The sequence below is a fragment of the Carassius gibelio genome, chromosome B3 (assembly GCF_023724105.1).
Source record: "Carassius gibelio isolate Cgi1373 ecotype wild population from Czech Republic chromosome B3, carGib1.2-hapl.c, whole genome shotgun sequence".
NCBI lineage: Eukaryota > Metazoa > Chordata > Actinopteri > Cypriniformes > Cyprinidae > Carassius > Carassius gibelio.
The window spans coordinates 52,450,879-53,027,594 of record NC_068398.1 but is presented as its reverse complement, the minus strand read 5'-3'; the positions used below and the strand labels follow the sequence as shown (position 1 = coordinate 53,027,594).

Here is a 576,716-nt window from a genome sequence, read left to right as displayed (position 1 = left end):
AAAACATTCACGAAACTACCCCTAGAGGGACGGCTTGCGAAATTAAAGTAATTGTAAAATTAAGTAAAAAGAGGAAATAAAACAACAATATATATATATATATATATATACACACACACACACACACACACACACACTATAAAAACATTGGTGGATAGGTGCAGCGTGTCCCACCTCTATGTAATGCTCCAACACATTTGTTTGCGCCGGCACATCAGAAAACATTTATGTAAATTAGGACAGCAAGTTAAAGAGGTCTTCCCATTAGTTGGTTTCCAAATGTTTAACCCTTTAGACGCCAGAGGTTTTTTCCTAAAACGTTCGATTTTGACATCTTAATTTTACAAGGCTATATCTTAAAAGTGATAAGAGATAAAGACTTTCTGTCAATTATAAAAATATTAAGGATGACCCAATGTTTATGTAGGGATTTTCCCATCTAATTTGCATATTATGACATCATATGGTGGTGGCCATCGTGAATTATAGAATTTTCGTGAAAAGTCATGTGTTTAAATGATAAAATGCAGCACTTCTTTCCCCAAAATGTCCCTCACCTTCTGTGTGCTATATTGCACAATACTGAATGCTCAGGTAAATAGGAAGTAGTAAACAAACTGTGTAAATCATTACTAATAAATGGTAAAAACAAACCAAATGCATGTAGCGGTTGGCCTTTTGCTGCAGAGATTTTCAATTTACTACATGCAGCAGGCACTCTGATTCCGTGTATGGGGCACATATATATTATTCATATGACACACAAACACAAGTAGACAAGACCTGTTTAGTGCAAAAGCTATGACCCGTGTCACACCGCCTCTGCTCCTGCTACGAGTAGCATGGCCATATCTGCCTTTCGCACGCACAGAGTGTGCACAGCTCGGACTACTGTCATTGAATAAAGGCGGAGGTTCTCTGCGTCTGGAGAGCATCAGCGAAGATCATTTCAGAAAGATAACAGCTTTAACGCCGGTATTAAAGATTTTTAAAAATAATTTGAGATCAAAACTCACTCTTAGTCAGCAGCGAGTGATTGAAATAACTTGATCCGATTTGGATTATAATCACTAAACAAGGCAGAAATATATGCAAAAGACTATGCATGATAAACATTAATGTTACTATAGTAAACATGGTAAATGCAACCACTTTCACTTTTATTTATCACTTTTTTTTTGTAACATTTATCTGTCGTCTTGTCTGGAGAGTTTAGCTCCACGTAGCATAGCCTATCATCAAAATAGTATAATGATTTTTGTTCGGGAGCTTTTATAAAAATATACAGTCTGGGCTGCATTTCTATAACACCAGCATTAAACACTTTTTTAAATAAGTCGAGCTCAAAACTCTTTCAGTCAGCATGTTTGCAATAATTTGATCCGATGTGAATTACAATCACCATACAAGGCAGAAATATTTATAAACGATGCAAAAGACTATGCACGCTGGGCATTAACATTTCCATAGTAAACATGATAAATATGACAGTTTGAGGAAATCAGATGTCAGCTTCTTATTCTTCATCACAATCGTGTTAATTATTTAGTAACTTATATTATCTGTCATAAGTCTCGTCTCGAGAGTTTAGCTCCACGTAGCCTATCATAAAAATATAATGTTTTATATTCGGGAGCTTTTATAAAAATAGAGATATTATCATTCATTCTAAATGTGACGTATAGGCCACTTTGGCTACAGATAAATAGAAACAGACTCGGCTGAATAAGCAGGCTATTTTCATAAGCGGTAGAAAATAAATAAATAAATAAAATAGAAATAAATGTATTTCTGTGTGATTAATTCTGAGTCCTGATAAATTAATCCATTACGATCAATGTATCACTTATTCTACTATAGTAAAACATCGATGCCTTTGAATTTTAAGATTTACCAAAGCATGCAAACAAACGGCAGCTTTTATCATCTTCGTTTTGTGATCGCACATGTTCCAGTAACATATTTCTTAGTTTTCTGATAACTTCTCTTTGTTGGTGAAATGAAGGCGTTTCGTGAGTGACGTTGTTCCAGAGAGTCTTGTAAAAGGCGTGTTTTAGTGATGCGCAGCAGAGCTTCTGGCTCGATTGTGGAAATCCTGCGCTATTCTGGCCTCGTGCTACTGGCCCGAGGCTATTAGCCCCGCCCGGCCCATTTTAAGACCTGGCTTGCACTGGCCCGACAGTAAGCCCTGAGCATAGTTGTTAATGTTGAATGAAAACGTTCAAGAGCTCCCTGGCTCTGCAGGTGGTATGCTGTTGCCTGGTTGTGTCTAATCCCTAGCTGATGTAGTACTCCGGCAAACATGCTCGAAGTGAAATTACTTCTCTGGTCGGACTTTATAATTTTGGGTAATCCAAAAATAGTGAGGGTTTTCACGACAGATATTGTGGTAATGTAACGAAAACGGGTAAGCTGCCAGATATCAAGTAACCTGGCAAATCACCGTCAACAATTACTCACTCACAGCTTTTGATTTTTACGATGAGATGCTGGAATGGTTGACATACTGCTGGAATTGGGCGCGGGGGGCTGTCCAGTGAGCGGACATCTATGGCACATTTGTACACAGCTGGCTACAAACCTTAATGCGACGGCAGTAAAAATAATGGAGAATTCGATCATATGTTTTCTTTGTAACAGAGTGACCCGCGAGATGGTTGTGGGCCATTTTCAGAACTAACGGAAAAAACTTACTGGGCACTATGACCTGGATAATGGGATCTCCCACACAACTGCCATCATGAGGAGACCACTTTCTCAGTAGCACACCATCCTTAATATAATAACCCTGTGCCCTGCTATGAATTTTTGCGTTGTCAACATCTTGCTCATACTGCGCTTTTAACGCTTCATCACTCTGTTGTTCTTTTGATAGCTTGTCATAAGAAACGGTCAGTGGGAAATCAGAAAGGAGTTGCTCAGTTGCTTTTTTTCTCTCTAGAATCTTTATCTTACTATCACTATTTTTTAAAGTGATAAAATATAACTTATTTCACACCATATTTCTGATATTATCAATCAATTTTATCAGATTCATTTTGAACGCTCACTTTTATTTTATATCCGTGAGTGCAGTTCACCTGCATTGCGATAGCACTCGTTAGCTTGTCATTAGCGTTTTCATTCGAACTTATTAGTGATGGCCGATTCGTGAACGAATCGTTCAATTTAACCAGTTCTTCTTAGTGAACCGGTTGAACCAGTTCACCAAATCGAACTGAATCGTTTGAAACGATTCACGTCTCCAATAAGCATAAATCCACAAATTACTTACGCTGTTAACTTTTTTAACGTGACTGACACTCCCTCTGAGTCAGAATAAACCAATATCCCGGGGTAATCCATTTACTCAAACAGTACACTGAATGAAATGCTGTGAAGACCGAACTGAAGATGAACACCGAGCCGAGCCAGATAATGAACAAACACACCCACTGCTGGAGCAGTTCTCGTTCTCGAGTCAAGAACCGGTTGCATCGGTTTTCGGATCACCAGTACACTCAACCGAGAATCGTTTCTGTCGGACGCGTCCGAATTGAGAACCGATGAACTGATGATACTGCGCATGCGTGTAATTTTGTAAGTATTTTGTTAAACATTGGAAAGTGTGATAAAATAACTATATTTTATTTTGATTTTTTTTTTTTTTTTAGATGTTTCCAATCTGTATATTATATATAATGTATAGGCCAAATGGGTTTTTAGGGAAGTTGGAAAATAATTAAGACTCTAAAGACTCTTATGATTAATAGGAATAAGGGATGATTTATGAGATATCTGTACTGTATTTATAGTTAATGATGACATTCACAAATAGAGTTTGTAGTAAACAGAACATGAACACGAGTAGAGCAGCTGATGACACTGAACTGCAGCACGTGCCGGTTAGAGCGATTCTCGTTCTCGAGTCAAGAACCGGTTGCATCGGTTTTCGGATCATCAGTACACTCAACCGAGAATCGTTTCTGTCGGACGCGTCCGAATTGAGAACCGATGAACTGATGATACTGCGCATGCGCGATTCAGCGTGAAGCCAACTGACTCACAGCATGTCTCTGAACCGAAGGGATTCTTTTGGTGATTGATTCTGATTCTGTACTAGTAATGTTATGAGCGGGTATTTTGAGGGCTTGGATGAAGGGCAATCTGGCGAAACGTAAGTTCATTTAATAACAAATACATCGCAATGGATTATGTTTAGTAAGTGGATCATGGTTTCTGCGCTGATGACACCTAATTTATTTACTAGAGATGTTCCGATACCCTTTTTCTCTTCCCGATACCGATTCCGATACCTGGGCTCAGGGTATCGGCCGATACCTGGGTGTATATCTGTATATACAGCTGTATATACTACTAGCCCTGTGTAAATTGCTAGAATTTTTTTATGGTGTGCTTCAGACAGATCCCTCAATAAAACATGAACAAATACATGGTGAACTACTGTATTTATTACAGTATTTTTATTATCTAACATGAATTTGACAGTATTATTTATTTTCTTATGCAAAAAAGAACTTCAAATGCAGCCAAAAATCTAACACCGCAAACTAAAAAAGGTATTTAAGTTTTACAATATAACTGTATAAAAAAACTGCAACAAATAAGTCTAGGAATATAAAAAAAGATCTATTAATCAGATAATCAGATAAAGTAAAAAACAAGTAAAAAACAAGCAACCATCTAGGCATAATTATTATTATTATAGAGATGTATTATTATTACTGTAGGCTACAACAGTAGCTTTATATATTGTCAATTTACTCATGTAAACCAAACATTTATTTTAATGGGCTGCCATGAAGATCTTTGAGTGTCTGTGTTTATGATATGACAGTATTCTCAAATGAAACGGTAAATTCTCATGAAGTGACGGTTTATGCGTTTGTGTCCTCATGACACACAGCAGAGACTACAAAACAGCGAGCTCTCGCGCATCTGTGCCAGTCACCCACAGAGATGTAGATTTTGCGGGAGTAATATTTAAATAGTATTTTGCAGTTTAATATTCACAGACACTAGTATATATTCGGCTACTGTCTGGAGCCCTGCGTTTTGACTTACACGGAAGCGACTGAACGCAGTTGCCGGTACTGAATATACTCGAGAGTCTGTAACTACCGGTACTACAGAGACATACTGCTAACCACTGATCTATAATATAGTAGCGGCTTCACTGTCTTTTGGCAGTTTAGAATGTGATGAGTGATCCAGTCATATATAGATCAGGGCTGCTAACGCGTTTTCATTTCTTCTTCGCTGCTCTAAACAGGGGTTGCTTGTGGCAACACAGCACAACTTCCTGTGTTTTCAATGCATTTTGAGCAGCGAAGAAGAACCGTGCAGCGGTTAGGCAAAGCTTGCGGTCATAACTAGGTCTTTTTTAAGAAAATGGTATCGGATCGGTATATGGGTTCATGTACTCGCCGATGCCGATGCCAGAATTTGTTGTGGTATCGGAGATATTTCCGATACTAGTATCGGAATCGGAACAACTCTATTATTTACTTTATATCTTCAAGACTTAAATCCTCATATGCACATTATTGCTGTTACTGTATTTAGGTGTTGTTGCAAAACTCAAATGTAAACTTTTCATGATTATGAGGTTTTAACTGACTAAAGTTATGATTACTGACTTTATATATTTGAATGTTTGATAGACGTGACGCCATTACGTCATCGCCAATGACGTCATTACGTCGAGCGTGAAAGAACCGATGAACCAGTTTTTTCAACCGGTTTATTGAATCGAACCGTCCGAAAGAACCGGTTCGCGGAAAAGAATCGAACTTCCCATCACTAGAACCTATCGCGGTTTTCTTTTCTTCTCTCTCGCTACTCTCTCGCTCCAGTTTTTCACAAGTTCATCAAACAACTGTGATAAGAATATTTAATCAAGCATGGGGAGTAATGGCTTCTCCTGCTATTTTTATTTGCACCCCTTGTCACATGTACAGTTTATCTATCTCTGTCGCAGATGAGGGATTCACATGTGATAAATGCAGGGAAATAGTTAGGCTGACAGAGAAGATTTCAGAATTAGAGACATGCATCTAAACTGATAAAAATAATAAATAAATAAAAATATTTTTTTGGGTGACGGTGAGGCAGCGTAGTCGTGGGTCAAAACACTGCTCTTCTGTTCCGATCAAAACATTAAACAGATTCTCCCCACTCAATGATACACCCACTGAGAAACCTGATGAAAGTGCTCTAGTTATTGGTGATTCTATTGTATGGAACGTGAATATAGAGACACCAGCCACCATAGTCAAATGTTTACCGGGAGCCAGAGCGCCTGACATCTTGGCAAATTTAAAAGTGCTGGCTAATGCTAAACGTAAATACAGTAAGATTGTTATTCATTCCGGCGCTAATGATGTTCGACTTCGCCAGACGGAAATCACTAAAAATAACATTAAAGAGGTGTGTGAACTTGCAAGCACGGTGTCAGACACTGTAATACCGTGGTGACGAGAGGCATAGCAGATTGTCATCACTCAATGGCTGGATGTCTAAGTGGTGCCCACAGAATAACATAGGTTTCATAGACAATTGGACGAGCTTTTGGGCAGACCTGACCTGTTGAAAAGAAATGGTCCGCGCTGTCCTTATGGTAATTCAATTGTCCGGCAATCATTAAGAATTTGGTTCAAATTCCGAACCCATTTTGGTCTCACCTATAAACCGCAACCCCTTATTCCCCCTTCACTTAATGACAAAGCATTTAATATTTTGCAGAGAGCAAGGATTTCAGTTGTCAATGATATTTACATGGATAATATTTTTCCCCGTTTTTCTCAATTGACACAAAAATTCTCTCTACCTAGTGCACAATTTTTTAGATATTTGCAACTTCGAAATTTTGTTAAATACTCATTCCCTGATTTTCCTAATCTTCCCCCAAAATCTACGCTCGATCAGATTCTTGAAGTTGACTTAAATAAAAGAGGTGTTGTCTACGCTATACAAGCTAATTTCCTCCATTTCCTATTCCTGTCTCTCTTTTATTAAACAACAATGGAAGTCAGATCTTTCTCTTACATTTGATGATACGACTTGGAACCAGATTCTGTCCCATGTTCATACCTCCTCTATTTGTGGATAGAGTCTTATGCAGTTAAAATTTATTAATCGAATTTACTAGACAAAAGTGAGATTGGCAAAAATCAAGCCTGGTATTGATCCTCTCTGTGACCGTTGCCATCAGGCCCCAGCAGACTTAATGCATATTTTTTGGACATGTCCATCGTTAAATCTTTTTGGCTATCAATCTTTAATTGTTTTTCTTTAGTGACAAAGAAACAGATTGAGCCTTGCCCATTGGTAGCACTTTTTGGTCTTTCGTCAAATGTCACTAATTTGCCTGGAAATAAATGCAAAGTCTTTCGCATTTTTTACATCATTAACCCGATGGCGCATTCTCCTGCTGTGGAAACAAAAACTCCCTCCATCTTTCGATGACTGGTTGAGAGATGTCATGAGTTTCATTCATTTTGGAAAGGGCAAGACTGGTATGTTTTCTGAGATTTGGAATCCCTTTATTATTATTTTTTCTGACCATAACTGTACTTCTAGAATGTCAAATTAAGATTTTATTATTTTTGGTGATAATGCTTGACATTCTTTATATTACAGTAGGTATTGTTTTTTTATGTTCTATTTGGTTTAACTACATTATTATAATTTTTATCTTAATTTATTATTTATTTATTTTATTTTTTTCTCCTAGGGGGTGGGAAGGGGTATTACAAAATATATGTATTTTTTCAAGATTCTCCTGTATCTTTATCCACTCTTCTCTAAATATGGCAAATTGTATTAGAGTTTATACTTGACTAACTGGGGCCCAGGTCAGGAAGCAGACAGACTGGTTAAACTGACCGTCTGCTAGTTGCCTCACGTAACAGAGGTCAGCTAATTCTCAGCACATAGAGGACTCTTTCACCTAGATATCACACTATAGAGACTGTGTCTGTTCCCCGAACTAGAAAATACAAAAAACATTCAAACCAAGTTAAGGTTAACAATTTAATTGAGGTTCAACAAATAAAAAACAAATGCAATATGGATAAACAAATGATAAAGCTTGGCTTATTAAATATCAGATTCTGTTTGACAGAAACCTGGCTAAAACCTGATGATTACATTATTTTAAATGAGTTCACGTTTACGGTTACAATCATGAGCCGCGTCTAAAAGGCAAAGGGGGAGGTGTTGCTTCAATTTATAACAATGTTTTCAGGATTTTCAGGATGACAAGCTTCAAGTATAACTCGTTTGAAGTAATGGTGCTTCATATAACATTATCCAGAGAAACAAATGTTAATGATAAATCCCCTGTGATGTTTGTACTGGTTACTGTATATAGGCCACCAGGGCACCATACAGACTTTATTAAGGAGTTTGGTGATTTTACATCCAAGTTAGTTCTGGCTGCAGATAAAGTTTTAATAGTTAGTGATTTTAATATCCATGTTGATAATGAAAAAGATGCACTGGGATCAGCATTTATAGACATTCTTAACTCTATTGGTGTTAGACAACACGTTTAAGGGCCTACTCATTTGCGAAATCATACTCTAGATTTAATACTGTCACACGGAATTGATGTTGATAGTGTTGAAATTATTCAGCCAAGTGATGATATCTCAGATCATTATTTAGTTCTGTGTAAACTTCATATAGCCAAAATTGTAAATTCTACTTCTTGTTACAAGTATCGAAGAACCATCACTTCTACCACAAAAGACTGCTTTTTAAGTTATCTTCCCGATGTATCTAAATTCCTTAGCATATCCAAAACCTCAGAACTACTTAATGATGTAACAGAAACTATGGACTCTCTCTTTTCTAGCATTTTAAATACAGTTGCTCCTTTACGCTCAAGGAAAGCAGTGTGAGACCATGGTATAATGAGCACACTTGCACCCTAAAGAGTGCAGCCCAAAAAATGGAGTGCAGCTGGAGGAAAACAAAACTAGTATTGCTTGGTGGGAAAGTAACCTATCCTACAGAAGAGCATTAAAAACTGCTAGATCCGATTACTTTTCTTCTCTTTTAGAAGAAAACAAACATAACCCCAGGTATTTATTCAATACAGTGACCAAATTAACGAAAAATAAAGCCTCAACAAGAGTTGACATTTCCCAACATTACAGCAGTAATGCCTTTATGAACTACTTTACTTCTAAAATCGATACTATTAGAGATAAAATTGCAACCATTCAGCCGTCAGCTACAGTATCGAATCTGAATAAAATACCATGAAAAATGAGACTCCTGCACTGATCTATATATATATATAACTGGATCGCTCATTGCGTTCTAAACTGCCAACAGGTAGTGAAGCCACCGGAAGTGTTCGATCCGCCATCTTACTAATCCCTACCAGCAGAGAGCACCATTGAGTTACATTCAAACCGCTGTCCTAAAATAACTCGATTAGAAGCTGATCAGTCAAACGGGACTCGTTTTTATGTTATGTGTAATAAAGTGATGTTTACTTCAGATGTTATCTGCAGTGTTTACGGTCTTTTGGGACAGGATAAGCGATATATTTAAATCGTGTTGGTGGGTGTGTCTGCTGCGCACTGACGACACAGGTAACTGATCAAATACAAAAATTATTTTTTTTTTTACAAAAAGCTTATTTCTTTATGAACAAAGTTATTCAGGAATTATTAAACGAACGTATTACAATGTATTATACAATTATGTTGTTAATATTTCTCTATAATGAAAAAAAATTACTATCTGGGAAATAAAGCTTTGTATTTTATTTCTTAAATCCGTACTGTATATAGCCAGTTATTTCTCTGAACAAATTCAGATTTCAGAACGAAAACTTTGTAGTTTGTTATATGTGTTGAAGTCGTGTCTGTCTGATGTTTATCATGTTCATGATGCTCGCTACTGTATATAAACGTAGCTTTTTAATAAGTAGGGGAAATTCCCAACATTTAAAAAATAACCGTTTACATGCCTAGGGTGTTAGCATTGTAATAATGTACAGTGATACTTCATATTTATAAACACTGACTTGTTAGATGATGTTTTCTCATTAAAATCATGCAAATTCCTATTAATTCAATGGAACTTTTTCACACACTAGGAATTACCAATATGGCGGCGCGGCGGCTTCACTTTAATGACGTCATGAGCAATCCAGTTCTATATTATAGATCAGTGGACTCCTGCAAATATTTTTCTGAGACTGTCTACACCCCCCACCCCCCAAATATAAGAAAATATTTTTCCCAATAGTATTGAAGGCTTCTACAAACTATTTAGTCAGTAAACATACCACTGCATAGTTTTTTTTCAATTATAAAACACTAGACAGAAACTTAGACATCATATAAAAGATTTATTTTATCACTAGAAAAATACAATAAGAATAATTGAGTAAGAAAAATAAGAATAATAAGAAAAATAAAAAAAAACATCTGTTTGCCAATTACAGAAAATCCTGAGATTGTTAGAAATGCAGTATTCACAATGAATTACGATGCAAATAAGTGCTGATGTGCTGATGGCCACTTATACAGATGGTAATAACACAAATGTGCCATAAAGTAAATAATCCACTCTCTCTATTCATATAGACACGTTCACTTTGATAGCCGTGATCATGCAGTAATAGCGAGCTGACTTGGGCTGATTTGCACTCAAACAGATGGTGATCATGCAGATACATTCACATTCAACATAAAGCACACTCTCACATATATAAAAACTGTAAAAATAAAACAAAGGAAAAGGCGATCGCTGTAAGTTCCGCCTCCATTAGCTGACAGGTGCGTCAGAGCGCGTCATGAGGGAGCGCCAAATTCAAATAAACTATCTTTTGCCTATATTTCATTTATTCCTTTTTCTGGTGGATCGCCTCATTCTGTTTGTGACACTGTACGCTGCAAAACCATGCCGTGTTTTTACTACCAAGACGCAGTTTCCGACCGTGAGTTATTCCATAACGGACACAAACAGTTCTGTCGCTGAAGAACTGAAATGTAAACAAAGGAATTATGATCCATATTACAACATTATTTCTTCATTGGACTAAACGTGCTTCATGAGATTTCATTCAGTGGACCCTTATCTGTCTAACAAAACCGGTATTTACAACTGTGGATGTGTTTATGACTCGTTATTACGATGGATCTGGTGTGTACAGCGTTTCTAATGTTCATGTTTTTAATGTGTACTGCTTACACAAATGTAGCAAATACAGTATTTATAAGCTTTCCATTGAAAAAAAGTGATCTGTCGCCGATGCTTGAGGCTTAGATCTTTATAATGATACATAGATTGTCAAGATTGAATTTGTCCCATTTCATTTAATCTATTCATAAACATTGATATTTTATGTGTGGTATATTTGAATTCATATGAATCTCACAGTTGAATCTGCTGGTTTTGAAGATTAACTTTATTCACTGTGAAAATTTTAGATAATGTTTCATTATCATGTCACTAGTAATGACAGTTTTATCCAGATTATTTTTGCTTAATACATTATTGTGTCACATTTGAAGGGAAGGCAGCATCAGATCTGAAGTTGATCTACTTACTGTGATTGTTTTTTATATGTCTGTTTAAAGCAGATGAATTATTAAAACACTTCCCACATGCAGTACAGTTATAAGGTTTCTCTCCAGTGTGAATCCTCTCATGTCTTTTCAGATTTGCAGAATCACTGAATCTCTTGTCACAGTGTGAACACTGGTAAGGTTTTTCTCCAGTGTGGATCCTCTCATGCCGTTTTAAACAGGTTGCTGTAGTAAAAGTCTTTTCACACACAAGGCACATGTACTCTCTCACACCAGTGTGTATTTTATGGTGTACTTTCAAATATTGCAGACATTGAAAGTGCTTTCCACAAAAATAACATGAATGTGGTTTCTCATTTGTATGAATTTCCATATGCTCTTTAAGGTGTCCTTTTAGTGTGAAACTCTTCCCGCACTGATCACATGTGTACGGTTTCTCTCCAGTGTGGATCCTCTCATGTGTTTTCAGGCGTCCCAAAGTACTGAATCTCCTTTTACAGTGTGAACACTCTTCAGTGTGGTTCCTCTCATGTCTTTTAAGGTGTCCTGACCGACTGAATCTCTTGTCACAGTGTGAACACTTGTATGTTTTTTCTCCAGTGTGGATGTTTATGTGATCCTTAAGGTGTGATAATTGTGCGAAATTCTTCCCGCATTGATCACAAGTGAACGGTTTCTCTCCAGTATGAATTCTCATGTGACGCTCAAGATTAAATTTGCATTTCAAACTCTTTCCACACCGAGTGCAGGTAAAAGCTTTCTTGGCTCTTATTTTCTTTAAATCTTTCTGTTTGGATTGAGAGCAACTCAAGGGTTTTTGTCCAGTTTCAACAAGATTTTTCTTCTTAACTTCACTCAATTCTTCATTCTTTTTTTCAATCATCTCTGAAATAAAAGTAAGAATGGTTTATTTTCAGTAAAGTAAATCTAAATCAGCTTGTAGCTTTATAACTTTCACCATTATTAAATGGATAGTTCAACCAAAAATGAAAATTTGATGTTTATCTGCTTACCCCAGGGCAGATTTGCAAGGACACTGATAAAAGGTACACCGCAAACAGCTTTAGTTTATTTCTCACCAGAACAAAACAACTTTATGCAGGGGATATTAAACATGAACTTATAGCTAGTATAAGTATCAGAAACTGATTAGAATATACAGCTAATTTTACAATACAAGCCTCTGTTACTCATAATTATATTCAAATGTAAAGCTTACCATGCATCATCTTAGTAAAAAAGCTTCTTGTTTTTAACTCTGTTGTGTATATTGTCAGCGTTATTCTCTGAATGATGCTATAATGTATTTATTATGGTTCTGACTGAGCAACATCTATTTCAAATGTCCAACATCTTTGGCATTTTAATAGCATTATAGTTTCCATAGAATCCAAATGGTATAGCCAAATGTTATGCATATATATTGAATTAATTATTAATGAAAAGCAAATCCAAAGTTTATTTATAAAATGCATTTCATACACAATGGACATACAGGTATACTTTAGATATATAAAAAGCTGACAGCAAAAAAAAAAAAAAAAAAGCAAATCATGATCAATTGTAAAGCCACACGGCATTATAAGAATAATATATATGAGAGCAAACTGATATAGAAGAGTTAAGGCCTTTGCACACTGAGTCCGAAATTCCCATGCAAAATTTTCACAAGGGTTGGGTACCGAAAACCACTTATGTAATCAGAATGCACCGAACCAAATAAGAATGCAGATTTCAGTGCCTCTTACACACCAGGCGCGAATGAAGCGTTAAGCGCGAGTGATTTACATGTTAAGTCATTGCATAGACACAAATGGACATCTAGTGCATTTTGAAGTGCGAAACAAGCGGGTTGAAAAATCTGAACTTTGGTGAAATTTCATGCTGCGTAACCAATCAGGAGCTTGCTCTAGTAGTGACGGGAATATGATGTAGCAAGCGGAGGGAAAATCTGAAACAAATATGGAGGACAAAGTCATAGTAGCTGTATGTGGATATCCGGAGCTGTAGGATACTTCTTAATACTTTTGCAGAAACAGGAATAAAAAATAAAAAAAGTATCTTGCTCGGAAGAAATAGTTCAATTGAATAAAGACCAAAGATTACCTGTTAGATTGACCCAAAATTTATAATATTTTATGTTTAGCCACTAAAGAGACATCAAAGCCAGCGGCACATATCAGAAGGTCTAGCCGAGGTGAGGCTGCTCTCGGCGGATACATGAGCACTGAGCTCCCGCTGATATCATGGAGCTGATCATCTCCGAAATTCGGCGAAACACATTTTCATAAATTAACCGCAGATTTGAGTTTAAACCAATTACATTCTCACCTGAAATTCTTTTAAAACTACATTTCATGACACTATAACAGTAATATTTAGGAAATTATCCGAAAAAATGTTGGCTGAAATCACAATGCTGCGTGAACTCAACTGGCAGAAGCCCCTTCAATAACGCAAATTTGCGTCTGTTGAAGTTAATTTCATGTGCGAATGAAGCGAATAAACTCAATGTTCAAGCGTCCAACTACAAGTGAATAGCGCGATATTATATGGCATGTCGCGTCTGGTGTGAATGAACAGTAAGAAGGTACTTTACACACAAAATTGTAATTACTTTATAAAGAATGACTATACAGTCATTCACAGAACTTATTAAAGACCGTGACAGCACTCATTTTAACTAAATATCAGAGTGATTGACAGAGATACAGTAGAAACATCATGTGTGGTTTTGTATTAAATAATGACCCAGATCATGAAATACATTTATTAGCCTTAAAGTAAGGGAAGCTTGTGAAATAAGAGCATCCAAGGAGCAAGAACTATGGATTTATTTTAAATCTTTTTAATGTTCTTAAATGTTATCCTTTTAGGCTTTTTAAATTTATTTTCATAGAAGTATCGGTTCAGACACTGCTTGGCGACGGTACCATTTTAAAAGTAACGAAATGGCACCGGTATCGTATAAAACCCTATTGATACTCAACACTAATTTTTGCATGTCAAAAAATTAATTCGACCTCACGTTATGTCAATCACGCTTACACACTACCTCCGAAACTCGTAAATCAAAAACAATACAAATCTCAACAGGTTTGATTTTCTGCGTTTTTTGCATCCATAAAAACCATAGACAGTATAAAAATGCATTTTGAGAGACGTTTTGACAATTCAGAGCCACGGTAAAACTGCTGGTAATGGTGGTGAATGAATCACCAGTGCTTAGATACCTACAATTATATATACAAATATTGTTATAGCTATAATCATAGCACACTAAGTCCCTGTAAACCGCACATGTGTGTGCGTGCGGGGGGGGTCCATACTTTAGACATACTGCCAGTCTCTGTTCAGGATTAATTGATTCATGGAAACTGGTCGTCTTCTTTCTAATATGTGGCTCCAGTATTGCTAGCAAAACATCAAACTGCGCGACTGACATCCTGAAGCAAACTTCGAATCGGTCTGGGTAATCCCGCAGCTCCTTGTTAAGGATGTGGAACTCTCCTCCCTTTCTACGTGATCACAGGAAAGGATAGACCCAATATTTCATCTTTCTTTTTCTCTTTTTAAGAAGAGAAGACAAAAAAAATCATCCTTCCTAATGAAGACGCCATTTTGTATTGTTTTGCGGTTTATTTTCGTAACACAGTCATTAATACGCATCGGATTCAGTGTGCAAGGTTTTTTGTTCGTGACAAATTTTTCAGATCACGAATACAAAAAAACACATGCAAAAAATTTCAGACTCAGTATGCAATGACCTTAACAGTTTTTGACATTGTTCTTTGGAGAGGAACTGTATCTTTGAGTGTATATGAATCTCACAGTTGAATCTGCTGGTTTTGAAGATTAACTTTATTCACTGTGAAAACTTTAGGAAATGTTTCTTTGTCACCTCACTAGTAATGACAGATTTATCAAGATTATGTTTTGCTTAATTCATTATTGTGTAAAGAGCATATGAGCATAAAATTTTAAGAGAAGGCAGCATCAGGACTTAAGTTGATCTACTTACTGTGATTGTTTTTTATATGTCTGTTTAAAGCAGATGAATTATTGAAACACTTCCAACATGCAGTGCAGTGATATGGTTTCTCTCCAGTGTGAATCCACTCATGTCTTTTCAGATTTGCAGAATCACTGAATCTCTTTTCACAGTGTGAACACTTGTAAGGTTTTTCTCCAGTGTGGATCCTCTCATGCCGTTTTAAACAGGTTGCTGTAGTAAAAGTCTTTTCACATACAAGGCACATGTACTCTCTCACACCAGTGTGTATTTTATGGTGTACTTTCAAATATTGCAGACATTGAAAGCTCTTTCCACACAAATGACATGAATGTGGTTTCTCATTTGTATGAACTCTCAGGTGCTGCTTCAGGACTGAAGCTCTCAAAAACATTTTCCCGCACCTATCACATGTGTACAGTCTCTGTCTAGTGTGGATCTTCATGTGTTTCTTAAGATATTCCGATTTTATGAAACTCATCCCACGTTGATCACATGTGAATGGTTTCTCTCCAGTGTGAATCCTCTCATGTCTTTTCAGATTTGCAGAATCACTGAATCTCTTTCCACAGTGTGAACATTGGTAAGGTTTTTCTCCAGTGTGGATCCTCTCATGCCGTTTTAAACAGGTTGCTGTAGTAAAAGTCTTTTCACACACAAGGCACATGTACTCTCTCACACCAGTGTGTATTTTATGGTGTACTTTCAAATATTGCAGACATTGAAAGTGCTTTCCACACAAATTACATGAATGTGGTTTCTCCTTTGTATGAACTCTCATATGCTCTTTAAGGTGTCCTTTTAGTGTGAAACTCTTCCCGCACTGATCACATGTGTACGGTTTCTCTCCAGTGTGAATCCTCTCATGTCTTTTCAGGATTCCTGACACACTGAATCTCTTGTCACAGTGTGAACACTTATAAGGTTTCTCTCCAGTGTGGATCCTCTCATGTGCTTTCAAGTGTCCCGAATTATTGAATCTCATTTCACAGTGTGAACACTTGTACGGTTTCTCTCCAGTGTGGATCCTCTCATGTGTTTTCAGGCGTCCCAAAGTACTGAATCTCCTTTTACAGTGTGAACACTCTTCAGTGTGGTTCCTCTCATGTCTTTTAAGGTTTCCTGACCGACTGAATCTCTTGTCACAGTGTGAACACTTGTATGTTTTTTCTCCAGTGTGGATGTCTATTTGATCCTTAAGGTGTGATAATTCTTCATTATTTTTTTCAATCATCTCTGAAATAAAAGTAAGAATGGTTTATTTTCAGTAAAGTAAATCTAAATCAGCTTGTAGCTTCAAACAACAAGAGCGCTTCTTGCTCTCTCTCTCCCTTGTGCATATTAACCAAAATCATTGGACACAACATTAAACAAGAAAAATGCTCAATGTTTCACGTGGAGCATTCAGAGATTTTTTTTTCTCCATGACAGGCTGCTGGCTCCCACTGTTAATAAAAAAAAAAAAAAAAAAAAGCACTCTCTGTATTAGCTTAAAGCCCTCAAGTTTACATTGGTTACTGTATTCTTTCAATTGCTCTAAACAAGTATTTTGGGTGACCTTTTTATTGAATGCTAGACATCAAGTTTTTGTTTTATTTTACATCTTTTATTTTGTAATTTTAAGAGCAATAAACATATTGCAATGTTAAGGAATTCATGTTTTTTTCATTCAGATATGTAAACCAACAGGTATAAATTGTTAGTAGTCAATTAACGGGGAAATAATTGAAATCGAATCGGTCTGAAAAAAATTCATCGTTAGATTAATCGATGCATTGAAAAAATAATCGCTAGATTAATCATTTAAAAAAGAATCATTTATCCCAGCCCTAATTTGAAATGGTTTAGTAAAGTGATGAATTTTGTTGTAGCTGAAAGGCAAAAAACTGTGTGAGGAGTTATACATTTGATGAAAGATAATGTTACTGTTTGTCTCCACAATGTTACTGTTATACATTTTTCATGAAAAAGTGATGAATCTTTTGATATGAGCTATTACTGTAAATTATATGAGATTAGGTTGTTCATAAACTTTTAATAGCAGACATGAATGTTACTGTTCTTTTTTAACTGAATGTTAAAAACTGAATTTTTCACAAGTTATCTCACTGTTGTATATCTGACTGATATTGTCATGTATTACATATAGCACGTTCGATGTGTTCCTTTACCTGAAAGAGAGTTGAGAAAAGAAATGTTCCAAGTGTTGGGAATATATATTTTACTGTTAATAAAAGGTTCACTTGAGATGCCTTGTGTTTCTTTGAAATCATTCTGAATTGGCCTATATCAATTTATTACATTAAAAATGCAATGAAACATTGAAATCGTACTATGTCATACAGTAAAACAAAATATGTCATATGGTAAAACATTGAATTTTAAAATAAATAAAAATAAATACTTTGTTTACATGGTTAATGAAAATAATGGAGGAGAGCTAGTATGATATATATATATATATATATATATGTATATATACATAACTTCAAGGCATTTTTGACTAATTTCTACCAATAAAATAGAACAAATGTCCATAGATGACATGCTGTGGTCGTTATAAACAAAATATGTAGTATTTGTGGTGTGGGTGTTTATATTTTGCAACTTGTTATAGAATACTTACGGTAAAACGAAGTGATTTTTAGAAATAAATTAATATTGATATTCATGACACGGTTAAATACAACCAAGAATGTAATAGTTGATCTGTATGACATTTTCAAGGACTGTATACAAAGAAACACATTAAAATGTCACATATTGTAATTTTTTTATAAAGGGCACTTATAAAAACAAAAAATATACACACAGAGTTACACTAAAAATGCTAGATTTAATTTGTCTTTTAATTTTTATTTTTTTACTGTTTTGAAATTCTAAAATTAAATCACATTTGCAATCATGTAGATGTTTTGATTTTTAGTTTAATTATATGAAATTCTATAAAAGGCCCAATATCTTGAATTTTGTGATGCATTTTAATAGACAGAATCATGCAATGAAAAAGAAAACGCAATCTAAATGTGCATGTGCACTAATCTAAACTAATAGACTTCACGTCATGTACGTGTGCACTCTCTGTAGGTGTTTCATTTGGATTTTGCAATAACCTATCATTTCAAACCGCACATCATAAAACAACAATTACGAAATGTGTAGATTGGATGACGAACGCTGTTACTTGCAAACTCCGTCCCACAGGCTTTAAGGTAAATGCAGTGCATAGAACCATTTACATAGCATAGCCACTTGAAGACTTCGATCCACTCATCCATGGCTGGTGGATCAACACTCACCACCTGATCGTTATCACCAGCACCATTATTTGTAACTAGGTGATTCACATAAGAAATGTGTCTGTTTCTTTTTTAGTTATTTATTTATTTTCTCTCTTCTTCAGCCCTTTACATTCCCAGTGGTAGTTAGCTCCATCACCTGACAGTGGAAAACACTGACTGGGTGATTGACAACTAATTTTAAGCAATTTAAAAACTACATTAAAGTTAAGAATGTAAAGTTGAAGTTTAATTGGTTAATGTTCATAGACCAGCAGAAAGGTTACTGTATCAACACAGAAGGCATATACTCTGAACGCTTTTATAGAAATGAAAACAGGTCGCACAACAATTACATGCACTTGCAGTATATGCGTAAATGGTTGCAATTTCGATCTTTGTAATGATCATTAAAGTTTTATACACTTAGAACACACACACATATCTGTCAAAGCGACTGACAGGGCAAGCCATTACGCTAATTAAATATCTGAAAGTACACTCTTAACATCAGCCAGTCAAGCATTATGATAATCAAGTATAATTTAATAATAGAACTTTAGTATTTCGTAGTAATAATAACTTTAGACTTAAACTTGATAACCATGTTTGAATGCTTATTAGTCATTTTTACTAAACATTTTAACTAGGGCTGTGCGATATCGACAAAAAAAACCTATTACAATTTTTTGATCAATTTTGCGATTCCTATAATAATTACGATTTTTGACACACACAGACATGCTTTACAGTCATAAATGCATTCAGTATAAATTTTAAACATATTTCCAAAACAAAACCAATGAGAGGTTTATCAAAAAGTTGTAACATGTCTCTAGAAACCGACAAATGCCAAAATAAAGTAAAGATGTCAAACCAAATGTCTAGACATAGGTAAAAAAGTTAATAATAAAAAATAAAATAACTGAACGTTACATCTTGGATGTCCTGGTTGTAAGCAGATAAACATCAAACTTTCATTTTTGCGTGGACTATCCATTTAATGAAGATTTAGGGTTCATCATAATTCATCAGGGTTTCTTTGTTTGGTCATTTTGATGCATTTTATATATAAATTATACATCCCTGAAACTTGTAATGAATGAGGTACATTGGTCTTAATTTTATTATTTTTTTAAACAGTATAAAATCCCAAATCCCACGTTTCTATAAAGATAACTATCAAATGTTTGATAGACTACATAATTATATAACATGCACATTATAAAAAAAAAAAGTACCATTACAATAAAATCTTAAACTCAGGGGTTCAGCTGGATTTTTAAGCTCAAATTTAAGACTTTTTTTTAGACCTGCACAAATAAAATTAATACCATATGAGCGGGGATAGACAAGGTATGTAATTCCATATTAAACTTTTAAGTGCATAATTTACAAGTAAAAAAATAAAAAAGTTCATAAAATGCTAACCTTAACACTCCTGCCTATAAACAATTTTTGAGAAAATGGATGAGTCAAAAGTATTATAAATTTTATCAATTAAATAATAAATTAGGGTATGCGAATATTGACAGAAAATTATATCTGAATTATTTTCTGGGATTTTATCGAAAATGGTAATTAGATAATATTTGGCTATAGAGTGTTATTGTGCTGATATCTTAGGCCATCCTTAAAAATATTCTTGTTTGCCATAACCCGACCGACCCTTTCAATTTAGCACCGACTCAATTAGTATAATTTTTTTTTTGCTTTTAGTTCGACCGACTTGCCTATTGTAAATTTGCGTTAAGACGACCAATTTTTTTTTTTTACTCTTCAAATAACTAATACAAACGCAATAAAATACTATTAATTATATTTAAGTATTGTAAATATATAAATTGCCTTAGCCTACATACAAATGAAGACTGTGGCCTGTGTGTTCGCTTTGTCTCCTCTCATTCTCTTTCAGAGTCAACAGTTCGCGCTTTGGTAATTATGGCTGCGGCTACAGTAAACTAAATGTTCACGGTCACGGTTCAAAGTCATACGGGTTCGGGCACCATAATACATCTAAAAAAAAAATCATTAAACAGCTCGACACCACTTTAACTTTGCACGAAGTTCTGGAAAACTGTGCCCAGATCTTTTCCCATCCCTTCTCCTCTCTAGTCTAAAACCGTGACCGACTGTCACTTTATGTTTGAAAATCTATTGCACGAATCAAGCATGAATCAACCAACACAAGTTTAGAAAACGAAAGTAAGAAATTGATTTTACCGACCTTCTCTCGGAGCGCGTCCAGGTTTTTTTTTTTTTTTTTTTGAACAGGCGTCACACAGCAACTGCAGCTTTGGACAAACACGCATAACAGCAAATAACACTTCTGCACATGGTTTCTCTTTTTACAACAGAAATGTGAATTCTGCCGGTATTCAGACAGTCTCATGCATACAGATAGGCTACAGATTTGGGTTAGAATCACCTAGGGCTGTCAAAATAGATGAAAAACTAAATTCAAATTTTTTACTTAAATATGATCAAAATTCGAATTGTATTTGAATTTTAAATGCATAATTTCAGTTAGGTTGAAGAAAAGCTTTTTGATTCTCTTCTGAGGCTCAAGAGGGCATCGAGCAAAATATTACTGCATGTTTATTCAAAGCATTAGAATACATGACTGTGAAAAAAACAATATTTAAAATAATGTTTATGACCCAATTATTATTAATTAAGTTGCTTAAAGAACTATAAACAAAACAGCATCATGTATGCATGCATTGTTAAATAAATAAAAAGGGCGGAAAACCAGTCACACAGAATAAATTTTTTTATTGAAAAACATGAGATGCAGTGGGATGGGGAACAAAAACCCAACATAAAGTCTCGAAATATTTTTAGAAAATAAAATTAAATACATTAATTTTACATGTCTTTCTAATAGGGCTGCACGTTCTCAAGTTTTTCATTAACCGTTAACCGAGGCCCTTAGCGGTTAATACTCGGTTAACCATAGTGTGCCATAGTAACCATAACCATAGTAATTTCCGGACATTGGCCGAAAAAAAAAAAAGGAATGTCCGACAAAATTTAATCTCTCCGGTCAAATTGTCCTATTAAAACTGCCTAATAATGCCGCCCATTAACACAATCTGAATTTGAGAATAAGCCTAAAATGTATAAGGCAAAAGGTAACAAGCAGACTCCGCGGCCGCCTCGCTAAGGCTATGACTATGACTATGTTTGACACGTACAATATTTGAAAATCGATAATTATTTATTTATTTATTTAAATTACATTTATATCTGAATTTATGTCAACCTATAGACTTTCAAATATCAAAATGTCATGAATTAATATGTATTTTTGTACAAAATGACATATAAACATATTTTCCTATTATACTTTGCCTGAAAACGCTTCCAACAAGGCGTCGGTTCTATTTCTAGCATGCACGCGTCGAGCCGCGCCTGAGCCGCGCGTCTCACGCAGGCAGTCGGCAAGCTCTAACCTGTTAACATGGGAACCGAATTAAAAACAGACACGCCACGCATCCAGTGTGTCCTGACCGGCCTAATGATGCCCGGGTGTTGGCTTTTGAGATTACAACAACGAGGTTGTACTTGAAGTATATCTAAGCACTGTATTGCAATACTTGCATTTTGCCCCGTCACTCGTATTAGCCCGCTTCATATTAGAAAAATGACTTCTTCTTGTGGACATTACAAATGTCTGGGAGCGCTCTGGCGGTCTCTGGTGGTGCAAAAATGTATTACAACTAAATTCAATTCACGCCATTGACGTCACTTAACCGAGCAAAATGTTTCACTCGGTTACACAATTTTTAACGGTTAATCGGTTAACCGGTTAACCATGGACACCCCTACTTTCTAAACATACTGCTCTCTTGTGCGAGACGCGTGTCCAACAGTGTCCCTCTAGAAAATGCGCGAAATATGCGTTCTGTGTGAACGGCTTGGTTTCAGTTTTGATGTAAACAAGATCTTCTCCACATTGATGTTCTTTCTTTTTTTTAAGTGGCTTCAACTGGATAGGCTAACATAACCTTATAATGCAAGGGGGCACATACATCGTCATCGCATCTCGTGCGCCACTGAAATACCTCGGACGGTGCACGTACACGAGGTGAAACATGAGAAAGCAGATACTGCATGTCGAGCTCTTCCGCCTTTGAAAGTTGTGTCAGCTGTGCGCGTGAGATGGAATTGAACACGTACTGGGGCTCATAAGGCAGCTTCCTTAATGCACACCTAAAATTGGAATGCGCATTTGAATGTGGATTTTTATTATAAATTCAACGAATACTCGAAAAAAGATTTTTTTGACAGCCTAAAAAAAAAAATCGCCTAAGGAATTTTTGTTGTTGTTGAAATTTAATCGTAAACACAGCCATGTTGAAGCCTGCAGTAAATGTTTTGCATTATGGCAGTCCACTCTGCTTATTGTTTTTCGAAAATGTTGCACTCCTGTTTGTCATTGCGCACGTAACTTCACGCCAATAAATCATCAGAAATATTGGTCTTTACCAATATATTGAATCTTTACATTCCTCCTGCCTGTTGTCCGTGGATTTACCTATATTTGGTGTTATTTGCAGTATAAAACTTTAGACATGCAAAATCGATTTTACAATCGATTCAAATAATATTTGTCACTCAAAATAAAATAAATTTTTTCACAAAAGTGACGACCCAAGAAAGCAAAGTAAACGTTCTCTCATTTGTAGGTTGCATTGATACGTAGCGGTGAATGCAAGTAAAACAGTATAACAGTATTCATGCAATAAACATGTTTTTGACAAAGATTTAAATTTTATTGTGGTCTATATAGCCTGCATCAAAATGAGGTTTCCAATGATGCACCTGAAGGCACAGGTTGAAGACCAGGTCAGTGACGTCACGATATGCTAATTTGTTTAAATTCATACCGACGTCATCACAATCACAAAAATGTACTTTTTTTTTTTTTTACATTGAAACTTGAAAAAAAATAAAATAGACAGACCTAAACCAAAATATTTTTAATGATGGCCTTATCTCTAATTGTCCTGACAGCTGGCCCCTGAATTTTTATCACTTCTGTGTGTTAAGTTCACAGCAATAATATAAATGAATAATTTCCAACTAGTTTTATGGCCATTTCTACCTTTAAGTGTGCACCACCTTTTGAGTCAAATAGGGCTGCAACCAGGGATGTAAACTATTAATCGATTATTGATTAATTTTCGGTAAGAGATTGTCGATTAAAGCTGTTGATGGTCGTTTAACTGATTTAATGTTGGGCTGCGTGCAGCTTGTGCGCAGAACACGTACGAGCGGCTGTGAGTGATTGTGAATTAATGATGATGCATTTATATACCGTGTACTAATTAAGCTTTTAATGTGATTTAAACTTTAAAAGCAGTAAAGCACATTAAAATAGAAACAACACAAAAGTTCTTCAACATGAAAAGCAATAGAAATGTGGTAACTAAGTAATTTCATCAGATAACTGTGCTTTGCAGGGCTGTGGGACACAGTGACAGATAAGACTATTAACCCTTAAGGCGACAGGTTTTTATGGAAAAATTTTTTGTATTTTGACATCAAGATTTCAAAAGCTTGTGGCTTGAAAGGTCTTAAAGATAGAGATTTACTGTCAATTAGAAAAATGTTTGGCATGATCAAAAGTTCATGTGGGGTGTAAATATACTAATCTAATTTGCATATTATGACATCATCAGGGGCGGCTATCTCGAATGTCATAATATTCAGGAAATATTAGATATTGATTTGATGTTTGAACGTATTTGCATGTTTTTTTGTACGTGTGTGTGTGTCTTTTTTCCTCATTCCAAATTATCAGAAAATAGGAAGCCAACAATGAAACGGAAGAAAGTACTAAATTAATACTATAGCACTAAACTATATAGTAGTAAAACACATGTGAACAGTAGCCTACTTTTTGATCAGTTCATCAGTAATATTCAGGAAATAATAAATATTGAATAGTGCGCGATCAGCAACAGCTCTCCAATGGACACTATGACCACGTTCACCTCTGCCACCCCCATCCCCATTTAGCAAAGAGTCGAAATGATCACTTGTTTGTGCTTTGTGAACACACTCGCCTCGCACGGCGGCACCATTGCACTGCAAAGATGTACCGCGAGACGCGCGATCATTAGACGGCCGATATGATAAAAAAATATATATATTATTAACACATTAATAGGAGAATGAGCCTAATATCGTCTTGATTATCGACAGAAAAATCTGCTCACGACTTCATCTCTGACTATCATCGATACACGATTCTATCGTCTATTGGCACAACCCTAGTACGTGCTCTCACACACAACCCATAAAGGTCCCGTAATGACACGTGACATCAGGGTGTGATGTGTGATGTTCGAATCGAAAACACTAGGCACGTTACCTTTCACTGAGATTAGCGAATGATCTCCGCTTCAGTGCAGAAAGTGAGGAACTAACTGACCTCTGCTTCATTACAGTTCGCACATATTTTTTTTTTTTGTTGCAAACGTTGATTTTCCTTCAAAACTGCTGGTAAAAGAGTCGCGCGATGACATATGGCATTAGATCTGGCTTTTGTTCACACAGCCTCGTCCCGGGACTGAACCCGGCAATGTTACTAGGTCCCGGACCCAGGTTCAATGCCTAATCAATCCCTGGACGTGTTTGCTTTCACACAGAAGGCGACCCGGCAATGTTCCGGCAATTTGCCAGGTCCGACGTGCAGTGTTAAATGGGCTTTAAACTGTGCATGCATGTATTATATATCTTTTGAATCGTCTCGTCTCAGTTATAAATTTCACAGAAAAATGATAAAGAATGATATTAAAACTTGTTTTGAACAATTTCTTTGTCATCTGAACACTGTTTTTAAGTAGCGTAGGTGGGGGTGGGGTTTATTTAAATTGTAAATCAGTTTTTTTTTGAAAAAAAAAAAAATATATATATATATATATATATATATATATATATATATATATATATATATATATACACACACACATCTTTTATTTATTTTTAGGCCATCTGAATTTAAAGAATGAGCTAAACTATAAAGGGACACTTTTTTATGAGATTTGGAAAAATAGAACAAAGTGCAAGTGATAAGATGCATATTGTTGTTTGTGGTGATTTTGCATTTAGTTTACCAATACTATACAGTAAAGTGCACTGAAAATGAATACAGCGGTAGTCAGGGTTACTCTGAATACATCTGAATGTAAATAAACATTTTTATGATTTTTTTCTATATATATATATATATATATATATATATATATATATATATACATACACACACATACACACAAACATGAAAAAACAATGAATAAAAATATGAATATTAACATTTTAAAACATTAATAAACGATTTATAATATTTAAATTTATAATAATTAATGTACAATACAAACGTTTATGTACAAAAGTAATGTATTAAAAAAAATAAGCCAAGTATAAAAGAAACGTGTTAATATGACAGCTTCTTTGCATCTCTCGGAGCGACTGGCTTGAGAGCTCATAAGCAAAGATGAATGAACAATAAAGACCAACCTTCTTGCTCCTCGTGTTTTATTCTCCAGGTTTCTGGCTCGTGAATTATTTTCCAGGTTTCGGGTTCAAGTTTTATTCCCCAGGTTTCTGGTTCCTCGTGTTTTATTCTGCAGGTTTCTGGCTCTGGGTTTATTTTCCAGGTTTCTGGTTCCTCGTGTTTTATTCTCCAGGTTTCTGGTTCACTCGTGTCCTCTTCTCTCTCTTCTTTAACAAACTCCATCTTCACAGCAGCAGATGTCAGTACAGATGATAAACTCCTCCAGATATTCCTGCTTGATTCAACACTCAGTCACGACTGTGAGTTTGGGAATATTACAGATACTGCACTGATTAAAACACGTTGTCTATTTACACAAACAATATGTCTAACCGTTTGTAATAAACCAGTTTGAAGGCAAAACAACAGAGAGCGCGGTGAAAAACTGATCTGTAATGGTGTTTGGAGAACAAATGTACGTGTTTCAGCGCCACCCACTGGACTGGAGTCGAGAGGAGGAAAAATTACAATGCGTTTATAAGGTGAGCTGATTTTGCTTTTTTTTTTTTTTTAAATCGATCTGCACAAATGAAAAGGAATTAAAATTATATCCTCAAATTTTATTTGATCAACATTCACAGTCTTTGAGATTGAGGATTAGAGAAAAAAAGGAATAAATTATTAGTGAAATATTTAATTGAAAATCACTATTTGCAGCATTTCAATATGGAAATTAAGATCAACAAAAACACGTGATGATAATAAGATGTAACCTGATTCAAAATAATAATGTATAATAACAATAATACAAATTTAAAAATTTAACAGCATGAAAAACAAAAATGTTGTCATTTGTCCTTCTAAATATCTCGGACTTAAGACATGGCCTTCTGTTTAGAAGGATATTTTGATATGGGATATTTCTGTGTGTTTTTGTCCCTTCAAATTCAAAACAGAATAAATAAGTGATGATCAAATTCAATTCTGATACAAACATAGGTGCATCTCTATAAATTAGAATGTTGTGGACAAGTTCATTTCAGTAATTCAACTCAAATTGTGAAACTTGTGTATTAAAAGTGCAATAGGAGATCTTGGAAATTGCTAACATTAGCCTGAAAGCACTGAAAGTGAACGTCCCACCCTTCCTACAATCTATGTTCAAAGCCATGCCCCCTGAAAGCATTTATGCTCACAGACCAGAATACCAGAGCCAAAATTACTACAATAGGCTACATCAGCGGTTCCTAATTCCAGTCCATGTTCTAAAGTGAAGTAAACCCCTGCTCAGGGAGTAGGGAGCAATGAACAAGGTGTAGGGATCATATCGATTTGAACACAGTTCATTCAAGTAGCTCACATCTAACAAGTAGGTCATCCCATTCGGGTGTGTTAACTAAGCAACACATGTATGTGCACGAGCACTGTAATTGGGAACCACTTAAAGAAAACTTTAATAATACTACAATACCAGGACATAGCGTTTTGATTGGAAGTACATTTCTTAGTCCTATGCCTTTCACAGAATATACCATAATTCCTCAAATAAAAACCGGTAGTCAAATAAACGCCGGGCCTCTTATAGTGGCCGGGGGCGTGGTCAACAAGGACAAATAAAGGCCGGTCTTAAAGGGGGGGTGAAATGCTATTTCATGCATACTGAGTTTTTTACACTGTTAAAGAGTTGGAGTTGTACGTTTGAAGGAGTATTTCTGTTCCAAAAATACCTCTTCCGGTTTGTCACAAGTTTCGGAAAGTTTTTTTCGAGTATGGCTCTGTGTGACGTTAGATGGAGCGGAATTTCCATATATGGGTCCTAAGGGCACTTCTCCCGGAAGAGCGCGCGCTCCCGTATAGCAGAGCACTGAGAGCACAACAGACTTCACTGATCAGAGCGAGAGCGTCGCGAAATGTCACAAAAGAAGTGTGTTTTTGGTTGCCAGGGCAAGACAACCCTGCACAGATTACCAAAAGAGAAACAGCATTAAGGGACCAGTGGATGGAGTTTATTTTTACAGAGCATCAACGGAGTTGTGCAAGTGTTTGTTCCCTGCATTTTGAAGATGCTTGTTTTACAAACAAGGCCCAGTTTGACGCCGGATTTGCACATCGTTTATTTCTTGAGGATAATGCAGTCCCAACGAAAAAGGGTCACGATCGTGTGTTGGAACCGAATGCGGTGAGTAAAACTGCTTCAAATGTCTCTGTGTTGTTAACTTAGCTATCGGCGCGTAAGAACATCAAGTAAACAACATGCGATGTTGTCATAAAAACTGCACTTTCCAGATGTACAGCTTAAAAAAAAAAAAAAAAAAAAAAGACGATAAAGTGGAACTTAGTCATTTTCCAAAACCGCTAAGCAAATATATACAGTTTCAGTACATACTGAATGCTGATGCTGCTCTTGTTAAATTTCAGCCTCTGGATCTGATTGTGGATCATAAATATACGCTGAATCTGTCTGTTAGCCATGGTTTGTTTTGGATGTTTTTTTCCTCATGGTAATGTCACAGCTTCCAAACGCTCTCAACGCAAAAGCCTACTGGCGCTCGTGATTCTTTAGCTCCGCCCACACGTCACGCCTCCAGCCTGTCATTTTTTTCCGGGAAAAATCGGTACAGACTATCTTTCTCTTATGAATATAATAAAACTAAAGACTTTTTGGAGTTATAAAGGATGCAGTACTACTCTATAGGTACTCGAGATTAATAGGATATTGAGTGAAAACGAGCATTTCACCCCCCCCCCCCCTTTAAGGAATGAAAAAGGCAAAATAATTTACATTGTTAAAGATTTATATTTTAATAAGGCTTTTGCCTCCTTTTCTCAACTCAGTGAGAGATTCAGTCTCCCTCTTCTCATTTCTTCAGGTATTTTTAGGTCAGGAACTATGCTTGAATTAATTTCAAATTTTGATGTTTTGTCTTCAGATTGTAAAATGTTGACTTAAGCCCTATTCGGACGGGACTAGTTTTACAGGGGGTCGTTAGAGAAATCTGCGTTTCACAGACGTACCTGGTGATTTTAATCCTGTCTGAATCTGCAACGTCTGTGTTTTTCTCACACAACCTCTGTGATAATTCCAGAGCAAATTACCTACTGTTTTTCAGCAAACTCCGTGATCCTCTGAGAAAACTAATCCTGTCCGAATGCGAATGTCTGTGATTGCCGGTGATATTTTAATTCACAACGCGTCTCCTTGTGTATTTTGGCCAACGTGAATTACTATAGATGCTCTTACCGCGCGGATGTTTGATATATTTGCTTAGCGGCAAATAAATAATAATACAAAAATAATACAAACAATAAAACCAAGAGCAAGATCACGTAAACTGTTAATACTGGCTATTGTAATATCAGCATCTGGTAAAATGACTCACGTTCATTTATGCACTCAGTTACATAATGTTTGAATTACATATGTACCTTTATGAAAATTAAACATACGGAAGGTTTAGCCTAGGCCTACTACACACACAAAAAAAGGAAAACAAGTCAAACTACAGGAACCACACATTAACATGATTTTGCTATAACTACTAGCCATTTAGTATTTATTGTGTAATACTAATGGCAATCATTCTGAATGAATGCAATGCACTCATACAGAGCGCGTGATCTCTGTGACGCCCAGATGCACAAAACAGACCCTCCCACCTCTGTAATAAACACGGAGATGTTAGTCCTGTCTGAATTGGTACATTAAAATCTCAGACGTCAGGTGGTAAGAATCGAAATTCAAATGTAGTTTAGAAAACTAGTCCCGTCCGAATAGGGCTTTATTCTCAAATTCTCCTAATTCTACAGGCCTAATATCCTTATTCTTTAATGCTTTTAAAGATGAAACAGACTTTTCCTCCCTTCATTTGAAAGCTGCTTGGGAAGAAGACTTGGGGATTCAGCTTTCCAAGAGTGGCTTTGATAAATGCCTTTTGTCTGTTTATACATACTCTATAAATTCAAAACATCAACTTAATCAATATAAGGTATTACACAGACTTCACTATTGTAAAACAAATCTTAGCAAATTCCATCCTTCCATCTCTCCCATATTTGATAAGTGTAAAGCAGCTGAGGGTACCCTGGCACATCTTTCCTGGTACTGTGTAGAAATTTAGAGTTTTTGGCTAGAAATTTTCCAGTTTCTTGACAAGGTTTATTACTGTTTTACTCCCCGATCCAATGATAGCAATTTTTAGCTGGTCAGATTAGCTGGAGTCTCTCAGTTTGAAGGTACAGTTACCTGTAGCCCTTTATTGTCACTAGTCACAAGTACCAACGAAATTAGCCATCAACCTGTCCATACATACACAAAATACATCCAATGGGGTAGACCGAACAAGAAGACAGGGATATGAGGAAGAAATACAGCACAACATTAGGAAAGTGAGAAGAAAAAAAAACACCCATACTATGCTCCTCTTGGGAGTACAGTATGGGAACATGAAAAAACACCTCAGCAACTGGGGACGGAAATTGGGGGGGTCGGGGTAATCCAGTGCAGGCAGCAGTCGTCCTACCCTGCAGCTAGAAAGCGCTGGTCACGGACCCGCTTGACAAACTGGCGGTACAAAGTGGTGAAGGCGAGGGATGGGGGTGGGGAGGTGAGTGCATATCTGTATATGTGTAAGAGTTCGTGTATTAGTAGGCCTGGAGAGTTGCGATTCTCTCTAGATGCCTCAGTCCGCAGATTATACAGCGTCACAGCAAGTTGCCATGAAGACAGCCTTGGTCAGGTCCTAGTCAGAGTCAACAACAATCAGCAGGTGTCTTTGGGAAACGGGTTGAGGAATGCAGAGCGTCTCGTTGCCATGCTTTCCAAGGGGAAAATTTGTTATCCAGCCAAGTCCAAGGTGGGAGTGGAGCTGAAAGAAGATAACAGTTGTTTTGGTCTAGTAGCCGCATTCCAATTTAACGGTCACTATGATTGTCTTTTTTGGTCTCCAAATCCTCCAATTTCCTTTCTAAAGCCATGAGCTTCACCATGATGTTATCCATATTGCGGTTAATATTCTCAGTCTCAATGCTGACTGCTCTGCCCACTGCTTCAATCATGACGGGCAGCCTTGTGAGGCTTTGGACAGCTGTTCCCATCTTCTGAATTTTCCGATAACCCAGGGCAAAGCCTAATCCAATCAGCAGAAGACCTGTTATCATGGTTCCGAATAGGTAGATGTCTTCAATGTCCTTCACGGAAAGAGCCGACAGACACACGACCCGCCAATTCGCCCACGCGTCCATCGTGTAGCCAGCTGCAAACGTTCCGGCGGGGCAGTCAGGTTCCCCCGAACCCAAGCTCCTCGTCGAGAAGATGGTGTCAATTGCGTTGAGAGACCAATTTATCAAATCCATGTTTCAGTTTAGGAACGCAGTGCAGAGACAGTCTCTCAAAGTAAACTAGACAAGAGACAGGCAAAGCAGGCAAGGTAGGGGAGGAGAGGAAAGAAATGCGACCGCCTCCGTTTAGAGCTGAAGTAGAAGGTCTATTATAATGATCGTAACTAAGAAAGTTATTCTGTTGTTGTGGAAGAAAAATGTCAGGCCTCTCTTTTCTGACTGGCTCACTGCACAATTTCCACCTTACACCTGAAAAGAATGAGATATACCATCTCTGGGAACCCTGCAAACTTTGACAAAATGTGGGAACCATTTTTTTTCTTTTCTGAATAGCCACACGGACTAAACGTTTTTTTGTATTCGTGATCCGAACACAGATTTCGCACAAAGACTTTGCACACTGAGTCCTTTGCATATTAATGAATGTGCTATGAAAAAAAAGCAAAACAAAAAAAACTGTCATCTTCAAGTAGTGAGGATGATTTTTTTGTCCTTTTTCTTCTTAAAAAGAGAAAAACAAAGACCAATTCAAAGTTTACTTTAGAATGTCAGTGGCTCAGTTTGATGTTTTGCTTGCGATACTGGAGCCACATATTAAAAAAAAGACAACCAATTTCCGTGAATCAATTGATCCTGAACAGAGACTGGCAGTATGTCTAAGGCACACACACGGTTTACAGGGACTTGGTGTTCTATAATTATAGCTGTGATATAATAATATTTGTTGTATTTTTTATACAATAGTATTTGTATGTATAATTGTAGCTATTTGAGCACTGGCGATTAATTCACCACCATTGCCAGCAGTTTTACAGTGGCTCTGAATTGTCAAAATGATTTTTTATACAGTCTATGGTTTTTATGGATGCAAAAAAAGCAGAAAATCTAACCTGTTCCGAATATTTTTTTGATGGACGAAAGTTTGTCGGAGGGAGTGTGCAAGCGTGATTGACATAATGTGAGGTTGAATTTATTTTTTTTATTTTTTTGAATATATTGTGAATATGTAACTGTGGCAATTGCACTCTGAGGGAAATGTTTATGTATATCATCATTTTCCCCCTTTTTATGTTAATTTTTTTTGTGCTTTTTTACACATTGCACAGATTGTTTTTATATGAAGGGTTTGTTTGTTTGTTGTTGTTTGTTTTTTCTGTATGTTTGTAAAAATCTAAATCATACAAAAAAAAAAAGTATTTACACTATTTTCAAAGTATAACGATTACAGCAACATCTTGCCTTTTGAAGCATTTACAGGATTTTATTGGCAAATTTAGTTGCCAGGTTAATGCTGAAATTTAGTGCAATTACAAAAAAAAAAAAAATGTATTCCACAGACAACAATATACTGTGAATTGATTAACAGTATTATACTGTAATCCATTTTACAAAAATTAACAACTATTTTACAGGATTTTATTGGCAACTTTTTTTTGCCAGTAAATTCCTGTAAATTCTACAGTATATTTTTTACAGTGCAGGGCTCACGCAGAGAGAAATGTCTCAAAAGTCTTGAACACCGAATATTCCTCTTTTTTGCTCTTGTACCGACAAATACATACAAAATATGTCAAAATACCTCCTGGAAAATATGTTCGAAAAACTGTCGGTTAAGTCTTAAGGGAAAGTAAACAATTGAGAAAAAATTGAATGTGTTTTATATTGGATGCATTCATTGTCTCTTAAAGTGAATGCACCTAATTTAGCTACTAGCTGCTGTAATGTTAATCCAAGACAATGAAAGAAAATCACTCAGTACTCTTGACTGAATTACTTCGTAGTTTTAACAAGAATTAATGCACAGTCAAACCAACAATTATTCAGACACCAGATATAATTTTTTATATTTTATTACTAGTAGGTGCAGGACACTGTAAATTATTTATGTGAGTATAGGAAAATAAAGCGAACAGTTTTTTTCCTGAATTTCTAATGCATTTTTTTTAAACCACAGACTGAACAAAACTAAGCATTGCTTAGTAATTGGTCAACAAAGAATTTATAGTTGTATAAATATTGTCATGCTAACAGTTGTCTGAAGTTTTGGTTGATTGTAATCCATTACATACATTCTATTAAAGTTATCAAGATGAATTTGTACTGACATTTTAACCTGAGTTCTTGTCATATTTATAACTATTGCAAATAAACTGTGATAATGTGAGAAATGTTGAAGGTGTCTGAATAAATTTTGGTTTGATTGTATATTTATATGTATATATGTATATATGTATGTATATTTTTGCAGTGCTATTTTACATTGAATTATTCAGTTTCTGTACCTTGACACCTACTCACTTGAATAAACTTAGACAATAAATAAATAAACAGAAAAAACATACAAATTAAACAATTTCAAACAGGGTCCACTGGTACAACCTTCACTGTGGTCCAGCAGACCCCAGCTTAGGCCCTGTACGTGATAGATGGCATGTTCAGTGGATGTACTGGGGCTATAGGCAAACTGAAGTCTAAAGTATTCGGGATGGAGGAGTGAATGTAGTTCTTTACCAGTCTATCAAAGACCTTCATTAGTATTGATTTGAGGACAACTGGGTGACAGTCATTCAGACAAGAGGGTTTATTGTTCTTAGGCACAGGGATGACAGATTTTTTTTAAAGGGGGTAGGAAACATAAAGGTAGCAAGGGACTCCTTAGAGATTGATGTAAACAAACCAGCAAGTTGATCAGTGCAGGACCTCAGAACACGGCCAGAAATCCCATAAGGTCCGGCTGCTTTCCTGATGTTCACTCGCTCTTGGGTCCTCTGTGATTGTAGCTACCAAATGCACTGATTGGCAGACTTGTGTTGCTTAGGGTGTACTCACACTAGCCCGTTTGAACCGTGCCCGAGTGCGTTTGACCACCAAAGCGCGGTTCGTGTGACTAGTGTGAGTGCTCCGAACCGTGCCCGGGCGCGGCTCGATAAGTCGGCCCTGGCCCGCTTGGAAGAGGTGGGCCAGAGCACGGTTCAGTTGGACTCGGGCACGGTTCGCATGCAGTGTGAGCGCTAACCGTGCCAGAGCATGGAAAACGGCGCGTTGCGTCACGGTTTTGCGACGCTCCAAAACCAACATGGCAGGGAAAGGGGCGCTTTGGTCTACGGCAGAGGTGCAAAACGCATAAAAACTAAAAACTGCAAAGTCCTTGCTGCACTTCAACTGGTACCTTGCAAACATCCTCATACGAGCAGCACGATTACGTGAAAACCAAACGCGACCACCGTGGACCAAACGACACAAAATTATCCACAAAGAAAACAGAGCGATGTACTCCATTGCGTTCAGAGAGCGCCGCTCCCTGTTTCCTGTTTATCCCGAAACCGTCACACCATAATGACGTAAGCATGCTCCGGCACGAATGCTGAAACCCTATATGTGAGTGCAGGCCAGAGGGGGAGTGGGGAGGGGGGACAATCGTACTCGGGCCCGGTTCATGGAAACCGTGCCTAGTGTGAGTACACCCTTAGACTGTTTTTAAAGCGGCTGTAGAAAGAGTTTAACTCGTCAGCCAACAAAAGGATCTGCTCTCACCTCTGCAGAGGATTTATTTCCAAAGGCACATATGTGACCATGGACCACAAAATCGGCCGCTTACCTCAAGGACATCCAAGATGTAGGTGTCTTTGTTTCTGCAGTACTTTCAATTTTGTGGGCACACTTTCTGGCTTAGTCTGTGCAAGCACCGTAAAGTGCTGGAAGTGATCTCTCGCGCGTGTATATCACCCATTGTTTAGACAGATTTCAGAAGTGTTACCTTTCACTGTGAAGATCTAAACATATTTAGATGAACAGGAAATCGCAATTGAAGATGATTTTTCGATATATCAACAGTCAACATTGAATTTTTTTCACAACCATATTTATTTGAACCAGAATACACAGATCAAGAACTCAGAGCAATGTGCTGCTGCATCAATCCTCAGAGAGACAGAGATCTCTTCAAAATTATTGGTGTTTTAGTAGCAAGTGTTGTGAGATGCCAACAGCAATGCCACAACTACAAGATGACGACGAGGACATTTACTGTATCCCATCACACACCTAAAGGGTGCATTATAAACCAATTAATTAATTACAATTACTGCATTATATTTCAGTGCAGATTGGTGGCGTATTGTGTGGTTTTGGATTGGATGCTGAAGGGGGAATATCTGGGCAGAAGAAATAGAAAAGTTTAACCCTCTTGTGTAGTGAAAGCCATCCGCGATAAATATCCATCCCTCTCCGGACGTTATGTGGGTTTCACAGAGGCAGACAATGCCTATTCAATGTTGTAGAAATTTGTATTGTACCGTTATAATTTGTCACAATGTTGTATATATTTTAAAATAATTTTTACTTGTAATGTTAGCCTTCTCCTTACTTTACAGGAATTACTGTTTATCATTGATATATGTGCAATCCAGGACTTTCTGAAAGTGCTGCCTGTTGTCATTATAATGTAAACTTAAAGTTTTCTTTGAATTTCTAAAATAAAAGCAAATTGCCAGTACATTTTCATTGTAATTTGCACTAATAAACAATCTTTATTTATAATGGCTTCATATTTATATATAGTTATTTAGAATAAAGAGTAATGACACTTTACATAAAAGCAAGTGTTGTAAGTTTAATTATCTTTAGCTGCACATTTACAAATGAACAATATTTTTTAGCAATAAGGGATTCAAATTCTGTTGGATGTTCTTTGGGAAAGGTTGTATTTCCAAATGTGAAGAAGAGTCCTTGTAAATAACTTTGTAACTTTGTTTGTGTTCAAAATGTAGAAAAATTTATATAATAAGCGAGTACACCATGAATCCATTTTCCAAACCGTGTTTTTGGCTTGTCCTGAATCACTAGGTTGCACCTATAATAAGTGTTTATATTCGGACTATTTTAGATTGCTTCGGGGGTACCGCGGCGGAGTAACCCAGTACCTTTGTGATTCTTCATAGACATAAACAGAGAGAAGTAGTTCCGGCTACGATGTTCTTCCGCAAGACGCAAGCAGTTCTGTTTATTAACCGCTAGAGCGTCAAAAGTTCCCTACCGCAGCTTTAAAAGTGAATAAATAAATTAAAAGAAAGCTAAATATTTCTTTAAAGTATTGGGACATTATAGTCAGATATGTATTGTAAGTCAAATTTACCAGTTTTGGTTCTGGCCTGCTGTCTATGAACATTCTCGTTGTGGTCAAGCACTGCAAACTGGGTACGTGCAAGCATTGAAGTGTAATGGAAGTGTATTCTTTGGGGCAGTACTTCAGGAGCAGTGAATGGAACATTTCCAGGTGACCTTTATTAAAAAAGAAGGTAAATAAATATTGTTGGTCTATAAATGAACATACATTGTACATATGTAAACCTACCAGTATGCTTGAAAAGTGCCATCTGCCTGAGGTCCTTCAGAAGACACTGACTAAGGTTAAGGTAATGAATGCCCTGGAAGTTTGGTCGATCCATTTTTTTTCTTTGCTCCTCTGAGCTAAGCACACTATGCATACAATTTTTTGGTTCTCCGTCTTCGATCCAGGAATGAACACCACAAATGTGTTGCAGAAGTTACTTCCACTTTTTTGTCAGCTCCTGACAAATTGAATATAAATATTTAAATGTGTTCTACAGTGTAAAACAAGTTACAGAAACACAATCAGGAGACGTACATCCGGGTCACCCCCACAAGATGAACATGTAAAATGATTGCCAATACTCTTAATCCATGGCTGAAGTGCTCTGTTGTCTTTGTATCTGGACAATGAAGCCAGTTTTTTAATCATTCCTATAACAAAATTAAACATTGTTCATCCTCATCCAAAAAATGTTTCGTTCAACAACATCACAGTCATTAGCTGTATCTGAAGTTTTGGTACAGTTGAATGCTGCATTTTTTCTATCACTACATACCAGTATAAAAAAATTTACATACCAGATTGCAGTAGGCATTGATTTCAAAAACACACCTTTTGCCACATGCCATACATCAAACTCGTGAATAATGTTTTGGTAGTCTACTCGCATTATCTTGCAAATTGATGGGGATCTATCTGTTGTCACCACACTTACTCCAATGTTGTCATCTAGGATTTTGTTGAGTGCTCTCCGGAAACCAGTTGACTCCATTGCTACAGAGCTTAATGATTCTGTAACCTGTAATAAAAATAAAAACGGTGGTTTATACTTGATAAAGTAATTATAAAATAACCAAAACACTATTATCATGGACACAAACTTGCACCAGTTCAAAGGGTACCACTTTGTCTGTGATGTCATCCATCAAGCTGTAATGTGGTGTACTTTGCTGAATATCTAGGACTGAATTGAGATATAAAAGAAATTCCACTGTCAAAGTTAATTGTAACTAAAAAACTGCATAATATCACATAACAAAAATTATCACATTTACACATAACATTTAAAAGTACCTGTCTGATCTCCCATATCCTGATAAATTAATTTCCTTTCTTTCAGTGCTTCCTGCTTTCAAAGCATCCAGTACGGCACTTTGTTGTTCTTTGAATACCTCATCAGAGATTGCAGGTATGAGGTATGAAGACTGTATTGCATTAAAAGTTGTTTTGTGTGGTACCTGAAGGTTAAGCACAGCAGCTCATTCAGAGATGTCTGCATATGTGGACCCCGTAAACACAGTACTTGCTGAAACTAGAAGGGTGTTTGATGGCATTCCACGCACATCAAATCAAGATTTCCAGTGCCCCTTATGTCCTTGTTCACATTGTCAAATAACGCTGATTAGATGTGATTTTTTTCCCAGAGATCAGTGCACCGTAGTCTTGACATCTTCTAAATTGTTGCATCAAAGCTGATTCATTAACAATCCATTTCCGTTCTCCAGTCTTTCCAGTCTCATACTTACAAGCTGGCTCCTTACAGCTGGAACAGCATAATAAGTCCCAGATGTTGAAGGATATGTATGTTTTTCAGACGACTGTGGACTTGTTAGTAGTAACAGCAAATGCTTGTGTGATTTATTTTCTTGTCCAGTGCATGTTTCAGCACTACTTTTCACTGCCTACTGAGGAGTTGATTGTGGAACATCTTTTAGTCCATTGTATGCACCAAGTCATTCTGTTTCTTGACCTTCATCTGACTCGTGTTTTGTTGGCTGGTATGGTTCCTGTACGCTTTCCTAAAAAAAATATTGCTTGTCATTACAAAGTCAACACTAAGTAGAGCTACACGAACATGAATACACACTGTGTATTATTATTATTATTATTAGTAGTAGTAGTAGTAGTAGTAGTAGTATCATTGACTGCACCCTTATGAGTAGTACACATAGTTTAAGTTTAAGACTTGGTACGAATAAATTTATAAAAGTATTTCTTGAGAGTGCGTTTTTTTTCTCTCTTTTATTTCTGGATAACTTTATTACTCGCACCGACTAAACGACATGGGAGTTGAGCGCGCCTTCTCCACTACAATAGTACACATAGTTTCACATTGGTTTGACTAGATATCTCTCTCATGCAAAACCATTCTTACCAAATATATAGTGCCCATATAAAAAAAGTAGTAGTTATAGAAATGTAAGTTAACGCCCCCCAAAAATTGGTTTTACTAACTTACATCAAAACTACATTTTATGGCTCATTTCATGTAATGCCAGCTTTACAAATAGAAAGGACACATACAAATACGTTGTTCATATACCTCCGTTGGACGCAAAAACACCATAGGCACAGCTGATGATGTCAGCACTGTGCGATCCACTCCTTGGTTTGTAAAATCATCTGGGGAAATATTTTCGCTGCAGACCCTTCACAATTTTAGTAAGTTTATGGGTGTGTTGATATCAGGCTGAAAAACAATCAGCCATAACTCCAAGAGAAAAGGCTCATAAATTGGTAATTTGTGAAAACTCACCACTCCTGGATGAGTTTGCGCAAGCATACGCAATTGTTTTATTTTATGTCGGTTTAAACATCCAGGATAAGCGCAAATTAGTACTATTTCTATTTCTGTGTAAACAATGAGTGAAGTACACGTGCGAGAGATCACTTCCGGCGCTTTCACAGACTAAGCCTCATATCACTTGGACGTGGTGATGTACAGGAGGTAAAAACGATGTAAATACTAATCGTTTTCTCACACAAACCGCTTGTTTTGTATCTTAGGCCATCAATGTGTACTTACGATGGAGAAATGTTTAATTTGGACTCCTGTGTGCATGCTCTTTGAGGTGGTGACCATAGACCTGCATTATATGAGTCACAGACAAGAACGGTTTGACCTAAAAATATAAAAATTTAAGCTGCTGTGGAAACAAAGACACTACATCTTGGATGCCCTTGAGGTAAGCTAAAACATACCAAAATTTAATTTCAAAGTGAACTATCCCTTCGATTGTAATTTCTTTGAAATTGAGATTTATACATCATCTGAAAGCTGAATAAAAAAAGCTTTCCATTGAAGTATGGTTTATTAGGATCAGACAATATTTGGCTGAGACAACTCTTTGAAAATCTAAGGGTGCAAAAAAAATCTAAATACTGAGAAATCAACTTTAAAGTTGTCCAAATGAATTCTTAGCAATGCATATTACTATTCAAAAAATTATTTTTTCATATATTTAGTGTAGGAAATTAAAAAAATATCTTCATGGAACATGATCTTTACTTAACATCCCAATGATTGTTGGCATGAAAGAAAAATCTATAATTTTGAACCATACAATGTTTTTTTGGCTATTGCTACAAATACAATGGTCCTCCGTTCCTGCCACATGCATTGGGAGTAATTGATCTGAAAATGACTCTAAATGTTCCCTGTATCGGAGTTTGGTGGCTCTTATTGTGTGTCGGAGAGCATAGCACAATACTTTGTACTCCTGCTTTGTACTCGTTCTTGTTCCCAAACCAAAAAAGGCGATGTATGTGGCAGTGCGTATGTTTACCGCAGCACAGATTGTTCTGTCCACCCATGATTTCTGATTTGAGAAGTTGTTTCAGTTGCTTGCTCGCTAGAGTGTTTACAAAGCTTAAAGTGTTAGTTCAACCAAAAAGGAAAATTATGTCATCTATGACTCACCCTCATGTAGTTCCAAACCCATAAGACCTCCGTTCATCTTCGGAACAAAGTTTAAGATATTTTAGATTTAGTCCGAGAGCTCTCAGTCCCTCCATTGAAAGTGTGTGTACGGTCTACTGTCCATGTCCAGAAAGGTAATAAAAAGATCTTCAAAGTAGTCCATTTGACACCAGAGTCAGGGTCTGTTAGAATTTTCTGAAGCATCGAAAATACACTTTTTTATTTTCTTTTTTTCCAAAAAAAGCTTTATTCAGCATTTTCTTCTCTTCCGGGTCTGTTGTGAGTGCGTTCACTAAAGTGTAGTGATATCCGGTTCTCGAACGAATCACTCAATGTAACCGGATCTTCTAGAACCCAGTTCACCAAATCAAACTGAATTGTTTGAAACGGTTCGCATCTCCAATACGCATTAATCCACAAAGCTGTTAACTTTTTTAATGTGGCTGACACTCCCTCTGAGTTCAAACAAACCAATATCCCGGAGTTATTCATTTACTCAAACAGTACACTGACTGAACTGCTGTGAAGGAATAACTAAAGGATGAACACCATGCCGAGCTGATGATAACTGCGCATGTGTGATTCAGCGTGAAGTAGACTGACACACAGAGCACCTCTGAACAAAATTGGTTCTTTTGGTGATTGATTCTGAACTGATTCTGTGCTAATGTTATGAGCGCGGGTAAACCAAAGGCTTGAATCAAGGGCAATCATTGCCAATGGCATCATTACATAGAGCGCAAAAGAACCAGGTGAACTGTTTTCTTCAACCGGTTTATTGAATCAAACTTTCCAAAAGAACGAGTTCGCGGAAAAGAACCGAACATCCCATCACTACTGGTGATCCAAAAACCGATGCAACCGGATCTTGACTCGAGAACGAGTCAATCTTTCTTTCACTGTGTGAAGGCATTAAAATATTTGTATTTTAGAAACTATGGAGCAGTGTGCTGCACTATGTCACATACGAGCATAAGTGGTACCTTGGTCTCCGTAGCCAGCAGATCCAGTCTGTATCCAGATCAGAGGGTCACTGCAGTCACCCGGATCCAGTACGTATCCAGAGCAGATGGTGGATCAGCATCTAGAAAGGACCTCTACTGCCCTGAAAGACAGCGGAGACCAGGACAACTAGAGCCCCAGATACAGATCCCCTGTAAAGACCTTGTCTCAGAGGACCACCAGGACAAGACCACAGGAAACAGATGATTCTTCTGCACTATCTGACTTTGCTGCAGCCTGGAATTGAACTACTGGTTTCGTCTGGTCAGAGGAGAACTGGCCCCCCAACTGAGCCTGGTTTCTCCCAAGGTTTTTTTCTCCATTCTGTCACCGATGGAGTTTCGGTTCCTTGCCGCTGTCGCCTCTGGCTTGCTTAGTTGGGGACACTTCATTTACAGCGATTTCATTGACTTGATTGCACAGATACTATTTAAAGTGAACTGAGATGGGTAATGACATAACTGAATTCAATGATGAACTGCCTTTAACTGAAATTTGAGTGTTTAATATTGTTCTTTTGCATTATTGACAAACTATTTTCCTATTTAATACTGTAAAGCTGCTTTGACACAATCTGTATTATTAAAAGTTTTATGTAAATAAGTGACTTATTTCCTGAGGTATTAAACATCAAAAATGAAAGATATGAAACATTTCCCTTGAGTACACTAATTTTCTTACAACATTATCTCCAATTCCTTGCTATGAGTCATCACTCAGAAAACAAGTTTTTAAAATGTCTTCAGGGTTTCTAGGGCTAAAGAAAAAGGCCTCATTTATTTAAAATAATTCTGTAACTTTTGGATACTCTGAGCTATCATCAACGATTTTAAATGAAAACAACTAACATGCTGGGGAACATCACAAAAAAATATTTTCCCTATATTATCCAATTCTTTTCCTGAAACTGACTGTTAAATAACAAGGATATGAGCATCTATATCAACTATTACATTTTTTTATCAACTATTTCTTAATGAATCAATAATATTTCTAATATTTATATCAATAGGTTTGTGTATTTCACTCAGAAAAAAGAAACCCCTTGAGAGAGGCAAAAATGTATTCAGTGCTTAAAGGGTCAAAGGAACTAAAAGAATCAGTAATGAAGCCATTCTTTATTATTCCATTACTAAATCGAACATACCTTATCATTCTGAATGACTATAATTAGAATATCATCAAAAAGTTGATTTATTTCACTAATTCCATTCAAAAAGTGAAACTTGTATATTATATTCATTCATTACACACAAATTGATATATTTAAAATGTTTATTTCTTTTCATTTTGATGTTTATAACTGACAACTAAAGAAAATCCCAAATTCAGTATCTCAGAAAATTTAAATATTGTGAAAAGGTTCAGTATTGAAGACACCTGGTGCCACACTCTAATCAGCTAGTTGACTCAAAAACATCTGCAAAGCCTTTAAATGGTCTCTCAGTCCAGTTCTGTAGGCTACACAATCATGGGGAAGACTGCTGACTTGACAGTTGTCCAAAAGACGACCACTGACATCTTGCACAAGGAGGGCAAGACACAAAAGTTTATTGCAAAAGAGGCTGGCTGTTCACAGAGCTCTGTGTCCAAGCACATTAATAGAGAGGCGAAGGGAAGGAAAGGATGTGGTAGAAACAAGTGTACAAACAATAGGGATAACCACACCCTGGAGAGGATTGTGAAACAAAACCCATTCAAAAATGTGGGGAAGATTCACAAAGAGTGGACTGCAGCTGGAGTCAGTGCTTCAAGAACCACTGCACACAGACGTATGCAAGATATGGATTTTAGCTGTTGCATTCCTTGTGTCAAGCCACTCTTGAACAACAGAGAGGATCAGAAGTGTCTCGCTTCGAAAAGGACTGGACTGCAGCTGAGTGATCCAAAGTTATGTTCTCTGATGAAAATAAAATTTGCATTTAATTTGGATATCAGGGTCCCCGATTCTGGAGGAAGAGAATAGAGGCACACAATCCACGTTGCTTGAGGTCCAGTGTAGTTTCCACAGTCAGTGATGGTTTGGGGTGCCATGTCATCTGCTGGTGTTTGTTCACTGTGTTTTCTTTATTTTTAGACTAAGTTTTAGAGCACTTCATGGTTCCTGCTGCTGACCAACTTTATGGAGATGCAGGTTTCATTTTCCAACAGGACTTGGCATCTGCACACAGTGCCAAAGCTGGCAGTACCTGGTTTAACGACCATGGTATCCTTGTTCTTAATTGGACAGCAAACTTGTCTGACCTTATTGTGGGTATTGTGAAGAGGAAGATGTGATATGTCAGACCCAAGAATGCAGAAGAGCTGAAGGCCACTATCAGAGCAACCTGGGCTCTCATAACACCTGAGCAGTGCCACAGACTGATCGACTCCATGCCACGCCACATTGCTGCAGTCATTCAGGCAAAAGGAGCCCCAACTAAGTATTGAGTGCTGTACATGCTTATACTTTTCATGTTCATACTTTTCAGTTGGCCAAAATTTCTAAAAATCCTTTCTTTGTATTGGTCTTAAGTTGTTTTCTAATTTCTGAGATACTGTTTTGGGGATTTTACTTAGCTGTCAGTTATAACCATCAAAATAAAAGAAATAAACATTTGAAATATATCAGTCTGTGAATGAATATAATGAACAAGTTTCAAATTTTTTTTTTTTTAACTTTATTTTTCACAAATCTTATTTTACAAAAGTAACATAACAGCAGACCACAAAACAAAAACAAAAACACAGAGCATCTAGTTTGCACACACACAATAGCATTAGACTATTACACTTGATATTACAGCATAATAAAGTAGAGTAATACTTGTCAATACCTAAAGGCAAAGTTTCGTTTCATATAATTGTCCCATTTTTTCCAATAATGTTTACATTTGTCCGAGGCCAACCTTATTCAGAATGTGAGTCTTTCCATTTCGCGAATGTCTGTGATGATCTGGAACCAGTCTGTTTTGGAGGGAACATCTTCACACAGCCATTTGCATGTTATGGCTTTCTTTGCACCAGCTAATTGTATTGACAGAAGATACTTCTCTGATTTTGTTAACTCTTGAGGTAGATTACCTAAATAGACTATTGTGAAATCGCAGAGCAAGTCCAGTCCAGTTGTGCTTTTTATTTCTTTTACCACCATTGACCAGAAGGGTGTAATTTTGATACAGCTCCAAAAAACATGAAAATGGTTTGCTTTGATGTCACCGCAGTTTCTCCAACACACTGCTTTGTCTGGATCTTTACATTGTTTACTCTTAGCAAGTTTAAATTTTTGAATGGAATTAGTTAAATCAACTTTTTGATGATATTCCAAATATATGACCAGCACCTGTATTGCACACGCATCTAATTTGCATTAAGTGCTCATCCATCCCAGACAGCAACATAGTGTTGGCCCAGATCCGTCCCACATCTGGCCCCCAGGAAATCAATGTGGGCCAGACCTGGGCCGAAACTGCTTGCTGTCTGGAATGGCTGATACACTCATGTGTTTTGATCATTTTCTTATTTGAAGCAATTGTTGTTGTATTTGTTAATTATCCCATTAAATATCACAAACACCATTTACACTACAGCGGACCATATCAGATATTGAGTGACATGAATTACCTGTCAAGTATTGAGCAGCTTTAATTAATTTGGCTTCAGGTAATAAGCTTGAATGGACAAGACGAACACTAGAGCTGTTGTAGGATTCCTGCAGCTTGTGTAACTCTTCTTTATAAGTCTTAAAGGCATGAAATGGGTTATGACATGATCTAGGAAAAACATGCTGAGAGTAGTTTTCATATTAAGCTATCAATCAAATTGTCATGAATCAATGTGGTTTCTGTTTTGTGCTGTCACTGGCAATCTGAATGCATTAAAGCTTTTACATTTACATTTAGTCATTGAGCAGATGTTTTACCAAAGCGACCAGGCAGAGCGAGAATAGCAGAGAAACAACAACAACCTGACCTTTCTTCCTGGTATTGTACTTATGCTAACTGTACTATAAATTTTCTCACCAATTAATGACATATGATGTACTGTCGTAATGTTGTCTCTAGTTGTCTGAGGTCTCATTGCATACACCCAAAATGAGCATAGAAACATGCATAGGCAATTTTCCATGCACATATCGTGATTTATAAATATTAAACTTTTTACGGACATTCTAGACAATGCGTACGAAATATTTTTCCTAAAGTGAGAAAAGTAATGAAGTAAATAATGATTTTAAACACTGTTTTCATGTTGATATACACAATCACATTAAATACTCCACTCGCATTAATGGCGCTCAACAGTGAAATTGCTTCATTTTAACAAAAACATGTTTTTAAGTTGGGAAGACGATTTTTTATATCATGGTTATTGTGGCCATAAGAATTCACAATATCGATCGTAATATCTATAGAAACCTTGGGGGGAAAAGATATCAGTCAAATTAATTTTTACTTTGTTTATTGAGTTTTTCCTTTTCACCCAACGAACATAAGGATACTGTTAAACGCAGGGCACAAGACTCTGGTTTTCTCTGTCTTCTTTGAAACTTTTATGAAATAACAAGAGAGAAAATACTGTCAAGTTCAACAGTATGCTGAAAAAATATTAATGGTAACACTTTAAAATAAGATGTCATTTATTAATATTAATGTATTAACATAAATTAACAATCACTGCATAAAAAGAGGAATTTCCGGGATAAATCTGACATGGGAAATTTCAGTGAAACTTAAGGTGTACACGGGGTATGAATATTTCCCAGGCAAGTGTGCTGAGTCCCGTACACAACCACACACTTGAGACGCACATAGATTTCCGGATACAGGATATTTCTGATTGCACACACTGGACGTGTTCAGAGATTTCCAGTACACCAGCCATCATAAAAAAATGTAACCATGGTTTTAAAATAGTAAAAGTGTATACTATGTTTTTAGACAGTTTGTCTACTAATGGCAGTTTTATGACAAATAAGCTACCACAAAGAACTATGGTTAGTGTAACATGGTTAATTTATGGTTACCATGGTGTGTACAAAAATCAAGTTGTAATGTTTCTGTTTTGTTTTTTACAATTTGTTAATATCATAATTAAGGGAGCAAGCGCTGTCATGTTTAATCGGGGTGTTTATCAGAAAATTTATCTTCCAGTCATTTTAAATTAATTAGAACTGAATTAATCTATACAAGCCTTTTGAACAGAATCGTAAAATTTGAGTGAGATTAATAAAATATTATCCACACTATTCGCGGTAGTGCTGTATCTCAGGGTTAATTGTAGTTTGGTAATAGAGCCTTACGAAAAATAACCATGGTTTTATTATAGTAAAACCGTAGTAACCCATGGTTTTTTGGCTTGTTGACTACCATTTGTATAACCACAGATTTACTACAAATACCATGGTTATACTATGGTTAATTTAGCAAAACCATGGTTAATTTGTGGTTACCATGGATTAACTATAGTAACCATGTTTTTTTGGTTTTATTTGTAGTAAAACCATGGTTAATTTTCGTTAGGGCAGTAATATATCACGCACTGACTGAGCTGATTCACACGAGACTTGTGATTCTTGACTTCCTTGAATCAAATCTTTTTGGAGTCGACTCACTGTTCTGACTCCTCCCGACGCTTATTGTTTGAATTTGTGCGGGCACGCTGACAGGAGAGTTTGTGTTCTGTACCCTTATGAAAATTAACCATAGTTTTACTACAAATAAAACCAAAAAAACCATGGTTACACAACATTAAAATTGGTTCAGTGTTGTATTATTTCTCTCTAACTGTATTTATAGCCCGGTGTTGTTTTGAGCCGTTTGTTCCCGCTTCAGCATCCTTCAGTCAGCGCGCGGTCACAGCCTTCAGAGAGATTTATATCAGAAGAAAATAAGGAAAAATTTACAGAAACATTTTAAAAAAGCTATTTACTAAAGCTTAATGTTAAATATTGTTATGGATGTATTTGATTGGGTTTATGTTGTAAAATTAGTCTAGATATCTTGATTAAATGCTAACTTAGTTAGCAACTGTTACGTAACATTAAATTTTTTAAAGTTAGCTTTTAGTACACTATACAGTACATGTTTATTAATTAATGTTAGTTTAGCTAGCGTGCTTTAGTTGATAACATATCCCCCATTGACACATTCTGCTTATCTGATTTCAGTCTCAAACACAGCAGCTGGCTTCTGATTCATCGGAGACAGCCTTGGAGGAGAAATGGTTTGTCTTCATTTGTTGATATATCATAATATTCAAAGTGCAGCATAAATTTAACTTGTTTTGTTTATGTTAGTGTTCTAGTTTAAATTTTTAGAAATCTACAATGTATTTGTGACGATTCGTGTACCCAGAAAGACACAGGGAGAGATCCAAATGCAGGTAAGATTTATTATACAATAAGGGTAATCCAAAATCGTTGTCAAACAAGCCAGGGTCAAAACCAGAATGCAGTCCAAACAAAAACAAACAAACAAGAAAGGAATAGGAAAAGGGAACGAAACGGGAACTCAGAATATGAGGAACAATCTCGGGGAACGAGAAGGCTGGATACATACGAACGGTAAGGACTCCATACAAACAACAGGAAAGACTGGTATTTATAAGGAGGCTAATGACAAAAGATTTCCTGCACCTGGTGCAATTAACTGGAGTGCAATTACTGTGAAGACAGGACCAGACTAGAGGAATTCTAAACATAATATAATATATTTTAGGCACAGTTAATAGCACAATTTTTCTTATGGTGTGTCCTTAGCCCTGCTGTACCCTACCTCCTGCATTCCTGCAATGTATGTCCTGGTCCTGTATATGGCATATCATGTTCGCACATCAGTGAGCCGCTATCAATATGCAGGGTATTTAAGTAAGCAAATCTCACGGTGGGGGGGTGGTTACCCTAACCACAAGATTTGCGTCCTGGGGGAACCCAATCCCAAAGTCTAGCGCATTAACCTATGGAGAAGCAGTTATAATTAGCCTATCAGCCTCAATGCCGGGAAAGTGCAAATTCAATGGGATTTACAATAAAAAAAGATTTAAAAAATAATTTTAACACGTCTCCAGGGGTGTAGATTATGCCGGGGACATGTCCCCTCACTTTATATCACAGAAATTTGTCCCCTGCACTTTTTCGGTCAAGTGTGTTCGAATAGAGGTTTTCAAGAGCTGGCGTGAATAAATCTAGATTTAAACTCAACGAGACACATGACATGATATTTTATTCGGACCCAGAAGGTGAGATAAACATCAAGGAGTGCTAAACACACTCATTCACACTCGAATACGGGGGGGCTCTCATGCAGAAAGTCATACCAGGAAATTCCTAATATGGCCAAAAGCATCCAGCTATTGCTGTATGAAAACAGTTGTTTTCACAGAAAAACAGACACTTTTGGAAACACGAACACATTAAATGACATTTTATTAATAAGATTTGGGGGGAGTGCATCAGATACTTAGCCTAATCAACACAGGTGGACCATAATCAAGTAATCAATACCATAGTTTAAATATCGCTGACTTACCTATATCAATTTTTTCGGTTTATCAGCATCCCTCCTCCACCCCATCTCCTCACTTTGAGTTCACTTTATAAATAGACGGGGAAGGGGAGGTACTCTAGGTTCAGGCCATTCCCGAGCTCGAAGCCCTTCCCCAGACAGCACGCCAAATATGCATACCATATCTCAGCTAATTATATGTAAGCGTGAACTAGTGAAACATACAATTGCAACAATATATGTTTTTTTGAGTCATCTCCAGCAGGTGATAAAGTATATGAACAATGCAGTGCTAACTGCATTTATTACAGTATAGAATCTATTCTGCCTTATTATTATGTGATGAAAAAAAGTGTTTGTAGTATATAAACAAATCATTATTATTTGTTGTTGTCCAGCAGCTACATATTTCTATGCCAAATAAAAGCTAGACATTAGAGAAAATACGTTTTTGAACAGTAACAGTTTTTAGAAGTCTCTTCTGTTCACCAGGCTGCATTTATTTGATCCAAAGTACAGTAAAACAGTACAATTTTTAAACATTTTTACTAGCCTATTTAAAATAAATTTTCTATTTGAATATATTTCAAAATTTAATTTATTGAGATTTTTTAGCATCTGTTTTTAGCAGCAACCATTCTGGGTTGAGGAAGACCCCACGGAATGAGCGAACGGATCAGGATATTCAGAAATGCGCTCTCCACTCACAAGCTCTGATCGGAACAAACCCGAGCATCAGTGTCTGCTGACGCCCTCAGCAGAGATATTACGATGTTACAGAGGACTTATTTTATTTCTTTGTTCAAACTTCCAAGTGGCCTATTACGTTAGCCATGTATAAATTATGTTAAAACATGTATAAATGACTAATTCCTGACAAAAGGCAAAAGAGCTGCTTGCGTGGTAAATTTGAATAATGTCGGGTTGTAAATGGGTTCGGGCTTTTAAAAAGCTGTCAATCAAAATGCAGAGGAGAGCAGGGACGAAAGTACAATTTTTCAGAAAAAACATCATTTTAAAAGATAATGTTGTAGACAGAGATATATTTCTGCTGTGGCCAGTAACTCATAAGTGTGGTCTAACAATACCAGGTGGTATTTTGTAGAAATGTAAAAAGACTTCAGTATAATTTCACTTTGAACATACGTTGCACATTGTTACTTTCGACCTCATCGGTTGGGACGAAAGTAACACACCAGTGGGTTAAAAGTAACAACAATATAAGCTAGATTTTTTTCTGTTACTCTTATTTTTCTTAAGTATACCTGATTGTGAACTTGTTAAAAGATAGCTGCAAACATTTTTTTTTCCTTTATCTTTGCAAAAATTAAATTACATTTTCATTTTAAGTTTAAGTTTCATCAGATGTCTCAAAACCTGACTGTATTTTTTTGTCAATTTCAATGTATTTTTATAAAACTTTTTTTTCAACAATGTAAAATATAAAAATTTAATTACATTAGCATAATAAAAAAACTCTAAACATAATATAACAGTAGGCCTGTTTATGTTTCCATCCAGTTGTTTTTATTCATAAATTGAAAGTTTGCATTAAAACATCTGGAAACACTGCAAATTCATAGGTGGAGGTTTAAAGGCTAAGATATGGCTAAAACCTAAATATAAATGTGACGTAGCAGCTGCCCAGAGAGAGATGTTCCTCTATGTCCAGAAATACCCTCTCAAAAAAAGTCTGTTTTTCTGAACCTCACTCAGACATATTCTTTTGGTATAATATCACATAAACATTTTAATAAATAATGCAAGACACAGAAATGTACAATATAGTATGCACAACTGTTACTTTCGTCCCGAAAGGAACTCCTGACATTTAAACTCGATTTAATTTTATACTGAAAAAATCTGAAAAAGCAAACTTAAGGATGTGTTGAAGCACTAAATAACCTGTAGATTGATCATTACTGTGACCAGTGTTTGGAATAACGCCGTTTAAAAGAACGGCGTTAGGTAACGACGTTATTTTTTCAGTAACGGAGTAATCTAACTAATGACTTTTCCCGTCGTTATAACGCCGTTAACATTACTGGAAGTTAATTGCGGTGCGTTACTATGCATTGATTTAATAAATGATGTAATCCGAACGCACCCCTGGCTCACACAGCGATTGAGGAGGTGGGTTAAAAACGAGATAAGCGATTATGATTAGGTAGGGCAGAGCCATGTGTTTCATGTTAGCCAATCAGAGCCAGTGTTTTTACGCCAGCGGCGTCCATAGTGGCGTCAAACACACACGCACGCGAGATTCGCAGCAGCAGCAGAGATGGCGAGTCAGGAGCAATCCGATGAAAAGTTGGCATTTTCAAGGTAGAGATATAAGCACTACTTCAAATTCATTGTGGTCAAAGGCAAGAACGTGAATGTAATGTGTACATGTAATGTGTGACACGCATCTACAAAGCTAGTGGCCAAAAAACACTTTTCTTACAAAGATAATACTTGGAAGTGCAGAATGAAACTCTTGCTGTCTGCTGACGTGCAATAAATATTGAAAGTTATGTACGAACACATGTCTGTTCTACTCATTTTAACTGACTTGTGAAAAATGCTCAAAAAAAAAAAAAAAGATTATTCGACACAAAGCAACCTTTTTTTCTTTTTTTACAGTAACGCAAATAGTTATTTTTCCTGGTAACGAGTTACTTTTATTATAGAGTAATTCAGTTACTAACTGAGTTACTTTTTGGAACAAGTAGTGAGTAACTATAACTAATTACTTTTTAAAAGTAACGTTCCCAACAGTGACTGTGACACATGAAACAAGAAAAACAACACGACTAATTTGAAAAGATTACCACTTCAATTTACTTTTTGTACTCGAAAACAGTTTTATGGACCTAACTTCGGGAAACGATGAGGAAATCACATGATATTTCTCAGCTCCGTCAAGGATTGCATGCTGAGTATGCTGTCATAGCTAGGAATGCAAATGCAGAAAGAGGCTCGGAGAAAATCACTGTTACTTTCTTCCCACGTTACTTTCGACCCCGCTCTCCCCTACTTGTCGGGTTCGGGCCGAAATCTTTTGGGCCTAACTTTTAAGGCCCGATTACAGCTCTAATCGAAAATCGAATCGAGAATCGAAATCGGACCGATTTGAGAGCTTGTGAATCAAAATCGAATCGATCTTGAACATCTGAATCGATACCCAGCCCTACTTTATCATCACTTTTGTTCAATTTAAAGAATCCTTTCTAAATAAAAGTATTCATTTCTATAATTTATTTTCCAAAAAACACAAAAGACAAAAAACAAACTCTAAGCTTTTGAATGGTATAGTGTATAATGTTGCGAAAGCTTTTTGTTTCACATAAATGCTGAATTTGGATCTTTCTACTCATCAAAGAATACTGAAAATTTTACTCATCTGTTTTAAATATTGATCATCAGCAAATCATCATATTAGACTGATTTCTGAAGGATGTGACACTGAAGACTGGAGTAATGATGCTGAAAATTCAGCTTTGATGACAGGAATAAATTACAATTTACAATAAATTCAAATAGAAAACAGTTATTTTAAATAGTAAAAATATTTCACAATTGCTTTTGCTGTACTTTGGATCAAATAAATGCAGGCTTGGTGAGCAGAAGAGACTTCTTAAAAACATAAAAAATCTTACTGTTCAAAAACTGTTGACTGGTAGGCTATATTGATTACATAAATGTTATATTGTAATGTTTTATGTATGTGTGTTTGTGTGTATGTGTGTAATTTCTGTCCCCCTCTATAATAAGTCTATAATAAGTGAATGTACAAATGTTTCATGTTAACAGGTTTTACTATGTTATTAAACATTGAACAGCTTTTTATATAAAAAAAGATGAGACAAATTAATTCTTAATTTAAAAACTCTTTAAAAACTAGTGTAATTCATTTGTTTAATCAATACTTCAGAAACTGCATTTGAATATTACCAGTATTGAATTTAATGGATTTCAAGTCCTTTAAACACGACTGTCTAAACGGTTTCATTTTATGAAACCTACACATTCAAAACATCATTATTACTCTGACATTTCTTTATGTAAATATTAAGTTTAAGTACAGTAAGGACTTTCATGATGTTATGCGCTGGGGGTGTGAATTCCAAAGGTGCTTGATTTAATAAAATGGTGCTTTAAAAAGTCCTTGAATCTGGTGTTTATGAAAGAGTGGGAACCCTGGACTAGACTCTGTCCTGGAAGATCACCAGTGACTTGACTCTGTCCTGGAAGATCACCAGTGACTTGACTTGACTCTGGAAAGTCCATGGTAACTAGCCATGACTCTGGAAGGTCAATGGTGACTAGCCCTGATTCTGGAAGGTCAAAGGTGACTAACCCTGACTCTGGAAGGTCAATGGTGACTAACCCTGACTCCGGAGGACCCACGAGCACCTGACTCGACTCTGGAGGGTCAACCCGGAACCTGACTCAATTCTGGAAAATCAACGGGCACCTGACTCAACTCCGGAAGGTCAACAGGAACTAGCCCTGACTCTGGAAGGTCAACAGTGACTAACCCTGACTCTGGAGGGTCTATGAGCACCTGACTCGACTCTGGAGGGTCAACCGGAACCTGACTCGACTCTGGAAAGTCAACCGGAACCTGACTCAACTCTGGAAGGTCAACAGGAGCCTGACTCGACTCTGGAAGGTCAACAGGAGCCTGACTCGACTCTGGAAGGTCAACAGGAGCCTGACTCGACTCTGGAAGGTCAACTGGAATTTGACTCGACTCTGGAAGGTCAACGGTGACTAAGCCCGACTCTGGAAGGTCAACGGTGACTAAGCCTGACTCTGGAGGGTCCATGAGCACCTGACTCGACTTTGGAGGGTCAACCGGAACCTGACTCAACTCTGGAAAATCAGCGGGCACCTGACTCGACTCTGGAAGGTCAACAGGAATCTGACTTGATTCTGGAGAATCAACTGAAACGTGACTCAACTCTGGAGGGTCAACGGGAATATGACTCGACTCTGGAAGGTCAACCGGAACTTGACTCAACTCTGGAGGGTCAACAGGAGCCTGACTCGACTCTGGAAGGTCAACTGGAATTTGACTCGACTCTGGAAGGTCAACAGGAATCTGACTTGATTCTGGAGAATCAACTGGAACGTGACTCGACTCTGGAGGGTCAACGGGAATATGACTCGACTCTGGAAGGTCAACCGGAACCTGACTCAACTCTAGAGAGTCAACGGGAACCTGACTCAACTCAGGAAAGCCCACTGTAGCTGCCATCCTCTGCAGTGGCTCCGAGCTGGCGGCCATCTTGTGCAGTGGCGCTGGGTTGGTGGCCATCTTGTACTGTGGTGCTGGCTCAGCAGATGTGACGTGAACACACCTGGGAATCTCTAGGATCTTTAACAGCATGGAGAAATAATCCAAAAACGTCTCGGCAGCCATCTTGGGCGTTGGCGCTGAGCTGGCGGCCATCTTGCACCGTGGCGCTGGGCTGGTGACCACCTTGTGCTGTGGCACTGTGCTGGCCTCCATCTTGTGCTGTGGCTCTGGGCTAGCGGCCATCTTGTGCTGTGGAGCTGAGCTGGCTTCCTTTTTGCCTCGTGGCGCTGGGTTGGCGGCCATTCTGTGCAATGGTGCTGGGTCGGCGGTCATTCTGCGCAGCGGCGCTGGGCTGGTGGCCATCTTGTGCAGCGACAAGATTTAGCTTGGGAGCTAAACCAGGTAGTGGCGCTGGAGTATTTACGTGGTGTTAACATAAGAGAACAGTTGGTTTTAAATAGTCCGGTTATCACTAATACTGGTATATCGTCACTCACTAAATTAACACAGTATTGATAATTGTTGCTTTGAATATCACAGTTATCATCAATACCAGTATATCCTAATTCAAATGAAACTTTAATAATAAAACAAACACAAAACAGTGCAGCAGCCCCTCGTGGACGAGTGCAGTGCACAAACAAAACCAAAACACAAAATAAAACCCAGGCCTGGTCCTCTCTCATCCTTCACTGTCGTACTCCTCCCTTTATCCTTCCAGAGCTCCTCCATGGGTCTCAAGACCGGTGAGTGGTGCAGGTGTCGCTCATCTTCAATTACTCCACCGGCCTCGCTCCGTTCCCACTGCTCTTCGCTCCGCCCAACTCATCACTACATAATTACATAATTTTATTAACAATAGGCTACATAATTTTCCTGTGGTATGCCCTGTTTTAATGACAGCAAGGAGTGCTATATGTGCACAATAATTCATCTTTACACAATGGTAATTCAAAGTGCTTTACATAAAAGAAAGTAAAATAATCATGAAGAAAAAATTAACAAAAATAAAAACAAACTGATTAAAATATTTAAAAATTAGAAAATGATAAAAAAATAAAATAAAAATAAAACAGTGAAAATATAGTACAGTCTGTTCGGACATTGCACAGTGCTCATTCAATAAATGCACAGCTAAACAGATGGGTTTTGAGTATAGATTTAAATGTGTTTTAGCACATCTGATCTCTTCCGGAAGCTGATTCCAACTGCGGGCAGCATAGTAACTAAAGGTGGACTCCCCTTGTTTTGTGTGAACCCTTGGTATTTCTAACTGACTTGATCCTAGTGATCCGAGTGGTCTGTTAGGCTTATATTCAGTGAGCATATCTGCAAGAGGTGTTGCTTTGGACGGCGATTTGAATGGAGGGTGGGACGTTCGCTTTCAGTGCTATCAGGCTAAAGTTAGCATCAAAACAGCAAAACATTCTCTCAAATCCAACATTTTCAGAATTATGAATATTTATGTTGGTTTTTTATAGAAACTGCTTCTTGATTTTCAAGTGTTTGGAGCTTTCGATCACTCATTTTGCCCAACCTTTTACCTTGTTAGCTGAAGGTTTTGTTATGTAAAAAACAAGTTCAGACTGTCTCTTTCTAGTCAAGACAAGAAACGTATTCAAGTTAGAATTGCAGTAGATGAAAAGCTAATTAAAAGACTTGTGGCTTTGCTACCCTTCCCAGGTTCTGCAGGACGCTCCTGGCAGTGTAACCCTTTGATCACTAAAACCAACAGAATCACCACCTGTTGAGTGACAGGAAAAGGTTAAATTTGTATTTTGATGTACGTTTAGAGAGTCAGACTTTTGACTCTGAGGTTTTGGGTTTGAGTGTTAGTATCACCAGGAAATGTAGGTGGAATGAGTAAATGAACAGCACTCTCACTACAAACAACTGCCATTTATCAAAGCACCGAACCCCCAACTGCTTCCCGGCCGCCACAAGCAAATGGTTGCCCACTGACTGCTGTGTATGCACTTGGACTGATGAGAGAGAGCACAAATTTCAAGTATGGGACACCATACTTAAAGGGATACTCCAGCCTAAAATGAAAATTGTCTTTAATTACTTACCCCCATGTCATTCCTAACCTGTAAAAGCTTAACTCTATTCTAAAATATATCTGAAAATAAATGTAACCGGGTGTAATGGAAGAAATACACACCAGAAGCAAACTATGCTTTTTGTAATCTGGGTTTTATTCTGACTGCTGTTTAAAGTAGGTGACAGCGGTCAATGGGAGCATGATTAAACTGATAAAAGTAATTAAGAAATAAAGGTTGCCTTGTTCAAAAAGATTTCACAAGAAAAAAATTAGATTTCACCAATTAAACAAAAAACAGAAATCATGGAAAAAGTTTACAGCAAATTTGAGGATGACAATCAAATGTCACAAAAAAATAAAACTCAATTTCAACCTGTAGATCAATGCACTAATCACAGACTATTCGAACTGGTATACAGTGTAATGTACTCCAACGTGTTAGATGTAAATCGATTTCTCCAAACAAAAAAATGTTCAAGATAATTGAAATACGATAACACAAACTGGAATACGGCAGTGGCTGGGGTACAAGAGAAATAAAAGCACATTAACAAAGCCACAACCCACATTTCACATATTGATCAAGCAGTATCAGAAATATGCTTTAAACCAAAGATTTATACTATATACACATCACAGATTTATCAAATAAGCAATGGCATCAGTATTTTACACCATAAATCATGAAATGTACATACCCAATCCTTTACCAATCACCACAAGGTTCACTCATGACACATGCACTTCAACTAAATCTATAACAAAAAATGTACACAGCAATAAGTATATTACCCACCCTGAGTAAAATCATGGAAAGAATATGAGCAAATTAAAAACTATTTTTGTATAAATGATTTGAACACAGCTCATCAACATGCCTATAGGAAGGGATATTCTACAGCTACAGCGTTAACACAAATGACTGATCAATGGCTGAAAGAAATCGATGCAGGAAAGATAGTGGGCTCTGTTTTACTAGATTTCAGTGCCGCTTTTGATATTCTTGACCATAAACTGTTAATTAAGAAATTGCACTGCTATGGTTTTGACAGGGATTCTGTTGCATGGATCAATAGTTATCTTACCAAAAGAAAATATTGTGTATATTTCAATGGAAGTTTCTCAGAAATGAGGGTTATGAGCTGTGGAGTGCCACAGGGGAGTTGTTTGGGGCCACTTTTATTTTCAATATTTACTAATTATTTACCTTTAGTTTTAAACAATGCTTCCATTGCTATGTACGCAGATGATTCTACCATATATTCATCAGCGTTTATGTCAAGAGAGCTTGAAGAAATTCTAAATGAAGAGCTAGTGCATATTAGGAGATGGGTTAATATAAATAAATTGGTACTTAATATAAAAAAACCAAATGTATTGTATTATTCTAAAAGCGTAGGGAGAGTAGAGCCAAGACTGCAATTAAAACTAGATGACATAGAAATAGAACAGGTTACAGAGGTTAAGTTACTTGGTGTATTGATTGATAGCCGTATGTCCTGGACAAAACAGATTGATGAAATGTTGAAGAAAATGGGGAGAGCGATGGCTGCAATTAGATATAGTAAAATATATTTACCAAGACATTTGATTAAACAATTAGCTTTGGTTCTCTCTCAGCTAGATTATTATATAGTCATATGGTCCAATACATCAAAATGTAATCTCAATCGATTACAGGTGGCTCAAAATAAAGCTGCCCGTATAGTGCTTAATTGTTTATATAGAACTAGAGTTTGTGATATGTTAGTATGTTAAACTGGTTACCAGTTAAAAGTAGGTTATATTATTCTCTTCTTGGTTTTGCAAGAAAGGTTATAACAACAAGGACTCCTGTTATTTTATTTAAGAATTTTAAGTTTTCTCAGGATGGACACGAATATGTCACACGTCAGTCATCTGTAGGAAGATTTCTCCTGCCTGTTTATAGAACAGGAGCTGGACAGAGAACATTACACTATAGGGCCATGGTAGCATGGAATTCCTTACCTAGTTTTTTGGTTAATGAAGCTAGTAAGATGGTCTTTAAAATTAAATTGAAATTGTATTTATTTACACAAGTTTTTATATGATTTTTTTACTTCTGTTTTGTTAAAAAGGTGTTATATAAGTAAAAGTTTTACATGGGTTCTTAGTTCATGAGTTTGATTTAAATTTTTACCAACTTAAATCAAGGAATATTTTCAGTTCATCTTCTTCTAAATGTCTTTGTTTATGGTTGTATGTTGTATGAATGTATGCTTATTTTGTAAAAATGTATATGTAATAGTGATTTTGACCACAGGAAGAACAGCACTCCGATGTATATGAGATAGCTTGATTGTTGGATCAATAAACAAACTCGTCTTCTGAACACAATTTAAGATATTTTGGATGAAAACCACGAGGCTTTTGACTTTCCCATTAACTTCCAAGTAAATAACAGTGTCAAATATGAAGACAGTGACTAAGTTTACAAGCTGTTCAAATTCGGGTTATGGTCGGGTTAAGGTCACTATTCGGGTTTCTGAAACATTCGGGATAACCCGTTTACATGCGTGGGCAGAGAGAGTTACTCCTGTATACATGGAATGTGTAATCAGTCGCCAATATCCCGATGTAAACGGCGACGCACGGTTAGCGTCTGGACGTAAGACGCAATATGCTTCATTTCCGATTCTTCTTCCTGTATCCAAAGACTCAAAAGACCAAGATTCCTTGCGAATAGAACATGCGCAGAACACACATTTTGATGGGGATATGCTGAAATGCGTTTACAAGACCAAATATTCTGGTTAGAAAAGGGGTACCCCAGGTATAATATCCCGGTTTTTAAAAACCCAGATATGAGCATATCCGGGTTTTTGCCGGTTTTTACATGGCCGTGCGCGACAGGTTTTGAACAGGTTATTGGCTGCATGTAAACGTAGTCAGTGTCAGAATAGTCCATCTGCCAAAAGTGGTTCAACCATAATGTTTTGAAGCAAGGAGAATACTTACTGTTAGTGAAGAAAACAAAAAGAACGTTGCCTGTGTTCAGCTCATATTCTCAAAAAATGGAGCTGCGGTGATATGGAGAGACACACAGGAGACTAATTGTTGAATAAAGTTTTTATTTTTGTTTTCTACATGTTTAAAAATTATTCTCATTGCTTCATGACATTATGGTTGAACCACTGATGGCAGACAGACTATTTTGACACTTTTCATACTTTTATGTACCTTGACACTTATTTACTTGGCAGTCGCTGGGACAGTGACAAGCCTCCCTGTTTATATCCAAAATAATTGTGTTCCGAGTCCAATTTAAGCTATTACAGGTTTGGAAGAATGTGGGGATAAAGTGATTAATGACAAAATTTTAATTTTGGGGTTAGAGTATCCCTTTAACCACACAACAAACAACATCAGTTTAGGTCACACTATCACTAAATATAGTGAAACGTGTATTATATTCTTGTTATAATCATTCACTACACACAGACTGATATATTTCAAATGTTTATTTTGTTTAATTTTGATGATTATAACTGACAACTAAGGAAAATCTCAAATTCAGTATCTCAGAAAATTTGAATATTGTGAAAAGGTTCAATATTGAACCTGGTGCCACACTCTAATCAGCTAGTTGACTCAAAACACCTGTAAAGCCTATAAATGGTCTCTCAGTCTAGTTCTGTAGGCTACACAATCATGGGGAAGACTGCTGACTTGACAGTTGTCCAAAAGACGACCACTGACACCTTCCACAAGGAGGGCAAGACACAAAAGTTTATTGCAAAAGAGGCTGGCTGTTCACAGAGCTCTATGACCAAGCACATTAATAGAGAAGCGAAGGGAAGGAAAAGATGTGGTAGAAACAAGTGTACAAACAATAGGGATAACCGCACCCTGGAGAGGATTGTGAAACAAAACCCATTAAAAAATGTGGGGGAGATTCACAAAGAGTGGACTGCAGCTGGAGTCAGTGCTTCAAGAACCACTGCACACAGACGTATGCAAGATATGGATTTTAGCTGTTGCATTCCTTCAAAAAGGACTGGACTGCAGCTGAGTGGTCCAAAGCTATATTCGCTGATGAGGAGTAAATTTTGCATTTCATTTGGATATCAGGGTCCCCGAGGAAGAGAGGAGAGTCACACAATCCACGTTGCTTGAGGTCCAGTGTAAAGTTTCCACAGTCAGTGATGGTTTGGGGTGCCATGTCATCTGCTGGTGTTGGTCCACTGTGTTTTCTGAGCTCCAAAGTCAACACAGCCGTATACCAGGAAGTTTTAGAGAACTTAATGCTTAATGCTTAATTTCATTTTCCGACAAGACTTGGCATCTGCACACAGTGCCAAAGCTACCATTACCTGGTTTAAGGACCATGGTATCCCTGTTCTTAATTGGCCAGCAAACTCACCTGAGCTTAACCCCATAGAAAATCTATGGGGTATTGTGAAGAGGAAGATGTGATATGTCAGACCCAAGAATGCAGAAGAGCTGAAGGCCAGAATCAGAGCAACCTGGGCTCTCATAACACCTGAGCAGTGCCACAGACTGATCGACTCCATGCCACACCGCATTGCTGCAGTAATTCAGGCAAACAGAGCCCCAACTAAGTATTGAGTGCTGTACATGCTCATACTTTTCATTTTCATACTTTTTAGTTGGCCAAGATTTCTAAAAATCCTTTCTTTGTATTGGTCTTAAGTTATATTCAAATTTTCTGAGATACTAATTTTGGGATTTTCCTTAGTTTCAGTTATAATCATCTAAATTAAAAGAATAAACATTTGAAATATATCATGTGTAAGGAATGAATATAATATACAAGTTTCACTTATTGAAAGTGAAAATGACGTGACATTCAGCCAAGTGTGGTGACCCACACTCAGAATTTGTGCTCTGCATTTAACCCATCCGAAGTGCACACACACAGAGCAGTGAATACACACACTGTGAACACACACCCAGAGCAGTGGGCAGCCATTTATGCTGTGGTGCACAGTCGTGGTATTGAAGGTGGAGAGAGCACTGTACATGCACTGCCCCCACCTACAATTAGTGCCGGCCCGAGACTCGAACCCACATCCTTTCAATTGCCAGTCCAATTGCCAGTGTTATTGCCATGGAGCATATAATTTAGTTTTGTCTCAGAAAGTATTATTGCATACATATCTCTTCTGCACCAGCAAAACCACTAAATTGAACATGACTGAATCTATCTCCATTTATGGAAGTACATTTCCAAATAGCACAGTCTATAGATTCTCAAGTTTCTTTGGGAGTCAATTTCTCTGAGGGCGGAGGCAGGGTGGGAATACCTTTAGTATAAAAACACCAGGTACCTTGTTCTCCATATCACTTACTTAAACAAAAGGTAAGTAAATTTCCCTTACCATTTTTATGATTATTTTCACATATCCTTCCAGTTACGTATTGTATTTCTGCTTTAGTGAATTTTAGAAGAACTCGTTGCACAAATTGTGTAAACCTACTAAGGATGGCTGATAGCAAAAGCAAGTATTAACTTATTTCATCATTTCATTATTTAAAGAGATTTGAACACACTACCAGCCTTTCAATGTGATCTTTTCAGTATTTAAAAATATGCCATGTTTTTCACCAGTGGCTGTGTCCCAGTGGAGCCCCACATTTGTAAAAGAGCTCCTTCCTGCTGCTGAAAAGACAGCTCTTCTTTACCATCTCTCTTACCTGTGCCTGGCCAACTTCCCCAACCTGGAGAGGATCATCAGGAGTCGGGCTGTGGAAACCCAGCTTCTGTTCGGCTCCTCTGATGCAACTATGCTGAAAGTACGGTTTCAGATTTTCTCTTTATTTCAATCTTTTTATTTATTTTAATTTATTTTAATCTCTGTCTGTCTGTCATAACTGCAAAAAAGACACACATTATCATAATGTGTGATAATGTGAGTCATGAAAAACCTTTTAAACTCACATTTTAGGTAAAATATAAGAATATACATTTAGCATATTTTACCTGTGAATTGAACCCTTGACCTTTTGCGCTGCTAACACAATGCTCTACTACTGAGCCACATGAATTTATACACATAATCTTGATTTAGTATGCTTATTGTAAGTTATATCACGGCTGTTTTTTAATGTCTAAGATATTTGATCTTACATCTTATATTTCTTCTCCCAGTGTACTTTGACAAGTGAAAACCTGGTTCAGTCACTGTTTCCAATGTTGACGAAAGCTGTGGAGAAAAATAAGCCAGTTTTGGCAGTTAAATTTCTAGGGAAAGCACGAGTCTGGATCAAAGAAATTATCACTGAAGTGGACAGGATAGTGGAAAAGTAAGAACATTTTCCTCATGAAAATATGTTTCAAAATACCTTGAGCAATTAAAAAAAAAATTCTATATGAGCTCTAACATAAAACTATGAGCATGTTTTAAGCTAAACTTTTAAGCTAGTTACACCAGCACATTGCTTTAAAATGTAAATTTAATACCAACATTTCTTCAACATTGTGTAGGTATGCTTTACACAACAAAGATGTTGCATCATCCACCAGTGATGTTATCAAGGAAAAAATAGATACTGATAAAAAGATTACAGAACAAGACCATGAAATGAAGCAGACTGAAAATACTCTGAATGATCTCAAATCAAAACTCCAAAAAAAACACTGAAGAGCTTGCTGAAGTTGAGAGAAAGATAAACTGCAAAAGCCAAGAGATTCAAGAATTTGCCAGATCCATAACCCAAAAAAGTAAAGGCCTCGGCATCTTTGCTGCAATTGTTCCATTTATCGGACCAATTGTGAAAAGCATTTATGATGCTGTACATGATCCTGAAGATATTGCCCGTATGAAGGCTCTTGAAGCGGAATTGAATAACCTCATCGCTGATAAGACTGCTCTGAAACAAAAGCAGTGGCAGCTCGAACTCCAGGTCATTGATTGGCAGATGAAGTTTGCCAAAGCCAATTTTGACCGGAGTGAGTCCGTTTTATTTCATGTTTAAAGTATACCTATATAATAATTGTGTCAATATTCAAGCCTAGTTTAAGACATGTCTCAGCAAAGCTTGTTCATTTTTGTTTTCTCTCTGCAGATTCCATACCCGACCCCATCCATCTAAATGAGGTTCAGAGCAGCTTGTCAAAAATTCAGGCAATTCTGATTCAGCTGAAAAACTTCTGGGAGAATGTTGCTCAAATGCTGGACTACCTGGAACAAAAGACCTTTATTGGAGAAGATCTTATTGAAGACCTTGCCGAACTGAAAGATGAATTTGTAGAATCAATCAAAACAGCCGAAAAGGTAAAAATTATTGTTAACATGATTACAAAATTATTACAGAAAGGTTTTCTTTTTTTTCTTTATTTGTACCAGAAGAAAGACAGTTTAAATTACAGACTCTTTTCCTTCCAGTCATTACCGATGCTTCATTCAAAAGTCTAATGTTACTTTTGAAATATTTAATTCCACAGGCTTGGAGCAGTTTTGGTGAAGGATGTAAAAATGCATCTTTCATCTTCAAGCTCCAAACCAAAGATGCCTACAAGTTTCTGGAGGTCAGTCCTTCCTCGTTCTCCAAGGAACAGTGGCAAATAGAATATGAAAGTGTAAAGGAAAAACTGACAAAAATAGACCCAGCACAAAGTGTGACACCCTCTAATACACCTGCCATTTCTGAGTGATCTACATATACAACATCCCATTTGTTTTCTGTCTCATGATGGTGGTAACCTGGAATTATAAGGTTTAGCTTTTTAAATGCTGTACTTCTAAACTCTATTTTCTTCTACTCAATGCCTAAAACAATCTTTATAAATCCTCTGCTTTATATGTATCATCCTTTTTTCTGTTCTTGCAAAAAAAACATTTTTTGAATGCATACATATTTGGTTGAATGCTTCTTTGAATAAAGTTTGACATAATGACAATAAGAGTTACTGACTTTAGTTTTTGATTAAATAATCATACGCAATCATTTTGTCTAAAGTCATATATTTAAATTTCAGCATCAAATACTTTGTCATCTCAAACTTTTCTTCATCTACTTTTCCTACAGTATAATTCACATTTTATCATTGGAGGTTTCAACACATATGTTTTACCAACTTAGATGAACACTTTTAGAGTTTTTCCCCCTTACCTGAAGTAGGTATAACTGTAGCCTGTTGAATTAATTCTACACATATTATAAGCAGGGAATATGTCATTTCAGAAGAAAAATCAAGTTGATTAAAAACAAAGGGCATGGAGAAATCAAGAGTACGGAAAACACCAGCGACATCAGCAACCAACGATGACCTGATTGGCTAAGAAAAACAGCAGCAGTTGATGATGGCATATCATAAAAGCTATGAAAAAGAAACCTGAAAAAAAAAGAAAGCTGGGGTGATGTTCTGACAATCTACCATCCGCAGGAGACTTTGACACAAAATTAGAGGCTACACAGCAAGATGCAAACCTCTGATTAGCACCAAAAATAGAAAGGCAATATTAGAGTTTGGAAAAGCCACTAGAGTTTTATGGACAGATGAGACAAAGATTAACCTTTATCTAAGTGATTGAAAAACAAATGCAAACTGCAAATGATCCTAAGTATACAGCCTCATCTGTAAAGCATGGTGGAGGTTATCATGGTGTGGCATGCATGGAACAGGCCCTAACATTTTAATGATGACTTATATTATAACAGTATAGCAGAAGAAATTTGGAATTCGTTCGATCTGATTGCAAATTATTTCCACCAATTGAAGAGCAGACTAAAGCCAGAAACTCCCCAAAACAAACAACAGATGCCTTTGGACTGTTGGAAGACCAACAGTCTGGTGATATTTATGGGTCACAGACTCACTTCTGTGATTGCACACAAGGAATTTGCAACTAAATAATAGCTTTTAATCTTTTTTATTTGCCTTAAGTTCTACTGTCCCAATAACTACGCTCACATCATATAAACCCTGAAAGTGCTGACATTTTTATTTGGTTAAACATGCATGTGTTGAAACTACTAATAATAAAACGTGACACTGTATATCCCTTTCAAGGAAACATTGAGCTGCGTCCTCTAGGGGCGCTATGGGGGGCACCTCGTCGTGACCCGTGTCTGAAGCATACTTTGAAAAAACACCAAGTTGGCCGGCGACAGCCTTGGACGTCACTACCAGCGTGACTATAAATCAGCACCAAGGGCCTGTTTCACAAAGGAGGTTAATTGAAAATTCTGAGCATGTTAACCCTGAAATTAGGGAAAATTAGGGTTTTCAGTTTCAGAATGGGAGGTTTGTCAAACCTAAGAAAGCAGGGTAAGTCAAGCCTGTTTCTGAAAGAGAACTAACTTATACTCAGAGTCAGTTACCATGGTAACTTACTCTATGAACCTAACCTGGTCAGGAACAGGTTTTCTTCAGTAAACCCAGAGTTTCTTTCTGTCTCCTCCCCTTTTTAAACACTTCATTAAATGCACACTGGAAAAATGCTCTTCTTACTGTTTTTTTTTTTCCAAGTACAAATATATAAAGAAATTAAATAAAATAAAATAAAGATTGATTCTTTATATAAGAAAATAATATAAGGTACTTAGTCTTGTTTCCTGGGGGGAACCTAAATTAAGTGCATTTTATTTAAGTAAAATTATATGCCAGTGTGGTAATAAATATAATCTTAATGCAAATGGAAAAAACAAGATTATTCTCAGTATCTATTACTAAGTGCAAATGTACTGTAGCTCCGCCCTCCATTGACACATAAGGTTAAATACAACACATGTGAATAACGGCTTTAATAGGCAGTAATGTTTTGTAACATGAATGATTGGGTTAAAGTCCGGCACTTTTCCCATCACATGTCCCATTAGAATTTATTTTCAATAAAAATGACCAAAATGTTCTAAAAGTGGAAGTAAAGTGCTTACGAGTGTTTAATAATGATGCAACTATTTATAGTTGTAATAAATATAATAATTTACAATCTGTTATTATTGCATCCTGTTAATGTATAACAATACTGAGGTGCAAATGTATCTGCCAGTATAAAGTATAACTAGCATTTAATTATTATTTACACTAGCCTGTTGCAAAGAACTGCTACTTTTACATGGTAAATAGAATATATCATGATTTTCACTGTACATTATTTCTGTAAATAGCATCTATCGCATCTATCTAGATCTGCTTGCACTTAGCCTACTGTAAATAGGATCTATCGCTAAGAAAGTATGTTAATTCCACTTATTGTAAATAGCCACTGCCGTATTTTTCTTACTGTATTGGCACATCATTTGTAAAAAAAAATAAAAATGCACTTAAAATATTATTAATATTATTATTTTATATATATTTTTTACCCACGAGAAAACATAAAATGATTAGTTATTAGTTCATTAATCTAACGTTCTGCCAGTTTTCACCTGTGATATTATAACAGTGATATGAATTACGCAGATGGTTTTTTGGCGCTAGCTGTTGCCATGGTAAATCGTAATATCGGCGCTCCATTAATAATGTATTTTTATAGTTGTGGTGCACAAGCTTAAATCAGAGTCAGTCAATTTAGAGTTAATTAAATCAACTCATTTCAGCTGTTCTGTAACTGAAAACTTTCCCATCTCAGGGTAAGTCAACTCAGAGTTCAAGTTTAAACTCCGAGTTGGTTGAACCTCCTTAGTGAAACGGGCCCCAGGAGAACATGTCATCCTCTTCTTCTTCATTGACTGTTTTGTTTTAAGTGTGCATCTGAGAAAACGACCATGGTAAGAGCGATCTTTTTCTGTTTATCATGGCATCCACTAGCAAGCCGTTTAGACAGTGTGTACATCCGTGTCTACATTATTTGACACCTGACACACAGTCTTTGCGTCACTTGTTTGGGCAAAGAGCACGCGTGCGGTGTCCTTGAGCCGGTGATCTGCATGCATTGCGAGTGTTTTTCTATGAAAAAGCTCCACTCTCCTCTTTTTCTCTTGTCAGGAAAGAGGGACATCCATCTGTTTCCCGCAGTTCAAGACCCGCCACTGCTGAGGGATGGAGGAGAGTGACCTCGTGGGGACCACAGGTGGATCTCGCTGAGGAGTTTAGAGAGGAACTTTCCCTTTCGCGCTCTTCGCCGGCAGACGAGAGTGAACTTCAGGAGGAAGATGTGTTGTCAATAACCCTTTCTGGTACTGAAGTTAAAGCTCTGCTGGGTTCTGCCCAGGAAAAGCAGATGTCATCTGAGGAGGGCGAAGAAGCTGAGGCTGAGCCTTCTCAGTCCTCCTGCCCTGCGTATGTGGAGCTGTTAGAGGTTATGGATCGCGCCACGGCAAAGTTGGATTTGCCATGTAAGCGTGCTAGCAAAGTGACACCGCGAGGTCGCCCCGACGAGCGTTATTTGTCTGACCATAGCCCTCCAGCCCAGATAAGCCTTCCATTCTTTCCTGATTTACATGCGGAAGTTGAAAAAAATGTTAAGAGGCTGTTTTCTTATCACATCCATTGGTTTCAGCATACGAGTTATGCTAACATCGAGGCGATGCGCGAAAACGGCTATGAGTTAATGGCCCCCGAAGAAGAGACGCTGGCTAGCTGTCTCTCTGTAGGGGAAACATCCTCTCTTAAATCTCCCTCTTTACCATCTAAGCCCCTCCAGGATACATCCCGCTTAAATAGCAAAGGATATGCAGCAGCAGGTCAGGCTGTGGCTTCGTTGAACACAATGGTAGTGCTTCAGGCTCATCTGCTGAAGGACCTGGATAAAGACGAGGACCTCTTTCTATATCTTACCAAGCTGGCCGCCTCCGCCATTGGCAGGTCTATGGCGGCCATGGTGGTAACGGAGAGACATCTGTGGGTGAACCTGGCAGACATCGGGAGGAAAGAAAGGGGCTTTCTTCTCGATGCTTCGGTCTGGCCTTTTGAACTTTTCAGTACCTTCGTCGAGAAGGTGGTCGAGAAGTTCAGGGAGGTAAGGGCTCTCAGCTACCTTTAAATCCTTCATTCCACGAAGGTCCAGTTCTGATCCCGAACAACATAGGGGTCCTGGCCCATCTCGATCTGAGGATCAAATACGGGTGCAGAAGGCTAGTGTCGTGGCTCGCGCTCCTTCCCCGCCTACGGGCAGGGGTAAGAGGAATCGTGGGTCATGAGGAAATAAGCAGGACCTGAGGGATGTGATTCAGACCAGGCAGCATTCTCGTCCGAAACGGAGCGATACCTAGGTAGCTACTCATTCCCTTTTTAGGTGTTTTTAACTTCTGCTTTTATCCTCCCCTGCCTAATTCCCCTGTAACCATCAGCTCTCCACCTGATTGAGGTTAGGTGGGAAATTTCTCCCATAACAGTCTCCTATGATGGACCTATGATGTTTTTGACTGGTTCTATGTTCATCGCAATCACCTTACTGATGGTCCGGACTAAAAGGAGGCACCCCTTGAGCGGGGCTCCAGTGCAGAAAGGTGGGTGAGTATGTAACCCTTTCTGTATATACTTATGTGTATTAAATTGCTGGTGGTTCTGTGTCTACTAACAAACTCTGTGAGTTTCCTTTATAGTGCTCAGTTTCGGTGTTTACTAAACACTCGTCAGCACCGGCCGTCTGGACTCATGCTCTGGTATTAGGCAGCCGAGATCACAGGCTTCTGCGGGATCCTCAGTGATCATCAGAACTGACACAGCACTGCAGGGAATCTCTTGGATGTCTGGCCAGGTCACCCTGAGGGACCTCCTGGCTGCTTAGTTGTGCTGTCAAATCTAACGGTTAGTGTAGATGGTTGTTATGGAAGTCTTCCTGTGTATACAGCCTCAGGTGATCCTCCCCTTGCCAGAGGTTTGCTTAAGTGGAGCTTGCCGCTCCTGTGCAGTTCAGCTCCTCTGCAATGGTCAGGAACCTTTAAGCACACACACTAAGCTCTGTGTACTTTCTAAAATCCACAGAAGTGGTAAGTGTGCACACAAGACTCTACGCACTTTTCAGCAATCCTGTACGGTAAGTGTTATGTGCTCAGCTTTGTTCCTTTTCGAGATGGTTAGACCTTGGTTCCTTGTGCTCCATTCAGCCAGAGTGTATTTGTTTAAACCAGAGGTTTCAAACTCAATTCCGGGAGGGCCAGAGCCCTGCAGAGTTTTGTTCAAACCCTGCTACAACACGCATACCATGTAGTTTTCAAATAAGCCTGAAGGACTTGATTAGTTAGATCAGGTGTGTTTAATTAGGGTTGAATCTGAACTCTGCAGGGCTTCGGCCCTACAGGAATTGAGTTTCACCCCCCGGTTTATACACTTCAAGCATCGCTTCCCTCAATGTGAGGGGCTATCTGGGCGACGCTGGTGGTAGTTTAGCAGTGCTCCCATTTTCCAGGAAGGGTCGCCCTTTCTTGAGTTGGTAAAAGCCCCATTAATCTTGGGCACCATTACATTTATGTATCATTGGTTACCTATCTATCTAAACAGGGTGTTGCTACTAGGGATCTATTGAGACAGCTCCTTCAGCAACCTTATGTGAGAGCAAGCGGTAGCCGCTGTGTGACAGGCAAGACCTTGTATAAATACTGGGTTCTCAGCCATATCCCTTTAAAGGAATCCTTCCTGGTTCCAAGCCTTTAGCTCTACCCCGGGCTGAAGCCCTAACAAATAAAAACTGGGTTTATAGCTTAGGCTTTTGGCCGTAAGTGTCATGGACAGCCATCTAAACATCCCAGGGGCAACTTCCATGGAAATGGTAGAGTTGGTACTTAGTGTTTGCCATGATTCTGGCCTGCACTTGAAAGGGAACGTCTCAGGTTATGAATGTAACCATGGTTCCCCAAGTAGAGAATGAGACTGCGTCCTCTAGCTCCCTGCAATGCTTTGGATGAAAGCTTCAGACAAAGAAGTGGATGATGTGCTCTCCTTGCGCTGATTTATAGTAGTGCCGGTTGTGACATCAGAAGCTGTCGCCGGCCAACTTGTTGTTGTATTTTTTAGAAGTATGCTTCAGACACGGGTCACAATGAGGTGTCCCCCATAGTGCCCCCTAGAGGACGCAGTGTCTCGTTCCCTACTCAGGGAACCATGGTTACATTCGTAACCTGAGACGTTTTGTCTCATATTCATCTTTGATCATATTTGCAGATGTCTTGACTACACAGCAAAGCAATTTTGTCTTTATTGTTCCAATACTAATGGAGGGCACTTTATATCCAAGGCAGAGGCAAAAGAGTAATTCAGATAACAGGCAATGGTAAGGGAAGGCTGCAAACAATCAGAATCAAGGAAACAGTCCACAATCAAAAACACCAAGGCAAGGCAAAACTTGTAAAACAAGGAACACACAGGAAAGTAGTCTTGCATCCCAACGTACATACTATCCATCCTAAATTATATGTGATATTAGTAATAGATGTGTTGCAAATGTTATTCGCCATGCAAGGCGAGAGTGTTCACAAAGCACAAAAAAGTAATCATTTCAACACTTTGCCCAATGGGGATTGGGTGGCATGGGTGACACAAGGTTGTAGTATTCATAAGAGAGCTGTTGCTGATTGCGCACACTCTTTTGAAATTTAAGCTTTAGAAATCTTGATATTAAAATCCTGCTTTTTTCCAAAAAAACTGGCACTTAAAAAGTTAATCACTCTTCTATGCACAAAAGTGCAACAACATATCGTTTGCAAACTCTTCAAACAAATAAGGTGCTTTTTTACAGAAGTATTCCTTTTACAATGTAGCAGTTAAAATATATGTTGAAAATGTCAACTTATAACATTAATGTAATCAAATTAAATATAAAACCAAAGCTATTTGTCACTACCAGGGCATTAAGGGGTTTATAGTAAATATTTCATACTTTATTATAGAAAAACAAGTTATGCTCAGAGTCCAGAGCCTCGAATCCTTGATCATAACATTCACCCAGCATAACAGTGCGGTGCGGGTGGGTAGAGACTCGTGTGTGTAGGATGCGGGAGAATAAGAGTGTATCATAATAGGCAATCTTACGCATGTAGTGTGAGAAGGGTTGGGCATTGATTGTTTTTTGGGGGGGGGGGGTATCGGTGCCAAACCGATACTTTTAAAATGGTACTGGTGCCTGAACCAATACTTTTCTAAAAAAGAGCTACAAACAGTTAAATGGAAAACAGTTAAATTTAAAATATTAAAAATAAATATACATAGCATTCCCATGCTCCTCGGATTTCCAGAGTTGTACGTCCCTTAATCTAAAATAAAAAAAAAAGTATTTCACGATCTGGGTTATTATTTAAGACAAACCCACTCATAATATTTCTACTGTATTTCTGTCAATCACTCTGATATTTAGTTAAAATAAAGTCTGTCAAAACTTTACAGTACATAAGAAACCAATTGCTCCTTTGTAACTTTTGTAAACTGTATTTATGACAAAGAACTGTACAGATACATATATTCAAACAATCTGTCTATAAAAACACCTTGTGTTCTCGGTTTCTGTTAGAGTCTGCTGTGGTCTTTTAGTTTGATGATGAATGGCTGAAATGTCAAGTTAGCAATTCTTGAACTGATATGTTGTGTTTGTGCATGAGGCGCATGATCAGTTTGATGTAGCTACTATAATAAAGATATTAAGTAAACAAGCCTTTACTGTACTTGTTGCAGTTTCTCTTTTAAAAATGTATTAATTATTTAAAATATATTTTGTGTATTACCATTTATTTATTTAAAAAAATTGATTTTTGTTTTTGTATTTCCATTCACAGAAGCGGTGCATGTGAATCCTCATGGTCTGTTGTACATCCTGATTTATAAAAAATTAAATAATTGAATACAATCATGTGAAAAAGTAAGGACACTGTATTGAATTCTATGGTTTTCCATATCTAGTCATTGCCAGCCAGGGGCTTGTTTCATTAGGGAGATTCAACCAACTCGGAGTTAAAAGCTGAACTGAGTTTTAGGTTACAGAATAGCTGAAATTAGTTACTTCAATCAAAAGCGTGCATATATTATGATTCGTCATGGCAACAGTACCCAGAAAAAAAAAGAGGTCCGCATATTTCTCCCGAGCCGAACTGGATGTGCTTCTGCAAGCGTATGGCAAGTAGGGGCACATATTTAGAAATGAATGCAACACAGCTACAGTGATGAAAGAGAGAGAGAGTTAGCTTGGAAGAAAATAGCTGCTTGAGTCAATGTGCAAGTTTAAGTAATGTAATTACTGTGATTTAATTTTCACTTGAAAAAGTAAAGGCTTACTCTTAATTTTTCTGTAATTTAATTAATTGTGTTTGAGGTTGATATGGGTTTTCATAAATTAATTAATAATAATTAAAACTTTTTTAGAGTAATTTACCCAACACTGCTGTTAAAATATCAGAAGTGAAACTAGAAGAGCAGTAGATTCTTTAACAAGTACGTGCAATCCTGCAGGCATAAAAAGAAAAAAAATGAAATATCAAAACATAATTAAATCAGGTAAGGCTTGAGCATATCATTGGTGTAGGCTAGCTGACTTTACAAACATTAAATAACTGAATATCATTCAGTGTCTTGCAGTGCAGCAGCATTTTTTACATTTTATCCTCCACAGGATACAAGTGTCTTCATAAAATATAAGAGGTCTGCCTATATATTCTATTTTTTTAAGTATAAACTAATATTATTATCTCTCCTCTGTGTGCCACATTGAAATTCTGCTGAGGACCTGGTTCAGGGTAAAGGGTTAGTTCGCCCAAAAATGAAAATTATGTCATTAATAACTCACCCTTATGCTGTTCCAAACATGTATGACCTCCTTTTATCTTCGGAACACAGTTTGAGATATTTTAGATTTAGTCTGAGAGCTCTCAGTCCCTCCATTGAAGCTGTGTGTAAGGTATACTGTCCATGTCCAGAAAGGTAAGAAAAACATTATCAAAGTAGTCCATGTGACATCAGAGGGTCCGTTCGAATATTTTGAAGCATCGAAAATACATTTTGGTCCAAAAATAGCAAAAATGATGACTTTATTCAGCATTGTCTTCTCTTCCGTGTCTGTGTGAGAGAGAGTTCAAATCAAAGCAGTCTGGATATCCGGTTCGCGAACGAATCATTCAGTTCACCAAATCAAACTGAATCGTTTTAAACGGTTCGCATCTCTAATACGCATTAATCCACAAATGACTTGAACTAACCCTTTAACAGTGTTGCTTTAGTGCTGCAGAGGTGCCCCTGTAAGTGTGATTATATGTGCATCACATATCACATATGATCTTGACAGTGCAAAGAATGAGACACAGAATGAGACACATGAGTTACAGTATTGTGATGTAGTCTTTGACCATTAGAAACAGTAGGTTAGTCAATGTTAATACTGTGGATAGACCTCCTGTTGAACGTCCGCATTAATTTTGGATGAGACTGGAACATCAACTGACTTCCATCTGGAAAACTGAGCACATTTCTCTGTGCTCAGTGTTGGATAGAAAAAATTATTTCCGCACAAACAGGTGCTTAGGTATCATTATTAATTACACTTACAGTTCCCTGATGCATTTCTGGTCTCAAATTGTAGCTTTTTACTTCTTACGCTATATAAATGTGTGAATTTCTGTCATGATGGTTATTTTCCATACACTGAATGTTGTTATAGAGGTAATAGAGTTGGTTAATATAATTAAGTCTCTTTCCGGCTAAGACTGCATTGGTAAGGCCTATGACTCTGTCACGTGATGAACAAACGACTGGAAAAACCCGAAGTCCCAATAGATTAATCAATTATCTTTCCAGTGTTACGGTTTAACTGGTTACCGTGTTATCTGGTGACCAACTTCCTGGTTCAGGTGTCCGCTTCAGATTTGTTGGAACGACCGCAGCAGATTTGCTGATTCTGAAAGCACAAACTGACATGATATTAAGTGTCCAATAAACGCAGACTTGCTCATTGCATGATTTTGATATTCTTGAAGATTATTTGTATGATTGCCGGTAGCGGCGGAAGTAGGATAAAAAAATTAAAATAAAGTCTGTTTTACAACAGGTTCCGAACACATGGAAAAAGTCGGCGCGCCGCGAAACGACTACCAATATACACTGGTTTAGCTACAGGTGTCTGGATTGAAGACAGGACTTTCGGTGTCACATTGTGCCGCTGGCTGAATCAAGGAAATGTGACCGTGTTAACTTGTGACCTGTGTTTACCTATTATGAAAATAAACCACAGTTGAACGCGGACTACATTTAATGATCTATGATGTTAAGGAATATTGCATGATGTAAATTTGTGGCTACTGTGGTTTAATTATAAACACTATCGTTAACTTATATCTACCATAGTAAAAACATGGTACATTTTCTTTAGAGACTGCTGATGTCTCATTACATGAATGTAACTTAACGTTGTTTCCTTGTCGCTCGTATTTTCTCGTAGAATTACTTCGGAAACGTGACTTGATTTGAATATAGTGTAAACGTATAAGATTATGATAGCTGAAATGCTGTGTATAAACATTACTTTATAAACGTGTTAACTTATTATCTGCGTTCACTAGATGGTATTTTATTTGATTATACAAGTATCTGAAATATTAACTTTATTCTGTAATAAAAAATCTGTATTGAAATGCAATACCGTGAGACTTGCGTTCACTAGCCAATTACTTAAATTATGAAATATAAACGTTATTTTCTGATTGTGAATATATTCGCAAGCAGTCCATATGAACGCTAACTGATCACAAGGTTTTATTATATAAAAATAAAATAAGTAAAAAAGTGACCTCTGTTTGCTAGCCAAAATCCAATTTTACTGTTGAAATGAGTTAACATAATTCACCAGCAAAAGCGTTTCTAATGCTGCTGAATGATACATTTTTGATACAATCTGAAAAAATTAGTCATTGTCACAAATAACGAATCCCATTAATGTAAACACTGTTATTGCATAACAACAGCCCAGAGTTTAACCCCTTACTAGTAACCCCCCTTTTTTGGCATGGAGACCGAAATTACATACCCAAAATAAAAAGGTTTCTGCTCATGATTCTTTCTGACTAGATACATAATCAACCTTTATTCACAAAGCTGACACTTTAAAGTTTACTGTTCAGGAATCAGAATCACTCAGACTGTTATGATAATAGAGATATATAAGCTCAAACATAAAAACAAAAATAAAAATATTAAAAACATATGTTTTAAATGTATTTAAAAAAATGTTGATGTAGGAAATGAGTTTGAAAACACAGTGTAGCTAAGGCCACAAGTCTTCCAAGACTTCATAAAAAAATTCATAATTGAATCTGTAAAACTGTGAATTTTATGAAATATTTTCTAAGGCCATGTCATGTGTGTTTTTAGAGAAGGCTAATCAGATTGATTTATGGCCCTTGTCATCTCTGTAAGATCTCACATGTAAACTTTCCTGTGCTCTTTGTGTATGTTTCACTGTTGAAAACTGCCCGAATCATGATTGTATTGTTCTCACCAAACGGTTCTTTCACACCTCCGCCAAGTATGACACATTATCCGCATTATTCTTTTATCATTATTCTTTTGTTTTTATTCCACCTTTATTAGCCTTGATTGTGGTTTTTCAGGCTTTACAAAGCAACAAAGCAGCGATCTCACTTCAGTCTCTCTTTGCATTTAGCCCTTATTTATCAAAAGTCTTACTATAAAAATACAACAAAACATTTTCTTACGACCTTACGTGAATTATTGAGACAAAAATGCATTATGAAGAAGAAAAGCACCTGCTATTAGTAGCATTGGTGCTAACGTTAGCATCAAGCTACATCTGACAATTTATGAAATTATTAGTACACTTTTACTCAAAACTCACTTTAAACCCCGATCGAGTGTTTATAATAACTTCCTTTAGCGATCAGGGGTGGAATTTGGTCGTTTACTGTTGTAAAAATATGTTATTTGTAGCCTTTTTCATCGCTGCACAAGTTAGCATTTCCGATGTACATTTTCGATTTTTTTTATAAAAACGCCCCAGATCTCAAGAAATTCTCATACCAAGCTTTACTATCGTAATCGCGGGTTTATTATTCGGATATTTTGTGTGTACAGAGGTGTTTCAGTGTTGTTTTGGCCAGATAACTACCAGGAAGTGTGCAGGAAGCATGTGACACGATGGGGCGGTGTCCAGATATGAAACTCTAAGATTGATGTTTGAAAGACCCAATCAGAGTCTGAGTCACACACCGCACGAGCTGTGATCACTGCACGCACACAGAGATCGCTGGGAGAGGCTGTTTATCATCTGATCGCGTAAATCCGTGGAAAATGAATAGAAATGACGATTCTGTCTGAAGAAATATGAAGTAAACATCAGTAAATATATCCATATATCTCCGCAGATATGCATCTTTGGTCTGTAAATCCTTATTGACGCTGTTCAGTGAGTCTATGTGAACACAAATAAACCGCTCTTGACGTGACTGAGTATGAGTGAGTTGTGAATTTCTATTCAAAATGTGGCATAATACGGATTTATTATTTTGCACTCCTGACATAAATCACTAAATATCTGTCACTGCAACAATGTTTTATCAAAATATTGGTCAAATATCGAAGCTTGAGTCTTTAAACTTTCCATTGATGCACAGTTTGTCCAGATGAAGTAAGACAGTGATGTTTAATGTGCTGTGAAAGTGAAACAATAATAAACTGGGGCCGTCAGCGATGTTTGCACGCAAAGGGGTTAAGTAGTTTAGTTCCATGTGGTTCATTGGCAAATCACATTCTTGCCGACATACACTTCGTTTTACAATTTTCAACAAAAAACAATTATATCACCTGTCATCTATCTGAGACGATATTTAAAGTGTAACTAAATGACAACAACTTTTAAAGCACGTCAAAAACACTTCTAGTAAAAATCAGGATTTCTAAATGGACAAATATCTGATGGGGCATTTTTCTTTATCAATTCTACACACGTTCTTTTTCCCAATCACAATCCCTTTTATTGTAAGATACAATGGGTTTACATGTACAAGGAATTTGTCTAGGTGTACTAGACATTTGTAAAAAATTCAAAGAAAAAAAAAAAATGAATGAAATAAATGTTCATGCTCATATTAATCCTGCTACAAAATACAGTTTACACAGAAGTGGCTCAATTCACTGGTTTACAATCACTAAGCTCACTACTAATGCCGTCACTAAATCAATGAACTGACTTTAGCTGGAAAATGACTGTTCTCTGTTTTCCTGTTTACACTGTAAAGCTGCTTTGACACAATCAGTATTGCATTAAAGTGCTATATAAACAAAGGTAAAAAAAAAAAAAATTCATATAACACTTCTATAGCATTTTTCACAGCTTTACCACACACGACTAAACACAAGCAGAACAAAAGAAGTCTTCCTCAATGGGAGGCTGACCAACACAGTTCCAGTGAAACCATAGGTCACATGTGCTATAAATCTGGTAAGAATGCATGTTGCACTTTAAAGACAATGTGCCTGTGTTAACTTGAAATATCATCTAATTTGTTTAATAAAGAATATGTGAAATATGACAATTTCAAAATGCTGCTGAAAAACCTGAAAAAAAAAAACCCAACAAAGAACATTTTCATGAGCTTTAATGGTTGTAATAGGAATGGCCATCTGGGTTCTTGTTTTAATCAAAACTTTTATGGTCTTTGCATGTGGGTCTGTAATGACACAGCCAATTGTGTACAGATAATTGTGCTTTGTGTATAGTGGATTCCAATTAAGATGCATAAAATCACAACCATACAAGCAGAAAAATATATTGCAAAGTTATTTAAACAAAGTAAATTATACTTTACAGCAAAGTAGTGCAACCTATTATTATTAAACATAGTTGTAACTCAAAAGTAAAATGATGCATACATCTAGTTTTGCAGTTCATAGTTCATGTTATGATGTCTACATTACAAACTAAAAAGGCCAAACACATCTCTGTGTTTCAAATTTTTTTGAAATCCTCTGTCTTGATACGACAAATGACAAACAATGCCGTTTACTCAAAAAGGCCTAGCAAACCTTGAAAAGTTGCAGGTGTTCAAATCAGCTCTCTGTAATCAGAGTAAGTAGTAATCATTAAGGAAATGTGTCCTCATTAAAGCAGTTAAGCTACCATATTTTTCAGACTATAAGTCGCACCTGAGTATAAGTCACATCAGTCCAAAAATACGTCATGATGAGGAAAAAAAAACATATATAAGTCGCACTGGACTAGAAGTCACATTTATTTAGAACAAAGAACCAAAAGAAAACATTACCATATACAGGTGCAAGAGGGCACTCTATATCTTCAGTGTAGACTACAGGAGCATTGAGCAGCATAGAGCGCCCTCTCGCGGATGGAGACGGTAATATTTTCTATTGGTTCATATCTCTTGGTTCATGTCAAATTAATTTTGATAAATAAGTCGCATCTGACTATAAGTCGCAGGACCAGCCAAACTATGAAAAAAAGTGCAACTTATAGTCCAGAAAATACGGTAGTTCCATTCTGTCCACATGACGACTCCATGTTATCAAAAAATTAGTCAATTGACAAGCATATATATTTCACTTTTTCACCCAACTTTGTGTAACGAGTTGTGGTGGTTTAGTAAGAGAATGTATATAATGGTGAATAGTGACCAGAGGTAATTGTGAGTAGATGGATCCTGTAAAAGTCAAAGAGTTGGAGAATTTTCTTCTCCATGGAACATATCTTTCTGGATGTTCCAAACAGGATAAGTTCAAGAGGTCAACCAAAAGTGGATTTTACAAATAACGAATGTTACAAAATGGACTCTTATTTGAAAGTGTGACCATTTATTTGAAGTCATGCTTAAAGATGCACATCTTTAAATACATATTTTACTAAATATACATTCCAATATACATTCCAAATACACATTCCAACACTTTGGAATGTGTTGCCACCATCCCTAAAAATCTCTTCAGGCATGGATATTTTTAAAAAGGAATTGAAGACTTATTTATTTAATCAAGCCTTTGGCGTTTGATTAGGTCTGAGAACTGTGAGTGATTTGTTGTTTGATTTTCTTGTGTCTTGTTTTTAATGTAACTTAATGTTGGTATGTATTTTAGAACTAGTGATCAGCCTACTTATGGACAGCACTTTGGTCCATTCTAATGGTTTTGAAAGTGCTTTATAAATAAAAGTTGAGTTGAGTATATACACAAAGGCCATAGCATTACTAGGCTTAAGTTTTTCTCCGTTTTAATTTTTCTCAACTCTTTTTTAATAGTTCCATTTGAATTTTATTAATTAAAGCATGTCTAATTAATTAAAATAGTGAAACGTATAAATTTTCATCAATTTTATAAAAGTTTAATAAAAAAAAAAACATGTTTAGGGCCCTATGAAATGTTTTATTTTTTCTCACCATATTTTTTATTGTTGCCAAAATCTGTGTTTTAGCATTTAATTATTTGAATCCATAAAACAACTTAATTTTTATTTAAAAAATAGCCTTATGATTTTTTCCCCTTCCAGAAATTCTGAGTTGTGTGTTTCCATTATTCTGGTTTTCAAATGAAGGCATGAAACGTTAATTTCATTTAACTTTTATTTATTGAAAATTAAGCAAACTTTAGTTTTTGGCAAACAAAGGGGATTTACTATTAAAGGGTTAGTTCACCCAAAAATGAAAATGATGTCATTAATGACTCACCCTCATGTCATTCCAAACCCGTAAGACCTCCATTTATCTTCTGAACACAGTTTAAGATATCGGTTTATGTTAAGATACTGTCCATGTCCAGAAAGGGAATAAAAAAATCTTCAAAGTAGTCCATGTGACATCAGAGGGTCAGATAGATTTTTTTGAAGCATCGAAAATACATTTTGGTCCAAAAATAACAAAAATTAAGATTTTATTCAGCATTGTCTTCTTTTCGTGTCTGTTGGGAGTGCATTCACAACACTGCAGTGATGCTGCTAATTACCTTAGCCTTTGTCTAATTCCATATCAGATGGACTGCTTCGATATATATGTCAGAGGCGTAGGCGAGGTGAACATTTGGCCAAAATGGTCACCTCACCACAGTGGGCAAATTATGTTTTTGTTAGCCTCCATGCCAGTGATCAGGGGTTCATTGTGGCATGGAAAAGCCTTGAGATGGCGTCAGTTCTAGATTCTACTGGCCTAACATGAAAGAGGACATACGCAAAAAAGTTTTATTCTTGCCTCCTTAATTGTGGCTCGTTATTTTAAAGTAAAATCACCAAATCACTAGAATGTGCTCAACACAGAAAATGTATTTTTGGCCAGGCCAGAAGGTCTACATTGAAGGAGAAGGCGGCCTACATCCCGACAGAGGTGAGTATATCCAATGACAGAAGTGTGCCATAATTTGATATAATGCATATTGTCCTTCTATACATCATATTTTTTCCCAGATCACAGAGCCTCTGGAACTGGTGGGAATTGATTTAGTTGGAAAATTGACTCCAACCAAGCAGGGGAATCAATACATTTATGTCATGATTGATTATTTTACTAAGTGGACAGAGGCCTACCCAATAAAATCAAAAAGTGCAAGCGAAGTGTATGCCGGCATTTTATTTTTTTTTTCTATAAATTTGGAGCTACAAAAAGAATTTTGACAGATCAAGGCAAAGAGTTTGTCAATAAGATAACATCTTTGTCACCTAATGGGCTTTGGTTCTAAAAAAAGTAAAAAATAATAATTTTTCAGTATACTGTACACTTATTTTCACAGAATAATTTTGACATTTGTCAGAGGTTGGGTATTAAAAGGAGCTTGTGCTCTCCATACCACCCACAAAATAATGGTCTTGTGGAGAAAATTAATGAACCATCGAAAGGTATGATGTTGACCTGGATTGTTTATAGCTGCATAACCTTAACTGATACTGTATAACAAGGATAAAAATATTTATCTTTCAGAGTTCTAACAAAGTTGGTGGGTTCAAATGCTGAGAGCTGGGACACACCTTGAATGCGACATTATTTGCACTTAGGTCCAAAAAGCAGCTCACAATGCATTTCTCTCCTTACTATCTCATGTTTGGTCGGGGGGCAAGATATGCTTCAGAAGTTCCTGATGACTATGAGCTGGGTTCTTAAATATCAGATACATCTACTGAATCTTTAACTGCGGATTAAACTAAAATTAGGAATGTCTGTGTTTTGTATCTTTCAGGTAAATTATGAAATGGTGGAGAGAACTGTGGCTTCGGAAGCCTTGACTACTAGCCTTCAAGACCTGCCAAAGGAGCACAAAGTTGTTGTGGAGCATGTAGAAAAGTTGAGGAAGAGGAAGGCTCTGCAGGGCCAGGAGAACAGATTTAATGTTGGAGACAAAGTTTTACGCAAAAATGTTTGTGAAGAACAGCGAAAGGGAGGAAAAATTGGAAGTGCTATGTTTGGCCCTTTTACAATAATTAACAATGAAGGTAAAAGTGTGGACCTAGTTTCTGAAAAAGTAAAGGCCACACTGAAGGTAAATGTGGACCACCTTACCCGCTACATTGAGCCAGAACCAAGGTTGCTGCACAAATGGCCTAAAACTGGCGCTACCATTGTCATTCCTCTCCAGTCCCCACCTACATGCCATGAGCCTGAAGAGACCCCAACAGACACTTTTCTACAGCACTCTTATGTAAGTCCTATATATATGCTATGTTAAATGTTTCCCTGAAATTCTGCAATAAATAACATTACATTTTTTCTTCTTGTTCCACAGTCTCCAACTGATGTCTCAGAATTTTTGAAAGTTGATAAATTGAATAAATAAATTGAACTGTGTGTGTATATATATATATATATATATATGTGTGTGTGTGTGTGTGTGTGTGTGTGTGCATGCGTGCGTGTGTGTGTATATATATTTTTATACATAAATAAAAAGTGTATTGTTATTTTTTTGTAGTGGTAGAGGCTATCTTTGCTGGGAAAAAAAACGGGGTTTTGTGGAGTAAGATTGATCCCTATGAAAAAAAAAAATTTGAGGGATCATCTTGCACTGGGGAAAGAGCTAGATGCTGAGGTAGGTTATTGTGTTTTCTTATTAGCAAATGGGGTTGTGTTTCTAGAAGTATTCATAAAATGACAACTGATGTGCTATTGTTTTTAGATAATAAATGCTTACCTCAACAGTTTGGTGAAAGAGCACACCACAGAGTCCAAAAGAGGCTTTGTAATAGACTCATATCAAATGTCCTCCATGTGGCAAGAAAGGAAGGTAAGCACCCTAAGCACCCTATCCTGCTTTATTGACCATGTGGAAAGGTCTATATCTTGACAGCCACCTGCTTTTTTGTAACTGGATCCACTGGAATATAATGTGATAGTTGAAGCCTTGTGTGTAAACCACCACTGGACCCTCATTATAAGTTCCTCAGAGCATCCTAAGATCAACTATTCCTAATTCAGATCAATCCTTTTTTTTATATATATTATGTGGTATTGCATTGTCAAGGCTGTTTATCCAAAGGAAAAGTTATCCCTTTGCATAGACACATTTGGGGCAAACTCAGTGGATATAGGAAAATGCAGTGATGAACCTAGGTGAGTGCAGATAAGCCAAGTTTTGTGATATTTGATAAGACAATTCATGTAAATTAATGATTTGCATCTAATTAAAAGCCTTCATGAGACAGAGGGGCATCAATGCTTCACGGTGGACATTTGCCACTTCAGATGGATGGTACATCTTGTGGGGCTTTGGTGTGCAACGCAAGTTTAACTGCACATGTACTTTTTCTGAGCTATATCCTTTTATTGTGAATAAAACTTTTCTCCTAACATCTACCACTGAGACTGGTAAGGTTTTTTGTTTGTTTGTTTCTTTTGCCCGTTGAGTGCACAGCTATTTTGTACATTAATTCAGCAATTACAATCTTACACAGATGACCTGTCACAGCTCTGTAGGGCTTGTGGAGAACATTCTACGTCAACACAGACTTTATTTATTTATTTGTTTATCCTACTGCAGCCGCTATGGGCGATCATACAAATAATTTGTAATCTTTACAAGAATATCAAAATCATGCAATGAGCAAGTCTGTGTTTATAAGACAGCTTAATATCACATCAGTTTGTGCTTTCAGAATCGGCGGATCTGCTGCGGTTGTTCCAACACATCTGGAGCGGACACCTGAACCAGGAAGTTGGTCACCAGATAACACAGTAACCAGTTAAACCGTAACACCGGCTCAAGACTTATGGGGCTGTCACGTGATGAATGAATGACCAGAAAAACCTGAAGACTCCAGAGAGGAACTAATCCAGCTCAGAATGCATTGTTTAAAGGGGGGGTGAAATGCTCGTTTTCACTCAATATCCTGTTAATCTCGAGTATCTATAGAGTAGTACTGCATCCTTCATAACTCCAAAAAGTCTTTAGTTTTATTATATTCATAAGAGAAAGATAGTCTTAACCGATTTTTCCCGGAAAAACACGAGCCGTGGGAGGCGTGACGTGTGGGCGGAGCTAAAGAATCACGAGCGACAGTAGGCTTTTGCGTTGAGAGCATGTGGAAGCTGTGACAGCTGCGAAGGCTGAAACTGAACGAGAGCAGCAGCAGCAACGTTTTGCTCCGAGCGGGGCTCGAACCCGGGTCTCCGATGGGAGGCGGACGCACTAACAAGGAGGCAGAGATATTTGAAGCAGTTTTACTCACTGCCTGCGGTTCCAACACACGATCGTGACCCTTTTTCGTTGGGATTGCATTATCCTTAAGAAATAAACGATGTGCAAATCCGTCGTCAAACTGGGCTTTGTTTGTAAAACAAGTGTCACGGGGTGACAAAAGAGAAGCGGAACTAAGTCCCGCCGGAATTTTGTGTTCCCCTCGGGACGGTGTCGCGGTAACACCGGTCCACTTCCGGGTTGCGCCCGATGTCACAATAACAACGCTAATGACAGATTGACATCTTGTGTGGGGAGTTTGATGTGGCGATCTGTGAGAGGATTATGGAGGCGGAGTAACCACATAAAAAGAGAAGTGCAGAGACCATGAGGAGGGTTGGTGATTCTTTTTGGTCGTTCGTTCTCCCGGCTATTCTTCCTGGTTGGCTTGCCCCCGTGTGTGGTTCTTCTCTTTGGATGTGTTCCCCTAGGAGAGGTGAATTCCTGGGACGTTTGGGCTGGCGTGTGGAGGTATTTGAGGACTATTGTGGGGTTTCGGCTATCTGGCTGTGCAAAAGATATATCAGCGATCGAGTGGAGATATTCAGGACAGAAAGAGTGTGAGTTCTGGAAAGCAAGTGAAGACCAGACCGCGCCATCGCTATCGGAGGGAAGTTAAGAGACCTGATCTGGGACTTCGATCAATTGTATACATCTGGACTGGGAGTGATAACGTTGTGAAGTGGACGGAGTCATCGTCGGGTGAGTGCTGGCTCTATTTGCACTAAGAGTGGGTGTGCCGTGTCTGAAGTGGTGTGTTTGCACAATAAATCGTTTGAAGTGAAGTTACAGAGTGTGGGGAAGATATATAGAGTTAATGCCGGACGCTCACCACCCCGAGAGCCCACCACCGTCACCGTAATCCACACCCAGGCACTCAACTGAAGTATCCCCCAGCTGTAAGCCCCACTACTTATTCAAGAACACATACTTACTGTTGATTACTTACTCTGCTGTGCAGATCGCAGGATCCTTTGAGCCGAACGCCGCATGTGATGTCCCTGTAGAAAGAGGTGGACACACGAATTATTCCTTTCCCGGTCACAACCGAAGCCTCTCCCAGCCGTAAGCCCCACTACTTATTCAAGAACGCATACTTGCTGTTGATTACCTACTCTGCTGTGCAGATCGCAGGATCCTCTGGGCCGAATGCTGCATGTGATGTCCCTGTAGAAAGAGGTGGACACACGAATTATTCCTTTCCCGGTCTTAACCGAAGTATCTCCCAGCCCTCACAGGATTCTCTGGGCCGAATGCTGCATGTGATGTCCCTGTAACAGGAGGTGGACACGAGAATTATTCCTTTTCCCGGTCTCGACCGAAACATCCACGAGCTCTACTTACCCGGATACCCCCCCTCACTCCGGGACGGGTGACAGACTACCCTGGCTCTTGCTGGCCTCGTACAGGCACGAACTACCGACGACTCCACGCCTTCCCGGCGTCTGAGGTCTGGCTCCGTTCTGGTCGGGAGACACGGAAGGAACACTGAACTTTTAAATAGCTTTTAATCAAATAAAATCTTGTTCATTTTTTTTATACTCTCGTCCGTCTGGTTCTTCTGGTCCGCTCCCCGAGGTGATCCTGGGTTTCAGGGGTGGGTGCAGTCTGGCTCGGCCCCCCCGACCTGTGACACAAGCATTTTAGAAATGCAGGGAACAAACACAAACAATTACACAACTCCTTTGATGCTCTGTAAAAATAAACTCCATCCACTGGTCCCTTAATGCTGTTTTTTCTTTGGTAATCTGTACAGGGTTGTCTTGCCCTGGCAACCAAAAACACTTCTTTTGTGACATTTCGCGACGCTCTCGCTCTGATCAGTGAATGTCTCTGCTCTGCTCTTCTATACGGGAGCGCGCGCTCTTCCAGGAGAAGTGCCTTAGGACCCATATAAGGAAATTCCGCTCCATCTAACGTCACACAGAGCCATACTCGAAAAAAACTTTCCGAAACTTGTGACAAACCGGAAGGAGTATTTTTGGAACAGAAATACTCCTTCAAACGTACAACTTCATTTTTGAAACTTTGTCCATGTTTAGCATGGGAATCCAACTCTTTAACAGTGTAAAAAACTCAGTATGCATGAAATAGCATTTCACCCCCCCTTTAAGCTATGGGGCTGTCACGTGATGAATGAATGACTCGAAAAACCAAAGACTCGAAACAGGTAAATTTCAGTACAGAACGCTTGCATGACTGAACGAATCACTCCCCGAGATGACTCGTTCGTTCCGAGTCACGTTAAAGATTCTTTCAAAATGAATGAATCATTCATGAGAGACCCACCACTAGTCTGCAGAGAATGGCCAAAAGTCAAAGTCATGAGTGATGGATTTCTTTTGAAAACCATGTTCACAAGTTAAAATACAAATGAAAATATGCATTTCAGTTCAGGAGAGAAGGGGCGGGGTCTCGCTAATCGTCAATCTCCGAATGCAGACATGATGGCTGGATGATCCCATGCACACCAGCAAATCTAGCACAGAATGGCTGAAAAGAAAAGAATCAAGGGGTTACAATGGGGTTACAATGGCCCAGTCAAAGTCCAGACCTTATCCTGATATTTCATGTGATTCAATAGTGTGCTCTAACTTTTTCACATGACTGTATTTATTTTTTTACTATTTTTATTATGCTGCATTCATGTTCAGGCTGACTCAAAAACTTGCGTACGCGAGCTGAGACCAGACATGAGATCTGATTGTAACAACCGCTCACGTCTATATTGATAAATTCTGCGTGGATATGACCGTACACCTAATTTTCTGTCAAACGTCCATTTCATAAATGAGGCCACACCAATCCACACCACTGCAAAGATATATCAAGAGTTTTTATGATTCTTAAAAGAAATGACTTAGAAGAACATCAGATTCATCCAGGTTGGCACTCATTAGTGAGCAAAACTACACAGGTTCTTAAAGCAAGCTTTGAGACATCTTAAATCTGTGTATAATGCCTTGTTGTAAGACTGTCAGTCTCCTCTCAATCTGCAGAATTCAATCGATGAGATGCAGCTGGACTTCAAAGACATCTTCAGTGACTTTGTCAACAAAAAGGTCTGACGATGGGATCTTGGTTTATCCTAGGTGAAGTGATGCAAAAGGTCATGAAGGGTTAAAGATAAATTCAACTGATATACATTTAATAATTGATTATATAATTTTGAATGCTTTAGCTATGGGCCCTGGTTGCAGGAACAGATGTGCACACACGTGCTAATACGATGGAGAGTGGCCAATGAAGCCCTATGGAAAGTGGAATGCTGCCATCAAAGTCTTTGAGTGACAAAAATATATATGGAAATCTTAAAGTTTATTATAATTATTGTAATTTCAAACAGAGTTATTACAGCACTTTTCTAAATCTTGATTTCTGTGCATTTACTGCAGAGATTTTGTAGTGGAGCAGGATTTTTTTTTTTTTTTTTTAAGTGACGGCGGCATTTGTGGAAACCTGAAACAAAAATATAAAGTAAGATATTTTTTTTCACTTTTAATACAGAAATCAAATTGACATTGTGCTACTAAAATCAATGCTTTTTTTATTATGATTGTGCCGTTTTATAGGATCTAAAATTTCCACAGAGGATGGTGGATGTCCACTTGCCCGATTTTTAATATGGTATACAAATTCATGCTTTTTCTGGTTGTAATGTATTAAAGATGCTGGGAAATAATTAAATATGGACATTATAGCATTTCTAAAACAACTTCAAATTAAGACTTTTTCACAACACTATGTAAAACAATTTCTACATTTTCACAGTATGTTATATATACATATATACTTATAGACATTTGGTTCTGTAGTACTTTAAGATGGTGATCCATTAAGTAATAAACTCATACATTTAAATATAAAGTGATGAACATTTTGTGAATATGTGTGGTGTATTGCAAAAATAAATAATAATAAATACGTTTTTTTATTGTGTATCTGACTTCTAAATGCATACAGAGCACTTTCAGGGATATAATGGATGCTCTGCAGGGTTTAGTCACAACACACCTGTCTGTAATTTTCAAGTAGTCTGTTATTAATTGGTTTGATTAGATTGTTCAGGTGTGTAATTAAGGAAGGTAAACTCTGCAAGACGATGGCCCTCCTTGATCTAAGTTGAACTGTTTGCACAAATTACCTTATGTTTTGCATTATTACACATAGTAAAGGGACATTTGCAAAAATAAAAATGCACAGACTTCAGCATGGACACTAGAAAATATTGCATGTTTCTTCTATGAGTTCTTACTGTTAGCAGTGCTAAATGTACAAAGCATCTTACATAGAGCAGTTTTGGGGGTATGAGGCTGAAACCTTTAACATAATCCAAAATTAAAGCTCAATGACACAGCAACACTTTAAAATAATCATTTAAAAATTAATTTCAAAGATAATATTGTAATGTTGTGTAGTCTTTCAGACAAAGCCAGTTTTACTCACTGAATGATTTATTCATCATAAAATAATTACTTCATAATTGTATTAGCTTTACACAGATAACAAAGTCATGTATTCATTTGAGTGATGACAGATATTATGGGAGTGGCTTGATGGAGAGCAGGAGATGCAGATAACATGATTTTGACCCTTAAGAAACTTCTATTAATGCGGTCACCTAACAAATCTGTTCAAATATTAAGTTACATTTGAAATATGAATTGCTAATTACTACATTGGAATAAAAAATGTAAAGCCTGTAGAAATATTAGAAGTTAATTAGAACATAACTGGGAATCATGTAAAAAAGCTAAAATGAAATAAAAACAGTCCACATTTTCATTCATCTCTTATAACATGTAATTTTGTCCTCGACTGTTTCTTTATAAAAGTCCATAAATTTGTCAAGTTTTTTTTAGTTGTTTGTATTTTTTTAATTATATATGATGTCATTACGTTGCTGTGTTGCCGCCAGCCAAACGCTGCTCTGCTGATCATGGTCCTATTTAAACCGAACCACAAACGCGCAATTATCTCAGATAACTCAATCCAGCCAGACTAATCGTAAATAACAGGTGTGTTTGAAGAACCAAATTACAACCAGATCCTGATTAGCATGATGATATCATCTTGTATGTGACATTTAATCTCGGATGTAATAAGTGATGTACGATGAATGGACCCAGGAATGGGATTCAATAAGGGAACAAACATGCTTGCATCAACCAACATTCAACTATACAATATTACAATTCAGTCAGTCAGAGTGGTGGGAGTGTAATTTATAAAAAGTTAAATGAGGAACAGCTGAGGGTGTAGTAAGTGACAGGTGTGTGGAGTTTGGGGAATGGAGTCTGAGAGGATGGGAGATAGCGACCTCTGGTGGTGAGAGGGAGGAACACAGGACTCATGACAGATATAGGTAGATTACATATAGGTAGCCCATTTATGAGCAAATATGTATTTATTAAATCATGTGCATGCATACTCTCGTGTTCTTCACTGCAGAATTGCATTGAGGGACAAAGAAAATATTTAGCAGTTTACATAAATCGGACATTGCAATTAGGTGCTCCATCCCTGTGTGTGTTTTCCTGAACACCTTGTTTAGGTTCTGATGGTTTGTTAATACAATTTCAGTCAATGGAATTTCAGAAAAGTCTGATGTTGGGTGAACTGACACCAGAAGAACAACAACAAAAAACAGGGATCGAACATCAAAGCTACATCACAAAATAGCATGTAATTGTAAATATTTGAAATGAAATGCTGCGTTTGTCTAGTTTTCATGCATAGCTATGTCATATAACAATACAATCAAGTTGCATTAAGCTTATTTTACTAATATATATTAGCTGCTCAACATCTCCTTTGTGTAGACATTATTGCAAACATTTTTAACACATTTATATTATTGTCAAGGCAGCCTTGAGTCAAATAGAAAAAAATCAGTTTGTGCGAAAATAAAAAAAAATCATACTAGAATAAAGGATAATACTTCATTATATGTTTTCTTCAAATTCAAATTAATAAACAAAATCAAATTAGCTGCCTCATTAACAAAAAAAACTTGCTTCTTTGTCATGGAGTAGCTGTGTGTGCAGTGGAGCTATTACGAACAATGTTGGTGTCTGACTTACGGGCATACACTGTATGATTTTCATCCGATTTTGAGCCGAATTCTGACTCGTGCGACTCTTTTTCGGGTCGGGCCGATTTTCAGCATTTTCGTGCGTCGTTTGTCGTGTAGTGTTCATGCAGTGTACAAGGGGAAATGAGAGGCGATTAACCTCTCCCGACTGGCAATCGGTTGGTTGGATGGATTTCTGACATGTCAGAAATTTTGGTCGCCTCTCGTGAGGTATCGCAGTATTGAAGCAGGGCTACGAACCGATTTTCCGCGGTTCCCTCACTGCGCATGTGCAAAAACATAAACAAAACCATGGTGACACGGCGTGTAGTGTGGACTGAAGTGAAGGAGGCAAAACCTGTGAAGTTATGGCAAAGAAAAATATAAATAAAAGAGGGAAGGAAACGCTTGCTTACCTCCAGTTCGCGTAGCAAAATGTATAAACCATACACCACATCTTCCAAGCCACCTGCGAGTCTAGATACGCCGATGGCCTTTTTTTTTTTTTTTGGACGTTTCAGCACACAGAATTACACAAATCACCAAAGCAGTGGTTTATCCCTCTATGGTTTATCCCGGGAAAGCATGTTTATTCTGAAACATCTGGGTTCTGAGGGATCCTACGTGTTGATTCCCCACGTATAGTGTGAGCATTCAAATCGCAGCTCGACGAATCGGACCGTACAGTGAACACATAAAAATCGCGAGCTTTGGGTTTACATCACATCGGATCTTCTCATACAGTGTGAGTTGGTACCTTGCCGAAATCACACAGAAATTGCACAGTGTATGACCGACTTTAATGTTAGTTTCCTCTTTAATTGGCTTGAGTGCCAGTTCTTCTGCAGTAGTGATGTCCACTTCATTTAGTGTGCACATGTCGTCTCCACATTTTCTCACCTTGATATTTTAAACTGCAATTTGGCTCGTGATGGGATTATGAGATATCCGCAAATTTACGCAAGTATAATGACAGTGCTATGGGTCATATCTTCTAGCGAGAAATAGCACAGAGACTGGACAAAGTTGATTACTAAATAGAGTTTGAAAGGCTATGCATTCGACTTTCCAGATAAAAACGCACACGATTATGTTTTCGATTATGAAAAGCGAATGCGTGTGTCAGATCCGCCGCATGTGCATCAGGTTTTAAAGAGATGGTGATGCTTTTAAAGTGAAATCTGATGCAGTGTAAATCAAAGAACTAAAGAAAAAGGAGAAATCCCTCCACTGTTTCTAGTCGCTGATTAACTTTTGTGGTTTGAATAAAGATTAATTAATTTATTTATTTTATTGTTTATACATATACAATTAAGTTTATGTAAAAACTGTTTTTAGTTCACTTAAATCTATTTTTTTTTCATTTTTCAGAACCTATTTTGTGTAAAAAACATAGACTGTATAAAAACATGGGCGTAGTGTCTGTGACATCACCCGTAGACTCCTGAAGAGCGATCTTTGTTATTTGCTCATTAATTTGGAGGTTTAATGTGAAATTATGATAACATAAATATATTAATATGAAATTAATCACAATTAATTACATAGAAATGTATGATTGATTAGTTATCTTTTAATCGATTGATAGCACTAATGTTAACCTTTCTAAGAATATGCCTTTTAAATTAATTTCTTATTTTATAGCCCCCCACCTCCAAAAAGACATAGGGATGACCGCCCCTACCCAAGCTCCTTCAATTTTTCACTTCGATAATCTGGCCCTATATTGAATAGACCTGGTCTACTTACTACCTCATCATTGGGTACCAATGTGTGCTCGGCAAGACCGTTTTGGGCTTGTGTCAAACAAACAAAATAATTTTCTCCACGCATTATTTACAAATTTACACATGGTGTACATTGTTGCCCTTTGTTTAGTCACGACATGGTCATGGTCATTGATGAGGAGCGAGTACCTAGGTGCATTTGTATTGATCACAACAATCCATTGGAGACTGCGAATAATGTGCAGTAATTGAGGAAATATAGGTTTGACCGTCAGTCAATCTCACTTCGTCTCACTGCAACATTTATACCTGACTTTGAGCACCAAACCCAACGAAGTCGTGCACTCCCAGTACTGCTTCAAGTTTTGATTGCTTTGAGGTTTTTTGCTTGCAGTAATTTTCAGTCTGTCATTGGCAACGTCTTCAGAGTACACAAATCCACTGTCTGCAGAGCTGTCCATCGAGTGGCCTTAGTCCTGTGTTGCCGAAATGAGTGTCAAATTTCCTTCCAGAGACGAGCAGGGGGTATAAGCAGAGTGTATTTTAGCAGTTGTTGGTTTTGCACGTGTTTGTGGAGTGATAGATGGAACACGTGCAAATTCAAGCCCCCCACTAATATGAAGATCAATTTGTCAACTGCAAAAACATCCATTCTGTAAATATACAGCTGATATGTTACCCAGACAGCAAAATAACAAATGTTACTGCTGAGTTGCCTGGCTGAACCCATGAAGCATGCTTGCTGTCTGAAAGTAAGAGTTATCAGAGTTTTAAAGATGGAACACTGGATTTTACTTTTGGGGGACAGCGGCTATCCTTGATGTTTCTGGCTGATAGCACCTTATAGACATCCAGTAGGAGCTGTAGAAGTAAAACTCATTAAAATAACCTATTTGAGCTATTTAGATGAATCAATAAATGTAGTGACATTTGTATAACTTAACTAATATAACTTTTGATGAGTTAAAGTAATATTACTTATTGGCAATCATGTGTATTCCTGTTTAACATATCAAAAAACTTTGGTGTGCTCATGGATGAACATGCTGACCCTGATAAAGCAGTGCAGAAAATCAAGATGCGGAGGATGCAAAAATGGAGGGACATGCCACCCGAGACATGGTCATGCAAACTTTTTTTTCCTAAAGTGGGCTGAATATGTTCTACAATAAACCTTATTATACATTTCCAGATTAGATGCTGTATGAATTAATAAATTAATAATAAAACTAAGTAAATGTAAACAGACTTCAATTTTATTTATAGATTAAGATATTATATATATATCTATATCTATATATATATATATATATATATATATCTATATATCTATATATATATATATCTATATATATATATATCTATATATATATATATCTATATATATATATATCTATATATATATATATATATATATATATATATATATATACACACACACAAGCATACATAATTACAATTCACAATTACATGAGTTGTAAACGAAATGTGACAGAGACTGCTTCCAATGAAGACACTGTAAAGAAAGAACAAAGTTAGATCGTATTACAGGTTCAGTTGTTGGAGGTGGGGTTGGAGGAGGGAGTTAATTGCAAGCAACGATGCAATGGAAGAGACACTGAAGAATGGGAATTTAAATAGACTGCAGGTGATAGGTGTCAGACTGGATTGGTAGACGTCAGGAACAGCTGACTGTCGGCTGATGGAAGTGTGACTAACGTGGCCTGACTGAACTAACCCGATGCTCGATATCTTTGATGCAGTTTGTAAGTTAGTTTTTCAGAGGTAAAAAAGTAGCGACCTGACTTATCCACATATTAACTGAGGAGTTGACCATAGTAATAATATACATTTTTTTGCTAAATATATACAGAAGTTCAACACACTGTCTTTGTCAGATTCAAGGCACATACCATCTTTACAGTTCAGAAGGTAAACATTTGGAGACGATGCAAAAGTCCTTCCAATAATCTTTTAAATAATTATGTGGATCTCATTCCAGTAACCTTTGATTTTATCATAATCCCAAAACACATGAATGTGCCAATATCCAACCTACATTTGAAACATAATTGAGAAGAATTTTATAAAGACAAACTGGAGTTAGAGTTAGGTCCTGTGAATGAATTTATAATTTTGTTCCTGGGCTGAAATTGAGACACCTTTGGGGAAAACACATGCACGAACAGATAACCACTCCTCATCACAAAAATTTTATCCTAAGTCCTTTTCCCATATCATTCTCAAAGAATAAAAAAATTAAGGACAAACATTAGACAGCAAAGAATATAACTCAGAGATGATCTTTAGAGTAACTGAAGAGTGAAGCTGTTTTTCCACTTCATTAAGATCAAATAGTAGATTACCTTCTTTTGAGTGTGACTCCAAAATGTGACATAATTGAATAAATTTATAGAAATCTTTAAAGGGCAGGTTCAATTCCTGCTTTAATGACTGGAATGACCTCATTTGACCATTATCAAATAGATGACCAAACTCAGACAGTCCTCTCAGCCTCCAGGTCAGAAGACCAATATTCTGTACGCTTGGGGAAAGATCAGGATTGACTGCGATAGGAGTCTTAAAAGATAACTTATTTGGAATAGCTAAATATTTCTTGACATCCTTCCACACCAAAAGAGTATTTGACACAGTGAAAATAATTATTCAAATATTATTTTTGTATATTATGAACAAATGGCAGTGAGCATAACAGTCTAAGAAAGCATCTAAAATATTCAATCCCAGTCCAGCGTGAATCGGATCTGTTATGAAACCAACTTAACGTGTTTAATTTGTGCAGACCAAAAATATAAAAAAAAATTAGGGAGTGAAGCCCCACCCAGTTCCCTTGGTTTTATTAAAACAGAAAGTTTGAGTCTAGGTTTTTTATGATTTCAAATGAACTTTGAAATTTAAGAATTAATCCTTTTATTAAAATCTGTACTTAAGTGACATGGCAAATTATGAAACAAAAAGTTAAATCTCGGAAGAATATTCATTCTCTTTGACATTAATCCTGCCAAAAAATGAATTTGGAAGTTCTGATTAATTTTCGTAATTAACTGCGGGTAGCTAGCTTTATACAAATTGTAACACTAATGAGCGGATGGTATTCAACCATCTATTCGATATTAATGAATCCTGACTCTCTAACACATTCTGCACTCAAAGACCAGAACTTGAGTAAAAAAAACAAGGACTTTCGTTTTCCAACATAACGCACCACTTGGGCGCCACGATGTCGGCAACATCCTCTGGCGGGGTGACAGTTATTACACCTTCGAGACAGTCCAGAGATAATCGCTTGAGCCTCAAAGGAAAGACAAACACCCGCCTTTTTCACTCACGGCACGACGACACATTCCACAACACAGACACACACACACAGGCATTTCTGGCCCGCACATGAACCTTTTTGATAAAATTACCTCCAAATGTATTAAATGTATCTCTTTATGTGCTTTGATGTCTTCATGTGGCATAGTGGAATAGATATAATGTTTACTGTGTTATCCCTGACTGTCTGTATAATTGTAAAAACCCGACTGACGAATCTCGACGGCAAATTACAAAAAGATGCATTGTTTCAGAAGTACAATCTTTCTGAGGAAAAAGTGTTTCTCACAATTCACTGGTTCATATGGAAAGATAGGTGTAAACCTACCTTTCCATAAAAACAAAGGAAAACCCTTGTTCTTTGCATTCTGCCAGAGAAAGAGGGGGTTCTCATTTTCACGTTCAGACTTCTCAAGAAGTCTCTCCGTTTGTTCTTCTTTCGTTTCATCTTAGTATTTCTTTATTGTCATCTGATATTTGACTTTGTTCAATTGTCTTCATGAGCCAAACGAACTTAAGTCTAATCATCTTTTGGCAAAGTTTACATTCGCGTTAACCATCGAGCATGTCATCATCTGCTCCTGAAAGAACAACGCAGAAGCTGCACCAACGGACAATTTGAACTCAGCTACACACAAGAGCAAGATCAAAGCAAGTACTTTCTTATATTGCAACTTAAAATTGCTGTTTAAGGTTGTCTAGGCTATTCCATTTTTGTGAAATTATCCAATTATTATTGGGGTCTCTTGCAAAGTTAACTGTTTGAAAATTGTCACTCTGAGATCTGCCTTCACTCTTTCTCTCTCTCGTTTCTCTCCCTCCTCTATCTCATTACTATTCTCTTTCGATTATCTTGTTTAAATTGTACTGTTTGTTTTGCTATATATTCATATTTACTCTGTGTGAATTAGTTATGTACTCTTTAGTCTGCTTTTATTAAAAACAATAATTTGCTTGAATTGAACTGTTTTATTGCTCATCAAGATCAAAGTCCCTGAATTGTGTGATCTAAGCTACAAGCTTTGTTTTCTAGGAATTAATTTCAGTAATCTAAATAGTACAGACACAGAAAATATAGTTTTTTTCCTCATCAGAAGATTAATATTTCTTGTAGTTTGTAAGAAGGGTATTTTTATAGATTTTATAGACAACAGGATATATTTAATTCCCTTCACTTTACAACAAATCCTTTAAATTTAACAAATATCAGAACAAAACAAGAATTAAAAATATACAATTCTAATGGATAAATATAATTGCAGTATATAATAATAGCCTATGGGGCTTAGCTATAAACAAACAAAAATAATAATAATTTAAAGCTAAGCATAAGGTAAGGTTGGGCTCTCTCACTCGGGAGAAATCCGTTTCCATATTCGTGATGTTGCCCATTTGAAGCTTAACTATTATTCATGAGGTAAAATAGGCTTTGTATTTCACACGTGCACTCATAGGCAACCCTTCTTGGAAAAGGGGAGTGCTGCTTAACTACCACGAGAACTGCCCAGATAGCCCCTCATGTTGAGGGAAGCGATGCTTGAAGTGTATAAACAAAAACACACTGGCTGAATGGATCCCAAGGAACCAAGATCTAATCACCTCAAGAAAGGGAATGAAGTAGAGCACGTAACCCTTACCATACAGGATTTCAGAAAGTCTTGCGTGCACACTTACATTCTAGAAAGTGCACAAAATGTTCACGTGCACACTGACCACCATGTGGTTTTCAGAAAGTACAAATAGCTTAGTATGTGTACCTAAAGGTTTCTAAGCGTCGCAGAGGCACTGAACCGCACGGGAGAGGCAAGTTCAAATCACCTGAGGCAGCATATACAAGAAGACTTCTGTAACTGTCATCTCCACTTCCCGCTAGATGCGGCAGCACCACTAAGCGACCAGGAGACCCCTCGGGGTGACCTGGCCGTACATCCATGAAATTCCCTGCAGTGCTGTGCCAGACCTGATGATCAAGGAGGCTCCCGCAGAAACCTGTAATCTCAGCCGCCTAATACTGGAACATGAAGCCGGATGGTTGTTGCTGATGAGTGTTTAGTAAACACTGTAACTGAGCACTGCAAAGGAAACACACAGAGTTTATTAGTAGACACATAACCACCAGCAATTTAATACACATAAGTATACAGTATTGTTCAAAATAATAGCAGTACAATGTGACTAACCAGAATAATCAAGGTTTTTAGTATATTTTTTATTGCTACGTGGCAAACAAGTTACCAGTATGTTCAGTAGATTGTCAGAAAACAAACAAGACCCAGCATTCATGATATGCACGCTCTTAAGGCTGTGCAATTGGGCAATTAGTTGAAAGGGGTGTGTTCAAAAAAATAGCAGTGTCTACCTTTGACTGTACAAACTCAAAACTATTTTGTACAAACATTTTTTTTTCTTCTGGGATTTAGCAATCCTGTGAATCACTAAACTAATATTTAGTTGTATGAACACAGTTTTTTTTGGCATGGAGTCAACCAACTTGTGGCACCTCTCAGCTGTTATTCCACTCCATGATTCTTTAACAACATTCCACAATTCATTCACATTTCTTGGTTTTGCTTCAGAAACAGCATTTTTGATATCACCCCACAAGTTCTCAATTGGATTAAGGTCTGGAGATTGGGCTGGCCACTCCATAACATTAATTTTGTTGGTTTGGAACCAAGACTTTGCCCGTTTACTAGTGTGTTTTGGGTCATTGTCTTGTTGAAACAACCATTTCAAGGGCATGTCCTCTTCAGCATAGGGCAACATGACCTCTTCAAGTATTTTAACATATGCAAACTGATCCATGATCCCTGGTATGCGATAAATAGGCCCAACACCATAGTAGGAGAAACATGCCCATATCATGATGCTTGCACCTCCATGCTTCACTGTCTTCACTGTGTACTGTGGCTTGAATTCAGAGTTTGGGGGTCGTCTCACAAACTGCCTGTGGCCCTTGGACCCAAAAAGAACAATTTTACTCTCATCAGTCCACAAAATGTTCCTCCATTTCTCTTTAGGCCAGTTGATGTGTTCTTTGGCAAATTGTAACCTCTTCTGCACATGCCTTTTTTTTAACAGAGGGACTTTGCGGGGGATTCTTGAAAATAGATTAGCTTCACACAGACGTCTTCTAACTGTCACAGTACTTACAGGTAACTCTAGACTGTCTTTGATCATCCTGGAGGTGATCATTGGCTGAGCCTCTGCCATTCTGGTTATTCTTCTATCCATTTTGATGGTTGTCTTCCGTTTTCTTCCACGTCTCTCTGGTTTTGCTCTCCATTTTAAGGCATTGGAGATCATTTTAGCTGAACAGCCTATCATTTTTTGCACCTCTTTATAGGTTTTCCCCTCTCTAATCAACTTTTTAATCAAAGTACGCTGTTCTTCTGAACAATGTCTTGAACGACCCATTTTCCTCAGCTTTCAAATGCATGTTCAACAAGTGTTGGCTTCATCCTTAAATAGGGGCCACCTGATTCACACCTGTTTCTTCACAAAATTGATGACCTCAGTGATTGAATGCACTACTGCTATTTTTTTGAACACACCCCTTTCAACTAATTCAACTAATTGCCCAATTGCACAGCCTTAAGAGCGTGCATATCATGAATGCTGGGTCTCATTTGTTTTCTGAGAATCTACTGAACCTACTGGTAACTTGTTTGCCACGTAGCAATAAAAAAATATACGAAAAACCTTGATTATTCTGGTTAGTCACATTGTACTATTATTTTGAACAATACTGTATATAGAAAGGGTTACATTCTCACCCACCCTCCTGCGCTGGAGCCCCACTCAAGGGGCGCCTCCTTTTAGTCCGGATCATCAGTAAGGGGGTTGCTATGAACATAGAACCAGCCAAAAATATTATAGTTCCAGTATAGGAGACTGTTATGTGAGAGGTTTGCAACCTAACCTCGATCAGGTGGAGAACTGGTAGTTACAAGGTAATTAGGAAGAGGAGGATAAAAGCAGAAGTTATAAATCCCCAAAGGGAATGAGTAGATACCTAAGTATCACTCTGATTCAGACAAGAACGCTGCCTCGTCTGGATTACATGCCTTATGTTCTGCTTACCTCCTTGTGACCCACGATTCCTCTTTCTCCTGCCCGCAGGTGGGGGAGGAGCGCGAGTTGCGACAATAGCCTTCTGTGGCCGTCTTTGATCCACAGATCAAGACTGGCCAGGACCCCTATGTTGTTAGCGCTCAGACCTGGACCTTTGTGGAACGAAGGATCTGAAAGCAGCAGAGCGTGCATTCGTCTCCCTGAACTTCTTGATCACCATCTTAACGGAAATACAGAAAAGTTCAGAAAGAGAAACCTTGCAAGAAGATGGATGCAAGAAGAAAACTGCCTCTTTCATTTCTTTTTGATCTCTGTATGGAGATCAGGCAGAAATGGAAGGCTCACCTGAGCTGGAGGGCTATGTTCAGAAAGATAACGCTCATCGAGGCGGCCTCACGGCATCACCTTGTTAGCGCACTTTCATGGCAAGTCCAACTTTGCTGTGGCACGATACATAACCTCCAACAGCTTTAGAGGATTGAGAAAGCTCAGCCACAGCTTCTTCACCATCCTCAAATATCTCCTGCTTTTCCTCGGTAAAACCCAGCAGAGCACTAACCTCTGTATCAGAAAGTGTTAAAGATATAACATCATGCTCCCAAGGCTCTCTCTCGTCTGCCGCCGACAAGCGCAAAAGGGAAAGTCCCTCTCTAAACCACTCAGACAGATCCACCTGTAATTCCCATGAGCTCATTCTCCTCCGTGCCTCAGCAGCGGCAGGTCCTGAACCGCGGGAAGCAGATGGCAGCCTTTTTTCCTTTTTTTTCCCGGAAAGAGAGACGAACGAGAGTGGAGCTTTTTCTTTGGAAAAAACGCTCACAATGCACGCAGATTGCCTCCTCAAAGACATTGCGTGCGTGTTCTTCATCCAAACAAATGAGGCAAAGATAGTGTGTGTCATCAGGTGTCAAATAATGCCGACACATTGTCTAAACACATTGTCTAAATGCTTGCTAGTAGTCGCCATGATAGACAGAGAAAGATCGCTCTTACCAGTTCTTTAAGATGCATGCTTCAAACAGAACAGTCAGTGAAGACGAAGAAGTGAATGACGTGTTCTCCCGGAGCCTGTTTATAGTCGCGCCAGTAGTGATAGAAAATCCCTGATACAGACCAGAGCTTTACCCATGGTTGCGAACTCGTGGCGTTTCTGCAGCAGACCAGCTGACAAATCCGAATAGAATCACGCTCTGAGCCATTGTGAGGGGAACCGTCGGCCACTAAGCCACCTCTAAAATCCTTTACAGGGTCTTTAACTGTCTTAGATTACCTCCCAGGAGATTATAGTGAAAGTATTGAAGAAACCCAGGTATTAATGCTTGGGGCAGTACCAGTTGAAACTTGTCACCACTATTCCTCACAGGTACTCGGCGGTATAACACTGCCTCATGATCCTCGAAGGTTATTTGTTCGTTTTGTCCCTTCCTAATTCTCCCCTCTGCCTGTAGGTTTGAGATGGATGTGTCATTATTTTGGATTGAGATATTTCTTCTAATGTGTTTGGGATGTCAGATGAACTCTTTGACTTTATCACCAAGCAGTAGGCCTGTTCTGCCTTTACAGAGTCAGAGATCCGTGACAAGGCGTCTGTTAGGTAAAACTTCCTATGATGGACTTGGAAGTGGGATTGTTGTAGCCTTGGAGTCCAGAGGGTAAAGCGAGATGAGGTTTTAGGGCTATTGAAAGCCAAAACAAGAGCAGCATGGTCCTCCAGATAATGTTTCCATTTTTCTACCACTGCCAGACACTCTTTTTCATAGGTTGACTAGTTTACCTTAGCCCCTCATAGTTTTTTAGAAGCATATGCAATGGCCTTTTAACCCTCAAGTATTTTCTGTGTCAGTCTTTGCTGGATCGACCTCAACTCCTTTTGCTGAGATGATTTGTCCAATGAATGTCAACTGTTGTTTGAAGTAGTGACATTTATTGTAAGATTTGCCTGGGTGAGTCTCTGTAGTATGAAATTTAGATGTTAAATGTGTTTGTCTAATGTTTTTGAGTAGATGATGATGTTATTTATGTATACAAAAGAGATTTCTCCCTTCAATCCTGCCAGGACCCTCTCCAACAGCCTCTGGAGTGTAGCAGTGGCATTCCCATATGGCATAGATCGGAATTGGATTAGCCCTTTGGTATTGATGAAAGCAGTTTTCTCCTTGCTATTTTCCTACATCTCAGTAGAATTTTAAGTAAATTTTTCAATAATTTAATTGCACATTTTAAAGTTTCAGTTTATATAGCTATTATTATTATTACAAAAACAATTAATATAAATGTAATTTACAATGTACAACTTTTTTCCATGGTATGGTATACACAACATATACTGTGTACCAAACTCACAAACGCCCTGCAATTCTCTCATGAACCACCAGGGGTTCGTGAACCCCACTTTGGGAAAACCTGATGTAGAGAAACTGAGCAAACATTGTAGCTGATTTTGACAGTTAACTGGAAATTACTGATATGGCTTATCTAAAACCAGAAAGTACCGTGCAGAACCAGAAACTTGTATTTACTATATTTCCGATAGGATGTGAAGGCAGCATTACTCTAATAAAATCTTCAAGCTTTTCAAACTGCACACCCTAAAATACTGAAAGTATATTTTTACAGGTAAGAACTTTACTTCCATCTGTCTGTAACATTAAATAGCTTTTTGTTTCTGTGATTTGTTTTAAGAATAAATTATTGTTAATTTTGAGATTAACTACTCTAACTATTATTAGTTTTAAGGGAAAACTATTATTGTAACAAAATTTGTTCTGGTTTTGAATTTTTAAGCAAACTATCAGATGCGCATAAGGAAGAACAGGAATGAACTTGAAGAGCTTAAATAATTGTTTTAAGGCATTTCAGTGTTTGAAATTAATTAGTTATGGTACTTTATGCCTGGAATATAATGTTGGTAAAAAAAAAATCCAGTCTGATTGCAGGCTCGTTCAACTGAATAAGGCAATCAACTGACTATTAGCACCGTTAGATTAGAATCAATAGTATGTATGTATTTCTGGGTCTTGAACAGATTCTACGCTTCTCTCACTGCTACATTTAAAACACACAGGCTTTGAAGAATAATAGTAGAATGATGTCTTCTCATCTATAGGCATAATTAGGTGTATTATATTGAATTAAGATCGCTGAAAATCTTCTACATAATCAGTATGCCAAAATCCATGGTTACTACACTTTTACTACAATGAAACCATGGTTAATTTTTGTGAGGGATGACACATGGAACAATTTAACAGATTCACTCGTGTCATTTTTTATAATCATGTTTGTCATTTCTGAAACTGTGGGGTAACCAAGCAAAGGGCGTTCCAGTTAACTGGAAATTACTGATATGGCTTATCTAAAGCCAGAAAGTACCGTGCAGAACCAGAAACTTGTATTTAATATATTTCTGATAGGATGTGAAGGCAGCATTACTCTAATAAAATCTTCAATGCTTTTCAAACTGCTTCCAACTTTCTGGCTACTCTCTGGTTTCTAAATCCAACATCAAAGTTTGTTCTGACAAACTTTTTTTTCTCCTTCTTCTAGTAACATTTGGAAATTTACAGCACACAGTTTACAGAAATTCAGTGCAAGTTTCAAAATAGTTTAAGGAAGATTGAATATTAATATTGGGAAAAGCTTTTACACATTGCTATTTATATTTAAATACATTTACATCTCATTTTAATTTAATAATTAAATATATTTATTACAATAAATGTAAAATCAATCTACTTTTGATCTCTGTGATTCTGTTGACTTTGTGTTTAGGATTGTTGCTCAGTGTCGACAGAACAACTATTTCACATTGGTTTAATATTCAACTTTTTTGTTTAAAACAGGTGTTTCATGTTTAAGTTTGCCATTCAGAACATGGAAAATCAAGACCCTGCTGTTGTAAATGCAATAAAGGAATCGGGCGAGTCCACTCTGGAAAAGGCTACAGCAAAAGCTAAAATAAAATTTGACCAGTTTATGAACGTCTCGCTTAACATCGCTGTGACTGGAAAGACAGGATCAGGAAAATCCTCCTTTGTAAATGCACTTAGAGGTCTACAGGATGACGATGATGGAGCAGCACCTACTGGAACCACAGAAACTACAAAGGTGCCCACCATGTATGAACATCCTGGAATGCCAAATTTGAAGATCTGGGACCTGCCTGGAATAGGAAGCCCAAACTTCAAAGCAAAAAAATACCTGAAAGACGTCAATTTTAACACCTATGATTTCTTCATTGTCCTTAACTCAGAGAGGTTCATGGAGAATGACATCATGCTGGCTAAAGAAATAAGAAAACGGAAGAAAAGCTTTTACTTTGTTCGTTCCAAGATTGACAATGACATGTCTTCAGAGAAAAAGAAAAAAGGATTTGATGAGCAGAAGATTCTTTCCAAAATAAGAGAGGATTGTCAGAAGAACCTGAAAGAACTGGGAGACCCCAAAGTTTTCTTGATAGCATCTCATGATTTGGTGAAATATGATTTTGAATCTCTTCAAAACACTCTCGAAGATGAGCTTCCAGGATACAAGAAGTATGCGCTTCTACAAGCCTGGCCAGTGTGTTCTGCTGCATCTCTTGAGAAGAAGATCAATATGTTTAAAGGGATGATCTGGGCTGCATCTTTTGCCTCTGCTGCTGTAGCAGTCGTCCCTCTGCCTGGCCTATCAGCAGCATGTGATACAGGCATGGTCGTGCTTTTCATCACAAGGTGCTACTATGCATTTGGTTTGGATGATAGCTCACTGATATGGCTTTCCGAAAAAGTTAACAAGCCTCACCTGAAAGATCTGGCCAAATCTAAATTGGTTACTGCAATCCGAGAAAAAGCACTGATCAGATTGCAAGCGTCTGCTGCACTCGCTACCATTTCTACTGTTGAATATTTGTTGAGTCTTCTTCCAGGTGTAGGCAGTGCTGCTGCTGCAGGAATATCCTTCGCTACCACTCAGTACCTCTTGAGAGAAGGAGTAAATGATCTGGCAAATACGGCTCGAGTAATCAGAAAAGAAGCTGGGCTTGCTTCTGTTCATTGATCAATGTCCAATAAAGCATGTAAGCTTTTTCTGCCTCTGAGTAAATACGATGATGTATATTAAGATAATGTGCTGATACTGAGTTCAGCAAAAAATAAAACTGTCTTCATAATATTAAAATAATCTATGCTTATGTCCAAGCAAACTATTTACTGGAATATATGATCACTTTTAATTTGTAACTGCGCTTTTTAAATGTTATCCATTGCTATATTTTCCTATTGGTTTTATTGATTCTTTCAATCTCATTTACAATCATGTCTTTCATACATTATTAAAAATACTTTCAATTGGATTTTCTGTGGTAAATGCCAATAAGACTTAACTTTTAAATGTAACCTTTCATTTTCATTGATGAAATCTGGATTTGTTTACAATATCACATATAACCGTGTATAACGTCTCGTACATAATAAAATACAAAAAGTGTTTTGTGTATCGGCTGTTTTGTGATAACTATTTGTATACACAGTTTAACTATAATCCCAATATTTATTTAATTGTATTTGTAAATGTGAATTCACTTCTTAAATATACTAAAAGTATTGACTGATAAATTACTGATGGTACAAATATACTTACTACCCTCACCGGCCACTTTATTACGTACACCTGTTAAAGGGGTAGTTCACCCAAAAATGATTATTGTTATTATTATTATTATTTTCTTTTCTTTTTCTAAAGAAATGCATATATGTAGTGTGAAGTCTGATATTTCAGAAAATATAGGTCAATTATTTCACTGTTTTTTTTTTTTTGTTTGTTTGTTTTAGATTAGATTAGATTAGATTCAACTTTATTGTCACTGCACATGTAGGTACAAGGCAACGAAATGCAGTTAGCATCTAACCAGAAGTGCAATAAGCAGTAAGTACAGAATAAAGGTCTATAATATGTACAATAACTATACAGGTAAGTATTATGGACATAATTTACAGATATTAAATACTATAAGCACGATATACAGATAGGTGTACTATGAACATACTATACAGATGGGCTATGTAAAAGTGTATGTACACTATAGGCAGAACTATGAACATAATTTACAGTATTGCAATGGACAGTAAAGTGCATAGAAAAAAAATATTTCAATGTGCAAATGGATTATACATTGTTCCTGGATGAACAGGCAGTAGTGCAAGTAATAACAAGTTACTTTTTGCTTGTTGTGAGTAAATAAATAAATCAGAGTGTTGAAGAGGGGGAGGAGTCTATGTGTGGTGTGGGGGGTGTTGAGGGGTGTCAGAGGGAAGAGTTCAGCAAGGAGACAGCTTTAGGGAAAAAGCTGTTCCTGAATCTTGTGGTCCTTGTCCGGAGGCTCCTGAAACGCCTTCCGGAGGGGAGGAGGTTAAACAGTTTGTGGTCAGGGTGAGAGGAGTCCTTGAGAATGCTGCAAGCTCGACGTAGACAGCGTTTCCTCTGGATGTCCTCAAGAGCAGGAAGTGGTGTCCCTGTGATGCGCTGGGCAGTTTTCACCACCCTCTGCAGTGCCTTGCGGTCAGCCACTGAGCAGTTCCCATACCAGACTGTGATGCAACTGGTCAGGATGCTCTCGATCGCACACCGGTAAAAGTTCACCAGGATGGTTGAAGACAACTGGTTCTTCTTCAGTGTCCTGAGGAAGAAAAGGCGCTGGTGAGCCTTTTTGACGAGGCTGGAGGTCTTTGTGGCCCAGGACAGTTCCTCCGAGATGGTGGTTCCCAGGAACTTGAAGCTGGAGACACGTTCAACAACCATCCCGTTAATGTGGATGGGGTCATGCGTGCTTCCTTTCTTCTTCCTGAAGTCCACAATGAGCTCCTTGGTCTTATTGGTGTTAAGGAGCAGGTTATTGTCAGCGCACCATGTGGCCAGGTGCTGTATCTCTTCCCTGTAGGCAGTCTCATCGTTGTCACTGATGAGGCCAATCACCGTGGTGTCGTCTGCAAACTTAATGATGGAGTTGGATCCATGCACAGGCTTGCAGTCGTGGGTGTAAAGGGAGTAGAGGAATGGGCTCAGCACACAGCCCTGTGGTACGCCGGTGTTAAGTGTGATGGTGGTGGAGTGGGTGTGGCCTGACCGAACATGCTGAGGCCTGTTGGTCAGAAAGTCCATAATCCAGTTGCAGAGGGAGCTGTTAATGTCCAGGTCTCCAAGTTTTGTGGTCAGCTTGGAGGGAATGACGGTGTTAAATGCTGAACTGAAGTCAACAAACAACATCCTAACATACGTGTTGTTATGGTCCAGGTGTGTGAGTGCAGAGTGCAGCACTGTGCATACTGCATCCTCTGTGCTCCTATTTCTGCGGTAGGCAAATTGGTGTGGGTCCAGTGTGGGTGGGAGGCAGTCTTTGAGATGTGCTAGGACCAGTCGCTCGAAGCACTTCATAATGATGGGTGTGAGTGCTACGGGGCGATAGTCATTGAGGCACGTTGGGGAGGAGTGTTTTGGTACTGGCACAATGGATGTGGACTTAAAACATGTAGGCACAGTTGCTTGGATGAGGGACATGTTGAAAATGTCTGTGAAGACCCCTGCAAGCTGCTCTGCACATGCCCTAAGCACACGTCCAGGAATGCCATCAGGGCCAGCAGCCTTGCGTGCGTTGATCCGGCTCAGTGCAGTGTGGACATCTGTGGAGGTGATTTTGAGAGGTTGGTGGTCTGAAGAGGCTGAGATTTTGGTGGCCGTCTCCTTGCTGTCGCTGTTGAAGCGAGCATAAAAGTCATTTAGCTCGTTAAGGAAGGAGACGTCCGTGACTGTTGGTGTGGAGTTGCTTGACTTGTAGTCACTGATAATCTGGATGCCCTGCCACATGCGTCGGGGGTCAGAGTTGGAAAAGTGTTCCTCTACCTTCAACTTGTAGCAGTACTTGGCCTTTTTGATGCCCCTTTTCAGGTTAGCCCTGGATTTACTGTAGGCCTGAGCGTCGTCTGACCTGAAAGCGGTGTTGCGGGCTTTCAGCAGAAGTCGCACCTCCTTGTTCATCCATGGCTTCTGATTAGGGTATGTTGTTATCTGTTTTTCTGTTGTTACACTGTCAATGGTGGAGTTGATGTGATCCAGTACAGAGGAGGTGTAGATATCAATGTCCATGTTTACTGAACTGTATCATAAATTTGTCCTATGGTATGACATTGCAAAAAAAAAAAAAATCTCTTACCAATACATAAATAGCATTCCAGCCGGCACATGACCGAGCTCCACTGTTGAAATATGGTTGCAATATGGTAGTAGCATTTGGACCAATCAGACACACAACTATTCGTTATAATTAACAAATAATATCTCATGCTCCCTCATCTAACCAAAGGGTCTATGGACCCTTCCCCCGAAATGCACTCTGATAACACTGGTTTATGGCAAAGCAATTCTTTAATCAAGTTTCTCAAAAACAGACACATAATGCCCATAAAAAGGGACTCTTCTCAAATAAGTTCATAAGAAAACATTTCTTTGAATGAACACACATATTCTTCAGGTCATTGTGTATATTACTGCTGTTCTTGTATATTGTCTGTTGAATTTGACTGTTTTATGTATGCTTATGATAGAACCACTGGACCCACTTTATATTAAGTGGCCTTAACTACTTTGTACTTACATTTTAATTAATAATTTAGTACAATGTACTTATTGTGTACATACATGTTTTTACATTGTACTTATATTTAAAAAAAATACATGTAATTACATCTGTATTTAATTTCTGTAATTACATTTATAATTACACTGTTGACCCATACTTTACACCTTAACCCCCCCTTAAACTTACCCATACCTCCAACCCTCTCCCTAACCTTACCCCTATCCCACCTCAATAGCAGCAAAAGTGTTTTACAATACAATATGAACACAATAAGTACATTGTACTTATTTTTTTTTATGTAAGTACATAGTAGTTAAGGCCACCTAATATAAAGTGGGACCGAACCATTCGATTTTGTAATCTTACCTATACGTAATCTTACCATGTTTAGTATCTATGAATTCATCTTCCGATGATCTTAACGATAGTGTATATAATATGTTTATATAAATGCAATATATTAGTGTTCTAAGAACCTTCATTCTCTGGTTTTCCTGATGGTATCATCCATCAAATCTTATTTGCCTTTTCCCCTGTATGAGTGATTGTTGTTACGATCGGAACCCAGGGAAACACAGGAGACGAGAGATCCAAACGCAGTGTGGTTTATTTAAAGGGTAATCCAAATCAGAATCTAACAAGCAGGGGTCAAAACCAGAAATCAATCCAAACAAACAACAGGAATAGGAACTGGAACATGAAACTCGGAAGACGAGGAAACTCGGAAGACAAGGAAACTGGGTGACGGAAAGAAAGGACTCCATAAAGACAAACAGAAAAAGACCGGTAAATAGAGGCAGGGTAATGACTATCAAGTGAAGACGCCTGAGTGCAATTAACAGGAGCGCAATTACTGTGATAAAGGGACAAGGCTTTGTGGGAATTGTATTGCCTACGGTGAGGTGCCTATGGGGAAGTGAGACCACTAGTGGAGACTCAGGGAAACAGAGACCAGACAGCGTGACAATTGTATGTATGTTGGTTTGTTTGTTAGACTAGTTTGCATTAGAGTTTAGTTAATAAAACTCTGGTGCACAAATTACATGAGTTTCTGATTCTTGTATACAGTTGTTGAAAGATACGATGGTGAAACAGTGTCACGCTATCAACGTTGATTCAATTTGCTAAATCAACACCTTATTCTGTTAATATAAAGTCTTCAGAATGATCTTAATTCACCCATGTTGAAGGTAAAATGGTGAAACAACGTTGCGATTTCAACAGTGGAACAATGTCACAATATAAACGTTAATCCACTTTGCAAAATTGAAACATAAGTTGAATCAATGCTGAAATGCCGGATGAGATGAGAGAGATTATCTTCATTGTTAGACACTTATTTTCATATAATGCTATTTAGTTAAAATGATAATTACCATCATTTTTCCCCATGATTTGTTGGATAATTTCAAGAGAAACTTTGCTGTCAACCATTTAAAACTTCTGGAAATTATACCATTTTAAATTGAGTGATATTTGTATCTCCCTTATTGCAACGCTTAACCATTTTATATTAAATTATTTGAGATATTTTTAGATAAAAACAAATCTGTGGTTCTTTAATGTGTGTCAGACTATAGGACAGAAATGGTTATTAAATGATTTCTATTTCATTTTGAACACGTCAAAGGAGATAGAAAGTTTCATTTTGATGCAATCAATATCAACATGTTTTTCAAACAAAACAAAAAAAATAATTTATCAACACAATTCAGTCACTGGATATTTTCTGTAACACCAAAGGACGTCTCAAATGACCTTGCTATTCCGAGCTAACCTGTCATTAACATTAAGCAAGACACATTGCATAATTTTCCAATATGTAGTTTAATGTAATTTTTAATTTAACCCCTTACTAGTAACCCCCCTTTTTTGGCATGGAGACCGAAATTACATACCCAAAATAAAAAGGTTTCTGCTCATGATTCTTTCTGACTAGATACATAATCAACCTTTGTTCACAAAGCTGACACTTTAAAGTTTACTGTTCAGGAATCAGAATCACTCAGACTGTTATGATAATAGAGATATATAAGCTCAAACATAAAAACAAAAATAAAAATATTAAAAACATATGTTTTAAATGTATTTAAAAAAATGTTGATGTAGGAAATGAGTTTGAAAACACAGTGTAGCTAAGGCCACAAGTCTTCCAAGACTTCATAAAAAATTTCATAATCGAATCTGTAAAACTGTGAATTTTATGAAATATTTTCTAAGGCCATGTCATGTGTGTTTTTAGAGAAGGCTAATCAGATTGATTTATGGCCCTTGTCATCTCTGTAAGATCTCACATGTAAACTTTCCTGTGCTCTTTGTGTATGTTTCACTGTTGAAAACTGCCCGAATCATGATTGTATTGTTCTCACCAAACGGTTCTTTCACACCTCCGCCAAGTATGACACATTATCCGCATTATTCTTTTATCATTATTCTTTTGTTTTTATTCCACCTTTATTAGCCTTGATTGTGGTTTTTCAGGCTTTACAAAGCAACAAAGCAGCGATCTCACTTCAGTCTCTCTTTGCATTTAGCCCTTATTTATCAAAAGTCTTACTATAAAAATACAACAAAACGTTTTCTTACGACCTTACGTGAATTATTGAGACAAAAATGCATTATGAAGAAGAAAAGCACCTGCTATTAGTAGCATTGGTGCTAACGTTAGCATCAAGCTACAGTATTGTTCAAAATAATAGCAGTACAATGTGACTAACCAGAATAATCAAGGTTTTTCGTATATTTTTTTATTGCTACGTGGCAAACAAGTTACCAGTAGGTTCAGTAGATTCTCAGAAAACAAATGAGACCCAGCATTCATGATATGCACGCTATTAAGGCTGTGCAATTGGGCAATTAGTTGAATTAGTTGAAAGGGGTGTGTTCAAAAAAATAGCAGTGTGGCATTCAATCACTGAGGTCATCAATTTTGTGAAGAAACAGGTGTGAATCAGGTGGCCCCTATTTAAGGATGAAGCCAACACTTGTTGAACATGCATTTGAAAGCTGAGGAAAATGGGTCGTTCAAGACATTGTTCAGAAGAACAGCGTACTTTGATTAAAAAGTTGATTAGAGAGGGGAAAACCTATAAAGAGGTGCAAAAAATGATAGGCTGTTCAGCTAAAATGATCTCCAATGCCTTAAAATGGAGAGCAAAACCAGAGAGACGTGGAAGAAAACGGAAGACAACCATCAAAATGGATAGAAGAATAACCAGAATGGCAAAGGCTCAGCCAATGATCACCTCCAGGATGATCAAAGACAGTCTGGAGTTACCTGTAAGTACTGTGACAGTTAGAAGACGTCTGTGTGAAGCTAATCTATTTTCAAGAATCCCCCGCAAAGTCCCTCTGTTAAAAAAAAGGCATGTGCAGAAGAGGTTACAATTTGCCAAAGAACACATCAACTGGCCTAAAGAGAAATGGAGGAACATTTTGTGGACTGATGAGAGTAAAATTGTTCTTTTTGGGTCCAAGGGCCACAGGCAGTTTGTGAGACGACCCCCAAACTCTGAATTCAAGCCACAGTACACAGTGAAGACAGTGAAGCATGGAGGTGCAAGCATCATGATATGGGCATGTTTCTCCTACTATGGTGTTGGGCCTATTTATCGCATACCAGGGATCATGGATCAGTTTGCATATGTTAAAATACTTGAAGAGGTCATGTTGCCCTATACTGAAGAGGACATGCCCTTGAAATGGTTGTTTCAACAAGACAATGACCCAAAACACACTAGTAAACGGGCAAAGTCTTGGTTCCAAACCAACAAAATTAATGTTATGGAGTGGCCAGCCCAATCTCCAGACCTTAATCCAATTGAGAACTTGTGGGGTGATATCAAAAATGCTGTTTCTGAAGCAAAACCAAGAAATGTGAATGAATTGTGGAATGTTGTTAAAGAATCATGGAGTGGAATAACAGCTGAGAGGTGCCACAAGTTGGTTGACTCCATGCCACACAGATGTCAAGCAGTTTTAAAAAACTGTGGTCATACAACTAAATATTAGTTTAGTGATTCACAGGATTGCTAAATCCCAGAAAAAAAAAATGTTTGTACAAAATAGTTTTGAGTTTGTACAGTCAAAGGTAGACACTGCTATTTTTTTGAACACACCCCTTTCAAGTAATTGCCCAATTGCACAGCCTTAAGAGCGTGCATATCATGAATGCTGGGTCTTGTTTGTTTTCTGACAATCTACTGAACCTACTGGTAACTTGTTTGCCACGTAGCAATAAAAAATATACTAAAAACCTTGATTATTCTGGTTAGTCACATTGTACTGCTATTATTTTGAACAATACTGTACATCTGACAATTTATGAAATTATTAGTACACTTTTACTCAAAACTCACTTTAAACCCCGATCGAGTGTTTATAATAACTTCCTTTAGCGATCAGGGGTGGAATTTGGTCGTTTACTGTTGTAAAAATATGTTATTTGTAGCCTTTTTCATCGCTGCACAAGTTAGCATTTCCGATGTACATTTTATATTTTTTTTATAAAAACGCCCCAGATCTCAAGAAATTCTCATACCAAGCTTTACTATCGTAATCGCGGGTTTATTATTCAGATATTTTGTGTGTACAGAGGTGTTTCAGTGTTGTTTTGGCCAGATAACTACCAGGAAGTGTGCAGGAAGCATGTGACACGATGGGGCGGTGTCCAGATATGAAACTCTAAGATTGATGTTTGAAAGACCCAATCAGAGTCTGAGTCACACACCGCACGAGCTGTGATCACTGCACGCACACAGAGATCGCTGGGAGAGGCTGTTTATCATCTGATCGCGTAAATCCGTGGAAAATGAATAGAAATGACGATTCTGTCTGAAGAAATATGGAGTAAACATCAGTAAATATATCCATATATCTCCGCAGATATGCATCTTTGGTCTGTAAATCCTTATTGACGCTGTTCAGTGAGTCTATGTGAACACAAATAAACCGCTCTTGACGTGACTGAGTATGAGTGAGTTGTGAATTTCTATTCAAAATGTGGCATAATACGGATTTATTATTTTGCACTCCTGACATAAATCACTAAATATCTGTCACTGCAACAATGTTTTATCAAAATATTGGTCAAATATCGAAGCTTGAGTCTTTAAACTTTCCATTGATGCACAGTTTGTCCAGATGAAGTAAGACAGTGATGTTTAATGTGCTGTGAAAGTGAAACAATAATAAACTGGGGCCGTCAGCGATGTTTGCACGCAAAGGGGTTAAAAAAAATAAAAAATTAGGGGTGTCACACCAAAGGACATCAAAACGTAACACTTTTGTAGTGGTTCCGAAAAAGTAAAAAATGTGAACAATTCTTAGACAAAAATTTACCATCTGCAGATGTCATAGGTTTGACAGGGGGCTTCAGGAACATGACCATGAATGGAGTCCTTCAACTAATTAAAGTTTTCTCTGGAATTGGCCAATTTAAAATCAGGATATGGTGTCCCACCAGGGCACATGGTTTTCAGAGACAAAATGTATCAATTTCCTATGCGTTCAAAAATGCAATTAGCTATGTTTCCATCCTAAGTTGCGAATTTAACTTAAAAAGAAGATTACGTCAATATGACTACAAAAGAAAGAACGCGGCTAATAGTTCTGGTGACAACGACCAAAAAATGCTCTGACGAGCTAACAGGTTCACAAAAATCTGTCCGCTAGATGGAATCAAAGATTGCTGACCTACGTATAGGAAAAATGTCTTGATATGGAGAGAAGAATAAGGAGTTGCAACATTTGGATAATAAATGTGGCAGAGACACATTTACCCCGGGCTCATGTACCCCTGCATCTGAGTCTAAACTTCCTAAGGAACTAAATGACATTCTAAATGACAGATCGCATCACAGAACTCTAGATAAATCTAACTGCAGAACTGCAGAACACTTACGTCACAGCAGTCAAAATTTATCTTACCAGGCATATAAAAGTAAAAGACCATCAGTAGCGTATATCTTAATTTATAATGAAAATAATGTCTCATTGTAATCACAATGACTCGCATGCCGCTTTAGTTGAAGTGAATATACAGCGATCTGCCACACCACATTAAAGAGCGTGAAAAATATCTAGGTTACGTATGTAACCCTCGCTCCCTGACAAGACTGACTAATGGGGTCCCGCCCAATAGCCTTCAAGTGGTAACAAAACGAGCCAATGGTACACAGTTTACCTTGGTCTGTGGGATTTGCATCTCGAGATCCGCCCCGCTGTGCGGGCATATAAGGAGCAGCGCAAGCAACTTGCATTCAAGTCTTCGCTGAGGAGCCGAGCCCAGTGACCCGGCCGTTCAGCGTAACAGCGATGTGGCAAAGGAACGTAACATCTCCATTCCCTCCTTCAGGGAACGAGGGTTACATACGTAACCTAGACGTTCCCTTTCAGTTGGTCACATTCAACATTATGACAGAAAGAGACTGACGAATGGGGTCCCTTATAAAACACCACATGGCTGTCTTCCAATGACCCGTGTGAGTGATAGCACCCTGTCGTGAGGCCAACACGAGTAAGGGTCTATACCTGAGACAGAATGCACTGGGTAGCATATTCCTGTAGTGCAGATAGAACCACTGTGAGGTCCAAAGAGGGAACTTGATGAGGGCGAGGCGGATTGAGCCTCCTGGCCTCTCTCAGGGACCTGATGACCAGATCATCTCAGAGGCTGTTTTAAACCAGAAGAGGCTTTCACTTGAAAACCCCAAACTATTTGGAGAAGGATGAGAGATTTGCAAAACTGGGACAGGCAACGCAGCAACCGGAGTCCCATCAAAGGATTCACCCAAATCCAGCCTGCTGTTAGCTTCAGGCCAGTAAGCAAGCCCAAACAGAACCATGGAACCAAACCTCTCACTCACTGGGTGGGGAGAAAAAAACCGGGCTGCCCAATGATGTTTACACAGATGGAACGTCAACGAATGCGAAGGTTAGTAAAACGAAATCACTTGCTAACTAGAAAAAAAATCATGTAACATTAACATATTTATGCTGGGTACACCAAAATATTTTTTACATCTCATAAGATTTTCAAAATGTGAATGACCAAGGATAAAAAAACCTAGATTTAACCGCTTTGCTCCTATAGTGTGTGGTGTGCCATGATATGACAAAGACAGCACACCACACACGAACAGATTTTCAACCAGAGTCTCGACACAAAATCTCGCGAGACTTCAGAATAAGCATTGCGGACGATATGCAGGAAGAAATTTCAATGATAGTCTTTGTAATGATTTTCACAGAAAGTTCACGGAAAAAAAAGAAAAGGGTTTGGGTGAAGTCGTGGAGATGGCGGGGGGATGTCCCCGGTTACAGAGTGAGCTAGAGGTGAGCAATGGTCACAAAATCACACAGATATGTTTTTTTTAATAATGGTTGTTCTCAAAAATTTATAATTATGACATTACATAATTATACATAATTATACTTCGCTCGCTTTGAGCAACAAAATAGCACCACTGCACAGAAGACTCCACCTCCTCCCTGTGACCAGGTGATGACGCTGACCCCAGACAGTGTGAGAAGATCCTTCATCAGGATCAATGCACGCAAAGCTCCGGGTCCTGACAACATCCCTGGGCGTGTACTGAGAGACTGTGCAGCAGAACTCACTGATGTCTTCACAGACATTTTCAACATCTCACTGAGTCAGGCAGTTGTTCCCACATGTTTCAAAATTACCATCATTCCAGTTCCGAAGAAGCCATCTCCATCCTGCTTCAATGATTACCGTCCTGTTGCACTTACCCCCATCCTCATGAAGTGCTTTGAATTGCTAGTCCCCCCCCTCCCTGGACCCCTTCCATGTTTGCTGAGCCCCCTCCTCTTCACTCTGCTGACCCACGACTGCACACCATCACAAAGCTCCAACCTCTTCATTAAGTTTGTGGATGACATGACTGTGGTGGGTCTCATTAGCAACAAAGATGAGACAAACTACAGGAGCGAGGTGACTGTGGAGAGAGTGAGCAGCACCAAGTTCCTGGTTGTGCACATCACAGAGGACCTCTCCTGGACTGAAAACACAGCAGCACTGGTCAAGAAATCACAGCAGCGTCTTTATTTCCTCCGCAAACTGAGAAGAGCCAGAGCCCCGTCCCCATTATGTACACCTTCTACAGAGGCACCATCGAGAGCATCCTGACGAGCTGCATCACTATGTGGTATGGAGCCTGCAATACGTCCTGCCGAAAGATTCTGAACTTCACTAAACAAATGTTCATGTGCAAGGCAAACCAGCAAAAGATAATATATCTGTATCTAAGTTGATTATTAGCCTGCTCTCAAGAGAGAACTGGTTTGGTTTTTGAGAGACAGACGCTTCTGTTTGATTGGTGAGCGCGCTGTGCTTATTCCGTTCATTCGTATCATATAGTAGCCTAAGGTTTAAATCATTGCCTTTTAAATATATACAAATAATATAACAAATAATATAACTCAGGGTTCCCCCCACACATCAGGATTTCTGATCGTAAATATTAAACATGTTGAATATTTATGATTCGCGATCGGGGCGGCTCCAACGTTCTTCCAATCAGGTTTGGACACTCTTAACACACCTCACACCAAGGGAAAATCTGATAAAATAATCTGTAGAACCATCAAGATAATCGGAACATAGCTAACATTGCCGGAAGGGGGGAAATTGGCCCAAAATCAGTCCGATTATCTTTTGGTGTGTACTCAGCATTAGTTGGATGTTTTGGGAAAGATCTCCAGCGTTTGGCTGTAAGACTGCGAGACAGAATGCCCAGAGAATGATATTTATCAGTAACTGCATTCTCTTTGCATTTTGTCTAACAGGTTTATTAGCATAGGCATTTGTTGATAACTTTTAATTTGAATGTCAGCTGACACCATATATTATAAAGTACACATATATGCATCATTACCTTTTTTTTTCAAATGTATCCCCCTTTTTTCTGGTACATTAATCCTAGCTACTCTTCACTACAACGAAAATGCAGATCGGGAACCAGCACACAATGAGAGGTGTGACGTTTCGGTTCAGGTCAAATGGCCAAAGTTCAAAAGGGGGAATACAGCAACCTACATACATAAGTTGGACAAATGAATCAAAAACACATTTTTACTACACTTGTGATTTGATCAGGACGGAGAGAGTACACAGTCAAATCAAGTCAAGTCATCTTTATTTATATAGCGCTTTAAACAAAATACATTGCGTCATAGCAACTGAACAACATTCATTAGCAAAACAGTGTGTCAAGTTAAAGGCAGTTCATCATTGAATTCAGTGATGTCATCTCTGTTCAGTTTAAATAGTGTCAACAATATCGCTGTAGATGAAGTGACCCCAACTAAGCAAGCCAGAGGCGACAGCGGCAAGGAACCGAAACTCCATCGGTGACAGAATGGAGAAAAAAACCTTGGGAGAAACCAGGCTCAGTTGGGGGGCCAGTTCTCCTCTGACCAGACGAAACCAGTAGTTCAATTCCATGCAAAAGTCAGATTGTGTAGAAGAATCATCTGTTTCCTGTGGTCTTGTCCTGGTGCTCCTCTGAGACAAGGTCTTTACAGGGGATCTGTATCTGGGGCTCTAGTTGTCCTGGTCTCCGCTGTCTTTCAGGGCAGTAGAGGTCCTTTCTAGGTTCCAGCTTCATTACTTGAGTAAAAGTACAGATACCCCTTCCTAATTTTTACTCAAGTACAAGTAAAAGTACTACAATCAGTTTGGACTTAAGTAAAAGTGAAAGTGAAAGTGAAGTGACATTCAGCCAAGTATGGTGACCCATACTCAGAATTTGTGCTCTGCATTTAACCCATCCGAAGTGCACACACACAGAGCAGTGAACACACACACACACTGTGAGCACAGACCCGGAGCAGTGGGCAGCCATTTATGCTGCGGCGCCCAGGGAGCAGTTGGGGGTTCGATGCCTTGCTCAAGGGCACCTAAGTCGTGGTATTGAAGGTGGGGAGAGAGCTGTACATGCACTCCCCCCACCCACAATTCCTGCCGCCCCGAGACTAGAACCCACAACCCTTCGATTGGGAGTCCAACCCTCTAACCATTAGGCCACGACTTCCCCAAAAAAGTTTAGATGTACTTGATTTTAAAATTACTTGAGTATCAAGAGTACATTTTCTATATATTGCATCACTACTGCCACAGTGCTTACATTTATGTACAGAAACGTCCTATGTGGAGTTATGAAAAATTTTAATACCTTGGATGTAAAAGGAATTGAAAGTAAAATCAAGTCATTTTAATCTTTTTAACATGTTGCTTTATTTAACATTTCTCACTTAAGTATAACACTGAATAACACCATTTTCACACAAACAATTTATGTGAGACAACTCTGTGTGTGTGTGTGTGTGTGTGTGTGTGTACTGTACTTCAATTCAATCAAATGTCATTAAGTCCTTGTTCAACTTGAGAAGAAGATGGTTCTCAAAATTATGTGAATAAATTGATCCCCTTCCTGGGGTTAAAAGTAAACCTGCTATGCTAAAAACCCTTTCAGACACTGCTGAAGCTAGCAGGGATATGTTGAGCTTTAGTGAGAGGTTACGCACAGCTGGATGGGGGCCAGTGTATTCACTCCTTCATATGTAGCAGCTAGGTGTCCATCAAGTTGCTTACTTATCTCATGGGAATGCGTCTGCTTGACATTGGAGAGGAAGTCATCTTCATCAGAAAAGGTTGATGTGGTATCAGGAGACGGAATACCTTCATCGTGTTCTGGCAGATGTTCCTTGATGTAACTGAGGCCTTGGTTAGAAACAAAGAATAACACCAACAAACATATTTTTGTTATTATTACTCTGTAAGAAAACAACTGCATATAATAATTGTTGGATGTAAAGGTATTTGAAAAAACAAGCAAAAAAAAAATAAAAATATATATATATATATATATATATATACATTTTCCTTACCAAGCTGTAGGACTGGTCCAGAAGGTTTTGAACCTTGGACGAGAATGGCTGCTGCAATTAGCTCTGGCTCTGACATCATGCTCTCAAACCACTTCCTCAAACCTTCAAGAAGAGCATCAACAAGTGGCTTGCAAAATCGGAGTGACTTTTCAAGCTTGGTGGTGATTGTCGGGAGCAGCCAGCCCATCTGAATGTTTACTTCTCCTTGTAGTATGTTCAAGGACTTCGCAACTGGACTCATGGTGGTGACATATTGCCCTAAAAAGGCTATGTCAGCTGGATTGTACCTAATAGAAACAGAAGAACATAAAGAAACACATATTTCAACAAAATGTATACAGAACCACTGTGCAATGCTGGACATTTATTTATTTGTTTATGTACCTACAGCAGATAATGTGGTAAGCATTACTCTAACAAAATAATAATAATAACACAATTATACATAAACATAAGCTACTTACATTGGAACACAATCTTCTCCTACTTCTTCTTCGATTGTGCCTTCTGCAACTAACTCTTCTTTGTTAGTTTTGTCCTGCTGACCAAAGACACGGAACGCTTTGACAAAAAGTTAAAAGTTGTAGTTCTAACAACCTTTGGACTTATTTCATACTCTGCATGAATGTCAGTCAAAACAGCTGCCAAGGCATCGAATGTGTGGGAGACCCTTAGTTGACTGCAAGCAAGGGCAGCTGAACAGCGTTCAAAACTGCAAGGATCGAGCCAGTGGGCTGTTACACCCATAAAGCTACTTCTCCTGGCCGTAGGGTTGCCAACTGTCCCGAATTAGTCAGGACGTCCCGCATCTTGAGCCTAATTGATTTGTCCCGTACGGGACCTCACTTGTTCCGTTTTTTTACTACTGCGCTGATCTAACCACTGATACAACAGCAGTGCTGATCACGACACTTGAGAATGATCGCCGACACGGCAACACACACACACGACACCTCACACCTGACCTATCATCATCATCCAATTACAGCCCCCCTCCTCTCACGCGCATCAGTATACGTTGTAAATGCGCCAATTCCTCCACATACACACAAAAAGTCGATAATCGATTTGGCATGTGGGTAAAACTGCAAATATGGATAAACCTGCAAAAAAGAAAAGACTGTGCAGCTACAATAAAAATTGGGAAGTAAAACATATATGGATTAAGCCCGTCAGTGGTGACTCGACAAAAGCCTTCTGTAGTTTATGTCGCAGGGAATTTTCAGTTGCCCATGGAGGTGAGAATGACTTGACAAAACATGCTTCCACAGAAATGCACAAGAAGGCCACACTAGCTAAAGGTGCAAGCAATATCTATGGATTCTTCGCGGTAACTACTGTGGAAACTGACAAAATAGCGTCAAGCAAAGCCTCATACGTGTATGTCTTGTTAAGCTAAACGGTGCTTTGTTTCATGACTCAAATGTTGTGAAGAAGATGCACTTGGGGAGAACGAAAGCAGAGATGATCACAATGAATGTTTTAGGACCAAAGACTGTGTGGGATATCCTAAATAATCTATCTCCATCTGAAGGTGAGCCTGTGTCTTACTCTGTTGCCACAGATGCCCCAAACAAGGGAAATAGAAAAATGTTTCCAGTGTGCGTGAGATATTTTTCTGTCTCTGATGGAGTGCAGTGCAAGTTACTTGACTTTTTACGAAGATAATGATGAAACTGCAGATGGTATTCATCGAGCTCTGATGAACTGCCTGAAAATGTATGAACTGGACATAAAACACATCACAGCCTATGCGGCAGATAATGCGAATGTTTACTTTGGAAAACACCACTCTGTTTACCAGCTATTGAGCAGTGCCAACAGTCGCATTTTGAAAGCTAATTCCCCGGCTAATATAGCTCATAACACCTGCAAGCACGCCTGTGATCAGCTCTCAGTGGACATTGAGTCACTTGTTTTAAAGATTTACAGCCACTTCTCAGTATCTGCTTCCAGAAGAGAGGAACTGCGTGCATGTTTTGCCTTTGTTGACATTGAGTGGCGTGAAATTCTGCGTCATGTTTGCACGCGATGGTTGTCTCTTAATCCAGCTGTTGATCGTCTCCTGCAGAGCTGGCCAGCTCTCACCTCATACTTCAGGTCCCTTGGGGAGACCTGTCCTTTGGCACTGAGGAGGACTTTTGAGGACGAAGAAAAAACTGCAGCTGCTGAGATTTATCTGTGCTTTTTCAACAAAGTGGGATGTGTGTTTGACACACTTGTTAGAAAGCTGGAGGAAACGAATCTCTGCATCACGGATGTTTACGAGGAGGTGGGAAAATTCAAAGTGAAGATGCTTCAGCGGAAAGAAGACAGCTTTTTTGGATACCAGACCAAGCAGCTCATGGACAAACAAGTGTCAGCAGCACAGAGATCAAAGCAAAAAAATAATTTTCTGAAGTTTTATGACTCTGTCATTGCATATATTGCATATATTGACTCATCAGAAAATGTAATGATGAAACTGAAACCAATCGGCCTACATAAGGAGCTTTCCTTCACTGACCTGGAGCAGGTGGTGGTTGCCCTCAAAATGACAGAGACTGTGAGTATGGACCAACTCTATGAAGAGTTTTGTGCTAATAAGGAAGAAATAAAGTGAAGTGAAAGTTACAGCAGTTGGGGGTTCGATGCCTTGCTCAAGAAAACTGTACATGCACTCCCCACACCTACAATTCCTGCCGGCCCGAGACTCGAACTCACAACCTTTCGATTGCCAGTCCAACTCTCTAACCATTAGGCCACGACTTCCCATAAAGCCACACAGGATACCACAAAATCCACCAGTGAGAAGTGGGTCACAGTTTTCCAAATTCTAGGGAAAGCCAACTTGATCAACATGTTCAGGATTGTTTCATTCGTCCTCAGTGTGCCAGGCTCAAATGCCTTTGTAGAGAGGATTTTCTCTCTGATGAACATTAAATGGTCAGACTCAAGAAACAGATGCAGCACAGAGCTCATCAAAAATGAACTTCAAATAACTGTGAACTGTGACCTGTCATGCAAGGACTTTTCTCTGGCTGCACAAAAGGACAAAAGACTGCTTGAATCGGTCAAGGGTAGCCGAAAATATCCATGGAAAAAGTAGACTTGGTTAGCAGAGGCATGCCCCTCTTTTCTTCTTTTGCACTTACATGTTTTATTTTGTCAAGTTTTGTTTTCCAACTTATATATAGTTTGAGTGAATAAGAATGTGAAGAATTCATTCCCCACCACTGTTTGTGTTTGTTTCCAAGCAAAACTACAGCATACATAAACTATGTTATTTTTAGTTTGTCACGTCCAAGATTAACATGAATTTTTCTAACCTACAGTGCAGGAGTCACAAGTGTTTTGTCTCAGTCCTTTAATTGAACCATTACCTATTACCTTTACTATTTGTCTGTGTTAATGCTGCTGTAAATGAACAAACTATTATTAAACCTACTGTACCTTTCAAAGGCATGAGAGTTATGTATTAATATTTTATTAAAGGGAAAGGTCACCCAAAAATGAAAATTATATCATCGTTTACTCACCCTCAAGTTGTTCCAAACCTGTAGAGTTTCTTTGTTCTGCTGAACACAAGGGAAGATATTTGGAATAATGTTTGTAATCAAACAGATCTTGGTCCCCATTGACTTCCAAAGTAGGAAAAAATATATACTATATACTATATATAATATATACTGTGTGACTTCTACGTGCTTTAATGGGTCTGAACTGAAGCGGAGGAAGTCACCAAGGAAACGGGGGAGCAGCTCAACTGTCAAGCAGATTAATGCTGTCTCTCACTGTTGTTTTCCCTAATTTCAGGTAAGTTTCTTCCCTTAAATTACACAAATAATAAATAAAAGTGTTCCTGACACTTTATGTAAATGGCACCTTCCGTTCCGTTCCGTTCACACACACACATACATACATACATACACATATATATATATATATATATATATATATATATATATGTACACACACACACACACACACACACACATATAAACATAGATAGATAGATAGAAAGCTAGATAGATGAATAGATAGATCTATATTTTATAGATCTAAGTAATATATACTTTAACCTGAAAGTATGCACTGTAAAGTTAATCGGATAACATTACCTCACTTACATAGAGCATGAAAATGGTCTAAAACTGAAAAGAAAAATAAGAATAAATTCAAATGCATTTCATTTACTTCCTATGAATTGCAATGACTTAATATTGCTTCTTTTTCAGTGAGTTGAAAGTTCACATTAAACATAGATTTCTTCTCATCTTTTTGCATTTTCAGATGTTGTGCATATTTATTAATCACATTTTTTTACTTAAATTTTTTATCATCATAATTTTGGTTGTCGTCTTTCTTTTTTCAGAGTTTAGCTCCAAACCTAATTAATAGCAGACCTGAGCAGCTGATCAAGGAATCAGTCTAGAAGTCATCCTGCCTCTTTGATTGGTCATGTTCAGAACTTGTTGCAGGTGATCCCAACATTGTCTCTCAAGGTCCACTTACATGCAGAGTTTTGAGTTATGCACAATCCTTTTAACATTTCAGCAGCTGACTTTTTAGTACTCGCATAGTAGTTTCAATTGTACCAAATTTGCAATGCATATATAGCTGGGCTCCAGACTAAATTGTGATAGTTCTACAGAATACAGATGGTGATGCCAGAAGCAGATTTGGTAGCACTGGGGTGGTATGTGGGGGTATCAAAACTAAAGATAATTGAATCATTAAATTCTTATAGTTTTACATTAATAAGTGAAGTTACTAGTAATATTATACATTTATTTCTTGGTAATGCACATTTGATAGTAAATCACTGAACTTGAGTTGGGAAGCACAACATTTACTTTTATTAACAACAGTAGCATGTGCAAAATGTAAGTTTTATATAGAACATTTACATATTTTACTATTAAATGTAACATTTTTCATCTGTAGTATTACATGGAACTGACCAACAACTTAAGTGATTATAAGCTTCAGTCACAGAGAAGTTTGTGATTTTATATACAAAACAGAACACTTTTACAAAATTTTATTTCTTGATTTAATATTTTATAATAGTTATTTTATCATTTCAAAATATAAAGTAAAAAGTAAAAAATGTATAACTTGTAAGCCTATAAATGTTACTCTGTTGCGATCTACAGGTTATAGTGGTAACTTGATGCCCCTTTTTTAATTTACAAAAGTGTTTAGCACAAAGTATATTTTGCTCATCCCTTTAAAAATAATGTTTAAATTGTATCCTCTTTAGAGTTTTTAAAGTGCTGTGAATGGTTGTGTGAGATACTTAAAATTGCTTGAATTTCGCTCTCAAAAGGTTGTATAAAACCCGAAATGCATAATGTAATGAAATTCAACAATTTCTACCACACCAGCATGGTTATAGTTAGCATTACTACTTCTGGCTATATATCTCTGCTGTTTGGCCTGTTTATAACAGATTTCTGTGCAATATTTGAATGCTTCTCACTAGGGCTCATGGCAACCTTAACCAGCACTGGACAGTATCAGTTTCACGAAATCAACACTGCTTCCCGAGTAAACCTGCTGTGAGCTTGGAGAAGTTTGTTTTCGCTGAGCTGATCCGAGCTGTTAAACGGTCCATCCTGCGCAGCTCAAATGATTTTCACTAGGTTTTATTTTGCTTGATGTTTGAAGTTTCTCATATGCAACAGAAATAGCAGCGCTTAACGTAGTGGTCGCACCAGTGTCACAAAATTTAGTCAACAAAGTTGCAAAATGTGACCTTTAGTTTGCACTCTGGGGCCCTGAATAGGAAGTGACAAAATACTGAAAATTCTAGAAAATTGTTCTCATCCTATAAGTCAGCTCCCACTCTTTTTTGCCCTGAGGTGGAAATGCCCTAACAGTAGAAACAACTCAAGTGTGTACTTTACATTTTGGACAACCATTGTTTTTGTATTATATATATTTTTTTACATTTACATTTAAGTTATTGTTTTCTTTTTCACTTTGGATGCTTCAGAAAAACAGCGAGGCTAAAGCATTCAAAGTGTAAACATCTGCTGTGGCTCATTAATCCAGAATTGGGATGGTGGAAGAAGCTGAAGAACCAGAAGCATTGGAGCATAAATGTAGAACTTTTTAATGAAATCTGAGAAATTTTTTATTTATCACGAGAGCAACATGAAGAATCAGTGTTGCGTTGGTGTGAGATCTGGCGAGCTCACGGTGCATTTGTGAAAATGTGTTGGGGATACATCAAGATGGAAACATGAGCACCTGAATGAAAGAGTTAATATAAAAGAAGGTGTTTAACTAGAATAATCAAATGCCAGAATAATAATACCTAGATACTTGGATACAACCAATTTGCATTCCAACCTAAATTCGAGGTCAGATTAAATAATACAATGGAGTCAGATTAGATAATAAAATGGAGTCAGATTTGAGTTGAACCTAAATTGAATAACTCTACCTGCTGAAAGATCGAACATGCAGGAAACCTTCAACCAGCACCGGATAACTTCCTTGGGCCGAGTGGCTGGACCTTACAGCAACCAAGATATTTCACAATTGGAATATCAGGTATTTCATTATATAGTGAGCATGTTTTGGGAACATTTTGAATAAAACCGGAACAATGAAATAAAAGCGATCCATGTGTCATACAGATATATTTTGGCTGTGGATGTGTGCTCAGGGCATGTGCAGAGCAGCTTGCAGGGGTCTTCAGACATTTTCAACCTGTCCCTCAACCAAGCAACTGTGCCAACATGTTTTAAGTCCACATCCATTGTGCGAGTACTTTAACACTCCTCCCCAATGTGCTTAAATGACTACCACCGCGTAGCACTCACACCCATCATCATGAAGTGCTTCGAGCGACTGGTCCTAGCACACCTCAATGACTGTCTCCCACCCACACTGGACCCACACCAATTTGCCTAAAGCAGAAATAGGAGCACAGAGGATGCAGTATGCACAGTGCTGCACTCTGCACTCACACACTTGGACAATAACAACACATATGCATGGATATTGTTTGTTGACTCATTCCCTCCAAGCTGACCACAAAACTTGGAGACCTGGACATTAACACCTCCCTCTGCAACTGGATTATGGACTTTCAGACCAACAGGCCTCAGCATGTTCGGTCAGGCCACACGCACTCCACCACCATCACACTTAACAACGGCGTACCACAGGGCTGTGTGCTGAGCCCATTCCTTTACTCCCTTTACACCCATGACTGTAACTGTGCGTTCACACCGCCAGCGTCGAGAGCGTCAAAGTGGCCGGAAGTCATTCATTTTCAATGTGAGCCGGCGTCGAGCAGCGGCGAGGAGCGGCGCGGCGCGACTTGGCCGTTGAGAGCGTCGAGGAGAGTTGAAATCAGGGCAACTTTATGGTAATGATCTATGACGCGGTTGGGCAGCAACCAATCAGAACGTAGAAGTCCACCGCTTGAGAGGATTCCAGAGAACGCAGTCCTGTAAACTTTGGTTCCGACCACATTAGTTCCCAAGCAAAATGGAGGAGAGATTGATCATTGCTGTTGCGGGTTTCCCAATAATCTACGACGTGTCCCTGTTTGCGTACAGGGACATAAATAAAAAAAATGATGCGTGGACCAAGGTGTCTGAGATTGTTGGTGTTCCTGGTGAGTTGATGATGTGCATTATATATTTTCTGAAAAACAAAAAAAAAAGCGGGAATTCCATGCTAACTTTAGCGCCAGAGCTTGCAAAACAGTGTTACTGCTGCAGAATATTTCTGACATGTCGACACATATTGATTAAACGAAAAATAGGTGTTGTAGAGAGCTGCTGCATATTTTAAAATGAAAGCAGTCACTTCTGCCTATTTTTTATTTATTTATTTATTTTCTACAAGGAAAAACAAGTGTTCTATAACTGGTCTCCCCTTTGGTATTGTCAACAAATTGCTTAGCTGGAAAAAATAATGATAAATGTCATTAGACTTAAATATATATACAGTCAGTGTCACATACAGCTGTGCCATTTCAGACATAGCATCCAAAGGAATTATTCTGAATTGTGGGTAATGAGGTGTTTATATTGAATGTGTTTTCTACTGTCTTCTCACTAGCGGATGAGTGTAGAAAAAGGTGGAAGTCTCTTAGAGACACCTATAGAAGAGAGAGAAGGCCATGGCGCTACAGTGGGGTTATGGGTTTCCTCAACCCCTTCCTATAAGACAGAATAACTGCCAGTAATATGGTAGGGGGGGTTGGGGAAGCCCTGACCCCGACCCCAGAGGAGAGAGAAGATGCCATGGCCGGGCACAGTCAGTCAGCACAGACAACATACACACACAGTCAGCAGTGTGAGGCAAACCAGCTGAGTGAGAGCCCGAGCCAGTTCAGCGTTGAGGTTCAGGAAGGACCATCAAGCCCGAGCCAGTCCAGTGTTCAGGGACAGACAGGGCACTCAAACAGGAGAAAGAGAGCACACAGCAGCACAGAGTTTGAGGAGAGGATGCTAACAGCTTTGGAGTCTGTGAGTAGGAGAGCTAGCACTCCTCAGGAGGACAGTGACAGTTTATTTTTTAAAAGCCTCCTGGAGGACTTCAGGACCCTGTCATTGAGGACCAGGCAGGATTTAAAGTTCCAAATTCATAAGCTGGTTTATGATGCAAAATGTCTGGAGGCTGGACTCACTGAACACTGGGGAGAGAGTAGCGGGGGGCAGCTGACAAGACTGTGAGGGGTGTTAGTAAGCTTATTTCCCTCGCAGTCTTGTCAGCTGCACCTTGTGCTTTCTCCCTCATACACAGTAAGCCTTCTATGAAACGTTTTGTTCCATTAGTGTTAGAAAATGTTTAGTATAAAAATATTTGCTCCAACAGTGTTCAAAAATGTTCAGTATAAAAGTATTTGCTATAACAATGTTCTAAACTGTTCTGCATATAAGTATTTGCTCCAAAAATAAAAAATGCAGAAACTTGAATGGATACTGCTGAAGTTTTTTTTTAAAGAATATTTTATTATTTTTAATAAAAATAATATGAACTAAAATGTGCTTTTTACGTTCTGTCTTTTTATTAAAAAATATATTTAGTTACCACTTTGTATGAAAGAGTTTCAAGTGGTACCTAAACACATTTTCTAAATACATTTTCAGCACATTTTAGTTCATATTCATGGTGTCTCACAAATAGCATAGTTAAGTACACTTGGATGTCCTTAAGAACTACTAAAGACGAATTTGTAGTATATTAAGTACAAAATTAGTGCATGAAAGTAGAGCACTTTAAGTAGATTATGGAAGTGTAATTTTTTTCACCAGGGGAGAGCGGGTGTTGTCATATTATATTTATGGAAATCATGCTTTTTTTTGACTAATTTGTGGCTCTTAAAAGAGCCGTTAAAAGCAAAGGCTTATGCCACAGGTTGCCAGGGGACAGCTCCCTCTGTGGAGAAATAGGTCATCAATTTCTCCCGGACACGGATAGCCTCCCGTGTGGGGTTGTTGCTGCCCACTCGGGTGACCTCCTGTAGACCAGCAGCTTCTCCGTCTCCAGCTGATGGTATGGACGTACTGGTGCTGTTTGTGGACCTTCTCAGGAAGTTGTGCAGGACACAGGTAGCCTTCACACAGGCATCCACGTTGGCAGGGCTGATCTCAATGACTCCTCTGTACATACGCCACTGAGCTGTGAGAATACCAAAGGTGTTCTCAACAATCAGCCTTGCCCGTGACAGCCTGTAATTGAATATTCTTTGCCTGCTGGAGAGATTGTGTCCTGGGAAAGGCCGCATGAGGTCTCGGCGGAGTGGAAAGGCTTCATCAGCCACAAACACGTGTGGCTGGGGTCCCAAATGCTCTGCACTTGGCAGCAGAGCATCCTGTGGCAGGCCAAGGGTCCCATCTCGTAGTGCCTGGCCGAAAGTGGAGTTAGCCAGCGCACCGCCATCACTTGTCCTCCCGTAGCTGCCCACATCGACTACCCGGAAGCAGTACTGGGCATCTATTACTGCCAGGAGCACAACTGAGTAAGTCCCCTTGTAGTTGAAGAACAGGGACCCTGAGTTGTCAGGGGCCTTGATCACAACATGTTTTCCATCGATGGACCCAAGACAGTTGGGGAAGTTCCACCGATGGAGGAAGTCAGTGGCGATGCTTCGCCAGTCCTCAGTGGTGGGGACTGGCATGACCTCCTGCACCAAGGCATCCCATATTGCCCTGGCGACCTCTCCAACAATCCCTGCTACGGTGCTCACTCCCACACGATAGCTGAAAGCTATGGTGCGGTAGGAGTCTCCAGTGGCCAAGAATCTGCAAAAACATCAACTAATTACTTAGGCAAAATGAACAAACAAAAAAATTGGGGTGAACAGAAGAACATTTACTGAAGTACTGTAGCCTACTTGTGTACAAATTTGAGGTACTTGTAATTTCCTTGAGCAATTTTTTTATGCCCTTTCTCTATTCTACTTCTACTCAACTGCATTTTCAGAGGGAAATATTGTACTTTTAACTTAACTTACTTTTTTCCACCACAACAAACTTCCTCAACCAACTCCAACAGTAAAATCATGCTTTTACAATAATTAATTAGTAATAATAATACAATGATATTATGTATAATAGTATCATAGTCCCAGTTCACTTTTAAACCTTTAAAATAATTTTCCTGATTATACTTACATTAAGTAATGTTTATACCTGATTATACTTAAATAACATTTTCAATGCAGGACTTGTATTGTATATACTTGTATATATTTTTACAGTGTGGAATTAGTGCTTTATACATTAAGTAAAGGATCTTAATACCTCGTCCACAACTGCAAAAAATACAGCATTAGACTAGATTACAAACTGATAAATATCCATGTAACAAACTATGAAACGAATTTCCAACCCATAAATTACAAAACAAAGGGTAAACTCATAAAGAAAAAAATAAATCATGAACTCACCGTAGACAAATTGCGAGGCGCTCAGCCGGCTCAATTGCGCGCCGATAACTGGTGTCCTGCCTCGCAATTCGCGGCCCCACTTTTGACAGCAGGTTGTCAAACTGGTCCCTATCCAGCCTGAAATATCGCTGGAACCTGCCGTCGTCCAGCCGCAGCTCCTGCACCAGCCGGTGATATTCTCCAAGCTGCTGACGGGCTTGGAGAATGTCATGCACCCACACCGATCTCCGACGTCTTCTCCGCAGGCAGAGCAATCCCACGCCAAACGCAACAACTTGATCCTCCATCGTTTTACATTTAAAATATTTAATGAGGTTAACTTATAAGGTTACCCACCTTGTGGTCAGTCATATAAGATCAACAAGCTTGTTTGCTTTGCGGCCCCTTTAAATACAAGATAATCATTCGAACTACGTCAGAGCGTCAGAGCGTCAGAGCGCTCACGAATCTTTCTACAGCGTTGTTGGCAGCGCGTCCAGAGCGATTTTTGACGCTCTCGACGGCGGCGGTGTGAACGCACAGTAAGCCTGTGATTGGATCCAACTCCAAGTTTGCAGATGACACCACAGTGACTGGCCCCATCAGTGACAATGATGAGACACCTGGCCACATGGTGCGCTGACAATAACCTGCTCCTTAACACCACCAAGACAAAGGAGCTCAAAAACTGGGACATCACTTCCTGCTATTGAGGACATCCAGAGGAAACACCGTCTACGTCGAGCTTGCAGCATTCTCAAGGACTCCTCTCACCCTGATCATAGACTGTTTAACCTCCTGCCCTCTGGGAGGTGCTTCAAGAGCCTCTGGACAAGGACCAGCAGACTCAGGAACAGCTTTTTCCCTACAGCTGTCTGCTCGCTGAACTCTGAACTCCCCCCCCCCCCCCCCCACACACACCATACACACAGACTCCTCCCCCTCCTCATCACTACATCTGACTGATTTATTTACAAGCTAAAAAACCATAAACTTGTTATTGCTTGCACTGCTGTCTGTTCATCAAGAAACACTGAGTATTCCATTTGCATACTGTAATATACTTCACTTTACTGTCCATTTCAATAGTGTAAATTATGTTCATATGTTTGTAGTTCTGCCTATATATAGTGTACATACACTTTTACATAATCCATCTGTATAGTGTTCATAGAACACCTATCTGTATATCATGCTGATAGTATTTAAAATCTTTAAATTACATCCATAATACTTATCTGTATAGTTATTGTACATACTGTAGACCTTGTAAATTCTATACTTACTGTAATTTGCACTTCTGGTTAGATGCTAACTGCATTTCATTGCCTTGTACCTTACATGTGCAGTGACAAAGTTGAATCTAATCTAATAATTTCTGAATAATTTTTTTGTTGTTGTTATTTGCGTAAACAAGGCATTTGTTAAAAAAAAAATCTTTATTTGTTTTCTGCACAAAAAGGGACTTATGGGTTTGGAGCAACATGAGGGTGAGTAATTAATGACAGAATTTACATTTTTGGTTGTTCTAATGTGGTTATAATTGGTCACTGTTTTCATTTTCAATATTTTAAAGATTTATGGTCTTGAAAATGTTGTTTATACAGAAAAGATTCATTTGATAAGTTACAATAAAGACTTTTAAATTGATTTTAAAGAAATCTAAAATACTGCTCTTTTGCAAGTTCTATTAAACAAACTACTGATGAATTTAATGTTTCCACAAAATATTGGGCAGCACAACACTGGTAATAATCAGAAATGTTTCTTGAGAAGCAAAACAGTATATTATGATTTCTGAAGATGTGAAATTAATGAGTAATAATGCTGAATATTCAGTTTACAGGGATAAATTACATCTTAAAATGCAATCACATAGAATTATGTCTGTAGTTAAATTCACAATATTACTGTTTTTACGATGTGTTTAATCAAGTGCCAGATGCGATTTTTCTTTTTTTTTACATGAAAGATGTATTCACTGATTTGAAACCTAATGTTTTGCCATTTTGTCTGTTGTTTTCTTAATTTCTCTCATCATGTCCTCTAACAGACTGATGTGAGGCTGTAAATCAGTGATCTTTTGAACGATATCCGTAGTAACCCTAGACAAAATATCTGTGATTTCGTTAGTAAAATGCACACTTTTGGAAATCTGTACAGCCAATCCACCAGAATCATACATCTTTATGAAGTGCACTAACTCAGAGCTAGAATATTTACTTAAATAACTGACATTGTTTTCAGGGTTATTAAGGTCTCTGGATATGTCCTCAATACACTGATTAATATATTTGATCTTTTCAGCCATAGGGATGATTTTATCCTGAAATGCTCTCAATTCAGCTTCAGCGTCTTTTTTGAACTGTGCCTCCTGGTCCGCTATCTTCTTATTCCATACTCCACTCCCAATCGCACCACCTGTAGCCACCGCTGCTCCTGCTCCACCTATAAGAGCAGAAATCCCCAGTGTAAATGGAGCCAAAACTAGTCCCACAGCCAGTGCAGTACCTCCAGCTGCTCCAGCTATTTTTCCATCTTTAGAACCTTTTTCAGCAGTTCTCTTATTATCATTAAATGTTCTGAGGATACATTGCAGATTCTTTATGCACTGCTGGAGCTGAGGGTAATCACTGTCGAAGAGTTTAATCAGTTCCTTTTCAAGATGATTAAAAGCAGATCTATAAAAGAAAAAAAAAAACAAGTTTAGGATCTAATAAAGAGTTTTTCCTCAGTAAACTAATTTGCTTCTCATTACATTTTTTTCAATTGCTAACATGCATTGTTCAATACTGAAGCCAACATTTCCAAACTGTTCACACATTCAGTGATAAAGAAGACTATGCTAAACAAACTGAATGCATTTTGTCTGAAAGCGATGGAAAATTATTCACAATGACCACATTTCTCAAAATCAACAAATGCTTTTGTCATCCATACTCCACAACCTGAAAAACACTACATTTTCAGCACTTTTTTCTAATTCTAACACACTGGGGTGTGAAGTAACGAATTACAAATACTCACATTACTGTAATTAAAGGGGTCATTGGATGCCCATTTTCCACAAGTTAATAGATACATTAGGAAAATTAATCACTTATCCCCGTCACTCCAAACCCGTAAAAGCTAATTTCATCTTCAGAACACAATTTAAGATATTTTGGATGAAAAGCGGGAGGCTTGAGACTGTCTCATAGACTTAAAAAATAAATAACAGTGTCAAGGTCCATAAAAGTGAAAGTGATGTGACATTCAGCCAAGTGTGGTGACCCATACTCAGAATTTGTGCTCTGCATTTAACCTGTGAACAACTGCGCATAAATCATAACTGGGACTAATGAAATTCAATAACGGCATTCGCATTTAACAGTAAAGGCACAGATTTTAATATGTAGTTTTTATTTATGAAGAATTAAAATCGGGTGTAAGATGTGATTTAGCATATGTTTATTTGTCCGAAAGCCTGGCAGAGTAATCACAAGATGCTAGGCTAATTTTTTTATCGTTTACAGAAAAGATGCATATTCTCATCTTTTTTTTTTGTCTGGTCATTAATCATGTTGCACTCAGTGCCTGTTTTTCTTCAAAGAATAATAATAAAAACAGCATATGCTGGTTAGGTATGTTTTGTTGCTCTGATGCTGGTTCATGTTGGTCCTTTGCTGGTTTAGGCTGGTCATGTGCTGGTCCTTTGCTGGTTTAGGCTGGTCAAGTGCTGGTCCTTTGCTGGTTTAGGCTGGTCAAGTGCTGGTCCTTTGCTGGTTTAGGCTGGTCATGTGCTGGTCCTTTGCTGGTTTAGGCTGGTCAATTGCTGGTCCTTTGCTGGTTTAGGCTGGTCAAGTGCTGGTCCTTTGCTGGTTTAGGCTGGTCAAGTGCTGGTCCTTTGCTGGTTTAGGCTGGTCAAGTGCTGGTCCTTTGCTGGTTTAGGCTGGTCAAGTGCTGGTCCTTTGCTGGTTTAGGCTGGTCATGTGCTGGTCCTTTGCTGGTTTAGGCTGGTCAATTGCTGGTCCTTTGCTGGTTTAGGCTGGTCAAGTGCTGGTCCTTTGCTGGTTTAGGCTGGTCCTTTGCTGGTTTAGGCTGGTCAAGTGCTGGTCCTTTGCTGGTTTAGGCTGGTCAAGTGCTGGTCCTTTGCTGGTTTAGGCTGGTCCTTTGCTGGTTTAGGCTGGTCAAGTGCTGGTCCTTTGCTGGTTTAGGCTGGTCAAGTGCTGGTCCTTTGCTGGTTTAGGCTGGTCAAGTGCTGGTCCTTTGCTGGTTTAGGCTGGTCAAGTGCTGGTCCTTTGGTGGTTTATGCTGGTCAAGTGTTGGCAAAGAACCAGCATAAACCAGCGTCAAAACGTACCTAACCAGCATATTCTGTTTTTTTTTTTCAGCTCACGGTCTTTATTATGTCAAACTGTACTGGTCTGGTACAGAATTAAATTAGTGCTGCTGTTGGATGGGTCGAGTGTTCTGTTAAGTACTGCTGGTGCGTGTTTACCAAACAGGACCCATGCAGACTGCTTTAAACTGCTTTGTGTTTCTCCATCATATAACCCCATGTGCGCGATCTCAATTATTTGTCTGCCAAGGGATGAGAAGGTAATGATTACAAAAATGATTTATTTTTGATAATTTATTTCAGTTTCAACAACTGTTGTTAGTTTGGTTTAATTTTTTCAATTATTTTGTCATTATCATTTTATTTCAGTTTAGGAAATAGTTTTCTCATCAATCATTTTCGTCTTAGTTTACAAAAATTCTAACACACTATTGTCAAAACTGATAAAATCACATTCAAATCAGAACGATGGCAAACCGTACCTTTTTCTGAGAATTTTGTACTAAAATGTACAATTTTTATACTGTACAAACTGTATATTCTATGACCCAGAGGAAACCAACTTCAACACGGAGAGAACATGCAAACTCTAAACAGAATGACCTCCTGGAGAGCCTGGGACTCCAATACTGCACTTTTTTTTATTTTATTTTTTATACAAGACATGATGTTGATGGGTTATTGTCTCTCTCTCTCTTTCTGTAATTATTGCTAAATTATTTTTTATTTTAGTTTACATTTTCACAAGTAAATTTAGTAAATGTAGATGGGTTTTTGTTTTTGGCATTTAAAGAAATAAGGCAGGATGTACTGCTTTTCTCATTCATTCTTTGTGCTGTAAATCAGTCAGTAAAATTAAAATATGTTATTCTGATGCTATACTGAAATATGTGACAAATCATTCAAACTTTAAAGATAACACTTTATAGTTTGTAATGCTCCCCTTTGTTAGTGTTTTAAGATCCGCGTGTTATAAATGAAATGTATGTTTTCTGAATGATGAATTGTTGCCAGTGTTATGGTGGAATACGATTATTTTGAGACATATGAAGTGTTTTGTTGGTCTAAGTGAGTTTTGAAGGAGAAAACAACTGTTTGGCCCAGATTCGTGTTGGTAATGCAGACTGTATGAACAGTTTTGAAAATGTGGCTTCAGTATTAAGCAATGCTCATTAGGAATAATAATCTCTCTTATTTTATCAATTTTGAATCATCTTTCATCTGCCATAAAAAAAAAATTCAGACTAGGTTAAATATTTGCGTCCATAGCAAGAATTTTGATTTTTAAAAAAAGTTTAAAAATTATGACGAATATGAGAAGAAAAAAAAAAAAACTGAAAATGCATACAAAAAAGTCATACTCTGTGCAAGGACCTTGAGACATTAATATGTGCTTTATAAATACTAATAATCAACCAATATGCTAGTATGCATGCTAGATAGTACTGAGAATTGGACCTTAAATTAAAGTGATACCTATTACCAGAATTTACTGTTATACAGTTTACTATTACTATTATACAGTATAATTTGAAATACACACTAGGGCTGCACGATATTGGGAAAAAATTACATTGCGATATTTTATTTTTCTGCGATATATATTGCGATATTTTTTCTTACAAACAAAAATGGGGTGAGCACACTTACATTCTCATTTTAAATGATGTAAACATCGACACCATCGTGTCAATTGATTAATATGCGCGAGGGAGAGAGAGCAAGACAGCGCTCGTGTTGTTTGAAGACGGCTCGCTCTCTCTCTGCCTCTCTCGCGCGCGCTCTCTCTCTCTCTCTCTCTGCCCTGTTAAACTTGCATGTGGTTTTCAGTCCTGTCAATGATAAACTTTCACTCTATGATGGTTAAGCTATGCAATTAATCCACGAATCACATTCGTCAAGGGCCGGGGAGCAGCTGGCCCGTACAGTTAATGAATAACGGATCAACTACGACAGCCTACATAGCACATCCTGATCACACACACACACATTTGATTTCCTGCGGATTTTGTACGTTTTCCCACTGACAAAGAAATGAGCGGTCTATAATTTTAATGGTAGGTTTATTTCAACCGTGAGAAATCCAGAAAAAGGCATTTAATTAATAAAAAAACTAAAATTAAATGCATTTGTCTGGATATTTGTGTTGTTGTTGTTACTCCGTCACTCACTGTTAAAATAAACCTAGCATTATTAAACTTACAGACCTTATTTTTTGTTTAAATTTATAATTCAAATAATGTCTGAGAACAAACTCTTACGCCATTCTGGGTGGTTGCTCCATGCGGTTTTGCTGGTGAGGGTTAATAAATGATACCACTGTTGCTGTAATTAAGAAAACAATAGCATGCTAGAAACACTGAAACACTTAAAGTTTTCCTTTTTCAAATAACAGTCACATGTAAGCAATGTAATTAAGAAAACTCACATATTGTCTTGCTGTACAGGACTACAATTGCACTGTAGAATTCACGTGGATAGCAATTTCAAATTTTCCCTCACAGTCCTTTCTGTTCTAAGGAGAGTTTAAGGTCTTCCCAGCAGGATTTATTGAACAAAAGTTAAACTGTTCTGGACAAACATCTTTATATCAATCATGAAATGTTGCACACAGACAATATATCAAGTTCAAAGTCCAATCACATTAAACAATAGGACAAAAAAAAAAACATTTGTCCACCCTCCCTCTGCAATGGCATTTTTATATGGGAGAAAAAAAAAAAAAAAAAATATATATATATATATATATATATACAGTATTGTTCAAAATAATAGCAGTACAATGTGACTAACCAGAATAATCAAGGTTTTTCGTATTTTTTTTATTGCTACGTGGCAAACAAGTTACCAGTAGGTTCAGTAGATTCTCAGAAAACAAACAAGACCCAGCATTCATGATATGCACGCTCTTAAGGCTGTGCAATTGGGCAATTAGTTGAATTAGTTGAAAGGGGTGTGTTCAAAAAAATAGCAGTGTGGCATTCAATCACTGAGGTCATCAATTTTGTGAAGAAACAGGTGTGAATCAGGTGGCCCCTATTTAAGGATGAAGCCAACACTTGTTGAACATGCATTTGAAAGCTGAGGAAAATGGGTCGTTCAAGACATTGTTCAGAAGAACAGCGTACTTTGATTAAAAAGTTGATTAGAGAGGGGAAAACCTATAAAGAGGTGCAAAAAATGATCTCCAATGCCTTAAAATGGAGAGCAAAACCAGAGAGACGTGGAAGAAAACGGAAGACAACCATCAAAATGGATAGAAGAATAACCAGAATGGCAAAGGCTCAGCCAATGATCACCTCCAGGATGATCAAAGACAGTCTGGAGTTACCTGTAAGTACTGTGACAGTTAGAAGACGTCTGTGTGAAGCTAATCTATTTTCAAGAATCCCCCGCAAAGTCCCTCTGTTAAAAAAAAGGCATGTGCAGAAGAGGTTACAATTTGCCAAAGAACACATCAACTGGCCTAAAGAGAAATGGAGGAACATTTTGTGGACTGATGAGAGTAAAATTGTTCTTTTTGGGTCCAAGGGCCACAGGCAGTTTGTGAGACGACCCCCAAACTCTGAATTCAAGCCACAGTACACAGTGAAGACAGTGAAGCATGGAGGTGCAAGCATCATGATATGGGCATGTTTCTCCTACTATGGTGTTGGGCCTATTTATCGCATACCAGGGATCATGGATCAGTTTGCATATGTTAAAATACTTGAAGAGGTCATGTTGCCCTATGCTGAAGAGGACATGCCCTTGAAATGGTTGTTTCAACAAGACAATGACCCAAAACACACTAGTAAACGGGCAAAGTCTTGGTTCCAAACCAACAAAATTAATGTTATGGAGTGGCCAGCCCAATCTCCAGACCTTAATCCAATTGAGAACTTGTGGGGTGATATCAAAAATGCTGTTTCTGAAGCAAAACCAAGAAATGTGAATGAATTGTGGAATGTTGTTAAAGAATCATGGAGTGGAATAACAGCTGAGAGGTGCCACAAGTTGGTTGACTCCATGCCACACAGATGTCAAGCAGTTTTAAAAAACTGTGGTCATACAACTAAATATTAGTTTAGTGATTCACAGGATTGCTAAATCCCAGAAAAAAAAAAAAATGTTTGTACAAAATAGTTTTGAGTTTGTACAGTCAAAGGTAGACACTGCTATTTTTTTGAACACACCCCTTTCAACTAATTGCCCAATTGCACAGCCTTAAGAGCGTGCATATCATGAATGCTGGGTCTTGTTTGTTTTCTGACAATCTACTGAACCTACTGGTAACTTGTTTGCCACGTAGCAATAAAAAATATACTAAAAACCTTGATTATTCTGGTTAGTCACATTGTACTGCTATTATTTTGAACAATACTGTATTAGAGATGAAGCAGGAGGAGGAGGAGGAGGACAAAGAAGTGAGAAAAATGTTTTAAAAAGCATGCGAGAGTTAGATGAATTGTTAATTTTGTTATGGTAGTATGTCCTTTTAGCAGAGGAGACATTAGCAGAGAAAGAAGATAGGAGTGACTGATACACAATAAGACTGATACACAATAAGATCAGTAGTATATTTTGCACCCTTTCAGAAGCTCTAAGCTTAGAACGGTGTTCGCGTAGAACATCAGATAACCAAGGAGCAGAAGGGGTGTTACGGGCTGGCCTGGAAGATAAGGGGCAAACAGTGCCTAAACAAGATGTAAGAGTGGAGCAGAAAGTATCAGTAGCACTGTTAGCATCCAAAGATGCAAACAGTTTAGGGGAAGGAAGTGAAGATGAAACCATTGCAGATAGCCGGGAGGGTGAAAGTGTGCGTAGGTTACGTCGAAAGATGACATGTGGAGGGGTAAGTGATGTGTCAGGGATCATGTTGAGGTTAAGAGTGAGGAGGAAGTGATCCGACGTGTGCAGTGGAGTAACCAGAACATGATTAGTAGAGCAGTTTCGTGTATAAATAAGGTCCAGTTGGTTGCCTGATTTGTGAGTAGCAGTAGTTGACACTCGGTTGAGATCAAAAGAGGCAAGCAGAATGTGGAAATCGGCAAACAGAGGTTTATCTAGATGAATGTTGAAATCTCCAAGCATAACTAGGGGAGTACCATCCTCAGAAAAGGTTGAGAGCAACACATCTTATTCATCCAAAAAGTTACCCAGTGGTCCTGGGGGTCCATAGACAACAAAACAATTTATTTTAAAAGGGTAGGTAACAGTAACTGAATGAGATTCAAAGGAGCTGTTGATACCCAAAGATGGTAAAGGATTAAACTTCCAATCATTAGAGATGAGCAGACCAGTACCTCCACCTCTTCCAGTCAAACGGGGAGAGTGGGAAAATGAGGAATTATTGGAGAGTGCTGCAGGTGTAGCAGTGTCCTCTGGTTTGATCCAGGTCTCTGTTAGGGCCATGAGATTAAGCTTTGAATGACTAATAATAGAAGTAGTGAAATCGGTTTTGTTTACAGCAGACTGGCAATTCCAGAGACCAATAGGAAAAGAAAGTAGTGTATTAGCAGACATAGGCAAAGTATGCAGGTTGTTAAGATTGCGCTGTCTACATTGTGTGTTGCATGGTTTACGAGTGGTAATGATAGTAGGGATCTGGAAACACATAGTACACATAGATTAGGCCCATATTCACAAATGTGTTAGCTATGGAATGAAATATCTGATATTCCGATTGTCAAATACATGCAAGTGGAAGTGTATTGTTGTTTAAACACCTTTATAAAGATAGCGTTAGTTGAGCTGTATGTGCAATATTATTTTATGACACAAATTTTGAAATAGGCTTAAATCAAATACATTTTAATTCAGATTCTGTATATATATATATATATATATATATATATATATATATATATATATATATATATATATAAACGGAAAACAAAAACAACGGAAAAAAAACAGCTGGCTGATCTTAACGTCTGTTAACTAATGACTCATGCAGCCGTTCTCGCCGTGGTGATTTTTTTTTTTAAGTGGACCGTAGGCCTATTTTTACATTTGCACGTGACTGTTTTGAACCCGTGTTTAGACCCGTGTTTCCCTGTTTCTGACCCGACCCGCACCCGTATCCAACACAGTTGGATATTTTTCACCCGTTTCAGCCAAATTTGCGGGCCAACTGGGGGTACCCAAACCCGTGCAGGACTCTACTTTGAATCAAATAAATAGAAGCTTGGTGAGCATAATCATTGGGGAAAAGTCTCAAAATGTTGCTACAAAATAGCTAAATTGGCAACACTTATCTCTAGTTTTGACCTATAAGCTGTCAATTTGAATAGGTGTGGGTCTATATATATATATTAGTACAGACCAAAAGTTGGACACACCTTTCAAAGAGTTTTCTTTATTTACATGACTATGAAAGTAAAGGCGGTCACAAAGAGTAACTTACGTCATTTACAGGTGACTGCACTACCCCGTGTCAATGTTTAGAATGAGAATTTTCTCGTGAATTACAAGTAGTTGAAAACATTAGAGATATTGTTAGTAATCAGCTGGACAAAATATATAACATTAGCCTGGTGGTTTTTGGACATTTTACTGCAAATATCTTACAAATTGTACAACTCATGTATTAAATTCAATGCACACAGACTGAAGTAGTTTAAGTAAGATGATTTTGGCACAAATTGAACAAAAACCCACCAATTCTCAAAAAATTTGAATACTTCATAAGACCAGTAAAAAACAACTTTAATGAACTGTTGGCCTTATATAAAGTATGTTAATTTACTGTACATGTACTCCATACTTTGTAGGGGCTCCTTTTGCTTTAATTACTGCCTCAATTCAGCAAGGTATGGAGATGATCAGTTTGTGGCACTGCTGAGGTGGTATGTAAGCCCAGGTTTCTTAGACAGTGACCTTTAGCTCATCTGCATTGTTTAGTCTCTTGTTTCTCATTTTCCTCTTGAAAATAGCCTATAGATTCTTGATTCTAGATAGAAGTCCAAATTAAACAATTCCCCATCGTAAGTACACATTGATGACCTAAGACAAGAAACAAGCAGTTGCGTTTTCATTTTCTCACACGAAGTGCTCGTTTTGTGTCTTAGGCCATCAATGTGTACTAATGATGGGGAATTGTTTAATTTGGACTTCTCTGCACATGCTCTTTGAGGTGGTGACCATAGACCTGCATTATACGAGTCACAGACAAGAACAGTTTGACCTAAAAATATCAAAATGGAAACAAAGACACCTACATCTTGGATGCCCTTGAGGTAAGCTAAAACATACCAACATTTAATTTCAAAGTGAACTATCCCTTTAACCAACTTTTGGTGCTTTTGGCAGTGTGGGTAGATGCCAAATCCTGCTGGAAAATGAAATCAGCATCTTCAAAAAGCTGGTCAGCAGAAGGAAGCATCAGGTGCTCCAAAATGTTATGGTAAACGGGTGCAGTGACTTTACTTTTCACAATGGATAATCAGCAGATGACATTGAAACCCAAATCATCACAGACTGTGGGAACTTACTCTGGACATCAAGCAACTTGGGCTATAGCTTCTCGACCCTTCCTCCAGACCCCAAGACCCTAGTTTCTAAATGAAATACAAAACTTGCTTGTATCTTAACATCTTAAAAGAGGACTTTGGACCATAGTCCAGTTTTTCTTCTCCTTAGCCCAGGTAAGACGCCTCTGATGTTGTCTGTGGTTCAGGAGTGGCTTAACAATAAGACTACGACAACTGCAGGCAAATTCCTTGACACGTCTGTATGCCTTGACCACAGCCTCAGTCCATTCCTTGTGAAGTTCACTCAAATTCGTAAATTGACTTTGCTTCACAATCCTCATAAGGCGGTGGTTCTCTAGGTTGGTTGTGCATCTTCTTCTTCCACATTTTGTCCTTCCACTCAACTTTCTGTTAACATGCTCGGATACAGCACTCTGTGAACAGCCAGTTTCTTTGGCACTGAATGTTTGTGGCTTACCCTCCTTGTGATGGGTGTCAATGATTGTCTTCGGGACAACTGTCAGATCAGCAGTCTTCCCCATGATTGTGTAGCCTAGTCAACCAAACTGAGAGACCATTTTGAAGGCTCAGGAAACCTTTGCAGGTGTTTTGAGTTGATTCGCTGATTGGTATGTCTCCATATTCTAATTTGTTGAGATTTACAATTGGTGGGTTTTTTATTAAATGTAAGCCAAAATCATGTTTACCACTAGGACTTTATCAGCAACAGAGTGAAAAATCATCCCACCTGACCGGAAGTCTGAGGCTTCATGTACAGGTGCTGGTCATATAATTAGAATATCATCAAAAAGTAGATTTCACTAATTCCATTCAAGTCAAACTTGTATATTATATTCATTACTCACAGACTGATATATTTCAAATGTTTATTTCTTTTAATTTTGATGATTATAACTGACAACTTAGGAAAATCCCAAATTCAGTATCTCAGAAAATTAGAATATTGTGAAAAGGTTCAACATTGAAGACACCTGGTGCCACACTATAATCAGCTAGTTAACTCAAAACACCTGCAAAGCATTTTAATGGTCTCTCAGTCTAGCTCTGTAGGCTACACAATCATGAGGAAGACTGACAGTCCAAAAGACGACCATCGACACCTTGCACAAGGAGATATATTAAGCGAGTTATGAAAAATGGACCCATGATAATCCAAAACAAACATGTGTTTTATTTTGCCAGATTATCCAAGATGTAAGACATAACCTTATTCTAGGAAGGTTTGTGGGGAACAACAGCTCATTTAAATTTAAAGAAAAGCACAGAAATAGCATGTTTTTTCTTCCACTCAAAAATGGTAATTCTCAGAGTGAAATAATAAATGATCTATGGGGTATTCTGGGCTGAATAACACACATTTTGGGGATGCCTGTTATATTACATCTAGATAAAATGGCCACAATACATTCCCTTTGATTCACAGTAATTTTGCCAACACAGAAATTAGAAGATAATGACCAGAATGCATGATTTTCTACAGTATATTACTTTTTTAATAGAAAACAGTGTGCTACTGATGGGATTGCAACTGACATTTCAGGTCCATCTGGTTTGTGAACAATGTGAACTCTTTTGTGCATTGTAAGATTTACTTTACTTCTGAAGCCCTTTCCACACTGATCGCATACGAACGGGTTTTCTCCAGTGTGGTCTCTCAAATGGGTGTTCAATGTTGCTTTATATCTGAAGCTCTTTCCACACTGATCACATTTGAACATGTTTTCTCCAGTGTGGGTTCTCAAATGGGTGTTCAGTTTTGCTTTATGTCTAAAACTCTTTTCACAGTATGGACATATGTAAGGCTTCTGTCTACAGTATAATGTCTCATGTTTTTCAAGTATTTTTCTTTGATAGAAACCTTTACCACATTGAGAGCAGATGAAAGGTCTCTTTGCAGTGTGAACACTCATGTGATCTTTAAGATGACCCTTTTTAGAGAAATGTTTTCCACATTGTTTGCAGGTGAACTGCTTTTCTCTGGTGTGAATGCTCATGTGCCTGTTTAGGCTTCCTTTGGCAGTGAAACTCCTTCCACACTGTTTGCATGTAAAAGGCTTCTCTCCTTTGTGAATTCTCATATGGACATCAAGGTACGTATGACTAGAGAAAAACTTTCCACACTGAATGCAGGAGCGACTTCTATTTTGTGTGGATGTCTTTTCAGTCAGTGAGCAACCAGAAGTTTTTTCTCCAGTTGTGAAATCAAAATTTTCATACAGATTGTGTTCTTTCTTTACATTCACTTCTTGACTCTCCTCTTTCAGTGGCATCAGGTCTAGGGTTAAACCAGAGAAATTTAAGTTAGTAATAACAAAAAACAACAGACATCAAAAACAAGGCCAGGACACACAAAGCCTTCAGTCAACGTCGACCATCATAGAGTATCTGTCTGGCTCAATGGGTAAGAGTAAAAAAAGAAAAAATTCTACTAACTGCAATTTTATCCTCAGCCAAACCCCATTCCCCAGACATACCGGTCACACACCCAGTTAAAGAACCATTTTTTCTTCTTGTAATTAGGTGCGATTGTTCTAATTAAAAAAAAAAATTAAGGATTTAGGATTTTTCCAGGTGTGGTGGGAGGACTATTTCCCATGAACCACGCAAGAATCATGTGCACTCAGACAAAATTGATTTATTTGAACTAAAAACTAAAAATAACAAAATAAGCAATAAACAATAATTAATGACAATCAATAGCACAAACATAACCAATAACAAGATAAAATTTAAATTATCAATTAAAAAAAATTTAAGTTAGGTGCAACAGTCTATTCAGCTGAAAAAAAATCCTTGATGGTCTTCGCTGTATAATAATGAAAGACAGCAGCATGTTTATTTAGGCTGTTGTCTCTTTGGTCCCTCATGCACAGATGTAATATACCGTATTTTCCGGGCTATAAGTCACACTTTTTTCATAGTTTGGCTGGTCCTGCGACTTATAGTCAGGTGCGACTTATTTATCAAAATTAGTTTGACATGAACCGAGAGAAATGAACTAAGAGAAATGAACCAAGAGAAAACATTACAGTCTACAGCGGCTCTAGGCGTTAATGTTTTCTCTTGGATCTTGGTCCTAAATAAATGTGACTTACACTCAGGTGCGACTTATAGTCCAAAAAAATACAGTACTGTTACACATGGCTCTACGCTTACTTTTCTTTTTAGGAGCACTTGTCCTCCTAATTTAAAACATTTCTGAGCACCTTCTGATCAATAATCAAAAATTATGATAAAAAAATTTGCCTTCAAGGTGATATTAGTGACAGTATTTTCTTTTATACCTTTGCAATGGAATCATTTTCATCCATGTCAAATTAAATAAAATAAAAAGTTAAGCTTTTAAAAATTTCTACTTAAAACAATATAAGAAGCAGCTGAATAAGACAAATAAGTTGCCAATAGTACTAATAAAAAAAGAATTTGCACTACAGGACTTCAGATGTTTAATGAGGCTCGGGTTTAGCATGAGTGCAATTAAAATTCATAAATTTTTGTGGAGATTAATGTTTTAAATATAAACATTTTAATACAGAAATATTAAGAGATTTAAATAACTAATATTATACGCTAAAAATACGCTAAAAATGAAACAAACCACTAACAGGTGGTGGTAAGTCAATTAATTCATTTGTACAGCTGCTAGATTCAAGAATGAAGCAAGTGACCTTGTTCAAAAACAAACTTTCATTCAGCTGTGTTTGCTTTTAGAGATGTGCAGCAGCTGAGCTCTTACTTTATTTGGAACTATTTTCATTGATGATGTAGAGGAAAGTCATGCATTACGTATTGATATTACGTACATATTGAACGATTACATCATAACCTGCGGAAAAGCTGCAGCCGTTGTGGGAATTATTTTTGGTGTGCCGCATGAACAACAACACTACGCTATATGTTTTTAGCCCTTCATTTTTTCTAATTGATGGAAAAACATTGTAGACTCACTGCAATTAACGGAAATCATAGCGACAGAGAACTTCAATCCATGCTGGCTAGTTTGTTTGGTGTTTCTCACATTGGCTTTAGTCACGCTGACGTCTACACCATCAGCATGAGTAAAAACTGATTGGATGCCTAATTTCTCAGATTAGTAATTCCAGAGACTTATGGGCCTTTCACACAGGACGTGGTATGCGCGGTGCTTGCCGCTGGGTTCAGCGTTGCCCTTCAGATACAATGCGATTTGCGCTGCGCTATGGTGTAGGCGGAGTTTAAAAACTTTTAGCGGGAGCCCATATTGCATATCTACAACAAGCTACCTGATTTACACACCTGACATGCCAACTTGAATGGAGATATGTCTCCATGACACAGCTTTCCTGACGATGTCCCTATACGACCTCAAACTTGTATCATACAGCTCAGGAAATTCTGACACACACAGTACTAGCCGTTCATCCATTTTGATTTCCGTGCTTGTTTGGACCCCCCGATTCTATTGGTCAACAAAAGTTGCGCACCGCTGCATCATATAGCGCATCGTCACGCCGCGCATACCACATCCTGTGTGAAAGGACCCATTACAGTGAAAATAGTAAATAACAGTCCCTCCAGAAAAACGCGATTATGCGATAGCCTGATTTAATGCATAATCAGCCAAGGGCCACATATTTATGCGGGGGTCGCATTTTTTCAAATATGCCGCACTTTCGCCGCATAAATTGCCGATTACAGGAAGCAAAATATGCGGAGGTAGCATGATTTCTTAATAATAATAATTTCCGTTGCAAAAAAGTCACAGATATCTTAAGCAGAAAGTTGAAAAATGTTGCGTTTACTTCACAGAAGTAAATCGCCATTATTTCCCAATGGGAACCTTGTGAAGTGACGTAATTGCGCGACGTGAACATCATCTGTGAAGCTCGCGGTGAAACCAGGGTAAAGGACGCAAATCATTCTCATCTGCTAACAAAAATAAGTGCAAAAGACCACGCAAAGCAGTTACCCGGTGTGTTACATGACAGTGGGGGCAAATTATTTTGAGAGAGAGATGAGGATGGCGAATGATAGGCCAGTGTTAAAGGCTACGCAGTTAGTTTTCATTTTCACAGTGGACTGTTGTAGTTTCATTCAGAAGTTAATGCACCTCTACAGTTGTAAGATTGTACTTTTTTGTTACAGAATAGTACCAAAACCTTACAGTTGTAAGTATATTAGTAGTATGTAAAATAATTTATGTTGCAGTAAGAGATTGCACTTTGCAATTCCTGTAAAACAGCATTTGTATATTTGTGTGTATATTTCATTTGTATTCATTTTTACAGAAGTTGTTGAATATTCCTTTTGTAAAGCTAGAGAACTTGTTTGACTATGTTTTGTAAGTTTGAGCCATGTGTTAATTAAGGTCTGAAATAAAACAGAATGAGAACTTAAATATTATGTAATTTAGTATGCTTGCTTATCATAGGAAGTCATAAGAAATGACTCTTTACAGTAAGGTACAGTCCCTCCATAAAAACGCGGATTTTTTTTGTGATTGTTGCGGGCAAAATCCTTGATTTTGCGGCAGGTTTTCTTAAAATATGCGATGGAATATGCGGGATATTTTTGTAATCTTATGCGATGAAATTGCGGGAACTTGCAAAAACTGCGGTTTGATGAAAAAAGGTGATTTATAAGGTTATTTTTGTTATGAGAATGATTTGCGTCCTTCACCCTGGTTTCACCGCGGGGTTCGCAGATGATTTTCACGTGGCGTAATTACGTCACTTCATAAGGTTCCCATAGGGAAATAATGGCGATTTACTTGTGCGTTTTTCTGGAGGGACTGAAGGTAGTAGCCTAGTGAGAACAGGGTGTTGGGGGGGGGGGGGGGGGGGGGGGGTAACCTTTTATTTCTTTTTTTCATCAAACCGCAGTTTTTAAAAGCTGATATAGAGAGCTACATCTCATGCAGGTGCAGAATGCATGTGTTAGTTTGCAGTTGGCTGTAGTCTGAGTGATGTGTTCAAGTACAGATTTTTGTTTCAGTCTCTGGTTACACGAGGCAACAATAGCTTCTGCTTTCATTCCGGCTAATTCTTTGAAGTCAGCTTGGTGTGTCCTGGCCTTTAGTTAAGGTTTTTCGTGGTGGATCTTAGGGAATCTTACTTTCTCATATAGACTGTAGAAGACCACAGGAATTTCCTCATGTTGACTTTTGGGAGCATAGTGTACCAGTTTTGAGAACTTCCATTCTGCCTGGCAGTAGCACCTTATATGTTCACAAAGCGCATGGATGCAATTCTGGCTCTATTCACACTGCAAGGCTTAATGCATCGATTTGGTCTTTTGACAATACCTGATTTTTTTGTCTTGTTAACTGTTATTGCATATCTGTGTTTACATTAATCCTGACCCCCAAACTTAATCTATTTGTGATGACTTTACTATTGACATGGTCGACCCTCGGGTATTGAATTAAAAGTACTTATATTGTTCACACTGAGCTGGACCATGAAGCATGTAATGTAGCTATATGTGAATGTAAACAGTCTGTAAAGTTGTAAAGCTGAAAGCGCATCATAAACAAAATTATTGGGCCTCACTTATGAAAGGCGATCAGAGCTAATATTTGTGTAAATCATTCGTAAAGCAGTTCTGGTGTAAACTTTGACTTTTTTGAAACTGTTCATATTTTCAAAATTTTAGTTTGAATGAAAGAAACCTGCTCCCTATCACATGTTAATGGTGTGTAAAGCTTTTGATGCACTGCCCTTAAAATACATTACCAATTTGTTTACTCAGTTTTTTTTAATTTTGTTAGTTTTTTTTAACCTTTTGAGTGGTACGGTCCCACATATGTGATTCTTATTTCCGTGCCAATGGCAGTATGGTCCCACATATGGTATTTAGAACATTCTGTGATGTCACAGAACTGCCAAATTCAAACTGCGTTTTCACGTTTTAGTTTGATCATCTGCCATACGTCTATTAGATGTTTCCCTTTAGATATCAAATTAGATGTCTTTAAGATGTTTATGATTTACAGTGCATGTAAAACTTACATCTTTCAGACATCTGTCAGATGTTTGTAGACCGCAGATGCAGTAAAAATGTCAAATATCTTAATGGAGCACTTTAACATCTCTCAACAAACTTGTTATATTTGTAGATCTAATCACTTTTTTCAGATGTTGTTAATTTGACAGAAGTTGTCTCAGACTGGTGCTAATATTAATAGATGAATTTATATCTGTGTCCCAACTCAAACTCTGTGCTTTACTTATTTAAATGTCCATTTCTGTAAAACAAATTATATCAGAAGATTACCAAATTGCATTTGGTGAAATATAATGGTTATATTGTTATTAAAATTTGTTTCTGTCCTCTCCTCCTTGACACTTGACTAATTCTTATTTATTGAAATTAACATTCTGGTATGTATTATAGTATTATAGTAGAGAAATACTACTATACTATAGTTTGCTGTCTGTCAATTAAAACCACTTTAATAATAAACACTCATATGATATTCTTCAAAAATACTCATTTCTGTAGAGACTGACATACTTTATTAAGGATCAAAAGGAGTTCAGTTTTGAGAATGAAATCAAACCTGTTTGTTCCTCAGTATCTTCTTGTTTCAGACTCAATGTTTCTTCAATCTTCACTTCTTCAGTCTCCTCTTTAATAAAGGCCATCTTTATAACCGTGTGTCATGAATCTCAGCTGTTTCACCAGTGTTTGTTTCTCTGTGTGCGGACAATCTGTTTAAGATGAGAATAATTAACAGAAAGACAAACTAACTCTCTAATAAATCATATCCAGAGCTCAAAAAAAAAAAAAAAATTTGATTAAGGAGCCATTTGCTTCTATAAGGAAAAAAAAAACTTAGGTGCCAAATGTTTTTTTTAGGTGCCACCGAATAAGGTTTTTATTTATTTTTTTACATTTTAAAGGGGGGGTGAAATGCTATTTCATCCATACTGAGTTTTTTACACTGTTAAAGAGTTGGATTCCCATGCTTAACATGGACAAAGTTTCAAAAATTAAGTTGTATGTTTGAAGGAGTATTTTTGTTCCCAAAATACTCCTTCCGGTTTGTCACAAGTTTCGGAAAGTTTTTTTTGAGTATGGCTCTGTGTGACGTTAGATGGAGCGGAATTTCCTTATATGGGTCCTAAGGGCACTTCTGCCGGAAGAGCGCGCGCTCCCGTATAGCAGAGCAGAGACATTCACTGAGAGGCTGAGCACAGCCTGATCACAGCGAGAGCGTCGCGAAATGTCACAGAAGTGTGTTTTTGGTTGCCAGGGCAAGACGGCCCTGCACAGATTACCAAAATAAATAAATAAAAAATTAAGGGACCAGTGGATGGAGTTTATTTTTACAGAGCATCAAAGGAGTTGTGCAAGTGTTTTTGTTTGTTCCCTGCATTTCGAAGATGCTTGTTTTACAAACAAGGCCCAGTTTGACGCCGGATTTGCACATCGTTTATTTCTTAAGGATAAGGCAGTCCCAATGAAAAAGGGTCACGATCGTGTGTTGGAACCGCATGCGCTGAGTAAAACTGCTTCAAATATCTCTGTGCTGTTAACTTAGCTATCGGCGCGTGAGCACATCAAGTAAACAACATGCGATGTTGTCATCAAACTGCACTTCCCACATGTACAGCTTAAAAAAAAAAAAAAAGACGACATAAAGTGGAACTTAGTCATTTTCCAAAACCGCTAAGCAAATATATACAGTTTTAGTACATACCACATAGAGACGTTGTTGCTGATGCTGCTCTTGTTAAATTTCAGCCTCTGGATCTGTGTCACAGCTTCCAAACGCTCTCAACGCAAAAGCCTACTGGCGCTCGTGATTCTTTAGCTCCGCCCACACGTCACGCCTCTAGGCTGTGGTATTTTTCTGGGAAAAATCGGTACAGACTATCTTTCTCTTATGAATATAATAAAACTAAAGACTTTTTGGAGTTATGAAGGATGCAGTACTACTCTATAGGTACTCAAGATTAACAGGATATTGAGTGAAAACGAGCATTTCAGCCCCCCTTTAACATTTCAATCATGCTGTCATGTGTTTATCATCTTTGTTTGACTTTATCAGCATTTTAATCCATCTTGTAGATGACCTGGGAACTAAGGTTCACTTAAATTGGGAACTAAATGACTTTTCCAACTTGTAAACACACAGCTTCAATGGAGGGACTGAGAGCTCTCGTACTAAATCTAAAATATCTTAAACTGTGTTCCGAAGATAAAAGGAGGTCTTACTGGTTTGGAACGACATTAGGGCGAGTAATTAATAATTTAGATTTTTCGATTAACTAACCCTTTAATTTAGTGACACTTATGGAAATATGATTATATTATGTAATTATTTAAATCTGTCTATTTTTTTACTTGTAAGTCATAAATCAACATCTCATTAAAATATAATGGGGTTTTAAATCAAAACATCATGTTCTGTTACGAAACAGGGCATTGATTTCATACATGTCCTCATATGAGGACATTGTGACTAAAAGCATTTTTGGAGACATAAAAAATGAACAGGGAAATAAATTATATTTCAATATCCTATAAAATACTATAGAAAGACTTGTCAATTATTACTCCCATTATTACACTTCTTTTTTCATTACATGTTGCCCCAAAAACACATTAAAATGCAAATTAGATTTAGTTTATAGATAGATTGTATATAATGAGAAAACCCTTTAATGATAATTTTACACATATTTTGCACAAAGATCATCATTTTACAAGGTTTGGTAAACAAAAAAAATAATAATAATATTATCTTTAAAACTAAAAATGTATTGGTTATTTAAAAAAATCTATTGTTTTTGCCCAAGCATGAATTCAGATAGACGTAAGCTCTTGTTAAGAAGAAACCGCATTAGTCATAATGCTTTGCCTCTTGTAGTTTGTTTAATTAAGTTGTGCACGATATAAACGCTAGCAGTAACATAACTCGCAATTTAATAGTAACTGTTTTAGTCGCAGTTTGCAGCCATGATTTCAATAAAAAGTCTCTTGAATAGTTTCTCTATCATTTGTTGTCAGCGGGTGAACTGGTGTTTATTATAAACTGAACCTTTAACTGATTCATCTGAGGACACCCTTTACTCACACAAATAACCTCATTCATGTTAGATAGAGCATTACAGAGCTGCATTCCGTAATAATGATTTAACTTTACATCGCTTGTTAACCTATAACAGTAACGTTAATTGTTTTAAAAACACAAACCTTCGCTGATCTGAAATACAGACGCAGAAGCGCGCCGCATCCTTATGACATCACACCACCAGAACAAAATAAAAGTCCCGTTCAAATGAAATGCATGATTTACATACATATACACATTAAATAATACAGATAATGAAAAATTTATTCAGAGTTTTATTCTTGGTAAAATATGTTTAAACACATGCTGAGTAATTGTGTGAGATTAAAGGCAAAACATTAATGCTTGGGTGTAAAAAGTTAGGAAAGTCATTCTGACAGATATGTATGAGCTTTGACAGTGTCAGAAGAAAAAACAATGAGCTGAAGCCATTTCAGTTTCTAGCTGCATGTTTTAATAAATCAGATTCATCTATACATCATGCTATGATTTTACTTGAGGCACATGTATATTAGTTAAACCGTATTGTAAAGTGTTTCTTAATATTAAAGAGTTGTTGAATATTCTCGTCATGTTACTGTCAAAAATATCAGAATATTAACATAAACCTGATTTAGTATAAGATATCCATTTACCAAGTCAACAACTGTGATCAAAAGAAATTTAAGTGAAAAAAAGAAGCATATTTTCTCTCCAGTTGCACATAAGTATTTTTTTAACAATTCAAACCTGCATGCTGTTTTAGAAGATAATGTAAACTGTGGTAATAAACTTGGTTTGTGAGAGCAAAATTACCTCTGATGTTCTCCCTGATGTTAAACTCAGTCATATCCAAAGCATCAGAGAGTCCCACGAAATGTAATTTATCTGCAAAAAAAGTCCAGTCCATACAGAGATACTTAATAGAAAGGCATGACGATTGTATTCATGCTGATTAGATCACATAAACAACTTGAAAGCATTCATCTATAAATATCAGTTAACATCAATGTTTTGGTCACACTTTAGTTTAAGTTCCAGTTCTCAGTATTAACTAACTGTTAATTACAACTGATTTAGAATAAGGCATTATGTGCTAACAAACAGCCAATGTACATGCCAATAAGCAACTAGTTAACAGTAAGAATTGGACCCTAAACTAAAGTGTTTTTCCACTAACTTAAAGCAGGCTTTTCTTCTCATAAACAGCTTTTTTCTCTAAATTAGTTAAATTAATTTGACTTAAATGTTAAAACATTTATTCTTAACGAGATTTCGAACATAAATAACTCCCATAAACATGCACATTAAAATAAACATGTAAATTACAATACAGTGGAATAAAGAAAAAGAACAGCGAATAGTTAAACATCTTAGTACAACTGAATGAAGGTTGATGATTTAATGATTACTGATCTAGTTCATCAGATCAGAGCACTGACACCCTGTAGTAAAATTAGACAGCATCATTATGAGCAACTGTGGCGATATGGATATGAATCCATACCAGCTTTTGCTACTCGTTTGCAAATTTGGTGTAAGCAGCGGAAATTATATAAAAGAGAGCCAAAACTAAAAAAAAAAAAAGGAAAATAAATTTGACGAGGACGGTACATGAAGGCAAGTGTGGTCGAGTGTCTCAGATAATTTGCTTGCACAGACCGGGTATGAAAGCCCAAACCTCAGATAAAATTGGTTGTGCACTGGCCCCCGGTTGCAACGTCATTACCAGACTGGTTTGCCTGCCGCAGGTACTTCGTACTTCAGTTTATCTTACCTTTTTAAAAGCCTGCCGAAGCTCCAAAACTTCTTCTCCGGCCTTGTATATTGGGTGATCTTTCTAGATTGAGTTGAACAAGTGGAAAAGTATGTGGAAAACCTCTTTCTCTATTAATTGATGATAGTTTGTATTTTGTTTACGTAAAGGCAGTGAAAAGAAGGGAAGATTGTAAGGTTGTTTTTGTTTTCCTTCATTCATCTTCTTCTGTTGGTTTTTGTGAATATACAAGTCCTTCTCAAAAAATTAGCATATTTTGAAAAAGTTCATTATTTTCCATAATGTAATGATAAAAATTAAACCTTCATATATTTTATATTCATTGCACACCAACTGAAATGCTAATTTTTTGAGATTTTGGGTTTTCATGAGCTGTATGGCAAAATCATCAGTATTAAAACAATAAAAGACCTGAAATATTTCAGTTGGTGTGCAATGAATCTAAAATATATGAAAGTTAAATTTATCATTACATTATGGAAAATAATGAACTTTTTCACAATATGGTAATTTTTTTGAGAAGGACCTCAACTTAAATAATAGTCTGCTGACTTAAAGAAAAGTTTTTCTGAAAGTTATTATTTAATCTATTTGTAATTTTCCTGTGTGTTCATATGCAGATCACAATTTATGTATCGGTGGGTTTTGAGCTTTAATTACTTGCTTTAGTTACTACGATTAAACATTGGGGACCACCACCGTTACACAACTGCTTCTCTGATTGAATTAAAACTTCATGTTCTCTTGTTTTTACACATTGAGTATCTCCTTTGTGTTTCTAAAAATGACCCCATATTAAATATCTCTGTGCACACTCATTTCAAGTGACATTTTAGTCAACTAGGTGACTAGAGCACATTGAAAGTATGCATAATGGGAAACAAGTAGTGATGTGTCGTTCGTAAATGAATCGTTCTTTTTGAATGAATCTTTTAGGTGAATGAATCATTCTCGTTCACATAATCCACTGACTCATATTTCACGTTCAGTGAAGTTCCTCCCTCCACAGAAGCGTGGCACTATTAGTCTCGCATGCGCAGCTCGGTGAACCGGATAACTGAACCATTTCATCCTGTCAAAGAATCACTCAACCTCGAGCCAATAGCCTTCGAGTATGAGATGTGACAGAGCATGTGATATGTTGAATGTAGTGAACAAATATGCCCTTCAATGAATGAGTTTCATGAGTCTGAACTAGATCTAGAGATCTTATCGTTCATGAATGAAATGCATGAACTGGTACCCATGTCGTTCGTGAGTGAGTTGAATGAACGAATACATGTCGTTTGTGAAGGAAATTAACTGGTACATAGCTTATCTCGTTTGTGAACGTAATGAATGAGAGTAAACAGGGTTAGTCTGCTATTTAGCATGTCAATCTCACAAAATACAAAGCGCAGTTATAGGCACTGTGCACATATGCTTGTTTTGATATTTAGCATACAGAACTCCACGTTTAATCCCTGATTTATGAATGTGAATATATAATATATAAACTGTCTGACCAAACAATTAAAATGCTAATTAGGCAAGAAAACCTTGTGCTTTGTTCATCTGAACAACTTAATTAACTATCAGTGTTGGGCAAGCTACTTGGAAAATGTAGTGAGCTAAGCTACCAGTTACTCTACAGTAAATGAAGCTTCACTACACTGAAGCTACCCCCCTGGGAAATGTAGCAAGCTAAGCTACATTAACAGTAGCTTGCTACATCTAAGCTACTTTTAAAATGACATTTTTATGTTGGACACGTTTTATTACAAGTCAATGCTATCTCAGTGCTTAAAACTGTCAGTCAAACAGATAGGCAGGTGTAATTGTTTAGTTTAATTGTTTTTTGTGTTCCTTATCAATTTGGCAACAAAAACGATCAAAATACATGTAATTAACAATGTGCGCACAAGTAAGTGTATGCACCTGTTGCATGGGCATGCTTAATATACTGTAGGCCTTTGCAGAGCAAAATGCAAGACCTCCAAACAGTACAAAAAAATGGCCAGTCTGGCCCTTATGAAACAAAAATATATTGCAGTATATTGGAAAATATTATGTAATATATTAGGCATATATTCTTATATATATTTATTTTTTCCAATATATTGCAATATATTGAAAGCGGCAATCATTTGTATATTTTGCAATATATTATATCATATATGTGTCATCAATATATTAAATGTATTCAAATATATAAAATATTAGAAATAAAAAGGGAAAATAATATATTACAATATATTTTAATTTTAAGAAATATATTGGTAAATATATTTTCCTTTCGTAAGGGTGGACCCTGATGATTTTTACAAGCAGCATCTGAAAACATATTTTCTCTGTTATCTCGGTCAGTGTCATGTACTTGTTGATGAACTGCCACGGCGACTCACTCCTCGGGATTAACTGTTCTCCGACCTCATCCTATGCCATCATTTCATCAAATAATTTTTTGCGTGACTGGCAAAGGAGTGGTACCATCCGGAGCAGAAGGTGGCGGTAATGCATCATAATGATGGTTGGTTGCTATCCACCATAAACATGAACAAGATGAAGTAGCGCCGTCGCATCACTACTGATCCAGTATCAGCGATCTTTGCCGTTGAATTTTCCGATTTGAGTTTGATCTTCAGAAATGCTTGCGAAAATGTAGCTTGTGTGGAAGCTACCGCACTACTTGGTAAAAAAAAAAGAGCTTCGCTACTGAAAAGCTATTTGATTCAGAAAGCAGCGAAGCTACGACCAAGCTACTGAGAAATGTAGTTAAACTAGTAGCTTCACTGCTTGTAGCGACGCTACTGCCCAACACTGGTAACTATATATTGAATGCGTTTATGCACACATTTTGATAAAGTCAGATTAGTTGTTGTAACAATTGAATACGTTTTGTTGATTTAAGACATAGCACATATACACTCTTTTTTGCCACCTGCTGGCATATTTTGTGTAATACGAAGAAATGATCAGTGAAGGATTCTGAACAAATCATTTTGGTGAACGAAATAAAAATGAACGAATCTCTTGAAAGAATCATTTGAGTGACGAATGTTTTATTAACAAGGCTCAAGTCAACACATCGTTTGCTATTAAAAATGGAGTGGTTCCAGTGATAAAAGACCCCATTCAATTAAGTATAACTGCATCAGATTTCTGTCTTTTGTTGGAAATCAGCACATAAGTGAATAAATGTTAATGGAAACAACACAAAACATCAATATTATAGCTCCGCTCATGGCACGCCTCCAGGAGCTCGGAGAGAATCGGAAAGCTGTATTTCTCTTTTATAAATATGATAAAACTAAAGACTTTTTGGATATATGAAGGATGCAGTACTACTCTATAGATACTAAATATTATCATGAGATTAGGTGAAACTGTGTATGTTATGTACCTTTTAATTAACTTCTTGTCTGAGCTGTTGTTAAAACAAACTATCACATTTGTAATCATGGACATTTTTTTGGGGGGGAAACGGCACTCATTTTTGTGAATTTAACTATATGAAGTGGTATAAATATATACATTTTCTGCCCCAAATACAGTAAAAAAATCAATACTTTAGAGTGGCCTTTTATTGTGGCCAGCCTAAGGCACACCTGAGCAATAACCATGCTGTCTAATCAGTGTGAGGTGGATGGATTATCTCGGCAAAGGATAATTGCTCACTAACACAGATTTAGACAGAGACACCGCAGACGGACAGCAAGGTAAGTATAGAAGTTCAGTTTTATTAAGTTAAGGCAAATGCTAAAACACATGATGAAAGATTTCGAACTATGTTCCCCTCGGTCCAGCAGTGGTGGGGGCTCTTGATAGAGATCTCCGCTCAGCAATTCCTTTCCAAGCAATCGATGGCAAGTAATGGTTCCTCTTCGGGGCAGCCAATGGCCAATACCTGCATAACAGTGACAAGGGAGTAGCACAGTAGTTCCTCTCCAAACCAGTAAAAATTACGTATAGTAGGATCGAGCCCAAGACAGTTCCTCCTTGAACAGCAGGTGATTGAACAGGCAGTGATACAGGGATCTTCGCCTAACGGCATCTCTTCAGGGTGGGCAGGAGAATTATCCACCCACACTTGTGCATACAATAGATCACCTCAAAGAATCACACGTGTTCACTTCACACTAGACACTGCAGACTCAGCAAACTCACAGTAAATATAGATCTCACTTACGGTCACAGCCGGCATCTTCTACCATTCTAGAACTTAAATCTCCACACGCTGAAGAATATTTAGAAGAGATTTCAGTCCATATCTTGACTAATTTAGAAACACTATCCACTGACAGTTACTCCCATGAATATTAAAGACAAGGGGGTTTCACAGAAGAATATCCAAAGGCACTTAACTGCTGCATAGATAATAGGGGTGCTCATCTGCTCTCCAATCCTCATCCAGTTCACTCTGTAGATTCGTTCCTCCACCTTCCCGCGGCATTAATCCGTCATCTCCGTCGCCGCGGCATTAATCCATCAGCTCCGTACCGTCCCCATGGCACTAATCCATCCGTTCCGTCCCCCCGTTTCTGTCCCCGTTCCTGTCCTGTTCCCGTTCCCACTCTGTTCTTCCCTCTTCATGTCAGAATGCCCCTTATAATCCACCTAATCAGCCTGTGTCCCAATCGCCGTTGACTTCCCTTCAATCACACAGCTGAAGCTCGTCTCTTCATTACGACGCTGCACCCGGACATAATACATGGGGTAAACCCCGGAACTGGCCTGGTGTCACGCCCAACTGCCCCAACCTGGAACATTTCCCGTGGCAATAGTTCCTCCCTGTCTGGTATCCCGTGACACACTGCCAACAGAAAATGTGAATTCAAACTTGGCAGCAACTCTGGAGGCAAGCTTTTTTATGTCTTTAAGACATCTGTATTTGTTCTTTTGTTGCCACTGGAGTGCTCCCTGAAGTATGCCAGAGCAAGAATTTTCCACAAAAGGGGCCCGAGTGGCACTCTTTGAAAAGTGTCCTGAACAGCAAGCTGTCTAATTACTCCTGTGTCTAAGGCTCTTTGTGGCATATATGACACTCCAGGAAACACTTCTTCAACTGGCTCAATGAAGTTGCCAGACTTTGTGAACTATTTAATTTGCTTGACATTAGACTTGATATATTTAAATGGTTTAGAGGCAATATTAAATTCCTCTCTGAGGACGTTTACCTCTGGAAGATCTTCATGTCCTAAACTCTGAAAAACAGACATAGTTTTGTTTTGCAGATCTGCCACAATGTCTTGAATCAACGATGAGGTTTCCTGAACCACATAATTGACAGAACTAAACGTCTGAGATGACCTGGACCTCAAACATGCCATGTGACAATCCTGTTCATGACCCCCTCAGGGCAAAGGTCATCCAAATTATCATCTGCACCATCTTCATCTGCGTCCAAAGCAGTGTGCTCTGCTGAAGTTCTGAGCTGTTCAATTATAGGAGCACTACGTTATGTGGAGGGTAGGAATGCACAAAACACAGGATTTATTACAGGAAAAAAGGGGAAAACAAAACCCACGAGGGGGAAAACAATGACAAGGGCAGAGACTAAATAAACAAGACTAGGTTGACACGGTAAACAAAGAATCTAAACACTAGAACTTAATTACAAACAACCACTCACGGGTAATACAATGACTTCTTCAAGGGGTAACAATGATACAAAATCTCAGTAGGAACAATCACAGGAACCATGTAGAAACACACAAGTAGAAACAATGAACCGCACAAGACAGAGCACACTAGGGGATATAAATAAGGAGACTAATCAAGACACAACAGGTGGCACAGGTAAGGCAATCACGACAAAACTAGGATAACAAGGGGGGCGGGGCAAGGGAACAAGACAACACAAGCACATGGCCCAAAGACAAGGCCATGTGCTTGTACACAAAACACGGGTCTGTCATGATCCTGCCTCAAGACTAGAGGAAAGTCAGGACATGAAGGCAGAATCATGACAGAACCCCTCCCTTAAGGAGCGGCTTCCAGACGCTCCTCAAGGGAACATCAAACACAGGACATGACTGACTGAGACAGAGACAAAAGCCAACAAGACATGACAAATAACAACAAAGGCAAACATGAATACAATATGGCAGGGTTAGGGTGACAAATAAAAAATAAAAAAAAACAAGGAAGGGGAGGAGGCGGGACAACAAAGTTTATGGGGGGAAGTCCATGGTTGGTGGGTGGATCAGGAGTCTTAGAAGGACGGGACGAAGGCAGACGACGAGGGGTCCGGGCAGGTCTGGGTGGTGTGGGGTGGGGAGTGGTCTCTGGACAACATCAGAGGACATGACAGGAGAAATCACAGGACACTGGACAACATCTACTGGACACTGGACAACATCTACTGGACGCATGACAACATCAGTGGAGACAGAAACTGGCTCAGGAACTGCACTCACTGCAGCTGGCTCGGGATCAGCGCTAACTGCGGCTGGCTCGGGATCTCTGGGGACAGGGTCTGGGGACAAGACAGGACTGGCAGGGACTTCTAAAATCTGAACTAGATGAGACAAATAATCAGACAGAGTCTTGACAGCAAGGACAACAGGCATCTCTTTACGAGCCGAGACAGACTGCAGTACCGGTTCTGCTGCAGAGTCGGCTGCGGCTCTCTCCTCAGCCCTCACGACTGCTGACTTGGACACAGTTCTCTCAGCGCTCACTGCTGCTGGCTCGGGGACGCCAGCACTCACTGCTGCTGGCTCGGGGGGCATCGCCGACTCAGGAGGAGACAGAGACGCAGGACCGGAAGATCCCTTCTTCCTCCTCTTTCTCCTTGGCCTCGGTGCAGAGGTCAAAGCTGGGTCTGAGACTGGTTGGGGGAGTTTGGTCTCAGGCAGGGCTGATTCTGACGCCAATGATTCCGAGGCAGATTCCCACGAAAGTCATCTCCCTCGCTTCTTGGGGAGACTGATAGGTGTGGGAGGCGCCTCAGGATTCGGCAAGGGATTTCCCTGATCCCCCAGTGCGGCAACGGCCAGGATATGGCCCTCTGGGATCAGTGGCAGTTGGGCAGAAGGTGGGGACCTCGATGGGGAAACCTGGGGCTCTTCCCGGGAGAAACTCTCCCATAGCCGGGCATAATCCTGCAGGATCCACTCACCCTGGGACGATACAGGGAGGGTGACACTCCTCTTGTCAGTCGGGGACGACAACCAGCATTGCTGCCGGAACTCCAATTGACGCTGAAGATTGGAGGACATCCTGTCTGCTGAGTTCTTGGTTTGGCGGTTCATTCTGTTATGTGGAGGGTAGGGATGAACTCAATCGCAGAAAACAATGACAAGGGCAGAGACTAAATAACTAAACAAGACTGGGTTGACACGATAAACAAAGACTCTAAACACTAGAACACTAACTACAAACAAACACTCACAGGTAATACAATGACTTCTTCAAGGCGTAACAATGATATAAAATCTCACTAGGAACAATCACAGGAACCATGTAGAAACACATAAGTAGAAACAATGAACCGCACAAGACAGAGCACACTAGGGCCTATCTTTGTTACTACACAGCTCATGCTGCAAAATGTGTTGTTTGTATGACCTCATATAATAAAATGTCCTCCTGCATCCCTGCTCAACACACTTAAAATGTGTATGCTGATGTTACGTTATGTACCGCCCTCAGAAGGGTGAAAAGGCTTTTTAAGTTGCCTTGTATGAGTGATTCATATTTAAAGATTGTGTACCCCATGTTTCTTTGTGAGCTCTTCATTGTACTTTAGGATCTTCACACGAAGTCACACGAATCTCTCTTGAGCTTATATAATGCAATAGGATGCAATAGGCTCCTCAAACTGATGCTTCATACACTACACAAAATGTTATCCATATGACCCCAGCAGACAAATCTTCTGAAATGATACGATAGGTGTGTATTATAAAAAATGCAATGTGACGTGTGGAATTAGTGCTCTGGATTTATCCCATCCAAGTGCTTACACCATCTCACTCTCTTAGCTGTCCATCGTGTTCGATGGTGATGCTTGCTCCAGGGATGTGAATGGGATGGGGGTTGGTTCAGCGATGTTGTCGATGGTGCCACTTCTTGTGGGCGTAGAATCCGATCCTTGAGCTGCACACTCTTGCGCAGATGGAGGAAGGAAAACCAGATACCAGGGGGGTACCAGCCACCCTCTGGTGTCTGTTGATGCATCTCTCGGATAGTCTATCTTGGTTGGTTTGATGTATTTGAGCGACTGCAGTGACACAGGTGACGTGCCAGGCTGATCTGTCGAGTGCCAGAGATTCGAGCTGCGTGAGGGGAAACATGGCTTTTCATACCACTGCTGATGACACTCAACTCGTTTCATAGTTTCATCACAATTTCATCAACCAGTCTTTTGTTCAAAACGTTTACAGGTTTGGAATGACATGTGGGTAAGTGATTAATAACAAAATGTTCATTTTGGGGTGGAGTACACATTTACCTATAGCACAAAACGAATGTATGTGTTTAAGTTACGTTAGGTTGAATCGATTATCATAGTAAGTAAGTAGAAGAAGAGGATACCTCAAGTGTGTTCACAAGAGTTCAGCGAGTTCAGACATTTTGTGAATCAGAGGTAAAAAAACGATATAAATGCTGTTCAGTATCTTGCACAGACCAATTGTTTTGTGTCTTTATACATCAATGTATTGTCAAGAGCCGCAGGGTTTAATTTAGATTTGTCTGTGCATTTTTTTTTCTCTCATAGATTCTGTTACCATTGCCATCCATTGAATGACTGAGACACTGCAACGGCTGAAGTTAAAAATAATAATTTGTGTTCTATTGAAGAAATAAAGTCACCTACATCTTGGATGTCCTGGGGGTAAGCAGATAAACATCTAATTTTCTTTTTTTGTGTGAACTATCCCTTTAATGTGTAACGATATATACAGAGCTCTGATATTTGTTTAAAGCAGCATGTAATAAAATACAGAAATTATATCAAAGCGCGATTTAAATTATAATATTAAGCCAGGGTTAACCGTAGGGTGTTAACAGAAATCATACATTTGTGTTTTTGTTTAATCTTCATTTACTGTGCACCTCTGATCTGCATGTGCTTCTCCAGCATGCGCTTTCACAGAGTCACAGACAGAATTTAAAAATTAACTGTTATTTTTATTTTATTGGCTGAGTGACTCGCTTGTTTATTGATTTCTTTATTGAATGATTACTTAAAATGAATATATTTATGAGAGTGTAAGGATGAAAGAACCTCAGATACATTGATCTCCTGAGAAACAGACAATAACCTTCTACATGAATGCAAGTAATATTTTCAGTCATGTTTGGTATCGTTTGAAAAGTCTCAGGGTGCAATGGTCTCAATCTTACAAAAGTAGACTAAAAGATAATACAGATCCTAAGAGTTTAGAGATATTTTGCTTACTGTGATGGGAGTGCCATGTAAATCATCTTCTGTTCCCATTGAGGTCGGTCTGCTGATGCTCAATTAAAGTGACAACAGTATGTCAGGGAAGAAAATGAAGATAAGTTATGTATTGAAGATTTACCCATTTTAACTTGTTAAATTGCCATATAAGCAAATTATAACTTAAAACAGTTTATCAAACTCACAACATAAGGAGTTCATTGTCCATACATTATTGCAGCTTATGTAAATATTGTATTATGTAAATATTACACACGTGTTCACTTACGATTGACGTGACAAACTTATGCATTTGATTTATTTTCAGTTCCACAGTTACAGAAATGGAGCCATTGACTCAATAAATACACACAAAAACAGGGAACAAGATGCAAATTACAAACATGAAAAAAAAAAATTGTATACCGTATCTTCCGGACTATAAGTCGCACTTCTCTTCATAGTTTGGCTGGTCCTGCAACTAATAGTCAGGCGCAATTTATTTATCGAAATTAATTTAACATAAACCAAGATAAAACGTTATATATTTTTTAATGGGAATTAAAAACTGGCTATTTTAAAAACTCAAGAACAGTCATGAAGCAACTAATTAAAATGTGCCATACATGCCCTCCACCTGTACAGTAACGAAGCCATGCAAACTGAAACTCTTCTCAGTGTACTAAGTATAAACATTGCATTAAGAATTACATTTCTTGGATTTGTCAAAGAGGCTGTCGAAGATGGCCTGCGACTTGCTGGTGGCAGGGTTAACTGTGGCTTTGGGCACCAGTTGGGGCAGCATGGATCTGATTCTGAAAAAAACAAAACAATAAACAATATGAAATTAATTACTTGTATTCTGTTTGGTTGTAAAATATTTAAAAAAATTTGAATATTAAAAATAAATTCTATATTCAATAGCCCATTTCGTATTTTTTTAATACAATAGAATAGAGAAAATTGTTTTTACAATAACGTTTTATGTTAGTACTGTAAATTTAATAAAATAAAAACAGTTTGATATGACATAATTTAATCAATCAAATTAAATCAGTCTGTTTTAAAATTGCAGAATTGGCACAGAAGCTGCACTTGAAGTGACACTGCAATTACAACTGCATAAATAATAAGTATTTATTATATATGAAGTTTTAAATATAAAATGCCAAATACAAACATTTGAAATGTTGTATAAAAAATATAATTTTATGGACTACCTTAAAATGGGAAACTACAACATCCAGTAGGTGGCAGTCGGTCTTAATGATTTATTGACAGAGCCATTCAAAAGAAAGGAGGCAGGAATGAAGCAAGTGATTACTCACACGAAACTTCGTGAATGGCTCATTTAACAATTTACTCACTCAATTCGTTTAAAACACAAATATTTTTAGGAACTAAACAAGCTGATTTTAACATTATTAATGAATAAAGGGCTGATGAGAACAGACTGCATATGTCGTCATGTTAATGAATATAACAACGTTCTTCGTCGCAAAGATTGTTGCAAAGAATGAAAATCATTCATCCAGAAGGTGGAAAAAAGATCAACAAAAATATATACATGCTATATAAAGTTATCATTTTAAAATGCAGTGTTTAAGCTGCTAATTTTACAAATTTTTTAGTCCCTCTATCTAGATAGCGTGAATAATATGCAACACAGGACGTCGTCAAAAATGAAGATAAATTATTTAAGGTAAATAAGTTACACTAACCCTTGTGTAAAAATGTGGTATGTGTCCAAAGATGCTTGAAGAGGTGGCTGGTGTTTCCCCTTTAGCTTGAATTCTCTGTAGGCATTCACGGCAGATTGATTTTCCGTCATCAATAGGTTTTCCAGTCTTATCAGGTAAAAATCCGAAGTAGCCTAATTCCTCTTTTTCAAGTGATTTTCGCAGTCAAACGTTGTATTCAAATTCATTGTATTCACAGGAACAGATTATAATTAAATGAACTGAATCAGATGCTTTTCGGAAAAAAAACAACACCATATATGGTATTTTTAGAGCTAATTTTACACAGGTTTTTTTGCCCGCTCAAAGATGACAGGAAGATAACAAGACGCTATATTGTTTATTTGCAACACAAGTATTCATAAGTTTTGGCAACTGCCCCACAAGCCACATAAAACAGTACTTACGGTAGAACCATAATGACGATACTACCGTTTAAAAAATAAAGTGGCACCACCAGTATTTTGGACCCTTAGTATCGAGATACTACCGTAGTACCTGTAAACCGTACAACCCTACTTTGGTGAAACTGTACAAACGCTTCCAGTGTGAATACTCTGTTTACGCTCACGCGCTGCTCATGCTCAGCTCACGCTTGCCGTGTGAAACACTGCTGTAGGTTGCTTTTTGGCGGGTGTGCTGTGGTCTTGTTCATTTCGTATTTCAGGGGGAAACATCTCTCTCTCAGCAGCATGTCTCTATGGAAAATGCGCAGGGGAGGGATGAACCCAATCGGACCTACGGGAGCCCTGAGTGGAGCGTTGGCAGATGTTAAAAAGAAAACTTCATTTCATTCAAACAAACCGATGTAAAACTACACATTCCAGTTAATCTATATAATCGATTTATCGCTATAATCTATGTCCACAATAATTAGTTGGTTTTGGAGAGACAATGTTTTTGCAGATTTTAGCTCAAATGTGAATTCAGTACACTTGGTTAAGATAATGAAGGTCTTCAAAATTAATTGTAGAGCTAGGTGGATTTTTATAGTAGTTTTGGTGCTAAAGTCTCTAAGAAATTGTTATTTTTGCAGCAACATTGTCTGTTTCTTAAATAAAAACTTCTAGGTGGTTTGTTAATGTGTGAAAAGGGTTACGATAAGCGTTTTTATTTTTATTTTAAATGTTTATGGATGTGAGACTTTATGTAATGTGTAAAATTGGTTTAATTTTGATTATAGGCGTTATTTTTATATATTTGAATAGTACGAAACAATAAATAATATAGAAATTATATTTTTTTTACAATTATGAATATTTATAAATAATTATAACAATTGTATGTTTGTGGTGTTTTGTTTTTGTAGAGTTCATTAATTTTTAATCTTATTTTTAAGGTGTCTGTGAAGGTGAAGGTGTTGCAGTTACTTTCTCAGAAGCAAACTGACACAAGGAGCTGGCAGAGGCTTACACAGACGACATATACTGTTGCAGACCATGCTAAAACGATCCCCTTAACAGTGTGGGGTGACGGTTCAGTGGTAATAGGTAGCTGGTATGAGCTTACAGATGTGTCTGTACGGTTGTTCAAACAAACATCTTGTTTGAGCACAACTGTGCAAACTACCTTTTCCATTGTTGATGACTGTGGTAGTTCAGGAGAAGTAGAGCAAGGTGAACGAGAAAGTATTGAAGGAGAAATTGAGGACACTGATATCAGAATTCAGAAATAGGAGCACAAAACAGTAAAAATCTAATGGACCATGACAATTTCTGCAACCTATTAGGTTTGCCAACATGTGGTAGGTATGAGTCCAATGAATTGGTTTCAAAAGCATTTGACCATGAAAAACCGCAGATTGATATGTGTGGTCAAGTCATGATAAATGTACAGTTTGTAGACGATGCTGCAGAAAAGTCCATGTGTGAGGCCAGAAGCAGTGTTGTGCCTGGTTGTCACAAACTTGTGCACTCTAATGACGAAATTGACAAGCACAGTATGCCTTGTACGTCTATTGCAAGTCCACAGTGAGAAGGACAGTGTGCTCTGTACTCCTTGTACTACTGCTTGTACTAATAAAAAAGAAGGTGTCGATGTTCAAGACAATATTGATGACATAGACTTGGATTTCAAAGAACTTGAGTATTAGAATGGTTTGGGGGTTTTATTTCTTTTTTCTTTTTTTTAGTTTATGATAAGATGAAGTTGTATTAGTCGCAACATATATTTTTGCTAATTATTATTATTTTTTAGTCACTGTCACAACATTAGTAAAAAAAAAATTTACTTGGGAAAAAACAAAAGTGTTATTTTGTTTTATATGTGTGTATATATTGTATAATTTATTTTGTTACATTTGTATACTGTATTTAATATTTATTCTGACATGTTTTGTGTCTCAAGTCTTCTGTTTGTGTACTTCATTATATTTCATGATTTAGCCTAGGATTTGTTATAGTTTCAACATTCAGATCGATATTGTATTTAATAAATTTTTTATTTGAATGTTTTTTTGTTTAGTTTTTTTTGCCACAGACATATACACACTTGATTGTGTCTGCTGTACTTTAAAGTTATTTTTTATATATATATACTTACTACATTATTATAGATAGTAAAAAATGTTAAATAACATAAAATGCATGATTGTTTCATATTTTACATATATATATACACACACACACACACACACACACACACACACATATATATATATAGTATATGGTATAATTTTGTATCCCTTACAGAAAATTACTGTAGTTTTTGTTACTTGTAGAAAAAATAAAGTTTTTTTTTGGACACGAAAAACTGCATTATTGTCGTGTTACTGCAATGCATTCTAAGTACTATTGAAATACAACTGCAGAAGAGCTGTAGTATTACTAACAAACAACTGCAATAGAACTACAGTATTTACTGCAATACTGCTGAAGTAGTACTATGATTATACTGCGATAAACCTGCAGTAGTACTGCAATATATAGTACAACTGCAGTACAATTCAATACAACCGAAATGCAATCCTGATAAAATGCTGTACAGTAACTCTGAAATGGAACCAGAATATTCAGAATAACAAGAATGTAAGGACAAAATCAATTTATATATAGAATATATTTAATTATGAAATTATTGAATTATGTCTTATTCCTCTCATCGCGAAGCAAACAGTAAAATAAAAAATTTGAATAGTCTCGCTGCTTTGTTTTCTGTTGTATGGGCGTATTCAAGCCGCACGCATCAGTGGAACATTATCATCTCAGTAGCGCATTCAGCGTTTGGGCGTAGTCGCATTAGACATAATGAAGGGAGAAATGAAAGACTGGACATCGCAATGTTTTCATATGGATTACTTTATCACAGAATTTTTGTTTTCGGTAGTATTTGTTTAGTTTAAAAGTAGACATGTCAAGCTTTCTATAGATAATCTCTCACGTCTCTTCGTTGAGTATTTACTGAGTTACAGTTCATTTTAATGACGCGTTTCTAAATGAAGATCACCGCAGACAAATGCTGCAGACTGCACACCTTGTTTGTTATCTTTATTTTATAAATGGACAAAGTTCTGTTATTATGAATGTATACAAGGAGACCCTTTACAGATTCTATTGATGTATTGCTCTTATCTGTACGATCAAACTGAAAGTGTAATTTAAGTTTGGGGTTATCAGGAGAAAATGTCTCATAACGCGTATACGTGTGAATCGACTCCAGAGGGTTAATGTTCCTGTTTTACATGTTAAAGGCTTGTTCATAGTTCAATTATGTAACGCCACGCCAGCAGAGGGAGCCCTCGCCCAAGTTCTGACTGTTACCACTCCCTCTGCTGCTTCTGTGATCACCTCCTGTGAACAGGCCTTTTCAAAGTATTGCCAGTTTAACTGCCTTACCGAGCTTTCCCATTGTCTTGTTCTGCCTTTTGGATTTCCCTCGTACTTGTTTGCTGGTTGGCTGATTACTGTGTGCTTGGCTTCTTGGCCTGTGAACACCACTCTGATTTCTGCCCCACATTTTGGATTGTTAAACTGTTTGCTCATTAAAGGGTTAGTTCACCCAATAATCATAATTATGTCATTAATAACTCACCCTCATGTGGTTCCAAACCAGTAAGAACTCCGTTTATCTTCAGAACACAGTTTAAGATATTTTAGATTAAGTCTGAGAGCTCTCAGTCCCTCCATTGAAACTGAGTGTACGATCTGAATCGTTTTAAACGGTTCGTGTCTCTAATACGCATTAATCCACAAATGACTTGAGCTGTTAACTTTTTTAATGTGGCTGACACTCTCTCTGAGTTCAAACAAACCAATATCCTGGAGTAATTAATTTACTCAAACAGTACACTGACTGAACTGCTGTGAAGAGAGAACTGAAGATGAACACCGAGCCACATAACGAATGAAAGATTGACTCGTTCAAGAACTGGTTGCATCAGTTTTCGGATCACCAGTAGTTCTTTTGGACAGTTCGATTCAATAAACCAGTTGAAGAAAATGGTTCACCGGTTCTTTTGCGCTCAACACCATATATGATATTTTTGGAGCAAATTTTACATAGGTTTTTTTGCGCGCTTAAGGGGCACCGCAGAAAGACCACAGGAAGATAACAAAATGCTATATTGTTTATTTGAAACACAAGTATTCAGTATGCTTTTTGGCGGGTGTGTTGTGTGCTGTGGTTTTGTTCATTTCGTAGGGCGAAACATCTCTCTCTCAGCAGCATGTCGTATTCAGTTTGCTTTTTGGCGGGTGTATTGTGTGCTGTGGTCTTGTTCATTTCGTAGGGCGAAACATCTCTCTCTCTCAGCAGCATGTCTCTATGGAAAACGCGCAGGGGAGGGTTGAGCCCACTCGGACTCACAGGAGCCCTGGGTGGAGCATCGGCAGATGTTAAAAAGAAAACTTAATTGCATTCATACAAACCGATGTAAAGCTAGACATTCCAGTTAATCTATAAAATTGATCAATCGCCCAGCCCTAGTGTATAATGAACGGTCTACCATAGTTTAATGTTGGTTTTGGAGAGACAATGTTTTGCAGATTTTAGCTCAAATGTGAATTCAGTACACTTGGTTAAGATAATGAAGGTCTTCAAAATTAGTGTAGAGCTAGGTGGATTTTTATAGTAGTTTTGGTGATAAGGTCTTTAAGAAATAGTTATTTTTGCAGCAACATTGTCTGTTTCTTAAATAAAAACTTCTAGGTGGTTTGTTAATGTGTGAAAAGGGTTACGATAAGCGTTTTTATTTTTATTTTAAATGTTTATGGATGTGAGACTTTATGTAATGTGTAAAATTGGTTTAATTTTGATTATAGGCGTTATTTTTATTTATTTGAATAGTACAAAACAATAAATAATATAGAAATTATATTTTTTTTACAATTATGAATATTTATAAATAATTATAACAATTGTATGTTTGTGTTGTTTTGTTTTTGTAGAGTTCATTAATTTTTAATCTTATTTTTAAGGTGTCTGTGAAGGTGAAGGTGTTACTTTCTCTGAAGCAAACTGACACAAGGAGCTGGCAGAGGCTTACACAGACGACATATACTGTTGCAGACCATGCTAAAACGATCCCCTTAACAGTGTGGGGTGACGGTTCAGTGGTAATAGGTAGCTGGTATGAGCTTACAGATGTGTCTGTACGGTTGTTCAAACAAACATCTTGTTTGAGCACAACTGTGCAAACTACCTTTTCCATTGTTGATGACTGTGGTAGTTCAGGAGAAGTAGAGCAAGGTGAACGAGAAAGTATTGAAGGAGAAATTGAGGACACAGATATCAGAATTAAATACTTGTGTCCACAATACCATACTTTGGAGTTCTTGAATCTGGAAACCAATATGTTTCGATGTGAAAAAATTGCAGAGCTTTCTGTAAAACTTCCAAAGTTACATCTCTGTTACGTGGACACATCACAATCGAAATAGGAGCACAAAACAGTAAAAATCAAATGGACCATGACAATTTCTGCAACCTATTAGGTTTGCCAACATGTGGTAGGTATGAGTCCAATGAATTGGTTTTAAAAAGCATTTGGCCATGAAAACCGCAGATTGATATGTGTGGTCAAGTCATGATAAATGTACAGTTTGTAGACGATGCTGCACAAAAGTCCATGTGTGAGGCCAGAAGCAGTGTTGTGCCTGGTTGTCACAAACTTGTGCACTCAAATGACGAAATTGACAAGCACAGTATGCCTTGTACGTCTATTGCAAGTCCACAGTGAGAAGGACAGTGTGCTCTGTACTCCTTGTACTACTGCTTGTACTAATAAAAAAGAAGGTGTCGATGTTCAAGACAATATTGATGACATAGACTTGGATTTCAAAGAACTTGAGTATTAGAATGGTTTGGGGGTTTTATTTCTTTTTTCTTTTTTTTAGTTTATGATAAGATGAAGTTGTATTAGTCGCAACATATATTTTTGCTAATTTTTTTTTTTTTTTGTCACTGTCACAACATTAGTAAAAAAAAAATTAACTTGGGAAAAAATAAAAGTGTTATTTTGTTTTATATGTGTGTGTATATATTGTATAATTTATTTAGTTACATTTGTATACTGTATTTAATATTTATTCTGACATGTTTTGTGTCTCAAGTCTTCTGTTTGTGTACTTCATTATATTTCATGATTTAGCCTAGGATTTGTTATAGTTTCAACATTCAGATCGATATTGTATTTAATAAATTTTTTATTTGAATGTCAAGTGTGTATATGTCCACAGACATATACACACTTGATTGTGTTTGCTGTACTTTAAAGTTATTTTTTATATATATATATACTTACTACATTATTATAGATAGTAAAAAATGTTAAATAACATAAAATGCATGATTGTTTCATATTTTACATGCATATATATATATATATATATATATATATATATATATATATATACACACACACACACACACACACACACACACACACATATATATATATATATATATATATGGTATAATTTTGTATCCCTTACAGAAAATTACTGTAGTTTTTGTTACTTGTAGAAAAAATAAAGTTTTTTTTTGGACACGAAAAACTGCATTATTGTCGTGTTACTGCAATGCATTCTAAGTACTATTGAAATACAACTGCAGAAGAGCTGTAGTATTACTAACAAACAACTGCAATAGAACTACAGTATTTACTGCAATACTGCTGAAGTAGTACTACGATTATACTGCGATAAACCTGCAGTAGTACTGCAATATATAGTACAACTGCAGTACAATTCAATACAACCGAAATGCAATCCTGATAAAATGCTGTACAGTAACACTCAAATGCAACCAGAATATTCAGAATAACAAGAATGTAAGGACAAAATCAATTTATATATAGAATATATTTAATTATGAAATTATTGAATTATGTCTTATTCCTCTCATCGCGAAGCAAACAGTAAAATAAAAAATTTGAATAGTCTCGCTGCTTTGTTTTCTGTTGTATGGGCGTATTCAAGCCGCACGCATCAGTGGAACATTATCATCTCAGTAGCGCATTCAGCGTTTGGGCGTAGTCGCATTAGACATAATGAAGGGAGAAATGAAAGACTGGACATCGCAATGTTTTCATATGGATTACTTTATCACAGAATTTTTGTTTTCGGTAGTATTTGTTTAGTTTAAAAGTAGACATGTCAAGCTTTCTATAGATAATCTCTCACGTCTCTTCGTTGAGTATTTACTGAGTTACAGTTCATTTTAATGACGCGTTTCTAAATGAAGATCACCGCAGACAAATGCTGCAGACTGCACACCTTGTTTGTTATCTTTATTTTATAAATGGACAAAGTTCTGTTATTATGAATGTATACAAGGAGACCCTTTACAGATTCTATTGATGTATTGCTCTTATCTGTACGATCAAACTGAAAGTGTAATTTAAGTTTGGGGTTATCAGGAGAAAATGTCTCATAACGCGTATACGTGTGAATCGACTCCAGAGGGTTAATGTTCCTGTTTTACATGTTAAAGGCTTGTTCATAGTTCAATTATGTAACGCCACGCCAGCAGAGGGAGCCCTCGCCCAAGTTCTGACTGTTACCACTCCCTCTGCTGCTTCTGTGATCACCTCCTGTGAACAGGCCTTTTCGGAGTATTGCCAGTTTAACTGCCTTACCGAGCTTTCCCATTGTCTTGTTCTGCCTTTTGGATTTCCCTCGTACTTGTTTGCTGGTTGGCTGATTACTGTGTGCTTGGCTTCTTGGCCTGTGAACACCACTCTGATTTCTGCCCCACATTTGGGATTGTTAAACTGTTTGCTCATTAAAGGGTTAGTTCACCCAATAATCATAATTATGTCATTAATAACTCACCCTCATGTGGTTCCAAACCAGTAAGAACTCCGTTTATCTTCAGAACACAGTTTAAGATATTTTAGATTAAGTCTGAGAGCTCTCAGTCCCTCCATTGAAACTGAGTGTACGATCTGAATCGTTTTAAACGGTTCGTGTCTCTAATACGCATTAATCCACAAATGACTTGAGCTGTTAACTTTTTTAATGTGGCTGACACTCTCTCTGAGTTCAAACAAACCAATATCCTGGAGTAATTAATTTACTCAAACAGTACACTGACTGAACTGCTGTGAAGAGAGAACTGAAGATGAACACCGAGCCACATAACGAATGAAAGATTGATTCGTTCAAGAACTGGTTGCATCAGTTTTCGGATCACCAGTAGTTCTTTTGGACAGTTCGATTCAATAAACCAGCTGAAGAAAATGGTTCACCGGTTCTTTTGCACTCAACACCATATATGATATTTTTGAAAACTTAATTGCATTCATACAAACCGATGTAAAACTAGACATTCCAGTTAATCTATAAAATTGATCAATCGCCCAGCCCTAGTGTATAATGAACGGTCTACCATAGTTTAATGTTGGTTTTGGAGAGACAATGTTTTGCAGATTTTAGCTCAAATGTGAATTCAGTACACTTGGTTAAGACAATGAAGGTCTTCAAAATTAGTGTAGAGCTAGGTGGATTTTTATAGTAGTTTTGGTGATAAAGTCTAGGAAATAGTTATTTTTCCAGTAACATTGTCTGTTTCTTAAATAAAAACTTCTAGGTGGTTTGTTAATGTGTGAAAAGGGTTACGATAAGTGTTTTTATTTTAATTTTAAATGTTTATGGATGTGAGACTTTATGTAATGTGTAAAATTGGTTTAATTTTGATTATAGGCGTTATTTTTATATATTTGAATAGTACAAAACAATAAATAATATAGAAATTATATTTTTTTTACAATTATGAATATTTATAAATAATTATAACAATTGTATGTTTGTGGTGTTTTGTTTTTGTAGAGTTCATTAATTTTTAATCTTATTTTTAAGGTGTCTGTGAAGGTGAAGGTGTTGCAGTTACTTTCTCAGAAGCAAACTGACACAAGGAGCTGGCAGAGGCTTACACAGACGACATATACTGTTGCAGACCATGCTAAAACGATCCCCTTAACAGTGTGGGGTGACGGTTCAGTGGTAATAGGTAGCTGGTATGAGCTTACAGATGTGTCTGTACGGTTGTTCAAACAAACATCTTGTTTGAGCACAACTGTGCAAACTACCTTTTTCCATTGTTGATGACTGTGGTAGTTCAGGAGAAGTAGAGCAAGGTGAACGAGAAAGTATTGAAGGAGAAATTGAGGACACAGATATCAGAATTAAATACTTGTGTCCACAATACCATACTTTGGAGTTCTTGAATCTGGAAACCAATATGTTTCGATGTGAAAAAATTGCAGAGCTTTCTGTAAAACTTCCAAAGTTACATCTCTGTTACGTGGACACATCACAATCGAAATAGGAGCACAAAACAGTAAAAATCAAATGGACCATGACAATTTCTGCAACCTATTAGGTTTGCCAACATGTGGTAGGTATGAGTCCAATGAATTGGTTTCAAAAGTATTTGACCATGAAAAACTGCAGATTGATATGTGTGGTCAAGTCATGATAAATGTACAGTTTGTAGACGATGCTGCACAAAAGTCCATGTGTGAGGCCAGAAGCAGTGTTGTGCCTGGTTGTCACAAACTTGTGCACTCTTAATGGCGAAAAAACTACTGCTTGTACTAATAAGGAAGAAGGTGTAGATGTTCAAGACAATATTGATGACATAGACTTGGATTTGGAAGAACTTGAGTATTAGAATGGTTTGGGGGTTTTATTTCTTTTTTTCTTTTTTTTTAGTTTATGATAAGATGAAGTTGTATTAGTCGCAACATATATTTGTCACGATCGCAATCCAGTAAAACACAGTATGTCTTTTATTGGGGTAATCCAAATCATTATCCAGTCCAGGGGTCAAAACCAAAGTAGCCAATCAAACATAAACAGACACTATAAACACATGGTAAGAACAAAACTAGAATAGTCCTGAAAACTACAAGGACTCCGGGACACATACTAAAACAGACAGGGTATAAATACATGGGGAAATGACAATGCTAATGGGGAATTGGCTGTGTGCAATGATTAATGACCAGTGACAGCTGAGTGCAATGAGGAGACAGAGATCGTGGGGAATGTGGGTCAGGAAGTGACAGACACCGTGGGGAAGGAGGACATCTAGTGGTTAACCAGGGAACACAAACCAGACACTGTAACAATATTTTTGTACAAATTAGTACAAAATGTGAAGTGAGTTACTTTTTTTGTCATGGTCACTACATTAATAAAATAAAATTCACTTGGAAAATAACAAAAGTGTTATATTGTTTTATATTTGTATATATATTGTATAATTTATTTTGAGCAGTATAATCAGCTCCTCGGTTTCTCGAATCAGACGCATCTGACAGAAACGGTTCTTGACTCGAGGGAATAACAACTGAAGGTTTATGAAACGTTAGCCAATAGAGTATTTCTTTAAACAATGGAACTTAAAGTTGTGAACTAAAATATTTTTTCAACCATACAGCATGTGAATAAATACAATTGTTCATAAAATTCATAACGTTTCTGGTGTTTGGATTTGTACTTCAATATAATGAGCTCCAAGTTATAAAATAGCCTCAGACTATTTTTCTCTCTCTCTTTAACAGGATTAGCTCAATGAAATACGTTCTTCCTTCAGTTAGAAGTAATGTTTTCCTGCCTTGCTACATGTTGGGCTCATGATCAATAAGTTGTATTCGCCTCAATCTGATTTAGTAAAGTCAAACCACAGATGGTGAAGCTGCGTCAGTTAGCGGAGTCCCGTGCGCTGTGAGGCGGGAGCAGATGATGGAGGACCGATTGGTCTTAAAGCCTTCCGCAAACATCTACCATCACAAATAACAATGATTTTCGGAAAATAATGATTAATTATACATTTATAATTTGTAATTATCATTATGGTCTTATGAAAATAATAATATGGGCTGAGAGAAAATAATGAATACAAAGAGTGCTGCTGAGTGCAGGCCTGTTTCTACTCAGTAACATAAATTCAGTTCAGCTGGAGGTTTTTCTTTTAGGGGTAGTTCTGTATGGCTTGTGTGGGTCGAGATAAAGGTGTGAATCTCTTGCTCTTACATATGCACAGTGTCTCATGAGGGTTTCAAACTTGCTGAGCAGGTTTAGTTAGGACTTGTTGTTTTGGTTCTACACTAAAAAATGGTCTGCCCCCACGTAAGATTTTTCTAGTTCTAGTCGTTCATTTGTTATATTCGGCTAATCAGAGGTTTATATTAAATTTACATAATCAAGTCTTAATATATTCTGCACTTAAGCACATGCATTAAGTTTGCCACAAAGCACATGCAGAAGTAGCCTATAATAATTGTGAAAAATTAGACATTTTATTTATTTATTAATAAACAAATGTTTTCTTGTTGGCTGCAAGATGAAATTCACAGCACTGGCTCTCTCCGACGATAGAAATGCAACATTCACAGATTACACAATGCTTGTTTTCGTTTAAAAGACATTTCAAGCTTTCTGTAGATATATTTTTCATGTATGCCTATGAGAGACACCACAATTTTAAGTAAATTCATTATCAGGAAAAAATGTAAGTATGGCGCCTCCCTGCCATTAATGCGCATTAATAATTTTTGCACAAACACTTGAATATGAATATTAATTCACATTTTGCATATGCATTACAACGTAAATTATTTTTTACATGCAATTATCCAAAATAAAAACCAAACAAGATTTGTAATGAAGATAAAACAAATAAGAATAAATGCTGCACATCTACCATCACATGTGCAGTGCAAATCTTGCACATATTTTTCACACAGCTGAAGTTTTTTTATTTATTATTTTTATTATATAAAGCAAGTAGGGCTGTTTGATAAATAGATTTTATCGATTAACTCAAATTAGTAATTTACATCGGTTTGTTTGAAGGAAAATTTGTTAACTATTTAACATCCACCGACTGGAGCGAGGAGAGGATATTAAGAGTCTGAGCGTTGTGGTTTTGACTCGCTCCAAGAGCCTTCATCACGAGTACAACTCATGCCAACAGCCCGTAATATAACTGCATATTCAGCAAGAATTCAAGTTAAAAATATTTAGCTATGGCTAAGGAGGCTAAGGAGTTTGTTTCTTTTACTGATTATTTTCGTGTTGAAGCATGATTTAAACAGATACATCACATTCACACGCAATCACTTTAGCAATAATGCATTAAAACAAATGTAATCTTACAGTGCTACTACATTATCAGTACGCTATTTCATTTTTAATTTCAGCAATTAAAGATTTAATGCTTACAATGATACAAACTCTGCTGCCGAGTGAGAGAGATGTTTCACCTGATGAAATCAAGACGACCGCGGCAGCACAAGCACAGCACATACGCCGAAAGCAACGGGCTGCAGCAATGCTCATTGCCAAGCTTTACTTTTGTAGGTCGCATGGCAGTAAATAATACGATGATATGACCATGCAGTCAATACATATATTTAATAAAAACATTAAAAACAAGCAGGGCTGTAACATAACGCTGCTGACGTTATTAGGCGCACCAGAAAACACATCAGCAGTGTCATACATCAGCTGCGGCGTGAACGCACTTACAACAGACCCGGAGGAGAAGACAATGCTGAATAAAGTCGTAATTTTTTGTTATTTTTGGACCAAAATTTGTTTTCGATGCTTCAAAATATTCTAACTGACCCTCTGATGTCACATGGACTACTTTGATGATGTTTTTCTTACCTTTCTGGACATGGACAGTATACCGTACACAGCTTCAATGGAGGGACTGAGAGCTCTCGGACTAAATCTAAAATATCTTAAACTGTGTTCTGAAGATAAATGGAGGTCTCACGGGTTTGGGACAGCATGAGGGTGAGTTATTAATGACATAATTTTTATATTTGGGTGAACTAACCTTTTAATGAACTGCAATTATATACTTCATTACACTGCACATCTACAGTTGTACTTCATTGTACTGCAGTTATTTTTTATAAAGGACCAGAGAGTCCCATGAAATTCTGAAAATCTGTTGGCGAAATTGAGGAAAAAAAAAAGCAATAAATATGGTGTCTAAAATGTATGTCTCAGTATTGGCTACTTGTTTATTTAACTGTTGTATAAAATCAGTTGTAATCAAGCAGATTTTTGGAGCAAAATGGCAATCGATCTTCGTGTGATATTGTTTAACTATATCAACTATATATTGATATTGTTGATTGTTTCTCATTACAGAGCAAGGAATATTAGGGATTTTTTTTTCTTAGATCGGATGGGCGCATAAATAGAGATGTTGGTTTTTATCTTTGTCTCAAATGCGCTGCATGTAAAAATATATGTAAGAGAGGGTTATTGTTAAATGTGAGCCAAAATCATCACAATTAAAAGAACCAAAGACTTCGAATACTTCAGTCTGTGTGCATTGAATTTAATACATGAGTTTCACAATTTGAGTTGATTTACTGAAATCACATTCAAATTTCTTGAGATGCACCTGTACACCTGTCAAAATGAAGTGTTCATTTGTGAATATATTCTATGATAGCTGGTGAGACAAACATACAAATCATTACCTCTTTTACAAGGGCTGTTTAAACACATAAGGTCATAGTTGTAATATATTTGCATCCAGATTATGGTTTATTAAGTCAATTTGAAATCTTCATACAGTCCTTATTTTATGCATTAAAATGACATAAATGGCCTTTGGTTTATAAGGACACTGAGATGTTCTCATGAACCCAATTGTTTTCATAATGCTGGGGAGGTTAATTTTGCACAGTAGTGCAAGGTACCAGGTGATTATTTTATATATATATATATATATATATATATATATATATATATATATATATATATAATGTCCCTTAAAGTTTTTGTTTTATTGACAAGCCTACATTATATATATATTTTTTTCTCTGTGACACTGGATAATGAATCAAACAAAAATGACAAAAATGTATTGGTTTTGGAGGAGAATAAAAGGAAAAGGTTCATAACTTTTTACACCCAAACATGATTATTTAGCCTTTATCTCACACAGCTACTCAGCGTGTGTTTAAACATATTTCAACAAGAAAAAAGCTCTGAATACATGTTTCTTTATCTGTATTATTTAATGTGTATCATTCTGAATGTAAATCATGCATTCAAATGGAACGGGACTTTTATTTTGGTCTGGAACTGTGACGTCACAAGGCGGCGGCGCGCTCCTGCGTCTGTGATTCAGATCAACGAAGGTTTGTGTTTTTAAAACAATTACAATAGATATAAGCTGTTATAGATAAATAAGCGATGTAAAGTTAAATTATTATTACTGAATGCAGCTCTGTAATGCTCTATCTGACATTATCTTGTGAGTAAATCTCAGATGAATCAGTGAAAGACTCAGTTTATAATAAACACCAGTTCAGACGCTGAAAACAAATAATGGAGAAACTATTCGAGTGACTTTTTATTAAAAGGATTCAGTTATTCGCGATGTCAAGAAAAAGTGTTAAATTCAACGATAACAACAAACACAAATGTGGTGTAATGACAACTTCTACGAACCAACTATTAAATCTAACACCAGGGCTCTCAAGTTTTGAACTGAGTTCAGAGTGAGATTTTGCCCGCGGTCGCGATGGCGGCAGGGGTTTGATGGGGACGGGTGTCTGATCTCATAAATGACACATATTCTTACAAATAAAATAATATTTATTTAATTCAGCATTTATTTGTGTGTGTGTGTGAGAGAGAGAGAGAGAAAAAATGGTCAGTGCTGTTTATAGTAGGTGTTGGTAGCTGGTTTTGAGGCCAGGGGTTGGTGGCTCCCATTTGAATCACTGTGGTTCCAGGCCAGCCATTTTTCACAGTTCCATCAAGTGCTAAACTGTTCCTGGTTTAGGTCTTGTTTAATCCCACCATGGAGAAAACCCTCTCAGCATAGGTATTTGAATGAGCAAGCACTAACACTAATGCAGCTATTTTAGAAAGCCTCCCTGCTTATGTCCCTCACACCTTGATGGACACAGGAGTTATCTTGTCTGCAGACTAAGCACCAGTAAAAAGAGCTGGTGGTTCCCATTGTGATGAATGGTGATCGGGTTGACCACTCCTTCTTAAAGGAACACCTACAGGTGGCTGCTCTACATAACCCTCTCTTTTTCCCTGTTTCCAGTGGGTTCTCCACTGTTTCCTCTATGGTCCTCCACAGTCTCTTCCATGCACCCATCCTCTACTGGCACCCTAACTCCCTCCCCTACTGTATTCTCCACAGCCTCCTCCTCTGACCTAGCCACCTTTTTAGGGAGCTGGGCCCGCATTCATAAAGATTCTAAGAATCCTCTCAGAAAACTCTTAATTTAGCTTAAAAACTTTTACGTAGGAGTCTTAGCTTAAAAGCGATTCGGGACCGATCTGAGAGCAACTCTGAGTAAGGAAAAGACAAAAACGTTTATCTTAGTGAGGAGGCGGGGTTGAACCGGTTGCTATGTATGACACAATCTTTTGAAGACTCTGATTGGCTGGTTGTCCAAGAAGGAAAAAAAAGAGTGATTTTAAGTATAGGGTCTATTCTAATCCTCACTTTAAATTTACATGCGTAATTTTTCCTATTTGACCGTTCTCTCTCTCTCTCTCTCTCTCTCTCTCACACACACACACACACACACACACACACACACACACACATACATTATATGTGTGTATATGAATTCTATTTTTTTATTTACCATGCTTTTAATTTCCTATAAGGTATTTGATTGGCTTAGAATGATAAAAATTGTTCCACTCTTTCCAGTTACAGTGATTGCTGTCCTATTTAAGTGGCGGTTTGAGTGTTGGTTTTAATGTATCAAACATGGAATCAAAGCCAAGAAGAGCGAGAAAGCCAAACTGGACAGAGGAACAGTGTTTACTGTTAGCCCAGTTAATGGATGAACACAAGGCCATTCTTAAAGGAAAATTCAGACACAGCAAGGGACAAGAAGCAGACATGGGACAAACTATTAACGGTTCATTCCCCCTGCTTGTGCGCACCTAAGCCTGCTATATTCATAAATGCAGTTTTTTGAGCTTGCAAGGTGGGAATGTCCAGTGGAAACGAAATGAACTGCGACACAATAAGATGTTCTGAAAGTGCTGTAATTGTTTGTGTGATCACTCTGCTTACAGAAGGTTGTGACAGACCCAAATCATCACTATTGCATTGTTGCATGTTCCCAGTTGCCAAATATTGTAATGTAGTGATTACTTTAATTTATATATTAAATTATATTATATTAAATTATTATATAATCTATACCGTCTTATTAACTCATTGTCATCCATTGTCTGCAACACATTTCTTCTGCCTCTTCATCTTTCTGCCATTTTCTCCTCTGCTAAAGAAACTCTTAAGCCTCTTAAAAGTCCTCGTCTGTGCTCATAACAAATTTTACCTTAAGACCTCTTTTAAGGGATAAGATGCTTTCTGAATTACTTTTTTCTTTACTAGGATTTTTTTCTTTAATTTTAAAAGTAAACGCCCACATTTCTAAGAATTTTCTTAGAATTTTGTCACTAGGAACTACTTTTTGCATTAAGATTCTTTATGAATACGGGCCCAGATCTTTTAGAACAAAGCATGAAAGATTGCTCCTTTGCCTCTTCCCTGACATCTTTGAAATAGACGAATGCAATAATCAATATTATACATTGGATAAAATATAATGAAATAGCCTAGGCAAAACGTTTTGAAAATGGGGACCAGGATGAGGTGCAGTAAAAATAAAAGGAAAGAATTTTTTTTTTTTTTTTAAACTATTATGGATACTGCCATACAAGTATTATGGATAGGCCTATTATAGAAGTCTCTTATATAAAACTGTCAGAGTAGCCCCGCATCCTCTTCAACGTGTAACTTTGGCAATAAAAAAATAATAGTGGGCTAATAATAGGCACAAAAGCTACGGCCGACCACGTATAATGGCCAAAATTGCGTGCGTGTCGGGGTCATAATAACCATCAGACCAAAACATATCTTAGACTGTTTTTAAAAAATGTTAAATTAATATATTGATAAAAAAAAACATATAGTGAAAATCTGTGTCATTGTCTTGACAAGTCTGTAACCGTAACGTTACCTACTTCAGCGAGCGTCTGGATCTGTGTTGCACACGAGCCTGTAAAAATCTTACCCGGATACAGCAATGCTATTTTCTGATTGGCTGATCGGTAGCTATATTTTTTTTATTCGATTAGCAGGTGCGTGTCAGGGCCTTCGGGGAACTCACTTGATTCCTCTACGTTACCTGTTTCACTGTTTAAAAAAATAGCGCCGCAACTTGGTGGGCGTTGTCCTCGTAATGTCTCTGCGTGAGAAATACAAGGTGTGGCGTGTGAGCGTGTGAACGGGTTGAAATGCGTGAGTCTCACGCCCAATGCGTGAGACTTGAGAGCCCTGTAACACAAATTATTAAATAGGCTGCCAAATATAAAACACAAATATGAAGTGTCTGTGATTTCTTAATTCTTGTATTAATCTGTAACGTTAGTGTTGCTATTTCTTGGCTTAATGTGAGTAACTCTCTCTCTTTTACAAGTGACTAGCTGAAACTGTTTAGCTGAGAGTTAGTTTGGGTTTATTATTCTTTCTGTTAATTATTCTCATCTTAAACAGATTGTCCACACACAGAGAAACAAACACTGGTGAAACAGCTGAGATTCATGACACACGGTTATAAAGATGGCCTTTATTAAAGAGGAGACTGAAGAAGTGAAGATTGAAGAAACATTGAGTCTGAAACAAGAAGATACTGAGGAACAAACAGGTTTGATTTCATTCTCAAAGCTGAACACCTTTTGATCCTTAATAAAGTATGTCAGTCTCTACAGAAATTAGTGTTTTTGAAGAATATCATTTGAGTGTTTGTTATTAAAGTGGTTTTATTTGACAGACAGCAAACTCTGGCTTTAAGTGCAGCTGAGAAGAGCCTACTTTGAGTCGGGCATTCATTATAATCACAGATTAAATTATGAAAAATGATATGAAAGTGGCCTAAACAGAGTATTTTTTGTTACATTAAGATATACTTATAAACTGTGCATAATTAACTTTTTTTTTTGTCTAAAAGCACAAAACAAGAAGACACTGAAGAATAAACAAAACAAACAGGTTGGATTTCATTTAACTCATCTGAAAAAATAATATATTTGACAGTAAAGTACAGAGTTTGAGTTGGGATACAGATATAAATTCATCTAATAATATTAGTACCAGTCTGAGACAACTTCTGTCAAATTAACAACATCTGAAAAAAGTGATTAGATCTACAAATTAACAACATCTGAAAAAAGTGATTAGATCTACAAATATAACAAGTTTGTTGAGAGATGTTAAAGTGCTCCATTAAGATAATTTGATATTTTTATTGCATCTGCGGTCTACAAACATCTGGCAGATGTCTGAAAGATGTAAGTTTTACATGCACTGTAAATCATAAACATGTCTTAAAGACATCTAATAGATATCTATTTAATATCTAAAGGGAAACATCTAATAGATATCTATTTAATATCTAAAGGGAAACATCTAATAGATATCTATTTAATATCTAAAGGGAAACATCTAATAGATGTCTATTTGATATATAAAGGGAAACATCTAATAGATGTCTATTTAATATCTAAAGGGAAACATCTAATAGAAGTATTGCAGTTGATCAAACAACCTAAAAAATGTCTTGTAAATGCAGACATCAAATAGGGTTAAACGTACCTATTAAACTCTACATTCAGACATTTTTACTGCACAAGATATTGTTTTTTGTACAAAAAGTTATGTTCAAATAAAATATTAATAAAATACATAATAAACAATCTAACATAAAAATACATAATAAAGCACATAATTAAGCACAGTCTGGTAATAATATGCTCTTGATTGTGTTTTGGGGGTGTACTAGAACAGGCGCTCCTCCTTTAATTTCAAGTCAATCTGATCATTGCACACTGATATAATGGTTCTCCATGTGTTCACACTGTTTGGCGGCCATTTAAAAGAAATTGCAATTTTTTGGTCATGCATTGAAAATTAAAGGAAGTATATAGTAACAAACACATCAATAAGTTAGGATATCAAGTAGAATAATAAATTATTTTGTCTTTTTATGACTTGATCTCTTGTGCTCAATGGGTATGTGAGCTTAATAGGTACGTTTAACATAGACGTCACCGAGATGTACATGTGCTATCAGGGTCAGTCCAGGTGCCAAGTGAACCCATTATATCTTTGTCTAGTACAAAATAAATGCTGTTTTATAACAAAGTTCGGGAGGAGCAGTCGCAGTTCATTAACCTGATTAACACAAGTGGAGACCAATCAATAATCAACTCATGACAAGGTATAAATAACAGCAGAACCTACCTCTGTTCATTGACAGTTTTCAGCATCCTGGTTCGCTCTGTCTGTCATCTTATCACAGACCCAATTTACCTTCCAGCAAGGAGATCCATACTGGGGATTTTTCAGATCTGCTACTTTTCCTGACACGTATGATCATTAAACACGGCCGTTGAGCACCATCAAACGTCATCGCGACAGCTGCTCTTCTTGCCAAGCCACACGTCGTGGCCAATAGACCGTGCAAAGCCCGAGCTCGCCTCGCTTGACACCACGATTGATCCGATCAAGACCGGGCTCTCTTTGAGCGCTGGAATCACAGCACCAGTAGGCATTCAACCTGCCCGCTCCTCAGTTCTTACTGCAGCAAGCCTCTCTCACTTCCCGTTTGAGGCCGCCTCCTCTAGCGGCGCAGACTGTGCGTCATAAATCAATACATTTTCAGGCGAAGACGCTAAATACAGGTTTGCGGCTAGAAAGTAGTGCGGGAGCCGCGTGGAGTTCCGATCACATACGTCTGTGGAATTTCAGATCCAAATTGAGCCTCGGATGCGTTCAAATATTTAAACTTCTGCGACTAGACCGTGTGCGAACACCCGACCGGATGTGATGTATTTTAATCAGATCTATCGGTGCGAGGTCAGAATTACCTATATTTTGTTAACTTTGACATTATTCTTCAACATAATTTATGTAAAATGGTGGTTTATAATAATTATGGGAGAAATAATTATTAAACCATTATTTACGTGATTAGCCCCATAAAACCTACTGTTTTTATTTTGGGGGTCATCTGATTTGTGACGATGTATTCATACATTATATTCATTAAAATTATTAATTTTACCATGGTGAACAAGGTAACAGTTGCTGCACGACCAATTTGAAAGTTCTGCACGCCTGCCACTAGAGGGAGGAATGCGACAATCGTATTCAAATGTCATGTGCTGTGGAAAGGAGGCTTAAAGTTTGTTAAATGAGGCTATGACGTAGTCATCATCCACACTGAAATGTCCAAAGATATTATCTGCCTTACCGTGCATGTTTAAACCTCACTGAGGTTTTACAGACATAAGTTTCATGCAATTATTCTGGCAGGACCAATTTATTTAGGGACATATTTCACCATCTACTGGCGTTATCACTACCCTCGTTTTGCCGCAGGACAGCAGTGTGAGTAAAATTCCGTTGTCTTTCTAGGACTGTAATATGAAAAGCATGCAAGTAAATATCTTTAGAACTGCTTGGAAGTGAATAGCACATAACTGCAATTAACGTTATTGCCATAATCATGTTTATTGGTATGTTTTACAGACATAATGATATTCATTGTATAATGAAATTCATAGTTTTCAGAAGCCTCTGTTTCCACAGTCTATACTACAACGTGAAACCAGTGTTCCAAATGTATCCATTAGTGCTTTTGATGTGTCGTTCGTGAACGAATCGTTCTTTTTGAATGAATCTTTTAGGTGAACGAATCGTTCACGTAATCCACTGACTCTTATTTCTCTTTCAGTGAAGTTCCTCCCTCCACAGCAGCGCGGCGCTATAAGCAGCGCATGCGCAGCTCAGTGAACCGGGTAACTACCATTTCATCCTGATCTAGAGATCTTACTTTAAACAGAGGACAAATAAAATGGCTCTTTGTTGCCTTTGCAAAACCGATATGGTGTACCACGGCAGCACAACTGCGATGCGCGAGCACCTCAGGAAAACATCTTGGCGCTCTCCGGTGTCTCCATGCGGTTTAACTGGTTACCCTGTGATCTGGTGACCAACTTCCTAGTTCAGGTCTGATATTCTTGCGCTTGTGGCATTCTGAAAAGTTGAGATGTTTTTAACTCGATGCGGTGCGGATGCGCCTGGGAAAAACGAGCGCGTCGCGACCGCGTCGTGCCTACATTGGAAATAACGAACTCGAGCGCGCAAAAGACGTGATATGCGAACGGCCCCTTAAAAGACAGCGCGCCGCGAGACAACAGTCACAAACCACTGAGCTACTCAGAATCAGCTCCAGATCTCTGGAAACCATGCTAAACCTTAGCAGGACCCTGACTACATTCTATGGTTTGTGATGCTAAAGAACATTTCATGACGTCTCAGACAACTGTAAATTTATTGCTACTGTGGTTTAATTATAAACGCTATCATAAACTCATATTTACAATAGTAAAATTATTTTCTTTGCCTCTTATTTTATACTGTAAAAACTTCAACCACATTGGTTGAAAATTAATAAAGGTTGAAATATTATATTAGAAGTTGTACATGTTTTTTTTTTTTTTTTGTAAAGTTATCCAAAGGATTCATTAGCATATCCACAAACTCATTGAAAATAACGAAAACAATCCAAGGTTTTTATTTAGCACAGTGGCAAAGTTAACAAATTACCAGACGCCACCTGATTCAAATATTCCACCAACGTTAAATTGTAATGACTTTATGAATTTTTTCACTGATAAAATAGATAACATTAGAAATACAATAGCGAATGTAGATTCTACAGTGTCTAACACTTCAGTTTCATCCATCGCACCCAAAGATATACTGCAGTGCTTTACAACCATAGGACAGGAAGAGCTAAATAAACTTATCACTGTATCTAAACCAACAACATGTTTATTAGATCCTGTACCCACTAAATTACTGAAAGAGCTGTTACCTGTAGCCGAAGAACCGCTTCTCAATATCATTAACTCGTCGTTATCTTTAGGTCACGTCCCAAAACCATTCAAGCTGGCGGTTATCAAGCCTCTTATTAAGAAACCAAAACTAGATCCTAGTGTACTGGCAAATTATAGGCCTATTTCAAATCTTCCATTTATGTCTAAAATTTTAGAAAAAGTTGTGTCTGCTCAATTGAGCACCTTCCTGCATAAAAATGATCTGTATGAAGAATTTCAGTCAGGTTTTAGGCCCCACCATAGCACAGAAACTGCACTTGTTAAAATTACAAATGACCTGCTCCTTGCGTCAGATCAAGGCTGCATCTCATTTCTAGTCTTACTTGATCTTAGTGCTGCGTTCGACACCATAGATCATGACATACTCATAGATAGATTACAAAACTATACAGGTATTCAAGGGCAGGCTCTAAGATGGTTTAGATCCTACCTGTCCGATCGCTACCATTTTGTTTACTTAAATGGGGAGTCATCTCATTTATCATAAGTAAAATATGGAGTGCCACAAGGATCCGTTCTAGGTCCCCTTCTATTTTCAATATACATGTTGCCCCTTGGTAATATTATTAGAAAATATGGAATTAGCTTCCACTGTTATGCTGATGATACTCAGCTATATATCTCAAGAGACCAGATGAAACTTACCAATTATCTAAGCTAACAGAGTGTGTTAAAAATGTAAAAGATTGGATGACAAATAATTTTCTCCAATTAAATTTGGATAAGACAGAGATATTAATTATTGGACCAAAAAACACTACACAGAATCTTGTAGATTACAATCTGCAACTAGACGGATGTACTGTTACTTCCTATACAGTCAGAAATCTGGGTGTCATATTAGACAGCAATTTGTCTTTTGAAAATCATATTTCCAATGTTACAAAAACTGCATTCTTCCATCTTAGAAACATTGCCAAGCTACGAAACATGTTATCTGTTTCTGATGCAGAAAAGCTAGTTCATGCATTCATGACCTCTAGACTGGACTATTGTAATGTACTTCTAGGTGGTTGTCCTGCCTCGTCAATAAACAAGCTACAGGTAGTCCAAAATGCAGCAGCTAGAGTCCTTACGAGGTCAAGAAAATATGATCATATTACCCCAATTTTACAGTCTCTGCACTGGCTACCTATTAAGTTCCATATCAGTTACAAATTATCATTACTTACCTATAAGGCCCTAAATGGTTTAGCTCCTGCATACCTAACTAGCCTTCTACCACGCTACAACCCATCACGCACCCTAAGGTCACAAAACGCTGGACTTTTGGTAGTTCCTAGGATAGCAAAGTCCACTAACGGGGGTAGAGCTTTCTCACATTTGGCTCCCAAACTCTGGAATAGCCTTCCTGATAATGTTCGGGGTTCAGACACACTCTCTCTGTTTAAATCTAGATTAAAAACACATCTCTTTCGCCAAGCATTTGAATAATGTATCTTTTAAATTGTGAGTGTAGTTGCATCTGATCAAAGGTGCATTTTTATTCATTAGCTTGGGTTAAACTAATTTTACTTTGTTGGATCAGCAGCTATGCTAATGATGTCTCTATTTTGTTTCTATGTTTCGCCACGGGATTTACATCCCGTGGTAACTAGGATTTACACAAGCTCCAGTCTGGATCCAGAACACCTGAGAAGAGATGATGCTGACCCTCAGAGGACCTCAGATGATGCTAACCCTGAATCAACAAACAGAACTAACAATTATTGCTAAATATGTGACTGCATCATATAATAACTTAATTAATAATATTGATAGTTCATCGTCTAGCTGACTACGTCTTGTATTATTATTATTATTTTTAATTTTTCTAAAATCCTGTCAAATGTGCACAAACTACTAGCTAATACTAAATATTGTAGAAACATAATTTTCTGTAAAGTTGCTTTGTAACGATTTGTTTTGTAAAAAGCGCTATACAAATAAACTTGACTTGAATTGAATTAGCGCAAAAAAATAAAAAAATAAATAAATAAAAAAAAATCGTTAGTTGCAGTATCCATTTTTGGAGGCTTTAAAAAAAAAAAAAAAAAAAAAAGAGGCCTGAAAGCCAAAACAAGAGGAGTGATTCTTTTCCAAACAGGGATGTACTAATGTGGACAAGGCTTAAGGAATTGTCAAATTAGGCAACCAATTGCTAAGCTGGCAACACCATAGGCTATGCATTCATTTTTAGGTTGCCCCATCAAATGTTACTAACCTGTCTACTCTTCCCACAGCCAAGGAGGGGGAAGTCGTGGCCCAGTGGTTAGAGAGTTGACTCCTAACCCTAGGGTTGTGGGTTCGAATCACGGCCCGGCTATACCATGACTGAGGTGTCCTTGAGCAAGGCACCGAACCCCCAACTGCTCCCCGGGCGCCGCAGCATAAATAGTTGTCAACTGCTCCGGGTGTGCGTTCACGGTGTCTGCGTGTCCACTGCTGTGTGTGTACTTTGGATGGATTAAATGCAGAGCTGCTTCCACAGGAGCCTCTTCCGTATCTCCCCACTGCCGCAGCAGTGTCTGCTCCCGCAGGAGCCTTTTCCGTATCTCCCCAATGCCGCAGCAGTGTCTGCTCCCGCAGGAGCCTTTTCCGTATCTCCCCACTGCCGCAGCAGTGTCTGCTCCCGCAGGAGCCTCTTCCGTATCTCCCCACTGCCGCAGCAGTGTCTGCTCCCGCAGGAGCCTTTTTCGTATCTCCCCACTGCCGCAGCCGTGCTTGCTCCCGCAGGAGCCCTTTCTGGACCTCCCCCCATATAAAAAATAAAAATAAAAATAAATAAATAAATGTAAAAAAAACTCCATGGATATGCACATCAAAGGTTGCAATTTTTCAGATTTTCATTACGTTACGCCATTTCACTGAAATAAGCTGTTCAGTTTTCCCAAATAGGCGACGTGAATTTCAACAAGGGTTCATGATCAGTTTCGATGCCCCACATTCCCAGTTGCATTAGCCATTGGAGCGGCTACTTGGATAATTCCGGGGTCAGAACTCCTAATCGATCTTTCAGCTCTGCATAACCTGCCGTTTTCAAACACACACACAAAAAAAATTCTTTCTTTTTATATATCTTTTAGTTTCCCTTATCCATCCAGCGAGCACTAGTCTCTCAGCGGATGCAGTAAATATCTTTTGTTTCCCCTGTCTGTCCAGCGAGCCTCAGTCTCCCAGCGGACGCAGAGAAAATAAATAAATAAATAAAATTATATATATCTTTTAGTTTCCCCTGTCCGTCCAGCGAGCACCAGTCTCCCAGCTGACGCAGAAATATCTAATTGGTTCCCCTGCCTGTCCAGCGAGCTTTAGTCTCCCATCGGACGCAGAAAATACCTATTTGTCTCCTCTATCAGTCCAGCGAGCACTAGTCTCACAGCGGACTCAGTAAACATCTATTTTGTTCCTCTGTCTGTCCAGTGAGCCTTAGTCTCCCAGCGGACACAGAAAATGTCTCGGTTTTCCCCTGCCTGTCAAGCGAGCACTAGTCTCCCAGCGGACACAGAATTATCTATTGGTTTCCCCTGTCTGTCCAGCGAGCACTAGTCTCCCAGCGGACGCAGTAATATCTGTTGGTTTCCCCTGTCTGTCCAGCGAGCCTCAGTCTCCCAGCGGACACAGAAATATCTATTGGTTTCCCCTGTCTGTCCAGCGAGCCTCAGTCTCCCAGCGGACGCAGTAATATCTATTGGTTTCCCCTGCCTGTCCAGCAAGCACTAGTCTCCCAGCGGACACAGAAATATCTATTGGTTTCCCCTGTCTGTCCAGCGAGCCTCAGCCTCCCAGCGGACGCAGTAATATCTATTTGTTCTCTGTCTGTCCAGCGAGCACTAGTCTCTCAGCGGATGCAGTAAATATCTATTTTTCTTCTACCTGTCCAGCGAGCCTCAGTCTCCCAGGGGACACTGTAAATACCTATTGGTTTCCTCTGTCTGTCCAGTGAGCACTAGTCTCTCAGCGGACGCAGTAAATACCTATTTATTTCCTCTACCCGTCCAGCGAGCCACAGTCTCCCAGCGGACGCAGTATGCATCCATCGCTTTCTGTTCTTCGTCCAGCGAGCCAGGAATATAATTTGTTTCCTCTATCTGTCCAGCGAGCCTCAGCCACCCAACGGACACATTACGCATCTAGTCAATACATCATTACACCTCGCAGGCAGACAGTGGAGCCTGTCTTCCTGACATTGTAACCACTTCTTCCTCAACTATTAACCAACAGGACCTGCCTGCTCCTCTGCTTCTGCCAGAGGCAATGCGAGATCTCCTGGTCAAACGACCATACTTCTAAAAACGTCAGCCCGCCAAATCTCTGCGTTTTGGGGGGTTCGTAGTTCGGCGGCTGTCCTTTTGCTCTCTTGTTTTGGGGGGAGTACTTTGGGTTCGGGCCACATCCCGAGCTCGGAGCCCTCCACCCGGACAGCACGCCAAATACGCATAAACTTACTGTATTAATATACGTAGATGTGATCTCGTGAAACATGAATTAACATCCAAAGGTAGGCTATTTTATAACAGATCCTTCAGTACAACTTACTGATATGTCTCATGTAATCACTCATTCTGTGGCAAATTACAGAAAACATTTCCACGTATCAACATTTAACGTTAAAAACAGCAGCCAGTAATATTAACTTCTCTCTTGTTGTTCAGTTGTTGTCCAAGTAGGATCTGGTCATTGATTGGATGGCTGGGTAAAAAGTGACAATGACAAGCGCTGTGTTTTAATCAAAGCTAAACAATTTTTCTAGAAGTTAGCTAAAAACAAACAAACAAATGATTTACACACAAATTTGCTCTGCTCAGCCTTTAATGAATGAGGCCCAATAACTGTATTTATGATGCACTTTCAGCTTTACAACTTTACATTTACCTATAGCTACATTACTTGCTTTATGGTCCAGCTCAGTGTGAACTATACAAGTACTTCTAATTCAATACCCAAGGGTCAACCACATCATCACAAATAGAATAAGTTTGGGGATCAGGATTAAAGCGATAGTTCACTTTCAAATTAAATTTTGGTATCTTTTAGCTTACCTCAAGGGCATCCAAGATGTAGGTGTCTTTGTTTCCGTAGTAGTTCCCATTTTGATATTTTTAGGTCAAACCGTTCTAGTCCGTGACTCATATAATGAAGGTCTTTGCACCACCTCAAAGAGCAGGCACAGAGGAGTCCAAATGAAACAAATCCCCATCGCAAGTATACATTGATGGTCTAAGACACAGAACAAGTGGTTTGTGCGAGAAAACGAACAGTATTTATATAGTTTTTTTGTAAATATATGAATAATTGAAATTGTATTTAATAAACAGAACATACACACACACACACACAAACATACAATGATTATACACACTACACACATATACGGCGCACACACACACACACACACACAGCGAAGAAAGAGGACCAGAGAGAGCAATTCGCGGAGCAGATACAGTCTTTAATAAAAAAACAAAAAAAAAAACACAAAAACACAGGAGCTTGACAGTTCTAGTAGAAACGGAAAAAAAAATTCCCAAAGGGAGAAAAAAACTGGAACCAAAAACATTCACTTGTTCAAAAATAGAAAAGCAAAAAACCACAGTCCGCCCAGGCGGAATCAGTACAGTGGACAGCTCCGCAGCAGCACTGTAGAGAGACAGGCAGATCTGTTGACGAGCAGCGGCAATACTTCTAGACTCCCACTCCTCTCTTGACCACACCATAGGAACACGGGCACAGACAGCCTCAAGAGGTAAGCGCACTGGACACAGGCAGACACAATGGTAAATCCAGGACAGACAACCAGCGATGCAGCAATCCCCAAACAGACAGGACAAGGACTTGGACTAAAATATGACAGGGGATAAGACATACAAAGTTAGCGAGAATAGAGGAATAATCTGGGAAGGCAGGTAGGGAGAAGAGGGAAAGAAGTAGGAGTGCTAATCAAAGGAGAAGGGGGAGAAGGGGGAACAGGTGCGAGAAGCCAAGCGCAAAGAGGAGCAGCTGAAGGAGATTAACAGAGCAGAGGAAAGGTGAGTGCGAAAAAGGAGAGGAAGAGGGAAAGAATCTGAGTGAAAAGGGAGGGAGAAAGAAAAGAGCCAGGATCATGACAATATATACAGTCGAGGCCAAAAATATTTGCCTCCTTGGTAAATATGATCAATAAAGGCTGTGAAAATTCATCTGCACTGTTAATCCTTTTGGTCTTTTATTAAAAAAATTCACACAGATGTATCCTTTCATTGGAATTTAAAATGGGGGGGAAACATCATTATGAAATAAATGTTTTTTCTGTCATACACATTGGCCACAATTAATAGCCCCTTTTATTCAATACTTTTTGAAACCATTTGCCAGTTTAATAGGTCTAAATTATCCTGTAATGCCTGATGAGGTTAGAGAACACCTGACAAGAGATCAGAGACCGTTTCTTCATCCAAAATCACTCCAGACCCTTCAGATTCCCAGCTTCTCCTCTTCAGTTCACTCCTCTCATTTTCTGTAGGGTTCAGGTCAGAGGACTGGAATGGCCATTGCAGAAGCTTGGTTTTGAGTTCAGTGACCCATTTCTGTGTTGTTTTTGAGGTTTGTTTTTGGGTTATTATATGGTTGGAAGATCCCAACATGACCCATTATAAGATTTCTAACAAAGTCAGTCACTTACTGATTTTTTATTTGTTGGTATTTGATAGAATTCATGATGCCATGTACCTAAACAAGATGTCCAGGACGTCCAGCAGAAATATATGCCCAACACATCAGAAATACAGCATTATATTTCTTTGTACACATGGGGTACTTTTTTTCTCTGTGTTCACCAAACCCATCTTGAGTGTTTGCTGCTAGCTCTTTTCTTAAAGCCACTTCACCAGTTTGTGAAGCTCAAATATCTTTTGCTGCACATCAGAAAAATATTATTTGTTTTTTCTCATTGTGATGGATGATTAAAGGAATTTGGTCTTTGTTTTCCCTTCTCTTTATATTTCTGTGAAACAGGAAGCCAGAGCTGGATGATTTCATGTTTATAATCATGCTGGAGTGCTCAAAATTTTGAATATGAATGGGAATATACTTCAGAGATATTTTACTCAAAAGTAATTCTAGGGGTCCCAATAATTGTGACCAACAAGTATTTGAGAATAACGTTAATTTCATAATGATATTTCCCTCCTTTTTAAATTCTTATTATCCAATGAAAGGATACATTTTTGTGATTTTTTTTTTTTTAATAAAAGACCAAAAGGATTAACAATGCAGATGAATTTTCACAGCCTTTAGATCATATTTACCAAGGGTGCCAATATTTTTGGCTTCGACTGTAGATCATGCATGTGCACACACACCTATTTTACCAATTAAGCTATTAGACTTTTTTTTTTAATTTTAGGGTCCCAAAAAAAAAAAACCTTTTCATCTTGCCCACTGATCTATATTCATCTTTGTATAAATCAGTGAATTTGCCATTATGATGTAATCTAGTGACATTTAGCTACCAGTTTTAGCTACTTTCAGTTGAAAGCAGTTGGCAACACTGCTAGAGATGTTTCTTAAAACAGGATCTACATATACAGGTGCAGCTCAATAAATTAGAATGCTGTGGAAAAGTTAATTTCAGTAATTCAACTCAAAATGTGAAACTTGTGTTTTAAACTACTTCAGTCTGTGTACACTGAATTTAAGTCTTTGGTTTCCTTTAATTGTGATGATTTTGGCTCACATTTAACAAAAACCCACCAACTCACTATCTTAACAAGTTAGAATACTCCATAAGACCAATAATATAAAAAAAATGGTGAATTGTTGGCCTTCTGGAAAGTATGTTCAATTACTGTACATGCACTCAATACTTGGTAGGGGCTCCTTTTGCTTTAATTACTGACTCAATTCATTGTGACATGAAGGTGGTATGGAAGCCCAGGTTTCTTTGACAGTGGCCTTCAGCTTATCTGCATTTTTTGGTCTCGTTTCTCATTTTCCTCTTGACAATACCCCATAGATTCTCTCTGGTACTTAGGTCTGGTGGGTTTGTGTTTAGGTCTGGTGCCAGTCAAGCACACCAACACCATGGTCATTTAACCAACTTTTGTTCGAGTTCGAGTCTCGGGCCGGCAGGAATTGTAGGTGGGGGGAGTGCATGTACAGTTCTCTCTCCACTCTCAATACCACGACTTAGGTGCCCTTGAGCAAGGCATCGAACCCCCAACTGCTCCCCGGGCGCTGCAGCATAAATGGCTGCCCACTGCTCCGGGTGTGTGTTCACAGTGTGTGTGTGTGTGTGTTCACTGCTCTGTGTGTGTGCACTTCGGATGGGTTAAATGCAGAGCACAAATTCTGAGTATGGGTCACCATACTTGGCTGAATGTCACGTCACTTTCACTTTCATGACATTGTCTAATGAAATCAAATACACATACGAATAAGGCAATGGTTGTGCTGTGATTCCAGCTATACTTGCATGTAAAATACTGTTTTTTTTAACTAAAAGTGCTGCTCCTCTCTGCACTCGCTGGACAGAACAGTTGAAGAGAGGGGCGTGCGTGCTGGGAAAGCAAGACATTGCGCTCCTGTGGCAGATACCAGAGTGTCTCAAAGACTAATTAAGGTCTAGAATAAAGTCGCTAGATTTGTTGCTAGTCTATTTTTAGGAAAAGAGTTGCTAAGTTGGCAACACTGGCCAAATCCTTTGCACCCCAAATAATCAAACACTGTGGAAACTTAACAATGGACTTCAAGAAACTTGGGCTGTGACCTTTTCCACCCTTCATCCAGACTCTAGGACTTTGGTTTCCAAATGAAATACAAAACTTGCATCTGAAAAGAGGGCTTTGGACCACTGGGCAACAGTCCAGTTCTTCTTCTCCTTAACAGCTAGCTTCTTTGGCAATTAACCCTCTGGAGTCTAAGGGTATTTTTGGGGCCTGGAGAAGTTTTGTCATGCCCTGACATTTGTGCTTTTTTCAGTTTCTTATAAATATCTAAATGGGTAAAATCTAATTTCACTGTAATCAGCACAAACTGGGCTATAATAATATGTGAAATGCATGCATGTACATGATTGTGTTTTTGAGGGAAAAAAAAATGTTATGCGTGGTTAGTGAAAAACTAAAAATGTTAAAACACTTGAATAAGGCCATAAAACACATAAAGAACAATGGTTCCCGGGATTTTTGAGAACTGGAGCTTGTAGCCTAGAATTTTTATTTCTAAATTATGTGAAAATCATGTTGTTTACTCACTCACAGAAAACAATACACTTTTTGTTGGTAAAAGTCATATGCGAGTAGGCGTCAACTATCATGAATATCATTGTGATTTACACCTGAGAAGACAAAGGCCTGCATAATGAGCTGCATAATGAGCCTCTCAGTCAGCTGTCACTGAGAGAGAAGGGTTACAAGAAAGAATGTGAGGACAAAATAAATCTATATAATTTTATGTTTGCAGTTTATTAAGAAAATATTTAATTATCCCACAACATAATGTATTATCCACTTGGGAGAGCAGTTAAACAGTTTATCAGGAACAATCAAAGCTGACTTTCAAACTAGTTTTTTTGCATCATTACTCCAGTCACACAATCCTTCAGAAATCCTTTTAACAATCTGATTTTCTACAAAAAAACAAAAACACATTTATTGTTATTATTATTATCATTATTATTATAATTATTATTTATTAATGTTGAAAAGAGCTGAGAATATTTTTCAGGTTTTTTAGGGGGGATAAATGAAAAAGAACACTTTTTTTGTTACATTTCTTACAGTTACATTTATTTGTTACATTTATATTATTTACATCAAGCTTTTGAATGGTATAGTATTGTATATTGTTATTGAAACTTCACAATATTTTACTTGATTATACATTTAGTCAGGAATTATAGTTTGGAAAAAGTATTTGGAAAAAGTCTAACTAGTAAAATGTTTACACGTTATGTGAAAATTAGTACAAGTATATAAATAAATAAAAAGAGACTTACTCATGTTTATGATCTCTGCTGAATAGAGTGCTTCATTCTTTTTTTTCTGAGGAAATCCATTTCTCAAATCCTCAACCACATCACATCTTTTTGGGGTGAATTATGTCTTATTCCTCTCATCGCGAAGAAAACAGTAAAATAAAAGAACTTGAAGAACAGTCTCGCTGTTTTTTCTTCTGTGTGTGTGTATTCAAGCTTCAGTTTGAATCTGAATAGCGCGTTCAGCGCGGGGGCGTGGTCACATTAGATATAACGAAGGGAGACGTGAAAAACGGACATCGTGTTGTTTTCATATGGATTACTTTATCACAGAATATCTGTTTTTGGCAGCACTTGTTTAGTTTAAAAGTAGACATGTCAAGCTTTCTATAGATATATCTCTCTCTTCGTTGAGTATTCACAGAGTTACAGTTCATTTTAATGACGTGTTTGTAAATGAAGATCAGCGCAGACAAAGGCTGCAGACTGCACACCTTGTGTGTTATCTTTATTTTATAAGTGCACTAAGTTTTGTTGTTATTATGTCTGTATCCAAAAAAAGTAGACCCTTTACAGATTTGATTGATGTATTGCTCTTATCTGTACGGTCAAAACTGAAAGTGTAATTTAAGTTCTTTTTGGGGTTATCAGGAGAAAATGACTCATAACGCGTATATGCGTTAATCGACTCCAGAGGGTTGTGGCTTGTGAAGGGTGTCAATTGCCACGTTTCCACCAAAATTACCCGGAACATTTGTACCAGGAACTTTTTGCCCATGAACTTTTTTTCCTCCCAGCCCTGTTGCTTTCTGCATTTCCACCGTGGTGTAAAGTACCGGGAAGATTAGGCAAATAGATTGGTGACGTAGGTCTGCATGCGTTTCATAATACAAAGTACGCTGGTTTTGGACGTGCATCTCGGTAGTTCAGACTTTGTGCATTTGACTCGGGAGTGTGATGTCCGCGACGACGCAAGTCCGGTAAATCTGCAAACAGCAGCGTACTTGATAACATCAGTCAGCTCACCTTGGCTACTGCAATTTTCCTCACTGTATTTTTACTATGAAACAAAATAGGATATCAAATGCCACTGCCTCCTTTCGTTTTCATTTGAACATAATTATTGCAGCAGAAATGTACTTAGTTCAGGGACTTCGTTCATATATATATATATATATATATATATATATATATATATATATATATATATATATATATATATATATATATATATATATATATATATATATATATATATATATATATATATATATATATATATATATATATATATATATATATATGGGAAGTCGTGGTCTAATGGTTAGAGGGTTGGACTCCCAATCGAAGGGTTGTGGGTTCTAGTCTCGGGCCGGACGGAATTGTAGGTGGGGGGAGTGCATGAACAGCTCTCTCTCCACCTTCAATACCACGACTTAGGTGCCCTTGAGCAAGGCATCGAACCCCCAACTGCTCCCTGGGCGCCGCAGCATAAATCAAGAAGTCCTCACTGCAGCCTGTAGCACGATGACGTAGCTGGATCAGATCCAATACGTGCTGGACGTTGTAACGCGCATGCGCGGTGGTGTTTTGGTGACGTCATAGACGCATGCGCACTACCGATTTATGATTATAATGCGCATGCGCTGGTCTTGAGTGAGACGCATGCTCAATATCGTATTAAGATGATGTTCTTACCTCTATAGTAGTAGTATAGATAAATAGTAATAAGTAATTATTTACATATATTTAAAGATCTGTATTATTTACAGTTTATCTACACACGCAAAATAGTTGTCTGGACAACATTTTAAATCACATGATTTTAAAGTTTTTAAACCTAAATTTGATGGAATAATAGCATAATGTCACCGCAAGTATTTTTTTTTTAAATGTGTGTATATAGAACATTTTAAAATAAAACCATTTTATTTTATTCAGGTCATAATTGCTGTTGAGTGGAAGCAAAAATGAGTCAAGTAATTGTCTCTGTAATTTTAATCCTAAAAGGAACAATACAATAAAGGCTGTATACAACTTAAAATACCAGTACACACTCATGGGGAAAACGCAAAAATATTAACAGCAACAAGGAAAAATAAAAACTTGTCAGATGTCAAAATAAACAAAAGTGCTATATATATATATATATAAAAATGATATTTTGTCTGGTTTTCAACCGTGATCTGTACATAAGATTCCTCTTTATTTGCTGTTAAGTGTCTGCAAGACATGCAAGTACATTTATTAAAAAAATAATAATAAAAGAAAACAAACCCTGAATTTAAGTTCAATATACAAACACAGCAGTCAGATCAAGCAATTGTCACCTAAGTGACAATTCCTATTTAACTTTATAAATTGTTGTCCTTGGGGCTATAGTGATTGCCGTCACAAATGAAGCAGTCTGCTGAGCAGTAACCTTCAAACTCTTTGGTCGAGTAAAATGCACGAAGGATTCCTTTCCTTCCATCTCCAATATAGCCTGGCGGGAAGTCTTTAAATAAGTCCCCACAGCAAAGGCAACTGGTCACTTTATATGGCACTCGGTACATCTCCTTGTAGTCACTGGAGTATGCACTCCAGTTGACAACACCTATTGTAAGAAAGAGATTTAAAACAAAAAGTTCTGAGCAAAGTTTAAAATGCATTTGCAGCTTAAACTTTATGTGTGGAACTATCTACTGGTATAAATAAAAAAATAAAATGAAAACTTACTGTCAAGCCAGGCTAAATGAGCGTCTTTTCTGAATGATGCGTCACAAACAACATCATGGAAAAGCCAGCACGTCAGAGACAGTCTGAAGAAGGCCACATCTCCATCTTCTTTGACCACATTCAAGAGGATGTGTTTCAGGATCTCAGGTGGCATCTGCTGAAAAAAAAAATTTGGTTAATATTATTCAATATAAAATACTAGTCGAATAATAGCATACATTTAAAATGTTAAAAATAACATTTGGAATAGGAAAAACTCCCACCTTACTTATGTAATCAGCTTCTGCTTCCTTTTCCAATTCTCCTTAAGAAAGAATGAAAGAAAGTTCACACCAATACATCAATCATGAAATATTTATGGAAAAAGGAACTTTTATCTTCAGTTGTCAGATTAGTTGTTACAAACCTATTTTAGTTAAAGTTATACCTGTTTTCATTTCTTTGCGCCTTTTTCTGAGTAGCTTTCTTTCAGCATCTGATCTTAAATTACACATAAAAAAAAAAAAACAAACAAGTGAACTAGTTTCCCTAGAAAGTATTTACTCCACACAGGAGAAAAAAAAAAAAAAAAAAAAAATCACCATAAAACACCAAAAACATTACATTTAGTCATTTAGCAGACGCTTTTATCCAAAGCGAGTCATTTAGCAGACGCTTTTATCCAAAGCGACTTACAAATGAGGACAATGGAAGCAATCAAAAGAGCAATGATATATAAATATCAAAATATCAAATACTGTGCAAATTAATATTATTAAAGAGAGGATAAAAAACTGCTACTTCTACTCCTCCATCACCCACTACTACTAATAAATATGTTTTATTTATTGGAAGAACTTGGAAATAGGCTTACTTCACAGGATAATTTGTTAGCAGGAGCAAGCACCACCATCTCCTTACTGCAGCCATGTCAGACTGGAAAATATGCATAATGTAAATCAATCACCCTTTGAGAATAAACTTTTTGCCAAATTATTAATTTTGATAGCTCACCTCAGAAAAATCAAAGATGCCTCCCATTACAACATAGAGTGTGTACTGTAACATTAATAGTAAGTTACATCAAAACAGACATAAACAATAGTAATCAACTTTAAATGGTTTTGTTTGACTGTATCAATATCTTAAGTTTGTTGGATATTGATTTTGCTCAAACTAAAAAATAAATTAACAATTAAAGACAGCAATCTGACAAATCTATCAAGGAAAATAAACATTACTTATTGTTAAACAATTCTTCCTACCATCAACACAAACACTCCACAATTATTTGACCAATTCTGCCTTGGAGCACCCTGTTGAGTTAAATTGAAATAAACATGTTGTAATTATTCAAAAACTAACAATGTGTTTGAATATCTAAAATGGAATTTAGTGATGGCAACAAGAAAACTGCTTACGTTGAGATCATCACGTCCATACTCTTTCCACAGCCCAGGATGTAGTTGCTGTGCAAGTACTCTACAAAGCATTGAAACAACAACTAAAACAAAAACTGAACAAAAATAATAATAAAATACTAATAAACAAACTGGGGTGGAACAAATCCCCAAACAAATTATTGGCTCATTTATCATCGTTTAAACAATGTTTTCTTTGAACTATAAAATATAATTCCAGCGATAAGGTAGATTTAAATAGTTTAAGCATTAATGAAAAATGAGCCATAAAAAATAAAAAAATAAAAAATGCATGCAAAAGGATGTATGGCACAAAACAGAACTACCATAATCCTGAACTTCTTTTGAACTCTTAATATTTTTTCTGAAAAAACCTGTAGGGATCAATGTAACGACAATCGCTGAAGTCAGTGCCGTGCAGTGAATCAAGCAAATACATCTCTCTGCTTTTTGGTTTCATGATCTGTAAAACTAGTTCTATTAAATGATTCTTGGAAGATACAACTGTTAGTTATGTCAAAATATCTCAGTGTTACTTGCATTAAGGAGAACTGATAATTTAAACAAAATAGACTTACACATATCATCCAATGGTTTGATGCCCAGGAAGGGAGTAAGATGAAGTCACATTCTGCTATATGGTCCTTATACAGACAACAAACATTTTTAAATAGCACCTAAAATGACCCTAGTTAACTTCTATTAAAAATTTCAGTCATACTTACAGGTAAGTTAGCTGAAGGGTCTGCACACAATGGTGGCAACCATGTCACCGTCACATACGAGCTAAAACAATGGACCTTTATGTTCTGTTAGATACCATTTAAAATTACAGTTAATAAAGGATCACTTGTGCACACTTTCTCACTCCAAAAAAAAACAGTTCTACACAGAAGATATAAAATATTACCTTTAAATCAGCAATATCTCTGACCATTGAAAGGCAGGCATTCAAAATCTGTAATAATTTGAGAGAAAACAAATTTAATATTCACTTATCACAAAACAAAAGCATGATATTGAATGTGATTATACTCACAGTCCCTTCAACATCATTTGGATGTCCCAAGGTAATAAAATCTGATCTGTTCAGAATTGTTGCTCCTACTTGAGCCAAAAATTGTTGTCGTGATTCCTTTTCATTTAAAGCATTTTCTATCTAGAAAAACGAAACATACCATCTTTATTTGGTCACTGCTTTGTGGATGCATCCAGCATGCCCTGTTTGGCTGCACATTTCGTAGGGCTGTCATGTCAATCACTGAACCTTGGCTGGGGCCTGAAAAGAGAGAAAATATTATGATCCAACTGTATTTATTAAGTGAAGTGAGATTTTGCAAGTGCGGTGTTATAATGACATTACTTACAGTGTACTTGGTCTATTTGTGTAATATCACAGGTGTGTCTTTCACTATCATTTAGGGACTGTGGAGGTGTACCTTCACATAAAGTACAAGACAAAGTGATTTTTACAATACATGAAAAAATGAATGGTCATTGTAAGTTTAAAAAAAAAAAAAAAGTTACCCAGTACTATCTGACCATAACCATTGAAGGTTAACTGATCACTTGGTGATACAATTTTTCTTAGGCTGTCCTCCATGTTCTTATTCTGTGCTGTGTTATAGTGGTGAATGATGTTGCGCATCAAAAATGTGTGTCCAGATGGCGTGAGCATGTTCAAGAAATAATTGTTCTTGCGCATTGAACCAAAAAGTTGCTCTGCGGTTTGAGTATTTACCCATCCACAGAGTTCTGGGACTACTTGGATTCTCCTAAGAGCATCTCTTGGGTCTTTGGTGTTAAATTCATGAAATCTGTCATACAGAGCATAATGCTCTGATGATCCTGTCAAAGGATGGCAGTTGATATCCTCCTCCTCCTTCTTATTTTTCAACCATGGTAGATTAACTTTGAGCTTGCCTTCCTTTGCTAGCTGGATATTTGCTGTAGTGGGTTCAGCAAGTCTCCCTTCATGGGGACTGAAAGGTAGAGAATCTGCTTTCCGTAGATTAACGTGTGCTGCAAGTCCTCTAGCAAAGTCATATATTACCACATTAGGAAAGTGCTTCCAACTCAGCAGCAAGTCTGCAAAGTCTCTGGGAGACTCTGCTCTTATGTTGAATTTGATGGAATACACTATTCCACATGGACATGTAATGACTGCCCAGCCACCTAAGAGAAATGTACAAAAGCACAATTTAAAGAAAGTACAATGTAAAGAAATATATGTAAAAATCATTACAATTACAAAAAAATAAAATAAAAATAAAAATAACACTTCAACTATTAACTTATATATATATATATATATATATATATATATATATATATATATATATATATATAAAATTTAGTTTATTTTTTTCATTAGGTTTTCATAATTTCTTCATACCTGTGAATCTACCTACTTTTACCAACAATTTGTCAGTGGGTGGACTCAGAGACTAGTTTCCTCAGTGTTAATTAACCCATGTATAAATTGCAAGTAGGTTCTTATAGCAAATGAAATATTGCATCTTCCAATGAATGCTTTGCTGAAAATTAAATGTCCATCAGGATACATTTTTAAACTCCAGGGACATTATTATTATTTTTTTCCAATCAAAGCTACATATGTATGCATTATTAAATGAATTATTATTATTATTATTATATAGACATTTAAGAGATGACAATTTACCAGAAGCACCCCAAATCTGCTGGAAGATTTTGTCGTACGCAGAACGGTTTTGCATCTCTGTTCGCAAACGTAACACAAGATCCATCCTTGATCCCTTTGTGTCCAATCCACATTCTTTGCACAGCTTCCTCACTGCATCAACCTAAACATGACAGGCTTTGGTTAAAACCATAATTGTTGCAAAACATAATTAGATGTTGTGCATGTGTTCTTACCTTAAGATTAAAGAGCTCATCACCTAACCTTTCCTCTGTGACGTCAAGATCTGGAACATCACAGGACTTTGTTTTTTGTAGTTTTGCATGCTCAGTGTTTAGAACAATGTCTGACTTTCGGGTGTTAGGTCCAATCCAAGGAGCCCAACAATCATAACTTGGGCAAACTACAAAGGGATTTTTCCTGCCACCTTAAGAGAAATACAGAGTGTATAAGTACATTAAAGAAAATTAGTTTCTTTAGTTACATAGACCTAAATAATATTACACATTAAATAACTTACTTGAAAGAAATCCCCGGCCAATCATCTCCATCGTTACGGATTCCCAAAAAGAGACAATGTTTGTATCACCCTTGAAATCTGATGGTGGTGTGGCTATTTCACTGACTGCAAAACACAAACTCAGAAATCAGGAACATGCCGTTTTTAGAAAGCATTTGTAATACAATGTACACAACACATACTTACAAGGAATACTGAAGACACCTTTCTTGTGGAGATCCATAATCACCACTTTGGGGTAATATCCACAATTGATGCAGGTGTAAGAATAAACATGGCTGCTCAAGGCTTCAAAGTGGAGGTAAGCATGGAGCACTGTGTCTTTGCTGGGGAATTTTGCTTTAGCAGTGGCTTCAAGTATGCTCATTACTCTGCTGACAGCAGTGTGATTCTAGGCATATTCACAGAGTATAAAGAAGAAAGATTATGTTACATGGCATAATACTTATTACACAAAACCATATCAACATCAATAGTTACACATATTACCTGAAGAGCATTGCGAAGAATTACACACAAGTGAAGAGAAAGCAGAAGGTGGTCATTGAAGTTATGGATACCATCAGTGAATTCCTGGTACCTGTACATCATGCTGCAGTTGCTACATACTTTGTAGTAAGTTGAAATTCCTTAACAGAGAGCATAAAAGTTAAATACAAAATAACAGTAAAATAACACTCTTTAAACAATTTGAATGTTCCATTTAACAATATTTACCTTCAACTACCCCAGTAAAGGTCAGAATCTTTGCTCGTGAGGTTATAATAATTGGCTCGCTTAGAACATGATTACCCTCACATTCGGAGCAGAATGTTTCTTCAGGAATTAGTTGGTGTCTAAATTCACTTCCATGTTGTAGACCACTAACCAAATTTTGAGGAAGGTCCACAGGCAGAGATTTATTTTTCATCAAATAGCGCACTATCCTCTCTATTCCATTATCATTAGGTGGGTACTGATGATCACTACAGTCACCCACATTCTCAGACTGCTGCTGAGGTATCTGCATGGAATCAATCCTTTCGGTGGTCTTCACCTTCTGGAAGAGAGCTCTCTGACTTTGAAACAAATGCCATTTAGCTATTGCTTTGTGAATACATGACTGTTTTGTTTTATTACATGGACAGGCCCATGTGATCTTCTTACTGTCATATACAACAGTCACTCTTCCAAGTCTGCAGTAATAAGACATTTTTGGCTCATACACTGATATGTATTTTTTTGTTGAGGGCCCAGCAAATGTGATCGCTACAGAAAGTGGCACATCATCTTTGTTTGCCAAACACTGCCTTTCGATGCATGCATCTCTCCTACTTTCTCCAAACCATTTTTCTTTCACCATCTCATTTAGGGTTTCCTCTTTGAGATTAACAGCATTGCCATCATCTTTGGGACAGAAAGCTAAGGACATGAGATGGCAGCACTCAAATGGTTTCAGGCCACTCCTTTGTGCAAAATCCGCATTAGCATTACATTGGTCTAGTTCACACATAACTTTGTCATTCACACCCCAGATCTTTTTTTGAACATGGATGGGTATTGACGGTGCACTGAAAGATTTTGCTACTGCAAAAATTCCATGCTTACTGTCAATGACCTGACAAAATAAATGTCGTTGTAATGTGATGGCCTCTTTAACTGTGGTGTGCTTTCTTCTAATGTGAACTCGCAAGTTCTTTTTATTCAATTCCATATCACAATGATCACATCTGATTCTGTTCTTCTTTGGTTGAGGACGCTTTGCTGTTGGTTGCTCTGGTGGAACAAGGACAGAGGAAATAGTCGGAGACGGAAGTACTTGAGTGGATGCAGAAAGAGGGAATGGAGCTTCAGAAAGAGGGCACGTTGTCACAGGTTGCAAAGGTTGACATAAGGGACTTGTCCAAAACTGTGTCATTGCTGGAGACTGAAACACTGATGTAACTGGAGATGAAGATGTTTGGATAGCCATGGGGCAAGACAGGGGAGGCGCCTGTGTAATGACATGAGAAGTCTGTGCTGAAATAGTAGAAAGTGGAGCAGTGGCTGCTGGGCTATGCAGGAATGGAGATTGAGCTTCCTGCCCAGGAATAGCCAACTTTTGTTTACATTTTTTAAGATGAGTAATTAACTGCACTTTTCTTATTACTGTAGCAGGACAGTAACAGCAATGAAAATGTGCATTTTCTCTACAGTGTGAATTGCACTTAACAATCACAAAATCTGGGGGGGGGGGGAAACAGACATATGACATTACTCTGATCAAATTTTATAAAGCAAAATAAAATTAGTAGAGGTGAAATTATACTCACCATCATGATTTACTGCCAATTTTAGATGATTCTCTACATGGTTATCAATGGATAGTTGTGATGTGGTTTTGTACGTCTCACAAAAAGGGCAGTGGTACTGGTTACAGCACCTTGTGCACCTTGAAATTACTGGACAACTGCCCTTTTTAAAGACATTCATCTAGAACAATGCAATAACAAATAAGTATTCATTAGCCGAGCAAAATCAGGTTAATTTTACATTAGCCCTGCAGTCTATCCATATAGTACTGAAGTATAAGATTAAAATAAGAATCGCTGTGAGCATTATGCAAGTCATGTCAGCTAAACACGTTTACAACGCTTCGGATACATAACACTTCACAAGACTATACATGTTGAAACAACAAAACATTAAATGAAGATTAGAAAGATTAATTACCTACCGATAAACAATCACTGTTAATTAATCCACCGTTTTCTGTAGACTCTTCTAGGAAGACCAAAGCACGTGCGATCGTTTACCAACTCTCTACTGCGCATGCGTCTATGACGTCACCGAAACACACCACCGCGCATGCTCGTAACAACGTCCAGTACGTATTGGATCTGATCCAGCTACGTCATCGTGCTACAGGCTGCAGCGAGGACAGTCTCGCATAAATGGCTGCCCACTGCTCCGGGTGTGTGCTCACAGTGTGTGTGTTTGTGTTCACTGCTCTGTGTGTGTGCATTTCGGATGGGTTAAATGCAGAGCACAAATTCTGAGTATGGGTCACCATACTTGGCTGAATGTCACTTCACTTTCACTTCACTTTCACTTTTTTATATATATATATATATATATATGTCTATATAAATATAAAACATCAATAGCTTTGATTACACAATAATAGCGAGCTGATTTGCACTCAAACAGATGATAATCATTCAGATACAGCCACATTCCCCATAAAACACACACACACATATGAAAATTGTTGAAAAAAAACCAATCACTAAGTTATGCCTCTATCAGATGACAGGTGCATTATATTTAGTTTTAGTTATTTTTTTCTTTTTTAATAAAATAATACAAAGAAACACAGAAGCTGCGTATAAAAGTGGAATAGAAGCTCAGAGGGACCTATCTATAATCTACAGTCTAACTAATACTACCTAGCTATCTATCTATCTGTCTGTCTGTCTGTCTGTCTGTCTGTCTGTCTATTATTTTTAAGCCTTTAAAACTACTTTAAAAAACTATTTCAGACTGAAACCATCAAACTAAAAACTTTTAAAACTTTTTCAAACTTTCTAGTCGGGCTTTCTCAAGCCAACTTAAAGTTTGTCTAGGCAAACTTTTTTTTTTTATCCAGTTACTAATTACATATTCAACAATGTAGTTTGATTACTGCACAATTAATTAAATTACTCTTAATTACTTATTACTAATTACTTCCTAAATCAGTCTTGACAATTTAATGATACAAGAATGGACATGACATACAACAGTTCTTTTAATTCTTTCAATTTAATCATTCAGCCTGTGCTTAGTAACACTTTATTTATTTTTTCTAATTTATTAACAGTTAAAAGGTTAAAACTGATCTTGAAAAACTGAGTGACCACATTTCTACATTAAACTCTGTAAAATGTTAAGTTGGTCGTACTGCTATGCACTTAATGCCTCATCTGTGATCATTCTTCAATAAGTTTCATTAGTTAATTACATTAGTTAAAAAATATAAATAACACAAATAATAATGAACAATATTTCCACAGCATTTATTAATTTTACTTTGTTAACTTCAGCATTTACTTATGAACAATGAATGACTCGATTTTTATTGACATTAACAAAGATTAATAAATTGTGTAATAAATATATTGTTCGTTGTTTATCCATGTTAGTTAATACATTAATGTTAACTAATGACATCTTACTGTAAAGTGTTACCATTAATATTTATTCATCATACTGTTGAACTTGACAGTATTTTCTCTCTTGTTATTTGTGAAAGTGACATGACATACAGCCAAGTATTGTGACCCATACTCAGAATTCGTGCTCTGCATTTAACCCATCCAAAGTGCACACAAACACCGTGAACACACACACACACACACACACCGTGAATACACACCCGGAGCAGTGGGCAGCCATTAATGCTGCAGCGCCTGGGGAGCAGTTGGGGGTTCAGTGCCTTGCTCAAGGGCACCTCACTCGTGGTATTGCCAGCCCGAGACTCGAACCCACAACCCTAGGGTTAGGAATCAAACTCTAACCTCTAGCCTGTAACAACTAGGCCACAACTTCCCACATAGGCTTCAAAGAAGATGGAGAAAGCCAGAGTCTTGTGTCCTGCGTTTATCCTTATGTCCATGGGGTGAAAAAGAAAAACTCAATAAACAAAGTAAAAAATCATATTACTGATATCTTTTTTACCCCCCAAGGTTTCTATAGTATTGATACTGATACTTTTATTTTTGGTACTTGCCGATACCAAGTACCGATACCGTTATTTTTATTGCATTTGTAATTTTTTTAAATTTTGGGTACAGAAACTAAAACAGTATGTATAATGTTAGCTGGTTGACTTAATTTATTAAATAGTAGGGGTTGCACGACTACTGATTTCTGCTAGTCAATTTCTAATGTAAAAAAAATCTCTAGCTACTCGACTACTTGTGGTTCATGCTACTGTAAATAAAAAGACATTAAATAGTTCATAGCCGTATGCAACAGTTACATGTGTAAATTGTCAAAACTTTATAATTATGACATTACGTATTGAAACATAATATGTATTGAAACATAATAATAATATTATATAACATATAACAGCCAGTATTTGTATCTGTAAAAATAACATTTTTCATATCTGCATTCGGATACAACGTAGTACAGTTACTTGATAAGACCGTTAAGACTTTTTATCTTCTTTTTTCATAGTTATCACTGAACAAGTATGCCGTGTTAAAATAAAATAATTATTAATTTATAAAATAATATTTATCATTCAAGCAGAGAGATGTCATGAGGAACGTTTAGTGATCATTTGAACTCGACTGAATTAAAAAAAAAACATTTTAAACTTTTTTTCATAGTTTGGCTGGTCCTGCGACTTATAGTCAGGTGCGACTTATTTATCAAAATTAATTTGACATGAACCAAGAGAAATGAACTAAGAAACCTGAGAAAACATTACCATCTCCAGCCGCGAGAGGGCGCTCTATGCTGCTCAGTGCTCCTGTAGTCTACACTGAAGACATAGAGCGCCCTCTCGCGGCTGTAAACGGTAATGTTTCTCTTGTTTCTAAATAAATGCGACTTATAGTCCGGGGGCCCGTTCTTCGTACGTCGCTTATTACATCCGAGATCAAATGACACATCCAAGATGATATCATCGTGGCAATCATGATCTGGCCAATTGAGTTTTTCGAACACACCTGTTGTGTATTATTAGTATTGCTGGATTGAGTTATCTGAGATAATTGCGCGTTCATGTGTTGGCTTAAAAGGGGATATGTATCGATACTGAACCATGATCAGCAGTGCAGCGATTGGCGGGTGGCAAGACGGCAATGTAATGACATCATAAAATTTAAAATGACACCCGACGAAAAACTTGACAAATTTCTGGTCTTTTATAAGGAAACAGCCAAGCAAACAAAACTACATAAATGTTATAATAGATACATGAAACAGATAATAGATACATGTTTTTATTTAATTAGAATTTTTTTCATGATTCCCAATTATTTAGATTCGCAATTTATAATAGTTGTGCAGTCTTTACATTTTTATTTCAATGTAGAAATTATCTATTCATTTCATTTTATATTTGGACAGATTTGTTACGTGACCGCATTAATCAAAGTTTCTTAAAGGCGCAATATGTAATTTTTCTGCTTTAAAAATAGCAGAAATCACTATATCTATGTTATATATTTTTTTGTTGTGTACTTACATCATCCCGACAGTTTCAACGAACTTTCAAATCCCGAGAAAATTATAGTTTAATTAGAAGACATGGCACGTTTCTTTATTTCCGTTTTGTCGCCCGTCTATGGCATCATATAAACTTTGACCCCTCTAGTTTATCTAACTTCCTGCGGAACCGCCAAATACAAAGGTGAACAGAAACAAAGACGAAACGAAGAAAAAAAAGTAGTAGCCTTGATCGAGACTATTATATTTTATATTTATATTGTTTATATTCGTATTTAAACCTCAATCAATAACTTAGTTATGGATCATGATTATGCTTTGCCTGCACGTTCTGTGAAGCGCAAACGTACGGGTGAAATAAATGACCCAAGATGGTTTTGGGACAAGAAAAGCAACAAGACACGGGTAAATATTGGAGTTGCATTTCCAAGATAGAGAGAGCTTCGTGACAAGCTGAAACTACAGAGAGATGCCGAACTCGCTTGCATTCTGATAAACAGGTATGCATCCATTCAGCTAACTTTATCTATCCGTATATTTTGTGAAACGATGATGTCTTGTGTAAAACGCAGACGGACTAGCTCTCATGTAAATCTACATTTGTTCTATATCTAGCTGAATAAAGTAGCTTCAAATGCAGTTCTCTAACTTGTTCGATATCATAGTATAACGTAATTATAATTATTAACGAAAGGCGACTGTGTTTTTTAACATATATTACTACTAGCTAGATGGAATATTGATTTGATAGGGGTCTCATAATTCATATAGACGGTTTCATCGGGCGCACGCGCCTGGACCTAAGTTAACTTCCGATCTGTGTTGTGTAAATCGGTCTGGCTGCAGTGCCTTCTACAAACGCAGTTAAAGGCAAGGTGATGAGTAGACTGAAGTTGGGCTCAGGTGGTTGTGCTGTGGGATGTGTTTCCCAAACATTTATTTATTTTTGGAGACTCGCCACAATTTTAAAACTTTAAAAATGTAAAAAATCTTTTTTCAAAAAGGCTTCATTGAATAAACGTGCAGTAAGTAACGTTACTCATGTTTAATAATAATAATTCCTTACATTTATATGTTTAAATATCAAAACGAGGCACAGGTGTTTTTATATCGCTGTATTTCTGAAGGAAGACTTGCATGTTATATGCCTGATAGCAGCGTATGAGCATACCAGCTCTGCTTTGTTTACAGCTGTTACTGGGGAAACCTCTATTTCTCGCGCTTTATGTCTATGCTTTAAAACATCTCCTGTTGGCAAATAATGACTTTGCATTTTCATTAAGTCCGCCTGATCCACACAGAAAACACATTTTGTTTGTTATCAAAAAATATCTACTCTAGAGGGACTTGGCTGTTGTTATTGATTCTATTTGGAAGTCTACCGGAAGTTAAGTTAGGTCCACAAAAGCGCTCATGCTCAGTAATGTTTGTTTATGTTGTTGCCGTTGAAACCGTCTATATCTCTCCGTTCGAAAAGACGTGATTGTCAAAATACTAAGTTAGAATGAGTGAGGAATGATAGGGAGCGACAGAGCGCGTGTTCCAATGAACAACAACTCCCATGAGCCTTACACTCTTTCCCGACGTCATCAAAGTACGTCTTATGTTATTATTTTGATTGAGTGACCCCTGGTGGCCAAAAATTCCATACTATACGTTTAAGGGTCAATATCATGTTATCTGCATCTCCTGCGCTCATCAAGCCACTCTTATAATAGCAGTCATCACTCAAAATAATGCACGACTATATTATCTGTATAGCATGTGTGTAAGACTCTAATACAATTATGAAGTAATAATTTTATGACAAATGAATATTTCAGTGAGTAAAACTGGCTGTGTCTCTAGTAGGCTGTTATGGACTACACAGCATTTTTATATTATTTTAAAATATTTTTTTAATGATTATTATTTTAAATTATTGTCCCTGGATCAGTACGATACTCTTGTAATAAAGTAGCGGTGGTAGCAGACATATTTTGAGTATCAGTTCTGGTTGAAAAGAAGCGATCTAATCCTGTTTACATGAAATAAGCTGCTCCCGAGCAGGTTTAAGCTTACGGACCTGTTGCTATGACAGCAGCTCCGGGATGAGCTTCGAAGAACCAAATGATCCAAGATCACGCCAAATCATCATCAATCAAATCCAGCTAAATTAGTTAGCGACGTACGAAGAATGGGCCCCAGTGCGACTTATATATGTTTTTTTCCTCATCATGACGTATTTTTGGACTGGTGCGACTTATAGTCAGGTGCGACTTATAGTCAGAAAAATACGGTATGCACGTCAGTAAGAAGTGTAGAAATATAAGCTGTAGCGTAACCATAAATAGTACATAATTAACAATAAATACAGATAACACAAATTAAATATGTTGTTAAAGGGTTATGTACTATACCTTCAGATCGGACCACTTTTTTTTTAGTTCTGTCTCACTGATGCAGTTGACAGTTGACAGTGTACTCGATGGCGCCGCGCATGGCTGCTTCAGTGCTTGGCTCTCCAGTGTTTGTACTGTTTCTGTTAGTTTTTCCTGTTTTTTGTTTAACAAACACGATCAGTTTCACCAGGGATGAACTGCTGAACATTCGGCAGAACACACCACAAGATCTTTTACCGGATTTAAATTATTCAGACGTTTTACTGAACGTTGTTATCGGAGGAGCGGCGGCGCTGATCAAGCGCTTTAGGACGCGCAGACGGGGGAAGCGAGCGGGAGCGCTCGTCAGACTCAGGAAGCGCGGATTTCGAACGCCGTTGCCTAGCATCCATCTGGCAAATCTCTGCTCTCTACCCAACAAAACAGACGAACTCCTTCTGCTCTCTCGGACAAATAAGGATTTCTCTCACTCTGCTGCTCTGTGTTTCACGGAAACCTGGCTGAATGACGCCATACCGGACAGCGCGCTCCATCTGCCGGGCTTTCAGCTGTTCAGAGCGGATCACGAATCAGAATCGACGGGGAAATCGCGCGGCGGCGGGACATGCTTTTTACATCAATGAGCGGTGGTGTAGAGATGTAACTGTGTTAAAGAAGATGTGCTGTCCTGATCTAGAAATGCAGTTTGTCAACTGCAAGCCGTTCTATTCGCCGCGGAGTTTCACTCGTTCATTCTGGTTAGTGTTTACATCCATCCGCAAGCGCACGTGAGCTCAGCTTTACAGAAACTCGCTGATCAGATCACAGAGACAGAACAACAACACCCGGACTCTGTTTTAATCATTCTTGGGGACTTTAATAAAGCCAATCTCTCCCGTGAACTGCCAAAATACAGACAGCATGTTACATGTCCCACCAGAGACCGTAATATATTGGATCACTGCTACACCACAATAAAGGACGCATATCACTCTGTTCCATGAGCAGCTTTGGGAAGTTCTGATCACTGTCTGATTCATCTTATACCATCCTACAAGCAGAAACTTAAATCTGCTAAACCTGTAGTAAGGACTGTGAAGAGATGGACCAGCGAAACAGAGCAGGATTTACAATCTTTTTTTGACCTCACTGATTGGAGTGTTTTTGAAGCTGCTACCACCGATCTGGACGAACTCACAGAGACCGTAACATCCTATATTAGTTTCTGTGAGGATGTATGCATTCCTACCAGGACTTATTTAACATTCAACAATGATAAGCCATGGTTTACAGTAAGACTCAGACATCTTCGTCAGGCCAAAGAGGATGCCTACAGAAATGGGGACAGGGTCTTGTACAATCAGGCCAGGAACACACTGAACAAAGAGATCAGAGCGGCTAAAAAGACCTACACTAAAAAGTTGGAAGACCAGTTTTCTTCCAACGACTCAACTTCAGTTTGGAGAGGACTGAGGGCCATCACAAACTACAAGACACCATCCCCTTGCACTGAGGCTAATCAACGGCTTGCTAACGACCTGAATGAGTTTTATTGTAGATTTGAAACCCCCAACACCCATTCTGACCATCTCCCTACACAACCAATAACACCTCCTGCAATCCCCCGTTCCACACCTCCTGCTCTTCAAATCTGTGAAGATGATGTGCGCCAGGTCTTCAAGAAGAACAAAAGAAGAAAAGCACCAGGCCTAGATGGCGTTACACCAGCCTGTCTGAAAATCCATATCCCTGGAGTTGTGTGAAGTACCTTCCTGCTTCAAACGCTCCACCATCATCCCCATTCCAAAGGAACCCAAGATAACAGGACTTAACGACTACAGGCCTGTGGCTCTAACATCTGTCGTCATGAAGTCGTTTGAAAAACTGGTTCTGGGTTATCTGAAGGACATCACTGGACCCTTACTGGACCCCCTGCAGTTTGCTTACCGAGCAAACAGGTCCGTGGATGATGCAATCAACATGGGATTGCACTTCATCCTGCAACATCTGGACAAAACAGGGACTTATGTGAGGATCCTGTTTGTGGACTTTAGTTCAGCTTTCAACACCATCATCCCAACAACCATCCAGACCAAACTGACCCAGCTCTCTGTTCCTAGCTCTATCTGTCAGTGGATCACCAGCTTTCTGACAGATAGGCAACAGTTAGTGAGACTGGGGAAATTCACATCAAACAGCTGCTCCACCAACACTGGTGCCCCTCAGGGATGTGTTCTCTCCCCTCTGCTCTTCTCCCTGTACACCAACGACTGCACCTCTAAAGACCCCTCTGTCAAGCTCCTGAAATTTGCAGATGACACTACAGTCATCGGCCTCATCCAGGACGGTGATGAGTCTGCTTACAGACAAGAGGTTGAGCAGCTGGCTGTCTGGTGCAGTCTTAACAACCTGGAGCTGAACATGCTCAAAACAGTGGAGATGATCGTGGACTTTAGGAGAAACCCACCTGCACTTTCCCCACTCACCATCATGAACAGCACTGTGACTGCAGTGGAGTCATTCAGATTCCTGGGAACCACCATTTCTCAGGACCTGAAGTGGGACAATCACATTGACTCCATTGTAAAAAAGGCCCAACAAAGGTTGTACTTCCTTCGCCAGCTGAGGAAGTTTAACTTGCCACAGGAGCTGCTGAAACAGTTCTACTCAGCCGTCATTGAGTCTGTACTGTGTACTTCTATAACTGTCTGGTTTGGCTCAGCAACAAAATCAGACATCAGAAGACTACAGAGAACTGTTCGGACTGCTGAAAGGATTATTGGTGCTCCCCTGCCCACCCTTCAAGAACTGTATACATCCAGAGTGAGGAAAAGGGCTCATAAAATCACTCTGGATCCCTCACATCCAAGTCACCCCATTTTTGAACTTTTGCCATCTGGCCGGCGCCTCAGAGCCGCAAATACCAGAACAGTAAGGCACAAAAACAGTTTCTTCCCCCAGGCAATCTACCTCATGAACAGTTAAATGTTCCCCACTTATGCTTATGCAAACAAAAGTGCAATATCCTTATATTTATTTGTTACCCCTCCATCCTTGTACATCCCTGCATCTTATTCAATCCTATTCCATTATCATTTATAGCACAATTGTTTATACACTTTTCTATTTGCCTATTTTTTTTTTTTTTTTTTTTTTTGTGTGTTGATGTCTCTGTGTACTGGAAGCTTATGTCACTAAAACAAATTCCTTGTATGCGCAAACATACTTGGCAATAAAGCTCTTTCTGATTCTGATTCTGATTCTGATTCAGCAGCAGCAACGCGTTGCCACTCGCATTGCTTCTTTATATTAGTGATCCTACTGCTGTGGCCACCAAATAATGTTGTTTTCCGGGCCTCCACCTCCCCTACAAGTGTGTGTATCTCAGTGTCTGAGAAATTACGTTTTAACAAACGCTGTGAATGCAAGGCTCATTAATATTCAGATTAGCATTCATGAGGTGCTTTGCATTGAATATTTCTGGTTAAAAATGGGCATGTACAGGGTGGGGTATGAGGCTGATTATCGTACGCATACTTGCAGGTAATTCGTGATTTATAAACAGAACATTGCGTACAGGTGTGTGTACGTTCGGTTTTATAAGTGTGAATATTTTTTTGGTGTACACTATTTTTGGCTTTCGAGCACACATACAATTTTTGTATGGATCCTACACATAGTTTTCTAAATAAGACCTCTGATGTCCTAACTACAAATAAAAATACTTCAACAAGTTTATTCCTAAGACTACAAATATTAATGAGTTCATTTTAATCCTTTAATTGGTAACTTGATTGATATTGACATTATTTATAAAAATACAAATTCTTAATTTCGTCCAATTTGCGTAATCTAGTTTAAAGAAACCAAAAGCCTACTTTGATTTCCCATTATCATATTTGACTTTTGATAATGGAGATGTGATTAACTTTTTTCGAAGATAGGCTATCTCTCCTCTCTTTCTTGCAGCTCTCAATTCTGGCATAAGCTCTTTCCTCCTTAAACGCACATGTTCCAGGAAATCTTCATTCAAGTATATGTTTGTATCTTTGAGGTATTTTGCTCTCTCCAGCACTCTTTGTCTTTATACTAAAGACTTTTAACCATGATGTTTCTAGGTCGATTTTTCATCCTTCCTATTCTATGTGCTTTCTCCAAGGTAATTTTAGTTTGATTAAGCTGTAGTTTCTTTTGAATCATTTGTTTTACTTTCTCTTAAGATTCAGACCATTTCTCATTTTGAGACTCTGGAATGCCTTCTATCACTATATTATTCATATTGCCATATATTCATATATATTATGCACTTACCTTCCAAATAATTGGAATACCAAAATAATACCAAAAGAGATTCAGCCGATTTATGTATGTCAGTTGTATCTGATTTACATTCAGTTGAACATTCTCTACAGTTCACTTTTAATTCATCCACCTCCTTCTGAGTGAACTGGAGACTTATCTACAAATCTTCAACCTCCTTCATGAGCTCATTTACTCTCTGACTCATATATGTCATAATAATTTGTGTAAAAGTTGTATAACTTTGTTCTTGTTTCAAAATGTATTCTTTATAATGTGTTTTCTTTTGATCAAGCAGCCCCCATACCTGAGCCAGGGAGATTGTCCTCGTTGCTGTTATTCACGTTCCTAGGCATGTTGTATTTACACGTTATTTTCAGCATTTTCAATTACATTTACATTTAATCATTTAGCAGATTCTTTAACCAAAGCGACTTACAAATAAGAACAATAGAAGCAATCAGATCAACAAGAGAACAACAACAGTATACAATGACAAGTCTTAGTTAGTCTAGTACAGAACGCAAAGCAAGATTTTTAAGCCTGCTTAAATGCTGAGGGAAATGAGTGAAGAGAGGAGTTGATAATGTGAGTAAGTGAAGGTATGACTGAATGAAGAAGAAATTGCTTGAAGGAGGTGAGTGGGGATGGGATCAAGTGGACAAGTAGAGTAGGATGACTGGATAGGATAAATATTGTAACATATTACTGGACAGATATTAATTGTAATATAGTGAAGTATACGTAGGCGTTAGAGGCTGACATTTTTTCGGGAATCCCACGGGTCACGGGATTCCCGTGGGATTCCTGCAGGATGGGAGTCATCTTTGCTATTAATCACGGGATTTGGACGGTACAGGATAAATGGTTAACGGGAGCAGACGGGAGCGGGAATCAACCAATAGCAAAGACGACAAAAAAAGAAAAAAGTAAATGCACCATTTTGTAGTTTCCTTTTAATACGCCTACAATGTAACACAATTAAAAAATAACTACAAGACCCAGCCGTCCCAGAAGCCATCAGTGTGGTAAAAAATGATTTACAGCGCAAAGTCAGAAGTAATGACATGTCTATTATGTTCAAAGAACTGGTCGGAAAGTCTGAAATATTAGTTAAGTTTATGAAAGTAGAATGTGACGGTGATAGCACGATGTACACTGCTTGTAAGACATGCTTAGTCTTAGTCAAGTACACAAGTGATTCAGGGACGAGCGGTCTGAAGAGGCACACTTGCAAGGCAAATTCGGGAAAGAATCAGCCAAGCATCGCTTCGTTCATCAAGCGAAAATTGCCGTCAGGTGTCAAGTCTCGTCTGACCGACAAAATTGCTCGCATGTGCAGCTAACTCAGACCCTTTTCTGTGGTAGAGGGGAAAGGCTTTACCAATGTAGCACAGGAGCTGCTCGACATTGGAGCCAAATATGGAAGTAACGTGCAGGTGGAAGACATACTCGCATGTGCACGCACAGTTTCCCGTCACGTAGAAGGGGAGTATGAGAAAATAAAACTGCTGGTCATGGAGGAGCTCCGTCAGTTATGTCACTCTGCACTATTTTTATACATAAATTGTACCTCTCACGCAGTAGTCTGTGATCTATAGATTCTAAACCCTAAACACCAGATTTTCCTTACAATTTTTAAACGCCATAATATCTCCATATTCTAAACTGGTAATCTTTTTTACATGTAAGATATTTTGTGGCCCATTAAAAATATTATTCTTCCTTTCGTGCAGACTAGGGACCATGCTGTAACCACAGACCTTTTGAAAATCATTAACATGTAATTTAAAAAAACTATAAATGTATTGTTTACTCAACAATAAATGAGTAAAATGCAGCTTTATGTGCTGTTTGGGTTTATTAAACTATTGTAGACATGGTGTGAACTATGTACTGTTTTTCTTTTATTTGCTGTCTTCCATTTTCTGGAGAAAATCTAGAAACAGGCGTCAGCAGCTGGTCTAAAACAGGATGGAGAGCAGATTAAATCAAATTTTATGTATTAACTAAACACTAATTAAAGAAAAAAATATATGGGAGTGGTACAGGAGTGGGAGTCAGTTTAAACAGGAGCGGGATGGGAGTGGGAGTCAATTTACCAGGAGCGGGATGGGATGGGATTATTTTTTTAACTTTGGTCTGGGAGTGGGACGGGACAAGATTTCTTTCTATGGGAGTGGGACGGGACAGGAGTGAAAATCCACTCCCGTGTCATCCTCTAGTAGGCGTCCCACTGAGGGAAATTAATGACCAATTGATAAAAAGAGTGTAGTTACTGTACAGAGTTACTGTAATGTGATATGGTGCAACACCTTCACAAGTCATCTTAAAAACGTTGCATCATTACAGAAGAAAGCCATACGGGCTCTGTCCTGGTCTGAGATAAATTCTCCTACTCACCCTCTATTTTATCGCTATGAGTTACTAAGACTAACTGAGCTAAATAAATATCATAATGCCTGTTTTATGTTTCAAATTGTTAATAATCTGAACTCTAGATTAAGTAGCCTTCCTATCTCCAGCCCCCAGCACACTTACCAAACGAGAACCAAATCACTCAAATCTGGAAAATATTGCAGACGTGTTCACGCCAGTATGAGCGTTGTCTGTAGGGGGCCGCAGATTTGGAATGGGATTGATGTTGCCCTCTATTTCCAACTTTAACAGACAACTAAAAAAACATTATCTATCAACCTATATTTAATATATAACTGTCTTTTCATGATCTACTGGGATGTATGATTGTATGTGTGTATTTTTATGTCTGTATTGGTATGCTCTCGCATGCTTTCAGTTCATTTACCATCGTCTGGTTGCAGGTGGTAAATGTGTACTTTGTCTGTACCACTTTTTTTTTCTCTTTATTATTATTATTATTATTATTATTATTATTTTCTTTCATAAACTGTGGGCCCCCACTTATAAGCTTTTTTAGCTTCTTTGGGGGACCTATTTCATTATACTTAATTAATATTTTCTGTACCCCCGCTGCATCATCATAAAATTTGCTGGTATTTGTGAATAAACTTAAACTGAACTGAAAAAAAAAAATGTACTAAGTAGGGTTGCCACCCGTCCCTTAAAATACGGAATCGTCCCGTATTAAAGAATAAAATAGTGCGTCCCGTTTTGAATCAATACGGGACGGGGTTTGTCCAGTATTTTCAGAGTTTTCTTCAATGCAGCATCTCATGCAGATCATCCCACCGGCATTCTGTGAAGACTCTTCCTATTAGTGATGGGTCGTTCGCGAATGAGCCGACTCTAAGAGCAGGCTCTTGTAGGTGAACGATGGGAGCTGGCTCGCATTTTTGAAGAGCCGACTCTTATTTAAAAAAAAAAAAAAAAAAAAAAAAAATAGTCTATAGAAATTCATTATGTATATGTATGTATTATATATTTTTATTTTATTTAAAATAATTGACTAATTCAAAGGACAAATAAAAAATTATATTTCGACTGTCTGATCAGCCTCACAATCTGTTCCTGTCAATCATACACGAGGTGTCAACCAATTATACGGCATGAGGGAGGGGCCGAGCCATCACACACACACACACACACACACACACCACACACACAGTGTCAAACTCGGAGGAGAGGAGAGGAAAAACACAACAGCTTTTAAAAACAAAACAAAAGGAAAATGAGTCGGAAGCACAGCAGCATTTGGAATCATTTTAATGATCATTAGCCCCTCGAAAGTAAGGCAGCTTGCATTTCTGAATGCAAATCTCTCATAAAATAAAAATATGATCAGCATTGTTTGCGTGTGTGTTCATGCTAGTTATACAAAACATAACTAGGGAGATAGTTCATGCTGACTATATAACATGCCAAAAAAGAGGTACCAGTTTAATCCTTTCAGTTATTTATTTTTCTTTAATATGGGTTCTATTATGTTGTTCAGATTCAGATTGTATTTGTTTTGTAATGTTGTTTCTATACATTCAAAAGTTGTAATTTAAATGCAAATGTTTAATAGTATTCTTTTTTCATAACAAATCAATGCATTTTTTAAGAAATTGTGAGAAATTGTGAGTATGATTTCATTTAATAATTTAATTAGAATTGTTTTCACACCTATCATAGTCAAAACATTATTGTTTTTTAAAGAGCCGTTTGTGAGCCAAAAGAGCCGGCTCTTTTCAGTGAGCTGAGTCAAAAGATCCGGCTCACGAAAAAGAGCTGAAATGCCCATCACTACATCCTATTCTGCCCCTGATTGAGTAATACTTGCTGCCATCTTGGATTGATTGGTTTGTTTCAGGATCACGGCCAATCAGAGTCAGAGGAGGCAAAGAGTCCATTTGAAAGAATGGCGGAGGCTGCCAACCCCCCCCCCCCCCCCCCCCCGGTCCAGCGCTGAAACGAAAGCGGACGCAAAAGTACCAATGAGAGTGGGAGGAATCGAACATAGATATATACACTAGATGTCGCCTTGGGGTTCTAAGCATGCGTCAAAACGCCGCCATCTTGGAACAGGGGTCTTGTCATAGGAGGGAACTAGGTAACACTGCGATCTCCGCCTGTACTTTGAATTCATGGACAATGTTGGACTTTTGTGCTGCATATGGATGTTAAATCGAAAGAAATATAAAATCCAGACCGCAAGGATGTTGAATCAGAAAACATATTTAAATTTATATACACACAAATGTATTTATCTAACACACATACTTAGTGTACACTTCAATTTTTGCACATAATATACCTGTACATACAAAACTGCCTATATACTTGCACACAAAATTGTCAATTTCTATATTGTCATTCCTTACCTACTTATTTGTATTTTTTATTCTTTTATTACGTGTCATTCCTTACCTCTTTTTTTGTCTTTTTTGTTCTGTCGCCGTCATTCTGTTGCGCCGAGCTTCTGTCACAAAAAAAATTCTCGCATGTATAAATATACTTGACATTAACACTCATTCTGATTATGAATGTTACGAAATTATATTTCTGGTTATGTTAGTTTTTTTTCAGTCCTTGGTTAATGACCGCAGCTAATCCATGCTAGTTACCCATTAGTTTTTGACAGTTAAGAAAACCAACAAAGAACAGAATGTATTTATATCAATGTAATATGATCATAAGATGTTGGAAATGTGGCCATATATATATATATATATATATATATATATATATATATATATATATATATATATATATATATATATATATATATATATTTACATTTTTTTTGGTCTCTATTCAGTAGTTTCTCTGACTGGCGCTGTGACTACACTGATTTAAGGGGGTTTTGTATGAATGTTACTTTAGTACATTGTTTTTTTTTTTGTTTTTTTTTGATAGGGACAAAGCATGTTGATGAACACTTGTACAGAATACAAATGTAAACAAGCCGGATTATAGCAGTAATGCTAATTTACGTCCGTAGTCCCTAGGCAGGTACACACAATAACAAATACTCACTATACACAAGACTGCTAAAAATACAATACATAAACCACATCACAAAAATTACTAAGAAAAATGTTCACACACTTGATTTTTCATAAGCCACTTCTTAAGATGTTCTTTAAAAGTGTGATAATTAGAACACTGTCGTATTGACTGTGGCAAACTATTAAAGTATTTGCTCCCTATCACTGATATAACTTTCTGGCCAAAAGATGTTCGCCTATTTTGTACTTCCCAGTCCGCTCTACTGACAGACCTGGTACCAATACCACAATCTGCCCTCTGTTTGATGAACTCCTTCAACGGAGGTGGAGCAAGCCCATGCCAGACCTTATAAACAAAGCATGCATAATTAAGATTTTTAACATTTTCAAAACTCAAAAGATTATGTTTTTTAATTATTTTACAGTGGTGAAATGAGAGGGGTTTTTTATCAAACACTTTTATCGCCTTCTTATACAGTGTTTCTATTGACTTAAGAATTGAGTTACTAGTGAATGACCAACTACTGAAACAATACTGCATATTTGAAAAAAATCATTGAATATAAATACAGCCTTGCAGCACCAACTGTCAAGAAAGACCTAATATACCTAAAATTCCTTAAATTAAATTTCACAATATTAGACTTTTTACATGGCTTTTAAAAGTGAAAGTAGAATCAAGAGTAACTCCAAGATACGTAAACTCTTTCACAAGTTCTATTTCCTCTCCTCCTAGAAATACATTTGAATGCGTCATCTCTACTAACCGTTTTGAAAACATCATACATACAGATTTTTTTTGTGTTTAAGCCAATCCTGTACATTAGTCATAGCAGAGGTCAAGGTAATCGAGGCTTTTTCAAAATTCTTTGCAAGTACATACTTATTTAATGTGGCAAAAATATTGCGGGACAGGAATAAAGAGAAGTTTGAATGGTTTTTGGCACCTAAACTATCTAACTTTCACATTATATTCCCCTCAAATTTGTGATTTGCTTCCACATGCAAATTGCGTTGTGTATCATATTTAATAAACCAATACAATTAAAATGTTTAAATTAACATGTATAGTAACACCATTGCAATTTTGAATGCGGTAGGCTAAGGTAAGTAGCGATAGTTCATTTGAAGTTTACTCAAGTAGAAGAATGTTACTAATAAACTTAGGCTTATTGTGCATTATATTTTCAAAATTTTATATATCAAAACCTTAAATTTTCTCTGGACTCGATGATAAATGCACGTCTGACCGTTGGAACGAACCAAAAAAAAATAAAAATAGAAAATCACATTCATGACGATTTATGGTGATTTTATTTATTTGTTTATTTTTTTTCAAATGCTTTATTTGAACATTCCGTTTACAGTATGAAACAGAGTTAGAACACAACAATACTTTTAAGAATAACAAAATATAAAGAATAGAGACACTTCAACAACTTCATAGCACAAAAAAGTGTTACATTAACAAAAAAGTTAATGATAAAGAAAGGGGACATTATTTAAATAAAAAGAAAATCTAAACATTTAATAAAGTAAAAAGTTAGTAGGTCATGCAAATTTTACAAGTTCTGAGCTTTATGGTGATTTTATTTCGATAAGACCTTTGCCTACATTTTAACGGATTAATCGCCTATTTTCATTTGCTGAATGTTTTCTTTATTTTATTTTTTTTAAACACGCTAAAAAATAAATTAAGTTTGTCAGAGGAAAAAAATATATGAGTCGTGTATAGGTTTCATTTTAACGGATCAATCACCTATTTTCGTTTGCTGCATGTTTTTTTTTTTTTAAACACGCTAAAAAATAAATCAGAGTTTGTGAGAGGAAAAAAATAGGCTATTAGAAAATATTTTACAACAAATCCTTTAAATTTAACAAATTTATCAGAACTAAACAATAATTAAAAATATATAATTCTAGTGGATAAATATAATTGCAGTATATAATAATATAGGCTCAGTAATAAATAATAATAATAATAATAATAATAATTTAAAACTAAGCATAAGGTAAGCTTGGGCTTTCTCAATCGGGAGAAATCAAACGTTTCCATATTTGTGATGTTGCCCATTTGAAGCTTAACTATTATTCATGAGGTAAAATAGGTGTGCATTTCAGTATCGATGAAAAAAAATCGACTATTGCCTTCATTATAACATTCTGATCAAGCCATAGCTAAATATGTTTAACGTGAATTCTTGCTGAATATGCAGTTATATTATGGGCTGTTGGCATGAATTGTACTCATGATGGAGCGCTCTTGGAGTGAATAAAAAACACTATGCTCAGACTCTTAATAAAACCCGCTCCTCGCTGCAGTCAGAATCACTCCTCTCTGCTCATACTCTGGCTCAACCCTTTTGTAACATAGACGAGCAAAGTCCTTTTAGGCAAGTCCTGCCACTCGGCCGCCATCTTGGCAACACCTCCAAGCAGCTATTTCGGACAAACAAGACCAGGCTCCTATCTAAATGAATTGGCAGAGAGTCAGAACTGCACTTTCACTGGTCACCGGGACATAAAAACTGAATGTATAGAAACAGCAGGAAAATATGAAAATATGGTAAAAATCGGTGAAAAAGTTTGAAGACTTTAACCTCAAAAAAGTTTTAAAACGTTTAACCTTTTTCCCCACAGGTTATACTTTTACTATGTATGCGCAAGTTCATTTACGTCTCTATCCAAAATGTCGGTGTTGTGCCAAGCACAACAAATGCTCTGTCATGATATAAAATGCTTTACCTATCTTCGTAGCCTGGTGCCTTCGTGTTTTCACCGTCTTCTATGTGGATTCCATCTGATCTTGCACACACCACAATTCGCTGTCACCAAATAGTCTCCGCTGTCGCAAAACCTCAACTGTGCGCATGCGTCAGTGGAACCAGACGATAGGCGTAAATGTTTCCCGGCTTGACTGTTAAAAGCAGATAATTGGCTTTCCAGCAGGAGGGGTGGGACATGTGCATACAACCACCATCTTTGCCATTACGGGTTTTCCTTATATAGTTGTATTGAGGATTGAGAAACTGAAAAACGATTTTCATTCAAACAAACTGATGTAAATTACACATTTGAGTAAATCGATAAAATCAATATATCGCCCAGCCCTACTTGCTTTCATATAATTAAAAAATAATAATAATAATTGCAGCTGCATTTAAAGGTGCTGTAGGGAACTTTTGTAAAAAAAATATTTTTTTACATATTTATTAAACCTGTCATTATGTCCTGACAGTAGAATATGAGACAGATAATCTGTGAAAAAAATCAAGCTCCTCTGTCTCCTCCCAGTGGTCCTATTTCCATTTGCAGAAACTCCATCGCTCCCGGTAAAAAATAACCAATCAGAGCTGCGGTCTGTAAATTTGTTTGTGTTCAAAATGTAGAAAAATTTATATAATAAGCGAGTACAGAGTTTCAGTCTGCCTGAAAGAAGAGTATTTCCTCGTAACTTAATGCTGTATTTCATTGTAAGTTAATGCTGAGAGAGAGAGAGAGAGAGAGAGAGAGAGAGAGAGAGAGTTAGTCTAGGGCTATTCTTAAACTTGGAGCTCTTTATATTGAAGTACAAATCCAAACACCAGAAGCAACCTACACTCTCTAAGTGTTCTTTCATTGAAAATAATGCATTTTATTTATTCACGGGCTATATGGTTGAAATACTATTTTAGTTCAAAACTTTAATTTCCATTATTTAAAAAGTGCTTTATTGGCTAACGTTTCATAAACCTTCAGTTGTTAGGCTCTAAAATCCCATGCCATTTGTAATTTCACAGTATTTTCACCTCCTAAATTACTAAAGTCACAATACCATAATGGTCAAATTTACTCAGGCCGATGGCATTTTTTTAATGACATTATTTATTATTTTTCTTTTTTTATAATTGTAGCCTACATAAATAGGTGAAGCAAAACAAATATTTGGATCGTCCCTTATTTTTTTCCCTATTTTCTTAAAGAATAAAAACTTATTTCCTACAAGAATAAGCATAACATTATTAATTCACAGAAATAATTTAAGCAATTAAAACCTTTTTCATTTTAATAGTATTTAAACTTGATTTAAATGCTATTAAAATGACTTTCAAATCTCAAGGAGTTTATAAGTTAAAAAGTGTAAAATGTTATAGTGAATGTAAAATAGACTAAATTAACTTGTTAACAATATAATTAGAACTAACAATATAATTCTTTTTTTATGACCAATTCCTGTACAAAATGGGGCAGCAACCTTTATATCAAACATTTTAAAATCATCCACAGCTGAGCAACGCGAGAGGCGGATCTGCTCCAGATCACACAACAAAGTGAATGTGCTGCACAAAGTAATTTTCAGGTGCAATTAAAAAAAAATAATAATAAAAAAACTGGATAGCCTAGATTAGGCCCAGACTCTGTTCCTGAGTATATAATAATTAAAGTCGTGACATTTGCAAAGTATGGTAACCCATACTCAGAATTGGTGCCTTGTTCAAGGGCACTTCCGTCATGGGTATTGAGGGTGGAAGAGAGCGTTTTTCATTCGCTCCCTCCCACCTGCAACTCCTGCCAGCACAGAGACTCGAATCGGCAACCTTTGGGTAACTAGTCCAACTCTCTAACCATTAGGCCACAGCTGCCCCTATGTAACAAATGGGTAATACCCATTTCAGTTGTCAACCTAATGTATGTTTCTGTTTTTGAGAGACTTGAGTGAAGAGTTGCTTTGCCACATTCCTGGGAGCCATAAACTAGTGTTATCAGATAGTGTGCCTTTGGTTGCTATGGAACCAGAGGCCTGTTCGTCCTTTTCCATAGACCCTTTGGTTAGATGAGGGGGCATGAGATATTATTTGTTAATTATAACAAATAGTTGTGTGTCTGATTGGTCCTAATGCTATAACTGTCATTATTGCAACCATATTGGAGGTCGGTCATGTGCCGGCTGGGATGCTATTTATGTATTAAGATATTTATTTATTTTTTGCTATGTCATACCATAGGACAAATTTATGTTACAGTTCAGTAAAAATGTAGAAAAAAAACTTGAATAATTTACCCTTTATATTTTCTCAAATATCAGACTTCACACTACATAAATATATGCATTTCTTTTTCAAAAAAGGTATTTAAAAAAAACAAAAAACATACTGCCTATCTGTCAACTAGGATGCCTTGAGGTTGAGTAAATCACAGGCTAATTTTCATTTTTGGGTGAACTAAGCCTTTAACAGGTGTACGTAATAAAGTGACCGGTGAGGGTAATAGGTATATTTGTACAATCAGTAATTTATCAGTCAATACTTTTATATTTAAGAAGTGAATTTAGGCAAAATATAAAAACTAAATACAATTAAATAAATAATGGGATTATAGTTAAACTGCGTATACAATTAGTTTTCAAAAAACAGCCGATACACTTTTTTTTCCCTACTTTATTATGTATGAGAAGTTATACATGGTTATATGTGATATATGTGATGTCCAGATTTCATCAATGAAAATGACAAGTTAAAATTAAAAGTTAATTTTTTTTTTGGCATTTACCACAGAAAATCCTATTGAAAGCATTTTGAAACAAATGATTGTAAAGATTATTAAAAGAATCAATAAAATCAATAGGAAAATATAGCAATGGATAACATTTAAAAAGCGCAGCAACAAATTAAAGTGATCATATATTCCAGTGTATAGTTTGCTTGGACATTAGCATAGATTATTTTAATATTATGAAGACAGTTTTGTTTTAATTTTTTTGCTGAACTCAGCATCAGCACATTATCTTAATATACATCATCTCATTTACTCAGAGGCAGAAAATCTTTAGATGCTCTACTGGACAGATCAATGAACAAAAGCAATCCCAGCTTCATTTCTGATTACTCGAGCCGTATTTGCCAGATCATTTACTCCTTCTCTCAAGAGGTACTGAGTGGTAGCGAAGGATATTCCTGCAGCAGCAGCACTGCCTACACCTGGAAGAAGACTCAACAAATATTCAACAGTAGAAATGGTAGCGAGCGCAGCAGACGCTTGCAATCTGATCAGTGCTTTTTCTCGGATTGCAGTAACAAATTTAGATTGGGCCAGATCTTTCAGGTGGGGCTTGTTAACTTTTTTGGAAAGCCTTGTCAGTGATCTATCATCCAAACCAAATGCAAAGTAGCACCTTGTGAGGAAAAGCACGACCATGCCTGCATCACATGCTGCTGATACACCAGGCACAGGGACAACTGCTACAGCAGCAGAGGCAAGAGATGCAGCCCAGATCATCCATTTAAACATATTGATCTTCTTCTCAAGAGATGCAGCAGAACACACTGGCCAGGCTTGTAGAAGAGCATACTTCTTGTGTTCTGGAAGCTCATCTTCGAGAGTGTTTTGAAGAGATTCAAAATCATATTTCTCCAAATCACAAGACGATATCAAGAAAACTTTGGGGTCTCCCAGTTCTTTCAGGTTTTTCTGACAATCCTCTCTTATTATGGAAAGAACCTTCTGCTCATCAAATCCTTTTTTCTTTTTCTCTGAAGACATGTCATTGTCAATCTTGGAACGAACAAAATAAAAGCTTTTCTTCTGTTTTCTTATTTCTTTAGCCAGCATGATGTCATTCTCCATGAACCTCTCTGAGTTAAGGATAATGAAGAAATCATAGGTGTTAAAATTGACGTCTTTCAGGTATTTTTTTGCTTTGAAGTTTGGGCTTCCTATTCCAGGCAGGTCATAGATCTTCACATTTGGCATTTCAGGATGTTCATACATGGTGGGCTCCACTGTAGTTTCTGTGACTCCAGTAGGTGCTGCTCCATCATCGTCATCCTGTAGACCTCTAAATGCATTTACAAAGGAGGATTTTCCTGATCCTGTCTTTCCAGTCACAGCGATGTTAAGTGAGACGTTCATAAACTGGTCAAATTTTGTTTTAGCTTTTGCTGTAGCCTTTTCCAGAGTGGACTCGCCCGATTCCTTTATTACTTCAACAACAGCAGGGTCTTGATTTTCCATGTTCTGAATGACAAATTAAATATTAATGAATGCTAAGAATAAGAGACCTAATACTTATTTAAATAATGTAATTTAAAAATGCAACTGACAAGATATGATTCTACTTACCTGCATTTCTCAGTTCCAGGAATAATGAAACACCCAAAACTGGAATATTATGCCAATGTGAAACAGTTGTGCTGTCGACACTGAACAATCATAAACACAGTCAACAGACAATCACAGAGATCAAAAGTAGATTTATTGTAGATTTGTGGTTATATAATTTAAATATATTTAATTATTAAATTTAAATGAATATAATTAGCAATCCAAATTAATATTCAATCTAGCTTAAACTATTTTAAAACTTTCTGTAAATTTCTGAAAGCTGTGTGCTGTGAAATTCCAAATGTAACTAGATTTAAAAAAAGATATTCAAAAACCTTTGTTGGATTTAGAAAGCATAGCCAGAAAGTTTGAAGCAGTTGAAAATCTTGAAGATTTCAATAGACTTATGCTGCCTTCACATGTTATCGGAAATATAGTAAATACGAGGTTCTGGTTCTGCACAGTTACTTTCTGGTTTTAAAAAAGCCATCTCAGTCATTTCCAGTCAACTGTCAAAATCCGCTGCATTGTTTCTCTACATCAGGGTTTCCCAAAGTGGGGTTCATGAACCCCTGGTGGTTCGTGAGAAAATTGCAGAGGGTTCTTGAGTTGGTACACAGTATTCGAATGTATACCTTAAGTGAATTAACAAAAAAAAAAAAAAACGTACGAAGATTACAAAGATTTTGCAAAGAATTGCAGAGAATTGTTATAGGTTACTGTCCTTTGATCAGTTTCTCTACATAATCCATTCACAATTTGAAGAAGTTTTGTTTGTCTAAGAGAACCAAATGTTCACATTTACAGTTTAAGGAATGACATGAGTGTAAAAAAAAAGACACGAGTGAATCTGTTAAATTGTTCTACGCATCATCCCTCACGAAAATTAACCATGGTTTCATTGTAGTAAAAGTGTTGTTACCATGGATTTTGGCATACTGATTACCACTTGTATAACCACAGTTTCTGAAAATAATTAGGCAGAAGAGGTTTCTGTGAGGGTCTCAAGAGTATCTACCAATATATGTCACAACATCAAATAACATTTTTTATCTTTAAATGTACTGCATAGTCCATTCAGGAACAGTCTATCAGTGTAGGTCTATTGTCAGGATAGATATAGTTAATGCTATTGATTCTAAACTAGCGGTGTAACTACTAATATTCAGTTGATTGCCTTATTCAGTTGAACAAGCCTTTTTTATTTATTAGATTGTGTATACCAGACATAAAGTACTATCATTTCAAACACTGAAACATTGAAAAAAATTAGCTCTTCACTTAATTCCTGTTCTTCCTTATGCACAACTGATCGTTTCAAAACCAGAACATTTTAGTTATATAATATTTTTCCTTAAAGCTAAGACTAGCTAGAGTAGTTGATCGCAAAATAAAGAATAATTTATTTAAAAAACAAACCACAGAAACAAAAAGCTACTTAATGTTACAGAGAGATGGAAGAAATGTTCTTACCTGTAAAAATATACTTTCGGTATTTTTAGGTGTGCTGTGTCAAAGCTTTACACAGTTTCTACTTGTTTGACTTGTTTGACTTGTTTGCAGTAAAAACTCTTTTGTTTGCATTAGAAACTGTCCTAGGCTTTGACACGGCACACCCAAATGAGATACAAATCAAGTGCCACTTACTTTTAACTCAATAAGGGCAGGAGGACTCAAGTAACCATATTATATTTATATGTCATTTTGAGGCTGCTTATTCTGGGCACTACCTCATCATGGTGCAAATAACAACACCTACCTGGGTGGGTTGGATTAGAATCATGTTCATTTTATCACAGATGGTTCTTCAGGTTCAGAGGACATCTCTACCTGCTATGCACTCACACCGCCCACTCTGAAACTGGTTGGCAACCTTCTTTCAGGATGTCTTTATAAATCTCGTCATTAGGCTATGATACCCCTAAGGATTCTTGCTAAGCAAAAAAGGCTTTTTAAAAGGATTTTTATGTGCTTTCCTTAAATATGCAGCTATTTTACTCAAGATGGTGGGTTAAAGGAGAAACCAAAGTTGATCATAACTGATTAATATCTAAAAATTATCCTCACTAACATTCTGATATTAAAATTAAAACATCAACAATACAAACAATTATCTAGGTTAGCCGATTACCTTTAAAAATTCATAGATATTGGCATCGATTCACATTTTTTTTGTTTTTTTTTAACCTTTATTTTTACAGGCAAGTCATTAAGAACAGGTTCTTATTTACAATGGTGGCCTGACAAGCGGAATAACCACTTGGGGAAAGAGAAGTAGGGCTAAAATAAATACAGAACATTAGAAATACATACAGGTTGGTATTTACATAAATACATTTTAAAACATCAACCATCAATCTATTTGCTGTTAAAAAAAGAATAAAAATAAATGATTGTGTAGTGAAGTAACTGCATATATCCGTGAACAAGTATGATATACTAGTTTTGAAGGATGAAATTGAAATTAGTTTATCCAGTTTAAAAATGTTTGGCAGAGCATTCCAATCGTGAGCAGCAGTAGATTGAAAAGATGTAAGACCAAATGCAGAATTAGTTTTGGGAATGCTTAGTTGAAGATGAAGTGAGGACCGAGTGTTATATGTGACGGGCTTTGGCTGCAGCAAATGACCGAAGTAAGGAGGTGAGTGGCCGAGAAGTGTCTTTTAATTGAAGGTGAACCAGTGAATTTTAGGGCAATTGTGAAGGGAGGGCCAGTTAACAGATGAATATAGAGCACAGTGGTGTATATTGAAGGGTGCATTTGTGGCAAATCTGATAGCAGAATGATAAAGAGCATCAAGTTTTGATAGAGTGGACTTGCAAGCAATCCTGTATATAGTGTCTCCATAGTCTAACATGGGTAGAATGGTCATTTGAATGAGAGTAAGTTTTGCAGAGGTGGCGAATGAAGAGCGGTTTCTGTAAAGGAAACCAAGCTTGGCTTTGACGTTTTATTGCAGCTTTGATATGTGAATAGTGAAAGAAAGTTTCCAACCAGATGCCCAAGTAGTTATTAAATTAAATTAATGCATTTAGCAGATGCTTTTATCCAGAGCGACTTACATTGCATCCAGGCTAAAAATTTTCTCCTAACATGTGTTCCCTGGGATTCAAACCCCCAACCTTGCGCTTGCAAAGGCAATGTTCTACCACTTGAGCTACAAAAAATCGAGCATCGCGTTAGTTCAGTCAGGCCACGTTAGTCACGCTTGCATCAGCTGACAGTCAGTGGCATGAAAACTAATTAGATGAATTCTATTAATTTATATATTTTTTATTTTGTTGTATATGTTATGAATTATAGCTGAAGTAGGTCAACAAAAAATAGAAGCCCAAATGCCATATAAGCTTATTAATGAAAACATTGAAAAATTCAATCCATTCTTTCCATCTGTAATGCAAGGTGCATGTCAGGGACCAGGCAGACCCGGTCCCAGCCAATCATCAACGCTCACACTCCCCTGAGTACTAATCACCCACACCTGATCTCCATCACCGTGGCACTATAAAACACTCACCCATGCACCAGTTCATCGTCAAGCCTCCAACAGGATTTGACCTCACGATCTTGTCTCCAGCTCACCTCGACTATGGTTGATCGCCAGAAGTAACGTATACTTACCTTTTGAGAAGCTAACCTGTGTGTCTTTGTTCTCCTGTTTCCAGAACGCCTGTGAGAATATCTGTGATCTGAAATGCCCTACGAGCCCCGATATCCAGAGTTCCCGTGTGACTCTCTGAGCATTGATCTTCCTCTGCAAGGCAAAAGAGACAAGTATTTATATCCTGGAATTGTGTGGCTTTGACGTCTCGACACTTGATGATCTCACCTGCATTTCACAGAAGTGAACTCCACAGAACCCACACCTGAAATTACCCTCAACTCAACTCTCACAAACTATCACATCAATAAATACCATGTGTTGAATTCTACCACCTCTGTCTCTCGTGTACTATCCTGACAGAAGGCTTGACCAACACCGACATGAATTCAGCACAACCCGAGGACGGCACTTCCACAAACACAGCTCCCACACTGGTGTACCTCGTGAACAAAATCTCTCGACCAGCGCCCTTCTCCGGCCGGGAAGATGACTGCAATGGATTTCTGTTACAATGCTCTCTCGCACTGGAACAACATGCACATCAGTACCCCATGGAAAGATCCAAGATATCATTCATTATTCAGCAGTTATCCGGGGCTGCGCTGAGATGGGCGGAAGCACTGTGGTTCCAGGAAACAGCGATCACCTCATCGTTTCAGTTTCATCAGCCATTTTAAAGAAGTGTTTGGCCATCCGGTGGGTGATTCCTCAGTCAGTGAACAATTATTACATTTACGTCAAGGAAATAAATCAGTGTCTGAATATTCTCTAGAATTCCAAACCATGGCCGCAGCGAGTGGATAGAACGAGACAGCCTTGCTGACGGTATACCGGGAAGGGCTAATTCCCGCACTACGGCTACAACTCGCCATCTACGACGACAATATGGGGTTAGAAAAATTAATGCAGCAAGCCCAGCGAGTTCACTTAAGATCCCAATCATGTTATCGAGAAACACATGCCCCAGCTCCTGTTAAGCATCAGCCCTTTCCTGAAAGTATTCCTGAGTCACAGCCAGAATGGATGCAGGTGGAAACCAAGTGAGTTCAGTTCTTCCGAAACCCTCTGTGTCCACCCCATTAACTATCTTTGTAACTCTGAGAATTCGAGATCTCGTAATTTCAGCCATGGCCATTATGGACTCCGGATCGGCCTGCAACTTCATCTCGGGGAAACTCGCCAAGGCACACGACCTCCTAAGAACCCAAACCCCGAAAAAGTATTCCATCTACGCAGTGACGGGCGAGATGATCAACCAAGGGTATGTGACTTCACAAATCGCACCCGTCACTCTCAGTGTGCAGAATACCCATCACAAGCCTTTCACCCCATTTATTCTCACAAACAGCCAGGCTGAAATAATCCTAGGACGCCCTTGGTTAATCCAGCACCAACCCTTGATAGATTGGGCCACCGGAGAGATTCTGAGCTGGGGCTGCGATTATGTAAAATTAAACCATGTACATTCCCCTAGTGACAAACCTGACTCCATGGTGATTCACTCCATGTCTATTGCGAGCCCAAAAGAAAATGTATCTACCAGTGTCCCTTCATGCTATGCCTCCTTTGCAGATGTCTTTAATCCGATCGCAGCATCCAAGCTACCCCCACACCGACCTTGGGATTGCGCAATAGACCTCATGCCTGGAGAACCCATTCCAAAGGGCAGAATATACTCCTTGTCCATCCCAGAACAGGAAGCCATGCGTGAGTATGTCAAAGAGATCTTAAAACAGGGGTACATTAGGCCGTCTATCTCATCAGCTGCAGCCAATTTCTTCTTTGTCCCTAAAAAAGATGGTGGGTTACGACCTTGCATAGATTGCAGGTACCTAAACCTGAGTTCCCGTGTGACTCTCTGAGCATTGATCTTCCTCTGCAAGGCAAAAGAGACAAGTATTTATATCCTGGAATTGTGTGGCTTTGACGTCTCGACACTTGATGATCTCACCTGCATTTCACAGAAGTGAACTCCACAGAACCCACACCTGAAATTACCCTCAACTCAACTCTCACAAACTATCACATCAATAAATACCATGTGTTGAATTCTACCACCTCTGTCTCTCGTGTACTATCCTGACAGAAGGCTTGACCAACACCGACATGAATTACAGGTACCTAAACAAAATAACTGAAATTTAGCTATCCACTTCCTTTGATTCCATCCTCCCTAGAACAACTCCGTGACGCCCTTTTCTTCACTAAGCTAGATCTCAGGAGTGCTTAAAACTGAATGGAAAACGGCTTTCATCACCCCAGCTGGGCACTATGAATATCTGGTAATGCCATACGGTCTAGTTAACGCCCCTTCTGTGTTTCAAGGTTTCATGGATGAGGTCCTCAGAGAGTTCCTGAACCGGTTTGCCCTTGTTTACATCAACGACATACTCATTTACTCTTGCAATGAAAGTGAACATCAGCATCACGTTACCCAAGTGCTCCATCGACTCAGAGAATTCTCCTTCTTTGTAAAAGCAGAGAAATGTGTCTTTCACCAGACCTCCGTTGAATTCCTAGGCTATCAGATCAGTGCAAGAGGGGTAAGATGGATGACCGTAAGACAGAAGCTATTACTTCCTGGCCTACTCTCAAGTCAGTAAAAGAACTCCAGAGGTTCCTGGGCTTCGCAAACTTTTATTGTCAGTTTATAGATCATTACAGTATGATCACCACCCCATTGACATCTTTACTCAAGGGTAAACCGAAGAAACTCCCAATGGACTCCGGAAGCCGAACAGGCCTTCCAGGCACTGAAGACCGGCTTCACAAGGGCCCCTTTGCTGCAGCACCCAGATCCAGAAAATAAATTTATTGTGGAAGAGAACGCCTCTACTACAGGAGTGGGAGCCATCCTATCCCCAATATTCAGAACAGGCTGCGAAACCCATGCCTTGTGCCTTCTTCTCGAATAAATTATCACCCGCCGAGAGAAACCATGATATTGGCTATCGAGAATTACTTGCAGTGAAACAGGCCCTCGAGTAATGGAGGCACTGGCTGGAGGGAGCCCGACAGCCTTTTCTTGTACTCACGGATCACAAGAACCTCACCCCATTGCCGCCTATCGACGCTGAACCCATCTTCACAGTAAAAGAGATCCTGAACTCCCGGTGTCGTGGAGGGCGGTTAGAGTACTTGATAGACTGGTGAGATTATGGACCAGAAGAGAGGTGTTGGGTGCCTCGCCAAGATATTCTTGACCCAAGTCTGCTCACAGAGTTTCACACCCAGCATCCAGAGAGACCTGCTCCACGACCCCGAGCCAGACCCCACGACGCCGGAGAGTAAGGCCTGCTGGCGCGGACCCTGGAGGGGGGGTAGTGTCAGGGACCAAGCAGACCCGGTCCCAGCCAATCATCAACGCTCACACTCCCCCGAGTACTAATCACCCGCACCTGATCTCCATCACCGTGGCACTATAAAACACTCACCCATGCACCAGTTCACCGTCAAGCCTCCAACAGGAATCAACCTCACGATCTTGTCTCCAGCTCAGCTCGACTTTGGATGATCGCCAGAAGTAACGTATACTTACCTTTTGAGAAGCTAACCTGTGTGTCTTTGTTCTACTGTCTCCAGGTCGCCTGTGACAATATCTGTGATCTGAAATGTCCCCGAGCCCCGATATCCCTTGAGTTCCTGTGTGCAGGGTTCGTATAAGGTGCTTAAAGTGCTTGAAGTACTTGAATTTGACTTTTTGAAATTTAAGTCCTGGAAAACCCTTGAAAACAGTCATATTAATGATGAGGTAATTGAAAAGTGCTTGAATTATTTAAAGGCAATATTTATGAATTTACAAAGCAATTTTGAAAGTGTATATTTTTTTTTCTATAAAACAAAATTAATGCTCAAAATTAACGCCTCAGCCCATCCCCCTCCTTCTACCCGCCTTATACGTTAACTCGCTCGTTCTGACATCACTTACCTGGAGCACATTTACGAAATGGTAAAGAGTAAGACGAAGAAATGCCGGGGAAGTGTAAATTTAATCCAGCTTGGCTGGAAAAGGAGCCATATAAAAATTGGCTTCTTGAAGACCCTAAAAGTGTGCATCGTGCACATTGTAAAATATGCCGCAAATCCCTCGAGATTTCAAACATGGGCGAATCGGCACTGAAGAGTCACATGCAAGGGAAGCGTCATGTCAGTGCAGTTGCACGCACTGGACCACCATCCGTACGAGAATATTTCACCCCAACAGTCACAGAGCAACAGGTAAGCATTTTATTTTTGTGATTAATATTTTCAGTTTAAGTAAAGCACCATCCGTTTTTTTCTGGCATTCTTTGGTTTGGTTAGCATATGCATAGCATATGATCATGCTCTCATTCAAGTGTTTTTCAAGCGCGATAAGAGCCAAAGTAGAAATCAATTCGGTTCTGAAGAAGCGCTGTCTGAAGAGGCATTCTTTGCTGCTCACACGTACACCGAGAGAAAGGCCGCTTCTCCTCAGACAGTGCGCGCCAGTACCGCATTGATTACTTGAGGACGAAACATAAAATTGTCAAAATGACAATTTTGGGGAGTATCCTCGCAAGCACAGTCTTAAATGAGTTTCAAAGACTTAAATGAAGGTCAAGAGCTGGAAGAAAACCGGATTTGTGTCAGATCCGCGAAATGTGCGTCAGGTCTTAAAGAGACAGCTGTCTAAAAAACCCACTGCTGTCAGTCTCAATGTTAATCAAAAGAAAAAGAGAAAATCACTTGCTGCTCTTGATTGAATAACATTTGAAGCTTTAATAAGGATAAATCTATATTTTAATAAATGTATTTGTCATGACCATGTCACAGTTAAAACTTTTACGTTTTTTTTTCAACAACATTAAAACATATGCATTTCACAAAGATTTTTTTGTGCTCGAAGTAACTTTATTATACATTATGTAGTAAGTTGTAATAAGTATACTGTATTTTGAATACCCTGTATCTGCAATTTGAGTGATAAACAATTTTTACAATATAAACAATAGTTTTAGTGCAAGCAAGTCATTAGAATAAATTTAAATAATTACTTTGTTACTGTTACAACCAACACTGCATGCTTGCTAGATTGCCATGACTGAATAAATTTGGTGTAATTTTATTTGTACATCTTTTGCAGAACCGTAAACCTTGTGGAACATCTAGAGACTTGGATTCTTGGGTCAGAAACAATGATACTTGGCGGGCTGAAATTCTTTGGACTTTAAAGAGTGTTACATCCCACTACTCCAACAAGTTTATGTCCTCTTTGGATGCGCTCTTTAATGCACAGAGTACCGTGACTTTCATGTTCTCACTTAGAGTTGCCACAGTCATTGAATACTTTAATGTGCTGTACCTTATTTGTACCATCTTGTTTAATTTTTATTCATCTATTTTCCTTTTTTAGAATTTAAAGTAAATAAAGTATATGTTTGATAAGTGAGACCTCTGATTGTAGTCCTTGAAAATCCCCAAAATAGTGCTTGAAAAGTCCTGGAAAGTCCTGGAATTTCATTATACAGTATCTGTACGAACCCTGTGTGTGACTCTCTGAGCATTGATCTTCCTCTGAGCATTGATATCCTGGAATTGTGTGGTTTTGACGTCTCAACATTTGATGATCTCACCTGCATTTCACAGAAGTGAACTCCACAGAACCCGCACCTGAAATTATCCTCGACTCACCTCTCAAAAAATCTCATATCAATAAATACCATGTGTTGAATTCTACCACCTCTACCAGTCTCCCGTGTACTATCCTGACAGTGCACTAGATAAATATGCTGTTCAAAGTGTTAAAATAAATAAAATAGGCTTGAAAAGACATTGGTAACAAAGCTATTGAAGAGTGCAGGTTCATAACAAGTGTCAAAATTCTTCAAAATACAACAGAGAAATAAAAGACAACACATTACTGAGTGCGATTTACAAATACATGTGAAGGTACTACATGCCAATTAAGTCGTTTTTTTTTAAAGAGAAACATCAGTAAACATTCAAAAGGAAGACAGAAGTTTGTTATATGACAGTCTTGTAGAAAAAAAATACATATTGCAGTTTAAACTGCTACAAAAGAGATCACAGTATGGGATACAGATAATTAGCTTAATCTCAAGTAAATATTTAGAATTATTTAATGTAACATATTTAACCATATTTCATATGCAATTTATTTAAATAACAGCGCAGTCATGGATCAAAATAAAATAAAATAAGCGTGAATCAAATATGTAAAAACATATAAAATTATATTGCACAAAACTGAAACATGAATTCAACATTTTCCAAATCGCAAAAAAAAATCAGGTTTCCTGCTCATATGTTATTTTTTGTGTGCTTGTGGTCTTTTACTCTTTGCTCTTGTTTCCACTTTCTGCGCTTGCGTTTCAAAAAGTTGCAGTTAGAGTTTCATGTAAATCAGGCAGTGTCACCATTGGCCCACAAGTTCTGACTTGTTCATTGACAGCTGCTCCCTATCCAATCAGTCCAAGGGGGAAGTTGACGTCACTCCAATGCGACTCACGACTGCTGTGGCAGGTGTGTGAAGATGGAAAACCAGCGTCAGCAGGCAAATCCTGGACGATCTCAGGTAATTAGCCATAAATATTTTGTTAGTGGGTGACAGAAACATTCCCTTTGTGTGATATTTAATGTGCATCTTGTCAGTAAAGCCGGTACCGCGAGAGCAATTTGAATGCATTGGATCCATGTGCACTCTTATAACTCACGCGGTACTTTAATGTCATACAGTGATCATTCTGTACAATGCGACTAATGCTAGAGATTTACCGCTGATTACAAAATCGGCTTTACTGACAAAATAATAAATTAAATATCGCGTGTGATTTATCGTGCAACATTGCATCCTTAAAGGCAATTGACCATGTGGCTTTGGGATGTTGGTCCTCTGTATGGATGCATTGGCTGTTGAGGGCCATTAAAGTTTGGAGGCACATCTCTGTGATCACTTTCCAGGTTCCGTTGTGCTGGAGAATCACTGGATGGTTAAGGAAGTGCAGAGCAGGCCCCTTCTGTCATCTGAGTAGTTTGTGCTCTGGTGGGAGCGGTGTTCTGCTGAAGTAGGCACTCCCTTTAGTTCTGGCCATGTTGTTGGTGTAGACCAGCACTAAGGCAGTAGTTGGTGAATCCAGCTATCTGATGAAACTCCTTGGGATGAGGGTAAATCAGGCATGGCAAAGAATGCAGATGTCATGTTAGGTGGACTTGAATCAGTCCACATAGTTAGCATTAGCTATGCATCATTGTCTCCTGTGAAGAGCAGCTTTAGCATTGGCAGTTGTCTCCTCAGAAAAGGGGGTGTTGCTCAAAGTGTGGCTGGGTTCCCTCCATTCCCTTGAAGGTGTGTGTTGAGGGTTTGGCCACGCTGTCTGTTGAGCTGAATAGCAACCCCTTTTTGTATATGCTGGGACTGCAATCTTATATATTCACAAGAGTAAATGTCTGGTAAGGTCATGGCAGAAAGTTCTCGCATGTGACAGGGCTTCTCAAAGGGGTTGCGATGTCATGGTTGACAACAAGACCTCATAGGGAAGCTCATGCACTTGCTTGTGAAGGCAGGCCTGATGTGAGGCTCAAGGCCATATTCTCATGTCTGGCTGTGAGATTTTCTCGTGACCTCTGTGACCTGACAGTCTGTCTGGGTGAACTGTTTGGCTGAAGTGGCAGGGATTTTGCACTTCAGCTTTGAGTTTCGGAGTTTTCAAGTTCAGAAAAGGGTCAATGTGATCCAGCAGCTCTTTATAAACAAGAAGGTGGTATATGTGTATGACTGCATGTTCAATTCACATTTTTGGGGCCTAAAGAGTTCAGTTCTGTTTCTGAGCTTCAACATGGGGTCTATCAAAGAGTTAGAGGTGACTTAAAAGTTACTTCAGTGTCACCGGAGCGCCAAGTCTCATCTTGTTATCCAACATTTCTGTTTCCTGGTTGCTCCCCTTTTCGATTGGGTTCCTCAGTAGTCTTGATACCAGGTATGTGTGGTGACTGGTATGCTGACAGGTGTTGTTTCATCTTGGATGCACAGCCATAAGCTGAAGTGGCTGGGTGATGCCATTAATTGGTGATGGAAGGGCTGGCCCTGTGGTCAGTGGCTGGTTAGCAAGGATCTGGGTCGTGGGCTGGTCTGACTTAAAAAAAAAAGCTCTTTTACAGACAGGAGGTAAAAGAGCTGGCTGTCTGGTGCACTCTCAACAACCTGGAGCTTAACACGCTCAAAACAGTGGAGATGATCGTGGACTTCAGGAGAAACCCCACTGCTCTCCCCCCACTCACCATCATGAACAGCCCTGTGACTGCAGTGGAGACATTCAGGTTCCTGGGCACCACTATCTCTCAGGACCTGAAGTGGGACATTCACATTGACTCCATTGTGAAAAAGGCCCAGCAGAGGTTGTACTTCCTTCGCCAGCTGAGGAAGTTTAACCTGCCACAGGAGCTGCTGAAACAGTTCTACTCCACCATCATTGAATCCATCCTCTGCACTTCAGTAACTGTCTGGTTCAGCTCAGCTTCTAAATCTGACCTCAGAAGACTACAGAGGGTAGTCCGGACTGCTGAGCGAATCATCAGTACAACTCTCCCATCTATTCAAGAACTGTACTTATCCAGAGTGAGAAAAAGGGCTGTCAAAATCACTCTGGCCCCTTCACATCCAGCACACTCCCTCTTTGAACTGTTGCCATCTGGTCGACACTACAGAGCACTGAGCACTAGAACGACCAGACACAGGACCAGTTTCTTCCCTCAGGCAATACATCTTATGAACAGCTGATAATAACTGCGAACACACTACACTTTATATTTATATACACATACACTTATTTATCGAACACACATACTTAGTATACCCTTAAATTTTGCACATAATATACATGTACATACATAACTGCATTTTGTAATATACCTGCCTACAATTGTCAATTTGTATATTGTCATTCACTATCTACTTATTTGTATTTTTTATTCTTTTATTATGTGTTTTATGTTCTGTCGCTGTCATTCTGTTGTACTGCGGAGCTTCTGTCACGAAAACAAATTCCTCGTATGTGTAAACATACCTGGCAATAAAGCTCATTCTGATTCTGATTCTGACGTTGAGACTGGGTTCTCCAGACCAGCTGAGATGTCAAGCCTGATCTTTGTGACCTGGCAGTGCACTTCAGATGAGTTGGGTGAGTTGGCACTTGAGCCCAATTCTATGAATGCTCCAAGTACAGTTGTGTTGTGTACACGGGTTGTACAGTCTCCTGCAGCTGATGGTAAGATGCAGTGGAGTTGGCCAAGTGTGTATTTTGGCCTGTAGTGGGTTGTCAGCCGTCTGCTGATGTGCTGTCTGGGTGGCATGACCATCTAGCTTTAGGATGGATGTCTCTGTGGTGAGAGACTGTTGGCCGAGATCTGGGCATTTCTCATAGTAGGAGGGCATTCTAGTAAGTGTTTTTTTCTAATCCAGCTCATAGATAAAAGGAGTCTGCTGGTTTGATCCCTATTGTCCTGCTGGGGAGGCCACTCTCAGGATCAGTTCCTTTAATGTTCTCAGGATCTTTTCATGCTGGCTCATGTGCCCTCCAGAGTCAGTTCTGGTACTGTGCCGAGATAGGCAGGATTTTAACAGTCTCTATGAAGGCAGCGCTGTGTTCTCTGTAGGCCAACGTACTGCAGACTTTGGGTGGAGGGAAGGTCCTGGAGTTGAAACCTTCCTCCCTTTTTGTCTGTTCTGTCATCTGCCGTTGACTCGTAGGTGTAGCTTTTGTAATCCGCTTTAACCGTTTTAGTCTGCTGGTACAGGATGTTGTGTGCCTCAAGGCAGGGGGTGATCCTGAGCAGATAGTCTGTCTTGTTTGCAAGTTGGCAAGTATTGTGGCCTTTTGCAGTATTTAAGTCGACAGTTGTAATGTCTCTGGCCAGCTTGTTGGGGTATGTGGGTCCACATGGTGTGTGTGTCTGCAGTGATCCTCTGGAAGGGACACTGCCCCACCCCCCTGTGGTTGCTGGCAGGGCATATGTGAAGTGTGGACAGTGGTCTCTCAACACCCCTCCCCCGCCAGTTTGGACTCTTGGCTGGGGGGCCTGGGCATGCTTGTCAGGGAAATTTTTGTGTAGTGTTTTCCTCGTCTGTTCACCTTGCAGTCTGCAAGCATATTTCCGTTCATTTGTGACATTAAGGTTACCATGGCTTTGTTTGACTTTACCCAATTGGTGTTTGGGTTGTCTTGTTGCTGAGCCAAGGACTTGGGTTTCAGCTTGGGCTGCTTGCCGGTGGCATTCACAGGCATTGTTTCGATTCACCAGGTCCAGTCCAGATGGTCTGGCAGTTCTGCACATGTTTCCAGTCCTCCGGCCTCCTTGTGGGCATTTTCCATTTCCTTTAACTGGATGATGTGGCTGTGGGCAAGAGCACCGATGATCCTGGCTGTCCCTCTGTAGCTGTAGCCTTGATTTGATCATGGTCTGTCTGCCAGTTCAGGTTGTTGTTCAGCCATTTCGCTCAGGTGCCACAGATCAGGAGTAGTCCTAGACCGGGGGTGGCGTCTGTTGCAGCGCTTAGTCAGAGGTTGCTGGCTGATCAGGTGGGTGGCAGGGCTGGATGATCTGGACAAAGGTGTAAGACAGGTGGAGAGGGAAAAACAAAGAAAGCCTATGCAAGTATGCACAAATTTAGTGTGCTAAAATTTTTGGCTATGTGTTGCATGATTAACTAGTGTGATCAGTACGTGACGCACACTAAACGCATACATTTCATGGCTGATAAGGCAGGAGTGGATGATTGGTCTAAGTGAGCACCTGAAAATTATGAGTAACACTGTTGATGGATAATAACCCTAGGGATCATTTAATGACGTAGACTGTTCGATTTATCATCATTATTACCAAGTATTCTCTGATGGTTCAGACAGGTTTAATCAATATGAAGATATCAACTAACAAACTGAAATGAAATCAGGAAGAGACAGAGCCATGCTGGCAGCCATATCACCCTGTAGCCCAAGACCGGTTGCCCACTGAATATAAGCAGGGCTGAGCCTGGTCAGTACCTGGATGGGAGACCTCCTGGGAAAACTAGGTTGCTGCTGGAAGAGGTGCTAGTGAGGCCAGCAGGGGATGCTCACCCTGAGGTCTGTGTGAGTCCTAGTACCCCAGTATAGTGATGGGGACACTATACTGTCAACAAGCACCATACTTCGGATGAGACGTCAAACCAAGGTCCTGACTCTCTGTGGTCAGTAAAAATCCCAGGATGTCTTTCGAAAAAGAGTAGAGTTGTGACCTCAGCATTCTGGCAAAAATCCCCATTGGCCTCTGACCATAATGACCTCCTAACAATCCCCATATCTGCTGATTGGCTTCATCATGCTGTCTCCTCTCCACCAGTAAGCTGGTGTGTGGTGGCCGTTCTGGCGCAATATGGCTGCTGTCCCATCATCCAGGTGGATGCTGTACACTGGTGGTGGATAAGGAGATACCCCCGACTATGTAAAGCACTTTGAGTGCCTAGAAAAGAGCTATATAAATGTAAGGAATTATTATAAGGAATTAGAGGGAGGGCTATCCTTAGATTAGGAGATATGCTTAAGCAGTTATCACTTGTTAAAATAATGCAGTATGGTCATAAAACCTAGGGAGACTGTTAGCTGTGCTAGCAGGGACACATCAAACACCTCAAGGTAATGAACAGAAACAATAGGAAATGTTTCTAGCCTGCTTAGGGGCATGGTCTAAGGAAGGTAATAGACAGGAAATTAGGCTACTAAAACCTGTACTCATTAACTTCTTAGCCAGCACCCCGACGCCTCCTCCTGAAAGCCCCTCAACTTGTGCGTGTCATTGTTTATGAATAGATTAAATGAAACGGGACAAATTTAATCTTGACAAACTATCATTATAAAGATCTAAGCCTCAAGCATCGATGACAGATCGCTGTTTTTCAATGGAAAGCTTACAAAGACTGTATTTGCATGAACGTAGGCATTAGCGTCATGTTGCAACAGGTTAAAAAAACATTTGTTAGATAGATATAAAAATAAGTTTTAACATAATTAACAGGGTCTTACAATAATACAGTAATTGTGGTTAACATAAAAAAAATATATATATAAAAAAATTCATATATTTGTTCTCCAAACAAATTAAATGTGAGTGTGGATTTCATATTGAACAAATGCATTTACATAAGTAATATCTAAACAATGTTAATAAGTGACTTATTAAGGCAACAGAAGAGGCTTACAAAAACTAAGTGCAAAAAAATTGAAGTTTCATCAAGTCCTTGACTTCCCTGACAAGGAAAAATACCGGCCTGAGACATGATCACATTTTCTTTCTTTTCTCACACTACTTCTTGAATGCTGTTATTCAGTTCTTGATATAAAACTTTACTGCTTCCCAGGTTCTATGCTTAAAAGGTAACTAAACCCCTGGTCAGAGCCTGACTCCACCCACTGGCAATTTTTGAAAAATGCTGAAAAGTGGGCAGAGCACAGCGGAGATAGAGGGGATGAACCGAGGGCGGGGATGAGTGCCTGGGAAGTGAACCTGAGACCCGCAGTGACGGATTAATTGACAGCGGCTGTCAGAGTCGCTAAAATGGAGAGTGACTGTAGTGACACAAGTAACTTTGCAACAGAGCGTTCATTTGAAGTAGAAGACTTTTCTCCCCCACATTCACCTGAAGTGGAGGATGTCAAGGTGTCTGTGGCCTGAGCCATATCAATTTGAGCCGCTGGCTCAAACTGCGGTCTTAACTCCCGCATCGCGTTGCTTTTCAGCACAAGCTGTTTGGAGAAGCCCATTTCCACCTCCATTGCGTTGGAGAAGCAATCCTGTGTAAAATGCAGTTTGCACACTCCAGCTCTAGGTGGGAACTCACGGTCTTCCAGGCCAAGTGCATGCAACCACTGGCGCCTAATTTTCAAGTCTGCTGGAAAACTGCAGTCCAGTAGTGCTGTCGCAACCAGCAACACTATACATACGTACCATCCTGACCACTGTACTAAATACAGATAAATCTACGTCAACTTGAAGCTATCCTGACATGCAATTCTCTGCTACTAACTATGCTTCTAACAATACTAACGTTACACATAACAACTATGCTAATTAACTACATAGGCTACATGAAATAATCTAAATAACTATATAAATGCTATGCTAAATAGATGCTATAATAGTCTATCCTGGTCATTTTTAATACTCGCAATTCCAACTCCTGACTCACTACAGTCAGTGATTTTGACGGAAGAAGATGGTTTTATACTGCCAAGGGCGTGGTAGTTCGTACCAAGGGGCGTGGTGAGCTGGAGACTGCATACGTCACCTGCCACCGCTTACGTCACTTGCCACCGCAACATCCAATAGAAAAAATCAACTGCAGTAGCCACTGTTCAACCTGAAGAGGGCAGCACTCACACGTTTTTACACCATATATTGTATAATTAAAACACTTTATACTCAAATGTCAAAAAAGCTACTCGAATCAGAAACAGCACTAATAAAGCCCCATTCTTACAGATCATTAATTAAAAAAGGTTGGTTTAGGGTTTAGTTACTCTTTAAGCAATACCGGCCCTGACCTGATTCACACTGCCTTTTCCCCAGTAACCTGCCAGTGTGATTGTCTTGACCTGACCAGTCTAGCATTGGTAAGACCGATGACAAGAATAAAATTAAAGAAAAATTAGCTCCTCCTGTCCCAGCTGACAATGACAAAAATAGAGGTTTACTCACAAGCTACTCACTGCATTCAATGCAGCTGCGGGCTAGGTCACACAAACGTGATTTTAGATGCAGATTGTGTGGTCATTTAGGCTTTAGATGCAGATTGTGTGGTCATTTGTGTTCAATTTAAGTTATTAAAGGGTGTAGGATGACTGTGAACAGACACAAATAAACTATTGAATCATCACCTTACAAGAAGAATCTAAAGAGTTTTCATAAAACTGTTCGATGACCATTGTGACGCCCAATTGTCTGGACCGGTTTTCTGTCAAGGCTTGGTCCTTATCCATCAGGATAACTGCTAAAAACCTAACTCGATCAACAGAGAACAGTGAACTACTTGTCTAGTTCTTTAGTTCTTTTATTTATAAAGCACATTTAAAACATTCACATGACTGACCAAAGTGCTGTACAACATAATGATCATAGATAAAAATAAAATATGCTACATTTACAGAACAATCAATTTGCAAAGGCTTCAGAAAACAAGTGAGTTTTCAGAAGAGATTTAAAAACCGATAAAGATGGAGCAGCTCTAAGGGGTGCTGGCAGGTTTCAGGAGAAACAGGTTGGATTCAGTTGCGGGTTTACACAGTGCTTTATTTAAGCAGAGGAGACAGAGCAGATGAGTAACGTTCCACAGTTTAGTTCATATGACAGCCAAGACCAGAGGAATGACAGCTGGAAGCTTCTAGGAGCTCTGCGTTTGTGAGAACAGGAGGCAGAGAAAACAGCTAAAGACACTGGAGCCTGAGGACAAGACACAACAAGGTGAGTACAAAGACCAGCTTGTAGATCGGAGCTATTGGTACGAGTAACAACAGTCTGACAATAGACAGAGAAACACAGGGAATTATAAAGGGAAAAAATTAGAAGAACATAGAGAACAGGTGGCGAGCAATTAAGGTTAACAACGAAGAAACAAGGAAGGCGGGGAAAACTCAAACAGGCAGACGTGGTGAGCTGTCAAACCATCCAAACACACACACACCAAAAGGCAGGTGATTAGCCCGAGACCCGACAGGCAGGCTGTTCCACAATCTAGGGCCCATCACCGAGAAAGCTCTATCTCCTCTACGTTTCAGCCTTGTAGAGGGAACCAATAGTAGGTTATGATTACTAGATCTTAAATCTCTGGAAGGGTTGTAAGGGTGCAGCAATTCAGATAGGTAATGCGGAGCAAGATTGTGCAAACATTTATAAATAAATAAGAGTATTCTTAAATTTGTCCTGGAGTTAATAGGAAGCCAATGAAGTGCTCGCAGAAGTGGGGTTGGCAGAATCATATTTGCGGCCTTTTTTTAATTTGGCTTCTGTGTTTTGGACCAATTGTAAACGAGCTACTTGGGACTTTGAAATGCCATAATACAAAGAGTTGCAATAATCCAATCAAGAAGTGATAAACGCAAGAATAGCTATCTCAAGAGGTTTTCCGGCAGATAGTGTTTAATTTTAGTGAGTAAGCGGAGCTGGAAAAAGCTAGAGGCAACAACTGAGGAGACGTGTTTCTCAAGAGTGAGCCAACTGCCTAAGAATACACAAAGGTTCTTAACACACTTTGACTCAAAAACTGCCAGGTTGTCCAAAGTTGAGTTGTTAAATTTAAAATTGTCAGATGGACCAAAAACAATGACCTCAGTCTTAGAGTCATTTAAGGTTAAAAAATTACTGGCTAATAATGCTTTACCTCATCAAGACATGTAAAAAGTGAATTAATGGCTGAATGATCGTTTCTTTTAACAGGCAGATAGATCTGTGTGTCATCAGCATAAAAATAGAATGACACATCATGCCTTCTCAGAATAGAACCTAAGGGAAGCATGTAGAGAGAAAAGAGCAGAGGTGCTAAAATGGATCCCTGAGGAATTCCAAAATTAAGAGAAGCAGCAGAAGAGGTAAAATTGCCAATTTTGACTGAAAAATATCGATCCGTTAAATAGGATTTAAACCAATTCAAGACTGAGCCTTTTAGCCCCACACAATATTCTAATCTAGTGTAACAGATATGCAGGTCATCAGCCTGGCTGGACTTAAATTATTTTACGATACCCATGCGAGCCTCGAAGGAAACCTGAAACCCCCCCCCCCCAAATTCCTTAACACACACACACACAAAGAAACTTTCTCAAAGTTACTTTTTTTTTTGTAAGTCCTTATTAATATGTATTTTGAATGTTTGTGTATTGCATAAAAATGGTTAATCCTGGGTAAATGGTTAAAGTGCTGACTTATAAGTGGAAATGCGTGATTTAATCCTTATACTTTCTCAAAGAGTCATGTTTCTGCAACCCCCACTCCTGACCAGGTCGTAAAGCTTTATGACCCCTGGGCAACAGAACAGGAAATCTAAGCTTTAGGAAAGAATGGTCAAATGTAGTCTAAATGTGTATATATAGTATTGTTTCCTTTTTGTACATTAGATGTTTCCCATATAAATTGGGACTATCTGCAATTTATTATCGTGTGTAAATCTTTAAATGTTTAATTCTACATTTGAATGTAACTTCATGTTTTGATCACATATATCTATTATGTTTAGTCTTGTTCTAATCGTCATGCTCTGACAGACCCATTTATCTAGAGAAAAAGTAATTAAATATGTATGTTACCTGAATTACAAACTTGCTAGAATAATCCCTGGAATTTGGACAAGCACTAGATCACCAGGGGGTGCCTCCACAGAGACAAAGGAACTTTTCCCTCCGTTTCAGATCGCGGACTTTCATTGGCTGTTTACGCGAAAAAGGGGCGTGAACCATTTCAAGCCATAAGAACGACCGAACAAGGTCCGCCTTTCTCTTCTTCCTCTTCCCCGTTCTCGGATACGCTGCTCTCCAACGTTGTTTCCGCGCGGCCACAGGCCGCGCTCACAGCGCAAACCCCCTCAGCACAGGGGCTGAGAGAAAAAGCCATTTTAATGGCTCCTTTAGAAGCTTTCGTTTCGTTCTTTTCTTTTCTTTACTAAGTTTATTCAACTATTCGCCTCTCCACGCAAGGAAGACGAATTCTGGAACAATGTTTGTTGAACCTTTCAAATACCGCGCGAGGAAAGAACAAAGGACCACGTGCTCCACGCTCACGCCAAGCGCAGCATGCATGCGCGTCACATGGCCTCCGTTTCATGGCACATGGCTGTTTCAACGGGAACAGCGCGTAAAGCTCACAAGCTCGACGCCGATCTCACGCCACTCACATGGGACACCTTTTGCAAGTATCACTTTCTCTATGGAGATTTAAATGCTGCTTTAAAGTGTTGTTATGATCTGATTTGTTGTTGGCTTCTAAAAGTTACTGACTATGATTTTCATACCTGAGCTCCTTATGTGATCCCATTCTATTTTCTCTCTCTCTCTCTCTCTCTCTCTCTCTTTTATTTGGATTCGTTATGTATTGTATAAAGCTTACTGTTTGTATTGTCGTACGCATATTTACTCTGTGTGATTTGTAGTTTGATGTATTACTAGTTTAATTATTAAAAACCCATATACTGACGATTGGCTTGGACTCCACCCCACTCACATTACGAGTCACTGAGATGTGTCTGATCTATAGCTACAAGCTCTAAATTTAGAAACTAAATTTATCATAAGGATAGGATAATATTTTCATGGCCAGAGAATACTTTTCCTTGAATTATAAGGCGTGATAACTTTATTGAAAATTGATAGGTCTACAGTGGTGTGCTGGACATACCACGGTTTGATCTGCAGTAATTTACAGTAAGAGATATCACAATAATTGATATGAAGAATGTAATATTGACATATTAATGAGTAAGTTACAGTGCCCTGTGATTATTTATTGTTATAGGCAATTGAGATATTTTTCATAATCAAATTTAATGTAACTGTCATCTGAGATATATATTAATCAAATTCCTGATTAATTATTCAAATTCCCTATATATCATTTGAGTTAATTACTACGTAAAACTCATTGTTGTTACATTTTATGGTGGAGAAACGCTGGCATATCAAACTTCGTTTTGTGAGCAATCAATCTATGTATATGGTTTTTAATAATTTCTGCACGTGCGCTATGAAATTATGTAATGTTACTTGTGAGATAAGTCGCAAGACGCGAACTCACTACTGACTGAGGCAAAAAGCTGGTCAGTCAGCGCGCTAGATATTTGTAGAAACTTAACAGTACAGTCACTGTTATTTTTGATGAAAGTAAACTGCAGTATAATGTTAAAAGTATCCTGTTAAGAAAGACCAAAATCTTTTTACAGTGAAAACATTTTAATATGAATAATTAAAAATAAAGAAATCTTTTAATAGTTGCAACATGTAAATCTGAACCTGAGCGATGTTCCTCTGATTCAGTTAAAAAGGCCTTATTAAATATCGTTATTGAATTCGTGGTAAACCACAGTAATATTCAAAAATAAAACGATAAAAACTCCTGGTCTAAAATTGGCTTAGCTACCTGATTTTTAAACCTAAAACATTTAAATCATAAGTGCTATTTTGATAAATGTTTATGGGAGTCAACAGTTGGAAAATTCCTGTTTTTATTACAGTTGTGTTTTGGAAGTGAACGGATCCTTCTTCAACCTATGTTAATATAGCACCTCAGAGATTAAAACCTTTGGTTTGTTACTTGTGATTTTGATGCAGAAAATCAGCCTGACAAACGATCAGATAATTTCTAAGTCATATTGAAATTGTAGTTCCGCTATCTAAACACCAGAGGGAACGTGTGGGTTAGAAATTTCAGGGTACACCCTGCTTTCTGATTCCAGCTTGCATGAGTGCAAAGCTGCCAACCTGTGGCCATTTCAGATAATGCGCTCTGATTGCTAATTTATAATCCCCTGTGATGTATATTTGAATTGGATGTCTAAATTCTCGATAATTATTTGCATTTACAGCTTTGCTCATGCGAATATTATTACAGGGAAACAAAAGAATGTTCTCTGCCTTTGACTGTTTACATTTACTTTGAGTTTGGTTCAAACATGATTTGAATTAAAATGTAATTGTTAATAGTGGAAATCTAGATGTGTCAGGTCAACCACTGATTGACCCACTTAGAAGGTAAGCCATCTAGTGGCAGTCTCCTGTTAAATCGACTAACAGACCTATGTCTTTCCCATTCTGTTTTGAATTGAATGTCCACTTTTACCCTCTTTGATTAATCTCACACTGTTTGATTAATTTCATGATCATTAATGATAACTTACAAGCTATCAATGGTTATTATAGGATATTATTCAGATTTTCCTTTTTAATTCATACATGCTTATTTTAAATTTTGATTTAAACCAGTTTTGAATTTTTAATTTGAATTAAGTTTTCTGCTCAGCAGGTTAAAGACAGAGAAGCAGTACTTCCCCCCCCTTGTGGTGAAAACCAGCTACTCCTTCTCCCTTGTTTCATTCCTGTCTTTTAATTTGATGTTTATTATTTTTCTTCTCTCTTTTGACTTAGGTTATTTTGATAATTACCATTATTATCATAATTCATTTGTTTTGTTTTATTATTATTAGGTAAAGCTGTTACCTTTCCTCTCTACATATATAGTTACTCAATTGATGTTAAACAAACCAAACCTTAATTAACTTTAAGTTTCCTTTGTTCATCCTTTGTGTATTTGATTGTAGAACTCCCTTGGTGATTGGACAGTCATCTCAGGTTTCCAGTGAGCAAGGCTGCCCGACCGGTGTTACCGATACTGGCTGCGAGTGAAACTCGGTCCCTCTTGTCTCAAGAGACATCAGCAATTTTGGCACTCCAAAGGTTGTGCTAAAAGTCACAAGCCGTGCTTTCCTGCGACACGCCAGAGTAACGGAGGACCGGGGACACTGCGGTTCAGTGTTTGGGGAGCACCGGGGAGGTTGACCAAGCCACTGGTTCCCACCTGAATGACTTCAATTCAACCAGGTGAACCAAAAGTGATAAAACCTATCCACTTATTATAAGCCACAGAATATTAGATATTCCCCCGGATATGTTTTAAGTGTTTAACCCTTTTGCTTCTATAAGCCACACCATATTTCTAGGTTTCCTACCCAGATAGCCCACTCACCTGTTGGCCCTATCTTAAAACCTAGCAGTAGGCTTAGGCCTCCTTATTCCCACTAACACATTGTGTTTCTATTGTTTTCATCTCATTTCAAGTGTTGTGTTTCACTTTGATCTTTTTCTACCCTCTGTTCTGTTGTGATTTGTTTCTTTCATTTCACATAGAGACAGTAACCTGGGAGCCACCAACGAAGTTAAATAGTAGAGCGACCACCAGCAGCCGGTGTCATCACACGACCCGCTAGGCTACTGCCTGTCAAATCTCCATTTCAGGTCCTTCGTAGACCCAAGTTAATTGGCTACTTAACTGTCTGACTGTTTGCATCAGTCAGCCACAAAATTCTCATAAACGGCACAGCCCGTATGAATATAGCTCGTTAAACGTAGAACGAACTTGCATTGGTCTTTTTGTGTGTGTGTGCTGTGCTTCTCTCGCCGACAGAGAATCAGGATGTTCCAGGCATTCAGTCCAGCAGTCCACGGGGCAACCTCTCGACATGGTTGAAAGCAGTGACGACCCCCTTCCTGCCCAAGGACGCCAGTAACCTGCAGCACCCAGAGCAACTAGACACCGAGCTAGATGAACTGATGGCACGCGATCCAAACCAAAGCGACTACTACAGAGAACTCGCCAGGATCTTCGGAAGCCTAGTTCCCATTCTCGTCGCCCAGGCACGGCTCAGTGAACGGAGCAACATCGCGGAGGAGGCCTGGAAGGACCAGGCCCCAACCCAGAGTCATCTTGATCAGCTCCTCCTCGAGACCCAGAACCAGCGCAAGAAAGAGGACGACACAGATCCAGAGCTACAGAAAGGAGTTGAAAGACTTCACAATGCCCTGCAAGATCTTCGCCTCGACACAGATCAAAGAGAACAGCTGGAGAGAGAAGCCAGAAAAGAACTCAACAAAAAACTCCAGCAAGGCGACGCTCTCCTAAACAGAGCAGAGACTGAACTGAAAGAAAGAGACTATAAAACCTGGGCCTGCAAAACACACTTGCAAGCGGCCCGAGCTAAATTCAACAAGCTTACTCTGCAGAGAGATGAGCTCCAAGATGAACTTGACACTGTTCACACCGAACTGAGACAATCTCACAGATTACAGAGTGGCTGGATCGGAGAAACGCACACCAGAAAATTTCTCCCGGGCCGCCACTCCAACCCTTTCAGCCAAGAACCCAGAGCTGGAAAAGGGGGTGTAGTCTCCCTTCTAAGGAAATCACCAGCCAGCTTACAAGAACATCTGTCAACAACGGAGGGAAGAGAACCCTTCCAGAGAACGCATGTCACTAAATCCTGTACTGCTCACAGAGAACTTCACAAGCTAGCCAGAAGCATCTCTACATTCAATCCAGATCCTGCAGGAGGACATGATGTTCATGCTTCTTTACAAGCAATTGACTTTCATTTGCAAACTGTCGCCAACGTGACAGATGTGAACACATTGTACCTGTTAAAAATCACGTCCAGCCGTGATGTGCATTGCTTTCTGGATCGTCAACCAGAGACTGTCAAAGCGTACTACCAGCAACTGCTACAGACTTTGATTCTTGAATTCTCTGATCCAAACTCAGATCATGGGCTCCTTATTGCTATGGACCTCAAACAGGGCCGATTTGAAAACCCACAGACTTTCTGTAGTCAGCTACGAAACACCTACTTCGGAGCATGCAACGAACCAGGTATGGAACAGGATTTCAACTTAAAAACTCTGTTCCTCCTAAACCTACATGCCAGTTGGAGTTTTCATCTCAGAGTCCCAGCGTGTCCCCGTAACAGGACTACACAAGAGTTACGGAACTTAGCCCACAAAGCTTGCACCAAGCAAAAGACTATTTGTGAAAAGACTGTGAAATACCCCAAAGTCTCTGTCTCTGAGCACTGCTTGGAGTTAACCCTAGATGGCGCCCTACAACACCACAGTCACAGACATTTTTACAGAGAGTCAATACCATTCCAAGCCAGCAGAGGGCAACACAGTGCAGCCACGTCTGAGACAGCAGAGATCCTGAGGGTGCTGAAAGTGCTTCTTCACATGAAAACTCACAAGGAAGATGAGCCAAGCACCCAGAACACTGCCTGTCATCTACAGACCACAGAGCTAACTGGTACAGCTAACTGAACGAGACAGCACAGGTCCTCACACCAGGTACCACAAACACAAGGTACCAGAAAATGCTGTTTTGACTACCTGCCTTCGCAGCGAGCTACACAAGACCGGTCCCCACCAACCACCGATCGTCCCACCTGTCCTGATGCCAACATTCCTGGGCAGCCTTGTCAAAAAGGTGGTGGGCCAAAAAGGAGTCAACAGGGAAGACCTGATCGACACAGGATTAAACCTGACGGTGATCTCATCTTACCTTTTCAAAAGACTCCAATATGAAGCTAAGAGACAAGATCGAACTCTTACACCTCAAACTTATGAACTGAATGTACAGGTGTACAGACAGGATGACATCCAGTTTGAACAGGTTGTTTCCATTCACCTGACATTCGTTGCGATGAGTCTAATACATCCCATGTATGTCCCACCAATGAACACTCATACATTGCTCATCGACAAAGACCTGCTAGAACACTTTGACCCTTTTCTGAACTTCAAACAGCTAAAAGACTTTGCTCAAGTGCGAGAACCTCTTTCTCTCCAGCCACACAGGTTGCTAGAGCCAGACTGTCAGGTCGCAGAGGTCACGGGAACTCCCACAGAGCCAGACGGTCAGGTCACAGAGGTCACGGGAACCCCAGCAGCCAGCCATGAGTACAACGCCCTAACAACAGGCCCAAGTTCAAGCTTCTGTACCTTAGTCAACAAACAGGGTATGGTGGTACCAGCTTACACCAAAGGGGTCGCTGTTCGGCTCAACCTGCAAGGTGGTCAAACCTTACACCACACGTTGGGTTTCTTCCAATCCTCACCTGAATGTGTGGAACTCGGACTCACACTTGCAAACAACAAGCATGTCAAACACCAACACCTGTTCCAGCAATGTGATAACATCACAAAAACACACAATGTGATCGTGTACTGGAAGAAGGTAAAAGGACACTCGAAGTTACCAAGTCTAGACAAGGACTTTAAAGATCACACTGACACCCTTGCCAAAACTGGCACACTAAACAACATTCTGTGGTCACTCCCAACCCACCCACCCACATTCAAGGTTGAAGTGATTACACACAGCACAAGAACTTTACTAGCTAAACTGCCTACCTCAGAATCGCTTACGCAGGCTCCGTTGTCTACACAGACCAACATAGCGGACATGCGGGCTTCTGAAACCTTGATAATGACTTTGCTTTACCACCTCTCAGACCCCTCCATCCACCCTGGCAACCAGTCTACAGTCACTGACAACCAAAGCCCCAGACCACTGCATGATACACAAACCATGCTGCGTGCACAGAACAATATTGTGGGTTGTGCACCGTCTGACATCACAATGCCAGGGCGTGTAATGCCACGGAGCAAAAGGGGGATACTGCCAATATATTTCCATGACGCAGCATATGCTGCACCACGCAGCACCAGAGCCACTGACAAAACACTGAGTCAAGCGTCATGCCAGCAGCAAGATGTGGCAAAACATGGGCGAGGGCGAGCTAAACCCAGTCGCCGCCCACTAAGCAAAGAGGCTGCCCTGTCCAACCAAAGACAGCCCTCGTTTGTTTCTTTCTCCCCTTTCTTTCTCTCTCTCCCTATTATCTGTACCAGGATGCTGCTGTGGTTTGCTGTGCCGTGCTGTCAGCCAAAGAGAGGACAGCTGCCACCGAGAAAACCGCTGAGACTCCTGACTACCGATGACAGGGCACACTACCCCAGCACTGTAACCGAATACAGCTGTACAAGGTTCCGATGGAGAGAGGACTCCCTCACTCACACTGAGGCCAATGTCAAACACCTGTTCAGCCAACATGAGAAAGTGACGGTTACACAAATGGAGTTAGGTGGACACCACCACCGCTCCAAACAGTTCCCGTGAGCTTTGCTTAGAGCCGCTGCTGCCGCCAGAATGTTTAACATTGTTATGTCCAGTGTCAATGCAGCGAACCAGACTGTAAACTCCTTGAAACCACTGTTCACTGTCTTCCAGAAGGACTTTACCCAGACTCAGCTGTTAACAGCATTAACAACAGACATGCTGTGGGAGGTTAGCTCCTCCAATGACAGCCTAACCACGAGTAAAACCCCACCATACATGATACCCTTAAGCCTTGTGTTAACTGTGTTGTCTTACACCATCACCATGCCAGCTGACCTGCTACGAATGCACCTGGCAAACTCTCTGGATAGCGCCTTCCTACGGCACGCAAACCCCAAACAGAGAGAAGTGAACGTGCTCCTGAACCAACTCATCAGCGAGTCAAGCCAAGTCTACAGACCTAAAGACATTGTCAGTGTCAGGATGTGGAAGAGCAACACCCACACCAAAACACACATTCCAAATGTGGTGGCCTACCACGAAAGCGACACACAGCTGTACCTGGCCCCAAACATGCACATGTGTACTTTAACCAAAGACATTCATTATCTCTGCCTTAGCAAACCCTTCCTCAGACACAACTCTGAAGGAATCTGCGAGCTGCAACCCTGGGTCAGCGATACGCGCTGCCCTGCCGAAGTCAAGCCTCGTACACAAGTCACAGAAACGCAAGCAGAGATTGTGGGTAACAGATGGCTCGTCAACACTCCTGTGCGCTCAGCTACACTGACCTACGACCAGCATGACACCGCCACCCGTGCCAACCTGCTGGACCAAGTACTGAAAGGTACCACCCAACACATGGACATTACTCCTGTCGACACAGCCCTCCAAGCACAGTCTCGACAGCCCGTTCTAAACCCGTCACCTGCGGTCCGAGCCTGGACTGCTCCCGACACTGCACTGTGCATCTCCACCGTCATTGGTCCCGCCCTGACTCTGGGCGTGACCTTCATCCTATACAGGATACTCAACGAGATGCAAACCTCTACAGCCAAACTCACGACAACTGTGGCTGGAGGTCTCTGATGGAATCCCCGGAAAAGGGGGTGCCAAGTCAAAGACAACACCGAACCTCACCAAGCTGAATCCTCAGCTTCAGGAACCACCTGTCATCATGACCCACCTGCTGCATGACCATCACGATTCACCAGTCATCTGCCCATCCTGATGATTGCCGTCCGATGATGTCCACACAGGGACTTCATCTGACGAAAGGGGGAGGTGTAACAGATATGCAGGTCATCGATTCATGGGTTAACTTCAAGCCACAAATGAAACCCTGTTTGTACTAAACGCCTGGCCTGGCGCCAGCCTGGCTGGACTTAAATTATTTTACGATACCCATGCGAGCCTCAAAGGAAACCTGAAACCCCCCCCCCCCCCCCCCAAATTCCTTAACACACACACACACAAAGAAACTTTCTCAAAGTTACTTTTTTTTTTGTAAGTCCTTATTAATATGTATTTTGAATGTTTGTGTATTGCATAAAAATGGTTAATCCTGGGTAAATGGTTAAAGTGCTGACTTATAAGTGGAAATGCGTGATTTAATCCTTATACTTTCTCAAAGAGTCATGTTTCTGCAACCCCCACTCCTGACCAGGTCGTAAAGCTTTATGACCCCTGGGCAACAGAACAGGAAATCTAAGCCTTAGGAAAGAATGGTCAAATGTAGTCTAAATGTGTATATATAGTATTGTTTCCTTTTTGTACATTAGATGTTTCCCATATAAATTGGGACTATCTGCAATTTATTATCGTGTGTAAATCTTTAAATGTTTAATTCTACATTTGAATGTAACTTCATGTTTTGATCACATATATCTATTATGTTTAGTCTTGTTCTAATCGTCATGCTCTGACAGACCCATTTATCTAGAGAAAAAGTAATGAAATATGTATGTTACCTGAATTACAAACTTGCTAGAATAATCCCTGGAATTTGGACAAGCACTAGATCACCGGGGGGTGCCTCCACAGAGACAAAGGAACTTTTCCCTCCGTTTCAGATCGCGGACTTTCATTGGCTGTTTACGCGAAAAAGGGGCGTGAACCATTTCAAGCCATAAGAACGACCGAACAAGGTCCGCCTTTCTCTTCTTCCTCTTCCCCGTTCTCGGATACGCTGCTCTCCAACGTTGTTTCCGCGCGGCCATAGGCCGCGCTCACAGCGTAAACCCCCTCAGCACAGGGGCTGAGAGAAAAAGCCATTTTAATGGCTCCTTTAGAAGCTTTCGTTTCGTTCTTTTCTTTTCTTTACTAAGTTTATTCAACTATTCGCCTCTCCACGCAAGGAAGACGAATTCTGGAACAATGTTTGTTGAACCTTTCAAATACCGCGCGAGGAAAGAACAAAGGACCACGTGCTCCACGCTCACGCCAAGCGCAGCATGCATGCGCGTCACATGGCCTCCGTTTCATGGCACATGGCTGTTTCAACGGGAACAGCGCGTAAAGCTCACAAGCTCGACGCCGATCTCACGCCACTCACATGGGACACCTTTTGCAAGTATCACTTTCTCTATGGAGATTTAAATGCTGCTTTAAAGTGTTGTTATGATCTGATTTGTTGTTGGCTTCTAAAAGTTACTGACTATGATTTTCATACCTGAGCTCCTTATGTGATCCCATTCTATTTTCTCTCTCTCTCTCTCTCTCTCTCTCTCTTTTATTTGGATTCGTTATGTATTGTATAAAGCTTACTGTTTGTATTGTCGTACGCATATTTACTCTGTGTGATTTGTAGTTTGATGTATTACTAGTTTAATTATTAAAAACCCATATACTGGCGATTGGCTTGGACTCCACCCCACTCACATTACGAGTCACTGAGATGTGTCTGATCTATAGCTACAAGCTCTAAATTTAGAAACTAAATTTATCATAAGGATAGGATAATATTTTCATGGCCAGAGAATACTTTTCCTTGAATTATAAGGCGTGATAACTTTATTGAAAATTGATAGGTCTACAGTGGTGTGCTGGACATACCACGGTTTGATCTGCAGTAATTTACAGTAAGAGATATCACAATAATTGATATGAAGAATGTAATATTGACATATTAATGAGTAAGTTACAGTGCCCTGTGATTATTTATTGTTATAGGCAATTGAGATATTTTTCATAATCAAATTTAATGTAACTGTCATCTGAGATATATATTAATCAAATTCCTGATTAATTATTCAAATTCCCTATATATCATTTGAGTTAATTACTACGTAAAACTCATTGTTGTTACACTAGACAGGAGCAACTGATGATCAATAGTGTCGAACACAGCAGTCAAGTCTAAAAGGATTAAAATCACGGAGTCACCTATATCAGTAGCAACTAAGATGTCGTTTAACACTCTCAGCAGAGCTGACTCAGTGCTGTGGAAAGGCCTAAAGCCAGACGGAAAGAATTCTGAGATCTGGTTAGTACTTATTATTGTAATTGACACAACACAATCTTTTCCAGTACCTTAGAAATAAAAGGGACCACGGAGATTGGATGGTAGTTGTTTAAAACAGACATGTCTAAGGAAGGCTTCTTAAGCAAAGGAGTAACGGAGGCCGATTTCATGAACCAGTTGATTGTTAAACAGGGAAAGTAAGGCGGGGCCAACTGACTCCATCAACAATTTAAAATACCGGGGTTGAATTACGTCGTAAGGACAGAACAAAATTTTGAGTTAATAATTTCAGAGAGAAATTGTAAAGAAATGGGATCAAATGACTCCCATACAGACGATGACTGGAACATTTCATCAGAAACAGGAACAATGTAAGTGGTTAACACCTGGGATCTTAATTTAACAATCTTTTCATAAAAAAAACTCAAGAATCTTTCACATAATTCATTTGAGGTAGTACATATAATGGGTTCGTGGAAAAAAAACCCATATAAATACATTGCCATTGGTCGCATAATGGTTCAAAGATAGTACTGTCAATTTGGATCCACTTTCTCCTTTAGAAAACTGGCCAATGGGATGAGTCAACTTACCCCCCTTTTCCGTAGGAAATCCGCAGTAAACCAAGTTCGGACACCTCTAGGGGGTGATGTTGACCACCGGGAGAACCCCCCACCCCCCTGTCCACGAACCCTATAAAGGTCCTTTTGCCATCGTTCTGCTGGCCATTGGGGGTATTTGCTCCCAGAACCCTATTATTTGGCCTTTCTCCCATTAAACAAATGGCCGGGGCTGTTCTCAGGAGGGCTTCGCATCCGAGCCATATGGGTCCGCTGGCGGACCCCTGTGACCATGAACCCAATATTTTTATACCTTTATTATCGCAGATTGGACCCTCGAGCCCCGAGGACCCCTGACCCGGACCCCCGGTACCACGGAACCGCTATTTGTCCACTTTTCCACTATTTTTATGGAACGTCCCCAAACGGGTCCCAAAGGTGGGGGGCGGGCTGCCCGCCGCACGGGCGGTCACCTGGCGCCCCCTCTGGCCATTTTGGGGTCGCCGAAGCAAGACGCTCCGATCGGCCCACGGCCTCGGTGGGGTCAATAGTTTGGGACCCCTGGGACGTTTCTAAAAAAATCCCACCTGCCATTTATTCCCATGAGTTCGGCCTAGCGGATTGGCCCCGTGCTTTCGGCAGCTCACTCGGGGTGGCCCTTGGACCCTTGGTGGATGGTCCTCTTTTTTTCTATGCAAATTGTACAGTATTATGGGATAAAACTTACATGAATGAATTCCTCTGAGTGCCCTGAGTACAGCACAAGTGTTTTCTCTAGGCCTCATCCTAAGATTTTTCTTCCGACCTCCACCCCCCTCGAGCTGCCTTCTCTAGCCGGGGAGGGTGCGCCCTGGCCGGCTTGGATGATGCGAGGGGGGTGGATGGTCCTCTTTTTTTGCAAATATCTCCGTGAAGCGGTGGACCCCGGGGGGATCCCTAGAGTACAAGTACAAGTAGGCCCTTTGTCCTTCGATTTCTCTTCTGACCTCCACTCCCCTCGAGGTGCCTTCTCTAGCCAGGGAGAGTGCGCCCTGGCAGGCTTGGATGAGTAGGTGCGAGGGGGGTGGATGGTCCTATTTTTTTGCTAATATCTCCGCTAGGCCCGCGCCCCATTGCAGCTCACTCAAGGCGGCCCCTTGACCCACCAAACTGAATTTTGGGTCCCTATTCTAAAAAAGTCAGACCCGTAGGACCCAAGGAAAAAAGTGCATCACACTAGGGCCCCGTGCTTTTGACTGCACGCTCTAGGGGCCCTCAGGAGCCACCGTTCCAAATTTCGGGCCCCTGGGACGTTTCTAAAATAATCCCACATTCCATTTACTTGAATGTTTTCGGACTAGTGGTTTCGTGGACACGGCTTTCCGGGGTCCGATCGGGCTGAATTTGCTATGTTTGCCTCATGGGGACCCCCTTGACCAGGCAGAAAAGTTTGGTTGCCCTACGACCTTCTTTAGGGGTCAAAGGATCACAGAAGGGAACGCACGTCCACCTAACCGTTATGCATTTTGATTGGAGGTGGGAAGTCCACCGTTCGGAGACGATAGGTTGTAGGGCCCCCAGATTCGAGATTCTGGCATCACCCAGGGCCCTGAAGCACATAGCCATTGGACCTAGGGAAAAAAGTGCATCGCACTAGGGCCCCGTGCTTTTGACTGCACAATCTAGGGGCCCCCAAAAGCCACATTCCGAATTTCGGGCCCCTGGGATGTCTCAGAAAAAAATGTCCAACCGAGGCCCTTTTATAACGCTAATGGTCAAATGGACAAATAGTGGGTTTGTGGGACCCCAAGGGGTGGGGTCCGCAGGTGTTCCGTGGTCATTCCGTGAATATAATGGTCAAATGGACATAGTGGGTTTGTGGGACCCGGGGTGGGGGTCCGCAGATGATCCACGGTCATTCTGTGAATATAATGGTTAAATGGACAAATAGTGGGTTCGTGGGACCCTGGTTGGAGGTCCGACGGGGGTCCGCACCAGTTCCATGGTCATTCTGTAACTTTAAAGGTAAAATGGACAAATATTGGGTCCGTGGACAAAAAAAGTGTCCACCCCCCATTCGGGTAAATGCCACTGTTTTAAACCTTATGTGGACAGCTCCGTGTGCCGCCCTGTGGAAAAGTGCTGAATGGCATTTAGGGGCCTCACATTTGGGTGAGCTTTTGCGAGGCCCTAGTGGGGGGGGCAGATTCTCCCGCACCGGTCAGGGCTCTCTCGTCTCCCGGCAGACACCGATGGCGCGTCTGGCAAAAAAATTTGGGGGTCAGCGTCGACGGGCCGTCAAACTTATACTCGAATGGACGCTCCAAAAAAAATTGACTTCATGGAGGAATTCATTTGTCTAGAAACAATTAAGCAACAGATGGTCATTGTTACCTTTGTGACTAGCTATGCATAAATTGATAATCGAATAAACAAATAAAGACGACAGATTTATATCCTCACTCTGAGCTGGGAAGCTCACAGGATCTCCACAACAAGACTTTCTTAACCTCTGGAACACATGTTCCTCTCCTCTATACATTCCAAAACACACTTTTGCTTTGCAGACAAAGAAACACACAAACTTGCAAAGATGGTTCTTGAAGGAGAATCATTTAGAATACTGCCATTAGGTTAACAATATTCATAAAAAATGTTTTACGCCTTTTTAATGTTTGATGTCTTTTATGTAACCTGTGAATTGGTGTATATGTTTTATATCCCTTACGAAAAATAACCATGGTTTTATTATAGTAAAATTTTAGTAACCCATGGTTTTTTGGCGTGTTGACTACCATTTGTATAACCACAGATTTACTACAAATACCATGGTTATACTATGGTTTATTTAGCAAAACCATGGTTAATTTGTGGTTACCATGGATTAACTATAGTAACCATGGTTTTTTGGTTTTATTTGTAGTAAAACCAAGGTTAATTTTCATAAGGGATCCCTTTTTGTAGACATATTAAGTCATGCTACAGGTATGCTTGATATAAGGAGTTTGGTGTCAAATTAATTATTTTATTTGCAGAACATTTGGTGTGAGTGAAATGTTGGTAGTCGGCACCATACCATATTTGTATTACATTTTATTAATACAATAGTCATATTAACACTTTATATAAGTTATAAACAAAACTCCCCACCTGAGCTATTCCCCACCTGAAAGGCTAAGCATCATGTACATTTATACATGAAAAAGGAAAGGTACAGGGCATGGCCCCACCCTGCAGGAATATCTGATTGGGATGCAACTTTGTGATTTTAGGGTGCTTTCACACCTGCCTCATTTAGTTTGGTTGAATCGTACCAGAGTTTGTTTCCCCCAAACATCGTATAGATTTTAAAATATTGCTTATTACTTATAAAGCCCTGAATGGTTTAGCACCACAGTATTTGAATGAGCTCCTTTTACGTTATAATCCTCTACATCCGCTTCGTTCTCAAAACTCAGGCAATTTGATAATACCTAGAATATCAAAATCAACTGCGGGCGGCAGATCCTTTTCCTATTTGGCGCCTAAACTTTGGAATAACCTACCTAACATTGTTCGGGAGACAGACACAATCTTGCAGTTTAAATCTAGATTAAAGACCCATCTCTTTAACCTGACTTACACATAACATACTAATATGCTTTTAATATCCAAATCCGTTAAAGGATTTTTAGGCTGCATTAATTAGGTAAACCGGAACCGGGAACACTTCCCATAACACCCGCTGTACTTGCTACATCATTAGAAGAAAGTTATCTAAGCTAATATTAACCTGTTTCTCTCTTATTCTGAGGTCACCGTAGCCACCAGATCCAGTCTGTATCCAGATCAGAGGGTCACTGCAGTCACCCGGATCCAGTACGTATCCAGACCAGATGGTGGATCAGCACCTAGAAAGGACCTCAACAGCCCTGAAAGACAGTGGAGACCAGAACAACTAGAGCCCCAGATACAGATCCCCTGTAAAGACCTTGTCTCAGACGACCACCAGGACAAGACCACAAGAAACAGATGATTCTTCTGCATAATCTGAGTTTGCTGCAGCCTGGAATTGAACTGCTGGTTTCGTCTGGTCAGAGGAGAACTGGCCCCCCAACTAAGCCTGGTTTCTCCCAAGGTTTTTTTTCTCCATTCCTTGCCGTTGTCGCCTCTGGCTGGCTTAGTGGGTGGTCACTTCATCTACAGCGATATCATTGACTTGATTGCAAATAAATGCACAGACACTATTTCAACTGAACAGAGATGAGATCACTGAATTCAATAATGAACAGCCTTTAACTGTCATTTTGCATTATTGACACAGTGTTTTCCTAATGATTGTTGTTCAGTTGCTTTGACACAATGTATTTTGTTTAAAGCACTATATAAATAAAGGTGACCTGACTTGACTTGACTTTGGTGCGGTTCGTTTGGGCAGTTGTGAAAGCAGCAATTGCACTCGGGTGCGCACCAAAGGCGGACCAAACAAGCGTACCGAGACCTGCTTGAAGAGGTGGTCTCGGTACTCTTTCATACGAACTCTGGAGGTGTTCATTTGTGGTGAGAATGTGATCCAACCTCAAACAGACCCAACTGCAAAAAGTACTGATCATTTTTGGACTAAACCAGCTGCCGTAGTCAGCTGCGCTGTGCATTATGGGATGAGGAAGTGTTTGTTGACAGTTTGCACTTTAGCATGGTAGCTTGTGGACAAACTTGGAGAAGTGAGGAGGTGTGGAGCCTCATAGAAATTTGGTCTGATGACCATGAGCATGTAAGAGTTAAGAAGAATTAATGCACGTAACTTGAAGTTACAAGCGTGCCATTTGCAGTGCAATAGAACGTTGTTTTAAAGCCGCATCCGCGCTTCATTATAGAAATGTATTGTTTGCATTGTGGTGTATACAAACGATGTAATATATTATTGTGGCAATGCTGCTGTCAGGAATTTAACCCAGCGCCAACTATCACTGCATGAAAAGAGGTGTATCCGTACTAGGAAACTCCTGTATACACCACTGATTTTCGGAAGTATCTATTAGTTCCATTGAGGGTAAACTTCTAATTCCACCAACTTAGGAAACTCCCGTAATGATACCAATTCGGATGTATCTTGCTGAAGGGATATCCCCGTGGTATATGCAGCCATTATTTGCCATGGCAAGTAATCCCCTGAAGAATGTTGTCAGGAGACATTTTCACACCTCAAGAGCCCTTTCACTTCACTCCTTGACACACCTCTGCTGTCCTTATTGGTGTGCTTTCCTCAACATTGATTGGTTGTTTTAAAAAAACACACCCCAAACCCTGACAACTATTGACACAGTGACCTGTCATTTTCCTGATACTAGTATTTGATTGGTCACAGTTTTCATTTAGCCCAACCCAAGCCCTCATAGCATAGTGACTTGATTGGTTTTGGCCAGCTATGTTAATAAACCATAACCACCCCACCCACTTTACAACCCAACCCCCTCAAAAATAGAAAACAGAATGGATTCAGAATTTCTTTTTATTAAAATTAAACCAAAACACTTAAAGCATTAAATATATAAATAAAGCATTAAATATATAAATAAAACTATAGGAACTGTTCAGGGGAAAAAGTACTTTTATAAAATTTAACCAAACACAAGCAATATTATAACAGTTACAAAATATAAAACGAAAAAATATGTACACAAAGCAAAGTACTTTTATAAAATTTTACTAAACACAAGCAATATTATAACAGTTAGAGAATATAAAACTAAATAAATCTAACCTAATAAGTATACAAAGAATAAGATAAAATAGAAGAGAATAAGTGAAAATGTGCAGTTTGTGGTGCAATTATTAAAATTGCAAAACCAGTTTAGTTAAAGTTGAAGAAAGGAAGGTCCATCATGTCCATTTCCATCAGCCTTAACAAGCTGATGATGCAAAATAGTGTAGCCCATGTCTGCCTCCAATCTGCGCTGAAGCTGTGAGATGGAGACCTCACAATCCACGCTGGCCTTCCATCAACAATGGCATCCTCCTCGTCAGACATCAGCTCCACTGTTGCAGTCTGCCAAAGCTCTCTCTCTGCATCGGTTTGAACAACCTTGGACCTGGAATCCAGCAACTGCAAAACACACAATGTGTTAACCACTAAAAACACCCAGAAATGTATCAAATTTAAAGGAATAGTTCACTCAAAAATGAAAATTCTGTCAATGTACTCACTCTCATGTTGTTACAAACCTGTAAATGTCTTTGTTCTGATAACCACAAAAGATGGAATGTTTATAACAGTGGCGATTTCTTTAAGACTGCGAGGGAAGCTCGGCTTCCCTTATAATGTCACAAAATTAATGGTCAAATATGTACTATTGTATTAACATTTTATTGACTAAAAATGCGTTAGAAAACGTTCATCTCAAAGACGAGTTCGTTCAGAATCAGTTACATATAGCAGGTCGGCTGACTCGATTTCCTTCTCATACATTCCCGCAGCGTCACTGTGCATTTCCCTATTGAAGCCCAGCGTCCATTGACTTCAATGGGGCTGCTTTGAACGGTTTTTTTCAGCGCTTCGAAACTAGACGGTCATTGGATAAACGCTGCGATTATGTCCCGCCCACGGACGCTCAGCGTCTCTGGGGGTGAATGGGGAGTGGGCTGGCCCGGACTCCGAGCTTCTGCGTGATGATTGGAGGGTCTGTCGAAAGACTGCATCTCCTTTTGACTGACAGCGATTCTGTACTATAAGGAATCACTGAAGCTATTCGCGCTCAGTCCCATCGCGGATTTCTCAAGTTCAGTCGAAATAAAAACTGCTGCAACCTATTTCTTTGATATTTGCTTGGCGAAATTGCTTGATTTTCATCATACATTTCACACCACATTCCTTGTTTCAGTTTTACAGAGTTTAATATTTTTTTTTTAGATCGTTCATTCATTCATTCCTTCATTCATTCATTCATATAACGTTAGTAGGCTAGGCTAGCGTCGTAGGTGAAACTGCGCATGATGGCAGACGGTGCTAATATTGTCGACCTGATTTTGGCGAAGCCATTTGAAAGTGTTCCTTACGAGGAAAAACTTAGAATTAAACAGCAGGGCAGATCAACACCTAAGATTGATTTAGTGCAAAAGATAGGGAAAAATAACAGGTCTTTTCAGCTCTTCTGGTATGACAAAGTTAGCTGGCTGACTGGAAGTGCTGTGACAAAAAAAATGTACTGCTGGCCATGCCTCTTGATGAAACCATCTCACGGATGTGTTGTTTGGTCAAAGGTGGGGTTTGGAGATCTGTCTAACTTTGACAGGGCATATAAAAGACATGAAAAGAGCAATGAACATGTGAGTGCGTGTGCAAGATTAAGTTGCATGGGCAGGATCAGGGTTGAGCATGCAATAAATGAAGGTGCTCGCATTCAAGTGGCTAAACATAATGAAATAGTCAAACAAAACAGGGCCTTCCTAAACCGCCTTATTGATGTGACATCCTTGCTTGGCCTGCAGGAGCTGTCATTTAGGGGACATGATGAGAGTAGTGAATCATCCAACAAGGGGAATTACAGGGAGTTCACAGAAACATTAGCTAAATATGACTCTGTCCTGTCCACACAATTCGAGTCCTCAACTGTGTTTTCTGGTATGTCCCATACTATTCAAAATGATTTGATCTCTGCACTTTCAGCCACAGTTTCTGATCAGATCAGAGATGAAATTCAGGATGCTCCCTTTTTTGGATGGCAGGTGGATGAAACAACTGATATATCCTGCCGTGCCCAACGCTATGTGGATAGTGCAGGTAAAATTCAGGAGCGATTTATTGGATTTTTTGATGTTTCGGGGGAGCGAGATCCCCAGTCCGTTTTTGAAATATTAAATGAGAACATGCAGGGCTACAATTTTAAGGACAAGCTTGTGGCACAGACCTATGATGGGGCTGCTGTCATGGCTTCAGATCTCAATGGTCTGCAGGCCAAAGTTGAGCCCCAATAGCCCCCAGTGCAATGTTTGTGCATTGCTATGCACACCGACTGAATCTGGTGCTGTCAAAGGGGGGTTAAATGCTTGCCTGAGTGCAGAATTTTTTTTGCATCACTCTCTGGATTTGCCACATTTTTTTCAAAATCCACAAAGAGGACATCTTTTCTGGAGTCTGCAGGCTGTTCAAGGTTGCCCAGAAACACTCCTACTCTATGGAATTTCACATCACGGATAGTGAGCACTGTGGCAAACAATTATGATGGCCTCCTGCAGACATTTGAGAACATCATTGCAGATACAACAATGGAAGATGATACACTGGATTGTGCCAAAGGCTTTGTGAGGAAACTGGAGGATTTTGAGTTTGTGTTCATGTTGTACACATATGAACAAATCTTCTCTGAGACTGATGTGGTCTTTGATATTGTCCAGCAGAGGGCGATGGATGTTCTTTACTGCAAGAACAGAATTGAATCTCTTCTTGCATTTGTCAAAGAGAAGAGGTCAGAGGGGGCTTTCCAAACCATTTATGCCAAAACAGCAGATCTCACATCAGACCCACGAGATGAGCCCATGAGAAAGCGCCGTCTGACCCAATTGCAGGATCCCCAAGTGCGATACAGAAATCTGTACATGGCCATCCTTGATAACATCTTGGAGCAGATTCCTCGACGTTTTTCAAATTTGGAAAGCATGCTCTTCTTAGAATTAGTCAATCCAGGGAAATTTGATGACATGAGACAGGTATTTCCAGAGGAGGCCTTCCAAAGTGTCCTGAAAAGTTATGGCCATCACTTTGATTCAGGAAGACTGAGGTCAGAACTTCAAGTCCTGTATTCAGATCAGGACTTGCAGGGTAACAGGGGAAAGCTGTGTGATTACTTGGTGTTCCTTAAAGACATGGAGTTGGACAGTGCAATGCCTCAGCTTTGCAGACTGTTCTCATTAGTGGCAACAATTGGAGCTACATCTGCAGGTGTAGAAAGGAGCTTCTCCTGTTTAAAGCGACTCAAGTCCTACACCTGAAACACAATGGGCCAAGGCCGTTTAAGCAGCCTAGCTCTGCTGGCCATTGAGAGGACACTGGTCAAGTCACTTGAAAAGACTCCTATTTGGTACGGCAGGGTCACAGACCATTTTCTTGAAAAGGAACGTAGGGCAGAATTTACTTTTAAATAAATAGACAATTGTATGATGTAGGCCGAAAATGAGCTTCCCCTCTCTGACAGACCAGTAGCCGCGACTGGTTTATAATCCAACCAATCATGAGCCCCATTGACTTTAAAGTAGAAAAAAAATACTATGGAAGTGATTGGAGCTCATGATCAGTTTGATTTCAAACATTCCTAAAAACATTTTCTTTTTTGGTTATCAGAAGAAAATAACAGAATTTTCAATTTGGGGTGAACTATCCCTTTAAAGACAAGTTGATGAATTTCTACACTTACCCGTCTTTTCCTTTGTCGGTTTTTAGCTCCTGTTTTAATGGCATCTCTTAGCTGGGACTTTTCTGGCTGAGACAAATTGTACTTTCTCTGAAGTGTTTCAAAGTATGTCTTGCAATACGCTGAATAAAAGAAAATTCAGATAAGTGACAGAAACTACACTATTGAAATCATAAGATGGACAAAATATAAGAGACTAAAATTATGGACATTAAAATTGTTAAACAATTTTAAAACATGTAAAACAAGTCATGACTGCTTGGTTACGAGGCAAACTTATTCAGTGTGGAAAGAGAGAAGTGTGTCATTAAATACATTTAAAAGGAATATGTAAAACCCCATAAACAGCATGGCCCACAAAGGCCAAATAAACATAGCAGAAAAACACCAGTCTTACCCAGTTTGTGGATCATATTTATGTGGGTTGTTTTCCGAATTGTGAAGGCGCCTTACAGCTTCCTGTAACATTGAATGGCCACCCTAAGTGTCATAGGTTCATCTCTAACGTTTATAAAAAACCAAACCGTTTGAAAATTGGTAGAAAATGGAGCAAGTTATGGTTATTTAAAAGTCCATGCACCATTAAAACACAATACTACGAGTGAGCGAGCGAGCTCCCCGTGGTAAGATGGCCGCCAAATGCGGTGCGGGCCAAACATCTAGCCTTTATTATACATATCTTTACTACTATATTGTCCGCTAAAATAAAACTCAACTTACTGCAATGCCCACGTTGTGCGCCCTCTTTATCCTTTCATGTAATGGCTCTTCCCGCGGTCTTTGTTCCTCTTGCGGTCTTTGCTCCTCAAACTTTCGCTCAAGAGCACAAAGACGCTGGATAGCATCTTCGAGAAGAACAGTGTCTGTAGCTTGCTTCTCCATCAAACCCTCAAGCTGACGAGACAAAGCGTTCTGACCGGAGATCAACTGTTTCATTAAATCATTTATGCTCAGTTGCAGCTGCTGGTTGCAAAGCCCTGTTACTCACGGGAGTAGTAAAACTCAGGTTTCTTTTACACGCCATCACAAACATTAGTCAGTTTCACCAAGTCGCAATTCGCAAAAAATGACTTCCGTACACAATGCCGACAGTTTAAATTGTGTTCGCGCAAATGATACTGTAATGTCATTGGTTGCATTCCCTTACGTCACCGAGGCACACAGACAGATACTGCTGCAGCATTTCTCCCTGTGGAGCGTATTGCAGGCAGATCTGTACTTAGTACATCAACCGTGCAGGTAAGTCACACTAAAGAGAAGGTCTCTCGGTTGCAATTCCACTATGCACTGTGGTAGATATTTAGAAATTAGTTTTGTCATTGTTAATGTCTATTTTCATTCTTGTCATTATTTGTAAATGTCAAACTTTACAATAAACCTTTTTCTTGATATACTAAAACAATGTTTGTTGTATTCCTCTTGACTAATGTAACCCATGAAGAGTCAGACATATAAAGTAATTTTTACACATTAAAAAGGTAATCATGTCTATTGACTTTGTTTATTTGAGAAAATTTTTGCAACTGTCAAAATAACAAATTAAATTATATTACTAACAAGCGTGTTTATGGGATAAGGTGTGTTGCGGAAAGTCACTTGGCTGTGTCGCTTGATATGATATACCACAAGTTTTTTGATATAGCAATTAAACTTACATAAAATTTATAATATGTGTCCCTGGACCCTGGACCACATAACCAGTCATACGGGTACCTTTTTTTATTTTTTTTTTTATTTTTTTTGAGTTTTACTTTATAAATATTTGGCAGAGATACAACAATAAAAAAACGGCAAAAAAAAAATAAAAAATTGAGAAAATCCCCAGTTGTCCAAATGAAGTCCTTAGCAACAAATATTAGGCTACTAATGATAAATATATTTTTGATAAAATTTGATAAAATCCCCAGTTGTCCAAATGAAGTCCTTAGCAACAAATATTAGGCTACTAATGATAAATATATTTTTGATAAATGTAGTGATCTTCACACAAACACCAATAAATATATTTACATTACTATTATTTTTATGGAACTTTTTTAATATCCTAATAGTTTTTAACAACAGAAAAATCAATTATTTTGATCCATTTAATGTATTGTTGGCTATTGCTAATGCTACAAATATAACCTACATGTGCTACTTATGAGTTTACTTATGTTTTGTGGCCCAGGGTCAAATGTGACACGTATATATTATAAAAGACCAACTTTGGCCTGCGTGCCCTAGTTTCGGCACCTCTGGACTAGAAGTACAGTAGCTGACAGGTATCTGCAGATATTTTTACCCGAGTTTGTCAGTCTGTATCACCCAACATGTTTTGCATTCGCATGTGAAAGACTTTTAGATTATGGACCTGTCTATTGATTTTCTCTGTTTCTATTTTAAAAGATTTAATGAAATGTTAGGGTAGAATCATAACAACAATAGAAACAGTGAACTTCAAATCATGAGATATCAGCAAAAACAAGCAGCTTTAAATTTCACTGACTTATGAATATGGTACTGAATTTATCAACATCCTAGCTAGCAAAATGTGTTACATGATGTTTTTGAAACAAAGTGTCTCATTTGAACTGCTTCTTTTATACAATGAATGCAGCATTGATAGATAACGTGCACAACATACTGACATAGGGCAGTTGGAGACATGTTTTCAAAGTGTTGGAAATATATATTCTGAAATAACATTTGTTGCATTCCTCTAGACTACATTAAACATGAAAAGTCAGAGACATAATTTTCGCATATTAAAATGGTAATTGTGTTCATTGAATTTCAGTTAATTTGAATGATGCTTAGTTTCTTAAATAGACTAATTAAATTATTAATTATTATTAATAATAAACGTATTTAGCAAACACAGTTTTTATGTTCCACAATACTGTATGTGCTGTCTTTACGAGACATTGTTACCCAGCTCTGAAAACAGAGAAGGCACCTCTACTTGGGGGTCATTAACATATAAAAAGCCCTTCACACCTCACACCCACCCCTCTTCACAACCAGCTGTAAGGATTCCTGGAAACTTCCACCAGTTCCTATATACATCCACATACGTAAGGTTTGTGGATGTTTCACAAGTTTACTTCTGTGTATTACCTTTCCAAGCACTCTGCCTTATTTATCTGGCAAACCTACAGTTTAGCAGAGATTTCCCATCCCGTATTTGTCCGTATACAGCTCTTTTCATGCAGTGTATGGCAAGAAATATAGACTACGCCACCCCGGAAATTGGCCGGGGACCTACCGGTATACAAATGTACCACCAGCACACAGATACGTGGTGGCTGAGACAGGTGTCAGACAACAGTATAAAGGATTCAACAAGTTATTCCAAAATCACTACTTAATATATACAAAGTTGAATATTTTAATAAGCACTAAAATGGATAGGCATGGATCATAAAAAAAACATTAAAGACAAACACATTTTTCCAATTTCAGAACTGGGGGATTCAAGTTACTTATCCAATGAACACAGCAAACACTTGTGCTCTCACAACACAGCATCAACACCCACGTTGTGAACACCACAAATCTACAGCCACACCACCACCACACACGACACTGGCTAGGACTGGTACCCCAATTCTGACGGGAAAGGAAACAGAACAAGATAAGAAACAAAATACACACATTCAGACACAGTCACATATGCACGTCAAGTTATTATTTGTCAGAAACACTTATCACTCGCTGCCTGACGGAACCAAGGACACCAGGTTACTGGCAATCCTCACTCACTGGTACTCACAGACTGTGGGCAGTATAACATGTTGTGTCACAGTATGCATATACAAACAAAATACAATAAAATACAATCTTCAGTGAAGCAGTTCAAAAGAAAATCGTCTGACAAAGAAACAGCAATCAAACACAATGGTCGTGTCAAACAGTTAGTGATTTGTCACTGTAATTACCCCACCACAAAGTTTTAGTAAAATATTTGAGTGCAATGAGTCATTTCAGGCCGGGAACACGATCGTTCCGGTCGTCACAGTAATCCCCATGCGCTACAAGGAAGTCAGTCAATTAAATCAGACTATGTGGTGCAACAACATTCACCGTCCGGTAAATGGCAGAAGAGTAGTCGAAAGAATTAGCAGGCACAATAAACCACAGTCCGCCCCGCCCAGAAGCTCTCCGGTGCCAAGACTGAAACGCGTGCAGATACTCGTATTTTCAAATAGATCACCGAAAGCCTGCTGCAACACCTCCTTGGCCCCCCATGTCACTAAAAACACAAAAACGTGTTAAATGCAAAATTTACCGCCTCAGGATCCCCAGCAAACACCTACATGTACACCTATATGAGACATACACATGTGACATACCTGCAGATAATGACTCGCACTGACCCGCGCACTCACTGGCGTACGAGTTGGAGGTTTGCAGAGATAAACGTTTATCCGCATCTAAAAAAATCTCTCCTCAGCCACACTGCAAATTAAACGGGTGTCAAATTATCCCTCCCGACAACAGATAGTTATGCTGCCACCAGTAGCTCTTACCTGCTGGACATAAACACGGCACACAAAGGATGACGTCACGTCCGTGACCCCAAATGTCACGTCAATCACATCCCCTTTTATACAGCTGGAATGTACCACTTTCCCCCAAAAAAATGGTTGATCACATCACTACATTATGGCCAGGGACGAAACCAGCCAGTGCAGACGTCTCTCCATATTTGTGTTGTCTCTGTATTGTTTGCTGGCTCTCAACACCAAGTTGAAGCTTTGTGACCCTGCAGAAATCTTCAGTCTTTTGTGTCATGCAAACTTTAAGTGCTTTAAACAAGGATGATCGCCAGCCATTCAGAAGTGAACCACAGAACACTTACCTCACAGCAGTCTCAGACAGAAGCGTCAAGCCAGAAGTGTGTGGAGCAAAAGTTATCTTACTAGGCATATAAAAGTAAAAGAAGAAGGCATGAAAAACAGTAGCCTATAGATTAATTTATAAAGAGAATAATGTCTCAATGTAATCAGAAAGACTCGCATACCACTTAAGCTGAAGTAAAAATACAGCTATGATAGCACCCTGTCGTGGGGCCAGCACGAGTGAGAGCCTATACCTGACACAGAATGCACTAGGTAGCATATTCCAACTGGACGTATGCTAACAGGCTGCCTGTTTATTGAGAATGAGAAGTTGTTGTCATAGCACAAAGCCCCTCCCTCGATATCATGGTCTCCGCCATGTTGGAAGGATACCGGCGGCGAAACAGGATTGTTTACATGTGTTTTTAAGAGGAGGTTCTCGCAATTCTGCACTGTTTTACCATGCCTGGAAGTTACTGCTGCGTTAAAAACTGCTGCAGTACGTCACACGATACATATGGAAAACATAGGAACAATGGAATACAGTTTTTTTTAGGTTACACCAAGCGCAAAACAGTGGTATTTGGAGAACCTCTCAAGCGGCACAGAGACCTGGACCATTTACCTCCATGCCCACATATGGACATTGGGAATTATATTTTTTTGGTTTAAGTTACTACACAATGCAGGAGTTTAAAAGCCACAAGTCTTTGGAATGTTACGAGGCTTTCTGCTGTGGCTGGGTCCATCTACAGCAGGTGAAGAAAACAGTGTTGTACTGGCCAAAGTAAGTTTATTCACATGCGTTTTAGCGTATTGTAATTACATTGCATTTAGAATGCACTTCTTGACCAAAATGACAAAGTAATTAACTGCGACTGAACACTAGATTGTAACGAGATGTTCAATGTATACAAACGTTTCCAACATGTTTTGATGTAGGCTAAAGCTGTGTATGTTTAGTTATAATTTGATTTTAACCCAATGACAAATACTGTACCAGGTTTTTTTTTTGTTGGGGGCTAAATTGTTCAGGTCTCTGTGCCGCTGCAGGGAGCTGCCTGAGAGCTTCTCCAAACACCGCTGTTTTGCGCTTGGTGTGAGCTTGTTCCTGTAAGGTCCCCTTTCTTTCGCCTTATGTTTTTGCATTGCTTTACTTTCTTCCTTTTCTTTCGCGTATTCGTAGATCCGTCTCGATCTGTTCTGCCGACAAAATAAATGCGCAAAAATGAAAGCGCTCTGAAATGTTTAGTCGCGCCTCTGTGAAGTTCTGAAGGCATTGCCCCTGGCAACAGATAGCGTATCCTGCCATCAGGGCCGACCGGCTCAGACCCCTCCCAAATCAACCCAAATCGGCACGTGACTCCTCAATCTCAATAGGAGGACTAACAAAGGCAGGTATTTACTGAGTGGTGGTGATACACATAAAACTCTGAGGTACCCAACCCGCAGGGTGAAAGTTTCAACGACAGAGCTGGCAAGGTTTTTGCCAAGGGAAAGACACTTGCTACCAAGAGACTTACTCTTGAAATACACGTGGGATTGCCCAGAAAAAGGGCAATCACAACACATGGAGGCACCTAGTCCAACACAGGGCTGACCGATAGGGCATGCACACAAGTGCTGGACATCAACAGTGCTAGAGGAACACAGGGTTCTGAACAGAGGAACTCATCTGAGGGAAACTATCAGTGGAGTGGAATTGCGCAGCAAGTGGATTGACACCGAGCAGATCCTTACTGGCCTACACTGGGTACACTCCTAGTTGAGTGAGCTCTCACCCCTAGAAGGCATGGCAGGGCTGGAGCCTGTTAAGCCAGGACAATAGCAAGGCAAGGCAAGGCAAGTTTATTTATATAGCACATTTCGTACACAATGGTAATTCAAAGTGCTTTACATAAAAGAAAGTAAAATAATAATGAAGAACAAGAATAAAACAAGCAATTTTAAAACTTTTAAAATTATTAAAAAATGACTTGTTTAAAATGAATTTAAAACAGTTAGAAAATGATTTTACATAAAATAAAAATAAAAACAGTGAAAATATTATGCAATCAGTTCGGACATTGAACAGTGATCATTCAATAAATGCACAGCTAAAAAGATGAGTTTTAAGTCTAGATTTAAATGTGACTAGTGTTTCAGCACATCTGATCTCTTCTGGAAGCTGATTCCAACTGGGGGCAGCATAGTAACTAAAGGCAGACTCCCCTTGTTTTGTGTGAACCCTTGGTATTTCTAACTGACTTGATCCTAGTGATCTGAGTGCTCTGTTAGGTTTATATTCAGTGAGCATATCTGAAATATATTTCGGTCCTAGGTCATTTAGTGACTTATATACGAGTAAAAGTACTTTAAAATCAATCCTAAATGTAGCTGGAAGCCAGTGTAAGGACCTGAGGACTGGTGTGATATGCTCAGATTTTCTGGTTCTAGTCAGAATCCTGGCAGCAGCGTTCTGGATGAGCTACAGCTGTCTAATGGTCTTTTTGGGAAGGCAGGTGAGGAGCCCATTATAATAGTCCACCCTGCTGGTGATGAAGGCATGAACTAGTTTCTCCAAGTCTTGCCTTGAAACAAAACATCTAATTCTTGCAATGTTTTTAAATCATAGTATGCTGATTTAGTTACTGCTTTGACATGACTACTGCAACTAATGTCTGTCTCAAGAATCACACCAAGATTCCTGACTTGATTTTTAGTTGTTTGACCCCTAGAGTCAAGGTATGCATTCACCTTGAACACTTCATCTTTGTTTCCAAATGCAATGATTTCAGTTTTTTCCTTGTTTAACTGAAGAAAGTTCTGGCACATCCAATTATTAATTTCTTCAATGCAATGGTAGAGGGAGTCAATGGGGCGGTAATCATTTGGAGATAAGGCTAGGTAAATCTGGGTATCATCAGCATAGCTGTGATAGGCAATCTGGTTCTTTCTCATTATTTGACTTAGTGGAAGCATATACAGGCTAAACAAGAGCGGTGCAAGAATTTACCCTTGTGGGACTCCGCATGTCATGGACGTCCACTTAGACTTATGCTCTCCTATACTCACATAATAGCCTCTCTCTTCTAAGTATGACCTGAACCATTTGAGTACCATCCCAGAAAGCCCGAACCAGTTTTCCAGTCTCTCTAGTAGTATGTTATGATCGACAGTGTCAAACGCAGCACTGAGATCTAGCAATACCAGCACCGATATTTTGCCAGAGTCACAATTTAAGCGAATATCATTTATTATCTTAATGAGTGCTGTCTCTGTGCTGTGATGCGGTCGAAAACCAGATTGAAAATTGTCCAGGTATCGATTTGAGTTTAAGTATTTGTTCAGCTGATAAAACTACCTTTTCTATAATTTTGCCTATAAAAGGAAGATAAGATATTGGTCTAAAATTGCTCAAAATGGTGTTAACAAGATTCCTCTTTTTCAGGAGGGGCTTAACAACTGCAGTTTTTAAGGAGTTTGGAAATGTCCCAGAAAGAAGTGAGGCGTTCACCACTTCTAAAAGATCTGCTTCTAAGCAGTTAAGCACACTTTTGAAAAAAGATGTGAGAAGTATGTCAAGATAGCAGGTTGACGATTTTAGGTGCTGCACTGTCTTCCAGAATTTTGCTATCAATTGCTTCAAAAATAGACATAGTATCATTTTGATATTGTGGCCTTATCTGTCTGACCTCTGCATTTCTTGAGGATGTGCCAATCGCCTTCCTGATATTGATGATCTTCTCAGAAAAGAAGGATGCAAACTCATTGCATTTGCTGTCTGAGAGCATTTCACTGGGAATCTGACTTGGGGGGTTTGTCAGTCTCTCAACAGTGGCAAAAAGAGTACGAGTGTTATTTAAGTTACTGTTTATAATGTTTGAGAAGAAATTCTGTCTAGATGTGGCTAGTTTCACATTAACCCTTTCGAGTCGATTAACGCATATATGCGTTTTGAGTCATTTTCTCCTGATAACCCCGAAAAGAACTTAAATTACACTCTCAGTTTTAATCGTACAGATAAGAGCAATACATCAATCGAATCTGTAAAGGGTCTAGTTTTTTTTGGATACAGACATAATAACAAAAAACCTTTGTGCACTTATAAAATAAAGATAACAAACAAGGTGCGCTGTCTGCAGTCTTTGTCTCCGCTGATCGTCATGTACAAACACGTCATTAAAATGAACTTTAACTCCGTGAATACTCAACGAAGAGACATGAGAGAGATATCTATAGAAAGCCTGGAATGTCTACTTTGAAACTAAACAAGTTCTGCCGAAAACAAATATTCTGAGATAAAGTAATCCATATGAAAACAACGCGATGTCTATTTTTAATGTCTCCCTTCATTATATTTAATGTGACCACGCCCCCGCGCTTAACGCGCTATTCAGATTCAAACTGAAGCGCGCGGCTTGAATACGCCCACACAGAAGAAAAAGCAGCCAGATTGTTCTTCGAGTTTTTATTTTATTTTACTGTTTGCTTCGCGATGAGAGGAATAAGACATAATTCACCCCAAAAAGATGTGATGTGGTTGAGGATTTGAGAAATGGATTTCCTCAGAAAAAAGAATGAAGCACTTTATTCAGCAGAGATCATAAACATGAGTAAGTCTCTTTTTATTTATTTGTACTAGTTTTCACATAACGTGTAAACATTTTACTAGTTAGACTTTTTCCAAATACTTTTTCCAAACTATAATTCCTGACTAAATGTATAATCAAGTGAAACATTATGAAGTTTCAATAACAATATACAATACTATACCATTCAAAAGCTTGATGTAAATAATATAAATGTGACAAATAGAGATAACTCTAACAAATGTAAAAACAATGCAGTTCTTTCAATTTATTCTCCCTAAAAAACTGAAAAATATTCTCAGCTCTTTTCAACATTAATAATAATAATAATAATAATGATGATAATAATAAATGGGGTTTTTTTTGGTAGAAAATAAGATTGTTAAAAGGATTTCTGAAGGATTGTGTGACTGGAGTAAGGATACCTAAAAATTTGTTTGAAAGTCAGCTTTGATTGTTGATAATAAACTGTTTAACTGCTCCCCCAAGTGGATATTAAATTATGTTGCGGGATAATTAAATATATTCTTAATAAACTACAAACATAAAATTATATACTTTTATTTTGTTCTCACATTCTTTCTTGTAAGTCCTCCCTCAGAGTGGCACAGTTGAATGAGAGGCTCATTATGCAGCTCATTATGCAGGCCTTTGTCTTCTCAGGTGTAAATCACAATGATATTCATGATAGTTGACGCCTACTCGCATATGACTTTTACCAACAAAAAGTGTCTTAGAAAATTTAAATCAATATATTGTTTTCTGTGAGTGAGTAAACAAGATGATTTTCACATCATTCAGAAAGAAAAATTCTAGGCTACAAGCTCCAGTTCTCAACTTTTCCGGCAACCAATTTTATGTATGTGTTTTATTGCCTTATTCAAGTGATTTAACATTTTTAGTTTTTCACTAACCATGCATAACATTTTTTTTCTCAAAAATACAATCATGTACATGCATGCATTTCTTATATTATTATAGCCCAGTTTGTGCTGATTACAGTGATATTAGACTTTACCCATTTAGATATTTATAAGAAACTGAAAAAAGCACAAATATCAGGGGATGACAAAACTTCTCCAGGCCCCAAAAATACCCTTAGACTCCAGAGGGTTAAAATCATAAAGGCTGTCTTTATAGATGCTGTAGTGAATTTCAAGTTTGTCTTCCACCACATACGCTCGGCTTTTCTGCATTGTCTTTTCATAGTCTGAACTGCTGTTGATCTTCTCCAAACTGATTTCTGTCTGTTTGTTTTTTTACTGACTATTATTGGAGTAATATCATCAATAACATTCTTAACTTTTGAGTTGAAGGAATCAAGGAGAGTATCAACAGAGTCTGCAGAAATGCTTGGTGTTAAATATATAGCCTCCATAAATAGTACACTTGTGTTCTCGTTAATGCATCTCCTTCTGACAGAGACAGATCTAGATTCAGTGGTAGCAGAGATCAAAATATCAAAGAAAATACAGAAGTGATCAGATAGTGCTATGTCCTTAATAACAATGGATGAAATGTTTAGACCCCTACTAATGATTAAGTCTAGAGTGTGTCCACCTTGGTGTGTGGGTCCATGCACATGCTGAGTCAAGTCAAAAGTGTTTAGAACCGTTATCATTTCTTTTGTAGTTTTGTTTTCTGCATTATCTATGTGAATATTAAAATCCCCTGCAATAGCAAAACAGGCAAGCTCTGAGGGAATCATTGATAACATTTCTGTGACCTCTTCAACAAAGGCTGGAGAGTATTTTGGAGGCCTGTAAATAATAATAAACAGAATGCGTGGAGCACCTTTCAGCACAATCCCTAGATATTCAAAAGACAAGTACTGACCAAATGACACTTGCTTGCATTGATAAACATCTTTAAATAGAGCAGCTACACCTCCACCTCTCCTAACAGTCCTGCAGACACTCATGTAAGTTAGGAGGGGCTGCTTCATTAAGGACTGTTGCATTGCAGCTGTCTTCATGCCATGTTTCATTTAGAAACATAAAATCCAGATTGTTTGTGGTTATAAAGTCATTGATTAGAAATTATTTATTTTTTTCCAGTGGGATAATCTCTGCTTGGAGACAGCCTTTCCCTTCTGCTAGCCTCCGTAACAAACAAAGAGCTGGTCTGAGGTCCTGAAGCACTGAGTTCTGTCTACGTAATTGCAGAGTGCACGTACTGGACAGAGCAGTGCCACCTAATGTTCACCACCTAATCTTTAAAAGGAGTGGTGGGAAATTTTTGGGCACGTATCCAGGCTGGGGTCTCAAGATAAAGTGAGAGTTGGCTGGCTCAAATTCCAGGCATGCTTTGTCAACTGAAAATGCCTGCAGATCCCCGACCCTCTTAACCAAAGCCAAAGCCGTAAGGAGCACAGTTTTCAATGACAGAAACTTTAGCTCTTCTGAAAGCAAAGGTTCAAAGGGAGCCCTCTGCAGTGCAGATAGAACAACTGTGAGGTCCAAAGAGGGAACTTGATAAGAGTGAGGCAGATTGAGCCTCTCTCAGGAACCTGATGACCACATCATGAGAGACTTAACATCAACAGGGTCATGGTGAGCCGAAATGGCAGCCACATAGACCTTCAGGGTGGAAGGACACAGCCTTTGTGCCAACCCTTCCTGAATAAAGCACTGACCCGATCGGCATCTCCAAGGGTCTTCACAACGTGAAGAAAACCAAGTGACGAAGAGGTTCCACTTCAAAGCATAGGCATGTCTGGTAGACAGGGCTCTAGCCAAAGTGATGGCAGCTACCATCTGAGGTTGCAAGGTACCTAAACCTTCCATGACCCATCCAGATCCCACACATGTAGGTTCCAAAGATTGGGACGCGGGTGCCCCGTCTCTGGACTGTAGTGAGGAGTACAATTTTGGGGAACCAGGTGTGGCCAAGCCAGAAAGGCGCAACCATGAGGACCTGCTCATTGTCCTCCCTGATCTTGCACAGATGTTGTTCAGGCTCACTGGGGGAAATGCATACTTGCGCAGCTGTGTGCCAGAGCGTCCATGCCAAGAGTGCCCTCGGTCAGGGAGTAAAACAACTGGCAGTGGGAATTCTCTGGAGAGGTAAACAGGTCTACCTTAGCATCTCCAAAGTGTTCCCAAATCAGCTGAACCAACTGGGGGAGGATTCTCCATTCCCCGTGGCAGACTGATGATATGAAAGCTTGTCAGAAGCAGAACATGCTTGTCCCTCAGCAGGGCCCTGAAGCAGTGCAGAGCAAGTCGTACTGCTAGTAACTCGAGGCAATTGACATGCCACTGAATTCGGGGTCCTGTCCAGGAACCTGACACAGCATGCCCAATGCACATGGCATCCCAACAACTGCTCTCTTGCCCTTGAATTGACTCGAGCAATTCAGCAGGGACTGCGCACACTCGTTCGTAAGCTGCACGAGCATGGCGACCGAGCCTATTTCCATACCGATAAAAGAGATTCTCTGCACAGGGAAGAATTTGCTGTTTTACCAGTTGATCCGAAGACTCAGATGGGCGAGGTGTCTGAGCACCAAATCCCTGTGCTCGCACAACCATGCGCGAGAGTGAGCTAGAATCAGCCAGCCGTCGAGGTAGTTGAGGATACAAACACCTTATTCCCTGAGAGGTGCCAGGGCTCCCTCCGCGACTTTCGTAAAAATGCGGGGAGACAGGGCCAAGCCGAATGGGAGAACCTTGTACTGCCCCTCGAAAGCAAATTGAAGAAACAGTCTGTGTCAAGGAAGAATGAAGACATGAAACTACACGTCCTTCAGTTCAATTACTGCAAACCAATCTAACAGACGAATACATTCGAAAATGAGCTTGGGCATTAATATCTTGAACGGAAGTCAGTGAAGAGCTCTGTTCAAGGCATACAAGTCTAGGATTGGCCGTAATGCACCTGTTTTCTTGGGGCTGTTGAAGCTGGACTTCATGTCGGCTGGAACCGACTATAGCACCCTTTGCCAGCACTCCCCTATTCCCAAACAACCCAGTCTGCATGCCCGCTGGCTTGAATTCTTGCACTTTTGAAGAAAGAGGACTAACAGCAAATTCGAATCTGTTCGAGGCATTTTATGGAAGAATGTTTTAAGAATGTGAGACAACAAGAAATGGGTTTAGTCCAAGCCCTACATTTGACATAAATGGCTGTCCCATCTGTGTACACAGTTGGAACATCAATGAATGTGAAGGTTAGTAAAACGAAATCACTTTCTAACTAGAAAAAAATGATGTAATGTTATAATATTAAGATGGATGTTCTGGGAAAGATATCCATTAGGCTGCAATACTATGAGACAGAATGCCCAGAGAATGTTATTTATCAGAAATGGCATTCTCTTTGGATTTTGTCTAACAGGTTTATTGGCATAGACATTTGTTGATAACTTTTAATTTGAATGTCAGCTAAAACCACATATTATAAAGTACACCTATATGCATCATTCAATTTTCTGTAAATTGTATCCCCCTTTTTTTCCTGTACATCAATCCTAGCTGCTCTTCACTACAACAAAAATACAGATGGGGAACCAGCACACAATGAGAAGGATGACGTTTCGGTTCAGGTCAGATGGCTAAAGTTCAAAAGGGGGAATACAGCATTTTCAGCAGAAAAACGGCACCTACATTTTTCCACATCTGATGTCTTAGTGAACATCACAATGACAAAATATGAAAATAAAACAATGTAAACACGTCACAAACGATGATGTGAAATAAATTGTTATAATTATTTATCCTGTCATAGGATTTAACGTTCTATAACTAAATTCAGATCATCCCTGAATTCGAATTTTAAACAAATTGATACACATGAATAAAAAACAAATGAACCAAGAGTTGGACAATTGAACTTGTGATTTGATTAAATTCATATTTTGATCCATTATTGATTACTTGGGTTATGTTTCAGGTATGATTCATTTCAATAAGTTAATACTGTGTGTTAATACATCCATTTTGATATAATTCATGTTAGTTTCGTGCTGAAATTGTAAAAAATGCTTTAACTGAGGCACAACATTGATCTGTCAGCACACATAAAACAGAGCAGAAATAGTATTTAACTTGTTTCTTTTAATATATAATTGACAGACTTTGAAAGCTGAGACTTTCTTATTAAAAGACAACAAGCACAACAATTCCAGTGATTTATTGGAAGGTTTGTCAATTAATCAAGTGGAAAAAGCTTAGAGTAAAAGATTCTTGGAAAATTACACCTCAAGCAAGTAACATCTGAAACCCTAGTTTCAGTTTTATCTATATCAACATGCATTAAGTACAGTAAATCATATTTGACAATTTTTTAAATTATAATTTTAAAAAAATCTTATCTTCATTATACTGCTGGTTCTTTTACCAAGATGTGAATTCATTTTTCACTGTTACATCTAGGTTATTTTACAATTTATACCAGGGCCGTAGCTGGGGATTGCAGGGCCCCGGTGCAGTTTGTAAAGTGGGCCCTGTTTGAAATAGTTTAATTTGTATGTTCGTGCTATTTACACAGTAATTGAGTTTTTTTCAAGTTTGTAGGTGTCCATGTACAGAAACCGAATAATTAAATGTAAAATAGCACTGCATAGTCTTCACTGTAAAAAGTACATATACAACCAAACCTTCAACACCTTCAACATTTCTGACATTATCACAGATTATTGCTATAGTTTAGATATTGGTAATAAAATATGACAATAACTCAGAGTTAAACTGTCAGAACAAAATCATCTTGATAGTGTCAGATAACTTTGATAGAAAGATTTGTAATGGAGAACAATCAACCAAAACTTCAGACAACTGTTAGTTTTACAATATTTACACAACTATCAATACTTTGTTTAAAGTATTGTTCAGTCAGTTTTTTTGTTCAGTCAGTCTGTGGTGTGAAAAGGTAACATTAGTAAATAAGGAAGAAAACACAAATAAGCAAAACAATGGTGAGGTCAAAGTATTTGAAGTAGTTTTTTTTTTTTTTTGCAATTTCATTAGTAGTCTTTTCGGGTATAATATGTCACAGTTCACTTAATTTTGCTATTTTCACTTACACAAATGAATTATAGTGTCCTGCACCTATAGTAAAACAAAATATATAAATTATATCTGGTGTCTGAATAATTGTTGTTTTCTTTTTTAGTTTTCTTGGATTAACATTACAGTAGTAGCTAAATTAGGCGCGGTCACTTTAAGAGAGATGATTGCGTCCAATATAATAATAATTTTATTAATTCATTACATTTATATAGCGCTTTTCTAGGCACTCAAAGCGCTTTACATTGTCAGGGGTATCTCCTCATCCACCACCAGTGACGTGACATTCAGCCAAGTATGGTGACCCATACTCAGAATTCGTGCTCTGCATTTAACCCATCCGAAGTGCACACACACAGAGCAGTGAACACACATAAATGGCTGCCCTGAGCAGTGGCCAGCCATTTATGCGGCAGCGCCCGGGGAGCAGTTGGGGTTCGATGCCTTGCTCAAGGGCACCTAAGTCGTGGTATTGAAGGTGGAGAGAGAACTGTACATGCACTCCCCCCACCCACAATTCCTGCCGGCCTGAGACTCGAACTCACAACCCTTCGATTGGGAGTCAGACTCTAACCATTAGGCCACGACTTCCCAATGTGTGCAGCATCCACCTGAATGATGCGACGGCAGCCATATTGCGCCAAAACGCTCACCACACACCAGCTTACTGGTGGAGAGAAGACAGAGTGATGAAGCCAATCAACAGATATGGGGATTGTTAGGAGGCCATGATGGTCAGAGGCCAATGGGCAAATTTAGCCAGGATGCCGAGGTCACACCTCTTTTCGAAAAACATCCTGAGATTTTTACTGAAAAAAGTCATACTTTCTATTTCTATGCATTTTTTCATTTTGTATATTTGTCGATACAAGAGCAAAAAGAGGCAAATTCGGTGTTCAAGCGTTTTGAGAGACGCCTCTCTCTCTGCGTGAGCCCTTAACACCAGAACACCGTGGGTGCTGAATTGGGCTCTTTCCCACCCTTTTCTCTTTGTTTAAACAGTTGCGATTTGTATTTGTGTGTTGAGGTGCAGGAGCTCGTTTAAGTGTTGCTGTCTGTGAGACACGGCTCTCTGTTTGCGCACCGAACACAGCGCGCGAGTAACCAGCTACTCAGTTGAGCTTTTCCACGTCTTGTGTTTGAATGCTTAAAACTCTTTTGAATGTTTAAATTTGCAAGTAGCAAGGCTTAAATGATAAGCTTTCGACACTACACGCAGCAGTGGCCTGTCAACTGTCCTGATCGTCTTTTGAGGGTGGACATCGCCGGGGGCCCCTATAATCAGGGCCGGCGCGTGCCTATAGGCGAACTAGGCAGCCGCCTAGGGCGGCAGCTCAGCCAGGGCGGCGAGAGAGAGAGAGAAGGCGAGAGAGAGAGAGAGAAGGCGAGAGAGAGAGAGAGAGAATTATTAATTTATTTGTTTGTTTCACATAGGTTACAATTATGGCACTTCAACAGAATTTTTTTAGTAGCTATAAATAAAAAAAAAACTTTACATTTCGAATAAAAATTCCCGCCCGGCAGCGCCCTATTAGTAGGTCTATATATGCATGCAAAATACTTTAATGTATATTCAAAAATGTCAAAACTAATAAAATTATCTGGTCATGAGTAATCGCCTCAAGAGTGGAAGAGCGCTTTTCGCTGCTTAGAGACCGTGGCGCCCATGGTATTTGGATTTTTATATGACATCGCATCTCTCAAAGAAAAGGAGAATACAATAGTTCTTCGGGATTGCTTAGGACTGTAAAAGGCCCTGACTCATGGAGACTCGCGGGATGTTGATGGGCATGAATTGTTTGAAGAGCTGACTGCTCTGGGCAGACGCCTGGTTGCTGGATCTAAACCACTGGATGTGCTTAAATTCATCTGTGAAAAAGGGATGGAAAACAATTTTCCAAATGTTTTTGTAGCATTGAGAGTGCTTCTCACTCTCCCCGTCACTGTGAGATCCGGAGAACGCAGTTTCTAAAGCTTAAACTGATAAAAATTAATAATTATCTCTGAAGTACAAGTTAAACTCGAGGACGCAATCAAAGCGTTTGACGATGCGAAAGCCCGACGCGCACGCTTCTGAAATGTATGTGTGAATGTGTGTATCAGTCAAGAAAAAAATCGAAACCTCCAGTTTTGTGAGCTAAAGAGTTGTGTGCATATGTTTAGTTTTATTCTGTACACTATCTATTAGCCTATAAAACAGAAATTATACGCAGCTGTTGCATTGTCCCTTTTCACCTTTTTGCAGAATTAAAAAAAAAAAACTCTGAAAACATGCTTGCACGTTTTTATGTTAGTGTAATTTCATAGATAAAAAAAAAAAAGTTTTTTTCATGCATCTTAAGGATCCCTAATTGTGAATGTGAGGTGGGGGCGGCACGATTGTGCTTTGCCTAGAGCGGCATTTGAGCTTGCGCCGGCCCTGCCTATAATCATCACCTTTCACCCCACTAGCGACGGGCCTGATTTAAACTATCTGGACACTCTGCTGAAGATGCTGTTTGAAGATGTCATTCCCAACCTTGGCCCATAACAGGAGCACATGAGTGAAGTAGAGGTCTCTGATGATTTGAGTACTGCCTTTAAAATTATGTAATCATCTGGTTTTAACTAGGTTTCTGTCAAACAGAGCACATCTAGGATATGATCTGTGATAATATAATTTACAAAAAGTGCTTTCATTAGAAGGGAACCTGATATTCAATAAGCCAAGCTTTATAGTTTGTTTCTCTGTATTAAAAACATTTTTTTATTTGTTTAACATCAATTAAACTGTTACTCTTATATTGATGTGGACGATTTTGTATTTTCAGACACAGTCTCTATAATGTTATGTTTTTCACTGAAACATGGCTCTGCAAAGATGTCCCAAGCAGCGTGGTACATATGGATGGACGCTCTTTCTTCAGGGCTGACAGAGTAGCAGCAACCTCTGGTAAAAACAAAGGTGGTGGAGTATGCATTTATGTTAACAAATCATGGTGTAAAGACTCTGTCATTGTTGATACCTACTGCTCTGCTGATCTGGAGTTCCTGATTATCAAGTGCAGGCCATTCTATCTACCACGTGAGTTTACTTGCATTCTTGCTGCTGCAGTTTATGTACCTCCGGACGCTAATGCTAACGTGGCTATGAAAGAACTTTGTGCTGCTATTAGCAAATTACAAACCCTGCACCCGGATGGAGCCTTTATTGTTGCTGGGGACTTCAATCACTGCACTTTAAGATCTGTTCTCCCTAAATTTCATCAAAATGTCTCCTGCACTACAAGGGGACATAAAACACTGGACCACGTTTATACTAATGTGACTGATGCCTACAAAGTCACACCCCTCCCCCATCTGGGTCAGTCAGACCACCTCTCTTTGTTCCTGCTCCCCAAGTATACTCCGGTCATCAAATGTGTGAAACCTACGATAAGGACTGTTAAAATCTGGCTGGAAGGTGCTGACTCCACTCTTCAACATCAGTTCCAGCACACAGACTGGAGTGAGTTTGCTGCCCAGGCCACCACAAACTCTCAGATTAACATTGACAATTACACCAACTCTGTCCTGGAGCACATCAACAGATGTGTAAGCAGAGTGACCACACTCAAAAAAATAAAAATTTTCCCCAATCAGAAGCCCTGGATGAACAGAGAGGTTCGCCTCCTGCTCAAAGCAAGAGATGCAGCCTTCAGGTCTGGAAACCAGGAGGCTTACAGCTCAGCCAGAGCCAACCTGAGGAAGGGTATCTGCCGGGCCAAACTCACACATAAACAGAGGATTGAAGAACACTTCAATTCTTCAGACCCCCGGCGTATGTGGCAAGGCATACAATCTATCACAGATTACAAACCACCTAACTCTGTGCCCCCCTCCAGCTCTGCCTCCCTCCCAGACGAGCTCAATCACTTTTATGCTCACTTTGATAAAAATAATAAGGAGATCTCACTCAAAGCTGAGCATCAACCCAGTGAACTGCCTCTCACACTCTCCACATCAGATGTTTACTCTACTCTGCGTAAAGTGAATGGACGGAAAGCAGCTGGCCCTGACGGAATACCTGGTCGTGTGCTTAAAGCCTGTGCGGAGCAGCTGGCTGAGGTCTTCACAGACATTTTCAATCTGTCCCTGGCCCAAACAACTGTCCCCACTATCTTCAAAACCTCCACCATCGTGCCTGTACCGAAGCACTCCACTGCCTCGGTCCCTAACGACTTCCGTCCTGTTGCACTCACCCCCATCATTGCCAAGTGCTTTGAGAAACTGGTCGCATCCCACTTAAAATCCTGTCTCCCTGCTACATTAGACCCATTCCAATTTGCCTATCGCAACAACAGGTCAACAGAGGACGCCATCTCAACGGCACTTCACTCTGCCCTCACCCACCTGGACAGTCAGAACACACATGTGAGATTGCTGTTCATAGATTTCAGTTCTGCATTTAATACGGTAATCCCCTCCAAGCTGATCTCCAAACTCAGCCATCTTGGAATCAGCACACCCATCTGCAACTGGATTATAGATTTTCTGACTAACAGACCTCAGTCTGTTAAGTTAGATAACCTCTCCTCCTCCATCATAACCCTGAACACTGGAGTGCCACAAGGCTGCGTACTTAGCCCTCTCCTGTACTCCCTATTCACCCATGACTGCATTCCTGTTTATGGCTCCAACAGCATAATCAAATTTGCAGATGACACCACGGTGGTAGGTCTGATCAAGGATGACGATGAGTCAGCCTACAGGGATGAGGTGCAGCACCTGGCTGTGTGGTGTGCCACCAACAACCTGGAACTAAACACCCAGAAGACTAAGGAGATCATTGTGGACTTCAGGCGGACTAGGAATCATGCACACACACCCATCTACATCAACGGAGCTGTAGTGGAGCGTGTGTCAAGTTTCAAGTTCCTTGGCATCCACATCTCAGATGACCTCACCTGGTCCCTAAACACCTCCACCCTGGTCAAAAAGGCTCAGCAGCGCCTTTACTTCTTACGAAGCCTTAAAAAAGTTCACCTCAGTCCTAGGATCCTTTCTGAATTCTACCGCTGTACCATTGAGAGCATACTCACAAACTGCATCTCAGTGTGGTACAGCAATTGCTCCGCATCTGACCGCAAAGCACTCCAGCGGGTGGTGAAAACTGCTCAACGGATCACCGGCACCCAGTTAACATCCATCGAGAACATTTATCAGAAGCGCTGTCTGGGCAGGGCAAGAAACATCATCAAGGATGCCTCTCACCCTAACCATGGACTTTTTACCCTCCTTCCGTCCGGCAGGCATTACAGGAGCCTACGCTCTCGAACTAGTAGGCTCAGGAAGAGCTTCTTTCCCGAGGCTGTGACACTCCTGAACGCCACACCACCAATCTAACCTGCACCTGCTCTTTTACTGCACTGGTCACAGTACTTTACTTACATGTATTGCACTACTCATATTTTGCACAGACTGCACATGGTTAAATCCATTACACTATAAACTGTCTAAAGCTGTTACTGTACAAGCACAGTAAACTATTCTACAAAAAATATAATTGCACTACTGTTATTTTGCATATAATTGTTAAACAATACTTTTGCACATTCATTCAACTGTATTTATTATTACTGTTCTCAAGTTCCTGCTATTCATAATGTATATATAATCCTTCTTTGCTCTGTTCATAATGTACATACAATCCCTACATTACATTCATATTTATATTCTGTATATACTCTGATCAATATTGTATATAGCAACTCCACTGTACATTCTGTATATCATAAGCTTTACTTACTCTGCACTTTTATGTATATATAACACTATATTCTTGCACTTCTGGTGAGATGCTAACTGCATTTCATTAGCTCTGTACTTGTACTCTGCATAATGACAATAAAGTTGAATCTAATCTAATCTATAGTGTGAAAGGGCCTCTCTGTGCTGAGAATTAACTGACTTCTGTGGCCTGAGGCCTGTCTGATTCCTGACCTGAGCCCCAGTTAGTCAAGTACAAATTCTATAAGATTATGTGCCATGTTACTAGAGAGAAGTGTGGAACCACCCCAAGAGGGATGAAAAACCATCTCTTTCAAACAGGTCAGGTCTGCCAAAAAATGTGTCCAATTATTCTGCAGGTATCACTTAGACATCCAGCCATTGAGTGACATCAGTCTGCTATGTATCTCGTCATCACGGTAAGCAGGGCATATTACAGTGTCATACATTTATTTTGTATTAATATGTAAAAAAACCCATTATAATTTAGTTTTGTACTTTATTTGTGTTAATTGGAGAAAAGAGTTTCATATTAATTTGACGTTGTGACGTCATTTTCGGTTAGCCCCCGCTGCATCCTCAGACCTTGTTGAGCACGCTGAGGAGAGGTAAGCGGTTAGCAGCGCTCCTTCAAAATAAGTTATAAACTTATCAGAAATTGTATTAAGTACTTGATATGCGAAGATGTTAAGAGTGCTACAAATGTATCCGGAAGCATTTATGTGTGGATGGATGACATTTATTAGTTCATTACTGAGTACAGCGGTTTAAGTATAGACATGTTCGTCAGCAGAACACATGATTTTAGTATTTAGTATAGTGAGTTAACTGGTGTTTAATCTGTCCAGGTATATTCATGTGTATCAATTTGTTTAAAATTCGAATTCAGGGATGATCTGAATTTAGTTATAGAACGTTAAATCCTATGACAGGATAAATAATTATAACAATTTATTTCACATCATCGTTTGTGACGTGTTTACATTGTTTTATTTTCATATTTTGTCATTGTGATGTTCACTAAGACATCAGATGTGGAAAAATCACAGAAAGTTTCTCAGAATCGTTTCTCAAGTATTGCCATTTTAATGCCAATGTACCCTCTGTCAGCAACAGTTCCAGTGGTCTGTTTAAGAGACCGGTTACACTTCTGAATGGTTTGGCCAAAAAAAAAAAAAAAAAACAACCTGGTCTATTTAGATTCAGTGCAGCATGTCAAATGTCATACCCAATTCTCCCACATCAGCCATTTTGGTGTTGGTCATTTTGAATTTTGTCATAAAATGTTATTTTATGCAGGCATGGACATCTTTACAAAACTCTGTGACTTTGGCACCATGCCCTCATAGTAGACAACAAGTTTCAGGGAACCACCTTCCCTGAAGTCAAATGTTATAAGTCAGTCAATGTCATTGTAATTTTCACATTTACTTTTCACTATTTATAAGCAGCTATTTAATACAAAGTGTAGAGTGCAGACATAAACAGAGGTCACCAACATGTTTATACACACATGTAACACTCTCAATAGGGAAATAACCTGTTAAAGGGTACATAACATACACAGTTTCACCTAATCTCATGTTAATCTTGAGTACCTATAGAGTAGTACTGCATCCTTTATATATCCAAAAAGTCTTCAGTTTTATCATATTCATAAAAGAAAAATACAGCTTTCCGATTCTCCGGAAAAAGCATAGCTCCTGGAGGCATGCCGTGAGCGGAGTTATAATACTGATGTTTCGTGTTGTTTCCATTAACATATATACTTATGTGCTGATTTCCAACAAAAGACAGAAATCTGATGCAATTGTACTTACATGAATGTGGTCTTTTATCACAGGGATGCCTCCATGTTTTAATAGCAAACGATGTGAAAATCCAGTGTCGACTTGGTCCTTGTTTATAAAACATTCGTCACTAAATGACCAGAACACATAAACGCACTTGATGCACTCCGTTGCTGCCCCGGGAAAAACAAACTGCATCCACTGTTCGTGTGACGCTGGGTTCTTTGGGAAGCTGAACATTTATCCTGCTTGAATTCGTTCAAAAGAAATGCACATAACTTCATAAATACCAAACTTTCGTCTGTGGATACTAAATATTAAATATATTAAATATTTTAACTACATTGTTTTTCTTTCATTTTCCCTGACTGAAGTCATCAAATGTAACACATCAGCGAGGCAAAACTGACGTCTATTTGCGAAAATGTGCTTTGATGCGCTTGTTTGATAACTTGTGGTTAAAGCGCCACTCAGCGGTCAAAAGCTGCAAATGCACTTCATAGGGCCTTTTGAATGTCTACTTAGTGTATGTCATTAAATCCACGATCGAAAATAACATCCAAAAAGTACCAACCCGGAAGTAAGATTTTTGGCACAGAAATTCTCTGTCATTCTTCTAAATTATTTTTTTCAACTTTGGCCATGTTTAGCAAGAGAATCCATCTCTTTAACACTGTGAACAACTCTGAATACATGAAACACCATTGTAGCCCCCCTTAATGTATATTTATATTTAGAAAAGTCCATTTTACTCCTGTTCCTTTGTTTAGTTTTCAACTTTGCAGGCCAGACAGATGACAAAACATATGATATAATGTCACTGACGTTGCCTTCCTACACATCCCCACACACAAAAATGTGCTGGACTAATAGTTGAAATTAAAAAATATGCCACCTAATCAAAAGGTATGTATCAAATCAAAATGTTTTTAATACTACCAAACATTCAGCTCTTATTAACAGAAACTCAGGGGATAACAGTTATAGAAAAAAATGTTTTTCAAAAAGTATTCTCATAGCTTCAAAAAATTACTGTTGAACCACTCGTATCACATGGACTATTTTGTCTATGTTCTTGGTACTTTTCTGGACCTTGAACATCATAGCACATTGTTGTCTATGGAGGGTCAGAAAGCTCTCAAATTTCATCAAAAATATCTTAAAGGGGTGCTTGATTGCGATTTCACTTTTTCAATGTTAGTTAATGTGTGATGTTGCTGTTTGAGCATTAACAATATCTGCAAAGTTGCGGTGCAGAAAGTTCAGTGAAAACCAAGATATCATCTTTTAAAATTCTGTAAAATTCCAATACATCAGGAACCCAGATCAACCCTGCCTCCGGGAAAAAGCAACAAAGGGGGCGAGGCCATGTGGAGAAGAAGAAGAAAAAACTAGTGGTGCACATAAAAATCTATTAATATACGAATCGCGTTTCTGAATTCTAATGACTTTAATGGAATCACAAGTTTCAAAACCAATGTGTGGGTGAGAATTCTTTGCGAATGCTAAGAGTGAGTGGTGAGTGCGAGGTGTTTGTGCCCGCTGTGGCTTCTCTTTTCAAACTTTCTTTTTTTATGTTGTATGTTGTTTTTCGGTATTTTTGTTCAAACTGTTTGTGTTGTGACTGGGTGATAAAAGGATCATTAAAGTTTGAGGCCGTTTTACGCCGGTGTTTTTGTACACTATGGCGGCCAATACAGGTGGTGTTTTAGATTCCCTCACGCGTCGGCATGGAGTAAAAATCGTGGTGGCAGGCAGTGCAGAGGAATGCAGTTTAGCTGTTGGAAATGTGATTGGGCATGCATGCGTTTTGGCTGCTTCAAAGATGAACAATGCAATTGTACTTTTTTTGAGCACGGTAGAAAAGGCAAATGAGGTGGTAGAAAAAGGCATTGAATTGAGAGGTTCATTTGCATCTGTACTTCCACTCTCTACACCAGCGAGAAAGGTGACTTTGTCAAATGTTCCACCTTTTATCAAGGATGAGGTGTTAGCAAGAGAGCTTTCGCGCTTTGGTAAACTTGTTTCACCTGTTAAGAAGATCGCAATCGGTAGTAAATCTGAACTGTTGAAACATGTTGTTTCATTTAGAAGGTTTACATGCATGGTTTTAAACAATGGGAACGAACTTGATCTGAATTTAAAATTCAGAATAGATGAATTCGATTATACAGTGTTTGTATCGACTGACTCTATGAGATGTTTTGGGTGTGGAAGGACGGGTCATCAGATTCGTGCTTGTCCGACCAGCAACGCGAATGTCAATAAACCCGGGCCTTCGGGTGTACAGCGTGAAGTGGTTCTTTCTAATGCTGCCGATGAATTAGTTTCAACTGATGCTGGTGTAAATCAAGAAATGAAAAAATTGTCGTTGAAGAACATGGTATTGAACCGTTAGAATCGGCGAAAAATGAGTCTGTGAATAGTAGAAAATTGGAGTTGGTCCCAGTGAGTCAGATGATTGATGATGATTCTGCCACTGAAAATCCAAACAATGAGGGTAATGTCTTATTGATGGAAGTAGATCAAGTAGACCTGTTTAAAACACCCCTGAAAAGGAAGAAGAGAAATGAATGCATTGTAAATAAACAAGCAAGAAAAACAAAAGCACAGGCCAATGATATTGACCAAGGTGCAGGAAGTGAGAGCGATTCTTCTGATTCCACTGCTTCAACCTGTTCTCAGAGTGATTGGCCATGTCATGACTGCAGCACTGAAAAAATCAAGATATTTCTAAGAGTGACAAAAAATCTAAGAGGAGTACAAGTCGTTGATTATTTTCCAAATCTTAAAAGATTTGTTGAAGTGACTAAGAGTTCAATGAGTGAAGGATGCTTCTTAAATAAAGAAGTGTATCGTCTTAAGAAAATTGTCACTAAGGTTCAAAATCAACTGAGTAATAGCGACAATGAAGCTTGATTTAATGATGTATGGGGCCTGTCTCTTACTCAGTTTTCTATGGCTAATCTTATCCTGTACTATGGGTGAATTTTGCATTGCCTCTTTAAATGTGAATGGAGCCAGAGATGTGAGGAAAACACTGGAAATATATGAGATAGTGAGACAGAAACAAATTGATGTTTTATTTATGCAAGAGACCCATAGTGATGATAAAAATGCTGTTGAATGGTTGAAAGAATGGAAAGGTTCATCTTTTTTAAGCCATAATACTTCCCTTAGTGGTGGAGTTGGTATTTTATTTGACAAAAAATTTGATCCCAGTTCAGTTAAAATGGAAGAAATTATAAAAGGAAGAATTTTAAAAGTGATTGCGAATTTTGAAAAGTATGTATTCATTTTTTTATGTATTTATGCCCCAAGTCAACCAATACAAAGAATGTGTTTTTTAGATACTCTTTGTAAAACTTTAGAAGAGTGTAAAGGGGAAGAATACTTGTTTTTTGGGAGGTGATTTCAGTTGTGCAGTAAGCAGTCTAGACAGAAATCATATTGAGCCACATATGCCATCACACAGAAGGCTCATTCAAATGATTGAAACGCATGATTTAAGTGAGGTATGGAGAAATTTTAGCAAAGATGTTAGACAATATACTTGGGTTCATGCTCGAGATAACTTGTTATCATTAGCTAGGTTAGACAAGTTATTTGTCTTTAAACATCACCTTAATATCTTTAAAATATGTTTTATTTCTCCGGTTGGTATTTCAGATCATAGTCTAATAGGATATGTAATCTCTGTGAATTCTGTTAAGCCAAATAGTGCCTATTGGCATCTTAACACTTTTAGACGATAGTAAGTTTAAAGAAATTTTAGAATGTTTCTGGATTAATTTTAAAGAGGAAAAAAATCATTTTCAATCTTTAAAGAACTGGTGGGATTTTGGAAAAATCCGAAATAAAACAACTATGTCAACAATACACCCTGAATGTCACCAAAGAATTGACTAGATCTGTTCAGATTTTAGAAGCTGAAGTTTTGAGAATTCAAAATTCAACACAAACTGGAAATCAAGACCTTATTGATGATTTTAAACTAAAAAATCAGCTTTATCTGATCTGTTGGGGTTAAAAGCACAAGGAGCATTAATAAGATCATGTTTTCAAAACTCAAATAAGATGGATGCTCCATCCAAATTTTTTTTTTGGGTTAGAAAAGAAAAACGGTCAACGAAGATTTATTAACGTTTTACAATCTGAAAGTGGGGTTTTACTTTCAGATCCAATTGAAATGTGTAAGAGAGCAGTCAGTTTTTATGAAAAGTTGTATAAAAATGAGTCTAAAGAAGATCAGTGTATAGAATAATGTTTCTTTAGAGATTTACCCCAGATTTCTGAAGAATCTAATGAAGATCTTAATAAACCCATAACATTGGAAGAGTTGTACAAGAATCTTCAAAGCATGGAATGTAGTCGAGTTCCTGGAATGGACGGACTTCCAATTGAGTTTTATAAGTCTTATTGGAATATAATAGGTGAGGATTTATTGGAAGTTCTAAATAACAGTTTAACTGAAGGATGTCTTCCTTTAAGCTGTCGAAGAGCAGTTCTCACTCTTTTACCAAAAAAAGGTTATTTAACTCATATAACAAGTTGGCGACCTGTTTCTTTGTTATGCTGTGATTATAAAATACTTTCGAAAGTGTTAGCAACAAGACTTGGTAAGGTTTTAGAAGAGGTTATACATCCAGATCAGTCTTGTTGCATCCCTGGCAGATCAATAATTGACAATATTTCATTAATTAGAGATATTTTTGAAGTAGTTAAAATATTTGGTTTAAATGCAGGCTTGATTTCCATCGATCAAGAGAAGGCTTTTGATCGTGTTGAACATGATTATTTATGGAAAGTTATGAAAGCTTTCGGTTTTAATTCGGCGTTTAGTGATAAAATCAAAACTTTGTATAATGACATTGAGGGTGTGTTGAAGTTTAATGGTGGCTTATGTGCTCCTTTTAAGGTTCATCGTGGGATCAGACAAGGTTGTTCTTTGTCCGGAATGCTCTATGCACTGGCAATTTAACCTTTTTTACATAAACTGAGAAAAGAGTTGACTGGTTTAAAAATTCCAAAATGTGATAATGCAATCAAGTTATCAGCATATGCTGATGACATTGTTGTAATGACCGAGGGCCAAAAAAATATACAAAGTTTAATAAGAGTAGCCAATGATTTTGAATCTATTTCTTCTGCAAAAATCAATTGGAAAAATTGCAGTGTTACTGGGAAAATGGAAGGAAAAACCGCCAGATCTACCAGGTGGTTTAATATTGAAAAAGAATGTTTTTAAATATCTGGGGGTATACCTGGGTGATGAAGATACTGTGCAGAAGAATTGGGAAGGAGTAATTGAGAAGATAAAAGGTCGATTGGACAGGTGGAAGTGGCTTAAGTCAGCAATGTCTTATAGAGGAAGGACGATTATAATAAATAACTTGGTTGCATCCTTTTTGTGGCATTGGTTGTCTTGTGTTGATCCACCAACATATTTGTTGGCAAAGATACAATCAATTTTGATAGAATTTTTTTGGGACAAGTTACATTGGGTAATACAAAATATTTTGTATTTACCAAAAGAGGAAGGTGGACAAGGATTGGTCCATCTGCAAAGCAGAACTGCTACATTTCGACTGCAGTTTTTGCAGAGATTTCTAAAAAATTCCGAAAATGTAAGTTGGAGAACAGTAACCAGCAGTATTTTAAAATCTGTTCAAGAGATGAACCTCGATAAATCCCTGTTTTTAATGGATCCTAAAAAGATATAAATTTCATGTTTACCTGTTTTTTATCAAAATCTTTTTAAGGTTTGGAGTTGTTTTAATGTGAAGTTTGAAAATATAAACTCCTTATTTTGGTTGTAGGAAGAACCCCTGATAAATGGTGCGAGACTGGATTTTAATGAGCACATGAAGCACATTTACTGAACTTTTTATTCAAGCTGAAATCCCAACTTTAAAAAAACTTGTAACTTTGGTGGGGGCTGAACTTGCTAATGCTGAAGAAGTGACTGCTTGTCTGAAGATGAAATCTGTTTGAACAATGGCTCAGAGGATGCGATCTGCTCTTACATCAGAGGAATCTAATATGCTCAACGACTATTGTGAAGGACTTATTTTTCCTAATGATTTGGATCCCTTTCCTAAAATGGTTTTATCCCCCAATTTAAATGATCATTCTGGAATTTTCCTACAAATAGAGTTTGTGTTTAGATTTTAATGATGTTAATGGAAAACAGTTGTATAAGGTATGTGTAAAGTTTTTTAACAAAAAAGGTTTACATAAAAAAGTTGATACACCGTAGCGTGATGTTTTGAAATTGAATGAAAATGTAAGACCAGAGTGGAGAGCGTTATATAAGCCACCATTAACTAAAAAAACAGCTGACATTCATTGGAGGGTTTTACATGGAATAATTGCAGTCAATGCTTTCGTTTCTATTTTAAATTCTGAATCAAGTCAAGATTGCCCTTTTTGTTCTGAAAGAGAAACTGTTTTCCATTGTTTTACTTATTGTTTCAGACTAAAGCCTTTGTTTGAAATGTTGAAAGCAATTTTCAATTGTTTTAATGAAGTATTTTCTGTACAGATTTTAATTTGTGGCTTCAAATATACGAGAAGTAGAAGTGGGGAATGTCAGCTGTTGGAAAAGCGAAAATGGCTATATACATTAGTAGGAGAAATCATGTAGAACAAAGGAATGATAGTGATGTTGTACAGGTGTTTAAAGTAATGGTGAAATCCAGAATTGTTGTTGATTTTCGGTTTTATAAAGTAATGAATAATTTAATGAAGTTTGAATCTATATGGTGTTACAGAGAAGCCTCATGTTCAGTTGTGAACGGAGAGTTGTGTTTTGCTTTAAATTTGTAAATAATTAATTAATTGTGAAAAACAATTTTTTATGGTTGGTAATTTTTTATTGTAATAAAAGTAATTTTGAAAAATCAAAAATCTCTCTCTCATTCATATCTCCATACATTCAGATCATTATAAATGGATGTGCATGCGGTTGCTGTGCTGTATTAAAGCTTTAATCAGAATTAAACTGTATATTAAAAGCTAACAAAAGCAGTAGAACTAACAAATAACAGTGTTTCTAAAAGTATGAACCTATGGTATGAACCAATAAAAAAAATTGACTTCCATCCATACACATGCAAATGCGTCAGACCGGACACGCAAGCTCATGCAAAAAATATTGCATTTTGCTGCGTTCCAAAGTTCAAGTTTGGTGAACTCTGACCTGCGAATTCGCATCACGTGAAGACGTGCGACCAGTAGATGATCGATACATCACAATGTGACCTCTCTGTACAGAAATTCAAAAATGGAGGAAGCGCTAAATTTAGCTATAGTGCAGGGTCAAGTTTTATACATCTTAAAAAGATTATAAAAATCTTATAAAAAAAAAAAAGAAGCTGCATGGTTCGCAGTGTCAAAAATGGAAACAAGAACAGATGATGCATTTGAATGAGGACGCATTTTTTATTGCTTCATAGATATATATATATAGAGAGAGAGAGAGAGTACGATACATGAGTTCGAATTACTATACATGAATTTATTTTACTTTGTGTCTGAATAATTTTGGTCCCAAATGTTTATCAATTTTACTGGTAGTCCACTCTATGAATAATTTTTGGGTATGATATGTCAGAGTTTACTTTATTTAGCTATCCTCACTTACAAGTTAACAATAGTGTCCTGCACCCACTTGATAATGTCTGAATTATTTTTTATTATTATGTGTGTGTGGTCGACTTCCCAAAACAGACTTCAAAAGCAAACTCTATATATATATATATATATATATATATATATATATATATATATATATATATATATATATATATATATATATATATATAGAAATTAGGACTTCAAAGACTGAAAATCACATTGTAAAATTCAATTTCCAGGTCTCCCACCAGTCAGATCCTCAGCATCAGCAGTCAGGTCCCCAGCAGCCAGGTAGACATCACAATATAGCATTTCTGTCTGAAATTAGACTTTGACTACAGTATAGTTTTATTTAATACTTTTTTTTACATTTAAGATCTCAGGTGTGTGCCCAAGACACGGTGGAAATACAGGATGGCTATTTGTAAAGCACTTTTCAGAAAAGTGTATTATGAAAATAATAATTTCTCCAAATTCCGATGAAGAAACAAACTCATATACATCTTTGAGGGCAAGTTTAATTTCATTATATTTTACTATAATATTAATTAAGGAGTTGTTCACTCCAAAATGAACATTGTCAATTAATTCTTAAGAAAATTATTCCTTAAAGAAGATGTGGTTTTCAAAAACAGGTTCTAATAAGTTGCTCTCTTCTCCTGTTCTTATTGGTGTTTTTGATAAAACAACAAAACCAGTTTCCTGATTCATTTTATTGTCTTGTTGCTAAATGTACTTAAACTTTTTCTTCAAACTATCACTAAGCTTTAGCATCACTGACAATACATTTCATATGATTTGACAGCCTTTTTGGAGATCACAACTGTAAACATACCATTGTAGTGGAGATTTTGCTTGCACAATCTTTTCTGCATTACATGAGCTCAACTCCATCACTCTGTGGTACACACAAAACTAATCTGCCATGATGCCAAACGCATTATCCATAATCCTCCTTGCATGCAACAGACAGAAGCTGAAGATCGTCTGGTCATTGGGGATTGCTCTTCCTGGGTAAGGACGCAGAAGATGTTTTCGGAGGGGAAATGCTTCATCTCCAACAAACACAAATGATACCTTACCAAGGTGTTCACCATTAGGGAGAGGCTCATCATCCGGGAGATTGAGTGTTCCGTCTCTTCCAAAAGCAGAGGAAGACAATGTACCACCATCACTACTCTCGCCAAAGGCACTGATGTCTACTACTCTGAAGAGGTAGTTGGCATCTACCACTGCCAGAAAAACAATAGAGAACTGTCCCTTGTAGTTATAATAAAGGGACCCAGAATCAACAGGAGCTTTTATTGTAATGTCCTTCCCATCAATGGCACCCAAGCAGAGTGGAAAAGCCCATTTACTGGAGAACCCCTCAGCAATCGCCCTCCAATCTGATTCCTGAGGCACTGGCATATACTCTCTTACCAATCTCTCCCAAATTACTGTAGCTACTATTGGCACTATTCCAACTACAGTGGATCTAAAGCTTTGGATATAGTGTGGTAAGAGTCACCAGTTGCCAAAAACCTGAAAATTGAAGAGTATATTTTTAACGCTGACGCAAAAGACACCGTACAAGCACATCAGAATCCTTTTTGTGATGAGGGGAAACCTTGGCGTGTGATGTCATATCCTGCTCCCGCCCATATTCGCAGTGGCATCCAAAAGAATTTCACACATTCAAAGTCTAGTGTGACCACCCCTTGACTAATATCATCTGCGTCTCAATCAGGCTCAAATTGATAAGCAACACAGACGACGTCAATGTTTCCAATACAACCGAAGCACATGCCTCTGAGGTGAGAGGGGCGGGACATTCAGACGTGCACTCTGCGGTTTAGCCAAACATTTGGCCAACTGACCAATCTGAGCCCAATGAATATTTCTGAGAGAGGGGCTTCATAAAACCAGGAAGTAATTGCGGTGTTTATCAGAGAAGGGACAAAGTGGTGTAGAATAAAGGTAAATTATATGAAAATAATTTGTTTAAAAAAAAAAAGATTCATGAACACGTTTGACTGCACCCCAAAAAAACAACCATTCCTTTAATTTATGTTCAAAAGAAGAACAAATGTCTTGCAAGTTTGGCACATCATGAGTATAAGTAATTAATAACTAACCCTTTAACATTCTGATAGAAACCCTCTACTGTGATTTATAGCTTTCAGCACTGCCAGCAGCTGTCTACAGCATTGCACATCAGACTTTCCAGAACCAGAGCAACTTCATAAACCCACTATTGTATCCAGCACCAGAGCAACTACATAAACCCACTATTGTTCCTCTAGCTGTTCCAAAATAGAAAGCCAGAAAACATAACTCCACCACCAATCCCAAAATGCAAGAAAACATCAGAAGGCCCAACAAAAGAGAAAATGGAAAAAACAGATGTTACAGACTACTCTGAGGACTTTGATGAGATTTCTGAACTGTTCCTCTAGTACTAAGCCTTTTGACAGAATTCGACATATGGATCAGGTGAAGTGTATTGAATTTTTTTTTCACAAACACATTGCCTTATAAATGTCAAACAGCACAGGTACTTTCAAAGAACTGAACGTATGCACACCATACTGTAACACATTGTCTTCTATGAAATTTCCAAATATTTAAAAATTAATTTTGCTATAGTAATCAAACTAGTCTCAGTATATTCTTTGGGTCATGCTGAAAACATTGATACCAATTTTGCCATAGTTCTGACTTCCTGTCCATCATTTTGATATATATATGATATATATATTGGTCCAATTTTCATCAAAATCTATAATCTTCAGACCGTGCCGGCAAAACATTATATATTACATTTCATGTTGACATGCAAACGGTTATTGTTTAATATAGCAGTGAATCTGCTGTAATTATGCCAAACTGCATCTGAGACTGTAACTCTGCAAATGTATGTTTAATTGTCACATCACACTGACCACACTAGTGTTGTTTTTGGGGAGTCTTTGTTTGAAGCTGTCATTTTAGTTTTTATTAGTCTTAGTCACACTCATACTCTTTTTAGTCTAGTCAAGTTTCAGTCAACTAAAAGTCTGAGCATTTTAGTCTGATTTTAGTCAGAATTATCCATGACTATTTTCGTCTAGTTTAGTTTTAGCATATGCACAGTGCAACCTGATGCAGCCCCAGAAGTGAGATACAAGAAAAGTAAATACTGCAAAATAATCATAATAAAACAACAAAACGAAAATGAAAATGAAGACATTTTAGCATAGTTTTTATTTTGTAAACCACATTTAGTCTAATTTTTATTCGTCATCAATATTGCTTTATACATGTTAAGTCATTATCACATGACTACCATTTACATTGTGCCCTGCTCATTTTTGTCACATGATAAAGTTTTGTTGACAACGATATTTAGTCATAGTTTTGTTGACAAAATTTGGTAGCAGTGCCACCTATTGGTCAAAACTGATGAACCATTCATTAACCCTTAATAATGAAATTATTCACTGTCGGAATTCATTCACCACAGCGTCAACTGCATAGATCAGCAGCAGGAGAGTATCAGACGCGCGATCCAAGCGCTGGTGACACAGGTGTCCGAGCTCACCCAGCAGATCCATCAACTCACCTCTCCCACTGCGCCCACTGCACCACCTGAGCCGCCCATCCCCCGGGAGACCTCCCAGGACCACTTCCGGCCAGAGCCGTGACTTCCGGCGCCAGAGAGTTACTCCGGTGAGCCAAACTTTTGCAAGACTTTCCTTAACAAATGTTCCATGCATTTTGCATTGCAGCCCCGCACCTTCACGACAGAGGAGTCCAAGGTTGCGTTTGCTCTTACCCTACTCTCTGGCAGGGCCGCCTTATGGGGGACGGCGGTGTGGGAGAATCAACATCCGTGTTGCGCCTCGTTCCACTCTTTCTCCAATGAGATGAAACGGGTCTTCGATCGAGCCACGGCCGGCAGGGAGGCCGCTCACCAGCTCTTGGACCTGAAACAAGGAAGATCATCAGTGGCGGACTATTCCATTCAGTTCCGCACCCTGGCGGCCGCGTGCCAGTGGAACGAGGTAGCGCAGTGGGATCGATTCCTACATGGGCTGGCCGACCGTGTTCAGAAAGAGATCTACCTCCTCGAGCTGCCCCCAACGCTCAATGGCCTAATCGACCTGGCACTCCGGGTGGATGCTCGGATTAACTGCCTGGGTAGACAATTCAATCCTACACGCCATAATGCCTCTCCGGATAGGGGCCGCTCGAGTCGAGAGAACATGGTCGGTCCCGTCGACGATCACGAACCCATGCAGGTGGGTATAGCTTGGCTTTCACGGAGGGAGAGAGAGCGGTGGTGTTCCCAAGGACTATGCTTATATTGCGGTGGCTCGGAGCATTCCATCCATTCCTGCCCAGTAAAGAGAGCCAGCCCAGTAGTAAGTTTGAGGCTACTATCTCCGGAATCTCCGCCGGGAAGTCCTCAACCACATCATCGACTCTCCTTCCGGTGAAACTGCGGTGGGAGAATCACACTCACGATTGTCACGCCCTTCTGGACTCTGGGGCCTAAGGTAATTTTCTTGACTCTCTCATTGCATGTCACCTGAACCTTCCAGTCCTTCCTGTGTCTCATCCCATCCATGTCACCACACTCAATGGCCAGGAACTGCCACACGTTACTCACTACACTGAACCCATCACTGCTCACCTGAGGCAACCACAGTGAAACCATATTCTTTTACCTCATGGACTCCCCTGTAGCTCCCATTGTTTTAGGTCACCCCTGGTTAATCAAACATAATCCACGAGTGGATTGGGGTTCCAACACTGTCACCTTGTGGAGTGAAAGTTGTCATGAGTCTTGTCTGGTTTCTGCTTGTCCTGTTGTACCTGTTTCTGTCTTTCAGAAAGAGACCATGGTGTTATCAAACATGCCCGCAGAGTACTTGAACCTGAAGGAGGTGTTCAGTAAGTCCCGTGCTGCTTCTCTTCCTCCGCATCGTCCCTACGACTGTGCGATAGATTTAGTGCCAGGTAAGTCTCCGCCTAAAGGCAAACTTTACTCTCTTTCTATTCCGGAGAGGAAGGCCATGGAGAAATACATTTCTGATTCCTTGGCATCGAGGTTCATCCGCCCTTCCTCTTCTCCAGTGGGGGCGGGATTCTTTTTTGTGGGTAAGAAGGATGGTTCTCTGAGACCTTGTATTGACTACCGAGAGCTGAATAACATCACAATAAAGAACACCTATCCGTTACCGTTGATGTCTTCAGCTTTCAAGAGGTTACAGTGAGCATCCATTCACCAAATTGGATTTACGTAATGCTTATCATTTGGTCCGCATCGGGAAGGGGGATGAATGGAAAACTGCCTTTAACAACCCTAGAGGGCACTTTGAATATTTGGTGATGCCGTTCGGGCTCTCCAACTCGCCCGGGGTTTTCCAAGCACTCGTTAATGACATGTTGAGAGACATGGTAGATCAGTTTATATATGTTTACCTGGATGACATACTGATTTTTTCTTCGTCTCTCCAGGAACATGTTTAACATGTCAGACGAGTGCTCCAGAGATTACTTGAGAATGGGCTTTTTGTCAAGAGAAATGCGTATTTCATGCACAGTCTGTTCCCTTCCTAGGGTATATCGTCTCGTCCGAGGGAATACGTATGGATCCTGACAAAGTTAAGGCTGTGATAGATTGGCCATCTCCAGATTCCCGTAAGGCCCTACAGCGGTTTCTGGGGTTCGCTAATTTCTATCGATGTTTCATTCGTAATTTCAGCCAACTAGTCTCACCTCTGACGACCTTGACCTCCTCCGGTACTCTGTTCAGGTGGTCGGATGCAGCCGAAACTGCATTTACCAACCTCAAGAGCCGCTTCATTTCAGCTCCCATCCTTGTAGCCCCTGATCCCACACGGCAGTTCGTGGTGGAAGTCGACGCATCAGAGGTGGGGGTAGGAGCAGTTCTTTCCCAACGTGCTGCCTCGGACGATAAGATGCATCCCTGCGCGTTTTTCTCTCATCGATTTTAATCCTGCTGAACGCAATTATGACATTGGTAACAGAGAATTGTTGGCCGTCAAATTAGATTTAGAGGAGTGGCGTCACTGGTTGGAAGGTTCAGGCGTACCTTTCATTGTTTGGACTGATCATAAGAATTTAGAGTATATTAGAACTGCCAAAAGACTCAATTCCAGGCAGGCTCGGTGGGCACTTTTTTTCGGTCGTTTTAATTTTACTTTGTCATACCGCCCAGGTTACAAAAATGTCAAACCCGATTCTTTGTCACGTCTTTTTGATCCCTCCACCCGCCCGGTGACTCCCGAGTGTATTTTACCTGAGAAAATAGTCTTCTCAGCACTTGTATGGGAGGTCGAATCGAAGGTCAAGACGGCCTTAGAAGGGGTAACGCCCCTGCCCGGTTGCCCACCGAATCGTTTATTTGTGCCGGAAGAGTTACGGTCCGAAGTTATTGAAGGAAGAATGAAGAATGAGTTTAACAGAATGAAAATGTGGAATCCCAAGTTTACAGAAATACGTGAAATTGCATAGACATGAACAGCCATCAATCACTTAATTAACCCTCGCATTGAGTTCCTCAATTAAGTTAAAATAATATTAGATACACCAGTACAGATGTGAGTCTGGAGGTAAAGCTACTTTTGTTGCCTGTGTAAAGGGGGTTCCCTTTGTTGTGTTGGAAAGGGGGTTTCCTGAGGTTGCTGATTGGCTGGATGTTCAGTAGTTGTTGAAGTGACGCAAGGTCAGACACATCATTACAAAACTTAACTCAGAACACAAAACTCTCAAATGGAAAAGAAAAAGAAACTAAAGTAAAAGAACAGAAGTAAAGTTTGATGAGACTAGGTGATGTTTCTTCTCATCGTGGCTAAGTAGCAGCAGGCGTGCAGGCCAAAGCACGCTGGAACCGTGCTCAAAGAATGCTAAAAGTGATAACTAAAAGCATGGCTATGAGCAAAAGCTAAAAGCAGGCTAAAAGACGGCATGACTGATAGCAAAAACTAAAAGCAAGCTAAAAAACTAAATGATGTCCTGAGTATTTAAACTGGCCTTTTGGCCACACCTCAAATGTTGTCTTGACCAATTACATATTGTCTTTGCTCGGGGTATCATAAATCATATGTTATCTTATCAAGCATGTGGTCTGAATTTTCCCACTCATGCAGGGTATAATTTTGGACATGATTCCTATAACAAGAATATGATACATTTGAGAAATAACTGATGGTTAGAAACATTCAACCAACCAGATTCAAACACATACATACTAAACATGAATATGAATCCTTAAGCCATCCAATAGTTATTAAAAGACATACACAATAAGTGATTATAACATGATAGTCAAATGTGTGGGTTACTTATAAATGAATATGGAGTTAAGCGATGGACTGATATTAATTTTTAAGTCTTTTTGAGCTCATTTTGGTGAACCTCCATCTTTAAAAGACAGTTCCTCTGCTATTCTCTGACATAAAGATGTTCTGTGGAGACCAGAGGTTGAAAGGTCCCCTTAGGAATTTCAGTCTGGTTCTGGTAGGTGGTAGTAAGTCAATCCAAGGATCTTGTTTACTCTCATGGGTTTACATGTGTTGGTCTGATGTGCATCTCTTTGACCACCAATCTTGATTACTCGCCCCAGATTTGACAATCTCTTCCCCGAATTGAAATTGTCAATTGTTCTAATGGTGTTAAATGTTGAAAGCTGTTCTGTGAAAGAGTTGGTTGGTTGGTTATCTTGCTTCTTACTTGTGGCACTAGGAATTGATTTACAACATCCTGTTGCCTTTCTGAGGAATTCAGCTCCTCATGTTTCAATGTGTTACGACTCAGGCCTCTGTGGCTCTCTCCGACAGCCACCGGAGGGCACCTTCACCGGAATACTGACATTCTCATGGACTACTACTACTATTCTGATCCTGACGATTCTCTGCCACCTGCCTTACTGACCCTTTGCTCTGCCCACGACTTGTCTACTGTCTGCCGCCTGCCCCGATTCAAGCCTGGTAATCGACCCTGTCTTTGATTGTCTCTGATATCGCCGACGCTGTTGTCTGAAGCCTGCCTGTTATCACTACGAGTTCTTAATAAACATTGCACATGGATCCGAATGTCTCTGACTTCACATTACACAATGCTCTTGATCGACTCTTTAATTTGTCTGGTTTGGGTCTGATACGCTACAGTTCTAATGGTGTTAATGTTGAAAGCTGTTCTGTGAAAGAGTTGGTTGGTTATCTTGCTTCAGACTGTGGTGCTAGGAGTTGATTTATAACATTCTGTTGCCTTTCTGTGGAATTTTTCTCATGTTTCAACCATGCTCCTGCAAATCTTTAATTTGGCTGGTTTGGGTCTGATACGCTACAGTTGAAAACAGCGGAGTAGAATTTTTACAGGTTTCTTTGATGAATAGAGAGTTAAGAACACTATCTATTAATTATATATATTTTTTATTTAACATAAATGCTGATCTTTGGATCCTTTTATTCATCAAAGAATACTGAAAAAAGTACTCTGTTTTAAATATTGATAATCATCAAAGAATACTGAAAAAAGTACTCTGTTTTAAATATTGATAATCATCAAATCAGCATATTAGAATATCTGAAGGATGTCACACTGAAGACTGGAGTAATGATGCTGAAAATTCACCTTTGATCAGATGAATAAATTACATTTTAAAATGTATTCAAATAGATAAGTTATATTTAATAGTAAAAATATTTCACAATATTACTGCTTTTGCTATACTTTGAATCAAATAAATACAAGTTGGTGAGCATAATCACTGGGGAAAAGTCTCAAAATAGCTAAATTGGCAACACTTATCTCTAGTTGTGACCTATAAGCTGTCGATCTGAATAGGTGTGTGTCATATATATATATATATATATATATATATATATATATATATATATATATATATATATATATATATATATATATATATACAGTACAAACCAAAAGTTTGGACTCACTATGGCAAGCCAAATTAATTTTTATTCATTCGCAGGATATGTATTCTTGATATCAACAATTCAGTTTTCACTAGTAACAATTTTAATTCTTGATATCAACAATTCAGTTTCCACTAGTAACAATTATAATTTTTATATCAACAATTCAATTTCCACTAGTAACAATGTTAATTCTTGATATCAACAATTACATTTCCACTAGTAACAATGCTAATTCTTGATATCAGGAATTATATTTCAACTAGTAACAATGTTAATTCTTGATATCAATTATTTTTTACCTGGGAATGCCAATAGGCAAGCCAAATTAACTTTTATTCATTCACAGGATATGTATTCTTGATATCAAAAATTCAATTTTCACTAGTCAAAATGTTAATTCTTGATATCAGGAATTAGATTTCTACTAGTAGCAATTGCTATTTTTGATATCAACAATTCAATTTCCACTAGTAACAATTTTAATTTTTGATATCAGGAATTAGATTTCTACTAGTAACAATTGCTATTTTTGATATCAACAATTAAATTTCCACTAGTAACAATGTTAATTCTTGATATCAGGAATTGTATTTTCACTAGTTAAATGTCACCATAGGCTTCCATTTAAATTTAATTGTTGATATCAAGAATTGCTTTCTTACTAGTTGAAATTCCGACTTCACATATCAGAAATACAATTCTTACTAGTAAAGACCTTTATTTTTGATATCAGTAATCATATGGTTACTAGTACAGACATCTATTCTTGATATCAACAATTGAATTGTTGATATCAACAATTTAATTCTTGATATCAACAATTTAATTGTCACTAGTGACCATGTTCATTTCTGATATCATGAATATAAGTGTTACTAGTAAGAAAGCCATTTTAGATATCAGAAATTATAATGATATCAGAAATTATTTTTCAGATATCAAAAATAACAATTGTAACATGTTGAAATACATTTACTGATATCAAGAATTAACATTTCAACTAGTAACAACTAAATTGTTGATATCAAGAATTCACATTTTTACTAGTAACAAAGTAATTATTGATATCAACAAAGGCAGTAGATATCTGAAATTGTCCTTGCAACTAGTGAAAATAGAATTACTGATATCTTAAATAACATTTTAACTAGTAAAAATACTTTTACAGATATGTAGAAATGCCATTTTTACATGTAAGAATAGCTATGGTAATGAGATCATGAATATTAATAAGATTTTCGACACTCCTCCTTTTTCAGCATTGGCCAAAGATGGCAGAAGAACGTCCATGTGCAGAAAAAGTTCCTCCTTTATTTATTTTTGTCAGTGCAACTTGAAAAATTATATTATGGCTGGATTCATTTGTAAAAAATTTTGTTAATTGTAAAAAAAAAAAAAAAAAAATTTCCTTTATGCTGTTTCCTTTTATTGGCCACCAAGTCCTTCAGATAATTAAAGGAAAAGTGAACAAGGCATTAATTTAGTTTTTAAAATAACTTCATGTCGCTTTTTCAGGTGTTTATTTTTGTTTTTATTACACTTTCTTGTTATACATCAAATAAAAAATACATCTAAAGGAAAAAATATAACAGATAACAATGCATCATACAAACGGTTTACTGGACTTTTTTTTTTTCTGAATATCGTTGGCTACATGAATGAGTCGTGTCCTAAAAGGAATAATTTTTTATATAACATGTTATCCGGTTCTTGAAGCATCGGTGGACAAGAGGAATGGTAAATATATGTACACTGTTATACAAGCTGTAAACTCACTACTTTACATTGTAGCAAAGTGTCATTTCTTCAGTACTGTCATATGAAAAGGTATAATAAAAATACGAAACGTGTGAGGTGTACTCAAAGCGAGCCAGTCCAACAATCCCTACAATCTGTAATGTAAGACTCTAGAAAAAGAAAAGTACTTATTTTTATTACATCCACAATTTATATAGTTGTTCCAGTAATACCTTGAAGTTATAGTAATGCACAGAACCGATTAAACAAGGTACAATTCACAATGACGGTGAGAAAAAAAACAAACATGTTTTATTAAAAGAATCATTCTGAATAATTCATACATGAAACATGCACATCAGCACCACACTCTATTTAGCATAACACCGCCTGCAATAGGCTACTGGGTGAATTGGAATGTAGTAACATATTCCTAGTACACAGATTCCACATAGCCATTTCTCTCTAAATTGCTTTCGATATATAATCGAAAAAGTGTCTTAAATAAATGTTAAGTAATATAACGTAATAAGTCTGGTTCCAAATTTTAATCGATGTATTTCTAATGTATGCAATGCACACTAATGCTATTTAATTTGAAATGAAATGCCATCCAAACGGTAACTTTCCGGAGCTCCTACAACTAGCCCTAACCTTACACAATATCCATGTTATTTTTCACTTTTCGAAAATTGCGTTGAGTTTTATTGAAAATACATGCCTTTCCGATGTGATACGGGACGTGAAAAGGATAAAGAAAGAGCTCGGCAAAAGGCGGAATCGAACCCGGGTCCGTCGCGTCAAAACGTAATTGCTTGGCGCTTAACCATCTGCGCCACAGAAAACGATAGAAAATAATGTATTTTGGCATCCTTGACAAACACTACCCTACGTTTGTAGGCGGAGTTAAATAGTCCCTGTCAAAATAAAAACAAAATAATTATTAAAAATAGCCTACAGGAGCGTTTTATTTTCATGAGAGGGCAATCGAATGTGCCCATTCTCTTTTGTGTGCTGTATCTTCAAGTTTATCCGCCATAAACATTCATAAAATGTTGCACTCGTCATTAAATTATGCACATATCCAAAAAGGAGTTCATTGCTATGCACATATCCAAAAAGGAATTCATGATAACTAAAATAACAATTTTTACTAGTGAAAATGTAATTTTAGCATGTAACAATTAAGTTAAAGATATCAAGAATTATGTGTATTACTAGTTGTAATTTCATTTTTGATATGATAAACGCATTTCTGCATTTCTGATGACGTCATTTTTGATAACAAGAATACGTGTCGTTACTAGTGGAAATGTAATTGTTGATATCAAGAATTGACGTCGGTACTAGTAACGTGTGATTACTGATATCAAAAATAAAGGTCTTTACTAGTAAGAATTGTATTTCTGATATGTGAGATCGGAATTTCAACTAGTAAGAAAGTAATTATTGATATCAACAATTAAATTTGAATGGAAGCCTATGGTGACATTTAACTAGTGAAAATACAATTCCTGATATCAAGAATTAACATTGTTACTAGTGGAAATTGAATTGTTGATATCAAGAATTAACATTGTTACTAGTGAAAATTGAATTGTTGATATCAAGAATTAACATTGTTACTAGTGGAAATTAAATTGTTGATATCAAAAATAGCAGTTGTTACTAGTAGAAATCTAATTCCTGATATCAAGAATCAACATTTTAACTAGTGAAAATCGAATTGTTGATATCAAGAATTAACATTGTTACTAGTGACAAATAAATTGTTGATATCAAGAATTAAATTGTTGATATCAAGAATTAAATTGTTGATATCAAGAATCGACGTCTGTACTAGTAACCACGTGATTACTGATATCAAAAATAAAGGAGATCATGAATATTAATTAGATTTTCCTACACCCCTCGTTCAAGCGTCAGCATTGGCCAAAGATGGGAGAAGAACTTCCACGTGCAGAAACGGCTCCTCCTTTATTTAATTTATTTTTTCGTTGAAACTTCAAAATTATATTATGGCTGGATTATTATTATTATTTTTGTTTGTTAATTGTAAAAAAGTAAATTGATGCTGTTTCTTTTTATTGGCCACCAAGTCCTTCGGATAATTAAAAGGAAAAATAAACAAGGCATTCATTTAGTTTTAAAAGTGATTTCATGTCGTTTTTTCAGGCGTTTATTTTTGGTTTTATTACACTTTCTTCTTATACATCAAATAAAAAATAAACAATAACCAAAAGGAAAAACATTAAAGGGGATAATGCATCATACAAACGTTTTACTGGACTTTTTTTTTTTTTTTTTTTGTAATATCGCTGGCTACCTGAATGAGTCATGTCCTAATATGCATTATGAAGCAGCGGTGGACAAGAGGAATGATAAAGTCTATTGAACCTCTTTCTCATGTCTGTCTCAGCCATTTCAATGTTATGAAAGCCCATGAAACCTTGGGCTTGGATTTCACCAGAGCTTCACATTTTGCCACTGGAGTCCTCTTCCAGATCTTAGAGACCTTGTGCTCTTCCACCTTCCATTTGACGATGCCCATGCTTGACCAATCCATCACCTTTCACCTCAGCTTCTTTAGCAATGCAGTGGTCATCTTGAAGGTGTGTTTGGGGTTGTTATCCTGTTGGAATACTTCCCTGTGGCCCAGTCTCCAAAGGGAGGGGATCATGCTCTGCTTCAGTATTTCACATTACATGTTGGCATTCATGGTTCCCTCAGTGAACTGTATCTCCCCAGTGCCGGCAGCACTCATGCAGCCCCAGACCATGACACTTCCACCACCATGCTTGACTGAAGGCAAGACACATTGTCTTTGTACTCCTCACCTGGTTGCCACCACACGCTTGACACTAATCTGAAGGGAATACGTTTATTTTGGTCTCATCAGATCACAGGACATGGTTCCAGTAATCTATGTCTTTAGTCTGCTTGTCTTCAGCAAACTTTTTGCAGGCTTTCTTGTGCATCATCTTCAGAAGAGGCTTCCTTCTGGGACGACAACCCTGCAGACCAATCTGATTCAGTCTGAGCACTGACAGGCTGACCCCCCACCCCTTCAACCTCTGCAGCAATGCTGGCAGCACTCATATGTCTATTTCCCAAACACGACATCTTGAAATGATGCTGAGCATGTGCACTCAACTTCTTTGGTTGACCATGGCGAGGCCTGTTTTGAGTGAAACCTATCCTGTTAAACCACCATGCTGCAGCTCAGTTTCAGTGTCTTGGCGATGTTCTTATAGCCCACGTCATCTTTATGTAGAGCAACAATTCTTTTTTTCAGATCCTCAGAGAGTTCTTTGCAATGAGGTGTCGTGTTGAACTTCCAGTGACCAGTATGAGAGAGTGAGAGCTATAACACCAGATTAACACACCTGCTCCCCATTCACACCTGAGATCTTGAAACACTAACGAGTCACATGACACCAGGGAGAGAAAATGGCTAATGGGCCCAATTTGAACATTTTCACTTAGGGGTGTACTCACTTTTGTGGCCAGCGCTTTATTAATGGGTATGTGTTGAGTTATTTTGAGGGCAGAGTACATTTACACTGTTATACAAGCTGTACACTCACTACTTTAAATTGTAGCAAAGTGTAATTTCTTCAGTGTTGTCACATGAAAAGGTATAATAAAACGTTTACACAAATGTGAGGAGTGTACTCACTTCTGTGAGATACTGTATATTTAATCAAGTTTGTTTTATTGGGGTAAATTATCTACAAGCTTTAAACATATTTCTATGCACACCAATAATATTAAACTACTGTCGCTACACTACGGATATACACATTTATTGCATTTATTTTCAATTCAGCCAGAAACCTATGAATTATGATGGATCATCAGTTAAACTTCACAGACCACATTGCTACAACGAGCCGGTCCTGCAGATTTGCCTTATACAACATTAGGAAGATTAGACCCTTCCTGTCAGAGCAAGCCACCCAACTTCTTGTCCAAGCTCTTGTTCTCTCCAGACTGGACTATTGTAATGCTCTCCTGGCTCTTCCTGCATGTACTATCAAGCCTTTGCAACTGATCCAGAATGCAGCAGAAAGGGTTGTCTTTAATGAGTCAAAAAAAGCTGACGTTACTCCTCTCCTCATCAAGTTACACTGGCTACCAGTAGCCGCTCGCATCAAATACAAGGTACTGATGCTTTCCTACAAGACGACCACTGGCACGACACCAACATACCTAAACTCTGGTTAAATCTGGTTAAATCATATGTGCCCTCCAGAAGTTTGCACTCTGCAAGTGAACGACGCCTTGTGGTGCCAAGTTCAAAATCGCTCTCACTGACCTTTTCCTGGACTGTGCCCAGCTGGTGGAATGACCTCCCAATCTCAATTCGTACAGCTGAGTTTTTACTCATCTTCATGAAACATCTTAAGACTCATCTTTTTCGCCAGCACTTAACCAACTAATACTAGCACTTTTCTTTCTTTTCATATTTAATATAAACAAAAAAAAACCTGTCTATGCGTTCTGTACTAGACTAACTGAGACTTGTCATGGCACTTGTATACTGTTGTTGTTCGCTTGTACACCTGACTGCTTCTATTGTTCTCATTTGTAAGTCACTTTGGATAAAAGTGTCTGCTAAATTATTAAATGTAAATGTAAATAAAACTGAAAAAGGCTTAGAAGAATCCTTATAATCTGAAAACTTAATACCACAGCCTTAATCTTCCAGTTGAATTGGCTGATAGTTTGGAATTTGATTTTGGCAGGGGCTATTTGAATACAATGAATTATATTTACACTAAGTGAAAATAGCATATTTTATAAGCAACAGATTCTATTTACACTTTTTAATAAATATGAGTATTTTCTTACAGTAATAGTTTGATGCTGTTCATGCTACTTAGTGCAAGTAGTGCAAGTTGGTGCACCTCATTATTGTTGTAGGCCACATTATAAAACAGTATAGGCTACAATAATATGATAGCCTATTGAGTGTAAATTATAATTTTTATTTACAAATGATTAAATGGACACTGCCCCTACAACTAGCCCTAGCATTACAAAATATCCACGTTATTTTCCACTTTTCGATAATCTCGTTGAGTTTCATTGAAAATATTTGCCTTTCGATGTGATAGGGGACGTGAAAAGGGTGAAGAAAGAACTCGGCAGAAGGCGGAATCGAACCCGGATCTGTCGCCTCCAAAAGCGATTGCTTTGCGCTCTACCATCTGCACCACAGTAATCGACAGGCTACAAACGTCTTTTTGCAGTTTTGAGAAACACTACCTAACGTTGGTAGGCGGAGTTAAATAGCCTCTGTCAAAATAAAATAAAAATAATTATTAAAGACAGCCTACAGGAGCGTTTTATTTTCATGAGAGGGCAATCGAATGTGCCCATTCTCTTTTGGGCTCTTTATTTTGTCGTCTATCAGCAATAAACATTCCTAAAGGGTTGCACTCGTCATTAAATTATGCACATATCCAAAAATAAGTTCATTGATATGCACATATCCAAAAAGGAATTCATGATATCTAAAATAAAAAATTTTAATAGTGAAAATGTAATTTTAACATGTAACAATTAAGATAAAGATATCAAGAATTATGTGTATTACTAGTTGTAATTTCATTTTTGATATGATAAACGCATTTCTGCATTTCTGATGACGTCATTTTTGATATCAAGAATACGTGTCGTTACTAGTGGAAATGTAATTGTTGATATCAAGAATTCAATTGTTGATATCAACAATTAAATTGTTGATATCATGAATCGACGTCGGTACTAGTAACCATGTGATTACTGATATCAAAAATAAAGGTCTTTTATCGCAAGCCATTTTAACATTTAAAAGTTAAGTTTGACTATCCGGAATTAACATTGTAGATATCACCAACGTCTTTCTGACTAGTCGTAATTACATTTTGGATAGTTGGAATTTTAATTCAAGATATCTGTAACGTAATTGTGACTAGTCGAAACGACCGATAGAGATATCTATAATGCAGTTTTGACTAGGCAAAACTGAATTACAGATATCTGCAATGACGTCATTGAAAACGACATTTAACTCGTCACACATCTTAAATGACAATTGCAGATATCTGTAATTCAGTTTTGCCTAGGCAGAATTAAAGTTAAAGATATCTCAAACGTCATTATCACTAGTGTAAATTTTTGTGCATGACGTTGCTCTATTTTAGATATCCATAAATACGCAATTTCCCTTAAATGGGAAGGGGATCATTTCCTTATTTATATGAACAGAAGAAGAAAGAAGCAGTCATGGCGTTGGCTGTAATCGAAAAAAACACCAGAAAATGGCATGAAATTCAACGAGCCCTCACACAGGGGATTTGTGGAGAGAGAGAACGTCGTTCTATTGAAAACTGTGAAAGAAATCTCGGAAGAATTGAGCATTTGCTATCACCAGACACAAACAATGAACTCAAAAGCAGTTTGGCTCAACTGAAAACTCTAATAGACGCACATTTCCATGCTGGGGAAGAGAGACGTTTCTCTGTCAGGCGCATTAGTTCAGGTGAGTCTATCACTATATTCATGTTTTATCATATGCATTAACATTAAAGGGGAAGTCCGGCCGTTTTTAACATCTATGGTTTTCAGAGGAACACGTGAATGCTTTACTTTGCGCGGAATGTTTAAACACAGACCACTACTTTTTTTTTATGTTTAAGTCCATTTACTAACTTTTTTATATAGAAGAATATATGATCATTTAACATGGGCCATGTTAAATTATCATATATTCTTCTGCCATAAACAGTATAGAAACCATAAAATAATTAGACCACCATTTACTTGCATTAAGCAACTCTATTGTTATTTTTATAATTAGCATTAATATAATTGTTATATAATGTATTGCCACACTTATATAGCCTATGTGAAATATATTCTCAGAAAACTGAACATTTGGCGTTGTCAGTCTTTTATTTGTGCTTAATGGATAAAACAACGGCGCCGCGCATTTATGGCTATACTAATTAGAAATAATTCTTTATATTTATTAATATTTGCTTATTTGTGCAATCATTAAATGTGTTGGTCTTACACCACTGTTAAAAAATAAACAGTCCAATGCTGCTTAAACGCTTAAACTTAGTTGACTTTTTCTTTTTGTAGGGAGAAGAGCCATTGATGTTACCAGAGAACACATTGAATTTCTGCTGAAGCAAGGCCATACAATTTCAAAAACTGCTGAAATACTGGGATGCTCCTCATCATTTTTGTACAAGAAGTCAAAGTTGTTGGGTATCCCTTTTAGAAGTATGCTGTCTGCAATAGATGATGGTGAACTAGAACAACATGTGAGGCAACTTCAGAGCCAATATCCTAATTCTGGAAATGAGGTAATTGGAGCTCTTCATCTTTAGGCTGTATTTAATTCACATTTGTGTGCTATTGTTTTGTGAATATCATGCCAATTTAGATATTTTGACAAATCTGTTGCAGATGATAAGAGCCCTGTTGCGTGCACAGGGTGTGCTTGTTACACGGTCCAGGGTGCGTGAGATGTTGACACGGGTCAATCCTACTGCTGCTGCAAGGAGATGGAGCCAGACAGTTGCAAGACGTGTTTACCATGTACCTTACCCCAATAGTTTGTGGCACATTGATGGGAACATGCGTCTCATAAGGTTATTATTACCATACTTGTCATACTTTTTTAATATTTTGAAAATAACTTCAGCAAGTAAAAAAAGTTTACAGCTATATTGTTTCCAGACGACTGTCAATGGTATTATAATCTTCAAGTAATATTTGTTTTTCAACCTTTCTAGATGGGGTTTTGTGATTCATGGTGCAATTGATGGATACTCCCGTCTGATTACTTACCTCAACTGCAGCACAGACAATCGTGCCACAACAGTGCTTTCTCAGTTTTTGAAAGCAACATGCCTCTATGCCCTACCATCAAGAGTCAGATCTGACCATGGTGGTGAAAACATCCTTGTGGCTTTATTCATGCATCTAGTTCAAGGACTTGAACACAGAGGATTCATAACCGGACGATCAGTTCACAATCAGAGAATTGAACGCCTTTGGCGTGATGTATTTTTGCATGTGTTGCAGCACTTTTACCTTATGTTCTACTCCTTAGAGGATTCAGAGGTTCTAAACCCAGATGATGATGTCCACAGACTTTCACTGCATATTGTTTATCTTCCTGAGATTCAAAAAAGACTGGAGCAGTTTAGACAGGCCTGTAACCTCCATCCGTTGCAAACAGAAAATAATCACACACCATCTCAACTCTGGACAGAGGGCATGCTCAAAAACATTGCAACAGACAGCACAGCTGTCAACAATGTCTTTGGGGAAAATCCCTACAGCGACCAAAACATTGATGCCATCCTAGCACAGTATGGAATTCAAACACTGCCTACACTTGATGAGGAAGAGTTCCCAGCTGTTAATGTAGAGCCACCTCAACTCATCCTCACTCAGCAACAACAGACATCTGTACACAATGCAATCCAACACCTTTCTGATCTAAAGTTAAAATATCAGGCTTGCTGTACTGCTATTATCCGTATTTTGCAAACACAGGTATAGTCCAATTCCAAGCCCAGAGACAAAAGTTAATTGGCTGCATCTATTATCCAGGACTGAAAGACATTAAGTTTTATTTTCTGTTAAAATAAGGTGGTATGGGCAGTGCAGCTGATGGAGCTAATGCCAGGTATGCTAGATTTAGCACACTTTTGGTGCTGTGTTATGTTTTTTTTTTGTAGTACTGTTGGCTGACAATATTTGTATTGTTCCTTTCTACTCCCGTGGTGTTATAATTTGTAGAAAAAGTGGAAAAGCATCTAATTAGTATGAATGAGATTTAAAATGTTGAACAAAACTCTTAATGTATTAAAAATTGTAAACATCTTAAGGTAAAATGGAATATTAGTTAAAAGACAAGATTTAAAAATGCATGAAAAAGAAAATTCAATATGAATCCTTGGAAAAATGGAGAAGGATCCAACTATTTTGAATGGGGATTGAAAAGATGAATAAAAAAGATGATTAAACTGGTAATGTATGAAAAACATAGAATGTTTAATGGCTTGAATGAGAATTTTAGATTAACAGTGGAGGAGAGAGGTTTAACTGCCAAAAACACCCTAACTTCAATCCACTAATCGGAACAGAGACCGAGTCGTGATGGGGACAGGTTACTATGATAAGCAGTTGAGGTTGACATCCAGCCAGACTTTTTGTTTGCCTTCTCTGTATTCATTAACATGTACATTAACCAAACATACTGGCTGTTATGAGTGATTTCAAACTCACTGAATTATAAGCCCAATAATTTCTTACAGTTGGTTAATAAAGGATATCTAATTCATTAGATCAACCTCAGTGTCATCATAGTAACCATGAACTATAAGCCCAATATGTGTCTCGTAAAATCTAAAGAAAAAAAAAAAATACATTTTCAAAACAAATAAGATAAACATAACTTAAAAATAATAATAATAAAAAAAAAAACTACACAAGTTTGAGCTAGCTCAAAAAGCTCAATATTGAATAACCGCCATCAACTGAATCGAACTGTTACTCACGCAAAATGAACAGGATTACTGCACCTAAATTTTTTGTTGAAGTGACTTGCTTCAACAGCATTCTGTTCAATAACTTTCAAGCAGAAACATAGCTCAAGTGAAAACTGAATTTCCATTAATACGTTTTACACACAGTGACATCATGCAAGTCCAAAGGTTGGAGCTTGCAAAATTCCCTCAATCATGTGTTGTTTGAAGGCTTCATAGGAAGAGTGCAGTGGCAGGCGGAGTACAAGAATACAAGTATTTGCTTCTGGGAAGATTCTGTTGCCCTCATGAAGGAACTGAATTTGTGGACGGTGTGGAAATCCCAGTGGAGGCACTGTTGAAGCTCCAGATGTAAACTCCAATACCTTCTCTAGGGTGACTGGACTGCATTCTCCTTCTGTAACACAAGAAAGTGGTGAGAAACACGCATGTTGATTTTATGTTAAGGCCATAACGTCTAGCCCTAACCTTTTGAATGCGTTACTTTGGAGCAATTTGCACGCTGACAGAGGACCACAAAAGCCTCAGTCAAGTACATTTTTGGTAAAATATTACAACACAATATGAACAAGTTTAAGGGAGCTACCCACGTTCAAACAACCAGACTTCACAATGTCACTTCAACTATGGCATTTTCAGCATTTATTTTCCTGCCAACCAGGACAACATAAGGACCACTAATAATGATATTTATGAAGTCTGTTATTATAACTTGTACAATAAATAGCATACCTTCAATATCAATTAACCAGTCACGCCAAAAGCATATTGTCATGTTTTCTCGGTCTCTCCTGTTGCTGCCTTGCACAGAGAAGTCCACATCAAATAAAGTGCATAGGTCCTTCGCCTGCAGTGGAATCTCCTCACTGACAAACATGTTGTAGAACACTGCTGGATTCTTCCTCAGCTCCTCCAGTAAACCAAGTGTTTTTAACCCCTCAACAAACCTATAAAAACATTTTAGAATGTGTGAATCGTCCTGGGCAAATGACGGTTTCATTTTTCAGACAGGTAAGAGAGGTGAGGCACTTACTGGTCCAGGGCAGTCGCCAATCTTCCATTGATGAAGAAGTCTGCAGCTGACTGGACAAGGGAGTCCTTCTCCTCCAGGCTGGACACATGTCTTAAGGCACCTATAATGCTGAGAATATCTGCTGCCTCTGCAATTACGCTGTTCGCCTCTCGGACTGTTGTTGCTTCCTGTATCTAAAAAAGACAGACAGAGGAAAAAAAAAAAAAAAAAAAATAGTGAGTGGCTTGTAAAGATACCTTCCCTATATAAATTAGATGTTTAAGCAATAAAGCACTCGTGTTCATGAGAATGTTCATGGATATCCTCACGGCTGTGGTTCAGCCGCAGACACGAGGCTGAAGGCCAAGTGACACAGGTAACATGAACACGTTTGAAGCGATTCATAAATAATAGAAAATAAGGCTGTGTCACTGTACTGTACATTCAATGTATAACAACTTTCTCCTGCTTACTTTTATTAACTGTTCCCTGAAAGCATGGTCACAAACTTCATCCACCCTGGCCGGTGGTGTTGGTATCCCACAGATTTGATTGAAAAGTCTTTCGGAAAAGAAATGTGGACCGACTCCTCCATGGACCACACACACAGCAATCATTTTTGCCACCCACATGTACAGTTTAGTCTGCAAAGCTAAAATGAAAGAAATAACAGTAAAATCTTGCTCTGCTGTAATGCTTGTTAATTTAACACCTTAAAATGCTATGATTCATATTAGTGCTACTACAAATAACTTTTTATTGCACATTTCAAAACATGTTTCAAAAAGGTGATTCAGTACATTAAAGAAATGAAGAATCATGGAAAAATCCTAACCAAGAGTTAACAAATTAAGGCAAAATAACTAAACAAAAGACGATACAGACAAACACATGAAGAAACCTGCCCAATACATAAAACATACAGAATAAACAAATCAGACAGGAGAAATAAGGGAGCAATCATGTTTCAGTGATGTACATTTCTAGAATTGTGCCAGTTGAAGGAGTACAGTCCTAAGAATTTGGGCTTCCCTACCTTGAGTATCAAGAGACAACTGCCGGTCTTTCTCGTGTCCCTCAAAGATATTTGACTGGTGGACGGCCCTCATCAACAGCCTTAGGTACTCTCTTGTCGGGCCGCCTTCATCAACTGCCCCTTCACCATTGTCATCTTCATCCACAGAACCTACGCTTGAATGCCCGCAGGCTACAAAGTAATACATTATCCCTGCACACATTTATTTGGTTGCTTGTTGGACAGAATCTCCCATCAACTTTGCTGACCATTTTTTTCAATATGGTCTGTAGATCAATCCTGCAAACAAAGAAGTTCATGCATTTTAATTTTAACCACCTGATTAAATATAAAATGATATAGAAAATGAAACATCTACATACACTAGAAAAATATAAAATCAAGTTAATGAGAAAAACTCACTCATCCACAGGTCCTCCGAGGTGATGTGTTGATACAGGAGGCTGATTTTGTGAAACCGACTCATCTTGTTCATCAAGAATAATGATTGGTTCTTGGACAGATGAAGGAGAGAGTGATGGTTCATCATAAAGAGTCAGGATTTCTTGTGGTTGTGAGAACAGAGTGAGCGGTGGCTGGGTGGAGGGCTCAGGCAGCAGAGGGCGGGTGGAGGGCTCAGGCAGCAGAGGGCGGGTGGGGGGCTCAGAGAGACTTGGCTGGGTGGAGGTCTCAGACAGTGATGACTGACCGTGAGATGTATGGTGTAGGGCATAAGCTCCATTTGGTTGATCTGAGAGAATTTCCTGAAGACAAACATGCATAATACATGAGCTTGCACAAATCAAAACACATTCAGTTTTCATTCGAGTCAGGAAATAAAAATGCAACACATTTACCTGTACATCCTTATTTGAAAACCAAAGCACATATAGAGTTGAGGATGCTTTAATGCCATGATCCATTATTGACCCAGAGGAACTACTCTCAACTGATCTTGATGATGCAGCTTCTTGCACCACAAAGATTTCACTGGCAATATCATCTTGTCCCACAAAGTCAAACAAGATATAAAAAGATGTGAAAGTCAAGTTTTACAACCCATTGAACCACTGAGAAGACACTTGATATTTTCTTAAGCTGAACACACATCACCTGGATTGGCTCTGACAAACGGAATTTCCTCATATTGGTGTGTCCATTTGGATATTTAAATTTGATCAACACCCCATCTGAGGGTTCCTCACATGCAGACATTCGCTGACGTCTTGCCTCAATAGCCTGAAATGTGATCTCATTTAAAAAAAAAAAAAAAAAAAAAAAAAAACCCCTTCCGCTAGTTTATCAAACTAATTTATTATAGACAAACCTTTTGACATCTTTCCTCACAAGCCTGATAGACTAGTTTCTTCCTCTCCTATTAAAATACCACATTAAAATGTACACATGCATTATGTAAGAGAACGTAAACCATACATAAAACTTGGAAGCATGGAAGCATTACCTTCTCCTGATCCACCAACAAACTTGTATTATACTCCTGGTCTTGCTGGGCACGTATTGCTCGCCATTCTTGAAGAGCCTAAAGCAAAAAATAAAATAAAATGAATAAATAAAATAAAAAAGGCATTGCTCACAAATCACCATTAAATAGTAGGCTACAGGCACATAAAATTAATAAATACTATTCTATACAGTGTCAAAATTGGTTACCTGATTTGCAACCACACTTTGAGCTTGGGTACTCTCAGCCACAGGCGTGGTCTCATCTTGTACCGGAGCAATTGAGAGTGGTGGGAATGAATTTATGGATATGGCAGAGGATGTGGATGCCACCTGGTAGTACACAGAAAATCCAAATGATTTCACCTTCAGCAAGAGAACACACACTCATAGTGGAAACAAAATACAACATTAGAAAATATCCATAGGTAGAAAAATTACACACATATACACATCCAGTCTAGCTTTTAAATGTTTTTTATACATATACATATATACATATACATATACATATACATATACACACACACACACACACACACATCACTACAAAATTCATAGTGGACATAAAATGGACCTGATCTGAAACCACTTGTGAGGTCTCATCTACTGCTGGAGCTGCGAGTGGTGGGAATGAATTCAGGGACATGGCAGAGGGTGGTGATGTTACCTGACCATAGAGAGGGTAACTTCAGTTATAGGTATAGACATTACAGAGAACACATTTATATGATTGTAGTATGATATAAATCCCTGTGTATAATTCCATACGTGCAACACAGTGGCTCGTGGCACGATGTAAAGCCTGCTTTTGCCAACAACAGCTTTAAGTTCCTTCACAGAACTAACTTGCAATTTCTGGATCTTGCGTCCTTTGCCTGTCCTTGCCAATTCAAAGCCTACCAAATTTAAACTGATGCGAGGGTAGCTTTGGCAAACAAAGTTGTTTAATTCAGATAAACTCCAGTTTAACCCAATCTTTGAGTTGGTTCGTCCGGCCTCCATTGACTCGTGCACAGGTTTTCCTAAGAATGGAAGTGTAAACATCAGTATAATCGGTTCCTAGTGGCAAAGTAACATTCATTAGTTGCTACAAGATCTTTCAGGACTCATATTTTCAGACATAAACCACAGTGTTGCCAAACCCAAAAAGTAGATATGTGTGACTACCACAGTTAACCTAAAATCATTTGTGTTTCTACTAAGTTTACAGCTTTGAAACTAAACGAACCCTACACTCCTAAGAAAATTGCATATGACAGAAGAAAGAGCCTGGTCTCACTCACACGGCAATCACACATTTGACCATATGTGAAAGAACATTAACATACAATATACGGTGTAGCTTACGGTCTGAATGCACCACCCAGATCCTCACACTAACCATAACCACCATTGACTAACTTCAGATAGCTGATGCAAAAGGATTCATTGGGAGGTATTCCTGGACACTTTCAAAGTGACGCCTTGGCATGAGAAAGTGTTGCATAGGTGTAACTATTAAAATGGCAACATGGAAACGCATCAAAGAGTAAACTTCTCTGCAATATTTCTTTAAAACAAATGCTAAGTGTATTAATAGTTTCCCAATTCCCAATTTCCCAATATAGACACAGTATAACAAATCGGACCATACAGGCTCAAGCGAACATAAAATCCAAAGCAGCTCATTCCATAGCTTTCTTTGCAAGAAGGTTAGATAATAAGGTGTAAAAGTAAATAAAACAATTCTTATCTGCTTCAATCTCATGTTTACCTAATCCATGTTTAGCCAGTTCCTCAAGTTCTATTGTGGGGGGCAGAAAACCATTATCTGGCCCTGGAAGGAGGAAAAGTTTTGCTTGCCAAATAGGGTTTTCTCTGCGGCCACCAGATCCTTCTGTAAAACACAAATACATAATGGTCAGCAGTGATTCTTGGTTAAAATGTTCCTGTGCGCCTATTTATGAGAGAGATTCACACTAATACACTTTAATAATGATGCTGACATGCATGATATTCTTGTGATTTTAAATGTACAAGACTATTTATGAAACTTTCCATGTTATCATGTCATGGAAGCTGATCTTTAAACACAATTTTTTTTGTTTCAGACTCAAACAATAGGGGAGACTTTTATTCTTATGAAGATGTTATTGAACTATATGGTTTAAATGCATCAAAACAGAACTAAATTAAGCTTACAAAGACTATTTGAATATGAATGTCCCTCAACTATAACTAATATATATATCTTATGATTTACAGTTATTATTGTCATCACTTCAAAAAAAATCCCCTCCAATAAAAAAGCTTTACGTTTTATAAATGTAATCTTTAGTTTTTCCTTTTCTCTGTATCCCCACGTCCATGGTTCTGTATTCTGTAAAAAAAAAAAAAAAAACGTGGGGTAGCCACATACTGTGCTAACAAAAAAAACGTCTTTTAGGCAAACTCGTTGTACACGAACAATGTTTTCCATACTCGAGTTCATGTGTAGGGACCCTTATAATACTACAAGCAAAGTGTCATGTTGTGTCGAGCCTTCTTGATATTTGAAAAAAATAGCCATTTAATGTGTATTTGCAGTAGTTCTAGCCCCTAGCGAACCCATTCAAAAAGTCATTAGACCGTGAAGACAGTTAATCTTAAAAGTACAGTTTTTGTCGTCAATATCATTTTAAATGAACGTTTGACTCCAGTACATTCACACAAAGACCCTATAATGCATTTTGGCAACTGTTTTGCTTTAAGTTATTAAACAACTACCCCGAACTTCTGATAGCACATTAGCAAATATGATGTTAAAAAAGAAACAAATACCTCGAACACGATGTATTCGCCGGCGAAATAGTCGTCTTGTTGTGGAAAGTAAGGTTGAATCATTACTCGCCGCCAGCTCCTGTCTTGCACGGGCTGCAGCATTAAAAAGACGATTAAAAATTGCTTCGCCAGCTGGCTGCTCCGACATGGTGCTAATCAGTGCTAATTACAAGTTAGCAGGTGCAATTTGAATGATTAGAACAACACGCTCTGCTCCCGCCTAAAGTGCGATGCGAGCCTAATTTGCATAAAGATATCTGCAACGTCATTTCGCCTAGTCAAAACTCTAATTCAAGATATCTGTAATTACATTTTGACTAGGCTGAATAAAAATTACAGATATCTCAAATTTCAGATATCTCTAATCAAATTTCATTTCAAGATATCTATAACTTGATAATAGATATCTACAATTAAATTATGACTATCCCTAACTCCAGTTTGAGATATCTACAATGCCATTTTGATTAGTCATAATTCCAGTTACAGATATCTACAACGTCATTTCGCCTAGTCAAAACTTAATTTAAGATATCTGAAAAGGAACATGTAGATATCTTGAATTGACTTGAATTAAAGATATCTTGAACTGGAGTTATGACTAGTCAGAATCAAATTGTAGATATCTCAAACTGGAATTACAGATATCTACAATTCAGTTACAGATATCCGTAATTCACAAAGTGGATATCTGCAACTGAATTGTAGATATCTGTAATTATAAACCCCATACAAATGAATGGTGAAAGTGATGTCATTTGTCCTAGGAATAATATCTTTAAGGATATCTGAAATTACAATTATGGATAGGAAGAATGTAGTTGCGGATATCTGAAATGTTCTTTTTGACGAGGCAAAACTGAAATACAGATATCTGCAACACACATCCAGTCTAGCTTTTAAATGTTAAAACGGCTTTCCATAGTCTTTACTAGTAAGAATTGTATTTCTGATATGTGAAGTCGGAATTTCAACTAGTAAGAAAGCAATTCTTGATATCAACAATTAAATTTGAATGGAAGCCTATGGTGACATTTAACTAGTGAAAATACAATTCCTGATATCAAGAATTAAAATTGTTACTAGTGGAAATTTAATTGTTTATATCAAAAATAGCAATTGTTACTAGTAGAAATCTAATTCCTGATATCAAAAATTTACATTGTTACTAGTGGAAATTTAATTATTGATAATCAAGAATTAACATTTTTACTAGTGGAAATTGAATTGTTGATATCAAAAATAGCAATTGTTACTTGTAGAAATCTAATTCCTGATATCAAGAATCAACATTATAACTAGTGAAAATCGAATTGTTGATATCAAGAATTAACATTGTTACTAGTGACAATTAAATTGTTGATATCAACAATTAAATTGTTGATATCAAGAATCGACGTCTGTACTAGTAACCACGTGATTACTGATATCAAAAATAAAGGAGATTGTGAATATTAATGAGATTTTCCGACACCCCTCGTTCTAGCGTCAGCATTGGCCAAAGATGGGAGAATAACGTCCACGTGAAGAAACGGCTCCTCCTTTATTTATTTGTTTTGTTGAAACTTGAAAATTATATTACGGCTGGATTCATTTTTGTAAATCGATGCTGTTTCTTTATTTTTTTGGCTACCAAGTCCTTTGGATAATTAAAAGGAAAAATGAACAAGGCATTCATTTAGTTTAAAAAAATAACTTCAAGTCGTTTGTTCAGGGTTTTATTTTTGGTTTTATTACACTTTCTTCTAATAGCCTACATCAAATAAAAAAATACAACCAAAAGGAAAAATATAACAGGTAATAATGCATCATACAAACATTTTACTGGACTTTATTATTATTATTATTATTATTTGGAACATCGTTGGCTACATGAATGAGTCGTGTCCTAATAGGAATTATTTTTATATAACATGTTGTCCGGTTCTTGAAGCATCGGTGGACAAGAGGAATGATAAATAAATTTACACTGTTATACAAGCTGTACACTCACTACTTTACATTGTAGCAAAGTGTCATTTCTTCAGTGTTGTCACATGAAAACGTACAATAAAATATTTACAAAAATGTGAGGGGTGTACTCACTTCTGTGAGATACTGTATATTTAATCAAGTTTGTTTTATTGGGGTAAATGATCTACAAGCATTAAACATATTTCTATGCACACTAATAATGTTAAACTACTGTTGTTACACTACGGTTATTGACATTTATTGCATTTATTTCTATTAAATAAATCCTAACAATCTGGTTCCCTCTAGTGGTAATCCATCTAAACGTAATATCACAGCCTTCATCTTCCACTTGAAATTGGCTGATAGTTTAGAATTTGATTTTGGCAGGGGCTATTTAAATACAATGAATTATATTTACACTAAGTGAAAATAGCATATTTTATTGGCAATAGATTGTATTTACCCTATTTAATAATATGAGTATTTCCTTACAGTAATAGTAGTTTGATGCTGTTTGTGCTACATAGTGCAAGTAGTGACCAATATGTGGACCTCATTATTGTAGTAGGCTACATTATAAAACACTATAGGCTACAATAATAACATATTGAGTGTAAATTATAATTTTTATTTACAAATGATTAAATGGACACCGCACCTACAACTAGCCCTAGCATTACACAATATCCACGTTATTTTCCACTTTTCGATAATTTCGTTGAGTTTTATTGAAAATATATGCCTTTCGATGTGATAGGGGACGTGAAAAGGGTGAAGAAAGAACTCGGCAAAAGGTGGAATCGAACCGGGTCCGTCAAGTCAAAAAAATAACTGGTGCGTGCTTTACCATCTGCGCCACAGGATACAACAAAACAGCAATGTCTTTTTATATTATTGTTTAACACTACCAGACGTTGGTAGGCGGAATTAAATAACCTGTGCCAAAATAAAAACAAAATAATTATTAAAAATAGCCTACAGGAGCGTTTTATTTTCATGAGGGCAATCGAATGTGGCCATTCTCTGTTGGACTCTTTACCTTGTCGTCTATCCGCCATAAACATTCATAAAGGGTTGGACTCGTCATTAAATTATGCACATATCCAAAAAGGGGTTCATTGATATGCACATATCCAAAAAGGAATTAATGATATCTTAAATTACAATTTTTACTAGTGAAAATGCAATTTTAACATGTAAGAATTAAGTTACTGATATCAAGAATTAAGTGTATTACTAGTTGTAATTTCATTGTTGATATGATAAACGCATTTCTGCGAGTGATGACGTCATTGTTGATATCAAGAATACGTTTCGTTACTAGTGGAAATGTAATTGTTGATATCAAGAATTCAATTGTTGATATCAAGAATTCAATTGTTGTTATCAAGAATTCAATTGTTGATATCAACAATTGACATGTTTAAATGTTAAAATGGCGCCAAAACTATTACAGATATCAAAATGCATTTGTTACTAGTTACAATTCTAAATTCACATATCAGCTTTGTATTTCTTAATAGTAGAAATATAATTTTTGATATCAACAATGACATTTTTACTAGTAAAAATGTGAATTCTTGATATCAACAATTTAGTTGTTACTAGTTGAAATGTTAATTCTTGATATCAAAAATTTAATTGTTACTAGTGACAATGTTAATTTTTGATATCTGAAAATGTAGTTCTGATATCAACAATTGGGAGGGTAATTTCTGATATCTAAAATGGCTTTCTTACTAGTAACACTTATATTCATGATATCAGAAATGAACATTGTCACTAGTGACAATTAAATTGTTGATATCAAGAATTCAATTGTTGATATCAAGAATTAAATTGTTGATATCAAGAATAGACGTCTGTACTAGTAACCATGTGATTACTGATATCAAAAATAAAGGTCTTTACTAGTAAGAATTGTATTTCTGATATGTGAAGTCGGAATTTCAACTAGTAAGAAAGCAATTCTTGATATCAACAATTAAATTTGAATGGAAGCCTATGCAGGGTTTCCCATACATTCATTAATCTGTGGCGGCCCGCCACAGTATCAACGCTGACCGCCACGGATTGATTCAGATTTTTTAAATATTTAATATGGGTACAATTGTATTTTATTGTAGATCTGCGCGCTGCTTGCTCCCTCCCTCTCACAAACTGACAACGGAGGCACGCGCGACTAGCCCCTCCTCCTCGAACACGATCTTAATCAAAACATGAGCATGTGTTAGTTAGTGGACCGATCACCGGTGCTTAATGCTTATTCCCCCAGCGAAGATTCCAGAGTCAATGGCAACGGATATCACCGCAACCAGGCTAGACATTATATTATTATTATCTCCAGGTTCAGGTTTGTGTGTGTCCACCTCCAGGTCCAGTTTTGTGTGTGTGTGTGAGCCTGTGTGTGTCTGAGTCTGTGTGTGAGTGAGTCTTTTTGAATTTTGAATGTGTGAGCCTGTGTTTGAGTGTGTCAGTAAGTTTGTGAGTTTGAGTGTGTGTGTGTCCATCTTCAGGGCCAGGTTTGTGTGTGTGAGCAAAATTTGCAACAAGAAGTCTGTGGAGCAGTCATAGCATAGAAAGTGTAACAATGGCATAGCAATGTAGCAATAGCAATGTCTTTAAAGGGATAGTTCCCCCAAAAATGAAAATTCTACCTCAAGTTGTTCCAAACCTTTATGAGTTTCTTTGTTCTGCTGAAAACAAAGGAAGATATTTGGAAAAATGTTTGTAACCAAACAGATCTCGGTCCCCATTGACTACCCTGTTATATATTCTTCCTACTATGGAAGTCAATGGGGACTGAGATCTGTTTGATTCTGTCATTCTTCCAAATATCTCCAAATATAACCAAATTATCCCTTTAAGGTATCTGACACTAAGTGTTGGCAATGGAAATGTGTACTTGTCATATGATATATATATATATATATATATATATTTAACTTAACCCCCCCCCCCCCCCCCCCCCCGGTCCCCAAACACCACACCACCGCAAATAGAATCTAATTCTGTGGGAAACACTGCTATGGTGACATTTAACTAGTGAAAATACAATTCCTAATATCAAGAATTAACATTGTTACTAGTGGAAATTGAATTGTTGATATCAAAAATAGCAATTGTTACTAGTAGAAATCTAATACCTGATATCAAAAATTAACATTGTTACTAGTGGAAATGCAATTGTTGATATCAAAAATTCTAATTGTTACTAGTGGAAATGTAATTGTTGATATCAAAAATTAACATTGTTACTAGTAAAAATTGAATTGTTGATATTAAGAATACATATCCTGCGAATGAATAAAAGTTAATTTGGCTTGCCATAGACTCACCTTCTTTTCATGACTATGAAAATTGTAGATTCACACTGAAGGCATCAAGGGCTATTTGACCAAGAAGGATAGTGATGGGGTGCTGCGCCAGATGACCTGGCCTCCACAGTCACAGTCACCGGACCTGAACCCAATCGAGATGGTTTAGGGGTGAGCTGGACTGCAGACAGAAGGCAAAAGGGCCAACAAGTGCTAAGCATCTCTCGGGGAACTCCTTCAAGACTGTTGGAAGACCATTTCAGGTGACTACCTCTTGAAGCTCATCAAGAGAATGCCATGAGTGTGCAAAGCAGTAATCAAAGCAAAAGGTGGCTACTTTGAAGAACCTACAATATGACATATTTTCAGTTGTTTCACACTTTTTTGTTATGTATATAATTCCATATATAATTCCACATGTGTTAATTCATAGTTTTGATGCCTTCAGTGTGAATCTACTTTGTTATGTATATAATTCCATATATAATTCCACATGTGTTAATTCATAGTTTTGATGCCTTCAGTGTGAATCTACAATTTTCAGTCATGAAAATAAAGGAAACTCTTTGAATGAGAAGGTGTGTCCAAACTTTTGGTCTGTACTGTATATATATGTATGCATATGTATGTATGTAGTGTGTATAATCGTATGTACAGGTACATCTTAGTAAATTAGAATGTCGTGGAAAAGTTCATTTCATTAAAGGTACAGGTTTCGTTAAAGGGGGGTGTCCATGGCGGCCTGACAAATTTCGATGTTTCGCCATGAAAAAGGAAGTTGCTGTAACTCAGACATACAATGTCCAATCTGCCCCAAACTTCACATGTTACCTGCCACGAGAGGACGCACTACCAGAACAATAACAATCACGTGGTTTGATGACACTAAGGAGGAGCGTGGAATGATGGGATTTGTTGTCTTCTACCCAATCGCTGACGGCCATCAATCAGGCGGAAAGATAAATCGTGGATTTTTACGAGTTAAAGTTTTATAAATGTTGTGTTTGATGTCATAATTTTATTTATATTGAATTAGACCCGAGTAATGGAAGGATTACAACTAATTTTTTTAATCATAGATGTTAGAATATTTGTCTAATTCGATGGTGTGATAACAGCACAGTTTCAAGTGTTCAAATCAATAATAATAAATTTTATTTTGAACTTACCAATATCATTTGCAATAATGATTGATTCATATTTCTGTAAATAAAAACTGTATTTATTTACATTGTTTAATTTGTCAGGGGAAATAAGGCAGTGTAAATAAAGCAGTAAATAACCAAATGCAACAACACCGCACCTACATAAACTTTAGTCATTCAAACAAAAAAATTGGGCATACATATCAAACGCGAGTTCAACAACTTGCACGAATACATTACATACAAAGTCAATACAAAACACGATCAGACTAAAGATCAGACGCGTCCTCACGCGGATCTAGAGACGCGATGCCCTGTGTTTGGCGTGTATGCCCCATAATATTAATCTTGTTGATCATTATAATAGCATACGTGGGAGCTGTCCTTGTCGACAAAACCAGTGGCAGATGGTAAACAGTAATTATGTTACATAAATAAGTAACACAATCCACCATAAAACGTACCAGAAGAAATATAAGGAACTGCTTGAAGCAAGCTAGTGGTTTGCTGGATGCTAGACACTACTTCCACATTTGTCCACGACACTGTTGTCATGTGGTTTCTACGTCAGTAAAGGCGGTAACAAAGGGGTAACTAACGTCATTGACAGGTGACTGCACTGCCCCGTGTCACTGTTTAGAATGGGAATTTTCTCATGATTTACAAGTAGTTAAAAACATTAGAGATATTGTTAGTAATCAGCTGGACAAAATATATAACACTAGCCTAGTGGTTTTTGGACATTTTACTGCAAATATCTTACAGATTGTACCTTTAATTCAACTCAAACTGTGAAACTCATGTATTAAATTCAATGCACACAGACTGAAGTAGTTTAAGTAAGATGATTTTGGCTCAAATTGAACAAAAACCCACCAATTCTCAAAAAATTTGAATACTTCATAAGATCAATAAAAAACAATTTTAATGAACTGTTGGCCTTCTATAAAGTATGTTAATTTACTGTACATGTACTCAGTACTTTGTAGGGGCTCCTTTTGCTTTAATTACTAGCTCAATTCAGCAAGGTATGGAGATGATCAGTTTGTGGCACTGCTGAGGTGGTATGGAAGTCCAGGTTTCTTAGATTGTGACCTTTAGCTCATCTGCATTGTTTAGTCTCTTGCTTCTCATTTTCCTCTTGACAATAGTCCATAGATTCTTGATTCTAGATAGAAGTCCAAATTAAACAATTCCCCATCGGTAAGTACACATTGATGACATAAGACAAGAAACAAGCGTTGTGTCATAGCCTCATCAAAAATATACCTGGAGTTTTGTTTTATTTGTGTTAGTAATCCTTTGTTAAACTCTTCTGCAATCAAAACACTGACCCATACTCTAGCAAATTTCACAAGGAGATTTCAAATAAAGTTTTCACCATGGCATTCCTTAGGGCTCCTAAAGTAGTTTAACATCCCGAACAAAGCTTATTAAGGAATCTTTCAGAAAATATTTTCACGAAGAAGAAGAATAAAACAGAATTAATTTGCAGTACATTGCTTTTTATTCTTTTTTTTTTCCTGTAAACACACAACTTATACCTGGGAAACAGCTTTATAGTTTATGCTGTGAAATTGTAAATAATCCTTCGAATAAAGTGCTCTCTCATTCAGTCATAATTAGGCTGCAAGACTGAATTATGAACTGGTAAACGACAAACTGATCAAAGAAAATGTTTGTAAATCTTTAAATGTTAACTGTTAAAAAGCAATGTTATTAGCTTTTAGTTAAAAAGCAATGTTATTAGTTTTTACGACTAAACATTTGCAAACAACATTGTACTGGAGAATCTGCACAAATAAAAGTCTTAAACAGTTCAGTAGTGCAGTTTACAGGTTACTCTTCTGTTTTGAAGGCTCAAAGTAAAGTTCTCCCACACTTTGGATGACTTTGTTCGATTAGTTTTATCTTCCGCTTTTTTCTTTTTCTTTCTCAAGCTTACTCCACTGCCGTCTGTCTCCACCATCTCGCTGAATGCTGCAGACGCAGTTCGGGAAGCACGTGACATAAAACAAGGCCAGCTATTGGCTATTCGCTACTTCTCCTGCTGTATTGGCTGAATAAAACCTGCGGTGGCTCATTACTGCCACACTTTGGTCACCGCAGATTTAAAATATGCACAAAATGAGCCGCTTACGGCAAATAAAAGTTGTTTAGCAACTAATCGATGACTAAATTAGTTGACAACTATTTTAATCGATTAAATCGATAAGTTGTTTCAGCTCTATACACAACCATGTCCAAGTGATCTAAGGGCGTGCATGCTTCCTGGTGTGTGACGTGTGCGTGTTCTGTCTTAGTCTGCGCCCTCAGATCACTTTGACGTGGTTGTGTACAAGAGGTAAAAACGATATATATATACTGTTCATTTTCTCACACAAATCGCTCGTTTCATGTATTAGGCCATCAATGTATACTTACGATGGGGAATTGTTTAATTTGTTGACTTCTCTGTGCATGCTCTTTGAGGTGGTGACCAAAGACCTTCATTATATGAGTCACAGACAAGAACAGTTTGACCTAAAAATATCAAAATGGAAACAAAGACACCTACACCTTGGATGCCCTTGAGCTAAGCTAAAACATACCAACATTTAATTTCAAAGTGAACTATCCCTTTAACCAACTTTTGGTGCTTTTGGCAGTGTGGGTAGATGCCAAATCCTGCTGGAAAATGAAATCAGCATCTTCAAAAAGCTGGTCAGCAGAAGGAAGCATCAGGTGCTCCAAAATGTTATGGTAAACGGGTGCAGTGACTTTGCTTTTCACAATGGACCAACACCAGCAGATGACATTGCACCCCAAATCATCACAGACTGTGGGAACTTCACACTGGACATCAAGCAACTTGGGCTATAGCTTCTCCACCCTTCCTTCAGACTCTAGGACCTTGGTTTCTAAATGAAATACAAAACTTGCTCTCATCTTAAAAGAGGAGTTTGGACCACTGGGCCACAGTCCAGTTTTTCTTCTCCTTAACCCAGGTAAGACGCCTCTGATGTTGTCAGTGGTTTAACAAGAATACGACAACTGCAGGCAAATTCCTTGACACGTCTGTATGCCTTGACCCCAGCCTCAGTCCATTCCTTGTGAAGTTCACTCAAATTCTTAAACTGACTTTGCTTCACAATCCTCATAAGACTGTGGTTCTCTAGGTTGGTTGTGCATCTTCTTCCACATTTTGTCCTTCCACTCAACTTTCTGTTAACATGCTTGGATACAGCACTCTGTGAACAGCCAGTTTCTTTGGCACTGAATGTTTGTGGCTTACCATCCTTGTGATGGGTGTCAATGATTGTCTTCTGGACAACTGTCAATCTTCCCCATGATTGTGTAACCTAGTCAAACAATCTGAGAAACCATTTTAAAGGCTCAGGAAACCTTTGCAAGTGTTTTGAGTTGATCAGCTGATTGGCATGTCACCATATTCTGATTTGTTGAGATTTACAATTGGTGGGTTTTGTTAAATTTAAGCCAAAATCATCAGTTTACCACTGGGACTTTATCAGCAACAAAGTGAGAAATCTTCCCACCCTGCTGGAAGTCTGTGGTTTCATGTACAGGTGCTGGTCATATAATTAGAATATCATCATCAGACTGATATATTTCAAATGTTTATTTCTTTTAATTTTGATGAGGAAAATCCCAAATTAAGTATCTCAGAAAATTAGAATACTGTGAAAAGGTTCAACATTGAAGACACCTGGTGCCACACTATAATCAGCTAATTAATTCAAAACACCCTCAAAGCATTTTAATGGTCTCTCAGTCTAGCTCTGTAGGCTACACTATTATGGGGAAGACTGACAGTTGTCCAAAAGACGACCATCGACACCTTGCACAATGAGATATATTAAGCAAAGTATGAAGAATGGACTCATGACAATCGAAAACAAATATGTGTTTTATTTTGGCAGATTATCCAAGAAGTAAGCTTTAAAGACATAACCTTAATCTAGGAAGGTTTGTGGGGAACAACAGCTCATTTAAATTTAAAGACAAGCAATGAAATAGCATGTTTTTGCTTAAACTCAAAAATGGTAATTCTCAGAGTGATATAATAAATGATCTATGGGGTATTCTGAGCTGAATCACGCACATTTCGGGGATGCCTGTTATATTACATCTAGCAAAAAATGGTCACAATACATTCCCTTTGATTCACAGTAAAATTGCCAACACAGAAAATGGAAGATAATGACCAGAATGCATCATTTTCTACAGTATATTACTTTTTTAATAGAAAACAGTGTGCTACTGATGGGATTGCAACTGACATTTCAGGTCCATCTGGTTTGTGAACAATGTGAACTCTTTTGTGCATTGTAAGATTTACTTTACTTCTGAAGCCCTTTCCACACTGATCACATACGAACAGGCTTTCTCCAGTGTGGTCTCTCAAATGGGTGTTCAATGTTGCTTTATATCTGAAGCTCTTTCCACACTGATCACATTTGAACATGTTTTCTCCAGTGTGGGTTCTCAAATGGGTGTTCAGTTTTGCTTTATGTCTAAAACTCTTTTCACAGTATGGACATATGTAAGGCTTCTGTCTACAGTATAATGTCGCATGTTTTTCAAGTATTTTTCTTTGATAGAAACCTTTTCCACATTGAGAGCAGGTGAAAGGACTCTCTGCAGTGTGAACACTCATGTGGTCTTCAAGGTGACTCCTATTAGAGAAACTTTTTCCATATTCTTGGCAGGAGAACTGCTTCTCTCCGGTGTGAATCATCATGTGCCTGTTTAGGCTTCTTTTTGCAGTGAAACTCCTTCCACACTGTTTGCATTTAAAAGGCTTCTCTCCTTTGTGAATTCTCATATGGACATCAAGGTATAAAACTTTCCACACAGAATGCAGGAGCGACTTCTATTTTGTGTGGATGTCTTTTCAGTCAGTGAGCAACCAGAATTTTTTTCTCCAGTTGTGAAATAAAAATTTTCATACAGATTGTGTTCTTTCTTTACATTCACTTCTTGACTCTCCTCTTTCAGTGGCATCAGGTCTAGGGTTAAACCAGAGAAATTTAAGTTAGTAATAACAAAAAACAACAGACATCAAAAACAAGGCCAGGACACACAAAGCCTTCAGTCAACGTCGGCCATCAGTGAGCATCTGTCTGGCTCAATGGGTAAAAGCAAAAAAAAAAAAAAGAAAATTCTAACGACTGCAATTTTATCCTCAGCCAAACCCCATTCCCCAGACATACCTGTCACACACCCAGTTAAAGAACCATTTTTTCTTCTTGTAATTAGGTGCGATTGTTCTAATTTAAAAAAATTAAGGATTTAGGATTTTTTCCAGGTGTGGTGGCAGGACTATTTCCCATGAACCACGCAAGAATCATGTGCACTCAGACAAAATTGATTTATTTGAACTAAAAATGACAACTAACTAGTAAATAATAAAATAAGAACAAATAAATTAATGACAATCAATAGCACAAACATAACCAATAACAAGATAAAATTTAAATTATCAATTAAAAAAAATTTTAAGTTAGGTGCAACAGTCTATTCAGCTGAAAAAAAAATCCTTGATGGTCTTCTCTGTGTAATAATGAAAGACAGCAGCATGTTTATTTAGGCTGTTGTCTCTTTGGTCCCTCATGCACAGATGTAATATACCGTATTTTCCGGACTATAAGTCGCACTTTTTTTCATAGTTTGGCTGGTCCTGCGACTTATAGTCAGGTGCGACTTATTTATCAAAATTAGTTTGACATGAACTGAGAGAAATGAACTAAGAGAAATGAACCAAGAGAAAACATTACCGTCTACAGCGGCTCTAGACGTTAATGTTTTCTCTTGGTTCTTGGTCCTAAATAAATGCAACTTACACTCAGGTGCAACTTATAGTCCAAAAAATACAGTACTGTTACACATGGCTCTACGCTTACTTTTCTTTTTAGGAGCACTTGTCCTCCTAATTTAAAACATTTCTGAGCACCTTCTGATCAATAATCAAAAATTAAGATAAAAAATTTGCCTTCCTAATACAAGGTGATATTTGACTCAGTGACAGTATTTTCTTTTATACCTTTGCAATGGAATCATTTTCATCCATGTCAAATTAAATAAAATAAAAAAGTTAAGCTTTTAAAAATTTCTACTTAAAACAATATAAGAAGCAGCTGAATAAGACAAATAAGTTGCCAATAGTACTAATAAAAAAAGAATTTGCACTACAGAGGACTTAAGATGTTATTGAGGCTCGGGTTTAGCATGAGTGCAATTAAAATTCGTAAATTTTTGTGGAGATTAATGTTTTAAATATAAACATTTTAATACAGAAATATTAAGAGATTTAAATAACTGAAATTATACGCAAAAAATATGCTAAAAATTAAACTGAAACCACTAACAGGTGGTGGTAAGTCAATTAATTCATTTGTACAGCTGATAGATTCAAGAATGAAGCAAGTGACCTTGTTCAAAAACAAACTTTCATTCAGCTGTGTTTGCTTTTAGAGATGCGCAGCAGCTGAGCTCTTACTTTATTTGGAACTATTTTCATTGATGATGTAGAGCAAAGTCATGCATTACGTATTGATATTACGTACATATTGAACGATTACATCATAACCTGCGGAAAAGAATGAACAACAACACTACGCTATATGTTTTTAGCCCTTCATTTTATCTAATTGATGGAAAAACATTGTAGACTCACTGCAATTAACAGAAATCATAGCGACAGAGAACTTTCTCAGATGAGTAATTCCAGAGACTTGTGGGCCTTTCACACAGGACGTGTTATGCGCGGCGCTTGCCGCTGGGTTCAGCGTTGCCCTTCAGATACAATGTGATTTGCGCTGCGCTATGGCGTAGGCGGAGTTTAAAAACTTTTAGCGGGAGCCCATATTGCATATCTACAACAAGCTACCTGATTTACACACCTGACATGCCAACTTGAATGGAGATATGTCTCCATGACACAGCTTTCCTGACGATGTCCCTATACGACCTCAAACTTGTATCGTACAGCTCAGGAAATTCTGACACACACAGTACTAGCCCATCATCCATTTTGATTTCCCTGCTTGTTTGGACCCCCCGATTCTATTGGTCGCGCTGGTAATCGTCACAGAGCGCAGCAACAAAAGTTGAACTATTTTGAACTGTGACCGCGGCGTGCGCGCAAGCACACAAAAGATGCGCACCGCTGCATCATATAGCGCAGCGCCGCGCATTCCACGTCCTGTGTGAAAGGACCCATTACAGTGGAAATAGTAAATAAGTGAATGAAGGTGGCACAGACAGAAGGCTGTTTTAATGTTATGTGATCTTAACCAAGCATTCCAATATGTGAATATTTTTTCATAACGAGCTGCTTAGAAATTAATTAAGTCATCAACATACCTGATATTCAAAATTGCTTAGCAAATGCTGCTTCGCATATTAGTGTCTCATATTTTCGCATATCACATATTCAGTTTCTCCTTTTGAATGATGAAAGAGTACCATTAAAAGCTTCTGATATAGAGAGCTACATCTCATGCAGGTGCAGAATCCATGTGTTAGTTTGCAGTTGGCTGTAGTCTGAGTGATGTGTTCAAGTACAGCTTTTTGTTTCAGTCTCTGGTTACACGAGGCAACAATAGCATCTGCTTTCATTCCGGCTAATTCTTTGAAGTCATCTTGGTGTGTCCTGGCCATTAGTTAAGGTTTTTCGTGGTGGATCTTAGGGAATCTTACTTTCTCATATAGACTGTAGAAGACAGGAATTTCCTCATGTTGACTTTTGGGAGCATAGTGTACCAGTTTTGAGAACTTCCATTCTGCCTGGCAGTAGCACCTTATAAGTTCACAAAGCACATGGATGCAATTCTGGCTCTATTCACACTGCAAGGCTTAATGCATCGATTTGGTCTTTTGACAATACCTGATTTTTTTGTCTTGTTAACTGTTATCGCATATCTGTGTTTACATTAATCCTGACCCCCAAACTTAATCTATTTGTGATGACTTTACTATTGACATGGTCGACCCTCAGGTATTGAATTAAAAGTACTTATATAGTTCACACTGAGCTGGACCATGAAGCATGTAATGTAGCTATATGAGAATGTAAACGGTCTGTAAAGTTGTAAAGCTGAAAGCGCATCATAAAATTATTGTGCCTCACTTATGAAAGGCGAGCAAAGCTAATTTTTGTGTAAATCATTCGTAAAGCAGTTCTGGTGTAAACTTTGACTTTTTTGAAACTGTTCATATTTTAAAAATGTTAGTTTGAATGAAAGAAACCTGCTCCCTATCACATGTTAATGGTGTGTAAAGCTTTTGATGCACCACCCTTAAAATACATTACTAATTTGTTTACTCAGTTTTTTAAATTTTGTTAGTTTTTTTAACCTTTTGAGTGGTACGGTCCCACATATGTGATTCTTATTTCCGTGCCAATGGCAGTATGGTCCCACATATGGTATTTAGAACATTCTGTGATGTCACAGAACTGCCAAATTCAAACTGCGTTTTCACGTTTTAGTTTGATCATCTGCCATACGTCTATTAGATGTTTCCCTTTAGATATCAAATTATATGTCTTTAAGATGTTTATGATTTACAGTGCATGTAAAACTGACATCTTTCAGACATCTGCCAGATGTTTGTAGATCGCAGATGCAGTAAAAATGTCAAATATCTTAATGGAGCACTTTAACATCTCTCAACAAACTTGTTATATTTGTAGATCTAATCACTTTTTTCAGATGTTGTTAATTTGACAGAAATTGTCTCAGACTGGTGCTAATATTAATAGATGAATTTTTATCTGTGTCCCAACTCAAACTCTGTACTTTACTTATTTAAATGTCCATTTCTGTAAAACAAATTATATCAGAAGATTACCAAATTGCATTTGGTGAAATATAATGGTTATATTGTTATTAAAATTAGTTTCTGTCCTCTCCTCCTTGACACTTGACTAATTCTTATTTATTGAAATTAACATTCTGGTATGTATTATAGTATTATAGTAGAGAAATACTACTATACTATAGTTTGCTGTCTGTCAATTTAAGCCACTTTAATAATAAACACTCATATGATATTCTTCAAAAATACTCATTTCTGTAGAGACTGACATATTTTATTAAGGATCAAAAGGTGTTCAACTTTGAGAATGAAATCAAACCTGTTTGTTCCTCAGTATCTTCTTGTTTCAGACTCAATGTTTCTTCAATCTTCACTTCTTCAGTCTCTTCTTTAATAAAGGCCATCTTTATAACAGTGTGTCATGAATCTCAGCTGTTTCACCAGTGTTTGTTTCTCTGTGTGTGGACAATCTGTTTAAGATGACAATAATTAACAGAAAGACAAACTAACTCTCTAATAAATCATATCCAGAGCTCAAAAAAAAAAAAAAAAAATTGATTAAGGAGCCATTTGCTTCTATAAGAAAAAAAAAACTTAGGTGCCAAATGTTTTTTTTAGGTGCCACCGAATAAGTGTTTTATTTATTTTTTTACATTTTAACATTTCAATCATGCTGTCATGTGTTTATCATCTTTGTTTGACTTTATCAGCATTTTAATCCATCTTTTAGATGACCTGGGAACTAAGGTTCACTTAAACTGGGAACTAAATGACTTTTCCAACTTGTAAACACACAGCTTCAATGGAGGGACTGAGAGCTCTCGTACTAAATCTAAAATATCTTAAACTGTGTTCTGAAGATAAATGGAGGTCTCACGGGTTTGGAACGACATTAGGGTGAGTAATTAATAATTTAGATTTTTCGATTAACTAACCCTTTAATTTAGTGACACTTATGGAAATATGATTATATTATGTAATTATTTAAATCTGTCTATTTTTTAAATTGTAAGTCATAAATTAACATCTCATTAAAATATAATGGGGTTTTAAATCAAAACATCATGTTCTGTTACGAAACAGGGCATTGATTTCATACATGTCCTCATATGAGGACATCGGGACTAAAAGCATTTTTGGAGACATAAAAAAATGAACAGGGAAATAAATTATATTTCAATATCCTATAAAATACTATAGAAAAATTATTACTCCCATTATTACACTTCTTTTTTCATTACATGTTGCCCCAAAAACACATTAAAATGCAAATTAGATTTAGTTTATAGATAGATTGTATATAATGAGAAAACCCTTTAATGATAATTTTACACATATTTTGCACAAAGATCATCATTTTACAAGGTTTGGTAAACAAATAAATAATAATAATAATGATAATCTTTAAAACTAAAAATGTATTGGTTATTTAAAAAAATCTATTGTTTTTGCCCAAGCATATTCAGATAGACCTAAGCTCTTAAGAAGAAACCGCATTAGTCATAATGCTTTGCCTCTTGTAGTTTGTTTAATTAAGTTGTGCACGATATAAACGCTAGCAGTAACATAACTCGCAATTTAATAGTAACCGTTTTAGTCGCAGTTTGCAGCCATGATTTCAATAAAAAGTCTCTTGAATAGTTTCTCTATCATTTGTTGTCAGCGGGTGAACTGGTGTTTATTATAAACTGAACCTTTAACTGATTCATCTGAGGACACCCTTTACTCACACAAATAACGTCATTCATGTTAGATAGAGCATTACAGACCTGCATTCCGTAATAATGATTTAACTTTACATCGCTTGTTAACCTATAACAGTAAAGTTAATTGTTTTAAAAACACAAACCTTCGCTGATCTGAAATACAGACGCAGAAGCGCGCCGCATCCTTATGACATCACACCACCAGAACAAAATAAAAGTCCCGTTCAAATGAAATGCATGATTTACATACATATACACATTAAATAATACAGATAATGAAAAATGTATTCAGAGTTTTATTCTTGGTAAAATATGTTTAAACACATGCTGAGTAATTGTATGAGATTAAAGGCAAAACATTAATGCTTGGGTGTAAAAAGTTAGGAAAGTCATTCTGACAAATATGTATGAGCTTTGACAGTGTCAGAAGAAAAAACAATGAGCTGAAGCCATTTCAGTTTCTAGCTGCATGTTTTAATAAATCAGATTCATCTATACATCATGCTATGATTTTACTTGTTGAGGCACATGTATATTAGTTAAACCGTATTGTAAAGTGTTTCTTAATATTAAAGAGTTGTTGAATATTCTCGTCATGTTACTGTCAAAATATCAGAATATTAACATAAACCTGATTTAGTATAAGATATCCATTTACCAAATCAACAACTGAAACAAAGAAATTTAAGTGAAAAAAAAGAAGCATATTTTCTCTCCAGTTGCACATAAGTATTTTTTTAACAATTCAAACCTGCATGCTGTTTTAGAAGATAATGTAAACTGTGGTAATAAACTTGGTTTGTGAGAGTAAAATTACCTCTGATGTTCTCCCTGATGTTAAACTCCGTCATATCCAAAGCATCAGAGAGTCCCACGAAATGTAATTTATCTGCAAAAAAAGTCCAGTCCATACAGAGATACTTAATAGAAAGGCATGACGATTGTATTCATGCTGATTAGATCACATAAACAACTTGAAAGCATTCATCTATAAATATCAGTTAACATCAATGTTTTGGTCACACTTTAGTTTAAGTTCCAGTTCTCAGTATTAACTAACTGTTAATTACAACTGATTTAGAATAAGGCATTATGTGCTAACAAACAGCCAATGTACATGCCAATAAGCAACTAGTGAACAGTAAGAATTGGACCCTAAGCTAAAGTGTTTTTCAACTAACTTAAAGCAGGCTTTTCTTCTCATAAACAGCTTTTTTTCTCTAAATTAGTTAAATTAATTTGACTTAAATGTTAAAACATTTATTCTTAACAAGATTTCGAACATAAACAACTCCCATAAACATGCAAATTAAAATAAACATGTAAATTACAATACAGTGGAATAAAGAAAAAGAACAGCGAATAGTTAAACATCTTAGTACAACTGAATGAAGGTTGATGATTTAATGATTACTGATCTAGTTCATCAGATCAGAGCACTGACACCCTGTAGTAAAATTAGACAGCATCATTATGAGCAACTGTGGCGATATGGATATGAATCCATACCAGCTTTTGCTACTCATTTGCAAATTTGGTAGAAGCAGCGGAAATTATATAAAAGAGAGGCAAAACTAAAAAAAGTCTGGGAGAGGATAAAAAGGAAAATAAGATAAAAAAAAAAATTGAAATAAATTTGACGAGGACGGTACATGAAGGCAAGTGTGGTCGAGTGTCTCAGATAATTTGCTTGCACAGACCGGGTATGAAAGACAAAACCTCAGATAAAATTGGTTGTGCACTGGACACCGGTTGCAACGTCATTACCAGACTGGTTTGCCTGCCGCAGGTACTTCGTACATCTTACCTTTTTAAAAGCCTGACAAAGCTCCAAAACTTCTTCTCCGGCCTTGTATATTGGGTGATCTTTCTAGATTGAGTTGAACAAGTGGAAAAGTATGTGGAAAACCTCTTTCTCTATTAATTAATGATAGTTTGTTTTTTGTTTACGTAAAGGCTGAGGAAAAGAAGGGAAGATTGTAAGGTTGTTTTTGTTTTCCTTCATTCATCTTCTTCTGTTGGTTTTTGTGAATATACAAGTCCTTCTCAAAAAATTAGCATATTTTGAAAAAGTTCATTATTTTCCATAATGTAATGATAAAAATTAAACCTTCATATATTTTATATTCATTGCACACCAACTGAAATGCTAATTTTTTGAGATAGGAATTTTGGGTTTTCATGGGCTGTATGCCAAAATCATCAGTATTAAAACAATAAAAGACCTGAAATATTTCAGTTGGTGTGCAATGAATCTAAAATATATGAAAGTTTAATTTTTATCATTACATTATGGAAAATAATGAACTTTTTCACAATATGCTAATTTTTTTGAGAAGGACCTCAACTTAAATAATAGTCTGCTGACTTAAAGAAAAGTTTTTCTGAAAGTTATTATTTAATCTATTTGTAATTTTCCTGTGTGTTCATATGCAGATCACAATTTATGTATCGGTGGGTTTTGAGCTTTAATTACTTGCTTTAGTTACTACGATTAAACATTGGGGACCACCACCGTTACACAACTGCTTCTCTGATTGAATTAAAACTTCATGTTCTCTTGTTTTTACACATTGAGTATCTCCTTTGTGTTTCTAAAAATGACCCCATATTAAATATCTCTGTGCACACTCATTTCAAGTGACATTTTAGTCAACTAGGTGACTAGAGCACATTGAAAGTATGCATAATGGGAAACAAGTAGTGATGTGTCGTTCGTAAATGAATCGTTCTTTTTGAACGAATCTTTTAGGTGAATGAATCGTTCTCGTTCACGTAATCCACTGACTCATATTTCACGTTCAGTGAAGTTCCTCCCTCCACAGAAGCGTGGCACTATTAGTCTCGCATGCGCAGCTTGGTGAACCGGGTAACTGAACCATTTCATCCTGTCAAAGAATCACTCAACCTCGAGCCAATAGCCTTCGAGTATGAGATGTGACAGAGCATGTGATATGTTGAATGTAGTGAACAAATATGCCCTTCAATGAATGAGTTTCATGAGTCTGAACTAGATCTAGAGATCTTATCGTTCATGAATGAAATGCATGAACTGGTACCCATGTCGTTCGTGAGTGAGTTGAATGAACGAATACATGTCGTTTGTGAAGGAAATTAACTGGTACATAGCTTATCTCGTTTGTGAACGTAATGAATGAGAGTAAACAGGGTTAGTCTGCTATTTAGCATGTCAATCTCACAAAATACAAAGCGCAGTTATAGGCACTGTGCACATATGCTTGTTTTGATATTTAGCATACAGAACTCCACGTTTAATCCCTGATTTATGAATGTGAATATATAATATATAAACTGTCTGACCAAACAATTAAAATGCTAATTAGGCAAGAAAACCTTGTGCTTTGTTCATCTGAACAACTTAATTAACTATCAATGTTGGGCAAGCTACTTGGAAAATGTAGTGAGCTAAGCTACCAGTTACTCTACAGTAAATGAAGCTTCACTACACTGAAACTACCCCCCTGGGAAATGTAGCAAGCTAAGCTACATTAACAGTAGCTTGCTACATCTAAGCTACTTTTAAAATGACATTTTTATGTTGGACACGTTTTATTACAAGTCAATGCTATCTCAGTGCTTAAAACTGTCAGTCAAACAGATAGGCAGGTGTAATTGTTTAGTTTAATTGTTTTTTGTGTTCCTTATCAATTTGGCAACAAAAACAATCAAAATACATGTAATTAACAATGTGCGCACAAGTAAGTGTATGCACCTGTTGCATGGACATGCTTAATATACTGTAGGCCTTTGCAGAGCAAAATGCAAGACCTCCAAACAGTACAAAAAAAATGGCCAGTCTGGCCCTTATGAAACAAAAATATATTGCAGTATATTGGAAAATATTATGTAATATATTAGGCATATATTCTTATATATATTTATTTTTTCCAATATATTGCAATATGTTGAAAGCGGCAATCATTTGTATATTTTGCAATATATTATATAATATATGTGTCATCAATATATTAAATGTATTCAAATATATAAAATATTAGAAATAAAAAGGGAAAATAATATATTACAATATATTTTAATTTTAAGAAATATATTGGTAAATATATTTTCCTTTCGTAAGGGTGGACCCTGATGATTTTTACAAGCAGCATCTGAAAACATATTTTCTCTGTTATCTCGGTCAGTGTCATGTACTTGTCGATGAACTGCCACGGCGACTCACTCCTCGGGATTAACTGTTCTCCGACCTCATCCTATGCCATCATTTCATCAAATAATTTTTTGCGTGACTGGCAAAGGAGTGGTACCATCCGGAGCAGAAGGTGGCGGTAATGCATCATAATGATGGTTGGTTGTTATCCACCATAAACATGAACAAGATGAAGTAGCGCCGTCGCATCACTACTGATCCAGTATCAGCGATCTTTGCCGTTGAATTTTCCGATTTGAGTTTGATCTTCAGAAATGCTTGCGAAAATGTAGCTTGTGTGGAAGCTACCGCACTACTTGGTAAAAAAAAAAGAGCTTCGCTACTGAAAAGCTATTTGATTCAGAAAGCAGCGAAGCTACGACCAAGCTACTGAGAAATGTAGTTAAACTAGTAGCTTCACTGCTTGTAGCGACGCTACTGCCCAACACTGGTAACTATATATTGAATGCGTTTATGCACACATTTTGATAAAGTCAGATTAGTTGTTGTAACAATTGAATACGTTTCGTTGATTTAAGACATAACACATATACACTCTTTTTTGCCACCTGCTGGCATATTTTGTGTAATACGAAGAAATGATCAGTGAAGGATTCTGAACGAATCATTTTGGTGAACAAACTGAAAAAAAATGAACGAATCTCTTGAAAGAATCATTTGAGTGACGAATGTTTTATTAACAAGGCTCAAGTCAACACATCGTTTGCTATTAAAAATGGAGTGGTTCCAGTGATAAAAGACCCCATTCAATTAAGTATAACTGCATCAGATTTCTGTCTTTTGTTGGAAATCAGCACATAAGTGAATAAATGTTAATGGAAACAACACAAAACATCAATATTATAGCTCCGCTCATGGCACGCCTCCAGGAACTCAGAGAGAATCGGAAAGCTGTATTTCTCTTTTATAAATATGATAAAACTAAAGACTTTTTGGATATATGAAGGATGCAGTACTACTCTATAGATACTAAATATTAACATAAGATTAGGTGAAACTGTGTATGTTACAGTATGTACCTTTTAATTAACTTCTTGTCTGAGCTGTTGTTAAAACAAACTATCACATTTGTAATCATGGAGATTTTTTTGGGGGGGGAAACGGCACTCATTTTTGTGAATTTAACTATATGAAGTGGTATAAATATATACATTTTCTGCCCCAAATACAGTAAAAAAATCAATATTTTAGAGTGGCCTTTTATTGTGGCCAGCCTAAGGCACACCTGAGCAATAACCATGCTGTCTAATCAGTGTGAGGTGGAAGGATTATCTCGGCAAAGGAGAATTGCTCACTAACACAGATTTAGACAGAGACACCGCAGACGGACAGCAAGGTAAGTATAAAAGTTCAGTTTTATTAAGTTAAGTTAAATGCTAAAACACATGATGAAAGATTTCCAACTATGTTCCCCTCGGTCCAGCAGTGGTGGGGGCTCTTGATAGAGATCTCCGCTCAGAAATTCCTTTCCAAGCAATCGATGGCAAGTAATAGTTCCTCTTCGGGGCAGCCAATGGCCAATACCTGCATAACAGTGACAAGGGAGTAGCACAGTAGTTCCTCTCCAAACCAGTAAAAATTACGTATAGTAGGATCGAGCCCAAGGCAGTTCCTCCTTGAACAGCAGGTGATTGAACAGGCAGTGATACAGGGATCTTCGCCTAACGGCATCTCTTCAGAGTGGGCAGGAGAATTATCCACCCACACTTGTGCATACAATAGATCACTTCAAAGAATCACACGTGTTCACTTCACACTAGACACTGCAGACTCAGCAAACTGCCGGCATCTTCTACCATTCTAGAACTTAAATCTCCACACGCTGAAGAATATTTTGAAGAGATTTCAGTCCATATCTTGACTAATTTAGAAACACTATCCACTGACAGTTACTCCCATGAATATTAAAGACAAGGGGGTTTCACAGAAGAATATCCAAAGGCACTTAACTGCTGCATAGATAATAGGGGTGCTCATCTGCTCTCCAATCCTCATCCAGTTCACTCTGTAGATTCGTTCCTCCACCTTCCCGCGGCATTAATCCGTCATCTCCGTCCCCGCGGCATTAATCCGTCAGCTCCGTACCGTCCCCGTGGCACTAATCCATCCGTTCCGTCCCCCCGTTTCTGTCCCCGTTCCTGTCCTGTTCCCGTTCCCACTCTGTTCTTCCCTCTTCATGTCAGAATGCCCCTTATAATCCACCTAATCAGCCTGTGTCCCAATTGCCGTTGACTTATCTTTCAATCACACAGCTGAAGCTCGTCTCTTCATTACGTCGCTGCGCCCGGACATAATACATGGGGTAAACCCCGGAACCGGCCTGGTGTCACACCCAACTGCCCCAACATGGAAAATTACCCGGGACAATAGTTCCTCCCTGTCTGGTATCCCGTGACACACTGCCAACAGAAAATGTGAATTCAAACTTGGCAGCAACTCTGGAGGCAAGCTTTTGATAGTGAAGTAAAGGAAGCCAAGCTTGTGCATGACAGTTTTGGATCCTAAAGGGTTCACTGTCTTACAGTCATCATTGTACAGAACCAAGGGAATAGTAAAAACAAGTGCATAGGCATGCCAAATCTTGCCATCACATGAATTCTTTAAGACATCTGTATTTGTTCTTTTGTTGCCACTGGAGTGCTGCCTGAAGTATGCCAGAGCAAGAATTTTCCACAAAAGGGGCCCGAGTGGCACTCTTTGAAAAGTGTCCTGCACAGCAAGCTGTCTAATTACTCCTGTGTCTAAGGCTCTTTGTGGCATATATGACACTCCAGGAAACACTTCTTCAACTGGCTCAATAAAGTTGCCAGACTTTGTGAACTATTTAATTTGCTTGACATTAGACTTGATATATTTAAATGGTTTAGAAGCAATATTAAATTCCTGTCTGAGGACGTTTACCTCTGGAAGATCTTCATGTCCTAAACTCTGAAAAACAAACATAGTTTTGTTTTGCAGATCTGCCACAATGTCTTGAATCAAAGATGAGGTTTCCTGAACCACATAATTGACAGAACTAAACGTCTGAGATGACCTGGACCTCAAACATGCCATGTGACAATCCTGTTCATGACCCCCTCAGGGCAAAGGTCATCCAAATTATCATCTGCACCATCTTCATCTGCGTCCAAAGCAGTGTGCTCTGCTGAAGTTCTGAGCTGTTCGATTATAGGAGCACTATGTTATGTGGAGGGTAGGAATGCACAAAACAATGACAAGGGCAGAGACTAAATAAACAAGACTAGGTTGACACGATAAACAAAGACTCTAAACACTAGAACACTAACTACAAACAAACACTCACGGGTAATACAATGACTTCTTCAAGGGGTAACAATGATACAAAATCTCACTAGGAACAATCACAGGAACCATGTAGAAACACACAAGTAGAAACAATGAACCGCACAAGACAGAGCACACTAGGGGATATAAATAAGGAGACTAATCAAGACACAACAGGTGGCACAGGTAAGGCAATCATGACAAAACTAGGATAACAAGGGGGGCGGGGCAAGGGAACAAGACAACACAAGCACATGGCCCAAAGACAAGGCCATGTGCTTGTACACAAAACACGGGTCTGTCATGATCCTGCCTCAAGACTAGAGGAAAGTCAGGACATGAAGGCAGAATCATGACAGAACCCCTCCCTTAAGGAGCGGCTTCCAGACGCTCCTCAAGGGAACATCAAACACCGGACATGACTGACTGAGACAGAGACAAAAGCCAACAAGACTTGACAAATAACAACAAAGGCAAACATGAATACAATATGGCAGGGTTAGGGTGACAAATAAAAAAACAAACAAGGAAGGGGAGGAGGCGGGACAACAAAGTTTATGGGGGGAAGTCCAGGGTTGGTGGGTGGGGCAGGAGTCTTAGAAGGACGGGACGAAGGCAGACGACAAGGGTCCGGGCAGGTCTGGGTGGTGTGGGGTGTGGAGTGGTCTCTGGACAACATCAGAGGACATGACAGGAGAAATCACAGGACACTGGACAACATCTACTGGACGCATGACAACATCAGTGGAGACAGAAACTGGCTCAGGAACTGCACTCACTGCGGCTGGCTCGGGATCAGCGCTAACTGCGGCTGGCTCAGGATCTCTGGGGACAGGGGCTGGGGACAAGACAGGACTGGCAGGGCCTTCTAAAATCTGAACTAGATGAGACAAATAATCAGACAGAGTCTTGACAGCAAGGACAACAGGCATCTCTTTACGAGCCGAGACAGATTGCAGTACCGGTTCTGCTGCAGAGTCGGCCGCGGCTCTCTCCTCAGCCCTCACAACTGCTGACTTGGACACAGTTCTCTCAGCGCTCACTGCTGCTGGCTCGGGGACGCCAGCGCTCACTGCTGCTGGCTCGGGGGGCATCGCCAACTCAGGAGGAGACAGAGACGCAGGACCGGAAGATCCCTTCTTCCTCCTCTTTCTCCTTGGCCTCGGTGCAGAGGTCAAAGCTGGGTCTGAGACTGGTTGGGGGAGTTTGGTCTCAGGCAGGGCTGATTATGACGCCGATGATTCCGAGGCAGATTCCCACGAAAGTCGTCTCCCTCGCTTCTTGGGGAGACTGATAGGTGTGGGAGGCGCCTCAGGATTCGGCAAGGGATTTCCCTGATCCCCCAGTGCGGCAACGGCCAGGATATGGCCCTCTGGGATCAGTGGCAGTTGGGCAGAAGGTGGGGACCTCGATGGGGAAACCTGGGGCTCTTCCCTGGAGAAACTCTCCCATAGCCGGGCATAATCCTGCAGGATCCACTCACCCTGGGACGATACTGGGAGGGTGACACTCCTCTTGTCAGTCGGGGACGACAACCAGCATTGCTGCCGGAACTCCAATTGACGCTGAAGATTGGAGGACATCCTGTCTGCTGAGTTCTTGGTTTGGCGGTTCATTCTGTTATGTGGAGGGTAGGGATGAACTCAATCGCAGAAAACAATGACAAGGGCAGAGACTAAATAACTAAACAAGACTGGGTTGACACGATAAACAAAGACTCTAAACACTAGAACACTAACTACAAACAAACACTCACAGGTAATACAATGACTTCTTCAAGGCGTAACAATGATATAAAATCTCACTAGGAACAATCACAGGAACCATGTAGAAACACATAAGTAGAAACAATGAACCGCACAAGACAGAGCACACTAGGGCCTATCTTTGTTACTACACAGCTCATGCTGCAAAATGTGTTGTTTGTATGACCTCATATAATAAAATGTCCTCCTGCATCCCTGCTCAACACACTTAAAATGTGTATGCTGATGTTACGTTATGTACCGCCCTCAGAAGGGTGAAAAGGCTTTTTAAGTTGCCTTGTATGAGTGATTCATATTTAAAGATTGTGTACCCCATGTTTCTTTGTGAGCTCTTCATTGTACTTTAGGATCTTCACACGAAGTCACACGAATCTCTCTTGAGCTTATATAATGCAATAGGATGCAATAGGCTCCTCAAACTGATGCTTCATACACTACACAACATGAACATGGATGTTATCCATATGACCCCAGCAGACAAATCTTCTGAAATGATACGATAGGTGTGCATTATAAAAAATGCAATGTGACGTGTGGAATTAGTGCTCTGGATTTATCCCATCCAAGTGCTTACACAATCTCACTCTCTTAGCTGTCCATCGTGTTCGATGGTGATGCTTGCTGCAGGGATGGGAATGGGGTGGGGGTTGGTTCAGCGATGTTGTCGCTGGTGCCACTTCTTGTGGGCGTAGAATCCGATCCTTGAGCTGCACACTCTTGCGCAGATGGAGGAAGGAAAACCAGATACCAGGGGGGTACCAGCCACCCTCTGGTGTCTGTTGATGCATCTCTCGGATAGTCTATCTTGGTTGGTTTGATGTATTTGAGAGACTGCAGTGACACAGGCGATGTGCCAGGCTGATCTGTCGAGTGCCAGAGATTCGAGCTGCGTGAGGGGAAACATGGCTTTTCATACCACTGCTATGCTGATGACACTCAACTCGTTTCATAGTTTCATCACAATTTCACCAACCAGTCTTAAATTATGTTCAAAACGTTTACAGGTTTGGAATGACATGTGGGTAAGTGATTAATAACAAAATTTTCATTTTGGGGTGGAGTACACATTTACCTATAGCACAAAATGAATGTATGTGTTTAAGTTACGTTAGGTTGAATCGATTATCATAGTAAGTAAGTAGAAGAAGAGGATACCTCAAGTGTGTTCACAAGAGTTCAGCGAGTTCAGACATTTTGTGAATCAGAGGTGAAAAAACGATATAAATGCTGTTCAGTATCTTGCACAGACCAATTGTTTTGTGTCTTTATACATCAATGTATTGTCAAGAGCCGCAGGGTTTAATTTAGATTTGTCTGTGCATATTTTTTTTCTCTCATAGATTCTGTTACCATTGCCATCCATTGAATGACTGAGACACTGCAACGGCTGAAGTTAAAAATTATAATTTGTGTTCTACTGAAGAAATAAAGTCACCTACATCTTGGATGTCCTGGGGGTAAGCAGATAAACATCTAATTTTCTTTTTTGTGTGAACTGTCTCTTTAATGTGTTATGATATATACAGAGCTCTGATATTTGTTTAAAGCAGCATGTAATAAAATACAGAAATTATATCAACGCACGATTTAAATTATAATATTAAGCCAGGGTTAACCGTAGGGTGTTAACAGAAATCATACATTTGTGTTTTTGTTTAATCTTCATTTACTGTGCACCTCTGATCTGCATGTGCTTCTCCAGCATGCGCTTTCACAGAGTCACAGACAGAATTTAAAAATTAACTGTTATTTTTATTTTAGTGGCTGAGTGACTCGCTTGTTTATTGATTTCTTTATTGAATGATTACTTAAAATGAATATATTTATGAGAGTGTAAGGATGAAAGAACCTCAGATACGTTGATCTCCTGAGAAACAGACAATAACCTTCTACATGAATGCAAGTAATATTTTCAGTCATGTTTGGTATCGTTTGAAAAGTCTCAGGGTGCAATGGTCTCAATCTTACAAAGTAGACTAAAAGATAATATGTAATTGTGTATGTAAATGTAAATCACCTTCTGTTCCCATTGAGGTCAGTCTGCTGATGCTCAATTAAAGTGACAACACACTTTTGATGGACAAAATAAATAAAAATGCACAGAATAATCATGTCTAGTGTGTTTTAACACAAATTGGAGTATGTCAGGGAAGAAAATGAAGATAAGTTATGTATTGAAGATTTACCCATTTTAACTTGTTAAATTGCCATATAAGCAAATTATAACTTAAAACAGTTTATCAAACTCACAACATAAGGAGTTCATTGTCCATACATTATTGCAGCTTATGTAAATACTGTATTATGTAAATATTACACACGTGTTCACTTACGATTGACGTGACAAACTTATGCATTTGATTTATTTTCAGTTCCACAGTTACAGAAATGGAGCCATTGACTCAATAAATACACACAAAAACAGGGAACAAGATGCAAATTACAAACATGAAAAAAAAAATTTGTATACCGTATCTTCCGGACTATAAGTCGCACTTCTTTTCATAGTTTGGCTGGTCCTGCAACTAATAGTCAGGCGCAATTTATTTATCGAAATTAATTTAACATAAACCAAGATAAAACGGTATATATTTTTTAATGGGAATTAAAAACTGGCTATTTTAAAAACTCAAGAACAGTCATGAAGCAACTAATTAAAATGTGCCATACATGCCCTCCACCTGTACAGTAACGAAGCCATGCAAACTGAAACTCTTCTCAGTGTACTAAGTATAAACATTGCATTAAGAATTACATTTCTTGGATTTGTCAAAGAGGCTGTCGAAGATGGCCTGCGACTTGCTGGTGGCAGGGTTAACTGTGGCTTTGGGCACCAGTTGGGGCAGCATGGATCTGATTCTGAAAAAAACAAAACAATAAACAATATGAAATTAATTACTTGTATTCTGTTTGGTTGTAAAATATAAAAAAAAAATTGAATATTAAAAATAAATTCTATGTTCAATAGCCCATTTCGTATTTTTTTAATACAATAGAATACAGAAAATTGTTTTTACAATAACGTTTTATGTTAGTACTGTAAATTTAATAAAATAAAAACAGTTTGATATGACATGATTTAATCAATCAAATTAAATCAGTCTGTTTTAAAATTGCAGAATTGGCACAGAAGCTGCACGTGAAGTGACACTGCAATTACAACTGCATAAATAATAAGTATTTATTATATATGAAGTTTTAAATATAAAATGCCAAATACAAACATTTGAAATGTTGTATAAAAAATATAATTTTATGGACTACCTTAAAATGGGAAACTACAACATCCAGTAGGTGGCAGTCGGTCTTAATGATTTATTGACAGAGCCATTCAAAAGAAAGGAGGCAGGAATGAAGCAAGTGATTACTCACACGAAACTTCGTGAATGGCTCATTTAACAATTTACTCACTCAATTCGTTTAAAACACAAATATTTTTAGGAACTAAACAAGCTGATTTTAACATTATTAATGAATAAAGGGCTGATGAGAACAGACTGCATATGTCGTCATGTTAATGAATATAACAACGTTCTTCGTCGCAAAGATTGTTGCAAAGAATGAAAATCATTCATCCAGAAGGTGGAAAAAAGATCAACAAAAATATATACATGCTATATAAAGTTATCATTTTAAAATGCAGTGTTTAAGCTGCTAATTTTAAAAAAATTTTAGTCCCTCTATCTAGATAGCGTGAATAATATGCAACACAGGACGTCGTCAAAAATGAAGATAAATTATTTAAGGTAAATAAGTTACACTAACCCTTGTGTAAAAATGTGGTATGTGTCCAAAGATGCTTGAAGAGGTGGCTGGTGTTTCCCCTTTAGCTTGAATTCTCTGTAGGCATTCACGGCAGATTGATTTTCCGTCATCAATAGGTTTTCCTGTCTTATCAGGTAAAAATCCGAAGTAGCCTAATTCCTCTTTTTCAAGTGATTTTCGCAGTCAAACGTTGTATTCAAATTCATTGTATTCACAGGAACAGATTATAATTAAATGAACTGAATCAGATGCTTGTCGGAAAAAAAACAACACCATATATAGTATTTTTAGATAACAAGATGCTATATTGTTTATTTGCAACACAAGTATTCATAAGTTTTGGCAACTGCCCCACAAGCCACATAAAACAGTACTTACGGTAGAACCATAATGACGATACTACCGTTTAAAAAATAAAGTGGCACCACCAGTATTTTGGACCCTTAGTATCAAGATACTACCGTAGTACCTGTAAACCGTACAACCCTACTTTGGTGAAACTGTACAAACGCTTCCAGTGTGAATACTCTGTTTACGCTCACGCGCTGCTCATGCTCAGCTCACGCTTGCCGTGTGAAACACTGCTGTAGGTTGTTTTTTGGCGAGTGTGCTGTGGTCTTGTTCATTTCGTATTTCAGGGGGAAACATCTCTCTCTCAGCAGCATGTCTCTATGGAAAATGCGCAGGGGAGGGCTGAGCCCAATCGGACCTACGGGAGCCCTGAGTGGAGCGTTGGCAGATGTTAAAAAGAAAACTTCATTTCATTCAAACAAACCGATGTAAAACTACACATTCCAGTTAATCTATATAATCGATTTATCGCTATAATCTATGTCCACAATAATTAGTTGGTTTTGGAGAGACAATGTTTTGCAGATTTTAGCTCAAATGTGAATTCAGTACACTTGGTTAAGATAATGAAGGTCTTCAAAATTAATTGTAGAGCTAGGTGGATTTTTATAGTAGTTTTGGTGCTAAAGTCTAAGAAATAGTTATTTTTGCAGCGACATTGTCTGTTTCTTAAATAAAAACTTCTAGGTGGTTTGTTAATGTGTGAAAAGGGTTACGATAAGTGTTTTTATTTTTATTTTAAATGTTTATGGATGTGAGACTTTATGTAATGTGTAAAATTGGTTTAATTTTGATTATAGGTGTTATGTTTTATGTATTTGAATAGTACGAAACAATAAATAATATAGAAATTATATTTTTTTACAATTATGAATATTTATAAATAATTATAACAATTGTATGTTTGTGTTGTTTTGTTTTTGTAGAGTTCATTAATTTTTAATCTTATTTTTAAGGTGTCTGTGAAGGTGAAGGTGTTGCAGTTACTTTCTCAGAAGCAAACTGACACAAGGAGCTGGCAGAGGCTTACACAGACGACATATACTGTTGCAGACCATGCTAAAACTATCCCCTTAACAGTGTGTGGTGACGGTTCAGTGGTAATAGGTAGCTGGTATGAGCTTACAGATGTGTCTGTACGGTTGTTCAAACAAACATCTTGTTTGAGCACAACTGTGCAAACTACCTTTTCCATTGTTGATGACTGTGGTAGTTCAGGAGAAGTAGAGCAAGGTGAACGAGAAAGTATTGAAGGAAAAATTGAGGACACAGATATCAGAATTAAATACTTGTGTCCACAATACCATACTTTGGAGTTCTTGAATCTGGAAACCAATATGTTTCGATGTGAAAAAATTGCAGAGCTTTCTGTAAAACTTCCAAAGTTACATCTCTGTTACGTGGACACATCACAATCGAAATAGGAGCACAAAACAGTAAAAATCAAATGGACCATGACAATTTCTGCAACCTATTAGGTTTGCCAACATGTGGTAGGTATGAGTCCAATGAATTGGTTTTAAAAAGCATTTGGCCATGAAAACCGCAGATTGATATGTGTGGTCAAGTCATGATAAATGTACAGTTTGTAGACGATGCTGCAGAAAAGTCCATGTGTGAGGCCAGAAGCAGTGTTGTGCCTGGTTGTCACAAACTTGTGCACTCAAATGACGAAATTGACAAGCTCAGTATGCCTTGTACGTCTATTGCAAGTCCACAGTGAGAAGGACAGTGTGCTCTGTACTCCTTGTACTACTGCTTGTACTAATAAAAAAGAAGGTGTCGATGTTCAAGACAATATTGATGACATAGACTTGGATTTCAAAGAACTTGAGTATTAGAATGGTTTGGGGGTTTATTTCTTTTTTCTTTTTTTTAGTTTATGATAAGATGAAGTTGTATTAGTCGCAACATATATTTTTGCTAATTATTATTATTTTTTAGTCACTGTCACAACATTAGTAAAAAAAAAATTTACTTGGGAAAAAACAAAAGTGTTATTTTGTTTTATATGTGTGTATATATTGTATAATTTATTTTGTTACATTTGTATACTGTATTTAATATTTATTCTGACATGTTTTGTGTCTCAAGTCTTCTGTTTGTGTACTTCATTATATTTCATGATTTAGCCTAGGATTTGTTATAGTTTCAACATTCAGATCGATATTGTATTTAATAAATTTTTTATTTGAATGTTTTTTTGTTTAGTTTTTTTTTGCCACAGACATATACACACTTGATTGTGTCTGCTGTACTTTAAAGTTATTTTTTATATATATATACTTACTACATTATTATAGATAGTAAAAAATGTTAAATAACATAAAATGCATGATTGTTTCATATTTTACATATATATATACACACACACACACACACACACATATATATATATATATATATATATATATATATATATATATATATATATATATATATATATGGTATAATTTTGTATCCCTTACAGAAAATTACTGTAGTTTTTGTTACTTGTAGAAAAAATAAAGTTTTTTTTTGGACACGAAAAACTGCATTATTGTCGTGTTACTGCAATGCATTCTAAGTACTATTGAAATACAACTGCAGAAGAGCTGTAGTATTACTAACAAACAACTGCAATAGAACTACAGTATTTACTGCAATACTGCTGAAGTAGTACTACGATTATACTGCGATAAACCTGCAGTAGTACTGCAATATATAGTACAACTGCAGTACAATTCAATACAACCGAAATGCAATCCTGATAAAATGCTGTACAGTAACACTCAAATGCAACCAGAATATTCAGAATAACAAGAATGTAAGGACAAAATCAATTTATATATAGAATATATTTAATTATGAAATTATTGAATTATGTCTTATTCCTCTCATCGCGAAGCAAACAGTAAAATAAAAAATTTGAATAGTCTTGCTGCTTTGTTTTCTGTTGTATGGGCGTATTCAAGCCGCACGCATCAGTGGAACATTATCATCTCAGTAGCGCATTCAGCGTTTGGGCGTAGTCGCATTAGACATAATGAAGGGAGAAATGAAAGACTGGACATCGCAATGTTTTCATATGGATTACTTTATCACAGAATTTTTGTTTTCGGTAGTATTTGTTTAGTTTAAAAGTAGACATGTCAAGCTTTCTATAGATAATCTCTCACGTCTCTTCGTTGAGTATTTACTGAGTTACAGTTCATTTTAATGACGCATTTCTAAATGAAGATCACCGCAGACAAATGCTGCAGACTGCACACCTTGTTTGTTATCTTTATTTTATAAATGGACAAAGTTCTGTTATTATGAATGTATACAAGGAGACCCTTTACAGATTCTATTGATGTATTGCTCTTATCTGTACGATCAAACTGAAAGTGTAATTTAAGTTTGGGGTTATCAGGAGAAAATGTCTCATAACGCGTATACGTGTGAATCGACTCCAGAGGGTTAATGTTCCTTTTTTACATGTTAAAGGCTTGTTCATAGTTCAATTATGTAACGCCACGCCAGCAGAGGGAGCCCTCGCCCAAGTTCTGACTGTTACCACTCCCTCTGCTGCTTCTGTGATCACCTCCTGTGAACAGGCCTTTTCAAAGTATTGCCAGTTTAACTGCCTTACCGAGCTTTCCCATTGTCTTGTTCTGCCTTTTGGATTTCCCTCGTACTTGTTTGCTGGTTGGCTGATTACTGTGTGCTTGGCTTCTTGGCCTGTGAACACCACTCTGATTTCTGCCCCACATTTGGGATTGTTAAACTGTTTGCTCATTAAAGGGTTAGTTCACCCAATAATCATAATTATGTCATTAATAACTCACCCTCATGTCGTTCCAAACCAGTAAGAACTCCGTTTATCTTCAGAACACAGTTTAAGATATTTTAGATTAAGTCTGAGAGCTCTCAGTCCCTCCATTGAAACTGAGTGTACGATCTGAATCGTTTTAAACGGTTCGTGTCTCTAATACGCATTAATCCACAAATGACTTGAGCTGTTAACTTTTTTAATGTGGCTGACACTCTCTCTGAGTTCAAACAAACCATTATCCCGGAGTAATTCATTTACTCAAACAGTACACTGACTGAACTGCTGTGAAGAGAGAACTGAAGATGAACACCGAGCCAGATAACGAATGAAAGATTGATTCGTTCAAGAACTGGTTGCATCAGTTTTTGGATCACCAGTAGTTCTTTTGGACAGTTCGATTCAATAAACCAGTTGAAGAAAATGGTTCACCGGTTCTTTTGCGCTCAACACCATATATGATATTTTTGGAGCAAATTTTACATAGGTTTTTTTGCGCGCTTAAGGGGCACCGCAGAAAGACCACAGGAAGATAACAAAATGCTATATTGTTTATTTGAAACAAGTATTCAGAATGCTTTTTGGCGGGTGTGTTGTGTGCTGTGGTCTTGTTCATTTCGTAGGGCGAAACATCTCTCTCTCAGCAGCATGTCTCTATGGAAAACGCGCAGGGGAGGGTTGAGCCCAATCGGACCTACGGGAGCCCTGAGTGGAGCGTTGGCAGATGTTAAAAAGAAAACTTCATTTCATTCAAACAAACCGATGTAAAACTACACATTCGAGTTAATCTATAAAATCGATTTATGTCCACAATAGTTAGTTGGTTTTGGAGAGACAATGTTTTGCAGATTTTAGCTCAAATGTGAATTCAGTACACTTGGTTAAGATAATGAAGGTCTTCAAAATTAGTGTAGAGCTAGGTGGATTTTTATAGTAGTTTTGGTGCTAAAGTCTCTAAGAAATTGTTATTTTTGCAGCAACATTGTCTGTTTCTTAAATAAAAACTTCTAGGTGGTTTGTTAATGTGTGAAAAGGGTTACGATAAGTGTTTTTATTTTAATTTTAAATGTTTATGGATGTGAGACTTTATGTAATGTGTAAAATTGGTTTAATTTTGATTATAGGCGTTATTTTTATATATTTGAATAGTACGAAACAATAAATAATATAGAAATTATATTTTTTTACAATTATGAATATTTATAAATAATTATAACAATTGTATGTTTGTGTTGTTTTGTTTTTGAAGAGATTATTAATTTTTCATCTTATTTTTAAGGTGTCTGTGAAGGTGAAGGTGTTACTTTCTCTGAAGCAAACTGACACAAGGAGCTGGCAGAGGCTTACACAGACGACATATACTGTTGCAGACCATGCTAAAACGATCCCCTTAACAGTGTGGGGTGACGGTTCAGTGGTAATAGGTAGCTGGTATGAGCTTACAGATGTGTCTGTACGGTTGTTCAAACAAACATCTTGTTTGAGCACAACTGTGCAAACTACCTTTTCCATTGCTGATGACTGTGGTAGTTCAGGAGAAGTAGAGCAATGTGGACGAGAAAGTATTGAAGGAAAAATTGAGGACACAGATATCAGAATTCAGAAATAGGAGCACAAAACAGTAAAAATCTAATGGACCATGACAATTTCTGCAACCTATTAGGTTTGCCAACATGTGGTAGGTATGAGTCCAATGAATTGGTTTCAAAAGCATTTGACCATGAAAAACTGCAGATTGATATGTGTGGTCAAGTCATGATAAATGTACAGTTTGTAGACGATGCTGCACAAAAGTCCATGTGTGAGGCCAGAAGCAGTGTTGTGCCTGGTTGTCACAAACTTGTGCACTCTAATGACGAAATTGACACGCTCAGTATGCCTTGTACGTCTATTGCAAGTCCACAGTGAGAACGAGAGTGTGCTATGTACTCCTTGTACTACTGCTTGTACTAATAAAAAAGAAGGTGTCGATGTTCAAGACAATATTGATGACATAGACTTGGAAGAACTTGAGTATTAATCGTTATCCAGTCCAGGCAGGGGTCAAAACCAAAGTAGCCAAACATAAACAGACACTAAACACACGGGCAAGACCAAGCCTAGAATAGTCGTGAAAACTACAAGGACTCCATGACACATACTAAAACAGACAGGGTATAAATACACGGGGAAATGACAATGCTAATGGGGAATTGGCTGTGTGCAATGATTAATGACCAGTGACAGCTGAGTGCAATGAGGAGACAGAGATAGTGGGGAATGTGGGTCAGAAAGTGACAGACACCGTGGGGAAGGAGGACATCTAGTGGTTAACCAGGGAACACAAACCAGACACTGTAACAATATTTTTGTACAAATTAGTACAAAATGTGAAGTGAGTTACTTTTTTTGTCATGGTCACTACATTAATAAAATAAAATTCACTTGGGAAAAAACAAAAGTGTTATTTTGTTTTATATTTATATATATATATGTTGTCTAATTTATTTTGTTACATTTGTATACTGTTTTTAATATTTATTCTGATAGTGTGTACTTCACTATATTTCATGATTTAGCCTAGGATTTGTTATAATTTCAACATTCAGATCGATAGTGTATTTAATAAATTTTTTATTTGAATGTTTTTTTTGTTTTTGCCACAAACATATACACACTTGATTGTGTCTGCTGTACTGCTGTGATTTTTTTATATACTTACTACATTATTAAATGGCACAAAATGCTTTATTTTTTCATATTATATATATATATATATATATATATATATATATATATATATATATATATATGATATAATTTTGTATCCCTTACGCCCGTTTCACCCATACTCCGTCTGCGGTGCGTATGCGTTGCATATTTTTTTACACACCCATGTCAGCGGATTCCAGCGTTCACACTGCACGCGGTTGCGGTCCGTCAGTCCGTTCCAGGAGCAGTGCGGCGATCGTTTACGTACCGAATCTATTTTTGCTGTGCTGCATGCGCTGAATTAAAGTGACAGCGCATTGTTCGCGGTAAAAAATGAACATGGATTGACACGGAAATGCAGTCATTTCACAATAAATGTATACTAATTAAAGCCTACTGTGTTTCACACGCAACACATGAGTTTTGGCTAGGTTTAAAACAAGAAAAAGAGCAACTTCAGAGAAACAAGGCAACATTTTATAGCCTATGCACTTTTATAAAGGCAGAAAAACAAAGTTATTTAAGACCCCTTGGATTGCGTATAATAAAGATTTAAATGCAGAAGGCACGAGAGTCGACTGTTTCTGTCAGTGGTGAGTTTTAATTTTAAATGTTTGCGCTATCCTAACAAGAAAAGTAGGCTAATGTTGTGTTTAAATGTGTTGCAGCTTGTTTCAGCAACTTATTATAAAAACCTAGCAGTCAAATGCATGAGTAATATGTTGTTTATATTTGAATTTAAATATGTCTATGAAAGATTGTTACTGTACTGTGATGAAAGAGTATCACAATGCTGAAAAACTTTTTTGATTTGTTTTATTTATTTATTTTACATGCTTTGATATCAAAATAATGGACAAATGTTGTTTCTTGTGGCTTAAACCGACGCGGATCAGTAGCGGACTGCAAACGCGTCCTGTGTGAAAGCACAATGAGTGCAGACGCACTGCAGACGGATTATATGTGAAACAGGCGTTACAGAAAATTACTGCAGTTTTTGTTACTTGTAGAAAAAATAAAGTTTTTTGGACACAAAAAACTGCATTAATGTCGTTTTACTGCAATACATCCTAAGTACTATTGAAATACAACTGCAGAAGAGCTGTAGTATTACTAACAAACAACTGCAATAGACCTACAGTATTAAGTGCAATACTGCTGAAGTAGTACTACGATTATACTGCGATAAACCTGCAGTAGTACTGCAATATATAGTAAAACTGCAGTACAATTCAATACAACCGAAATGCAATCCTGATAAAATGCTGTACAGTAACACTGAAATGCAACCAGAATATTCAGAATAACAAGAATGTAAGGACAAAATCTATTTATATATTTTTTATGTTTGTAGTTTATTTGGAATATATTTAATTATGAAATTATTGAATTATGTCTTATTCCTCTCATCGCGAAGCAAACAGTAAAATAAAAAACTTGAATAGTCTCGCTGCTTTGTTTTCTGTTGTATGGGCGTATTCAAGCCGCACGCATCAGTAGAACATTATCATCTCAGTAGCGCATTCAGCGTTTGGGCATAGTCGCATTAGACATAATGAAGGGAGAAATGAAAGACTGGACATCGCAATGTTTTCATATGGATTACTTTATCACAGAATTTTTGTGTAGTATTTGTTTAGTTTAACAGTAGACATGTCAAGCTTTCTATAGATAATCTCTCATGTCTCTTCGTTGAGTATTTACTGAGTTACAGTTCATTTTAATGACGCGTTTCTAAATGAAGATCACCACAGACGAAGGCTGCAGACAGCACACCTTGTTTGTTGAGCCAAGCCAGATAACGAATGAAAGATTGACTTGTTCACAAGTCAAGAACCGGTTGCATCAGTTTTCAGATCACCAGTAGTACTGTCGGACAGTTCGATTCAATAAACCATTTGAAGAAAATGGTTCAGTGGTTCTTTTGCGCTCGACGTAATGGCGTCATTTGCGATGATTGCCCTTGATTCAAGCCTTCGGTTTACCTGGGCTCATAAAGTTAGCACAGAATCAGTTCAGAATCCATCACCACAAGAATCAATTCAGTTTAGATGCTCTGTGTGTCATTCTGCTTCACGCTGACTAACACATGTGCAGTATCATCAGCTCTTCGGTTCTCGAATCAGACGCGCTGACAGAAACGGTTCTTGACTCGAGAGAATAACAACTGAAGGTTTATGAAACGTTAGCCAATAGTTTTTTTTTCAAACAATGGAACTTAAAGTTGTGAACTAAAATATTTTTTTCAACCACACAGCATGTGAATAAATAAAATGCATAATTTTCATGACATTTCATTATTCATAAAATACATAAAGTTTCTGGTGTTTGGATTTGTACTGCAATATAATGAGCTCCAAGTTATAAAATAGCCTCAGACTATTTTTCTCTCTCTCTTTAACAGGATTAGCTCAATGAAGTACGTTCTTCCTTCAGTTAGAAGTAATGTTTTCCTGCCTTGCTACATGTTGGGCTCATGATCAATAAATTGTATTCGCCTCAATCTGATTTAGTAAAGTCAAACTGCAGACGGTGAAGCTGCATCAGTTAGCGGAGTCCCGTGCGCTGTGAGGCGGGAGCAGATGATGGAGGACCGATTGGTCTTAAAGCCTTCCGCAAACAGCTACGATCACAAATAATAATGATTTTCGTAAAATAATGATTAATTATAAATTGATGATTTGTTATTATTATTATGGTCTTATGAAAATAATAATATGGGCTGAGAGAAAATAATGAATACAAAGAGTAGTGCTGCTGAGTGCAGGCATGTTTCAACTCTGTAACATGAATTCAGTTCAGCTGGAGGGTTTTTTTTGGGGGGTAGTTCTGTATGGCTTGTGTGGGTCGAGATAAAGGTGTGAATCTGTTGCTCTTTCATTAGTGGTGGAAATTATGATTCTTTCTAGAGATTCGTTCATTTTCAGTTCGTTCACCAAAATTATTCGTTCAGAATCGTTCAATGATTCATTCAGTTATCATTTCTTCGTATTATACAAAATATGCCAGCAGGTGGCAAAAAAAGAGTGTATTATGTGTTATGTCTTTAGTCAACGAACGTATTCACTTTCAGCTACAAAAACTGATCTGGCTTTATTAAAATGTGTATAATAGCATTCAATATATAAAGTCTAATTAAGTTGTTTAGATGAACAAAGCACAAGGTTTTCTTGCCTAATTAGCATTTTAATTATTTGGTCAGACAGTTTGTATATTATATATTCACATTCATAAATCGGGGATTAAATGTGGAGTTGCTAAATATCAAAACAAGCATATGTGCACAGTACTTTACCTTTGCGTTTTCCGAGATTGACATGCTAAATGGCAGTCTAACCCAGTTTACTCTCATTCATTTCGTTCACGAACAAGATAAGCTATGTAACAGTTCATTTAATTCATGAACGACATGTATCTGTTCATTCAGCTCGTTCACAAATGATGTGTTTCAGTTCAGTCATTTCATTCATGAACGAGATGTACTAAATCATTCAACTCGTGCAAGAGCGACATGGGTATCAGTCATTTCGTTCACAAACGATATGAAACTCGTTCATTGAAGGGCGTATTCGTTCACTACATTCAACAAATCACATACTCTGTCACATCTCATACTCGAAGGCTATTGGCTTGAGGTTGAGTGATTCTTTGACAGGATGAAATGGTTGTTACCCGGTTCACTGAGCTGCGCATGCGCTGCTTATAGCGCCGCGCTGCTGTGGAGGGAGGAACTTCACTGAACGAGAAATATGAGTCAGTGGATTACGTGAACGAGAACAATTCGTTCACCTAAAAGATTCGTTCAGAAAGAACGATTCGTTCACGAACGACACATCACTATTTTTCATATGGACAGTGTCTTATGAGGGTTTCAAACTTGCTGAGCAGGTTTAGTTAGGACTTGTTGTTTTGGTTATACACTAAAAAATGGTCTGCCACCACGTAAGATTTTTCTAGTTTGCCACAAAGCACATGCAGAAGTAGCCTATAATAATTGTGAAAAATGAGACATTTAAATTATTTATTAATAAACACATTTTTCTTGTCTCCTGCAAGATGAGATTCACAGCGCTGGCTCTCTCCGACGATAGAAATGGAACATTCACAGATTACACAATGCTTGTTTTCGTAATGAAGAAAAAACAAATAAGAATAAATGCTGCACATCTACCATCACACGTGCTGTGCAAATCTTGCACATATTTTTCACACTTGCATTTAAATGCAGCTGAAGTTTATTTATTTATTATTATTATATAAAGCAAGTAGGGCTGTGTGATAAATAGATTTTATCGATTAACTCGAATTAGTAATTTACATCGGTTTGTTTGAAGGAAAATTTGTTTACTATTTAACATCCACCGACTGGAGCGAGGAGAGGATATTAAGAGTCTGAGCGTTGTGGTTTTCACTCGCTCCAAGAGCCTTCATCACGAGTACAACTCATGCCAACAGCCCGTAATATAACTGCATATTCAGCAAGAATTCAAGTTAAAAATATTTAGCTATGGCTAAGGAGGCTAAGGAGTTTGTTTCTTTTACTGATTATTCTCGGGTTAAAGCATTATATAAACAGATACAGCACATTCACACGCAATCACTTTAGCAATAATGCATTCAAACAAATGTAATCTTACAGTGCTACTACATTATCAGTAGGCTATTTCATTTTGAATTTCAGCAATTAAAGATTTAATGCTTACAATGATGCTCTGCTCACAGACTCTGCTGCCGAGTGAGAGAGATGTTTCACCCGATGAAATCAAGACGACTGCAGCAGCACGAACACAGTACATACGCTGAAAGCAACGGGCTGCAGCAATGCTCATTGCCAAGTTTTACTTTTGTAGGTCGCATGGCAGTAAATAATATGATGATATGACCATGCAGTCAATACATATATTTAATAAAAACATTAAAAATAAGCAGGGCTGTAACATAACGCTGCTGGCGTTATTAGGCGCACCAGAAAACACATCAGCAGTGTCATACATCAGCTGCAGCCTAAACGCACTTACAACAGACCCGGAAGACAAGACAATGCTGAATAAAGTCGTAATTTTTTTTTATTTTTGGACCAAAAGTGTTTCCGATGCTTCAAAATATTCTAACGGACCCCCTGATGTCACATGGACTACTTTGATGATGTTTTTCTTACCTTTCTGGACATGGACAGTATACCGTACACAGCTTCAATGGAGGGACTGAGAGCTCTCGGACTAAATCTAAAATATCGTAAACCGTGTTCTGAAGATAAAAGGAGGTCTCACGGGTTTGGGACAACATGAGGGTGAGTTATTAATGACATAATTTTTATATTTGGGTGAACTAACCTTTTAATGAACCTTTTATATACTTCATTACACTGCACATCTACAGTTGTACTTCATTGTACTGCAGTTATTTTTTATAAAGGACTAGAGAGTCCCATGAAATTCTGAAAATCTTTTGGCGAAATTGAGAAAACAAAGCAATATGGTTTCTAAAATCTATGTCTCAGTATTATCTACTTGTTTATTTAACTGTTGTATAAAATCACATTTGTAATCATGTGGATTTTTGGAGCAAAATGGCAATCGATCTTTGTGTGATATTGTTTAACTATATCAACTATATATTGATATTGTTGATTGTTTCTCATTACAGAGCAAGGAATATTAGGGATTTTTATTTTTTGTTAGATCGGAATGGCGCATTAATAGAGATGTTGGTTTTTATCTTAACTTATATCTTTTATCTTATCTTATATGTAAGAGAGGGCTATTGTTAAATCTGAGCCAAAATCATCACAATTAAAAGAACCAAAGACTTAGACTACTTCAGTCTGTGTGCATTGAATTTAATACATGAGTTTCACAATTTGAGTTGATTTACTTAAAAATTAACTTTTCCACAACATTAAAATTTCTTGAGATGCACCTCTACATCTGTCAAAATGAAGTGTTCATTTGTGAATATATTCTATGATAACTGGTGAGACAAACATACAAATCATTACCTCTTTTACAAGGGCTGTTTAAACACATAAGGTCATAGTTGTAATATATTTGCATCCAGATTATGGTTTATTAAGTCAATTTGAAATCTTCATACAATCCTTATTTTATGCATTAAAATAACATAAATGGCCTTTGGTTTATGAGGACACTGAGATGTTCTCATGAACCCAAGTGTTTTCATAATGCTGGGGAGGTTAATTTTGCACAGTAGTGCAAGGTACCAGTTGATTATTTAATTTATATATATATATATATATATATATATATATATATATATATATATATATATATATATATATATATATAATGTCCCTTAAAGTTTTTTTTTTATTGACAAGCCTAGTATATATTTTTTTTTTTCTCTGTGACACTGGAAAATGAATCAAACAAAAATGACAAAAATGTATTGGTTTTGGAGGAGAATAAAAGGAAAAGGTTCATAACTTTTTACACCCAAACATGATTATTTAGCCTTTATCTCACACAGCTACTCAGCGTGTGTTTAAACATGTTTCAACAAGAAAAAAGCTCTGAATACATATGTTTCTTTATCTGTATTATTTAATGTGTATCATTCTGAATGTAAATCATGCGTTCAAATGGAACGGGACTTTTATTTTGGTCTGGAACTGTGACGTCACAAGGCTGCGGCGCGCTCCTGCGTCTGTGATTCAGATCAACGAAGGTTTGTGTTTTTTAAACAATTACAATAGATATAAGCTGTTATAGATAAATAAGCGATGTAAAGTTAAATCATTATTACTGAATGCAGCTCTGCTCTATCTGTCATTATCGTGTGAGTAAAGCTCAGATGAATCAGTGAAAGGCTCAGTTTATAATAAACACCAGTTCAGACGCTAAAAACAAATGATGGAGAAACTATTCGAGTGACTTTATTGAAGAATGTCAAGAAAAAGTGTTAAATTCAACGATAACAACAAACACAAATGTGGTGTAATAACAACTTCTACGAACCAACTATTAAATCTAACATAAATTAATAAATAGGCTGCCAAATATAAAAGACAATTATGAAGTGTCTGTAATTTCTTAATTCTTGTATTAATCTGTAACGTTAGTGTTGCTGTTTCTTGGCTTAAGGTGAATAACTCTCTCTCTTTTACAAGTGACTGACTGAAACTGTTCAGCTGAGAGTTAGTTTGGGTTTATTATTCTTTCTGTTAATTATTCTCATCTTAAACAGATTGTCCGCACACAGAGAAACAAACACTGGTGAAACAGCTGAGATTCATGACACACGGTTATAAAGATGGCCTTTATTAAAGAGGAGACTGAGGAAGTGAAGATTGAAGAAACATTGAGTCTGAAACAAGAAGATACTGAGGAACAAACAGGTTTGATTCCATTCTCAAAACTTAACCCCTTTTGATCCTTAATAAAGTATGTCAGTCTCTACAGAAATGAGTATTTTTGAACAATTATCTTATGAGTGTTTGTTATTAAAGTGGTTTTATTTGACAGGCAGCAAACTCTGGCTTTAAGTGCAGCTGAGAAGATCCTACTTTGAGTCGGGCATTCATTATAATCACAGATTAAATTATGAAAAATGACATGAAAGTGGCCTAAACAGAGTATTTTTTGTTACATTAAGATATACTTATAAACTGTGCATAATTAACTTTTTTTTTTTTAAAAAGCACGAAACAAACAGGTTGGGTTTCATTGAACTCATCTGAAAAAACAATATATTTGACAGTGAAGTACAGAGTTTGAGTTGGGATACAGATGTAAATTTATCTTTTAATAATATTAGCACCAGTCTGAGACAACTTCTGTCAAATTAACAACATCTGAAAAAAGCGATTAGATCTACAAATATAACAAGTTTGTTGAGAGATGTTAAAGTGCTCCATTAAGATATTTGACATTTTTACTGCATCTCTGTGGTCTACAAACATCTGGCAGATGTCTGAAAGATGTAAGTTTTACATGCACTGTAAATCATAAACATCTTAAAGACATTTAATAGATATCTATTTAATATCTAAAGGGGAACATCTAATAGATGTATATTTAATATCTAAAGGGAAACATCTAATAGATGTCTATTTAATATCTAAAGGAAACATCTAATAGATATCTATTTAATATCTAAAGGGAAACATCTAATAGATGTCTATTTAATATCTAAAGGAAACATCTAATAAATATCTATTTAATATCTAAAGGGAAACATCTAATAGAAGTATTGCAGTTGATCAAACAACCTAAAAAATGTCTTGTAAATGCAGACATTCAAACAGGTTTAAACGTACTTATTAAACTCTACATTCAGACATTTTTACTGCACAAGATATTGTTTTCTGTTCAAAAAGTTATGTTCAAATAAAATATTAATCTCTAACATAAAAATACATAATAAAGCACATAATTAAGCACAGTCTGGTCCTAATATTGTGGGGTGTACTAGAACAGGCGCTCCTCCTTTAATTTCAAGTCAATCTGATCATTGCACGCTGATATAATGGTTCTCCATGTGTTCACACTGTTTGGCGGCCATTTAAAAAAATTGCAATTCTTTGGTCATGCATTGAAAATTAAAGGAAGTATATAGTAACAAACACATCAATAAGTTAGGATATCAAGTAGAATAATAAATTATTTTGTCTTTTTATGACTTGATCTCTGAAATGTAAGTCGGGAAGTCGTGGCCTAATGGTTAGAGGGTTGGACTCCCAATCGAAGGGTTGTGAGTTCTAGTCTCGGGCCGGACGGATATGTGGGTGGGGGGAGTGCATGAACAGCTCTTACTTAGGTGTCCTTGAGCAAGGCATCGAACCCCCAACTGCTCACTGCTCCGGGTGTGTGCTCAAAGAGTGTGTGTGTGTGTTCATTGCTCTGTGTGTGTGCATTTCAGATGGGTTAAATGCAGAGCACAAATTCTGAGCATGGGTCACCATACTTGGCTGAATGTCACTTCACTTCACTTAAGTGTGCTCAATGGGTATGTGAGCTTAATAGGTACGTTTAACGTAGACATCACCGAGATGTACATGTGCTATCAGGGTCAGTTCAGGTGCCAAGTGAACCCATTATATCTTTGTCTAGTACAAAATAAATGCTGTTTTATAACAAAGTTCGGGAGGAGCAGTCGCAGTTCATTAACCTGATTAACACAAGTGGAGACCAATCAATAATCAACTCATGACAAGGTATAAATAACAGCAGAACCTACCTCTGTTCATTGACAGTTTTCAGCATCCCGGTTCGCGCTGTCTGTCATCTTATAACAGACCCAATTTTCCTTCCAGCAAGGAGATCCATACCGGGGATTTTTCAGATCTGCTACTTTCGCTGACACCTATGATCATTAAACACGGCCGTTGAGCACCATCAAACGTCATCGCGACAGCGGCTCTTCTTGCCAAGCCACACGTGGTGGCCAATAGACCGTGCAAAGCCCGAGCTCGCCTCGCTTGACACCACGATTGATCCGATCAAGACCGGGCTCTCTTTGAGCGCTGGAATCGCAGCACCAGCAGGCATTCAACCAGCCCGCTCCTCAGTTCTTACTGCTGCAAGCCTCTCTCACATCCATTTTCAGGCGAAGACGCTAAATACAGATTTGCAGCTAGAAAGTAGTGCGGGAGCTGCATGGATTTCCGATCACATACGTCTGTGGAATTTCAGATCCAAATTGAGCCTCGGATGCGTTCAAATATTTAAACTTCTGCGACTAGACCGTGTGCGAACACCCGACCGGATGTGATGTATTTTAATCAGATGTTTTACAGACATAATATTCATTGTATAATGATATTCATAGTTTTCAGAAGCCTCTGTTTCCACAGTCTATACTACAACGTGAAACCAGTGTTCCAAATATAGTGCTTTTGATGTGTCGTTCGTGAACGAATTGTCCTTTTTGAACGAATCTTTTAGGTGAACGAATCGTTCACGTAATCCACTGACTCTTATTTCTCGTTCAGTGAAGTTCCTCCCTCCACAGCAGCGCTGCGCTATAAGCAGCTCATGCGCAGCTCAGTGAACTGGGTAACTACCATTTCATCCTGTCAGAGTATGTGATTTGTTGAATTTAGTAACGAATACGCCCTTCAATGAATGATTTTTATATGAGTCTGAACTAGATCTAGAGATCTTATCGTTCCAGGCTAGGGGAACTCATATTAATCTTAAAAAACCTCAGAAAGAGAAATTTTCATGTCATAGGACCTTTAAGGAATTGTCAAATTAGGCAACCAGTTGCTAAGCTGGCAACACAGTAGGCTATGCATTCATTTTTAGGTTGCCCCATCAAATGTTACTGACCTGTCTACTCTTCCCACAGCCAAGGAGGGGGAAGTCGTGGCCCAGTGGTTAGAGAGTTGACTCCTAACCCTAGGGTTGTGGGTTCGAATCACGGCCCGGCTATACCATGACTGAGGTGTCCTTGAGCAAGGCACCGAACCCCCAACTGCTCCCCGGGCGCCGCAGCATAAAAAGTTGCCAACTGCTCCGGGTGTGCGTTCACGGTGTGTGCGTGTCCACTGCTGTGTGTGCACTTTGGATGGGTTAAATGCAGAGCTGCTTCCACAGGAGCCTTTTCCGTATCTCCCCACTGCCGCAGCAGTGTCTGCTCCCGCAGGAGCCTTTTCCGTATCTCCCCACTGCCGCAGCAGTGTCTGCTCCCAGGAGCCTTTTTTGTATCTCTCCACTTCCGCAGCCGTGCCTGCTCCCGCAGGAGCCCTTTCTGTACCTCCCCCCATATTTAAAAAAAATAAATAAATAAAAATTCCTTGGATATGCATATCAAAGGTCGCAATTTTTCTGATTTTCATTACGTTATGCCATTTCACTGAAATAAGCTGTTCAGTTTTCCCAAATAGGCTACGTGAATTTCAACAAGGGTTCATGATCAGCTTTCGATGCCCCACATTCCCAGTTGCATTAGCCATTGGAGTGGCTACTTGGATAATTCCGGGGTCAGAACTCCTAATCGATCTTTTAGCTTAGGCATAACCTGCCGTTTTCAAACATAAAAAAAAAAAAATTCTTTCTTTTTATATATCTTTTCGTTTCCCTTATCCGTCCAGCTAGCACTAGTCTCTCAGTCGACGCAGTAACATACCAATTTGTCTCCTCTGTCTGTCCAGCGAGCACTAGTCTCTCAGCAGATGCAGTAAATATCTTTTGTTTCCCCTGTCTGTCCAGCGAGCCTCAATCTCCCAGCGGACGCAGAGAAAAAATATATATATATATCTTTTCGTTTCCCCTGTCCGTCCAGCGAGCACTAGTCTCCCAGCGGACGCAGAAAATACCTATTTGTCTCCTCTATCAGTCCAGCGAGCACTAGTCTCACAGTGGACTCAGTAAACATCTATTTTGTTCCTCTGTCTGACCAGCGAGCCTTAGTCTCCCAGAGGACACAGAAAATGTCTATCGGTTTTCCCCTGCCTTTCCAGCGAGCACTAGTCTCCCAGCGGACACAGAAATATCTATTGGTTTCCCCTGTCTGTCCAGCTAGCTTCAGTCTCCCAGCGGACGCAGTAATATCTATTGGTTTCCCCTGCCTGCACAGCGAGCACTAGTCTCCCAGCAGACGCAGTAATATCTGTTGGTTTCCCCTGTCTGTCCAGCGAGCCTCAGTCTCCCAGTGGACGCAGTAATATCTATTGGTTTCCCCTGCCTGCACTGCGAGCACTAGTCTCCCAGCGGATGCAGTAATATCTGTTGGTTTCCCCTGTCTGTCCAGCGAGCCTCAGTCTCCCAGCGGACGCAGTAATATCTATTTGGTTCTCTGTCTGTCCAGCGAGCACTAGTCTCCCAGCGGACACAGAAATATCTATTGACAAGAAGAACAACAAGAAGCACGCGCGCCCTCCGATAAGTACGATAAGTACGGTTTGACCTAAAAATATCAAAATGGAAACTACTGCTGAAACAAAGATGCCCTTGAGCTAAGCTAAACATATCAAAATTTAATTTGAAAGTGAACCATCCCTTTAATGTAAACACAGATATGCGATAACAGATAACGAGACAAAAAATTGTGTATTGTCAAATAAAAACAAATCAATGCATTCAGCTTTGCGGTGTGAATAGAGCCAGAATTGCATCCATGCGCTTTGTGAACTTATAAGGTGCTGCTGCCAGGCAGAATGGAAGTTCTCAAAACTGGTACACTATGCTCACAAAAGTCAACATGAGGAACGTCCTGTGGTCTTCTACAGTCTAAATTAGAAAGTAAGATTCCCTAAGATCCACCACGACAAACCATGGTTTAGGTAGGTGGTGGCTGGGCCAAAAAATTTTGACAACCAAACACCAAACCGATTTCAATGAATTAGCAGCAACGGAAGCAGCCTTGTGTCGGCAGCAACTGAAATAAAAAGTTGTACTTGAACACAGCACTCAGACTACATAGCTCTCTATATCAGCAGCTTTTAATGGTACTTATTTATCACTCAAAAGGAGAAACTGAAACACTGATTTACAAAGCAGCATTGGCTAACTATTTTGAATATCAGTTATGTTTATAACTTAAAGGGTAAGAAAATTGTGTAATATGTCATTACTGTTGTGTTGTTTAATATTCTTATATATAAGAGATTATTGTAGCTTCGAATAATTGTGGATGAACCACTGTTGTCACATTTTCCTTGCTACGTTTCTGGACTTAGGAACATTTCAGTTGCATTGCTGTCTATGCAGGGATAGATAGCTCCAGATTCCATCGAAAATATCTTAATTTATGTTCCAGATATGAATGAAGGTCTTACACAGATGCTCACTGACGGCCTGACGTTGACCAATAGCTTGGTGTGTCCCGACTGTGATTTGATATTTGTTGTTTTTTTGTTATTACTAACTTTAATTTTTCTGGTTTAACCCTAGACCTGATGCCGCTGAAAGAGGATTGTCCAGAATTTAATAAAAAGGAAGAACAAAATCTGTATGAAAATGTTGATTTCACAACTGGAGAAAAAACTTCTGGTTGCTCACTGACTGAAAAGACATCCACACAAAATAGAAGTCGCTCCTGCATTCAGTGTGGAAAGTTTTTCTCAAGCCATGCATACCTTGATGTCCATATGAGAATTCACAAAGGAGAGAAGCCTTTTACATGCAAACAGTGTGGAAGGAGTTTCACTGAAAAAGGAAGCCTTAACAGGCACATGATGATTCACACCGGAGAGAAGCAGTTCTCCTGCCAAGAATGTGGAAAAAGTTTCTATAATAGGAGTCACCTTAAAGACCACATGAGTGTTCACAGTGCAGAGAGAGCTTTTACCTGCTCTCAATGTGGAAAAGGTTTCTATCAAAGAAAAACACTTAATAAACACATCAGATATTACTGTGGAGAGAAGCCCTACATATGTCCACAGTGTGGAAAGAGTTTTAGACATGAAGCAACATTAAACACGCATTTGAGAGACCACACTGGAGAAAATCTGTTTGTATGTTGTCAGTGTGGAAAGAGCTTCAGATATAAAGCAACATTGAACACCCATTTGAGAGTCCACACTGGAGAAAACATGTTCAAATGTGATAAGTGTGGAAAGACCTTCAGATATAAAGCAACATTGAACACCCATTTGAGAGACCACACTGGAGAAAACATGTTCAAATGTGATAAGTGTGGAAAGAGCTTCAGATATAAAGCAACATTGAACACCCATTTGAGAGTCCACACTGGAGAAAGCCTGCTCGTATGTGATCAGTGTGGAAAGGGCTTCAGATGTAAAGTAAATCTTACAATGCACAAAAGAGTTCACATTGTTCACAAACCAGATGGACCTGAAATGTCAGTTGCAATCCCATCAGTAGCACACTGTTTTCTATTAAAAAAGTAATATACTGTAGAAAATAATGCATTTTGGTCATTATCTGCCCCCTGGCTGTCCGAGGTTCTCTGTGAACATCGCTCATCTCTTCCTTCTCTGTAAATGTCTTCACTGCTAAAACATCCTACTACCACAACAAAAATAACAGCTGTAGTAATGATCGGACACTCTTCAAAACTTTCTCTTCTCTCCTTAATCCGCCTCCACCTCCTCCTCCATCGACTCTTACAGCGGACGACTTTGCAGTTTTCTACACAAATAAGACAAGAACCATCAGTGACCAATTCTCCACACCACAGCCTGAGGATAATTTCACTCCTCCTCTCCACTCTCAGAGATGGACATTTCCAAACTTATCCTGTCCAATCATCCTACTACTTGTCCACTTGATCCAATCCCCACTCACCTCCTTCAAGCGATCTCTTCTTCAGTCACACCTTCACTTTTTCACATTATCAACTCTTCTCTTCACTCTGGAACATTTCCCTCAGCATTTAAGCAGGCTCGGGTAAGCCCACTGCTTAAGAAACCATCTCTAATTCCAGCGCTTCTAGAAAACTACAGACCGGTATCCCTTCTTCCATTCATTGCAAAGACACTTGAGCGAGCCGTGTTCAACCAGCTTTGTATGTTCCTTGTACAAGAACAACCTCTTGGACAGCAACCAATCTGGCTTCAAAAGTGGACACTCAACTGAGACTGCCCTCCTCTCAGTTATTGAAGCCCTGCATCTGGCAAGAGCAGCTTCAAAATCCTCAGTACTCATTTTACTGGACCAGTCTGCTGATTTTGACACTGTTAATCACCAGATTCTCCTGTCTTCCCTCAGAAAGATGGGCATCTCTGGAACCGCACTCCTGTGTTTGAAGTCCTACCTCTCCAATAGATCCTTCAGCATGTCTTAGAGGGGTAATGTTTCTAAGTCACAACAACTTGCTACTGGGGTTCCTCAAGGCTCAGTACTTGGACCACTTCTCTTCTCCATCTACATGACGTCATTAGAAACTTCTTATCACTGCTACACTGATGACACCCAACTCTACTTCTCATTCCAACCAGGTGACCCGACGGTAGCTGCTCGCATTTCAGCCTGTCTGAGTGACATCTCTAGCTGGATGAATGACCATCACCTTCAGCTTAACCTTACGAAGACAGAACTCCTGGTGATTCCAGCTAACCCATTGCTTCATCACAACTTCTCTATACAGCTGGGTTCGTCAATCATAACTCCTTCCAGGACAGCCAGAAACCTAGGAGTTGCCATGAATCATCAGTTAAGCTTCACAGATCACATTGCTACAACGACCTGGTCCTGCAGATTTGCCCTATACAACATACAACTGGACTATTGTAATGCTCTCCTGGTGATCCTTCCTGCATGTACTATCAAGCCTCTCCAATTGATCCAGAATGCAGCACCAAGGGTTGTCTTCAATGAGCCAAAAAAAAGCTCACGTCACTCCTCTCCTCATCAGGTTACACTGGCTACCAGTAACTGCTAGCATCAAATTCAAGGTACTAATGCTTCCCTACAAGATGACCACTGGCTTGGCACCAACATAACTAAACTCACTGGTTATTTAATGTGCCCTCCAGAAGTTTGCACTCTGCAAGTGAACGACGCCTTGTGGTGCCATCCCAAAAAACTTCTAAATCACTCTCACGCAGCTTTTCCTGGACTGTGCCCAGCTGGTGGAATGACCTCCCAATCTCAATTCGAACAGCTGAGTCTTTACTAATTTTCAAGAAACATCTAAAGACTGATCTTTTTCGCCAGTACTTAACCAACTAATACTAGCACTTTTCCTATTCTTGTTTTAAATGTATATGTATAAAAAAAAAAATTGGATTGTAGCTTACCAACTCGAGCTGGAGTTTGATGATGAAATGGTTGAAGTGGTTGATTGTCAAGCAGGGGCGGACTGGGCCATTTGGACGTTCTGCAGATGTCCATCCAACAGCCATTCATCATCATAGAAAAGGTGTCAGATAAAGTGATGTTGGCAGCCGACAAATGGGGGTGCTAATGAAATCCATTTTTGCTTAAAAGAAACAAAACTGTTTTATACGGCCCGCAATGAATTGTAGCATGGCTGGATCATTTTAGACTAAGATGATCAATTTTAAAATATTTTAAAAGTAAGTCACAAAAAGATTGCTTTCAGTTTAATACTATCTCCAACCAGGAGAGGTCGCTAGTTTCCAGTCGCTCCCCATACTCATTTCAGTGTTTTTATACAGTCTATGAATAGGATGTGCACTCTAATGTAAACATTGACTAAAATTAGAAAATAATAAATGAAAAACTGACCATGAAAACAGCATTTTCCAGTCAAGATGGTAAACAGATTATCTTTTTACCAAGTTCAAGGTGATACTTATATGTTTGTTTTGTTTGGAAACCTATTATTTAAAGAGCCAGTAAGATGAAAATTTTAAGCTTCCTATCACTGTATATAAGTCCCTGTACATTAGGTTTAAATCCATTCAAGGTTAAAAAACATTGTAATTTTGTCAAAATATCATTTTAAAATTACCTCAATTCTCAGAGATCCCCAAACGGTTCGTGCGAAGCTTTTCAAAAGATTCAGTTTCCTTAAACCCCACCTTTCGGTAGCATACTGTGTTCTGATTGGTCAACTAACATAGTCAGGTTTGATTGGTTGTTCCGCACACACCTCCACGGTAAACTATGCGTTAGCATCCATGAGGGTTAGCATCTGTTTGGGGTGAATTATGTCTTATTCCTCTCATAAACAGTAAAATAAAAAAACTTGAACAGTCTCGCTGCTTTTTCTTCTGTGTGGGTGTATTCAAGCCGCGCGCTTCAGTTTGAATCTGAATAGCGCGTTCAACACGCCGGGAGTGGGGGGGCACATTAGATATAAGGAAGGGAGACATGAAAAACAGACATCGCGTTGTTATCATATGGATTACTTTATCACAGAATATCTGTTTTCGGCAGCACTTGTTTAGTTTTAAAGTAGACATGTCAAGCTTTCTATAGATATCTCTCTCATGTCTCTTCGTTGAGTATTCACGGAGTTACACTTCATTTTAATGACGTGTTTGTACATGACAATCAGCGCAGACAGGCTCCAGACAGCACACATACTGATAAGATGCTCGGGAGAAAACAAACACAAAACTTCATAATCATACTTCGCATTGTGTTTCGGAGATTCTCATTGGTCTAAATAAAGCTGGTAATGATCCCTCTTTTATGGCCAAACGCTTTGAAAATCCCGCTGTACTCACCGAGATCAGAAAAGCAGTCATCAGTGAAATGTTGTGAACACAACAAGGATTTGTTGTACTGCTCTGGTATTGTGGTCAAAATGAATTTTAGCCATTGGTTCTTCTGATCTTCATTCTTTGGCATTGAAAATAAAACAAACGGTCTCCTCGACATGATGCTATCACACCAACCAGAGCGTCTGTGTGGGGGGTGGGGCAGGTCAGAGTAGTTTTGTTTCTCCCAAGACGGTAGGCGGAGATTATTATGCAAAGTGCTCCTAGTGACGTACATAGAGATGGGCAAAAGATTTGAAATCTGTAACGACTCGTTTCAGCGATTCAGAGTCGACTCCTTACTTTAAAAAGCAAATAACTTTATAAATCGTGTACTTTTTGGTTTAATTACTTTGCACATTGTTTACACTGATGGACAGCTACATCATACACAGTAATACAGGTAATTTTTGATTTCCCATCTGTGTGGCTCTTTAAATCGCCATCTCATCACTACGCACAAACAGCGGGGACAACAGAGTTGCACTTGCCTCAAATTTCAAAGGTAAAATGCATTATCAACAAAAGATTTTTGCTGAATGCATGACAGAAATGTTTGCACTGAATTATGTTTTTAGGGTTTCCACGGGCCCTTCAAAAACGTCTTCAGTTAAATCGTTTAAATTGAAGGCTATGTAAACTAAAATGATACAGAATGCACTATATTTCTGTTAGTTCTGAAAGTGAAATTTGCTGTTGGCAGAGAATGAATTTGCTTTCTCAATAATCCCTCTGCTATTTTTGTTACATATTTTTAAATGTAAACCAGTGAATCTACAAAAAACAATTAAGACATATTTATGTAATTTACTATAATTATTTAGTAATAATAGCCTTATTGGTTAAATTAATATTATAATAGAGACTTTTTGCTCTTCCCTTTTCTTAAAAATTGTTTAAAGGCTGAAATGTGCAGGTCTTAAAAAGGCTTTAAAGCTCTTAAATATTATCTTAAAAATCCTGCAGTTACCCAGTTATTTTATGGTACCATTTAGAATAATTTATTTCTAATAAGCCTTTTTTATTTTTTGTCCTCTTATGTAGTTTTGAGAATGTTCTGTAATAAAAATAGGACCTCTATTTGTTTGTTGCAAATTTACATAAAATGAGATGTTGATTTGTTGGGGTGATATGACTCCGATGTTTCTGGTTTCTATTCTACGTTTAATGCTTATTATTGTCATATTATACATTTTGCATTCTGCTCTTTTTTTTTAATAGATTTCAAGGATTTTAGTTTATGTAATAATACATTTATTTCAATCCGCTTCTGATAAAAAAGTAAATAAAAAGAAGCCACATAATTTGTAATGGTTTTACTTGGTTGTAATGGAAACTGTAATGATGTCTGTTGTTCTGTACTGTTAATTGGTCTCCTTCTGTTGGTGGCTTTTGTTATAGTTATTAAATTCTAAAGTAATATGTACCAAAAAACTAACTACATGATAACATTATTTAATGGTTAAAAATTATGGTTTTGGTCTGCCTAATTTGGAGAAAATCCAGAGCCGTTTTTCAATCCCAGTCTGTCCCTGTCTACACTGGATGATGGGAAGGGGACATGATAGTTTCCCTCCTACTTAAACTCGTGCTTGTGGTTTGACACAGTTCAACATTTTCTGCTGATCAGAGAGGGTGCCAGATTTCTACAAAACGAAATAAAAAAAAACAACTGATTGCTACCCAAAACTAGACCAATCACTTTCCGTGGGATAAAATACTGTTGGTGTTGTTTTTATTTTAGCATTGTTCCCCTCGTAAAATTTGCATTCCAGGGGATAAATATCACGTTACTGGGGTCACTTCAACCCGTGGCAACAGAAGGAGAATAATTATGTTTTCATACAGTCATGTTTGTCTGATTTCTCATTTTGTTTTCTGACTTATAATATTTTCTGAATTTTATTTGTTTTCTGAATTATTTCATTTTTTTAAAAAAACTTGCATTTGCGGTTGCAATTAAAAAATAAATTGTTACTTTTTTTTTTTTTGCAAATTTAAAAATTATTATTATTAAACTCACTGCTTGATGATTTTGTATAAGCTCTCAACTGTGAGGTCAGTCTCACAGTTCAGCATCAATGTGATGCTCAGATCGTGATGAATAAACCTCCAAAATGCTCCCTCCAAAAACAATCCAAATGCTTTCTAAATATAACTTCCTCATATCTGAGTTTCTCACCTGTGATTGTGACTGTGATCAAGATTTCTCCTTCACTGTCCAGAACACTGTATATTCCTGCATCACTGTCCAGAACTCTATTTAATGATCAGGTTTCCATCAGTATCATTCATTTCGATCACTCTGAACCCCGTGAACTCTCGTCCAAACCTCCTTCCACTCTACACTAAAGTTTTTGTCTCCACTTTATCAGCATTAGACAACAGAAGAGACATCTTTAGCTCATCGCCTGTTTTCACAGTAATCTCATACCCCAAGTATTACGACGGAGTCACCGTTCACTTGTGTTATTTGTAGCCCTTTCCAACACCCTCTCAGAGACCCCAAGATGGCCGGGTACTCTACACTGCCATTCGGCCCATAAGCACAAATGACAGTGAGAAACCTATCTCCGACCCGAAGGTGCAGGGAAGTGACCAGCTGGTTTAACCAAGGTTTTTATTAAGATTTTAAAATCTGTATAAATTTATTTTATAATAATATCTTATAATATTATTTATTATAAGATGAAATTCATATTTTCTTCACTGGAATAAAATATATTTTAAAGTTATAATAAAATAGTAAATCATTATTAGAAATTGCAATGTTTCACAATATTATAGTTTTTTTCTGTATTTTCGATCAAATAAGCATAAATACATCCTTGATTAGCATAAGAGACTCCATTAAAAAACAAGGTAAATTATTTATTAGGTTTATAATATAGGCCTAACATAATAAAATATCAAAAGAATCTGAAGCACTTAAACTGAGATCGGTAAGTTAAATATAAAAAGAAACCTAAATTCTTCTATAGCTATCTAAACATCCCTATGAACTACAGCTTGCACAATACACGTGTGTGACTGTAAATGGGAGTTCTGTTACCGTTCTGTGTCCATCATCCGCTGTTTCCAACACTTAATCAAGCCAATCTTCTTTAAAACATGACAGTTTATTTCACGTCACTGTGTTTGATTTGGCTCTCGATTTGAGCTATTCAGACAAACCGGAAGAGGTAGGTGTAGTTTGAGACCGTGCCATTGGTTTGGGATTAATCTCTACTGACTGGAGGAGACATCTATCAATCAACATATGCAGAAAGAACAGCAGAGTCAAGGTAGAAAGTTTGGAAATGGTCCTAAAATAGCCCCGCTTAGATGTATTGTATGAATTTTCGTTTACTATTCAATAAAATATACAGAGCGTCTATTTATGCCAGTCGCGGGTAGGTGTTAAGCGCTGACTAGCCAATAGGAACGAAGGAAATTCCAGCGAGGTGGGATGAGTTAAATACACACAGGGGAGGTTTAAATCCTGCCTCGGCTACAAATAACACAAAATTAGTTCGTAGTCGTTTTTCTTATAGGGTGCTTTCACATCTCTAGTTCGGTTCATTTGGTCCGAACCAAGGGCAAACAATTATACATGTTAGCATTTTTCAGCTTTTTTGGTTCCTTTTCACACCACACTGATTGCTTTGGTCCGAACCAGTTGAAAAGAACCAAAATGCAGTCACATGACAACATCCACATCACTCATTGGCCATGACGTATTTCCTAAACTGCTTTTCGATTGGTCAGAATCTACGTGTGGGAATATTCCAACATAAGAGGGAAAGCCAGCAAACAACACGGAGACAACACAAATATGGAGAGACGACTGCGCGGGCTGGTTTTGTCCCTGGTTATAATCTAGTACATTGTTGTATACACCACAATATGCAAACAATACATTTCTATAATGAACTGCGGATGCGGCTTCAAAAAAACGTTCTAATGAACTGCAAACGGCGAGCGGGCATCGCTCGTAACTTCACGCAGAGGCGTGCATTAATTCGTCTTAACTGACATGCTCATGGTCATCTGACCAAATTTCTATGAGGCTCCGCACCTCCTCACTACTCCCAAGTTTGTACACAAGCTGCCATGCTAATGTGCAAACTGTCTACAAACACTATGTGATGCATAATGTACAGCGCAGCTGACTACAGCAGCTGGTTTTGTCCAAAAATGATCAGTACTTTTTGCAGTTGGGTCAATTCGAGGTCGGATCACGTTCTCACCATGAACGAATCGATCCAGAGTTACCCAACTGCAAAAAGTACTGATCATTTTTGGGTATCGTACCGAGACCACCTCTTCAATCAGGTAAGCTTGTTTGGTCCGCTTTTGGTGCGCACCCGAGTGCGATTGCTGCTTTCACACCTGCCCAAACGAATCGCACCAAACGGGGAAATTAACTCTGGTACGATTCAACCAAACTAAATGAGGCAGGTGTGAAAGCACCCATAGATGCACTTTAAATAAGATTAACAGATAAAATAAATCTTGTAATAATTGTTCTTGTGTAGGATGTACAAAATGTGCAACGATCTTCATAAAAATGTATATTATAATAGGGGATAGTTATATTTAATATAGACAATGTGAATAATTAAAAATAACACTTGATCATGTTTCAGGTCCTTATTTTTAAAGAAAATAAAAATGAAAATAAAAAGGAAAAAAGGTCATTACTACTGTATAGTACTAACTAAATATATAATAAATATACATAGAATAATTATAGATTAAACAAAAATAAAATAAGAAAAATGTTTTACATTAAATATGTATTATAATAGTAACAGTCATTAACTTTTAGTGTTTACAAATCTGAGCAAGAATGTACATTACAATATACATTATACCATTCAAAAGATTGGAATCATTATAATTTTAGTTTTTTTTTTTGGGGGGGGGGGGGTGTACAGATTTTTTTTTTATAAAGGATGCTTTAAATTGATAAAAAGTGATGATAAAGATGAAAAATGATGATGATGAAAATGTTAAAAAAATTATATTTCATATAAATGCTTTTCTTCTGAACTTTTTCTATTCATGAAAGAAAACAGAAAAGATTCTACTCACCTGTTTCCAACATAATAATAATACTAATAATAATACTAATACATGTTTTTTGAGCAGTAATTCAGCATATAAGAATGATTTCTGAAGATTATGTGACTGGAATAATGATGCTGAAAATACAGCTGCTCATCACAGTGATAAATTACAGTTTAATATATATTCAAATAGAAAGAAGCTATTTTAAATAGTATTAATTTTTCAAAATGTTACTGCTTTTGCTGTACTTTGCATCAAATAAAGGCAGATTTGATGAGCAGAAAAACATGGTATTTTAAAGTATTTTAAATGTAATTATTTACAGTTTAATAAATGTAGTTAGTAACATTTAGTGTTTACAAAACTGAGCAAGATAAGGTTGCAAGCAGCCAATTCCCCTGTGCGCCTCAGCACTAAAAGAGCATTTCTTAAAGAGCAAATTTCTCTAAAAGAGCTTCACAGGTGCGTCTTCGTAAAGATGACGGATCGTCCTTATAAGGATGCCGTTTCCGCTGTGCGTTTCTAGGTGCACTCGTTACCTGGCAACGGGTGATGGTCACGATCGCTGCCTCATGTGTCTGGGCGTCGAGCACACTGAGGTGGCCTTCGTGGATGAGTTATGTTCTCACTGCGGGAAGATGACCATCTCGGAGCTGCGAACCAGGCCTCTGCTACCTTCAGGGAATCACTTCCAGGAGTAGCGTGGGTGGTTTAAGGATTACAGTGGGGGCAAACCTCGCAGGTAACCAACCTTCTGGGGACCATCACTCCTCTTGCACCTCCGATCCAGTGGAGCAACCCACAGAACGCACTGGGTCCTCTTTAAAGAGCGTACCAGCTGTATCTAGTGGGCCTCCCCCTGACCAGATGTCGATCTCAGCATCGGAGGGGAGCTGTCTAATGAAGATTCGGCCGCATTGCCGCTCTCTGGGATGGTAGCAAAGCCTGAGTCAAATCCAGAGATGACTGCTATGCTTTCCCGGGCTGCCGAGACACATTCCGGGCCTGCTCCGTACAGCCCAAGAGCTGTCTCGAGCAATACTCCTGTGAGAATGGCGACTCCATCCCCTGACGGTCCAGCTGATTTGGAGACGGGACCTGTTTGCTTCTCCAGAGACCTCTCACTGCCAGTTGTTCTACTCCCTGGCCGAGGGAACTCTCGGCACGGACGCACTGGCGCACAGCTAGCCGCGGGGCCTACGCAAGTATGTGTTTCCCCAGTGAGCCTTCTAGTGGCGCGTTATTGGCCCACTCGGACCTGGTTTCCCGAACTAGTGCTCCTCGCGACAACCCCTCCTTGGCCAATTTCTCTGAGGAAGGATCTACTGACTCAGAGATGGGGCACCATTTGGCACACGCATCCAGACCTTTGGAAACTCCATGTCTGGTCCCCGGACGGGACGCGGAGGTTCTAGGTGACCTACCCCTAGGAGGTAGTGAACACCATCACTTTGGCAAAAGCACCGTGTATGAGACACGCTTACACCGTGAAGTGGAACCTGTTAGTTGAGTGGTGTTCTTCTCGCCGAAAAGACCCCTGAAGATGCCCGATGGTGGTCGTGCTTTCCTTTCTGCAGCAAGGGCTGGACCGAAGTCTGTCTCCCTCCACCCTCAAAGTCCAGGTTGCCGCTATTGCTGTGTACCATGACCTGGTGAATGTGAAGTCTTTGGGTAAGCATGACATCATCATTAGGTTCCTTAGAGGGGCCAGGAGGTTAAATCCTTCCCGGCCCCCCTCTAAACCCTATTGGGACCTGACTCTAGTGCTTAAATCACTACAGCAGGGCCCATTCGAGCCTTTGCACTCAGTTGAGCTAAAGTTTCTTTCATTGAAAACTCTGCTCCTGCTTGTACTGGCCTCCATCAGGAGGGTAGGGGACCTGCATGCATTTTCGGTCGACGATTCATGCCTAGAGTTTGGGCTGGCTGACTCCCAGGTAATCCTGAAGCCCCGGCCTGGCTACTTGCACAAGATTCTCACTACACTCTTCAAAGACCAAGTGGTGAACCTGCAAGCACTGCCCCTGGAGGAGGCAGACCCAGTCCTGGCTTTGTTCTGTCCCGTCCGATTATTGAGATGGTACGTAGACTGGACACAAAGCTTCAGGACCTCAGACCAGCTCTTTGTCTTATACGGGGGCCGGCAGAAGGGGAATACCATCTCTAAGCAGAGGATGGCCCCCTGGATTGTGGGTGCCGTAACCCTTGCTTATCAGGCACAGGGTATGCCCTGCCCATTCAGGTTGTGAGCTCACTCAACTAGAAGTGTTGCATCCTCTGAGGTGCTGGCTTGTGGTGCCTCGCTGACAGATATTTGTAGAGCTGTGGGCTGGGTGACCCCTAACACATTCTCTAGGTTCTATAGCCTTTGTGTAGAGCAGGTATCCATCTGTGTTCTCACCTCAAAAGGGTAGTGGCACTGGGAGACTGGAGCTTCCGCAGCATCCCTGTTCCAAGCTGAACGGGTACGTTTTCCAATCTCACCCAGTGAGGTAGTGCTCTGACAATGGTGAGTTGAACTACTTGTTTCAAGACCCAGCCTACACGTAATAGGGGCGCACAGGACACTGGAAGGGGCAGCACCCATGGCACTTTGGTAGGGATCCCATTTTCGTCGGTCAATGACGTGACGTCGAGAGTGACTGACTGAAATGGACCATCTCGGTTACGTATGGTAACCCTCGTCCCTGGAGGGAACGGAGACGTAACGTCTCGTTGCCATGGTTGCTGTACTTCCGCTGAGCTGCCGGGTCTCCAGCTCAGCTCCTCAGCGAAAACCTGGCATGCATTGCACCTGCTGCCGCCTTATACTCACGCTGTGATCAGCGGCAGCTGGATGCAATAATTGCATGCCAAAGTGCATTGGCTCGTTTAGTTTACACTCAAAAGTAGACTGGTCTATCGAAGCGATATCCCATTTTCGTCGGTCGCCGACATGGCGTCTCCGTTCCCTCCTTCAGGCAACAAGGGCTACCATATGTAACAGAGACGTTTTTGGTAAAATGACACACAAACAATAATTCAACCCATTCGTTCAAAAAGCTGGTTGAATAAATTATTCACTCATTCACTCATTAATACCATTAAATTATTTGTTTCTGAATGAATCAGCCATTTGAATGAATCGGTTGAATCTCAATGACTCACTCATTAACATTCACTTGCTGTGACCTACTGGCGGTATTAATTTAAAATTTTAACTATCTAATCCCCCCATATTAGAAATTATTTAAAATATCAGTATCCAACGTTTTATGTTAAAGATAAAACTGTATCTGCAGTTTGAATGAATCCATGTCTATTGCATTCAACATTTCCCTAAGAGAAACATAAATTCCTTAGAGAATAATGCAACAATGGAAATGGAAAAACAATGGAAAAAAATGCTTTTCTATCTTAGACTTCTTTCTTATTTTCATCAAAATAATCTGCCAATGGGGTAAATAAATGATCTTGTTTCAAACAGAAAACAATATTATTATTTTTTTTACCTCATTGGCAGATTATTTTGCTTGTTTCAAGAAAAAACTCTGACAAAAAAATTTTGACTAGTTTTTTTCTGAAAACGATTTTTACCTGTCTAGAATTTTTACTTGTCTAGAAAATCCATCTTGATTTAAGAATTTTTTGATATTTTGGCTGGAAACAATATAGAAAAGCATTTTTTGCAGTGCAAGTTTACTTGATGTAGACTCCAAACTGTTTGTGGTGTTTGGAGTATGACCAGCTGTTGCAAAAAAGTATTGTAGCTCAAAGTATTGGAAATTATTGGAAAAAAAGTATTGGTGTACAGGAAATTTCATTTTTAAATGAATCACAATTCAAAAGGCTATTGCTCTGATAATGAGGATAAAACAAGCTACACATTATTTAGTGAGAATTATCAAATTTAGACTTTATTTCCATATATTCACACTTTACACGTACATTCAGAACTTCATTCCATATATTCAGACATTCATTTTATATATTCATATTTTGATTCTATTTATTCAGAGTTTTGTTCTGTACACTCTACTTCATATTATAAATGTAATTATTTCCTGAACATTATTCCATAATATATGTTTGGGGGGGAAATCAATACAGCATCGTATTGCAATATTTTCTGTGGCGATACTGTATCAGTACACAGACGCCAAGTATCTATATTTTATTATAATTTTATTAGAACAATAAAATCAATTTCTTTTCATTCCACTGGATGGTGGTGTTGAATTTTTTTCTGGTGAGGTCAGCTGAGTCAGTTTCAACATGCAGTAAGTTCGAAAAATAAAGATGGTGGAATCATGGCCGTAGCCAGCTATGAGGTCACCGAGGTCCAGACCTCAGAATTTTTTATATTCTAAAATAAAATGAGTCTCTGATTGACTAACGCTAATTTGCTGCTAAATATGAATGTCTGCGTGTATAATTCATAATGTTTAGCGTCTGTGGTATGAAAATGATTGCTGCAAGACACTTCCGAAGTGAACAAATGTTCAGAGAGTTGTGAGCGAGAGAACGAGGGCGAGGGGCAGCCTCCGTGTTGCCAGGTCCAGCTATTATAAGATTTCTGACTTGTTTTTCCACAAAATGTAACATTTTAGAAAGTAAAAAAAATATGAAGTTGCGGTTTAGGGTCAGCGATAACTTTATATTATGTAATTCCAAAATATCTTAAATAATTTCAGTTTATTTTATACATTTATAGGTTTTTGTTTATTTCAAAAGCAACATTGCATCGCAGGCAGTCATCCAAAAAGGCAGCGGCTATTTACACTACAAGTGCAGATAGCAGCATTTTCAGGGATATGATATTCACACTAAGTGCAAATATCTATAGATTCTATTTATACCATGTTAAAATAGCAGGATTTTCTGCTATTTATACTACTTATTGCAGTAGTGACCAGTATCTGCACCTCAGTATTGTAGTATACATTATAAAACAGTATGCAAAAATAACTAATTTAGTATAGTTTAATGGATGCCACCTTATTGGGACAGTAAAGCCCTCCCTACACCTACCCTTAACTTTTTGATTATTTACTTAATAAATGCTTTGATGTGATTTGAAGTTTGAAAAGGGAGAACAAATCTTGCCAAAAGGCAGATTTGAACCTAGGTCGATCAAGTCAAAATATGTATGATACATGTTTGACCTTCTGCACCACTGGAGCTGACTACCATGTATTGTCTTTTGTAATCTTGACTATCTGAAATGAACACGTTTGGTGGGCAATATGAATGTTTGCAAACAACTGATAAAATTATCCACCCCATAAATATAGTATTGACAAACTTTGATGCAATAAATAGGGTATAATTTAAAAATGAACATCCCTCCAAAACCGTCTACATTTCTGTCTCTTTTCAAGTGTTAGAGTATATCATAGTTGTATTTATAGGGGTTATTATACCACAATTCTATAATAAGGGGGTTAATATAGAAACGCCCTGGACCTCACTAATTTTCCAAGCCTTGCTACGCCCATGAGTGGAATCACAAAAAGATATCAGGAAAGCCCTGTCTGTTTAAATTGGATCAATATACTTACTGTGGGGATGTAAAAAAGTAGGGGACAACTGAGATTGATATGACATGGGATTTGCAAGGAGATTCATATGAAGGTAAAATACTCTAAGAATACCACAAACTTATTGGCTCATTTCAGATGCCACCATTCAGAGATAAGAGAGAAAAAAAACGCACTCTCAAGAAATTCTTTAATAAATTTATTCGTACTATGTCTTACACAGACGCGTTTCGGCCAAGAAGCACAAGGACATTTTAAAACAATGCATCACAGGTCAACCCCATTCCTCAAATCATTAGCACCATCAGGTGCATCAAGTTATAAACCTTATGAAAGCACACAAGAAATGACATAGATTGATTGCAACCCAAGTGGTTTCACAAAAAACAATTATGGAGTTAATTGGAATTAACTAAAGACACTTAGTTATTAAGTTATTAAGTATTAACAACAGCACCGCCACCAGCGCCTCAGGCGAAACGATCATACAGCTACAACAGCAGCTCACCAGCGCTTCAGGCGAAACGATCATACAGCTAGAACAGCACCGCCACCAGCGCTTCAGGTGAATCAATCATACAGCTATAACAGCACCACCAGCAGCAGCTCAGGTGAAACTATCATACAGCTACAACAGAACCGCCAACAGCGCCTCTGGCGAAACGATCATACAGCTACAACAGCACTGCCAGCAGCACCTCAGGCGATACTATCATACAGCTACAACAGCACCGCCACCAGCGCCTCAGGCAAAACGATCATTCAGCCACAACAGCAGCCCCACCAGCGCTTCAGGTGAAACTATCATACAGCTACAGCAGCACCACCACAGCAGAGCCTCAGCCGAACGGTCATACAGTTAACAACCACCAAGGCAGTGCCTCAGCGGAAGAGCCCGCAGCCAACCACACCACCACGGTGGCACCTCAGGCGGACATCCTGCTGCTAACAACAGCACCACCATAGCAGCACCTCAAGTGGACGAGCCTGCAGCTAACAACAGCACTGTTATTCTTATATCTTATTCAGGCTAGATCAGTCAGTGTGAATGCGCAGTCCTAAGCGCATGTCTAAGACTGCTGACTTTCAATAGCAACCGGGAAGCTTCTAATGGCAGCCGCAGTGACGCGCCGACTTACTGTTCGGTTCTTTCATTCAGAAGGTGGGGCTTCCTGCGATTGAGCGACCTATTGGAGAGTTCTATATGTTCTATAGTGTTTGCTCACATAGACCAGTCGGTCTCCTTCAACCTCCATCTCTATTCCCAAACCTCTTTCCATTCTCCCCCTTCCCCCCTCCCTCCCTACTTCTTGCAACACACACTACTCACAAACATCCTTTCAACCCAACATCCTTTCTTCCACCCTTCCTCTCTCCCTACCTTCCCTACCTCCTCCCCCCTCCTATATCCTCTCATCCCAACATCCCTTCTTCCACCCTTCCTTCAGCCACTGTCAGGGCTGCCTCTTGTCTACAGGCGCCTTCACACCTGCGCATTCCGTGACAGAGCCATGCGAGAAATTCCTGCTCTCATAACCCTACAACACCAGCAGACTGACTTGCAAGGCACCTCCACAGTCCTATCAAGAACATGACATGGTCGACATATTACTAGCAGAAGAGACTGAATTAAATCAACTTCTTCTCTCCATGACACTCTCATTCCAACCATTAACTATATCACAACCACAGAATACTCATTCACTTAGCAAGGCACGGAGCTGGCCAACCAAAGCCGATACCACTAAATGCCAAGTCTTGCCTATCCATCATGAATCCGGTGAGGCTTCTGGGATGGTGCCATTAATTCATCGTGAGCCTCATTCATTTGCAGAAGCAGCCTAGGATGTTGGTCTCTCTCCCGAAGATACAAAGGATTCTTACTAACAACCACAGTCTCCTTATTTTCTTCACCTCCTCGAAGACTTCAGATAGTCGCACCTTCATCTGCACCTCCATGATGAGGATATCCACACTAATCTACATCTCTCATCTGGCTACAGCTAACTGTATACGGATGCAACACCCTAAATAGACTTCGGCAGTAAATATGGTGGCTGCCGGGTCGATTCTGAACAGCATCCAGAATTCAGTTCCTACAATCCACAGTCAAGAGCAGTCGCCACAGCACTATAAGATGTATCCCATAATCATAACAGCCATCCTTGGGGGTTTGAATAGTCCGAATCTGCTCATCCGCCCAGACTATGCAGTAGAAATTGAAACCATAAACAAGGGATGACTATGTTTGGCAGTTATGCAATTCATGCATAGGCCACTTAATCTACTCAACAACAATTCCTCCTCCAAGCAATCTTATACCATGACTCCTTAATCTCGTAAACTGGTTCGTCTCGTTTCCCATTTCAGAAGTTAGACTTGGCTCCGGAATAAATGCGTCTCTCGCCGGTCATACCACAGACAAAACACCAAATAGGCTTTCCATGAAGCCATTCTTAATTGCCTTGCTCCAAGCATGATCTCCAGGATACCACTCCGCCTGGAACTGTCTCAAAGCTTCCTTTCCCATCAACCGACCCACCGTCCATCTACAACTTAACATCTTACAGTCATTCCTTCTTCAGATCCCCACGTGCATTTAAACTTACTTGGGGGATCACCTATTGCTTCGAATAACCACTGGCTGCGATTGCCCAGCTTCTCTCATTCTCACACATTCATACTTCTAAAGGCTTACGAAAACAAGAACCTGCATTAACCATTTAACGCCTGAACTAATCAGCCTCGGCGTCCTCTCCGTATGATCGGGCATTCCGAGCTCACACTTGACTCAGATCTTCCCATCTTTGGGGGTCCTCATTGTCTGGCCTAAATATACGCTAGAGACGGTACCCCCACCCTGAGTCTCTCTGAGCCCTCAATTCAAAATGCCCTGATCAACCTGGCCATCATCCCATTACCTCAACCCCTTCATTCCATTCCCTCGACCCCTTCATCCTCTTTCTACTCAATGCCTAGAAATTTTAAAGTACAAATATCATGCCCAAATTCATTAAAATGTCTGGCCACGGGTGACTTATCATCATTGCGTATGTTACCTTTGTGTTCGTGTAACCTTAATCTTAATTCTCTTTTAGTTTTACCAACATAACAAAGCCCACATGGGCGTTTGAGTAAGTACACAAAAAAAGATGAACTGCAAGTAATTCTCCCTCTCACAGAGAATATCTTGCCAGTCCTTGGATGTGAAAAAGAATTACCCAAAATCATTGCATTACAATTCACACAACTCCTAAAAGGGAAATTTCCCAGATCAAGAGTTGTGAGCCAATTGGTAGGCGAAGTGTAAGAATCAGCTTTAACCAATATGTCCCTCAAATTATGGGAATAGCCATGGATGCTGGTAAAGCTAAAGCATCACCAGCTCTACCGGAAGACCAGCCAACACTGGACACACTTAGCTTGAAAAAGGTATCTCCCAATTCAAAACGAGTGAAGAAAATAGCACAAGCCATCACCTACTTCATGTGCAAAGACCTGTGTCCGTTCTACGTTGTGGAGAATGAGGGCTTATGTCACTTGCTTAAGACTCTGGAACTGAGATTTGTGACTCTCTCCCAACATTTTTTCACAGACATAGCCACACCAAGTCTCTATAGTGAAGTTAGGCATTGTTGGCAAGTTGAGGAAAGTTTGAGAAAAGCAGAACAGGTTGCAGTAACTTGTGATGCTTAGACTTCACTGGCAGTGGATTCATACATGACTATTACAGTCTATTATCTCACAGAAGAATGCTGTCAAATGTTCTCCAAACTACGGCATTACATGAAATTCATACTGGGGAGAACATTGTAGACCTCCTGGAAAAAGCAGAAGAGGAATAGGGGGGATTGCGGACAAAAACCTGTTGGTTGTCACTGACAACGCTTCAAATAAGGCTGTTGCCATTCAGTTAGCGGGACACCTTCATATTAAGTGTTTTGCTAATATGCTGAATCTGGCGTTGCAGCGAGTATTAAATCTGCCAGCAGTGGCCAGACTCATGGGGAGACTGTGGCACATAACTGGCTTTTTCAACAGAAGCACAGTGGCAAACATTCCTTGGAGGAGAAACAGAAAATGTTATAGCTTCCGACCCATAAATGCTTCGGTGGTTCCTTGAACAACAGCCTGCAGTTTGTAATGTGCTGTTGTCGCCTTTACCGAGAAAGAGTAACACGGATGTCTTCACATTGAATGAGACTGATATTGGGAATGCATAAGAAATTGTACGGGCATTGAAGTCGATGCAAGTGGCGACCACTGTGATGTCTGAAGAAAGGAATCCTATTCTCGTAGCACTGCTGCTCACACAGTTGTTGCATGACACACAGGGCAACATTGGTGACAACACTGATCAGAGACATCAAACAAAGAATCAGTCAAAAAAAATATGCCAGTGTAGCAGAGAAGAACACCCTCTACACAGCCATTCCTGAACCCAGAGGAGAAACAGGAAACTTGTGTGTGAGTGCTTGATGAGACTGTAACCCTTCAGGTAATCAAACATTTAACAGGATAATAAATCTTTGAAGGACTTCCACATTTAAAGGTTGTAGCACTTATGCTAATTTCCACCTGTAAATGCTGCAGTAACCCCTTTAACTAGCTCAAGTGGTTGTTCATACAACTTCATGGAAATCGGCATGACTTTATGGCTCCTTGAGAAGCAAATCACCTTTGTTTTTTCTACAGACAATATGAATCCCCATTTATTTGCCCATTTTCCCACATCAACTATTGCAGCTTGCATTTTCTTACTGACATGCAAAACATTACGGCCTCTTACCCACAGAGCTCCATCATCAGCGTACAAGGATTTTCCTGTGCTTTGTTCAAGCTGAGAGAAGATGTCATTTATCATTATGTTGAATAGCAGTGGGCTACACACACTACCTTGCGGAGTGCCATTCTGCACCTTATATACACTGGAGTTTTCTGAGCCAACTCTTACTTGAATTTCCCTGTCAAACAAAAAGTTCATAACCCAGTTATATGTTCCACCTCCAATACCCAATGACTTCAACTTAATAAGTAATCCTTCCTTCCAGAGCATATCATATGCTTTTTCTACATGAAAGAACACAGCTATCAATATTTCTTTGTAAGTCTGTGCTTTCCTGATGTCTGATTCTAAGCACAATACTGAGTTCATTGTATTCCGACCCCTACGAAACCAACTTTGATATGGATACAGAAGAGCTTTACTTTCTAAATAATACGTTAAACGATCTGTGACCATTCTTTCCATAATTTTGCATAAGTGTGACGTTAATGCAATAGGTCTATAACTAGAAGGGTCTGACTGATCTTTTCCAGGTTTTAGAATGGGCCCTATTATTGCTTGTTTCCAATCTAATGGAAGTTGGCCAATATCCCAAACTTTATTAAACAAACCCAACACCTTGTCCAGTGCACATCTGGCATGTGTCCCAGCATTCCATAGCATACATCATCTTTCCCTGGAGTGGTCTGACGAGCACCCATAATTGCTCTTCTTAATTCAAACATATTAAACGGTAGATCCAACGACTCTCTTGTCATCTCCCTTTTCTCTGTTATATTGGGATTCTCCATTATGATTCTTTCTCTACACTGCCTAGCCTCATATGTGAGATTACATGAACTATGAACCCTTTCAAATGTTTGTGCAAGAAGTTCTGCCTTTTCTAAATTATATTTACTTATAAGTGGAAATGTTTCTCCTCATTCTAACTCTTTCTCAAATAGTCATGTTTATGTAACCCCCACTCCTTTGCAGCTCATAAAACTTTATGACCCCACTGGGCAACAGGACAGGAAAGAGCCCATTCACTGGTACCTTTTTCTTAATGTATCCTAAACTATTACCTCAGACGTAGTCTAAAAGTATATAGTATTGTTTTTGTTGGTGCTTTGAGATGTTTCCCATATAAATTGTGACTATCTGCAATTTATTAACGTGTGTTAATCTTTAAATGTGTGTAAATTCTGCATTTGAATGTAACTTCGTGTTTCTACCAGTTATATATGTACTGTTTGGTGTTTTTGGAATTGTCATGTTGTGACCCAACTATTCCCCTGTGTAAAATGTGTGTAAAATCTATTAATCTTGAATTAAGAACTTGCTAGAATATCACTGCTGAAATCTAACAAGCCCCAAAGTTAGTAGAGTGGGTGTTTACACAGAGACAAAGGAACTTTTCCCCGCTTCAGATCGCGGACGTTCACTGGTTGTTCACGCGAAAAGAGGCGTGAACCATCCCAAGCCATAAGAACCGACCGAACAAGGTCCGCCTCTCTCTTCTTACGCTGACTCCCCCTAAAGCCGTCCAGGCACTGAGAGGGGGAAGCCATTCTCATTGCTCCTTCGGAAGCTTTCATTTTCGTTGTTTTGTTTTCCTTTCTTTACTAAGTTTATTCAAGTATTCGCCACTCCACACAAGGAAGACGAATTCTGGAACATTGTTTGTTGAACCTTTCAAATACCACGCCGGTCTCCAGCTCACGCACATTGGACACTTTGCAAGCATCACTTTTCTATGGAGATTTAAATGCTGCTTTAAAGTGTTGCTATGATTTTAGCCGTTGTTGGCTTCCAAAAGTTACTGACTGTGATTTTCATACCTGAGCTCATTCTCTCTCTCTCTCTCTCTCTCTCCCTCATTTGAATTCCGTTATTGTCGTATGCATATTTACTCTGTGTGATTTGTAGTTTCGATGTACTATTAGCCAATTATTAAAAACCCATATATTCATGATTCTTGTCTCCACCACCCGCTCACATTACGAGTCACTGAGATGTCTGATCTAGCTACAAGCTTTAAATTTAGAAACTAAATTTATCATAATGATAGGATAATGTTTTCATGGCCAGAGAATATTTTTCCTTGAATTATAAGAAGTGATAACTTCATTGAAATTGATAGTTTAATCTTACGGCCATTTGATTTGCAGTAATTTACAGTAAGAGATATCACAATATTTGATATGAAGAATGGAATATTGACATATTAATGAGTAAGTTACAGTGCCCTGTAATGATTTATTGATGAATGCAATTGAGCTATTTTTCATAATCAATAAAATTTAGTGTAACTGTCATATGAGATATATATTAATCATATTCCTGATTAATTATTCAAATTCCCTATATATCATTTGAGTTAATTATTCTGTACAACTCGTTGTTACACAGTATACACTTACTCTCACTAACACATGCTAACTTACACTCAACTTCATCTAATCTAAATTAACTCCTTACAACTGACCTCGAGGACCCAGATCTAGGTTGCTCTGCATTTTGATTATCAGGACTTTTTGTGGAGGGGTGTCGCTATTCCTTAACAAGTCTACAATTGAGTACTCTACTTAGAAGTGTCAAACATTCAACCCTGTCACAACGATTCAACCCTGTTATAATAAAACAATGTGACAGGCGTGAAGTTTTTGGCTAACAGTAGCTCTAACTCCATACTTAAGACATGCTAAGACTGTAGCACCACATGGCATTTAGGACATCATACAATTTTAATGTTTTTAACTATTATTTAATTCTTAAGCCGTTGTTTACTATCATTTAGTCATAGAACAGAGTTTAAATGTTGACCCTGACAATGTTCCCTTTATAAATCGCCAATTATCTGCAAGTATGCATACGATAATCAGACTCATACCCCGCCCTGTACATGCCCATTTTTAACCATAAATATTCAATGCAAAGCACCTCATGAATGCTAATCTGAATATTAATGAGCCTTGCATTCACTTGTGCGTTTGTAACGCTGCATAATGGCGACAGGTGAGAAAAGAGCAAAATAACGTAATTTCTCAGATACTGAGATACACACACTTGTAGGGGAGGTGGAAGCCCGGAAAACAACATTATTTGGTGGCCAGAGCAGTGGATCACTAATTAAAAGAAGCAATGCGAGTGGCAAGGTGTTGCTGCTGCTGTCAACTGCATCAGTGAGACAGAACGGACAGTTGCAGAACTAAAGAAAAAGTGGTCCGATCTGAAGGTATAGTACATCTTCATAACCCTTTAACAACATATTTAATTTGTGTTATCTGTATTTATTGTTAATTATGTACTCTTATGGTTACGCTAAAGCTTATATTTCTACACTTCTAACTGACATGCTGACATGACATGTGTGTGTGTGTGTGTGTGTGTGTGTGTGTGTGTGTAAAGCTTTGAACATCTGTAGAATTACAATAAATGTATTGTATAGTGGTATAGAAGTCTGCCACCTGAGGTATCCAGAGCATGACATCTGCATTTAAGGAGGCCAATGGCACACTCCACAACTGTGCGTGCAAGAGCTTGGACCTCATTGTAGCGCATCTCCTGTGCCGATTTAAAAATGGGGTGAGGAGCCAGCATCTCAGGGGGTAGCCACTGTCATCTGCAGGGTTATAACATAATATGTTATAGGCTATATCAGGACAATTGGCCACAATTTATGCATTGTTAAACTCACCAAGAAGCCAGCCATCACGTCCTGCCCGTCTGTATTCGGTTCCCTACATTGCTATGTGTCAGAATAAAGGAATCATGTGCTGAGCCAGGCCAGCATGCCACAAAGTTTGTGAGGGTCATTTTAGAGTCAAATATGCACATGCTTTCTGATAACATAAACACGATTGTTTTCATATGGAGCCTTAATAGCAATATGGGTGCAGTCAATTGCACCAATTACATTTTGGGAAACCAGACATTGCTGCAAACAGCAATTGGTGATGCAAATTTGAGGACCTGTATTTGGACAGGGATGGCATGGTTACAGCGTGTGGCCCTCTCTAGTACTGGAACCCAATTCAGCTCATAGATCCAAGAGTACAGCTCTAGGGAACCTAAATCGGCTTATTAGCCACTCATCATCATGGGGCAGGAGATCATCATGGTCCCTGAAGACTTTTTCTCTCCTTATTCTTCCGTTGGCATAATCCTTCAGCAGTGCCACAATGTAACATTACTTAAGACAGTTAGATTTCTTGGGGTTTGGTTTGATGAAAAGCTCACATGGAAAACTCATTTAGACAAAGTCAAGAACAAATGTAAAAAGGTCATAAATATAGTTCGCTGTCTGTCAGGACAAGATTGGGGAGCAAGTAGAAGAGCCCTACAAAATATATACTGGGCATTAATGAGGTCGGTTTTTGACTATGGATGTATAGCGTACATGTCAGCAGCAGAATCAAATCTTAAGAAATTGGATGTAATACAAACTCAGGCTTTGAGAATTTGTAGTGGATCTTTTAAAACTTCTCCTGTATCAGCAATGCAGGTTGAAATGGGAGAAATGCTGTTAGGAATCAGGTGAGTCTTTTAATAAAGTTTTGGATGGATTGGTGATGCAAAGGCAGAAGTCAAAGGATTAAGACATTTAGATTACAGTGATACAGTCTTCAATTCCTCCCTGGTTATTCCCAACACCATATGTAGACCTAGACATACAGCAGGAATTGAAGGAAAATAGTACAGAATTATTTTGATTTGCATTTCACAGATTCCATGTTTATATTCACAGATGGTTTCAAATATCCTAATACCGGGGCGTGCAGGTGTAGCAGTTTACATCTGTGACGGCTGGTGAAAAGACAGTCCGGAAACAATAGTGAGTTAACAGGATTTAATGAGATGATGAGATATAATACAAAGACAATGAGACGATAACACTCCAGGGAGACGATGGACGGTGAGAAATCCAGATGGTAGTGGAGTGTAGGTGAGGAGTCTGGGTGTTGATGGCGTGAGGCAGCAGGAGAGAGTGGGACAGGAACTGCGGGGAACAGAGCCGAAGGTAAGTGTCCGTGGCTGAGTGATCGTGCGGAGAGTGGATGAGGTTCTGGGGAAACACAGACATCCAAACGCAAACTACACAGAAGCCAGACGGTGGTAAACACAACGACATGAAACAACGATCTCACAAACACAAGACGTGAGACAAGCCATTATAAAGGAGGTGAGTAATGAGTGGCAGCTGTTGCTGATACAATTAACGGAGACGCCCACAACTAATCAGTGCAGACGCAGAACACACAGAATTCACCACAAAGTGTAAACAACCCGAGATCACGGTTTACCAACCGTGACAACATCCCAGCAAGTGAGTCATATATTAAGAAAAGAATATTGGGTAATGTATCAGTATATTCCACAGAAGTGATTGCAATATTATTAGCCCTGCAGTGGATAGAAGAAAGGGAAACAAATAATACTGTTATTGCATCTGATAGTTTGTCTGCACTTATGAGTATTAAATCTGGCAAATCATTATTTAGATCCAATATCATCAATTATATATTAATTATGTTATACAGGATGGAGCTAAAGGGGCTATCCACATGCTTTCTTTGGGTTCCTGCTCATGTCGGCGTGGGGGGGAATGAGCAGGTGGATATGCTGGCCAAAGGATCACTCAAAACTAAACATGTAGACTTAGAAACCCCATTAAATAAAGAAGAAGCTAACTCGATTATCAGGAAGTATGCACAGTCCGTTTGGCAAGGGTATTGGGATAACAGTGAAACCGGAAGGAATTTATATAATGTACAGAGACAGGTTGGTGTTGGGAGAATGGTGGGCTGGAAACGGAGGGAAGAAAGTTTAATAACTCGTCTTAGAATAGGTCATACAGGTCTAAACCTTTCATTGTATAAAATAAGTAAGCACCCAACTGGGAAATGTACTTATTTTAATCAACCAGAAACAGTGGAACATGTTCTTCTTCAGTGTAGGAAATATAATATTAATAGGGAGCACCTCTTTCAGTCACTACCAAAAGGCAAAATATCATGACGTCTCACTGGCAGGTCTCTTGGGGGAAACAGCAGGTCAGATATATTGTTATATAATTAGGTTTCTTAAGGAAAGTGAATTAATTAAAAGAATCTGAGTATAATAAGTATTATTTATTTATTTTATTTTGTATTTTTCCTGCTTAATCTCTCGTTCCACACTCCAGTCCAGTTAGTGGCGGTAATGCACCGTTAAATGGTTTGCCAACCGCCATTAAACAACAGAAGAAGAAGAAGAATTGAACGGGACTTTTATTTTGGCTTGATGGTGTGACGTCATAAGTCTGCGCCGCGCTCCTGCGTCTGTATTTTGGATCAGTGAAGGTTTGTGATTTTAAACATTTAAAATAATTACATATATGTAACAATGGCAATGTAAAGTTACTATTAATGAATGCAGCTCTGCTCTATCTGACATTATCGTGTGAGTAAAGCTCAGATGAATGAGTGAAAGGCTCAGTTTATAATAAACACCAGTTCAGACGCTGAAAACAATGGAGAAACTATTCGAGTGACTTTTTATTGAAATGATTGTTATTCGCGGTGTCACGAAAAAGTGTTAAATTCAACGATAACAACAAACACAAATGTGGTGTAATGACAACTTCTACGAACCAACTATTAAGTCTAATATAAATTATTAAATAGACTACCAAATATAAAAGACAATTGTGAAGTGTCTGTAATTTCTTAATTCTTGTATTAATCTGTAACGTTAGTGTTGCTGTTTCTTGGCTTAAGGTGAATAACTCTCTCTCTTTTACAAGTGACTGACTGAAACTGTTCAGCTGAGAGTTAGTTTGGGTTTATTATTCTTTCTGTTAATTATTCTCATCTTAAAACAGATTGTCCGCACACAGAGAAACAAACACTGGTGAAACAGCTGAGATTCATGACACACGGTTATAAAGATGGCCTTTATTAAAGAGGAGACTGAAGAAGTGAAGATTGAAGAAACATTGAGTCTGAAACAAGAAGATACTGATGAACAAACAGGTTTGATTTCATTCTTAAAACTCAATCCCTTTTGATCCTTAATAAAGTATGTCAGTCTCTACAGAAATGAGTGTTTTTGAAGAATATCATATGAGTGTTTGTTATTAAAGTGGTTTTATTTGACAGGCAGCAAACTCTGGCTTTAAGTGCAGCTGAGAAGATCCTACTTTGAGTCGGGCATTCGTTATAATCACAGATTAAATCATGAAAAATGATATGAAAGTGGCCTAAACAGAGTATTTTTTGTTACATTAAGATATACTTATAAACTGTGCATAATTAACTTTTTTTTTGTCTGTAAAAGCACGAAACAAGAAGACACTGAAGAATAAACAAAACAAACAGGTTGGATTTCATTTAACTCATCTGAAAAAATAATATATTTGACAGTGAAGTACAGAGTTTGAGAGATGTTAAAGTGCTCCATTAAGATATTTGACATTTTTACTGCATCTGCGGTCTACAAACATCTGGCAGATGTCTGAAAGATGTCAGTTTTACATGCACTGTAAATCATAAACCTGTCTTAAAGACATTTAATAGATGTATATTTAATATCTAAAGGGGAACATCTAATAGATGTCTATTTAATATCTAAAGGGGAACATCTAATAGATGTCTATTTAATATCTAAAGGGAAACATCTAATAGATGTATTGCAGTTGATCAAACAACCTAAAAAATGTCTTGTAAATGCAGACATCAAATAGGGTTAAACGTACCTATTAAACTCTACATTCAGACATTTTTACTGCACAAGATATTGTTTTCTGTACAAAAAGTTATGTTCAAATAAAGTATTAATCTCTAACATAAAAATACATAATAAAGAACACAATTAAGCACAGTCTGGTCCTAATATGCTCTTGATTATGTTTTGGGGGTGTACTAGAACAGGCGCTCCTTTAATTTCAAGTCAATCTGATCATTGCACGCTGATATAATGGTTCTCCATGTGTTCACACTGTTTGGCGGCCATTTAAAAGAAATTAACAATTTTTAGGTCATGCATTGAAAATTAAAGGGGGGGTGAAATGCTCGTTTTCACTCAATATCCTGTTAATCTTGAGTACCTATAGAGTAGTACTGCATCCTTCATAACTCTAAAAAGTCTTTAGTTTTATTATATTCATAAGAGAAAGATAGTCTGTACCGAATTTTCCCGGAAAAACACGACCGACTGGAGGCGTGACGTGTGGGCGGAGCTAAAGAATCACGATTGCAGGGCTTAAAGTATTCCGGCACCATGCCGGATCTCCGGCGTGTGGCCGTGAGGGGGAAAAAAATTATATTTGAGACCCTGCACATGCAGTTTAATATTTGAGAGCCAATTTATTTCTTCTACCAATCATATGAGAGGAACGCAGCTTTAACTAACGTTGCAAGCCTATCAGAAGCAGAGAAGTGCGTGTCCTTGCAACACAGTATGATTGACGCCCATACGTCAATATCACGTTAGCGTTGTTGGAGAAAAAAAAATGGAGCGCAAGTTTATGAAGCCTGGGGATGATGTCCTAGACTCCAGCAATAGATAAAGGACTCAAAAATAAATGGCGCTTTTTGGTAGTTGGTGCAAGAAACAGAGAGCCCTGGGCTTGTTTCTGCATGATTTGCTCGAGGAAGCTAATGTATGACAGCAGCGGTAAGAAAGTGCTTGCTCGCTATGATTTATGTTACAAGAATGTGGAAAAAGTTTCTCTAATAGGGTCACCTTAAAGACCACATGAGTTTTCACAGTGCAGAGAGAGCTTTTACCTGCGTTCCAGGCAACCCGTAACCCGTGTTTTTCCAACCTTAAACTCGTGAAAGTGCACTTGGAACGGCAGTCAAACCTGTGACTTCCCATCCGTGAGCTCGTACTAGATCGATGTACTCTGAGTTCTGATGTCACACAGCACGCGAAACAACAGTGACAGCCCCTTCGGATGCAGTGTTTATGCAAGTGGTACATGTTGAAAAATACATTTTAAGACAATGTTGTAACGTTGCAATAAAATTAATAATCTAGCTAAATTTCCTTGCGCTCAGAAAGTTTGGTGTGACTTGCCTGGAAAGGTACAAAGTCGTTAGTCGTGGTTTGACGAGCTCAAAAACCTGGCAGGAACGCAGCACCAGACTCCGGTCATAGAGCCGCTGCCCGTGCACTCAAACTTACCACGACGTTGCCGGGAGTAGAGACCTGCGCGGGAGGGATTTTTCCGTCCCACTCCCGCAAAAAATGTGTTATTTTCTCCCGCCCGCAAAATCCTGCGGGTAAACGTATAGCAGTTTTTATTTTTATTTTTTATACATTACATATTCTGCCAGGCACTCTTATTTTTTCACTTGCTCCCCTGTTGAATATAAATTAAAAAAAAGAAACGTAAAATAAACATACGTTTCATTTTATTTGCGTTTAATTAAAAGTATGAACATGAACAAGGAACAATTAGAACATAGAAATACAGTAAAAAAGTAAGAAATGTAAATAAAAAATATAAACCTATAATAATAAGGCGATATAGCCTGATAAATTATATAATAATAATAAACCTGGATTTATTTAATGTTCAAAGGAAAAGTAGCTTATGGGGCCTGAGCAATTCCTTTAAACATTTAACAAAAAATATCCTTATTCCTCACCTACAAAATAGACCAATTTTAAATATTTAGCTAAATAAATAAATACATAAAAATAAACTGACACACTGTTGTCTATGATTGACCATGTCTGCGATTAAAAAATACGTTTGTGCACATTTATACCAGAACATGATTTGTCATTCAGAATTTCGTAGCCACTGGTCACCCTGTGTAGAAAACTGGCAGAAGACAAAAAAAAAAAAAGCATTAACTAGCCTGTTGGTTTCAAATCAAGATACGAGTTACATCCCAGAAAAAGAAAAGTGATAATAGTCTTGATTTCACTTCTAATCTTCAGTTTAGCAGTTCAGTTCTTTAGCACGTTGATAAACTTAATTATTTAAGCACTTTAAGCACTTGTTATTGTTTAGAAGATAACACTTTATTTGACATAGTATCTTTAAATAAATAGTGCCAAACATAATCATTGAAGAGATTCATGTCTATCTCAGTTTGTTTACCATTTTTTAAGCACTTTAAGCTCTTGTTACTGTATTTTTGTTATTATCGTCAATATTTGAATTAAGTCTGTCTGTGGAGTTTCCTCCAAACCCCCCCCCCCCCCCCCCCCAAAAAAAGTTCAGGCTCAGGATTTTTTTCCGCTTTAACCCCTGTATTACTAACTTTAATTTTTCTGGTTTAACCCTAGACCTGATTCCGCTGAAAGAGGAGTGTCAAGAATTTAATAGAAAGGAAGAACAAAATCTGTATGAAAATGTTGATTTCACAACTGGAGAAAAACCTTCTGGTTGCTCACTGACTGAAAAGACATCCACACAAAATGGAAGTCGCTCCTGCATTCAGTGTGGAAAGTTTTTCTCTAGCCATACAAACCTTGATGTCCATATGAGAATTCACAAAGGAGAGAAGCCTTTTACATGCAAACAGTGTGGAAGGAGTTTCACTGCCAAAGGAAGCCTTATTAGGCACATGATGATTCACACCGGAGAGAAGCCTTTCACCTGCCAAGAATGTGGAAAAAGTTTCTCTAATAGGGGTCACCTTAAAGACCACATGAGTTTTCACAGTGCAGAGAAAGCTTTCACCTGCTCTCAATGTGGAAAAGGTTTCTATCAAAGAAAAACACTTAATAAACACATCAGATATCACTGTGGAGAGAAGACCTACATATGTCCACAGTGTGGAAAGAGTTTTAGACATGAAGCAATATTGAACACGCATTTGAGAGACCACACTGTAGAAAATCTGTTTGTATGTTGTCAGTGTGGAAAGAGCTTCAGATATAAATCAACGTTGAACTACCATTTGAGAGTCCACACTGGAGAAAACATGTTCAAATGCGATCAGTGTGGAAAGGGCTTCAGAAGTAAAGTAAATCTTACAATGCACAAAAGAGTTCACATTGTTCACAAACCAGATGGACCTGAAATGTCAGTTGCAATCCCATCAGTAGCACACTGTTTACTTTTGAAAAAGTAATATAATGTAGAAAATGATGCATTTTGGTCATTATCTTCCATTTTCTGTGATGGTAAATTTACTGTTACCTATTATGCCCCTTTTTTACTAGATGCAATATAACAGGCATCCTCAAAATGTGTGTTATTCAGCCCAGAATACCCCATAGATCATTTATTATATCACTCTGAGAATTACCATTTTTGAGTGGAAGCAAAAACATGCTATTTCTGTATTTTCTTTCTCACTCCCTCTGATGTCACATGGAACCTGGCTATGCGTTCTGTACTAGACTAACTGAGACTTGTCATGGCACTTGTATACTGTTGTTGTTCTCGTGTTGACCTGACTGCTTCTATTGTTCTCATTTGTAAGTCGCTTTGGATAAAAACGTCTGCTAAATGATTAAATGAAATATAAATGGACTACTTTGATGATGTTTTTATTAACTTTCTGGACATGGACACTATACCGTACACACATTTTCAATGGAGGGACAGAAAGCTCTCTGACTAAATCTAAAATACCTTAAACTGTGTTCTGAAGAGGTCTTACGGGTTTGGAACGACATGAGGGTGAGTAATTAATGACATTTTTGGGTGAACTATCCCTTTAACATTTCTTAAAAGATGAACAGGAGGAACTTTTGAGATAAATCACTGATGGCACTGTGTGTGATTTATTATGTTATTAGTTCTCATTGCTGTGATTGGTCAGATGGCGCAGTCCTTTGTGATTGGTCCTTAGCTGTAAGATCTGTCTACAGCTATGGATTGGTCCAGGGTGTACAGCGAGTTCCAATTGCCATGACAGAATGACAGCCCTGGAGACTTGTCTAAACATAGGACAGAATGTATGGAATAGTAGCTTACCAACTCAAGCTGGAGTTTGATGATGAAATAGTTGAAGTGGTTGATTGATTGAATCCACTTTGTGGTCATTTATCGTCCCCCAGGTCAATTGGGAAACTTCTTGGAGGAGTTGGATGTGCTGCTATCAAACTTTCCTGAAGATGGTACTCCTCTGGTACTGCTTTGTGACTCCAACATCCACCTAGATAAACCCCAGGCTGCTGACTTCAACACTCTGCTCGCCTCATTTGATCTCAAGCAAGTGTCTATTACAGCGACTCACAAAACTGACAACCAACTGGACTTCATCTACCCAAACTGTTGCTCCGTGAACAACTCTTCAGCTGCTCCACTGCACACCTCAGACCACATCCTCATTACTGCTAACCTAGCACTTACTCCTGATGTGGCACACACTCCAACGCAGGTCATCTTTCAACGAAACCTACGCTCCATCTCTCCATCTTCTGTGGTTTCATCCTCGCTTCCTGCACTGTCTCAGTTTTCAGCTCTGGACCTGAACAGTGCTACAGACAGACTCTTCAAAACTTTCTCTTCTCTCCTTAATCCGCCTCCACCTCCTCCTTCATCGACTCTTACAGCGGACGACTTTGCAGTTTTCTTCACAAATAAGACAAGAACCATCAGTAACCAATTCTCCACACCACAGACTGAGGATAACTTCACAATGACCGATGCACACTCTTTCTCCTCCTCCTCTCCACTCTCAGAGATGGACGTTTCCAAACCTATCCTGTCCAATCATCCTACTACTTGTCCACTTGATCCGATCCCCACTCACCTCCTTCAAGCAATCTCTTCTTCAGTCACACCTTCGCTTACTCACATTATCAACTCTTCTCTTCACTCTGGAACATTTCCCTCAGCATTTAAGCAGGCTCGGGTAAGGCCACTGCTTAAGAAACCATCTCTAATTCCAGCGCTTCTAGAAAACTAAAGACCCGTATCCCTTCTTCCATTCATTGCAAAGACACTTGAGTGAGCCGTGTTCAACCAGCTTTCTATGTCCCTTGTACAGAACAACCTCCTGGACAGCAACCAATCTGGCTTCAAAAGTGGACACTCAACTGAGACTGCCTTCCTCTCAGTTATTGAAGCCCTGTGTCTGGCAAGAGCAGCTTCAAAATCCTCTGTACTCATTTTACTGGACCAGTCTGCTGATTTTGACACTGTTAATCACCAGATTCTCTTGTCCTCCCTCAGAAAGATGGGCATCTCTGGAACCGCACTCCTGTGTTTGAAGTCCTACCTCTCCAATAGATCCTTCAGCTTGTCTTAGAGGGGTAATGTTTCTAAGTCACAACAACTTGCTACTGGGGTTCCTCAAGGCTCAGTACTTGGACCACTTCTCTTCTCCATCTACATGAAGTCATTAAGATCTGTCATTCAGAAGCATGGCTTTTCTTATCACTGCTACACTGATGACACCCAATTCTATTTCTCATTCCAACCAGGTGACCCGACGGTAGCTGCTCGCATTTCAGCCTGTCTGATTGACATCTCTAGCTGGATGAATGACCATCACCTTCAGCTTAACCTTACGAAGACAGAACTCCTGGTGATTCCAGCTAACCCATTGCTTCATCACAACTTCTCTATACAGCTGGGTTCGTCAACCATAACTCCTTCCAGGACAGCCAGAAACCTAGGAGTTGCGATGAATCATCAGTTAAGCTTCACAGATCACATTGCTACAATGACCTGGTCCTGCAGATTTGCCCTATACAACATACAACTGGACTATTGTAATGCTCTCCTGGTGATCCTTCCTGCATGTACTATCAAGCCTCTTCAATTGATCAAGAATGCAGCACCGAGGGTTTTCTTCAATGAGCCAAAAAAAGCTCACGTTACTCCTCTCCTCATCAGGTTACACTGGGTACCAGTAACTGCTCGCATCAAATTGAAGGTACTAATGCTTCCCTACAAGATGACCACTGGCTTGGCACCAACATACCTAAACTCACTGGTTATTTAATGTGCCCTCCAGAAGATTGCGCTCTGCAAGTGAACGATGTTCACAAAAAAGTTCTAAATCACTCTCACGGAGCTTTTCCTGGACTGTGCCCAGCTGGTGGAATGACCTCCCAATCTCAATGCGAACAGCTGAGTCTTTACTAATTTTCAAGAAACATCTAAAGACTGATCTTTTTCGCCAGTACTTAACCAACTAATACTAGCACTTTTCCTATTCTTGTTTTAAATATATATGTATAAAAAAAAATTGCTTCTAATGGCAGCCGCAGTGACGTGCCGACTTACTGTTCGGTTCTTTCATTCAGAAGGTGGGGCTTCCTGCGATTGAGCGACCTATTGGAGAGTTCTGTATGTTCTATAGTGTTTGCTCACATAGACCAGCCGGTCTCCTTCAACCTCCATCTCTATTCCCAAATCTCTTTACGTTCTCCCCCTCCCTCCCTCCCTTCCACCCTTCCTCTCTCCCTACCTTCCCTACCTCCTCCCCCCTCCTAAATCCTCTCATCCCAACATGTCTTCTTCCACCCTTCCTCTCTCCCTACCTTCCCCTACCTCCTCCCCTCCTATATCCTCTCATCCTCAAACCCCCCCCCCACTCAAAGACATCCTTTCTTCCACCCTTCCTTCAGCCACTGTCAGGGCTGCCTCTTGTCTACAGGCGCCTTCACACCTGCGCATTCCGTGACAGAGCCATGCGAAAAATTCCTGCTCTCATAACCCTACAACACCAGCAGACTGACTTGCAAAGCACCTCCGCAGTCCTATCAAGAATCTGACATGGTCTACAGATTACTAGCAGAAGAGACTGAATCAAATCACTCTCATTCCAACCATTAACTATATCACAACCACAGAATACTCATTCACTTAGCAAGGCACGGAGCTGGCCAACCAAAGCAGATACCACTAAATGCCAAGTCTTGCCTATCCATCATGAATCCGGTGAGGCTTCTGGGATGGTGCCGTTAATTCATTGTGAGCCTCATTCATTTGCAGCCTAGGATGTTGGTCTCTCTCCCGAAGCTACAAAGGATTCTTACTAACAATCACAGTCTCCTTATTTTCTTCACCTCCTCAAAGACTTTCAGATAGTCACACCTTGATCTGCACCTCCATGATGAGGATATCCACACTAATCTACATCTCTCATCTGGCTACAGCTAACTGTATATGGATGCAACACCCTAAATAGACTTCGGCAGTAAATATGGTGGCTGCCGGGTCGATTCTGAACAGCATCCAGAATTCAGTTCCTACAATCCACAGTCAAGAGCAGTCGCCACAGCACTATAAGATGTATCCCATAATCATAACAGCCATCCTTGGGGGTTTGAATAGTCCGAATCTGCTCATCCGCCCAGACTATGCAGTAGAAATTGAAACCATAAACAAGGGATGACTATGTTTGGCAGCTATGCAATTCATGTATAGGCCACTTAATCTACTCAACAACAATTCCTCCTCCAAGCAATCCTATAACACGACTCCTTAATCTCGTAAACCGACTCTCGTCTCGTTTCCCATTTCAGAAGTTAGACTTGGCTCCGGAATAAATGCGTCTCTCGCCGGTCAAACCACAGACAAAACACCAAATAGGCTTTCCATGAAGCCATTCTTAATTGCCTTGCTCCAAGCATGATCTCCAGGATACCACTCCGCCTGGAACTGTCTCAAAGCTTCCTTTTCCATCAACCGACCCACCGTCCATCTAAAACTTAACATCTTACAGTCATTCCTTCTTCAGATCCCCACGTGCATTTAAACCTACTTGGGGGATCACCTATTGCTTTCAAATAACCACTGGCTGCGATTGCCCAGCTTCTCTCATTCTCACACATTCATACTTCTAAAGGCTTACGAAAACAAGAACCTGCATTAACCATTTAACGCCTGAACTATTCAGCCTCTGCGTCCTCTCCGTATGATCGGGCATTCCGAGCTCACACTTGACTCAGATCTTCCCATCTTTGGGGGTCCTCATTGTCTGGCCTAAATATACGCTAGAGACGGTACCCCCACCCTGAGTCTCTCTGAGCCCTCAATTCAAGATGCCTTGATCAACCTGACCATGATCCAATTCCCTCGATCCCTTCATCCTATTTCTACTCTTCCCCAGTTACTTAGTTTGTTTGTGGCATGGTCCTAGCTTATGAATTAAAGGTAATTCTTCATTTAAACCATTAGGGTATACTCTTTTAAGTATGTAAATCCAAAAAGCCTCTCTTTGAAGAAGATAGTAAATCCAAAAAGCCTCTCGTTGAAGAAGATAGCGCTCCCTATCACCTCCCCGTTGAAGAGGTTTGACTAACTTTTAAAAGACATTTTAAAGTACAAATATCATGCCCAAATTCATTAAAATGTCTGGCCACGGGTGACTTATTATTATCATTGCGTATGTTACCTTTGTGTTCGTGTAACCTTAATCTTAATTCTCTTTTAGTTTTACCAACATAACAAAGCCCCACATGGGCGTTTGAGTAAGTACACAACAAAAGATGAACTGCAAGTAATTCTCCCTCTCACAGAGAATATCTTGCCAGTCCGTGGATGTGAAAAAGAATTACCCAAAATCATTGCATTACAATTCACACAACTCCTACAAGGGAAATTTCCCAGATCAAGAGTTTTTTTTTTTTTTTTTTTTTTTTTTTATTTAAAGAAACAGGGACAGCGTACAATAAACATTAACCTCAAAGGGAGAGATGCATAGTACCAGGTTTTAGCTCAAGAGCTAATTTTCACCCGTAGTCCCTGGGCAGGCTGATGTTAAGCTACAATATATAAACATACATGAGTAATAAGATTTACACTTGCCAAAAAAATAAATAAAATAAAAAGTTCATGTTCACACCTTTCATATACTTAGACCTTAGAACACACACTTACACACATACACATATCTGGTCACATGTGGGGACAAATTTGATTTGATAAAAGCCATTTCTTTGCTTGGCGTGTGAAGGTGTAAAAATTTGTGCTTTTTTTTAGCTCTATAGGCAACATATTCCACTGACGAGCGACCACACAAGAAAAAGCAGAGTTTCCAAATACTGTCCTGCGTTTCGGGATCCTGCATTCGCCTCGCACTGTAGATCTTGTGGCTCGAGCTGTTATTTCAGAGCCCAAAGATATGAATTATTTTAGTGGAGGAGCAGCGTTGTCATGAAGTATCTTATACATCAAACACAGATTGGTGTGAATTATCAGATTTTCAAAGCTGAGAAACTGGTATTTTACAAGAATATGACAGTGATGGAATCGTCTGCTTTTCTTATCGTGAATCTTTAAAGCGCTTTTATATAATGACTCAAGTGGCTTGAGGGCAGTTTTAGTAGCCTGTGACCAACTTGTCATACAATATCGAAAATGAGGAACAATCATGGCATTTAGATAGGCCCCTGAGGCCTCGATTGTAAAGGAATTTCGAATGTATCTGAACTGTGCCATATTAAATTTTATTGTATTTGTTAACTTTTTTAAATGCTTTTTAAAGCCTAAATGTGGTTCCAATATGACACCTAAATATTTTACCTGTTCTTGATTTAAAATAATTTGTCCATCAATTAAAATATTAGGGTAAATTTGTATTTTAAAACGATTTGTGAAAAACATAGAAACAGTCTTATCTAAATTTAGAGTGAGGCATGAGTTTTTCAGCCACAAAGAAATTTTCTTCATCTCTTTAGTCAGTTTGTGAGCCACTTCTTCCGCAGTTTTACCATGTGCATATAGCACCGTATCGTCAGCATACATAATAATTTTACTCTTACACACAGTTGGTAGGTCATTTATGTAAAGGGTAAAAAGCAGGGGGCCCAAAATGGAACCTTGTGGCACTCCCATGCTACAAGGTCTTAATGGTGATTTTTTATTGTCAACCGCAACACATTGTTGTCTGTCATTAAGGTAAGATTGAATCCATGTTATTGTATTTGTATCAAGAGAAAAATCAGATAGTTTGCTAATAAGAAGCTGATGATTAACTGTATCAAAGGCCTTTTTCAAGTCCAGAAAGACCGCCCCTACCACACCTCCACCATCAAGACTGGATTTGATGTCTTCTAGTAGGTAGCAGCACGCAGACTCTGTGGAGTATCTTTTCCTAAACCCAAACTGGCACGGATGTAATGCATCAGTGTGGTTAAGATGCTCCACTAGCTGTTCTGCCACCACCTTCTCAAAGATTTTTGAGATGGCTGGTAGAATGCTAATAGGTCTATAGTTTGAGACACAGAGCTTGTCTCCTGACTTGAAAATCGGCTTGACTACTGCTTTTTTTAGCGCCAAAGGAAAATTGTTTTCATTTATGGATTGATTCACAGCTATTGTTAGTGGAGAAGTTAAAATAGTTTTGTGTTCTTTTAAAAGTGATGTATCAAGTCCGAATATATCCTTTGCTTTACTATTTTTTAAATCTGACATTATTTTGAAAATTTTGTCTTCATCTATATTCTGCAACCTAAAGTAAGACGCATTACCATCCCCATGATCATCTCTGCAGCAGTTCACTTCAGGGAAAGTCTCCGCCAGGTCTAATACAGAATCCAAGAAATAATCATTGTAGTGTTTAGCCAAAATAGAGCTCTCATTTTGAACAATTCCATTGATTTTGAGCTGTAAAAGCTCCTGATTTATTTTTTGCCTTCCCAATAGTTTGTCCATACTTCTCCACAGATTTTTACAATTACCACTGGCCTCTTTGATTAAATTAAGAAAAAATTTTGCTTTTGCTTTTCGAAGCAGCATGGTAACTTTATTTCTAAGAGATTTATAAATGTAGTAATCAGTGGTTAATTTAGATTTAAGAGAAACCTTGAGAGCTTTATCTCTCTGTTTCATTGTATCCCAAAGGGATTCATTAAACCACGGGAGACTCTTTTTATGTGATTTTCTATGTTTAAGCTGTGTATGTTTATCAACTTTACTCTTTATAGCAGTTATAATATTGTTGCATGTATGTACACAGCTATCTTTATCAATTTTGGAGGCCCAGTCAATTTCATTTAAATCATTTTTAAGGTGTTCTTGATTTCTTTTAGGAATATGAGTAATTTTGCATTGTTTATTTGCATGTTCTTTGTTTATGTTTCTTGATTTATTTAATTTCCTGGCTATTAGAACAAAATTATGATCGGATAGTCCAGTTATTAGGTTGTATGTTTTAACTATCCTGTCTGGTTTATTGGTGAAAATTAAATCTATCAAAGTTTGAGACGTTTTTGTTATTCTAGTAGGCTTTTTAATCAATTGTGTCATTTGTATTGAGTTTGCAATATCTTTTAGGTGTTTCCTCTTGCCTTTATCAAGCCAATTTACGTTGAGGTCACCCATGAGCAATATTTCCTTTCGTTCATATGTTGTTAAAATTTTTGTTAAACCAGTATAAAAATCACTTGTTGCATTTGGTGGTCTATAAACACAAAGTACAATAAATGACATTTGAGGCGATAGTTTGATTGTAACACCAACACACTCTATAGTTTGATCTGGAATGTCTATTTGGTGACTGTCAATACTGTCTTTTACGTAAATCAAAACCCCGCCCCCTTTCCCCTTTCCCCTGTCCCGTCTGTATACTTTATATCCCGGAATCATAAATGCCGATACAGGAGTTGTAGCTGTTATCCAAGTCTCAGAAAGACACAGGTAATGTAGATTTGATCCCAACAGTAGATGTTCCAACTGTTCCGTTTTAGACATTACGCTACGTATGTTGATATGTCCTCCGAATATTCCTTTTGGCTTTGTCAATGGGTTCCATAGGACCGATGCATGGTTTACGGTCTGAAATAGTTTCATCTGGCTTTGTTTAGAGACAACTATAGTCTGCATAGCGTTTAATTTACCACTTTCATTTGCTGGCTTAAACGCGTGTAGTGACATACGGTTACCTTGTTGCAGTGTGTTGATAAACGTAGATGCACGTGGGTGCGCACTGTTAGCAATGTTACCTGATATCATCTGCGCTGTATTGAAAGCATGCGGGGTGTGAGTCAGAGCGGTCTCCGACACCTGCAGTGGTTGTTGTAGATCCATCGGCCCTGGATTCACTTGAATATCCCCGCATAAAAGTAGAATAATGCAGAGAAAAGTTGTACGACCCCGGTAGACTGTTGTTGGAGCCATACTCCGTGCCCTCGACTTGAGTTGCTTATTTGGAGCATTCGCACGCCCATCAACAAGAACTTTGGAGAAGATGACATACTGGCTCCATGAGTCGAGGGGTGTAGCAGGCCTAGCTGTACTACTTGCTTGTGAGCTTGATCGTTCAATGGCAGCAGTCCAACTCCCACACATTTGCATAGCGATGATCGTCGTCAAGTAGAGCGATGCAATAAGCACATTTAACGCCTTGGCTTTGATTGGCTTTAATGGCCAATATATCCAGGTTTTAGGGACATATCTTAGATCGGGCGGTTTTTCAGATGTCTTTAGAAAAAGAAGAGCATCAGTATCAGCACCTGCCAAGCTGCTACCTGCTGCCGCCATTTTTCTCTTGTGAGCCAATTGGTAGGCGAAGTGTAAGAATCAGCTTTAACCAATATGTCCCTCAAATTATGGGAATAGCCATGGATGCTGGTAAAGCTAAAGCATCACCAGCTCTACCGGAAGACCAGCCAACACTGGACACACTTAGCTTGAAAAAGGTATCTCCCAATTCAAAACGAGTGAAGAAAATAGCACAAGCCATCACCTACTTCATGTGCAAAGACCTGTGTCCGTTCTACGTTGTGGAGAATGAGGGTTTATGTCACTTGCTTAAGACTCTGGAACTGAGATTTGTGACTCTCTCCCAACATTTTTTCACAGACATAGCCATACCAAGTCTCTATAGTGAAGTTAGGCATTGTTGGCAAGTTGAGGAAAGTTTGAGAAAAGCAGAACGGGTTGCAGTAACTTGTGATGCTTAGGACATCACAATGCTTCAATTAAGGCTGTTGCCATTCAGTTAGCAGGACACCTTCATATTAAGTGTTTTGCTAATATGCTGAATCTGGCGTTGCAGCGAGTATTAAATCTGCCAGCAGTGGCCAGACTGTGGCACATAAATGGCTTTTTCAACAGAAGCACAGTGGCAAACCATTCCTTGGAGGAGAAACAGAAAATGTTATAGCTTCCGACCCATAAATGCTTCGGTGGTTCCTTGAACAACAGCCTGCAGTTTGTAAAGCGCTGTTGTCGCCTTTACCGAGAAAGAGTAACACGGATGTCTTCACATTGAATGAGACTGATATTGGGAACGCATAAGAAATTGTACGGGCATTGAAGTCAATGCAAGTGGCGACCACTGTGATGTCTGAAGAAAGGAATCTTATTCTCGTAGCACTGCTGCTCACACAGTTGTTGCATGACACACAGGGCAACATTGGTGACAACACTGATCAGAGACATCAAACAAAGAATCAGTCAAAAAAAAAAATATGCCAGTGTAGCAGAGAGCAACACCCTCTACACAGCATCAATCCTGGACCCCTGTTTAAAACCCTGCCATTCCTGACCCGAGAGGAGAAACAGGAAACTTGTGTGTGTGAGTGGTTGATGTGACTGTAACCCTTCAGGTAATCAAACATTTAACAGGATAATAATTCTTTGAAGGACTTCCACATTTAAAGGTTGTAGCACTTATGCTAATTTCCACCTGTAAATGCTGCAGTAAAAGCTGCAGTAACCCCTTTAAGTAATCTTACATTGTGGCACTGCTGAAGGATTATGCCAATGGAAGAATAAGGAGAGAAAAAGTGTTCAGGGACCATGATGATCTCCTGCCCCATGATGATGAGTGGCTAATAAGCCGATTTAGGTTCCCTAGAGCTGTACTCTTGGATCTATGAGCTGAATTGGGTTCCAGTACTAGAGAGGGCCACACGCTGTAACCATGCCATCCCAGTCCAAATACAGGTCCTCAAATAAAAATGCTGTTTGCAGCAATGTCTGGTTTCCCAAATGTAGTTGATGCAATTGACTGCACCCATATTGCTATTAAGGCTCCATATGAAAACAATTGTTTATGTTATCAGAAAGCATGTGCATATTTGACTCTAAAATGACCCTCACAAACCTTGTGGCATGCTGGCCTGGCTCAGCACATGATTCCTTTAATCTGACACATTGCAATGTAGGGAACCGAATACAGACGGGCAGGACGTGATGGCTGGCTTGTTGTTGAGTTTAACAATGCATAAATTGTGGCCAATTGTCTTGATATAGCCTATTACATATTATGTTATAATCCTGCAGATGACAGTGGCTACCCCCTGAGATGCTGGCTCCTCACCCCATTTTTAAATCGGCACAGGAGATGTGCTACAATGAGGTCCAAGCTCTTACACGCACAGTTGTGGAGTGTGCCATTGGCCTCCTTAAATGCAGATGTCGTGCTCTGGATACCTCAGGTGGCAGACTTCTATACCACTATAGAATACATTTATTGTAATTCTACAGATGTTCAAAGCTTTACACACACACACACACACACACACACACACACACAAATGTCATGTCAGCATGTCAGTTAGAAGTGTAGAAATATAAGCTGTAGCGTAACCATAAGAGTACATAATTAACAATAAATACAGATAACACAAATTAAATATGTTGTTAAAGGGTTATGAAGATGTCCTATACCTTCAGATCGGACCACTTTTTCTTTGGTTCTGCAACTGTCCGTTCTGTCTCACTGATGCAGTTGACAGCAGCAGCAACACCTTGCCACTCGCATTGCTTCTTTTTATTAGTGATCCACTGCTCTGGCCACCAAATAATGTTGTTTTCCGGGCCTCCACCTCCCCTACAAGTGTGTGTATCTCAGTGTATGAGAAATTACGTTATTTAACGCACAAGTGAATGCAAGGCTCATTTATATTCAGATTACCATTCATGAGGTGCTTTGCATTGAATATTTATGGTTAAAAATCTCTCTGTTGTGTGACTAAATGATAGTAAACAACGGTTTAAGAATTAACTAATAGTTTAGCAAAACATGAAAATTGTATGATGTCCTAAATGCCATGTGCTGCTACTGTCTTAGCTAAGTATGGAGTTAGAGCTACTGTTAGCAAAAAACTTCACCCCTGTCACATTTTTTTTTTTTTTATTACACCCCTCCACAAAGTCCTGATAATCAAAATGCAGAGCAACCTAGATCTGAGTCCTCGAGGTCAGTTGTAAGGAGTTAATTTAGATTAGATGAAGTTGAGTGTAAGTGTATACTGTATCTGAAAGTGTATATAAGGGTTTGTCCATGTGAGATTTTAAATGTTGGCAGCAGTTTTGGTAATTATTTATTTTAATCATTTAATTTAATAATGGTGAAACTGTTGAGCAGGCACTTGAGAGGATGCCATGAAACCTCCCAGCGGTCCCAGCAACCATGCAGATACATCAGGTGGTAACTCTTGCTCCAGGAGAGATACTGTCTCGTGATGTCAGCTGTCTGTGCTCGACCCAGAAGCAGTTACAATGCGAGGGTTGGATCACAAATCATTTCAGCTTTGTTAAGAAGGTGCCAGATGCTGTGTCACAGAGGCAAACACGAATCCATTGGGAAGACCCAGAGGTGCCAGCGCAGTGGTGTGTCCTCACATATGATAAAGATTTGTTCCAGTAATAATACTTGTGATGGATGAAACACATGTGCAAGTGAAATACATGCACTGTGTCGGGCCTAACAGACCACTTTTGGTTTATGGTTTATGAAGTCAGTTCATAAATTGTTTGAAAACCTCATACAGTGTTTATTTAATGCATGAAAATCACATGAATGGCCTTTGGTTTATGAGGACACTGAGATGTTCTCATAAACCCAAGTGTTTTCATAATGTTGGGGAGGTTAATTTTGCACAATAATGCACGTAACCAGTCATTTATTGCATTTTTTTTTTTTATAATATGTCCCTTATAAAGTTTTTGTTTTATTGACAAGCCTAATATAAATTTAATTGTTTTTCTGTGACACTGGAAAATACATCAAACAAAAATGACAAAAATGTCGTTTTTGGAAGAGAATAAAAGGAAAAGGTTCCTAACTTTTTGTACCTAAACGTTAATATTTAGCCTTGAATCTCACACAATTACTCATGATTTGTTTAAACATATATTTCAAAAAGAATAAAACTCTGAATACATACGTTTCATTATCTGTTAAATTGAACGGGACTTTTATTTTGGCTCGATGGTGTGACGTCATAAGTCTGCGCCGCGCTCCTGCGTCTGTGATTCAAATCAGCAAAGGTTTGTGATTTTAAACATTTAAAATAATTACATATAAGCTGTTATAGATTTACAGACAATGTAAAGTTTCTATTAATGAATGCAGCTCTGCTTTGTCTGACATTATCGTGTGAGTAAAGCTCAGATGAATCAGTGAAAGACTCTAATAATAAAGACGCTAAAACAAATGATGGAGAAACTATAAGAGTGACTTTTTATTGAAATGATTCAGTTATTCGCGGTGTCAAGAAAAAGTGTTAAATTCAACGATAACAACAAACAAATGTGGTGTAATAACAACTTCTACGAACCAACTATTAAATCTAACATAAATTAATAAATAGGCTGCCAAATATAAAAGACAATTATGAAGTGTCTGTAATTTCTTAATTCTTGTTTTAATCTGTAACGTTAGTGTTGCTGTTTCTTGGCTTAAGGTGAATAACTCTCTCTCTTTTACTAGTGACTGACTGAAACTGTTCAGCTGAGAGTTAGTTTGGGTTTATTATTCTTTCTGTTAATTATTCTCATCTTAAACAGATTGTCTGCACACAGAGAAACAAACACTGGTGAAACAGCTGAGATTCATGACACACGGTTATAAAGATGGCCTTTATTAAAGAGGAGATTGAAGAAGTGAAGATTGAAGAAACATTGAGTCTGAAACAAGAAGATACTGAGGAACAAACAGGTTTGATTTCATTCTCAAAACTGAACTCCTTTTGATCCTTAATAAAGTATGTCAGTCTCTACAGAAATGAGTATTTTTGAAGAATATCATATGAGTGTTTATTATTAAAGTGGTTTTATTTGACAGACAGCAAACTCTGGCTTTAAATGTACAATATGGAATTTTTGGCCACCAGGGGTCACTCAATCAAAATAGTAACATAAGACGTACTTTGATGACGTCGGGAAAGAGCGCAAGGCTCATGGGTGTTGTTGTTCATTGGAACACACGCTCTGTCGCTCCCTGTCATTCCTCACTCATTCTAACTTAGTATTTTGACAATCACGTCTTTTCAAACGGAGAGATATAGACTGTTTCAACGGCAACAACATAAACAAACGTTACTGCGCATGAGCGCTTTTGCGGACCTAACTTAACTTCCGGTAGACTTCCAAATAGAATCAATAACAACAGCCAAGTCCCTCTAGAGTAGATATTTTTTGATAACAAACAAAATGTTTGCTGCGTGGGTCAGGCGGACTTAATGAAAATGCAAATTCATTATTTGCCACGGGAGATGTTTTAAAGCATAGACATAAAGCGCGAGAAATAGAGGTTTCCCCAGTAACAGCTGTAAACGAAGCAGAGCTGGTACGCTCATACACTGCTATCAGGCATGTAACATGCAAGTCTTCCTTCAGAAATACAGCGATATAAAAACACCTGTGCCTCGCTTTGATATTTAAACATATAAATGTAAGGAATTATTATTATTAAACGTGCAGAAAGTAACGTTACTCATGTTTATTCAATGAAGATCAGTTTTAAAATTGTTGCGAGTCTCCAAAAATAAATAAATGTATGGGAAACACATCCCGCAGCACATCCACCTGAGCCCAACTTCAGTCTACTCATCACCTTAACTTTAAATGCGTTTGTAGAAGGCCCGGCAACCAGACCTATATACACAACACAGACCGGAAGTTAACTTAAGTCCAGACGCGTGTGCCCGATGAAACCGTCTATATGAATTATGAGACCCCTATCAAATCAATATTCCATCTAGCTAGTAATATATGTTAAAAAACACGGTCGCCTTTCGTTAATAATTATAATTACGTTATACTATGATATCGAACAAGTTAGAGAACTGCATTTGAAGCTACTTTATTCAGCTAGATATAGAACAAATGTAGATTTACATGAGATAGTCCATCTGCGTTTTACACAAGACATCATCGTTTCACAAAATATACGGATAGATACAGTTAGCTGAATGGATGCATGCCTGTTTATCAGAATGCAAGCGAGTTCGGCATCTCTCTGTAGTTTCAGCTTGTCACGAAGCTCTCTCTATCTTGGAAATGCAACTCCAATATTTACCCGTGTCTTGTTGCTTCTCTTGTCCCAAAACCATCTCGGGTCATTTATTTCACCCGTGAAGCATAATCATGATCCATAACTAAGTTATTGATTGAGGTTTAAATATAAATATAAACAATATAAATATAAAATATAATAGTCTCGATAAAGGCTACTACTTTTTCTTCTTCGTCTCGTCTTTGTTTCTGTTCGCCTTTGTATTTGGCGGTTCCGCAGGAAGTTAGATAAACTAGAGGGGTCAAAGTTTATATGACGCCATAGACGGGCGACAAAACGGAAATAAAGAAACGTGCCGTGTCTTCTAATTAAACTAAATTTTCTCCGGATTTGAAAGTTCGTGGAAACTGTCGGGATGATGTAAGTACACAACTTAAAAATATATATAACATAGATATAGTGATTTCTGCTATTTTTAAAGCAGAAAAATTACATATTGCGCCCTTTAAATGCAGCTGAGAAGATCCTACTCTGAGTCGGGCATTCATTATAATCACAGATTGAATTAGGAAAGATAATATGAAAGTGGCCTAAACAAAGTATTTTTTATGTAACATTAAGATATACTTATAAACTGTGCATAATTAACTTTTTTCTTTTTGTCTGTATAAGCACGAAACAAGACCCTGAAGAATAAACAAAACAAACCAGAAATAGTTTTAACGTTTAAAGCCAGTGCATCACAATAAAATAAATAAAGGCTTTTTAACTGTTCACTATACAATTTGAGTGGCTTGGAGTTCTAGTTCTTAAATATACACTATCCCATACAACCATAGAGCACCGAGATTTCACACCCCATGCATTCAGTGCTTTAAACAAAAAAAACAGGTTGGATCTCATTGAACTCATCTGAAAAAATAATATATTTGACAGTGAAGTACAGAGTTTGAGTTGGGATACAGATGTAAATTTATCTTTTAATAACATTAGCACCAGTCTGAGACAACTTCTGTCAAATTAACAACATCTGAAAAAAGTGATTAGATCTACAAATATAACAAGTTTGTTGAGAGATGTTAAAGTGCTCCATTAAGATATTTGACATTTTTACTGCATCTGCTGTCTACAAACATCTGGCAGATGTCTGAAAGATGTAAGTTTTACATGCACTGTAAATCATAAACATGTCTTACAGACATTTAATAGATGTATATTTAATATCTAAAGGGGAACATCTAATAGATGTATATTTAATATCTAAAGGGGAACATCTAATAAATATCTATTTAATATCTAAAGGGAAACATCTAATAGATGTATTGCAGTTGATCAAACAACCTAAAATACGTCTTGTAAATGCAGACATTAAAATAGGGTTAAACGTACTTATTAAACTCTACATTCAGACATTTTTACTGCACAAGATATTGTTTTCTGTACAAAAAGTTATGTTCAAATAAAATATTAATCTCTAACAGAAAAATACATAATAAAGCACATAATTAAGCACAGTCTGGTCCTAATATTGTGTTTTGGGGTGCACTAGAACAGGCGCTCCTCCTTTAATTTCAAGTCAATCTGATCATTGCACGCTGATATAATGGTTCTCCATGTGTTCACACTGTTTGGCGGCCATTTTAAAAAAATGTGCAATTTTTAGATTATGCATTGAAAATTAAAGGAAGTATATAGTAACACACATCAATAAGTTAGGATATCAAGTAGAATAATAAATTATTTTGTCTTTTTATGACTTGATCTCTGAAATGTAAGTGTGCTCAATGGGTATGTGAGCTTAATAGGTACGTTTAACATTGTGACACCGCCACAAAATAAAGGAATAAGGTTCATTTCAGATGTTTAAATCAATTTAAACATTTCTAATAATGCAGTGATAATTGTTTTGTTTTGTTAAGATTATTTTCATGTTTATATTATTTGTTTTGTGGATGGGAAAAGAGGATATATTGAGTTGGAATATGAGGGACTTTTATTCTAAAAGGCCCGGTTGAAGGAAGAAAGGGGATGGCCATTTTGGGTTTTTTTGAAGAATCAGAATCAGAATCAGAATCAGAATGAGCTTTATTGCCAGGTATGTTTACACATACGAGGAATTTGTTTTCGTGACAGAAGCTCCGCAATACAACAGAATGACAGCGACAGAACATAAAACACATAATAAAAGAATAAAAAATACAAGTAAGTAGATAGTGAATGACAATATACAAATGACAATTGTAGGCAAGTATATTACAAAATGCAGTTATGTATGTACATATATATTATGTGCAAAATGTAAGTGTATACTAAGTATGTGTGTTAGATAAATAAAGTGTATGTGTATATAAATATAAAGTGTAGTGTGTTCGCAGTTATTATCAGCTGTTCATAAGATGGATTGCCTGGGGGAAGAAACTGTTCCTGTGTCTGGTCGTTCTAGTGCTCAGTGCTCTGTAGCGTCGACCAGATGGCAACAGTTCAAAGAGGGAGTGTGCTGGATGTGAGGGGTCCAAAGTGATTTTGACAGCCCTTTTTCTCACTCTGGATAAGTACAGTTCTTGAATAGAAGGGAGGGTTGTACCAATGATTCGCTCAGCCGTCCGGACTACCCTCTGTAGTCTTCTGAGGTCAGATTTAGAAGCTGAGCTGAACCAGACAGTTACTGAAGTGCAGAGGATGGATTCAATGATGGTGGAGTAGAACTGTTTCAGCAGCTCCTGTGGCAGGTTAAACTTCCTCAGCTGGCGAAGGAAGTACAACCTCTGCTGGGCCTTTTTCACAATGGAGTCAATGTGAATGTCCCACTTCAGGTCCTGAGAGATAGTGGTGCCCAGGAACCTGAATGACTCCACTGCAGTCACAGTGCTGTTCATGATGGTGAGTGGGGGGGGAGTGCAGGGGGGTTTCTCCTTAAGTCCACAATCATCTCCACTGTTTTGAGCGTGTTAAGCTCCAGGTTGTTGAGAGTGCACCAGACAGCCAGCTCTTTTACCTCCTGTCTGTAAGCAGACTCGTCACCGTCCTGAATGAGGCCGATGAGTGTGGTGTCATCTGCAAACTTCAGGAGCTTGACAGAGGGGTCCTTAGATGTGCAATCGTTGGTGTACAGGGAGAAGACCAGTGCGGAGAGAACACAGCCCTGGGGAGCTCCGGTGCTGATTGTACGTGTGCTGGATGTGTATTTTCCCAGCCTCACTAGCTGCTGCCTGTCTGTCAGGAAGCTGTTGATCCACTGACAGACGGAGGTGGGTACAGAGAGCTGATTTAGTTTGGGCAGGAGGAGGTTTGGGATGATCGTGTTGAAGGCCGAGCTGAAGTCCACAAACAGGATCCTCACATAAGTCCCCGGTCTGTCTAGGTGTTGCAGAACATAATGCAGTCCAATGTTTACTGCATCGTCCACAGACCTGTTTGCTCTGTAGGCAAACTGAAGAGGATCCAGCAAGGGTCCAGTGATGTCCTTCAGGTGGCCCAGCACCAGTTTCTCAAATGACTTCATGACTACAGATGTTAGAGCCACAGGCCTGTAGTCATTTAGTCCTGTAATTTTGGGTTTCTTAGGGATGGGGATGATGGTGGAGCGTTTGAAGCATGAAGGGACTTTGCACAGCTCCAGCGATCTGTTGAAGATCTGTGTGAAGATGGGGGCCAGCTGGTCAGCACAGGATTTCAGACAGGCTGGTGTAACACAATCTGGGCCTGGTGCTTTTTTCCTTTTCTGCTTCCGGAAGACCTGGCGCACCGCATCCTCGCTGATCTGAATTGCAGGTGCCCCACGTGAGAGGGGGGATGCAGGAGGTGTGAATGGTGAGAGTGCTTGATAGGAGACGTGTTCAGGGTGGGTTGCAGGAGCTGTTAATGGTGTGAACGGTTGTTTGGAGAGGCATTTGGGGCTGGTTGCAGGAGTTGTGAAGGGTGTGAATGGTTGTGTGGGGAGGCGTTCAGGGCAGGTGATGGGTGTTCTTTCAAACCTGCAGTAAAACTCGTTTAGATCGTCTGCCAGTCGTTGATTCTCTACAGTGCTGGGGGGTGGTGTCTTGTAATTGGTGATCTTCTTTAGACTTTTCCACACTGATGCGGAGTCGTTGGAAGTGAACTGAGTCCTTATTTTTTCAGAATAGTTCCTCTTTGCCACTTTGATCTCCTTTTCCAATGTGTATTTAGCCTGTTTATACAAGACATTGTCCCCCTTCACATAAGCATCTTCTTTGGCCTGACGGAGCTGTCTGAGTTAAAAGGGGTGATGGCACATGGAGTAAGGGAGAGGAGCTTGGAAAGGCGGGCAAACAAACAGGCTGGAAAGCGGCTTGCTCTGACGAGGGCCAGCGCCAATGGTTGTAAGATACATCGGGACAGTGTTTGGAGGAATACTTGGATTGACGAATTGAGGCCTAAATCTCAAGGAACAAGGATGTTTTCTCGGAATGCGATTGTTTGTGGATCATTTTTCCCTTTTCCTGGAACCTTGCAGGTGGGGTCTAGAGATCCTTAAGAAGAGAACGTGGGTGAGACTGAACCAGTTTTTTGTCCTCTTTTACTCCTTCCTTTGATGGGGATTATAATATCATTTTTGGACTATTGTTTTGTTGTGGACTTGATGGTATTTGGAGTGTAGTTTGTAGTGCTTATTGGGCTGTAAGGTTTAACAATGTTTCTTGCAGAATATATGCTGAGTAATACATGCTTTGATCATCAGAAGTATTAGGGTTTGCACATCCTTTATTGAATTGATTGTGATTAAACTGTTTATATCAAGATTACCCCAAAAAATAATTCTTTGGTAACAATTTGACTTAAAGGAAGTCAGGTTTAATTTGTTACAACATAGATGCCACCGAGATGTACATGTGCTATCAGGGTCAGTTCAAGTGCCAAGTGAACCCATTATATCTTTGTCTAGTACAAAATGAACATGAATTAACATCCAAAGGTAGGCTATTTTATAACAGATCCTTCAGTACAACTTACTGAAATGTCTCATGTAATCACTCATTCTGTGGCAAATTACAGAAAACATTTCCACGTATCAACATTTACCGTCAAAAACAGCAGCCAGTAATATTTTTACTTCTCTCTTGTTGTTCAGTTGTTGTCCAAGTAGGATCTGGTCATTGATTGGATGGCTGGGTAAAAAGTGACAATGACAAGCGCTGTGTTTTAATCAAAGCTAAACCGTTTTTCTAGAAGTTAGCTAAAAACAAACAAATGATTTACACACAAATTTGCTCTGCTCAGCCTTTAATGAATGAGGCCCAATAACTGTATTTATGATGCACTTTCAGCTTTACAACTGAACTGAAGCTTTACAACGGCTTACATTTACCGATAGCTTCATTACTTGCTTCAGGGTCAACCATGTCATCATAAATAGAATAGGTTTGGGGATCAGGATCAAATTAAATTTTGGTATCTTTTAGCTTACCTCAAGGGCATCCAAGATGTAGGTGTCTTTGTTTCCGTAGTAGTTCCCATTTTGATATTTTTAGGTCAAACCGTTCTTGTCTGTGACTCATATAATGAAGGTCTTTGCACCACCTCAAAGAGCAGGCACAGAGGAGTCCAAATGAAACAAAACCCTATCGCAAGTATACATTGATGGTCTAAGACAAAAAACAATTGGTCTGTGTGAGAAAACGAACAGTATTTATATCGTTTTTACTTCTTGTACACAACCACATCCAACTGATCTGAGATCAGCATCGGAAGTGATCTCTTACGCGTGTTTATCACTCATTGTTTACGGTTTACCACACGATACACCACCAATCTGCACTGTCTGAAATATAATGCAGTAATGATAATTAATTAATTTGTTTATAATACAACCTATAATTGTTGCGATTATAATAAAATACAACACATTACTCACTCTATTGAAAGCGTGCCATTGGGTCCCTCTGGCATTGGACTTCATCTCCAGTTTATACGTGGCAAACAAAACACAACGTGCAAAACGCTGCGTCTCAACAGTGAAGAAAAGTCAGGATCTTCAGTCAGGCAGGTGTGTGATGCGATACTGTCAATGTGCTCATCATCGTCTTGTAGTTCTTCCATTCGTGACAACATATGCTCTCCACTTCTGTTGGCATCTCACAACACTTGCTACTAAAACACCACCAATTTTGAAGAGATCTCTGTCTCTCTAAGGCTTGAAGATGTGCTGCTGCAGCGGATCGCTCCCGAGTACTTGATCTGTGTATTCTGGTTCAAATAAATATGGTTGTGAAAAAATTCAACGTTGTCTGTTGATATATTGAAATCATCTTCCATTGCAATTCCCTGTACATCTAAATATGTTTAGATCTTCACAGTGAAAGGTAACACTTCAGAAATCTCTGTGTAAACCATAGACAGTAAGTGTAAACAATGAGTGATGTGAGAGATCACTTCTGGTGCTTTCTGCGCTGGCACAGACTAAGCCACAGCACGTGCGCACGTCACATGACAACAAGAAACATGCATGCCCTCAGATCAGTTGGACGTGGTTGTGTACAAGAGGTAAAAACTATAGAGATTTAAATACTGATGTTTTCCTACACAAACCGCTCGTTTCATGTCTAAGGGTCATCAGTGTTTACTTACGATAGGGAATTGTTTAATTTGAACTCCTCTGTGCATGCTCTTTGAGGTGGTGACCATAGACCTGCCCTATATGTGCCACAGATAAGTACAGTTTGACCTAAAAAATATCAAAATGGAAACTACTGCTGAAACAAAGACACTACATCTTGGATGCCCTTGAGGTAAGCTAAAACATATCAAAATTTAATTTGAAAGTTAACCCTTCCTTTAATGTAAACACAGATATGCAATAACAGATAACGAGACAAAAAATCATGTATTGTCAAATAAAAACAAATCAATGCATTCAGCTTTGCAGTGTGAATAGAGCCAGAATTGCATCCATGCACTTTGTGAACATATAAGGTGCTGCTGCCAGGCAGAATGGAAGTTCTCAAAACTGGTACACTATGTTCACAAAAGTCAACATGAGGAAATTCCTGTGGTCTTCTACAGTCTAAATGAGAAAGTAAGTTTCCCTAAGATCCACCACGACAAACCATGGTTTGGGTAGGTGGTGGCTAGGCCAAAAAATGTTTACAACCAAACTTATCTAAAGGGCAGGAAACACCAAACCGATTTCAATGAATTAGCAGCAACGGAAGCAGCCTTGTGTCGGCAGCAACTGAAATAAAAAGTTGTACTTGAACACAGCACTCAGACTACATAGCTCTCTATATCAGCAGCTTTTAATAGTACTTATTTATCATTCAAAAGGAGAAACTGAAACACTGATATACAAAGCAGCATTGGCTAACTATTTTGAATATCAGTTATGTTGATAAAGGGTAAGAAAATAATGTAATATGTCATTACTCTTGTGTCGTTTAATATTCTTATATATGTGAGATTCTTGTAGCTACGAATAATTGTGGATGAACCACTGTTGTCACATTTTCCTTGCTACGTTTCTGGACTTAGGAACATTTCAGTTGCATTGCTGTCTATGCAGGGATAGATAGCTCCAGATTCCATCGAAAATATCTTAATTTATGTTCAAAATATGAATGGTCTTACACCGATGCTCACTGACGGCCTGACGTTGACCAATAGCTTGGTGTGTCCCGACCGTGATTTGATGTCTGTTGTTTTTTTGTTATTACTAACTTTAAATTTTCTGTTTTAACCCTAGACCTGATGCCGCTGAAAGAGGAGTGTCAAGAATTTAATAAAAAGGAAGAACAAAATCTGTATGAAAATTTGGATTTCAGAACTGGAGAAAAAACTTCTGGTTGCTCACTGACTGAAAAGACATCCACACAAAATGGAAGTCGCTCCTGCATTCAGTGTGGAAAGTTTTTCTCTAGCCATACAAACCTTGATGTCCATATGAGAATTCACAAAGGAGAGAAGCCTTTTACATGCAAACAGTGTGGAAGGAGTTTCACTGCCAAAGGAAGCCTTATTAGGCACATGATGATTCACACCGGAGAAAAGCAGTTCTCCTGCCAAGAATGTGGAAAAAGTTTCTATAATAGGGGTCACCTTAAAGACCACATGAGTTTTCACAGTGCAGAGAGAGCTTTCACCTGCTCTCAATGTGGAAAAGGTTTCTATCAAAGAAAAATACTTAATAAACACATCAGATATTACTGTGGAGAGAAGCCCTACATATGTCCACAGTGTGGAAAGAGTTTTAGACATGAAGCAATATTGAACACGCATTTGAGAGACCACACTGGAGAAAATCTGTTCGTATGTCCACAGTGTGGAAAGAGCTTCAGATATAAAGCAACATTGAACACCCATTTGAGAGTCCACACTGGAGAAAACATGTTCAAATGTGATAAGTGTGGAAAGGGCTTCAGAAGTAAAGTAAATCTTACAATGCACAAAAGAGTTCACATTGTTCACAAACCAGATGGACCTGAAATGTCAGTTGCAATTCCATCAGTAGCACACTGTTTTCTATTAAAAAAGTAATATAATGTAGAAAATGATGCATTTTGGTCATTATCTTCCATTTTCTGTGATGGTAAATTTACTGTTACCTATTATGCCCCTTTTTTACTAGATGCAATATAACAGGCATCCCCAAAATGTGTGTTATTCAGCCCAGAATACCCCATAGATCATTTATTATATCACTCTGAGAATTACCATTTTTGAGTGGAAGCAAAAACATGCTATTTCTGTATTTTCTTTCTCACTCCCTCTGATGTCACATGGAACCTGGCTATGTGTTCTGTACTAGACTAACTGCGACTTGTCATGCCACTTGTATACTGTTGTTGTTCTCGTGTTGACCTGACTGCTTCTATTGTTCTCATTTGTAAGTCGCTTTGGATAAAAACGTCTGCTAAATTATTAAATGTAATGTAAATGGACTACATTTTCAATGGAGGGACAGAAAGCTCTCTAAATCTAATCTAAAATATCTTAAACTTTGTTCCGAAGATGAACAGAGGTCTTACGGGTTTGGAACGACATGAGGGTGAGTAATTAATGACATTTTTGGGTGAACTAGCTAACATTTCTTAAAAGATGAACAGGAGGAACTGTTGAGTTAAATCACTGATGGCACTGTGTGTGATTTATTATGTTATTAGTTCTCATTGCTGTTATTGGTCAGATGGCGCAGTCCTTTGTGATTGGTCCATAGCTGTAGAGAGATCTGTCTACGGCTATGGATTGGTCCAGGGTGTACAGGGCGTTCCATAGAAAGAAGAAAGAAAGCTGGAGAAAGAAAGAAAGTATGGAATAGTAGCTTACCAACTCGAGCTGGAGTTTGATGATGAAACAGTTGAAGTGGTTGATTGATTGAATCCACTTTGTGGTCATTTATCGTCCCCAAGGTCACTTGGGAAATTTCTTGGAGGAGTTGGATGTGCTGCTATCAAACTTTCATGAAGATGGTACTCCTTTGGTACTGCTTTGTGACTCCAACATCCACTTAGATAAACCCCAGGCTGCTGACTTCAACATTCTGCTCGCCTCATTTGATCTCAAGCGAGTGTCTACTACAGCGACTCACAAAACTGAGAACCAACTGGACCTCATCTACCCAAGCTGTTGCTCCGTGAACAACTCTTCAGCTGCTCCACTGCACACCTCAGACCACTTCCTCATTACTGCTAACCTTTCACTTATTTCTGATGTGGCACACACTCCAACGCAGGTCACCTTTCGACGAAACCTACGCTCCATCTCTCCATCTTCTGTGGTTTCATCCTCGCTTGCTGCACTGTCTTTTATCAGCTCTGGACATGAACAGCGCTACAGACACTATTTGTCCACTTTAACATCTTGCTTGGACAGCTTTTGCCCACTGCTGTCTAGACCAGCACGCACCCCATCTGCCCCCTGGCTGTCCGAGGTTCTCTGCGAACCAATCATCAATCATCTCTTCCTTCTCTGCAAATGTCTTCACTGCTAAAACATCCTACTACCACAACAAAAATAACAGCTGTAGTGATGATCGGACACTCTTCAAAACTTTTTCTCTTCTCTCCTTAATCCGCCTCCTACTCCATCGACTCTTACAGCGGACGACTTTGCAGTTTTCTTTACAAATAAGATAAGAACCATCAGTAACCAATTCTCCACACCGCAGACTGAGGACAACTTCACAATGACTGATGCACACTCTTTCTCCTCCTCCTCTCCACTCTCAGAGATGGACGTTTCCAAACTTCCTGTCCAATCATCCTACTACTTGTCCACTTGATCTGATCCCCACTCACCTCCTTCAAGCAATCTCTTCTTCAGTCACACCTTTGCTTACTCACATTATCAACTCTTCTCTTCACTCTGGAACATTTCCCTCAGCTTTTAAGCAGGCTCGGGTAAGCCCACTGCTTAAGAAACCATCTCTAATTCCAGCGCTTCTAGAAAACTACAGACCGGTATCCCTTCTGCCATTCATTGCAAAGATTCTTGATCGAGCTGTGTTCAACCAGCTTTCTATGTTCCTTGTACAGAACAACCTCCTGGACAGCAACCAATCTGGCTTCAAAAGTGGACACTCAACTGAGACTGCCCTGCTCTGAGTTATTGAAGCCCTGCGTCTGGCAAGAGCAGCTTCAAAATCCTCAGTACTCATTTTACTGGACCAGTCTGCTGATTTTGACACTGTTAATCACCAGATTCTCCTGTCTTCCCTCAGAAAGATGGGCATCTCTGGAACCGCACTCCTGTGTTTGAAGTCCTACCTCTCCAATAGATCCTTCAGAATGTCTTAGAGGGGTAATGTTTCTAAGTCACAACAACTTGCTACTGGGGTTCCTCAAGGCTCAGTACTTGGACCACTTCTCTTCTCCATCTACATGACGTCATTAGGATCTGTCATTCAGAAGCATGGCTTTTCTTATCACTGCTACACTGATGACACCCAACTCTACTTCTCATTCCAACCAGATGACCCGACGGTAGCTGCTCGCATTTCAGCCTGTGTGAATGACATTTCTAGCTGGATGAACCTTCAGCTTAACCGTACTAAGATAGAATCTTGGTGATTCCAGGTCCTGCAGATTTGCCCTATACAACATACAACTGGACTATTGTAATGCTCTCCTGGTGAGCCTTCCTGCATGTACTATCAAGCCTCTGCAACTGATCCAGAATGCAGCACCGAGGGTTGTCTTCAATGAGCCAAAAAAGCTCACCTCACTCCTCTCCTCATCAGGTTACACTGGCTACCAGTAGCTGCTCGCATCAAATTCGAGGTACTAATGCTTCCCTACAAGATGACCACTGGCATGGCACCAACATACCTAAACTCACTGGTTATTTAATGTGCCCTCCAGAAGTTTGCGCTCTGCAAGTGAACGACGTTTTGTGGTGCCATCCCAAAAAAGTTCTAAATCACTCTCACAGACCTTTTCCTGGACTGTGCCCAGCTGGTGGAATGACCTCCCAATCTCAATTCATACATGAGTCTTTACTAATTTTCAAGAAACATCTAAAGACTGATCTTTTTCACCAGTACTTAACCAACTAATACTAGCACTTTTCCTTTTCTTGTCCTTCATATATGTATAAAAAAAATTGGATTGTAGCTTACCAACTCGAGCTGGAGTTTGATGATGAAACGGTTGATTGTCAAGCAGGGGCGGACTGGGCCATCTGGACGCTCTGGAGAAGTCCATCCAACGGCCGTTCATCATCATAGAAAAGGTGTCAGATAAAGTGATGTTGGCAGCCGACAAATGGGGGTGCTAATGAAATCTATTTTTGCTTAAAAGAAATGAAACCGTTGTATACCTCCCGCAATGAATTGTAGTATGGCTGGATCATTTTAGACTAAGATGATCTATTTTAAAAGTCACAAAAAGATTGCTTTCAGTTTAATACTATCTCCAACCAGGAGAGGTCGCTAGTTTCCAGTCGCTCCCCATACTCATTTCAGTGTTTTTATACAGTCTATGAATAGGATGTTCACTCTAATGTAAACATTCACTAAAATTAGAAAATAATAAATGAAAAACAACAATTTTCAGTCAATATGGTAAACAGTTTATCTTGTATCAAGGTGATACTTGTATGTTTGTTTTGTTTGGAAACCTATTATTTAAATCGCCATCTCATCACTACGCACAAACAGCGGGGACAACAGTTGCACTTGCCTCAAATTTCAAAGGTAAAATTCATTATCAACAAAAGCTTTTTGCTAAATGCATGACAGAAATGTTTGCACTGAACTATGTTTTTAGGGTTTCCACGGGCCCTTCAAAAACGTTTTCAGTTAAATCGTTAAAAATTGAAGGCTATATAAACTAAAATGATACAGAAAGCACTATATTTCTGTTAGTTCTGAAAGTGAAACTTGCTGTTGGCAGAGAATGAATTTGCTTTCTCAATAAGCCCTCTACTATTTTTGTTACATATTTTTAAATGTGAACCAAAAATGATGGTCCTCATCACTGTCAAAGTTTCCCGTCTCTGCTATAGAGCATGTAGTCTATGAGCAATATATTAATATCCCAGGACACCCCTAGTCCTAGTTATTACTCTGCATTGTCTGACATTAATATTTAATTCATTCATAAAAAGACAGCAGCGATTCTACAATGTGTTACATTTGAGAGATAAGCCTATTGAGTCAGAAAAAAAAAAAAAGAGTAAATGAAATCACTTATAAGGTGATAAGTCTGATTATCATGACAAACATACACACACACACACACACACACACAGAGAGAGAGACGTTAAGACTCAAATTTAAGAATTCTGTTGTTTCCGGTTTCTATTCTACATTTAATGCTTATTATTGTCATATTATACATTTTGCATTCTGCTCTTTTTTTTTTTATAGATTTCAAGGATTTTAGTTCATAGAATAATACATTTATTTCAATCCCCTTCTGAGAAAAGAGTAAATAAAAAGAAACCACATCATTTGTAATGGTTTTACTTGGTTGTAATGGAAACTGTAATGATGTCTGTTGTTCTGTACTGTTAATTGGTCTCCTTCTGTTGGTGGCTTTTGTTATAACTATTAAATTCTAAAGTAATATGTACCAAAAAACTAACTACATGATAACATTATTTAATGGTTAAAAAATGATGGTTTTGGTGTGCCTAATTTGGAGAAAATCCAGGGCTGTTTTTCAATCCCAGTCTGTCCCTGTCTACACTGGATGATGAGGGGGACATGACAGTTTCCCTCCTACTTAAACTCGTGCTTGTGGTTCGGCACAGTTCAACATTTTCTGCTGAGAGGGTTGCCAGATTTCTACAAAACGAAATAAAAAAACAACTGATTGCTACCCAAAACTAGACCAGTCACTTTCCATGGAATGAAATACTGTTGCTGTTGTTTTTCTTTTAGCGTTGTTCCCCTCGTAAAATTTGCATTCAAGGGGATAAATATCACATTATTGGGGTCTCTTCAACCCGTGGCAACAGAAGTAGAATAATGATGTTTTCATACAGTCATGTTTGTCTTATTTCTCATTTTGTTTTCTGACTTACAATGTTTTCTAAATTTTTATTGTGTTTTCTGAATTGCTATTACATTTGCGTTTGTAATTATAAATGTTTTTTTTTTTTGTGCAAATTTAATTATTATTATTATTAAACTCCTCTCCTTGAACTGTCACCTTATCATGGTGGAGAGGTTTGAGTACCCAAATGATCCTGGGAGCTAGGTTGTCTGGGGCTATATGCTCCTGGTAGGGTCTCCCAAGGCAAACAGGTCCTTGGTGACGGGCCAGGCTAAGAACAGTTCACAAAACCCCTTATGGCAAAATTTAAATCAAGGACCGTGACGTCGCCCGGCATGGCGCAGCCGGGGCCCCACCCTGGAGCCAGGCCCGGGGTTGGGGCTCGTATGCGAGCGCCTGGTGGCCGGGCCTTCCCCCATTGGGTCCGGCCGGGCTCAGCCCGAAGGAGTGACTTGGGGCCGCCCTCCTGTGGGCTCACCACCTGTTGGATCCGATGGCGGGGGAGGAAGCTGGACAGACTCGGCAGACCCAAAAGTACTGTGAGGGTCTGTTGGGAATGTTTGGCCGAGCCCCCTGTCAGAGAGATCTTCAACTCCCACCTCCGTCAGAGCTTCGAACAGATCCCGAGGGAGTCTGGAGATATTGAGTCCGAGTGGACCATGTTCTCCACCTCCATTGTCGATGCGGCTGCTCGGAGCTGTGGCCGTAAGGTCTCCGGTGCCTGTCGAGGTGGCAATCCCTGAACCCGGTGGTGGACACCGGAAGTAAGGGATGCTGTCAAGCTGAAGAAGGAGTCCTATCGGGCCTGGATGGCTTGTGGGACTCCGGAGGCAGCTGACAGCTACCGGCAGGCCAAGCGGACTGCAGCCCGGGTAGTCATGGAGGCAAAAACTCGGGCCTGGGAGGAGTTCGGTGAGGCCATGGAGAAAGACTTATAGGTTGGCCTCGAAGAGATTCTGGCAAACTGTTCGACGCCTCAGGAGGGGGAAGCAGTGCCCTACCAACACTGTTTACAGTAGAGATGGGCACCTGTTGACCTCAACTGGGGATATCGTCGGGCGGTGGAAGGAATACTTAGAGGATCTCCTCAATCCCACTGACTTGTGTTCCGTTGAGGAAGCAGTGGCTGGGGACTCGGAGGAGCACTCGTCCATCACCCGGGCTGAAGTCATCGAGGTAGTTAAAAAGCTCCTCGGTGGCAAGGCACCGGGGTGGATGAGATCCGCCCCGTGTACTTCAAGTCTCTGGATGTTGTATTGGCTGACACGCCTCTGCAACATCGCATGGCGGTTGGGGACAGTACCTTTGGACTGGCAGACCGGGGTGGTGGTCCTTCTTTTCAAGAAGGGGGACCGGAGAGTGTGTTCCAACTATAGGGGGATCACACTTCTCAGCCTCCCTGGGAAAGTCTATGCCAGGGTACTGGAGAGGAGAATTCGGCCGATAGTGGAACCTCGAATTCAGGAGGAACAGTGTGGTTTTCGTACCGGTCGTGGAACACTGGACCAGCTCTATACCCTTTCCAGGGTGCTGGAGGGTTCATGGGAGTTTGCTCAACCAGTCCACATGTGTTTTGTGGACTTGGAGAAGGCATTCGACCATGTTCCTCGTGACATCCTGTGGAGGGTGCTCCGGGAGTATGGGGTCGGCAGCTCCCTACTTAGGGCTGTTTGGTCCCTGTACGACCGGAGCAAGAGCTTGGTTCGCATTGCCGGCAGTAAGTCAGACCTGTTCCCGGTGCATGTTGGACTCCGGCAGGGCTGCCCTTTGTCACCGGTTCTGTTCATAATTTTTATGGACAGAATTTCTAGGCGCAGCCAAGGGCCGGAGAGTTTCCGGTTTGGGGACCATACGATTTCGTCGCTGCTTTTTGCGGATGATATTGTCGTGTTGTCCTCCTCAGATCAGGACCTTCAGCATGCACTGGGACGGTTTGCAGCCGAGCGTGAATCGGCAGGGATGAGAATCAGCACCTCCAAGTCCGAGGCCATGGTTCTCAGTCGGAAAAGGGTGGATTGCCCACTTCAGGTTGGTGGAGAGTTCCTGCCTCAAGTGGAGGAGTTCAGGTATCTTAGGGTCTTGTTCACGAGTGAGGGAAGGATGGAACGTGAGATTGACAGACGGATCGGTGCAGCTTCTGCAGTAATGCGGTCGCTGTACCGGTCTGTCGTGGTGAAGAAGGAGCTGAGCTGTAAGGCAAAGCTCTTGATTTACCGGTCAATCTACGTTCCTACTCACTGCTTGATGATTTTGTATAAGCTCACAACTGTGAGGTCAGTCTCACAGTTCAGCATCAATGTGATGCTCAGATCGTGATGAATAAACCTCCAAAATGCTCCCTCCAAAAACAATCCAAATGCTTTCTAAATATAACTTCCTCATATCTGAGTTTCTCACCTGTGATTGTGACTGTGATCAAGATTTCTCCTTCACTGTCCAGAACACTGTATGTTCCTGCATCACTGTCCAGAACTTTATTTAATGATCAGGTTTCCATCAGTAGCATTCATTTTGATCGCTCCGAACCCCGTGAACTCTCGTCCAAACCTCCTTCCACTCTACACTAAAGTTTTTTTCTCCACTTTATCAGCATTAGACAACAGAAGAGACATCTTTAGCTCATCGCCTGTTTTCACAGTAATCTCATACCCCAAGTATTACGATGGAGTCACCGTTCACTTGTGTTATTTGTAGCCCTTTCCAACACCCTCTCAGAGACCCCAAGAAGGCAGGGTACTCTACACTGACATTTTGTCCATAAGCACAAATGACAGTGAGAAACCTATCTCCGACCCGAAGGTGCAGGGAAATGACCAGCTGGTTTAACCAAGGTTTTAAGCCTAAAAACACCCTTGATTAGCATATAGAGCCTCCATTAAAAAACAAGGTAAATTATTTATTAGGTTTATAATATAGGCCTAACATAATAAAATATCAAAAGAATCTGAAGAACTTGAACTGAGATCTGTAAGTTAAATATAAAAAGAATCCTAAATTCTTCTATAGCTATTGTTACGTTGTTTAATGTAATGATTTTGATGAATGATGTTATTTTTCCATTGTGTTTGTGTATGTGGTTTTTTCTTGTGCCTCTCTCTCTCTCTCTTTTTCTTTTAGCGGCGCTTGTTAGAGCGAGTACAGGTGCACGGCATTACCGAGTCAAGACCGAGTCCAAAGAGGTTTGAGTACAAGTAAAGTCCAAGTCCAAAAGTTTCGAGTCCAAGTCCAAGACCGAGTCCAAATGAACTCTTCAAGACCACATACTTAACTACTGATAATGTTTGTGATGCGAGAGAAAGCATATCTCCTATTCTAAGAAAATAATTTTACATTATTATTTGTAATGATCAAAAAGCATGTGCAAAGTAACAACTCTGTAGGACAGGGGTCTCCAAACTAGATCATGGATGGCCAATGTCCGGAAAAGTTTAGCTCCAACTGGCCTTAAAACACCTGGAAGATTAGTGTGTCTAGTAAGAGCTTGAAAATGTTCAAGTGTGTATAATTAGGGTTAAAGCTAACGGGCGTTAAACAAGATCCCGGGCCCTATGCATAGGCAGTCCTGATGGGCCCCCATGAAAATATCCAGGTAACAAATATATATTTCAGATTCATACTTTTCAAGGGCCCTCTCTTCCTTTGGGGCCCTGGTAATGAGTACTGGTTTTACCCCCAGTCTGATCCTGGGAGCTAAACTTGGATAAACAAACACAGTTTGGAACTGTAAGGTCAAATAATTTTTATGTACTTTATTTTTTGTTGACATTATATCTGTGGTCAAAAATGTATATGACTATGCCTTGGCACAGTGCACAGACACACGCAAAGCTCGGGATATGACAAATGCGCGCAGCAAGGCTAGAATGTATACGTTTGGCTCTACTGGACATGCGCACATAAATACAGCGAAATTTTTTTCATACTGTACTAGGGCTTGCATAGACTAGTCGAGCTCTGTCGTAAACAATCGACTTCTCCAGCATGCATTAACCATAATGAATACAAAGTGTTTGCAAGTATGACGTGAATTTTAGAATTACAATATTGTGTGGAGCTGTTACTATATGACCTTATCTATGTTGCATGTAAAAATAAAATATGTAATGTAATAATTAGGGTTGTGCCTGAAGCCGAATACCTTATTCGGAATGGCACGGATAATGGCTTAAAAAACGAATAACGCACAAGGAATAATTCTGCCTGAATACTCGGCTGAATCTGACACAGTCTGGTGTTTGCTAGATAACAGAGCCAGGGCATCAGGGCCAGAAGTGAATGAATGTAAACTTTATGAGTGAAAAGAGCGCAAATCAAACACCGCATTGTTGTCGCCTCTCTGTGCATCTCTCAGAAATCAGAGCGTTGCAAGAGTAATTTTACCTATAATAATACATCATAGCTACACGTTATATTATTTGTATATATTTAAAAGGCAAATATTTAAAGCTTAGGATACGATATGTTATGAATGAATGGAATAAGCACAGCGTGCTTGCCAATCAAACAGCAGCGTTGCGCGTCTCAGTCTCTCAAAAATCAAATCAGTTCTCTCTCAAGAGTGGGCTAATAATCAGCTTAGATACGGATACATTGTCTACTTGTCCTACATGTTTGCATCTTTACCTTTTGCTGGTTTGTGTGGCACACACACATCTGTTTAGTGAAGTTCATTAACATTAAGGCTCGCTCAAAGTGTTCTGCGTAATGAAAATTACGTGTGCATTGAATGGATTCAGTCGTGTTCAAATGATCACTAAACGTTTGTCATGACATATCTCTGCTTGCATGATAAATATTATTTTAGAAATTAATAATTATTTCAGTTTAACACGACATACTTGTTCAGTGATAACTACGAAAAAATATATAAAAAGTCATAACAGTCTTATCAAGTATCAAGTGTTGTATCCGAATGCAGATAGGAAAAATTTTGTGATTGTTACAGATACAAATACTGGCTGTTACATGAAAATGTAAATATGTAATGTCATAATTATAAAGTTTTTAAAATTTACATATGTAATTGTTGCATAAGGCTATACATTAATATGCGTTTATTGATAAAAAAAACTATTTAATGTGTTTTCATTCACAATAGCATGAACCACGAGTATAGCCGAGTAACTCAAGCATTTTTTATTAAAAAAATCGACTAGTTGAAATCAGTAGTCTTTCAACCCCTATATTGTACAACAATAATTAGTTTTTCGTTATTGTAAAGGATTGTTTAAAGCTATCTAAGTGTAGACGTAAATAAAACACAATCTAACAGGTAGAAAATTAAATTAAAAACATCTAAACTTTTCAGGTCGCAGTAAGTGCACTGCTGGTCATGCACATCCTTCCCCGGAACAATACTGAAAGCTAAGATGGAGAAACAGATGATCATAGTTGTACAAGGATAGCCATTTTTTAAATGAATCTATTAGCAGAGCTACTGCAAGTGATTTTAAGTGCTGGAAATCCATTTATTCTTTGCTGAAACTTCTGCGTCTTCAAGGAGAGCGGGTCATGGTTGCCCAGCAACAGCAGACGCCTCTGGAGCGCAAGCGCAGACTACAGAGTGCTTTGGAAATAAGGAGAGCGGCGCGCCTAGCGTTTTCCACACGTTTTCAGTCGCGACATCATGCAAATGTGGTTTTGTTTTGAAGGAGAAATTTTTTATTTTTTTGCTGGCGAGTCCAATGGCCAAGTCCGAGACAAGTCCGAGTGCAAATTCAACGAGTCCGAGACAAGTCCGAGACGACAGAAAAATGTCTCGAGTCCGGACTCAAGTCCAAGACCGGACTCGAGTACTACAGCCCTAGCATGGCGGCTTTGCCACGTACGCTATTCAAAACCTTGTTTGTGTTCATAATGTGAACATTGTTGAATCACCTGTGTAACAAAAGGAGACGTATGTAGGTAGGTGGGTGCCTTTTTGTGTTTTTCCTCCGTTTTCTCCTGTTTTGAGGTTAGCAGGGATTTAAGACTTTGTTGTTTATTTTGCACTTTATTTTGAGAAGGAAAGAGGTGTAATGCGGTAGATAGTTGGAGTTTGGTTTATTATTTTGGCTCTTCCCCCTCCTGAGGTAATTAGCTTATTCTTTTGTTTGTCTCCTAAGTTTATGTAATTAATAAATCCTTTTCTTATTATACTTCTTGGTTTCGATGGCTTATTATATCATTTAATTAATGAAGTGGGAGATGAGACTCCGGGCATCTTATTAGGGCGGGGTTAAGGTGCTCTATGATTGAGTGCGGGTCGAAAATTGTCTGTGGTGGTGCAGCTTTTGTCAGACCTCGTAACACTATCTAAATATCCCTATGAACTACAGCTTGCACAAAACACGTGTGTGACTGTAAATGTGAGTTCTGTTACCGTTCTGTGTCCATCATCCGCTGTTTCCAAAACTTAATCAAGCCAATCTTCTTTAAAACATGACAGTTTATTTCACGTCACTGTGTTTGATTTGGCTCTCGATTTGAGCTATTCAGACAAACCGGAAGAGGTAGGTGTAGTTTGAGACCGCGCCATTGGTTTGGGATTAATCTCCACTGACTGGAGGAGACATCTATCAATCAACATATGCAGAAAGAACAGCAGAGTCAAGGTAGAAAGTTTGGAAATGGTCCTAAAATAGCCCCGCTTAGATGTATTGAATGAATTTTCATTTACTATTAAATAAAACATACAGGGCGTCTATTTATGCCAGTCGCGGTAGGTGTGAAGCGCTGACTAGCCAATAGGAAAGAAGGAAATTCCAGGGAGGTGGGATGAGTAAAATACACACAGGGGAGGTTTAAATCCTGCCTCAGCAACAAATAACACAAAATTTGTTAGTATTCGTTTTTCTTATAGGGTGCTTTCACATCTCTAGTTCGGTTCATTTGGTCCGAACCAAGGGCAAACAATATTACATTGTAGCATTTTTCAGCTTTTTTGGTTCTTTTTCACACCACACTGATTGCTTTGGTCTGAACCAGTTGAAATGAACCAAAATGCAGTCACATGACAACATCCACATCACTCATCGGCCATGACGTATTTCCTAAACTGCTTTTCGATTGGTCAGAATCTACGTGTGGGAATATTCACACATAAGAGGGAAAGCCAGCAAACAACGCGGAGATGACTGCGTGGGCTGGTTTTGTCCTTGGCCATAATCTAGTACATTGTATACACCACAAAATGCAAACAATACATTTCTATAATGAAACGTGGATGCGGCTTGAAAACAACGTTCTAATGAACTGCAAACGGCGAGCGGGCATCGCTCGTTACTTCAAGCATAGGCTTGCATTAATTCTTCTTAACTCTGACATGCTCATGGTCATCTGACCAAATTTCTATGAGGCTCCGCACCTCCTCACTACTCCAAGTTTGTCCACAAGCTGCCATGCTAAAGTGCAAACTGTCAAAAAACATTATGTGATGCATAATGCACAGCGCAGCTGACTACAGCAGCTGGTTTAGTCCAGGGGTCAGTTCAAGGTCGGATCACGTTCTGACCACGAACTAATCACTCCAGAGTTTGTTTGAAAGCGTACCGAGACCACCTCTTCAATCAGGTAAGCTTGTTTGGTCCGCTTTTGGTGCGCACCCGAGTGCGATTGCTGCTTTCACACCTGCCCAAACTAATCGCACCAAACGGGGAAACGAACTCTGGTACGATTCAACCGAACTAAATGATGCAGCACCCATAGATGCACTTTAAATAATATTAACAGATAAAATAAATCTTGTAATAATTGTTCTTGCGTAGGATATACAAAATGTGCAACGATCTTCATAAACATTTATATTATAATAGGGGATAGTTATTTTTAATAAAGACATGAATGACGTGAATAATTAAAAAGAACATTTTGATCATGTTTCAGGCCCTTATTTTTAAAGAGACATTCATTTCATATTTGTATAACTACAGAAAACCCATATATATGAAATATAACTAAAACTCACAAAAAAGTAAGTTTTCATTTTATTTATAGTAAAATAATATACTTATTATAAAAATGAAAAAAGGTTATTACTACAGTATAGTACTAACCAAATATATAATAAATATACATAGAATAATTATAGATTAAACAAAAATTAAGGAAAATGTTTTACATGAAATATGTATCATAATAGTAAGTTATTAATCTTTAGTGTTTACAATTCTGAGCAAGATATGAATGTACATTACAATATACATTATACCATTCAAAAGCTTGGAATCATTATAATTTTAGTTTTTTTTTGGGGGGGGGGGGGGTACAGATTTTTTTTTTTTTTTATAAAGAATGCTTTAAATTGATAAAAAGTGAAAAAGATGAAAAATGTTAATGATGAAAATGTTTAAAAATGCTGTTCTTCTCAACTTTTTCTATTCATGAAAGAAAACGGAAAATATTCTACTCACCTGTTTCCAACATAATAATAATACTAATACATGTTTTTTGAGCAGTATTTCAGCATATTAGAATGATTTCTGAAGATTATTTGCCTGGAATAATGATGCTGAAAATACAGCTGCTCATCACAGTGATAAATTAAAGTTTAATATATATTCAGATAGAAAGAAGCTATTTTAAATAGTATTCATTTTTCAAAATGTTACTGCTTTTGCTGTACTTTGAATCAAATAAAGGCAGACTTGATGAGCAGAAGAAACTTCTGTAAAAAAAAAAAACCATGGTATTTTAAATTAATAATTATTTTACAGAGTTAAATAAATGTTGTTAGTAACATTTAGTGTTTACAAAACTGAGTAAGATAAAATAATGCAAGTCAATAAAATTAATTTAAAAAACACACTAAAATACAGTGCAAAAAAGGCTAATACTTCTGGTATTTTAATTAATTTATGGAAATAAATTAAAAAAATTTAAATTATGGATTAACAACAACGACTTCAATAATAATAATAATAATACTAATAATAAATCTAACTACCTTTCTAATCTTTTTGTATTCTATTTTCTTTTAATTTATTATGCAATTGTATATGTATGTGTGTGTGTATGTGTAAAGACCTCTAACTAGCTTGCTCTATTCTTTTATTTTTCTGTTTAAAAATAAAATAAAAGTTTTATTATCTGTTTTATTTTTATTTATTATATTATTTAAAATCCCATGCTACGTGTAGTGTGTTAACCTAACTGAGACTTGTTATAGCACTTATATATCATTGCTCTTTTTGTTGTTTTTGATTGCTTCCACTGTCTTCATCTGTAAGTCGCTTTGGATAAAAGCGTCTGCTAAATGAATAAATGTAATATATGAATGTAATAATACAGTTAAAAGTTGTTGAGAACAATGGAAAAAAAAATAAAAACAAGTCTGGTCACCACAAAGACTGTCTCACTCCACTCTCGACGCCACGTCAGTGACCGACGAAAATGGGATATCGCTTCGATAGACCAATCTACTTCAAGTGTAAACTAAATGAGCCAATGCACATTGGCATGCAATTATTTCATCCAGCTGCCACTGATCACAGCTTGAGTATAAGAAGGCAGCAGGTGCAATGCATACCAGCTTTTCGCTTCGGAGCCGAGCGTAAGTATCATTCTGCTCAACTGTGTCTGCTGTGAACTACGAGTTCAGCACGCTCTCGGAAGCTTTGTGTGTTGGCCAGATGGTGCTATAGCGGCGGTTGTTCCTGTGTCGAGTGGATTGCACACTTCAGGCTGCACTACCCCCTGTCATGTTGCAAGTAGCCAATTCCCATGTGCGCCTCAGCACTAAAAGAGCATTTCTTAAAGAGCAAATTTCTCTAAAAGAGCTTCACAGGTGTGTCTTTGTAAAGATCACGGATCGTCCTTATAAGGATGCCGTTTCCGCTGTGCGTTTCTAGGTGCACTCGTTACCTGGCAACGGGTGATGGTCACGATCGCTGCCTCATGTGTCTGTGCATCGAGCACACTGAGGTGGCCTTCGTGGATGAGTTATGTTCTCACTGCGGGAAGATGACCATCTCGGAGCTGCAAACCAGGCTCTGCTACCTTCAGGGAATAACTTCCAGGAGTAGTGTGGGTGGTTTAGGGATTACAGTGGGGGCAAACCTTGCAGGGAACCAAACTCTGGGTACCATCACTCCTCTTGCACCTCCGATCCAGTGGAGCAACCCACAGAACGCACTGGCTCCTCTTTAAAGAGCGTACCAGCTGTATCTAGTGGGCCTCGGAGGGGGAGCTGTCTAATGAAAATTCGGCCACGTTGCCACTCTCTGGGATGGTAGCAAAGCCTGAGTCAGATCCAGAGATGACTGCTATGCTTTCCCGGGCTGCCGAGACACATTCCGGGCCTGCTCAACTGTACAGCCGACGAACTGTCTCAAGCAATACTCCCGTGAGAATGGGAGAAATTTTGCTCTCCAAAACGGTCCAGCTGATTTGGAGACGGGACCTGTTTGCTTCTCCAGAGACCTCTTACTGCCAGTTGTTCTACTCCCTGGCCGAGGGAACTCTCGGCATGGACGCACTGGCACAAAGCTAGCCGTGGGGCCTATGCAAGTATGTGTTTCCCCCAGTGAGCCTTCTAGTGGCGGCGTATTGGCCCACTCGGACCTGGTTTCCTGGACTAGTGCTCCTCGCGACAGCCCCTCCTTGGCCAATTTCTCTGAGGAAGGATCTACTGACTCAGAGATGGGGCACCATTTGGCACACGCATCCAGACCTTTGGAAACTCCATGTCTGGTCCCCGGACGGGACGCGGAGGTTCTAGGTGACCTACTCCTAGGAGGTAGTGAACACCATCACTTTGGAAAGAGCACCGTGTATGAGACATGCTTAAACCTTGAAGTGGAACCTGTTAGTTGAGTGGTGTTCTTCTCGCCGAAAAGACCCCTGAAGATGCTCGATGGCGGTCGTGCTTTCCTTTCTGCAGCAAGGGCTGGACCGAAGTCTTTCTCCCTCCACCTTCAAAGTCCAGGTTGCCGCTATTGCTGTGTACCATGACCTGGTGAATGTGAAGTCTTTGGGGAAGCATAACTTTCCCGGCCCCCCTTTATACCTTATTGGGACCTGACTCTAGTGCTTAAATCACTACAGCAGGGCCCATTACAGTTTTTTGCACTCAGTTGAGCTAAAGTTTCTTTCGTTGAAAACTCTGCTCCTGCTTGTACTGGCCTCCATCAGGAGGGTAGGGGACCTGCATGCATTTTCGTTCGACGATTCGTGCCTAGAGTTTAGGCTGGCTGACTCCCAGATAATCCTGAGGCCCCGGCCTGGCTACTTGCACAAGATTCTCACTACACTCTTCAAAGACCAAGTGGTGAACCTGCAAGCGCTGCCCCTGGAGGAGGCAGACCCAGCCCTGGCTTTGCTCTGTCCCGTCCAAGCATTGAGATGGTACGTAGACCGGACACAAAGCTTCAGGACCTCAGACCAGCTCTTTGTCTGTTACGGAGGCCGGCAGAAGGGGAATGCCATCTCTAAGCAGAGGATGGCCCACTGGATTGTGGGTGCCATAACCCTTGCTTATAAGGCACAGGTTGTGCCCTGCCCATTCAGGTTGTGAGCTCACTCAACTAGAAGTGTTGCATTCTCCTGGGCGCTGGCTTGTGGTGCCTCACTGACAGATATTTGTAGAGCTGTGGGCTGGGCAACCCCTAACACGTTTGCTAGGTTCAATAGCCTTTGTGTAGAGCCGGTATCCATCTGTATTCTCACTTCTAAGGGGTAGTGGCACTGAGAGGCCCCGGTTAGTGTCGGCTTGCTTAAACTGCTCCAGAGTGTCTGTACTGTAGACCCTGTTGAGATCCTCCATCACCCTAGGCAGCTGGATGCGGTGGAACGTCCGGCGCCAGGCCTTCATGATGAATTTTTTGAGAACCATGGAAGGCTGGGTTCCATATTGAGACCTAAGCAGTACTCGTATGTGTATAGTACACGGTATAGCCTTAGAGCCTGTGTTTCCCTGGGCAGAATACTGCCTTCCCAAGAGGGTTTTAATCACCTCAAATTTCTCCATATACTCCTAACCAGATGCTATATGGGTATTTGCTCCCGAGAGCTCCTTCGGGAAGGATGGGGCTTCTGCAACATCCCTGTTCCAAGCTGAATGGGTAAGTTTTCCCAGTGTTATCCAATCTCACCCAGTGAGGTAGTGCTCTGACAATGGTGAGTGGAACTACTTGCTCCAAGCCCCAGCCTACACCTAATAGGGGCGCACGCGGCTCGCACAGGGCACTGGAAGGGGCAGCACCCATGGCACTTTTGTAGGGATCCCATTTTCGTCGGTCAATGACGTGGCGTCGAGAGTGACTGACTGAAATGGAACATCTCGGTTACGTATGGTAACCCTCGTTCCCTGGAGGGAACGGAGACGCAACGTCCCGTCACCATGGTTGCTGCACCACCGCTGAGCTGCTGAGTCTCCAGCTCAGCTCCTCAGCGAAAACCTGGTATGCATTGCACCTGCTGCCGCCTTATACTAACGCTGTGATCAGCGGCAATAATTGAATGCCAATATGCATTGGCTCGTTTAGTTTACACTCAAAAGTAGACTGGTCTATCGAAGCGAATCCCATTTTCGTTGGTCGCTGACATGGCGTCTCCGTTCCCTCCTTCAGGCAGCGAGGGCTACCATATGTAACAGAGAATTTTTTGGTAAAATGACACGCAAACAATAATTCAATCGATTCGTTCAAAAAGCTGGTTGAATAAATTATTCAGTCATTAACACGGTTAAATTATTTGTTTCTGAATAATTCCGCCATTTGAATGAATCGGTTGAATCTCAGTGACTCACTCATTAACATTCACTTGCTTTTCATCAGGTGTCATGCCATAACATTTTTAATACGACTGACTTTATATCAAATGTGAATTTAATATTGAAAGTTAATGTGATTATAAATATTGCTACTAATCTTGCATTTTTCAGAAAGAGAGCAAATAACATTTACATTATAAAATATAATTTTCACTGACAACCTAGATTTCAATCACTCTCAGAAACTGACATTAAAATCACTGAAACTGTTAACACTGTGAAATCAATATCTTAAATATAGATTCGTACACACATCTGCACTTTGTTGTTTCTGACGAGAGAATTCACCAGAAAGAGGTATTCAGTCAGTGAGCCAGTGAAGGAAGCACTGGCATTTCAGCGATGACTCATCGGAACACCTCTGATTGGCCAATGCTTTAATAAGCTCAATAGAATCATGTGTGATTGGTTATAATGTGCAGTGCTGTAAAAACGCGTCTGTCTTTGGCTCAGCGCCAGCAAGCAATCACAGATCTGAATTCAGGAGCTGATGATATGACTTGCTGAACGTACTCGCACCGGTGTGATTGTATTAAAATTAATAAAATCTTAATCGGCTATTTTTTGTCTTTTGGACGCTGCATTCAACTTGACTTCCCTCTGTTATAAGCCACACACGTACAACAAACTAGTCACAGTGGTATTGTGTACTGTAATCGAATGTAGCCCAAGTTACCTGTTAAACAGTAGACAGCACACGCGGTGACTCGGCGCGTGCGGGAGGGAACTGAACGACTTATTCAAACTGATTCATGAACCAATTCACTCGTTTGCCAATTGTTTTGATCAAGCCTTTGAACAGAATTTTTGACTCAAAAGAATGAATCATTCGCGAATGGGCATCGCTCATTGCCCAGAGAAAAGTAGACGGCGTGTTTGGAATAAACTGAAGCAATTATAATATTTATTGCATTAAGATAAAGTAACAAGAGGAGCGTCGCCCACAGTAACGAAGTAAAAGTACAGATTTTTCCCCAAAAATTTACTCAAGTAAGTACCCATCTTTAAATATCCTCCGAAAAGTATTAGTTACCCCAAAAAATTACTCAAGTAAATGTAACAAAGTAAATGTAACTCGTTACTACCCACCTCTGACTATATGTGTACGTAATTAACAATAAATACAGATAACACAAATTAAATATGTTGTTAAAGGGTTATGAAGATGTACTTCACCTTCAGATCGGACCACTTTTTCTTTATTTCTGCAACTGTCCGTTCTGTCTCACTGATGCAGTTGACAGCAGCAGCAACAGCTTGCCACTCGCATTGCTTCTTTTAATTAGTGATCCTACTGCTCTGGTCACCAAATAATGTTGTTTTCCGGGCCTCCACCTCCCCTACAAGTGTGTGTATCTCAGTGTCTGAGAAATTACGTTATTTTGCTCTTTTCTCACCTGTCACCATTTATGCAGCATTACAAACACACAAGTGAATGCAAGGCTCATTAATATTCAGATTAGCATTCATGAGGTGCTTTGCATTGAATATTTATGGTTAAAAATCTCTCTGTTGTATGACTAAATGATAGTAAAGAACGGTTTAAGAATTAACTAATAGTTTAGCAAAACATGAAAATTGTATGATGTCCTAAATGCCATGTGGTGCTACTGTCTTAGCTAAGTATGGAGTTAGAGCTACTGTTAGCAAAAAACTTCACCCCTGTCACATTTTTATTTATTTATTATTATAACAGGGTTGAATCGTTGTGACAGGGTTGAATATTTGACACTTCTTAGTAGATTACTCAATTGTAGACTTGTTGAGGAATAGCGACACCCCTCCACAAAGTTCTGATAATCAAAATGCAGAGCAACCTAAATCTGGGTCCTCGAGGTCAGTTGTAAGGACTTGATTTAGATTAGATGAAGTTGAGTGTAAGTTAGTGTGTGTTAGTGAGAGTAAGTGTATACTGTATCTGAAAGTGTATATAAGGGTTTGTCCATGTGAGATTTTAAATGTTGGCAGCAGTTTTGGTAATTATTTATTTTAATCATTTAATTTAATAATGGTGAAACTGTTGAGCAGGCACTTGAGAGGATGCCATGAAACCTCCCAGCGGTCCCAGCAACCATGCAGATACATCAGGTGGTAACTCTTGCTCCAGGAGAGATACTGTCTCGTGATGTCAGCTGTCTGTGCTCGACCCAGAAGCAGTTACAATGCGAGGGTTGGATCACAAATCATTTCAGCTTTGTTAAGAAGGTGCCAGATGCTGTGTCACAGAGGCAAACACGAATCCATTGGGAAGACCCAGAGGTGCTAGGGCAGTGGTGTGTCCTCACAAATGATAAAGATTTGATCCAGTAATAATACTTGTGATGGATGAAACACATGTGCAAGTGAAATACATGCACTGTGTCGGGCCTAACAGACCACTTTTGGTTTATGGTTTATGAAGTCAATTCATAAATTCTTTGAAAACCTCATACAGTGTTTATTTTATGCATGAAAATGACATAAATGGCCTTTGGTTTGTGAGGACACTGAGATGTTCTCATAAACACCAAGTGTTTTCATAATGCTGGGGAGGTTAATTTTGTGCAATAATGCACGTAACCAGTCGATTATTGATTTTTTTTTTTTTAAATATGTCCCTTATAAAGTTTTTGTTTTATTGACAAGCCTAAAATAAATGTAATTGTTTTTCTGTGACACTGGAAAATACATCAAACAAAAGTGTCATTTTTGGAAGATAATAAAAGGAACTTTTTGTATCTAAACGTTAATATTTAGCCTTTAATCTCACACAATTACTCATGATTTGTTTAAACATATATTTCAAAAAGAATAAAACTCTTAATACATAGGTTTCATTCTGTTAAATTGAACGGGACTTTTATTTTGGCTTGATGATGTGACGTCATAAGTCTGCGCCGCGCTCCTGCTTCTGTGATTCAGATCAGCAAAGGTTTGTGATTTTAAACATTTAAAATAATTACATATAAGCTGTTATAGATTTACAGACAATGTAAAGTTGTTATTAATTAATGCAGCTCTGCTCTATCTGTCATTATCGTGTGAGTAAAGCTCAGATGAATCAGTGAAAGACTCAGCCGCTAAAAACAAATGATGGAGAAACTATTCCAGTGGCTTTTTATTAAAAGGATTCAGTTATTCGCGGGGTCAAGAAAAAGTGTTAAATTCAACGATAACAACAAACACAAATGTGGTGTAATGACAACTTCTAGGAACCAACTATTAAATCTAATATAAATTATATTATAATTGGCTGCCAAATATAAAAGACAATTATGAAGTGTCTGTGATTTCTTAATTCTTGTATTAATCTGTAACGTTAGTGTTGCTATTTCTTGGCTTAAGATGAATAACTCTCTCTTACAAGTGACTGACTGAAACTGTTCAGTTGAGAGTTAGTTTGGGTTTATTATTCTTTCTGTTAATTATTCTCATCTTAAACAGATTGTCCGCACACAGAGAAACAAACACTGGTGAAACAGCTGAGATTCATGACACACGGTTATAAAGATGGCCTTTATTAAAGAGGAGACTGAGGAAGTGAAGATTGAAGAAACATTGAGTCTGAAACAAGAAGATACTGAGGAACAAACAGGTTTGATTTCATTCTCAAAGTTGAACACCTTTTGATCCTTGACCTGTTAGCCAGCAACCCATTTTTTTTAATTATAAAACTCTAGACAGAGCTGATTTGCGCTCAAACAGATGGTAATCATGCAGATACATTCACATTCAACATAAAACACGCCCACACATATATACATTTTTTTTTTTTTAAATAAAATAAAGAAAAAGGCGATCGCTAAGTTCTGCCTCCACAGGTGCTTCAGAGTGCGCCAGAATTTAAAATAAACAATCTTCCACCTATGTTTAACTTTTTTTTTTTTTGGTGGACCATCTCATTCTGTTTGTGACACCGTACTCTACAAAACCATGCCATTTTTTTTATTACCAAGATGCATTCTCTGAGCTTGAGTTATTCCTTAACGGACACAAACAATTCTGTCCCTGAAGAACTGAAATGTAAACAAAGGAATAATCATCCATATTGCTTCATTGGACTAAACGTGCTCCATGAGATGTTGTTCAGTGGACCCTTACCTTACTAACTAAACCAAGCTTTACAGCTGTGGATGTGTTTATGACTCGTTATTACAACGAATCTGGTATGTTCATTCTTCATGTTTTGATGTGTACTGCTTACACAAATCAAGCAAATACATTCTTTAAGTTAAGAAGCTTTCCGTTGAAAAATAGCGATCTGTCGTTGAGGCTTGAGGCTTAGATCTTTATAAAGATTTATAGTTTGTCAAGATTAAATTTGTCCCGCTTCATGTAATCTATTTGTAATTATTGACACGTGCGAACAATGGGAGTTGAAGACAAATTAACTGCCCTTACTCCCTAAACAAAAACACATCATAAAATTAGATATAAATGGCAGACCTCCCCCAACACTCCCAGGACTGTCTTAAAATAAACCGGATTAATCACATAGTAAGAAAAAACAACCAGCAACCACAAAGCTGTTGGTAATCTGCTGACGGAGACGGAATCTGAAGCTCTTCACGCCACAGAAACAAATGCCAAAGTGAGCTCCCCGGGTGTTGGTAGCGCCACCCTTTTTAAAGTCACCTGCTTCAGGGTCCACCAATCACGTTCCTTAATGAACAGCCAACATACTCAAAACAAGACACAAAAATAACAGCTGCTGGGGATTGTAACATTGATTCATGATCAACCGTTCATAAAAGCAGTCACTTGCTTCATTCCTGAATAAATTAGCCGTTCAAACAAATAATTTTAATGAATGATTCAGTAATAAAATGACTGGTGATTTTGGTTTCATTTTTAAGGTATAATTTCAGTTAAATCATTTAATATTTCTGTATTCCGAATTCTCTATTTAAAACATTAATCATAAGGTTCTTTATTTTACATGGTGAAGCCTATGCTGTCTTTGCCTCCAAACAATCTTATTCATTTTGCTAATAAACATTCTACGTTTCATAATTATTTTCTCCTCATTCTGTACTGATTTTTAGTTTTGAATACCTGTTTGAAATTTGTTTAGTTATGTTATTTTATATAAGGTGCATAGCATGTATTTTTATTTATTTAATAAAAATCCTGTGTTCTACGTTGTATTTTGTTGTTGCTTGAATTTAATTCAAGCAACTAATGTTGAATTGCCTCTAAAAGTTTAAGTAAAATGCGCATGGGGCTTTTACAAGCTATTTAAGCAAAGGAAAGTGAGGGAGAGAGGGAAACCTCAGACGAACTAAAAACAAACAACTGCTTTATGCCAAATTGCCACTAATTTGAAACTGAAAGTAAATTCAAAGTAAATTCAAATGACCCTCCACCACAGTTACCAGTATTACCAGTTGTCACAAGCCGATTAACCTGTGGAAAAAAATTTTCACGTCACAACCTTAGAATTAAGTACATATTTTATTTTGAACAACTACTATTGACAATATCTATGAAATTGTACTTTCTCTTATTGTTGTCACACTGAAGCTGTGTGATTTTCATAGTAGTACCCTTTAAGCTCACCTTAAAATAATATGAAATCTTTAAAAGTGTAAGTGCAGTAAACCACAGACCAGCAATAAACTCAATTTATAATATTTTTGGATGTAACAACACAAGCCAGTAATGTCTGTGAATTAATATACTGTTACAGACGCGCCAGGTTCCACCTCCTACTAATCACAGCGCACTCCCTTACCTGAATACCAATCACTCCCACCTGATCCTCATCCACCTGCAATCACCTCAGCACTACAAATACCACACACATGCACTCAGTCAGCGTCCGGTCTTGTTCGCGACAAGGTCTTACCTGTATGCTAACTCTAAGGACTAACTCTATCTCTACTTACCTTTCTCCAGCGATCTCCGATCTCTTTCTCCAGCGTCAAACCCCCTCATCTACGGATCCTTTCTTCACTGCACCATCACTTCACCCAGGACTTCTCGCTCCTGTGCTTGTGCCTCAATAAACTGTGTTTCTGTTACTTACAGCCTCCTCTCCTGGTATTCCGTAAAAGAAAACCGGACCAAGACCGATCGGCACAAGCATGACCCTCACTGAACCCTTCCAGTACCTGGTTGATGGTTTTTGTTTGACCATTTACGAGATGTTTTTGGCAAACCAGCTTGGGACTGGTGCGATGCTTTATTACTTGAAACAGGGAAAAATGTCTGTCAATGAAAATGCTCTTCAGTTCAAGACTCTAGCGGCCACCAGCGGATGGAATGAGCAGGCCTTGCTGACTACCTCAGCAATTATCAGGGATTAGAACCTCGACTGCGGTTGCATATCGCTGCATACAAGGACACCATTGGGCTAGAACGCTTCATTCAACTCTCCATCCGCTGCGCCACCCGTATGCAGTCGTGCCTCGAAGAGCACCATGGCCAAGTGTATTCCAATTCTGCTGACCAGAGGCCGTCAGTTCCCCAGAACCAGCAAGCAAGCCCATGCTAGCCGATTCCTATTGACTCACTACTGCTGAAAGACAAAGACTGCTGTCCCAGAATCTGTGTCTCTACTATGCATCTCCGGGGCATATCATCTCTGTATGCCCCATCCATCTTCCTCGTCCCATGGTGAGTGCCATTCTCCCTTCGAAGTATCAAATGAAACCACTCACCACTATAGTGACACTTAATGCCACTGACATCTCTGTTCCTGTTTCCGCCGTCCTCGATTCTGGGTCAGCTGGCAACTTAATCTCGGACGCCCTCTGCCGTCAACACAAGCTTGCTACCACGGCAACGCTGTCAGTCTACCAAGTCCACACAATAACTGGAAAGCCTTTGAGTCGGAGATGTGTTAGTCATAGTGTGGGCCCCATCACCCTCCAAACCAGATTACTCCTTCAAGAGGAGATCCACCGAGGAATCCACCACTGACGTCATCTTAGGGCGACTGTGGTTGGAGCAGCATAATCAAGTCATCTTGTGGAAGACGGGCAAAGTCCTTAACAGGCGACTCCTGTTTCCAGGGCTGCATCACTGGTTATCCTATCCCAGCCAAACTTTCCCCGGCATCTCTTTCTGTATGTACCACCTTCAGGACTCTAGAACCAGCAAGCGAGAGCTCGGTGGAAAACCAATCCTTCTCCATTCCAACCTGTTACGCCGTATTCTGCCCCAAACGGGCCTCCACATCGGCCGTGGGACTGTGCCATCGATCTGCTTCCAGGTGAACCAGTGCCTAAAGGAAGGATATATCCCCTTTCCATCCCGGTGGAGAAGGCCATTGAGGAGTACATCAATGAGGCGCTGGCTCAGGGTTACATTCGTCCATCTACCTTCCCTGCTGCTTCCACGTTCTTTGTGGAGAAGAAGGACAGAGGCTTACGGCCCTGTATATTTTCTTTTTCTTTATTGCAGACACAGGTCCATATAAAACAACAACAAATACAAAAACTACATAAAAATTCCATAATAGCCTATAGAATATACAGGCTATTACACCAGTGTCATCTAAGCCTGGAAGTGTATCTGTAACAGCTTTTCAGAGGACTGACTAGGGCTTCGATTATATAGTTCACTGAACTGTCCAGTCGACACACAAAACCAAACACCAGTTACCTTAAGAGTGCCTCAAAGGTTGGCTCTCTATTAGACGCAAAACGTCTTTATTAGAAACAAGTATAGACTACTGTGCCCTGAACAATATAACTGTTAAGTTCCGCTATCCACTTCCCCACATCACAGCAGCCTTGGAACATCTCCGTGGTGCCACTGTGTTCACCAAGTTGGACCTCCACAGCGCATACAATCTCATTTGGGTATGTGAGGGGGACGAGTGGAAAACTGCCTCCATCACCCCTACTGGCCACTATGAGTTCTTGGTGATGCCGTATGTACTTTGTTAGGGCCCCCTCCGTGTTCCAGGACTTTATCCATGAGATGAATTCCTCCATAAGTTCGTCCTCGTCTATATAGATGATATCCTCATTTACTCCCGGAGCCTAGCGGAACATCGTCGCCACGTTGCGGAGGTCCTGCAATGCCTGAGGGCCTTTCAGCTCTACCTCAAGGCCGAGAAATGGTCCTTCCACCAGCCCTCATTGCAGTTCCTTGGATACAACATCAACAGCAGTGGCATCGGATGGATGAGGGGAAGGTAAACGCTGTCAGAAATTGGCCCGCTCCTACCACCATCACAGAACTCCAACGATTCATCGGTTTTGCCAATTTCTACAATCGTTTTATTCAGAATTACAGTACCATCACCAACCCTCTCACTTGCCTCACTTGGAACAAACCCAAATCTCTGTCATGGACTTCAGCTGCCACAGATGCCTTCAACTCCCTCAAGAGGGTCTTTATGACTGCTCCACTCCTGGTACATCCTGACCCCAATCGACGCCTCTACCACTGGAGTGGGAGCGTTCCTGTTACAGAGACAGGGGAATCCCAGTCGCCTCCACCCATGTGCCCCTTTCTCTTGGAAGCTCAACCCGGCGGAGGTGAATTACGACATCGGCAACCGTGAGCTGCTGGCCATTAAGTTGGCCCTGGAGGAATGGAGTCATTGGCTGGAGGGAGCCCAACACCCTTTTTTAGTCCTCACTGAACAAAAGAACCTTGAATAATTGCGGATCGCCAAAAAGGTTGAATCCAAGACAGGCCTGCTAGGCGCTATTCTTCACCTGCTTCCACTTTTCCATCTCCTATCGCTCAGGGGACAAGAATGTGAAAGCTGATGCCCTGTCCCGGTGTCACGCCCCCGAAGAAAACCTAGAAGAGCCTGAAACCATACTTCCTGAGAAAATCATTGTCAGCCCCATTACCTGGTCCGCATAGACCCTTCCTTCCTCCAATGCCTTCACCCCGCCGGGTTGCCTACTGGGACACCAATACATCCCCAGGACACGGCGCACTCCACTCATTCACTCCGCTCACACATCTCGTGGCACTGGTCACCCGGGGGTCAATGAAACCCTCTCATTGTTAAGAGAACGCTTCTGACGTCAGAAGGTATGTGAACGGATGTACAGACTGCGCCATCTCCAAGAGTCCACGCCATCTACCATTAGGCAAGCTCCACCCTTTGCCCGTCCCTAATCGCCCGTGGTCACACCTACGAGAGGACTTTATCACTTCCGACAATAATACCTGCATCCTAGTCATTGTTGACCGATTTTCTAAATCATGTCGTCTTCTCCCTCTGAAAGGTCTGCCCACAGCCATGGAAACGGCCGAGTTAATGTTTAACCATGTCTTCAGATACTTCGGCATTCCAGAAGACATCGTCTCCGATAGAGGTCCCCAGTTCATCTCCCGGGTATGGATAGTATTTCACTCACTCCTAGGTGTGGCCATCAGTCTGTCCTCCAGATACCATCCCCAATCCAACGGGCAGACAGAGAGGAAGGTTCAGGAGATTGGCCGCTTTCTCTGCCATGGCCACCAGAACTCTTGGAACCATTTCCTAAGGTGGGCTGAGTACACACAGAACTCCCTGCGACAACCTACCACTGGACCCACTTCATTCCAGTGCGTGCTCAGCTATCAACCACCGCTCTTCCCAAGGTCAAGGTGAACCCTCTGCATCTTCTCCATCAACTACTGGTTCTGAGAGGAGAGGGTCTGGGATGCAGCTCACCACCAACTGAAACGTGCCCTACGTAGGCGCAGGATGACAGCCGACCTTCGACGATCCGAGGCCCCGGAATACCAACATGGTCAGAAGGTCTGGCTGTCTGCCCGGGACATCCACCTGCGCCTACCCTGCCACAAGCTGAGTCCCAGATTCATTGGCCAATTCACCATCTTTAGAGCAGATCAATCCAGTCACTTTCAAACTCCAATTACCACCTGAGTACTGGATTCACCCCACTTTCCATGTGTCATTCCTCAAGCCTTTACCATCCCTCTGTTTCTCCCTCCACTGAACCTGGCGCAGCGCAGCGAAAGCCGGGGGGGCTTGAAGATGGTGCTGCCTATGAAATTCAAGACATCCTATACTCCCAGTGGCGTGGTGGACAACTTGAGCACCTAGTGGACTGGAAAGGATATGGCCTCAGGAGCTGGGGTACTGTTACATACACGCCAGGTTCCACCTCCTACCAATCAAAGTGCACTCCCTTACCTGAATACTAATCACTCCCACCTGATCCTCATCCACCTGCAATCACCTCAGCACTACAAATACCACACTCAGTCAGCGTCCGGTCTCGTTCGCGACAAGATCTTTACCTGTATGTTAACTCTAAGGACTAACTCTATCTCTACTTACCTCTCTCCAGCGATCTCCAGAAGCCAAAACAGTGTGAACACTTGGAGACCCATATATGTGCAATGATCAGATTGACTTAAAATTAAAGGAGTTAGATAGTAACAAAACAATAAGTTAGGATATCAAGTAAGATAATTATTTTGTCTTTTTAAGATTTGATCTTAGAAATGGAAGCGTGCTCAATGGGTACGTGAACTTAATATGTAATTAGAAAAAACTCCATGGAAATGACCATTAACATCAAGTGTTTTATAGTGTAATTGTTTCCAAAATAACAAAGACAAAATGTCCACTAAGTTTAATTTGGATATTTAATTGAAATAGTGAGTTGAAACAAGAAAGGGCAAAAATGAAACGTCCAAAATGCCCCCTGGTCATTAATAGTAAATAGTGTACCCTTTCTGAGCCACAACTGACAACTACCTCTTGGAGTAATTATTTACTAGGTTGGAACAAGTCTCCTTAGGGATATTAGCCCATTCTTCCATTGGTTTCCAAGCATGGACATTCACTTTGACCATTCGCCATAGATGCTCAGTAGGATTGAGGTATGTGCGGGCCACTCCAGAACCTTGGTTTTGATATCCTTCAGGAACTGTTGGACCAATTTCCATGTATGCTTTGGGTCATTGTCTTGTTGGAAGTCCCAGTGACGACCTAAGGCTAGACACAGCAGATTTCTACATATTATCCCTCAAAATGTCAACATAATTTTCTTTTTTCATGATGCCATGGACCCGAACAAGGCTCCCTGGACCTGAGGCTGCAAAACAGCCCCACAGCGTGATGCTCCCACCACAATATTTAACTGTGGGAACTGTGTTCTTAGGGTTGAAGGCCTCACCCTTTCTTCGGAAACATAAGCAACATCCATGTGCCCAGACAGTTCCAGTTTAGTCTGATCAGACCAAAGCACAGACTCCCAAAACTGATCTTTACCTTTCAAATGTGCATTGGAAAACCTCAGTCTGGCTGTGGTGTGCCACTGTTTGAGTAAAGGGGTTCTTCTGGGATGATGGCCCTGGAGCCCACTACGATGACGAGCCCTCACAACTGTGTTCCTTGAAGCATCAACTCCAGAATAGGTCAGGTCAACAACAGTCATCTTGGCAGATGTCTGGGTCATCTTGCTGACATGTCTGACTATTTTCTTCTCCAGAGTTCTTAAAATCTTGTGCTTATGACCACGCCCAAGTTTGTTTCTTACAGAATTTGTTTCCTTGTACTTGGTGATGATGCAACGTACAGCGGCTCTAGACACTGTGAAATGCGGCTCTAGACACTGTGAAATGCTTGGAAATGGCAGTATAGCCTTCCTTCTTATCATGAACCTACACTATCGTCTTTCTGAGCTCAAGATTTATTTCTTTTGTCTTTGGCATGGTGAGTTATAGTAGACTCTCTCAATAATGTGTTCAAGTGACCTGTTCCTTGGAGTCTTTTTATGATGATTGAATGCTAAGGTGATGTTAGGAAGCTAATTGACTGCACATGTGTGGTTTGAAAACTGATTGTTTAATTTAGGTGCGTTTCAAAAGCAAAAATTCACATGGGGGCTAATATTTTTGACCACGCCATTTTCACTATATTTGAAATAAAGTAAGCCTAAAAATGTATTTTATATTCCAAAATGTACCAATAGTTACTAAATGGCACTGGTGAATGTTTGAGTATATTCAGTTTTATGAATGCTGCAAACATTGGAAAAATCTTTAGGAAAATGTTACAATATTCCTGGGGGGCTAATAATTTTGGCCTCAACTGTAGCTACATTACTTGCTTCTTGGTCCAGCTCAGTGTGAACTATATAAGTACTTTTAATTCAATACCCGATGGTCGACCATGGCAACAGTAAAGTCATCACAAATAGAATAAGTTTGGGGGTCAGGAATAATGTAAACAAAGATATGCGATAACAGTTAACAAGACAAAAAATTGTGGTATTGTCAAAAAACCAAATCAATGCATTAAACCTTGCAGTGTGAATACTGCCATAATTGCATCCATGTGCTTTGTGAACATATAAGGTGCTACTGCCAGGCGGAATGGAATTTCTCAAAACTGGTACACTATGCTCACAAAAGTTAACATGAGGAACGTCCTGTGGTCTTCTACAGTCTAAATGAGAAAGTAAGATTCCCTAAGATCCACCACAACAAACCATGGTTTGGGTAGGTGGTGGGTGGGCCAAAAAATGTTGACACCCAAACTTAACTTAAGGCCAGGACACACCAAGCCAACTTCAATGAATTAGCAGCAACGGAAGCAGACAGTGTTGTTGCCTTGTGTCGGCAGCAACTGAAATAAAAAGCTGTACTTGAACACAGCACTCAGAATACAGCCAACTGCAAACAAACACATGCTTCCTGTGCCTTTATGAGATGTAGCTCTCAGGAGCTTTTAAAAGTACTTATTCATCATTCAAAAGGAGAAACTGATATGCAAAGCACCTTTTGCTAACGATTTTGAATATCAGTTATGTTGATAACTTTAAGGGTTAGAAAATTATGTTATTACCCTTGTGTTGTTTAATATTCTTACATATAAGAGATCCTTGTAGCTTCAAATTACTGTGAATGGACCACTGTTGTCACATTTTCCTTGCTATGTTTCTGGGCTTACGTTTCTATGTTTTAGTTGCATTGATGTCTATGCAGGGTTAGACAGCTCCAGATTCCATCAAAAATATCTTCATTTATGTTCCAAATATGAATGAAGGTTTTACACAGATGCTCACTGACAGCCTGACGTTGACCAATAGCTTGGTGTGTCCCGACCTTGTTTTTATGTCTGTTGTTTTTTGTTATTACTTACTCAAATGTTTCTGTTTTAACTCTAGACCTGATGCCGCTGAAAGAGGAGTGTCAAGAATTTTATAAAAAGGAAGAACAAAATATGTATGAAAATTTTGATTTCACAACTGGAGAAAAAACTGGTTGCTCACTGACTGAAAAGACATCCACACAAAATGGAAGTCGATCCTGCATTCAGTGTGGAAAGTTTTTCTCTAGCCAAGCATACCTTGATGTCCATAAGAGAATTCACAAAGGAGAGAAGCCTTTTACATGCAAACAGTGTGGAAGGAGTTTCACTGCCAAAGGAAGCCTTATTAGGCACATGATGATTCACACCGGAGAGAAGCAGTTCTCCTGCCAAGAATGTGGGAAAAGTTTCTCTAATAGGAGTCACCTTAAAGACCACATGAGTTTTCACAGTGCAGAGAGAGCTCTCACCTGCTCTCAATGTGGAAAAGTTTTCAATCAAATAAACTTTCTTAAAAAACACATCAGATATCACTGTGGAGAGAAGCCCTACATATGTCCACAGTGTGGAAAGAGTTTTAGACATGAAGCAATATTGAACAACCATTTGAGAGTCCACACTGGAGAAAACATGTTCAAATGTGATAAGTGTGGAAAGAGCTTCAGATATAAAGCAACATTGAACTACCATTTGAGAGACCACGCTGGAGAAAACATGTTCGTATGTGATCAGTGTGGAAAGAGCTTCAGATGTAAAGTAAATCTTACAATGCACAAAAGAGTTCACATTGTTCACAAACCAGATGGACCTGAAATGTCAGTTGCAATCCCATCAGTAGCACACTGTTTTTTATTAAAAAAGTAATATACTGTAGAAAATGATGCATTCTGGTCATTATCTTCCATTTTCTGTGATGGTAAATTTAATGTGAATTAAAGGGAACCTATCATGACCTTTTTTTTTACTAGATGTCATTTAACAGGCATTCCCGAAATGTGTCTGTGATTCAGTTCAGAATACCCCATAGATCATTTATTATATCACTCTGAGAATTACCATTTTTGAGTGGAAGCAAAAACATGCTATTTCTGTGCATGTCTTTGAATGTAAATGAGCTTCTCAGAATAAGGTTTTACCTTTACAGCTTATGTCTTGGATAGTGTACCAAAATAAAACGCATATTTGGTTTTATTATCATGGGTCCATTCTTCATACCTCACCTAATACGTCTGAGATGATTTGACAGGTGTCAGATCTTTTATGCTGCGGCGCCCGGGGAATAGTTGGGGGTTCAGTGCCTTGCTCAAGTCGTGGTGCCCTTGAGCAAGGCACTGAACCGACAACTGCTCCCCATAAATGGCTGCCCACTGCTCCAGGTGTGTGTGTTCACTGCTGTGTGTGCACTTTGTATGGGTTAAATGCAGAGCACGAATTCTGAGAATGGGTCACCATACTTGGCTGTATGTCACGTCACTATCATCATGATAATTTATCTCTGGATAATTTGGTTCTTCAAACTAGATTGGTGGATTTGACTGAGAGCAGCAGTCTTTTATAGCGGTGGATTTGAAACTGCAGACTCTTTCAGTCGGGCGGAAGCTTTCTCTCTGTTGCTGGTGAAGTCCCAGTGGTAAACTTAATTCTTTGAAATCGGTTCATTCATCAACAAAAAAATAAAAGATACTTTGTACCAATGTGTACTTACACTGTGGTTACATACTATGTACACATCTAGTTACTATGTAAGTACACAGATATTAGGGACACAATATAAAGTAGGACCAAAATGATCACTTATTTAAAATAAGTGTTCTTTAAAAATCTGAAAGTGCACGGACAATCAAATTAGTGCTTTTTTCTTTTTCCTTCAGTGTTATTGCTGTTTGATTATTACTGATGACATCATAAACAGTGGCAGCTTTACTAGGTTACGTATTTGGACATCCAAGTGCATTTAACTGCAGCCGCAAGCTTCAGGACAAAACATAAAGTTCATGTGAAAGTCTGTCAGTACGTTTGTTTCATGCATCTAATATGTACTGCATTCCAAATGGCATAAATGAAAGCATCTTTAAAGTAAAATGCTGAAATAACAGCGGGTGGAAGCACATACTGTCCAGCAATCGGCATGTGTCTCACGATGCATATACTATGCAATAAAGCTGCTGCGCTTGTTTGTAGTGTGCACACGTGCCATGTGCAGAGGAAAAATAAAAGCTCAGAAAACAATTCAGAATCGTTGGAAGAGAGAATCGCAATTTTTTTTATTAAATGAAAAAGACGAAAAGGAAAAGTACTGGTGTCAGTAGGTTAAGTGCAGGCGAAAAAGATTAGTCTTTAGATGTTTCTTGAAAATGAGTAAAGACTCAGCTGTACGAATTGAGATTGGGAGGTCATTCCACCAGCTGGGCACAGTCCAGGAAAAGGTCAGTGAGAGTGATTTTGAATTTCTTTGGGATGGCACCACAGGGCGTTGTTCACTTGAAGAGCGCAAACTTCTGGAGGGCACATAGGATTTAACCAGTGAGTTTAGGTAAGCTGGTGCCGTGCCAGTGATCGTCTTGTAGGCAAGCATCAGTACCTTGAATTTGATGCGAGCGGCTACTGGTAGCCAGTGTAACCTGATGAGGAGAGGAGTAACATGAGCTTTTTTTGGCTCATTGAAGACAACCCTCGCTGCTGCATTCTGGATCATTTGCAGAGGCTTGACAGTACATGCAGGAAGGCCCGCCAGGAGAGCATTACAATAGTCCAGTCTGGAGAGAACAAGAGCTTGGACAAGAAGTTGGGTTTCTTGCTCTGACAGGAAGGGTCTAATCTTCCTAATGTTGTATAAGGCAAACCTGCAGGTCGTTGTAGCAATGTGGTCAGTGAAGCTTAATTGATGATCCATCACAACTCCTAGGTTTCTGGCTGTCCTCGAAGGAGTTATGGTTGACGAGCCCAGCTGTATAGAGAAGTTGTGATGAATCAATGGGTTAGCTGGAATCACCAGTAGTTCAGTCTTTGTAAGGTTAAGCTGAAGGTGATGGTCATTCATCCAGCTAGAAATGTCACTCAGACAGGCTGAAATGCGAGCAGCTACCGTCGGGTTATCTGGCTGGAATGAGAAGTAGAGTTGGGTGTCATCAGCATAGCAGTGATAAGAAAAGCCATGCTTCTGAATGACAGATCCTAAAGATGTCATGTAGATGGAGAAGAGAAGTGGTCCAAGTACTGAGCCTTGAGGAACCCCAGTAGCAAGGTGGTGTGACTTTGAAACATCACCCCTCCAAGACACACTGAAGGATCTGTCAGAGAGGTAGGACTTAACCCACAGGAGAGCAGTTCCAGAGATTCCCATCTTTCTGAGGATGGACAGGAGAATCTGGTGATTAACAGTGTCAAAAGCAGCAGACAGGTCCAGTAAGATGAGTACCAAGGATATTGAAGCTGCTCTTGCTAGTCGCAGGGCTTCAGTAACCGAGAGCAGAGCAGTCTCAGTTGAGTGGCCACTTTTGAAGCCAGATTGGTTGCTGTCCAGGAGGTTGTTCTGTCCAAGGAACATAGAAAGCTGGTTGAACACAGCCCACTCAAGTGTCTTTGCAATGAATGGCAGAAGGGATACCAGTCTGTAGTTTTCAAGAAGGGCTGGATTTAAAGATGGTTTCTTGAGCAGTGGGCTTACCCGATCCCTGCTTAAAAGCTGAGGGAAATGTTCCAGAGTGAAGAGAAGAGTTGATAATGTGAGTAAGTGAAGGTATGACTGAAGAAGAGATCGCTTGAAGGAGGTGAGTGGGGATAGGATAAAGTGGACAAGTAGTAGGATGATTGGACAGGAGAATTTTGGAGACGTCCATCTCTGAGAGTGGGGAGAAGGAGGATAAAGAGTGTGCATCTTTCATTGTGAAGTTGTCCTCAGTCTGCGGTGTGGAGAATTGGTCGCTGATCGATCTTGTCTTATTTGTGAAGAAAGCTGCAAAGTCGTCCGCTGTAAGAGTCCATGGAGGAGGTGGAGGCGGCGGATTAAGAAGAGAAGAGAAAGTCTTGAAGAGTGTCCGAGAGTCACAGCAGCTGTTAATTTTGTTGTGGTAGTAGGATGTTTTAGCTGTGAAGACATTTGCAGAGAAGGAAGAGAGGAGAGATCGATACACAGTGGGGTCCGTAGAGTTTTTTGATTTCTGCCATTTCCTCTCTGCAGCCCTGAGTTTAGAGCGATGTTCACGGAGAACCTCGGACAGCCAGGGGGCAGATGGGGCAGTGCGTGCTGGTCTAGACAACAGTGGCCAAAAGTTGTCCAAGCAAGATGTTAAAGTGGAGCAAAGAGTGTCCGTAGCACTGTTCGTGTCCAGAGCAGAAAACTGAGACAATGGTAGAAGAGAGGATGAAACCACAGCAGACAGGCGAGATGGAGAGAGTGAGCGTAGGTTCCGTCGAAAGGTGACCTGCGTTGGAGTGTGTGCCACTTCAGGAGTAAGTGCTAGGTTAGCAGTAATGAGGAAGTGATCAGAGGTGTGCAGTGGAGCAACTGAAGAGGTGTCCACAGAGCAACAGCGTGTGTAGATGAGGTCCAGTTGGTTGCCCGATTTGTGAGTCGCTGTAGTAGACACTAGCTTGAGATCATATGAGGTGAGCAGAGTTTTGAAGTCTGCAGCCTGGGGTTTATCTAGGTGGATGTTGAAGTCACCAAGCAGTACCAGAGGAGTACCATATTCAGGAAAGTTTGATAGCAGCACATCCAACTCCTCCAAGAAGTTTCCCAGTTGACCTGGGGGACGATAAATGACCACAAAGTGGATTTTAACAGGGTGGGTTACAGTAATGGCATGTGATTCAAATGAACCAGTACCTTTTGGTGATGGCTGAAGATCAAATTTCCATTCTTTGGATATAAGGAGACCCGTACCTCCACCCCTCCCAGTGGTACGAGGAGTGTGGGAACAAGTGAAATTAGTGGAGAGGGCTGCAGGGGTGGCAGTATCTTCAGGTTTGATCCAAGTCTCTGTCAGAGCCATGAGGTTGAGACCGGAATGAGTAGCAACAGAAGAAATGAAGTCTGCTTTGTTAACTGCAGACTGGCAGTTCCAGAGACCAACTGGAATAGAGAGCATAGTAGTAGAGGTCAGAGGGACATGGCATAGGTTTGTCAGACAGGCCTTCCTGCGACGTACATAGCGTGCTCTCCGAGTGTTAGTAGTGATAGTAGAGATCTGAAAGCACATAATGACTACAAGTGTAAGACATATTTGGGAGGCTATACAAAAGTAAATAAAGAGAAAAGCAATACTCAGGTGCCCTGTCGGTGTCCTTGCTCGGTGGAGTCGCGCAGGTAGAGTCGATTGTCTTTACACTCGTCGGCCTTCACACGAGGAGGGTTCACACGAGGGTTGCCGCGAAAAACCACAAAATACTTATTTATAGAAGTATTTTGTATCCACACGTATTTCTCTTTGAACTTTGTTCCCGTAGAACTTTGATAGAGCACTTGATTTCCTGATCTTAAAGGCTTTTTATCTCAAGCAGATTAAATGCTTGATCTTTGGAGTGATCCATGGTTTGTTCGAGGGATAAATTTATACTGTATTCAATGGTAAACTTCAGTCAATTTCAGTCAAGATAGTATTATAAAAGGCATTATCTTTCTCGTTAGTACCTATTACTTCAGTTACATCTTGCCATTCAGTAGTAATCCATCTACCAAACTCTTTCATACTAGACTCTCTCATAGGTTGTATTACTCGCCTAAAAATGTCTCACTATTTGGCATGTATTGCGTCAAAATCACCCTTTTATTCATGCATTTATAACTGCTTATCAATTATTTATAATGAATTTGTAAATGAGTAAGTCATTTATTAACACCTTTAAACCCTTTAAAATATTTTTTTTTAACTAGGGCATTTTTAAGCAAAATACATTCAGATGTCATTTTTCACATGTAAATATATGAATAATTGAAATTGCATTTAATAAACAGAACATACACACACAAACATGCAATGATTATACACACTACACACATATACTGCACACACTCACACATGTTGCGAAGAAAGAGGACCAGAGAGAGCAATTCGCGGAGCAGATACAGGTCTTTAATAAAAATTAAAAAAAAAACACAGGAAATTGACAGTTCTAGTAGAAACCAAAAAAACTCCCAAAGGGAGAAAAAACTGGAACCAAAAACCTTTCACTTGTTCAAAAATAGAAAAGCAAAAAACCACCGACCGCCCAGGCGGAATCAGTACAGTGGACAGCTCCACAGCAGCACTGTAGAGAGAGACAAGCAGATCTGTTGACGAGAAGCGGCAATACTTCTAGACTCCCACTCCTCTCTTGACCACACCATAGGAACACGGGCACAGACAGCCTCGAGAGGTAAGCGCACTGGACACAGGCAGACACAATGGTAAATCAACCAGCGATGCAGCAATCCCCAAACAGACAGGACAAGAGCTGTGTCCCAAAGTTGAAGGCCACGGACTTCGAAGACCGGTCTCCGAAGTGCACAAAGGGCCCTCCGAAGTTCGTGGATGCTCCGCCTTGGCAGGATTTCCTAATTCCTCCACCTGGTGTTTCCGATTAGCGATCTGTCGCATATAGCAACGGTGCGAGCGGAGCACTGATGAGAGGACAGTCCTGCCAGGAGAGGTGGAGCCAGAGTGGTTTTTGTTTTTATGTTTTACGTCAAAGTGGAGAAGCCTCCGGCATAACCAAGACCGAGGCCAAGTTACACTGGTTTGCTGCGTCCTTTGTCGGATTACAACTTTAAATGCAGGTAGTGGCTTGGAGCTTACTTGAATAAAGTAACAAAAGACACGAACACACATATCAGTTAAAATGCTTACTGATATCTTACAAAGGTGCAATTTTATGTAGTTTATTGTCTTGACCATAATTATCATCTGTAGACATGTTTGCAACCCGTTTTTATTAAGCAGTTAAACATGAAAATAAAACTGAAAAAAGTGCATAGTATGAACAGTGCTCTGTTTGATTTTAATGTTCGGACAATAAATGTTAATTTAATCAGAGGTGGACTGTAAGGAAGTACATTAGTTAAGTTTACTCAAATATACAAATATAAAGTACTATGTTTTGTTTTTTCTCACAGACAGCAGCACTACAAAAATATGGTATTTTACAACATGATGCATTGTTGTAGATTAAACTACCCAACAGTGTATTAGTAGGCAACTTTAAATTGAATAACATTGAACATATTTAGAAATTAAACAAATTATTTTTCAGAACAATATTGTACATACCTTTACTTTTACTCGCAATACCTTAAGTATATTAGAGTATGCATGATAATACTTCTACTTAAAGGATAGTTCAGCGAAAAATGACAATTCTGTGATCCTTTGCTCACCCATTTGTTCCAGATTTGTCATTTTCCTTTTTTGGGTTAACTATCCCTTCAGCTAAGGTTTTAAAGAGCCACACAGATGGGAAATCAAAAATTACCAGTATTACAGTGTATGATGTAGCTGTCCATCTGTGTAAACAATTAGCAAATAATTAAACCAAATAGTACACGATTTATAAAGTTATTGGCTTCTAAAGTAAGGAGTCGACTCTGAATCGCTGAAACGAGTCGTTATAGATTTCAAATCTTTTGCCCATCTCTATGTAAGTCACTAGGAACACTTTGCATAATAATCTCCGCCTACCGTCTGGGAACTCTGACCTGCCCCACCCCCACACAGACGCTCTGGTTGGTGTGAGAGCATCATGTCGAGGAGACAGTGTGTTTTTAATTGTAAAGGCAAGTTTGTTTTATTTTCACTGCCAAAGAATGAAGATCAGAAGAACCAATGGCTAAAATTCATTTTCACCACAATACCAGAGCAGTACAACAAATCCCTTTTGTTGTGTTCACAACATTTCACTGATGACTGCTTTTCTAATCTCGGTGAGTACAGCGGGATTTTCAAAGCGTTTGGCCATAAAAGAGGGTTCAATACCAACTTTATTTAGAACAACGAGCATCTACGAATCACAACGTGAAGTATGATTATGAAGTTATGTGTCTGTTTTCTCCTGAGCGTCTTATCAGTATGTGTGCTGTCTGCAGCCTGTCTGCGCTGATCTTCATTTACAAACACGTCATTAAAATGAAGTGTAACTCCGTGAATACTCAACGAAGATACATGAGAGAGATATCTATAGAAAACTTGACATGTCTACTTTAAAACTAAACAAGTGCTGCTAAAAGATATTCTGTGATAAAGTAATCCATATGAAAACAACGCGATGTCTGTTTTTCATGTCTCCCTTCGTTATATCTAATGTGACCACGCCCCTGCGCTGAACGCACTATTCAGATTCAAACTGAAGCGCGCGGCTTGAATACACCCACACAGAAGAAAAAGAAGCGAGACTGTTCAAGTTTTTTATTTTACCGTTTGCTTTGTGATGAGAGGAATAAGACATAATTCACCCCAAAAACAGATGCTAACGCATAGTTTACCGTGGAGGTGTGTGCGGAACTACCAATCAAACCTGACTATGTTAGTTGACCAATCAGAACACAGTATGCTACCGAAAGGTGGGATTTAAGGAAACTGAATCTTTTGAACAGCTACGTGCGAACCATTTGGGGATCTCTGAGAATTGAGGTAATTTTAAAATGATATTTTGACAAAATGACAATGTTTTTTAACCTTAGATGGATGTAAACCTAATGTACAGGACTTATACACAGTGATAGGAAGCTTAGAATTTTCATCTTACTGGCTCTTTAAATATGACTAGTAGATTTTAGCCAATATGGTATTGGTAGTTATTAAAAGTAGTTTAAGTAAGTATCCCAATATTTCTTTTACTAATTACATTGTCATGGAGCTAAACAATTTATCTTTTCCTTCTTTCCCTAAATCAGACTGGACCCCTGTACTACAGGATAAAGCTGAATGTGGCAGTGCTGGACTGGAGTTTAATGGTTTTGGTCCGGACAGAGCTGCTGGATCTTCTGAGAACTGAATGCCAACAGTGATGGGTGCCACAGTCCAGACCCTGGTGTTTCTCTTCTGTCCGCCAGTGGTACATCATAAAGATGGTCTCCAGAGTGTTTGACATGTGCCTCATTCCACTGTCACTGCATTGACCTCCAAGTCTCTGCTTCACCAAGAGATTGATCTCCTGAAGACTTCAGAACACATGGAAGCAGCGCTGGGCTCAAACTGATGTTATTTTTCTGATTTTAAACCTAAACTGTTGTAAATGGTTGTAAAAAGTACTTTCAATTATAGAGAAATTTGTTTTAATGTGTAAAAAAAATATTTACAGGATGAAAAATTAAAAGAATGTTTTGAGAAAAAATGTATAAGCTGCATTAAAGGCGCAATATGTAATTTTTCTGCTTTAAAAAATAGCAGAAATCACTATATCTATGTTATATATATTTTTTAGTTGTATACTTACATCATCCCGACAGTTTCCATGAAATTTCAAATCCGGAGAAAATTATAGTTTAATTCGAAGACGCGGCATGTTTTGTCGCCCGTCTATGACGTCATATAAGCTTTGACCCCTCTAGTTTATCTAACTTCCTGCGGAACTGCCAAATACAAAGGTGAACAGAAACAAAGACGAGACGAAGAAGAAAAAGTAGTAGCCTTTATAGAGACTATTATATTTAATATTTATATTGTTTATATTTGTATTTAAACCTCAATCAATAACTTAGTTATGGATCATGATTATGCTTTGCCTGCACGTTCTGTGAAGCGCAAACGCACGGGTGAAATAAATGACCCGAGATGGTTTTGGGACAAGAGAAGCAACAAGACATGGGTAAATATTGGAGTTGCATTTCCAAGATAGAGAGAGCTTCATGACAAGCTGAAACTACAGAGAGATGCCGAACTCGCTTGCATTCTGATAAACAGGTATGCATCCATTCAACTAACTGTATCCATCCGTATATTTTGTGAAACGATGATGTCTTGTGTAAAACGCAGACGGACTATCTCTCATGTAAATCTACATTTGTTCTATATCTAGCTGAATAAAGTAGCTTCAAATGCAGTTCTCTAACTTGTTCGATATCATAGTATAACGTAATTATAATTATAAATGAAAGGCGGCCATGTTTTTTAACATATAAAAAACAGAGTGATAGTGATCTCATAATTCATATAGACTGTTTCATCGGGCGCACGGTCGTGTATATCGGTCTGGCTGCGGTGCCTTCTACAAACGCATTTAAAGTTAAGGTGATGAGTAGACTGAAGTTGGGCTCAGGTGGATGTGCTGCAGGATGTGTTTCCCATACATTTATTTATTTTTTGAGACTCGCCACAATTTTAAAACTGATCTTTTTTCAAAAAGACTTCATTGAGTAACGTTGCGTACCGCACGTTTAATAATAATAATAATTCCTTACATTTATGTTTAAATATCAAAACGAGGCAAAGGTGTTTTATATCGCTGTATTTCTGAAGGAAGACTTGCATGTTACATGCCTGATAGCAGCGTATGAGCGTACCAGCTCTGGTTTGTTTACAGCTGTTACTGGGGAAACCTCTATTTCTGGCGCTTTATGTCTGTGCTTTAAAACATCTACTGTTGGCAAATAATGAATTAGCATTTTCATTAAGTCCGCCTGACCCACGCAGCAAACATTTTGTTTGTTATCAAAAAAATATCTACTCTAGAGGGACTTGGCTGTTGTTATTGATTCTATTTGGAAGTCTACCGGAAGTTAAGTTAGTTCCACAAAAGCGCTCATGCGCATTAACGTTCGTTTATGTTGTTGCCGTTGAAACCGTCTATATCTCTCCGTTTGAAAAGACGTGATTGTCAAAATACTAAGTTAGAATGAGTGAGGAATGACAGGGAGCGACATGGCGTGTGTTCCAATGAACAACAACACCCATGAGCCTTGCGCTCTTTCCCGACGTCATCAAAGTACGTCTTATGTTATTATTTTGATTGAGTGACCCCTGGTGGCCAAAAACTCCATACTACACGTTTAAACAAATTAACAACGTACATGAGTACTTCTTTTTACACGTGAATATGCAAAAAAATTATAATATACAAAACGTACTTATTTACCAACAAATTACACACAAAAAGTGAATAATGTATACAACTTGCACCACAAAAATAAAACCACAGAAATTAGGTTGTTTCATTGACAATATGATATTTTAAAAAGATACTGAAAAACTGTAATGTACACATTTTTTCCCCACTATTTGCTCTTGACTAATGAAGAATATATTTGTTAAGCATTCCTTCAAGAAAAGAAAGCTTGTGCTCCTCCCTCCCTCTCTCTCTATCGAGTTTGATGTCCTCCCTGACCAGCTCCACTTGCTCCCTCACCTGTCCCAGGACACTTAGTAAATAAACCATGCCTGTTAACAACAACAGCACAATGAATTTCAGCAAAAAAATTGTCTATTAACTTTTTATTAAGTCTTTCCCCAGCAGGCTCACTTTCTCCAGAATAGCACTAAAATGAGAAAATGGAAACACTTGTAAAAAAAAAAAAAAAAAAAAAAAAAGATATCTTAACATTAGAAAATATGACACAGCAGGACATGCATAATAAATTCTGAAGTGGTAAAGTTTGGTTAAAACATTTGTAGACATCGCTTGCATGACAGCACTTCAAAAACACAACAAAGGGAAAAACAATTGCCTTATACTATATATAATCTTGACTTGACTGTCTTATTGTTTGTGTGCTTTATGTAAAAAAAAAAAAAAAACACTGGCTTTTAACACTTTGGCTAGATATTTGGGTAAATGAAAACACAATACGTACATTTTAATGTGAAGTCCCCCACAGAACTCTCACTGCCTTGTTATTTGAATATAAGCACCGTCGTCGTATGCACGCAAGTGATTCTGGGATATGGTAGGTTGCGAAGTGTCCATCAGATGTACACTTCGTTTTCATGGGAACTGAAGGGTGCATTTGACGTCGCTTTCGAAATTCGTCAGCCTTCGTCGCGTTGCGGTTGACGCATTCGCACTTCAAATGCGCCCTTCAAAGTTTTAAAAAAAAATTTTTTTTTTAATTTAACATTGCACAGGGGATACAGAATCAAACACAAAAAATAAAATAAAAAAGTAATACAATACACTCAGAGTAAAGCAAGGCAGTAGATAAGGGATAGTCTACGAAAAAGAAAAAAAAAATCACAAAAGATTCATAGACATTACAAATACAAAAGATGAATAAAAGTAAATAGAAATAAATAACAATTGGAATAAACAAATAAATAATAAAACTTCAGGAAGTAACTTATAATGAAACCATAATTTCTTTAAGCAGCAAAGAAGTTTTAGCAGCTTTCTTATTAGCTGATAAACAAAGAGAGTCAAAAAATAATTTTAGATCAACACAAAAAAGCTTCAAATTGGGCTTTGAAAAAGTTACTTTACACTTATGAAGATGAAATGCGCCACATAAAGTAAACAATTTTAATCTGTCATCCATCTCCTTTGACCCGGTGTCCCAAATCAAAAACACCACATTCACAACCTCAAAATGTAAAGAGTTTGTAATAAGCAGAAAATATAAGCCAGGCTACTTTTTTCCAGAACTCTTTTGCATAATCAAATTCAAAAAGCAGAAAATATAAGCCAGGCTACTTTTTTCCAGAACTCTTTTGCATAATCAAATTCAAAAAGCAGAAAATATAAGCCAGGCTACTTTTTTCCAGAACTCTTTTGCATAATCAAATTCAAAAAGCAGAAAATATAAGCCAGGCTACTTTTTTCCAGAACTCTTTTGCATAATCACATTAAAAAAACAGATGTGGTATTGTTTCAAGATTAGAATTACAGAATGTGCAGTGAGAAGATATGTCGAAGTTAAATTTAGAAAGGAGAGAGTTACAGGGATAGTAATTATGTAGAATTTTAAAGTGAAGCTCTTTCCACTTGTTAGGTAAAAGAAACTTATTAATGCCAGTCCATATATTAATTGTAGAAAGAGAAGGATAATTCAATTTCCATTATAAAAAAGCTTTGGGATGACAGCTAGACTTCCTAATAAGACATTTTCTAATCCAAAAGTTATGACATTTGACATTGGAAAGCTCCAAACCTCCAATAGACAATTGGGGCTTTTCACAAACGGATATTCTGTAGCTACAGAATGACCTCACCATATGCAAAAGTTAAGGTGAAATAGAATTAGTAACCCAGTTATAAACTTTAGGTGATGAATTTACTCCAAAAAGGTTGATAAATTAATTGTAGGAATAAAAGTTACCATCCTTATTCAATAAATCCAAAATAAAAATAACACCTTTGTTAACCCAATCCTTAATAAAGATATATATGAAATAAAATCAAAACTGCATCAGAGTGATTAGTACCATGACAAAATAAAACATTACTTCCCCACTGATTGCGCCAAAATATTTCATCTTCATAACAAGAATGGGTTTCTTGAAAAAAAATAAACATCCCTTTTCTGTGACGTTCAAAATAAAAATAAAGCCTTGCGTTTAGATAAATCACGAATCCCCCGTACATTAAGAGAAAAACAAGACAGTTTAACCGCCATATGAACAGTAACGAAACGAGAAAAATAAAATAAAAAATACTATACATCTACAATCGTAACAAAGTTATGAAATGTAATACAGAATACAATTAAAGTGCAAAACTTGAAACATATCCATACCCCTTAATAACAGTTTAGACTATCCGTTATGTTCCCTCCTTTGCTTACCTTAACATATGTCAATAAATGTCTCGATTAACAAAAGTTCAGACAAAACGGCAAAAAATAGACATCGTCTGCAGAAATCCTCCTTCCATCCACGATAGCATTTGGCCCCCTGAAGCCAGCACGGCGACCCTCCTTTCGGGCTTTCTCCACCAAAGGCCACAGCTTGTTCCGTGCTTCCTTCGTCCTCTGCGTCAGGTCCTCTGAGATCCTAATCTTCTTCTGTTTGAGCACTTCTGATCGTCTTGCATCAGCCCAGACACGATCGCGGTGAGATCGAGAGAGAAATTGTACAATTATCGTACGCGGGCGTGCATTGCCCAGTTTGGGGCCAAGCCTGTGCCCAACATCAATCGAAGACTGCAGAACATCTGCTAAGCCTGGTGAAACCTGAAGAAAAATGTCCATTATTACCATCTTGACATTCTCCCCAACTTCCTCCAGCACACCCGAAATCCTCAGATTCCAACGCCTCTTGTAGGCATCCAGCTCATCCACTTTATCCCATAAGCGTTTATTTTCTACAGCCAGCGAAGATAGCTGGGAGTCCATTTTATCAGATTTAACAGCTGTAGTCTCTATTTTTTTTGTCAACGGCGTCAACCCGTGTTGTGAGATCGGCGATGAGGGTGGAATTGGATGCAACCTATTTCTCGACCTCCAGAAGTTTCTCCATAAAGTCATCCTGCTTCTTACCCAGTCTCTCTATTGCCTCCAGCAAAACGGCATTAGAGGGGTCTGAGGACGGGCGTCGCATTTTCGGTAACTGCTGGAGACTCGGAAAGATGAATCCAGATCATGGGCAGATTTAGAATAATTATGTATACGTTTAACACTTTCAAATTTTGAGGTATCGTCCACCTCCATCATGATGCCACACAGGAAAGCTCAAATCCACGTGTTGTGCAACGACGTTAATGAACCTTGAGGGGAAAAAAATTAGGAATTCGCAAAACACAGTATCTTTGAAGTATAGGGAGCGTGAACAAAACTAAAATCAGCCCATTGATGACAAAATAACTTTTAAAGCGGAATAATAATCAAGTTTTGCACAAAATTCAGAGAAGAGACAAAAAATATGACCTACACCGACGCCATCTTGAAGACACCCCCCTGCACCCTTCAAAGTGCGCATTCGGACTTTGGGACAGCTTACGTCATGACGCTGTGACGCAATCACACTCCACATCCGCACTTCGGAGTCCACGCACTTCACTTTGGGACACCCTTCGTCGCGCTGCTATCACGCATTCACACTTCAAATGCGCACTTCGGAGTCCATGCACTTCACTTTGGGACACAGCTGAGGACTTGGACTAAAATACGACAGGGGATAAGACATACAAAGTTAGCGAGAATAGAGGAATAATCTGGCAAGGCAGGTAGGGAGAAGAGGAAAAGAAGTAGGAGTGCTAATCAAAGGAGAAGGGGGAGAAGGGGGAACAGGTGCGAGAAGCCAAGCGCAATGAGGAGCAGCTGAAGGAGATTAACAGAGCAGAGGAAAGGTGGGTGCGAAATAGGAGAGGAAGAGGGAAAGAATCTGAGTGAAAAGGGAGGGAGAAAGAAAAGAGCCAGGATCATAACAATATATACATTCGAGGCCAAAACTATTTGCCCCCTTGGTAAATATGATCAATAAAGGCTGTAAAAATTAATGTGCATTGTTAATCCTTTTGGTCTTTTATTAAAAGAATTCACACAGATGTATCCTTTCATTGGAATTTAAAATGGGGGGAAACATCATTATGAAATAAATGTTTTTTTTTCTGTCATACACATCGGCCACAATTAATAGCCCCTTTTATTCAATACTTTTTGAAACCATTTGCCAGTTTAATAGGTCTAAATAGTTTATCCTATAATGCCTGATGAGGTTAGAGAACACCTGACAAGAGATCAGAGACCATTCCTTCATCCAGAATCACTCCAGACCCTTTAGATTCCCAGCTTCTCCTCTCCAGTTCACTCCTCTCATTTTCTGTAGGGTTCAGGTCAGAGGATTTGAATGGCCATTGCAGAAGCTTGATTTTGAGCTCAGTGACCCATTTCTGTGTTGTTTTTGAGGTTTGGGTTATTATACGGTTGGAAGATCCCAACATGACCCATTGTAAGATTTCTAACAGAGTCAGTCACTTACTGATTTTTTATCTGGTGGTATTTGATAGAATCCATGATGCCATGTATCTAAACAAGATGTCCAGGACGTCCAGCAGAAATATATGCCCAACACATCAGAAATACAGCATTATATTTCTTTGTACACATGGGGTACTTCTTTTCTCTGTGTTCACCAAACCCATCTTGAGTGTTTGCTGCTAGCTCTTTTCTTAAAGCCACTTCACCAGTTTGTGAAGCTCAAATATCTTTTGCTGCACATCAGAAACATATTATTTGGTTTTTCTCATTGTGATGGATGATTAAGGGAATTTGGTCTTTGTTTTCCCTTCTCTTTATATTTCTGTGAAACAGGAAGCCAGAGCTGTATGGTTTCATGTTTATACTCATGCTGGAGTGCTCAAAATTTTGAATATGAATGGGAATATACTTCAGAGATATTTTACTCAAAAGTAATTCTAGGGGTCCCAATAATTGTGACCAACGAGTATTTGAGAATAACGTTAATTTCATAATGATATTCCCTCCTTTTTAAATTCTTATTATCCAATGAAAGGATACATTTTTGTGATTTTTTTTAAAATAAAAGACCAAAAGGATTAACAATGCAGATGAATTTTCTGCGGCCATCTTGCATCGTGGCGCTGGGCTGGCGACCACCTTGTGCTGTGGTGCTGGGCTGGCGTCCATCTTGCCATGTGGCGCTGGGCTGGCGTCCATCTTGTGCAGCGGCGCTGGCTCGGCAGACGTGCGCCTCCTCTACCCTCTCCATCCACAATGGTGAGACGGCGGCTCCCATTCGTCCCTCACGAGCCCAGGGTCGAAGGGGGGCCATGGTGGAGAGTGATGCCGGACCTCCTCTCGACCACTCACTCCTCTGCGACCTCCCCTGGTCCCATGAAAAACGACCAGGCGGGTTCCCTCAAAACCACTCTTTCTATCCCGCTCGGTGGCTGGGGAGGAAACATCAAAAAACATACCGCTGGATCTTAGTTGATGGAATCCTTCTGTGACGTTCGGGACCCAGTGAAACACAGGGAACGAGAGATCCAATTGCAGTAGGTTTATTTGGGTAATCCAAAGGGAAGTAAACAAGCCAGGGTCCAAACCAGAAATCTATCCAAACAAATAAACAGGAATGGAACAGGAACAGGAACAGGAACAGGAACTTGGAATACGAGGAACTTGGAAGACGAGAAGACTGGGTAACTGAAGGAAAGGACTCCATGCCGACAACAGGAAAAGACTGGTTAATATAAGGAGGCTAATGACTAATAAGTGAAGGCACCTGGTGCAATTAACAGGAGTGCAACTACTGTGATGAAGGGACAAGGCTAGTGGGAATTGTAGTGCCTACGGTGAGGTGCCTAAGGGGAAGTGAGCCCACTAGTGCACACTCAGGGAAACAGAGACCAGACAGCGTGACAGATGTTTTCTCACCAAGACTATTTACAGAAATTCTTAAATTCATAAATTAATGACATTCACCGCTTCATAATTTTAGGGATAAACCTGAGACATCTAATTAATATTTAAATCACCCATCAAGAAAATTTAATTTCCGGTATCACATACATAATTAATCATATTGCAAAGTTCACTTAAGTAACAACTGTTTGCACATGGTGGTCTATAACAATGGCCAACAAATAATGATTTGACAAATAGTAACTGTACTTGTAGCAACAAAGCCTACATCTGTACGCATTAAATCTTATCTTTACAGGAATATAATTTGAATGTATATAGCATAGCATGAAAAGTTTCCACACAAAGGTTGTGATCTATTAAAAACAAACTTGAAGGGAGAATGCACGCACCTCTAAAGCCCCTTTCACACTGCCATTCCGGCAAATACAGGGGTAAAATGTTCCTGTAATTGTTCCCTGGTTGCTAGATTTGGCACTTTCACACTGCCAGTGATGACCCGGTATATGTGCGTGCTTTCACACACAACCCTTGAAGATCCCGTAACGACACGTGACATCAGCGCGTGACGTGTAATGTACGAGTCGACAACGCTTGGCACGTTATACTTTAACCCCTTTGCGTGCAAACATCGCTGACGGCCCCAGTTTATTATTGTTTCACTTTCACAGCACATTAAACATCACTGTCTTACTTCATCTGGACAAACTGTGCATCAATGGAAAGTTTAAAGACTCAAGCTTCGATATTTGACCAATATTTTGATAAAACATTGTTGCAGTGACAGATATTTAGTGATTTATGTCAGGAGTGCAAAATAATAAATCCGTATTATGCCACATTTTGAATAGAAATTCACAACTCACTCATATTCAGTCACGTCAAGAGCGGTTTATTTGTGTTCACATAGACTCACTGAACAGCGTCAATAAGGATTTACAGACCAAAGATGCATATCTGCGGAGATATATGGATATATTTACTGATGTTTACTTCATATTTCTTCAGACAGAATCGTCATTTCTATTCATTTTCCACGGATTTACGCGATCAGATGATAAACAGCCTCTCCCAGCGATCTGTGTGTGCGTGCAGTAGTCACAGCTTGTGGGTGTGTGACTCAGACTCTGATTGGGTCTTTCAAACGTCAATCTTAGAGTTTCATATCTGGACACCGCCCCATCGTGTCACATGCTTCCTGCACACTTCCTGGTAGTTATCTGGCCAAAACAACACTGAAACACCTCTGTACACACAAAATATCCGAATAATAAACCCGCGATTACGATAGTAAAGCTTGGTATGAGAATTTCTTGAGATCTGGGGCGTTTTTATAAAAAAAATCGAAAATGTACATCGGAAATGCTAACTTGTGCAGCGATGAAAAAGGCTACAAATAACATATTTTTACACCAGTAAACGACCAAATTCCACCCCTGATCGCTAAAGGAAGTTATTATAAACACTCGATCGGGGTTTAAAGTGAGTTTTGAGTAAAAGTGTACTAATAATTTCATAAATTGTCAGATGTAGCTTGATGCTAACGTTAGCACCAATGCTACTAATAGCAGGTGCTTTTCTTCTTCATAATGCATTTTTGTCTCAATAATTCACGTAAGGTCGTAAGAAAATGTTTTGTTGTATTTTTATAGTAAGACTTTTGATAAATAAGGGCTAAATGCAAAGAGAGACTGAAGTGAGATCGCTGCTTTGTTGCTTTGTAAAGCCTGAAAAACCACAATCAAGGCTAATAAAGGTGGAATAAAAACAAAAGAATAATGATAAAAGAATAATGCGGATAATGTGTCATACTTGGCGGAGGTGTGAAAGAACCGTTTGGTGAGAACAATACAATCATGATTCGGGCAGTTTTCAACAGTGAAACATACACAAAGAGCACAGCAGTGTTTACATGTGAGATCTTACAGAGATGACAAGGGCCATAAATCAATCTGATTAGCCTTCTCTAAAAACACACATGACATGGCCTTAGAAAATATTTCATAAAATTCACAGTTTTACAGATTCGATTATGAAATTTTTTATGAAGTCTTGGAAGACTTGTGGCCTTAGCTACACTGTGTTTTCAAACTCATTTCCTACATCAACATTTTTTTAAATACATTTAAAACATATGTTTTTAATATTTTTATTTTTGTTTTTATGTTTGAGCTTATATATCTCTATTATCATAACAGTCTGAGTGATTCTGAGTCCTGAACAGTAAACTTTAAAGTGTCAGCTTTGTGAACAAAGGTTGATTATGTATCTAGTCAGAAAGAATCATGAGCAGAAACCTTTTTATTTTGGGTATGCAATTTCGGTCTCCATGCCAAAAAAGGGGGGTTACTAGTAAGGGGTTAACTGAAGCAAGCAAACGATCTCGCCGTCAGCGCGGAAAGTGAGGAACTAACTGATCTCTGCTTCGTTACAGTTTGCACATATGTTTTCGTCGGGAATGTTGATCTTCCTTCAAAACAGCCAGTAAAAGAGTCGCGATAACGCGCGTCATCACTTCGATACGGAATTAGATCTGGCTTTTGTTCACACAGCGCTCGTTCCGGATCGATTACCGCAATGTTACTAGGTCCCCGACCCGGGTTCAATTCAGTAATCAATTCGGGGACGTGGTTGCTTTCACACAGAAGGCGACCAGGCAATGTTACGGGAATATTGCGGGTCCGACGTGCAGTGTGAAAGGGGCTTAAGTAAACTCTAAGCCATCTGTACGCACATTCTGGAGAAAAGGTGTATTGGCGACACAGATGGCAAAGTGGTGAACTGAAGTCAGATTGTAGAAAGTAAATGTGGGAGTAATGATTATAAGTACTGATACCTCATACATATTTAATTTTACTCCATATCATACGTTACATCCACATTATCATGAAGATTAAATGTAGCAGTAACATTTTTTCTTATACTGAGTGATAATTGTTTCATTAACACCTTGTAAATTGCAACTCACATTTTATATTAACATTTTCTGTAAATATTAAATCAACGCTGTCTCATGATCACTTACGGGAGATGGCAGGGCAGGATGGAGTACAGAATAGCATCAAGTACTCTGTAACCGGCAGGGTAATCGCTGTCTGGTTGAAGTTTGTCCCTCTGCAGCTACGGTTACCCCCTGACGTCACTCAGCTAGCCGTGAGTGGCTAAACAACTCATTTGTGTCTGGCCAGTTGCTATAAAATCGTCTGCCTGTTGAGCTTAGAGATATTTTCTGACGCACGATACGTTTTCAGTCCTGTTGCTGCTTGGGTATGTGGTTCTCCTGTGTCAAAGTGCTTTACTGATTGCCAGACGCTTCCGGGTAATCGCGCTGTGTATTGCTGAAGGTCCTGGGCAAAGCACACGCCGGGTAGCTTTACCACAATTTACTAGCATCAAGAAGGTATTATTTGTGTATTTTATTGTTAACTATAATGTGGGTGTCGTTGTTGGGATATATGCTTTTTAATGCACACATTTGCACACAGGTCTGGGGCAAAGTACCCGCCGTGTAGCTGTAACGTTACTGCCAGACGCTTCCGGGTAATCGCGCTGTGTGCTTTTGAAGGTCCTAGAAGGTAAAAAGTTTGTTTATTGTGTTATGAGTAGATCCAGTGTGTTAGGACTAAAAGCTTTTGAACACATGTACAATGAGTCTGATTGTGTTGCCCTGACATATTGTATGACTGTTTTATTGTCAACTCTTAATATAAATGCATTTAATGAATATGCTGTGTGTAACGATTGTTATGTAGGGTTGTGAAGACCAGCGCAAAGGCCTGTTTTTCCACCGTGTCAGTTCATATGCCAACATTGAGGCAGATTGCTCCTGCTGCTTTGCCTTGCCTGAATTAAGTTTTATATATTTCTTTTCTTTATTGTTTATTTTGCCATGGCCTCCGTCTACTGCTCTGTCTGACTGATGTGGTATTGGCTGTGCTAGTAGTGTATAGCGTTACATTTTTCTATCCATTTTTCTAGTGATAACTTACTTGTTCTTTTCCTTGTCTTTCCAGAGTATTAGCGTAGCTGCTCACTGGTTCCGTCCCCACACCCTGCACCACGTATTGTAGTGGTAAATTGCACTTCACAATCTTGTTTGAATTATCGGCTTGTGGTGGTGTGTGTGTGTGTGTGTGTGTGCGTGTGTGTGGATGCATGGGATCGTGGGCTCCAGGTTCCAGAGCACGGGTGGTGAACGTCACGCGTATCTCGGACAGGTAACCTGCCTTGCCAGCGAATCAGTATTTTCTAGTTTAATTGGTAATCATACATTTCCCCTGTAACAGCTAATGCCAGGTCTAGTCTCTATTAGTAATGTGTCTCTAGGATGACGGTGTGGCTCTTTTAATGATACCATTGTATAATAAAGTTTTGTTACTGTTTTTATACTGAGAACACGTCTCTGTCTAGTTCATCTTATGTGTACTTCGACGAATCTGCTCGCCTTAAATCAGGTATTTAGCAGTTCAGGTGTAAAGTATATCCTGGTGTGAGAGGCACCAGGTGGCGTAGTCCAGAACCTTTAAAATCTAGATCTGTTCAAAGCACCGAAAGGTCACAACTCTACCATTAGATAACTGCAGAACACATTGTAAATAAATAAAAAATTACCTTAAATACTGTGCATACATCGTCAAATTTCAAAATCTGGAAATGCAGCCATTCATCTCATGCACAGTCGTTGCTCTCTATGTCTTTGTTTTCACTAATGGTGTTCATACAAAACCAGCACAAAGAAATGTGTTCGCCTATCATATTGACGCCTCCGCGACGAGCTCTGCATATGTTTTTGTGTTTTTGTTAGTTTGTCCTGTCTTTAGTTATATTCCTGCCATCAGTTTCACCAGGGAAGAACTGCTGAACATTCGGCAGAACGCACCACAAGATGTTTTTCCGGATTTCAATTATTCAGATGTTTTAGTGAACGTTGTTATCGGAGGAGCGGCGGCGCTGATCAAGCGCTTCAGGACGCGCAGACGGGGGAAGCGAGCGGGAGCGCTCGTCAGACTCAGGAAGCGCGGATTTCGAACGCCGTTGCCTAGCATCCATCTGGCAAATCTCCGCTCTCTACTGTAACGGATATGCAGATCATCGATTCATGTGTTTAATTCAGATTTTTGCACTAAATGCCTGGGCCTGGTGCCAGCCTGGCTGGACTTAAATTATTTACGATGCCCATGCGAGCTTCAAAGGAGACCTGAAAACCCCCCCAAATTCCTCCAACACACTGGAGACAAAGGAAACCTTTCGTAAAGTTCCTTACTTTTGTAAGTCCTTATTAATATGTATTTTAAATATGTTTATGGATTGCATAAAATGGTTAATTCTTGTTATGTGAAGAGTATAAGTTGCTAGCTTATACTTTAGGAAATGTCTCTCCTCACTTTAACTTTCTCAAAGAGAGCCATGTTTCTGCAACCCCCACCCCTGCAGGTCGTAAAACTTTACGACCACACAGGACTACACAGGACAGGAAACCTAATCCTTACAAAAGAATGGTAAAATGTACTTAAATGTAGTCTTAATGTGTATGTTATTGATCTTACGGTGCATTAGAGATTTCCCATATAAATTGGGACTATCTGCAGTGTTATCATGTGTTAATCAAATCTTTAAATATGTGTAATTCTGCATTTGAATGTAATTTCATGTTTTGATCACTTATACATATTATGTTTAGTATCGTTGTGATCGTCATGTTCTGACAAACCCATTTATCTAGAGCAAAGTAATGAAAAATGTATTTTAATCTGGAATTACAAACTTTCTAGAACTCCCCGATGCCATAAATCATCAGGGGTTTGTCTCCACAGAGACAAAGGAACTTTTCCCTCCGGTTCAGATCGCGGACATTCATTGGATGTTCCCTCGAAAAAGGGGCGTGAACTATTTCAAGCTATAAGAATCGACCAAACAAGGTCCGCCTCTTTCTTCCGCTCTTCTTACGCTGACTCCCTTCCCTCCTGCATCGACCAACGTTGCTTCCGCTCATAGCGCAAGCCCCCTCAGCACAGGGGCTGAGAGAAAAAGCCATTTTAATGGCTCCTTTGAAAGCTTTCGTTTTTGTTGTTCCTTTTCTTTTCTTTACTAAGTATATTCAACTATTCGCCTCTCCACGCAAGGAAGACGAAGCACGCGCACGCCGGTTTCAAAAGATCCAACGCGCCCCGATGTCCAGCTCACGCACATTGGACACTTTGCAAGTATCACTTTCTCTATGGAGATTTAAATGCTGGTTTAAATTGTTACTATGATCTGATCGTTGTTGGCTTCCAAAAGTTACTGACTATGATTTTCATACCTGAGCTCATTCTGTGATCTCTCTCGCTTTCTCCATTTTCTCTCTCTCGTTCGCTCGCTCTCTCTCTCTCTCTCTTTTATTTGGATTCCGTTATGTCTTGTATAAAGCTTATTGTTTGTATTGTCGTACGCATATTTACTCTGTGTGATTTGTAGTTTGATGTATTACTAGTTGATGTTATTAAAAACCCATATACTGACGATTGGCTTGGACTCCACCCCACTTACATTACGAGTGACTGAGATGTCTGATCTTTAGCTACAAGCTTTAAATTTAGAAACTAAATTTATCATAAGGATAGGATAATGTTTTCATGGCCAGATAATATTTTTCCTTGAATTATAATAAGTGATAACTTTATTGGAAATTGATAGTCAATTTGGTTTGCTGGTCAAACCGCTGTTTGATTTGCAGTAATTTACAGTAAGAGCTATTACAACAATTGATATGAAGAATGGAATATTGACATATTAATGAGTAAATTACAGTGCCCTGTGATTATTTATTGGTATAGGCAATTGAGCTATTTTTCATAATCAATCAAATTTAATGTAACTGTCATCTGAGATATAAATTAATCATATTCCTGATTAATTATTCAAATTCCCTATATATCATTTGAGTTAATTACTCTGTAAAACTAAATGTTGTTACACTACCCAACAAAACGGACGAACTCCTTCTGCTTTCTCAGACAAAAAAGGATTTCACACACTCTGCTGCTCTGTGTTTCACGGAAACCTGGCTGAATGACACCATACCGGACATCTGCCGGGCTTTCAGCTGTTTAGAGCGGATCGCGAATCAGAATCAACTGGGAAATCGCTCGGTGGCGGGACATGCTTTTACATCAATGAACGGTGGTGTACAGATGTAACTGTGTTAAAGAAGATGTGCTGCTCAAATCTCGAAACACTCTTCATTAACTGCGAGCCGTTCTATTCGCCGCGGGAGTTTCACTCGTTCATTCTGGTCAGTGTTTACATCCCTCCGCAAGCGCATGTGAGCTCAGCTTTACAGAAACTCGCTGATCAGATTACAGAGACAGAACAACAACACCCGGACTCTGTTTTAATAATTCTCGGGGACTTTAATAAAGCCAATCTGTCCCGTGAACTGCCAAAATACAGACAGCATGTTACTTGTCCCACAAGAGACAGTAATATATTGGATCACTGTTACACCACAATAAAGGATGCATTTCACTCTGTTCCACGAGCAGCTTTGGGACGTTCTGATCACCTTCTGGTTCATCTTATACCGTCCTACAGGCAGAAACTAAAATCAGCTAAACCTGTATCAAGGACTGTAAAAAGATGGACTAATGAAGCAGAGCAGGATTTACAATCTTGTTTTGACCTCACTGATTGGAGTGTTTTTGAAGCTGCTGCCACTGATCTGGATGAACTCACAGAGACCGTAACATCATATATCAGTTTCTGTGAGGATATGTGTATTCCTACAAAGACTCAACTAATTTACAATAATGACAAACCGTGGTTCACTGCAAAACTCAGCTCCGTCAGGCCAAAGAAGATGCTTATGTGAAGGGGGACAATGTCTTGTACAGTATTGTTCAAAATAATAGCAGTACAATGTGACTAACCAGAATAATCAAGGTTTTTCGTATTTTTTTTATTGCTACGTGGCAAACAAGTTACCAGTAGGTTCAGTAGATTCTCAGAAAACAAATGAGACCCAGCATTCATGATATGCATGCTCTTAAGGCTGTGCAATTGGGCAATTAGTTGAATTAGTTGAAAGGGGTGTGTTCAAAAAAATAGCAGTGTGGCATTCAATCACTGAGGTCATCAATTTTGTGAAGAAACAGGTGTGAATCAGGTGGCCCCTATTTAAGGATGAAGCCAACACTTGTTGAACATGCATTTGAAAGCTGAGGAAAATGGGTCGTTCAAGACATTGTTCAGAAGAACAGCGTACTTTGATTAAAAGTTGATTAGAGAGGGGAAAACCTATAAAGAGGTGCAAAAAATGATAGGCTGTTCAGCTAAAATGATCTCCAATGCCTTAAAATGGAGAGCAAAACCAGAGAGACGTGGAAGAAAACGGAAGACAACCATCAAAATGGATAGAAGAATAACCAGAATGGCAAAGGCTCAGCCAATGATCATCTCCAGGATGATCAAAGACAGTCTGGAGTTACCTGTAAGTACTGTGACAGTTAGAAGACGTCTGTGTGAAGCTAATCTATTTTCAAGAATCCCCCGCAAAGTCCCTCTGTTAAAAAAAAGGCATGTGCAGAAGAGGTTACAATTTGCCAAAGATCACATCAACTGGCCTAAAGAGAAATGGAGGAACATTTTGTGGACTGATGAGAGTAAAATTGTTCTTTTTGGGTCCAAGGGCCACAGGCAGTTTGTGAGACGACCCCCAAACTCTGAATTCAAGCCACAGTACACAGTGAAGACAGTGAAGCATGGAGGTGCAAGCATCATGATATGGGCATGTTTCTCCTACTATGGTGTTGGGCCTATTTATCGCATACCAGGGATCATGGATCAGTTTGCATATGTTAAAATACTTGAAGAGGTCATGTTGCCCTATGCTGAAGAGGACATGCCCTTGAAATGGTTGTTTCAACAAGACAATGACCCAAAACACACTAGTAAACGGGCAAAGTCTTGGTTCCAAACCAACAAAATTAATGTTATGGAGTGGCCAGCCCAATCTCCAGACCTTAATCCAATTGAGAACTTGTGGGGTGATATCAAAAATGCTGTTTCTGAAGCAAAACCAAGAAATGTGAAGGAATTGTGGAATGTTGTTAAAGAATCATGGAGTGGAATAACAGCTGAGAGGTGCCACAAGTTGGTTGACTCCATGCCACACAGATGTCAAGCAATTTTAAAAAACTGTGGTCATACAACTAAATATTAGTTTAGTGATTCACAGGATTGCTAAATCCCAGAAAAAAAAAATGTTTGTACAAAATAGTTTTGAGTTTGTACAGTCAAAGGTAGACACTGCTATTTTTTTGAACCCACCCCTTTCAACTAATTGCCCAATTGCACAGCCTTAAGAGCGTGCATATCATGAATGCTGGGTCTTGTTTGTTTTCTGACAATCTACTGAACCTACTGGTAACTTGTTTGCCACGTAGCAATAAAAAATATACTAAAAACCTTGATTATTCTGGTTAGTCACATTGTACTGCTATTATTTTGAACAATACTGTTTAAACAGGCTAAATACACATTGGAAAAGGAGATCAAAGTGGCAAAGAGGAATTATTCTGAAAAAATAAGGACTTCCAACGACTCCGCATCAGTGTGGAAAAGTCTAAAGAAGATCACCAATTACAAGACACCACCCCCCAGCACTGTAGAGAATCAACGACTGGCAGACGATCTGAACGAGTTTTACTGCAGGTTTGAAAGAACACCCATCACCTGCCCTGAACGCCTCCCCACACAACCATTCACACCCTTCACAACTCCTGCAACCAGCCCCAAATGCCTCTCCAAACAACCGTTCACACCATTAACAGCTCCTGCAACCCATCCTGAACACCTCTCCAATCAAGCACTCTCACCATTCACACCTCCTGCATCCCCCCTCTCAGGTGGGGCACCTGCAATTCAGATCAGCGAGGATGCGGTGCGCCAGGTCTTCCGGAAGCAGAAAAGGAAAAAAGCACCAGGCCCAGATTGTGTTACACCAGCCTGTCTGAAATCCTGTGCTGACCAGCTGGCCCCCCATCTTCACAAAGATCTTCAACAGATCGCTGGAGCTGTGCAAAGTCCCTTCATGCTTCAAACGTTCCACCATCATCCCCATCCCTAAGAAACCCAAAATTACAGGACTAAATGACTACAGGCCTGTGGCTCTAACGTCTGTAGTCATGAAGTCATTTGAGAAACTGGTGCTGGGCCACCTGAAGGACATCACTGGACCCTTGCTGGATCCTCTTCAGTTTGCCTACAGAGCAAACAGGTCTGTGGACGATGCAGTAAACATTGGACTGCATTATGTTCTGCAACACCTAGACAGACCGGGGACTTATGTGAGGATCCTGTTTGTGGACTTCAGCTCGGCCTTCAACACGATCATCCCAAACCTCCTCCTGCCCAAACTAAATCAGCTCTCTGTGCCCACCTCCGTCTGTCAGTGGATCAACAGCTTCCTGACAGACAGGCAGCAGCTAGTGAGGTTGTGAAAATACACATCCAGCACCCGTACAATCAGCACCGGAGCTCCCCAGGGCTGTGTTCTCTCCCCACTGCTCTTCTCCCTGTACACCAACGATTGCACATCTAAGGACCCCTCTGTCAAGCTCCTGAAGTTTGCAGACGACACCACACTCATCGGCCTCATTCAGGACGGTGACGAGTCTGCTTACAGACAGGAGGTAAAAGAGCTGGCTGTCTGGTGCAGTCTCAACAACCTGGAGCTTAACACGCTCAAAACAGTGGAGATGATTGTGGACTTAAGGAGAGACCCCCCTGCTCTCCCCCCACTCACCATCATGAACAGCGCTGTGACTGCAGTGGAGTCATTCAGGTTCCTGGGCACCACTATCTCTCAGGACCTGAAGTGGGACATTCACATTGACTCCATTGTGAAAAAGGCCCAGCAAAGGTTGTACTTCCTCCGCCAGCTGAGGAAGTTTAACCTGCCACAGGAGCTGCTGAAACAGTTCTTCTCCACCATAATTGAATCCATCCTCTGCACTTCAGTAACTGTCTGGTTCAGCTCAGCTTCTAAATCTGACCTCAGAAGACTACAGAGAGTAGTCCGGACTGCTGAGCGAATCATCGGTTCAACTCTCCCATCTATCCCATCTAACTGTACTTATCCAGAGTGAGAAAAAGGGCTGTCAAAATCACTCTGGACCCCTCACATCCAGCACACTCCCTCTTTGAACTGTTGCCATCTGGTCAACGCTACAGAGCACTGAGCACTAGAACGACCAAACACAGGACCAGTTTCTTCCCTCAGGCAATCCATCTTATGAAAAGCTGATAATAACTGCGAACACACTACACTTTATATTTATATACACATACACTTTATTTATCTAACACACATACTTAGTATACACTTAAATTTTGCACACAATATATATGTACATACATAACTGCATTTTGTAATATACCTGCCTACAATTGTCATTTGTATATTGTCATTCACTGTCTACTTATTTGTATTTTTTATTCTTTTATTATGTGTTTTATGTTCTGTCGCTGTCATTCTGTTGTACTGTGGAGCTTCTGTCACGAAAACAAATTCCTCGTATGTGTAAACATACCTGGCAATAAAGCTCATTCTGATTCTGATATGTTCATCTTTGAATTTAATCTGGAGTAGAGGATACCAGTAATTCAGGCTGTGATTTTGGGCAAGGTGTTAACGATTATTCTAAATGTAATTATCAATGAAGATTCGGGAGGAGCGCGTCAGATACTTAGCCTAATCATCACAGGTGGACCACAATCAAGTAATCAATCCCACAGTATAAATATCGCTGACTTACCTCTATCCATTGACGGTTTATCAGCATGCTGGTTCGCTTCGTCAGACACCTTATCACAGACCCAATTTTCGTACCAACGAAGAGCGCTAAACAGGGGATTTATAAGACCTGCTGCTTTTGCCGGACCCGAGATCATTTCTACCCAGCCAAACACGGCCGTTGAGCAGCATTAAGCGTCATCGCGACAGCTGCTATCCTCGCCAAGCCACACATCGTGGCCAATAGACCGTGCAACTCCGAGCTCGTCTTGCTCGATACACGATCGTGCCGCCCGAGACCGAGCTCTCGTCGAGCGCTGGATTGCAGCAGAAAGAATCCAACGACGGCTCAGTCTTTCACCACGGCGTTCCGGCCGAGTGGCAGTTTGAGGCCGCTTCCTCTAGCGGCGCAGACTAATACATTTCCAGGCGAAGACGCTAAAAAACAGGTTCTTCTTTTTCTTCATTGGATCTTTACGGCAGTTTGCATTCAAAGTGTTGCATCTAAAAGCAGTTTTGCGGCTAAAGTTTTGTTCCGTCTTCTTCTAGTAGCGTTTTATGGCGGTTTTGGCAAACCAACGTAAAGGTGCATTACCGCCACCCGCTGATCCGGGGTGTTGATCCCGCATAGATTTGGACTACAGATACACCGTTCCGTCGGATGATGATGCCACTTTTTAACCACGAAGCCAAAGGCATTAGGTTAGATTATTGTAATGCCTCGTTCTCAGGCCTTCCAGCTAAATCGTTGAGCAAGCTTCAGTATTCTGCCGCACGCTTGTACTTCTCCTCGCGAACACATTCTTTCACAATTACACGGGCTTCCCGTAAACGTGAGAATTGATTTTAAAATTTCTATCTTAACATACTAGGCACTTCATGGGACTGCACCTGAGTATCTTTGTGAACTCATCAGTCCTTATATTCCATCACGCTCTCTTCGCTCTACTAACTCTCTTTCACTTCACCAGCCATAATGTGAGCTAAAGACCATGGGGGAAAGAGCCTTTTCATATAAAGCCCCTAAGCTATGGAATGTACTTCTTCTACACGTCAGATATGCACCTATGTTGGGCAATTTTAAAAAGTTGATTAAGTCACATTTATCCAAGACTGTCTGTCTTTAATGAATTGTTGTATTGCTTTTGGCGTTTGTTTCTACAAATAAAATGCATTATTATTATTATTATTATTATTATTATTATTATTATTGTTACATTCGCCTTACCGCGCACGTTTGAACCTCGCCGAAATGATACAGACATAAGTTCTAAAAAAAAAAAAAAAAAAAAACTTAAGTCTCTGGATAAAAGTGCCTGCTAAATGCTTAATTTAATTTAAAATTTTAATTTCCATGCAAGTCTTCTGGTAGGACCAAATCATTTAGGGACCTATTTTACCATTCACTGGCGTGATCACTCAAAATTAATCTAAAACGCATCTGCCCTCGTGTTTAGATGCAGGATAGCAAGTGTGAGTAAAATTACCATCGCCTTTTAAGAACCGTAATACGAAAAAACCGGAAAGTAAATCTCTTTAGAAACCACTTGGAAGCGAATAGCACATAACTGCTGTTAACCCATTTGCTGCAAGCATCGCCAACGGCCCCAGTCTACGTTTCATTTTCACAGCACGTTAAACATCACTCTCTTACTTGATCTGGATAAACCGTGCATCAATTGAAGTCCAAAGACTTTGGCTTTTATATTTGACCAATATTTCGCTAAAACATAATTCCAGTGATTAATTTTCCACTATTCCTGAACGGTAAACGTCAAAGTGTTAGCTCGTGGACAAATGTTGATCATGGATCTAGTCAGAAAGAATCATGAACAGAAACATCTTTATTTTGGGTATATAATTTCTGCCTCCATGCCAAAAATGGGGGGTGTCTGGTAAGGGGTTAACGTTACTGCTATAATCATGTCTTTCGGTACAACGCCTTACAAGACTAAAAACATGCTCAATAGTTTCCAAAAGCCTCTGTTTCCACAGTCCATAATACAACGTGAAAACAGCGTTCCAAACGTATCCGCTCGGGAGTCCATCTAAAGAGCCCGGAGGCCAAATGAGAGGAAAGATGCTTTTCCAACAGGAACATAATAAGGTGGACAAGGCCTGAGGAATTGTCAAATCAGGCAACAAATTGCTAAGCTGGTAACACAGTAGGCTACCCATCCATTTTTAGCTTGCCCCATCAAATATTACTAACACTTTTTACTCTTCCCACAGCCAACATCTACAGCAGCCGAAGCAAGTAGCCTTTTATGTACCTCCTCACTGCCGCAGCGGTGTCTGCTCCCGCAGGAGCCTTTCCTGTACCTCCCCACCGCCACTGCAGTGTCTGCTCCCGCAGGAGCCTTTCCTTTATCTCCCCACTGCCGCTGCAGTGTCTGCTCCCGCAGGAGCCTTCCTGTATCTCCCCACTGCCGCTGCAGTGTCTGCTCCCGCAGGAGCCTTCCTGTATCTCCCCACTGCCGCAACAGTATCTGCTCCCGCAGGAGCCTTTCCCGTTCTCCCCACTGCCGCAGCAGTGTCTGCTCCCGCAGGAGCCTTTCCTATACCTCCTCACTGCCGCGCAGTGTCTGCTCCCGCAGGAGCCTTCCTACACCTCCTCACTGCCGCGCAGTGTCTGCTCCCGCAGGAGCCTTTCCTATACCTCCTCACTGCCGCGCAGTGTCTGCTCCCGCAGGAGCCTTCCTACACCTCCTCACTGCCGCGCAGTGTCTGCTCCCGCAGGAGCCTTTCCTATACCTCCACACTGCCGTAGCAGTGTCTGCTCCCGCAGGAGCCTTTCCCGTTCTCCCCACTGCCGTAGCAGCGTCTGCTCCCGCAGGAGCCTTTCCTGCACCTAAATATATATATAAAAAAAAATAAAAATAAAAAAAAAAAATACCACACATCACCTCCGCCTAAAGGCATGCCATGCATCCGAGGTTGCAGTGATAGCATCATGTATCGACAATAGCCAAGACGATATTAGGCCCATTTTCCAACCAACGTTTTTTTATAATAATCATTAGGCGGCCTACCTTAAATCGGCTATCAAACCGCTCCGTTATCCCATCTCAGCACTGCATTTCCCGCTCGCCCGTGCTCTCAAAGGATGATGTGAGCCCGTAGGTTTAAAAAAAAGAAAAAAAAAAAGAATTCACTGGACAAGCGAGATGACCGTAGTGCCGACTACATGAACTAGCAGTATTTAAATATAGTATTTATACTTAATACCAGTGTATCAGTACGTCCGAAAGTATATTTTTTGATTATTGGTGATTCCATAGGCTCTTTTCGTGCACCTGCATGGTCAAAATGGTAAATAGTAAGCTCAGACAGCATAAAGAATCTTTCTCTTACTCCACCCATGCACGATTACATCGTCGATATGTACCATCGATCTCACGTGCTGACAATGACCACATCGCCGATACATGGCACCTATTTGGGGTACACTGGCACAGGAAATCCAATTTATTTTTGCACGCTTAATTTCGGATACTATGACTCCACCAAGATTTTTTCAGACTCATTATCGGAAGCAGCTCATTGGATTTGCTAAACAATTATTCAAGTAAGCCTCACAGCGTCTACCCTCGTAGACAAATAAATCATCTTTAGTATCGAACTCCCTGCCAGGCCCTGCAAGAGGGCTCCTGGTTGAACCAACCTTTGCCTTCTCCATTCAACTATCAGCAAAGCTTTCTCGTTTGACATCGCAAGTATTAAAATCCTGCCAGATGCTTTCCCACTTAAGCAATCTTGGACTTTCCATCCGACCACCAGCGAAGCTTACCCGATTAAAATAGGCCGATTAACCAAAAAAAAAAAAAAAAAAGAAAAAGACATTTACCTATCGAACACCAATGAGTACATTGCAGCCCAAACAAATTTTCCCTCCGATGGCAAGATGTACCCATCCAATACCGCAAGTTACGCTTTCGCCGAACACTAACGGGCTCTTCGCAGATAAAACAATCTAAATTTTCCCTCCGATGGCTGGAGAGACTACCCATCTGGTGTCGCAAATTTTAATAAATATAATAAATAAAAATAAATATAGAAAATAAATAAATTAATAAATAAAAAGACACCGGATGCTGGCCATAGCCTCCCGACCAGATAACCTTACCTTTTTCAATCCTATGGCCGGCAAGGCTTCTCTCTTCGATGCCAAGAGCTTGCGCTCCCATCGGATGCTGACGAGAGCCTCCCGGCCAGACAACCTCACCTTTTCCATTCTGCGGCCAGCAAGGCTTACCCGTTCGTTGCCAGGAGCTCACACTCCCTTCGGACGTAGGTGAAAGCCCCCGGCTACCTGCTTTGCCATTCTGTCTTACGTACGGAGAGGTTTACCCATCCAATGCACGGAGTCAGGGCTCCCATTGAATGTAGGTGAGAGCTTCCCGGCTAGACAACCTTACCTTTTCCCGTCCTTTGGCCAGCGAGGCTTAACCGTTCTATCCGGGAGCTAAGCTCCTGTCGGACGAAGGTAAGAGCCTCCCGGCCGGACAACCTTTTCCGTCTTTCAGCCAGAGAGGTTTACCCGTTCGATTCCTGGAGCTAAGCTCCTATCGGACGTCGGTCCGAGCCTCCCGGCTAGACAACCTGACCTTTTCCACCCTCGGCCAGTGAGGCTTACCCGTCCAATGCGAGTGCTCCCATCGGACGCTGGCGACAGCCTCCTGGCCAGCCAACCACGACCTTACCGCGTGGTTTAGGTTACAAACCTACAAGCAAGCTGTTCAAATGCTGCAAGTACCAAACACACAATAAACTCTCCTTCCTTCCTATGGTCGCCAAGGCTAACCCGTCTCTTGCCGGGAGTAGCAAACTCCCTTAAAACGCCGACGACAGCCTAACGATCACACAAACTTACCTTTTCCATCCTTCGGCCTGCGAGGCTCACCCAGTTTTGTCCCCGCCGGACGCTGGCAAGAGCCTCCTGGCCACCTATCGTTACCTTTTCTGTCCGCCATCCGGAGAGGCTTACCCGTTCGATGCGTGTGCTCCCTTCGGACGCCGGCGAGAATCTCCAGGTTAGACAACCTTACCTTTTCCTTTTCTATGGTCAGCGAGGCTTACCCGTTCGATGTGTGTGCTCCCTTCGGACGCTGGCGAGAGCCTCCTGGACAGACTTGCTTTACGTTTCCACTCTACGGTCGGCGAGGCTTACCCGTTCGATGTGTGTGCTCCCTTCGGACGTCGGTAACAGTCTCTCGGCCACGCAACTTACCTTTCCATTTGACGGTAGGCGAGGCTTAACCGTCCGACGCTACGAGTCTCGTCCTCTCGCCAAATCCTGCAAAAAAAAAAAAAAAAGCTACCCTCAGCTACTCTCACATCTTTTAACCCCGTCTGGCGAGGCTTACCCGTTCGATGTTCTGAGTTAGAGGCCCCATCAGATGCTGCGAGAGTCCTCCCAGTCAGGTTTTCCTTTCCAACCCTCCCCGTCCGCCGAGGCTTACCCGTCTGTCGCGTGTGCTCCCTTCAGACGTCTGGCGAGAGTCTCCCGGACGGGCCTATGCTTGCCAGCCGCAAGCGAGTCTCATCCATCCGATGCCGTGAGTCGGGATCTCCCTTCGGATGTTGCCAGAGTCCTCCTTGTCGGCTAGCCCAAAAGCTTTTTATCTGCCAAACCGAGAGGACCCAGACGTCCGTCATCCTGAGTCTCAATCTCCTGTTGGAGGCTTCATGGGCCCTCTCGGTCAGCGTTAGGCCCTTCACCCACTGAATAGCAGGGGCTATCAGCCAGTAGGCCCCGTACGCCGACACCGTGACCTATTCCGGTCAATGCAACTCGGGTCCTCCCGGTCGGGCACCACAACCACGCTGCTCCTCCTCATCGGCCGGTAGGGCTCACCGTTCCAACGCCAAAAAGCTCCAGTTGAGCATCGGCCCGAGCCCTACCGACCGGGCGCCAACAACCACGTAGTTCACTAGCTGCAGCCGGTAGGGCCTACTCTCCCAACTCCCATGTCGCTCCCTCCGGAGTACGTAGGCCCTTCCAGCCTGCCAACGAGATGACTTCTCAGAAACCATATCAGCCCCCGCCAGTACTCTGCTTTTATGGGGGGGCATTCTTTAAACTGGCGGCTGTCCTCTTGTACATTTGCCTTTTTGGGGGGTACTCTAGGTTCGGGCAATTCCCGAGCTCGGAGCCCTTCCCCGGACAGCACGCCAAATACGCATACCATACCTCAGCTAATTATATGTAAGCGTGAACTAGTGAAATGTAATTATCAATGAAGATTCGGGAGGAGCGCGTCAGATACTTAGCCTAATCATCACAGGTGGACCACAATCAAGTAATCAATCCCACAGTATAAATATCGCTGACTTACCTCTATCCATTGACGGTTTATCAGCATCCCTCCTCCACCCCATCTCCTCACTTCAAGTTCACTTTACAATATACGGGGAAGGGGGGGTACTCTAGGTTCGGGCAATTCCCGAGCTCGGAGCCCTTCCCCGGACAGCACGCCAAATACGCATACCATACCTCAGCTAATTATATGTAAGCGTGAACTAGTGAATTACTGTGAACATATAAATGCTGGAAAGAGTCTTCAGGGACAATTATGATCTCCTGCCCCATGATGATGAGTGGCTAATAAGCCGATTTATGTTCCCTAGAGCTGTGCTCTTGGATCTATGAGCTGAATTGGGTCCAGTACTAGAGAGGGCCACACGCTGTAACCATGTCATCCCTGTCCAAATACAGGTTCCTGGTATTATTAATATGGGTAGTCGATACATCAGGTTTCCCTACACTGTGCAAGAACAGGCCGAAATTAAAATGCAGTTTGCAGCAATGTCCGGTTTCCAAAATGTAAACGGTGTATATTGATATAAGGTATATTGATATAAGGGCTCCATATGAAAACAAATTTGTTTATATTAACAGAAAGCATGTGCATTCTATTAATGTGCAAGGCACATGTGACTCTAAAATGACCCTCACAAACTTTGTGGCATGCTGGCCTGGCTCAGCACATGATTCCTTTATTCTGACACATAGCAATGTAGGGAACCGAATACAGACGGGCAGGACGTGATGGCTGGCTTCTTGGTGAGTTTAACAACGCATAAATTGTGGCCAATTGTCCTGATGTAGCCTATAACACATTATTTTATAACCCTTCAGGTGACAGTGGCTACCCCCTGAGATGCTGGCTCCTCACCCCATTTTTAAATCGGCACAGGAGATGCGCTACAATGAGGTCCAAGCTCTTGCACGCACAGTTGTGGAGTGTGCCATTGGCCTCCTTAAATGCAGATGGCTTGCTCTGAATGCCTCAGGTGGCAGACTTCTATACCACCCGGCAAAAGTGTGCAAGATTATCAGGGCATGTGGTGTCTTGCACAATGTGGCATTGAGGACCAGTATCCCTCCCCCTCCTGACCTCCCTGCCCCCTGAGCCACAGATCCCTGCTCAACCTGAGCGATATCAACAAGGTGCAAGAATCTGTGAGAATGTCATGCAGCGTTTATAAGGAAGACAAAAGTCAATGTTCCCTTTTTAAGTACATCTTTTAATAATTGTGCAATTTCTTGCAAAACTTCTTTTATCTGCCATAGCTCATCCGAAATTATGATAATAGCGTTTATTGTGTCTCACTGTTGCTGCAGGATGGCGTCAGCGAGCACCCGACCACTTGTAAATGTGCTGTGTCCACAAGGCGCACCACTGCTTTGAGCCGGACCCCTACAGCTGCTGAAGACCCTTCGCCGTTACTCGCCTCACCGAGAAACACTTGATCAGGCACCGCTTCAGACTCTGGAAAAACTGGAGGACAAATAACATTCCGGCCCCACTACCACAGAATGTACATATTTTTAAAGTCTTTTTAACCTTGTTCCTCTGTGGTCTCAGTCGTGTCTGTGTTTCTTTCTATTCCGACACAATCCCACACAAGCTGACCTCCCCAATTATGGCATTTGGAGGACAGTTTTCTCTTTGCCTCCACCTTGAATGAATGGGATTATTTAACACATTTAAAACAAATAAGCACATCAAAATAAAGCTTACTCATTAGAATAGAATACATTTATTGTAATTCTACAGATGTACAAAGCTTTACACACTCACAAACACATATATGTGCACGTCAGTTAGAAGTGTAGAAATATAAGCTTTAGCGTAACCATAAGAGTACATAATTAACAATAAATACAGATAACGCAAATTAAATATGTTGTTAAAGGGTTATGAAGATGTCCTACACCTTCAGATTGGACCACTTTTTCTTTAGTTCTGCAACTGTCCGTTCTGTCTCACTGATGCAGTTGACAGCAGCAGCAACACCTTGCCACTCACATTGCTTCTTTTAATTAGTGATCCTACTGCTCTGGCCACCAAATAATGTTGTTTTCCGGGCCTCCACCTCCCCTACAAGTGTGTGTATCTCAGTGTATGAGAAATTACGTTATTTTGCTCTTTTCTCACCTGTCGCCATTATGCAGCATTACAAACGCACAAGTGAATGCAAGGCTCATTAATATTCAGATTAGCATTCATGAGGTGCTTTGCATTGAATATTTATGGTTAAAAATCTCTCTGTTGTGTGACTAAATGATAGTAAACAACAGTTTAAGAATTAACTAATAGTTTAGCAAAACATGAAAATTGTATGATGTCCTAAATGCCATGTGGTGCTACTGTCTTAGCTAAGTATGGAGTAAGAGCTACTGTTAGCAAAAAACTTCACCCCGTCACATTTTTTTTATTTTTTATTACACCCCTCCACAAAGTCCTGATAATCAAAATGCAGAGCAACCTAGATCTGAGTCCTCGAGGTCAGTTGTAAGGAGTTAATTTAGATTAGATGAAGTTGAGTGTAAGTTAGCATGTGTTAGTGAGAGTAAGTGTATACTGTATCTGAAAGTGTATATAAGGGTTTGTCCATGTGAGATTTTAAATGTTGGCAGCAGTTTTGGTAATTATTTATTTTAATCATTTAATTTAATAATGGTGAAACTGTTGAGCAGGCACTTGAGAGGATGCCATGAAACCTCCCAGCGGTCCCAGCAACCATGCAGATACATCAGGTGGTAACTCTTGCTCCAGGAGAGATACTGTCTCGTGATGTCAGCTGTCTGTGCTCGACCCAGAAGCAGTTACAATGCGAGTGTTGGAACACAAATCATTTCAGCTTTGTTAAGAAGGTGCCAGATGCTGTGTCACAGAGGCAAACACGAATCCATTGGGAAGACCCAGAGGTGCTAGGGCAGTGGTGTGTCCTCACATATGATAAAGATTTGTTCCAGTAATAATACTTGTGATGTATAAAACGCATGTGCAAGTGAAATGCATGCACTGTGTCGGGCCAAACAGACCACTTTTGGTTTATGGTTTATGAAGTCAATTCATAAATTCTTTGAAAACCTCATACAGTGTTTATTTTATGCATGAAAATGACATGAATGGCCTTTGGTTTATGAGGACACTGAGATGTTCTCATAAACCCAAGTGTTTTCATAATGTTGGGGAGGTTAATTTTGCACAATAATGCACGTAAACAGTCGATTCTTGCATTTATTTTTCATAATATGTCCCTTATAAAGTTTTTGTTTTATTGACAAGCCTAAAATAAATGTAATTGTTTTTCTGTGATGCATCAAATGCATCAAACAAAAATGTCGTTTTTGAAAGATAATAAAAGGAAAAGTTTCCTAAATTTTTGTACCTAAACGTTAATATTTAGCCTTTAATCTCACACAATTACTCATGATTTGTTTAAACATATATTTCAAAAAGAATAAAACATGTTTCATTATCTGTTAAATTGAACGGGACTTTTATTTTGGCTTGATGTTGTGACGTCATAAGTCTGCGGCGCGTTCCTGCTTCTGTATTTCAGATCAGCGAAGGTTTGTGATTTTAAACATTTAAAATAATTACATATAAGCTATTATAGATTTACAGACAATGTAAAGTTGTTATTAATTAATGCAGCTCTGCTCTATCTGTCATTATCATGTAAAGCTCAGATGAATCAGTGAAAGACTCAGTTTATAATAAACACCAGTTCAGACGCTAAAAACAAATGATGGAGAAACTATTCGAGTGACTTTATTGAAGAATGTCAAGAAAAAGTGTTAAATTCAACGATAACAACAAACACAACTGTGGTGTAATGACAACTTAAACGAACCAACTATTAAATCTAATATAAATTATTAAATAGACTACCAAATATAAAAGACAATTATGTGTCTGTAATTTCTTAATTCTTGTATTAATCTGTAACGTTAGTGTTGCTGTTTCTTGGCTTAAGGTGAATAACTCTCTCTCTTTTACAAGTGACTGACTGAAACTGTTTAGCTGAGAGTTAGTTTGGGTTTATTATTCTTTCTGTTAATTATTCTCATCTTAAACAGATTGTCTGCACACAGAGAAACAAACACTGGTGAAACAGCTGAGATTCATGACACACGGTTATAAAGATGGCCTTTATTAAAGAGGAGACTGAAGAAGTGAAGATTGAAGAAACATTGAGTCTGAAACAAGAAGATACTGAGGAACAAACAGGTTTGATTTCATTCTCAAAGCTGAACACCTTTTGATCTTTAATAAAGTATGTCAGTCTCTACAGAAATGAGTATTTTTGAAGAATATCATATGAGTGATTGTTATTAAAGTGGTTTTATCTGACAGGCAGCAAACTCTGGCTTTAAGTGCAGCTGAGAAGATCCTACTTTGAGTCGGGCATTCATTATAATGATGTCAAAGATTAAATTAGGAAAAATAATATGGAAGTGGCCTAAACAGAGTATTTTTTATGTATCATTAAGAATTACTTATAAACTGTGCATAATTTATTTTTTTCTTTTTGTCTGTAAAAGCACGAAACAAGACACTGAAGAATAAACAAAACAAACAAGAAAGAGTTTTAACGTTTAAAGCCAGTGATGCAATAAAGGCTTTTTAACTGTTCACTATACAATTTGAGTGGCTTGGAGTTCTAGTTCTTAAATATACACTATCCCATACAACCAAAGAGCACCGAGATTTCACACCCCATGCATTCAGTGCTTTAAACAAAACAAACAGGTTGGATCTCATTGAACTCATCTGAAAAAATAATATATTTGACAGTGAAGTACAGAGTTTGAGTTGGGATACAGATGTAAATTTATCTTTTAATAATATTAGCACCAGTCTGAGACAACTTCTGTCAAATTAACAACATCTGAAAAAAGTGATTAGATCTACAAATATAACAAGTTTGTTGAGAGATGTTAAAGTGCTCCATTAAGATATTTGACATTTTTATTGCATCTGCGGTCTACAAACATCTGGCAGATGTCTGAAAGATGTAAGTTTTACATGCACTGTAAATCATAAACATGTCTTACAGACATTTAATAGATGTCTATTTAATATCTAAAGGGAAACATCTAATAGATATCTATTTAATATCTAAAGGGAAACATCTAATAGATATCTATTTAATATCTAAAGGGAAACATCTAATAGAAGTATTGCAGTTGATCACACAACCTAAAATACGTCTTGTAAATGCAGACATCAAATAGGGTTAAACGTACTTATTAAACTCTACATTCAGACATTGTTACTGCACAAGATATTGTTTTCTGTACAAAAAGTTATGTTCAAATAAAGTATTAATCTCTAACATAAAAATACATAATAAAGCACATAATTAAGCACAGTCTGGTCCTAATATGCTCTTGATTGTGTTTTGGGGGTGTACTAGAACAGGCGCTCCTCCTTTAATTTCAAGTCAATCTGATCATTGCACGCTGATATAATGGTCCTCCATGTGTTCACCCTGTTTGGCGGCCATTTAAAAAAAATTGCAATTCTTTGGTCATGCATTGAAAATTAAAGGAAGTATATAGTAACAAACACATCAATAAGTTAGGATATCAAGTAGAATAATAAATTATTTTGTTTTTTTATGATTTGATCTCAGTAATGCAAGTGTGCTCAATGGGTACAGTTGCAATCAGAATTATTCAACCCCCTTGACTTGCAAGACAATTTGCTGTGGAGGAAAACATTTTATGAAATCAATTTAACAAAGGCATCAGTAAAGTGTTAGAGAAAGTTTGTTAATAAACTTTTGAGTGATTCTGAGAATGGAACATTGATTGATGAATCATGATGATATTTGAATTGGCTCTAAATATTCATGTTCAAAACTACTCAACCCCCTTTGTGCAGAATCTTTTATTCTTTAAAATCACCAATAAACGCTGTCTGTAAGTGTTTAGAAGCTTTTGTCACCTCTCTACTACAGTCTTGGCCCATTCCTCGCCTGAAAAGCTTTCAGATTACTGATAATCTTTGGTTTTCACATTGCCACTGCTTTCTTCAAATTCAAACAGATATTTGAAATGAGAATTAAGCCTGGAGACTGAACGGGTCACTCAAGTACATTCTATGACTGGTCCCTGAACCAAGCAGTAGTAGATTTGGATGTGTACTTTGATATGACTGGCCTGCAGGAAAGTCCATTGATCATCAGCTTCAGTTTTTGCATCACAATTCTTGTCAAAATGGCCTGACACTTTAAAGAATCCATGATGTCCTTCATGCAGTCATGATTTCCACTTCCTTCTACAGTAAAGAAACCCCATAACAGGACTGATCCACCTCCAAGTTTGACGATGGAGATGGTGTTCTTCTGCTTATGAGCTTTGCCCGTTTTGCAGCAGACATACCGCTGATCCATGGGTCCAAAAAGTTCCAGTTTGGTCACATCACTCCATAAAACATTCCTCCAGAGCTCCACAAGTCTACACAAATGAATTTTATCAAGTTCAAGTTGGCTTTTTGTTCTTCTTGATCAAGAGTGGTATTCTACAAGATGTCTCAACATAAAGGCAATACTTGTCTAGTGATCTTCTTACACACTGCTTTGAAATGGTTTTCCTCTTTTCATCGGGTCATCTTGCAAGTCTTTGGCTGTACATTGCAGATTTTTCTCAATTGCTCCGATTAAACATTTTATGATATTGTGCTTTTTCTTCCATAACCTCAAAGATTTTCTGGTAAAACACACTTTAAGCTAAGGAATATGGCTGAGAGCTGTGTCTCTAGGAACTTTCAATGTCTTGGAAATCTTCATATAGCCTTAGCCTTTCTAAAGTACTAAGATGTTTCTTCTCTTTTGCTTTTGTGAGATCTCTGTTGACATTTTTGCTACTCAACTTCAACACATGCACAGGTTAACTGTATGTGAAATAGCTCAAGCTAATACTGTTTTTAATGGAGTTTCTAAAAGCTTAATTGTGTTTTGAGACTGTTTCATTCCCCACCATGCAAATAAGTGATTTAAAAACAGCAATGTTGAACAGGGCTTGAATAATTATGACATAGCAGTATTATTAAAAAATCTTATAATTCAAAAGTATTACATTATATATTGACAATATCACTTTTAATATGCCAGTGAACTGTTATAGATACAATTTTTATTTTATCCTGGATCTTCAGAAAAGCTTGTATTTGTAAAGTACCGCAGTCTCTAGGGGGTTGAGTAATTTTGATTGCAACTGTATGTGAGCTTAATAGGTACGTTTAACATAGACGCCACCGAGATGTACATGTGCTATCGGGGTCAGTTCAAGTGCCAAGTGAACCCATTATATCTTTGTCTAGTACAAAATGAACATGAATTAACATCCAAAGGTAGGCTATTTTATAACAGATCCTTCAGTACAACTTACTGAAATGTCTCATGTAATCACTCATTCTGTGGCAAATTACAGAAAACATTTCCACGTATCAACATTTAACGTTAAAATCAGCAGCCAGTAATATTAACTTCTCTCTTGTTGTTCAGTTGTTGTCCAAGTAGGATATGGTCATTGATTGGATGGCTGGGTAAAAAGTGACAATGACAAGCGCTGTGTTTTAATCAAAGCTAAACAATTTTTCTAGAAGTTAGCTAAAAACAAACAAATGATTTACACACAAATTTGCTCTGCTCAGCCTTTAATGAATGAGGCCCAATAACTGTATTTATGATGCAATTTCAGCTTTCACAACTTTACAGACGGCTTACATTTACCGATAGCTACATTTCTTGCTTCATGGTCCAGCTCAGTGTGAACTATATAAGTACTTCTAATTCAATACCCAAGGGTCAACCATGTCATCACAAATAGAATAAGTTTGGGGATCAGGATTAAAGCGATAGTTCACTTTCAAATTAAATTTTGGTATATTTTAGCTTACCTCAAGGGCATCCAAGATGTAGGTGTCTTTGTTTCCGTAGTAGTTCCCATTTTGATATTTTTAGGTCAAACCGATCTTGTCTGTGACTCATATAATGAAGGTCTTTGCACCACCTCAAAGAGCAGGCACAGAGGAGTCCAAATGAAACAAATCCCCACCGTAAGTATACATTGATGGTCTAAGACACGAAACGAGTGGTTTGTGTGAAAAACGAACAGTATTTATATCGTTTTTACTTCTTGTACACAACCACATCCAACTGATCTGAGGGCGCGCGTGCTTCCTGGTGTGTGATGTGTGCGCGGGCCTTGGCTTAATCTGCGCAAGCGCGGAAAGCATCGGAAGTGATCTCTTACGCGTGTTTATCACTCATTGTTTACTGTTTACCACACGATAAACCACCAATCTGAACTGTCTGAAATATAATGCAGTAATCAGCCTTGTTTTTGGCAGCCCATTTAGTTTCAGTCTTAGTCTAAGTCTTTTGGACGAAAATGCTTTTTAGTTTTAGTCACATTTTAGTCACTTATAAACTTGATAGTTTTAGTCAAGTTTTAGTCGACGAAAACAAAAAGGTTTTAGTCAAGTTTTAGTCAAAAACTAAAAAGTAGTCTTTAGCAAATTAATTTACATTAAAAAGTATTGGAAATGGCCTTAGGTTTAACAGGTTGTAACGAGTTTTGCAAATCATAAAACAACAGTTAACCTTAAAAGCTTTGCATAATAAACTAGACTTTCTCATTGATGGAGATGCAGTGCTGTGAGCTGTACTTCATGGTCGCATTGGGCAGAAACCTTTTATCCACATATTTCAAGTTATTTTTCCATGAATTAATGCTCTTCTAAAATTTCAGCACATTGCCTATTTTCACCAGTATTCAGTTATAAAGGAATGGTTCAAAGTTTAAACAGCAAAAAACTTTGCGCTACAACAACATTACACACAGATAAAGTGGTAACAGTGCAAACACATGTATGGTAAAAAAAAAAGAGAGTTATCGAAGCCCTCACCCTGCAGCAAATATCACAATTTTATATTTATATATGGTATTTCAAGAGCTAAGAAGTGTATGTATTTATATAGCCTACACTACACACAAATAATATACAAGTAAACTATGCTAATTTTAAATGTATTGTGTAGGCTAGGTATAAAAATATAGGCTTTTAATAATCTTTCAGTGTGCAAAACCATGATAATATGAAACGCTTCAAAACAGAGCACACAAAGCGTGTATGCACATCGCGGGTGCAGAATGATGTGCTCAAAGCATTTAAAAGTATGTGCATCCCGCCTCGATCTGCAGGCTGCAGCCGGGTGCTTCTCCAAAACAGGCAGAAATGATATGCATTGTGAACGTCAGACTTATAATCATTTTCATTTTGTCTCGTCTCGTCTCGTCATCGAAAACGTCTCGTCATGTTTTAGTCACATTAGAGCCATTCTTAGCTAGTCATCGACACGTTATCATCATAAAAAAAAGGTGCGTTGACGACATCATTTCGTTGTCATCATCGTTGATGAAAACAACATTGGCAGTAATTATAATTAATTTGTTTATAATGCACTCTATAATTGTTGCGATTATAATAAAAATACTACACATTACTCACTCTATTGAAAGCGTGCCATTGGGTCCCTCTGGCATTGGACGTCACCTCCAGTTTATACGTGGCAAACAAAACACAACGTGCAAAACGCTGCGTCTCAACAGCGAAGAAAAGTCAGGATCTTCAGTCAGGCAGGTGTGTGATGCGATACTGTCAATGTCCTCGTCGTCGTCTTGTAGTTGTTCCATTCGTGACAACATATGCTCTCCACTTCTGTTGGCATCTCACAACACTTGCTACTAAAACACCACCAATTTTGAAGAGATCTCTGTCTCTCTGAGGCTTGAAGACGTGCTGCTGCAGCGGATCGCTCCCGAGTACATGATCTGTGTATTCTGGTTCAAATAAATATGGTTGTGAAAAAATTCAACGTTGTCTATTGATATATTGAAATCGTCTTCCATTGCAATTCCCTGTACATCTAAATATGTTTAGATCTTCACAGTGAAAGGTAACACTTCAGAAATCTCTGTGTAACCATAGACAGTAAGTGTAAACAATGAGTGATGTGAGAGATCACTTCTTTAATTTGGACTTCTCTGTGCATGCTCTTTGAGGTGGTGACCATAGACATTCATTATATGAGTCACAGACAAGAACGGTTTGACCTAAAAATATCAAAATGGAAACTACTGCTGAAACAAAGACACTACATCTTGGATGCACTTGAGGTAAGCTAAAACATATCAAAATTGTATTTGAAAGTGAACCATTCCTTTAATGTAAACACAGATATGCGATAACAGATAACGAGACAAAAAATTGTGTATTGTCAAATAAAAACAAATCAATGCATTCAGCCTTGCAGTGTGAATAGAGCCAGAATTGCATCCATGCGCTTTGTGAACTTATAAGGTGCTGCTGCCAGGCAGAATGGAAGTTCTCAAAACTGGTACACTATGCTCACAAAAGTCAACATGAGGAAATTCCTGTGGTCTTCTACAGTCTATATGAGAAAGTAAGATGAACCACTGTTGTCACATTTTCCTTGCTACGTTTCTGGACATTTCAGTTGCATTGCTGTCTATGCAGGGTTAGACAGCTCCAGATTCCATCGAAAATATCTTCATTTATGTTCTAGATATGAATGAAGGTCTTACACAAATGCTCAGTGATGGCCTGACGTTGACCAATAGCTTGGTGTGTCCCGACCTTGTTTTGATGTCTGTTGTTTTTTTGTTATTACTAACTTTAAATTTTCTGGTTTAACCCTAGACCTGATGCCGCTGAAAGAGGAGTGTCAAGAATTTAATAAAAAGGAAGAACAAAATCTGTATGAAAATATTGATTTCACAACTGGAGAAAAACCTTCTGGTTGCTCACTGACTGAAAAGACATCCACACAAAATAGAAGTCGCTCCTGCATTCAGTGTGGAAAGTTTTTCTCTAGCCATAAAACTCTTGATGTCCATATGAGAATTCACAAAGGAGAGAAGCCTTTTACATGCAAACAGTGTGGAAGGAGTTTCACTGCAAAAGGAAGCCTTATTAATCACATGATGATTCACACCGGAGAGAAGCCTTTCGCCTGCCAAGAATGTGGAAAAAGTTTCTCTAATAGGGGTCACCTTAATGACCACATGAGTGTTCACAGTGCAGAGAGAGCTTTCACCTGCTCTCAATGTGGGAAAGGTTTCTATCAAAGAAAAATACTTAATAAACACATCAGATATCACTGTGGAGAGAAGCCCTACATATGTCCACAGTGTGGAAAGAGTTTTAGACATGAAACAACATTGAACACGCATTTGAGAGACCACACTGGAGAAAATCTGTTCGTATGTCCACAGTGTGGAAAGAGCTTCAGATATAAAGCAACATTGAACACCCATTTGAGAGTCCACACTGGAGAAAGCCTGTTCGTATGTGATCAGTGTGGAAAGGGCTTCAGAAGTAAAGTAAATCTGACAATGCACAAAAGAGTTCACATTGTTCACAAACCAGATGGACCTGAAATGTCAGTTGCAATCCCATCAGTAGCACACTGTTTTCAATTAAAAAAATAATATAATGTAGAAAATGATGCATTTTGGTCATTATTTTCCATTTTCTGTGATGGTAAATTTACTGTGAATTAAAGGGAACCTATTATGCCCCTTTTTTACTAGATGCAATATAACAGGCATCCCCAAAATGTGTGTTATTCAGCCCAGAATACCCCATAGATCATTGATTATATCACTCTGAGAATTACCATTTTTGAGTGGAAGCAAAAACATGCTATTTCTGTTTTTTCTTTCTCACTCCCTCTAATGTCACATGGAACCTGGCTATGCGTTCTGTACTAGACTAACTGAGACTTAACATTACAGCCAGTTGCTAAATTAGGCGCGGTTACTTTAAGAGTCGATGAACGCATCCAATATAATACACATCCCATTTTTTTCCTCAACTGTTTACTTTCACTTAAGAAATAACTGACAGTTTTTTCGAGCATCATTTCCACTGTGGATTTTTTTGACTTATTTCGTATGTATTTGTCGGCAAAAATAAGCAAATTCGATGTTCAAGTGTTTTGATCAAAACACTTGAAAACGCTTATTTTTAGCATCTCGAGACGCCTTTCTCTGCGTGAGCCCTGAACACCAGAACTCAGCGAGTACTGAATCGGGCTCTCACATCTTTTTGTTTGTTCAAACTGCGATTTGTATTTGTTCGTTCCGGTGCAGGAGGGACTTTGAGGAGAACTTCGCAGAAGAGAGCTCGGTTCAGTGTCGCTGTCCGTTAGTCTGGCCTCAGCCAGTCGGTTATATAGAATATCAAGGTGAAAGTCATCAGAGCTTGCTTATTATAGACCCAGCTCCCAACCCAACTTTGAGAATAGATTAACGGCAATGTTTTTTTTATCGCCCGATAAGAGTCTCGCGTTAACGCAGCACGTTAATGGCCCACCACTAGTTTTTATCTGTTTATTTGTTTTGTGAATAAATCATTATCTGTCTATGAGCAGCCATGTATATTGTTATTCTTTTGCATTAATTATCAGATTAAACAGATATTAAAATTAGTCATGTATTTTTTACTGTGAAAAATAATAAAATATGTTGTGAAAATAACGATGAAACAGACTGATGTTTGTGTACAATCGAGAAATGGATACTTCTGAAGATAAATCGCAGCCCACGTCTCACGAGGTAAATATTTAATATAAAAATAATAATAATGCAAACATTTTCGAGAAAGAAGTAATTTTTACATTTACATATTTGGTAAGATAAAAATACATTGCTCTGTTGCTCCGTGAACAACTCTTCAGCTGCTCCAGACCACTTCCTCATTACTGCTAACCTAGCACTTACTCCTGATGTGGCACACACTCCAACGCAGGTCACCTTTCGACGAAACCTACGCTCCATCTCTCCATCTTCTGTGGTTTCATCCTCGCTTCCTGCACTGTCTCAGTTTTCAGCTCTGGACATGAACAGTGCTACAGACACTCTTTGCTCCACTTTAACATCTTGCTTGGACAGCTTTTGCCCACTGTTGTCTAGACCAGCACACATACCCATCTGCCCCCTGGCTCTCCAAGGTTCTCTGCAAATGTCTTCACTGCTAAAACATCCTACTACCACAACAAAAATAACAGCTGTAGTAATGATCGGACACTCTTCAAAACTTTCTCTTCTCTCCTTAATCCGCCTCCACCTTCTCCTCCATCGACTCTTACAGCGGACGACTTTGCAGTTTTCTTCACAAATAAGACAAGAACCATCAGTAACCAATTCTCCACATCACAGACTGAGGACAACTTCACAATGACCGATGCACACTCTTTCTCCTCCTCCTCTCCACTCTCAGAGTGGACTCTTATCCTGTCCAATCATCCTACTACTTGTCCACTTGACCCAATCCTCACTCACCTCCTTCAAGCGATCTCTTCTTCAGTCATACCTTCACTTACTCACATTATCAACTTTTCTCTTCACTCTGGAACATTTCCCTCAGCATTTAAGCAGGCTCGGGTAAGCCCACTGCTTAAGAAACCATCTATAATTCCAGCGCTTCTAGAAAACTACAGACCGGTATCCCTTCTTCCATTCATTGCAAAGACACTTCAGCGAGCCGTGTTCAACCAGCTTTCTATGTTAGTTGTACAGAACAACCTTCTGGACAGCAACCAATCTGGCTTCAAAAGTGGACACTCAACTGAGACTGCCATCGTCTCAGTTATTGAAGCCATTCGTCTGGCAAAAGCAGCTTCAAAATCCTCAGTACTCATTTTACTGGACCAGTCTGCTGATTTTGGCACTGTTAATCACCAGATTCTTTTGTCCTCCCTCAGAAAGATGGGCATCTCTGAAACAGCACTCCTGTGTTTGAAGTCCTACCTCTCCGATAGATCCTTCAGCATGTCTTAGAGGGGTAATGTTTCTAAATCACAACAACTTGAAAGTGAAAGTGAAGTGACATTCAGCCAAGTATGGTGACCCATACTCAGAATTTGTGCTCTGTATTTAACCCATCCGAAATGCACACACACAGAGCAGTGAACACACACACACACTGTGAGCACACACCCGGAGCAGTGGGCAGCCATTTATGCTGCGGCGCCCGGGGAGCAGTTGGGGGTTCGATGCCTTGCTCAAGGGCACCTAAGTCGTGGTATTGAAGGTGGAGAGAGAGCTGTTCATGCACTCCCCCCACCCACAATTCCGTCCGGCCCGAGACTAGAACTCACAACCCTTCGATTAGGAGTCCAACCCTCTAACCATTAGGCCACGACTTCCCAACTTGCTACTGGGGTTCCTCAAGGCTCAGTACTTGGGCCACTTCTCTTCTCCATCTACATGACGTCATTAGGATCTGTCATTCAGAAGCATGGTTTTTCTTATCACTGCTACACTGATGACACCCAACTCTACTTCTCATTCCAACCAGGTGACCCGACGGTAGCTGTTCGCATTTCAGCCTGTCTGAGTGACATCTTTAGCTGGATGAATGACCATCACCTTCAGCTTAACCTTACGAAGACAGAACTCCTGGTGATTCCAGCTAACCCATTGCTTCATCACAACTTCTCTATACAGCTGGGTTCATCAATCATAACTCCTTCCAGGACAGCCAGAAACCTAGGAGTTGCGATGAATCATCAGTTACTGTGCGTTCACACCGCCGGCGTCTAGAGCGTCAAAAATCGCTCTTGCCGCTCTGCTCACGACGCTGCAGAAAGATTCGTGAGCGCTCAGACGCTCTGACGTAGATCGAATGCTTATTTTGAATTTAAAGCGGCCGCAAAGCAAACAGCTTGTTGATCTCGTGCAGACTAACCACAAGGAGGGTAAAGTTATAAGTTAACCTCATTAAATATTGTTGTGGACTAAATATTAAGATCCTTTACTTAAAATGAACAATCTCAGACACCTTGGTCCACGTATCACTTTTAATCTATTTTTTATGTCCCTGTACGTAAACAGGGACACATCATAGATTATTGCAAACGCGAAACAGCAATAATCAACCTGTCCTCCATTGTGATTGGGAACTAATGGTCGGAGCTGCGTTCTCTGGAATCCTCTCAAGCGGTGGACTTCTACGTTCCGATTGGTTGCTGCCCAACCGCGTCATAGATCATTACCATAAAGTTGCCCTGATTTCAACTCTCCTCGACGCTCTCAACGGCCAAGTCGCGCCGCGCCGCTCCTCGCCGCTGCTCGACGCCGGCTCACATTGAAAATGAATGACTTCCGGCCACTTTGACGCTCTCGACGCTGGCGGTGTGAACGCACAGTTAAGCTTCACAGATCACATTGCTACAATGACCTGGTCCTGCAGATTTGCCCTATACAACATACAACTGGACTATTGTAATGCTCTCCTGGTTAGCCTTCCTGCATGTACTATCAAGCCTCTGCAATTGATCCAGAATGCAGCACCGAGGGTTGTCTTCAATGAGCCAAAAAAAGCTCACCTTACTCCTCTCCTCATCAGGTTACACTGGCTACCAGTAGCCGCGCGCATCAAATTCAAGGTACTAGTGCTTGCTTACAAGATGACCACTGGCACGGCACCAACATACGTAAACTCACTGGTTAAATCTTATGTGCCCTCCAGAAGTTTGCACTCTGCAAGTGAACAACACCTTGTGGTGCCATCCCAAAAAAGTTCTAAATCACTCTCAAGGACCTTTTTCCTGGACTGTGCCCAGCTGGTGGAATGACCTCCCAATCTCAATTCGTACATGAGTCTTTACTAATTTTCAAGAAACATCTAAAGACTGATCTTTTTCGCCAGTACTTAACCAACTAATACTAGCACTTTTCCTTTTCTTGTCCTTCATATATGTATTAAAAAAAATTTAACTGTAAGATTGCTTTCAGTTTAATACTATCTCTAACCAGGAGAGGTCGTTAGTTTCCAGTCGCTCCCCATACTAATTTCAGTGTTTTTATACAGTCTATGAATAGGATGTGCACTCTAATGTATACATTCACTAAAATTAGCAAATAATAAATGAACAACTGACCATGAAAACAGCATTTTCCAGTCAAGATAGTAAACAGATTATCTTTTTACCAAGTTCAAGGTGATACTTATATGTTTGTTTTGTTTGGAAACCTATTATGTAAATCGTCATCTCATCACTATGCACAAACAGCAGGGACAACAGAGTTACACTTGCCTCAAATTTCAGAGGTAAAATTCATTATCAACAAAAGCTTTTTGCTAAATGCATGACAGAAATGTTTGCACTGAACTATGTTTTTAGGGTTTCCACAGGCCCTTCAAAAACGTCTTCAGTTAAATTGTTTAAATTGAAGGCTATGTAAACTAATATTATACAGAAAGCACTATATTTCTGTTAGTTCTGAAAGTGAAACTTGCTGTTGGCAGAGAATGAATTTGCTTTCTCAATAAGCCCTCTGCTATTTTTGTTACATATTTCTAAATGTGAACCAGTGAATCGACAAAAAGCTAATGCATTATAAAAAAGCTAAACAATTTAGACACAAAGACATATTTATGTAATTTAATATAATTATTTGGTAATAATAGCCTTATTGGTTAAATTAATATTATAATTGATGCTTTTTGCTCTTCCCTTTTCTTAAAAATTGTTTAAAGGCTGAAATGTGAAGTGCAGGTCTTAAAAAGTCTTTAAAGCTCTTAAATTTTATCTTAAAAATCCTGCAGTTACCCAGTTATTTTATGGTACCATTTAGAATAATTTATTTATTTCTAATAAGCCTTTTTAAATTTTTGTCCTCTTATGTAGTTTTGAGAATGTTCTGTAATAAAAATAGGACCTCTATTTGTTTGTTGCAAATTTACATATAATGAGATGTTGATTTGTTGGGGTGATATGACTCAACAGCCAAGTTTTCCTTCTGAATTCACATAATTGCATAGGTTTTATAGTTAGGAAAATCTTGAAAAACCAATCACAATAATTATACTTTAATTTCCTTCAATAAAAAGGAAACTGAGTAAGTCGATGTAAAAGGTGTGTGAACTTGGATTAGTAATCTGGCCCCTAGGTATACAGGAGTTAAAATGATGGCCCTCATCACTGTCAAAGTTGCCCGTCTCTGCTAGAGAGCATGTAGTCTATGAGCATTACAGGTCCTTCTAAAAAAATTAGCATATTGTGATAACAGTTCATTATTTTCCATAATGTAATGATAAAAATTAAACTTTCATATATTTTAGATTCATTGCACACCAACTGAAATATTTCAGGTCTTTTATTGTTTTAATACTGATGATTTTGGCATACAGCTCATGAAAACCCAAAATTCCTATCTCAGACAATTAGCCTATTTCATCCGACCAATAAAAGAAAAGTGTTTTCAATACAAAAAAAGTCAACCTTCAAATAATTATATTCAGTTATGCACTCAATTCTTGGTCGTGAATCCTTTTGCAGAAATGACTGCTTCAATGCAGCGTAGCATGGAGGCAATCAGCCTGTGGCACTGCTGAGGTGTTATGGAGGCCCAGGATGCTTCGATAGTGGCCTTAAGCTCATCCAGAGTGTTGGGTCTTGCGTCTCTCAACTTTCTCTTCACAATATCCCACAGATTCTCTATTGGGTTCAGGTCAGGAGAGTTGGCAGGCCAATTGAGCACAGTAATACCATGGTCAGTAAAGCATTTACCAGTGGTTTTGGCACTGTGAGCAGGTGCCAGGTCGTGCTGAAAAACAAAATCTTCATCTCCATACAGCTTTTCAGCAGATGGAAGCATGAAGTGCTCCAAAATCTCCTGATAACTAGCTGCATTGACCCTGCCCTTGATAAAACACATTGGACCAACACCAGCAGCTGACATGGCACCCCAGACCATCACTGACTGTGGGTACTTGACACTGGACTTCAGGCATTTTGGCATTTCCTTCTCCCCAGTCTTCCTCCAGACTCTGGCACCTTGATTTCCGAATGATATGCAAAATTTGCTTTCATCCGAAAAAAGTACTTTGGGCCACTGAGCAACAGTCCAGTGCTGCTTCTCTGTAGCCCATTTCCTGCAAACGCCTGTGCACGGTGGCTCTGGATGTTACTCCAGACTCAGTCCACTGCTTCCGCAGGTCCCCCAAGGTCTGGAATCGGTCCTTCTCCACAATCTTCCTCAGGGTCCGGTCACCTCTTCTTGTGTGCTGCGTTTTTTGCCACACTTTTTCCTTCCCACAGACTTCCCACTGAGGTGCCTTGATACAGCACTCTGGGAACAGCCTATTCATTCAGAAATTTCTTTCTGTGTCTTACCCTCTCGCTTGAGGGTGTCAATGATGGCCTTCTGGACAGCAGTCAGGTCGGCAGTCTTTACCCATGATTGCGGTTTTGAGTAATGAACCCGGCTGGGAGTTTTTAAAAGCCTCAGGAATCTTTTGCAGGTGTAACCCAGGTTAAAATCTGTCAAAATATATATTAAATGTTTGTATATTGGTTCTGCTGTCCCCATCCCTTTAAATTTGTTTACTGTGTTGAGACGTGCTGCATTTGGTCTCGTACTCTATCGCATACGTTGTCAGTGTTGTGCACTTGCTTAGACCTTTGTTGTGATAAACAGTAAAGTGTGTTCAAGCACCAGCCAAGAGAGTGTGAAGAAATACCCTTTATGAGAAGCAGTTAAATCAGCGGGAGTTAAAAGCAGATCGTAAGTGTATTTATTTCTTGTCTCATTAGTGTTTAGCGCAGTTGTCGTTGCTAGGAAACACTTGTTTGTTTACTGTGTTGAGACGTGCTGCGTTTGGTCTAGTACTCTATCGCATACGTTGTCAGTGTTGTGCGCTTGCTTAGACCTTTGTTGTGATAAACAGTAAAGTACGTTCAGCTGAATTCAATTTCCATTTTGTTAGGTTTAAAAAAGATTAGTATACCGCGGCAGCGGTCGCAGCAGCCCTCCAGTTAAGCCCTCTTCGTGTGAAGACCGAAGAGTGTAAAGACCATCGACTCTACCAGGCGAATCCACCGGGCAGGGACACCGGCAGGGGATATAAGTATTGTTTTTATTACTCTTTTTCATTTTCCTTGTTTCATTTCTGTTTCAGTTGTTTTTTGTTTATAACCAAATCTTACTATGTGTTTCCAGATCCCTACTATCATTACCACTCGTAAACCATGCAACACACAATGTAGACAGCGCAATCTTAACAACCTGCCTACTTTGCCTGTGTCTGCTAATACACTACTTTCTTTTCCTATTGGTCTCTGGAATTGCCAGTCTGCTGTAAACAAAACCGATTTCATTACTTCTATTATTAGTCATTCAAATCTTAATCTCATGGCCCTAACAGAGACCTGGATCAAACCAGAGGACACTGCTACACCTGCAGCACTCTCCAATAAGTTTTCATTTTCCCACTCTCCCCGTTTGACTGGAAGAGGTGGAGGTACTGGTCTGCTCATCTCTAATGATTGGAAGTTTAATCCTTTACCATATTTGGGTATCAACAGCTCCTTTGAATCTCATTCAGTTACTGTTACCTACCCTTTTAAAATACATTTTTTAGTTGTCTATCGACCCCCAGGACCACTTTTGTGGAACTTTTTGGATGAATTAGATGTGTTGCTCTCAACCTTTTCTGAGGATGGTACTCCCCTAGTTATGCTTGGAGATTTCAACATTCATCTAGATAAACCTCTGTTTACCAATTTCCACACTCTGCTTGCCTCTTTGGATCTCAACCGAGTGTCAACTTCTGCTACTCACAAATCAGGCAACCAACTGGACTTTATTTATACACAAAACTGCTCTACTGATCATGTTCTGGTTACTTCACTGCACACGTCGGATCACTTCCTCCTCTCTCTTAACCTCAACATGATCCCTGACACATCACTTACCCCTCCACATGTCATCTTTCGACATAACCTACGCACACTTTCACCCTCCCGGCTATCTGCAATGGTTTCATCTTCACTTCCTTCCCCTAAACTGTTTGCTTCTTTGGATGCTAACAGTGCTACTGATACTTTCTGCTCCACTCTTACATCTTGTTTAGACACTGTTTGCCCCTTATCTTCGCAATACCGTTCTAAGCTTAGAGCTTCTGAAAGGGCGTGGCGCAAGTCCAAAAATACTACTGATCTTATTGTGTATCAGTCACTCCTATCTTCTTTTTCTGCTAATGTCTCCTCTGCTAAAAGGACATACTACCATAACAAAATTAACAATTCATCTAACTCTCGCATGCTTTTTAAAACATTTTCCTCACTTCTTTGTCCTCCTCCTCCTGCTTCATCTCTAATAGCTGACGACTTTGCAACGTTTTTCATTAATAAAATTAAACACATTAGTGCACAATTGTCCACACCACAATCAGTCAAGCTCATATCACCAGAAAACATACACTCATTTACATCCTTCTCTTCACTCTCTGAGGCAGAAGTGTCAAAACTCATCCTTTCTAATCACCCTACAACTTGCCCGCTTGATCCAATTCCATCTCATCTCCTTCAAGCCATTTCTCCTGAAGTTGTACCTGCACTCACTCACATCATCAACACTTCCCTCCACACTGGTGTTTTTCCCTCATCATTTAGACAGGCACGTATAACCCAACCTCAACCCATCTCTTTTAGAGAACTACAGACCAGTTTCCCTTCTTCCTTTTATTGCAAAAACATTTGAACGAGCTGTGTTCAAACAAGTCTCTACATTTCTCACACACAACAATCTCCTTGACAGCAACCAATCTGGCTTCAGAAGTGGCCATTCAGCTGAGACGGCCTTGCTCTCAGTTGTTGAAGCTCTAAGACTGGCAAGAGCAGAATCCAAATCTTCAGTACTTATCCTGCTTGATCTGTCCGCTGCTTTTGACACGGTTAACCACCCGATTCTCCTATCAACGCTACTGGCAAAGGCATTTAAGGAACAACACTTCAATGGTTTGAGTCTTACCTATCAGATAGGTCCTTCAAAGTATCTTGGAGAGGTGAGGTGTCCAAGTCTTAACATCTAACTAAGCTGATGACACTCAACTCTACCTCTCATTCCATCCTGATGATCTGACGGTAGCTATTCGCATCTCAGCTTGTCTAACTGACATTTCTTCCTGGATGATGGACCATCACCTTCAACTCAACCTTGCCAAGACAGAACTGCTTGTGATTCCAGCAAACTCATCGTTCCATCACAATTTCACCATCAAGTTAGGCACATCAACCATAACTCCTTCAAAAACAGCTAGAAGCCTTGGAGTTATGATTGATGATCAGCTGACTTTCTCAGACCACATAGCTAAAACTGTCCGATCCTGCAGATTTTCTTTATTCAACATCAAGAAGATCAAGCCTTTTCTTTCGGAACATGCTGCACAACTCCTTGTTCAAGCTCTTGTTCTGTCCAGGCTGGACTATTGCAATGCCCTCTTGGCAGGTCTTCCAGCCAATTCTATCAAACCTTTACAATTAATTCAGAACGCGGCAGCAAGATTAATTTTTAATGAGCCAAAAAGAATACACGTCACACCTCTGTTTATCAATTTGCACTTGCAGCTTCCAATAGCTGCTCGCATAAAATTCAAGGCATTGATGTTTGCCTAAAAAACTACCACTGGCTCTGCACCCATTTACCTAAATTTGTTACTTCAGACTTATGTGCCCTCTAGAAGCTTGCCTTCTGCAAGTGAACGTCGCTTGATTGTGCCATCCAAAAGTCACTTTTACGGACTTTTAAATTAAATGTTCCCTTCTGGTGGAATGAACTCCCCAACTCAATCCGAGCAGCTGAGTCCTTAGCCATCTTCAAGAATCGGCTTAAAACACATCTCTTCCATCTTTATTTGACCCTCTAACTTTAACACTCACTATTATAATTCTATTCTTTAAAAAAATCTAACTACCTTTCTAATCTTTTTGTATTCTATTTTCTTCTCATTTATTATTTAATTGTAAATGTATGTGTGTGTGTGTGTGTAAAGACCTCTAACTAGCTTGCTCTATTCTTTTATTTTTTTTATTCTATCTGTTTTCTTATTTATTATATTAGTTAAAATCCCATGCTACGTGTACTGTGTTAACCTATCTGAGACTTGTTATAGCACTTACATATCATTGCTCTTTTTGTTGTTTTTGATTGCTTCCCCTTTCTTCATCTGTAAGTCGCTTTGGATCAGAGTATGTGAGCGGAGTGGAGTGGCAACAATTTCCCCTCCGCGCTCAGAGCATTTAATAATCACTCCGCTCCAGCTCCACTCCGGGTTCACAATTTCCCGCTCCCACTCCACTCCGCGCTCAATGATACCAGAAACACCGCTCCGCTTTCGCTCCGTGGCTAAAGTATTTCAGTATGTTTGAAATGTTATGTTCATAATGCAGTCTACATTAAAATAAAAAAATAAAATAACAGGAGTGTTTCAAAGTGGTTTAGGCTATTGTGTGCAAACTTTTTTTTCCCTACCACATGCCAAACTAATAACATGGATGTCCGCATTAATATAATTACTGTATTCTGCTGTGCAAATTTTGTTTGTGATGAAAATAACAGTACATTTTTATTTTATCTACAGATCAATGCATTTCTTAGATTTCTGTTCATTCAAAATCAGATACAGATGAAGTAACACTGTAAGATTACATTTGTTTGAATGCATTATTGCGAAAGTGATTGCATGTGAATGTGCTGTAACTGTTTAAATCATGCTTTGACCCAAAAATATTCAGTAAAAGGAACAGACAAACTCCTTGAGAACTAACCTATAACTTCCCGCTCGGCTATTGTCGTCATTGTAACCTTCTGATTTGAGAGATCCATCTGTATCAAGCTATAGTTAAATATGTTTAATGTGAATACTTGCTAAATATGCAGTTATATTACGGGCCGTTTGCATGAATTGTACTCGTGATGGAGCGGTGCTGGAGCGATCTTGGAGCGAGTGAAAACCACAACGCTCCGACTTTTAAAAAATCCGCTCCTCGCTCCTCGCTCCTGTCAAAATCACACCGCTCCACTCCACGCTACGCTCCCACTCCGCTCCGCTCACATACTCTGCTTTGGATAAAAGCGTCTGCTAAATGAATAAATGTAAAAGTAAATGTAATGTAAATTGCCTGTGTGGAGTACGTGCCCTGCGACTTCACGTAACCCCAGTCAATTGACTGTGCTTAGCCAGTCACGCAATTGAGCACAGGTGTTTAATCAGACTGTGGCATCTTCCTCATTCAGAGGTGTGGGGAAGCCGATCGACAGTTGTGGACAGGTTTGTGTCATACAAACTATTCACTATGGTGCTTAATTCATGCTTTTAAGTTAATCATATCATTGTAACTTTTAGAACAACTTAACTGGCCGCAGGGAATTCGTCACCACCATCAGGTTATGTTTACATAGTGGAACTGGCCAGGTTCTCTCTCTCTCTGTCTAGAGATGAATGATGGTGAACTGAATTACTATGGCTAGGAGCCTAACATCTGAGCAGCATCTGCTGAACAGCCATCCTATTGGTCTGGTAGGAAGGGTGTCTGCAGCCTGTCCCCAACACACGTCTCCATAGAATAGCGCTTCAGTCCCACATGCACATCCTTTCCCTGCACAATAACCAATGGACTTATTAATATACATTCTCATAAAACTCTTGTGGGTTTGTCGTGTTAGTCTTCAAGAAACCAAGCATCGCTGGGACAGTTTTTTCCTCTTTTTCTTTTTGCTCTTGTGTGTGGTATTTGCTGTAATTTCTGTTGTTATATCTTACTTGAACAATAACCTCAAAGTGCACTTGATTATAATCGGTTGAACTGCAGTCTGTAAATATTTTGTGATTTTCCTATGTTTTTTCTTTCATTATTTTTGGTTGTAAATATTTTGTTTAATCACTTTAATACATGGTACCTACACCAAATTTAAAATCTGTGTTACTGACCAACAGCTCCTATAGCCGAATTTAGACTTCTGTGATTTAACTAGCATATATATTTTATTTCCATAGCTACCTATTTAACCTATTATAGCTAATATTAATGACATAATACTGGCCAGCAGGTCTTAAAGACCCGTTACACAGGTGTTTAGAGTTAATTAGTTGATTCAGATGATTAGGTTAATAGCTTGTTTAAAGAACCTTTTCATGATATGCGATATTTTTTGAGATAGGATTTTTGGGTTTTCATGAGCTGTATGCCAAAATCATCAGTATTAAAACAATAAAAGACCTGAAATATTTCAGTTGGTGTGCAATGAATCTAAAATATATGAAAGTTAAATTTTTATGATTACATTATGGAAAATAATGAACTGTTATCACAATATGCTATTTTTTTGAGAAGGACCTGTAGCTTTTAACAAAACTGATTGTGTCAAAGCAACTAAATAACATTAATTAGGAAAACAGTGTGTCAATAATGCAAAATGAAAGTTAAAAGGTGCTTTCACATCTCTAGTTCGATTCATTTGGTCCGAACCAAGGGCAAACAATTATACATTGTAGCATTTTTCAGCTTTTTTGGTGCCTTTTCAGACCACACTGATTGCTTTGGTCCGTATCAGTTGAAACGAACCAAATTGCAGTCACATGACAACACCTACATCACTCATTGGCCATGAAGTATTTCCTAAACTGCTTTTTGATTGGTGAGAATTTACGTGCGGGAAAATTCCAACATAATAGGAAAAGCCAGCAAATAACACAGAGACAACACAACTACACGACAACACGGGCTGGTTTTGTCCCAGGCCATAATCTATTACATTGTTTGAATACATCACAGTATGCAAAAAATAAATTTCTATAATGAAGCCCGGATGCAGCTTGAAAACAATGTTCTAATGAACTGCAAATGGCGAGCGGGAATCGCTTGTAACTTCAAGCGGGGGCGTGCATTAATTCTTCTTAATTCTGACATGGTCATGGTCATCTGACCAAATTTCTATGAGGCTCCGAACCTCCTCACTACTCAAAGTTTGTCCACGAGCTGCCATGCTAAAGTACAAACTGTCAAAAAACACTTCCTCATCCAATAATGCCCAACGCAGCTGACTACGGCAGCTGGTTTAGTCCAAAAATGATCAGTACTTTTTGCAGTTGGGTCTGTTTGAGGTCGGATCACGTTCTCACCACAAACGAACCGCTCCAGAGTTCATTTGAAAGCGTACCGAGACCACCTCTTCAAGCAGGTCTCGGTACGCATGTTTGGTCCGCTTTTGGTGCGTACCCGAGTGCGATTGCTGGGGCATGATGATAAAGAGGAAAAATGTTGATGATGAAAATGTTATAAAATTATATTTCATATAAATGTTGTTCTTCTGAACTTTTTCTTTTTCGAGAAAGAAAACTGAAAAGATTCTACTCACCTGTTTCCAACATAATAATTATGCTAATAATAATACTAATAAATGTTTTTTGAGCAGTAATTCAGCATATTGGAATGATTTCTGAAGATTATGTGACTGGAATAATGATGCTGAAAATACAGCTGCGCATCACAGTGATAAATTAAGGTTTAATATATAATCAAATAGAAAGCAGCTATTTTAAATAGTATTAATTTTTCAAAATGTTACTGCTTTTGCTGTACTTTGAATTAAATAAAAGCAGGCTTGATGAGCAGAAGATACTAATGAAAAAAACATGGTATTATAAAGTATTTTAAATTAAATAATTATTTACAGAGTTTAATAATAGCAGTTAGTAACATTTATTGTTTACAAAACTGAGCAAGATAAAATAATGCAAGTCAATAAAATTAATTTAAAAAACACTTAAATACAGTGCAAACCAGGCTAATACTTCTGGTATTTTAATTAACTAATGGAAATAAATTAAATAATTTAAAATTGTGGATTAAAAACAACAACTACTTCAATAATAGTAATAATAATATAGTTTAAAGTTGTTGAGAACAATGGAAAACGACGTCACGTCAGTGACCGACGAAAATGGGATATCGCTTTGATAGACAAATCTACTTAGTGTTAACTAAACGAGCCAATGCACATTGGCATGCAATTATTCCATCCAGCTGCGGCTTATCAAAGCGTGAGTATAAGAAGTCAGCAGGGGCCTATGTAAGTATGCGTTTCCACCAGTGAGCCTTCTAGTGGCACCGTGTTGGCCCACTCAGACCTGGTTCCTCTGAGGAAGGATATACTGACTCAGAGATGGGGCACCATTTGGCACCTGCGTCCAGACCTTTGGAAACTCCATGTCTGGTCCCTGGACGGGACATGGAGGTTCTAGGTGACCTACCCTAGGAGGTAGTGAACACCATCACTTCGGCAAGAGCACTGTCTGTGAGACACGCTTACACCTTGAAGTGGAACCTGTTCGTTGAGTGGTGTTCTTCTAGCCGAGAAGACCCCTGAAGATGCCCGATAGCGGTCGTGCTTTCCTTTCTGCAGCAAGCGCTGGCCCGAAGTCTTTCTCCCTCCACCCTCCAGGTTCAGGTTGCCGCTATTGCTGTGTATCATGACCCGGTGAATGTGAAGTCTTTGGATAAGCATGACCTCATCATCAGGTTCCTTAGACGGGCCAGGAGGCTAAATCCTTCTCGGCCACCCTCTATACCCTCTTGGGACCTGACTCTAGTCCTTAAATCACTACAGCAGGGCCCATTCGCGCCTTTGCACTCAGTTGAGCTGAGGTTTCTTTCATTAAAAACTGCTCCTGCTCGCACTGGTCTCAAGCAGGAGGGTAGGGGACCTGCATGCATTTTCGGTCGACGATTCGTGCCTAGAGTTTGGACCGGCTGACTCCCAGGTAATCCTGAGGCCCCGGCCTGGCTACTTGCCCAAGGTTCTCACTACACCCTTCAAAGACCAAGTGGTGAACCTGCAAGCGCTGCCCCTGGAGGAGGCAGACCCATCCCTGGCTTTGCTCTGTCCCGTCCGAGCATTGAGATGCTACATAGACCGGACACAAAGCTTCAGGACCTCAGACCAGCTCTTTGTCTGTTACGGAGGCCGGCAGAAGGGGAATGCCATCTTTAAGCAGAGGATGGCCCACTGGGTGTGCCCTGCCCAATTCAGGTTGCGAGCCCACTCAACTAGAAGTGTTGCATCCTCCGAGGCGCTAGCTTGTGGTGCCTCGCTGACAGATATTTGTAGAGCTGTGGGCTGGGCGACCCCTAACACGTTTGCTAGGTTCTATAGCCTTTGTGTAGAGCCGGTATCCATCTGTGTTCACACCTCAAACGTGTAGTAGCACTGAGAGGCCCCGGTTAGTGTCCTCACACTGGTTAGTGTTAGATTCCAGAGAACGCAGTCCTGCAAACTTTGGTTCCGACCACATTAGTTCCCAAGCGAAATGGAGGAGAGATTGATCATTGCTGTTGCGGGTTTCCCAATCATCTACGACATGTCCCTTTTTGCGTACAGGGACATAAATAAAAAAAATGATGCGTGGACCAAGGTGTCTGTGATTGTTGGTGTTACTGGTGAGTTGATGATGTGCATTAATGTTAATGTTATATATTTTCTGAAAAAAAAAAGCGGGAATTCCATGCTAACTTTAGCGCCCAGAACTTGCAAAACCGTATTATTGCTGCAGAATATTTCTGACATATCGACACATAGTGGAGTATATATATATATATATATATATATATATTTTTTTTTTTGGTTTAACATACATCTGATGGAGACCAGATGTGCTTGTCACATATTTTAAAATGAAAGCAGTCTCTTCTGCCTATTTTTTATGTATTTATTTTTAGGGTTAGGGTTAGCAATGTTAGTTCTAACCCTAACCCTAATCTAGCTGGTCTCCCCTTTGGTATTGTCAATAAATTACTTAGCTGGAAAAAAATTATGATACATGTCATTAGGCTTAAATATATATACAGTGTGTGGTACATACACCTGTGCCATTTCAGACATAGCATGTAATGGGGTTAAATACAAGATAATCATTCGATCTACGTCAGAGCGTCTGAGCGCTCACAAATCTTTCTGCAGCGTCGTGATCAGAGTGGCTAGATCAATTTTTGACGCTCTCGACGCGGGCGGTGTGAATGCACAGTAAGAATACCACAAACTTATTGGCTAATTTCAGATGCCACCATTCAGAGATAATAGAAAAAACCCGCACTTTCAAGAAAAATCCTTTTATACATTTATTCGTACCATGTCTTACACAGACGCGTTTCGGCCTAAGCCATCATCAATGTGTACCAAGAAGCACAAACAAGAACATTTTAAAACAATGCATCACAGGTAAACCCCATTCCTCAAATCATTAGCACCTTATGGAAGCACACAAGAAATTACAGATTGATTGCAACCCAAATGGTTTCACAAAAAAACTATTTAAAGGTAATTCTTCATTAAACCATTAGGGTATACTGTTTCTCCCTATCACCTCCCCGTTAAAGAGGTTTGACTAACTCAATGCCTAGAAATTTTGAAGTATAAATATCATGCCCAAATTCATTAAAATGTCTGGCCACTGGTGACTTAATATCATGATTGCGTATGTTACTTTTGTGTTCGTGTAACCGTAATCTTAATTCTCTTTTAGTTTTACCAACATAACAGCCCTCATGGGCATTTGAGTAAGTACACAACAAAAGACGAACGACAAGTAATTCTCCCTCAATCATCGCATTACAATTCACACAACTCCTACAAGGGAAATTCCCCAGATCAAGAGTTGTGAGCCAACTGGTAGGCGGAGCATAAGAATCAGCTTTAACCAATATATCCCTCAAACTATGGGAATAGCCATGGATGCTGGTAAAGCTAAAGCATCACCAGCTCCACCGGAAGGAGTGGAGTTTGTGTGTGTCTCGTGTCAGCACTGATTGTTTCATGTGGGCGTCTCCGTTAATTGTTCATCTACACCAGCTGTTACTCATTACCTGATCCCTGCTTATTGCCCTGTCTTTCGTCTTGTGTTTGTCAGAGCGATGTTTGCAGTTCCCCGTGTTATGCCTGGTCTTACTTTCCTGTTCTCTGTGTTCTTTTCTTCGTTGGATCGTCTGTGTCTCTGGAATCCCATCCACTCCTCACCTCCCGCGGATTATATCTCTCACCCCCACGGCTCGCTCAACTCAGTTCCTGTGTAACGCTCTACTGCTACATCTCCTCACTGCCACTTACTGGATCACCATCGGACATTGTTACTTCCCGGATTGCCATCAGACTTTGTCCTTCACCATCTGTTATCCTGTTTTAGGTTCCTCATTTGTCTGACTGTGTTTATTAAATATTCTAATTACTTGCACTTGCTTCCTCACCTTCTTTCGCTGTTACAGAATGCTTTGACCAATCATGGAAGCAGCAAGTTCCACATCACTCTCTGAGTTTATCCACCACAGCGTCACCCGTATGGATCAGCAGCAGGAGAGCATCGTCAACACTGGAAGCGTTGTCCAAGCACTGGTAACACAGGTGTCCGCACTCACCCAGCAGATCCAACAGCTGACCACTCCCTCTAAGCCACACGCACCGTCTGTTTGGTGAGCCCAACTACTGCAGAACATTTTTGACTAAGTGTTCCATGCATTTTTTTTTGAGACTGAGGAGTCCAAGGTGGCGTTCGTTCTGACTCTACTCTCCAGGAGGGCTGCCCTGTGGGGAACGGCGGTGTGGGAGAACAGAGACCAATGCTGCGCCTCGTTCCACTCCCCCTTTTTGAGGAGATGAGGAGAGTTTTTGACCGGGCCGTGGCCGGCAAGGAGGCCCGAGAGCTCGTGGACCTCAAGCAGGGGAATCACTTCGTGGCGGACTATTACATCCAGTTCCACACCTTGGCGACTGCGTCCAAGTGGAACAAGGAGGCGCAGTGGGATATGTTTCTGCATGGGCTGGCTGACCGTACTCACAAGGAGATTTACCTTCTTGAGTTGCCAACCAGCCTCAACGGGCTCATCAACTTGGCGCTTAGCATGGATGCTCGTATCCATCAACTGGGGGCGCACGTCTGTCCTACATGTCTCCCCGGCAACTTTCTAGAGTGGTAACTCGTGCAGGGAGAAAACAGCCGGTCCCGTCGTCGATCACGAACCCATGCAGGTGGGTAGAGCTCGACTGACCCGGGAGGAGAGTGAGAGGCGGAGGTCCCGAGGACATTGTATATACTGCGGTGACTCTGGACATCTTCTACACTCCTATCTGACAAGAGGAGCCAGCCCGGTAGTAAACTCAAGGCTACTATCGGTAGGTATCTTGGCCGGGAAGTCCTCAACATCATCCACTCTCCTTTCAGTGAAACTGAGAAGGGCCAACAACACCCACACCTGTCACACCCTTCTGGACTCTGGACTAGAAGGTAACTTCATGTAAACCACCCTTGCACAACACCTGAGACTCCCCATCACTCCCCTTTCACACCAGATCACCATCAGTGCACTCAATGGCCATGAACTGTCCTACATCACCCACACCACTGGACCTATAACTCTCCTCACCTCCGGCACCCACACAGAGACCCTTCCCTTCCTCCTCATGGACTCCCCTGTGGCACCCATTGTCTTAGATCACCCCTGGCTAGTGATACACAACCCACGAGTGGATTGGGATTCCAACACTATCACCTCGTGGAGTGAATGTTGTCATGAGTCTTGTCTGGTTTCTACTTGTCCTGCTGTGTCTGTTCCTGTTTTTCAGGAGGAGGCAACGGTTTTGTCAAACGTGCCAGTGGAGTATCTGGACCTGAGGCAAGTGTTCAGTAATCCCGTGCTGCTTCTCTCCCTCCGCATCGTCCCTATGACTGTGCCATAGAGTTAGTTCCAGGTAAGTCCCCGCCTAAAAGCAAGCTTTACTTTCCTTTCATTCCAGAGAGGGAGGCCATCAGAGGTGGGAGCAGGTGCAGTTCTTTCCCAACGTGCTGCCTCAGATGACAAGATGCATCTGTGCGCGTTCTCTTCCCACCATTTATCTCCTGCCGAACGTAATTATGACATTGGTAACAGAGAGTTGTTGGCCATCAAAATAGCATTGGAGGAGTGGTGTCGTTGTTTGGAGGGGTCGGGGTTACCTTTCATCGTCTGGACCGATCACAAGAACTTAGAATATATTACAACTGCCAAAAGACTCAACTCCAGGCAGGCTCAGTGGGCACTTTTTTTCGGTCGTTTTGATCTTTCTGTAACTTACCGCCCGGGTTACAGGTATTTTACCTGAGAGTATAGTCATCTCATCACCCATATGGGAGGTCAAATTGGAGGTCAAGACGGCCTTAGAAGGAGTAACGCCTCCGGCTGGGTGCCCACCCAATCGGTTGTTCATTCTAAAGGGGTTACAGTCCGATGTTATTCAGTGGGGTCACTGCTCCAATGTCGCTTGTCATCCAGGGATAAGCCACACCAAGTGCTTAGTACAGCAAATATTCTGGTGGCCACTAATGGCTCGCGGACATTCACGATTTTATTTTGGCCTGCTCAGTTTGCGACAGTGGTAAGACGTTTAACCAACCTCCGGATGGGCTTCTTCAACTGCTGTCTGTCCCTTCAAGACCCTGGTCCCACAACGCTCTAGATTTTGTTACCGCCCTCCCACCCTCTAATGGCATTACAGTCAGTTTGACCGTAGTGGACCGATTCTTGAAGGCAGCACATTTCATTCCCTTGCACAAATTACCCTCAGCGGAGACAGCGGTTACTGTAATTGAGCACATATTTAGGTTACATGGCCTCCCAGTAGACGTGGTTTCTGAAAGGGGATGCAAATTTGTGTCCAAATTTTGGAAAGAGTTTTGTAAATTATTGGGAGCAATGTAAAATTTTTGCGATTTTAAATTATCATCTGCAGAGCAACAGTCAGTCTGAGCAGGCCAACCAAGATTTAGAGAGAACGTTGCGATGTTTAGTCTCCAAGAATCCTTCTTCCTGGAGTCAACAACTCTCTATAGTTGACAGTGTCAGCCACGGGCCTCTCCACATTTGAGTGTAGCATGGGTTACCAGCCACCTATTTCTCCTAGTCTGGAGTCTTTGTCCGATCGCCACCGGTCTAAGCCTCCCGTATACATCGTGGGTCAAAAAGTATGGCTTTCTACCAACAACATTCCACTCTGTTCCGTTTCTAATAAGTTAGCTCCCAAATTTATTAGCGTATTTATATATTAGTCCGGTGACAGTCCGCAGCAAACTACCTCAGGCATACAGGAGGATTCATCCCGCCAGTCAATAGTATTCTGGACCCGAGACGGAGGGGACGGGGATTCCAGTACTTGGTCTACTGGGAGGGTTACAGTCCGGAGGAGAGGAGTTGGGTACCTGCAAGGGACATACTGGATCACTCCCTGATTGATGATTACAATAGACATGTAGGGTCATCTGGGAATGCCAGGAAGCATTCATAGAGGGGAGGGTACTGTCACGGTTGGTAAACCGTGGCCTCGGGATTTGCACTTTGTCGGTGGAGTTTGTGTGTGTTTCGCGTCAGCACTGATTGTTTCATGTGGGCATCTCCGTTAATTGTTCATCTACACCAGCTGTTACTCATTACCCAATCCCTACTTATTGCCTTGTCTTTCATCTTGTGTTTGTCAGAGCGTTGTTTGCAGTTCCCCGTGTTATGCCTGGTCTTTCTTTCCTGTTCTCTGTGTGTTTCTCTTTGTTGGATCATCCTCACCACTCACGGATTATAACTCTCACCCCCATGGCTCGCTCATCTCAGTTCCTGTGTCACACTCTCCTGCTGCATCTCCTCACCGCTATTTCCTGGATCACCATCGGACATTGTTACTTCCCAGATGGCCTTCAGACTTCACCCACCTGTTATCCTGTTTTATGTTACTCGTCTGTCTGTGTTTATTAAATATACTAATTGCTTGCACTTGCTTACTCGCCTTCTTTTGCCGTTACAACCCTAAAGAAATTGTACTGGCATTGAAGTCGATGCAAGTGGCGACCACTGTGATGTCTGAAGAAAGAATCCTATTCTCGTAGCATCGCTGCTCACACAGATGTTGTATGACACACAGGGCAACACTGGTGACAACACTGATCAGAGACATCAAACAAACAATCAGTCAAATTTAAAAAAAAATGCTAGTGTAGCAGAGAAGAACACCCTGTACACAGCATCAATCCTGGACCCCTGCTTTAAAACTGACATTCCTGACCCCAGAGAAGAAACAGGAAACCTTTGCCAGAGTGGTTGATGAGACTATAACCCTTCAGGTAATCAAACATTTAACAGGATAATAATTATTTGAAGGACTTAGACATTTAAAGGTTGTAGCACTTTTGCTAATATCCACCTGCAAAAGCTGCAGTAACCCCTTTAAGTAATGTTACATTTTGGCACTGCCGAAGGATTATGCCAATGGAAGAATAAGAAGAGAAAAAGTCTTCAGGGACCATGATGATCTCCTGCCCCATGATGATGAGTGGCTAATAAGCCGATTTAGGTTCCCTAGAGCTGTACTCTTGGATCTATGTGCTGAATTGGGTTCCAGTACTAGAGAGGGCCACACGTTGGAACAATGCCATCCCTGTCCAAATACAGGTCCTCAAATAAAACCGCGGTATGCAGCAATGTCCAGTTTCCCAAATGTAATTGGTGCAATTGACTGCACCCATATTGCTATGAGAGCTCCATATGAAAACAATTGTGTTTATGTTATCAGAAAGCATGTGCATATTTGACTCTAAAATGACCCTCACAAACTTTGTGGCATGCTGGCCTGGCTCAGCACATAATTCCTTTATTCTGACACATAGCAATGTAGGGAACCGAATACAGACAGGGGCAGGACGTGATGGCTGGCTTCTTGGTGAGTTTAACAATGCATAAATTGTGGCCAATTGTCCTGATATAGCCTATAACATATTATGTTATAACCCTGCAGATGACAGTGGCTACCCCCTGAGATGCTGGCTCCTCACCCCATTTTTAAATCCGCACAGGAGATGCGCTACAATGAGGTCCAAGCTCTTGCATGTGTCACGGGTGACAAAAAAACGCTCAACGAGCGGAACCTTCATGACGAGTCACAAGTCACGATTTGTGTGCGACACATTCCACTCCGGTTCCAGGTGTGGCAGAGACATCGTTCCGGCCTGATTAGCGCTAATGCACCGCAGGTGCGAGAGAGAGAGGAGCGGCGTTCACATAGGCTTCCTGCTTTACAAGCCAAAGTAAAAAGGGCTATTCAAAGAAGTTTTGGGGAGTTGTGTTTTTATTTTGGAGCAGAGTGGGGCACAAGCTTGCTCGGGGAAGTTATGGGGGTGTGCAGGTTTCCTGTGAAAGTCTCCGGGAGAAAAGGTTCCCTATTGAAGATGTCTGCATTAGGAGTGTACTGGGCTGTGGTGAAGCCTCGTTGGGGTGAAGGCCGCCCATTGAAGTCTGCTGGAACAGAGTTCACTTGTGGGAATTTGCTGGACTGATTTATCGATTGGATCTGCGCTGGGAAGGGAGAGAGAAAGAAAAGTGAATTGATTTAATCTTACAAACATTCGAAAAGCTTGAAGAGGATACAGTGAATGTAAATCTGACTGTTGGGGAAGCTATGTGTTTCAGAGTGTGCTGAAGAGGAATTGAGGATTGAAGATCCCCCACGGGAGTGTAACGAATGGATTGAGGCCTCTGATCAGCCTTACCGTGTGAGTGAATTGCAGTGTTTTTGCCTTATTGTTACACATTGATTCATTGCTGTGGATTTGTGGTGAACACGAGTGTGGTTTGCTTTTCCTGAGAAGTGGTCCCAACCCCTGCTTACACGTTTGTGAAAAGTTATGATACCTACTCACAGCGGAACCCCAGAGTGATACAGCTGAGCTGGAAGGAACATATTGCTGTGGAGAAAATCCCTTACCTGTCTACTCACCGTCTGAGTCTTGGAAGTATGTAGCATCACTGGTGAAGTAAGCTTTTAAGCCACTGTCTCACTCACATGTACCGACACCAGTATTATGTACTGAGAAGACTTCTTACCTCCCTACTTACCGTCGGAGCTTTGAAGTATGCAGTATTGCTGGTGAGCCCTAGGAAGGAATATAATGCTGTGGGAAAATTCTTGTCTTCTTACTTACCTTTTGAGTATGGAAGTATGCAGCATTGCTGAGGAAGCAAGCTTTTAAATCACTCTTTCTCTAATGTGCCCTGACGAAGGTATTCTGTACTGCGAAGAATCCTGACCTGTCTATTCACCGTCGGAGTCCTGAAGAATGCAGCATTGCTGGTGAAGTAAGCTTTTAAACCACTGTCCCATTACTGTGTATCGACCCAAGTATCCTTGACTGAGAGGCATCCTTACCTGTATACTTACTGCCCGAGTCCTGAAGAGAGCCGCCCCATGGGTGAAGTCGCCGCCAGGGCGAAACTGTGACGTACGATCAGTACCTATCCGTAGCTGAAGAAGACCTACAGGACACTGAAAGTCTATCACGCTTGGGCTCATTGATATATCGTGTTCAATAAAGATTGCTATTCCTTTGAAATTACCTCTTGTCTGCATCTTCCATCTGTTGCGGACCTGTGGTGTCGGCTCCTCACGGTGGGGTCTGAGTTGGGGTGTGGCCGGTCATCCGAGAGTCCACCCCGGTGACACATGCACAGTTGTGGAGTGTGCCATTGGCCTCAAATGCAGATGGCTTGCTCTGGATGCCTCAGGTGGCAGACTTCTATACCACTATACAATACATTTATTGTAATTCTACAGATGTACAAAGCTTTACACACACACACACGTCATGTCAGCATGTCAGTTAGAAGTGTAGAAATATAAGCTTTAGCGCAACCATAAGTGTACATAATTAACAATAAATACAGATAACACAAATTAAATATGTTGTTAAAGGGTTATGAAGATGTACTTCACCTTCAGATCGGACCACTTTTTCTTTATTTCTGCAACTGTCCGTTCTGTCTCACTGATGCAGTTGACAGCAGCAGCAACACCTTGCCACTCGCATTGCTTCTTTTTATTAGTGATCCACTGCTCTGGTCACCAAATAATGTTGTTTTCCGGGCCTCCACCTCCCCTACAAGTGTGTGTATCTCAGTGTATGAGAAATTACGTTATTTTGCTCTTTTCTCACCTGTCGCCATTATGCAGCGTAACAAACGCACAAGTGAATGCAAGGCTCATTAATATTCAGATTAGCATTCATGAAGTGCTTTGTATTGAATATTTATGGTTAAAAATGGGCATGTACAGGGCGGGGTATGAGTCTGATTATCGTATGCATACTTGCAGATAATTGGCGATTTATAAATGGGAACATTGTCAGGCTCAACATTTAAACTCTGTTCTATGACTAAATGATAGTAAACAACGGCTTAAGAATTAAATAATAGTTTTGCAAAACATTAATATTTTATGATGTCCGAAATGCCATGTGCTGCTAAGTATGGAGTTAGAGCTACTGTTAGCCAAAAACTTCAACCCTGTCACATTTTTTATTATAACAGGGTTGAATGTTTGACACTTCTTAGTAAATTACTCAATTGTAGACTTGTTGTATTGGGATGTGAACTGTCAGAAATAATCGAGTATGGTATTTTAAGTTCAATTTTTTCAGACATCCCAATGGCTAAAACAGCAGCAGAGAGGCAAACAGTATAGAGCAAGAAGGGATACAGATGCAGAGAGAAGGGAAAATTATCTCAGGAGTGAGTGTGGAAGGTGGAAAAGGGACAAAGAGGCAGGGAAAAAGAAAAAAAATAAGCAATCTGGGTGACAGAGCTAAATGACATAAGGGAAAAATGTGGATTTAATAATAATAATAATAATAATAATAATTGTTTATTTATGTTTATTTATTATTTGTTCTTTGACAATGGTGAAACTGTTGAGCAGGCACTTGAGAGGATGCCATGAAACCTCCCAGCGGTCCCAGCAACCATGCAGATACATCAGTGAAAGTGAAAGTGAAGTGACATTCAGCCAAGTATGGTGACCCATACTCAGAATTTGTGCTCTGCATTTAACCCATCCGAAATGCACACACACAGATCAGTGAACACACACACACACACACACACACACACTGTGAACACACACCCGGAGCAGTGGGCAGCCATTTATGCTGCGGCGCCCGGGGAGCAAGGTGGTAACTCTTGCTCCAGGAGAGATACTGTCTCGTGATGTCAGCTGTCTGTGCTCAACCCAGAAGCAGTTACAATGCGAGGGTTGGAACACAAATCATTTCAGCTTTGTTAAGAAGGTGCCAGATGCTGTGTCACAGAGGCAAACACGAATCCATTGGGAAGACCCAGAGGTGCTTGGGCAGTGGTGTGTCCTCACATATGATAAAGATTTGATCCAGAAATAATACTTGTGATGGATGAAACGCATGTGCAAGTGAAATACATGCACCGTGTCGGGCCAGACCACTTGCCTTTCTTTTATGAAGTCAATTCATAAATTCTTTGAAAACCTCATACAGTGTTTATTTTATGCATGAAAATCACATAAATGGCCTTTGGTTTATGAGGACACTGAGATGTTCTCAAAAACCCAAGTGTTTTCATAATGTTGGGGAGGTTAATTTTGCACAATAATGCACGTAACCAGTCGATTATTTAATTTTTTTATAATATGTCCCTTATAAAGTTTTTGTTTTATTGACAAGCCTAATATAAATTAAAAATTGTTTTTCTGTGACACTGGAAAATACATCAAACAAAAATGTCGTTTTTGAAAGAGAATAAAAGGAAAAGGTTCCTAACTTTTTGTGCCTGAACGTTAATATTTAGCCTTCAATCTCACACAATTACTCATGATTTGTTTAAACATATATTTCAAAAAGAATAAAACTCTGAATACATACGTTTCATTATCTGTTAAATTGAACGGGACTTTTATTTTGGCTTGATGTTGTGACGTCATAAGTCTGCGCCGCGCTCCTGCTTCTGTATTTCAGATCAGCGAAGGTTTGTGATTTTAAACGTTTAAAATAATGACATATAAGCTGTTATAGATTTACAGACAATGTAAAGTTACTATTAATGAATGCAGCTCTGCTCTATCGTGTCAGTAAAGCTCAGATGAATGAGTGCAAGACTCAGTTTATAATAAACACCAGTTCAGACGCTGACAACAAACGATGGAGAAACTATTCGAGTGACTTTATTGAAATGATTCAGTTATTCGCGATGTCAAGAAAAAGTGTTAAATTCAACGATAACAACAAACACAAATGTGGTGTAATGACAACTTCTACGAACCAATTATTAAATTTAACATAAATTAATAAATAGGCTGCCAAATATAAAAGACAATTATGAAGTGTCTGTGATTTCTTAATTCTTGTATTAATCTGTTAAGTTAGTATTGCTGTTTCTTGGCTTAAGGTGAATAACTCTCTCTCTTTTACAAGTGATTGACTGAAACTGTTCAGTTGAGAGTTAGTTTGGGTTTATTATTCTTTCTGTTAATTATTCTCATCTTAAACAGATTGTCCACACACAGAGAAACAAACACTGGTGAAACAGCTGAGATTCATGACACACGGTTATAAAGATGGCCTTTATTAAAGAGGAGACTGAAGAAGTGAAGATTGAAGAAACATTGAGTCTGAAACAAGAAGATACTGAGGAACAAACAGGTTTGATTTCATTCTCAAAGTTGAACACCTTTTGATCCTTGACCTGTTAGCCAGCAACCCCCCCATTTTGGGATTCACAGCTGAAAGTGCCCTACTTAACTTAAAATTGTAACAGTTCCTTACTTTAACACACACAAATTTGGTGTCTATGGAAAGAAGATCCTTTGGGCTGTACGTTTTATCTAGAGTTTACCACAGTTAATAATTTTTAAAAATATGGGAAATTATAGACACTGAAGTGCCTTGAGTTTTTTTTTAAATTTGATATAAAAATACATGAAATCAGTCCTGGAGCAATCTAGAAAAGTAATGGGTTGAAAGTCACATGTCTCATGAGTTTCTACTTCAAATGTGTAGGAGATACAATGAAAAATGAGATTCCTGCAATCAATTTTCTGAGCTATGTCTAGCCCCCCCCCCCCCCCCCCCCAATATAAGAAAAAAATATTTACCAACTGTATTGAAGGCTTCAACTTTTTTAGTCAATTATAAAACACTAGACACAGATATTTAGAAATCATAAGTGATTTATTTGAGCACTAAAAAAATACAGTTATAAAAATGTGAATAAGAAAAATAAAAAAGATTTAACTTTGTATGGCAATTACATAACATCCTGGTATTGCTAAAAATGCAGCATTTACAATGAATTACAATGAAAATACGTGCTAATGGCCAGTTATAGAGATGGTAATAATACAAATGCGCCATAAAGTCACTAAATCACAGTCTATTAAAATAGATGGAGTTCACATCGATAGCCATGATTACACCGTAATAGCGAGCTGATTTGCGCATAAACAGATGGTAATCATGCAGATACATTCACATTCAACATAATACACGGCCACACATATATACATTTTTTTTTTTTGAAAAATAAAATAAAGAAAAAGGTGATCGCTAAGTTCTGCCTCCACAGGTGCGTCAGAGTGCGCCACAAGCCGTCACGAGAGAGCGCCAGAATTTAAGATAAACAATCTTCCACCTATATTTAACTTTTTTTTTTTTTGGTGGACCATCTCATTCTGTTTGTGACACCGTACTCTACAAAACCATGCCATTTTTTTTACTACCAAGATGCATTCTCTGAGCTTGAGTTATTCCTTAACGGACACAAACAATTCTGTCCCTGAAGAACTGAAATGTAAACAAAGGAATAATCATCCATATTGCTTCATTGGACTAAACGTGCTCCATGAGATGTTGTTCAGTGGACCCTTACCTTCCTAACTAAACCAAGATTTACAGCTGTGGATGTGTTTATGACGAATCTGGTATATACTGCATTTTCATTCTTCATGTTTTGATGTGTACTGCTTATACAAATCTAGCAAATACATTCTTTAAGTTAAGAAGCTTTCCATTGAAAAACAGCGATTTGGAGTTATTTGAGTCAAAGATGTGTTCGTCATAGTGTGGGCCCCATCACCCTCCAAACCTGATTACTCCATCAAGAGGTGATCCACCTGCTGGTTCAGGAGGAATCCACCGTTGACGTCATCCTAGGGTGCCCGTGGTTGGAGCAGCATATTCAAGTCATCTTGTGGAAGACTGGTGAAGTCCTGAAGTGGGGCGACTCCTGTTTCCAGGGCTGCATCACTGGTTATCCTATCCCAGCCAAACTATCCCCAGCATCTCTTCCTTTATGTACCACCTCCATTGAGAGCCCGGTGGACAACCAATCCATCTCCATTCCAACCTGTTACACCCCCTTCAGTGACGTATTCTGCCCCAAACGGGCCTCCAAGCTGCCTCCACATCGGCCGTGGGACTGTGCCATCGATCTGCTTCCATTGGACTGTGCCAATCTCTGTCATGGACTCCATCTGCCACAGATGCTTTCAACTCCCTCAAGAGGGCCTTTACGACCGCTCCACTACTGGTACATCCTGACCCCAATCGACCCTTCGTCATAGAAGTCGATGCCTCTACCACTGGAGTGGGAGCGGTCCTGTCACAGAGACAAGGAAATCCCAGTCGCCTCCACCCATGTGCCGCCTTCTCTCGGAAGCTCAACCTGGCGGAGGTGAATTACGACATCGGCAACCGTGAGCTGCTGGCCATTAAGTTAACCGTGGAGGAATGGAGTCATTGGCTGGAGGGAGCCAAACACCCTTTTCTAGTCCTCACAGACCACAAGAACCTTGAATATTTGCGGATCGCCAAAAGGCTGAATCCGAGACAGGCCTGCTAGGCGCTATTCTTCACCCGCTTCCACTTTTCCATCTCATATTGCCCAGGGGCCAAGAACGTGAAAGCTGACGTCCTGTCTCGGTGTCACGGCCCCGAAGAAAACCTAGAAGAGCCTGAAACTACACTTCCTGAGAAAATCATCGTCAGCCCCATTACCTGGTTTGCAGAGGCCCTTCCTTCCTCCAATCCCGCTACCATCATCCCGCCAGGTTGCCCACCGGGACACCAATACACCCCCAGGACAAGGCGCACTCCACTCATTCACTCCGCTCACACATCTCTTGGCACTGGTCACACAGGGGTCAATGAAACCCTCTCATTGCTAAGAGAACGCTTCTGGTGGCCCAACATGGCTTCTGACGTCAGAAGGTACGTGAACTGATGTACAGACTGCGCCATCTCCAAGAGTCCACGCCATCTACCATCAGGCAAGCTCCACCCTCTGCCCATCCCTAATTGCCCATGGTCACACCTAGGGGTGGACTTTATCACTGAACTTCCTCTTTCCGACAATAATACCTGCATCCTAGTCATTGTTGACCGATTTTCTAAATCATGTCGTCTTCTCCCTCTGAAAAGGTCTGCCCACTGCCATGAAAACGGCCGAGATAATGTTCAACCATGTCTTCAGATATTTCGACATTCCAGAAGATATCGTCTCCGATAGAGGTCCCCAGTTCATCTCCCGGGTATGGAAAGCATTTCACTCACTCCTAGGTGTGGCCATCAGTCTGTCCTCCAGAGAGCGAGGGGGTCTGGGACGCAGCTCACCACCAACTGCAATGGGCCTTACGTAGGCGGATGACAGCCAACCTTCGCCGATCTGAGGCCCAGGAATACCAACCTGGTCAGAAGGTCTGGCTGTCCACCCGGGACATCCACCTGCGCCTACCCTGCCACAAGCTGAGTCCCAGATTCATTGGCCCATTCACCATCTTAGAGCAGATCAATCCGGTCACTTTCAAACTCAAACTACCACCTCAGTACCGAATTCACCCCACTTTCCATGTGTCACTCCTCAAGCCTTACCATCCCTCTGTTTCTCCCTCCACTGAACCTGGCGCAGCCGAAGACCCCCTCCACTCCTCCTTGAAGATGGTGCTGCCTACGAAATTCCAGACTTCCTAGACTCCCGGCGGCGTGGTGGACAACTTGAGTACCTAGTGGACTGGGAAGGATGTGGATCGAGAGGAACGCTCATGGGTCCCACGCAACGAAATCCTGGATCCGAACCTACTGAACACCTACCACTCCAATCAACCCTGGCTGGCTCCTAGAGGAAGAGAACGTCCACTACGTCGTCGGGATCCTCGGCCATCAGAAGCGGGCCATGGGGAGGGGGGTACTGTTACAGACACGCCAGGCTCCACCTCCTACCAATCACAGCGCACTCCCTCACCTGAATTAATAATCACTCCCACCTGATCCTCATCCACCTGCAATCACCTCAGCACTACAAATACCACATACACGCACTCAGTCAGCATCTGGTCTCATTCGCGACAAGGTCTTACCTGTATGCTAATTCTAAGGACTAACTCTATCTCTACTTACCTCTCTCCAGCGATCTCCAGAAGCTCCCAGTCTTCATCGTGCGTGTGTGTGGTACACCTTCTTCCTTCAGCGTCAAAACCCCTCCTCTATGGATCCATTCTTCACTGCCTCAGCACCATCACTTCACCCAGCACTTCTCGCTGTGCCTCAATAAACTGTTTCTGTTACTTACAGCCTCCTGTCCTGGTATTCCGTAACATATATTAGCGTAGCACACAATCTTTTGGATCTAATGTAATTATTTCCCACATCCAAGTTCCAGGTTATAATATGCAAAAGTCTAAGCATTAATCTCCTAGTTTTACAATAAGTAGTGAAACCCACCCAAAATAAAGTTTTAAACATCTAAAAATGTTAAATTTTTCAAAATGGCTGCCAAACAGTGTGCACACTTGGAGACCCATATATGTGCAATGATCAGATTGACTTAAAATTAAAGGAGGTATATAGTAACAAAACAATAAGTTAGGATATCAAGTAAGATAATCATTTTGTCTTTTTATGATTTGATCTTACAAATGGAAGCGTGCTCAATGGGTACGTGAACTTAATATATACATTTACCATATACATAAGCTATTTTATAACAGATCCTACAGTACAACTTACTGAAATGTCTAGTGTAATCACTCATTCTGTGGCAAATACCAGAAAACGTATAACTTGTGAACATTTCAATTAAAAACAGTAGCCAGTAATATTAATTTCTCTCTTGTTGTTCAGTTGTGGTCCAATTAGGATCTGATCAGTGTAGAAATTGCACTGCCCCTCTTCCATTGATTGGATGGCCGGGTAAAAAGTGACAATGACAAGCGCTGTGTTTTAATCAAAGCAGTTTTTCAAATCTCAGCTAAAAAACAAATGACCGAAAAATTATTTCTGCTCGGCCTTTCATGAAATATGCCCAATAACTTTATTTATGGTGCACTTTCAGCTATACAACTTGACAGATGGCTTACATTCACATATACAGTTGAGGCCAAAATTATCAGCCCCCCTTATGAAATTAGACAAAACTCTTGATTTCTCCATGGAAATGACCATTAACATCAAGTGTTTTATAAGCCCCTTTCACACTGCCATTCCGGCAAATACAGGGGTAAAGTGTTCCTGTAATTGTTCCCTGGTCGCTAGATTTGGCACTTTCACACTGCCAGTGATGACCCGGTATATGTGCGTGCTTTCACACACAACCCTTGAAGATCCCGTAACGACACGTGACATCAGCGCGTGACGTGTAATGTACGAGTCGACAACGCTTGGCACGTTATACTTTAACTGAAGCAAGCAAACGATCGCTGAGTCAGCGCGGAAAGTGAGGAACTAACTGATCTCTGCTTCATTACAGTTTGCACATATGTTTTCGTCGCAAATGTTTATCTTCCTTCAAAACAGCCGGTAAAAGAGTCGCGCGATAACGGGCGTCATCACTTCGATATGGAATTAGATCTGGCTTTGTTCACACAGCGCTCGTTCCGGATCGATTACCGCAATGTTACTATGTCCCCGACCCGGGTTCGATTCGGTAATCAATTCCGGGACGTTGTTGCTTTCACACAGAAGGCGACCAGGCAATGTTACGGGAATATTGCGGGTCCGACGTGCAGTGTGAAAGGGTCAATAGTGTGTTTCCAAAATAACAAAGACAAAATGTCCACTAAGTTAAATTAGGATATTTAATTGAAATAGTGAGTTGAAACAAGAAAGGGCAAAAATGAAACGTCCAAAATGCCCCCTGGTCATTAATAGTCAATAGTGTACCCTTTCTGAGCCACAACTGACAACAACCTCTTGAAGTAGTTATTTACTAGGTTGGAAAAAGTCTCCTTAGGGATATTAGCCAATTCTTCCATTGGTTTCCAAGCATGGACATTCACTTTGATCATTCGCCATAGATGCTCAGTGGGATTGAGGTCTGTGCGGGCTACTCCAGAACCCTGGTTTTGATATCTTTTAGGAACTGTTCGACCAATTTCCATGTATTCTTTGGGTCATTGTCTTGTTGGAAGTCCCAGTGACGACCTAAGGCTAGACTATGAGCAGATTTCTACATATTATTCCTCAAAATGTCAAAATAATTTTCTTTTTTCATGAGGCCATGGACCCGAACAAGGCTCCCTGTGCCCGAGCCTGCAAAACAGCCCCACAGAGTGATGCTCCCACCACAATATTTAACTGTGGGAACTGTGTTCTTAGGGTTGAAGGCCTCACCCTTTCTTCGGAAACATAAGCAACATCCAAGTGCCCAGACAGTTCCAGTTTAGTCTGATCAGACCAAAGCACAGACTCCCAAAACTGATCTTTACCTTTCAAATGTGCATTGGAAAACCTCAGTCTGGCTGTGGTGTGCCACTGTTTGAGTAAAGGGGTTCTTCTGGGATGATGGCCCTGAAGCCCACCACGATTCAGACCCCTCACAACTGTGTTCCTTGAAGCATCAACTCCAGAATAGGCCAGGTCAACAACAGTCATCTTGGCAGATGTCTGGGTCATCTTGCAGACATGTCTGACTATTTTCCTCTCCAGACTTCTTAAAATCTTGTGCTTATGACCACGCCCATGTTTTTCTTACAGAATTTGTTTCCTTGTACTTGGTGATGTTGCAACGTACAGCGGCTCTAGACACTGTGAAATGCTTGGAAATGGCAGTATAGCCTTCCCCCTCATCATGAACCTAGACTATCTTCTTTCTGAGCTCAAGACTTATTTCCTTTGTCTTTGACATGGTGAGTTATAGTAGACTCTCTCAATAATGTGTTCGAGTGACCTGTTCCTTGGAGTCCTTTTATGATGATTGAATGCTAAGGTGATGTTAGGAAGCCAATTGACTGCGCAGGTGTGGTTTGAAAACTGAGATTAATTTAGGTGCGTTTCGAAAGCAAAAATTCACATGGGGGCTAATATTTTTGACCACCCCATTTTCACTATATTTGAAATAAAGTAAGCCTAAAATTGTATTTTATATTCCAAAATGTACCAATAACTACTAAATGGCACTGGTGAGTGTTTGAGTATATTCAGTTTTATCAATGCTGCAAACATTGGAAAGATCTTTAGGAAAATGTTACAAAATTCCTGGGCGGCTAATAATTTTGGCCTCAACTGTAGCTACATTACTTGCTTCATGGTCCAGCTCAGTGTGAACTATATAAGTACTTTTAATTTAATACCCAAGGGTCAACCATGCCATGTGTAAATACAGCCATAATTGCATCAATGTGCTTTGTGAACATATAAGGTGCTACTGCCAGGCAGAATGGAAGTTCTCAAAACTGGTACACTATGCTCCCAAAAGTTAACATGAGGAACGTCCTGTGGTCTTCTACAGTCTAAATGAGAAAGTAAGATTCCCTAACATCCACCACGACAAACCATGGTTTGGGTAGATGGTGGCTGGGCCAAAAAATGTTGACACCCAAACTTAACTTAAGGCCAGGACACACCAAGCCAACTTCAATGAATTAGCAGCAACGGAAGCAGACAGTGTTGTTGCCTTGTGTCGGCAGCAACTGAAATAAAAAGCTGTACTTGAACACAGCACTCAGAATACAGCCAACTGCAAACAAACACATGCTTCCTGTGCCTTTATGAGATGTAGCTCTCAGGAGCTTTTAAAAGTACTTATTCATCATTCAAAAGGAGAAACTGATATGCAAAGCAGCTTTTGCTAACAATTTTGAATATCATTTATGTTGATAACTTTAAGGGTTAAAAAATTATGTCATTACCCTTGTGTTGTTTAATATTCTTAAATATAAGAGATCCTTGTAACTTCGAATTATTGTGATTGAACCACTGTTGTCACATTTTCCTTGCTATGTTTCAGGACTTTTTGGAACATTTCAGTTGCATTGACAGTTAGACAGCTCCAGATTCCATCGGAAATATCTTAATTTATGTTCCAAATATGAATGAAGTAGTGATGGGAAGTTCGGATCATTTTACCGACTCGGACTTTTGAGTCTCGTTCAGCAAAATGAACGAATCTTTTTTTCGAGTCATTTCGTTCATTTTAGCAAAATGTTATTAAAATATTAAGTGCTACCTCCCCAACACATCTAGTACTTACGCAAACGTTGATCACACTACAAACAATACAAAAATAAAATGCTATGAGATAAAGAAAAAAATACTCATTCTTTACCTGGGTCTTCAGTCTGTGATTAGCTCATCTCACCTCTTATCTGACAAGAAGTCTTCGGGTTTAATTCATTCCTTAATCACGTGACAGCCCCATACGCAAAACTAACGCGGTCTTGAGCCGGAAAGAGAATTGATTAGTTCATCTCATGAGTCTTTCGGGTCGAGTTTGACTCGTTCCTTAATCACGTGACAGCCCCATACGCAAAACTAACGCGGTCTTGAGCCGGAAAGAGAATTGATTAGTTCATCTCATGAGTCTTTCGGGTCGAGTTTGACTCGTTCCTTAATCACGTGACAGCCCCATACGCGAAACCAATGCGGTCTCGAGCCGGAAAGAGAATTGATTAGTTCATCTCATGAGTCTTTCGGGTCTCGGGTCGAGTTTGACTCGTTCCTTAATCACGTGACAGCCCCATACGCAAAACTAACGCAGTCTTGAGCCGGAAAGAGAATTGATTAGTTCATCTCATGAGTCTTTCGGGTCGAGTTTGACTCGTTCCTTAATCACGTGACAGCCCCATGCGCTATTTCTGACATTTCTGTCACCGTGTTTTTGTTACTGTTTGTTGAGGATCTGTGGTTTGTTATTATTTTATAAATAAATAAAACCCTGTTATAAATAAAATTTTGATTAATTTGTCTTCTTGACTGTCTATCGGTAAATAAACACTAGGCTATATAATAATATAATAATCCAAGCTTACAATAAAAAAGTATTTATAGACTAGTTTGTTCATTTTTACTCCAATTTTGAGTTTGCTGGTATAATAATTGCTTTTCCTAGGCAGACTTGACATATTGGTGTAATATATGTATAAGAAGATGGCTCAAAAAAGGACATAATGACATACATTAAAAGCAAATAACATTTTGAATTTGAATTATTAATGTTAAAGACAAATGTTAAAGACATTAAGGTTATGATAACTTCAGCTTTAACAGTTTTAACCCAGCTCAGAGTGAGGAGTTTCAGATCCTGGTGCACTGCCAGTGCAGGGGCCATGTTTTGGGAAGACTTTGACGAGAGGGTAGCAAGCTTGAGGCCTTCTGCTACCTCTTCTAAGACCTCAGATGCTATGATGGCCAACCTTGCAGAGCCACTCTTACCCCGCACATCAGACCCTCTGGCCTGGTGGAGGAGATGTTCACCAGTATACACAAGCCTTTCTGAAGTCACAAAGACAAGACTTTGCATTGTGGCCACATCCGTGCCATCTGAATTTTTTTTTTTCTAAAACTGGGCAGATTATCTCAGATAGAAGAACTCACAGACTCAGCCCATCCAAGGTCAGGGAGCTTGTTTTTTTTTTTATAATGTAAACATGCCTTAAAGCAAGTCCTAAAAATATAGCCACAGTGTGTTATTTATTTTAAAGCTTATTTATTTTTATTTATTTAGAAAAAGACTAGCTTGTTGTGCAATATTTTTGTTGTTGTGATTTTAAAAGGTAATTTGTTATTGTTATAAGGCTCCATAGCTTTAGTATCTCTTAATTTTCATTTATTTTTTATTCAAATGGTTTAAAATTATTTTGGGAATAGCTTGTTGTGCAATATTAAGTTTTTCTTTTTTTTATATTGTACTTTTAAAGTTCATTTGTTAAGGTTATTAGACCCTGTGGCTTTATTATCTTTTAATTTTAATTTCATTTTTAATTATTTACATTTTTATTATTTTACTTTATTTTGGAATAGTTGTCCTCTTTGTTACAAAGCTTTTCTGTAATAAACAATAAACAACTATTCAAAAGTATGTACAGTGTTTTTAATGTTTATAAAATGTCATATGTTACAAAAGTATGGTTTACACAGACAATCTGATTTAATAACTGCATAACTGAACAAAAAAAAACAAACAGACAGAAAAAAGATCAACATTTTAAGCATAACCAACTCTTTATTTCCACATTCAGTGTTATGGAAAAGTACCACCATGACAGAAATTAAAAACAACAATTTGAAACCAGAAATGCATCACGTTACTGTAAGAGTAAATAATACTAATAATAAATAAGTACTACGCACCCATTTTGTAAGGAAAGTTGTAAATGAACTAATTACTCTAGCCAATGTTGTCACACAGTACAAAAGAACGAAAAACCCGAAGAACCGAAAGATGAACTATTCAATTATCTGCATTCTTTTACTGTCAGTGTCTATGGTTTTAGCGTATTGGTCTATCACGTGATTAAGGAACGACTCGACCCGAAGACTCATGAGATGAACTAATCAATTCTCTTTCCGGCTCATGCTGCATTGGGTTTAACGTATTGGGCTGTCACGTGATTGAGGAACGAGTCAAAAACCCGATAGACTCGAACTATGAACTAATCAATTCTCTTTCCGGCTCAAGACTGCATTGACTGACAGGTGAATTACTATTACTAGAACAGAACCCATAGAATAATGCGCATGCGCGACTGAACGAATCACTCCCCGAGACGACTCGTTCTTCCCGAGTCACATTAAAGATTCGTTCAAAATGAACGAATCGTTCAAGAACGACACATCACTAGAATGAAGGTTTTACACAGATGCTCACTAACAGCCTGACGTTGACCAATAGCTTGGTGTGTCCCGACCTTGTTTTGATGTCTGTTGTTTTTGTTATTACTAACTTAAATGTTTCTGTTTTAACCCTAGACCTGATGCCGCTGAAAGAGGAGTGTCAAGAATTTAATAAAAAGGAAGAACAAAATCTGTATGAAAATTTTGATTTCACAACTGGAGAAAAAACTTCTGGTTGCTCACTGACTGAAAAGACATCCACACAAAATGGAAGTCGATCCTGCATTCATTGTGGAAAGTTTTTCTCAAGCCATGCATACCTTGATGTCCATATGAGTATTCACAAAGGAGAGAAGCCTTTTACATGCAAACAGTGTGGAAGGAGTTTCACTGCCAAAGGAAGCCTTAACCGGCACATGATGATTCACACCGGAGAGAAGCAGTTCTCCTGCCAAGAATGTGGAAAAAGTTTCTCTAATAGGGGTCACCTTGAAGACCACATGAGTGTTCACAATGCAGAGAGAGCTTTCACCTGCTCTCAATGTGGAAAAGGTTTCAATCAAATAAACTTTCTTAAAAAACACATCATATATCACTGTGGAGAGAAGCCCTACATATGTCCACAGTGTGGAAAGAGTTTTAGACATAAAGCAACATTGAAAACCCATTTGAGAGTCCACACTGTAGAAAACCCATTTGTATGTTGTCAGTGTGGAAAGAGCTTCAGATATAAAGCAAGATTAAACAAACATTTGAGAGACCACACTGGAGAAAACATGTTCAAATGTGGTAAGTGTGGAAAGGGCTTCAGAGATAAAGCAACATTGGACACCCATTTGAGAGTCCACACTGGAGAAAACCCATTCGTATGCGATCAGTGTGGAAAGAGCTTCAGATGTAAAGTAAATCTTACAATGCACAAAAGAGTTCACATTGTTCACAAACCAGATGGACCTGAAATGTCAGTTGCAATCCCATCAGTAGCACACTGTTTTCTATTAAAAAAGTAATATACTGTAGAAAATGATGCATTCTGGCCATTATCTTCCATTTTCTGTGATGGTAAATTTACTGGTAATTAAAGGGAACCTATTATGCCCTTTTTTTTACTAGATGTAATATAACAGGCATCCCCAAAATGTGTCTGTGATTTCAGCTCAGAATACCCCATATATCATTTATTATATCACTGAGAATTACCATTTTTGAGTGGAAGCAAAAACATGCTATTTCTGTGCTTTTCTATGAAGCTTTTAAATGAGCTTCTCAGAATAAGGTTTTACCTTTACAGCTTATGTCTTGGATAGTCTACCAAAATAAAACGCATATTTGTTTTTGATTATCATGGGTCCATTCTTCATACCTCACTTAAAGGGTTAGTTCACCCAGATAGCAAAATTATGTAATTAATAATTTACCCTCATGTTATTCCAAACCCGTAAGACCTCTGTTTATCTTTGGAACACAGTTTAAGATATTTTAGATTTAGTCCGAGAGCCCTCAGTCCCTCCATTGAAGCTGTGTGTACGGTCTACTCTCCATGTCCAGAAAGATAAGAAAAACACCATCAAAGTAGTCCTTGTGACATCAGAGAGTCAGTTAGAACTTTTCGAAGCATCGAAAATACATTTTGGTCCAAAATTGGACAACATTTTTTTTGCTTGTAATAAGCAAAAAAATCTGCCAATGGAACAAGTGAAAATTATCTTGGTAAGATTTCTTGAAATAAGACATTAGCTTGTGATGCTCAAAAATAGTATTTTCCCCCTTAAAATTGGCATCGTTTTTTTGTTGTCATCCTGTTTGTTTCAAGTGTATTTAAACTAATTTTTAGTTCTATAATTGTTATACTGTTCTAGATTTAAGTCTACCACCTACTTGAAATAAGTTTAGAAACTGGCATTTTGAGACAAAATGTCTTGAAGTTAGCATTCCTGACTCGTATTAGGCAGTGCTCTTTTGCCATAATAAGCCACAGTTTACTCATCTCAAGTGTATTTACCTTATTGTAAGCTCTACAAAAGTAATACGGTTCTAGATTCAAGACATTAACTACTACTTATAAGACAGAAAAAATGAAAACTAGTCTTGCATTTAACCAACTTTTTACATTTTATTTAAGCAGCAAAATGTCTCAAAGGACTGCAGGGAAATAGCTTCATTTTTATCAACAGTTTGATTCACAAAATTTATGGAACTGCAAAATAAAAACAAAGTAGAATATGTGAGTGAGTTCAGGACAGGTCCAAATATCTGACCAAAGTGCCCCTCAATACATGTACAAAATCTGACACCCTCAAAGCATACAGACACACTAGGCACACTAAAACTGCTGCACCATTCATACTTAATACAAATGCTTAATATTGTAACATTCAAATTAAAGGGGGGGTGAAATGCTATTTCATGCATACTGAGTTTTTTACACTGTTAAAGAGTTGGATTCCCATGCTAAACATGGACAAAGTTTCAAAAATTAAGTTGTACGTTTGAAGGAGTATTTCTGTTCCAAAAATACTCCTTCCGGTTTGTCACAAGTTTCGGAAAGTTTTTTTCGAGTATAGCTCTGTGTGACGTTAGATGGAGCGGAATTTCCTTATATGGGTGCTAAGGGCACGTTTGCCGGAAGAGCGCGCGCTCCCGTATAGCAGAGCAGAGACATTCACTGATCAGAGCGAGAGCGTCGCGAAATGTCACAAAAGGAGTGTGTTTTTGGTTGCCAGGGCAAGACAACCCTGCACAGATTACCAAAAGAGAAACAGCATTAAGGGACCAGTGGATGGAGTTTATTTTTACAGAGCATCTACGGAGTTGTGCAAGTGTTTGTTCCCTGCATTTCGAAGATGCTTGTTTTACAAACAAGGCCCAGTTTGACGACAGATTTGCACATCGTTTATTTCTTAATGATAATGCAATCCCAACGAAAAAGGGTCACGATCGTGTGTTGGAACCGCATGCGGTGAGTAAAACTGCTTCAAATATCTCTGTGTTGTTAACTTAGCAATCAGCGCGTAAGCACATCAAGTAAACAACATGCGATGTTGTTATCAAACTGCACGAGTAAAACTGCTTCAGATATCTCTGTGTTGTTAACTTAGCTATCAGTGCGTAAGCACATCAAGTAAACAACATGCGATGTTGTTATCAAACTGCACTTTCCACATGTACAGCTTAAAAAAAAACAAACAAAAAAAAGACGACAAAGTGGAACTTAGTCATTTTCCAAAACCGCTAAGCAAATATATACAGTTTCAGTACATACCACATAGAGACGCCTTTGCTGATGCTGCTCTTGTTAAATTTCAGCCTCTGGATCTGTGTCACAGCTTCCAAACACTCTCAACACAAAATCCTACTCGCGCTCGTGATTCTTTAGCTCCGCCCACACGTCACGCCTCTAGGCACTCGTGTTTTTCCGGGAAAAATCGGTACAGACTATCTTTCTCTTATGAATATAATAAAACTAAAGACTTTTTGGAGTTATGAAGGATGCAGTACTACTCTATAGGTACTCAAGATTAACAGGATATTGAGTGAAAATGAGCATTTCACCCCCCCTTTAAAGGTTTTGGGCTCACATAAACAACTAGTTTCAATGTTGTATTGAGGGACATCACCATTAAGGATGAACCATACAACTCAACAGGACAAAAACCATTGTTGCTATATTCACTTTTATCCCAACTTAACTGCTTAGTCAATACTCTTTCACAGTAGATGCACCTGAATTAGTGACTGCATCTGCTGAACAGACAATTAGTTGTGTAAACTCAATATTAACTGAAAAGTTAAAATAAACTTAAAACTAAGCAGAATCTGCACTGAATTGTGAAAACAACACAAAATATAACATAACATCACATACCAGGATATCGGCATGTTGGCTAATATTGTTGTGCACCCCAAATGAACACTGGGCTAACTTAGATAAATTCCGACCAGGAAATGAAAACTAGTACCTAGGACTGCACAGTAAATCGCATGCAATATTTAATGGGCATCTTGTCAGTAAAGAGGATTTCACTGTATGGTAGCAGGTTTTATTACCCCAATGATAACCAAGCAAGACCCCAATTCCTACTTAAAGAAACACCCTCTCTCCTGCCCAGTCCTGATTGTTGGTCCATCTAACTGCCTCCTAGCGGTAGGAGATGTGGCAATAACCACCTTTCCAAAAGACAAGCTTACTGAGAGTGCTTTATACCTTGTGGCCTACTATTATACCCTACACCTGACTTACCCAAAGTGTGTAGCCACTCTGCTTTCAGTCATACAGACGGAGATCCTCTTAGACAAAATCCATGAAAGAGATCTCACATCGTGTTACAAGAAGACCATGGCTGAGTGGAAGGCTTTTATTGGCCAGTAATTGGCCTTTTATCTTGTCAGTAAAGCCGGTTCTTTAATCAGCGGTAAATCTCTACACGTGCGTGATTTCACGTGGAGCAGCATTAACTACACCGAGCCGTTGTTCACAGACAAGCTGCACAAAATAACGATCATATTTTGGACGTTTTGCACAGCTTGTCTGTGAACAACGGCTCGGTGTAGTTAATGCAGCTCCATTTGAAATCACGCACGTATACATTTACCGCTGATTAAAGAACCGGCTTTACTGACAAGATAAAAGGCCAATCACATCATGACAGGCATGCCAGACCGCTTTTCTCCGTATAAAGTTATCTGGGCCTGGGAAAAGATCCCGCAAGTCTTCCCAAGACAGGGTGCTCATCATTGTCTCTGTGATGTTTGCAGCTATGAAAACATTGGAAAAAAAAACATAGCAAGATGAGTGCCCTAGAAATGAAGCTGCATGAGACTATTAGAAGTTGACACTTCATTCAAATTAGCTAGCCAGTGCTAACCAGGTACGGTGCCAGGATTCCAATTTTGGATGGGCCAGACTAATTGTGGTTGTGCCTTAAATTAAAAACATTATCAAATCAGTTTGACCTAATAAAAATGACTGACTAATAAACTGTTATATTATCTGTGCTTACATAATAGAGATTTTAATAGCTTGATGCTCTTTAAATATTTTGTTGCATTGTTAAAAGTTTCGGTGCATTGTACAGACCTAGTCGCGATCTCCCTCCTTGGTTCTGACCTCTCATTGACCAATCTCAATTACACACCACAACTGTGCTTTAGCACATCTTTCTAAGTAAAAAAACTACTGTAAAAGTGGCCAGGAATCTATTATTTCCCAAAAACATAGTTTAGTTCTGCTCGTATAACATAATTCTGAATATATCACAATTCTGTTTAATTGTTTAAAGTTTTCAACAATACAGATCAACAATACTGCCCGACAGTTTCAATCAATACTCGGGCACAGAACTTGTTCATTGACAACGTCATCTGTCTTGTAAAACATGCTCCAAAAGAGCTCACAAAGATCAATCACACCCATTAGCCCTAAATCCGGTAATTAGTGGCAGTAGAGCATTCATTAACAACAGACTGAGCTTGGCTTATTATATTAAACACGTAAATAAAAATTGTAAAGCGTCTTTGAGTGTCTAGAAAAACGCTATAAAAATAGATTTATTATTATAATTACTATAATTATTATTATTATTATACAGAGAAGATGCATTTAATCTGGCTAACGCCGATCCACAAAGAGCCATATTTAGAGCTTGATTAAAAAAATGCTGTGTTTATAATAGGGAGAACGTCTTAAAGGATTAGTTTAACCAAAAATGAAAATTGTCATTAATAACTCACCTTCATGTCGTTCCAAACCATAAGACCTCTGTTCATCTTCTGAACACAGTTTAGGATATTTTAGATTTAGTCTGAGAGCTCTCAGTCCCTCCATTGAAACTGTGTGTACGGTCTACTGTCCATTAGGGATAGGACAACGCGTCGAGGTCATCGATGACGTCGACGCAAAAAATACGCATCCATTTGTCGACTTGTTTTTATTTCTCTAAAAAACTTTTGCAAAACGTTTACCTTATGTGCGCTGAATATACGCGATGGCCGGATCAACATTCTGTCCAAGGTTATATAACCAATCCAGGATTGATCCTTTTTTTTGGCGGCTGTAAAAGCCTTATTTGATCGGTGAGTGATGTAGAATAGAATGACTGCTGCGCCTGACAGGGTGCGTACGAGAGAGAGCCCCGGCTGCGCGCGCACTCACAGTCTTCAAACAACACAAGCGCTTCTTGCTCTCTCTTTCTCCCTTGTGCATATTAATCAAAATCATTAAACATGATAGAAAAAGGTCAGAACGTCAAAGTTTCACGTGGAGCATTCTGGGATTTTTTTTTCTCCATGACAGGCTGCTGGCTCCCACTGTAAATTTGTATTTATTTTTATTTTTGGAAAAGCACTTTCTGTATTAGCTTTGGTTACTGTATTCTTTCAATTGCTCTAAACAAGTATTTTGGGTGACCTTTTTTATTGAATGCTAGACATCAAGTTTTTGTTATTTTCATCTGAAAGAAGAACTTTTTTTCAGTAAGCTAGGCCCTATGTGTTCAGTAAGCTTGTTTCAGTAAGCTATGTGTTTTCAAGGCTTCAAGGTTTTATTGAATGCTATCTCTATACAAGTGCAAAGTAATGCATTCTTAGTCAGTCTTTTATTTTGTAATTTTAAGACCAATAAACATATTGCAATGTTAAGGAATGCATGTTTTTTTTTCATTCAGATATGTAAATCAACATGTATAAATTGTTAGTTGTCAATTAATGGGGAGATAATCGAAATCGAATCGATCTGGAAAAAATTAATCTTTAGATTAATCGATGCATCGAAAAAATAATCGCTAGATTAATCGTTTAAAAAATAATCGTTTATCCCAGCCCTACTGTCCATGTCCAGAAAGGTAAGAAAAACATCATCAAAGTAGTCCATGTGACATCAGAGGGTCAGTTAGAATATTTTGAAGCACCTAAAATACATTTTGGTCCAAAAATAGCAAAAACGACGACTTTATTCAGCATTTTCTTCTCTTCCGTGTCTGTTGTGAAGGAGAGTTCAAAACAAAGCAGTCTGGATATCCGGTTCGCGAACTAATCATTCAGTTCACCAAATCGAGCTGAATCGTTTTAAAGGGGGGGTGAAATGCTCGTTTTCACTCAATATCCTGTTAATCTTGAGTACATACAGAGTAGTACTGCATCCTTCATAAATCCAAAAAGTCTTTAGTTTTATTATATTCATAAGAGAAAGATAGTCTGTACCGATTTTTCCCGGAAAAACACGACCGACTGGAGGCGTGACGTGTGGGCGGAGCTAAAGAATCACGAGCACGAATAGGCTTTTGTGTTGAGAGCATGTGGAAGCTGTGACATTACCGTGAGGAAAAAACCAACCAAAACAAACCATGGCTTACAGTCAGATTCAGCCGTTTATTTATGATCCAGAATCAGATCCAGAAGCTGAAACTGAACGAAAGCAGCAGCAGCAACGACTCGCTCCGAGCGGGGCTCGAACCCGGGTCTCCGATGGTAGGCGGACGCACTAACATGGAGGCAGAGATATTTGAAGCAGTTTTACTCACCGCCTGTGGTTCCAACACACAATCGTGACCCTTTTTCCTTGGGATTGCATCATCCTTAAGAAATAAACGATACGCAAATCCGTCGTCAAACTGGGCCTTGTGAACAAGCATCTTCAAAATGCAGGGAACAAACAAAAACACTTGCACAACTCCGTTGATGCTCTGTAAAAATAAATTCCATCCACTGGTCCCTTAATGCTGTTTTTTTTTTGGTAATCTGTGCAGGGTTGTCTTGCCCTGGCAACCCAAAACACACTTCTTTTGTGACTTTTCGCGACGCTCTCGCTCTGATCAGTGAATCGCTCTGATCAGTGAAATGTCTGTGCTCTCAGTCAGTGCTCTGCTATACTGGAGCGCACGCTCTTCCGGCAGAAGTGCCTCAGGACCCATATAAGGAAATTCCGCTCGATCCAACGTCACACAGAGCCATACTCGAAAAAAACTTTCCGAAACTTGTGACAAACCGGAAGGAGTATTTTGGGAACAAAAATACTCCTTCAAATGTACAACTTAATTTTTGAAACTTTGTCCATGTTTAGCATGGGAATCCAACTCTTTAACAGTGTAAAAAACTCAGTATGCATGAAATAGCATTTCACCCCCTCTTTAAACAGTTTGCATCTCTAATATGCATTAATCCACAAATGACTTAAGCTGTTCACTTTTTTAATGTGGCTGACACTCCCTCCGAGTTCAAACAAACCAATATCCCGGAGTAATGCATGCACTCAAACAGTACACTGACTGAACTACTGTTTTGAAGAGATAACTGATGATGAACACCGAGTCGAGCCAGATAACGAACGATAGACTGACTCATTCACGAGTCATGAACCGGTTGCATTGGTTTTCGGATCACCAGTAGTTCTTTTGGACAGTTCGATTCAATAAACTGGTTGAAGAAAACGGTTCACCGGTTCTTTTGCACTTGACGTAATAGCGTCATTTGCGATGATTGCCCTTGATTGAAGCCTTCAGTTTACCCGGCTCAGTATTCATCTTCAGTTCTCTCTTCACAGCAGTTCAGTTAGTGTACTGACAACCTTTCGATTGCAAGTCCGACTCTCTAACCATTAGGCCACTTCCCACTTCCCATATTTCTAATGTAGAATTATGCAGAAAAAAAAGAGACAACTATTTCAGTGCCTAGGTTACTGCACATTTTCGGATTGTCCCATTTGTATGGAGGTCACTGTAAAGGATGAAAGTACCCTTAAGGCCTGGGTGACACTTTAGGGAGAGGTGGTGTGTCACAGTATGGACGAATTGAGAAGACGACTTGTACGGGCCGATAACGGAGACATATTTGTAAAACAACTGGAATCAGTGCTTCCAAGAACCTTACCTTTGCAGTGTCTGGACAAAATACCACCTAAGGTTTTTGAGTCAGGATGTAGAGGCCAGGCACCTACAGCAGCTGTCCTCAAAAACATTGCCTTCAAACACACAGAAGAAAGTGAGAAGGCATGAAATGAAATATTAAGTATGGAAAAAATGGTGGAGGACAAAACAGATGACGAAAATTAAGTTCTTCAAAAGGTGCTCTTGCACCCAAGAGGAGTAATGAGAGGGACTTTTCAACGATGCAGGGATGACAGTGTATCTCGAGGCCACAGGTAGCATTGTTAATAAAACCACAAGGAAAATCTGCTCCTTTTTATGTGTATGAGCTGGTGGTGACCTGTTGCAACATACGTCACCTGTCAAAACACCAATGCATCAGTGTTATTTTTTATGGAGTCATTTCAAACAGACTACAAGTTGTTTGGGAGGAAATCTGTGAGGAGGTCTGTCATGATTATGTGCGATGGGTTGCTTGTTCTGATGCAAGTTGTTGCCTACAGTTTTTGTAAATTTCCTTTGGATGTCTTGATCAGTATGTATTATGACATTGTCACAGGACAGTTGAAAGATGTAATCAAACTGCCAATTCTTCATCGCTGCCTGAGCCACATCATGAAGAATGCTAAACTGTTCTGCAGGAAACAGTATGTTTTATATATTCATTTTTATGTAATTCTGTGTAGTCATAAATGCTTAGTCATTTGGTAATTGATCAAGTTGAAATTGTTATTGACCTTGTTAATTGATTAAAGAATAATCTCCAAAAAGTTGGTACTATCAACAGAGTTCAAAGTAGTTACTAGTCTTTGTTTTAAGACAAACAGCAGGCTTTGCCCTAAAAATAAAGTTAGGTTACATTTTATGATTGTCTTTGTTACATGGTAATTACATTCAAGTACGGAGTAATATTAAATAACTAGAGGTAATTGCTGTAGGGTTAGGATTTTGGTTTGTTTTATTTTGATTCAAGGTTAACTGCATATAATTAAGCAGTATCAATAGCTATTACTACAGTAACTGCATAAACATAAATAACAATGACAAGAAAATGAAAAAGTGTTTCCAAAACGTATGAATGTAAGAACGGTACTACAATTACTGCTATTTTTGTACAATATTACATTTATAACACGCTAAAACTAGCATCATATTTGTCAGTTCCCCCAAACAATACAGGCTGTCTATGCATCTTTTTGGCATCTTGAAAAAGTGCTGCCACACTGATGGAAAAGGATGATATAATTACCAGCATGACAGTACTGTTCTCAAGCCCTCAGAGTGGTGACAACATGGGAAAACACTTCCAAAATCTTCAGAACAGCATGCAAACAATCAGCTTTTATGAAGGAAGTGACGGTGCAGAAAATGACTAGGAGGTTTGTTTGATTTGTGCAGTGTAAGCTGTATGTTTCTGGTTAACTTCAATGTAGTAATGCCATACTTGCATCTTGGGGTATGATCATACTTTGATGCTGCAATCATGTTAGGCTACTGGTGCTAATTTGGGTGTCACAACAGGAAGCATCATGCAGTATTGGCTTTATGTGATGACACATGGTCACTCCTGTTTTCGTATGGCATCAAGTACTGATCAAGTACTGATAGTTTTGTTTTATATATATTGCAGCACATTTAGACATTGCACTTCTGTATAATTTTCGAGAAACACCCTGTGAGGCAGCTTTGTCAAGCGCAGCTGTGGCAATAAGATTCAAGGTTTTCGCGGCACATCGATGGTGAGGTGGGAAAAAAAGTTTAGCTCCTCTTCCTCTTGCTCTTCCTGAAGAACTGCAGAGACATCCGCAAACTGCACATCATCTGTGCTATCCATCTCATCATCCATTTCACAGCCTCCATATTCATTGAATACCTTAACGAAATTGCTATGCCTTTGATCTGGAATTCTGCATGAATCTGACTAACTTTGGCAGCAGTAGCCGCATTTCCACTGTCGGGCCAGTGCGAGCCAGGGCTTAAAGCGGGCCGGGCGGGGCTCATACCCCCGGGCCAGTAGCACAGAGGCCAGAATAGCACAGGGTTTCCACAGTCAGGGCCTGAAGCTCCGCTGCACGTCACTAAAACACGCCCTTTACACGCCTCTCAGAACAACGTCATGCAACCTCATCATTTCACCAACAAAGAGAAGTTATCTGAAAACTAAAAAGAAATAACTGGAACATGCGCGATCACACAGGAACATGATAAAAGCGGCCGTTTGTTTGCATGCTTTGTTAAATATTAAAATTCAAAAGCATCGATGTTTTAACTATAGAATAAGTGATATTCATCATAATGATTTAATTTATCAGGACTCAAAATTAATCACACATAAATACACTTATTTCTATTTTATTTATTTATTTTTAACGCTTATGAAAATAGCCTGCTTATTCAGTCGAGTCTGTTTCTGTTTATTTGTAGCCACAGTAGCCGTCATATTTAGAATGAATGATAATATCTCTATTTTTATAAAAGCTCCCGAACAAAAATCATTATATTTTGATGACATGCAACGTGGAGCTAAACTCTCGAAATGAGAATTATGACAGATAAAATATGTTAAATAAATAGACGTGTGATAGAGAATAAGAAGCTGACGTCTGATTTATCCAAGTGGTTGTATTTAACATGTTTACTATGGTAACGTTAATGTTTAGCGTGCATAATCTTTTACGTCGCTTATAAAGATTTCTGCCTTGTTTAGTGATTATAATCTACATAAATCAAGTTATTCAAACAGTCGCTGCTGACTAAGAGTGAGTTTTGAGCTCAAATTATTTTAAAAAGTCTTTTTTAAAAAAAAGTTCTATTCTGTAATGATCCGCAGTGCTGACGCTCTCCAGACACAGAGAAACTCTGCCTTTGTTCATGACCCCTCCTCTAGCCCCAGCTGGCCCACTTTGGCCCAAGGTTTTCATCGGGCCAAAAAACCCTGGCCGTTAGCCCCGAGGAAGCCCCGGCGAGGCACGATAAAGCCCCGGAAGTGACAGTGGAAACGCGACTGGCCCTGGCCCGCAATAGCACCCTCGGTTTAAGCTCTCCAGTGGAAACGCGGCTAAAAAGACATCATAGGTGTGGCGGCCCCTTATCCTTTCACATGCCAACGCAGCAGACTTTCAATCTAATGTCTCTGGCTCAATCCAATGACACGTAATTCCCATGAAACTCCTCCTATGATGAGCCGTCCATATATCTGCTGTTGTGCACACGGTTTGAACATCCTGAAGAGTTTCAGTAATTGCCTCCTTCATATTTTGAGATCCCCTTTCAATGCGCTGCATCAATGTTTTTCTGCAAACGTGTGTCCTAACCCCACTAATTCCTGCAATCATCTCACGGAATGAGGCATTCTCCACTAAAAAAAAGGGCTGCACTTCTGCAATTATGAACTCGAATCAAGGAGTTTACTTTACTTTGGGTGATTGCTGAGGTGCTGCTGAGTGTTGCTTCTTTGAGAGGACGTGGGGTGGGCATGGCACTTCCTTCACCACCATCATCTGATGCCATTTCTGCTCTATGCAAGACACTGGAATGCTTCCTCTAAAATAAAGAAAGACACAAAGAGCACAAATTAATAACACTGAAATTGTTTTAGCACTATCCTGAACCCATGTTGCTAGCCAAGTGGTATGAGTATGCAATATTTACTTACTTATTAAATCCAGGATTTTTTTTGATGAAACGTTGATTAAAATTAAGATAAAATTAATACAAAACGAAATTCACTTTACAGAAAGCCTTTGTGCTTCTGTTTTATTCGCATAACATCGGTTAATGGAAACAACATCATTTCAAAATAGTTTTTTGTCGACATTTAGAATAAAAAAAAAAATCAAAAGTTTTGCGCAAATCTGTAATGGACATGCAGTTCGTCGATATGAGTGTCATCGTGATTTCGGTTTCATATCACATTGCATATCGTTACAGACCTGGTAGCTACCTGATACAACTATAAAATCGCAAGGTGACCAGTAAAACTACAGCAGATGACTAAATCTGGTTAATTTAAAGAAAAAAAATACTTTAAGATGCTTCTTCAGGTTGGAAGTGGAGTCTTTGGACGCTGAAAGGAGGTTGGTTGCTGGTAAGCAGAGGTTGCATTGCACAGATATATTTCGTTCTCCCTCTTTTTTTAGTGTGAAATGCTGTTTACATTTCCAAGATATATAAACGCATTCTTGCCCTGGCTCTGTTGTTTCGGCTCCATCTCTACCTGTAGCTGAGCTCCCGCTGCTCCTCTTCCGACTCCATGTGACTGATCACGCAAACCACGCATTTTTATCGTTTTTATAATGGGGCTTCTGGGAAATGCATGAAGTTGCCTTAATTTTTATTTTTTTATATAAACTTTATTTAGAGATTGTGAAACAGAGAAGCATCCTCATGTAATCCATTGATTTCAACAATGTAACTGTATTCTAAATACCAACAATTTAAATTGTAACTGTAACTGAATAATTTGTATTCGTAACGCTGGTACATGTATTCCGTTACTCCCCAACACTGTATATATATATATATATATATATATATATATATATATATATATATATATATATATATATATATATATATATATAACACCCTCCAGAAGAAACTTCTTCCAACAATCCAACAACAGTTTGGTGAAGAACAATGCATTTTCCAGCACGATGGAGCACCGTGCCATAAGGCAAAAGTGATAACTAAGTGGCTCGGGGACCAGAATGTTGAAATTTTTGATCCATGGCCTGGAAACTCCCCAGATCTTCATCCCATTGAGAACTTGTGGTCAATCCTCAAGAGGCAGGTGGATAAACAGAAACCCACTAATTCTGACAAACTCCAAGAAGTGATCATGAAAGAATGGGTTGCTATCAGTCAGGATTTGGCCCAGAAGTTAATTGAGAGCATGCCCAGTCGAATTGCAGAGGTCCTGAAAAAGAAGGGCCAACACTGCAAATACTGACTCTTTGCATAAATGTCATGTAATTGTCGATAAAAGCCTTTGAAACGTATGAAGTGCTTGCAATTATATTTCGGTACATCACAGAAACAACTGAAACAAATATCTAAAAGCAGGTTAGCAGCACACTTTTTGAAAACTGATATTTATGTAATTCTCAAGACTTTTGGCCATGACTGTATGTATGTATATATATATATATACACTCACCTAAAGGATTATTAGGAACACCATATTAATACTGTGTTTGACCCCGTCCCCTTCAGAACTGCCTTATTCTACGTGGAATTGATTAAACTATGTGCTGAAAGCATTCTTTAGAAATGTTGGCCCATATTGATAGGATAGCATCTTGCAGTTGATGGAGATTTGTGGGATTTACATCCAGGGCACGAAGCTCCCGTTCCACCACATCCCAAAGATGCTCTATTTGGTTGAGATCTGGTGACTGTGGGGGCCATTTTAGTACAGTGAACTCATTGTCATTTTCAAGAAAACATTTTGAAATTATTCGAGCTTTGTGACATGGTGCATTATCCTGCTGGACATAGCCATCAGAGGATGGGTGCATGGTGGTCATAAAGGGGTGGTCATGGTCAGAAACAGGCTTGGGAGGGTTACTTTTAAAATGTATTCAGTTACAGTTACTAATTACTTCATAAAAAAAGTATTCAGTAATGTAATCCAAGTACCACAATATGAAAGTAATGTAACTGATTACTTTTGGATTACTTCAAGGTCAAATATTATTTTTAAAAAACAACAACATTTATTAATTAAGAATTTCACAGCCCTGAATTAATATATATGTAAAGGACTATACAGACATATAGTGCATGGTATTGGTATTACAGATTATTTTGTTTTATTTTGAAGAAAATATAATAAGAAAGAGTTTCTTCAACAGGGAAATAGAGAATACAAATTCATTTTTTTTTCAATGAAAATATAATAAGAACAATTTTTAGACAATGCAAAATGTTTCTTCAACAGGAAAATAGAGAATACAAATTCTTTTTTTTTTCAATGAAAATATAATAAGAACAATTTTTAGACAATGCAAAATGTTTCTTCAAAAGCAAAATAGAGAATACAAATATTTTTTTTTCTCTTTGCAAATATAAAACTAACTTTTAAAAGTGCAAATGCTGCTTTAGGTTGGATGTCGAATCCTTCGATGAAGAAAGTGTTTTCTTTGCTGGAAGGCACAGTTTGCACTGTTCAACGTTGTTTGCAATTTCTTCTTTTTAAACAAAATAGCAGCAGTATTTCCATGAAATGAACGTGTTTTTGCCCGCGGGCAGCATATCGTTTAGCAGCAGTGAGTCAATCTGCGTCTGAGGAGATTGTAGACAGCTGTTATTTGCGCATGCACCAGCGGGTGGCACACGTGACTCGCGTGAGTCATTAATCAAGCTGCGCTTAATATAGGCTAGTGTTATTATGCCAAAATACTGATTTATTTAGTTTTAAATGAAACCATTGTAATCCTGAAAGTATTCCCCCTTTTTTCAAAATGTAACTATAATCTGATTACTACGTTTTTTGACGTAACTGTAACGGATTACAGTTACTGGATTTTTGTATCCTGATTACGTAACGCCGTTACATGTATTCCGTTACTCCCCAACCCTGGTCAAAAAACAATGCTCAGGTAGGCTGTGGCATTTAAACGATGGCCAATTGGCACTAAGGGGCCTAAAGTGTGCCAAAATATCCCCCACACCATTATACCAGCACCACCAGCCTGCAGAGTGGTAACAAGGCATGATGGATCCATGGAGCCTTCTTTGTCCAATTATAGGAAAAGACACTAATTATGTTTTTGCACACCCTCATTGCTCGCACCACACGTTGATCTTTCATTGCATTTTCTGAAATAAACACACACACAAAAGAATATTAAATTATTAATGGTTTCAGAGATTTACAAACTGTAGCTCTAGCAAAATTTATACAAGAGAAGAAATGCCTTATTAATCTGATATTTAAGCAGTTTAATAACGCATCTACAGTTTATTTTATTTCTACTTTAATGATGACATAATGTAGCGTTTTGTGACATTGTAATGTGAGGTTAAATTTTTTTTATTGCTGTCACTTGCTGTCACAGTATTTATTTAGTGTGCTGAAGGACAATTAATACTTATATAGCACCCTTTTAAACACATGTAACAAAGTGATTCAGCAAAGAAAAGTAAAAACAAGTCATATAAAAAACATTTAGACGTTAAAATGTATGATCTAAACAAAGAATATATTACCCCGTCACCACCCACAAATTCCCAACTAGATTAAATATTATAGCATTGGTGCACTTACCGATTGCCAGGTGCAGCCTGTGTCCAAAACACTGCTTCTGTGTACATCTGTTGAGCTGTGCAGCTTTGACAACCTTAGCGCCGTTGTCTGTTGTAATAGCCACGAGGTTCTCTTCCGTAAGTTCCCACACAGAAAGCATATCTCTCAGGCCCTGTGCAATCATCTCTGACGTGTGATCGACTGGAAAATATGCTGTCTCAAGGCACCTGTTGCGCAGCTTCCATTCATCGTCAATGAAGTGCAATGTAAGGCTCAAATATGGTTCCATTGTCCTACTTGACCACAGATCAGATGTGGCTGCAAAGTGCTTAACAGACTTCAGTTCAGCAGCTACCTTTTTACGACCTGTTTGGTACATGTTGGGCAGCGTAGTTTGGGAAAAATATGGTCGCACTGGCACAGTGTATCTTCTGTCTAGTGTTTTAACGAGTTGTTTAAACCCACTGTGCTCCACTGCAGCTATGGGAGCCATGTCCTTTGCGATGTACTAACAAATCAGTTATTTCTTTCCGTCTTCTTGAATTCTTTTCATATTGTGTAGCATTTGTAAATGCTTGTGTTATCGACACCTTTGTGGAGGCACTTGTTGCTGGGCATTATTAAAATGTGCGCACACACACAGCTATTTTGCCTTTTGTCAAGAATAAGTCATTTATACACGTTTTTTATACACCAACCTAGGCTATAGGCCACTTGGAAGTTGGAACAAAGAAATTAAATAAGTCGTATGTAACATCATAACATCTCAGCACATTAAATAGGCATAGGCTCATTTAGCCTATAAATAGACCAATGCACCAATAAAATTTAGTCTTTCTTGACAAATTAAATTAAATTTGGCAATAACAAAATTATGATTGAGGCTCCACCGGATTTGCTTCTCCACTAGCAGCTGACATTTAATAAAAGAATAATGCCAACATTAGACTAAATACTCTGTCTACATTATGCATTTAAGACTCAATTAATATTTAGTTATAACTTGAAAAACATTTACCCATTAGGCTAAACCTACATTTTTTTGTGGAAGAAAATGATTGAATCCACTGTAGATGGCTCCAGCGCATTCCTGCACTCACTGATATAACCAAATGGCTCATTATTCTTATTATATGGTCAAAACTTTTCCACACCTCAGACTCTGCTTTAGTTGCTGGTGCAATCAAAATGTAATCGCCATAGAGGCAAGCCTCCGTTTCTCCTACTTTCACCTACAACTACATTTTCGCACCTCTCTCGAATCTAAACCTCTAATCGAAACACATCACATGACCGCTCATTTACCTCGCAAACCAGAGCGCAAGCCTCGCAAACCAGAGAACAAGCCAAAGTCAATTAATATATATATATATATATATATATATATATATATATATATATATATATATATATATATATATATATATATTAGGGCTGTCATGATTTACCGGTATTGACGATAACCGTGATATTCAAATACACAATTACCGATATCGTGTTAATTTAGTGTATGAGGATATATCGGTATTAGTGATAACCGCAATATTTAAAATGAACAGTTCTCTTATGATGACACCACATGTAAATACTTGGTAACTGTACCTGGTTGAGTGCCCAGGTGGCAGTATTGTGCTTAACTCTGACACCTGTCACACAAGAAGAAGACGCAGCCACTTGCAGCTACTCTGAGGAGAGCTGTGTTCATCAGAGTAAATTGTTATTATTTTACTAGTCATAGACTGGGAAATATTATATAACCTATTAACAGCGGTTTTCTGTGTTTATATACTTAAGTAAAGGGTGATTATTTTAATAAGTACCGCGTTTTCTTTACTCGTCTTATTTTTGTATTTGTAATCAATACGGCCTGTGCGTATTAAAACTTCATTTCTTTCTTTGTTCAAATCTATGAACAGTTACACGATTAAAATGAATCTTGAAAAACTGAGCAAACACGTTGCTACATTAAACTCTGTAAAATGTTAAGTTGGTCACAGTGCCATGCTCTTAATGCCTCATCTGTGGTCATTCTTCAATAAGGTTCATTGGTTAACATTAGTTAATTACATTAGTTAACATATATAAATAACATAAATAATAATGAACAATATTTCCACAGCATTAATCTTACTTCATGTTAATTTCAGCATTTACTAATGCATTGTTAAAATCACAAGTTGTGTTTTTTTAAACCTCAATATACTGTAAACATGAACATTGAATAACTCGATTTTTATTAACATGAACAAAGATTAATGCTGAGTCCCAATTCGCATACTATCCGTCCTAAATAGTATGCAAAACTAGAATTAGTACGTCCCAAATCGTAGTATGTTGAAAAGAGTATTCCAAAGATACCCGGATGGTCTACTATTTCCGGCTAGAATTCGAAGTGCAGATCAATGCACACTCTAAGTGCTAATATTGCCCACAATCCATTGCGTACGGGAGGGAAGAGCTTTGCGATGGCTTTGCAGTGATGTAAACATGGCAGCTGGGTGCAGCAGCGGAGATGCCCCTCAGCTTATAAGTGTAAGAATTCAAATGTTTAACCCTAGTTATATTTTATTTCGTTACACACATTGCACATGAACGTCAGAACCAGCCGCCTCACAAACGAGCTGCGTTTGGTTCTACGACGACGCAGCCCTGTTTCTTCACTCCTCAACTTGGTAGAAGAACACAGTGTAAAATGTATTGTGAAAAAAAACGATGAGAAAAAAAGATGGGAATAGTAAATAAAATTTTATTGGACATAAAGAATGAATGAAACGTTAACAGTTGTGGTGTGCGTAACTAGGCAACCACGTTGTCGTTCACGTTGCATGACGTCATCGAAGTATGTCCCAGAATGTGCATACTCTTTTGCTACACACTCAAAAGTATGTACTTTTTCCTCAAAAAAAAAGTACATACTTTTAGGTCGTAGTATAAGTAGGCGAATTGGGCGAATATTGTTCATTGTTCATTCATGTTCGTTTATACATTAATGTTAACAAATGGCATCTTATTGTAAAGTGTTACCATTAATATTTATTCATCATTCTGTTGAACTTGACAGTATTTTCTCTCTTGTTATTTCATAAGTGCTTCAAAGAAGACGGAGAAAGCCAGAGTCTTGTGCCCTTCGTTTATCAGTATCAATATTATGCTCGTTGGGTGAAAAAGAAAACTCAATAAACAAAGAAAAAAATAATTTGACTGATATCTTCCCCACCCCAAGGTTTCTATAGATATCACGACATTGTGAATTCTTATGGCCACAATAACCGTGATATGAAAAATATATATATATACACAATCATCAATATATATATTTCAATATATATATATATATATATATATATATATATATATATATATATTATAAACTCAATCTCCAACTACTTAAAACTTTTCCACAGTTACAACATTACTGAGGTAATTCAACTCACTTGTTATAGTCAGCCATTGCAGCAGGTATGGTAACAGTCAGCTCCGTCCTCATCCTTCTCTGTACTGTGAGGTCTCCATTTGCTGAATGAAAGGAGGAGCACGAGCACCTCCCCGGTTGTCCTTCCATTCAACAAACAGTAGCTTGTCATTGTGTATCCACCTCATACTCCCATGTGGAGCATTTCTGGGCAGTCTGTTGTCAGTTGCTTGCGAGTTGCTGCGAATTGTCCCACAGGCCCAGATGCCCTTTTGGAGGAGGTCTCTGAACAGTTATGGGCTGGTGTAGAAATTGTCCACATACAGCTTGTAGCCTGTTCCTAAGATTTTCTCATCCACCAGCACCATCACCAATTCATAGCCGAGTCCTTTAGTTTGTGCTGCTTGTGCAATGGGATTTGCCCCCATAGATAAAAAAAGAAATCCCATTTGTTAGCCATATGTGGAATCAGCTAAAATAAAGTTTGTACCCCCATTTTGTTGGTTTCTGCTTCATGGATTGTTTTAGCCCAATCCTCGCCTTTGATGCCACCATCCATTCGTCTACTGCAATGTTCTGGTGAGAATGGAAGAAGGTCTTCATCAGCAGGCATCATGCATCTGCTGATAGACCGGCTTCAGTTTGCCAAGGCGATCATAAGCAAGAGTTCCTTTTTTTTTCTCCATGTTCTTTTTTGGATCGGTGAGATGCAGTGCTGATGATATTGCATGAAATTTCCTGCCTGAAATAACAGTTGCTGGAAAGTCTATTCTGTAGAGACTGGACCAATTTTTAGTCAGAGCAGGAACTTTTACCAGACCCATGTAAATTACTACTAGCAGGTAGGAGTACAGATCCTTTATGGACATGTCCTGCCATGGTTTTCTTGCAGCATCTTGATTTTGTTCCGCATAGGCATTCGAAATGTGAATAATGTGAATCTGACATACTGAGGGTGAAAGATACAGCTGAAAGAGTTCTAGAGCACTGTACGACTCCATATGTATGAGCTGAGGCTCTGGAGATCTAGCTGGACGAAACACTGTCACAGGTTCATCTAAGGTGTGCCATTTTGCTGAGATGCCACAAGAAACAACAGATTGTGTTAGTCTCCCTCTTCCTCTTTCTCTCCTTCTTCCTATGCCACTCCCTCTTTCTCTCCCTTAGCCTTGTATTTCTTTCTCTCCCTCTGTCTTCATCTCTGAATCCACTGAAAGTTGCAGCTGAAGTAGATGATTCAGATGCGGAAGAGGTTGATTGTTGAGGTATGTCCTTTTCCTCTTCCTCGTCTTCATCAACTGAATACCTATTGCAACAAAATAGTATGAACTGAACTATGAACTATAGTATAAAACTAATATACAATGTAGTACGACCTGAATATAGTATAAAACTAATATGTGCAACAATATATTACAAATTGAATATAATGTAAAAATAATAGTGCAATGCATAATTCAATGCATCATACATCTAAATTAGGGCTGGGCAAGTTAACGCGTTTTTATCGCGTTAACGCATTAATTAATTAACGCCGACAATTAGTTTATCGCGCGTTAACATACTTTTTATTTTGAAAGTCCGTTGCTCACTGCGTTTCACTACACATAGCTAGACTGTAATAAAACAACCGAATACAACACAAACCATGGGTCACAGGAGGGGTTGGATGTTTATCAGTAGGCTACTTGCTGCTTGGGATGAGCTACAGCGCAAAACAGAAAATCATGTCCAGAGCCGAATTCCATCTGGTTGGAATGACTTGTATAAGCAACTCCTTCTTTTGTCTAAGTTCAATTTGTTTTGTTCTAATTCTGCAGCACTCGCTGCACTGTGCTTAAATGGCCAACAACCTTTCTGCATTTGGCCAGGACGTTGTCAAACGCGCTGTTGTGCAGAGATACTATGACAGAACACTGGAGACTGTGCGCGTTGCAGAGGGCGTGTTCAAAAAGCAGATGTCTCGCAGCAGCTATCATATTTCTTGCGCTATCTGTGCTAAGTGTGCTGACTTTATTTGAAATGTCCCACTGATGTGCAACAGGAATAAAATGTTTAGCGCACGTTTCAGCAAAATGTCTCTCTTTATCATCTCAATACAAATTTACAAAAAATTGTAAATTTTATTATTTGTTTTGTGTTTTCTTTCGCTGTCATTCTGTTGTACTGCGGAGCTTCTGTCACGAAAACAAATTCATCCTCATATGTGTAAACATACCTGGCAATAAAGCTCATTCTGATTCTGATTCTGATCTGAAATTGTGAATGACCTTGTGTGTCTAAGCAACTGGCTAGGTGCAGATGAGTAAGTAAATTTTTTTTTTACAAACTTAACAAAACTTTAATGTTTTATTTAATAAAACATTAATGTTTTATTTATACGTTAATGTTATATTTAATTTGATTACATTAATGTTTAAGTTAAGATTTACAAGAAATGTTAACTGCTACTAACTTTTAACTGTTGTAAAAAAGCACTTTATTTGTTTAAAGTTTTGACAAACAAAATTGTATTGCACTTTTGTTCATACAGTAGAACTTTGAAAGAATAAAATTACACAATACACTACTTTTGATTTGATTATTGAATTTTGCGCATGCTGCGATTAATCGCGATTAATCGCAGAAAATCATGCGATTAATCGCGATTAAAATATTTAATCATTGCCCAGCACTAATCTAAATATATAATTATCACATAATTATGGCACATTTGCACATAGACCATTCCAAAAAAGAAAAAATATGCATTAATTCACCGATCTAGGGGTGAATCAGAAATGTATTCAGGCAGAAGCATGTCTAACTTATCATCACTTGATGGATGATTTTGTTCATCTTCACTTTTGCAAAGTTCCTCAACAACTTATAACAATGTACAATGCCTTTAGGCCATCATGGATCAATCTTGTGAATGTGAGGTGAAAAATGACAGTGTAGTATGTGTTCTAGCTTTCTACTCTGCAGATTTACAAACATTCACCAGGTTTTCCAAACAGACCGCTGAGCGTGATTAGCACATGTTTGCAATCAACCATAAACACGTTTTCTATTGGATAAAGTTTATCTTGTCATCAGTATTCAAAGAGGTCATTGGTCAACTGCTATGCTGAAATCAAAGGAGCCCTAGTGACAGCTCTAGCTGCTCTGTTTGGCTACTGAGAATTGGTCTTTCCTTGCTGTTATTGAACATAACTTTGTGAAGGCAGGCTCAAAGATTCTACCAACACAGCAATTAGCAAATAATTGCAAAACCACCAAAAAATCTACAAAATCAACATTATAATTCTCATTCAAGACAGTATATATGATATATGAATATAAAGATATACATTTTATATGTGGAAATATAATTTTATCCATATTTCTGGACAAATATTAGAATTAATGTTTTATTATAAACCTTCAGCCAAAAAAAAAAAAAAAAGGTTACAACTGTTATGATGTAGCTTTATTTGAGATGCATTCTTATCATAAGTTACTCTATAACTGTTATTGTGTAATTGTGGACAAGTATCTATTTAGGAGTCTTAGACCTTTCAAACGATATATAGTTTGTCATGATTACATTAGGATTTAAACCGTAATATAGAGAAGTAAAGTAGGTGACAGTAAAGGGGTAATGCCACCTAGTTATTTTTATGAATAGAAGCTTATGTCCAACCATCCATACTTGTATTATTTTACCCATTTCTTCATTTTCCTTGTGTGCAAACTAATTGTTGTTCCTGCTGTGCAAGTATTTGATTGACAGCCTGACAGATTCTCCATATTTGCATTTAATTGTCACTACCTTCACTAGTTTCAAATTGTATAACAACAGAATTACTGGGAGAGATGAAGAACATGGACATAGATTGTGATGTGCTTTTACTTGCACTTAACTTAATTTGTTGCCATTTTATAACTTTGTGGTAAATCAATAATTTATCTACGTATTCAGATTTTAGATTTTCACAAGATTCTGATCAGCCAAAAATTTACGTTTGATAAGTTATTCTAATACATGTAAGTACACACAAATCTATGTAATATTTGATCCTCATATTGCTGAATCATAAGTGATTTCTTCTTTTTCTCCCTTTTGCTTGTCTGTTAATCTGTTATACTATATTATCTGTTAAAATCCTTGGTTGCCAGATCATTGCATCCTCTGTGGTAAGTTACTTTTGAACTGTGGCAGTGTCAGCAGCGGCAACCCACCGGTCACTCAAGTGGCCACGCCCTTAATTATGCAGAAATGTAAGGCTTGGTATAATTTAAATGGATGAGTTATAAAAAAATTCACCCCCTCACAGTTTTCATGAAGGGCAAAATTAACTATATAGACCAAACTCATTTTTTGCACCAGGCTGTAAACGTTTTTTTCCCTGCTGTAAAGTTGGGCATTTTAACATGGGGAGTCTCCCTTTTGCAGCCAGCCTCAAGTGATGTTGTAGTTGCATAACAGTAAGAAAGGGAGACCTCCCACATAAGAAGAGGCTGTGTTGGCTTTCTATGCAAGTAACATTCGCACAATATGTTAATCAGACATATCTTTATTTTGAAATGTACAATTCTACATGTACTGTAGCTTTTACATAGACATAGCTGTCTTAGCCTTTAATGTATATAATATAAAGAGATATAACACATTTAGCTATTAGCCAAAATGATCAAGTCTATTTTGAGGTCATTTGAAAGTTCGAGTAAATGTGTTGAGTAAAAACAAGGTTTCATAGCTTAAATGAAGATGTGAACAAAACTGCTATCTTTTTTCCTACAGTAGATTTCCATCAATGTAAGAACTATTTTTAAATATAATATCATCAACCAAAAATGCGTTTAATTTTATAGGAATGTAATTCAGTCATGCATTTTGTATTTATTTATTACATTGTCCTCCTCTGTAGAGTAAGTAACCATTTTAGAAATTATATTAGAACGATTACATTATTACAGTTTATTTAACTGCTTAGTTAACTTATTTAAAGTGCAATTTTATATTCCCTTTTAAAAAATGTTATTAACTTGTTCTTCTCGGTGTGTGTCCTTTACTGTCCTATCCTATCCATATCTTTATAGTATATCAATTTTTTCACTCAACTTTTATCTTGCTTCAATCTCTACCTCTCGCCCATTCTATTCTTTCTCTACCAGAGGGGTTACCAGGATGTTATGTTTGGGGGGGCATTTGGCTTGTTTGGGGGGGCAACATAAACAACTGAAAACAATCGGTGCAAAATTAAGCTATACTACACACAATCTGTTTTAGTGCATATCTTTTTCTAAGCCAGGAACCCAGAGATAGGCACAGGGCCTCTTAGACTATAGGGCTATCACATAAAAGTTAGTTAAACCAGGTCAACATTACTGATATGATGATATTATTATTATTATTATTGACAGATTCATATATATAACAGATCACGGTGATTGCCTGATGATGAGTGACAGGTGTTTGCTTGTGAGAAGACGTGCTACACGAGTAGGACGAGTTTTTTTAAATTAATCTGAAGTCACGTTAGACAAGAGGTAAATTAATTTGTTTCTTCTAAGCTGTCCAGACGTAGGTGCTACTTTAAGGGCTAAATGCTTTGTGAATTGCTCTTAGTAAAACACATTAGGAGTGTAAAGTTATGAGTGATATTATTTTTAGGAGTCTCTCTTTAATTCGCCAGTTAGGAGTTACTTGTAGCCTCTTATAAGATTCTTTGTGAATGCGGCCCCAGGTAATTTTTTTTCTTGAATTTTTTCATTTTTCTCTGCATGTTTGGTGTTTTATTAACATAAAAGGAATAATTCACCCAAAATTGAAAACAGTAAAGAAAAAAAAAACACCTGAATGAGTTTTCTTCTGCTAAACATAAACGTTATTTTGAAGACGATGAAAAACCAAAAAGTTGCTGGTTTACAGTGACTTCAGTATGTTTTGCTACTATCAAAGTCAATGTGGACCAGCAACTTTTTGGTTACACAGATTCTTCAAAATATCTTCTTTTGTGTTCAGCACAAGAAAGAAGTTAATATAGGTTTTGGACAACATGTGAGTGCATAAACAATGACAGAAATTAAATTTTATGGTGAACTATACCTTTAATTCACACGGCAGCATGTTCAGTACTGTCCCTTTAAGACCTGCTTACATTTAATATACAGACATGCATCCTCTTTCATTTGTTTACTTTCATTTTAGACATATCAAATGGAGTCTATACATAAACCTTGTGTGTTTTGACAGCATTAGCACAAAACATAACTTAGAAATCAGGCACAGTTTGAAGGGCTTAGTTTTAGTGCCGCGCTTTGAGCTCAGAAAAACCACACGTCAGAAAAGCACACGAATGAAACGTTTAAATAACCAGTAAGGATTTAAAGCAAAGCAAAACATATTTTTGTGAATAAGTGCAGTGTCCCGTGAGAGTAACTCTAACGTACTAACGTTACCGAGTTAATACTGATGTTATGTCACAGTATATTAATTCCGTGGCGTCAGAACTACAGCTGATAGAATGTGTGCTGCAGCACAATACAATTATATTTCTTCAAAAGCAGATCGTGGAGAAATTTTTATCGTCCACAACCAAAAATATTAATATACTACCCTCGGCAGAAATCGAGGGCAGGGGGCAGACCGGACACTGCGGTCAAGCCAGCCGCCAAGTAGAAAAGCACGGTCAATCTAGCCGCCACGTTATTTCGAGGGTCGCGTATAAACTACGTATTACGGTAACATCGTCAGAGAACAGATCTGAATGGAGTGCTCTTCCAGCGAACGCTACTTTTTTCCCCCAACACACAGTCCGTTACTGTCTGATGCTGAATACCAAAATAAAAACCCTCTTATACTCATAATACAAAATAAGAACAATAATATATGCTTGTTGCATCTCTACATTCGAAAAACTATACAAATAAAAGTTCTAGAATGCACAGACAGAAAGTACAGTGTCAGCTGCATGCTGCTGCATCTACTTAAAAAAATCTATAAAAATTAAAGTTATAGATTGCACAGGCCACTTTCACCTCAGATTGAGAGTACACCTTGCCACGATGTCAGATGCATCGTTTCAGGACAGTCCGATGTGGAATTACAATATAAGAGCCTCCCAAATCTCATAAATGGGATGCTGCATCTCTATTTTCAAAAATCTATAAAAATCTAAGTTATAGATTGCACAGGCCACTTTCACCTCAGATTGAGAGTACACCTTGCCACAATGTCAGCTGCATCGTTTCAGGACAGTCTGATGTGTAATTACAAAATAAAAGCCTCTCACATCTAAGAAAAAAAACTGCTGCATCTCTACTTTGAAAAATGTAAATTTAAAAAAGTTATAGATTGCACAGGCCACTTTCACCTCAGATTGAGAGTACACCTTGCCACAATGTCAGCTGCATCGTTTCAGGAAGGTCTGATGTGGAATTACAAAAAAGAGCCTCCCAAATCTCATAAACAAGCTGCTTCATCTCTACTTTCAAAATTATATATTTAAAAAAGTTATGGATTGCACAGGAAACTTTCACCTCAGCTTGAGAGTACACCTTGCCACGATGTCAGATGCATCGTTTCAGGACGGTCTGATATGGAATTACAAAATAAGAGCCTCCCAAATCTCATAAATGGGATATAATAATCTCTATATAAAAATAAATCTATAAAAATTAAAGTTATACATTGCACAGACCATTTTCACCTCAGATTGAGAGTTCACCTTGCCACAATGTCAGCTGCATCGTTTCAGGAAGGTCTGATGTGGAATTACAAAATAAGAGCCTCCCAAATCTCATAAACAAGCTCCTTCATCTCTACTTTCAAAATGATACATTTAAAAAAGTTATGGATTGCACAGGACACTTTCACCTCAGATTGAGAGTACACCTTGCCACAATGTCAGCTGCATCGTTTCGGGACAGTCTGATGTGTAATTACAAAATAAGAGCCCCCCAAATCTAATAAATGAGATGCTACATCTCTATATAAAAAAATCTATAAAAATTAAAGTTATACAATGCACAGGCCACTTTCACCTCAAATTGAGAGTACACCTTGCCACAATGTCAGCTGCATTGTTTCAGGACGGTCTGATGTGGAATTACAAAATAAGAGCCTCCCAAATCTAATAAATAGGATGCTGCATCTCTATTTTCAAAAATCTATAAAAATCTAAGTTATAGATTGCACAGGCCACTTTCACCTCAGATTGAGAGTACACCTTGCCACGATGTCAGATGCATCGTTTCAGGAAATTCTGATGTGGAATTACAAAATAAGAGCCTCCCAAATCTCATAAATGGGATGCTGCATCTATTTTCAAAAATCTATAAAAATCTAAGTTATAGATTGCACAGGCCACTTTCACCTCAGATTGAGAGTACACCTTGCCAAAATGTCAGCTGCATCGTTTCAGGACAGTCTGATGTGTAATTACAAAATAAAAGCCTCCCAAATCTCATAAAAAAGCTGCTGCATCTCTACTTTCAAAAATCTATAAAAACAAAAGTTATAGATTGCACAGGCCACTTTCACCTCAGATTGAGAGTACACCTTGCCACAATGTCAGCTGCATCGTTTCAGGAAGGTCTGATGTGGAATTACAAAATAAGAGCCCCCCAAATATAATAAATGAGATGCTACATCTCTATATAAAAAAATCTATAAAAATTAAAGTTATACAATGCACAGGCCACTTTTACCTCAAATTGAGAGTACACCTTGCCACAATGTCAGCTGCATTGTTTCAGGACGGTCTGATGTGGAATTACAAAATAAGAGCCTCCCAAATCTAATAAATAGGATGCTGCATCTCTATTTTCAAAAATCTATAAAAATCTAAGTTATAGATTGCACAGGCCACTTTCACCTCAGATTGAGAGTACACCTTGCCACGATGTCAGATGCATCGTTTCAGGAAATTCTGATGTGGAATTACAAAATAAGAGCCTCCCAAATCTCATAAATGGGATGCTGCATCTCTATTTTCAAAAATCTATAAAAATCTAAGTTATAGATTGCACAGGCCACTTTCACCTCAGATTGAGAGTACACCTTGCCAAAATGTCAGCTGCATCTTTTCAGGACAGTCTGATGTGTAATTACAAAATAAAAGCCTCCCAAATCTCATAAAAAAGCTGCTGCATCTCTACTTTCAAAAGTCTATAAAAACAAAAGTTATAGATTGCACAGGCCACTTTCACCTCAGATTGAGAGTACACCTTGCCGCAATGTCAGCTGCATCGTTTCAGGACAGTCTGATGTGTAATTACAAAATAAAAGCCTCCCAAATCTCATAAAAAAGCTGCTGCATCTCTACTTTCAAAAGTCTATAAAAACAAAAGTTATAGATTGCACAGGCCACTTTCACCTCAGATTGAGAGTACACCTTGCCGCAATGTCAGCTGCATCGTTTCAGGACAGTCTGATGTGTAATTACAAAATAAAAGCCTCCCAAGTCTCATAAAAAAGCTGCTGCATCTCTACTTTCAAAAATCTATAAAAACAAAAGTTATAGATTGCACAGGCCACTTTCACCTCAGATTGAGAGTACACCTTGCCACAATGTCAGCTGCATCGTTTCAGGACAGTCTGATGTGTAATTACAAAATAAAAGCCTCCCAAATCTCAAAAATAAGCTGCTGCATCTCTACTTTCGAAATTATATATTGAAAAAAATATTGATTGCACAGGCCACTTTCACCTCAGATTTAGAGTACACCTAGCCAAAATGTCAGCTGCATCGTTTCAGGACAGTCTGATGTGTAATTACAAAATAAAAGCCTCCCAAATCTCATAAAAAAGCTGCTGCATCTCTACTTTCAAAAATATATAAAAATAAGTTATAGATTGCACAGGCCACCTTCACCTCAGATTGAGAGTACACCTTGCCACAATGTCAGCTGCATCGTTTCAGGACAGTCTGATGTGTAATTACAAAATAAAAGCATCCCACATCTAAAAAAAAAACTGCTGCATCTCTACTTTGAAAAATGTAAATTTAAAAAAGTTATAGATGGCACAGGCCACTTTCACCTCAGATTGAGAGTACACCTTGTCACAATGTCAGCTGCATCGTTTCAGGAAGGTCTGATGTGGAATTACAAAATAAGAGCCTCCCAAATCTCATAAACAAGCTCCTTCATCTCTACTTTCAAAATGATACATTTAAAAAAGTTATGGATTGCACAGGACACTTTCACCTCAGATTGAGAGTACACCTTGCCACAATGTCAGCTGCATCGTTTCAGGACAGTCTGATGTGTAATTACAAAATAAGAGCCCCCCAAATATAATAAATGAGATGCTACATCTCTATATAAACAAATCTATAAAAATTAAAGTTATACAATGCACAGGCCACTTTCACCTCAAATTGAGAGTACACCTTGCCACAATGTCAGCTGCATTGTTTCAGGACGGTCTGATGTGGAATTACAAAATAAGAGCCTCCCAAATCTAATAAATAGGATGCTGCATCTCTATTTTCAAAAATCTATAAAAATCTAAGTTATAGATTGCACAGGCCACTTTCACCTCAGATTGAGAGTACACCTTGCCGCAATGTCAGCTGCATCGTTTCAGGACAGTCTGATGTGGAATTACAAAATAAGAGCCTCCCAAATCTCATAAATGGGATGCTGCATCTCTATTTTCAAAAATCTAAGTTATAGATTGCACAGGCCACTTTCACCTCAGATTTAGAGTACACCTAGCCAAAATGTCAGCTGCATCGTTTCAGGACAGTCTGATGTGTAATTACAAAATAAAAGCCTCCCAAATCTCAAAAATAAGCTGCTGCATCTCTACTTTCGAAATTATATATTGAAAAAAAATATTGATTGCACAGGCCACTTTCACCTCAGATTTAGAGTACACCTAGCCAAAATGTCAGCTGCATCGTTTCAGGACAGTCTGATGTGTAATTACAAAATAAAAGCCTCCCAAATCTCATAAAAAAGCTGCTGCATCTCTACTTTCAAAAATATATAAAAATAAAAGTTATAGATTGCACAGGCCACTTTCACCTCAGATTGAGAGTACACCTTGCCGCAATGTCAGCTGCATCGTTTCAGGACAGTCTGATGTGTAATTACAAAATAAAAGCCTCCCAAATCTCAAAAATAAGCTGCTGCATCTCTACTTTCGAAATTATATATTGAAAAAAAATATTGATTGCACAGGCCACTTTCACCTCAGATTTAGAGTACACCTAGCCAAAATGTCAGCTGCATCGTTTCAGGACAGGCTGATGTGTATTTACAAAATAAAAGCCTCCCAAATCTCATAAAAAAGCTGCTGCATCTCTACTTTCAAAAATATATAAAAATAAAAGTTATAGATTGCACAGACCACTTTCACCTCAGATTGAGAGTACACCTTGCCGCAATGTCAGCTGCATCGTTTCAGGACAGTCTGATGTGTAATTACAAAATAAAGAGCCTCCCAAATCTCATAAAAAAGCTGCTGCATCTCTACTTTCAAAA

At 38.8% G+C, this 576,716-nt stretch overlaps 13 protein-coding genes, 3 long non-coding RNA genes and 1 pseudogene across 32 annotated transcripts; 8 read left to right on the top strand and 9 right to left on the bottom strand.

Annotated features, from left to right (window-relative positions):
* Positions 1 to 10,420: 10,420 nt before the first annotated feature.
* LOC127952297 (zinc finger protein 345-like) lies at positions 10,421 to 26,843 on the bottom strand. Its single transcript, XM_052550684.1, has 3 exons — positions 26,376 to 26,843; positions 15,577 to 16,803; positions 10,421 to 12,440 (listed from the first exon to the last, which is right to left on the bottom strand). The coding sequence occupies exons 1-3, from the start codon at positions 26,593 to 26,595 to the stop codon at positions 11,569 to 11,571; spliced, it is 2,319 nt and encodes a 772-aa protein (XP_052406644.1). The 5' UTR covers positions 26,596 to 26,843; the 3' UTR covers positions 10,421 to 11,568.
* Positions 26,844 to 62,005: 35,162 nt separating this feature from the next.
* LOC127952298 (uncharacterized) lies at positions 62,006 to 64,177 on the top strand (annotated as a pseudogene).
* Positions 64,178 to 101,704: 37,527 nt separating this feature from the next.
* Positions 101,705 to 104,736, top strand: LOC127951807 (interferon-inducible GTPase 5-like). Its single transcript, XM_052549851.1, has 2 exons — positions 101,705 to 101,887; positions 103,114 to 104,736. The coding sequence occupies exon 2, from the start codon at positions 103,121 to 103,123 to the stop codon at positions 104,306 to 104,308; it is 1,188 nt and encodes a 395-aa protein (XP_052405811.1). The 5' UTR covers positions 101,705 to 101,887; positions 103,114 to 103,120; the 3' UTR covers positions 104,309 to 104,736.
* Positions 104,737 to 127,802: 23,066 nt separating this feature from the next.
* LOC127951771 (uncharacterized) lies at positions 127,803 to 129,405 on the bottom strand. The gene has a single exon (XM_052549782.1). It carries the CDS (start codon positions 128,926 to 128,928, stop codon positions 128,155 to 128,157), a length of 774 nt encoding a protein of 257 aa, XP_052405742.1. The 5' UTR covers positions 128,929 to 129,405; the 3' UTR covers positions 127,803 to 128,154.
* A 1,707-nt stretch (positions 129,406 to 131,112) lies between these two features.
* On the bottom strand, positions 131,113 to 136,659 carry LOC127951772 (uncharacterized). The gene is made up of 3 exons (XR_008152731.1): positions 136,428 to 136,659; positions 136,261 to 136,324; positions 131,113 to 132,359 (listed from the first exon to the last, which is right to left on the bottom strand). It is a non-coding gene; the product is annotated as an uncharacterized LOC127951772 (long non-coding RNA).
* Positions 136,660 to 138,682: 2,023 nt separating this feature from the next.
* On the top strand, positions 138,683 to 142,317 carry LOC127951942 (uncharacterized). The gene is made up of 3 exons (XR_008152777.1): positions 138,683 to 138,833; positions 141,117 to 141,219; positions 141,293 to 142,317. It is a non-coding gene; the product is annotated as an uncharacterized LOC127951942 (long non-coding RNA).
* A 305-nt stretch (positions 142,318 to 142,622) lies between these two features.
* Positions 142,623 to 344,292, bottom strand: LOC127951937 (gastrula zinc finger protein XlCGF7.1-like). Of its 3 annotated transcripts, none has more exons than XM_052550098.1 (3): positions 344,218 to 344,292; positions 149,015 to 149,165; positions 142,623 to 143,749 (listed from the first exon to the last, which is right to left on the bottom strand). In XM_052550098.1, exons 2-3 carry the CDS (start codon positions 149,097 to 149,099, stop codon positions 142,959 to 142,961), a joined length of 876 nt encoding a protein of 291 aa, XP_052406058.1. In that variant the 5' UTR covers positions 149,100 to 149,165; positions 344,218 to 344,292; the 3' UTR covers positions 142,623 to 142,958. The 3 variants fall into 3 exon arrangements, with proteins under 3 accessions (XP_052406058.1, XP_052406057.1, XP_052406056.1); XM_052550097.1 differs by lacking the exon at positions 344,218 to 344,292 and adding an exon at positions 151,657 to 151,731; XM_052550096.1 differs by lacking the exon at positions 344,218 to 344,292 and adding an exon at positions 150,158 to 150,500.
* Positions 178,927 to 380,037, top strand: LOC127951933 (gastrula zinc finger protein XlCGF7.1-like). Of its 3 annotated transcripts, XM_052550084.1 has the most exons (4): positions 178,927 to 179,013; positions 182,418 to 182,568; positions 376,635 to 376,693; positions 376,769 to 380,037. In XM_052550084.1, the coding sequence occupies exon 4, from the start codon at positions 376,774 to 376,776 to the stop codon at positions 377,725 to 377,727; it is 954 nt and encodes a 317-aa protein (XP_052406044.1). In that variant the 5' UTR covers positions 178,927 to 179,013; positions 182,418 to 182,568; positions 376,635 to 376,693; positions 376,769 to 376,773; the 3' UTR covers positions 377,728 to 380,037. The 3 variants fall into 3 exon arrangements, with proteins under 3 accessions (XP_052406044.1, XP_052406041.1, XP_052406042.1); XM_052550081.1 differs by lacking the exons at positions 182,418 to 182,568; positions 376,635 to 376,693 and adding an exon at positions 371,118 to 371,268 and having other exon boundaries at positions 178,977 to 179,013; XM_052550082.1 differs by lacking the exons at positions 178,927 to 179,013; positions 182,418 to 182,568; positions 376,635 to 376,693 and adding exons at positions 370,512 to 370,598; positions 371,118 to 371,268.
* On the bottom strand, positions 198,741 to 202,048 carry LOC127951939 (uncharacterized). Of its 4 annotated transcripts, XM_052550102.1 has the most exons (12): positions 201,915 to 202,048; positions 201,786 to 201,833; positions 201,601 to 201,684; positions 201,454 to 201,519; positions 200,876 to 200,934; positions 200,720 to 200,770; positions 200,469 to 200,513; positions 200,329 to 200,390; positions 199,882 to 199,955; positions 199,739 to 199,779; positions 199,476 to 199,629; positions 198,741 to 199,353 (listed from the first exon to the last, which is right to left on the bottom strand). In XM_052550102.1, exons 4-12 carry the CDS (start codon positions 201,455 to 201,457, stop codon positions 199,112 to 199,114), a joined length of 732 nt encoding a protein of 243 aa, XP_052406062.1. In that variant the 5' UTR covers positions 201,458 to 201,519; positions 201,601 to 201,684; positions 201,786 to 201,833; positions 201,915 to 202,048; the 3' UTR covers positions 198,741 to 199,111. The 4 variants fall into 4 exon arrangements, with proteins under 4 accessions (XP_052406062.1, XP_052406060.1, XP_052406061.1 ...); XM_052550100.1 differs by having other exon boundaries at positions 200,876 to 201,519; XM_052550101.1 differs by having other exon boundaries at positions 199,903 to 199,955; positions 200,876 to 201,519.
* Positions 202,015 to 206,958, bottom strand: LOC127953099 (HMG domain-containing protein 3). Its single transcript, XM_052551993.1, has 10 exons — positions 206,753 to 206,958; positions 206,349 to 206,508; positions 204,547 to 204,686; positions 204,244 to 204,448; positions 204,058 to 204,162; positions 203,774 to 203,964; positions 203,559 to 203,700; positions 202,403 to 203,050; positions 202,243 to 202,314; positions 202,015 to 202,154 (listed from the first exon to the last, which is right to left on the bottom strand). Exons 2-10 carry the CDS (start codon positions 206,506 to 206,508, stop codon positions 202,015 to 202,017), a joined length of 1,803 nt encoding a protein of 600 aa, XP_052407953.1. The 5' UTR covers positions 206,753 to 206,958.
* Positions 227,947 to 229,429, bottom strand: LOC127951932 (interferon-inducible GTPase 5-like). Its single transcript, XM_052550080.1, has 2 exons — positions 229,409 to 229,429; positions 227,947 to 229,303 (listed from the first exon to the last, which is right to left on the bottom strand). The coding sequence occupies exons 1-2, from the start codon at positions 229,412 to 229,414 to the stop codon at positions 228,137 to 228,139; spliced, it is 1,173 nt and encodes a 390-aa protein (XP_052406040.1). The 5' UTR covers positions 229,415 to 229,429; the 3' UTR covers positions 227,947 to 228,136.
* LOC127951934 (uncharacterized) lies at positions 318,431 to 319,916 on the top strand. The gene is made up of 3 exons (XM_052550085.1): positions 318,431 to 318,644; positions 318,748 to 318,932; positions 319,077 to 319,916. The coding sequence occupies exons 1-3, from the start codon at positions 318,564 to 318,566 to the stop codon at positions 319,849 to 319,851; spliced, it is 1,041 nt and encodes a 346-aa protein (XP_052406045.1). The 5' UTR covers positions 318,431 to 318,563; the 3' UTR covers positions 319,852 to 319,916.
* On the bottom strand, positions 320,761 to 323,075 carry LOC127953098 (G2/M phase-specific E3 ubiquitin-protein ligase). Its single transcript, XM_052551992.1, has 5 exons — positions 322,889 to 323,075; positions 322,326 to 322,504; positions 321,874 to 322,046; positions 321,573 to 321,787; positions 320,761 to 321,237 (listed from the first exon to the last, which is right to left on the bottom strand). The coding sequence occupies exons 1-5, from the start codon at positions 323,073 to 323,075 to the stop codon at positions 320,993 to 320,995; spliced, it is 999 nt and encodes a 332-aa protein (XP_052407952.1). The 3' UTR covers positions 320,761 to 320,992.
* On the bottom strand, positions 323,424 to 327,276 carry LOC127953097 (uncharacterized). Its single transcript, XM_052551991.1, has 8 exons — positions 327,131 to 327,276; positions 326,085 to 326,207; positions 325,100 to 325,353; positions 324,906 to 324,998; positions 324,539 to 324,661; positions 324,302 to 324,407; positions 323,725 to 323,870; positions 323,424 to 323,618 (listed from the first exon to the last, which is right to left on the bottom strand). The coding sequence occupies exons 3-8, from the start codon at positions 325,331 to 325,333 to the stop codon at positions 323,424 to 323,426; spliced, it is 897 nt and encodes a 298-aa protein (XP_052407951.1). The 5' UTR covers positions 325,334 to 325,353; positions 326,085 to 326,207; positions 327,131 to 327,276.
* LOC127951935 (gastrula zinc finger protein XlCGF8.2DB) lies at positions 370,780 to 547,079 on the top strand. 10 transcript variants are annotated; one of them, XM_052550092.1, is made up of 3 exons: positions 370,780 to 370,800; positions 535,186 to 535,336; positions 545,873 to 547,079. In XM_052550092.1, the coding sequence occupies exons 2-3, from the start codon at positions 535,252 to 535,254 to the stop codon at positions 546,745 to 546,747; spliced, it is 960 nt and encodes a 319-aa protein (XP_052406052.1). In that variant the 5' UTR covers positions 370,780 to 370,800; positions 535,186 to 535,251; the 3' UTR covers positions 546,748 to 547,079. The 10 variants fall into 10 exon arrangements, with proteins under 10 accessions (XP_052406052.1, XP_052406049.1, XP_052406055.1 ...); XM_052550089.1 differs by lacking the exon at positions 370,780 to 370,800 and adding an exon at positions 420,427 to 420,481; XM_052550095.1 differs by lacking the exons at positions 370,780 to 370,800; positions 535,186 to 535,336 and adding exons at positions 420,444 to 420,481; positions 501,028 to 501,178.
* Positions 401,625 to 407,831, top strand: LOC127951938 (gastrula zinc finger protein XlCGF7.1-like). The gene is made up of 4 exons (XM_052550099.1): positions 401,625 to 401,674; positions 402,533 to 402,689; positions 403,211 to 403,361; positions 406,633 to 407,831. Exons 3-4 carry the CDS (start codon positions 403,277 to 403,279, stop codon positions 407,421 to 407,423), a joined length of 876 nt encoding a protein of 291 aa, XP_052406059.1. The 5' UTR covers positions 401,625 to 401,674; positions 402,533 to 402,689; positions 403,211 to 403,276; the 3' UTR covers positions 407,424 to 407,831.
* On the top strand, positions 507,378 to 507,929 carry LOC127951941 (uncharacterized). The gene is made up of 3 exons (XR_008152776.1): positions 507,378 to 507,425; positions 507,549 to 507,607; positions 507,683 to 507,929. It is a non-coding gene; the product is annotated as an uncharacterized LOC127951941 (long non-coding RNA).
* Positions 547,080 to 576,716: the final 29,637 nt, after the last annotated feature.

What these genes read in the sequence shown, in the direction of transcription:
- LOC127953098 (XM_052551992.1), bottom strand. Translation starts at nt 323,075, where the DNA reads ATGTATTACTTTGTAGCCTGCGGGCATTCAAGCGTAGGTTCTGTGGAT. An exon ending in GTTGTCTCTTGATACTCAAG is followed by an intron (nt 322,505 to 322,888) that starts GTAGGGAAGCCC and finishes CTTTCATTTTAG; the next exon opens with CTTTGCAGACTAAACTGTAC. An exon ending in TTGGCGACTGCCCTGGACCA is followed by an intron (nt 321,788 to 321,873) that starts GTAAGTGCCTCA and finishes ATGTTTTTATAG; the next exon opens with GTTTGTTGAGGGGTTAAAAA.
- LOC127951937 (XM_052550098.1), bottom strand. Translation starts at nt 149,099, where the DNA reads ATGGCCTTTATTAAAGAGGAGACTGAAGAAGTGAAGATTGAAGAAACA. An exon ending in AGATACTGAGGAACAAACAG is followed by an intron (nt 143,750 to 149,014) that starts GTTTGATTTCAT and finishes GTTTAACCCTAG; the next exon opens with ACCTGATGCCACTGAAAGAG.
- LOC127951935 (XM_052550092.1), top strand. Translation starts at nt 535,252, where the DNA reads ATGGCCTTTATTAAAGAGGAGACTGAAGAAGTGAAGATTGAAGAAACA. An exon ending in AGATACTGAGGAACAAACAG is followed by an intron (nt 535,337 to 545,872) that starts GTTTGATTTCAT and finishes TTTTAACCCTAG; the next exon opens with ACCTGATGCCGCTGAAAGAG.
- LOC127951938 (XM_052550099.1), top strand. Translation starts at nt 403,277, where the DNA reads ATGGCCTTTATTAAAGAGGAGACTGAAGAAGTGAAGATTGAAGAAACA. An exon ending in AGATACTGATGAACAAACAG is followed by an intron (nt 403,362 to 406,632) that starts GTTTGATTTCAT and finishes GTTTAACCCTAG; the next exon opens with ACCTGATTCCGCTGAAAGAG.
- LOC127951933 (XM_052550081.1), top strand. Translation starts at nt 371,184, where the DNA reads ATGGCCTTTATTAAAGAGGAGACTGAGGAAGTGAAGATTGAAGAAACA. An exon ending in AGATACTGAGGAACAAACAG is followed by an intron (nt 371,269 to 376,768) that starts GTTTGATTCCAT and finishes GTTTAACCCTAG; the next exon opens with ACCTGATGCCGCTGAAAGAG.
- LOC127952297 (XM_052550684.1), bottom strand. Translation starts at nt 26,595, where the DNA reads ATGGAGTTTGTTAAAGAAGAGAGAGAAGAGGACACGAGTGAACCAGAA. An exon ending in AAAACACGAGGAGCAAGAAG is followed by an intron (nt 16,804 to 26,375) that starts GTTGGTCTTTAT and finishes CTTTTATTTCAG; the next exon opens with AGATGATTGAAAAAAATAAT. An exon ending in ACATATAAAAAACAATCACA is followed by an intron (nt 12,441 to 15,576) that starts GTAAGTAGATCA and finishes CTTTTATTTCAG; the next exon opens with AGATGATTGAAAAAAAGAAT.
- LOC127951771 (XM_052549782.1), bottom strand. Translation starts at nt 128,928, where the DNA reads ATGCCAGTCCCCACCACTGAGGACTGGCGAAGCATCGCCACTGACTTC.
- LOC127953097 (XM_052551991.1), bottom strand. Translation starts at nt 325,333, where the DNA reads ATGGAGGCCGGACGAACCAACTCAAAGATTGGGTTAAACTGGAGTTTA. An exon ending in CACAAGTGGTTTCAGATCAG is followed by an intron (nt 324,662 to 324,905) that starts GTCCATTTTATG and finishes GTGTACTACCAG; the next exon opens with GTGGCATCCACATCCTCTGC. An exon ending in AAAGTGTGGTTGCAAATCAG is followed by an intron (nt 324,408 to 324,538) that starts GTAACCAATTTT and finishes TTTTTGCTTTAG; the next exon opens with GCTCTTCAAGAATGGCGAGC.
- LOC127951934 (XM_052550085.1), top strand. Translation starts at nt 318,564, where the DNA reads ATGCTGTCTGCAATAGATGATGGTGAACTAGAACAACATGTGAGGCAA. An exon ending in ATCCTAATTCTGGAAATGAG is followed by an intron (nt 318,645 to 318,747) that starts GTAATTGGAGCT and finishes AATCTGTTGCAG; the next exon opens with ATGATAAGAGCCCTGTTGCG. An exon ending in GGGAACATGCGTCTCATAAG is followed by an intron (nt 318,933 to 319,076) that starts GTTATTATTACC and finishes CAACCTTTCTAG; the next exon opens with ATGGGGTTTTGTGATTCATG.
- LOC127951807 (XM_052549851.1), top strand. Translation starts at nt 103,121, where the DNA reads ATGTTTAAGTTTGCCATTCAGAACATGGAAAATCAAGACCCTGCTGTT.
- LOC127953099 (XM_052551993.1), bottom strand. Translation starts at nt 206,508, where the DNA reads ATGAATGTCTTTAAAAAGGGCAGTTGTCCAGTAATTTCAAGGTGCACA. An exon ending in TGGCCGGGGATTTCTTTCAA is followed by an intron (nt 203,965 to 204,057) that starts GTAAGTTATTTA and finishes ATTTCTCTTAAG; the next exon opens with GTGGCAGGAAAAATCCCTTT. An exon ending in ACAAATAGACCAAGTACACT is followed by an intron (nt 202,155 to 202,242) that starts GTAAGTAATGTC and finishes CTCTCTTTTCAG; the next exon opens with GCCCCAGCCAAGGTTCAGTG.
- LOC127951939 (XM_052550100.1), bottom strand. Translation starts at nt 201,052, where the DNA reads ATGATAAATGAGCCAATAATTTGTTTGGGGATTTGTTCCACCCCAGTT. An exon ending in GTGGAGTGTTTGTGTTGATG is followed by an intron (nt 200,514 to 200,719) that starts GTAGGAAGAATT and finishes TTAATGTTACAG; the next exon opens with TACACACTCTATGTTGTAAT. An exon ending in CTAACAAATTATCCTGTGAA is followed by an intron (nt 199,956 to 200,328) that starts GTAAGCCTATTT and finishes GTGTAATTTAAG; the next exon opens with ATCAGATGCTGAAAGAAAGC.